The sequence below is a fragment of the Parambassis ranga genome, chromosome 14 (genome assembly GCF_900634625.1).
Source record: "Parambassis ranga chromosome 14, fParRan2.1, whole genome shotgun sequence".
NCBI classification, from domain to species: domain Eukaryota; kingdom Metazoa; phylum Chordata; class Actinopteri; family Ambassidae; genus Parambassis; species Parambassis ranga.
This window is the reverse complement of record NC_041034.1, coordinates 3,838,320-4,330,465: the sequence shown is the minus strand read 5'-3', so window position 1 is coordinate 4,330,465 and position 492,146 is coordinate 3,838,320. Positions and strand designations below refer to the sequence as shown.

General features: G+C 41.9%; 5 protein-coding genes and 1 long non-coding RNA gene across 12 annotated transcripts; 1 reads left to right on the top strand and 5 right to left on the bottom strand.

Moving 5' to 3' along the window:
• Positions 1-11,362: 11,362 nt before the first annotated feature.
• On the bottom strand, positions 11,363-14,651 carry LOC114446149 (uncharacterized). Its single transcript, XR_003671732.1, has 3 exons — positions 14,580-14,651; positions 13,604-13,667; positions 11,363-11,586 (listed from the first exon to the last, which is right to left on the bottom strand). It is a non-coding gene; the product is annotated as an uncharacterized LOC114446149 (long non-coding RNA).
• A 7,927-nt stretch (positions 14,652-22,578) lies between these two features.
• Positions 22,579-35,927, bottom strand: tecta (tectorin alpha). Its single transcript, XM_028421826.1, has 23 exons — positions 35,864-35,927; positions 35,644-35,783; positions 35,274-35,561; positions 34,795-34,932; positions 34,538-34,703; positions 34,015-34,427; positions 33,362-33,932; positions 32,671-33,281; positions 32,023-32,593; positions 31,168-31,796; positions 29,914-30,571; positions 28,702-28,901; positions 28,228-28,608; positions 26,970-27,256; positions 26,589-26,869; positions 26,344-26,454; positions 26,068-26,270; positions 24,878-25,041; positions 24,549-24,797; positions 24,308-24,470; positions 24,137-24,221; positions 23,938-24,057; positions 22,579-23,065 (listed from the first exon to the last, which is right to left on the bottom strand). The coding sequence occupies exons 1-23, from the start codon at positions 35,925-35,927 to the stop codon at positions 22,962-22,964; spliced, it is 6,597 nt and encodes a 2,198-aa protein (XP_028277627.1). The 3' UTR covers positions 22,579-22,961.
• A 7,138-nt stretch (positions 35,928-43,065) lies between these two features.
• Positions 43,066-54,511, bottom strand: LOC114446095 (tubulin-specific chaperone cofactor E-like protein). Of its 3 annotated transcripts, XM_028421521.1 has the most exons (9): positions 54,436-54,500; positions 53,378-53,456; positions 51,018-51,166; positions 50,789-50,931; positions 50,471-50,652; positions 50,102-50,358; positions 49,893-50,019; positions 49,688-49,804; positions 43,066-46,626 (listed from the first exon to the last, which is right to left on the bottom strand). In XM_028421521.1, the coding sequence occupies exons 3-9, from the start codon at positions 51,154-51,156 to the stop codon at positions 46,281-46,283; spliced, it is 1,311 nt and encodes a 436-aa protein (XP_028277322.1). In that variant the 5' UTR covers positions 51,157-51,166; positions 53,378-53,456; positions 54,436-54,500; the 3' UTR covers positions 43,066-46,280. The 3 variants fall into 3 exon arrangements, with proteins under 3 accessions (XP_028277322.1, XP_028277321.1, XP_028277323.1); XM_028421520.1 differs by lacking the exon at positions 53,378-53,456 and having other exon boundaries at positions 54,436-54,511; XM_028421522.1 differs by lacking the exon at positions 53,378-53,456 and having other exon boundaries at positions 50,789-50,928; positions 54,436-54,511.
• Positions 54,512-55,913: 1,402 nt separating this feature from the next.
• On the top strand, positions 55,914-58,807 carry plekhb1 (pleckstrin homology domain containing B1). Its single transcript, XM_028422202.1, has 6 exons — positions 55,914-56,032; positions 56,925-57,077; positions 57,170-57,272; positions 57,349-57,388; positions 57,468-57,558; positions 58,674-58,807. The coding sequence occupies exons 1-6, from the start codon at positions 55,996-55,998 to the stop codon at positions 58,805-58,807; spliced, it is 558 nt and encodes a 185-aa protein (XP_028278003.1). The 5' UTR covers positions 55,914-55,995.
• Positions 58,808-59,305: 498 nt separating this feature from the next.
• Positions 59,306-62,039, bottom strand: LOC114446050 (lathosterol oxidase-like). Of its 2 annotated transcripts, none has more exons than XM_028421457.1 (5): positions 61,975-62,039; positions 61,394-61,611; positions 61,080-61,212; positions 60,909-61,009; positions 59,306-60,690 (listed from the first exon to the last, which is right to left on the bottom strand). In XM_028421457.1, the coding sequence occupies exons 2-5, from the start codon at positions 61,601-61,603 to the stop codon at positions 60,244-60,246; spliced, it is 891 nt and encodes a 296-aa protein (XP_028277258.1). In that variant the 5' UTR covers positions 61,604-61,611; positions 61,975-62,039; the 3' UTR covers positions 59,306-60,243. The 2 variants fall into 2 exon arrangements, with proteins under 2 accessions (XP_028277258.1, XP_028277259.1); XM_028421458.1 differs by having other exon boundaries at positions 61,394-61,631; positions 61,975-62,019.
• A 29,544-nt stretch (positions 62,040-91,583) lies between these two features.
• Positions 91,584-420,896, bottom strand: cadm1a (cell adhesion molecule 1a). Of its 4 annotated transcripts, XM_028421291.1 has the most exons (12): positions 420,778-420,896; positions 194,221-194,238; positions 171,492-171,638; positions 158,279-158,431; positions 157,614-157,751; positions 150,927-151,085; positions 143,690-143,786; positions 138,333-138,505; positions 128,737-128,835; positions 117,366-117,398; positions 95,555-95,683; positions 91,584-91,959 (listed from the first exon to the last, which is right to left on the bottom strand). In XM_028421291.1, the coding sequence occupies exons 1-12, from the start codon at positions 420,848-420,850 to the stop codon at positions 91,841-91,843; spliced, it is 1,338 nt and encodes a 445-aa protein (XP_028277092.1). In that variant the 5' UTR covers positions 420,851-420,896; the 3' UTR covers positions 91,584-91,840. The 4 variants fall into 4 exon arrangements, with proteins under 4 accessions (XP_028277092.1, XP_028277094.1, XP_028277093.1 ...); XM_028421293.1 differs by lacking the exon at positions 117,366-117,398; XM_028421292.1 differs by lacking the exon at positions 194,221-194,238.
• Positions 420,897-492,146: the final 71,250 nt, after the last annotated feature.

Here is a 492,146-nt window from a genome sequence, read left to right as displayed (position 1 = left end):
ATTTTATAGCTTTTCATATTTTAAGCTGCGTTGGAAGCCGCTCTGTTGATGTTATTATTTTTATTTTTGCCCTTTTTAAAAACATCTTTAGTAACATGGCAGCCGCCGATCGTCCGCTCTGCAAACCCTGATGGACGATGTGGTGGACAGAGGAGACAGACACCCCCCTCCCCCAGATGATGTCCCACTCACAGCCAGAGGACTCCAAGGTCTTCACCGTGGCATCATCCAGTCCAGCAGCACCAAGGACTCCTGCTCAGCCAAACATTTATATATATGTTCTTTGTGAATAGTATTTTCTGCTGATTTTTATAAATAATAAACTGCACATTTTCATAATGCCCACTGGTAAATAGTTAGAAATGTTCAAACTGTGTCTTTGTAAATATTGTACATAACACAACACACACACAATAAATGATTTACTGTTGTCACTGAGAAGTTGTTCAAAAGTTTATTAAATTATAAATAGGTGATGAAACACATGATGTAACAAGGTTAGAAGAGTTTAAGAACACAGAGACAAGAACGATTTAATATCATCCTTTAATTTAATAAGTAACATTTAAATAACACAGAACATAAAATCACTGCTGTCCACCATCCTCTCAATGAGCTGAGGTCTGTCCGCTCTTTCTCTGCTCTCCCCCCCTCTCTCTCTCTCTCTCTCCCTCCCTCCCTCTCCAGTCTCATCTCCTCCGTTATCAATTGTCAGGTTTCTTCTGTTTCTCTCTGCTCCTCCTTCAACAAAATGCCAACAGGCAGAATGACCGTTTGATATAATAACGATAATATTGCTCCTCACGTGAACTATACTTTATACTGTACTACAGTACACAGTCCAGAAACAACATTCAATCAAAGCGTTTAGTTTTAGCGCCTCGTATCAACAGGACGTCATGTTTGTAAATATAAAACTCATTTTTTTAATGCCACTGTCACTACTAGCATTTTAAAACTCTCGAACTAATGCTCTTTACTTACATTTAAATGTGAATTCGGCACTCCTGCCGGTGCCGCTGCCGCTCGCTTGGTCCGTCATTGTACTATTGGACAAAAAGTAGGTCGCAAAGCATTGTGGGATATTTAAGGCCACGAAGGATGGTAGCGATGCGTCCTCCAAATTCAGGCAAAAGGAGGACGCATTTGGAGGACGCATTTGAAGGACCCTTCGACTTTTGGCGAATTGGGACAGCCTTCGCGCAGCTTTGTGACGTAAGCGGCCTTAAAATGCGCACTCCGAAGGATGCAGACCCTGAATTGGGACACAGCCAACGTTTGAAGGGGCGGGAGGAGAGATTCTTCTTCTTCTCCTCTGCTGGCTTCCGGTGAGGAGAGGTGGGTGATGGCGCCCTCTACAGATACACAATGCTGTTTTTAATTTGATTTATTCAATACATTAGATGCAGACTGTTAGATATTTGTTTACAGAATCTGAGAACACCCGTGATGTTTTATTTTACTTTGCATCAGTTTCACATGTAATACTACAAATAAATGAAATGTCAAAACAGTTTGTTTTCTTTTAGAATAGAATAGAATAGAATATACTTTATTAATCCCTTTGGGAAGGTCCCTCGGGGAAATTTGGGTACCAGCAGCACTACAACACCAACAGTCAGAGCAAGAGTTAAATAGAATCAGGCTCTGTCTGAACGCCGCTTGCTGCTCTCTGCTCATACCCCGCTGCAGGAAACCATATCGATGCTGCAGTGCTGCTGAGGAGTCCAGTGACAGGAAGGTTGTGAGGACGGGATCCAAGGAGATATCAGGGATGATGCTGGCATCTCGTGCCACAGAGAACAGCTGGTGGACGGTGGCTGGAGAAGGAAGACACAAACCGCGGCCCATCGGGATCATGGCTGCAACTGTCAGTTTAACCAGTGTGTGCTGAGTGTTATCTGTGTTATCTCTGTGTGTTTATTCGGCCCATTCAGGAGGATGTTATCAACGTGACCAGTCCACCATAGAGAGCATGAACAGGAATACAAATGCATGACCTCTTTGTTTAATGAAACAAGGTTTATGCACAAACCTCAGATGTCCTGTAGTTTGAGTCTACATGTTCTGTTTGCAGCCTGTTTCACTGCAGCTGTGGACATAAACAGGCTGAATAGTCTTTTACATCGTTCATTGTTTATGAAAATAGGGCCTTCCTGTTTTATGCAAGTTTGTTTTGAAGGACATGAACAAATGATTTTAGTTGCTATGACTGCTTTGCTGTTTTTTTCCACAGTGGCTGCATAATAATTGATCATATTAATTATAACGCTGCGGTCTCTCACACTTTGGATGGGTCAATACTCCGTTCTATTCAGAGCATGCCTGTCTGTGCTCATCTGCCCCTCAGCCTAGGATAAATATTAACAAAATCTTCTGTCTGCTGTGACAAAATCAATACAATCTTTTTTTACAATTTTTTTAGCTCAATTTTTGAATATACTGATAAAGTTTCTTATCTATATCTAAAAGGAGATTATATCTCTGTAAGCTATATTTAGGAATTTATACTCAATAGCATGAAAAATCAAGTGTTCCAAATGTTTTGACATCATAGAAGAATTACAAAACCAGAAATGTTATCCCTGCAACTGAACGGAACAGTCACATTGGCATTTTAGACACTATTAAACACCATTAAACACGAACACTGAACATTAAGAGACTTGACTTAGACTTGCCCATTCTCCCATGGGCCCACCACCGGTGGGAGGAACCGTAAGGGGCCGGTGCAGAGTGGATTGGGTGGCAGTCGAAGGCGGGGGCCTCGGCGACCTGATCACCGGACACAGAAACTGGCTCTGGGGACATGGAATGTCACCTCGCTGGGGGGGAAGGAGCCTGAGCTTGTGCGGGAGGCCGAGCGGTACCGACTAGATATAGTCGGGCTCGCCTCCACGCGCAGCTTGGGTTCTGGAACTCAACTCCTTGAGAGGGGTTGGACTCTCTTCTATTCTGGAGTTGCCCATGGTGAGAGGCGGCGGGCTGGTGTGGGCTTGCTTATAGCCCCACAGCTTAGCTGCCATGTGTTGGAGTTTTCCCCAGTATGTGAGAGGGTCGCCTCCCTGCGCCTCCGGGTTGGGGAGAGGTCTCTCACTGTGGTTTCGGCGTATGCGCCGAACAGCAGTGTAGAGTACTTGACCTTCTTACAGTCTCTGGGAGGGGTGCTGGATGGCACCCCAACCGGGGACTCTGTCATCTTGCTGGGAGACTTCAACGCCCACGTGGGCAGTGACAGTAACACCTGGAGAGGCGTGATTGGGAGGAACGGCCTCCCCGATCTGAACCCGAGTGGTGTTTTGTTATTGGACTTCTGTGCTGGGCATGGTTTGTCCATAACGAACACCATGTTCGAGCACAAGGTTGTCCATCGGTGCACCTGGCACCAGGACACCCTAGGCCGGAGGTCGATGATCGATTTTGTAATCGTGTCAGCCGACCTTCGACCTTGTGTTTTGGACACTCGGGTGAAGAGAGGGGCTGAGCTGTCAACTGATCACTACCTGGTGGTGAGTTGGATCCGTTGGCGGGGGAAGAGGCTGGACGGGCCCGGCAGGCCCAAACGTACTGTGCGGGTCTGCTGGGAGCGTTTGGCCGAACCCTCCGCTAGGGAGATCTTCAACTCCCACCTCCGGGAGAGCTTCACCCAGATTCCGAGGGAGGCTGGAGACATTGAGTCGGAGTGGACTATGTTTTCCACCTCCATTGTCGATGCAGCTGTCCGAAGCTGCGGCCGCAAGGCCTCTGGTGCCTGTCGTGGCGGCAATCCCCGGACCCGGTGGTGGACACCGGAGGTCAGGGATGCCGTCAAGCTGAAGAAGGAGTCCTATCGGGCCTGGTTGGCTTGTGGGACTCCTGAAGCAGCTGATGGGTATCGGCAGGCCAAGCGTGCTGCAGCAAGGGCAGTTGTAGAGGCAAAAACTCGGGCCTGGGAGGAGTTCGGGGAGGCCATGGAGGAGGACTATCGGTCAGCCTCAAAGAGATTCTGGCAAACCGTCCGGCGCCTCAGGAGGGGGAAGCAGTACTCTGCCAACACTGTATTCAGTGGAGGTGGGGAGCTGTTGACCTCGACTGAGGGGGTGGTTGGACGGTGGAAAGAGTACTTTGAGGGCCTCCTCAATCCCACCAACACGCCTTCCATTATGGAAGCGGAGGCTGATGACTCAGTGGTGGACTCGTTCATCACCTGTGCTGAAGTTGCCGAGGTAGTCAAAAAGCTCCCCGGCGGCAAGGCACCGGGGTGGATGAGATTCGCCCTGGGTACCTTAAGTCTCTGGATGTTGTGGGGCTGTCTTGGTTGACACGCCTCTGCAACATCGCGTGGCAATCGGGGGCAGTGCCGCTGGACTGGCAGACCGGGGTGGTGGTCCCTCTTTTTAAAAAGGGGGACCGGAGGGTGTGCTCCAACTACAGGGGGATCACACTCCTCAGCCTCCCTGGGAAGGTCTACGCCAGGGTACTGGAGAGGAGAATTAGGCCTATAGTCGAACCTCGGATTAAGGAGGAGCAATGTGGTTTTCGTCCTGGCCGCGGAACACTGGACCAGCTCTATACCCTCCGCAGGGTGCTGGAGGGTTCATGGGAGTTCGCCCAACCAGTCCACATGTGTTTTGTGGACTTGGAGAAGGCGTTCGACCGTGTCCCTCGCGGCATCTTGTGGGAGGTGCTCTGGGAGTATGGGGTCCGTGGCCCTCTGCTGAGGGCCGTTAGGTCCCTGTATGGCCGGAGCAGGAGTTTGGTTCGTATTGCCGGCAGTAAGTCAGACCTGTTCCCAGTGCATGTTGGACTCCGGCAGGGCTGCCCTTTGTCACCGGTTCTGTTCATAATTTTTATGGACAGAATTTCTAGGCGCAGCGAGGGACCGGAGGGGATCTGGTTCGGGAACCATAGGATTTCATCTCTGCTTTTTGCAGATGATGTTGTCCTGTTGGCTTCATCGAGCCGGGACCTCCAGTGTGCACTGGGACGGTTTGCAGCCGAGTGTGAAGCGGCTGGGATGAGAATCAGCACCTCCAAGTCTGAGGCCATGGTTCTCGACCGGAAAAAGGTAGTCTGTCCTCTCTGGGTCGGAGGAGAGTTCCTGCCCCAAGTGGAGGAGTTTGTGTATCTCGGGGTCTCGTTCACGAGTGAGGGGAAAATGGAGCGGGAGATTGACAGACGGATCGGTGCAGCTTCCGCAGTAATGCGGTCGCTGTACCGGTCTGTTGTGGTGAAGAAGGAGCTGAGCCGGAAGGCGAAGCTCTCGATTTACCGGTCAATCTACGTTCCTACCCTCACCTATGGTCATGAGCTTTGGGTAGTGACCGAAAGAATGAGATCGCGAATACAGGCGGCCGAAATGAGTTTCCTTCGAAGGGTGGCTGGGCGCTCCCTTAGAGATAGGGTGAGAAGCTCAGTCACCCGAGAGGAGCTCGGAGTAGAGCCGCTGCTCCTCCACATCGAGAGGAGCCAGCTGAGGTGGCTCGGGCATCTGGTTCGGATGCCTCCTGGACGCCTCCCTGGGGAGGTGTTCCGGGCATGTCCCACTGGGAGGAGGCCCCGGGGAAGACCCAGGACGCGGTGGAGAGACTATGTCTCTCGGCTGGCCTGGGAACGCCTCGGGATTCCCCCAGAGGAGCTGGAAGAAGTGTCTGGTGAGAGGGAAGTTTGGGTGTCCCTGCTTAGACTGCTGCCCCCGCGACCCGGCCCCGGATAAGCGGTAGAAGATGGATGGATGGACTTAGACTTGCCGTCAGTGACTTGAGGCTTGAACCTGGAAGATATTTCACACAACACAAGATTCCATCCAGACTTACTGCAGAACAGTGAGTGAAGATGGATTGCTTCATTTGGCCATCACTAGTCCTGGCTATAATCGAGGAGCGTCAAATTAAGTGTGACCCGAGTCCTAATGAATAAACTGCGAGTCCCCATCTCTACCTAACACCACAGTCAGCATTAATTAGGTTCTGCGCTTGAACCACTCATATGGTAAATACACCAGAACCACCACCTGTTATTATTTATATTGTTATATCTTATTAAATATTTAACAAAATGACACTTATAGGCTATTTTTTATTTTTTTTTAAAGTGTGTGTGTGAGAGAGAGACAAGAGGGCTTCTTCTTGGAGGTGGACTTAAATCTGAGAATTTACTGAGACTTTTTTCCCTCAGAATTGTCGAATTCTGGAAAAAAACAAGTAAAAATCTGTTATGTGGGGTGTAGTTCTTAATACAAAAACAACAAAATTACAAGGCCAGAGTTCAACACAAGGTGACCCAATGGGCAAAAGTTCGGGAAGAAGACAAAGTTCATAAATGGCCAGGGGGCCAAAACAGAGTCAAACTGGCCAGAGGGCCAAAACAGTCAGGGGTTTGGGACCTTCTGGGTCCTGGCAGCTGCCCAACAGAGGCAAGGAAAAGGGCAAAAGGGCCAGTGGGGGCAGAGTCGCGGGCCCTCCAGGGTCCGGTCGGAAGCCCAGCATGGACAGGGGTGAGGACCCTCCGGGGTCCGGGTGGCAGCACAGCAGGGACATGGCTGAGGGCTCTCTGGGGTCCGGGCAGAAGACCACCAGCGATGGAGACGCGGACCCTCCAGGGTCCGGGCGGAAGACCACCAGCGATGGAGACGCGGACCCTCCAGGGTCCGGGCGGAAGACCACCAGCGATGGAGTCGCGGACCCTCCAGGGTCCGGGCGGAAGACCACCAGCGAGGACGAGACGACAAACCCTCCTGGGTCCGGGCTGAAGACCAGTGAGGACGAGACGACAAACCCTCCTGGGTCCGGGCTGAAGACCAGTGGAGACGATGAGGCTGACCCACCAGGGTCAGGGCAGAAGGTCGGCGGAGACGAGGCTGCGGACCCTCCAGGGTCCGGGCAGAAGGTCGGCGGAGACAATGAGTCTGACCCACCAGGTTCAGGGCAGACAGTCAGCAGAGATGAGGAGGCTGACCCACCAGACGAGGAGGCTGACCCTCCAGGGTCAGGGCAGAAGGTCAGCGGAGACGGTGAGGCTGACCCACCAGGGTCAGGGCAGAACACCAGCGAAGACGAGGCCGCGGACCCTCCAGGGTCCGGGCAGAACACCAGCGAAGACGAGGCCGCGGACCCTCCAGGGCCCGGGCAGAACACCAGCGCCGAAGACGAGGCCGCGGGCCCTCCAGGGTCCGGGCAGAACACCAGCGCCGAAGACGAGGCAGAAGACCCTCCAGGGTCCCGACAGGAAGCCAGAGCCGAAGACGAGGCAGAAGACCCTCCAGGGTCCCGACAGGAAGCCAGAGCCGAAGATGAAGCAGTAGACCCTCCAGGGTCCCGACAGGAAGCCAGAGCCGAAGACGAAGCAGAAGACCCTCCAGGGTCCCGACAGGAAGCCAGAGCCGAAGACGAAGCAGAAGACCCTCCAGGGTCCCGACAGGAAGCCAAGGCAGGGGACCCTCCGGGGTCCGGACAGGAAGCCAAGGCAGGGGACCCTCCGGGGTCCGGACAGGAAGCCAAGGCAGGGAACCCTCCGGGGTCCGGACAGGAAGCCAAGGCAGGGGACCCTCCGGGGTCCGGACAGGAAGCCAAGGCAGGGAACCCTCCGGGGTCCGGACAGGAAGCCAAGGCAGGGGGCCCTCCGGGGTCCGGACAGGAAGCCAAGGCAGGGGGCCCTCCGGGGTCCCGACAGGAAACCAGAGACGGGGACCCTCCAGGGTCCCGACAGGAAACCAGAGCAGGGGACCCTCCAGGGTCCCGACAGGAAACCAGAGCAGGGGACCCTCCAGGGTCAGGGCTGGAAGCCAGAGTTGGGGGTTCCCCAGTGACTGGACCAGTCGCTGGGGCTGAGAGTCCTTCTGGGTCAGGACGTGGACCCAGATCTGATGACCCTCCAGGGTGCACCCCCAGCATCCAGACAGGTGACCTCCAGTGTCTCTGCCACCCCTGTGTTGGTAGGAAGTCCTCTGCGGGGGGCACTGGAGGTCTCTGGGGCAGGCTGTGCCGTCTGGGGCCTGCCCTCTGGCCGAGGCGGGAGGAGTGATGACGTCGTCTGGAGCCCGCCCTCTGGCCGAGGCGGGAGAAGCGATGACGTCGTCTGGAGCCCGCCCTCTGGCCGAGGCGGGAGAAGCGATGACGTCGTCTGGAGCCCGCCCTCTGGCCGAGGCGGGAGGAGCGATGCCGTCTGGAGTCCGCCCTCTGACGGAGCGGGGAGAAGTGACGTCGTCTGGAGTCCAGCCTCTGACGGAGCGGGGAGAAGCGACGTCGTCTGGGGTCCAGCTGGCTCCACTGAGGGCGAGGAAGGGGCCTCGCCCGGGTCTAGGGAAGAGGAGGCGGAGATTCCAGCTGGAGCAGACGAGAGCAGGCCAGCTGGCTCCACGGTAGAGTCCACCAGACTTCCAGCTGTCTCCAGAACAGCAGCTGGGCGGCGACGCCGACAGCGCCTGCGCCTTCCTGACGCCTCACCCAAAGAGGGAAACCTCATGGCCAGCCGAGTACCTTCAAACAGTGGCCCAAATTTGGGAAGGAGGGCATAATCGGAGATAAACTCCCAGTTTGCCAAGAAGAACTGCCTACGCTCCTCCACCCCCTTCAAGGCAGAAACATAATCAAACAAATAGTCTGCTGGGTCCATTATGGTCAGTTCTTCTGTTATGTGGGGTGTAGTTCTTAATAGGACCCAAGCGCAGACAAAATAATGTTCAAAAAAAAGGGAGCTTTATTTAAAGACAACACAAAAACCAGTCCAGAGGAGCAGGTAAACGAAAGGAGGGCTACTGGGAACAGTGCCAAACAAAAGGTAAAAAGTACAAAATAAACACAAAAGGATAAACCAAACCAAACCTGAGGATGATCGGGGAAACATGAGGAAACACGGAGGAAGAAGAAGGACGAAGAGGTGAATCACGAGGGAGTACACACGCGGGTGCACATGAGGAATCACAAGGGAGTACACACGGGGGTGCACATGGGGAATCACAAGGGAGTACACACGGGGGTGCACACGGGGAATCACAAGGGAAGAACTGACAAAGACAAAGGGAAGGCACAGGCTCTCCTTCACTTGTTCATGGAGAACTGCGTTTTTGAAGTTTCTGTGTTTCCTCCCGTCCTCTCTTATCCGCCTCAGCTGCCTCCTCCTGTTCTCTCTTTTCTTTCTGCAGCCTCCTTTTCAGCTCCTCCTCTAAGAAACACTTCTCTTCCGCCAGTTTTTGGATCAGACCATCTCTTTCCAGGACAGTCTGGTTGGCCTGGTCCAGGTCAGCTTGCAGAATGGATAGCATATTTAATGACTCCACACATTTTTTAGTGCGTTGGTCCAGTACCTCGCTGACGTGTTCAGTGTCAGCGATGGACCGCTCCAGCTCCTCTAGCAGGGAACGATTCTCTTCTGCCAGCTTGTGGATCAGACCGTCTCTTTCCAGGACAGTCTGGTTGGCCTGGTCCAGCTCCTCTTGCAGGGAACACTTCTCTTCCGCCAGCTTGTGGATCAGACCGTCTCTTTCCAGGACAGTCTGGTTGGCCTGGTCGAGCTCCTCTTGCAGGGAACACTTCTCTTCCGCCAGCTTGTGGATCAGACCGTCTCTTTCCAGGACAGTCTGGTTGGCCTGGTCCAGCTCCTCTTGCAGGGAACACATCTCTTCCGCCAGCTTGTGGATCAGACCGTCTCTTTCCAGGACAGTCTGGTTGGCCTGGTCCAGCTCCTCTTGCAGGGAACACATCTCTTCCGCCAGCTTGTGGATCAGACCGTCTCTTTTCAGGGCAGTCTGGTTGGCCTGGTCCAGCTCCTCTTGCAGGGAACACATCTCTTCCGCCAGCTTGTGGATCAGACCGTCTCTTTCCAGGACAGTCTGGTTGGCCTGGTCCAGCTCCTCTTGCAGGGAACACTTCTCTTCCGCCAGCTTGTGGATCAGACCGTCTCTTTCCAGGACAGTCTGGTTGGCCTTGTCCAGCTCCTCTTGCAGGGAACACTTCTCTTCCGCCAGCTTGTGGATCAGACCGTCTCTTTCCAGGACAGTCTGGTTGGCCTGGTCCAGCTCCTCTTGCAGGGAACACTTCTCTTCCGCCAGCTTGTGGATCAGACCGTCACTTTCCAGGACAGTCTGGTTGGCCTGGTCCAGCTCCTCTTGCAGGGAACACTTCTCTTCCGCCAGCTTGTGGATCAGACCGTCTCTTTCCAGGACAGTCTGGTTGGCCTGGTCCAGCTCCTCTTGCAGGGAACACTTCTCTTCCGTCAGCTTGTGGATCAGACCGTCTCTTTCCAGGACAGTCTGGTTGGCCTGGTCCAGCTCCTCTTGCAGGGAACACTTCTCTTCCGCCAGCTTGTGGATCAGACCGTCTCTTTCCAGGACAGTCTGGTTGGCCTGGTCCAGCTCCTCTTGCAGGGAACACTTCTCTTCCGCCAGCTTGTGGATCAGACCGTCTCTTTCCAGGACAGTCTGGTTGGCCTGGTCCAGCTCCTCTTGCAGGGAACACTTCTCTTCTGCCAGCTTGTGGGTCAGACCGTCTCTTTCCAGGACAGTCTGGTTGGCCTGGTCCAGCTCCTCTTGCAGGGAACACTTCTCTTCTGCCAGCTTGTGGATCAGACCGTCTCTTTCCAGGACAGTCTGGTTGGCCTGGTCCAGCTCCTCTTGCAGGGAACACTTCTCTTCTGCCAGCTTGTGGATCAGACCGTCTCTTTCCAGGACAGTCTGGTTGGCCTGGTCCAGCTCCTCTTGCAGGGAACACTTCTCTTCCGCCAGCGTGTGGATCAGACCGTCTCTTTCCAGGACAGTCTGGTTGGCCTGGTCGAGCTCCTCTTGCAGGGAACACTTCTCTTCCGCCAGCTTGTGGATCAGACCGTCTCTTTCCAGGACAGTCTGGTTGGCCTGGTCCAGCTCCTCTTGCAGGGAACACTTCTCTTCTGCCAGCTTGTGGGTCAGACCGTCTCTTTCCAGGACAGTCTGGTTGGCCTGGTCCAGCTCCTCTTGCAGGGAACACTTCTCTTCTGCCAGCTTGTGGATCAGACCGTCTCTTTCCAGGACAGTCTGGTTGGCCTGGTCCAGCTCCTCTTGCAGGGAACACTTCTCTTCTGCCAGCTTGTGGATCAGACCGTCTCTTTCCAGGACAGTCTGCTTCTCAGTTTCTAGCTGGCTTTGGACTGAGCAAAGGTTAGAGACCAGCTCCTCATATCTAGAAGGATTTTTTGCTGCCTCCTTACGTTGCTTCTTTTCCACTTTCTCCCTCTCCTTGCGATCCTTCTTCTCCTCTTTCTCCCTTTCCTCACGTTCTTTCTTTTCCTGTTTCTCCCTCTCCTTACGATCCTTCTTCTCTTGATTCTCCCTCTCCTTGCGATCCTTCTTCTCCTGTTTCTCCCTTTCCTCACGTTCTTTCTTTTCCTGTTTCTCACTCTTCTTGCGATCCTTCTTCTCCTGTTTCTCCCTCTCCTCACGTTCTTTCTGCAACTTCTTTTCTGCATTTTTTTGCTCCTTCTTGGACATCTGAGGCTCGCTGAGTTTTTCTTCCAGGAGCTTCATCTCTCTGACGTCTTTAACGAACTGCTGCATGCTCTCAAGCCTTTTGTCTGTGACTGCAAGTCTCGGTCCTTCCAGTGGCGTAGGAAGCATTAAAAATGTGGGGGGGACACCTTCTGTTGGTGGGTGGTGAAAAAAAGTACATAAGTATATTATGAAATATAATAATATGAAGTAGTTGCGATTTCCTGTGGATTTTAACAGTGATTTTAACAGTGTTAAACTATTTTACCTACAGAAGTAAACACTTAATGACTATTTCAGAGACAGATTCAACAAAAACTCGGTGACAAACAGAAACTAGAAAAGCATTTCCTGAAGAAAATGCAAGTTTGATTGCCGCAGCTGAAGCATTGCTTTGAACACTGATGTGAAGGATTGCTCTAAATTGCTGGAGAATCTGCAATCTGAACTTAATTTGCTGAAACACAGTTAAGAATTTAGAAAGATGAAGCTCTTATCTGGAAAAGTAGAAAATGTTTTAATATTATGAAGATATGAAAGAGAAACAGCTGAAGACAAGAACAGTATGAAGTCACGACCTTAAAGAATAGCCTGTGAATATACCATATGAAAGGTCTGAGGGTGGAATAATACCATAAGACTATAAGAAGCTCAGGCTGTGTGATTTGAATGTGGAAAAGTAGTATACAGCTGAAGGATCATCAATATGACAGATATAATGCTTAAAGTCTGATAAAGACTACAAATATGGCTGCTTTGTATGCTTCTAGTGTGTCAGTCTGTCACCATGGTAACGGCCCTGCCTGCCTGCCTGCATCCATGGCAACCGGAATGTTTATCAGCTGCCCCTAACTGCAGCTCTCTCTTTCCCCCTCCTAATGCATTTCCTATGTAAAACCACCCTCCGAACAACGTCTTATATTCTCCAAACCGAAGACTTTAGACAAAAAATAAGAACACCGTCAGAATCCCAAGAAGTTGCTCTACACCTGGTACGATTTTTATGTCTGGGATGTCGAAGATGTGGAGATGGCGGCGAGTTAGAAAATATGGCAGCTCTGCTTCTCTGTTTTTGGTTTTACATTATGTCTCTGGTGCGCGCAGAGCAGGAAGAGAGTGACAACCAACCAATACTCCGTGCAGGGTCGTCTCGGAGGATTGGCTGATTATTTTTAGCATTTTATAGCTTCCACTGATGATTCATATTCTTCGTTTTAAAGTGAAACTGCCGAACTAATTAGTTGCTATCGGATTGTAAAGAGAAGTTACACTAATTTAACAAAAAGTGCATCAGAATGAAATCTCCTACCCTACCTTTAAAACACGGTGACATACAGAAACTAATTCCAAGTGAGACAACAGTTTTGTCAACCATAATAACATCAGTATATTTTGTTTGAACACAGTGGTCCTCTCATCATCTGAGTTTCAAAAAGTTGTTGGGCCATGAACCAAACTCTGCTTAATGCAGATAATACAGAAACACTGAAAACAGTAAGGCTTTAGCATGAGTTGGACACTTACAATAACGTTACTTCCTCCAGCTTTGACCACGCTCGCCCGAAGAAAGCCACTGGCTTTGTTAGCACCGTTACCATAGTAACGGGGCTTTGTTAGCTAACAAAGTGGCTTTGTTAGCACCGTTACTATAGTAACTATAGTAACTATAGTACTATAGTAACTATAGTAACAGAGCTACCGTTACTATAGTATTGCGTATTGCAGCGCTGTGGAGCTCACCCTGAAGCCACGCCTCCCAACCAGTCACTTCGGCCATCATGCACGCGCAGAGCAGGAAGAGAGTGAGAACCAGCCAACTATACGCGCAGGTGCGCCTTGTAAGATTGGCTGATGTTTTTAGTGTTTTATAGCTTCCACAGATGATCAATATTCTTCGTTTTAAAGCTAAATTGCCGAACTAATCGGTTGCTATCGGATTGTAAAGAGAAGTTACACTAATTTAACAAAAAGTGCATCAGAATGAAATCTCCTACCCTACCTTTAAAACACGGTGACATACAGAAACTAATTCCAAGTGAGACAACAGTTTTGTCAACCATACTGGTGCTACTACACTAACAGATTATACAAAACCTCCATATCTGCCGCCTTCTCTCATTTACAGAGACAAAAAATTGTTCACCTGATAGTTTTCCCGTCATCACTCACCTTAGCAATAGAACTTCCTTCACTGGACCTACGTGATGGCCCTGCCTCTGGCTCACTCTCAGTACTAACCTCAAATATAGATGGAGATGGAGAGATTGTGCATTACTTTTCAATTAACAACCAATATAAGTGAGCTTTAAAATATATATATCATCAATGAAATAACATCAGTATATTTTGTTTGAACACAGTGGTCCTCTCATCATCTGAGTTTCAAAAAGTTGTTGGGCCATGAACCAAACTCTGCTTAATGCAGATAATACAGAAACACTGAAAACAGTAAGGCTTTAGCATGAGTTGGACACTTACAATAACGTTACTTCCTCCAGCTTTGACCACGCTCGCCCGAAGAAAGCCACTGGCTTTGTTAGCACCGTTACCATAGTAACGGGGCTTTGTTAGCACCGTTACCATAGTAACGGGGCTTTGTTAGCTAACAAAGTGGCTTTGTTAGCACCGTTACTATAGTAACTATAGTACTATAGTAACTATAGTAACAGAGCTACCGTTACTATAGTATTGCGTATTGCAGCGCTGTGGAGCTCACCCTGAAGCCACGCCTCCCAACCAGTCACTTCGGCCATCATGCACGCGCAGAGCAGGAAGAGAGTGAGAACCAGCCAACTATACGCGCAGGTGCGCCTTGTAAGATTGGCTGATGTTTTTAGTGTTTTATAGCTTCCACAGATGATCAATATTCTTCGTTTTAAAGCTAAATTGCCGAACTAATCGGTTGCTATCGGATTGTAAAGAGAAGTTACACTAATTTAACAAAAAGTGCATCAGAATGAAATCTCCTACCCTACCTTTAAAACACGGTGACATACAGACACTAATTCCAAGTGAGACAACAGTTTTGTCAACCATACTGGTGCTACTACACTAACAGATTATACAAAACCTCCATATCTGCCGCCTTCTCTCATTTACAGAGACAAAAAATTGTTCACCTGATAGTTTTCCCGTCATCACTCACCTTAGCAATAGAACTTCCTTCACTGGACCTACGTGATGGCCCTGCCTCTGGCTCACTCTCAGTACTAACCTCAAATATAGATGGAGATGGAGAGATTGTGCATTACTTTTCAATTAACAACCAATATAAGTGAGCTTTAAAATATATATATCATCAATGAAATAACATCAGTATATTTTGTTTGAACACAGTAGTCCTCTCATCATCTGAGTTTCAAAAAGTTGTTGAGCCATGAACCAAACTCTGCTTAATGCAGATAATACAGAAACACTGAAAACAGTAAGGCTTTAGCATGAGTTGGACACTTACAATAACGTTACTTCCTCCAGCTTTGACCACGCTCGCCCGAAGAAAGCCACTGGCTTTGTTAGCACCGTTACCATAGTAACGGGGCTTTGTTAGCACCGTTACCATAGTAACGGGGCTTTGTTAGCTAACAAAGTGTTTGATTGTTTGATTGCCTAGCAACGGCAATCAAACTAATAAAGACGTAGAAGAACAAGAGTTTGATTGCCTAGCAACGGCAATCAAACTAATAAAGACGTAGAATAACAAGAGTTTGATTGCCATGGCAATCAAACTAATAAAGACGTAGAATAACAATAGTTAATAACAATAACTAATTCCAAGTGAAACAACAGTTTTGTCAAACATACTGGTGCTACTACACTAACAGCCTCCATATCTGAGGCCTTCTCTCATTTACAGAGACAAAAAACTGGCAAATCCCATAGAAAAATGAACCAAACTGCTTAATGCAGATAATACTGAACCACTAAAAATACTAACTTACAAAAAATTGTTCACCTGATAGTTTTCCCGTCATCACTCACCTTAGCAATAGAACTTCCTTCACTGGACCTACGTGATGGCCCTGCCTCTGGCTCACTCTCAGTACTAACCTCAAATATAGATGGAGATGGAGAGATTGTGCATTACTTTTCAATTAACAACCAATATAAGTGAGCTTTAAAATATATATATCATCAATGAAATAACATCAGTATATTTTGTTTGAACACAGTGGTCCTCTCATCATCTGAGTTTCAAAAAGTTGTTGGGCCATGAACCAAACTCTGCTTAATGCAGATAATACAGAAACACTGAAAACAGTAAGGCTTTAGCATGAGTTGGACACTTACAATAACGTTACTTCCTCCAGCTTTGACCACGCTCGCCCGAAGAAAGCCACTGGCTTTGTTAGCACCGTTACCATAGTAACGGGGCTTTGTTAGCTAACAAAGTGGCTTTGTTAGCACCGTTACTATAGTAACTATAGTACTATAGTAACTATAGTAACAGAGCTACCGTTACTATAGTATTGCGTATTGCAGCGCTGTGGAGCTCACCCTGAAGCCACGCCTCCCAACCAGTCACTTCGGCCATCATGCACGCGCAGAGCAGGAAGAGAGTGAGAACCAGCCAACTATACGCGCAGGTGCGCCTTGTAAGATTGGCTGATGTTTTTAGTGTTTTATAGCTTCCACAGATGATCAATATTCTTCGTTTTAAAGCTAAATTGCCGAACTAATCGGTTGCTATCGGATTGTAAAGAGAAGTTACACTAATTTAACAAAAAGTGCATCAGAATGAAATCTCCTACCCTACCTTTAAAACACGGTGACATACAGACACTAATTCCAAGTGAGACAACAGTTTTGTCAACCATACTGGTGCTACTACACTAACAGATTATACAAAACCTCCATATCTGCCGCCTTCTCTCATTTACAGAGACAAAAAATTGTTCACCTGATAGTTTTCCCGTCATCACTCACCTTAGCAATAGAACTTCCTTCACTGGACCTACGTGATGGCCCTGCCTCTGGCTCACTCTCAGTACTAACCTCAAATATAGATGGAGATGGAGAGATTGTGCATTACTTTTCAATTAACAACCAATATAAGTGAGCTTTAAAATATATATATCATCAATGAAATAACATCAGTATATTTTGTTTGAACACAGTAGTCCTCTCATCATCTGAGTTTCAAAAAGTTGTTGGGCCATGAACCAAACTCTGCTTAATGCAGATAATACAGAAACACTGAAAACAGTAAGGCTTTAGCATGAGTTGGACACTTACAATAACGTTACTTCCTCCAGCTTTGACCACGCTCGCCCGAAGAAAGCCACTGGCTTTGTTAGCACCGTTACCATAGTAACGGGGCTTTGTTAGCACCGTTACCATAGTAACGGGGCTTTGTTAGCTAACAAAGTGTTTGATTGTTTGATTGCCTAGCAACGGCAATCAAACTAATAAAGACGTAGAAGAACAAGAGTTTGATTGCCTAGCAACGGCAATCAAACTAATAAAGACGTAGAATAACAAGAGTTTGATTGCCATGGCAATCAAACTAATAAAGATGTAGAATAACAATAGTTTGATTGCTTTGCAGCAATCAAACTAACTAATTCCAAGTGAAACAACAGTTTTGTCAAACATACTGGTGCTACTACACTAACAGCCTCCATATCTGAGGCCTTCTCTCATTTACAGAGACAAAAAACTGGCAAATCCCATAGAAAAATGAACCAAACTGCTTAATGCAGATAATACTGAAATAACATCAGTATATTTTGTTTGAACACAGTAGTCCTCTCATCATCTGAGTTTCAAAAAGTTGTTGAGCCATGAACCAAACTCTGCTTAATGCAGATAATACAGAAACACTGAAAACAGTAAGGCTTTAGCATGAGTTGGACACTTACAATAACGTTACTTCCTCCAGCTTTGACCACGCTCGCCCGAAGAAAGCCACTGGCTTTGTTAGCACCGTTACCATAGTAACGGGGCTTTGTTAGCTAACAAAGTGTTTGATTGTTTGATTGCCTAACAACGGCAATCAAACTAATAAAGACGTAGAAGAACAAGAGTTTGATTGCCTAGCAACGGCAATCAAACTAATAAAGACGTAGAATAACAAGAGTTTGATTGCCATGGCAATCAAACTAATAAAGACGTAGAATAACAATAGTTTGATTGCTTTGCAGCAATCAAACTAACTAATTCCAAGTGAAACAACAGTTTTGTCAAACATACTGGTGCTACTACACTAACAGCCTCCATATCTGAGGCCTTCTCTCATTTACAGAGACAAAAAACTGGCAAATCCCATAGAAAAATGAACCAAACTGCTTAATGCAGATAATACTGAAATAACATCAGTATATTTTGTTTGAACACAGTAGTCCTCTCATCATCTGAGTTTCAAAAAGTTGTTGAGCCATGAACCAAACTCTGCTTAATGCAGATAATACAGAAACACTGAAAACAGTAAGGCTTTAGCATGAGTTGGACACTTACAATAACGTTACTTCCTCCAGCTTTGACCACGCTCGCCCGAAGAAAGCCACTGGCTTTGTTAGCACCGTTACCATAGTAACGGGGCTTTGTTAGCACCGTTACCATAGTAACGGGGCTTTGTTAGCTAACAAAGTGTTTGATTGTTTGATTGCCTAGCAACGGCAATCAAACTAATAAAGACGTAGAAGAACAAGAGTTTGATTGCCTAGCAACGGCAATCAAACTAATAAAGACGTAGAATAACAAGAGTTTGATTGCCATGGCAATCAAACTAATAAAGACGTAGAATAACAATAGTTTGATTGCTTTGCAGCAATCAAACTAACTAATTCCAAGTGAAACAACAGTTTTGTCAAACATACTGGTGCTACTACACTAACAGCCTCCATATCTGAGGCCTTCTCTCATTTACAGAGACAAAAAACTGGCAAATCCCATAGAAAAATGAACCAAACTGCTTAATGCAGATAATACTGAACCACTAAAAATACTAACTTACAAAAAGATGCATGTCTTTATTTTTATTTGCTTATAAAACTGCTCAATTCACAACAAACCTTGTGGATGTGTTTATAATGATGCGCTGCCTCATCTGCTACATCAGTGTGTCCCTGTTCATATAATGCTCCACTGTGTCCTGACGGTCCATCACATGTGTTTTATTCTTGCTGATAAGAATAGGAGCAGGTGGCTATGTGCACTGGCTAGGCGAGGCTGAAGCTAGCAGGCTAACAGGAGCTAACCTGGCCCTTATTACAACATGGGTTAATGCTGAAAACAACTCTAACTCTCCGTGTCTTTGTTGGGAATCTCCTCATGTCCATTGTGTGTGGGGAGGCAGCAGAAAAGGCAACAACATGTCTTCAGACAAATAATACCGTCTACTGTAACTGAAAGTAAACAGTAGCTACCTCCCAACTTTTCTAAGTTGATTTAACATCAGCCTAACCTCACCTGGGGCCATGTGACAAACAGTAAGGCTTTAGCATGAGCTGGACTTACGTTACCTCCTCCAGCTTCGACCAGCGCCGACGGTTCTCTTTACGGTGTTTTACGCTCGCTCGAAAAACCCACTGGCTTTGTTAGGTCTGTTACTATAGTAACGGTACTGCAGCGCTGTGGTAACCAGGAAAACGCCCCCTTCTACCACGCATCTGTTGGAGCCTTTGATGTTATTTGCGTAAGCTAGCGTAGCTGCTATTAGCATTAGCCATCGTTCGCGTTAGCTTCTTAGCTGAGGCTAGCAAAGCGGAGGAGTAACGCTATTTATATTTATAAGTGTATGTTTTGATTGTGGTGATCGAACCTTTTTTTCTGTCTGCACCAACTACATCGAGCAGACAGGAAGTCAGGCACCAGAATAAAAGCGTTTCCGGTGGATTTTCAAAATAAAACGCTGTCAGACTGAACTCACGCTGATTTAACATCGCTACCGGCAGAGAAACACAGGCACAGCCATGTACGAGGAGATTCCGTTTGAAAAGTAGGGAAACGGCTTTTTATATGATAGAACATGCTTTTATACAGACAACATCAGAAAGGAAAAGACAGGGAGAGAAGCAGCAGCTGTTCTCAGAGTGGAAGGTGAGCAGCTGCCCTGTGTGTTGAGTAGGGTTTTCACTCAGACTGTAGAACAGCAGCAGAAAAAACAAACAAACAAACAAACCGGACAATTTCACATTTAAATGTGTGTCTGTGCAAATCAACCTACGTTACGTTCTTCCAGCGCTTCGTTTGGTCGTAAGGAGCACAATGACTAAACGTATCGCGGATTCTCGGCTGAGTGGAATTCTTTCCAATATCTGCTGGAGGAGACTTCGCTGTTGTAATGTTTCCTATGTTGCTATGGAGTCCGTAAATAAAGATCGGAGTTTATTCATTTGATACGAGCAAAAATTCAGTTACTATAGCAACAACCAACGCTACACGCGTCACCTAATGCATGTCGCGGCACTATATACAGCTGTAGTGTAGTGTTGTGTCCTCGTTGCGCTTTCTTCGTGCTCGGGCTTATGGTGACAGACGTTGAACTTATGTTAGAAACGTGCTGCTCCGCATTATTTAACTGAACACCACTGTCTTTTTATTGTTATTGTGGGCTCACATGTGCGCGGGTGATGGTGAGACTACGCCGCACACAAAAATGCGTCATCATGACGAGGCACTAATCGCCGTAATCGATAAGTGGCAAATATTAATCGATTACAGTTTTTCTGACGATTAATTGCACACGATACGATTTTGCACAAGCCTAGTGTTGAGGGAGTAAACTGAGCTTTCAGTAACTGCTCTGTAACCCTGCCTGACACATAGAGAGGACATTAACCATCAGATAAACAGGCAGGTTACTACGTGACTTTAGTACGGTAACATAACACACGAGACATTTCACTATATTCACGGCATTCAGATTTGTGAGTTTAACAACTAGCTAGCTGCTAGCTAGCTAACAGTCAACATGGTTGTGCCATTTGTGTGCAAACAATGCCATTGTATTACCTGTCCACAGCATCCCAAGGACATTTGTATCGACACACATTAAAGTCTATATGCTTGTATGCACTACGCTGCACTTTATAACATCGTGCTGGACTTGACCATGTCATTATACTGCGGAGTAGCTCTGTTTTGAGTATTATTGTGTGTGTTTTTTTGTTGTATTTAATGTCTTTTTGTATATATTGCCTTTTCTGAGCTGTCGGACCAAATTTCGTTGTTCTATGACAATAAAGCGTCTTGATTGTTTCTGATGTCTCAACAGCTGTTACACAGACTGTAAAAAAAGGTGTTTGGATGAATATGTTTCCTTTTCTGATGCCTTGGTGAAACTTTTAACACGTCATTTTACTGTATTACCAAACGTTTGGTTCGTAAGGACATACAACAGGTGATTCTGGAAAATATCAAAACAGTTTTGTAATGATTAATTTGACGCTCCTCGATTATAGCCAGGACTAGTGATGGCCAAATGAAGCAATCCATCTTCACTCACTGTTGTGCAGTAAGTCTGGATGGAATCTTGTGTTGTGTGAATGTTCCAGTATTTATTTTAAATGTATTAGATTTTATTTCAAATATTTTATTTGTTTAGTTTTTGGTGTCATCTTCAGGAAAGGAAACTGAAAGTGTCAGGGTTTAAACACGTGGTCAGGTTTTATATATATATATATTTTTTGGGGGGATAACGTGACGGAGCTGCTGTCCCTGTGTGGTGTAAACTGAGCTGTCCTGTCCTGTAGCTGGAAACGTCTGCATCAAATAAACTTGACTCACGCTGACTTTGAGAACTTCTTCATTTATTGATGGAAGGGTGGCGGCTGCTCTCAAAGAATAAAACATCTTTCGGTTTAAAACATTAAAAAAAAGATACTGACTATTAAAAAAAAAAGACATAAACCACCAAAGGACTGTACATTTGTACACAGAAAGTAGCAAAACCTATGCAGAACTGCTATTTATTGATCACTACAGAAACATCTGGCCTGTGTAATGTGTGTGTGTGACCATCAGTATGACTGATTCATTAGTATTTTAATGGCCACAGCATTACCTGGGTTCTAATGAATAACAATATTTCACAAGGCGCTCTTTCCTCACACATAAATACTCACGTCATTCATAAACTCCACGTCCAATTCACAGCGTACTCTCTCTCTCTCTCTCTCTCTCTACTATGAAACACATCATCCTTCTGCTGATTATTTGTGATGGCGTGATGGTCAGATAAGGAGTTATAATAGATCAGCTCCGGGTACAGTATACAGTATGCACTGTCAGACAGGCAGACAGGAGAGTAGAAGCATTGTTTTGTATTGATGCACATTTGGAGCTGGTTTCGTCAATAGTATTGATGCAGTGTGTTTAGTTTGGCGCTTTTTTCACAGCTAGCCAAACGTTAGCCTACAATGAGTGTATGTGGCCATTTTAAGTGTTTTTTTTTGCACTCTGTTACAGGTGTTCAGGGTAATTGAGCATGCAGAGATTCTGGCTGATAAATCAGTGATTGGCTGATTGATTGGCTGATTGACAGGCCATGGCATGGAAATTAATACTGCAGTGACAATGAAGTCAAGAGCGCACAAACAAAAGGCTGATAGGGCTTTTCTTTTCTCATGTTTAAATGCTAAACGAGTACTTCTGTGCTTCCTTTAATCCCTGTTTTGCAGACTACTGCCCCCTGCTGGTACGGAGGGTCATGTTCTCTACAGACGTGCATGCGGCGCCACCATCAGTTCACTGCAAAGATCTTCCAAAGGTTCAATCCAAATGTCATTCAAATATCAACAAATGTGGACTGAATCCTCGCGGATGGTTTAACTATGGGTAAAAGGCTTTGCTTGTTACCATGGAGATGAAAGTTTTGACTGATCATGTTGGAAAGGTTGGCTGCTTTTAGTGATTAGATTTTTATTTTTAAATAATCAGCTGTTTATTTTCTTCAACAAATCGATTAATGTTTTGGTTTGTAAATTAAAAAAAACTTTATTTCACCTTTATATCAAAATGTCCTCATTAAGTTGTGTTTGATACATCTTGTTACCAGACTACTATCATTAATGATAATAATAATAATATCTGGTGTAAAAACAAAGTTGTCAATACATTTACTGAAACTATTGATGATGATTGATTTGCCTTATTTTTGTTATCAAACCATCCTTTTTCATATTTAGTTCCCTTACATTCAATATGCCTTTAACTGTGTAGAATTGGAAAATTCCTTCTTTGGCGCCATCTGGTGGTGGAATCAATAATACATTCATTTTCTATGGAGAAGAACCACCACAGTTTCACTTTGTACTAATCATCTACAAAACTCTACACACACGGTGGCTTTAAGTGAGACGTGAAGGGTCCTGGTGGAGGTGAAGCATGACATGAACTGAACTTACCTTCAGGTGCACCAGTGATCTCTGGATTTAAACATAATTATTCAATGTACAGAGTATTCTGACTGGAACACAGCTGATCTACTGGCTAAACAACGCTGCTGCTTTGTGCATCTTCAAGTCTTTTTTTTGTGTATGTATGTGTGTGTTTGATCTGTTGCTGCCCTCCTTCAGCTAACAGGGTGTTAGGAGAGGAGCGGAGTGTGAATACGAGACAGGAGGACGGAGATCACGGCGCTGATGGTCAGCAGAGTGACGGCAGGTGTGAGGACGCAGCTCGAGCTCACAGCTGTGGAAAAAAAGTACATGTAAACATGTGATATGTAAATATGTTCCTTTTTTTTAGTAATAATAGCTGTACTTTAATTTCACGTTGTCCCAAACGGCAAATAGCAAAACATATGAAGTATATAATGAGTTAAAAATGAGTTACTACACTCAGCTGATTGTAAACCACTGCTTAGCACTGGGTTCACGTGCTTTTCTCAGAGCCAGCACATGGTGGTGTGGAAAGTACAAAGGTAAATGAGGTGATTTATTTATCACACCTCTACCAAAGTCCTGTTAAATGAGCTGCCTGGTTAATGCGCAGTGACGCAGGCGGCATCGAATACATGGCATGTTTTTTTTTTTTAACACACAGCCTGATCCTCTACAAGATGGCTGTTTGAAAATAAAAGCTGGTATAACTGATATTAAACATAATGACATATGACCGCATGAAACAGTGGACTAGTTTGTGTCACTTGGCATTGGCCTAGGGTGCCACCTGCTGGAGGGGACGCTGTAGAATCATGGTAGAGATTCCATAAGATTTTGAGGTTCCTGACTGAATCCCACAGGAAATAAATAATCTTTTAAATCAGCGTTTAAAAAAAATGCGACTGCACCATACCTAGTAATCAGCATTTGTCCCTGTCGGCCACAAATAAGTAACATATTGAATATTTTCCTGTAAGTTAAGCTGTTCAGAACAACCTACCTTCTACCTCGTAGAGCCCAATAATTAACAAACAGCAAACACTGCAGTAACTTATAACGGGTGGAGTCAGGAGGACCAAAAGGAGGAGGGGTGTACCATAGTCCCACCTAGGGCACCACAGTAGCTAGAGCTGGCTCTGCTTGTGTGTGTCTCTGTGTGTGTGTGTGTGCGGTCCTTACTCCGGCAGCTCTTCCCGTCTCGTTGCAGCATCCCCGTCACACAGCTGCACACGGGCCCCGTCCCCTTACTGGTGCAGATTTGCTCACAGCCACCGTTGTCTTCCTCGCACCAGTCGGACTCTTGAGGAGACACAGGAAGTGAGGCGTCACCAGATATAAGTACTAAGGATTCAGTAGCAGTGGAAGACACTCTTCTTACCTCTTCTTCTTATGGGCCCCACAGTCAATATGTGCTCTTTATGGTCACTGTCCTCCGAGTACATTCTTCTCTTGTGTGGACAGTTCTGGGTGGACAGCACACACACATTAACTCACAGAATCCTATGTTTTTTTTGTGTTTTTAACTCATTGTGGGCTCATTTTTTCTCACCACTTTGCAGGCGTTAGTTTCCGAGTCACACAGCGAGACGTCACAGTGCAGGTGGACCTCATCATAATCCCCAATGAACTTGAAGACGGTGACGTGGAAGCGGCAGGTGAGGGACACGCCGTTCTCTGCCATGCCAATGGTGTTGTCCTTAATGTTTGGACACCTGGAACAAATGGAGGGACAGATGTAGCTGCTGTGTGTGTCCTTTGCTGCTCTGTGTGATCGGGTCTAGCCTGCCTACCCTCTCTCTATGATGATGTAGCGGAGTCTGTCGCTGCTGTAGCGGGACGGCGTAGCCCAGCACATGTTCACGATGAGGATGAGCTGGTTTTCATCCGCCCCCTCCACAAAGACGCCCACAAAGAGGATGTCCCGCGTGCTGAGCACCACCTCCCCCTCTCTGTACGGGTGGCGGTATGAGGAGTTCTTATAGAGAGCCATCTTGGTGATGAAGTTCCCTTCCTGGGTCGGCAGGGTGAGGTTTATCACACTGCAGGATGAGAACATGTGTCAGCGGTGCTTCATATTGTTTTTTTAAATAAAGTTAAACAGCGCCTTCAGTTGTCTGACCTGAGCATGGGTTTGAGGACAGTCTCCAGCGAGATCTTCAAGTCCAGTTCGTAGGCGCAGGAAAACTCAACGTTGATGGTCTTGTCTCTGGTGATGACGTTGCCGGTGTTGTTGACACTTTCGATCCACACCGTGTTCTTGTACATGATGTGTGTGCCATTTGACTGTTAGAAAGATCAGGTTAATTTAACAAGAAACATATTTAAAATGTCTAATGGCCTTTCTACACTGTGCGATTTTTAGCGATCTTATAAGACCATTGCATGACACACTATGCTATGTGAGTCTAATAATCTTTGGTACGATCGCCAAGTTTCATGCGTGCAGATTGTACGATGACCATTTACTGAATCGCAGGCAACCACAGGTTACGTCGTATGTCAACATGTGAGGAGGAGGAAGACGTGGCTGTGGAGTGACAGGTCGTAGCAGATGTCAAACTGTGAGTCAGTCATCCTAAATTTCTGACACCGCTAGAATTTTATCTCAGCTTATCTTTGGTCGCAAGACGCTGACAACGGCCGTCGTGGAACCTGTCTCACAGTTCGACGTTACACCACCGATTTAGAGCCACGACTAAAGATATCTCTACGATTCTCCTACGATGCTCGTCTTTCGTCTGCGACAGCCCAAAGTCGCACAGTGTAAACCAGGCATAATACACGTTAAGGCTAAAATAGACTGAGCCAAGCAGATACAGTTTAAAATGTACATGTATGCATGTACATTTTTCATTCGCTGTCATTATGCTGTTGTAAATAAACATTTGCATGTTTATTGAGTTTGTTTAACAGCCTTTAGTGAGTTGCTATATGTTAGCATGCTAATGCCAATGTATCCGAGTCCACTTAATTGCTAGCTGCAATTTAGTGGACCAGCTGCCTCACGGTCTAGCTAGCTGCTAATCTGAGAACAGCTTGTTAGCTAATTTTTTGTCTACCACCAACATGTACATATTTTGAGACGTCAGAGATCATAGAAGTTCAAAGGAATGAACTGAACTGCATTCAGGGCAGAACAAGGCCTTATTTGACTTAGCTTAGCATAGAGTCTGAAGCTGCGGGTTTATTTTTGGCAAGTTCAAGGGCATGTAATGTAATTTGCCATTAACACAAACTGAATTTGACTTGACGAATTAGGGTGCAAAAAGTGTCTCAAAAAGCTGATTATATGAGTAGATGTAAACTGACCTGCACGATGGAGCCACAGTGTCCTTTAGTGTTGTTGATGAGGAAGGAAATGAAGTCCTCGCCCTCGATACCAGCACAGCGCTCGTCGTTGACCCTAACATCCTCACGTTCAAAGCCCAGCTGGAAGAGCTTACACTTGGAGATGGAAACCTCCATCTGGGCGTGCTTACAGGTGACCTCTGCTTGGATGATGTCATCATCACCTGCCAGACAAAATATACATGTGATAACCAGCCAGAGCTAGCCATGTGCAGGTGGTGCTCTGTGATTGCTTACCTCCAGTGGCGGTGGGTAACTCGGGACAGCCGCACAGGTCACCTCCGTTCTCCAGCTCACAGGTGAAGTTTGTGCAGATCTCTCCTGCACAGGGGTCATAGATCCATTCTGCTAAAGACAGGTCCACACACAATGTTAGCTGTCACACACCAGGATTTTTGTGTTCACAGTACAATGCCAAACTGAACCACGTGTGTGTGCTGTGAGGACATGAAAACAATGCCGGTGTTTCACGGTGCCCTTACAGCAGTTCTCCTGGGTGATCCACTTGGTGGTAAGGGTGCCCAAGGACCTGCAGGCTTCTGCGTAGGCCGCCAGTGAGCCGCAGACCTGAGCCTTGCGATGGTTATAGCAGCCGTCCAGGTAGCAGGACTGGTAGAAGGGCCGGGGATCCAACAAGCCGTGGCATGGCTGAAAGAAACCCTTCAGCTGAGTCAGCTTCTGACAGGCGTCCTCACCCTGCAGAGCCAGGACGGCCGTGTTGTCGCAGGACTGGGCCAAAGCCACGTACTGGGTCTCATCACAACTAGCAGAGAAAGACCAGCATCCAACTGTCAAAGTTATTTGCACATATCACATTATTCTTTTACTCTTATTTTTCCTCTGTTTGTGTGAGCCTTGCCTACCTGTTCTGCATACCGTTGGTCTTCCAGCTCTGGGCCAGCTCCAGGGCGCTGACAGCCGGCTTGCCCCTAGAGGTGATGTAGTCATCGCTGGGGTCTCCGTTAAAATTCCCACAGAGGCCACACACCTTGTTCTGCAGTCGCTGGCCCATTGTGATGCTGAGCGTGTTGAAGCGGTTGTAGCGAACCTGGATGTCCTGGGCGGTGTCGATCACGATGAAACCTTCGGACGTTGTCAGACGTGTCATCAGGCCCGTCAGAAACGGCAAAGATACCGGTGTACCATTGACCTGAGGAGACACAGGGGGCAGAGGCCTTTTAGGTGTTTGAACTTAGACACATAAACTGGATCACCTCAGGTAGGAATGAGCCACTTCAGCGCTCTGCAACCGACGCCAACATCGTTCTTAATGCACTTGAGAAAAATGTCACGGCCAATCATGGTTCACTCAGATCAAGCAGGATTAGGACTCATTGCAGTTTAAGATAATCGGCGAGTCATTAACTACCTCTGTGAATGCACTTACAGTGGAGTGATATGGCCTGAAGCCAGAACTGGAGGAGGCCTAATAGGCTATTAGTGCCGAGGTAATTGGTAAATTGGACGGCAAGAACTTCTTTAAGTATTTTGGAAAAGAAAGAAGGATTTAAATAGATCAGTCTGTTTTATAAAGGCGGCTTTGACAGCAAGCGGACGACAGCCAACAGGAAGTAACTTGACCTCCCGATCTCTTGATAGTTCAGGTTCTGGGTTTCTGTAAAAGAGGCTTTACAAATAAACCAGAATTGAATAGCTCCAGCACTTTATGAGACATTTGAAGCACCCAACTGTAAAAAGCCAAAAATGAATCTGGATGGAGAGCTAAAAAACTGCTGAAACTGTATTTTAGTGACAATTACACCAACAATAAATGAGCAAAACTGCTGTAGCGTTTTACCTTCACTATGGCCGCTTCCCGCCATAAAACAAGATAGACAACAACACAGTAGCTAACTAGCTAGCTAGCCACTAGCACAGACTGAAAAAGAGGACATCCAGCTGCTAGCACAAGTAAGTGGGAGATTATTAGCTCTAAATGTTACATTTGTTAGCCGCCATTAAGGAGCTAAAGATTCAGGTTAGCTAACACTGAGATGGACAAAGTTAATGTGAAAATCTGATATGATCACCTTTAGCTCTGTTTAGCTAAGTCCTCCAAGTAGCATAAGGTGAATCCCTTATTTGTAACTGAATAATTCATGCAGCTTTGTCCTCTCTCACCTTGATAGTGCTGCCCGAGATGAGTATATTCTCCTCGTTTATGTAAAGGTAGACATGTGAGATGGTGGTGAGGTTGGGCGTGCTCCATTTGTCGAAGTTAGCGATGAGCTGGAAGGAGAGGTCGGGCAGCTTGCGGCAGTTTGTGGACAGGACGAAGGAGCAGGAAGCCGGCAGCCGCAGCGAAGCCCCGTCAAATGTCTTGAAGACTCCTCCGCCTGACGCCACACAGTGCTGAGAGCGCCGCGCGAAGCAGCCACGCACTCCGTACCGCAGAGTGCACTCCTCCTCCGCCTTACAGCGCCTCGGGTCGCACTGGATCAGGTTTCGTCCGATGCACTGGCAACGTTTGGTACAGTCGCTGTTCCAGAACAGCTGCTTGGGCTGGAATATTTAGGTCAAAATCATAACGATAGTAAGTGAAGTGATTGATTGATGACAAAAATTGTGAAATCATTTTGTAGTACTGAGACTGACCTCATAGTACTTTCCATCAGTGTAGCAGCCACAGTTTTGGGGCAGGATGCAGCTCTTGCCGTTGAGGACATAGCCTTGGTCACACTGGCAGCCCTCCACGCAGTCCTGGGTGCAGTCCCTCTGACCGCGGGCTGGGGCGCACTGGGGCGGGCAAACCGACATGCAACTGGAGTAATGGCTGTTAGGTGGACAGCTCTGGACTGGGAGCAGGCAGGTTAGCAGAGATATTAGCTAATGATTGCTCTGACTATAATGCACATTTTTCCACTGGTAGTGATTATTTAGGCATAAACATTTGAATGAAGAGTCAGCTCTCCACATAGAAAGACGTCATGTAGCCCGGAAGCAGCTAATATTGTGGGAAATATGCTTATGTCAATCCCAACTTGTAGTACACAGTCATGCAGATATACCTGAGATTATAGATACAGAAAGCACTGACTGTTTTGTGGAATAAACTGTAGTGTTTTAACCACACAAACTACTGTAAAGTTGGGATGTTTGTTTACAGGAATTGCTCTCTAATGAGCCCATTCAGCAGGATCCAACAGGCTCAAAGGTGGGCGATGCAATAAATCAATACCTTTGACCTTAATCCAAGGTGTAAAGAGCACTGTTAGCCTATTTTCACTTTTCTTTTCCATTTCCTTTTCCTTTGTTTACCTCATCAGTGACTTACTTCTGCTTCACTGCCTATTGTTTATCCCAGATATACTGGTAGGGAGCTGCCATGTTAAGTCCAGCCATCATTGCTGAGCCTCCCCTGCAGATTTCAGGGCCATGCAGATGTACCTGCACTGCAGTAGGTAGACAGTGAAAGAGTGGCAGTGGAAAAATGAACGACGATGGTGTGTGTGTGTTTTTCTACTGCAGGAACCTGAGGCTTTTTAATGGGGATCCACACTTGTGTGCATGTGTCTGACTGCGAAAATGAAAGAAAATGATAAATGTACTGATGAATTTCATGAGTGGATCCTACATAGTCAAGGGGCTGTTCCTGTAAACTTTTACAGCACTTTGAGTTCCTGTGGTGGGGGGTAAAATCCTTTTTGTTCAGTGTTTTGTTTGGACAGCCACTGTCACATTATTTCAGGAACGAATGCTGCTGATTTCACTTTAAGCAACGCAAAATAAATTCCAAATCTAATACCTGCAGCTGTGAATAAGAGTGAGAAAACATTCACCACTGTGCACAAACTACTGTGTACTCACCACAGGGTGTGTCACTCCTCCAGCCGGTAACAGGCACTCCTTGTGTCTGACAGGTACTGGCGTAGATCTGTAGCCAGTTACAGATTGTGTCCTGAGCTCCCTGATCCAAACAGGTGTCCTGCAGGCAGCTTTGATAAAAAAACGCTGGTGCCACCTTGCTGTGACAACGTGCAAACACACCTCCTCGGTCCACAATTAGGCCACACAGCCTCACTGCCTCTGGCTCCACGAACACATAGAGTCCATCTCCGACGTGGAAACGTATGCCTGTGTTGACTTCATTTCCCCCATTGTCATTGTCGATGTTCATGTTGGCATCAGCCACCATGAGAGGGGCGTCGTTCAGCATGGTTTTCTCTGCCAGGCCGCAGCGTGGGCAGGAGTCTCCACAGCCCACCTGGCAGAAGGTGTCCCTCTCTGCCCAGGCCATGCCCCAGTCAGTGGTGCTAACGGTGGGCGGGGTTAAAGGCATACCCTGGCAGAGGCCACAGGAGGTGTTGTAGAGGTTACGGGGTAAAGTCAACAGGAGGAGAGTGTCCCAGTCAAAGGCCACCTTCAGGCCAAAGTCTGTCTCCAGAATGAGCTGCATGCCTAAAGTGGAGATGTTGACTTTTCCTGGGCCCAGCTTCAAAGGGAGGTACAAACGCTCCTTGTTCACCTAAATGAGAGAGAGAGAGAGGTTTTAACTATTATGATGAGGATCCCAGCTGACACAAACACATTCCTGCAAAAGCAATTTCAAGCAGCAAGTTTGGGTTTCTAATCCATTGCATGATTTTGAAATATGTGGGGAAACCCATGTGATGAATGGATACTGCTAAGACTGTCTCTGAGTTCCTGTCCATCTACCTGCATACATGAGAGAGAGAAAGTAATACAGAGAAAATTAGAGGAAAAAAAGGTATGTGAGTGTGTGTTGCTGCAGTCATTTATGTGTGTAAAGTGTGTGTCATTTCTGTTTCTCCTCAGATCTTTTAGTCAGTTTGTGAACCCGGTCCAAATGTCGCTCAGGGTCGGGATTTTGTCTGAGCCAAATCCAGCCTGATAAAAGATGCCCATTGAAATTAGATCCACCTTAAGCCAATCAAAGAGGAATTCACCCTCTGCCTGGTTATTCTATCGGCTTGATTAGAAATAACATGTCCTCACAAATGCAGCAACTACGACCTTCAAGGGTCATGCAAAATAAATGAATGAGAGTGTTAAGAGAGACCACAATAAACAGTGTTTATCTTTCTCTTTCACAATACTTACACTGACGGTGTTTTTGTAGCTCCGAGACACTTCAATTTCAAACTCATAGACCTCCAGTACAAAACCTCTCACCCAAATGGCCTGGCCTGTGTCTCTTTCCTCATTACGAGCTGCCAATTTAAAGTCAGGAAATGCTCCATTGGTGGCTCCCTGGTCCCTGTTCCCTCTGGCACAGTTAGTAGTGGCCAGCCTGAGGGTACAAGAGCTCTGCAGCTCAAATGGTACGCCACTAAATGGCAGAAAATGTCCATATCCAGCTGCCACACACAGAGCTTCTGTGCGTGGCTGGCAGAAATACAGGCCGTCATTCTCCTGGCAGTACTCCTCAGGGTGACAGGGCGCGAGCTGACAGTATACGCTGTTGTCAGAGCCATTGCAGTAGCAGCGCTCCTGGCACTCCCAGTCTGTCCAGAAAGTCTGATTGGTGGCCAGCTGGCGTCCATGGCTCATGCATCCACAATCGCTGCGTGCCACACACAGGCCATCCAGCACCGCATAGCCATCTTCACACTGACATCCCTCCTGGCAGGGCAGAGGGCATGGCTCCTCTGGCTCATCCAGGTTGGCACAGGTCAGAGGGCAGACACTGGTGCACTCTTCAAAATGACTGTTCTTTGGACAGGGAAGAGCTGAGAGGAAAGACATCAAAATAAATCAAAACCCAGTGCAGGTGAAAAAAAGTTGTTCATGTCTTTGTTGCTACATCAGCACTGCGCTAACATGAAATAAACCACATCTGGTTATGAAGCCTTGAGAAAACTATATACCTCTATGTGAGCCTTCATTGTTAGGGTTCCACCTGTTGCACTCCTTTGATGCTAAACAACCAAAATATATAAAGCTATTTCTACTCACGGCAGTTTGTAGCACTCCTCCAGGATGCCAGGCCCACTTGAGCGTCCTGACAAGCGGTGGCATAAGCCTGCAGTGAAGAACACAGGGCTGACCGGTTCCCTTCCCTTATACACATATTGTACAAGCAGTTCCTAAAGAACGGCGAGGGGTTGACCACTGTGTGACATGCCAGAAAGGAACTATTCCCTGGGTCGTTGATATTGCCACACATCCAAGGACTTTGGTAAAGACGCAAGTCAGTGCACATGCGATACAGGTCGTCACAGTCTCCATTGCAGGTGAGATCATCAGCAATGGACCGCCAAGCCTCTGTGAACTGTTCTGTGGACTCTGCCAGGCGTCCGTTAGGCAAGCGAAGGTCATCTGTGGCATTGCTGTTGAAGACGCCACACAGACCACAGGTAACGTTATAGAAGATGGTTGAAAGCGAGACATTGAGGAATCCCTGGCGCGTGTAGTGGACGCGAATCAGACCACGGGACTCCACCACTGTGGCGTTGCCTGGTGCTCTGTAGATCATCATTGTCTCCATTGGATGGACGTACGGGAGCACCACTGGTTCGCCATTTACCTGGAACACAAAAAGTTGTTGTAATTATCTGTTCATTAACAGCCAGAAAGAGCCTGAGAGACAGTAGATACTTTTACCTTTACAGTCTCAAAATCCAGCCCTCCCATCTGTGCCTCCAGGTTCGCCACTGTCACTATTACAGGCCTTTTCCATGCAGGACCTTTGTTCATCAGCTGCCTGCCTATCTTCACCTCCACCACGGAGGCATTAGCAGGTACTGGACCGCACAGCTTCAGTAAGTAGTAAGAGCTGTCATCTGGGAACAACAGGAAGGTCCCATCAAAGGAGGATGTCACTGAAGTCTGGGTAACAGAGCACACTCCCTCCCTCCGTGGGTAGCATCCCAGCAAGCCCATCTCTGCCACGCACACCTCACCCTCCTTACACGACTCATTGAAACAGGACACTTCCCCAGCATTTCCACAGGTGCACCGGTGGGTACATTCACCTTCTTCACCACTGGGGCCTACCCAGAAAGTGTAATTTAGAGGGTAATAGAGGTCGTTATACTGGCAGCCACAGTCTTCACGTTTTACACATCGGCTGCCACTGAGAACGTAGCCTGAGTCACACTGGCAGCCCTCAGTGCAAGGATGAGCACAGTACAGAGAAGCGGTGAGGTCTGAGCAGGAGGCGGGACAGGCACTCGTACACACTTGGTAACTGCTGAACTCTGGACATGTTAAAGCTGAGAAGCAAAAAGATATTACATCAGATTACATACATGAATGCATGTAAATAAATGGAAACATGGCAACTTAGTCTCACCACAGAAGGTACGAGATCTCCAGGGTCGTATAGTGACACCAAGGGCTTGACAGGCCAGAGCGTAGGCCTGGATGGCCTGGCATAGCGTGGTGATATTATCCCTGTTGCTGCACATATCATACACACAGCTATACACAAAGGCTGTAGGATCCACCACAGCCCTGCAGTCCCGAAAAGGTCCATCAGTTTTATTGATGAGTCCACAGTAGTCGGGCCGGAAGTAAAAGGCTTCTGTAACCGGATCGCATACACTGCAGTTTAGCGCACATCCATCCGTACACCTCCAGTCTGCGTCCTCGGCTCGCCAGCTGCCTCCCAGTTCCACTACACTTTCTGCTAGAGAACCATCAGGCAGGACAGGATCGTCAGCAGGGTCGTCATTGTAGTTACCACAGAGGCCACAAGTGTTGTTGAAGTAGGAGCTAGGCAGGGAGATGGAGGCGTAGTGCTGGCCATCGTAGGTTACCAAAAGTCCAAAGTCTGTTTCTAAAGCAACAGCAACTCCAGACTGGTACACCCTGACAGCACCAAGCTGCAGCTGCACCGGTAAAGTCTTCATTAAGCCATCCACCTGAAGAGAAAAGAAAAATTTTGAAGGCAATAATTTTATACTGCTGTCACTTTCTTGGTTGATCCTGCTAACAGGTTCTCACCTGGACTGTTCCTAAGCTGCCTTTGGGCAACAGGACTCGGTGGCCATACACCTCTACTGTAACGTCTCTGAGCCAGGAAACCATGGCAGCACCACGGTTCTCATTCTTGGCCTCCACACTGAAGAAAGGCAGGCCTGCCATTTCCCAGCAGGGCCGAGCCAGCAGGTAGGAGCAAGTGCCCTGGAAGTGATAGAGGAAGCCGTCGAAGGTGTGGTAATGTGGGTCCCCAAATACCACACAAGTGCTGGTACGGGTGGGCTGACAGTAAAAGGCACCTTCTTGCTGCTCGCAGGTCTCGAGCTGGCCACATGGTGCCTCCAGACACTGCACTTCATTATCGAGGTCAAGGCAGCGGCATCGCTGTGAGCACTGGTCAGACAACCAGAAGATTTCACCTCGTCTATAATACCGCCCTGAATAGGATGTGAGAGAATCTTTTACAAGCAGCCTACTGCAGAACATTCTTTTAGAAGCGTTAACTTTTCTGGACATGATAATCAGTGTGCTTTTTGTTCAGACTTGCCATTGTAGCTGCAGCCATTGGCAGGGTCTATCAGCTCAGTGTCTATACGGAAAAACCAGCGCCCAGGAATGTTTACATTGGTTGTCTGTTCAATGTTCACGACATCATTTGACCGCGACCCTGGCAGGTTGAAGAAGTGACCAATATCTCCACCATTAAAACCTGACTGAAAAGTGGGAAAGGTGTGAGGGACGTGAGGTCAAATCTTAGAATTTACATAACAGAAAAATAATTTTATATGTATAAAACTTGAATACCTGAGCTGTTGTGCCACCCAGTCCTGTTAGAGGATCTCCACCGCTAGCTGTGCCTGTGCTCCATGTGATTTCTCCATAGTTGAACATACTGTAGAAGGCGACGCCATCGGAGATGAGTACAGTCTGGAATGTGTTTACCTTGACACCAAACAGGAGGAATAGGTGGTAAAATAAGACAAAGGGCACACATATTAAACATGATCAGAGAAACTCCTTTAGAACAGATTGGTTAGATCTAAATGAATTATGTTGAACAATGTTGTCATGGAAACCAATTTCATATCCACTATAGTGGGACTTTTTTTGATGTGTACTAGTGATTTGTCTTCTAAAAAAAAAGTGAACACCAAACATCTGGTCTGTCCATGGTTCAGTTGGTGGGATAAGAGCTAAGCTATCTCAGTTTGGACGTCAGATAGCACATGCATGCATTTTAGCCCAGATCTCATGTATACTGTAACTCAGAGTTTGGACTTTACCGGGGTTGTCTGGCTTCCTCCATAGAAGGTGACTTGGTGCCATGTTGCTATAAAGACCCAGGTGGCTGTGAAGGTGGGCATATTTTTGAAGTGTTTCTGGACATCTTGTGTTGCCCTTTCCAGTATTTCTGGATCGGTGGATTCTCTGTAGTAGACGTCTCCACGGATGCCGTTGTGCACATCTGCCCAAAGCGGAGCAATGAATGATCTGCTGTCACTCAGGGGAAAAGCCTCTGGCGTGAACTGGCTAACCTGCACATTGAAGGAGATCACACCATTGTTGTTGACCTGCAAGCAGAAAGGACAGAGTTGTGTTTAGCATGTGTACTTTACAAGTTTAAGAGCATGATTGAAGGAGTTTTGAGCTTACATAGATGGAACGGTAGGGGGCATTGAAGAAAATAAACGGGATAAGCAAATTGATTTCGGGAGAACTCCCATCATCCATCTTTGGGGTTTCTTGATCCCTATGGCCAGGTCCATATGGATACAGGATGTCCTGAGAACTAGCTGAAAGGAAAATTAGCATTACATGGATGGCTGTATGTTGTCATGCATTTGATTATTCTCATTTAACATCTCCCATATACCTCCTGTCTGTGCAAAGATGCTGAAGAGATGCAGCAGAATGACTGGACAGCCTGGCCTGACCATTCTAAGAAAAAAACAGAGATGAGATAAGTTCATTTCATTAGTGTTAATGTTAATTTACTGCAGGAAGACATGCGTCATAGGACAACTTCTCATAAACCAGGCTGTTGGACAAAAGTAGAGAGGAGGTAGAGCCATCAAACCAATGTCATGTTACTTCTTTAAGATCAGGCTCCCAGGTCTCCCCTGAGGAGCCCTGAAAAGGCCCCATTATGCATGCCAGAACAATGTATCAGGATCACATTTGCCTTACAGTCCCATGTGAGCCGGCAACAGTGGACTGCGGGCCTCTCTGTGCCTCGGCTCCCAACAGGTGACTGGAATGGCCCGCTGTGGTTCAGCGTATCTGTGTCTGAAGCCGCAAGGCTGCTTAGGACCTCATTACCACTACTGTTTGGGATCCATCCATGCCTTGTTGGCTGGAGAGAGAGGAGCGTAAACACTGGGGCACTAATGGCTTTAAGTGAGCAGGTTTGAATTGCCAAGGTCCTCGCTGTGGCCCTTTGGGGATGTTTCACTGCCTGGCTTGGCAAGCTTCCCATTGGCAAAGTTGAATGTACAGCCAAGTTGGCAGGTTGTTCGGCCACCATATGGCATTTAAACCCAATTGTGTAATGAATTGAGATGTAAACTTAGAGGTAACATAGGGTTTGTGAGGCTTTTATCAGAACAATTCTCACAGCAGAGTTTATGCTGTTTGTGGACACCAAGTAAAAAAAAACAATTTTGGAATCTGTGTGAAATGTGTGCACGGTGGTTAGACTTCTACAATGACTGAACACCCACACACACCACCCTCTTCTTTCAAAGTATGGTCAATTCCTCTGAAAATTTGCTTGCCTTTTTTTTTATTCTTTTTGTTTTTTTGCCGCACATTGAGGAAGAGGATTCACAGATTTTACAGTTTTACATGGAAACTCACATTTTTGTACAAACTCACCATGTTTATTTTGACCATTTTTTAAGCAAGGGATTGTATGTGTGGTATATTTAATAGCATAATGGTTGCAACTTATTGAAGATCTTCATCATTACTGGCTAGTTAGCCTGCTAGCTTCCAGTGAGTAGAAAAAAAGTGGGAAAAAAGTCCAATCTCAGTAATGCATTGGTAGGCCCCCTGTCGGGTTTTGAACACAAGATATGAATTATTTGTATCGATAAATGTTATTTCCAGAGACAGAATTTCAAATATTTCCTCCTATCTTTGGCTCCTTTTATAGACACGTAATGCTACACTTCATCAGTTATACCAGCTTTATCCTGTAGAGGGTCAGAGGAGCTGGAACCTGTCCCAGCTGGCACTGGGTTGAGAAGTAGGGGCCGATTTTTTTTAAATGTAAATTATTTTAAAGGAAAATAAACATGTTTCCTTTTACTATTGCATTAAGGACAGCTGGTGCATCTCTCAGAAAATATAAAGCAGAACCACTAAAACCTGTGATATCTGAATCTGAAACATTGACCAGTGAAATTAACTTTCTGTGCTGATACATGAGATACATGAGATCACACTTCTCTCTGATGTGTGAATCCTGGTGTTAAATTGTGTTCAGGTGTGCCAATGATACAAGACACTGCTGAGAGGGGTCTGCTGTAATGTCATCAGCCTCTCATCATACACTGTCAACAGAAAGATTATCACAATTGCTCTTTTGATTCTTGTAGCTGCTCTATCTTACCTGACAGGATTTAAGTGGCTTTAAAAGGAAGGGCAATTAAGATAAAGTCAGAAATAAAATACTAAAACTTGTGTATCTCTGGTATCGCTATCAAGATTCTATAAGTATTTAGATTTGTGTGTATCTAAATGCTTACATTTAACATCAGAGGAAATACAACTGCTAAATATAATAGAATATTATGTATAGCCTAAGGATAAAAAAAATGCAAAACAAAACCTAGATTTTGACCTAAAGAGTTGTTAAGTTTTGACTTTTTGTGACACATCAACAGGAAAATAGGTTGTATCCAATACTGACATCAACAATAGCAAAAAAAAACTTTATAACAATCGAGACAAAAGTCAGAAAATGCGTGAATATTTGGTATGTTTACAAGAACAAACAAGTCTCTCACCTTCCTTCAGAAGATGGACATCTAGCACCTTACTAGTCTAACCGGGCAGTCTCCACACACAGCAGAGTCCCATCCAGCAGAGGACCATCCACAGAGTGATGGAGGGAGGCAAAGTGAGGCAGTGGGAGGTGAGTGATGAAGCACCTGGATGTCCTAAGAGAAAACAGTACTCACAACTCCAGCAGAAGCAACAACAACAATCCAGAGGTTCGTCTTGAAACTGTCCGTAGAGGAGACTAGAAAACAGAGGCTCCTGTGGAAGCTGTGTGGAAGGAGCTTTGCCTAAAGACGCAGGTGCAAACTTTACCTGGGATAGTGTTCAACTTAATCTGAGATCAGTGTTTGGGAAAGGGTGGGGGGGGGGGGTAGGCGAGGAAGGTGGGGGTGGGAAGAGGAGGGACAGCATAGGAATCTGAGGGAGAGAGAGCGACAGGGAGAAGGGGAGGTCAGAGAAATGATGGAGGAGAAAATTGAAACACAAAAAGAGAAATAACATTTGGAGACGTGCTTTTAAGGGCGACAGCAGAGGAATGTGTTTGTACAATGAGAGGCTCTCATGGGCAGGATCTGTCATTAACACCAGCAAAGTGCCAAATGATGATAAAATGTGTCTTTGGTTGGATTTTTCATGGGGAACACTGTGGCTGTTTTCCCCTCTTTGCAATCATGACAAAAACAAAGGTTGCATTTTTTCTGTCGGGATGAATTATTTGTGGCAGGTACAGTCACTGGCTTTGGATTAGGCCTTAGTTTGTGGTTTAGCCTTTGTCGGAGTTCACTCGGTACAGGTAAAGTAGTACAGTCTGACTCTGGGGGCATTTATGGACAAAACCCAGAAACACACACACAGTCTGAAACCTTGCTTTTCAAGCTCTGTGCCAGGTAGAGTTACAGAATTAACATGAGTCACTTTGGTACTCTGTGTACCCCCCTTTTTTAATTAGGAGCAGCCTCATTTACAAGGTTATACAAGACACTTCATTTCCATAGATGCTGGGGAGATAGTGAAGGGAAATCTCAGGTGGATCCATGCTGATAGGGTCTGGGAAGGAGAGGGCAGTCAGTTGGGTCTTTGTTGCTGAAGGACAGTGGAAGTAATCGGAGAGGCAGGGAGCAAGATGTGTGAAAGGCTTCAGGACGGAGGGCAGGCCCCGGGCTCCCATTAAGCAGTACCGAGACTCTCTGCGGAGGCTTCTTTTATACCTCCCACGTCTTGTTGTGTAAATGGTCACATACTCTTAACCAAACTGTGAAAGGGAATGTCGTACAAAGGGGGACAAAAAATCCAACAGTTACACATGACCTAGTGGGCTGAGGGAACTTCCTGATCGGGGGTTTGTGTTTTGGGAAATGTCGCAGATGGAGAAGCAGGAAAGATCAAGATGAGCTGATTTCTTGTGCTCGCTGTCGTCTTCAGTGACGATTCATGAAGAACAGAAAACATGATGGGAGATGATAACACCTCCTCTTTTTTCCTCCAGGTACCAGGGCGGTCAACTGAAACCTGAAGTAATCAAACTTTCTGTTTTACGGGGCAGTGTGCCAATTTTACTCATCACAGTCACACTTTTGACAGGTTTTGGGAAGTTCTGCTTTTGTACAGAGTAATTTTTTTAGAAAATGGGAGCCTCTAAAGCAGTGGTCCCCAACCTTTTTACCTTGAAGCCACCCTTGTCTGTGTCAAAGACCAGCCAGGCCCCCTGACCCCAACTCCTACCCAGGTCCAGCCTAGCTTAGCCTGTTATCTGACCTGAAGGTTGCTTCCACAAATGCAGAGGTCAAATGTAATAAATAGCTTAATGAATTTATATGTGGACCAAAAATGTGTTTTATGACCTGTGGAACAACCAAGCTGATGTGTCAGTACAGAGACCCAACAACAAGGTCATGAGCAGTCACTGATGAGTATAGGGGTGGTGCTTGGCCTGTCTGGTCAGATCCCTCAAAACAGTGTTGTCCATTGCCAAAACAGGATTGTGAGCATCAAAGGTGGACCACCTACTGGTCTGCTGAAACTGGATCTTAGCTGTATGCGTTATGGTTCTCTAGGGAAGAGATGCACCATGACAAAGCAGAGACGTGGTTTTGACAATGCTAGTGTTGGATGCTACTTCACATGTACCACCTACTTCGCAGACCACCTACATCCCTTCATGGTATCAAACAGTTTGAATGCTGTTGCCGCAATCCATCAATTTTCAATAAACATATGCAAATATCGCCAACATTTCTTATAATGTTTGAGCAAAGCCAAGACATTTGCTGTATAGTATGAGTAAAGCAAATCATATCTGATCCCCAGACAAAAGGCGGGAACAGGAGTGTCTAAACTGTTAGTGTTTCAGTATGGATTTTTAATAGAATTATACTCCTGTCAATATAGAAAATGCCATTCAACACCCTTAACTTACAATAATTGTTTACAACAGATATAAACTTCGTCTCTCAGGTTTCTATGGAGCAGGAGGGTATTTTGTGGGAACAGGGTCAAAGTATCCAGCATCACAAGTTCTGCAGAATCCATCAAGCTTGACCTTCACAAAAAAGGTCCTGGACTGGATACCCAGTCATCTCTGTTCAGTGGTCACCTAATCCGTGGAGTAGGCCACTCTAATTCAACCCCTTATGCCCAGCAGTTGGCTCTGCCCTGCCCTCCTCTCCTTCCTTTTCCATTCACAAAGGTGGACCTCCTTCCAGTAACCCAAACCCTCTTACCCCAATGACTCCTGAGGTGACTCAGCAGACAATAGGCTCTGTTCAACACCCCCCACTGCCCTTAGTCCCACTTCATAATGCAATGGGGCAGATCAGGGGTAAGTTGGAGCACCCAATGCACAGCCAGGTTCTGTCTACATATACAAGTGCGATCGACACGATGCGGTTGCTTCCACCTTCCAGAGCTCAGTGACACAGGTTGCATTACGGCCATGATCTTGGAATGGTGTACTGCACTGCAGTAGTGAGTGAGGAAGGCTCCATCTTGCTCCAGTGGTCAAGAAAAATATGCACTGTATTTGTTTACAGATCCCCCCAAAAAATCTACTGCAGTGATTAGTCAATTCCAGAAATGGAAGCACCCTGCATCTATGGTGCACAGCAATGCTACTAGCTCAGTGAGGCTATACGATATACCATGAAAGCATTAAGGAAGTTGTCAAAGCATGTTCTTCTGTACTTGGTGCACAGGTGCATTCACAACACTATAAAGACCTGAATAAAAAAATAGTGAGATGATGGCCTCAATAACCGCCATCTTGGCTATGCAGCACGAAGACACAAAGGTGTTTTGAGTTCATTTAGCATCTAATATGTCATACCACAAAATTAAGCTAGCGTTAGCACTGATGCTGCCACCATCATGACTTGTAAATGCATATCAGGAACAGTATCATGACCTGAATGCCAACATTCAAATATGCTGGTACATGTGGTCCCTATTGATGAACGTGTATGAAACATGGAACATGATCGAATCTGAACCATCACTGGCAACCAGCTTTCAATCAAATTCAACAATATCGAGTTGTGCATAGTGCATAGTTGTGCTGCTAGAGGAAATGTCAGAGCACTATGTCACTGTGGTTCATCCTCTGGGCATCACGAATATCTAAATTAGATGAAAAAATGTTGACCACCTTTTGGAGCTCAATAAAATACCACTAAAGTGATGTTGTGCAGTCACCTAGTTAGGCAAAGAGCCATGTGGGTATGTCAGGAGGGATTTATTCATTTTAACGTCTGAATTCTTGAAGGCACCACGGAGCTAACAACAATCCTATGAACATGTGAAGTGCAGCTTTGTGACTGAAGAGTCAAATTCCTCCTCAGCTCCTAACCATTGAGAAGGGGGTCCTGATGGTGACGGTGTGTTGAGGGGTGGGCGGCATCGATATCCCGCACAGGATTAGAGCCATGTTGCCTGTTGGATGAGGAAGAGGAGGAGGAGGAGGATGTGTGTGAAGGAGAGAAATAGGAGGGAATGCCCCAGAAACACAACACCGCCTGACACATATGGAATGGACCCTTTGCAACTCAACTGAAAAACTGCTGCCAGAAAGAGAGAAGATCTGCAGAATTCCATCTTCTCCACGGCCAAGCCTGCGAAATGGAGCTGTGCATGCCGATCACGTGTACGTTCTGACTGTAACGTGAGAAGTGTCATGCACCATACCTTGTTTTTCTATCAGGATGTTGACATGGTCTAGTTAGCACATACGCAGGCCTATTCATTGTTAGGGTTCAGATTGAGATAATATTTGGCACGTTTGTGCAGCATATGTCTGTCTATATGTGTCTTAAGTGAATGGAAACAGATTAGTCCACATAACACTTCCAGATCAAGATGCTTATCTCAACATCCAGCCATATCGCCACAAACCGAAAGACTCCACTGAGTCTCTTATCAAGCACTATCATCTTTCCTTTAAGACAATGAACACACTTTGTTGTAATTTGTCAGCCAAATAAGCCAAATAGACACGAAGACGGTCATTTTTACACCCTGAATTTAAACATGTTCATCATTATGTTAAGAGACAACAGCAGGGAGCAGCATCAGTTCACATATGCATGACTGTCTAGGTCAAATTTCACACATATCCCAACCTCAAGTTAACAGGGCAACACTGAACCCTGAATCCATGTTGATGCATCAATGAAGATAGTTCAGTTGATTTTGGAATTAACACAGGGTTGCATCACAGTATGTTAATGGTGAAAAGACCTGCAGTGTAAGATGCTTGGCTGTTATCTTGGCTGTCATATTCAAGCACATCACAGTGATCGTACAACCTCATGATCCCCTATCACCCTTTGAAACAACACCCAAGCAGCAAATTATCAACCTGGCAATTGTTTTGTTGTTGAAATAACATTATTTTAGACAAAATGCCACCTTCCTATCTGGGCGCTGATGCCTTCTGCTAACAAGCAACAGATACACAACGCCAAAACGTTCACGCACCACATCAGCAAAGGATAAAGCTCAGTGTGTTCTAATGACAAACTAATATGACAGAATATTAGTTTGCTTTATAGTTCATGGGATAAATGTAAGACTACAAGCTGGAATAGTTATAATTTATTCCTTTAAGAGAAGTGAAAGCACCATTATACAGTATAGAGCATTAATATTCCCATAAAGTGTCAAGATACACACCAGAAACTACACAAAAACCACAATTAAACAAATTAAATACCCTTTTTTTAAAAACCAACACAACTGTAGTACAGATGATCCATTTTTAAATTTCTTAAAAATCTGTAAATAAATCCTTTGTATTTGGTGTTACTGATGGATAGAAGGTGACAGAACAGAAGCACGAATCACAAACGCCCACATTGTTTCCCTGAAATGACACATCTCACACACATTAAGAAATACCAGAAACATGCAAACCAACCAATCCGCTCCAAGAGAAAAGGCTTCATCCCCCCCGAACCACTCATCATAATAAGAGTTTAATGCAAGTCAAGAAAACAAAAGAAATCTCCAGTTATCTACTACACAAAGCAAGTAAATATGGCACCTCGGCACATTTTTCATTTTTTCACATAGTTAAAGGTATAAATGTGCTCCAATTAAATTCAATTCATTTTATCCTTGCAGCTGTAATGTCATTGTCTCCAAACATGAAACTCACACAGCTCTACCAATATTTAAAGACTGCCTTTCCTGTTGATCGGGCGCAGTGCAAAGCAACATGTTCCTCTTGAATTCAAACACACACTCACTATGCTTACAGCATCTGTGTTTTTTTTTTTTTTGGCTCTTTTGGCCCATAATCCTCTCTGCAGGGTCCCATGACATGAGGTGACCTCACAAAGTAACAACAACGAGTCTCTGGCGAGCTTGGTTGCATCTTCACAAAGTGAAATTTAGCATCACACGGTGCCGGCAATGTCCAACATGCAATACTGCTCTGATGCTGCGCGTCCTAACTGTGAGCATATTAAGTAGAACATATAGACAGTCCTTATGGAGGTCAGTTAACTGTAAACTCTTTTCACAGCATGACTTGACTGATCAAAGATAGCATCACAGCTTTTTCCCTCGCTGGTCTCTGCCTCCTTTTTTTAAATACTGTATTCATCAACATGATCTTTCAGGCAACAAGGACAGCTACAACAAACAGCAGTAATAAATGGTGTACTGGTGGGTCTGTACTGACCAGGACAACAAATAAAGTAAGAACTCAAGTCCGGTATAAATGTGGGTACATCACACGGCCTTAAGGTTGGAAACAGGACCTCTAAAAATGTATGTTTTTATCTCTCACTGACAGTGTATACACTTAAACCTCATGATCTTGTAAATCATAAGAAAACATTAGCCATTTGTCACTATCAGGGGAAAAGAGGGACACATTTGAAGGAGCCTTTAAAACAGGACTCGCTGCTGACTATCTGTCTTGCGACGCACATAGAGAAGCTGTTATAGATGTGGCACATCATAATTGCCGTCACTCCTATGTTTTAAAAGATTGTTTCGGTGCCTTTAAGGCAGCGGGATTGTTGTATGTCACATGAGAGTCCATCTAGTCAAGCTTTAAGGTGCCCAATTGCTAGCTTGATCTAGGTCAATGGTGACAACATGAGTCTTTAGAGTGCCTGGTCTTCTGCACACTGTTTCCAAATACAACTTCCTGAATGCTTCAAGTCTCTTTTAAAAGTCCTGGTTATGTAAATTCCTGCTGTTGGATTAGAGAGCTGTTAATTGCTAGTGGGTGTTAAAGCGCTCATTTTGGAACGCTAGTCACTGGTGCGAGCCAATGGGAAAGTTCACAACCTCCCGTCCGGTGAAACTGCAGACAGAAGTGTCAGGTCTGTGAGACGGATGTGAATGGGAGATTGAGGTGAATGGGTGAGGGCCGAGAGCCTGCTGGGTGAACCTCAATGCAGCGGAAGTCTCCGTGACACAGCAGCTGGTGTGTGGTTACCATACAGGCTGGGCCTCAGCGTTTCTCAGCTGCCTCTGCACCGAGAGGGAGAGAGAGAGAGCTGCTCCATTCATGGAGCTGGACAGCCAGAAGACCTGCTGTAACTCGATCATCAGCACCCCTTCTCTTCTCTGTCCCAGACCCAAGCTCACCTCGGAGTTGTCTCGTCTTTCTGCCAGGCTGTTCTGACCGAGCAGCGGCGGCGGCACTCTACGCTATCCCCAAACACATGGCATTTATGCATCCACTCTGGGGTTATCTCAGGATATTTAACTAGACTCAAGTGGGAGAAAAAAAAAAGTCTGATCTGGGTAACAGGAGGAAAGTAGGCAAAGATTTTTGTTACGCCTGGAACATTCTCATGAGCACAGCTACTCTGCTTAAATATATGGTTAGAAAAATAGAGCCTCTTTGACAATCTTTCAAAATTATTCCCACAGAAAAGCTAATTGTGTGGAACTGTAGACACACACACACACACACACACACTTGGCAAACTCGAGAAATTGGAGGATCAAATTTCTTTTGTCTTTTAAAGAGTATACTAAACTGTCCACTACCTCGACTAGCTTGTAGTAAACAGCAATATTAGTAATCAGATGGAGAAAACACTTAAGAGCTGCAGCAAAACTGAACTTGTGCATCATGATGTGTTTGTCAACCAATTTTCCACATTACTAACTGTACTAATCAGTGCACAGCAGGGTGCAGCTGTGTCAAAGTGTGTTTTTTACATATAGTTCTAATTGAACTGGCTAAAGTCAATCTGTGTGATTCACTGGTGATAATATTAGCAGCTGTTTTTTTCCTTAAAGTGACCATTTTTGGATATTTTTGAGATAAACTGCAGTCTAAACTCAAGCATAGCAATGTGCAACTAGTACTCAAGTCAGGATGATTGTTAAAGTGGAGCTATGTGCAAATACACTATTGCATACATCTGTTCAGTATATTGGACGAAGCTGAGTAATTAGAAAGCGTACGGTTTGAGATTGCGGGCTGTGCTCTCTTATATCATCTCTCTGTTCACTGTCCTCATCTAATAAATCCCTAAATTAAATTTTAAAGGGGGGGGGGGGGGGGGGGGGCTTTTATGCTTTTCTGAGGCAGCTGTTCATATTTAACGTAGCCAAAGCTTCGAGTGGAGAGGTAAACATACTGCTCTCCACAAATCTGAGCTGTAAATTAGCATAACAAAAATCCCTGTTCGTAAAAATGTCAGCAAGCTTCTTTACATTCAAGATGGAAAATATCTTTTTTAAACTAAAAAGGCTCAAGTTAAAGCTTAGTTTCCATTAGGTTTTATCCTCTTAAAATTCTTCCGAGTCAAAAACCTTCAGACTCAGAGATCTGAGGAGCTGCAGCGGCTCTTCACTTTGGGCACGACCAGAATCTCGTCGCCATCTCTGATGCTGTAGGAATGAAGAGCTCGGCAGCCGCACTTCAGCTCCTCGGGTCCCAGGACTGAGCACATTTCCCTGTTGATGTAGAAAAGCCTGATCCCATTGGTGGGCAGATGTAACAGAGCCCGGAGCTGCTTCTTCAGGTCGCCCACCGTCTGCTCCAAGCGCAGGCTGACGGCCTCCACCCTGTCGCCCCAGCGAACATCAACAGTGGTGCCGCGGGGGGTCAGGTCTATCTCTGCCAGTGGAGCCAGCTGGCCGTACTTTGAGACGAGGATGTGGTACCTGAAAGAGAAGAGCAGGGGTCATGTGGGGGGAATCACTGCACACATTTATAACACCGTGTGAAAAATTGAAACAGTGTCACAATCGGTAACTGGATCAGAGATGAAGATACAGACAGATCAAGATACAGATACGCATCAGTTTTAAGCTGGAGGCTGGGGGCTTTAAGTGCATGAGCAGAATAGGAGAAAGTGATCAGCAGCTTTCCACAGAGCTGCATCACTGCTAGGTTTCATGCTATTCAAATCAGTTCAATTTATATTAATAAACTTAGCATAAAGCTAAAGAGCAGGTTAGTGTGTCCTGGCAGCTCCATTTGCTGTGACCTAGATGAGTGCGTGCACTGCAGCCAGGAGTCAGTACCAGCAGTCTACTCATTAAGATAGCACGCTGGCTAAAAGCTCTCCGTAGCGCCTCATAACATCATTACACCATTACTGAAATAAACTTGGTCATCAGTTTTTCCTTTGGCCCCTACAGACTCTAGCAGCTCCCCTAAGTGGAGGCCCTTAGCAACAACAGGAATCACAGCATGTTCGGTTTTCCTCTGCAGATTACCGTGTGTCTACTCATGATCAAATTCTTTTAAAAAATGAGCGTATGAGGTGGATGGAAACACACCTTTGTCTGTGTGTGTGTGTGTGTTTAGGAGGCAGAGGAACACTCTGAGTTTGTCTGCCTCTTGCTTGCCGTGAGAAAGCTCAGAGCCCTCTCGGGGGAATGCATGTTCGAGATAAGGACCGAGCAACGATTAAATAAAATCCAGGAGAAAAGGCCTGCGCTTTCAAAGCTACTGTAACAGCTGGGCCAATCAAAGCAATTTCACTTCCCTCCCCAAAACTCCTCCACAAAGCCGGTCCCCCTGGCTTGGGGTTCTGGAGCCAAAGCTCGCGGCCCGCCTTGGGAATTCTCGTCTAAGGCCACATTGCACAAAGTGCCATTCTAAGAGAAGCCATTTAGCTAAAAGGCTTCATTTGAAGGTGGCAAGCGTGGTTTAATGGGACAAATTATGCTGCAGGTGATAACAAGTCAGCACTCCAATTGTCTTTTCAGCATTCTTCACTAATGGTCACAGGAAAGAAGCAGGTTTCTCTCAGCGTAAAAAAAATTCTCAGACACCTTCTATTTATTTTTCAGGATAGGCTCCTTTCCTTGTGTCTAATCCTTCCTGCCTCGCCGACACACTACTGCTTCCCTGTTCCACGGCCTCTACTGCAATTCTAGATTATTCAGCATCCTTTTAGAGGAATTGTTGAGGTGTGTCAGTCTGATTTATGGTTTGAGACTTGCCGTTTATGGTTACTCAAAGCCAGGCTGTTGTCAGGTGTGTTCACCTGAGAGGCTGTGACCCACCCTGGAGGGCTCTGATCTCTCGTGGGTAAGCAGGGCCCGCAGCCCCCCGCACGAAAGGGAAAGGGGATAGTGGTGTGTTCGCTGCTTACCGAGCGTGTCCGACACCACCATAACACCCACATGTAGTCAAGGTGATCCCTAACCCTCAGACCCACACTGAGAACCTGGCACCGGACCAAGAGATGTAATAAAAATAAAACAGAGCTGACACAAATCAAGAAAATCAGATATATAACGCATAATGACGGAACATCTGACAAGTAAATGATCACGTCTTCCTGTGACAAAGAAGACGACTCGAGCCACAAGTGCTGGGACAACTCTGTGAGTTGTGACATCAGAAAACAAATCCATCTCTCAACATAAGGTTTGAGGTTTACAGAGAAGGTGTATACATAAAAAAAGAAAAAAAATCAACCTGCTACCTGCTGTATCACTTTTCCAATCAGAGAATTCCCAGCACAAAGGAGTCATTGAGCAGGCAGAGACTGGTGGCATTGTCTCCCAAAGGTTAGTTTCCCCCCAGTCAGGGACTACACCTTCCTTCAGAAATCCCTCCCCAACATTCTGCTGAGGTTAAGTGGAATGCAGTCGGGGAAGAGCGTGGGCAATTATTTGACTGCAATGAGCCCCCCCACCCCACCCCACACCCTGAGGAGGACTTATTACAATACATTCATATAATATAAATGTGTTGAGGTAAAAAGAGCCGTTTGCTGCTATTGTCACATCCCAACAGGTGTTCAAAGGCATGAAGATCTCTGACACCTGCGGCTTTTCACTGATGTGAGTTATTAATCAAGCCTGACAGAAATATTATGCAATTTGAGACGCTGAAAATAAATCTGCAAACTGAAAGTCTTTTGATTTTTAGACTGCTGTTCAAACTAAACGCACACAAAGGAGACGCTAAGAGCACTTTTACGGCAGTTTGTTGACATTTTTTAGGCTAGGGTTGGACTAGAACTACCACGTTCAGTACATTTATGCTGCAGAATTTGTTTCTCAGTAGCATGGTGGTTACACTAAGTTTAATTTCATATGTATAACATCTATTACAACCATAATTATCGCCAGGTGCTTTACAGAAACACAGGGAGAAAAAAAATCCCCTTTAACAGATATAAACCTTGACTACTCAAGGTTTATATCTGTTAAAAGGGATTTTCATACTGGGTAACCTCCTGCTGATGGTTGGCTGGTTAAAGGAGGAAGAAGAGAAGAGGAGGTAGATAGGACAGAGGGAAAGAAGGGAAGAAGAAGAAGAAGAAGAAGAAGAAGAACACAGTACTGCAGCATCCAGATTCTGTATATTTAATATTTCTAAAGCTGACTTTATGGTACTTTCTTTAAACAAATGGCTGCTGCCTTCATGGTACTTTGGTGTCATTTGGTCACATGATATGTGAAGTATTACAAATAATATTTTAAAGTTTCCACTGAAATTACATTTAAACTAAATGTTCTATAAAAATATATTTTTTAAAAAGTAGAAAAGGCTTCCCTGTATGAATATGAGAGCCCTATTTGAAAATATAGTTATTTTTCATTAAAATAAAAATATTCATAAAAAATAAATAAGATCTCTTATCTCTTGTAATTTTTTGGTTAATATATATATATAAAAAATATAAAACATGTAAATGTTGGTCAACATGAATAACATCCTCCTTTACAATTATATATATATAAGTGTGTGTGTGTGTACCTCTCAGGACGCTCCTGTTCTGGACAGTCCTGGTAGTAGCGGATGAAGAACCTCTCAGCATCCTCCCTCTCTCCATCAGACACTTCACTCCCGTTCAACACCCTGACAGACGGCAGCCTGCAGGAAGGGGCAGTGGTTAAATATGCTTGATCATAAAGTTGATGAGTACACACGCTCTCCTTGCACAGGATAGATTCAGACTTACCGTGCTAACAGGAGGCTACGCCTCTCCTGTTGGCTGTAAGGCTGCAGCAGAGGGATTCCCTGTGTGGTGACTTTTTCCAGCTTTGGAAACAAATTCAGGTGTTCAATGTCTTCCCATTTACTAAGCCCTGAAAAAAAGGAAATCATAGTTTTACAGCAGATATTAGTTTAAACACCACACACTTGATTGATGAACACAACAATCCAGACCTGAGTTGTTGAGGTTGATGCTGTGCAGGTTGGGGAACAGGCCCTCCAGTGTTTCTTTGCTGTCTCCCACAGACTCTACCCTGTTATTGGCCAGCACCAGTGTGCTGAGACTGGGGTACAGCAGCCCCAGCTTCCTGACTTCTCCCCATTCCTGCAGCTGGTTGTCTGTGAGCTGCAGCAGGCGAAGCGATGTGCAGGACATTTGGGAAGCTGACACAGCATTGTAGCCATTCATGCACAAGAAAAGCTCCTCTAGCCTGGAAAAGAAGAAAAGAAAAGAATCGGAGAGTCCAAATCTTCTCTGTGGCATTAAAGGGAAATTCCACAAGTTACAGAAACACATTTGTGCGTCAATGTTTCGGTACTTACTCTGGTGTGTGTTGAGTCAGTGTGTGCACAGAGTCCCAGCTGATGTGTGTGTTGTTGAGGATGAGATGTCTGACCCTGAAGAATACCTCGGCCATGCTGGGCTCCAGCTCCACGCTGCTTAACGGGTTCATGCTCAGGTTCAGGAAGTCCAGGTGAGGGATGTTGGAAACGATGGTGCAGATCTGGCAAAGAAAGTACAGATAGAGCTGTGATTCACCGACCGTTTGCTGAAACTCAGACTGCGCATATATATAATAGGATTGTTTGGAAATGATAATCTAATCTGAAAATCTGCTGGATTTAGTGAACGCCGCCCACCTCTCCCCAGTCGTTAAGCTGATTGAAGGACAGGTCCACCTCAACAATGTGGGCACAGAAGGTGGCGATGTCTGTCCTGCTGCCAGCTTTATTGATTCCACAGTCATTCAGCACCAGTATGCTGGGCAAGAAGAGGCGATCTGCTAACAAGAAAAACTAATGTCAGTCCAGGGATTACAGAAAATAAAATGATATGATCGGCGGCAGTGGTCTCCGTCATCTCTCTCACCTTTAACTGGGGATCCAGGGGGGCTGGGCAGGATCACGATGCCTATACCTTGTCCGTAGGGAAAATTCTCTGGGTTGTACTTCTCACTGATGGCTTGGACGAAGGTGCGCCCCTCGTCTTCATCAGAGGATGACTCCATGATCCCAGCCCTGAGTGGGTAACCAAAGAAAAAAAATGGACAGAGGGGACAAAATGGCAACAATCAGAAATACATGGTGTGCACACCAACTTGTTAAGTTTCAAAGTAAACACAAGCAGAATAGTGAGTGTGCTATGCAAATGTTTGAGAGTTGCCCAGCTTTTCATCACTATTAACCCCTTCATCTTTCACGTGTCAGATAAAAAAAGGTCTAAAAATAACCCCGGGACATCACAGAATAACTCAGCAGACAGAGAGGCAGAAACGTGAGAGGCTCAGCAGCACTGACAAGAGCAGGTGCACAGCTGACTACCAACGAAGCAGCACCTGTTACTCCTGAGATCCATTTTCTTCACGATTTCTGTTTCTATTTCTGTGTGTCTGGCTATCGATAGTTCAGCTCAACCAACAGGAAATGTAGCTTTAACAGCGTGTACATTGGATCCATACTCCGCGAGAACAGAGAACTCCCTCCCCCTTGCAGACGTTACGCCCACAAAATGACGTCATTCTTCTCTCGGACCGCCCATCGTGCAGCGATCTCGTGCACAGGGTCCGGGCAGAACTTTTTCTCTCAAGGCTGTGCGTCAACCATGCTGTGATTGGTCGGAATTTATTGTGGGCGTGATGAATGTGGAGAAGCGCAAGAGCTTCTTCAGGTGCAGAACACACAGACAGAAGGAGGAAGACAGTTTAGATGAGCAGCTGGCAAACAGCTCCTGGAAGGAGAAACACGGCGCAGAGAGGAGAGCGTCTGTCCACAAGGTGGCGCTAAAAATTAATCCCAGTATTGATCACGGCGTTGACCACAGTGGCTCGACGCACATTAAACACCGGGAGACGGGATTATTGCAGACAGTCATCCACACGTTCACAGAGTTAAACTCACACAGACCAGAGGTCTGCTACAGTCAGCTGCACTGATCTTCTATCTGGGCAGCAGTGGCGCATAGCAGGGTTGTCCCGTAACCGGAAGGTTGGTGGTTCGATCCCAACTCCTCCCTAGTCACTGTTGTGTGTCCTTGGGCAAGACACTTTACCTGCATAGCCTCCAGTGTACTCACTGGTGTATGGCGCTCTTTGCTGGGCTGCCTTAAGCAATTTCCCCATTGTGGGACTAATAAAGGTTTCAATTATTATTATTATTATTATTATTATTATTATTATTATTATTATTTATTGTCATGCTGTGCGCCCTCTTCCCTGAACATTATCAGCTCGTTAGGCCAGGTAACCACGACTGTGCGCACAATTTACAATACAACTGCATTGTCGACCTTTTGTGTGTGACGTGCGCTGCGTAGGAGGCCGTATGAGGAGTTCTGCACACACACGTCTCGCAGAGTATGGTACCTCCGTGCAGAAACGAACTTTTTTTTTTTTTTTACTCTTACCACCAGTGGAGCGAGCTCTCTGTTCTCGTGGAGTATGGAACAGCCTTAAGTAGTAGTGGTTGAAATGAAGGTGGTGACCTCAAGGTACAGTTAGCACTTATAATAATAATATATATGGAGAGATCAGAGCCCTCCATTATATATAATAATATTATAATAATATTGAGCTAATACAGGTCATGGGAAGATGCTGTTTTCGTGTCAGAATGTCATGACTATGATTTCATTTTGCTGTTTTCCACATCCTCTGTCTCTATGTGGCATTCAGTGGAATCTATGAGCACATGTCCACAGGGACGAGTCGCAACAAGACAGTGACATTCAGAGCTAAAAATAGTCACCTATCTGTAACTGTTATCATGAAACAGCTCTTCTGAAAACACTCGAGGGGAAGAAAATAGATGCTTCAAGTCTCTGACAGCACAACCAGAGTGTAAGAGTGTATTGCATGCTGATGAATGGAAGGGAGCTGCACACATAAGCCACTGCAAGCTCATGGCAATACTATAAAAAACTACACAGAAGACATGTTTGTTTTGGAATTTTGACCATACTTTTTCCCGGCTATAGTCAAAGTATTTTGTATCAGTGACATTATCTATATCAGACCATTCAACCTCAACCTTGTCTGTCCTAACTCAACCTTCAGGTGGACTTGCAGTGGACCCTGATCAGCCCTATCAGTTTCAGACAGATCAGAAGAGTCTGATCATCTTGGGCCCACATGAGGTGCCTGCGTTTGCCAAATGACTGAGAGTCGCGTCCGGACTCTGTCTGATGTTTCTGTCATAGACAGTTTCTCATTACACAGATCTCTTGATTCTCACTTCTGATGTTAGCAGAGACTAAAGGAAGATTGTTTTCAGCAACACATCAGATCGCATGCCTCTGTCCCGCTGCCACAGCCTGATAAAGAAAATAGATCAACATTAAAATACAGAAACAAAACAAGAGAGAAATATTCAACATTGTTTAAGGTAAACAGGAAGACAGCGTTCACTCCACATCCACACACAGTCAAACTCAAATTACATGACTAAGAAAAGAAAAGGTGGAGTGACAGCTGGGCTCCTGTCAGGCCTGAGAAAACAATGGTAGCTGGGTCAGTGAAGCACTCACATCATCTCAAGTAAGGTGTGATGAACATATGTCAGACTAAAGTGATCATCTTAGGGCAGAGTTCTCTTACTTTGCCCCTCTCAGGTCACATTTACTAAATTATTGTTTGAAAGCTTTTGCTCATTTCTGCACACACAGCAAGCAGGAAGTAACTTTTCATAATAAAAGTAATAAAAACTTTAAAAGCTGCTCTCTGCTGCCCTCAGTGGTGCATTTCAGCTGCATCAAAAGGCAAATTAATCACATATTTTAAACGGGAATAACAAACAGAGTCACCCGAATTTAACGTCGACACATAAGGACTCATAAAATATCTAAAGTCTCGCTGCATGTCTTGCTGACGCCAGCTGATAAGCGTTACCACGTTAAACCAGCTGATTTCCACACGGGGTTCGGAGAAACAAGCTTCGAGGAACAGATAGCAGTCGTGGTTTTTTGGGGGGTGCTGCTTCTGACTGAGGCCTGCCGACGTAACGTCGCTCCTCCAAAAACCAACAACCTACTATAATCTGAAAGTCGAGATTACAACGGTGTCACGGTGTTAATGTGAACATTTCAGCAGCACAAGAGCCAACAATGGAGCTGTCAGGACCGACGTGTCGTGCAACACCGTGCAGCAGTCTGACTTTCACGGGCATTCAGCTCGTAAAAAACACTTTGAACCGAGTCATTGTGGGGATTTTTTTTAAAATAAGCTCCACAAGCAGCTGTTCGGGTAGTTTGAAACTGATACGGTTTATTATGAGGCTGAGGCCACTACACTCACCGTACCCCGGAACCCCCACGGCGACGCGCTGTGTTTGTTTTTGTTGTTCTTCGGTTAGTTGACAGATTAGGACACTCCCCTTTGCCGGAAGTGACGTAGTTTAAATGTCACGTTTTACCGTCTTCGTGTTTTTTTTATTTTTTTAAAAATAGAAAAAGGCAAAGAAGGTAAAAATGTACAATTTAATGAGTAACTAATTATTGTATATAAATGCAAAAATAAAACTAGTTTTCCCCCGTATTTTTACAGTTTGAACACGTAATACGACTACCGCTAATAATAATAATAATAATAATAATAATAATAACAACAATAATAATAATAATGAAAACGTAATTCTTTTATTTTGTAGGGTAAAATTTAAGTTTTTTTGTAAATAAGTACAATTTCAACTTGTGGCTTCTGGCACTATCACTATCAATATAATAAAATAACAGAAGATGGCCTGAAAAAGTACGACTTTTATATTAAATAAAACAATAAAGCATAACATCAACATAAAAATGTGCATATTTGCATATTGTAAAATTGCCTTTTACATTTGTACCTACACAAAACTCGGAAAGGTTAGGACAAATGAACATGGAAGTCAAATGGTCCTTTTAACTAATATTCAACAAAAAGGTTTTGAATATTGATGATGAATCTGACCAATTTAAGTTAGATGAGCTAAGAAATTATATAATCACATCATGTTGTTTATTGATTCGCTAAAAAGAAAAGTGTATGACACAAGCTGTTGTGCGAAATATTCCTAGACCATACAAACAGTGAAGGCATGACATAAAAAGATACAAATACACACTCATACCAGATCCTGCCACCAGATGGCAGTGTTGCATCTTTGTTCACCCTCTCTGGTTTCAAATTAAAGGGCCAGTCTATCTGAAACTATTACATGTGAAAGTTCTGCTGTTATCCCCACATAAAGCACTCAAATTATAAAAAGCACAAATTTCAGCGAAAGTCTGATAAATAATCATACCGTATAATATATACACCATTAAACTGCAGACTTGAATCACAGATTAAAAAAGAAACACTTGTCCTAATAAGGAAATGTTATGAAAACATAATCAGGTGACTCAGCTTACACAAAGAAGACCAACACTTTCTCTGAGCTATTAAAGGAAATTATGTCAGTATGCATCACCTGTAGACATCTTGGACCTGGAGGTTTTTAGGCTAATCCTCATGTTGGTATTTCAATACATGGATTAACATGCAAAACACATACCACTGTAAGCGTCTAATTATAAGTCACTAGATAAGCCTAACAGGAGTTTGAGTATATTTTAAGAATATTTAACAAAGGTTAAGAGGAACAGGTTCAGAAAGAAAGAGCGTTACAGGGATGAGAGGGCGTGGTCTCCTAATCCAGAATGATCCCATGAGTCAGCCTCAGTCCCTGGTGAGAGCCAGATTAATCTACCAATGCCTCACTAACAGAGGAACGGAGGGAATATAAACACAGGCAAAGGAGACCAAAACCAGACACTGGATCCTACCTACAGTTCTCCTGGACTTTTATTAAACAACAAAGACAACAGCTGAAAGATCATGGCGCTGCTGAGGTCAGGCTGGCTGTGGAGACAGAGTGAGTGACCACAACTTTAACTTTTCTGTCGACATGATGGAAGCTTGGACTGTTGTAATGGAGCACAAACATAAGGATCTTCATATTAAAACTAGTTAAATCAACTATTATGACACAATAAGAAGTTCTAATGTAAGGTCTTGACCTCTGTTAATGTGTCAGGGACTTTTTTTAATAAATATGAAACAAATGTCAAAAAATGAAATCACTGTGGTTCATAAGTACCAGGTCAGCCGTTTTTAATTTAATTATCTTCTAAGAGTGTGGATTTATTTATTATTTATTTATTTAAATCAAAACCTACTTAGATTTTTGTTCATCAAACATTATGGAACAAAGTGACATCAATGGCATCAGCAGAGTAACTTATACTGTTGGTTAATACTCTTAAATATCTTATCTATCTTAATCTATCTAATATGTCAACATGTGGCTAGCTCAGCCACCATTGTATGTGTGTGTGTGCGTGTTTATGCTTCCAGGCAGCATTTTCTTTTACTACACAAAATGCTCACCTCATTAAATATTCTGCTCTATATTCTACGTTTTATTTTTAAATGCAGAGACTTTTCTAGAAGGCAAAAATTGTACCTGTTATGAAACTGTAGCCTTTGTAACTTATAATCTCATTAATCGTCCCTGAACGTGTCTTTAAGTGGCTTAACAAGGACAGTCAATGGGAGCGTGTGTGTGTGTCTGTGTGTGTGTGAAGAGGGAAAAACACAACAACATCTAAGAGCACAGCAAGAAAACAAACACGCTAAATTATCAGAGCTAATGAGGAAATGAAAGGCTTTCAATATGAGGTCATGTGCGGCTTAGCATCCTGTAGGGATCAGTTCGTCTCACATGCACCTGTGACTTTTCTTTAACCCCCGTGTTTCCTGTCTAGCTTCTGTCCTGAAACGCTGGAAGTTAAACTGGTGTGACCTTTGGATCGACGGGAGTCTCTGCTTCTACAAGACCGACAGCAGGCGAGAACTGGAGTACAGAGTCAGCCTGAAGATGGCGTGTATCGATGTGCGGTCTGGCCTGGAATGTGGAGGTACACAGCACCGCCATACAAAGCAATATAAAGTCTTTTTATTTATATGATTGATTGATGATGGATTAAACTTCTCTTACCCTTTGCTGCAGGTTTGATGCCACCAGAGACCAATCCCAGGGAGAATCTGATCATAGTCAATCTTAAGGACGGCTCAACACTCAACCTGTGTGCCAACAGTGAAGATGAATCCATGTAGGAAGTCACACTTCACTTCCATGTCTCCTCCCCTGTCTCCTCCTTCCTCACTCCTTGTTTGTTCCTCTTTCAGAGCGTGGAAGCTGACTCTGTTAGAGACCAGGAGGAACCCGGTGAGTCCTCAGCGGCCCCTGCAGGAGTTGACATCAGTTAGTGATCTCCAGCCGAAATAAAACCTTTTTTGTTTTGTAGGTGTTCACCTATGACCCGTATGACGACACCTACCAGGCTGTCCCACTCAACAGCTACCACACAGTCTATATCACACCTGGGGCAGGACCGGGTAAGACAGATCTGTCCCCTCAACACCTACATATAAACTCAGAAAAAGCAGCACTAAGCCAGAACGTGGCTCCTAGTCTGGAACTACAAGGTAGTGCAAGTCATTAATGGATGATTAATTCTAGCATTTGAAGTCATATATTCAATTTTATGTATGTTTTTAAGCTATAAATAAAGGGAGCAGGATGTAACACTACACAAAAATCTGAAAATTATCACAAAATAGACTATGATGACTTTAAAAATGTTTTGCAAACTATATTCATTTGATCCATGGAGAAAAAAATCCACAAGGATCTAATCCTGGGGCTTCTTCTACACTAAAGCATGAGTTAGAATAAACTTTATTACATTTAAGCTACATTTTCCTGATTACATTATGTCTACACTGTCTTTAACTCATCATTTTCAATGCAAGACCATAGCAACAATGCATATTTAAAGAATCTAAAGGTTTCATCAAACACAACAGAATTGTGTAGCCATGATCCAGGCAGCAGCTTATCCCATAGACGTGATCTTACACAGCAGCCTTTGCAGCCAAATGAACAGATACTTACACATGCACTGAACTCCCCTCTGCCTGCTGGAGGTGCATAATAATCCAGTGAAATGAGAATTTTTGATGGTGTCTGACAGGCAGCACACACCTGCCGGGCATGTGGCTTCATCAAACCGGGTGCGCTTCATTTGCTGCACTTGGTGTTCCTGCTGGGCGGTGATAGAACATTCTTAGGTGTAATAATACCAATAATATGTGTGCTAATAATGATAATTTGTATTAGAGTGAAATTGTTCTATATTGACAGGACAAGTTCTCTTCAAAATAATGGAAAGACTTTTCAAAGTAAGAGTATAAAAGACAAAAGAAGACATTTCTAACAAACAAAATCTGACTGTTTAGGCCTCATAGGCCTCATGCACTTAAGTGCACCAAGTTTGTGCCAAGGCTCATTTGATCTTCCAAAAGAACTTTGTGTCCCTGTGTGTCCAGTATAAGGCAATTAATACTCCACTGCACACCCCCCCCACTAATCACTTTTATTGATCCCAAAATTTTGTGTCACGGATCAGCCAACACATTGACTTTGACTCTGCGCTCTGCCTTTCTTAAAGGAACTCACCAGGTGGTGGTTCAGAGGGACCCATTTGATGACGTTGCATCAAGTCTAGCGATGGGATTACTGGCAGGCGTGGCAGCCGGAGCGGCCATGCGATCCTTCCTCTGGATGCCCTTCTTTTTCTGCTGAGAGGACTCTGACATGACAACACGGCCCATCAGGACACTGAGCTGGACATCCAGCGAGCACATGTAGACAGGCTACAGGCTTTATTTCCCATCGTCTCTGTCCATATCTGCTCTGACAAACACACCTCTGAGTGGTCCTCTTTATTCCTTATGTGCAGTTCTTCATATAAAACCAAAGAAAAATGGATGCTTTGTATTTTTACCCTTTTTTTTGTATCTGGATGTTTTAACTTTTATCAGAACATGCTGATTTAATAAAATATTAGTGGAAGATCTAATCTTACTCTTTGCTGTGTTTCTAACAAACACACACAATTTTAACAGTTTCTAGTAATCAAGTATATTACAGTGCTTGGCCAGCAGATGGCGCTTCATGATAATAAGAGGCTGTATCCACAGTGGTAAACATGATCCTGTGCTATCTTTCTTTAGTGAAGCAGCAGGTATTAGCAATAAAAAAATGAGCAAATAGAGTAAAAAGTATTTATTTTTTCTTGCTTATACGCCACAAATGCCAAAAGTAATTCTACTCTGTGTGTCTTTTAACTATTTCATGTTCAACCAGTGTATCCAGTTACTGTCATTTTGTGTAATCTTAGCTGTTGACACTACAAGAATGTGTTAAACATCTGCTAAAGCAACGTTTTTCTTCCTTGGAGTTGATTTTATGAACTTTAGAGGAGCTTTGAAGCCAAAGACCCAGAGCGGATTGTAAGTCTCATAATACCACAGACTAGATGAACATATGAACAATTCTACTCCAGTGTTTCCTCAGATGAGCTCTGCTTTAGAGGATTGTCTTGCTGTGACTCCTTTGTTCATGAATGCTCACCTTCTAAGTGCTAATTAAACAGAATCCATCATTTATTGTGCAGTATACGTGTCTCAAATGCTGGATGGAGGCCTGTGCAGTTTGATTTGTCATTTCCCATCTGCCCATAACGGAAGTAAAACGGTCAGAGTGAGTCTTGGGTTAAGATTGTGTCACAGTCAACTCAGCTTTTGGGGATTGAGTGTGTGTGTGTGTGTGTGGGCAGAGACATCAGAGATGCTGCAGCCAAGATAACTCTCTGTCTTTGTCTTTTCTGATACAATTAATGAACTTAAACCACCAACTGCGAGGTTTAAATCTATGTATCACTCTCATATATGTGTGTCACTGATTGTGCAGCTGCCCCTGCAGCGCATGATGCTCCTCAGGTGTTGTTTCCTAAAAGCATTTAACTCAAAACAATAAACCAGATACTAGATGTGGGCCTGCGCCTTCTCGGCATGACTGATTGCAGCAGATCGTCCTTTTAATAATGTCCGTCCTGCCATCTTAAATCTCATAGTGGCTTGTTTTGGCAAGTGCATGAGCTGAAATCATTCTCCGAATTGTGTAGCACATAGTCTATATAAAAATAGTGATCACTTTCTTCCATTAATAACAACCCTTCACTCCTCCTTGCATGCAGCTCCTCTCTGAGCCTGCACTTTAACGCCGTTATCCTCCAACTTTCCTTCCGCTTGAAGTTTCCGGATCAGATCATGCGGCCCCTTCCCCATCAGAGCTGACGGGTACCTGTAGGAGCCTCCCAGGCGGTCCCACAGGGTGAAGTACTGACCGTAGTTGTAGTCGAAGAAGAGGTGGTGGTCTGTGTGGTGAGCGGAGCCGTTGATGACATCTGTCAGGGCACCCGGGACGCGGTAGTCGCCGTCGTGGATTGAGATGGTCCAGATGTTCACAAAAACGTACAGAGCCAAGTAGAGGACTTTGTGCAGGGGGAAAAGGAAGGGGTAGATGTGGTACGGGAGGCCCTGCATGAAGCCATCTACGGGATGGAAGGCATGGCTGGCAAAGGGAGTGGGGATCTTCCATAGGTGGTGTGGTTTGTGAAAGAGCTGGTGGAGACAAGAGAAGTCATTTTAATAAATGAATACGCCATCTTTTGCCCAACACAAAAGTCCATGTAAGGGGTAGGGAGGTAGGTTGGGTGTGGTGGGTGTACATGCAACATGGCAGACCCCCCCGACACCACGAGCTGTTCTGTTTTCACCTGCTGTCAGGTTTCATCTTCACGAGTTTCGTTAGCACACACTAAACCCAGCGGCATACTCACCTTATAAATAAGCTTGTGGTGTAAGAAGCGGTGAATCCAGTAGATACACATGTCCGTGAAAAACAGGAAAGAGATCATACTCAGAAAAAGTCCCGGCCAGCCTGAAAAAACAGACGTCACTGTGAATCCAAAACAAACAAACAAACAATAGATGCTTTTTAAACTACTCACCTAACGGAGACTCGCTGACGTTGTCGTACAGTTTACTGTAACCTCGCACTTCAGCAAAAAACAAGGCCACAGTGGGGATGCTGATCCACGGCAGGGAGGTCATGGCGTATTTGATTTCTCTCCATACCTGATTCTATGGAAATAAATTACAAATTCATTATGAACATATACTGTATTGGGCCCCTGTGATAATCACAGCTAAATTCTGTAACTGTATAGATTTTATACTTGACTGTAATTATATTTTTATGTTCATTTGATGATGGTGACATCATAAAGTCCTGTGTATCTTTTTTTAAAAAAGAGCTCAGTACCTCTAGGAAATGCGGGTGTTTCATCAGGTTGTGGTCGAAGACGAAGAAGTAGCTGATGGCTCCCAGGCCCAGGTACAGGACTGCAGCCCCGAGGTTCGTCAGCACCAGCAGGCTGAGGATCTGACGCAGGGCGCCGTCCTCAGGCCACGACGACGGGTACACGTAGGGAGTGAGCACATAGTAGTCTGCAACGTCCAACACAAGGTCCATGGCGGGATCTGAACAGAACACAGAGACTCTGAACATCACATGGAGACATATCATAACTCATATTATTACTTGTAGGATGCAGTTACTGATCATTTTCAGTAGATACACGTTATTTATAGGCACACCACCATATTATTTACATATATTTACATTATTATTACAGTATACACTCCTTATTTCTGTAAAATCAAATGAAGAAAATTAATCCATGTCACATTTATGTAAGGGCAACCTGCTGACCGAGTTTTACGCGTTAAAAAAACATAAACATGTAAATATTTTCTTCAAAAAGGACACATGACAGTGTTATAAGCGAGCTGCGCCGCCTGATTATTATAAACATAAAGGTATATGTTTCATTTTTACTGTACCTTCTCAGTAGGCGCTTGTATCCCGGAAAAACAGAGGAGGGAAGTGCAGGGTGCTAAAGGCAGACGAACGACCAATCAGTGCTCGTTTACATACTACGTCACTGAAAGGCGGTCCAATCAGCGGCGGGTTTCTCATCACGGCAGGTTTGTTGTGATTTCCGATTGGCCAATTTGGCGGATCTGATCATGGCGTTACAGAAACGCTTAAAGGTCCTGCCACAGCTGGATCATCAGGGCAGGAGCTCGAAGTGTTGCTACCGGACAGATGATACAGCCACAGCACGGACCAGATGACTTTTATCAACCAAACGTCACTTAAAAACCTACAGATTTATTTTTAAACGTATACACATCATTAAAAGTTTATTCATAAATGACAAAGACAATTTAATTTAACTCCTGTCAGATGTGCACTTTCAATAGTAAATATTTTATAGGATTTTTTTATATTATTTTGGCTACTAGAGAAAAACCTTGAAGCAGTCTGGATTTGTAAAAGTGCAAGCTTGATCGCAGGTATGAGTGATTGCTCTGATTGAGAATCTGCAATATGGAAAGATGAAGCTCTTTTATTTTGAAAAGTAGAAGTGTATGGTAGAGGGTGCAAACCACACCCAACTTATAAAAGCATTTTCATCTGGAGTTCAATGTTCTACAGTAACAAAGATTATTCATACTCATTCAAGGCAGCTGTCAATCTTCCCAGGAGTGGACGTCACCCTAAACCCAGACCAGGAAGTGCTCAGAGAAATACAAAGTAAGAGCTACAGTACCGTTCAAAAGTTTGGGGTCACTTGGAAATGTCTTTATTTAAAAATTTTTTTTCAATGAAGATAACATTAAAGTAATCAGACATACAGTCTAGATGTTGTTAATGTGGTAAATGACAGTTCATGTTAGAAAAGGCTGATTTTTAATGGAATATATACATTTCCCATGTTCTAATGGAACATTGTGTTAGCTAATCTTGTTAAAAAGGCTAATTGATGATTAGAAAACTCCTGTGAAATGAGCACAGCTGAACAGTTCTGCTGATCAGAGAAGCCTGGTGACCCCAGCCTTTTGAATGGTAGTGTACATCTCAGAGCCTACAGGCCTCACTGAGCATGATACATGTCAATGTCCGTGACAGCACAATCAGAAGAAGACTGAACAAGTCCAGTTTGTTTGGAAATGTTACCAGAAGAAAGACTCTTCTGTTTTAAAAACACATGGAAGCACGGCTGAGCTTCACAACACTGCATCTGAACAAACACCTGTGGAACAATGTCCTAAGGACAGATGAGTCCAGAGTGGAGTTGTTGGATGTTTTACTCACTAACACAGCATGTCAGTATGTGTGTTTTACCAAATTTAGCTTTTAAAGAGAAAAGTTGCACAGTTCAGTTCCCAGGCAGCAAAGTGCCGACACCTATCCGACCACAAGATGTCACCAGCACTCTGAGTTAAGCTACATCTGACTGTGGGATTAGTACATCAGGAGCACGGGCACTGAAGGAATATACATTACAGAGATGCCACTGGAGATTAGTGCATTAAACACATATAAATTAGGCATTAGACACACCATTAGCTCCTATATTAAGAGTGTTATAAAAGGAAAAATGTGCCTCCACGTTCAGTTTTAAGGCTGAATTTATAAGGCAGCTTCTCCAGATGCTCTCAGCTTTGTTTTTAATCCAAATAACTACACGTCAGAGACTCCTCTGTAACGTTCTGATGTAAATAAGATCATGAACATGAGACACTATTCTTTGTTAAATGTTCAGACTGAATCAGGAAGCCCTGTTTATTTGACTGGAACTATCTCCACTTCAGAGGAGCGGAGGTGTTCTGAATAGGAGCAGGAGTTGTCTAACAGGCTGTGAAGGCATCTCCCTCTGTGTGCAGACAAACATGAACCAATCAGGATGTCTGCAGAGAGGCGCTCCTCACGCTGAGCCTCAGATAACCTGCTGTTCGTCATCTCCTCGGTAGGCAACAGTGCGTGTGTCACTCTGGGGAATACAATCACAAAAACCGGAGAGACTTGTCTCACACTTCTACTTTTTTTTTTAAACGTCACATTCGATTATCTTGTCACTGAGCTGATGAGAGTTTTCTGATCCAAACTTTGTTATATCTACTTCAGAAATTGTCACAATGACTGATAAAAACACTGATTGTTGTTGTCATGACTAAATCGAAATGATGGATGGTTTACAAGCGTGAGACCAGAGCTCCATTAAAGAGGAATTATCCTTTTAATTGTATCCAGATAGAAGCGATTTTTCAGCGGCATTACAATGCTGCTGCTGCATATGCATACCTGACATGGATGAATTTAATATTTATGAACCACTCTACACTGAAATCCAGGCTGAAACACACACACCACGTCATTTACAGAGAGAAAAACAATTTCAAAAAGAGACATAATCCTGTGTTCGATGATCAAACTGAGCTTCATCACTGGTCATCCTCTAAAAAAAAAAAAACAACCAGCCAAACATCCACTTCACCTCCTCTTCGGATTAGGGTGACTGCAGGCCACAGCTGCCTCGCTTCAGTCGGAGCGGAGCTGGGAGCTGCATCTGCTCAACACAGTCTCATAAAATTTCATGAAATGAGAATTAACTCTGAAATGCAGATTATGCTGCATGAATACTGCAAACACAATTTTCCTCCCTCCAATCATGAATGGATTTATGTGACAAAGCACATTTTAGTTGCTACATGAGAAATTCAGAGAACAGTTAATAATAGTAGATATTACAGCTTGGGCTCAAAGCTGCATGAAATGACCACTAGTGGGCAGAATAACAACGTAACCAAGCGGCAACCTTTGGGGCTCAAACTTGAAGTTCATGCGGAAGTGTCAAAACTTGTAATTCACGTCGCAACCACTGGGGGGCTGGCTCCAGAAGCGAGTCATTTCCCATAGACTCCCATGTTAAAATGTCCGACTTTACAGAGGAAATGAACGTTTACAGCCTGGTACAAAAAACCATTCTGGTCTCAAATGATAGGTTCTCTTCTAGTGTCAATTGTACGGGGGGTGAATTTTTTTATAACTCAAAATTACGCATAATTATGGTCGTTGCCGCTTGAGTGACAGACAGTTGACGCATCACAGTGCGAGTTTCCTGCTTCCACGATCGCCCGCCCCCCTAAACTCCGCTCGTGCTCCCCCTCTTTGTCTTTTGTATTTGGAGTTTTGAGTTTTGGCGGACGTGACGCTGCCAACATGGCGGCCGTCAGAGCGTCCCGGAGCCTCCCACCGAACCTCGAAACGGCTCTTCAGAAATAAACGGGTGAAAGGTCACGGACGCTCTGTCCATAGTTTTTACTGTCAATGAATGTAGCACATCATTTAAGGTTATTCCCCAACTTCTCCACCATTTTTTTTTGCTGATGAGATTGAATTTTTTTGTAAGATTTCACCTGTATGTTTCTAACAGAACATATGGACATATTTTAAATTTAATTTTTGCAATTCATTAGCAGCTTAATTCAACAAATTGTGTGTGTATATACTTTTTATGGACAATGTGGTATGAAAAAATAGAAATAAAACTAGCTTATGATATGGGTTAGCCAAAACAAAATGATAAACATTGTAAATTTAATAACATGAATTATACCAAATATTCTTTTCCTTTCCTTTATTTCTGTTCAGCTCTTCTTTTTTCTTTAGGCGAAGAACACTTCTTTTTTTATCAAGGGCCACACAAAAATCTTTACTTTCTATTGAACAAGCTTTATTGTTATTGTTGGAGACAACTAAATTATAGAGCAGCTCCCACAACATCAAGTTATTGTACAGAAAGCTGTTGTGGAACTGGCAGCTCAGGGCTTTTTGTGTGTATATATATATATATATATATATAAAAACATACTAAACTGAATATGGAGTGTGTCTGTGTGCTGTGAGGAAATTTACAATGTCACCAACTCTGGAAGTTTATTTTTCAATAACTCAGTATGTTCTGTTTTTTTTATTTTTTTAATACTGCTTCCTGAAACGTGGATCTTAGATGGTGCTTTCAGAAGAAATGTGTGGAGAGGTCAACAGCACAATACACTTGGTAGGCTATTCAGTCAGTTTTTAGTTTCGAGATCACTGTTGCTAGGTGACAGACTGTTCGAATGGACGTCGGCTTGCTCCCCTTTTTCAGCAAAAACAACCAATGTTTCTTATTTTTTAGTGTCAAAATTAGAACATTTTTCACAACTGGATTAATGAGGGAAGTTCATTCTTAACATCATATATTGACTTGTTGAATTTAGAACCCTTCCAGCATCACCGGAGACCATCATCATCATCAGTGTCAGTGTCAGTGACCAAAAATATCCCCACATCACTAAATCAAACAGCTTAAAACACATTTAAATGCAAATTACCTTCTGGACACGACACGCTCCACCCACTCCACTTTGATGATTAAAGTTCACTCATTGCACAGGTGGCACCTCTGACTCTTTGAAGCTATCTGTTTGTAGATCCGGCACAGTCTGATGTAATTCTTCCTCACAGAGGCGTAAAAGAAAAAACATGTATTTTAGAAAAGATTTCCTTCAGCTGCTTCGTTTATTTTTTTGCTTTAAAGCCTCCTAATAGAGGCCAGACTGCAGGAACTGAGTGATATATACACACACATTAGCAGAGTTTCAGTTAAATGTGCAGGAACAGTAAATCTGAGCCGTTGTGAGATGGGAGAGCAACAAAAAAAGCAAAGTTTTGACACGTTCTCTCCTTTACTGATCATTTGTAGAAGAAAGAGAAGAAGAGAAAACAAACAAAAAAAAATCATTGTGAAATCTTGTGAAGTTGTCCAGAACGTGCCCTTGACTACACCTTTTATTTTCAGAAGACATCTAAAAACAAATCCCCCGGTTTAATCTGTAATTTAAAAGCCAGCTACATTATCAGGAACCACAGACATCAAATACATGTAGCAGAGTAAGAAGCCTAAAATTGTTTCCTCGAAAAGGAAATGTGCAAGTAATGTGCAGGGACTTCAAAATGATAAATATCAACAACAGACTACTAATCTTAAAATATATATAAAGGAGTGTAAAACGTGTGGCAGCCTGCCCCAGGCTTTTTAAACTAAAGCTGCTGTGTAGCTACACAGACTGAATATTTACCAAGCTACATGCTACATGCTAATGTAAAGATTTCTTCTTCTGTTTATAGCCATTGATATACAAAGAACCAATTCAAGTGGCTATGCTAAAGTTAGCTTAGAAAAAGGACAAAAAATAAATATAAAGTATACAAAATATGTACCTACAATGAGACACACACACACAAAATACAAGGGAAAAAATTTAAGGCACGCCAGTGTTCTGCAGATGGAGCCTGTCCCACTTATCAATGGGCAAGAGGCGAGGTAGGTACACCCTGGACAGGTTACCAGTCCATCACAGGACTATCATAGACAGACAATACAACCATTCACACTTACACATACGGCCAATTTAGAGTCACCAAACCCTATGAGCACGTCTTTAGAATGTGGAAGGAAGCCGGAGAACTCGGAGCAAACCCACGCAGGCACAGACAGGTGGTAACCACTGCACCACCCATGTAATGAAGAGGATAGAATAACAAGTTAGCCAGATAACCTTAACACTAAAACAAAACAAAAGTCTAATCACATCACAAGTAACAGTAATAGAATTGGTTTATCATTTCATCATCTAGTTTCCTTTTTTTCGGTGGGCTGCACAACATTTAAAATGACAGATTTCAAATTGAAATGTTCTTACAGCAACAGCAAAATATTTTCACAAGAGCCAGCGCAACAATTTATAACCTTACCCTGTTTTTTTACCCTGTGACCAGTTTGGCTTTATTAATGCCTAACCTGAACCACAACCAGAAAACAAGATGGCGCTGATGAAACCACGGTGCTAATCCTGGCAAATCCTGGACTTCTAAAAAAAAAAAAATCTCCCATGAGCCTGAACCTCTATCACGTGTAATACGTCTTGATGCAGAAATATGTTTATGTTAGCATAGAAAACAAAGCAAAACCGACACCAAACATCCTACAAGTTACGATATAAAGATGAACAGATAACATAAGCAGTGTGCAGACAAGAGGTTACTGGATTTTGAGGCTACAGGATGAAACCAGAACTACTGTAGCTCTCCAGTTTTGTATGTTTGCTACGCACCATTTAACATTCTCATTTCCTTTTTTAAAAAAAAAAAATGCATTGAACTGATTTGGTTCTATTTTAGTACCTGCTGCGTACTGCGGTGTGCATCACCACATTTTCACACAAGACACTTCACTTAAGAGCTACAGGAGTCGCACAAAGAAGGAAAACAAAGAGCATCCGCGGCACTGCTGCATTAGACAGCAGCTCTCTGTGCGATGTGAACGGGTCAGCCTACAACAAAAGGTCTCAAGATGAAATAGACTCACTTTGCTGTCATCGTGGCCCTTTTCCCAGTTTTTACAGCCTGAAAGTTAGAGCCTTCTTCTGGTTAGATCTGTAATCACTATCCAATCTGCCTGGAGGAGAAAAAGAAATTTAATTTGACAAGGAGGTAATGAACCCGTGCAGCCATTATCTTAGATAACCCATTTGAGGGACTGGTTGAGCACTGATGAAAATTCTATTAAACATAGTTGGCTGATTTCTCTATTTTGTTCAGTGGCAGAAAAGCTTTTTTACCCTTGCCAATTTACTTTGAACTCTCAGAGTTGCCAAGGATCATTATATCAAGGAGCTTCAAACACTCACCCTTTACTTAATGATTCAAAGGCAACAACCACAGACTTTGGTTTAATAACCTCTGTGATGCATACACAAGAAATCCAGGCGAGAGCAGGAAATACTATCACTTTCTAGAGTTTTAGAGTCAGTTCGTCATAAATACAACTTTCCTGGTGTCTTAGAAACTTCGGAGTACTTTGTTTCAGTCAAATAAACGCTGACTGGACTTTCTACCTTTTAATAAACTCCAACATTTCCCCCTCCCCGTGGTCTGTGTCGTCTCCAAGCTGCAGACGAGTCAGAGCTTTGTGTGATTTGATGAGTATCATCTGAGGTACAGGGCACAAAAACTGCTCCTGTTTTTTTTCTCTTGATGTACTTTGATGCATGTCAGCCTGCAATGATGAGACAGCCGTCCTGTGGGGACATCTTATGACCTATTTCTGTATAAAAGGATAAAAAATATACACAGAGGACTGGCCTGTTTAACCATGCAGTGGCCTTCCTAGATCCTAGCCACTACATATTTGCTTGATAAAGTATACAGTATACAGTATACAGTATAGTATATAGTATATATATTACACTCATGGTTTCTGTGTTGAAGGGCAGAAGTATGGACCCCATGCGCCATTTTTCTGGTTTCTGGGTTTTATAGACTGGGTTTTATGGCCTGAACAGAATATATTTATATAAATATACAGTATTGTTTCCAAGGTTTTCATGGCAACGTCAGAGAAGATGAGGGACTGATCCAAGTTAATTCGGATTTGGTGCAGTAAAGGGTTAAAAATAAAGCCGCTTTCACACATTATTTTGCCGTTTTTGTCGAGAAACTGATTCAAGATATAGTTAAATGTAATAAATAACTATTCCATTGAATTCCTTGGGTCAACATTGTATGTGAAAATGTGTTCACTTGACTCTGTATGTTGTTTACATCAAAAGTTTTGCCACTTTGTGTATCATTTTCCGATGTTTCGGGCTTGGGTCGGGTGCAGTAAAGGGTAATTGTGACATTATTTCAGCTCGGTACCTGGCAGATTCTGATAACAGACACTTTAAGGATTAAAAAAAAAATCAGGTGGCATACATGGACCCCTGTTTCCATCTAGACTAAAGGGTTTAGTGATCATGGTCTTGTTAGAGTTGGTTTGTAGTCTCAGAGAAGTGGGCGGATGGACGGGGGTCCGATATGTTGGATGTGACTCAGCATCATCAGACGTGAAGATACAGTCTGTGTCATTGTTGGGTTGGAGGAGTTAAATGTGATGCGGCATAAATATGAGGATCAAAATCTCTGGTCATCTTACACATACACAACATTAACTCACTTATTCATATTAGAGACCTATGCGGGGCTATAACATTGTACTGCATCCATTATTACCTTTGATGAGTCGACCTGATAGAAAGTTTATGCAAATGAAAACACTTTGCTGCCATCTCATTTCTCTTGTTGTGTTTCTCTCCTTTACTTCTGGCTTGAGGGGGAGGATGCCAAAAAAACAGAAAGATGTGCAGTAGGAGGATTTAAAGAAACACATTTAATGAATAAGACATTATTACATGAATAACTGTCACAGGCAGCGCTGAGTCATCTGCCACTGGGTCTGTGTTCTGTTCTGCGCCTGATAATTTGACGACCCAACAGCGGCGCTGATTTTAACACTTTTTTAAAAAGGGACTTTGAATTATTTTTTCATTGTGTCTTTTATTCCATTCTTTGCAAATTCAGCTAAATACATGTTGTGTGGGCTTTGGTTGAGCGGGGATGGATTAAAATTTGGGCTAAGAAGCAGGGCTTTGACGTCATTGGTCGTAGCTTCAGAAAAAAAGGAGTAGGAAGTCCATCATGTTTCTGTCACTGCTTCCCAACTGAAGACAAAAGCAAAGTGCTATTAGACTTTTTTTTTTAATACATGGACCATGTATAAAGATCTTGGCAGCACCTGACTGTACCTAATTGCTAGTAGGCCTATACACTGTGCGCTTTTGACTAAAGACGACCATCATAGGAGAATCGTGGAGATATCTTTTGGTCGTGGCTCTAAAACGGTTGTCTTATGTGGCGCCGCTGTGAGACATTTTTTTGCGGTGTCAGAAATTTAGAATGACGACCTCACAGTGTGACAGCTGCTACGACCCAGCTACATCTACTAATCTAACCTGCGATCGCCTGCGGTACAATCTGCACTCATCAAACTTGATGTTGTACCGAATTTTATGAGCTTACATCGCGCAGTGTGTTACACCATGATCTTATAAGATTGCTAAAAATCACACAATATATAGAAGGAAAAAGTTTGACAAGCAGGTGGAGTGTGGGTGGAGTAGGCAAACATCTACTTGTGACAGGATCTATATCTAGTAAGAGCCGTGTGGGCCCCCCTTAAGTGGCCATTTGAGGAACTGCAAGTTTTTGGCACTTTCAGCTTCTGAAGACGCTGCTTTGTTTGGTATTTATTAATTTGTTTGTTTAATTTTGGTCATTTTAACATGTATTGTATGTACTAATACAACTCCTTGAAGTATTTGTCTACTGTAAAACTTCAAATAATAGCCCGGGCCTTTATTTGCCTGAATCGCAAAATTGTCCCTGCTTATATTTGGGACAGGCGGCTATTTGGGGCAGGCCTTTAATTATTCTGGTGAAAAAGCCATCCAGAACTAGCTGAAAAGTTGTCTACATCCCTTCCATCATTAATGTCATCATACATTTCTTTAGCCTTGTTTATGTGTCACCATGACAACATCATGTTTGGCATAAATTGTTGTTGTTTTTTATGTTATAAATAAATATAAATTCCAGTTAGCTGATAACCTGCTGCTTTGTGTCAAGTGTTTGGATCAACTTCAATAACAATGAAAACTTTTAATGATTAGACCAGAAACAGAATTCATGGCACCTAACCGTGGCACAAATATGATGTTTGTGAAGAAGTTTTTTGGTCTCTTCACTTGACTGCTCAACCCGTTCAAACCCGAGATTAGACCTTGGCTAGGGGCCTCGCAGCATGAATGTTCAAATTATGAGATGGTAAAATCTGAAGCCATGTGTGCTCCATTTAATATTTATCAGCTCCTGGATGCATGTCAGTATTTATTTGTTCCCTGCCTCCTTGTATATTCATGACATGAATAATGCTGTGTATGTTAATCAGATGGCAGACCAAGAGCAGTGTCTCAAAGCATCCTTCTGGAAAATCAATCATCTGCATGGCTCCTTAGCATCAACCAACTCCACTGCTCCCAAGACAAGATCACAGCTGAGTAGTGTACCGTCTCCTTTTTTCATATTGCTGGACGAACCTCAGGCACTGATTAGCAGCATCCCTCCCCCCTGATAGATACTTTGTGCCTGATTTTAATGAACTGCTTTGCATTAGCGAGCCCTTCTCTCCTCCCTGTACACTTGCCTCTACTTGCTCTCTTGCAGTCTGGCAAACCAGGGCAGAGCTCCTGTTGAAGAAGGAAAAAAAAAAAAATCAGTCAACACATCTATCAGGAAGCAGCGGGCCAGGCAGACTCTCAGCCAAGACAGAAATATTGACAAAATGTCTGCTAGCCATCTTATTATCTTGCCCAGGGTTGCAGTTGGCAAAATAGCACATGTTGGAGGCAGCGGCGGCAGAGATGGTGGTGGAGGAGTGCGTATGTGTGTGTTTCCATGTGTGTGTTCTGCCGGTAGAAAGAAGCCAATATTTGTAGAGCTTGCAACCCTGACACCCTGTTGTTGTACTGCTGAGCTTTGAGTGCTGTGCCATCATCTGTGGTATTAGTGTTTCTGGCTATGATAGCGAGCTCCAAGCAGATACCAAATGAGAACACATCTGATAATGAGTGATTCACTCACTACATCTCTGCTCCTGGTATGAATTAATGGTATATTACTCTGGCAACAAGAGGCAGACACCAGTTGCTCAGACGAGAATATGCCCCATTTTTTTTTTATTGAAATGAGTACAATGTCATCATTAGAGGGGGAGATGGGATCAGAAATGATAATGCAGAGTAGTGAGGGGTAAAGGCCAGCTCAGCTCATCTTATCCTATTTTTTTAGGCTGCTTTAATCAGCATTGACAACACTGAACTCATAACATGCAATAAGCTCGTCTGCCAGAATATACATTTATATATCACCTTAGCGATAGTCCTGCAAGAATTACTGGTTGATCCTTTTGATTTGAATACAAAACCTAGCTAGCTGAAAGCTTTGGAGCACCAGTGCATAATATAGAGATTCTATTGTTAATCATTAAATAGCTTAAATAGCAGGCAAGAAGTGGAATAGCTGCTTCCAGGTGAGAGTAGCATGGCAGCTATCGGGCTATTCACAAGCACACCTCACCTTCTCATTGTGAAAAGATGGGTTCTGGGTTAAACTACATGCTTTCCATCCTGCTAGGTGAAAGTAGCATCGTTACTCTGTAGAACTGGGTCTCTCTACTATATACCTGATTGTAAATAATCACCCACACACAGAGCATTCCATTCCATTGCTCAAAATAACTATGTGCCATAAAATAGACTATAATAGTGTAAATGGGTGTGAATAGCATCAGTGCTGGAGAGAACTGTGTGTTTGGCTCCTAAAATAAAATACACAAGTGTAAAAGCCACAGAGGCTATTCAGGTGAAAATAGCTTTATTGCTATGTCTTTGCCACAAATAGCATTGCCTCCATGATAAAGTAATCGCTGGTCTATATATACTATATTCCCGGGTGTAAACTGTTTCACGCTGAGTGCAAATAGCATTGCTGCTATGGATGACTGAGTTTGGGTCTCTGCTGTGATATACACAAGTACAAGCACACGGGCTATTCCATATACATAGTAGTGGCTCTGAAAGGCTATACACCTCAGCACAAACAGCATGAAATATATGGACAAATGGATGCTACATACTTAGCTTTCAAGTCTGTTCCATTATGGGTGTAAATAGCATTGTTGCTATGCAGAAGTGGCTGCTTGTCTGCCATAGAATACAATACAATACAATAGCATTGTTGCTAAGGAAAGTTGGGTACTTTCTGGTGCCATACCTGGGTGTAAATAGCTTGACAGGGTGCAAATATCATAAACTGGTACATAGAATATGATTGTTGACTCTACTTTACATATACAGTATATGTGTATATATTTAAGTAAAGAGCAACACAAAGAGTGCAAATAGAATCATTACAGAGAACAGGATGCCATTATGAGGACCCATGTAATAATATTGTTTCTTGGTATAAGGTGTTCTCGCTTTGGCTGTCAGTCACGTTTAACCCGGTGCCATATGAAATGTGAGGAGGACAGACTTCGCATTTTCTTCACAGCGACCCTGAATAAGGAGGAAGTGCAGCCGAGATGCCCTTCACTCTAAAAGAACTTCCTCTCTGGCCATATCTGAAAGGGCATTCTTCTTATTCACTGCTGCTAAAATAAAATGTTCTTTTCTTCTTTCTTGACATCTTTCTCATTAGTTTCATCCAAATGTGAACCAAGTGTCTGAAAAGTGTCTTTGTTCAGCACTTTCAACGTGTTTTGCAGATAAATCCTTCAACAGCAGCACGCTCTGCACACAAACTGGTTTAGTAACTGAAAAGGTGGCGGCAAAGTTCAAGGGCTGTTTACTGGCTGAATGGAGAAGAATGCTTGTTGAAGAATGAGATGCAAATTAAATACACACTGCAAGTACGAATCTTCCATCATTAATAAAGTACTCAATCTGAAACAAATGATGGCAGAACTCTTTTTAAAGCTGCCTCTAAATTATTACGACTGGAACAACCAACAGTCTGCGCTGACAGACAACCTACATGCATGACTAAAACAATAAACTGTATTTAAAGCAATGATTTACATTGAGTATTATCTTTTTTTTGTTGGATGATTTTTTTTAATCTTGTTTTTTTTTGGCTGATCAGTAAAGTTTGTACACTTTTTCCAGGGTCAAATTCAAGCTCTTTCAAGTTCCATGTTCAAGGTTTACCAGCCATTTACAGCTGTGATGAATTTGTCAATATCCAGCCGGGCCTCATTAAAATATCAACTGACTGTGTCTTTGTGGGGGCAAAATCACACGTTTATTTCTTTAAACTCTACAAGTTCAGTTTCCTCGCTTCAACCATTTGTATGAAAATGACCTGGATGACTGAAAATCTTCATCAACATTTTTGATCGAGTCAGACAGCATTTCGACGCACTTTAACCAAAACTTTACAGCATAAAAATGATCTTAATGGATCCTAACCAACCATTCCAAACCTCCACATGTGGCCTTACTAACCTTTTAGTAAATTAATTATCATATGATAGGCTATTGTAAAACACATAACCAACACATCCTCACAAAAAACACCATAAGACCATCAATACAGCCGCCAGATGTAAAAACATTCATTCTAAGGAAACATTTGCACGTATTGCTCGGAATATGATATAATGTCACATATACATTATGTCATGGCACTTTCCAACCCCAGAAGTTCGTTTCAGAATAAGAGGTAGGCTGGTGATGATGGGGGTACATGCAACATGCCCGACTTTCATTCAGGAGTCTGAGGTTCGAGTCCCCCTGACACTGTGAGCTGTTCTGGTTTTGTTTTTAATTGCAATTGGAGTTGACAGGGGTTAAAAAAAGATTGTCTTAAACTGAATCGCGTCATGAGTTTGCCATTTTCAGCTACCACCATGGCGAGGCTCCTCCCCCATGTACATGCAGAGATGTGGCTGGAAAAATACGCACACATGTTCCGTTTATAAAACCTGAAATATGGACCTTTGGACTAACTTTCATACAAACTGATGTGAAACAGGGCTATCAGGTTGCTATGGAATGAGCATCTAGTGGCTTTTTGAGGAACTGCATCCTCATCCGTTTGCTGTTGCTGCCTGGCATTAAGAAAAAAACGTGTCCAATCAGCTTCAGCTGCTTCATGGTGCTAAATCCAACTTCTGGTCAGGCAGACCTCAGGAACATATAAATATGTTCTACAAGGCTCTTTAAGTTGTTTGCCACAGATCTAATATTTTTCACATGCCTGCCTTTCTTAATTGCTGCATATTTCTCACAGAGATCAATGATTCAGTGAATGTCAGCGGGTTACTCACCCTGCAGACCTTAATGCTGCTTCCTGCTGCTTCCTCAGCAGAGCCTCACATTTTCACACTGCACTCCTCGTCTTTTGAAGCCAGTGTGGCGACTTTGAAGGCAGTGGCAGGTGAAAAAGAAGAAATCAACTCATCACAGAAAAAAGCAGTTGGGTTTCAGAACAGCAGAAGGAAGCAGCATTAATTAGGGAGATGTGACCTGAGTGCTTTCAGAACTTCCCTCTCTCTTTCCTCTGGAAGCCAGTCAGTCGAGATGCCTTTTTTTTTTTTTTTTTGCTTTGGGGAGCTGCCAAACGCTGTGGGGATAATTGGAAAATTTGGGGGCTGTTTGAATCCCTGAACAGTGTAGAATTACTGTCCACACACTGCATGGTCCTGCTGAGAGTCGAGCAGTCAGTGGAGTCCAACAAAAGGTGGTAAGATGAAAGCTTATTGATTCCTAATGTTGAGAAATGGTTTGTTGCCACAGCTGCAGTAATGTGATACAGGAGGAAAAGAGAAGGATGTAAAAGCTTCAAAACACTGAAAGAAACTAACACGAAAAAAGTTCCAAAGTTCCGAAATGTAAACCTGTAACTTTAACATTTAAAGACGTTATCATGATGGAGTGGGTAATTACTGTTTTCTGATTCAAATGCTGCACTGGAACATGCATGTTTAATAGCAGAGTGGAAACATGCTCATTTCAAAGAGCTATGCGGACCAACTCACTTTCAGATGTATCCTCCAGTGGCCATTTTAGGAACTGCAGTTTGTGGCACAGCCTTGGAAGTTTTGTGAATTTTTATTTTCCACACATCAACTCCAAAACTTTTGAAAAACCAGACTAGAGACACATGCCAAAGAGAAAAGCCCACATTTCAGTCGGAATGACAAACGCATTTACTTTAAAACATTATGCAACACTTTGATATCAACAAGTTAGCACTGGCCTTTTTCAGAAGCTGTGCATGGCCTTGTGTTAACATGTGTATAAGTAGAATATTAATAATCCTTTTTCTGCTGTATACACAGAAATAGTCAGATCTCTGTGGATTCAAGGTTGATTTTCAAGCAGCAAGAGATGCAGAATAAACAAAGCATGTAAGATAGGAATAGAGTTCTTAGCAATTCTGCAGATATTTTTGAACGACACCAACCAGCAAGATCTCACCACATAAAGCCCATTTTTGATCAACGGTTGAATGGCTGTTTGACCTCGGTAAAAGCAGAGTTTTGATGCCATATTTTCCACTGTCACAACATTTCTGATTGAAACTTGCAGCACAGGTGAAAAATGGCAGCTTGAACAAACAATCAGATGATTACCCGAGTGTCCTCTGCTCTCAGAGACGCTGATGACTATCATTTGTACGTTTCTAAAGTTTCAAACTTTACAGTTAACATGAAAACACGACACATGTTGTGCTTCAAATGGATTTCATTGTACATCATTTGGACACAGTTCATCAGTTACACTGCACATAATGAGCCGGGTTGGCGATCCAGAACCTCCAGAGAACCGACATGCATTTCTCTTGACTGTTGGACGATGCCAACACAAACACACTGCACATATAGAGACAACAGCTGCTAACAGCCAGCCGTAGCTGCAGCTCAAGAACAATTACTATCAGAAACAGACACACTGCTTCTATTGCAGCAAAGCAATGAGGATGGTTGTATCCTGAAGGCTAGAAAAATGAGCGTGCACCTGGAAGGTTGCCAGATGAAATCCCCAGACTGCCAGAGACGGGTCTGGGAGGAGAAACTGAATGACTAGTGCTTTTCTGTGTGTGCGCGCGTTTGTATAGCAGACAATACAAATAAAGCTTAGGATGAATTGGACCTACTGTGAAATTTGATTGGGATGAATGGACCTTGATGTTCTTTCTCGCTGTCCCCAATCTCTTTTAATTTACTGGTGTTGTGGAGGATATGGTTCTCATCATTAATCAGCAAGACAAATGAATCCCCAGCTGCCTCGGCATGAGAGAGAGCGCAAGAAGCAAGAGAGGAGGAAGAGAGATGGAGGAAGAAAGGAAAGGGGTGGGGTGTATAAATCAAGTTTGCTTTGATTAATTCACCTTGGTCTGGAGGACATGGCTAATAAGATCCATTACACTGATATTCACAATTCTCATGTTTTCTGCTGAATGTCAATAAAAAAAAGAGGCCAGATCATTCAAAATGGTTAATTACACCCAGGATAATATATATATATATTTTACATTTAGTGACATCAATTAGAAATGTTCCACTCAAATGACAATCATTTGCAGAGTGGGTAATTATCTCCTGCCTTTAAGTGGTTCCTGTATCAATCAGACACTTGATCAAATGGCCATCAATACATTCCAAAAGTTTTGTCATCATCAGAGTGCATTTCCAATGATATAACCACACATTATAATTCTCCCTCAATATATCACTCATGTCATGTCAAATGTTTTTTTTTCCCTTCTCCATAATGTATATTCCTTTGAATGCAAAAGAAGCTGCACTTCCTGGTGTGTCCACTAAGAGGCACTCCAGCGCCTGTTTTAGAATCAGGCAGAAGACGGTTGGAACATCTCAACAAAATCTGCATTTCTCACAATTACATTAAAGAAATATTTTCACAATGTTCAAAATCTACAGCCCCATATTACTGCTCCCCCCCCAAACACACACACTTTACAGGTCACACACCTCTAACAATAGCACAATCAGTGCAATTCTCCTGAGGTTGTTACTCAATACTTCCATCCCCAAGCACACAATTCTGAAACTGATGTGATCAATAGCAGCACAGAAGGGACAGAGTTGTGTTGAGATTGATATGCATTATGCAAAATCTCCCACAAGAAGACAAATGGCTCTGCATTTGTTTTTAATTAAAGCAAGATATATTTTACATTCTTCAGCACATTATGACGTCCATCGTTTGTCCAGTGTTTTCTGAAGGGTGTCAAAACAAAGCACTCAATACGGCAGAGCCAACAGCAGGAAAACACTCAGAAATGAGTGCCGAATGACACATTTAGCCAACTATGCTAATGTGTGTTATAGCATCTGTTTTAACAAAGACTGCTCTTCAGTTAATGTAGACAACAGATTGCAGAAGATACAGCAGAGGATTAGTGAAGTAGTGTGTCATGTCTACATATTCTAAGCTGTACAATGAGGTGGGATGATGGAGGGGTTTAAGGGTGGGGAAGGGCATGAGGATGGACACTTTCACACTATTTATAGAGTGACATATAAATAGTTTTACCTGTTTGAGCAGGTTTTGTTTGTATGTTAGCTGCAGCATTTTATTTAGAACATTTATGTCAGCAGGAGTGTCAAAGTTCATGTTGTAGTGTATCCTAATCATAAGCTGTATATAAAGATGGATGACATGGTTCTGCCAAGATAATTTTGCTTACGGGTGCTGTCAAGTTGGAGAAAGACACCATCTTGGAACCAGAGTCTTTGCCCGTTGAGCAGTGAAGCTGCACAGTTCCACCCATACACCCACCCACTTCTACATTTAGAACACCGCTCTCTCAACAAGCTTGGCTGCTCCATTAGCTGCTGACTGATGTTTATATAAAAAACAACAATAACGAATCGAATACAAATGCATGGAAAACAGTGGAACGCAGATTAACGTGATAAAACTAGCCAACTACTTGTTTATGCAGTAAATAGTTGTAACAGTTTGTCCTTTTTTGAAAATATGGCATCGGTCAGTGGGGACTGAGTCGCTTTTGGAAGCAACAGTAGATCATTTGGCTAAATGTCAGACTCTCATGTGGATGAACTGTAATTAGTCAGTTGTAATTTACTCTCTTGCCATTAGATGGCCCTTAACTCTGGAATCTGCTTTTTGGGGTAAACCTCGGGAACACCTTGCTTACTTGACTTAAAATTCCTTAAAATCCAGATTAAGGTTGGCTTGAGTCAGACCTCAGTGTCATAAGCATGTCTATGGGCTTCCTCTGCAGCCAAACCAGCCTCTGTACATGACTGGTAGGTTGCTCCATAACAGTACGAATGTGCCAAAAACAGACAAATTTCAGGTGAGGATAGCTTTGCCAGGCAGAAAGACATATTTAAACCAACAGGGGGGGAAAATAAATCCATGGATTAAACATGACAAGGCCTTTAATGCCATAAAAGGCAGCTCCAACCATTAAACTGATGCAGCCTCACTTCAACCTGTGACCAAGACCCTTTAGCTTTATTTAGACTCTCAGTGGGTGAATGCGTTCGGTCTAACACAACATGCCATGTAATTGCTTTCATCAGGAAGACGTACCTACGTGGTTAGCCTCTGTTGCTGCCCCCACACTCCCCTTATGTAAGGAGAGAAGACACTGGGTGCAGCATAATTCAATGAAACACCACAGCTAATTCCAGGCTCTAACATGAAGCTGCTCTGACACCATGTCAACACATTTAGGATATTTAGCCTCACAAAGGTGATGCTGCTGCAGGGCTGCTCTACTGCTAAATGACACCTTAAGGCTGGTAACACCCTACACTCAAAGATTATTTCAAATATTTGTTTGCAACAGGCCTCAAATTGGGCCAAATCCCCCTGATGGTTGGGAAGGAAAATAAGGCCTCAGACCTGGGTCTGTGTAGCCAGCCTACCTCCTCAACATGCAGTGAAGGGAGGGGCACGGGCTGTGGCTTTAAGGCATTTGTATAAATATATTTTGCTTGGATCATTTTTAGCTTAATGTTACAAAACTGTTCTTCTTGGAAAGCTGTTCAAGAAGAAGCCTGCTGAGCCTGCTGCACCAAAGAATCCAGCCTAGCTGCTGAGGAGCCTTTTTAACAAGCACAAGCACACAACACATTTAGGTCAGCACTAAAAAAAAAAGTCCACTTCCACATGTTCATTAGTCTCCTGCTGTCTTTAGTCAAGCTGCCGGCGCACACAATCTTACCTGATCAAGATGGAGGAGCACAAACACTCCACTGCTGCACCTCATGGAGACAATGAACCTGCAGTGACACACAACAGCCAACAGGGTGATTGCAGACAGAGAGGAAGTGACATCATACACCCTCAGGCTTCGAGTCCCTCCCTACTGGTTAAGATGTTCTTTTAATTTTAGGACTCTGAAGAATAATTCATAAAGCATATTAGCACTAAAAAGTGGCTTGCAGAAGAAATTAGAGAACAGTCTGCAGCTTTGTGAATAGTTTTAGTGCCATTTAGGGCTGAGATGAGATCCTTTGTGCACATCAGGCCCCCAAGATCAGGTCAGGATAAGTACTAGTTGGTGTAATGACGACTTGTGCTTTGATCAAACTCTGTTTGATCACCATATAGTTCATTAATGATCTCATTAAGCTGCATATTTACTGGATTGAAATGTTTACAGTGTAAACAAAGACGCCTCTGAATAATGGAACGGCAGATCGCAGTGATAATGATGATCAGACGTTCAACCATATGGAGGTCTTCTTCTTCTTTGACTAAATATTATTGGAACAAAATGCAAGTGGCCGAGACATGAAGCACATGTGAATTAAAAAAAAAAAAAACTGCAGTTCACCACTGGCTCCAAAGTGATTCAGTCCTCATAGGCTCAGTTCACACTGGAGAAAGTCAATTCAACTAGAGTAGGATTGTATCTGGATAGCCTTTGAACTGGATACGTTCAGACCTATTTCCAAATCTTGCTGTCACACGCGCGTTTCTGCGCTTAATCCGGCATCGACGGTTGTTACATACAGCTTGTGTACGTGACCCGGACACTGTCCCCATGAATCGCAAGTATCACATCGCTAGCGGGATTTGCGTTCAGACCTGAGCCAGATTTGAGCCAATCCGGCCCATTTGAGCCAATCGTGATCTCTCCGGATTCGCATTGTTCAGACTCAGAAATATGGCCCGAATCCCGCTCTAGCCGGATTGATTTCCTCAGTGTGAACGGGGTAATAGACTCCAATATTAAAATGACCAACTTTACAGCAGAAATGAACACGTTTACAGCCTGCTACAACAAAAGTTTGGTCTCTGTTGATGAGTTCCATTGTCATGACAACTGTATGTAAGTAAAGTTTTTTATACCTCACTTGTTTTAATTATATTTAGACCTAAAATTATGCCTAATTATGGTCGTGACTCCTTGCCTGTGTGTGGGTTTTTTTGGTAGACTGTTATGATGCTGTTGAAGACTCAGAATGGCTCTTCACAGGTGATGCTACACTCTAACCACAGGTATATACTGTCTATGCATAAAGCTAAATAAATTCAACAGTCATGTCCAGTGAGGTCAAAACAGCCGTGGCTTCCATTTGCTCCTAATTAGACTCATTTAACTCCTTTTATAAAACAAAAACCTAAGAAAAGCAGCGCGAACATCAGCCCCCACACTGAGCTTTTGTTCCAAAGTATAATTTGAAATAAACATGGAAAAATGACCAACTGAAAATCCAAATGACCCACTGAGCGCAAATTGCAGCCGAAAACAAAAACAATCATAACAAATGCCGAATGGCACAGAGCAATTTTCTGCTGCAGTCAAACAAATAAAGGTGCTGAGAGCCACTCGCTAACACAACAAAGGCAATGACTCCAACAGGAGGAAGCCGTGGCTGAATGATAGTTAATGTTTTTAGCAATAAACAAGTGTGGAGACAGAAGGGTAGCTATTACATGAAACAATGTGATGTGGCATCAAGTGACTGAGAGCTGCGGGAAAGTGCAGAAATCTGTGAAATTATAGGTTCTATTTTAATAAACGATCAAACGATCAGATCAAAGATTAGAGAAAAGAGCTTAAGATGCGTTTGTGAATCTAAAGGTTTTGTTATTTTTCGGAGTTTGGTGACGGAGCAAACATATAATCTTCAGGCCTTGTGAATGACTCACATCTAAAGAAGATAACTGAGCAGTGGTGGAAAGTAACTAAGTATTTGTACTTTGTTACTGTACTTAAGTAAATTTGTATGTATTTATACTTTACTTAAGTAAAAATAATAGTGCATACTTTATACTTTTACTTCATTACATGTCGCAGCTGTTACCTGTACTTTCTACTCCAGTAAATTTCTACAGTGTCTGTAGTTCCTTGTTCCATGTGATGAACACAGTGCTGGACTGATGTGAGGTCAGACTCTGCATGGAGGTGGTGTCACGCTGCCAGCTGTGTTTCTATAATGAGCCTCAGTCATGATGCCGGTGCTCTGGCTCAGTTAGCTAACTAGTTAGCTGCTGTCTGCTAACACAGGTCCATCCATTAATTTCTGATTAACATGAATCATAACATGAATCTACAGCAGGAACATTGACACAGTAAAAATGCTGAATGCCTGTTTGTTATCAGCAGCCTCTCTGTTCACTTGATGCCCACAGCCTGCCTCATGACACACAGACCTGTGCATAGCTGCTTCTGGACTGAACATGTACATTAACTACACATGGTCCATTTTAATTTAAGATGATTTCTTTGATTATTTTAACCTGTTCAGATCCTTTGCAATGGAAATCAATAATATATATTCAGTGCGTGAGTACTTTTACTTTTAATACTTTAAGTACATTTAAAAGTACTTAAGACTTTTACTTAAGTAGGATTGTTGATGTAGCACACACAATATATTTTACTTAAGTATATATTTTGGGTAATTGTACTTTTACTTAAGTACCAAGCTTCAGTACTTTCTCCACCACTGTGTATGAGCTGTAGCTGCTTTGTAATGTGGTTTCGTTCGTCACTGCTGCTGCTCTGCCAAACTTCACATTAACTTTAGTGCTGTGATGATGTGAATCCTGATTTACTCCGATGTTCTGGTTGTTTTGCATGTTTTTTTTTGCCTAAAGCTAAATTTGTACTGGAAAATATTTTGGTTTTAATTGCTTATACCAAGACGCCACATCCTAAAATAGTCTAATTTCGATCTCGTATGCTTCATGCTGGGGGTTTGTTCCCTTTGCACAGAGCGAGCAGGAGAGAAAGGAGAGATAGAGGGAAGATGATAAGAAGAGATGTGGGGGGAAAAAAGTGAAATGACCTCTGGTTATGCCTCCGTCAGCTGCCGCCGTTTTATTAAAACACAGAGCTCCTTTTTTTTCTGTGCAGAGAACAGAACACAAAGATGGTTTCTCCTTTTTATTATCTTCGTCTAATGCCTGGGGCTTAATAAAGAACTAATCAGCCGTGAAGACAATAATGTTCTCTTTTCAAGAAAAGCTCATAGTAAAACAATCACACAGTATTTGTGTAGTATCCATTCAGACTGAACAGAGTAAAGCTCGTAAAACTATTATTCACAAACATTAATATTAAATGTCCTAACTACACAGTTATCATAAGTACATAATATTTGTTAAGGGAAAGAAATACTGCAACTGTTTTCCAATTATCCATCAAATACAGCAGCCATGTTTTAAAGAAGGACAACTAGTAGCAACAGAAAACCTCAGACAGAAATTGTCTTAAAATATAACAAATAAACACATAAATAGCTGTTTAGGCCTCTATAGATAACTAATGACAACATGGGTGGTGATACACCTCAGCTCCACCCACACTCAGCAAATGGATTCATTTGAATTGAATGCTGTAGACCTCTGTGGCATAAGATGATGATTTGTATTTGCAAGTTGGACATTTGGACAGTTGTCCCTTCACAGCTATCAATGTTCATTCACTGGTCCAGTGTATAGTGTGTATGTGCTACCCGGGCAGGATGTGTGTATGTATGCTTGCTGCAGCTTAGATCTTATCTGCTCCGGGCATCAGGAAGATGACGAAGATGAGAATCCCCTCTGCCCCAGAATGGAGATCCAGCGACTCAACAACATGAAAACGAAGCAATATTTTCTCCATAAACTCAACATCATCATCAACATCACTCCTGGTTACATCGTTGTCTAGTTAGCTTCAAGTTTAGCTGGAGCCAGTTGTCTTTTTTTATGATGACTCTTAATGTGATCCTAAATTGCAAAGTTAACATCATGCTGCATTGCAGGAGACTTTAAACTAGATCATGAAGTCATCATGTCAATAATTGATGAGGCCTCTACCTTGCACAGTTAGACTTATTTGTATTTATCTCCTGCCGGCCTTTAGATTTGCTGAATGTTTGAAAACCTTAGACATTTGTGGAACATAGAAATTGTCATGAAATATAACAAATAAACTCATTATAAATTCAGCCATAAAGACACGGTGTGGAACTTTTGTCCCCCCCTACTGGCAGAGGGAGTAATCACAGCACACGGACCCCCCTGACATGTGAACTCACATATATACATATATACTCGTATAACCTTTGTCTTTGAATGAACACGAGTCGCAGGAGCAGCCCGTCCTCAGCACACAGAATGTAACATGATGTTGGTATTTTAGTCCTTGAATTAATGAGACAAGTGTGTATTTCCAGGACATCACAAAAACACACACTTTTAGAAGACAGGGTTAAATCTAGATGCGTATCATTTCCGAGCTTCATATTTAATGACTCCATGTAAAAAAAAAAAAAAAAAAAAAAAAAGTTACATAAAGTATTATCTGCATAATGGGGACCTGGTCTGATTGTAGAGCACAGACAAGTATCTTAATTGTTGCCCTTACAGGCTGCCTAATTTCCTAAGTAGCCTTAAGGGTCGCCATCACCACCAGAGTTTATGTCTCTGCTCTTTCCTGGCTCTCACAATCAATAAATCTTTCATAATCAGGCCTGCTTCACCTGTTGATGCGAGGCTGGAAAGGTTTTGCTTTGCAGAGCCTCTCCATGGCCTCTGGGTAGGTGGTAAAGACCCCTGAATAATACGCGTAAGGACGCTCTTTCATGGAATTGATTAAACTAGTATCAAAATACTGTCTGAGTCAAATATTAATGCAGTTAACTGTGCAAGTGTTAATAGACACATTACAGTATTAACCCTTGCAAGGTTAACACAAGGAGACAACTGATCTTTTTCATTAGTGCAAACAAAACACCATCACCAAGGACACACCGAGCAAAAACGATGATCATACTCTGGCTTTATTAAGTGGAGCCATTTGTCTACAGCAGACTCGGTTAAAGTGTAATGAATTTCTTTCTGTTTAAGTTATTTGAGGATACTGAGTAATGAGTCTATAAGAGACCAAACGGCACAGACATTAAACATGAGCTCAGAAATACATTTTCTATGACTGATAGCTTGCCTCGGGTCTTCGCTTTCTAATCAATAGCGGTATCACCTTTACTTATTTAAGATGTTGGCTCATTATGTACAGCACTTGAGGTATAATGAGAGCCCGAGGTGAAAATGTAATTAAAAAGATAATATCGCCTTCTACTCAAGCCATCTACTGCATACTGAATATTACAGCTTCACTCACAGACATTAAGAAAAAAAGGAGAACTACATGGTTTTTTTTTGACAGGCAGATCACCTCCCATCAACTCTATCTGCTACGTTATGATCAATAACGTTCTCTCCATTTATTTAAGTGTTAGTCTAAAAGGTTGCCTGTGCTCATCAGGTGGTGGAAGCAGAGATTGATTTTCAGAGAATAAACCTTGTCAGATTTATGCAGGCTTTCATGGTTCTCCTCGGGGTGTTATCCTTTATTTGTGTTAATTAGGATTGCTTGTTTTATGGTCAATGTTTGCGCTGGTTTATGCACGTGATAAAGATTTCATGACTTCATCTTCACTCGCCAAGGTTCACTTCAGAATGAACAAGACCAAAAAAAAAAAATGTAAAGTTATCTGTGTGGTGTTCAGCTCAATGAGGCTGAACCTGTGGAAGTTATGATGTATTTATGAAGCGAGACCGTGTCTCTGCAGGTCCCTGTAATGTGGTCATATTCAATCCACAACGTTTTTTTTTTATTTTTTATTTTAAATACTTTAATAATCCCAGAAGGGAAATTGCTTAAGCAGTGTCATACAATGACCAGCAAGGAGCAGTGAGTGCACTGGAGGCAATGCGGGTAAAGTGCCTTGCACTTTTCAACAACAGTCCCCCACTACCAGAAATTATGCAGTCGAGATTCCCACATTTGGGGACTTTGCAGGGGTCAGCACAACAATGCTCCTGACAGCCTTTCATCTCCTTGTGTATCCACGTGTGCAATAGATGGTAAGTGGTGAACAACAACAGGTTAAACTGAGGTCAAGTCAAACATATACTGAGTGGCTTTAATATAAAGCCGATGTAAACAAACCTGCAGTTCCATAAATGGCCACTTGGAGCTAACTCTAACAGTGAGTTGACCCTGTAGACCTCCATGTAATCCTGTCCAAATAAACACATAAATAGCTGTTTAGGCCTCTATATATAACTAATGGCAACATCTAAAGGCGGTGATACACCTCAGCTCCATCTACACTCATTGATTAATTTGAATTGAATGCGAGATGATGGTTTGTTATTGTAGCTGCGAGTTGGACAGGTGACTTTTTTTAATGATGACTCTTAATGTGATCATAAATTGCAATTTTAACATCATGCTGCATTGCAGGAGACTTAAAACTAGATCATGAACTCATCATGTCAATAATTGATGAGGTCTCTACCTTACACAGTTAGACTTATTTTTTGAAAATATTGTATTTAATGAAAATATGTTTCTGTGTCCGTGAGAGTGTGCATGATCTATGAACATCTGAAGTAAAAAAAATCAATAATACCAACACTGATTATTTTGGACATTAATATCATTTCTCTTTTATTAAGACAAGAACTCTTCATTGTTTTGTAAAAATGTCTATTTATGAACCAATACAAAATGTGTATGGGAATGTGGAACTCCTTTTTCTCCATTAATACACATTGACATTTCCCAAGTACAGCAGAGAGACAAAAAGAATCGATCGGAAAAACAATGACTGGTGAAACAATCCAAACTTTTTGGGAGTTTTTCAGAAGGCGGTGGTGCATTGAAAGTGACAGTAGTACAGCCACGACAAGTTTCTGATCCGGCTTCAATCCGATAAACATCGTACTCTTTATGACCTATGTCAACACAAAGCAATACTTAACACATCGTTTACAGTGCACCAAATATTAAGAAAAATACAGAAAACATGTACAACATATACGCAAAATATCTCACCGATTTTGCCTCTTGGACTTAAAAGTAATGTAGATCTGATGAATGTTTTGTACTTGCGTTCATGTCATTGATACAGTAGGTGGGGCCTAAACTTTGCATTCTACCTGAGATGCAGTCACATCGGTCAGCAACGCATGAACCTGAGACAGGACATTATCAAAAGAATTGAATGTGGAGATAACGACCTCGCTCTAAGACCACGTCCCATGTTTTTTTTAACCGGGTGTTCACTTAAAACTGATACATAAAACAACATAAACACCTTGATGTATATTTCAGTTTTTTGAATAATTAAAGCCAAATTCAATCCTTTTTTTAAGCTGTTTTGTTGGAAATTTTGGGAGAACGAAAAAAGTCCAGGCATCCCCAAATAACAAAAAAAAGAATCACAAATAAAATATTATTGTATCAGCATTGAGCGTTGAGAAGACAATATTCAGTTCTATTCATTTATTGGCAAGTACCGTACATGTTTTGAAGTCTGATTTAAAAAATGGAAGCTGCCACATGTCACCGAAGCGAAATAGTGCTCACTGTAAAATACAAATCACACAATCTCAGTCTTACAGATGAAGTGACACCTGCTCAGTGATTCATATAGCAACGATAACAAGTCAGTTAATAAGTTTTAATCGGACACCAGACCGTGAAACATCTAACCTAATCAATACCCGAACCCTACCCCACCCATCCCCGCCCCCACCCTCACCCATCTGATTTAACAAACACAAAACAGTGTCATCAGCGTACAGTGTTAACCTAGTGGTAATTCCTCTGTGAGTACACGATGTCTTAAATTAACTCAAGTTTTAACAAAAGGAGAGAGAGTTGGACATTTTTTTAAACTGCAACAACATCCCTCCTGGACTGTAGCTCCGTCCAACTACAACTGCCACATCCAATGAAGAAGCTCATAACATATCCACAGTGCTCCACCCACAACAAAAAGAAAAAATCAAACTGCACAGATGCTGCAGAAAGTTTGCACGATGCATTTTTTTACAGAAAAATCCTTCTCTAATGCCTTTGGACAACCACCCACCCCCACCCGTACCCCCACCCACCCCTCCCAAAAGTCTCAATGTGGAAAGACTGAATGCTGTCTTCATGCGTGACCATGATATATTAAAGCTATCACACTGGTAATGTGTTGCACACATTGACGAAATCCACTCAAACGCTTTAACATGACAATATAATGTATTGATAAGGCGTGTACACACGGCAAGCAACACAACCTGGGCCCAAAGAATCCATTATTAACCCGATCAGGTAGGGGTCGTAAATGTGTGGCCTTCAAGTGGCATTTTCGGTGGTATTGATATGTGTCATGTGTTGGTATTTATGAAATACCTTTGAAGAAATTGAAGTAGTACAGTGATAGTTATTGATTAACTGGGGAGAAGATCGATATGCAGAGCAAGAAATGTGCACTATGACAACACAAGAGTGTACACAACACAGTTATCTTACACTAGTAAGGGCAACATTGTGGAAATGGTTTCCTCACTGACGATCTGTTTTTTTTTTTAAATCACTTTTATGTTTTTTGAACTGCTCCACAATTCGACATTACTCTTAAACTTGAGTCTGATTTTAGCTTTTAGTTTGAGTCCCAAAACATTGTGCATCAGTGTTTTATGCACTTTTCCTTTGCACATATCATTGTTTGTCCATGTTAAGTTTGTGTTTATTTGGTGTCCACATGTTAAAAACAACATGTATTTTTAATCTGTGGATGCGAGGAATTATTATGCCGCTAAAAGTTAGCTGTTAGTTCGGAAAAAAAGCCTTCCCTCCATAATACACATCGTCTATGAAAACACTGTACACTCATAAGCATGCAAAGCAAACAGTTACATAGTAACTGGCAGCTGTCTACGTAGCCATTAAGCTTGTGGTTATTGGTGTAAAATCTTAAAAAATGATAAGTGCGCTATGTGTATAAAAAAATAAACGCTGGAAGTTTTGATTTTACGTAGTGATAAAATGTGTCATTTATTAACCTAATGCCTTTTTTTAAACATAATACCTGAGGTGAGGTATGGCTGATGCCACTGTCGGAGTTTGTCGTGAGTGTGTGCGGTGAAACAGTCCGCCCACAGCTGTCACATTGTGAGAAGGACTCATTAAGCGTGCTGCTTGCTGTGTGAACACATAATAATGACAAACAATGCCACCAGTTAGACCCTCATTGCCATGTTAAGAAGCCAGGGCATTAATGTAAAACCATAATCCACACCACGGAGCACAACCTTTGTATTAAGTTATGTTACAAACAATTAATTAATGTTGGCATCCCAAGTGCCCCCCAGCTGGCACAGCTAAACGGATTCTCATTCAGTTTTTGGCAGGCGATGGAGAAGCAGACAAGATGGGGTTTCAGCACACAGACGAACATGCAAAAAATACCAAATATTTAAGCACTGAAAAGCTGCTTTGAAGGGAAAATATATATATATACATATATATATTTCAGATGAGCTGATGGAAGCGTAAAGACGTGTCTGTCTCTCTCAAACATTTGCTTTACAGTTCGACAAAACTCACAATGGGTGTGTGTGTGTGATACGATAAAACCCACGAAGCTGGAATTCTAGTAAGTTGTAAAAAATATTTCTTAGTAAGGATTAGTGTACAATACAGCTGTGACTCCATTGGCTTGATTTTACATTGAACTGTGTGTGTGTATAAGATAACATGAAGCCACTGTGATGGGAGGAGCTGGACCTTCTGGAACGAAAATCTGAATGAGTCTTTGTCTGGAGTTTGGTTTAAGGCTGATTTCATCTTTCTTGGCAGCTGATTGGCCGAATATGAAGACCCAATATTTTTCTTTAAACAGCCTCTTTTTAAGACTGTTAAGAGTGTCAAAAAATTATTTTCTTCTTTCCCATTTTATAAGGAAAAAAAACCAAAACAAAACCAAAAGTTTTCTGCTGCTGGGAGAGCAGATGGAAATCAATTGGAACTCATTATTACAACTCAATAAAAAGCCGGCAGGAGGACAGGCCTCCCAACAGGAGAAAAATAATACAGAACAAAAGGAAAGAATTCAAAAATAATGAGACGGCAGCACAGTGAGGAAAAATCATTCTCTTCTCTTTACTAAGAACGTTAATTGTTTAAGAGCCAGAGGAATAAAGTGAGGTTTGCGAAAAATTAACTAGCCTTGTAAAATGGGAATTTAATGTTATCTGCCGCTTCTTTTTGATTTCATCTGTGGTGGTGTTGGAGGAGGTGTGGGGGTGTGGGACTGGTACAACAAACCTGTCCTTTGTACATTGATATGTAAAGCATTCCATGCAGTTTTGGAGCTGTTTGGGGAAGTAATGGCTTGAGACGAATCACAGTATACTGGAAAGAGTTTTGCAGGGGTGTGTGTGTGTGTGTGTGGACACATTTAGAGAAATGAATAAAGTGGCTGTGTAATTCTACCCCCATACGGAAAAAAAAACAAAAAAAAAAGCCAATAGCACACTGATAACTACGAGTGGCGGAATGATGAGAAAGGGAAGCGACGAGGTGATGCAAATGATGCTCAAAACAAAGTATGGATCGGAGAAAAAACAAAAAAAATCGGAACAAGGCACAGAATTTTCTGCAAATGGTTGAACTAAATAAAATTCGTACCAGCAGTTAGGGAGGTGTCGAATGGTGAAGCTCTCTACAGTGATTTCTGGCAACGTCTGGCGCACCTTCCCTTCCTCCCTCCCACCCCCCAACCCCCCCAACCCGACCCCGTTTTCTTGTTACCGAAAACCCCGGCCCGTAACGTTTTTTGTCCTTTTTTGATTTAGATTTTTTTTTTTAAACACACGAAACATTCCATCTACATCTGCAGACTAGACTAAACAATGGTTTAAAACCAGGCCTTCCGTCAAAACTCTCATCTAACCCCTCTACTCTCACTAAAAGTGATCTTCCAACCTCTCTGTCATCCCCGAACCCCCACCCCCCCGTCCCGTCCCCAAAAACAAGCTCAGTGTCCCAAAGAGGACACCAGAGTGAGGGGTCCTGTTTTGATTAGATGTAGTACTCCTTCTTCTCGTCCGAGTTGGTATGGCCACCCTCTGCGTTGATGATGGCTGTGTCTGCGTCCGCTGCATCGTCCGCTCCTTTGGCTTCGTGTGTGAAGTAGGTACCTGAGGAAGAGGAGGAGGAGGAGGAGGAAGAGGAGGAGTGGGGAGAGAGAGGACAGTGTCACGCTCCGGATAATAGCCTGCTGCTCAGATGATACAAAAGATTAAAATGTGCCCCTCCATCTCACAGCACCTAATTATGCAAATCCTTCACCGCGTGCCCATTTACTCACACTGCAAACCAGAAAGCTGTAATATTCCGATTATACAACATTGTCCCTCTTTTTCAGTTAAGATTGGCACCTGAAAATCAGGGTTTTGAAATGATGATGAGTGTGGCGAAGAGCGCGGCTCACACCTTCAAATTAACCTTGTCAAGTTCAAGAAAAAAACAGAGCGAGAACTAGCCCGGCCACTTCAAACCTAATTTACAAGATTTATTCACCTCCTATCACAGGAGAGGTTTAGCAAATCATGGCAACGTTCTTGATAGGATGAGGAAGCGCGTCACCAAAATAAAAGCAGACATTTGTTTGAGGGGATAGAAGCAAGGTGCTCAGTGATGCCGTGACCTGGATAGGATACCACACAGGAGAAAATGTCCTTGTGTGAAGTCATATTTTACCCTCTGTATATAAGGTATATGGTATGATAACATAATGTGAGTCCAGGGGACTCCCTCCTTCCTTTAGCTGGCAATAAAGAAGACAACATAGCATCATCAGTTTTTGATGTCTCTTGCTCTAGCAGATTTTTTTCTCTTTATTAGATTAGGTATACAGCTAGCAGCATCCTTTGGGGTCCATGGAGTAAGGGTTAAAATGCATCCCTGTCTGGAGGCGGGCTCAGTTTACATTGTGTAACAATGATGGTGTGACAGACACGGAAATGACAGTTGTAGCTTCTCCTAAACACTCACTGCACCTCAGAATCTGAAGGGTTCATTCAAATGTATACACTCTATGCTCATCAATCAGTGTAGTGTAGTGTTAGTGGCTTGTTCTTCATGACACAGAGAGCCTGGAAGAAACAAATCATATGGTCCTGGTACCTATGTTTAAGTCATCCACAACCATTCCTGAATCTTCTTGGGGGGGCCACTACAAGACTATTGTCATAGCAGCAGAGCCACGCTGAGCTTCAAACCCTGCCCACAGATCCACCTTGATCCACCTTGACCTAGCTTCTGACACAGTTGTAGCTACTCCTGCTGAGTAAGAATAATGATGACATATGAGAGCCATACATTATGCCAGCATCTAAAAACTCTCTATTATTTGAGTCTTGTAGGAGAGAAACAGCGTGTTGCTTGTCAACAACACATCAGTCTGCAGGAGGGGATTCTATTCAGAAACAAGCGCTGCTGCTAAGGGCCCTTTGTACAAATGCTCCACATGCATTTTCAGTGGCAGTTTAAAGTATTCCTGATCAATATTAGCTTTGTCCGCTGACAGAAAAAATAGGTTTAAAAACACTGGAATTATCCGTTAAGGTTATCTTCTTCCACTCGTACCGCTCCTCGCCTACAGTCTGCGGGTCGTCTCAGGTAACTGTTGTAAAGTTTCTGGCAGAGGCAGTTAAAAGTCGCCTCAAACAGTAATCATTTCTTACCAATTCCAATTTTTCTGAGTGGCTGCTCTGGCCTCACATCTCCACATTGCTCTGCATAGGTGCAGCCACCAATCAGTGTGTGTGTGATTATGTCATGAATATTCATATCTGGCCTGCAGGCACTTTACCTCATAAACAGTTTACCTCTCAAGCCATATGCAATTAGTCAGAGTGGCCTCCGTTTTACGTGCGCGCTCTCATGTTATTGCCATTTTATACTGAAAACGTGTTGTGAGCACGCTTGGAGGAAAACAGCACTGTGACAGTTATTCAGTAGTGAACACTAAAGGATAATTCCAGTTTATTACGAGCTAATGTTTCAAAGTTTTGCCCATTAATTGTTAATATCTGAAAGTAACTGTTGAGAGCTGGAAGTCTGATCATCTATTTGTATTTTTAATCATTCTATTTGGCAGGTTGGCTGCTGTTCTATGTCTCTATATGACATTATGGAGTGAAATATAATCAGAACAGATGATGGCTGAAAACTACAAACATAAAACCCCAAATGGCAACAGGCATAGACGCTGCCTGCACCACATGGTTAAAGATCCAGAGTGAAGGGCTGATGACAGCACAGCTAGTAAACAAGACAAACCACCAGTGGTGACTGATAAGTTTGTGTTCTAAGGTAGAAAAGTGGAAATGAGCTCCGTTTAACACCCAAGGAGGTCCACAGGGACGTGGAGGCAACACCCATGGACCATAGTGAGGAGGTAGGGTGCTGGATTCACAAAATCTGAACTTATCTTCTGCACCTTGAAGACAAAGTGTGTTTGGGACTTTACCATATACAGCCATATGAGATCCACCCATATCAACCTGTATCCCCCATCAACCAGTTAGAGTTGATGAAGTCGCATGGAGGACTTTAACAAAGAACACAACTGTACTTTGGCACCAAGCATCTCCCAGGAGCATGTTGTCTGCTGTTACCGTGTACTGTGGGAAGCAGATTTGGCACGACATGTCAGGATGTCTGTCGATTCTAAAATGGACCCTTGGAAAAGGGTCACATTATAAACAGGGGCTGACTATGCTGATCTCTGAGATGGCTACTGGGGCACATCAACAACAAGAGAGCTCAGGATCCCTGGGCACCTTCCTTTAGAGGTTTGCCAGGCAAGCCCAACTGAAGGAGGACCCGCCGGAGGGATTACATGTTTAGGCTGGCCTGGCAGCTGCCTGGGAATCCCCCAGGAGGAACTGGAAGAGATTGGAGGAGACAGGGTTTTGCTTTGCTTCTTCATTTTGTTACTGAGTAAGCAGTTTAGAAAGTGGATGGATGGATGGTTGTTCCACAAGGACAATGCTTCAGCGCACAAGTCGACTCTCATTCAAGGGGTTCATCTGACTTGTCCTCCTGAGACTACAACCTCCTGTAGGAGCTCAGTGGTGGCAATTTTGGTAGTGAAGATGGCAGCTTTCTGGAAGATGCAGACTTGATGCTCCACAAGACTAAGTGTTAGAATCTCCTACTTCTTTAGGCCTCAAGCTCACTAATCATGTCTCTAACACAGACTATTTAAACCAGAAATGTTTCAATTCACCACTGAGATTCACTGGCAGACAGCTCACATGCTTCTGGGCAGAAATGTGAGGGGAAGTTCTGTATCAGCATTAAAAAAAAAAGGAAAGTGTTTTTTTCTGCACCTTTAATTTGCCTCAATTACAGTACTTCCTTTCCAAAGTGGTTAATGCACCCAATCCCATTTCCTCCTGCATAGGAAATATTAAAGTGTGAAATTTGTTATAGATTGTAATTATTTCTGTGCTATGAGGATGGCATACAAGATTTGTTATACTATGCAGCAGGACTGCATGAAAAATGTAATTTTACTCATCATTGGTAACCCGTACCCTTAATAGATGTCTCTCAGTGATATAAGGACAAGGGAGACAAAAGTAAAGAGGAATATACACTCAATCCACCCATTGGTACAGACAAAAAAGCCTTATCAAGTGTCCTTAAAAATATAAGTAAGCAAATAATAATTTCAGTTTCAGTCAAAGCCCAATTAAAAGTGTTGCATTTTCAGGTTTTTACCTTTGTGTCTCGCAAAATAGCGTCCCAGGACGATGAGTAGACAGAGCATGGCGAACACGACCACGGCCACAACTCCTCCAATAACTGCATGGTCCACCGTTCTGGGTGCTCCTTCTCCAGCTCGTGAATCTGAAAGCAGGAGAGAAAAGAACTGTTGAAACTCACATTGCGTGAACAGCAATCAGCCGCCACCATCCCTGCGGGGGACGTCTGGAAGTTAAGCCTGATAGAGACGTAGATTATGCTGAATGTAAGGCATTTAAATGGAGGAACGCTGGAGCTGCAGTGTCTAAAATGTGCCACTCTAACAGCACTGAAACATGATTGTCTCTTGGAGGAGAGTTGCCGCGGGCTGAAGCCGTCAGTAAATGTAGAGTCTGCTGCTTTTTTTCTTTACAGGAAAAAAAAACATGCAGACACAAATATCAGCAACACCAGCTCTTATTACAGAAGGTCTTTACCAATAAAAATAAAGAAATACATTTCATGTATCCATCCTTTGACAGGACAGTCTTACAGACAAATAATGGCTACACTGTTCCGGAATAAAAGCTCTGAAAACATCAGAGACAAAGGTGAAGATCACTGTCACATAGGATTTTATGGACCATTGGTGTCAATGGAAGGAGTGAACATAAAGATTCTTGCACCAAAACAACATTTTTCATGTGCTAAATATCGCTCTTAGGAGACACAAAGGGTTTACAAGTTTGTGAAATTGGGGAAATATATGTTTTTTTTAAGCAATGGAGTGTTTTATATCTTGGTTACAGGCAGGACTCATCACCATGGCAACCTAAAAAATGGAGTTTCAAAACTTAGTACTTCCCATCAAGCACAACAAGATGTCCATTATGTTTTTTTTTTGTTTTTTTTGGCATAAATCAAATTTAGCCAACATTTAGCTCAGTTATGGCCTGAATCTTTTTCCATTTTTTGACATATATTGTCCAAAAAAATGTGTTCAAATCTATATATTTTTACTTTATAATTTCTATAATTAAGCTTTAACTGCTTAATTATACTTTCATAATTCCTGTCATAGACACATTTTTTTACATTTCACTTCCTATTTTTTTCAATTTAGAAGATGGTTGGATTACGTTTCCTTAATCTAAACCTACTCCAGAATTCTTATTTTAACACCATAATCCATATTTAATCTTGGTGTATGGAAACACCTTGGTGTGAATTTTCTTGGTGTTCTTTCAGTCTTTTGAAGAATGTTACACTCGAGTATTATTTAAATTCTTCATATGTGACATAAATCATGTCATTATTTTGTTTGTTTATTTCCTGCTACATGACATAACAAAGATGTCTTTTCCATGACCGTCTGGCTTCTTTGTTGCTTGCTGACATTTTAATAACCCACTGTATAAATTGCCACAACAATAACCGTTTGGATTGCAATCAAAAATTGATTAACAATTACTATATTGTTGCCAGAGTGTCTGATCACTCAGCAGTTTTACCTTTCTTGAAAAATCTATTCATCATGCTTTGCTGTGGTGATTGTGAGGTTCAGTGCTCAGTCGTAAAGTTGCACAAATTATTCACAGACTGGAAGCTGTTTATAATGATAAGAAAACATCTGACACTGGACAACAAGCCCCTCAAGCTCCTGCCTGCAATGCTATGTGAAAGCTATTGATCAGGTGTAGGGATCCATGACAACCCTGAGTTAATATCCATTTGTGGTCCTGATTGGTCCTTCACGCCACAGAGTGAGGGCGCATTTCACCGCCTGCAGGAGAGAAAGGCAGGTGATGGTGGGGGAGTGAAATGTATGTTTGTGGCTTATTGGGATACTTCAGAAGAACATATGGACAGGCGGAGGAGCTGGTTCTTAGAAATCAGCTCAGGTAGAGCAGACCTTCAGACCCCTACCATCAATTAGCTGGGAAAAAACATGCTTCTGCAGTACAGTTCTGCACAGGGGGGGTTTTGCTGAGTGAGCCCCTGAAATCAAAGCAGGCCACCATTGATTAAGAGAAACAGAGAGAAACATAATCTCTACACCCCTGCATTACCAGACCTGCAGCAGCACTGAAGTTGCGAGGGGGGGGGGGGGGGGGGGGGGGGGCAGTGTGCAGTGCTACCTGTCAAACTCAACAAAACATTACCTGATAGATCTAATAGGTTATTTTGACTTCAGATTTTCTTTTTTAGTGCTGGGCAGATTCAATTAAACTGAGCAGGAATCCTTCTGACATCCAATTCGCTCTTGTCAGCCTGTAGAGCTGTGCTTTAACACACTTTCCTATTACGATGTTAATGTGGACTTTGGCTTTTGGGTGGGGAGGTGAGCATGTGTGTGTGTGTGTGTGTGTGTGGTGTGGAGGTGGCTTGGACTGAGCTTCCTGATTGTCTACATAAAAATTTTCCTGGTTTAAATTAATTTAAAGGTGGGGGGAGAAAAAAATCAAAGTCTCCACAGCACACTTTGCATAATATCATGTTGCCTCATGAAATAATAAGGTCTGTGTCGTGGCTTTACCTGCATAAACAAGAAGAGGTCCAACAGCCTTTTACTTTACTCAATACAAGCATAACATGTGGACTGTTGGTGGTGCTAGTGGCTGTTACTGTCTACTGAAGGTGCTATTAGAATGCTAATCAGCACAGTTATAAAGTCTCTCAAAATTCTGCAGGAAAATGAGGAGAAGGCAAAAACTGAAGACAAAAACAAAACAGCTCATGGTGTCAGGGGGGCCAGAACCCCGGACAGCTGAGTGAAGGTCTGAGGTGCTGCTTGCACCACCCCCACTACCTCCTAACATACCTCCTAACATGGACCCCTGCTACTGTATTGATCCTATTACAATATAATAGGACCAATAGGAATCATTATGATTCTGTGGCCAAGCTGCGGTAGTTGCATGCTAGTGCAGGATGAGTCATCACCATGTTTTTAAGCTATTTTCTCTTTAATAATACCCACAAAACACAGTCCTATTTTTTTAACCAGAAGCTGTTGACGTCTGTTAAACATCATATAAAACCTTTTTAATGGGAAATCTAACAGCTTGTTGTTGTTTTGTATTTTTGTCTTTCAGTGTGTGAACCCAACATGATGAATTAATAATTAATAAAGCATCTGTGTTCAACAAATACCTCACATTTTATCACTGATAGGCCACTTTGCTGCAGCAGTGTTAATAATTCTCGTAGCCATAACAGTTTATAACCAGAAAGCATTAAAAACAGGTCTCCGGATTCCATTTCTTAATGAGTCCTGTTTGTAAGTCTGGATGCGCTGTCAATTTCTGGAAGCACTCAGGCCCATGTAAAGCAATTTGCATGTCATATCAATGAGTATGAGTATCACTTATGAGCAATTACTGTCACCAAATAAAATACAGTATATTTTTGTGCCATTGTCTCACAGGGGAAGTCAAACTTAAAATCGCATGGGTCATTGTTTTAGCAATCAAAGAAGTGCACATTCAAGACAATTACAGTTATTTCTTGTCTTTGAACGTCACTTCTGTCGTGGGTAGAAAGCATCGGAAATCCACATCAGACCGGGCTACTGTGACAATCTGCTTCATTTAACTGCAGCTCATACTATTAATTACAAACAAGAGTGCTGTCACGAAAAAAACTAATACTCTGAAGTGGCTAAAGTCATTTAGAAAATTCTGTCAGAAGTCTGGAGATCTTTAATTATTGTCTCAGTCCAGTTTCAGCAAACTGATCGTCACAATCCACCAAAAAAATACAACTTCAAATACAAACAAAAAGGTGGAGCTGCAGCAAGCAGGCAGTCTCAGAAGCAGCGTGTGCTGACTCTCATAATGGTTTTGCCCAAAGTTACTTAGAATTTTAATGCCTGATATAATTAATTTGTTTATTTCTGCTGTTAAGTTAGGTATTTAACATGGGAGTCTATGGGGATTGACTCACTTTTGGAGCCAGCCCCTAGAGGCTGCAGGGTGAACTGCAATTATCACAACAAACTCAATAAAGATTGTAGAGTTTGAGCTTTGAGTTGCTGCCCCCTAGTGACTAAAAAATATAAATGCAAGCAGCTTGAAATATAGTGTATAAAGATAGACAGCTTTCCAAAAGAATACTTCCAATATATTATCTAAAAGTCCCAAAAAATCTTGCTTGGTACTTGCCCTTCTACCTTTAAATATACACAATTGCTTGACAGAATAAACAGTTAAAGTTTGGAAAACACAAAACAGCCCTTCTACACTGGCCTCTCAGGACAGATCCTCAAACACTGCATCTGATGTCATTTGCAGAATCTTTGCTAAATGACAATGCGGCTGTTGCCATGTGTTGATGAGGGCAAACGGGTTATTAAAGCACTTAATGTAGCCTTACTTTGCCGTTGCAGACCATTTTGCAAAACTCTCAGAACAGAAGGCAAATTATTAGGACATCATAAGACAATGAATAAATTCATTATCGTGCATGTTGTCTTGATCACCTCATCTCTAATGTTTCCACCAGGGCCGGCCCAAGCCTTTATGGGGCCCTAAGCAAAATTTCATACCACCACCTCAGTATCAGATGCTTCATCATCCTATAGGCTGCACTGTGCGTAATACATGCTACTGAATGTGTAATATCATCTCGTTTGTATTAATCAATGTTATTTTTTAAAATGTAAATGTAAAAACTTTTGGTGCTCTTGGGGGCCCTAAGCAACCGTATATTTCGCATATGCCTTGGGCCGGCCCTGGTTTCCACTCATACTGTCATTTACTTTTTCTTACTTTCCTATATTTGGTGTAAAAATAAGAGAAAACCAACCAAAAAAAGTGGCACACATTCATATTACATCACCACAGTTTGGGCTTATCTCAGTGCCAACACGCCGCTCAGTCTCACTGAAATATAAATGATTAATCAAGAAGGGGCTTCAAACGAGGTGTCCACAGGGCTAAACAAAGCGCACAACAGTCAATCAGGAGTGGCCAGTGTGGCAGAGGGAGAAACGCCCACGTCATGCAGGAACGTGGAGTGTCTCATTTTCATAGGACGTGTTGACTGAGGCTTGATTTGAGACAGAGGAGATCTCCTAATTGGATCTCCTAATCTGCTAATTAAGCATTAGTGATTTCAGTGGTGTGCCCGCGCTGCCTGTAGATAGAGGGGCAATCAGGAATACAGCGGCGGCATGTGGGTGGGGTGTCATAAGAGCACATTGGCTTGTCAAGATCCACTCCCATTGCCAACAACACTCTCGGTTAAAGAGTGAATGTAATTAAAGTCCCGATGAACCTATTCATTGAACCTATTTAAAAATGTCAGTTAAATCCTTTGCCTCTCAGGCTGAGCACCACGCTGCTTACATACAGAGAGGCTTGAACTGAGATTTATAGAGTCTTTCTCCAAAATGTCAAAAACATTTTAAAAAGACGGCAGCACCATAAAAAACACAGAGAAAAGGAAAGGAGGAAAATGAAACAATTCAAAACACTGTCATCTAACTTCTGACTTCTGACTTCAGCAGTAATTCTTGTTTGGTCATGGCGGCGTTATCACTCAAAAGAAACACTATTCAACCAGAGATATTGTGATGTTCAAAGAGTACTCCAGCAGGTTGTTTGCAGACATGGTGGGCATGGTTTTAAAAATACAACACCTGAAGTCGATGCAGCAGACTGACTCATCTTTCATCGTATGCACCCAGACCCACAAAAATATGGATCTACAAACCTGCAATACAACCTGCTTTATACTCAGAGGGACACGTTACTTCATGTGTAAAGCTGGTGCTGGTCTACTGTCAGACCATAGCAAGACATGGATCCAAAACATGAAGACAAGCTGAGTTTTTCCATTGTCAAACTTCCAAATCACTATATGCTTATGTCTTATCATTGTTTTCTCCAGTAAACATGGTTATTTCTGCTGTTAAGTTAGTTATTTAACATGGGAGTCTATGGGGGATTGACTCACTTTTGGAGGCAGCCCCTAGAGGCTGCAGGGTGAACTGCAATCATCACAACAAACTCAATAAAGACCATAGAGTTTGAGCGGAGTTGTTGCCTCTAGTAACCAAAAATAATAAAAAAAAACATGCAAGCACCTTGAAATATAGTGTATAAAGATGGACAGCTTTCTATCTATCAAGAACCAAACTCATTGTCCCATGTGGACATTTCAACAAGAAGGTCTATAGGGATTGACTTCTGAAGTTTTTGGCAATTTTACTATTCAGTCCCAAAAAACTCTTACTTGGTACTTGGTACTTGCTTGCCTACCTACCCTACCTTTAAATAGATTGGATTGACAGAGATGAAAACACAAAAGCTGCACCTTTGCTTGTCATTTCTGCAACACTTTTGACATCTCAGCCACAGATTGTACCTGTCTCTGCTGAAGTGGTGTCTGAACATCATTTATTCAGCATTAAAAATGGCTACTCATGGCCACTTTTTGATTTTTGTTTTGTTTTGTTTCACAGGGGCATATTGATGACCTCAAACATCACACTCAAGAAAAAGTCAACTGGCAATGGGACTTTCAGGGCACCACATTTACACCGTGATGTCATTTTAAAAAGGATTATTAGCTGCCTGTCATCTGACCTGTATGGGTTTATAGAACACTTTAAAACACACACACACACACTTGCATGTTAGCTGTGGGAGTGTTAAGACTCCCTCTTGCTGTGAGACAGCAGTGCTAACTACTGAGCCATGAGCACCATCTGCGCAAATTCCACATTGAGATAATGGACAAAGTGTTGTAACTTTGTAAAACTTCTTTACAAGAACATCACATTATCACTGTCACTGCTTGACTGACAGAGGATCTACAGCGATGATCTCATTTTTAAAGATGTTTTTTGGGTCCTTTAAATTAAATTAAGAAACCTTTATTAGTCCCACAATGGGGAAATTGCATAAGGCAGCCCAGCAAAGAGCGCCTTAAGCACCAGTGAGTACACTGGAGGCTATGCAGGTAAAGTGCCTTGCCCAAGGACACACAACAGTGACTAGGGAGGAGTTGGGATTGAACCACCCTGCTATACCACTGAGCCACTGCTGCCCATTATTTGATACTTAAGAGCAGAGAAAGAGAGGATGATCAAACCCTGCAATGAGAAGCATTGCCTCCGCTTATAGAAACCCTCCTTTAGCCGGTGAGGTACACACTATGGACAAAAGTATGTGGACAGCCAGCCACTATATGTCCTTGCATTTCTACAGTTTGATGAATGTCTGGGGGCCTTGAGGTCAGGACAGGTAAGTTCTTCCACAGCAAACTGGGAAGATAATTTCTTTGAGGTTTTTTTGGTGCTGACAAAGACACAAAGTTATGATCTAATCTTTCTTTCTATCTATCTTTCAGGACATTAATCACGGACGATCAATCAATAATGCAGCATTAAGATTGATGCATATGTGCATATGTGCATGTTTATGGGCGTCAGTGATGAGTCCATACAGGCGGTATCTTAGCTTCACTGTGTATGGGAGACAACCTCTTAACACTGATTTACAACAGCTGCGGCCATTGTTTTCTATTTGAGCCCACACAGTGTGACACGCATGTCGCAGCAGGTTGATGCATCTCTTTAAGTTTTGTCTCCGATATGATTCCCACACTGTGTACAATGCTTCCTCAGTGTCACACAACCGCACTGGCTCGGTTGCCAGGAGTCGAGCTCTCTAACGTGATTCTGCTGTAATTAAAATATGACAAAAGGCACAGTGACAGCAAAATGCTACTCAGTCATAAACTCTTCTCATCTTTTTTTTAAATTCTTTTAATGCTTAATTTCTTTTTACAGCAAGACAGCGGTTGTAATTAGCAGCTGTACTGCGGCATTGTCTACGGAAAAATAACACATCGCTGTGCCACAATAATAATAAAAACAAAAAGCAGGAAGCTGAAACTCAGCTTAAAAGTCATAAGAGGGGATTGAATTGACACCTGGTAGAGAGATGTGTGGGTGAAAGAAATCAGACAAAGGAAGCTGGTAACGGTCGTGTAATATAAACCTTTGTCTGTGTAATGAATTCCATTTCTGTCAAACAATACAGTCAAGAAAAGGAAAGCAAATGTTCCAAGTCCTTGCAAAAAAAAAAAAAATAGAAGCCAACAGTGCATTATCTGCTAAGAAACCTTAGCACCGTCTTTTTATCTGATGGAGCTATTCATCATTTATCTAATCACGGCCAGCCTTCATCCAAAATGTAATATAATTATGGGCTATAACTGTTCTCAGGATATTAAGCTGTATCTAGGCCATGCCTAGCTCAATAAACACCTTCTAATAATGGCTTTTAGTGGTCTCAGGAGTGACTTATCCTAACACATTGAGGACTCTCTCTATGCTCCCAAGGCCAAATGAGTTTATGGCTTGTTACAGAGATGCACATCAGTCCTCTTAATGGGGACACTGTTTGGAAAAAAAAAAAAAGTCAGCCCAGTGGAGCTTCTCTCCATCCACCACGCTGCCCTTTCTTCTCTCATGCGTGATTATCAGGCCCCCACCTCAGCCCATCTCAACACCTCCACCAACACCCTCCTCCCACCCTGCTGTCACTGAGCTGCCTCCAGCTCCGGTCATCTCAACGACAGCTGGAAAACTCCTGAGGATTAATGCTTGTGGTTGAGAAAGGTGGCCAGGACCCCGGTGTGTGTTTGTGCTCTCGGACGCCCAGAATTAGAAAAAAAAAAGGCTTTGACATTGACAAACATAAGGTCAAAATAACTGATGATAGGACGTCACTTAACACCAGAAAGCAGCAGCAGCAGCAGCAGCAGCAGAAGAAGAAAAATCTCGTCAAGGTCAGAGTCATGGAAACACATTAAAATAAACGTGTGTCGCCTCTGCTCTTGGCATATTGATAATAACAACAGAAGAGACTGTGCACATCCCGCTGTTGTGAGACAGAACAGTATCAGTGAAATGACATCGGGGGCTTTGTGTAGATCTGTGTACACAGCAGACACAGCCCTGGGTGAAGGAACTGTGCCAAGAAAATGAAGGGCTAATCCTGGAAAAGAAGCCAAGACAATGGCTACATTTACATACATGCAGTAAACAGACCGCAGTACATTCTCTGGTCAAGGTCGCACTCAGGGATGAGCTGTTTACATCCACCCGTTCACAGCGTACCTCAACAACTATTTCCATAAATCAACAATTTTTAAGGGCAGTGGTGATTTTTTTTTTAGTTTTTCTTCCGGAGTTCTTTGGTTTGTTGTGCATAAAACAGACGACAGGCAGGACGGCTACAAGTGCTCATTCTTAGAAGAAAAAATTGAAATAACGACAAAGTTAACTATTTCACATCAACACTGAGCAAACAGATGACACCTGTCTTTTAAGTAGAAGCATCAAAAACCGCAGCTACCCACATAGGTTTCCCACAGGGGCTGGATCCAAAAATGAGTCTATGATGCTGCCAACCTTGCAGCATTTGAAGCCTCCCCACTGAGACTCAAAACTGGGTGATGTCACAGACTTCGCTTCGTCTGTAGTCACCCAAAGAGGTGGCAACACTGATGTTCCTGGCCCCTCCTTCTTTTAATCCTTTCAGCAGGATATCCTGGGAGGTTGGTCAGGTTGGACCATTGACAAGACACAGAACATGATCTTGACCTCCAAATGACCAAAGTGGGTCCAGAAACTTCTTGATCCTAATGAGGTGTGGATTTGACCCTTTCATGATACATTTTGCACCCTGTACACCAGGAGGTGTTACCTAGGTCTTCTAACGACACTCTGTCCTGTGGCTACGAACAGACAATGGCTGCAGAGACAAGAGAGAAACAACAAGACTTCTTTCTTCACGTTTCAAGATTGATGTCAGATTTCTTTATCCCTAAATTCCTGTTTCATGTTTGAGGAGAGATGTTGTGGCACGATCTCTGTGTGGTGCTGCAACTCTGACGCAAACCTACAGTGATAACAGAATCCTTTAGTGAGGCTGAGTGCACGGTGTCGGCATCTAATCCAAGCCTCACCTCAGAAGAAAATTCAGACCAGCTTACATGCACAAATGGCATCAAAGGAGGAAAAAAGAAAAGGAAAATGTGCCGCACTTCATATTATAGTCAGACACTGTGCGGCTGAATGTGAGTGATGCCAGGGACAATGGATGAACTCGTGGAGCGGGTTTGAGTATTGTTGAAGAATAGATTTTTAAAAGACATATATTCACACAATAACAAATCCCTGGTTGGCACATTGTGGATTTGAATTAGGAAAACATTTTACTCGTGCTTTGTTTGCCCAGACTGAGGGAGGAAAAAGCCACAAGAGGGTGACCAAAGCCTCAAAAAGACTGCAAGGCTAAAATAGAAAGAGAAAGTGAGAACAGCAGCTATTAATAATCGATTTCAATTTCCTCTCAGATCTCATTTTTATTTTCCAGCTGTTAAATAATACATATTAATTTCAGAATATAACTCACAGTCCAAACCCCACAGTACCTGGATAAAGTGTTTCACTACAGGTTGGAGTGAAACTTTTTTTTTTTTTATCTCCCAGCGCTGCTTCTGCCCTGACAACGCAGGACCAGCCACACTTAACATAAACAGTACAACTGCCTTGCATAAAAGTTGCAAGACTTTAGTTGCTGTCATGGCAACGCTCAGGCCCGCATGCAAATTGTAATAAGAGCATTCAAAAGCAAAGGGACACACAGGTCAAATGCCTTGGGATGTTATTTTCTGAGCTCACAGCCGGTTTTCTATGCCTGCTAGGAGTAAATCAGAAAAATCATTATATGAGGGAAAAAAAATGCAAAAAGAGGCATTTAAACAAAGACAACATGCTGGGTGCTTATTGAGGAACATCAGGTGAATCTTTTCCTTTAATCAGCAATATCAAAGCAGCACATAATGACTTGTAAGGGGAAATTTAACCAAGGAAATTCATTCAAAGTTAGTCAATGTTCTGCATTAATGGCCTCATCATGCACATACCCTATGAACCACTGACTCCATGACCACCTGGCATTAGCATGCACTCTGTCTCTGGACTGGTTATTTGAAAAGAAATAAACCTGACTGCCTTGTACACGATTGTGATCAGGTAGGCAAAGATTTATCAGCCAACATGATGCTTTCTCAGGTAAATAAAATCCACAAGTGATGCCCTGCTTCTCCTACCAACCAGCAAAGTCAAAATAAAATGTTAAGACCTGATGGTGAAGGTGGGTGGGCTGGGTCTTACACCAACAAAGGAAAAGCAAAACGGATGGATTTAGAACAAGATGTACTGATGTAAGTGTGACTTACTTTAAAGATGGAGGTTAAAAAAAAGACCAAAAAGAGGAGACTCTCAAAGGCCAGAGAAGCATTAAACAGGCTACCTGGAGGTGAAATAACATCTCTCTGTGTCTTGCTAAACAGGTGTGAGACATGGAAAATGACCAAATGAGATAACAGCTGCCTACAAAGAACCCTTTCTAATCAATGGCAGCACCAGAGGTGAGAAAGAGCCATCAAAACGCTGCTGAGGAAACAAGTGAAGGGGTGTTGATGGAAGATGAAGCATATTCTGAGAAAAGGAGCAGAACAAGAAATGCAACACAATAAAAGATGAAGATGAAGAAGAAGAGGATGACTATAAAACAGAATCCTTAGTAAAAGCACCTGCTGAACATATACCTGCTAAACATCTATAGATTAACTCTTCCACTACGCCTTAGCAGCTAGTGGGGCTGCAGAGTCTTAACTATAATGTCTTAAGAAAGCCACTACACTGCAGTCCAATCATTATAATCTGACCTAATCCAATTCAATTTACACAAGAAAGAAAGGATTACTAATCTAGGACAGATTTAAAATCCATTCCATAAACATATTTATTTTTTTCTTTGCAATAACACTGGCATTTATTGATAATTTACATAATTACTGAAGACAATAAACTGTTCTGGCAAGAGATTTACGGAAAAGGGCTCCGTAGAGATAATGTGAGCACAGTTGGTGGTGGGCCGCTCTGATGGCACAGGTGTTACCGCTGCAGCAGGTAGCCGAGCTGAGCGACAGATGGGGATGATTGACAGTTTGGATTAATGTGAAATAATCTTACCGCTTTGTGCATCTGGAGGCCTAACGTGAGCAGTTTTTTATCGAGGATAAGTATATTAACAAAAGATAAAGAAGTTATTCTCTACATGACTGTTGACTGTTGACTAATCGTCAGTTTCTGGAATGAAAATAAAGGTAAACTCGATGTATTGACGGAGGAGTGGTGTCCCAAACCAAAAACGTGCATGTAAAGGTGCGTCACACTTACAAAATGTGACTCGACGCAGCTGTTACCTGATTTAAAGAATCAAATCTAGGACACAGGTGAGGAGAGAAATGACTGCTGATTACGCTTCTCTGTCTGTTTCAGCACTTTCCTGTTTATTTCATCATGAGAAGCCAGACGGAGCCTCTTTAAAGGTTCACTTATCTTGCAGCAGGAGGTGAGTTATGAGAGGTGAAAGACTTGTTTTTTTTTCTTTTTAGGGGGGGGGACAAGTGGAGGACCCTGTTTGTCACCTGCCACACTCGGTTGTGAGTCTGAAACTAATTAATGCAGCATATGTGCCTCATTTGAAGAGAGCCCCAAAGGCGAGTTCAAGCCACTGAGTGCCAGCCTCTAATACAAACACATTTATCTCTGTGTGCACACTTTAAATACACACACTCGCAGGTCTGACATACAGAGGGGGGTGGTGGGCCTTTCTCCTCCAAGAGAACTCTCTAAATTCTGTTACTGTCGATTTCCAAAAATGCACCGCTGATACTTTTGTTGACCACACATGCCCCAGGAAATACACCTGTCTGTCTATTATACTGCTCTGGTTGCTTTCCCTTTATTTACAGGCTTGGTGGATTATGGGATACGTAAGATGACAAAAAGGACCAGAAATACATTTCTAAAGGTCCAGTGTCATACATCTCTATCAAAGATATTTGTCCACAAAGGAGTGTCCATTGTCTTTGGGGTGTAGAGGGACCACTGGGTCTTGGCCTGAGGAGGGTTGCTCTCCTTCGTGGAGCCATCTGTTTGTGAAGTGGTTGTTGTACCAGTCAGATTACCCTGTCTTTCCCTGGGTGTTTTGTCCTTGGCATGAAGCTGTGTGAACCTGACATTTTTGGCTAAACGCATAAAGATGCGGCTGGAGAAATATACACACACTCGAATTTTCAAGGACTGAAATATCAACCGCAAGTTTCAAAGGTGAGGACAGGCCCCATGTGCTCCTGATTTCTGTGCCTGTAGCTTTGAAAGTAAAGAAGCTGTGCTGTGTTTAAACCAGCGGAAGAACCTTACCCCTTGTGATGTCATAAGGGGCTGCACGCCCGAATTGCTTGTTCAGACATATTTATGGTGGTATAACTGGCTCAAATCCAGTTGGGGGCTTTCTTGTGGAGTCCCTTTGTGTGGGTCAGGTACTCCGGCTTCCTCCCATATTTCAAAGGTGGGTTGGTGAGGTTAATTGGGGACTCTAAATTGGGGACTCTAAATTGGGTTTAGGTGTGAATTTGTCCAGGGTGTACCCTGCCTCCTGTCCATTGACAGCTGGTATAGGTTCCAGTCTCCTTGTGACCCTGTACAGGACAAGTGGGTTCGGAAACACTTTTACGGATGTTTAGGCAACTTTTCCAGCAGTGTGTTCTCTGTTAGTTCACGTTTTTAAACCACGTCCTTATGATGAAACACCAATGCTGTCACAGGAAGAAAAAAAAATCTGCCACTGTGTCCCCTTTCACCCACCAATATGTCATGTAGTCGGTGAGGTTGGCAGTGCCATCTGTCCCTTTGATAGTCAGTCACCTGTCGACTGCCGTCTGAGGTTTGCAAGGACTCAGTCCTCAAGTTGAAAAGATCCCATCTGGAATTCAGCCAGATTTCAAAACACACGTCTCTTCCATACTTCCTCGTGCGGAGCCCACAGATCAATTGCACAACAGACATAACCTTCTATTATAGAAATACTCTTCAAAGTTGGCAGCCCCCATGCAGCAGCAATCAAAGTGTGAAGACACAATTACTACATTTGTTGCACATCAGTACCTGACTTATCTAGCACATTGTGTCCTTGTCATTTAATGAATGCATTGTCTCTTTAATGACATCCAAATGTGACAGCTCAGTCCTTGGATTAAAGAGGGGACCTGTGTGCTTCTCCAGCCACAATCCCACTGTGAGCAAAGTGGCCATTATATGCTGCTGTATTCCCCTCCACTATTAGATCTCTGAGCGCGGCTCAATTATCCCACTACTTTCGCACGCTTGCTGACAGCCGTGTTGGCAGGTGTGTCCTTTCCAGACGTGCTCACCTCTCAGGGTGGGAAATTAGTCAGTGCACCAGCCATCAGCTAAAGCAACTGACATCTTCCACCAACATGCCCTTTCATTAAGAGTGAGGAGATGGAAGTGAGACGAACAAATGCTGCAGGAACATCCGAAATCCTGCCTCTGAACTTTTGTACATTGTTAGAAATAAACTAATCATAGAACAGCATACATAATAAAAAGAGAGCAGAGTTACTAATTGGTGGTCTGGTAGACAAACTCTCCAATTTTTGTAGCTTTTAGTAACCAAAAAGCAGCTAAATGCACCCACAAAGGTACGAATTGCACAAAAAGGTGTGGTATTTTCCCCTTAAGAGCTCCTGTTGTTTGTTTCTGGGTCTTTTCTGTGTCTACACCTGACTTTCCTCAACTATACAGCATAGTGACACCAACCAATTAAGGTCATAACCAAGCAAAGTGTAAAAACCGCAGTACCTACCACAGCCCCTATGAACAAACTTTGATTAAAATAACACTCCATTTATTCATTTCATTCCTTTTCTTTCACTTTCTCTGGGTTGGGTTGCAGGTAAGCCCAGAGCTCCTCCTCTCCCCCATCCACCTCCTCCAGCTCATCAACATCCAGGGGGATACTGAGACTTTCCCAGGCCAGCTGAGAGATGTGTCTTGGGCCCACCCTGGGGCTTACTCCTGGTTGGTCCATGCTTGGAACACTTCACCAGGGAGGAGCCCAGGGGGCATCTGCCACCTCAACTGGCTCCTCTCAAGGTGGAGGAGCAGTGACTCTACTCCAAGATCCTCCTGGATGACTGAGACAATCTTTAAATCCTGCCGTCCTGCAGAGAAAACTCATTTGAGGCGCTTGTATTTTTTAGTAACTACCCACAGCTCATGACGTTAGAGGACGGTAGAAACATAGATTTATCTTGAAGACAAAAATATGACGAAGTTGTGCAGACTCTTTAAATAACCATAAACAGTCAATAGTAGAAGCTTGAAACCTGATTGAACTCCAAACACACTCACAACTCAATCAACTTGTTGCTCTGTCCTTTAAAAACAAGTAATTAAATTTCTATCTATATCTTCTGTTTTATCTTTAAACCTCCAGGTCTCACAAGTAAAAACAACTTTATACCACCACAACAGCTTCTTAGAGCAGTGGCGTTTATCCACATGAGAAATAATCAAATAAGTCATCATGTCTGAGTTTTTTCCACTTTCCGGGTCTCTCATTTCAGATTCAGAGCTAAAGCTTAATTTATAAGAACAAAACGTTTCAACACCCACTTCTCTAGTCCAGCAGCAACTCATCTCAGAGCCTCTCCTTTTCTCTGCTGCATGTTTAATGTGTTCCTTCCTGCCCTCCACGCCTCTTCCCCTGTAGCAAGCCTATTTCAGAGGGAAATGGACAATCTCAGGAAGAGCCTTCAATCTCAATAGAGCTCTCTCTCTCTCTCTCTTTTTTTTTGTAGTCAAGAAAAGCGGGGCGTCACCATGGCAACAACATTTGAGGGCATATAGGGAGCCAGGCGGTCAGTGTGGATGCTTTCCTAACAGGCTCTGAGTCAGTGTCACACACTGGGTGTGGAACAAAAAAAAGACACGAATTAGCATTTTTAAACTGTACCAGGTGATTTGAGATTACTGTGTTAATTCCAATTCTTAATGGCAGTTGAAGGGATTAATATACTGCTATTTACTTTGGCTTGCAAATGCAGCTGTAATTTGTTGCCATTTTTATTTGACCAAAATCATGTCTTAAATGCTGATTGGCTGGGAAAGCGGTGCAAGAAGAGATGCAGAGGAGTTTACAACAGAAAAAAAGAGCACAGAAAAGTAAACATTAGCTTTCACTTAAGTCTGTGCCTGCAGCAGAGGAGTGACCAACAACGGTAAACACAAATATATAACACGCATATATGTGACAACAATGCTCTACGCAGAGCTTTTAGCTCGCCGGCTAACACAGGCGCAGGTGGACCCAGAACAGAAGAATCACAGAAGCTAAATGTCACACAGGGACATTAATCATGTGTTATTGAGGCAAATAGATGCAGTAATAAAGCACTTTGATACACAGTGCTGTACAGTTTCTCAGCTGTCAACACAGCAATGAGCTGCATCTCCCAAGTTGGTGAATAATATTATGTATTATTATAACTGCAGCTTATGATCTTTAATCAAACTCAACAGTTATTATGTGGCCTGACTGAGATGTCTCCTTCGATAAGTAAATTAAACAGTAAATAAAAGTATCATTACACTTTAATCACATACGTTTATTCCCTCTCTCTCTAATGCAACACCGTCTCTGGGGAGCTACTGTACACCGCTGTTGTTATCATTACTGCACAGACATTTGCTGACTCATTTCAGTCAATATTGATTGAATCAAGGCGTACAGACATTACACGGTGACTCACTGTTTACTAAGCTGCTGTCTGCATGAAGAAATAACGCTGGACACCCACACGGGCGACCTGCGCTGACGGCCTCTCATCTGGACTGTATTGGTGTGGACATACAGACATCACTACTTGGTTTACACCAAGTGAAATTCAGATTTATTATATATATATATATATATATATATCAAGCGTCAACCTTCGGGGTTCAGACTTGAAGCCAATGCAGAAGTGTCAAAACTTGTAGTTCACGCTGCAACCACTGGGGGCTGGCTCCAAAAGCGAGTCATTTCCTATAGACTCCTATGTTAAAATGACCGACTTCACAGCTGGTCTCAAATGATAGGTTTCCTTCTAGTGTCAATTGTACGGGGGGTGAATTTTTTTTTACAACTCACTCGTTTTAATTATATTTGGACTTAAAATTACAAATAATTATGGGCGTTGCTACTTGAGTGACAGACGGTTGATGTATCACAGCGTGACTTTCCTGCTTCCCCGATCGCCTGCCCCCCTAAACTCTGCTCGTGCCCCCCCGCTTTGTCCATATTTGGAGTTTTGGAGGACGTCCCGGAGCCTCCCACCGAGCCTCTGAACGGCTCTTCAGAAACAAACGGGTGACGTCACGGAAGCTCTGTCCATAGTTTTTACTGTCAATGATATATATATATATGTATATATATATACATATATATATATATATATATATATATATATATATATAGTTTGTTTGTTTATATTTGGTCTTTTTCGGATGTCTTTTCTTGAACAAGTAGCACCACCTGCTGGCACGAAGGGTTGATTTTTCTCAACACTGGAGAATGGATGTGTTAATTGGCACTGTAGTCTTTGTGCAATTTTTTGGCCTTTGTTATTTCTTTATTTTTTACAGTTTGATGTTCGCATCTTAAACTGAACGTGACGAGCCACCCCCCACCCCCCCTTTTTTATTTATTCTCTGTAAAGAACATGATGTCATCTAGCCTCCATAAAGCAGCTTGCCATAGAGCTTTATCTTCAAAAGAGAAAAGAAAGTTTCTTCTTCTACAACAAAAACGTTTCTAACCTTCAAGGAACAATGAGAAATATTAATTTGATGAAGAAAATTATAATGCATTTACAAATGTTGTGCGCCTAAACACTGCAGTATGGGCAGACCTTTCACAGTTCACGGTTTGTCAGCTGCTACAAATAAACCAGTTGATTTTTCCACCGAAAAGCTGCTCTCACATTTGATGGAATGAATTATGGAAGAAGTTAATTATATTTAAATATTCGATACAACACCTGAACCAGCACTCCGCTGTCCTTTACGTACGTATGCATATTAATGATCTCCATCAATACACCGTGCAAATCCACTCATCCACTTTCAGCTCATCTGCTGCATGTTTCAAATGTCTTATATGAGAAAGAAACAAATCACGATAATTTTAGAGGCATTTGGATCTAAACAGCCAAACAGACTGTGGAAAACCTTGTTTTAGTTACTGGCAGACAATCATCTTCAATACATATAGTGTTAAGCTGACATAGCAGTTGCTAAGTTACACATCCAACAAATAAAAAGAGCAACAATATTATTCATTAATTATATTAATCATTAATTAAATTAAATTAAGAAACCTTTATTAGTCCCACAATGGGGAAATTGCTTAAGGCATCCCAGCAAAGAGTGCCATACACCAGTGAGTACACTGGAGGCTATGCAGGTAAAGTGCCTTGCCCAAGGACACACAACAGTGATGCTGCTTCATTTGTATTCATGTAATTTTTCTGCTCTAATTCTGGGCTCCACTAACTACTGTGGGAAAAACACTATATGGTCTGTTGTTGTAAAAGGTGGAAATCTTAATGTTACATCTACTAATGATTGTTTGCATTATTGATAGACTTCTAGGATTAATCAGTCAGTATATTGTGGAGATTTAGATGATAACTTTCTGTGTTTGTGTTTGAAGAACCTGCCTCTCCTGACCTCATCATCCTTCATCAGACTCGGAGCTGCACAGGGAAGCAGGAAAAATAAAAAAAAAACAGCAAACATATGGTGGCTGGGTGTCCACATACTTTTGTCTTGGTATTGTAAATTCTACTCATGCACTGCAGACAGCTGCTTACAGCATTTGGTGCACCTTACAGAACAGCACTGAACATCAGTTTAAAGTTCACTCAGTGAAGTGATATTCAGTCTGAGAAGCAGAAGCATCCAAAAAAAGCTATTTTAGGTTTGAGCTGTTCAGAACCATTAATCCCTCCATGTTTATTGGATTCTGCAAAAAAAAAAACCCTGGACTACGTTCACTGCCACCATGCTAAATAAAGGACATATAACTTCCTGGATTGGCACTCAGTGTTGGCATTAGACATGAATCATGAAGTGAGGAGTCATCCAAAATAAATGCAACTCCTCCTCCTGCATTCTGGGCTACAGAATTTTAGATGGTGAGCTCTGTAGTGAGTGATAAATAAATACAATTTTACATAAAGGAATTTCTATGTCTATGTCACTTTCAATTGAAGCAGTTAATGCTCAAGCATCAAGTTTTAAAAACAAGTACACAGCCACTATGTAAAGCATTTGTGTCCAAATGATCCAGTAGTAAATACAAATATATTCACGGCACATCTCTGCAGTTAATTACTAACATTTAAGACATGATTATGAGCTGGGATAGAACATCTGGGGCAACTTATAAATGTTCAAAAACGCATCTCACAAACATGAAACAAAGCATCTGTGGACTCTCCAACACATCATCTGCAGGAAGGAACCCTCTGCACCACTGAGAGAGGAAGTCAACAGCACATCGAGAGGCACTTCAGCCGCCTCGCCTCACACCAGGATCGCTGCCATATATATAACTGATGCTGATGACATTCAATTACTACATGGATAAATGTAACATGTGAGGTATCAACATGGATGTTGACATATTACAGGAGGAAAGGATTGTTTGCTCTTCAGTCTCGTTGTTTACATTCATGCATCCTGGTGCAGCGGAACTGAATCATCTGTGTGACTAATTGAATCTGTAACTGAGATCTGGAGGTGGAGCACTTCCAGAGAACATGATCACTTGAGCTGACTGCAATTATTTTACATAATTATTATTATCACATTTTTCCATTCTACTGTATTTAACAACTGGATAAAAGGATGTGCAGCATTTGTTTTACATAAGTTCTAATATTCTGCTGCCCACTGTTGGGTTCAGGCTCAGTAACTTGGGATTTTGTGCATATAGCTTATTATTATAGCTTGTAATGCAAGTCTGCGTAGATAACAACAATTGGTTGGGGTTCAGGTGTCCATACAGAGCCAAGTGTTCATGCTGACAACATTTTAAAAGGTATATCCATCCATCCGATGTGTAAAACCCAGGTTATCCATTGCAAAGTTAAAGTGGGCTGGATCCTGGTCCAAACCAAAATCCTGGACAGATTGAAGCACTTCCACACACAGTTCATGGTATTAATCCACACAGAAGACCCTGTCTTTACTCTGCCTTTTCTCACCTTAATGCTTTCACAAACCCAAAGTGAAGGTCTGTGCGTACTTTTAAAGGACAAAGCAGCTTTGCATGCAGAGGTCTGCTTTGCTCAGAGTCATAAGACTAGGGATGTCCCGATCCAATCACGTGATCGGAAATTGGGCCCGATTATGTGATTTCAGACTCGATCGGAATCGGATGTTGCCTCCCGATCAGGACTCGGATATATATTTATTAGGGCTGTCAAAGTTAACGCCTTCTGTGCAGGGTGGCTCTGTGTCCTGTAGTGTAGGGGTATGACGGTGCGAGAGGTCCTGGGTTTGAGGTCTCAATGAGCTGCTGCGTGTCTGAAATCACTTAGCGTGGTGCTTTGGACACACACACACACACACGTACACACGTTTTGCAACGAGTGTCTTTCTATTTGCCGCATTTGTAGAGAATCTTGAAAGTATCGGATCGGGACTCTGTATCTGCAGATACTCAAAATCAAATGACTCGGATTCGGACTCGAGGGCAAAAAAACCTGATCGGGACATCCCTAACAGAGACACAACAAAATCTACCCCTGTAAATGCACACACAATGCAAAACAGTGTGCGAACGTGGCCACGGAGACATCAGCCTAGCATGCCCGGGAGTGGCATGTAGAAGAAATGCAGAGACTGCACAACCTGCGGTATAAACCACCCAGAGTAGTAACGCAGGCCTACATTTCCCAGCCTGCAATGCAACCAAGTGAAAGGAAACAATCAAAAGAAACAGGGAACCATTTCAATTACATTTGTACCTGCGTAGAGAAACTCAAAGAAACAAAGCAAAGAAAGAATGTCATTATTTATGGCATGCAAGGCGAGATTACCCACCAGGCACAGTCGGCATCTTTGTGTGTCTCTTGGTTTGTGATTTCATTATTGTCTTGACCTGTGTGAAACTTTAAGCGATTCATGCACCTAAATAAAATTACACAACTAAATTACCACAAACAGAGAGGTTAATAGGGGCCCGTGGCTCATTTTTGCTCAGCATCCCACTAATGTGGTCATTACAACGAGTAAGCGAAGTCAGTTTAAAATTTCTGATGGAGCAAAGTGGGCGCATGCTTAACAGAAAACCGTTCATGAATTTGTTTGGCACAAATTACGAAGTGGCGCGGCCTCAAAATAATGAAAAAGGGATGCAAATTAGGCACGAAAAAATTAGAAAATGATGTGTATCATCTTCATCCAAGTAAATGAAAACAAGTAAATGAGATCTATTTTTGCCTCCACACACAACATCATCTCATGCTGCTGATATAATCAGTCGTGGGTTATATTCCTCTGTGGCACCTTCAGGGAAACACTGTAATTGGTTAGTTGGTGAAACCATTCTGTGAGCGCAGCTCCAGCAAGAAGAGTTAGAAGAGACCGTGAAATAAACATATTTGACTTGGATAAATGCAACAAAAATAAAAATGTAGCTTGACTGCCTCAAAAGACAGATCATTGTGATCAATAAATAATAATAATAATAATAATAGGCAAACAGCTAACATTTCCAGGCCCCGGAAGCCTGACTCGGTGAATGTCTGTGGTGTATCATTAAAAGTAGGCATGCTGCAGAGTCAAAAAATACAAGAAAAAAAAAGGAGGCTTAAAGAGGAAAGTAGAGATACCAACCATGAGCTGCAGGTTCAGTGCTGGGCGCAGTGTCTGAGCACACAGGGAGAGGACATGGCGGTTGTGGAGGGAGGTGTGGAACAGGAGGAACAGCATGCAAATAAAGAAGAAATGGGGTAGGGAGGCGGGGAGGGAGCAGGGCAGGGCAAGGGGAGGGTTGAGGGGGGGAGGGAGAAAACAAATGACACCCATAAGCAAGCATTCAGAAGACCAGAACATGACAAAAGACATAAGACTTAAGGGAAATCAAAGGGAACCAAAGGCAGTGCAGAGATAAACATAAGCTCACACACATAAAATACACTTTTCACTGCACACACTGGACGTTCCACTCAGAGGGGAGTGCGGCTACTGCTGGAGGAGATATGGAAGAGACTATTATCGTGTGCTGTGTTAGGCAGCTTTGGTGCGAAGAAATGACAGAGTATCAAGAGGAAATAATTGTGCAGCCGTGCTAATGTAACAGCTTAGGCCTCTGAAAACATTTCACCGGCTACGAACAAAAGCGATGTTTTGTATGGCAGCGAGTCAAGTCAAGTTTAAACAGAATGACAGCCTTTGTTGTTGAAATGACTCTGCGTGGATGAGATATGACACTTACCACTTTAATTTAAGACTTTCCCCACACCTTCAGTAACATTTTCTATCCTCCTTTCTACTCCCCACCCACCACCCAGTGTCCTCTGCTGCTGCTGCTGCTGCTCTATCACATGCAGCTAGTGTGATGTTGTCTGGCAGAAGTGTGAGGATTCAAGAATGGTACACACATTTCCAGCTGAAGCTCCATTGATTCTGCCATCAGTGGGTTTTTAGATGCTGTTAGATGAACTGAGAAGCAGTTGGTGTGAAGAATATTTCCACTTAATTTTCTGTGTCTCTGCGTGCCTGTTACATCTGTCCTGTGGTCAAGTGAAACAACGCTAAGTTATTCTATGAATTGTTGGAGATGTTACTCTTATTTAAAACCTGTTAAATATGTACTGACATTTCTAAACCTCACAGGAGAATGACATTATGCATCCTCCTGTATTTATGCATTCACACCTGGCAGGTTTCGTCCATTTAAAACAAACTGTTAGTCATTTGAATATTTGTGTGAACACTGCATTCGAAACCTCGGTGTGCACCACACACTGACAGACTCTGACTCCCCTGAACAGATAAGTCTTAAAGTCTAAAATATAATAACAGTCTGAGCCATCCAAACAAACTTGAACCAAGATGTCTCCAGATGCAAACAAGATGCCTCATTAACGTTTGATCTGAACAAGCATATTTCGAGCATCCTGGCAAATTAAATTAGTGCATTAGCACACAGCTCTGTTTTGGAACACAAAAGTTTGCAAAATATACCTTATAACACTCAAGCAGCAGCCTCTAGTACTGTGAAGAGGCGTCAAAAACAGCGATTGGGTCCAAAAGTGAGTCACTCCACACACACATACACACATCAATAACATGTACCACACACGTGACAACAATGCTAACGGAACATATGATTGCCTGACATCATCTGAGGGCGGCAAGAAGGTTCCCGGTTCGATTCTGACTGGGTCCTTTCTGTGTGGAGTTTGCACGTTCTCCCTGTGCCTGCATGGGTTTTCTCCAGGTGCTCTGGCCTCTTCCCACTTTCTAAAGACATGCTTGTTAGGTTAATTGGTCACTCCAAATTGCCTGTAGTGGTGTGTGTGAGTGTGAATGGTTGTCTGTCTCTGTGTTGCCCTGCGATGGACTGGTGACCAGTTAGCTGGGATAGGCTCCAGCCCCCCCATGACCCTGCACTGCAGGACAAAGCGGGTTAATAGATGATGAATGGATGGATGGACATCATCTGGTCGTGGGACTACTACAATCGCAGAGTCCATGGTTCAAGACCCCCTGACACTGTGAGCTGTTTTGTTTTCACCCCATTCATTTTTACTCACAGTTGGAGCAAAGCCTTAAAAACTATTATGTAAGGTATTAAAAACAGGGTACGGGTTCAGGCAAAGGTCATGGTTTGTCTCAAAACACATGAATTTAAATCATTAAAATAATAATAAAAAGTCATGTTCGGCTACCATCACAATGAGTCCCAGGGCTCTAACATATTTAGAGCCTGGTACAAAAACGGGTTTTGGTATCTAATAATTAAATCATTTTCTAATATGACAACTGTACAGGGTTTGAACTATATTAAGCCATGATGTCGCTCATAGATGAGAGAGTGACCACTCTGAGTGTGGACTCAGATGCTGCCATGCAAGATAAAGAGAGCCAGGGATTCATGGGGATTTAAAATGGCTCATCACTAACCTATAGGTGAAGTCAGGGGTGGTTTACGCTCAGTGACATACAGTCTGGTGGTCTTGGTTGGTGAAATGTGCTTCTCTGCCTTGTAAACAAATGAGGAGTGAATCCTTGACATTGGCCTGACTGACAAGGATTAGGCAGAGTGTGGTGGGAATGGAAGACGTGTTATAAGCTCTGGGTTTTACCCTGTCGTGTCGAGCTTCATTTATACTGGTATAAAACACAGAGACACCACAGGCAGACAGTGCAGCTGTAACCCACGAGTCTCCCTCTTAATCCACTGACATTTACATGTTGAACTGTCTCAAAGAGGAGTGTCTTTTATGGTGATGTCTCCTACAAAGATTTTATAGGGCTTCTTTGCTTTGTGCAGATTAGGCTGGTGGACTGTGTAAACACAGACTGAAGCGCTGGACAATTTTTGCAGATGTATTGGCGTGTTGTCAATAAACCTGAGGGATTGCAGCGTGCTATTCAGAAGAAAACATGTTCAAAAACACCACTGAAAGAAAGATTCAGTCTTTCTGGAATAAGCAGAAAATGCACAAAAACACCTCGCGCTGTCTGCCTTGTACATTAGTGTCCTTGTGTTTCCTTGGCCCTCTCTCTCCCTTTTCTCCACAGAGACTCCAGAAAATGCCTGTAAGCCGTCAGGACACAGACAGATGTTTGTGTAAAGTGAGAGATTTGTGCTCAGTGCTGAAGTGCAGGGAATCGCAGGGCCAATGCCACACCTCAGCTCTGCTGCCAGCAGCTCAGCCACCTCACAAGGTGAGACCATCTGAGAAGGACTGAAGCCTCTGAGGATCCATTTCTCTGAAAGGGTCCTTGAGTATAGGTGAGATGTGTCAGTGCTAAATGATGCCACGGGCCTCTCATTAGGTGGACATTTTTGTCCTCAGGATGGGTATTTGACAGGATCTGGCAGTAATTAGGAGAAATAAGCAGAGCTGTGCGGGCGTTAATGGAACAAACAGGAAGCTATCAATAATGCCTGATATTTACAGGTGCATATTCATTGTTTGACATCTATTGGCTGACTGTAGGCAGGTCTGTTCTACATGGCGGCAGCAGCAATGAGCAACGAGCTCTCCTCTGTTTAAAGATGGTTGGTGATTACACTTAAACAGTGAAATAAGAATCAATCATCATGATACATTTCCTCCGTTTATTTCCGTTTATGTGTGCTTATTATTGTTGTATTGAACTGCACAGACAGCACTATTGTACTGTGTGAAACAGCAAAGAGGCTCACGTTGCAGAAGTTGTCTGGAACAGGTGCAGGTGTGTGTTGCTGCAGGATGTGTTGTAGTTTCAGTGGTTATTTAGTTGCAGTAGTTCCATACGTAGTTGGATGTGTTGCTAAAGTTAGTGAAGTTGCAGGAGTTGTCATATTTAGTTACATGTTTGCTTTAGAGGGTAGGCTAGAGGTGGGTGTTGCCATAATTTCATTGTTTGGTTTATGTGCAGAGTTTAGTTGCAGGTGTTGCTAGTTTGGTTTAATTGCATGGGTTGCCATGTTTAGTTGCAGTTGTTTTTACAGTTTCAGTGGTGAGAGTAGCTGTAGGAGTTGCCACATGTGATTCAGTTGTCAGTTTTAATTGCATGGGTTGTCATGTTTAGTTGCAGTTATAGTTTCAGTGGCTAGATTAGTTGCAGAAGTTGCCACAGGTGTTGCTGTATTTTTGGTAGTTATAGTTGCCATATTTAGTTACATGTTTTGCTTTGGGTGTAGGTTAGATGTGGGTGTTGCCATAATTTCATTGTTTATGTGCAGAGTTTAGTTGCATGTGTTGCTAGTTGGTTGGTTTGATTGCATGGGTTGCCCTGTTTAGTTGCACTTGTGTAAATATGGTAGTTTAACTGCAGGGATTGTTTAGTTGTTACAGTTTCAGTGGCTAGATTAGTTGCAGAAGTTGCCAAATGTAGTTGCAGGTGTTGCTGTAATTTTAGTAGCTATAGTTGCCATGTGTAGTTGCATGTGTTGCAGACATAGTTTCAGTGGTTACTTTAGCTGTAAAAGTTGCCATATTTTGTTGCACGTCCTGCTGTAGCTTCAGTGGTTCCTTTAGTTGTAGTTTATTTGTTGAGTGGATCATATAGCTGCAGGAGTTGGAGACACTAGTTGCTGTGTTTTTGCAGATGTTGCTGTATTTTCAGCAGCTGGTTTAAGTTGCTTGTGCTGCTATAGAGACCGTATGGTTGCTGTAGGTCCATCATATGCTTTTTCTTGCTCTGCATCATCCTTCTGTATATGCTTCCTGCCCTGATTTAATCTTATTTTGTTGATGTTAGAAAAGTGCAGTATAAATATAAATTAGTTTTATTCACTGCCATCCAAATATAAATAGAGGCTTCAGTCCCTGTGAGTCAACAGAAAAGCAGCATGGCCTGCTTACCCTCATTACACTGTGGGTGGCAGCCATGTGGGACCATTCAATATGTCTGCTGCTGAGTGATTGCCTGTCCATTTCTGAGCAGCCTCCTCCTCCTCCACCGTGTCTAGCTTCAGGTCAGCTGAGGCAGTGTCCTTGCCGTCGCCGACTTTCACAGACATGATGCACAGACAGAGGCTGCTCCATGACTAGTTGCCATGCTTCCCATGAGCCCTTTGGTGACTTACTGTGACATGAAATCCAGCTCAACACGCAGAGATAACTGCATGCCAATCATAATTATATTGGCAGAAATACATTAGGTGGAACCCTGTGGTACAGCACATCCCAACAGGCTGCAGGGCGTCCCTGCTGGCTCTTAGATTACTTTTTTTTGGTTGGATCCACTGACCTGCCTTCTCTACTTTAGTTTGTGATTTCCCACATTTCCCAGAGTTTTGCCGCCCCCCCCCACCCAGAGCTCTGTTGATGGAGAAGCTGGTGTCCCTTTCTCTTCAACAACAGATGTCTCACTGTAAGAGCTGCTCAATATTGGTTAAAAAAAAATAGCAATTTTTCAAGGGAGAGTATCATGGCAGTATTGTAACGTGTACCGAAGCCGATCCTTTATATGCTAAGTAGCTGACACTTTAAAACAGACTCACAACCAAGCAGCCTCTCCTTTAAATGCAAAACACATCACAGTGTCTGTTTGAAGCTGTTTTTTAGGGATAAATAACAAATCTAAACAACGACTGGAAGAATTCCCATGATGTTTAATGCACATCCAGAGCCTCAGGAGGAACAAAGCTGCAGAAATCTGATGAATTCTTTTTTAAAAAACATATCTCAATAACAAACTTACTACACAACTATATTTATAATAATAATAACTCTCTTGGCTTTTCATCCAGCACCATTTTTGGGTTAAAATTCCCATCAGCATTATTTCTCTGCCCTGCTGTTCCACCCTGAGCTGTTAGCTTGGCTGTGGACCCTTTCACACTGGACAAAAATCCCACTAATGCCTGCATACATTATGTTTTTGTATTCAGTTTTAAAGGGTACACTCACTGACTGGTGAACCTGGTGTCAAAATGAAAACAAAAATACTTCTAAAATATAAAATAATAATATTTAGAATTTAGATATGCAATATTTCCCAAAAAACGCCTGTCAAAACACACAAAAATTAGATTGAATGCCATTCTTGAACCCTTTGGATCACATACAAAAGCCTCATATCTTTGTGTTTGTAACACTCTGAAGTTTAGTTGAGCTGTCTGATTCATGTGACTGTAACTGGTACATAGATAGAGAGGTTTAAACACACAGATCTGATTTTGTTTTTGCCTCGCCTAGATTTTTTTTTTATATGAAAATCTGTTAGCTGCATAAGTTGTGGATGAAATAACACTATAAATCAAAAGTATATCATGTTTCCAACTTCCAGTTCAAATATTAGAACAATCCTACTAAAAATGACTGTTTTACAGACATTTTCTGGGATTTTTTCCAGGCGCACATTATAAAAACACGACATTTAATAACTATAATTATGTCAACACAACTCATGTAATCTAAACACTTAATTTACTGTCTGGAAACCTTTCTTCTATCTGTGCCTTCCAGACTATTTAAAAATTCCTTTTTTCTACTTTTCTGTGTGTCATTTGATGCCTTTCAGGGTCACATGTGTTATTGGTGGGCTCCTGAGGCCCCCTTCCTACTCTCGAACACAGACACACGGCATATGCACGTGAAGCTTAGCGTCCCAGCTACACGCTCATTGGGTCAGATTCAGCATCTGAGTGAACAGACTCGGAGGTGTTTGGTGGCAACAGGTATGTTAGACTACTAATCTATGCTGCCAATCTGTCTCTGCTGGTGGTCCTTCTGCTTTATGAGTTTCATCTCCTTTCAGTCAATGTGAAGCGCAGTCGCACCTTCACATTAAGAAGATGTTGGGCTGCAGACTGGTGTTTTCCATGATGTTTGTCGAGCACTCTTAATTTCATTGATGCTCTCACAGGGCCGTATGTCACATGACAGCAGTTATTGTGTTGCTATTGACCTGTTATCAAATTAGTTATAGCTGGCTGGCTCCAATTTCAAAACGAACAAAGACTCAAAGTGGGAACAATGCTGTGCATTAGTCTGTGTGAGGTGGAGGCACATCTAAATTCATAAAATGCTTAAGTCACTTCAGCAGATGGTGTTTATGGAATTGAACAAATGTAATGAGTATTTGTTTGTCTTCTCAGTTCTTGCTGGAGCTGCTGTCCTGTTTACACTGTGGAATAAATGAATTGGTTGTCAGCACCGTTTATGGTCTTTTATCAATTAAACGTAACGCCAGCCCTGCCGCCTGACTGTTCTATCTGTGCTAGGTACACATTTATTATCTATTTTCTTCATTCAGGAATTAAGAGCAATCATTGGCTTGGGGCTGTGTAGAATTAAGAGGATGATTAGTTTTGTTGTGGCGATGGGAGAATGAATCTCAAATCCCTGCAAAGACAGCCGTACATTTGTACTTTTGGGTTCAACTCGGGCACCACAAACATAAAAGATTTCTGCCCCTGAGGAGAGTAAAATGTTTCTTCTTTCTACACTGACAGAAAGAAACATGTGGGGGAAAAGAATCTAGAGAACAGTGAGCAAAAAAAAAAAAGGACAGGTGGAGATTAAAAATACATCAGGATCAGGAAGATATCTCCATTTTCAAATGTATTTAGTTGTGAAAACAGTAATTTTCCCTCATGTCACTGCCAAGCACTTAAAAGCCATGTGTTGGGATTCTAACAGGTTTTTTTTTTAAGTTCTCTTTTCTGTCCCTCTGATGGAAAATTGCTTAAAAAAAAAAAAAAAAGCCCAATCCCACTCTGATAGATTCATTTGGCAGAGGGTCTCTGATCTGCGCAGCACGCTGCGGCTAAATGAAATCAACTGGCAGAGCGTATTATGGCCATATGAGTCTGCTGCCTTCAATCTATATACACAGTAATAATGGAATGCCCCTGATAGTTGAAAGCAAAGAGAGGACATCTGGCAGAAACTGTAAGTGGGTTGTTTCAACCTGAAAATATTGGCACCACAGACGTGAGGTTGGCTTTATCAGGTGAAGCCCACGCGTCTCAACATAAGTCCCGTTCACAGGGGACTGAAATAACTTGCCAACCTGTGCTGTCATTTTTATTTTATTTTTCTTTTGCAGAGATTATAATCCTCATTTTTGGGATGTGATTTTACTCAGAATGATACATGTCTTAATCACTCGTAAAAATGCAAGGTGCTAGTGAAGTGGGAGGCAAAGCAAACATTTGCAAAGAGAGATCGTGAAGTTCCAAAACCCTCCAAAAAATTGGACTTGGATTTTATTATCATTTCATACATACCCTTCTCTAGGCCAGCTGCTACATTCAGACGGCCTGTGCACCTGGACTTGTAGGAGGAAAAGTCAAACATAGAGGGAGCCGTGTAGGACCTGTTGATGCTACCAGTGTGTCACAAGAACCATCCTTTCTACATTATGTGTGTTTAAACAGTGGTCGCTACAAGCATTAGCATCATTTCATCACTACATCTAGTGGCAGGGGTCGTCAAAGCTGTCACTGCTGGTTAGCTACTGTCAGACAACCCACAGTCAACCCAGTCATGTCCCCACAAGAACATACATGTTGGGAAATCCATCCATCCATCCATCCATCCATCCTGTTGATGAAGATTCTCAGTCATCCAGGTCATCATACGTAGAGAAGATTGCTTCAATCCATCCATCCATCCTCTTAAACCTCTTGTCCTGTACTCCGTGGACAGACAACCACTCACACTCACACCTGAGGCCAATCTAGTCTCCCCAGTTAACCCAACATGTCTTTGGTCTGTAGGAAGGAGCAGGAGTACTCAGAGGAAACCCATGTGGCACAGGGAGAAGGTACAAATGCTGCAGAGAGAGGTCCCAGCCGGATTTGAACCAGGAGCCTTCTGGCTGTGAGGCGACAGGGCTAACCACCTTAGTGTTTCATTTCCTCTCATTTTCACCCTCATGCTTGTATTATCCTTCAAAACCAACATCCCCAGACAACCAGTCAGATCCATTAACAACATTGTTTCCAGCCTACAACAGGTGGTGTGGCCCCTACTGAGCCCTGATCTTAGTTTTGTGGAGAAGTCTATGCAGAGATGGAAGCAATTAAATCAGCCTGAATTCAAGGCCAGGGACACGTTCTGAAGCATGCTTGAAACAACTTGAAGAGTGCACGAGTGTACCTATGAAAGCAAGCGGTGGCTACAGCACACATTTATTTACTTTTACAGAACTTCGTAAAGTTGTGAGATTAACGATAATTCAGAGAACTTTAAAATCCTCCTTTCTGAACTCATTTACAAGCGGAAGACGGTGCCTTATTATTATGATTATTTACTTTAAAAAAGTACATATTATCAGCATGAATATTAGAAATAAGGGTGATCATTTTCCAGATCTGAGTGTGAATCAGTCAGCACAGCTATAATCAGAACAGAGCCATGCAGACTCCACACTCCTTGATCTGAGGCAAAGGAGCCATCAATCAGCCTGTATAGATAGGTATTCTCTTTAATCCAATCAGATGGCATAATCAAGCACAATGCCTGTGATTTCTGCCAGCCTTGTGAGATTTGTTCCAATTGAGCGGTCTGTCAGAGAGGCTTTGATTGCATTTGGGGCTCAGGCTGATTTCTGAGTCGAGGCATAAAGTGGTGTTTTCTTTCTTGCGCCCTTTGGAGATTTACGCTCACAATAGCTCCGAGTTCTGTTGCTGAAAGAGCGAGATAAAAAATTTGCTTATTTCAAAAAAAGGGTGCTCATGTTTTCATTGTTCACCCTCTTCCCACCTAACGTATGATCAATAATTGACAATGAGAGATGTGTTTCATATAAAAGGGCAAATCTTCTGCGTTTGTTACAGAACTACAATCATACAATTATCATGCTGAATCCAGAGTTTATTTCATCGTTTGTTGCCAAATATCAAACCCACACTGTCACACTGCTGTGTACAGCAGCAATGAATACAGTTCCTATGTGCACCTGGCCTTTTCGTTTGAACACCCTGCTGTGAAGAGATTTTTTTGGGGGGTGGGGGGAGGTGGGTGTCATTGAATGACCACCTGGCTGCATTGAGAGGTTGCAATGACAACAACACGACAGAAACCGTGGCCTATCATCTGTCCTCTCCATCCCACACATGTATTAAAAAGTAAAAGAAATGAAATAAATAAATCATCACTTCATGCCCCATAGGAGCGTAATCATACTCATAATTCATGACTGTGGTGGACGGGGTTGTTTAAATTCCCCTTATGTTTCCATGTCAACCATCATTTTATAGAGAGCATCTTCACATTATTATTATTATTAGTATTTATGTGTATGGATCACTAATAAAATGTGCAGGGTTGATACCCTGGATTGCAACCTCACCAGGCACATCAAGCCTCCCACTGTAATCTGTAGAGAAGCCATGTTGTGATGACAGCTGAATGATGGCTACACATGTTCGCTTTTTGTTAGCGCCACTTACTGTAAAAATGGAGGGTTTTCAGTTCAACTAAAAATAAGTGTCAAACTATTGCTGAGCATAAAAGCTCCTTCCTGGCCAAACTCCACACAACCCCCGCTTCAAGAGTATCTAAAGTCAATGATAATAATAATAATAATTTATAGTTAAATAATGGAATACAGCATCATGTGGAATGAAGCGTAAAACGGGCAGGATTATTTAAAAAATGACTACCTACTGGCTTGCAAACAGTTTAGCTAGCATGCTAATTAATTAATTCTGCTTCCCCAGGCCAAAAGGGCGTAATCTGAAACATAATTAACAACAACCGGTGTCATCCAACAACCAAAATTCATCATGATCTCACAAACAAACACCAAGAGTCCATGCTTGGCTAACAGCCACCCCATCCATGCTGCTCTTTAGTGGCTGCTCTCTGAACACTAAACTGGTCTTCAGGAGTCCACATGGTTATAGAGAAAGCTGTATCTTTTTTTTCGATGGTTCTGGATGTCTCCATGATTCGGACTTGTTTTGCCCAGAACAGAATTGCAACTCCTTGCATATGCCTTGCATTTGTGGCTGCTGTGCTTACATCACCTCCCTTCTAGTTTCTATTTACTTCACTTGATTGTACTTCTATTTCAAAATGGTATAGAAATCCATTAACCAACCTCCATCACAATTTTTATACAGTCTTCACTATCTCTGCTTTCTGTAGCAACGTACATAGTTTATCCAACCTGCTCTCCAGTGTCTGCTTCCTGGACACTAATTTGTACGACTATAGCAAACATGATTTTAGAGAAAATCTTTGTTTAGAAGGACGATTCCGACTTGTTTTGTCCTGACAAAAGTTTCTGGATACATGTCATCATGGGTGGATTAGTGGATCGACCCCACAAGCTTCCACTTTGGATGAATTGTGTCCTCCTTCACTGAGTTTATTGAGACAGTAAACACGCAATAGTGACCCCTTCAGGACTACATTTGTCAGAAGGTGTATGACCTTAACCAATGGGTGAAAAAAAATGGCTGCCACTATGAAATGAAGATGCAAGGATCAGTGCCCTGGGACTATAAGGAAGCACACACACACACACACACAGACACACATACACACAGAGATAAAGAGGTTGCCTGAGGGTGATACTGTACCTTGATTGGCTTCGGGGTAGGTGGTGGTGGTGGTGGTGGTGGTGATGATGGTGGTGGTGGTGGTGGCTGTGGTGGGTATAGGGGTGGTGGTGGGAGCATCTGGATGAGAGGACAAATACATGACAAAACACATGAGGGGGGGAAACAAATGAGTATAAAAGCCATGAAGATAAAGTAAAGTCAGTGTGAAGCGATGGCACCGCTGGCTGATGTATGACCAGCAGCTCACCGTGTGTCACAGTGTGTGTGTGTGTGAGCTAAAGGTCTGCTGCAGACTCTTTGATGAATTAGCCGGATGGCGGTGCATTAAATACTGTTAACACAAAGATGATGCCACAACACATCATCTCGCACACCGACTGAGATGATCAAAGATCTTCTTCTTCTTTTATGTTTTTTACACTGTGACAGCAAATAATGACAAAGCTAGCGAGCGCATGGTAGTTAGCAGTGATTAAATGTCTGAGCAGCATGTGCTGGTTGTTGTCATTGTTATGCAGCGAGCTGTCTTTGACAAATAAACGTGCCTGTGCATTCATAAATCCTCCGAGGAGTGGGGAATACAACGCTGATGAGCATACGAGCAAAAAAAAAAAAAGTTTGATGAATAAATAAAAACATAATGAAATAATGACCCAGGGGGGGATTAAACCCAACACACAACAAATATACAAATGAATAGCATCAAGCAGGGTTATTGAGTACGGAGATTTTGACAAATTTTTTCCTCCCACAGCTTTTCCCTTTGTCCTTCATTAGCCAGGTTAGACTCCCCATCCTGACAATGACCAGGGGGAGATATCAAAGCCACATTTTCCTTGTTGAAGTGGCAGGGCTGCCTCTGGCAGTGCTGCCTGGTTACAGACCTCCCATGCTGCTCTGATTGCCTGGGAAAGGACTAGAAAACCTGTTGAGGTTATTAAAAGGTGCTGAGGAAAAAAAAAAGTAATTTGTGACTTTGTGTTCATAAGGAGGAAAGCTTTAATGAATAAGGTGTTATAGGAAGGTGAGGAAAAGGAAATGTGATGGGAGGAGAGGAAAGTCAAGCAGACAGATACAGTGTTGGTGGGTGTCTGGGCTGCTGAGTGTTTATTTGTTGTCTTGTTTGTGCAGGATGTTCAGTCTGTCTGTCCTCACCAGGAAAACCTAATATGAGGCAGATATTTTAGGATCATGTATTTCTGCAAAGCATCTGTATGTGTTTGTAGGGGCAGGACCCGTCGCCATGGCAACCAAACATGCCAATTCCAGAAGGGTTCAGTTTTCCTTGCTATCAAACCTCACCTTACCCCTTACCCTGTTTTTAATGCCTACCTTTGACCAGCAGTTTTAATACCTAACCCTAACTGTGAGTGAACACTTGACAGTAATAGTAGCTTCATAGTGTTAAAGGTAGGGTAGGAGATTTTGAAAACTCAGTGAAAGTCAGCCAGATTTCCACCAGTAAACACACGCCCCTTTCTCTCGGAGCTCACCTCGAAGCCACGCCTCCAATCACATGAAGACGAGCTGCGGTCTGTGACTTCGGCCATCATGCACGCCCCTCTGTGGTGCACGCAGAGCAGGAAGAGAGTGACAACCAGCCAATACTTCGCCACAAGCTTTTCCACAAGCTGATTTTCAATTATTAATTAAAGTTTTATGAGCTTTAAATACTTCATATATTATTGCTCAGACACTGGTTAGTGCATACGCAGCTTAATGCGCATATTTGTTGTCGTCATAACAAATATCCACAGAAGTCTGAAGCTAAAGATGAAAGTTCTTCCTGCTGCTTGTAATGTTTTCTCCAAGGGTGTAGAGGTTGTTTATCATATACAATTAAGACTTCCCTGAGGGCAGACATTGGTTAAAACTGTTGCACAAGCTTGCGTTAAAAAAAAAAGAAAATCACGTATTCTATGCACTTGAAGAACAGAGAATCAGGTAATTCAAATACAAGGTATAGAGAGGGCCTGCAGCCACTCACAACTCTGCCTGAAGCTAATTTAAAAATGCAAATGAAGGCCTTCAGGTAATCTGAATCAGTATTCAAAGTCTGCTGATGTATGCTATGTTTTTAATCTATCAACAATTTGGTTCTTTAAAGACAACCTTGACGATACAAAAGGCTGCGCAGACCAACGCGGAGACAAAAGGCGGGGAGAAAGTGATCCGTTGGGAAGTCAGCTGGCAGACGAAGCCCGAACTGATGAGTTTCACACATGCTTCAGAGCCAACAAACTCCAGCTCGGGGGTGGTGCTGTCTAATTGGTTTTATCCCATCATGAACTGTGAGGGTCCAGCAGATGTTTGGGATCATCAGTGTCAACAACTCATTAAAAACTTAGCAACACACACACAAAAAAAGACAGTGAAAGAAAGGTTGGGGAGATGGTCTGAATGTACACTGCGTCTCCCCCTTATTGGTGGCTAGCTGGTGCAATGTATCAAAGAACACTGGAGCTCATTGACTTTCAAATGTGACAGGCAGAATGTGTTTTTCCTCCCGCTGAGTCACCGGGCCTTGTTTACTGATGAGGCTTATGAATCAGTGTTTCTGGTCTGAACGGATGGCGCAGGGCCGCAGGAAGCTCCGAATATGCCAGCCTGACAGGAATCATTCCTGTTAAAGCTGCTGAGTTAAAGAGCTCCGCGTGAGCGACCGGATGAGAGACACATCCTGCATGTGCACGGAGCAGTAATCACAAAACAAGCACTATGAAATCAGATGGAAAGGAGCTCCAGCACAGAGCGTGATGATACAGAGGAGGCATTTTAAAGGACCACCGTGTGGGACATACTGCCATCTACTGGTGGGGCTGTACATCATACTCAATGGATTATCCTCAGTTATACTAAGCACACCGTGCAACCAAAAGTAAATAGACTTGTGCATGTGCAGCTATAGCTGGTCGGATTTTAGTCGTAAAAGTTGGTTTATGAATAATGTAATTTCGCATTTTTATAGACAAACTAGTGAAAAAAGTGTCCCGAACATGTCTGTGTATGCAGACTGACAGCTCCAAACCTCCATGTATTGACTGACTGCAGCAGCTTTAGAGGATATAATGAGGATTTAAGTGATAACTTGGCAAAAGATCAGTGGAATGATCTTCTCAGTTTGTGGTGGAAGAATTTGCCTGTCCAGACCACATCACCCTTCATCCAGATGTTCAAAGTGCTGGAAAGGGAGCCGGAAGATGGCTGATGATGGCTGGCTGTCCATATCATTTTGTCCATAACGGGTACTATGTAGTGTTGTCATGTAACCTATACAATTTCAGATTTCGATCTTTGAAAAACCCAATATCATAAAACCCCATATAAAAGTTTTATATCGACACTTCAGGGCTTTTATTTTGTACGCTACAAAATGTGTTGGTTTTGATTAATACTAGTGTAACGCAGTATTATAGCATTATTATTATAGCAAATATACCTTAGCAGAGGAGATTCTAAAACTCCTGGTAGTTACAGATGTGGTCAGTGTGACGCTGGTAAACGTATTTTTGATGCCATTACTGACATAATGTTCTATACTAATGTGGGACATGAACCTTCTTCTTAGTACAAATACAATGGGCTAATATTTATTGGATTGAGTATCTGTCGCTTCATTTCTGCTTCCATAGTGTAAAGTCACTGATACACAGATGAGGAATGTCTGAAACAGAAAAGTGTCTTCTAATGCTTTAATAACAGACAGAGCGGAGTCAGAATATAACCTCCATGCAGATTTGTTTTTAAGCACTGAATCACTTTTCCTCCTCTCAACATGTTACACCAGCAATTTCCCTTTCCACTCATGTGCAATTTACTCAAACTAAGAGTGTGTGTAGCTTGAATAGGATGTTTCGGTACACTTTGGATGCACCTTAAAGAGGTGATTTGTGGGTGAAAAAAAAAATTCCATCCGCTTTAGTGGAGAAGAAGTGTGAAGAAAGCTAGAATACGACTGAGAGAAACAGGGTCACTAAACATGCCGCTAGTGTGCAATAAAATCCAGTGCCGGTGAAGGAGCGGAGCGGAGGAGAACTCCGTTATTGGGTAAGCAGCAGCCGGTAAACAACTTAAAACCCCTCGGCGTTGGGTCTCACTCGACTGTGAAAGGAAAACCCTGATGGTTGTGTTTTCTCACCCTGTGAAGTAAGACAGGCACTGAGAGCCGGAGCAGTACAGACGGCACTCTCTTCGCTGTTAACATTGTTAGTGTCAGCCGGTCTCGCAGCTCTCTCCATCACTTAAGGTCACAATACTCAGGAATCAAATGCATTAGAGGAGATGCCGGCCAGAGCTGCATTTGTTTTGGCTGTCAAGCAAGGCAAGTTTAGAGTTTAGAGTCACACAGCTCTAATGTACGGCTGCATTCATACACCGACTGGAGCTTTTAATAAAACATGAAATCTGGACAGCTTTAGGGGCATTCATATATATTGTAAATAACACTATTTTTTACTTTATATTATTTAATTCTGCCAGTGCTTGTTGCTGGATTTGATTTTTAATTTATTCAATTTTAAAGCTACAATGCTGAATGTTCATCTCCCCCTTCTGGCAGTAAGAGGTATTACACAAACACTGTTATGTATCATACATGTAGGTGAGCTAACACACATCATATTCAGGACTGAATATGATGTGAGTGTCTCATGCTCATGATTAGGCAGCCAGTGGGATAAGTGCTAAGCTAACCTAGCTTGGACCTACAGCTACTGGTGTCCACTCTGGTTTCTGGTTTATCCAAGTAATCAGAGCAAGGGCGTAGTTTTAGCATAGACGGAGGGGATGCGTCCCCACCAATAATTTGATCCCTTCCTAAAAAACAGATTCTCATTGGGTGCAGAGAGGGTTAAATTCCGTTAGGTCCCCCGCAATGTCAAAAGCAAATCTACACTCCTGAATCAGAGACACACACCAATTACCTGTTTTATCAAGAAAGATGCTAACAAGTCAGGACATGGATTAGCATTCTTATGGCTTTTCATAGTAGTATGTAAAAGTGCCACACTGTAGCTTTAAATGAAATTCTGAAAGTCAAATTGTGGAATGTGGAATTCTATTTATGTTGATACAAGAGCATTCTGAATCAAAGCTGTAACAAGACACAAACAAAAAGGCTTTTTTAGGCATTTTTTATTGTCTTACTGCTGTAAACTTATGCCTGTTACTATGGTAACATGGATGGATTTGATTGTCATCTAGCACCTAAAATCTGGTATATATTTTTATACTGTTATTTAATCATTTGTTGGTCTGTTGTGGACCAGAATCGCTACTTTTTTTAGTTTTTTTTTTTGTCGGTGACGATCTGATTAAGTTCGACTCGCACAAGCCTTAAACAGGTAAATGCTCATTTAAATCACACTGAGCCCATTAGTAGCGAAAGCATCCAAACTAAGGCTGGTCTGACTCACAAGGCCAGTCTAATGCCTTACAGGGGGGTGGTGGGGGGGCGCTTCTTTCAGCTCCTCTGCTTACATAAATGCTGGACTACAGAGGTGACAGTGCGAGAGCAGCAGGTGGTGTGTTTATGTGTGCGTTTGTGGTAGTGGAGGGAGTTCTGGAACATAATGTCAGCTTCTGACAGCTCAGCCACAACATCCTGTCTTCCCATTAGCAAGGCGAATGTTCGGCACGATTTGCTGCTGAATTACAGTAGACATTAGTACTGTGGGGCCCACGGACACATCAAAGTCATCAAAAGACTGCCTCTAAAAGGATGGAGGCCTTCTGTGGTTTTAATGGCGGCTCTGCACACACACACACACACACAAGGCTTTTAGTTTCCTACATGTTGCATTACCGTGTTTATCTTTGTGTTTTTGTCTCACCAGGGAGAGGTGTGGGTGGATGAGAGAGGGGCAACTTGCAGCCCTCACCATGGGGTTTTTTTGTTGCTTAGAACTGGAGTGAAAGATGTGCAAAATGTCTGCTGAACACAAATACTGTGAAATTTACAGCAATAACATTAAAACCAGGCACATAAAGAGGTGCCTGAGCAGGTATGTGACAATATACACATGACGCAAACGTCTGGCCATGCACATAAAACACAAAACCCGGCCCCTGATATCAATCAATCAGCCAAAAGAAAGTGAATATCAGCGTATCAGACACTGGCAAAAAAATTCAATATCGTAGAAACTTAGCTACTTTCAGTGATAATGTTCATGACATTCATTTCTGCTTTATTCACTTCCAGAAGACCAACTGGTCATGGATATATTAAGCACACCCACACACAAACACAGCCTTCCCGCCTGCAGCCAGCCACAGCATTGAAAAAAAAAAACTCCATCCCCGCTGCCAAAAAAAGTTGTTTTTCTACAACAGAAGTCTCTAAAACTGCTGACAAGGGAAGTTTAACTACAAAAAGTGTCTCTATTTTCCTCTTTGTCATGATTGTTTTAGTCATGTAGATGTTTTATTACTGCAAATAAGCTTTCTATGCACATTATTCCAGAGAAGTCGAACAATGTGAATCAGGAAGAGAGATGATTTGTTTGCCTCGTGCTGGCAACAGCAGCGTTTAATGGAATTAATGGGAGCCATTTTGGAGTCTAGTATCCAGCATCCTCATAATACATTCACGATCTGTTGTTTGCAGCACAGCCAAACTCACTGTGGGCTGAGAGGATTCATTGTTCCATTGTTAAATAAAGAACACTATAAAGATGATGCTCAGCAGAGCCTCTCCAACACAGTAATCAAATGTTGTCTTTTGTATTGCACCATTTTCCTCTGTGGCATTACAGCCAGTCCACTGACGCATCTTTCTCTCTGATCACATACAGTATGATGGAAACCATTACGCATAAAGGCAAAATACAGAATGCAAATATGGATGATAAGAAAAGGTGGCTTTGAAGTGGAAACGATTACCGTATTATCTGGACAATAAGTCACACTTTTTTTCATCCTCTGGCTGGGTATGCGACTTGTACTCAGGTGCGACTTATATATGAAAAAATATACATTTAGTTAGCCTTGTGTCCTGACGTCCCATCACAGATATAATGGCAGCTGTTCTGTCCCTCTCCTGACGTTTCTCTTCCACCTCCAGCTTGTCCACACTTTGCATTCCGAGCATAGGTGGCGTGTGTGGTCGATATGTCGCTAACTCCAGGCAGCTATATGAGCGCACAGTAGTCGCCTTTTACTCATTTACAGGATGTTTATAGGAGTTTCTGTGCGGTGAAGCTAATCATTTCTCCGCGTGAGGACTTGTTGAAATGCGTGTGTCTCACTCTCAATGTCCTGCAGCCACACCACTTAAGTTAAGAGGAATTCAAGAGGCAACCCTACGCTAAAAACTTAGTGATTTACGCTGGCCCGCTGGTGCGACTTATCTATGGTTTTTTTCTTCTTCATTATGCATTTTTTGGCTGGTGCGACGTATACTCCAGTGCGACCCATAGTCCGGAAAATACGGTAATTATTAATGTTCGTTTACCTGATAGCCAAAACAAACATCCTTTTTATATTAACTATATATAGGTACAATGTAATGTTATATATATAAAATCAGAGGAGGTCAAAGGGGTTATATTGTTAAAAAACTGACCTTTCTAGGAGAATTATAGCTACAATAGCTACATTTTCCAGAGTTCCCTACAGGACAGAATCTACTGCATGGATGGAGGTCAGGCTGTTGCAGGAAGCTTTAGCTGAGATTTGGACAGCCTCTGCTCAACCTCAACAAATGACTGAGGTTCAATTCCAGTTGTCAACCAACTGCAGCACTTTAGTGGCTCAATGAAGCTGCAAAATGTCTCAGTGGAAACATTTTGACCAACAGGAGGAAAAGATCAAATGATGAATAGTTTTCAATCAAAATATTCTTTTGCAAACAGCTTCCACCGTGCATGAAGTAAGGAGGATAATTCAGTCCTGACTAACCTCACTAACACATGATTTACTGTTTGCCAATAGAAGTAAAAGGCAGAAATGGAAACTGTCTTGGAGTGTCTGCAGCCACGCTGTCAGCACAGACTCACAGCTGTAATGTAGCAGGTGGCGGTGAGTCGTTTCCTGATCTGTGACGGTACCTCTGTTGTTTTATTGCACTCATCATTAGCACAGCAGCTTGCTCTGCTGTAAATAACATCCATTCAGCTGGTGTCCATCAGGCATCGGATGCCCCTTCCCCACCCCCCCCCACCCAACACACCCACCCACCCACACACACACACATTTAAAAAAAAAAAGCAGCCTTTTCACTCTGCTAATTCCCTCCGACAATAGTAGCCAAATCATTTCTCTGTGGGATCAGGGTCCACCAAAAGTGATAGTGAAGTAATTTTGGTCAGGGAAAATGAGCACATTAGAGTTTAATGCCCTGCTCAGGGGAGAAATGTTATTGGTATCAACAGGATAAAAAGCATGGAGAGATAATGTGTATGAGGATGACAGAATTATATAGAAAGAGAGGATGAAGCAAGAACAACATGGACGCTGCAGAAGTGAAGAAGCAGGTAAAAGCAGGTTATGTACTGACTCCAAGCTGGGACACAATGCAGCTGATTTAGTCAGATATAAAGTGAATGACATGTGCATCTACTGTCAAAGATTCTATACCGTCATGATCAGAGGAAGTGAATACATTTTTAATATTATAAGAGTATTCCTTTCAGTCATACCAGTGTTTTTTGTGTTTTTTACCTTGACTCTACATGTTTCGACTGCTGCCTGCAGTCTTCCTCAGGGCAAAAGTAATCGGCAATGAGGACAACAAGTTCAAACGGTGGATTAAGGAAGCCATCGAAATCAGGAAGCGGGCCAATGGGACAGTGAACCGGGACGAGGGGACTTTCACACTGTCCCACACCTGGAACACTGTCCTGAGGAGACCAGACTGCTGTTCCACACCTGGGAGACAGCGCTGAAGAAGCTGGACTACAGGTGGCGCTGTTCCCCTACTACCTGGAGTAGTGGGAGAACGGCGCCACAACCTGCATAAAATCAGCTGGCAGACACGTCACTGGTAACATCATGTGACTTCTGAGGAAGACTGCAGGAAGCAGTCGAAACATGTAGAGTCAAGGTAAAAAACACAAAAAACACTGGTCTGACTAAGAGGAATACTCTTATAGTTAAAAAGGTGAAGACCAAATGAACCTTGTTCTCAATATTATGTCTATAGTGACTAAAAAGCAGCCTTCATTGTAAAGGAGTTCTAGATGATTCCAGGTAATTAAAGCAGCCGATCAGATCACACACTGGCAGAAAAACACAACAGAGGACATGATTTTTTTTTGTGTGTGTTGAAAATAGCAGGAGCTGCTTTGGTGAGTTGCTGCAGGCGCTTGTGAGATGATTTGATTAACAGTAATCATGCATTTGAAGGCTTATCAAAGGCCACGGCATTTTCCTCAGGACTCAGTCCTTCTGAATCAAAGCAGACGGAGCCAACATCCTTTGGCCACATAACAGTGCAGGGTAGGTGTTAAAAGTAGACTGCACCTGTGCTAAAATAGAGCCTCATGTAAAGTAAGTCTGCATGTTAGATCACACCTGTACTGCTTAGTATGCTGCAGGTTATGTTCTTCAGTCTTAGTCGAAAAAAATGCTGATGCTGGAATGAAAGAAAGAGTGAGAGATGATGGTGGACATACCGTAGACATAAAGGATGTAGTCGTCATAAGACTCTCCCACTGCGTTAGAAGCCACACAGCGGTAGGTTCCGTTGTAGGACTTGTTTAGGTTCTCGATGTACAGATCACTGCCCGTGATGACGGCGTGGGATGGCACGTCGTCATCCACCTTCAGCCAGTTCACCCGCTGTGGTCTGAAATAATAAGAAGAGATGAAGAGGAAGTGTCAGAGGACGTGATCCCTATAATCATATGGGCATGTTTCCTCCTAGCTTAGACCTATAAAGCTACTGCTCCCCAGCATGCACTGTGACATCACTGGGTTGGCTGGTGTGGAAGTCCTACAGCAGACAGCACTAGCTAACCAGCAGTGACAGCTTTGACAATGACATATCTACTGCCACTGGATGTAGTGCTGAAAGATTGTCATGCTTTGCTGTCTAGTGGTGCTGAGACAACAGATGTTACGGCCCCAGGTCTTTCGTTTTTTTGAGGTTTTTAATTTGGTTGTCACCCCTCAGTTGTTTGTGTGGACCTGTCCCTCTTACGCCGGCGTGATGACGACGAGCGTCCCCATTGCCTGCTGACTGGCTGAACAACACCTGTCATGATGACTACGCGACCAATCAACGGGAGGACCAGGAGCTTTAAAAGAAAACGTTGTTCTTTGTGGCTAGCGCTATGCTGCTGCTTTTGTTTTGTGTTTCGCCTCTCGTTTGTGTTTAGCATAGCGCTAGCCAAGGCACTCGTTTATCCATCCATCTATCCATTTTCTACCGCTTATCCGAGGCCGGGGGCAGCAGTCTAAGCAGGGACACCCAGACTTCCCTGCACCAATCCAACTGTCAATCTCCCGCTCCATTTTTTCCTCGCTCGTCCCCGAGATACACAAACTCCTCCACTTGGGGCAGGAGCTCTCCTCCCACCCAGAGAGGACAAGCTACCTTTTTCCGGTCGAGAACTATGGCCTCAGACTTGGAGGTGCTGATTCGCACACCTTACTTAACCACTACCATCTGTTGATGAAGATTCTCAGTCATCCAGGTCAAAATAATATGTAGAGAGGTTGAAGCAAGGCGTCTGGACTTGTAGAGTTTTCTTGAAGACGTTTCGCTGCTCATCCAAACAGCTTCATCAGTTCTAACTGTTTGGTGGGGAAACACGGTTTATATGTGGTTGCAGACCTCAGTGGGTGGGTCTGGGTCAAACTTTAAAACAATAGCACTAAATGCACTAACATTTGTAGTGACCACTATGCGAACAATGATACATGACACGCTGCTGACGTGGCTCCCTCTGTTTGTGACTTTCCTTACTTAGAGGACTGGGTGTAGAGGGCGTCCAAAAACTGTACATTGACCTCACAGACATACATCATCACCTGGACTACTGCTGGTAGCTTGTTTGGTTTCTTGTGTGACTTTGTGTTGGATCTGAAGTGTCAAACTGAAACAGCAAAGTCACAAAGCGGCAGAGCAGCAGCAGCTCCTGTGTTCTGCAAGGTTAAAATGATTTTTTCGTCAATGGAGTCTGGTGGCTGTATAGAGAGTGATATATCACATCCAGCTGTCTTGTGAACAACCTTAAACAACCCTGAGCTGTGTCCACAGCACATCGCTCATCATTCAGTCAGCATCACAGTGCTCCAGTCACCAGTTTTTGTCAATACATTTTGCTTTTCGGGACACCTCAGGCAGAGGAGAGTAACGCTGACGTCTGGGAGTTCTGCAGCCTCAGCCATGACAGAGAAGCTGTTTTTCTTTGTCCAACAAGTTTTTATGTTAATGTAGTTTTCTCACTTCTATAATGGTTTGTAAATATTATCCTTACACATCTCCAAAAAAAAGGAACAAATGAAGTCATGCAGACATGACAGTCCTTGCCTTGTGTACAGTTAAAAGCAACAATAACTGCGCAGCGGCTTTGTCTTCAAATTGCAGGCTTTGCACGCCTGTGCACTTATGAGAGTTGCTGTGTAGGTGGGTGCCTACCAAGCGTCTGTCTTTGTTCTCTTTTCTACCTTGAATGGGGTTTATAGCAGGGTGACAGATTCCATTTTTATGACAATAAGCTCAAAGTGCCCAGAGTCACACAGGATGAAGAGAAAAGAAAAAGACAAAACACCTCTATTTTGCTGCTGCAAACTTCCAACAGCCGCTGCCAGCCACTGTTATTTCCCCTGAGCGAACACTGATGGTGTCTCTTGTTGCATTTCTTCTTTTTTTTTTTTTCGTTGTTGTGGTGTTTTAACTTGTCTCCCTCCATTTGAAAACATTTGGTGTGGAGGGAGCGAGCAAATGGGAGAGAGGGAGGAAAAGATGAGGTGAAACATCCAGGAAAAAAGGAAAATATGAAAGAGCAGCTGAAGCTCAATGGCAAAACAAACAAACAAACAAACCACAAGTGTGTTTAATGGCTGCGGTGGATGGAATGAAAGAGAGACAGAGAGAGAGTTTTGTGTCTATTGCAAGTGCTCTCCAGATGAAGTGAAATGTAAACACATCATAAATACATAAATACCAGAGTTTTAGAAGATGGAGTGAAATACAAACTGTAGAAAAACGTGCTCCTATAGCTGGTTTGGATGTTTTGCGAGGAGGGAGAAGAGGAAGATAGACAGAGATAGACGGAAGAGGTTGCAAGGAGAGAGGAAGGGCAGGCGTGTAGAATACAAATGGCTGCCTGCAGCCGGGGCCCCCTGTGCTATCTGCTGGTAATGACTGCACAACTCTCAGCAGCTCTAATGAAAATGACTTCCAATTCCCGGCTCACTGTATTGATTGTGTTTTCATCTTTATATATACGGGTAGTGAGCTTGTCTCTATGCCAAGTATGGGGGGTAGGGGTAGGGGGGGGGTTTCTAAAGTACACAGTGTTTTGATCTGTGTGTGTGTTTTTGTACTTGTACCCTTCAGAGAGTCATACAGGCCCTCAGAATGAAAACATTTAAAATTGGGATTGACAGTTTGGGATTACTCCTAACTTTGATTTATACTAAAGATTACATTTTTGAATAAACTCTGAGGCCAAGTACCCTGAAACTCACCTGCTAACTTCAGTAGCAGAACTGACCTCTACAGCAGCAGCAGCAGCAGCAGGGCAGGGACGCACAACCAATCAGGGCGAATAAATGAATGATAAAATACTTAATAAAACAGTAATCTGTTTACTAATCTAATCCATTACTGGGGGAAATGACATGGATTATGTTTACTTTTACTTCCACCTGCTTAGACAAAACCTTTTGGCAGAAGCAAACAACCTGCATAATGAAACAAATTTTCAATTACAATTTCATTAATAGCCGCTAATCATTAATCATTCATGCCACACAGAACCCCCACGTGTCTTTCAGCTCTCTTCAGGAGAGGACAGCAGCATCCTGCACTGTTGACAACGGCGACCCAGTTTAAAATGAACAAAAAGCTAAGACAGGTCCACTGAAAATCTTTAATCAAACACGATGGCACAGTCTGTCCATGGATGTCCTCAGTATGCTGTTGCTGTTTCTATATATATATTCTATATGCTCATCATCCACTATTCCACTATTTACCTGGTATGGACCATTTCTACCACTATAGGGCTAATACTTGAGACACCTTGCCTTATTTTTGTTAGCATGTTAGCTATCTAATGTAGCAACAAATTTTGATCTGACCTGTTAATTAGCTATGTTGCTATTAACAAATTACTTTATGGCTATTGTCACCATATACATGCAGTTTAGCTAAGGTATAGCAAGCTAGCAAAGCTTAGCTTCCTTGAAAAAATACTATAGTGGACAGTAGTTTGGTTATCCATGATATGTATTATGTTCACTACTGAGGAATTTAGCCACATATAAATGATGTGATTGCACAAAGCTAAGCTGTAGAACAATCAGGAGCAAGTTAAAAAAACAAAAGAAGAGGACCGAGTAGGGAGCCCTGAGGGATTCCAGAGGCTATGAGCTACAATGTGAACATAAAGCATTTGGGGGCCTGAGATAATATGTATTGATAGCCTATGATTGTAGCTTATCTTAAGAGCTGTTAGCCAGATAGCTATAACATGGCAACACTGCATAGATCTTTAGCATTATAACAGTGCTACAGGTGTAATTAATTAATGAATTAATTGTAACTAATTAAATAATTAGATTTCATCCATTAAAGATATAAATAATGACCATGTTTGAGTTTTCTTGGATGGAAACAACAGAAACACTTGCGAGTTGATCACGTCTCTGATTGTAATGTCGTTAGTGATTGTAATGTCGTAAATTGAAACCGCCTTGTCAACAAACTCAAATGATTGAAACCAACAGCATCGACCGTGTTGATGTTTGGATAGTTCAGCAGGTTGCCAGCTGAAAAGCTTTCAGTCCTCTACTCAACCCCACTCACCCTAATAGCTTCATTTGCACTCCATTACATCTCATATCATCCAAACAATCTAGCACCTGGGTTTACAGATGATACATGAGAAATAATGGCCTGATCACTATCAAATGTCATTTCAAAGGACTGATTAGCGCTGATAAAAGTTTTGGGAAGTAAAATGACTGGTGCTGTGTGCCGCTGTGTGTACCGCAAACAATCATTTAACTTCAATCATGAAATTGACTTCATTAGTGCACATCCAAGCCTCCGGTCCATCAACAGGCTCTCTCAGCCCCACATAGTTTCTGCCTCTCCCTTGCACATCAGAACCCAGTCCTCTGCCTATTATCAATGCCCTTTTCTACTCTGTCCTTTGCCTTTAAAGCAGCAGTAATTAAACACCTGCTCAAAATATCACACAGTTATTCTGATGTATTTCATAATTATAGGCCAGTTTTCAAATGAAAAGAAAATAGCAGCCATTCAATTAAATGATTATGCACCCAGCAATGAGCATTTAGAAATGTCTGGCCCTGGATCTTGTCACATTCTAGTCACAGTTTTAATCAGAGGTTTCTTCTCTATGACTGTACTTGAAGAACCCGAGGCAACCATCTTATCCATCAGCTCAACTCCATCCTCTAAAGGTCCCAAGGAGGTTTTTAGAGCCAGCGGTGGGTATAGCAACACACACTATACTAATATTCCAAGATCCTGTTTCTATGTTGCAAACATAATAAAACTGAATGTCCTCAGATTAACTCTCATGCTTGTTACACCTCCACACCAAACACTTTTAGATGCAGGTAACCAAAAGGTTTTGACTGTGTGTTCCTGGCTTTGTGTGCTCTAGGACCTACTGTAACTTACATCATCTAAGAAATATAAACCAATCTGTTGTTGAATTGAATAAACGAGAGCCCAGAGGAACTCAGGAGGTTACAGTGTAACAGGTTTAGGTACAGTCTTTTTATTATTTTGTTTTGTGTGTGTGTGTGTGTGTGTGTGTCGTACTGGGGTTTGCCTTTGGCTTGACACGTCAGTTCCAGGTTCTCTCCTTCCCTGGTCAAACCCTGAGGAAATTCTACCACAATCTTCACCTCCGGTTTGTCTGAAAGGATGAGAGAAAGACAGAGACAAAGAATTCAATGTTGGGACTGAGAAGACAGATTCACTTTCTAGGTCTATATTCTCTATGATAGAAAAAGAGAAACAGTTTTATTAGATCATTTACCAAACATTCTGTCTCAAAGACTGTAAATAAAGATGGACGACATGGCTCCACCTCTGCCCGTCTGCTACATATTTAGTAGGCAGTAATATCTTGATTACAGGGGCCGGAAAAAGACACCATCGTGGAGCCAGAGTGTAGGCAGTAGAGGTTGAGAGGTGGACTGGCCTATACTTCTGCATCAAGCAGACCCCTCCCTCCCTCATCTTTAGCAAAGCTTGGCTGCCACATTGCGGTGAACGTAATGTTAGCCAACAATAACTAAAACAATGAGTATCTGAACACAGATCAGTGTAATAAGAGCTAGCTCACAAGCACATTATCTGAGGACTGCTTTGAGTTTTTAGTTAGTTCTGTGTCCCTTCCACTAACATGGAAGAGATGGTGCTTAGGACCTATACTGCAGCCAGCCAGTAGGGGGCAATCCAGCTGTTTTGGCCTCACTTAGGGGGAGATATCATGTCATCTATCTTTATATACAGTCTATGTGTAATTAATAGAGCCACAACAAATGTATTTGGATTTACAGAAGTAATGATGGAAGGTCAGGGTGCCACCTGTACAAGGTCTTACTATCAACAAGACTTTTCAGGACTTTTGGGTAAAATAGAGCTTTTGGTTAATATTGTGCTGCACCACAAGCTACAATACAATATTACTCCGCTGATATAAACTGCCAGAGAATCTACAGCAGGTAGATCACAAAAACTTAGCAGTAAAGTCTTTAAATCCGAACCCGTGAAGGACGGTGAGGATGGGGGTGATGTGTCTGCTTATCTTCGACTGCATTGAAAATCTGGCAGCAGCACTGCGTATAAGTTGCAATCTTTTGATGTTTCACCTGCTGATATCGGAATAAAGCGCAGAGAAATGGTCTGGAGGAGATAAAAGCATGGATGACCTTTAGCTCTGCAAATAAAAGGAACAACCTGAGTTTGGTTAAATGTCTCATACGGACAAAGTAAGAAAAAAAAAAAAAAAAGTACAACTAGGTAATGAGCCTCTTTTTTTTTCTTGAAAAATATTAGACAAGACACTCTGTCCAGACAGGAGATGATTAATACAGCTACTGCTGGGGCCAGAAGGTGTAATTATAATCATTTCTATGCGAGAGACATTCAATTGCAGAAAGACTTTGGACATTTAATTTATACTTTAACTGCAGCAGGTCATGATAATGCATACAGAGTTGGCAGCAGGCTTTATGGGGACATGCTGTGTAATGATCAATAGATATCTGAATGCAAACATATCCATAAAAATTCTTATTGACCTGAGATGCGAAACGTCTTTGAGAAGCAAGTCCAGATCCTGTTGACAAAACCCCCCTAATCCTGCACTAATGTTGGTGTAAGAGGATAACCAGCATGAAAATCAGTAATACTATTCATCAATTCATTTTCCTCTGCTTGCCCCGGGTCGGGCTTATGGGGGCAGCAGCCTAAGCAACAAGACCTAGACCTCCCCCTCTCCCCAGTCACCTCCTCCAGCTCATCCTAGGGGGGGGGGCATGCCGAGGTGTTCTCGGGCCAGCTGAGAGACATAATCCCTCCACTGTGTCCAGAGCATGCCTCGGGGCATCCTCCCAGTTGGACATGCTCAGAACACCTCGCCAAGGGAGGTGCCCAGGGGGCTTTCTCATCAGTTGCCCAAACCACCTCAATGGGCTTCTCTCAACATGGAGGAGCAGCGACTCTACACTGAGCTTCATCCGGATAACCAAGCTCCTCCTCCTTATCTCTAAAGGAGAGACCAGCCACCCTGCAGAGGATCTCATTTCGGCTGCTTGTATTTGTGATCTCATTCTTTCGGTCTTTACCCACAGCTCCTGACCATAGATTTGAATTAGAATTTATTTATTGAAGAATACCCTGGAGATATAGCATCTCGTTTTCAGGGGAGTAGAGGAGGGTATATAGCATCTCTAAGGGTGACGGACAAACTTCTGTTACGGGTAAGGAGTGATTAAAGTTGTGTAAAGCTGCACGTCAAAGCCAATATAAGCAGTTCTCTGTAAGTTTAAGGATTAAAAACCATCGACGACCTTCCTCAGCAGTGTCAGAGGTCAAGAACTGAGCTACATGTAGATGACGGAGTCTTCAACACACAACACAAGATGCTTCCCGAACACTCAGGGAGCAGGAGAGAAAACATGAGAATGTTGTTTTGACAAATCAGTGGGGTGCTCTGACAGTCACCGCTGTGCTATTCTGTACAACCACAGAGTTTTTATTGTTCCCATTCTTATTGGCTGTTGCTGCTGTTATCAAAGATTTTTTTTCCCATCATGGTGTGAGAGATGAGCCTTTATTCTGGACCAAACATCTGATGTTTTATTCAGTCTATCATCGTGGGTTAGGGATTGAATTCAGTCTGAGAGTAAGACTGAGACAAAACAAACACAAGCAAAGTTCTGCTTTGACTTTTAACTTTTACCCAGAGCTTATGCTTAAAAATAACAGGTATGTTTTGGATCCCTGAAAGGAAACGTCCTTCTCTATCACCATGCAATTTTGTTGAAGTTTGCTTGATTCTACACATTGTATTAGTTCTTAAATCCTGACATGAGAAGGTAGAGGCACCTCCAGAGTTGAGTCATCTCACACATGATTTATTGCTGAGGACTGTAATTACAGTTTTCCAATTGTGATGTAAATTATTCACATTCTTTTCCCCCAGTTTTATAGCACTATTGCAGTATTTGGTGCTTGCATTTTTAATCAGCCTGCAGACAGAAGGATCGAGCCTGAGTTATGATTTCAAAGCCGGCGGTAAAGTTCCACGCTGCTGTCCGACCTTCTCGCCAATAAACAACACATGTCTGGCCATCCATCTGTCTAAATCACACCCTGTCAGCGGCTGGCTTTCAGTTCCGGTGATGGACAGCAGACGGGCAAAAAGCCAGGTCTTCTGCTCAGTGGGCATGCACGCATTTTAACAGCAACCCCCCCTTGGTTGTATTTCCACACCGGGCACTACATGGCATCCTGCAACTTTTCCTTGGCTCTCAACGTCATCTGACCTTGTCATCTCGGAGCAATGAACATGAAGGACGCCGGGCATCTGTCAGTTGTTTTGATAGCCTAAAGTAGTTATAGCTGCAGCTTCCTTGTCTCTGGTTGATGGGAAAACACACGCCGCACTCTCCCTGGATCCGGATACTGTCGCTGCAGTGGAAATAAAATAGCATCTACAGTATGCAGGAGCCCCGTTATCATTATGCTAACTGAATTATTCGCTTTATTGCTCACCTCACCTCATAAGCACTCAAGACAGCACTATCCGTCTCTCTGCAGCCAGCTGACCTTAAGGGAGAAACAACCCAGCATCCGAGCTAACGGCTTGCTTTGCTTATGCACATAAACATTACAGGCTTTATTTAATTATGTTGTCCCCTGACAACAGGCTTTTTTTTACCCGTTCCTTGCTGCACAATACACACCATTCTAATCACAAATTGCCTACACAGTGAGTGATTGAAATGTAAATTGCCTCAGGTATCTAATCACTAAACAAACGTACATGTCGCTGCAGAACATGCAAAAGCAGACTTTATTTTAGGACTTAGAATTTTCTACAAGTGGAACAGAGATGCAACAAAAAAGTCTGAAATATCTGAGTGAAAGATCACGTATAGACAGTCTGTATCAGCTGATCAGCAGGGCTGTAGAGTATATAAAATAATAATAATACTTGTTAGGTTAAAGGTAGGGTAGGAGGTTTTGCAAACTCAGTCAGAGAGTCAGCCAGATTTGGAACGTAAACACACGCCCCTTTCTCTCGGAGCTCACCCTGAAGCCACGCCTCCCAATCACATGGACGAGCATCACCTGAAGACGAGCTGCGGTCTGTGACTTCGGCCATCATGCACGTACCTCTCTGGTGCACGCAGAGCAGGAAGAGAGTGACAACCAGCCAATACTCCGCGCAGGGTCCACCCGGAGGATTGGCTGATGTTTTTAGCATTTTACAGCTTCCACAGATGATTCATATTCTTTGTTTTAATGCAAAACTGCCGAACTAATCGTTTGCTATCGGATTGTAAATAGAAGTTACACTAATTTAACAAAAAGTGCATCAGAATGAAATCTCCTATCCTACCTTTAAGAAAGATATATATTAATTCTTTTACGTACATCAAACTTCTCTTTGAACAAAGGCTTAGTTACAGCCTTTGAACTTACAGTTACAGCCACTGAATGGAAAAAGGTTGGCCCAAGAAAAACAAAACATCTTAAAATGGAAAGAGCTGTGTGTGATTTGACCGCACAGATACAGACACAGATCTGTTTTTCTAGAGTGCTGAAATCTAAAGAGAGAAGAGACAAATGGATTGTTCTAATTTACGGGAACAATTGGAATCCAGCAGCTGAAACATCAGTCTGACATACCTGACATGAGTTTGGTTAAATGTTTTATTAAATCCTGAATTAAGCATCTTTGAACAGCCTTGATAATGAGCCTTTTGTTCCTTAAAACAAAGGGAGGGACGATCAGCTACACAAACACAAATTAAATGTCTTTTCCTCTTTAATGCATTAGACGGTTGTCTATTATTATCATTATATAGACACTAATACTGCACAGACATATGTTCTAAGTATTGATAAATTTCCTGTAAGATAAAAAAATCAATGAATATTCATTACTAGTAACGTTGTGTTTGTTTCAGGAAAATAGAAGAAATGATCCCCTACACCCCGACTATGTGACGTCTTTATTCCGTTGTAAGGTTTCTGCAGGTTTCTGCAGCCTTCAGGCTTTGCTTTGTGTATGTTATATCAGGTACATATAAATGTCAGGGACCTGATCCCCAGCCACATGTCAGTGTTCACGGACCACTGCTTCTTTACTAAGTTTTGAGGATCACTGCTGAGTCCAACTGCCTTTAATTTAAGCAGATAATTGTCTGTTGCAGTTTCCCCTAAAAGCAGTCATGTTGCTGCTTGTTTTGCCACTCTGAGTGAAGAGAGAGCGTTCCTGTGCAGATGGAGCCGTAATTATGATGACCCTTTGTGAGCGCTGAGATAAATCATATTTTTTAGGTATTTTACAAAGACTAAATTTGAACTCATTTCTATTAGACTACAGATCAGTGAGAAGTTGGAGTGCAGGACTGCCCGTTTGTTCTATGCACAGGCCATGGCAGTGGCCCTAACCCCCACCACCCCCCTTCCACGAGGCTCTGAGCCGGGTGGTTCATGTGAGCTCCCTGTTATCTGAGGCCAGCAAAATGCCATGCTGCCTCTGTAGATGAGCTGATCTCCTCTTCTCACGCTCACAGGGAAAGGTCAGATAGCTACAGAAGAGATTTTACTTTTTAAATAGAATGCTAGGACATGCCAGAGGCCAGAGACATAAGGTTACAGAGGAATAAAATCTTTTTGTATTAATAATAATAAAAAAAGAAACAAACATAATCAACCAGCTCCACATTACAAAGGCCTAGCATTTTAATTACATGGTCGGGCTGGTTAATTAAGTTTCATAACAGCGTTAGACTAATACCAGTAATCTCCTTCATTTGACCTATTATAAAGATGCTGCACATACCGCTCAGGAATGTCTGATAATTGCTTTGGATCATAACTATAGAAACATGTCACCTAAGACCTCCATTAGGATCCTATCTTTGTTTCTTTTTCTTGGTTTTGTAAAGAATAATTGCTTATTTTCACAGTCCATCTGGGCTGATATAACAAGAGTGCAAAAAGAAAACTGCTCATACAAAACGCCACCGTCAGAATATATGCACCTCAAACATACACTGTGTCAGAGCAACGCGCACACACAGCTGAGCTTGAAAGGATTTGATAAGTGAAAATTACAGTCTTTTTCTCTTGAGGCTCTACTCTAAATTCACTGAGGGGCCATATTTTAAGAGCAATGACAAGTTTTGAGTGCACAGACTGTGTGTGAGCCAGCCATTTTGGTAAAAAGCATGTGCAGCGGTGCAAAGTGTAAAAAAAAAAAAAAAAAAACTTGCACTGCATCTCACATCTAAAAAACTATATCACAATGTCACTTTTATTTTTAGGATTAAAACATGAAATCTTACCACATAGACTACAAATTAACGAGCTAGCACAGGTGTCTGCAGATTGTAGTGCCACTATGGTACCATGGTAAGCTACGTTTTAGCTGGCTGCAAGATCTTAATGGACTTTTTTTGCTAATAAAAAAAGCAATAAACTGTAAAATGAGATAGGCAACACAATTCTGCCTCTGCCCATTGTACAAAATTGAGGCCAAAATAAGTTGGCACAGCGGTGGTCGAGATGTTCTGTCCAAACCTCCAGCTCTCCATGTTGAGCGCACCATTGGCTGCTAATTGCCACATTACTTCCTCCTTTTTTTCAGCTAACAAGCCATTACCCATCCCTGGGGAAATTTGTTTTTGAGGAGTACTAGTTTTTAGTATGTTAGAAGTGGGTTTTATGGCCTGTTCTGCAGCCAGCCACCAGGGGGTGACCCAGAGGCTTTGGCTTTACTTCTTAGTAGCTGTCATGTCATCCATCTTTATAGACAGTCTCTAAAGCAAAAAAAAAAAGTTGGGGCCCTGAGACATCAGGATTTTCTATGTAATATCTAACATATATAATATTTTTGGGGTAACCTAACACTAGCATATAAAGATGTGTCTTAATCCCAACCCAGTTGTCTAACGATGGTCGCATGTGCCAAAGTTTCACTGTGGAAAAATGTGTGAAATTTATGTGATTTAATTAGTGGAGATGGAAAAGGAGATGCAGTCCAATTTCCCATTTAACTCATCATAACCTGTGCATGGAGATGATTTCTTCTCACTGTCGCTGCCACACATGTCGTACAGCAAAGTTTTAGGGAAAAAAGTTGCAAATTTATGCCGTTTAATTAGTGGAGATGGAACACTCTTTTCTATTGCAGTCCAATTTTCAGAGTTAAACTGATGAGACACTTGAAAAAGATGGAAAAAAAGTGCATAATAATGATTAAATATCTACGCTGATTTGTAATGTATGACCGAGCAGGAGTACTTACACTGCACCTCCAGGTATTTCTGTGCTTGGAAGTCCTTGACTGCAGGGTGATCTACGATGCAAACCACGGGTATGCCGTCATCCTCCCTGCTGACGGTGAATGTCAGCCGGCTGGTTACTGTGTACATCCTGTCGTAGGTCAGCTCCACTTTGGGCTTGCCTGAGGAAAGTTAAAAAAAAAACAAAAAAACATGGTGACTTAAAGTTGGGTAAGAGATTTTGAAAACTCAGTGAGAGTCAGCCAGATTTCCAAAGTAAACACATGCCCCTTTCTCTCGGAGCTCACCTCAAAGCCATGCCTCCCAATCACATGGACGCACTGTGACTTCGGCCATCATGCACGGACCTCTCGGGTGCGCGCAGAGCAGGAAGAGAGTGACAACCAGCCAATACTCCACACAGGGTCCACCCGGAGGATTGGCTGATGTTTTTAGTGTTTTATAGCTTCCACAGATAAAACTAGCTACAAATAGACTGAATGTGTTACTATGTTTTGATGACCTTACCTGTCAATGATATTGTTTGATTCTGCATGCTAAAAGGCACTTTTAAAGACCAAGAGGTCACAGACTAAGTGCAGCCTGACTGGCCCGTCTTTCACAGGAATTATTCACCCAACTGAAAAGAGACAAAGTCTCAGGAATTCTTTGCAGTCAGAGCACAGCACTGGGAGTTAAGAGGTTAAAAGTTGGCATTTGCCTTAAACAAAGTACAACACGGTGCGTCGCCTTTATCATTTGGTTGCATACTTTGCTGGTTGGTTGGTTTCCCGCTTGAGGGTTCCATTGATTTTCAGTGTATGTTTTACAGACTCTAATGAAATGAGAGCTCCTGGCGTTAAAAAAAAAAAAAAAAAATCAATAAGGTCTATATGTTTTCATTTTAAATCTCTGGTTCATGCATCCTTGATCGCTTTGCGAGTCATTTGCGAGCAACATGTTGAATGACGAAGTTTTACAAAATAACAAGCTTTGTAACTCAAGGCTGCCAAAAATATGGTTTGAAATAAAGTCAGCTATTGTTTGGCTGGAAGGTGGGTGTCTTTTTTTTTTACTGTGACCTTTTAATACAGTGGAAGTGAGGATGGTGCCCTTGAGAGTGGACAGAGAGGGTGAATCAGCTAAAAGTGGCCTCCTTTCAGCAGCTACACTGCATGACTGTGAATCACTTATTAGGCTTTATGAATCCAGATTCTCTTTTTTTGTGATGTCCCCCCCTCCCCCTCCCTCCCTCCTCTGATTGGTGGCTTCTCTATAACATCACACACAATATGTTCTCTAACAAAAACAAGAGGATAACCTCATCACAGCTGAACAGCATAAGGATAGATGCAGACAGTGCAGCACAGCAGTCACAAAGTGAGATTGATTATTTTTATCCCTTTGTCCTACTTCCTCACAGTCATTTTGCACCACTGTGTTTGTGTCCCATCAATAAAACAAATACTTGGGAGGAAAAAAAAAGTGAAAGAGTCTGCAGAAAGAAGTGCTGGAACAGGAGAAAATCGCTGCTAATGCGAACAGTTGCGCCCATCAGTTCATATTTTTTTAGCTATAAAAATGCATACTGAGTGCACTCCTGCACCGCAGCTCGATGCCGTCACTGTGGTGACAGCTGTCTTTTTTTTTTTGGATGCTGGAAAAAGCAAACCTGTGTGATGTGGCTGGTGTAAAAGGAGCAGGTTGTCATGAATAAATACCAGTGGAGGCTTCGGATGAATGCAGGTACCTGAAATGGGAACCTGAAGTGGTCTGCTCAAACCAAAATGTTTTTTTTTTTTTTTAAGATGCAGAGATGTCTTTATTTGAGTCCTGGATTATTCATTGTGCAATACAAATACACACCTACACGAGCTCAATGAAATGTGCAGAGGCAAGCACACAGGTCTATAGGAATAAGTTATAATTAGCATCGGTGGTAACGATGATGAGATGATTAACGAGCCTCCATCTTATTTCCTGTCCATCCTTCCTCTACCATCTGTCTTTATCAAGCCCAAAAAACTGCTGAAAGCTGACCGCATCCAGTAAAGTTTTACTCCTGATGGCCGAGTTAAGCATAGGTGTTAAGGTCGTAACAAGGTTTTAACAGTCTGCAACTTGTTTTCTCATCACACCACTGACTCACCATCCACTTGTATTTAAAGGTCAGGTAGGAGATTTTGAAAACTCAGTGAGAGTCAGCCAGATTTCCAAAGTAAACACACGCCCCTTTCTCTCGGAGCTCACCCCGAAGCCACGCCTCCCAATCACATGGACGCGCATCACCAGAAGACGAGATGCGGTCTGTGACTTCGGCCATCATGCACGTACCTCTCTGGTGCGCGCAGAGCAGGAAGAGAGTGACAACCAGCCAATACTCCGCACAGTGTCCACCCGGAGGATTGGCTGATGTTTTTAGTGTTTTATAGCTTCCACAGATGATTCATATTCTTCGTTTTAATGCGAAACTGCCGAACTAATCGGTTGCTATCGGATTGTAAAGAGAAGTTACACTAATTTAACAAAACGTGCATCAGAATGAAATCTCCTACCCTACCTTTAAGGTGGAGGTAATAGAAAACAACCCTGCCGTCACACCAAGAACAGACCAGTAAGGCAGGAGAGATACAGTCTCACAAAAACGGACATCTGTGAACTCCAAAATGTGCGGCATCAAATATTAATGTGCTCAAGCAGAGACAATGTAACTCTTGAGGGCAATAAACGGAGTGTGTCAAAACACATGTCTTCTGTGTAAGCCCACATGCTGGAGGTAGTGTGCGTGTTGCAGAAATATTACAATACAAGAGTTGACGTAGCAACACGCCACAAAAACTGTTTCCTCGCATTCCACTGCTGCTCCCTGACAACAGGCCCTGCAGCTCACACGCTGCAAGTTATCAGATCTCTGTATTATGTTCATGGTTAGTAAAGTAGTGACGAGGAAGTGAAGTGGCTGACCCCCTGTGTGCGCCGTACAGGTTCACTTTGTGACAAATTTTAAGTGCACTGGTAGATGACATTTTTTTTCTTTGTTTAAGAAGAGAGCTAATAGGCTGGACTTGTTCTTTTTAACAGGCCAGCACTGTCACAATAATATTTTACTTGTGAAAATGTTCTTCTTCTTCTTATTATTATTATTATTATTATCCACAGAAACATTTGCAGGGAATTACTACATGTTTCACTGATGAGCCGGGCTGCAGTGGCTAATGTTATGCTAGTGTTATTACCAGCGAGTGCTTTCACAGCTTGTTGGTTTATCCTGGCTGATATCATTATCCACTAGAAAGACCTATGGTGGTATTTATTAGTACAGGACTGTATAAATTGCATGAATACCTTTAATACTCTGCTGATCCTCTTTTAAAGCCAACAAGCAGGTGGCATATAATGTGATTTATGGAAAAACAAGAGAAACAGAGCCTCTTCAGAAAAGTGAGCACTGAAAAAAAAAAAAAAAAAAAAAAAAAAAAAAAAAAATGAATGAAGAACTTGTAAATGCTCTCAGTGAAGCTGTGTTAAAGGAACGTTCTGACAGACTAACTCTGGAGCTGTGCCAGTACAGATGACTGTCACTGAAAGGCAGCAGAAGGCCTAACGTGAGCTGAAGTGGCATTTCAAGTGCTGCTGTTAGGCTGCCTGCCTATAGCCACATTTCTGTTATTAACAGCATTCTAGTGGAACGCAAAGGGAGGAGAGTCCGGTTTGATAAAATATACGTATCAGCAAATTCTGTCACTTACTTTGCCCAAAATATTCTTTCCCCCATTGGTCCGTTGGTCTTCCTGCCAGGGCAGAACGGGGTAATTGAAATCACCCTGTGGTCGTCTCTTAGCACTTGAGGCTAATGGCTGCTCTGGTCCCTGTCAGTCAATGAAGCGCCCTGTCTTCTATCTGTCTCCCTTTTCTTTTGTCTTAAAGAAACACAAAGAGGAGAACGACCCGCTCTGCTCAGGCTGCCCTCCTTTTCTCTCTCTCTCTGTAATGTACGCTGGTGAACTGGAGATATCAGTGGCTCGTGTTAATAAATCACTAAACAAGCAGGATAAGAGCAGAAAGAAGGAAGGAGATAATAGTGAGATAATGGGACTGTGCATATTAGGAGAGATGGTTGGATTTACATTGGCAAGCATGACAATTGCAACCTTTAAATGATATTTAAGAGACCCTGATTATCCCTTAAGGTAATTAAGTTAAATTCTGGGGACGTTTAATTAGAAATAGGTCTGCCAGGCATGGGGCTTCAGCTGAAGGCAATTTAAGTAATTTCGGGCCTTACTGCCAGAACTCTGACACCCCTGAGTCATTCTTTTTTCTTCCCATCTTTCATTTTCTTGCACAATTTCATTTTCAGGGCAACGCTAAAAAAAAAAACCCTGTGGAGCATTAATGTAACAATAATGTTAGAAGGTTCAGTGCAAACTCGTAAAAGATGGCTTTTTATAAGAGCCTGCATTTGTTTTAGCGCGATTCAGCTGGCAGCACCTTTTCACCTGTGGCGAACATGGATAAAAGCAAATGGCACGCTCCAAAAATGCAGTGGAGTGACAAGTGAGCCATTAAGTACGCCCCAGTTTTGTGTTATTGCAAAACATTGCATCTACCAGTTGCAGAACTCCAAAGAGCGCCGACCCTACTCTGTAAATGCCAATCCATTCCCGACAAGAGTGAGAAAACAACATGGGCGTGGGGTCGAAAGGGCGTGAAGCATTACACAAATCATTTCCTGTCCATCAACACAAGAACAACATTTTTCAGTAAAGGAGACTAAGAGCAAACAATGACACAGCACTCTCTGTTAAACGCTGTAAAAAATGCTGCGTTTTTGTTTTTTTGTACAGAGTGACTGTGGCAGCGTCTTATTTTAATGAGATCCTGGAAAAGCCTGAATAGTGCATCAGTATTTCACAGTGACTAACAGCTACACCGGTCACTTGTTTCACTCAGTCCATTTACAAAAGCAAGCGCACAGCTACACAGCACCATTAGTCAGTGTGTTTACATACACTTAAAGGCAGACTTTTGCCGTATTTGTCTGCAAGATTCAAACCTGCATGGCTCAATAAGCAAGAGCACCAGCAAAGCAGGGAACCAGAGGACAAAGACTTTATTATTCGATTGTTCCAAATAAACATCTGCACATCTCTGTACATCCTGAGTCTACTGTTATCAGGTCTAACCCCAACCTAACAGGTAGATTAAGGCCCCGTTCACACTGGAGAAAGTCATTCCAGCTAGAGTAGGATTGAGCCCAGACAGCCTTTAAACTGGATGCGTTCAGACCTATTTTCAAATCTGGCTAGCACACACTTGTGTCCGCACTCAATCCGGCTTCATCCAGCGTGTTTGCTGTCCTCCAAACCACTAGGTGGCGCCTCGTAATATACAGAGTCCGTTCAGGCCGCAGTAGGACCGCGTGTGCGCATGCGTCGTGCAGTTTTTTTATCCCGTGTCGCGCCCCGTGAACCGGAAGTAGCATGTTGCTAACTGGAAGTAGCATGTTGCTAGCCGGATTCGCTAGCCACATTTGCATTCACACCTGAGCCACATTTGAGCCAATCCGGCTAGATCCACCTCTCGTGGGTGGATCTAGCCGGATTGAAATCAAACTAGATACTGCCGGATTCGAGGTGTTCACACTCAGAAAAAACACATCTGGATAGGCCCAAATCCCGCTTTAGCCAGATTTTTTTCCCCAGTGTGAACGGGGTATAAGCCTCTAGAAGGAGGATTGTTCTTGTCTATTTAACAGCCTAAGCATTGCCACTGTTTCCTATAAGTGAACATATATGCCAGATTTGACATCCAATGTAAGACCTTCTAATGTTAACAATCAGTCCTAAGCCAGTCCCTGACCTTGGTACACTGGATCATACTCAGCATTGTGCTGACCACTAAGGGTTTAAAGTACTGCGGTGCAGAGGTGAAGCTGCTTGGGGGCCTTCCACACAGCTTCTGATTAGGACCTTTGTTTCTACGTCTTTACAAAGCTTACTCTGAGGTGGAGGTGCCTGGCAGGAGGCCTGCTCACCCCCTGAGCTCTGCACAGACTTCTAAAGCTCGGCTACCTTTGATGAAGGCATGCAAGTTGTCAGGGTGCCAAGAGGCTCTGGCCACCGCTGGCTGCACATCCATATTTTGCTTTTTATTGGAAAGTTGCAGCACAGGACTCCATTCAGTATGTAACAGGATGAGTAAAAGAGTGGGACAATTACAGGGGAGGTAACACATGCAGACAAGGAGCTGTCTGGAATTTATTAGCACTGAGCTGTCTCAAGTTACCAATGTTATTTGCACCTAAGGTGGAACCGCTCACAGGAATGAAGCCACCTGCTAAAGGCTACATAATATGTGACTTATGATGTCAAACTGCACCAAACTGTTAAATATTTACTTTCAGTTTCCAGCACACACATCACTTAAAAGTCCTGGGTCTGACCTCTGTCTCCCTCTTGCATATGTGGGCTTTGTATCTTGTTATCATAAAGCTAGAGGTGTCAGGAGGTGAGCCAAACAGCTGCTGCTTGGCTTATTCATGCACACACACACACACACACACACACAAGCTTTACGTGAATCTTAGCTTCATGAAAAGTTTGATGTACACAGAAGTGAATATTTGGGTTATCTATTGTGTTAAGAGAGGAAACTTTTTGACTAATGACTGTAATTTTCTCTGCATGTGAGTACAGTGGACCTCCTACCTGGAAGCTCTTTATCTCCCTTCATCCATCTGATGGCGGCGGCAGGCTTACTGCTCATGGCAGTGCAGGTCATCTCTGTCTCGTTGCCCTCGCTCAGGACCTCGTCCCGGGCCTCGATGATGGGGTTACCCGGAGGAACTATGACAGGACACACAAACAGAAAGTGTGTAAACACTGAGGAAATACAGCGTGACAGCTCCATAGCACACTGTACTGAGGATATCAGAGATACATTCAGGATAAGTTCAGTTATTGTGTCAAACTACAAAGAGCAGGAAAAGTTCACGAATTTGTGACTGGTTCACTGCTACAAACAGTTTGTGACCTTCTGACTCATCCAGAAAAGTGAGGATTTCATCAAACAATGTAACCTAATTAGCACGTAGCCATAATGGTCATGTATACCAAACCCTACCCCTCTCTCTCTCTCTCTCTCTCTCTCTCTCTCTCTCACACACACACACACACCAGTGAAGGCGTGTGTACACACTAATGTCACTGTGGTAATTGTGTGTTAACATCAGTGTGAATTGTGTCGAGCTCACCACCATGTTCCTAAACATAAACAAGCATTTACCCCCCCCCCCCCCCCCCTGTGCGGTAACATTGAGTGTTTTTTTTTTTTTTTTAATGTGTGTGTGTATGCGTGTGTTTTGTTGTTATACTTAGCACAGTGATGTCCGCGTAGGCTTCCTGTGGGGGGTCCGTGTAGAGCTGGCAAACATATCGACCCTCGTCTGCCAGCGAGACATTAGACAGCGACACCCGCAGCTCATTGTCTGAGAAGTTCACCAGCTGAAAGCGAGCGTCTTTCAGTGCTGAAGCAGAAACACACAAACACACACATTTATATGGCATGGATGCACAGATCAACACACAACTTTTTGTTATTGCTTAAACTATGATTTCATTTAAAATAGCTTAAATATTTCCTTCTACGGAGTCAAAACCAACAAGTATTCAGCACCACTTGCTCTGGGTGTAGGAGCAGTTGAGTAAAAAAGGAATATTTCATAGATTTTTATAGTATTTATGAACAAATATGTATTTATAAAAAGTCATGTTTAATTTCACAACTTCAAAGATTTTCCCAGAGAGAAAAAAAATCCACCTCAATCTAATTAGTCAACCCGAAAAAAAAGTGATGTAAGACAGCACTTAAAAGCAGAAATGAGAGAACAAATCCCACTTTGATACATTTGATCCTGTTTAAGTAGAAACACACACTGACAGACCGCACATGCTAACAACATGCTCGTGCTAACCGAGGCCGCGTCCTTGCTTTCGTCCTTCTGCTGGCCTCGCACAGGACAAATCTATAAATCCTGTCTCTTCCTCCTCTGTAGTCACTTTCATCTCGCCTAACCTTGTTTTCCCACCTACCTAAGCACACTCTATCAGCTGTAATGTCCAATGACAACATGTGGTTAAGATGAAAGCCTACCCCCCACCCCACCAGCCCCCCCATTGATGTGCTGATAAAATTCTGCTCTGATTGACAGCAACTCCGGGCTCTCTGCACTCCGCGCCCTCTTAGATCTGTGTACTTATCTCATGGCTTCAAGCACTAAACATGGAGCTCTCTGACACAGAACACCTCAAAACAGACATATATATATGTATATATATATATATGTATATGTATATGTATATATATATATATATATATATATATATATATATATATATATATATATATATATATATATATATATATATATATATATATGTATATATATATATATGTATATGTATATATATATATATATATATATATATATAAATGGAAGAACCAACTGGGCTCCATTATGATTTAAAGGCGTTATAATGCAGCATCTGCATTATAAAAGCAATGGAGTCAGACCTGCCAGCAAGAAGCGAGAATGTTAATTACAAACTCATTCAAAGTGGAGATGATGGAAAGAAAACAAATAAATATATGAATTAGCACAAGGTGCTCAAATCATCAAGCTAAAGAACTAATTTTAACTAAGTGATACGAAAAAATTGAAATATATTTTTGCTTCAATTAGTGCAGCTATTAGTTTCTTTTGTCCAAGTACAATGAAATCCTTATTATGACAGATGAATAATATGCCTCTAATTAGTGAAGCTCATTCAAAAGCCTTGTTAGCCCTCATTAAAACGAGAGGTCAGCTTCTAATCCTAATGATTTAATTAAATTAAATGAAATCTTTCCCAGATTCAAACATGCTGATGCTCAAGTATACAGATGCACTAAAAAAAAAGACACCGACCTGCATTCAGAGGCAGAGCTACTGTCCCTGAGCAGGACAGCGTCTAACTGTTTTATAGCTGTTGGTAATAATTATTTTATTATTAAATTAAAAATTGCATTTTTTTCAATTTAATAATAGGCTGAGAATATAGAATGACATGTGCAATGTAAACTGACATGTATTTTACGCCATATTGTGTTCATACTTACTTTAAATCCATCAAAGATGTTAAATTGTCACCAAATGCTGAAACTCATTATCATCACCTTATAGCATCATTGGTAAATATCCAGACTTTGCAGTATACTGAGTTGCAAAATAAACAGAAACAGATTATTTATCCTTCGGCATCTGCATTGTTTCATTGGTTTCATCTGTCTTATATCACAACCTGAGCTTCCTGGCATGCTGTGTGTTTCATCTGTTCCTTTTTCTGATGTTTGAAAACTGATGACTCCAGTAAAAAAGCCAAGCAAGTCAGCACAACTGCTTTGTCTTCAGCTCATTATGCAGGAATCTCCAGAAAAGAAAATGTAATGTTTAAACTCCAAGTCTCACTGGATGCAGCAGCTTTCATTGTGCCCTCAATTATTTACCAAAAAAAACAAACATGTGGTCAAGACTTAGACCCTGTTTACACATAGCTGGGTATTTTGAAAAAACGAATATTTCCTTCCCTTCGTTTTCCAAAATAACATCGTGCACACATCATTGTTTTCAAAAAAGTTTCCGTTTACATTAACCTGCATAAATATGCTCCCAAGAGCCGTCATGACTACTCCAGGCCTGTGGGTGGCAGTGTAGGAAGAAGGAGAAAGCCGTGCAAGCCAATCAGAAGCCTCATCGACGCAGTCTGGCTCTTTGTGTCAGAAGTTGTTCCAAAGTTGCTGAACCTGGAGACCTAACATGTCTCTGCTCCTCTACACAGTAAGAGGAGCTGCATTTAAAATGCAAACATGTAAAAAGTGCTGAAACCAACAGAAATGCAAACGCTACCCGGAATGCTTCCATTACTAACCTACAGCTGCTCTGGCAGCCGCACTACACAAAAAAAGTCGCACCAACTGACGTGCAGACTGCCGCAAACTCCGTGTTTCTCTGTTTTTTGTCAGTTCACATTGAAACGCGAATACAGCGTTTTCCAAAATCTCCACTTTTGGAGACACAAACGAAGGGGAAAGTCTCCGTTTTTCAAAATACGTGTAAACGGGGTCTGAGTATACCCCCTCTCTGCTTTCATAGGAGTTAAGAAGGTGAGCTGCAGCAGGTGCTCCTAATCATCAGCCCTTGATGAATTGATCACCAGCAGATGTGCAGGTCTCTTTTTGGCAGTTTGGTGGTGTGGAGCCCTCAGATGTGTGTTAACGCTAATGCCAAGAGGGAAAATGCTGCTGCACATCAATCTGGAAAGGCTTATACAAGCATTTCCAGACTATCTGGAGTTCAAAGTTCTACAATCAGAAAGATTATTCATAAGTGCAAAGCATTTCAGACAGCTGTCAATCTTCCCAGGAGTGGACCTCCCAGCAATTTCAATGCTACAACCCAGAGGAGCCTACAGGCCTCACTGAGCATGTTAGATGTTAATGTCCTTGACAGCACAATTAGAAGAAGACTGAAGCTCCTCTGTCTACATGGAAGCACGACTGAACTTCACAACACTGAACGAACCACAACACCGTCCTATGGACAGATGAGACCAAAGTGCAGTTCTTTGGCTTTAATGCTCATTACCATAAGTTCTCCTTCACATCACACATTAAACCCAAATGGCCTGTTTTCTGCCAGAAAGACAAATAGACACTCCCACTGCCCCAGCAGTGCAGCCTCCACTCACAGCAGCAGCTTTGGTTTAACTGTGGCTTCTCCAGCCATCAGTATCTGCAACATGTCTGCCACTGCTGCTGTCCAAATAAATGATGGACTAATCTTAAATAATGTTGCTTGTAGTGCACACAAACGGCTACATGAGGAGCATCCGTTTTTTAGAATGAAATATTTGGTGTGTCAACAATTTGAGGAAGCCAAGCCAATCAGATATAATCCATTTCACAAAAGCAGATCTCATAATCCTCTTATGTGTCACTTTTAAATAAGGCATTGTGCTGTATGCATAAATAAATAAATACGTAACTAAAGAAACACTGAGGAACTGTGGCAAGGACGGTCCCCTTTAGCTCCACGTTAGGGACAACAATACTGCAGGCTCAAAGAGATACAAGGACAGATGACGGAGAGCAGCCTGGTTAACACAGCAGGACTGAACACAGTGGTACATTTCATGTGGCAGTCCTGGCAAAAGAGAAGCTGAGAAACACTGCGGATGTTTTTAATGTTACATCACAGCACACTAGAACACATATTTCCCTCCTCTTTGTGGAGGGTGACCTTCAGCTTTGTGCTCTCTCTCTCTCTCTACCCTGTTCCTCTTCTTTTCTTGTTCTGTCATATGCCTCAGCATGAGCAGGACATCACAGACGCCTGACAAAAGGTAAAAGTGATCGTCTTCGGATAAGACGCATCTGTTCAAACAGTGCCGAGGCTGCAAATTATCTGATTTCACATCCAATGGTGATGAAGCTCATTTAAAGGCAGTGATAAGGGCAGTACAGTAGAGCTGCACCGAAGTACAGCCAAGGAGACTGAGTGTTAGCACACTTCCCCCTCTCCCCGCTCTCTGGAGTGCAGTGTCACTGAGTGTGCCCATTACTGCCATCAAACAGTATGCCAGCTTTAATGAACCCAATTCTTCTGTGCATTTATGTTTATAGTGCTGTGAATGGGATCCACTTCTCACATAATGTGAAGGTAAAGTAACAAAAAAAGGCCCAGCAGAGAAAAACAAGAGTGTTTCAACTAAACTCACTGTGTGGGAACTAAAGCTGTCCACCATTTTTTAGGGTTTAAGTGCTTTGCAAAGGTTAACATCCATTTACATGCATACATACTATAGACATGCATGTTCAGTCCAGATGCTCCAGGAACGTAGTAACAGAGGAAGGAGGAACTGAGCCTTCAAGCTGTGTGGCACAAAATACAGATGCATAATATTCAATTTCTGAAGACATCCGATATGCTGATATTATTGGATATTAATATATATGTATGCACATGAGTAATTTAGGAGAACATGCAGCATGGCCTGTAGTAAAATTCACATATTAAACTGCTGAAGGAATGCCAATGTTAAGCTGTCACAATCAGAGAGCTGCTATGCTAGCAGTGTCTGACACTTGCAGAAATAATATTTATTTATGCTTTTTATATAATCATTTTTCACGAAGCTAATAATGATACTCATCTGCTGACCTATCCACCTTATTGGCTGAGGGTTTATATTAAAGCAAAATTCTGTAGATACCGATGTGCTGCCAATAACAGTACGTAACCACTGGCACCTAAAAGCGAGTTTTTGTTAATATTCATTGATGTCGACTGCATGACTTGTGCTAAAAAGACAAACTCTGCCTATAGCTTTGCAGAAGCTAACTGGACTCTTTAAAGCCACAGATAGTCAGCTGGCTGTATGTCTTGCATCTGATATCACAGCAGTATAGTAGCAGAATACCATATATTGCATTGCATTGACTGTATATTTTGCACAGTGTTCTTTATGAAACACTTGAAATTGAATGTGGGCTGGTGTCCCATATTTGAACCAACCTTTTACAGATGGCCATTTTCAGTAGTGAAATATATGTGTATATGTATATATATATATATATATATATATATATATATATATATATATATGTATATATATATATATATATATATATATATATATATATATATATATATATATATATATATATATATATATATATATATATATATGTATATATATATATGTATATATATATGTATATATATATATACACGCATATATATATACATATATATATATACACACACACACATGTTTTAAGGCTGCTAATTACGTTAAAATAAATAGAAAAACAATTTGGCTGTCTCAAAACAGCCAGTGAAAAGTTCCGAAATGATCCATTACACTGCCTCTCATTACATTGCCTGTCTCTGCACTGCTGAAAGTAAGGGTAAGATTAGAGTGCTGAAACCAAACATAAGAGGATTGGGCTGTATATATATATATATATATATATATATATATATATATATATATATATATATATATACGTCCTCTCCTGGCCTTTTCTCTCCTTTTATTTCACCTCTGCTGACTGCATGATTTGAATTCATCTTGCTTTCTCTTCCCCCCTCTCTTGATTAATCTTCATTCTTTTGCTACATTTCATTTGAATAGTTTTTCTTCTCCAGCCTTTGCAGAGGATGACTCCCATCCAGAGAGAGCAGGAGATGATGAGTGTGCCTCGCCTAAGTGGCTGCAATCAATTGTGATTAGTGGCTGCTGCTACTTTTTGAGAGGAGCACATCAAAGTTTTATTATTGGGTGTCAGAGTGGGCGAGACGGGGTGGGGCGGGGGTAATTACGCTCTTATAACCAACCTCCTCCCCACTCTGGGTGAAGTCCATGATTCCTGGCACTATGGTAGTGTTTGGCACGTGTGCTTTTTAACACTCTTAGGGGCTTTTCTCTCTCTTACTTAAGTACTTTATTTATATCACCTTTTTTTCCACCTCAAAAAAATTAAAGTGACTCTTTGAATCACATTATTACACCAAAACTAAATATACCTATTTGAAGTAATTTATTTAAATGTTGACACTGTGCATGTTTTGGTTTTAATTAAAATATAAGGAAACTTCTATAATTTGGACAAACCTGTGGAGAGACAACACTGTTTATTTTTTCAGCAGGTTTTTCGCCGGAGGAGTTTTTATTTCTCTACCTTCCACTTTAAATAATCCAAAGTTCTTCTACTGTATTCAAGTCGAGGGACGAGCTGTACTTTGGAAGGTTACTGTTTCCACTTCTCCTCATTGTTGTGAGGGAAAATCCTTATCCTGCCGAGAGTCAGTGCATTTATCATACAATCTGTATTAGACACACCGTCCACGTCTGTCTGTCAGCATGTTCCGTGGTGGTCCTGTTCTGGCCTTCACACAACTCCATCTGATCAATAATGTGTTTTGGGAGTATTGGGTATTTCTTCTTGGCCACCAGGAACAACAACAGCAGAGGAAGAATGTCTAAGGTGATTTAAGTGTTTACATAGCTTACACACACATACAGTATTCTCCAGAATGAGTCAGTTTTAGCACCATCCCATATATTTTCCTATAACTAACCAATCAGTTCTGATGCCTAAACATAATTTAAAGTTATACACGTAATGGTCCAATACCAGAATATGAATCCGAGTCTCCTGGCTGAACGCATAGAGGAGGAAAAGTTGTTAATTAGGAGTTAAAAGCAGGAAGACAGGAGCACAGGAAGACCAGTCCCCAATTTGAATGGCTTGGTACCTGATGATGACCAGTCTGAAGTAAACAAACACTGGACCGGACATGGGGTAATCATTCAGTTTTGGGAAAACTATTATGCCTGAAATAAGCTGTAAAACCTTCTACACCGGCCTCCAGTTGACTCATCAGTTGCTAAAGAAGCTGCAAAAACAACGGCAGTTTGTGTTTGTGCTCTTCCTTGTGTGACAATGTTGGTGTGTATGTGAAGCACAGGATCCCTTCTGTGTGTGTGTCTGTGGTCTCATGATAAGTGTGCTATAAAGTCAGGAGGGTCAAGGTAGCCCAGCACATATACACAAAGCTGCTAATTTATGACAAAAGTATATAAATCACTGAGGTAATATTAGCTGTTGAGATGATGTTGGCAATATCTTTCCCTGAAACATATGGCAGTGTCAGCAACAACCACCAGCTGGGTGTGTAGTACAACTGCTTCTGAATGGAGCACAGCAGCATCACACACCAAAGGTCACTGTGCCGTGGAAACATCACCATCTGTGCACACTCTGGTTGCTAACAATAGCGAAAACAACGCTCAGTGCTAAAGCATCATACGCTCGTGCTCTCACAGTAAACAGATGAGGGAAACGAACACTTATATAACTTTGTATTGGGAAATGCAGGAAACACACACACATACACACTCATCACGGTGAACTAGTCTGTGAAAATAGTTGTTGAATTGTCTTCTGTAACTCTGCAGGAGTTTTGTCAAGTCTGGTAAAAAGAGGCTCTGATTATCTCATCAGGGGTTATCACAGCTGGAGTAAAGTAAGGAAGCCAACGTCCCAGCTGTGAGCCGCGGAGTCTGGATGATGTGGCTGTTTACTAGCAGGGGGCGCTCATTGAAAGACTCTTATAGTTGCATGCAATATGTATAGCATGCTTCCTAGCTTCCTTGCTAAAAGAAACTCAGGATGTGTCCACCTCTGTTTGTTACCCCCCCCCCCCTCTCCTTTTAAAAATACAAAACACAAACAAAGCATCTGGAGCAATGTGGTAGGAGGACATGCAGTGAGACACATGCCTCTCACGGGTCTCATTTCAACTGGAATAAAATTGATTAGAGTGAATAAAATGGCTTACAGGAAGCATAAGAAGTGCTTTCACTGAACATAAAGTGTAACACAAGGATGACCAACAGTCCTCTCTGCAACTAACTGAAGCCAGTTTCAAAGCACTCCTCCTCCGTCTGTCTCTTTACCCTCTCTTGCTTTCCATCTCACACACACTCGCAAACATAATCCACCACTGCGGGTTCAGGTTGAGATGGCAGATGTGATATTTTGAAGGGGGCAATGTTGTTTGGGAGGCTGCCTGGTGGAGGTTATGTCATAATGAAGCAGTGCAGCTGTAGCGAAGATGCCTGGGAGGGATCACAGGAGATCAAGGAGACCCCGTCAAAAGAAGAACACCTTGCCCTTGACAGGCAGCTTGTGGGAGTCGGCTTCACCACAAGCTCGGCGCAATGAGCGGATAAATAAATACAAAGTTTGGTTTAGCATACGCGTAAGGGCATTCTGTGAGTGTGCCTTTGTACAGTAGAAGCAGAAGGTGTGTTTGAAAAGGCGAACAAGGAGGGGGGTGGCGACGAGGGCCTGACACATGTGTGTAGAGTTTGTGTCCTAACACAAGAAAATAGTCAAAATAAAATAAAATAAACAGTTACCATGAGATAATGTGTAACATAACATACAGATGGAGCTCTGTGGGCGTGGCCTATCTGCTTTATACATCTGTTAGAACCTATAGATGTGTAATAATGTATGTATACAAGTAAAAAGTGATATGTAGTGATGAAATAGAAGTGATGAACACCAATGGTGACTTAAAAATGAAATATATAGTTTGGTTCATTAAATTCCAAGACTTTTAAACATTTTATCTAAAATTAAAAATTATATCTACATAGGTTGGACTAAACCCTCTGTAATTTTGTTTCCCTTAATTAGAATGAAAAAAAAAACTTGGCAGAGATAATGTCCACAAGCTTAGCTATAGATTGAGATAAATAGATTGCTTCATCTACATCATTTGTAAGGAGATGTTTATTGTAAAAATGTAAATTTTCAACAGATGAGAATTTTTTTTTCATTTTTGCTTTTTGCCATCTTAATTTACAAAGAGCCAGAGGCATACAAACTAATACTTACATATCTGAGCAAATGTCTCAGGTGACACCAAAAGTATTCAATACACCTTATGGTTGCTGAGATATACTCTATGCTTGTGGTAGAAAGGGTTAATTATGCTGAACACATGGTGTATTAACATGTAAGTTAATTCAAAATGAACAAAAGATACAGTTGGAACCTGACTGCTGCTGCACAGCTACTTCTATCTCACTGTCTCAGCTACACTGTATAATATATGCTCAAAGGATTATGATCTTTACCTTTTTCCACTATGTTATAGCAAAGTAAATGAAGCATGTTTTAATATAGAGCGTGTTACAGGATCAAGCATAGGCCATGATGGTCACCTGATATGACCAGAGGAGATCATGTAGAAACTGAGCTGCTGAGAGCAAACAGTGACTAATGATGTCTTATTATTATTATTAGTCACCTTTTTAATCCTGTGTGCTGCTGGATTTTACTTATTAGCTGCTGCAACCCTGCAAATGTCTCCACTGTGGGACTAATAAAGTATTTCCTCATCTCATCTAACTGATGCTAACCTCAGTTACAGCCCCTCTTTGCTTTTCTATGCAGGAAAGCTGTGTGTCTTCAAGATTCCAACCCCCAGACTGCAGGACTGAGCAGGCAGAGGGAGGAGCAGCCATGTTTGATTGCAACTGGCCAACAAACAATAGCTACAAGCTACGCTGGTGATAAATGGCAAAGCTGAGCAAGCAACATATCTCCAAATGTTTGTGCTGTTTGTGTAGTTTCTTGCATTAATGCTATAGTGTTTGTCTTTAGCTTTGCTCAGCATTGTGTTGTTTTCTGCCTGTTTCTGATGAATTTGTTCGCAGTATTTCATGTTTTAAAAGACCAAACACACACACAAGGCGCATCTTAACAAAGGTTTGCTGTGTGAAGCACTACAACTCAGAAAATTGAAGTATTTTTTAATTGCCAAATAACAAATTCCAACGACAACACAAAGGTGGAAAAATACCCCTGTAAAAGCTACAATGCAAGAAATATTAATAGGCAGAGATCTCTGTGTGTGTGTGTGTGTATCCTCTCTTTGTTTTACCTGCTGCTTTCTTCTTTAGCTGCTAAATGCATCCACCTATAGTCACTATTTTTGTACAGCTCTTAGTTTACTGTCTCATCTGACATCATGTTGAAAAAGTGTTCTCACTATTTATGATAATTCTAGATGCTGCACTGCATCGTCTCCTGTATACTATATATAAATTATTAATCAGATGCTGCACTTTATTATTATGATTATGTAACAAACTTATTAATATAATGTGTGCATCTTTTTCCACACACTCTATGAATCAGGGAGAGAGCAGCAGCTAAAATGACTCGTCACCGGCAGAGCCATTAATTGTGTTTTGCAGGTAAATTAGAAGGAAGCGATGTTCATGTTTGTCACCTGACACATTTACCTTGTTGCTTTGATTAACCAGCTAAGACAACAAGCGCTGCTGTGATTGCATCGATTGCAGCGTTTCTAGCAGTGATTAAAGGGTGACGACAGGGTGGAGGAAGTACTGAAGCTTGGTACTTGAGTAAAAGTACAATCACCCAGCAAAATATTTACTGAAGTAAAAGTACAAGTGCTACATCAACAAACAACTTACTTTACTCACACAATGAGATGTTTCTCAATATATCAGTGGTGCCATTTTAATACTGTGCCATTTTTACTGTGTGTATTTTACCTCAGAGCAAAGCATTCCTGCTTTAGATTAAATTCATGAGTATTAAATGCATCTGTACTTAACTGCATTTAATGTAACTTAATACCTTCTACCTTCTATCTTATCTTATCTTATCTTATCTTATCTTATCTTATCTTATCTTATCTTATCTTATCTTATCTTATCTTATCTTAATCAGACATTAATGGCTGGAATAGTGTTAGCAGACAGTAGCTAACTAGTTATCTAACTGAGCCAGGGCATCATGATTAAGGCACATGATAAAACACAGAGCGCAGCGAGACACCTTCATCTCCATGCAGAGTCTGAACTCACATCAGTCCAGCACAGTATGAATAGAATGTAACAAGTAAAAATGTAGTGGAGTAGAAAGTACAGATATTAGCAGTAATGGAGTAAAAGTATATTAGTATATAGTACTTAAGTAAAGTACAAATACTTAGTTACATTCCAGCTCTGTGCACGTAGAAAGCAGCAGCAGAGACTGATTCACGTCTTTCAGCCCATGTGTTGGAACACTGAGTCTATTCATCCATGTTCTTTAATAAATTCAGAAAATACCCACAATCCTCTAAATTATTTGCATCAAGCAACAATAATAAGTAATCTGACACTTTGAAGATGTGTTTTTCATTATTTATCAATATGTTTCTACAAGTTTTTAAAGACGGGTCTTAAAACTACACAAACTATTCAGAGCAATATAAACAATACACTAAAATAACTGAGACATCAGCAAGTATACATCTTTTTTTCACATCAGCGTCTGCCTATTTTACACCCTAATGAAACAGCTATATGGTGCACAGTACAGAGGTCCGCAGTATGGCATGAGAAGGTCAACATTCTTTACTGGGGGCTTTAAAAACATAATTAAAGAAGCCAGAATGTAGCTTGGTGAAGACGCCTCCAAGTCCAGCTAAACATAGCTAATTAGAGCCGGGGCATGATAATTGGGCAGGATAAGAATAAACACGCAGGTCATTAAGTGTTTGCTGCTTTTATTAGAGCAGACTCGCTGAAAGCTAAACCTGTTTTGTAGATTGTATTAACCTCATTCTCTATTAATCCAGCTGCAGACATGTGGGTCAAACTTAATGCAGCTCCCTGGAACAGCAAATAATGTAAGGGAGCGTTAATTAATGTCGCTGCTGGCTCCATTCCAGCACTGTCATTAAAATACACATTTAGGGTCTTTGTCATGATATATAGTCTTCATCTTGCTACTCTGGTAAAATACATCAAATGTCCACACACAGAGCCATGGAGTGTATTGATGGTGTTATTCCACATTATTCTGTGACCCATCAGAGGCCAGTTAAACTGCACAAATCATGGAACCGTTGGTGGTTTTTGTGTAATTACTCACTGCAGGAAGAAGGAGAAAAAACATTCTGCGCCGTAGCTTTGAATAAATAAATCGCTGATTCCTCTAATCTTTGCTACACACCACCTTTAGCTTCCATTACACATTCACCATGGCATCATTCAGATAGGCCTGTCCACACTGGTTTACATCCTGAGCCTGGTAAATCCAAGTTTTGTCATGGTGAACCTGGTCATTAGGTACATTTAGTGGAGTCACCTGACGAACTGAAGCAACCCCACATTAAAACACTGCTGCCACAAGGCTTGTGTGACACAGTGCATTATTTCATCAGCCCTTCTCTTTACCCAGATGCACCCATCACTCTGAAACAGGCTACATCTGGACTCAGCAGACCACATGACCTTTTTCAGTCCAATCTTTATGCTTTCAGGCAAGCTGAAGTCTTTTTTCTGGTTATTCAAAAAGTTTTTTCTTTTTTTTTCACAATTTGATTCAATAAAAATGATCATATAAGATATTTTTTAATAGAATCACATCAAAATATACCATAAAAATTAGGGATGTCCCGATCCGATCACATGATCGGAATCGGACGTTACTTCCCGATCAGGACTCGGATATATATTAATTAGGGCTGTCAAATTTAACGCCTTCTGTGCAGGGTGGCTCTGTGTCTTGTAGTGTAGGGGTATGACAGTTGCCTTTGGTGCGAATAATTTGGATTCGGCCACAAGGGCAAAAGAACCTGATCAGGACATCCCTAAACAAACAAACAAACATTTTGCAAAATTAATGCTCATTTGTTGTGGCTAAAATGATGTGATGGAAGCCTTTTTGCTGAATAAGTGCTGATATAGCAGATATTTAGCTCACGTAGAAGAGCAAGACTAAACTATGTGGCAGCTGTTTCCGCTAAATATCACATGAAACATGGCTGCTAACAGTTATATGACAGATATGTAAACCACTCTGTCAGTGGTATAAACCTAAGTCTAAAAAGTAACACACTGTACACACGGCAGTGACATAACTACCGTAATGTACGTAATACTCACGCCTCATGTCTCTGAAGTAAATTGTCTGTCTGTTGGGGTTGAGCAGCTGGATAACGGAGTCATCATTGTTCTTCACCCGACAGCTGATAATGGCCATCTCTCCCTCCACCACAGACACATTGTCTGTCACCAGGTTCTGACTCACCACTGAACGACACAAAGAAGAAAAAGACACACAGACAATTTATTATCACTGGTGGCGTTTTTTGGCAAATGCATTAAAGAGAAAAAAGGAATCAAGCAGAGTTAAAAGCTTTTTTTTTTCCTCAAGACAATTAACATCCATTTTCAGGGTAAAAAAAAAAAATACACGACACATAACACACAGCGAATGACTCAAGTTGTATTAATGGAAACTGTGCAGGATGCGTGAAAACAGCAACACACACACACAAAGCAGGGTGAGACCTACAGGTGAGTGTGGGGTCAGGTGTCACCCAGAGCGGTAAAATCTAGACACATGTGCTTCTACATAAAGCATTTTTCCAAATCTTCTCCCTGTCGTCTTCTGTCTAGGTGACTTGGTTATGAGCTCACAGATGAAGCAGTGTCTGGGTTTAATGTAATATTTAATGAGTGGCAACATACAGCAGGTGGTGGACCGAACCCGTTTAATGTGTGTCCGTGGGAATAAACAGATCTGAGCGACGGGGGGAAACTGCTGCTCAGCGAGCCTGTGGGCTGAAGAAAAATTGGTCACGGCCGTCATCGGTCATCAGCCTCCACTTAGATTGCTGCACTTCCTTGTTTCACGAACAATATCTCTGCCTGAAGAATGAAAAATGGATTCTTTCTAGCTCTGTTTGCTAGTTTGATTTGAAAAACGACAGTAATAACGTCTCAGACTTTGCTTTGGGGGGGCAACGTCCATTGTTGCAGCTGATGGTAAGCCTTGAGTGGCTCCGGTATATTTTTAAATGATCGCTACAGAAGCCATGCTTGGCAGGTCGCCAGTGGTGGCTGCTAGTTATGTTGGTCCCCTGTGCAATATTTCTATGTTGTGAGATGCACAAGTGTACACACACACACAAGCTTCAGGCTGGAGAGACGGAGGGAGTACTACCACTCAGCTACCATTCCATCAGTTACTGCTTAATGAATTTTAATAGCAGAACACGATCCCACAAAAGTGAAGCTGATCTTTGATCCTTTTCCGATATCATGATTTCATCCTTCAAACCTGTGCATGTTGAGGTCTCTGTTACCTTTGACCCCCAAATTCAAACCCAGAACTCTGAGTAAACATGTCTGCCAAAATCTGAACATCTCTCAAGACATTCAAGAAATAGTGCCAAAAAGTCAATCCTCACACACTCCCATGCTAACATTTCCTTTACAGCGCACATAAACAAGTCTACTATCGGACCTGTGAAAAGGTCTCTTGGATTGACTGATTTTTAGACAATCAGTGGTTATGAGATTTGGTGGATTATGATGCTGCTAACATGGCGACAGTCAAAGGCACCCACATGCTCTTGAGATACCTACGGGTGACGTCATGAACGCTTCATAGTTGTACACATTCTGTGGTTCACAAGGTTGGGACAGTTGGACAAACAACTCAAAAATGTCATGCCACTGTCCTTAAACTATTCATATAATTTATCTACTGTGTATATATACACCCTGCTAGCCAACAAAATGACCCAGTAACAGGAGCAGAAGTTTGTTTTTTTGATGTTTTTCTCAACTTTTGCAAGTAGTTTTGCTGCCTTAATATTATCAAACACCAACTGAAAGTTTAAATGAAATTCTGAAAGGGAGTATGTTAAAAACATAAAATATTTACAGCTTAGCATGGGGGGGATAAAAACTATTTTCCTTGGTAAAAAAAAGCAATTGGCCATCCATGTCAGTTACTGATAAACAGCACTAAATCATCTCCTGCTTTCTTGGACACTACTCTGTCATACATCATTACACACCCATCCACCAGCCAAGCTCACTCTTCTGCAGTAAACTGACCGGGGGGTCAGACAGCATGCTTGGTGTTGTGTCATAGATGCTGGATCATCCTCCAAAATGACACACGATGCTACATAATGCAACGACCTGTGAGGCCTGATGTGTCAGATGTGACTATTTTCAGGCTGACACGATCATCACAGATCCTGCTCTGTGATGTTAAACAGACACAACTGCCAGCCAGTTCACTTTTACCCCATTCACACTGGGGAAAAAAATGTGGCTTAAGCAGATTTCGGCCGCATCCAGATCAATCCAGATGTGTTTTTTTCTGAGTGTGAATCGGCTAGATCCACCCACGAGAGGTGGATCTAGATGGATTGGCTCAAATGTGGCTCAGGTGTGAACGCAAATGTGGCAAGCGAATCCGGCTAGCGACATGCTACTTCCGGTTCACGGGGTGCGACACGGGACAAAAAAAAAACGCATGACGCATGCGCACACGCGGTCATACCGCGGCGTGAACAGACTCTGTATATTACGAGGCGCCACCTAGTGGTTTGGAGGATTGAGTGCGGACACAACTGTGTGCTAGCCAGATTTGAAAATAGGTCTGAACGCATCCAGCTTAAAGGCTGTCTGGGCTCAATCCCACTCTAGCTGGAATGACTTTCTCCAGTGTGAACGGGGCCTTTCTGTTGCACTGTAGTGCTTTTCATTAGATTTAATTTAATTTACACACGGATCCCATTGCAGCTGCATTGCACCTAGTAAATATGACAGCTATTATAAAGAGGTACCTTAGGATAGACCGGAATTTAGTGCCAGATGTTCTTGTAAATGACATTTATAATTACTGATTTATACTTAATTTTAAATGAGCTGTATTTATAATGCACTAAAAATATGGTGCTTTGTTTGCATCAAAAAAATAGAGCTGAATAAATGTAGCACGCATAAATAAATGGAGATGTGTGCTATTGTTGCTCCTCTAGAATACACCATACAAAGAGCCTGCTGTTGTGCCATGCTTTCAATTGAAGTTTAGAGAAAACTTATGGGTTGAAGTCTTTGTAATCCCCTCTTATATTTTCCCTCCTACATGGCGATGAAAATAGAATCACAAATACTTCTTCTCAGACGGGCTAAAAGGGCCGACTCAGGGGTGGAGACGGGGGGTGAGAAGCAAAAAAGAAACTAAAAGAACGCAGGAAACATCAACTGCTAATTTGCATGCCTCAGTTGTCAAGCACCTCTAAATATCCCTGCCATTTAGAAGACAAGGAGGATGAGGTGGGAAGAGAGAAATTGCATCCTGTGATGCTGACAGATAAGGATAGACAGCTTAACAAACGAGATTCAAATCAGCATCCCTCGGTGGCCCGAACGCAGCCCTAAATAAATGAACCTCACTGTCTTTAATATTCAAGACTGAACCTCATTTTTCAAAGATGTGCAGAGGTGGGCGGCAGGGTGGGCATCTGGTTATGATAATACGCTTACATACTACAAAATGCATTTCAAGGCATCTAAGTGAAGGTTACAAGACAGCAGCGGGGGGGCTGCAAGGTGTCTGCTAAGTCGTGTTTTTTAAGCCAGTGGAGGTAGTGGGAAGGACATCAAACGGCGGCTGCCTTGTCAGCGGCTTAATTGTTCCTGTTGTGCAAAATAAACAAGTCTGACATGCTGGAAGATGGTGCAGGGAGGTGGAGGAGCTTTACACTAATTAATGGCCAACAACAACCATGTGTCCTGGCCGCCCAGGACAGTGTCAAAGGAAGCTCCAGAAGAGCACTTCTGACATCACGGCGGGGAGAGGAGAGGTTTAAAACGGCAGCATGAAGCTGCTTTAACATTTCAAAGGATAAACCAAAGGCAGAGAACACAACAAGCACATTATTAATACTCACATAGTATTAACTTTTCATTGTAGAACTGATCATCTCTTGAATATTTGAATCCTTTACTCCATTAGAAACCAACGGTGGCACTAAAATCCTTCTTTCTGGTTGTGGAAATTAGACTTCTTAAAGCTAATCTTGTGTGATTTGAGCCCACCCACACCAAGAAAACAGCATACATTGAGGTCGATATTTCAGTCCTTGAAAACAGAACATGTGTGTGTGTCTCCACATGTTTCCATGGGGTGGTACCCATTGCCATGGTAGCCAAAATTGGCAGCCTCACAAGGGACATGGACATTTGAGACTGTATCAGTCCCATGATCGCACGACATGGTCCTCAATGCATCTGGAGGATGTATTTTTGATCAAATGTGACATTTTCGCATGAGGACGCAGTAGTTAGAACACAACCAATACCACCATGTAGAGACCTGGAACGGGCTGGAAGACCCGCAGGACCCCGATGCAAATCTCGAAGGATCGGGCGGGAGTAACATTGCCCCGGGCGGGAGCAGGCGGGCATGCATAAAGGTAACGGGTCCCCTCGGGTCTATGGTCCTGTCTCACTAGAAGTAGGCTGTTGTAGCCAAAGTGACAGAGTGGACATAGAGGACGGTAAGGACACAGTAGCTCTTATAAATGTTGGCTATAGATCTTATAAATCTAATAAGGCCTTTTGTTCAACCGATAATCAATGATATGATTACAACACACACAAAAATACAACTCTTATATTTGGGAACAGATCAATATTCTGCAGTGTTTTACACAGGCAAAATAATATTTATAAATTATATATTTATTAGAGAATATTTCTCTTCATGTTCTCTTAAAAACACACATAAATAGCACCGGCAATTTTAACTTTAACTTTTTTCTAACTTTTATTGTCTCAGGACCCGACGGGACCTGACGGAACTCCGCGGGCGGTCAGGTTGGGATAGGCTTCTGGATCGGGTCGGGAGCGGTCAGAGAGGCTTCTGGATCAGGTCGGGAGCGGGGATTGACAATTCAGTCCTGTGCAGGTCTCTACCACCATGCATTGCTCTGAATTCTGAGAGGAGGTGAAACTATACAAACCTGCTGCAGGCAGTTTCACAGTTAGCTGCAATGAGGCAACAACATTGTAATGCTGCCCCATTTTTGTGAATAAGTGCATTCAAAATCACTCAGTTGGGGCACGAATCGTCACCACAGTCGTCAAACAAATGAAAGAGAAGCAAGTTTGCAGTTTGATGTCTTATCCTAAAGCCACTGTGCAGTGCATGCGGTCTCTTTATAGACCATGTTTTCCTGAGGATGTGGTTGAAGGATAAAACTCGCCAAACATCCTTTTCATCTTAAAAGTAACCGAATGGAATATTTTATGCATCACCAGTCATTCATGTGTGGCAAAAGCAGCTGTTGCACGTCACACATGTGACACATGAATCAAAATATTTCCATCACAGAATAAATATGGAGATTGGCCGTGTATACTCCTACTTCAGTACCTGTGCAGCCTTTGTATGAACGACAACTCATCAAGAAGTGTGGTGAGCAGAGCATCGAGTGAGGGGCAGAAGTACGGGACTAATGATACGCTTTCTTCAAACAAAAGTCTCTCATTGAAGCTTTTAGTGAGGTACATTTAGTTCCCACTGACAGTCCTGCGCCATAGAAGAAGATAAACTTTCAAAAAATGAAATACACATTACGATAATGGAACATCAGAGATGGTGGGAGTGATATGTAATTGCTAGTCTGAGCTGCACTTAGTGCATTTCCTTCAAATGTTTAAACCTATCACTTCATTTACTTTTTTTTTTTGTCCCTCACACGAAAACACAAAAGGCACTACAATCACCATCCATTTGTCTGGTGGACAGATGAAGAGACGGACAGCAGAACCTGATCGAAGTATCAAACATGTCAAAACCGAGCAGTCATCACTGAAAGTTAGGAGGAGGCAACATGTCTGGCTCTCTGCCGTGTTAGTATTCACAGCAGAGCTTTGAGGGTGCACATCTTTCCAATTTCCCGTGCGGTATGAGATACACAGCCTGGAAAGTGGGAATAGAAGAATAATCTGCATGAATTGGGACCAGGAAGCCCCTTCACTGTATGCGCAGGGAAAAGGCATAAATCACTGCTTTATTGACCTGATATTCTCATGCACAGTCAGAATCAACCACAGCAACTGCTGGGACATATGATTCGATTACAGGATGGCATATAATAAGGAGTTATTGTTCACCGCCAATGATAAAGTACCACATGCCTAAGTTATGTTGACTGTTTTCCAAATAGTCACCGTATAACTCTTCAGAACAACGGCCATGTAAATCCACTTAGACGTTGATTATAATGAACGCAGCCTCCGTTGGAGCTGGACTCATTTCAGGTTTGAATTGGCTGCTTAACAATGTTTTGAAGTGAAGCTTTGAAGGTCCACCGAAACACATCCCCGCTCATGTCTGCATTTGCACAACAAGATCATTTACACAAAAATGAAGGGAAACAGGACATTATTAAACACTCGGTAATGTTTGGCACGACTAACTACATGCAGGTTTTTGCTTTCCACGAAAAACAGGGACGATTTATGTTGACAGAACAAAAAAAAATAATCGGCTGAGCAGATTTACAGGCTGCATCGGATTGAAGTGCTTCTTTCATATATCAAAAAATGAGTCCAGCAGAAATGTAGGAAAACGTAACATGAGGTCGATATTTCTCTGGCCACATCTCTATATAGGGGGCAGGATCTGTTGCTATGGTATCTAAAAATGGCGATTGCAGAAGGGAACAGGGTTTAATACTATGAAGACAAACCCTTTGCTATGTTTTAACCCCTAACCCAGTAGTTTTAATGCCTATCCCCAACCACAGGTGAAAACTTTGATAGCACAGAAACATTAAACAGCTGATGCCGTTTAGAGCAGCGGTGCCAGGGGAACACAGACCCCATCATTCCCTGTAGCCCTACCTTCTAATACAGACTTTAGAGACCCTACCTGTCCATGTTCGTCTGGACAATACATCCATATGTTCTGTTAGCATAAACTTAACCGTGTGTGGTGTTTTAGGGATGGGTTATTGATCAAATGTGACATTTCTCATGAGGACATGTTGCAGCCCAATTAACAGTAATTAATATGAAGGTAGCTGACACTAGCTGGCCATATTGTTCTCAGTGATAGAACTGTGTGAACAGCATGACCCCTGTATACAGAGCTTCATCTAGTCAGTCAATCTATTACCCAGAAAAGTGAATATATTTTTGCACTCTCTCCTTTTCTTTTTAATTACACCAGCACTACATAAACATAACATAAAATCAAGATATGATCACAGGAGGAAGAAGGGAGGGAGCATGCATGTGCAAACTTTTTTGTTTTTCTCATTTGTGCACAGTCTTACAGTCTTTTTATCCGCACTGCAATGATATCAGCGCAGAGCATTTACAGGGAGTAAGCTACTATAGTATGACTGCAATTTAATATTTGAACTAATTGTAAAAATGTGATCAATGTATCACTGTTTTTAATTATATGAAAGCTGGTGAGCTGAAATAAATATGCAGCAAATGTCTGAATCAAAGATGTAACAGAGCTTCAGGCCTACACACATACATATAGATCAGGTTAAAGCAACAAAGTGCTTCTTTTAGTCAGTGTCATATTTCATGCTTTGTTAATGGACAGTAACATATTTGGCCCATGGCGCCGGTGAGGGGATAGATTTCAGCCTTTGGCCATGTGTGTCAAAAAGATGGAAGCCGCCAATCGTAGATTAAAGTTGTCAGACAAATGACGCTCCATGCTGTACTGTACAGAGCTAGCCCGAGGCCCCACATTCACTAAGACTGCCCCGAAGAAGACAAAAACGCCATGTTCCATCTGACCAGGCTGCATATTTCTATACCATTCAGTAAGAAACGTATGCATATCAAGTTCTGTGGTCACACAGATGGTCGCCATGACAGTGACAGAGATTTCCCATCAGGAAACTATGATATAGACATCAGACAACAGCGCTGACACGTTATCTCAGATTGTTGATCTTGTTCTGTACATAATGCAACACTTGTATACAAGATTGGTAGATAAAAAGGTTGCTGAAAAAATATGAAATATTAATCCAGGAAATCAGTCTGTCAATGTACCCCCTCCTCCCCCCTCTCCCTCCCTCTCTCTCTCTCTCCCTGCGGTGTTATTAGTGGTAATACCACTAGTATTGCATTTTTTATTAGATCCACTGTTAAACATGCATTTATTCATGCTCTGTCTCACCCAGGAACATGATGCAACATACAGTAATCTTAAACAGCACGGTACATTGTCTTAATTTATGTATTTAACATTTGCCGTTCTCGACACAGCTTGCGATCACCACAACCAATTCAGAGATATTAATTTCCTTTTGACATTTCAGGGACATGTGTATCTAAGCTCATGCTTTACTGAACAGCATACAATCATTTTCTCCTTTTTTTCCCTCTTGGCATGGCTCCTGCTGATAAAATGACAAATCTTTGTGCACCAGGCCAGAGCATATGCATGTGTTAGAGACACACAGAGAGAGAGAGAGTGACTGTGTTTGTCTGATTGCAGTCAGTCCCATCTGATTGCATGTTTTCACAGATGTGTGTGACTGTGTTGACTGCAAGGAGTTGATTTCTGAAGTGTATGAGTGCAGCATTATTACCTCTCAGGTCCTTCTTTACCATAATAATGGGTATAGGTCTCACGCAGTAATCATGCGTGTATAAGGAAGCATTACAGAGGAACTTCAAAGCGACTTTTGGCCTTCGCGGAGGTGAGGATGAAAGTCGTTCTTTTTTAGATAAACGTGGTTTAGGAAGATAACGTAGCCTTCAGTATAATTTGACTTTGTACATAAAAAAATGTTTGAATGTGTCTAAAGTGATCCCTTGTGCTTCTGAATCAGTTGTTGTGTTTCTGAACTAATTGCTGCTGAATTCCGATCACTTCACAGAAGTTGTGGGGGGTGTTTGGGGAGGATGTAGGCGTGCAAAATGCTGGTCCTTTGACACCACAGGCTCTTGCGTTTAACACACATACAGATGGGCTAAGATCATTTGATTAAACACTGAAGCTGTGCTTTAAATCACGTCTTTAATTATTATCACATATTTATTATTATCACATGGTCTGCCGTCATGGTTTTTGCTTAGGTGTCGTGTCTTTGTGAGTGACAGTTAGAGTGTCAAAAACAGCAGTAACCTCTGTGGCCTCTAGGGGCAGGCTCCAAAATGAATCACCATATCAGAGCAGAAATAAACATGTTTACATAATAAACATGTTGTTTTTAGCATAATTATGGGTGTGACTGCTTTGAGTGATGATCCCTGCTTTAGTGACTGCCAGCCTGCTTCAGCTCTGCTCGTGCTCAGCCTCTAATACCTGTATTTGGATTTATGGGGCAATTAGGTGGACTATGGCCAACACATGAAACGCGAATGCCACAATTGGTTGATAATCATCTGAACATGGGACCAATAAGTCACAAAATTAGTGGTATTTTAGTCAGGAGTCTGAGGTTCAAGTCTGCTTTCGCCTTATAAGGACTAACTGACCCTCATGTTATGTTTTCCTGGTGAGGATGGACTGACCATGGTGCTGCCAACATGGCGGAAAGGAAGGGTTCTAGGTTATATCCGGTCTGTGGTCTAAATGCCTGTGTGTGTGTGGCAATGAGATATTTAGAGGTTTGTTTAAAACATGTCTGATTTTTGACTGCTCGTCTTTCGAGAGACATCCCTGCCCAGATCTCAGCAATTATCCTGGTGACAACTGAAGCACTACTTGAGGAACGAAAAGCAGGAAACAGTGGAAAACCTATGACTCTGCTTTTCAAAATGTGTTTGAGTTGAGCTTGGAGCCTGCCATTCCAACCATAATCTAATCTGTGAGAACAGAACAACCCTTCAGCTGGGCGGCTTGCTGTGTGAATGCTAGTGTTAGTACAGCCGACTGACAGCAAGAGACAGCCGGGAAAAGGTCAAGATCCTTGTATGGCCTGAACACTTCAAACAGTGGAATCCCTCTTGGCGAGGATTTGAAGGAGGCAGTTCAGTAAATCTGTGTGTAGACCACGGCTGTGCAGAGGGTTCAAAGATATGACATACAGAATTTATGGCAGATGATCCCATAGTTCGCTTTAGTGTTCTGACTCACACCCAGACCAGTGTGTTGTTGCATCTTGTTAACATTATGCAGTGGCCACATGGCCTGTCTGTAATGATCATTATCAGAAAAAAAGCTTATAACATATAAAGATGGGTTCTGCAGCACTCTGTAAGCACTGCATTTGATCTGTTTTCCAATTCACACCTGTTTTTTTTACTGCTTTTAATGATTTGATCATTTTTATTGAATACTTACTGTGGTACTCACTAATTCCTATTCCTCTGTTATCGATGTTTTGTGTACCTTTTCATGTGTTTTATGACTTGATATGAGCAGTGAATGGTTTTATGGAGCCCTGGTGGGTGGCACATTACAATGCATCACCGGCAAGACTGTTTAGCATTTAGTCATTAAGTGAAAATAAACAGCTGCAGTTTCTCAAATTCACAATCCTGAGTGGAGTAAATGAATCCTCACTGCAAAGGGTCCATTAGAGAAGCGACTAAATATTTACACGTCACATGATTTAAAGGTCTTGTTAAGCAGAGTTGCATTGTTTCCTGAATATTTGGTTACCTGTAGGTTAAACTTGTTTTTTTCTCATATACTTATATAACATTTAAATATTGTCTGATGTTAAGAAACTGAAACACTTTAATAATACATGTCAAAGGCCTCTAGCTGTGTGACTAGATTTCTTATTTTAAGATCTACCAATGTTTGTTGCTGTTAAATCGTAATGAAGATGATTCTTTCAGTCTTTAAATCATCCGCTCTGAAACTCTGACACTGCATTATTAACCATGTAATCTATAATAGACTAAGTTAGTAGAGAGCCTTTTGAAATGTAAGATAATGCATCTGACTGATGTGCTAATACACTGCTTCCCTTTAAAGTGTCAAAGAAACACACAGAGCCTACAGAGCTGGATGGGCCACTAACAGGGAAATGAGGGGCGTCACAATGTGATGTTAAAGATATGTGGTGTCAATAATCCAGATCTAGGATAAGGATAAAGAACACAGCAATACAGTAACTTGCTAGCTACTTACTATCACAGTCCAATGGCTACTACTAGCTGCTGAACACAATAGAGATAAAGAGCGAGACTGTAGTGCTCTCACTGCACTGGTCAGTCCATTCATAGGCCTACATGTCGGGTGTTGAAACTCTGGTCTGCAGGAAATGTAAACGAACTAAATATTAACTATTAACAGACTGAAAAAATTAGCAGCTGAACTCAGATCAGGCCAATTAGAAGAGTTCTTGTTTTTAGCTGGGTCTGTGTCCCATCCACTAACATGCAGGAGGGCGGGGTTTATCACTTATACCGCAGCCAGCCACCAGGGGGCAATGTAGATTATTTGGCCTCATTATAAGAGGAGCTGTCATCTGTAATGTCGTCCATCTTTATATTCATGTCTATGTTAAGTCTCATCAGATTCTGCTTCTTGGCCTTAAGTAGTCAAACTCTTAACCTTATTTAAATGTTGATAAGCCTACATGCCATCTTATCTCAATCATAATGTAATCACACAGGCAACCCCACCACCAACACACACACACACGCTGCACCTCTCTCACTGATGCTGTATAATGGACCAGTGGATTTATGACACACATCACATACTCGGTGTGAAGAGCTTTGTGGGGTGTTGACTTTTGTGCTACCTCTGCTGCAGCTGTGCACCACACATAACGTCTCACTGCTGACTGCTTAATGGATGCAAATATTAACAATGCAGGTAAACAAAAAAAGTCTGTTTACTTCCTCTTTGTTTGTATTCTGTTATTATATGTCCACACACTAATTGTACAGTGTGTGTGTGTTTTCTTTTGTGTCCAACAAAATGTGTAGCTTTACTGTACAAACATTTACAACAAATATAACCCCATTAGACAGATAGGACAGGAAAGCCTTCAGTCAAAAATAATAATAATAAAAAAGAGTCATTATTGATGAATAGATGAACAGCTGTGACAAAACTGATCTTTGAGTGTTACAGCAAGCATGTAACCAAATGGGGTTTGAGTTCATACAGAAGCAAATGTGTAAAAAAAAAACAGCTGGGCAACAAGACAAAGGTCTCAGTTTAGCAGTTGATCTACTTTTTTTACCCTAACTTATGGCAGCCGGCTGTGGGCAGTGATTCAAAGAACGATATCGTTGATATGTTGAGACACTCATGCATGTGACCTAAATGAGTTTTCTCTGCAGGGTGGCTACACTCGCCCACATGACCCAACCCTGTATAGCAGAAGAAAATGGAAGAATGGATGGAAGGATGAAAACCTTCCACCTGAACCTGAGATCATAAAATCTAAGCTGCTGCTGCTTCAACTATACCATCAGACGAATGCAGGCTGTGTTTCTCACCAAAGGTTACTTAACATCAGCAGTGCATCATGTACATGTGTGAAAGATAGAAGGCACAGACTCAGAAAGCTCCTTTATACAGTGGAGAAAAGGTTTGGATCTTTCCAGCTTGACAGAAGGTGAGCTTCCCTTCACAATTCTTGAAGATGTTTCCACCAGCCCCACTAGCTCATATTGTTGCTGACTGGAACAAGGCTGATAAAAGCAAGGATTGCTTGCTGAAAAACCAAAACAAGGAGTTAAAATCATAAAGATCAAACCAGCCTGATGGGGGTTGCCATGGCAGGAGATGGTATACAATGTGTGAAGAGGTGGATGAGCAGTTAAAGGGCCATGCTAAGCTAAAAACACTGTTACCATTGAGTCCCCCTGCTCTCCACTGTCTGCTCCCCAGACAATGCCTGCTAGCTAGTCACTGACATGAACAGAAGCAGGCAGACAAGGCTGAAAAACCAAAACAATAAGCTAAACAAGGCTAAAAAGCCACAGCCATGCTGTGGAGCAGTATAAGACACACAGTGATATGATCTTTGTGAACATGACCGTGGATGTGTGCAGCTGTGTGTGTGTGTTTCTAAACATTAAAGTTTAGTGTAATTACAGATAGTTTTAATCTAAAAATAATCACGTTGCTATTACCTACAGGAACACACTGATGACTTGGCCTCATTAAGTTAGGTTCGACTGTCAGGATGTGTAACACGCTCCACTCATCTCCAGCAGCGCTGTTACATAAAGCAGGTGCATCACTTTACATGAGATTTCCTACAAATTAGCATCTAAAACAGTCTCTCGCCTTCCTCCGGTCTTCCATGCCCCGCTTTGCTCAGAGGACACAGAGGGGAGGTATTGTACCGGAATCAAATAAAGAAATGGAGAAGTAAACAGAGGAGCAGCAAGGGGAGGCAGGAACGGGAGCGGGTAGGGGGTTGGATGGAATGCGGCTGCTGCTGCTGCTGCTTGGTGTCGCTAATGATGAGGAAAATGGAGGGTCATGTGGGAGCCATGGCTGGTTGGAGAGAGAGAGAGAGAGAGAGAGGGAGTTGGTGTAGGATAGGAAGTCAAGACCACTTGAGTGGTGGGCGGATGTTTTGTGTATCATCCCGGTGTGTTATCCCTCTCTATGCGCTCAAGTCGTGTGCGTTGACACGTGTTTCTATTACACGGTGGCAGTACATGCCTCTACTTACGTGAGTCAAACCAGGTTGTTGTGTGAGTGAAAAAGAGAGAGAGAGCATGTGTGAGCCTCTGTGTATGTGCATGTAGGAGTGGAGGGGGGCGGCAGCCAAGTGATTAATGCGTCAGAGAGGCAGCTGTGGTCTGGGCTCACTCATTTGGAAATATCTTTCAGGGAAGAAAGACAGAGCGGGAGAATGGAGAAAGAGGGAAGGAGGAGGAGGAGATGCTTCTACATCCCCTGCCAGATAAACAAAAGTAAGCTGAGAGCCTTTACCGGGGTCAGTGAAGGAGAGAGAATTACAGAACAGAGGAGGGAGGCAGAGGGCACTGCAGCATCCTTCTGTCCTCTATCATCTCATGATTCATTAGTGTCTCCTTTAGGCATCAATACCTCTTCTGCTATAACACATTATCAGAGTTTCTGACCAACAATGACGTGGGCATATATTTCATGGGTAGCTCTACTTTATCAATTTGGCTGAATTCTAAAAACAAAAAAATGAAATGTAAAAGACGCAGAAGAAAAATTCTCATTTCATCGTAATATTAACATTAGTAACAATAGTAACATTATTGTAAAGCTGTTGGCGATGTTACCAGAGATGTGCACATCATTATCTAAAAGCCACAATAACTCCAAGATGTCAACCTTAAAATGAAATTGACAATGATTAATACTCATTGTGTCACCTGTGGACATGCCAATCAATCATAAATGTGTACACAAATATGTATGTGGAGGTTTTAGGTATCAGAAACTGCTAGCATACCTGTTCTGCACTTTATTTCCTTCAACATACAATATAATTACCCAGTTTAATATTTATAATTTTTAAAAAGGTTTTGAAGTTCTTGGCAAATAATTAGGAAAAATATGTAAATATACCAGTTTCATCAGATAGCATTGTGTTAACCATGGTAACCACCGACCCACAAACCTTGTGTAATATGAGCAAATGAGTCAGTCTAGAGTCCAATCTAACCTCAAAGGGTCTTTAGCCTGGTAAAGAAAGCATCCAACAACCAACAACTCAGGTGAATGAGCTACAGTGGTTGCCATGGGAGGATTCAGGATGGTAGGAAGCTGTGCTAGGCTCCATCTGGCTCTCCATTGTCACCTCCCTCGACAATAAACTTCATTTTGTTTGGCACTGCCATGTTGGTTTGTACCAACAGAAATGCAGGTAAGGCTCCTGGTGGTGGCGCTATTCCATGCTGGTGGAGTAGCCGATTGACTACACAGGTCAGGTTTATGCTTTGTTAAAAATGTAACAGTTCCTTCATCGGGATTAATGAAGACTGTCAGAAGCACAATTCAACAGTTAGAAGCAGTGTTTTTTGTTCCAAATGAAACAAAGAGAAGCAGTTTGATTAAATGTGTCAGTTCTCTGGTCAGACAGTGAATTCCACCAAGATCAGTTAACATAACTGTCTGTTATATTTTAAAATTGCAGTGGACAGAAAAAAATCCAATGCTGCCACATTAGCTCACAGCCTTTTAAAGCATCATATTGTACCAGTTGAGCCAACCTCCTGCTTCTCTGGCAGATTATAAAATCTGAAGTAAGTCCAAACCTCATTAAAACCTTAATTAAAAATGGAGCTTGCAGTTTCACAGAAGTATCCTGAATGTGGGCATAACATGAAGAAGTGATAATATTATCTCAATACTGGAATAAAATAACCTTTTTATTTACTTTCACGTACAATTATTAACCATAAAGATGACGAATCTGCTTCTTTTGTGGCTGACTGTTTCATGAGTCATTCAAGTCTGCTTAGTAGTTATAAGATATAATATATCTATGGCACATAGTGCAAAAAAAATATGTATAAGAATGTTTTAAAACTGCAGATGAGTCACCTCCAAACTCAGGTGGAAAACAGCTTGTGCTGTGGAGCTGCTGCGCATCCTGACCGAACCATTTTAAATGTGCAGCCAGTCATGTGGATATTATGTTGAGTCAGGCAGCTGCAGAACAGCGTGAGAAAGCAGAATGGGGATGTCTCACCATCGACTCCTGACACACGCTGGGGTGAAGCAGGTTTACTCTTCAGGGGCCACGACAAGCAACAAACAACTGATGACAAAGGTGTCTTCTGCAGAAAGAGCTCTAAAAAGTGCCCTGCAGTGTAATCTACCTGTCAAATAAACAGGGCTCATGAGGCGAGAATAACACTAACAGGCTGTCTGATTAGTAAAAATTATAACTGAATACATAAATTATACAGAAATATTCAGAAAAGATGAAGAATTTTAACTGTGTGTTGTGTTAGTCTTCACTTTTTCAGCTAATTAGCAACTAGCATATGCTGCGTATAGACACACAGCAAAAGAGCAGACCCAGCACACACCATTCTGTGGCCTGACTGGAGCCCAGATTGGAGATGTCAGCGGTGCTGAAACACGACTGCAACTCTGATCCGCAGCTTACAACAGGCGCACAAACCCGTCTTCAGCGAGCGAGCTGACTAATACCAGAAATTTTCTGGACAAAAATTGTTTTCAAGTGCACTCCATGCCAGTGTGGATTACACTTTACAAGGAGGAGGCTGGATGTGACACGGCTGTGGAGTAGCTGCGGTGTAATGAGGATCAGTTTTAAACAGCAGGAACGCTGAGATGAAAAAGCAGGAAATGTACCATCAGTGACATCTGCTGCTCCTGTGAGTCGTAGAGCCACTCTGATGATGCTGCTACACTCAACATTATTGTCACTTAAACACATCAGGCAATAAAAATGGACATATGACAATATGAGAGGATGATGGAGAGGAGAGACAAAAAGTTGCTGGTCTGAGATAACAGAAATAACTTTTTATAAGTAATCTCTTAAAGCTCTTCTTGAGACTTTTTTATAAACCTTTCCTGTTTTTTTATGATTTTTGGACTTTGCTTCTTTTAGTTACATGAACGTTTATTTTATTAATGCATTGAGTTCAAATTTTTTCATTTGTTTGTTTGTATAATTGGTGTAAAGCCCAAGGATGATGACGATGATGACGATGATTATCTACCAGCAAGATCACTGAAGGCCGAGTCATGCTCTTCACACGTGAGGTTCATGATGACTTGTGCAGCCAGATGCTGCACACACAGCATGAAGCCACTGAGCGTGCTCGAGTCTGCACACAGTCTTAATTGATCATAAAAATATTACAAGCACACACTCCTGGCAAGCAATCACATCAATCACACGGGTTATAAGACGATAGACTGTAAATGCTGGTGTAAAGATGCAGCAGAAAGCTGACACGCTGTGATGTCCGCTGCGTTTTTTTTATTATTATTTTTGTCTTCAGATCCTGAGAGAAAGCTGTGAGAAACAGTCAATACTTCATCTGTAAAACTTTAGTTTGCTACTCTTTCTAAAGTGCAGTCACCACCTAAAACTTCTCTTTCTTTTTCTTTTTTTTTTAATTTGTATTTTTTTTGTGCCATTCGGCTGCGATACTACACCACAGCTGGTAGCTTTGATGGATTGTTGGCTTTTCAAGTAATTGCTCATTGATATCTCCGTTATGACATTATATACATTGTGATTTTTTTTTAGAGTTTAAGAAAAACATTGTAGCATTATGATTGATGCAGTTCAGGTGTATTTACAGGTACCCTCTATTCATAGTCGTTTTATCTATAATAACTGTAATCAGATATCGATTCAAAGCTGTGTTCACAAAATCCTTAGAAATTCTGACTCGTCGGGAGAAAAGTGACACTTTGTGATGGAGAGCCTTAGAGCTCACTGTGTTGTGTTGTGTAAGACTAAACTGTCACGGGGCTTCTGGCAGTCATTTATTATATCACGATGATTTAATTAAGACAAATAATTTAATCATTATAAAATGACAGCGCAACCCACTGTTACAAAAGTACACATTATTACATCTACTAATGAAACTATGAATATTTTATACCATACTGTAAATATCAGGCTGGAGCTGAATCATTTAAAAGTATGATTACAAACTCTTAGTCACTGGACAAGCAGCATTGGATGGCATCAATGTGATGTATATATTTTTAAGGTGAGGGTTATGACACTTTACTTCCACATATGACTGAATCTAAGTGAATCAATTGTTTTATCAAAAGGTGATAAGCAGCGAACGGAAAGATAAACGTCTGTTCATGCGGACGTGTCAAAGATAATTACTTCAAACAGCCGCTGGCATAATATCATGTCTGCATTATGACAGTTTAATTAGGGGGAAAAAAGCACAGCTGAAACAGCTGCACGGTTCTCTTTAATGATCAAGACGTGTTTGCGGTCAAAGTTCGACCATTTAGATTTTATTACGCTCTCAGAACATCCGATCGGCGCTGTCAAAGACCAGCCCGTCTCTGTGTAAAACACCAGACCCTGCCGTTTATGACCGGTAGTAACAAGTCATTAACATGTGCTTATATCGTTAATAGTCCTTAGTTTTATATATATATATATATATATATATATATATATATATAGTCTTATGTGCAAATGTGCAATCAGTGTAGTGTTGGCATAATGGAGGACAGATTGTGTATGCTATGAAATAAACTGACAACTGACTGACATCCTTAGATGGTAACATGAAAAACCTGCAGCGCCTGAATAATATATTTGTGTTTATCTCATCCAATAACACTATGCAACAAGTAGGCCGGGCTCCAACAAGTTATACATGTCAAGGATGATATACAGCGTGACATTGACGAGGCCTGAGAGATGCACTTGTATGCACAGGCCTCCAGGGCTGCATTCAGTAGCTGCTAGGCTTAAATTATTATTTTTGTTTTTTTCAAGTCTGCATGGACACAAAAAAAAATCAATCATCTTAACATCCTGAGGAGAAGTGGCAAGAGAACCATGCTAGGCTAAAAACTGTCACCACCTAGTTCTTCTATCGATCCAGCTCTCCATCGTTACCTCTCCAGACAATAACCTGTTCACTGCGGGGCACGGCTGTATGCAGAGAGAAGGAGCTGTTGCTGTTCAGGTAGACGAGCTAGCTTTGTATCCACAGACATGCTGGGAAGGCTCATGGTATGTGGCGTTTGTAGAGTTGGTAGACTTCTTGTTCTTATCCTGTGTGTGCATTGCTGCACAACTTTTTTATAAAATTGGGACTTATTTTTTGTGTCATTTTATAGGACAACAATAAGGAAAAAAGTGATTTTATGCCACCTTAATATTGTAAGGTTGGCCACATTTATAAGAAAATGCATAAAAATAATCACATTAACTCTTTAGATATATTTCTGCCCAGATGAAAACCATTTTACTGGACTCATCACAGAGCAGATCAGATCAGAGAGTCCTGCCTCTCTGCTCCCTGTAAACTGTAATTTCACTCGTAATTTTTTTATGGCACGCAGCTCCTCTAAATTTTACATTTTATTAATTGTCTCCACTCCCTCCTTCCTGTCATAATAAAGAGTCAGTGGAAAAATATGGACTAAATTAAAAGCTGCTGCATTTTGACCTTATCCAGGTTCATGTGTAATATTTCAATGAATTTTGAAAATGTTTATCTACTCCTCCAAACCTGATACAGTCATTACTGTTCCTAAATAATTCTAAACCTGAGCGAGAAAAAAAATCTATTTAATGAATGTGCAGCTCACACTGTGGTTCTGAGCAGCTCATGCATTGACAAATGTAGATTGCAATGCATTGGACTGGGGACTATTGACATTTCAATAGCAAAGACACATCCTGGTGGCCGGGAAATTTCTTGGTGCAGTGAGAGATGACCTTGCTGAATACATATTCTGAGGAAACGCTGATAGAGCTTCAGTAGCTTGGGAAATTGAACCTGTGTTATAAAAAGAAAAGCACACCGGATGACAAGCAAACACTGTGTGCGTGTGATTGATTTAGTCATTAATCTAAGCTGTATTTATGTGTGTGTGTATGTGTGTTTAAAAAGCCTGCCTGAGCACATATGGATAAGACTACTCATCTCTGACTGCAGCATCCCTCAGCCTCTCCCATCCTTTCATTCTATTGATTGTCATACAGAGCAAACAGGATAAAAAGAACTCCTGTCTGCACTGGTAGGTCAAGTTAGTAAACAGTCAGACCTTTGACGGCAGGAAGTGTTTTCCTTGTAGCTGTGCTTTACTGATTTTAACCCTTGTTTGACTCACTTCATCACTGAACGTTACCATTTTCGTTAGCTGAATGGTAAAACAGTAATATTGATTTGAAAAGGTCCCTGGAGTTTAATTCCTTTGCTTGTAGATGGCTTCATAGTTATCTGTGTGAGTGTATGGACTGAATGTCTACAGGCTTAATGTTGATCACTGACATGGTCACTCATGAGAGTCGAAACAGAGTAAAAACGTCTCGAATGTGAACCAGCAGAGCCGGGTTAACTCACTGTGGAAGCATTATATTCTGTTAACTATTTACTTGTTGCAGGTTTAGTCTAAGCAGCAACAATGCAGCTGTATCTCTTATCTCTCATAATCAGATGACATCAGGCAATTTTGTCCATTTGTTCAGTTGGCATTAAAGGTAAGGTAGGAGATTTCATTCTGATGCACTTTTTGTTCAATTAGTGTAACTTCTCTTTACAATCCGATAGCAACCAATTAGTTCGGCAGTTTGTCATTAAAACGAAGAATATGAATCATCTGTGGAAGCTATAAAACGCTAAAAACATCAGCCAATCCTCCGGGTGGACCCTGCGTGGAGTATTGGCTGGTTGTCACTCTCTTCCTGCTCTGCGCGCACCAGAGAGGTACGTGCATGATGGCCGAAGTCACAGACTGGCGCGTCCATGTGATTGGGAGACGTGGCTTCGGGGTGAGCTCCGAGAGAAAGGGGCATGTGTTTACTTTTGAAATCTGGTTGACTCTCACTGATTTTTTAAAATATCCTACCCTACCTTTAACATCAACAAGGGAATGTATTATTGACCAAATGTGGTATTTTTTCCACAGACAGTGTATAACGATGGGTGAAGCATCCATGAGGCTGTGGGAGGCTCAGACTGTTGTCATGTTGGCAGCGTCACAGTCTGCCTAAACTTCCAAAACAGAAGCACAGTCAGTCATGGACTGCCTGTCACTCAAGACGGTCACGCCCTATTAAAACGGGTTTTTTTTTTTCGTTTTTTTTGTACCAGGCTGTATGTATGTATGTGGCCTTTTTAACAAGAGCTAGCCAACTGCCGTAAACTGCAGTTCCTCACATGGCCAATTGAGGGCAGCCTCACAAGTGAGTGAATCCCCATAGACCTATATATTAAAATGTCCAACTTTACAGTAATGCAGAGTCTGTACATGAGTTACACATAATTAAATGCTCCTAACCTCCACTTATGCTTTTGCTTTAGTTTGATTTATTGTAAACTTGAAAAAATGTTGGCACACAAGGAGTTTAAGAGTAATCCAAAACTAATGCAATCCTAGAATTAATTTCTATTTATTTAAGCCAAAAGGAGCCATCTGGAGCCTTTATCAAGTTCTTTAATTGACTTATAATTAACTGTAAGTGTATAATTTTACAAATGTAATGTTAAAAGTGACTTTGCAGACTAACAGCTTTAAACATTAAGCACTGTAAGCACTGGCGCAATGTGAATTTTTCCAAAAATATATTTGAAGCATATTGTTAAAACCTTGAAAGGGGCTTGCTGGCAGCGCTGCGACGTGACTTCTTCTTCGCCTGTGAAGTACTGCAATCACTGGCAAATAGTTCAAAAGGCTAAGCGAGCCAGATTTGGCAGCTTACACACTCATTTGGCACACCCACTATTTCAGTCCATGCAATGGAATGCAACTTGAAGCACAGATCTGAAAAGCAACCTGAGAACCCAGCTCATCACTGTGTCCTGATTTGAGTGTGTCACATATTTGTTTAAATGTGATGGTTTCTGAAAAACATTTGCTTCATGTGGAGGGTGAAACAGTGAGCAATGATTTCACATTAAAGTCCAAAAAGGGGGAGATGATTGACACCGTCCGCGTCGGTGCAGGTGAGTTTTTGTTGTTGTGATCAGCTGCAGAGACCAGGACTGAGGCTTGTGACCGAGTACAGGCCTGTGAAGGACTGGGCTCAGTCCAATCAGCCCCGAGGGAGGATCTCTTGCTCTTTAATTCTAATTCATGTACATATAAATAACTGTCGCTGGCTCTGCTAATTGGATTAAAAGGCTCGGTAGAGGAGAGACGGGGGAGAGGGGGAGTGAAGGCGTTTTTTTAAGAGGAAGCATGGCTTGATTTACTGCTTATGTTTTCTTTTCTTTTTTCAGATAAATGGCATTTTTTCATACTAAACTCCAATCATTACTGCATAGGAGCCAAAATATTACATAAACACGACGCAAGGAAGCAAAGCCTGGACACAAATGTCAGAAGAAAGCCACAAGAAAGCTTAGTTATGATGAAGTGTTGTCAGCTAGAATCCAACCTGCCTGACTCACGCTTACATCCCAAACAACAAGAAGTGCCAGACCAAACAAATGTTATACAAGCAAAACTTAAACTTAGTATGTGGCTCTTGAGAGAGAAGCTGCTGCAGTACAACTACGTTTTATAATAATATACAATAACATCACTAAAACCTGAGTTGATAAGAACTCTGTATCTGTATAGACACAGACATTTGCTTTAAAGTGTATATTTGGATCTGTTTGCCATAAAATTCTGACATTAATTTTGCCTTATATTATATTTGTGCATTTTGAAATAATGTCGATATTTTTAAGATATGAACAACTTATTTATTCAAATAAAATAGTAATTTAGTTTCAGGCAAGGTTGAATCTTGTATGCATTGTTAAAAATAAATGTGTTTTCATTAGTTTCACCCACACATACTTTTACTTATTAGGCAACATAAATGAGCGAATAAAAATAGAAAAATATGATCTTAAATTGTTGGAATGTGGAAGATGAATTGGATTGAAATGTGAGTTAAGGCTGGAAGATTCTATTATGAATGGTTTTTATTAAAAGTAGAGAAAAATACTGCTCTGTTAGGGGAATAAAACTCTTCAGATCGTTGAGTTCTGGTCTCAGCATTAACTGGTCGAGCTGCTACAGTGGGTGAGATGTATCAATCAGCATCGGTGACAGCAGAATGAGATATGGAAGAAATGGACTGTGGCAGACAGAAATCTAAATGTGCAGCACACAAACAGTAAATACTGAGAGGAAGCATGTGAGCAAACACACTGCAGCTGGAACATGGTGAGAGGATGAGGTCAGGAACAGGAGAAGTGGGGAAGGTCTTACCTGGTTCTTGTGCAGCTCCTGTGTTGGAAGAGGAGGAGGCGGAGGAGGGAACAGTGAGGAGGGGAAAAAAAAACAGAAAGGGAAGTTAGCATTCAAAGCCCCATAAAGCTGACCGCCCCCAAAACAGACATGCATGCATGTAAAGTACAGGAAAAATCAGGTAAGAGTGCAAAGAAAAGGCGTCCATGCTATCCTCTCATTTGTAATAAGCACATTTTAAGAATGACATTTGTGGATTGGTGGTACTGCCTTCAGCTTTCATCCCACATGGTTATGGAATACCACGTCTATTACCTGCAAACGTGCATCAAAACACTATTCACAAAAATATTACACCAAAGGCAACAGTGCGAGGTTACCAGGCAACCAGTAGAAAACTCCAGGAAGTCCCTGCTCCCAGCCAAGAAACAATCCGGCACCTAATCCCCGGCACAAACACGAACGTATATGGATTAATCATCCTCGTTATACCTACTGAGAATTAGAGTATGTGCCACCTTTAGGCAGAACAAAGACTATAGTACCCCAATAACACAATAAATCCACTGATAAAGCCTCGATCAGATCTATGTAACCTCTGTGTGTACTGTATTATAGCCTAAAAACCACAGTGTTCTACATTTTAGTACACTCACTGTTTCCCTGAGGATTCCACAACAAAACATCTCTGTAGTCATCTAAAAAACGAGAGCAAAACACCCACTTTTAACATAAATAAATCTAAACTGGCTACATTAACTGAATCAGCCTCAACTGGGACGTCTGCTTAAAATCCGTCGTTGCAGGGAAATAGCAGGAGTTGGCGGCGGCATACAGTCTGGCATCCGTTAAGGCCCCCATCGTTGAAGAACATTTTTTAGCCAAGTAAGCATCAGGATTCCAGCTATGAGGCAGCTTTTGATTAGAAAACCTATTTCCTCTTCAACTTTTGCCAAATTTCAATCATGGTGATATTCTAATTACTATTATCCAGAGCAAGGGATTGAGTGGGTGTGTGTATAAGTGGGGGAGAAGAAGAAGAAGAAGGAGAAGAGGAGCGAGGGGAAGGAGGGAGGCTGCCTTTGCATTTAAGCAGGGGAAATCAGAAGAACACGCAGCGTGAAGATCAAGTGAAACAAAGAGGAGAATTTCAGCTCTCTGTTATCCTGTTACACAGCCTTGTTTGTGGTTAAGATGTATCTTGTTGAATTGCTTTTCGTAAATCCCTGGATATCCGTATATATGTGTAAGCTTCAGTGAGAGGATGTCATCCAAAGACATTGTAAGAAGAAATCACGTTAAATTCCCAGCGAACTGTCAACACTGTCTCGTGTTTAATGAGCATGACAAATTCAAATTCATGCAACCTGAACGCAATCTCTGAAAAATCTCAGAAGCTGTCAGTTTCAACAAAATGCTTATTCTGCTTGACAAAAGGCTGATGGAGTTTGACAGCCTTCAATCTCACCTGAGAAGCTTTTTACTCAAGCTGCACTCACCAAAAAAAAGAGTAAACTGCCAAGTCATGCAGTCTCCCGTCTTATAGCATCACTCGTTCCCTGCTTAAGCATTCAGCCGACACAGCAGACGGGGAGTGAAGTAACAAGGTGCCTCAGTGAGCCACACATCCAGCCCAAGACCACCATGGAGTTCAGGTTCAGGGAGGCAGAGGGGAAGATTACGCAGCAATACACGGAGCTCCACCCTCCATGTTAAGCAAACGGGGAGCAGGTGAAGAATAACTGCAAGGCCGCTTTGCTGCTTAAGGGTCTTGTGGGAGACTTTGCTATTCCACCCTGACCCCCCCTCCCCCAAACCAACCTCCAGAGGTGAGGTTAAATGACAAGGACTGCAGAGATGCATTAAACATGAGTCATGTGGACACAGAGCTCGACGCCGGACCACTCCAGAGATGATAGGGACATTAACCAGGGCTTCACCAGGGCCTGAGCTGCATTTAATGAAGGCCTCCACCTCCCAACGTCTATCTCTCTCTCTTTCTCTACAGTTGACTCACAGCCAGGGAGCTAAGTAGTTCAAGATAAACACTGCCACTACTCTTTCTGGCTGCAGTTGTCTGATTTTCTGCCTCTTCTCCTTTTCTCTACTGAGTAGCCCGACAAACTTATTATAGACTCTTTGTAGTGAGCAGTGGATCTCTCAATTATAAATGATAAGAACAGCAGCATTGAGAAAAACAGTTCAAATGTGACCAACAAGGGCACATACATCCAGGGGAGTACGGAATTATTACTGACTTCATACAGAGTTCTGCAGATTTGGCAATTTTCTGGTACATAAATAAAAATGAAAATGATTTTTAGGCAAGGCTGTATATGTGGGGACAGACTTATAGAACTTCTCTGCTATTTTCTCTGCTTCCATGGTAACAACTCTTAACCTCACCAGGAGATCGAACATGCACTTAATGAAACCCGTAAACACCAGTTGTTTTAATCAACCACTATTGTCTATTAAGATTCTGGTTCATCCAGGTCATGGTGTTTTCCAAGACCAAAAACATTGTTTTGTTTCTTTCAGTCTGATGTTCTTCCACTCCTCCTTCCATCAGTGATGAAGCCAAACATCTTCCCTTTGGTCTCATCAAAGGTTGAGACAGAAAAAAATGATAATAATCCAGGATCAAAACAAACAAACTTGTCATGTCTACACATTTATTTCAAAAATGCACCCTTTAAAGCACCCTCAAAAAAGTTCAATAAACCCTGTATAGATGTCTTAAATGAAATGAAATGACAGACTCCAACCAAATGATCACAAAAGGTCTCAGGTGTTACAATAGTGGTCTACAAAACACAGCTGTAACAGCCCTGCCTTCATCTGTATTCATCAGGAGAGCGAGGCCTGGACACTCTTCTCTTCACTGGAAACAGACTGACAATGGCTTCCTTCGACACGGCACAACCACACGCTTCCAAGCACGTCATCTTCAAACGTAGCTCATGCTTAATGGCCTGGAACACACATTCAATGTCTATCAAAGAGGGACGTTGCTGGGATGGATGCACATGCTGACAACCTCTTTCGCTCGCTCCTCGAACACACAAACACATACACTAACACTCTGTCCCCATCACACTTCACACACACACACACTCGCAGAGAAACACTCCTCCATTCGGTTTAAGTATAGCAAGCAATAACGTGTTGATTAAATCTGTGATCAGCTGCCTAAGGGGCATGAAATTGGACATGATGAGTGTGGCACATTAAAAACTAATTATCAATACCACCAATCCCATTGTCTTTCTTTTAAACCAGTCACGGTACTAAATCAAGTGTGGAGAATGGAACACTATGTGCTCTATCACAATGAGCTCTGGGGTTTACAACCATACCTGGATTCTGGTGGCTTCAAAGCTTTTTGATAAAATATGAATCTATTATTCACTGCCAGTGGCACTTCCTTATTGTATTACAAACTCAGGGAGCGTTTTTACTGCCAGCAGGGAATCAGGGTGATTTAACTGAAAAGCTTCACAATTTTAAAGGTAAACAAGAAAACTCTTTCCTTATTTGTATCCTCAGATGTAGGACTGCTGTTAGAAGCTATTTTTCTTTTTTTTTTGGACTGCATGACCACTCCTGAACCTCCTTCTCAACTTGTGGTCAGCAGGCCTTTTAACCCTTGCATCACAGTCCTTAAATGTTGGGGATATCTCCCAGATGAGCTACACATGCAAACACTGTCTACAAAGTCACCTCTGTAGGCAGCTGGATGGTTGCAGGTTTTGTAAGATCACAAGATCACACAAAAGTCCGTCTAATGGCCCCTCTACACTGTGACTTTCTGCGATCTTATAAGACCATTGCATGACACTATGCAACATGAATCTAATAAAGTTTGGTATGCCATCAAGTTTGATGCATGCAGACTGTATGATAACTATTCACTGAATCGCAGGCGATCGCAGGTTACGACGTACATCAACATGCGAGGACGAGGAGGATGTAGACGCATAGCAGCTGTCACTCTGTGAGATAGTCATTCTAAATTTCTGACACTGCTAGAATTTTATCTCAAGTTGCAAAATGCTGACAACAGCCATCATGGAACCTGTCTCACAGTGTGGTTTAAGACCATCATTTTACATCCACGACCAAAGATATCTCCATGATTCTCCTACAATGGTCGTCTTTCGTCTGGGACAGCCAGAATGTAAACTAGGCCATTACCAGGGTTCACTCCCTGTGAAATGGGCCTTTACTTTTCTGGAGTCCAGACCCCCTCTGGACTCCCTCTTCACTGCCAAATGCAGTCCGTACAAACCTATTGAACCAATCGTAACAGTTTATCTTAAAAACACAATCAACCACCATCTTTTCAGGCCCTGGTTTCCTTTTAGCCAGAGTTCTTTCAAGATGGCACCTGTTGTTGTTGTTGCTGCTATAAGACTTGTGATGCAACTGCACAGTCTTCATATTTCATCACCAACAATGTGCTGTGGGACAGAATCTGCACTTGTCTCTTCTCACCAAAAGGATTCCTACTCAGTTATGCATTGAACTGGAAAGCAGCTGTCATTTGATGTAACCTAAGAGGTATAAACATAGCTTTTTTCCCCTTCTCTCCATCTTTTTTTTCTCCTCTCCTTGGATGTTGCTCATCCATCCACTCTCCCTGTACCTCCGGCTGTCTCTGGGACCCGGTGATTAGAGCACTGGGTGCTGTCCTGCTGATAAGGCTGAGAAACCCTCCCTCCTTCCCTCCCTCCCGCCCTCCACCACCAATGGCTGTGTCCTCAGGGTGCGGGGGGGGGGGGGGGGGGGGGGGAGAAGAAGCCTGGGGTTCTGTCCCTAACAACTCCACAATCCTCACCCTTTCTCAGCACTCACCCTGTCATGGGTGCTGGATGAATACACTGCCTTATGCATCTTGAACAGATAGGCCTGCATTTTCATGAAGGATAAGAGAAGGCAGAAAAACTAGTACAGCTCAGCTTTTAAGAGTGAACATTATACATCAAGGGCCATTTTTCTGAGTGAAATTGTACATTCTGGAGTGTGTGTTTACAGTACCATCTGGTAGACTGTGTACACTTAGCAGTGAAAATGTAGGACAAAAGCGGCGCTCAAATGTGGATAATCTTCATTTCATGAGAGCTGCTATTGTCTAAATTTCCATCAAGCTGCCATAAAAAGGAAAATAATATAGCACAGGTCGTTCACACTGACGGCAATTTGGCATAATTCTAACACAATTGTTTCATCTAATATTAACCCCCTGTGTTACTAAGGCATTTACCTGGAACTGGAAGCTTATTTATTGTCAAAAAGCAGTTTCATTTGGAAGCTCTAGGCTAAAGGCTGAGTGCCACAGACTGCATGGAGTAGGGAGTTTTTTTCTGGCAGACTGATGCTGTTGGATTTCATCTTCTTTTTATATGATTTGTAAAACACAATAGCAAAAGGCTTGCCCTTGAACAGAAGACATTAAAATGTGATCAGTCTGGTGGTTGAGTTTCCTCAAATAGGTTCCTCACACTTATAAACACCAGTCTTTGTAGGAATGCAGTTAATGGATGCCACATAGTTTGGTATCTAAGCCACAATCTGTATATAAAACAATGGACAAACCATCCATTAAATTACCCATTACCCACAAGCTTTTAAAGTCCTGTTTGTGGTCCTTGACCAACTATGCTAGTGGTTAAGTTGGGCATGGAGTCATTAGTGATAGGACATTTTAACATGGAGGTCTATGGAGATTGACATAGATGATGAGTTTTTGACACCTCACTTCATGCACTTCATTTCTTAGCAGTGAAGGTTGCTGCTTGAGTGATATGAAAAAAGCCCTGTGTTTCAGTATTCAGGTCTTTATACTATTTGTTATTACAGGAGCCATTAGCAATAAGTCTATGCTTTTAAAGTAAGCTGCTTCCTTTTTCTAGGTAAAGTGTTGATTCACTTGTGTTATTGCACAATAAAAGAATGCTACAGCGTTGAGCTAAGTTCCAATGTCCACATTCGGAAAGGACATTTTTTAAAAATGCTGAAGCAATTCAAACTGAACAAGAATCCATTTTCCACTGACCGCTCGAATATTACCATGCCCAAGCTTAGATCTGCCGATGGATTGATAAGGAGAGGAAAACCTAATCCTTGAGGTGTTCTAAAGAAAAAGACTTGCCCTAGCTTATCTCTGGGGTCAGAGAAGGTCCACAGCCATTAATTTTAAATGAGTGGAATGGATTTGTGGTAATGGAAACCCAATGGCCTCAGACTGCATTGGGACTTGGTGGTGTGAAGACACCAAACGGCAGTGTGATAACCTGACCACTCAGCTGTACCAAGTGGAAGAAGTCAAGAAACTGATTTGGGTTTTCTGCTCCCCACACACTCCACACTGAAGGTCTAATGCATTAGAAATCTATGTGAAGGCACTGGAGTGTAACAGAGCTGAAGACGTCAGGTAAACTCTCTCTATTGGTCAGAATACTCTCCATCTAATTTAAGACTCTTCGCTTTTCATTCAGCACAACCGCAGCTGGTCGTGCCTGCAAGAAAGTAAAGTTAGGAGCGGTGGCAATTAGAATCAAAAGCTAAACTGGAAAGGTCATACAGGAAACAGTGTGATCTCTCATACCTATGGGTCTATTCCTAGTGTGAAACTGCCAACATCTGTGTGTTCAGACAGACTGTTACAAAGTATCCTGTGAACATACTATTGTTTTTCATGCAGTAGAAGATTGCAGGGTTGATAAATGCTACTGTCGGTTTCCACTTTGTGGGGGAAAAAAAATAGTTTTGTTCACTCTATTATATTGTAGACTTGAATGTAAGGAAACAGTAATGACTGTTTTTATTTCTAATGTAGCTTGTTCACAGCGAGCAAATGGTGAATGTGAAAATATCACAGAAAAATGTGTTCACAGTGTTGTAAGTTTTACATATGCCAGCATAAGGCAGGGTATTATTCCAGGCAGTTTAAAGAAGTCAAATAAAGCAGTTTGATAGTCCATTTTAGTGCTGAAAGGAAATTCAGATTAGAGTTTTCATGTAGTTGTCAGAGAGCATAAATACAAAAGCAATTTCTTACTAGTTTTATAACTACTTAAAGGGATTGATAAGTTTGTGGCCAAAGAAATCCCTCAACAGAACACCCTGTCTTTAATATGTATCATATTTTCGGGACTATAGGTCGCACCGGAGTGTAAGTCACACCAGCCAAAAAATGCACAATGAAGAAGAAAAAAACATATATAAGTCGCACCGGACTATTAGTCGCACCATCGGGCCATCGTAAATCACTACGCTTTTAGCGTAGCATTGCCTCTTGAATTCCTCTTAACTTAAGTTGTATGGCTGCAGGGCATTGAGAGTGAGACACGTACATTTCAACAAGTTCTCACACGGAGAAATGATTAGCTTCACCGAACAGAAACAGCCATTATATTTGTATTGGGACGTCAGGACACAAGGCAAACTAATTTTAATACTTATAGTCTGGAAAATACAGTATTTATTGGCTACAGGGGACAGTGAAGGACATGAAGGACATGTCACAGAAACGCCTGAGGTTACATTCCTGTATGTGGCCATAATATGTTTCTCTAGTACTTTATGATGCTGTTTACCAGCTATCACAGTCAGCAGCCTCTAAACACCAAAACCATCTTGTTAGGTTTGAATTAAATACATAGCCTCACTTTTCTTTATTTTAAACTCTAGTTTGTATGTTTCCCAATGTTTGTTTGTTGATGAAGATTCTCAGTCATCCAGGTCATCATACGTAGAGAAGATTGAAGCAAGGCGTCTGGACTTGTAGAGTTTTCTAGAAGACGTTTCGCTGCTCATCCAAGCAGCTTCATCAGTTCTAACTGTTTGTTGGGGAAACATGGTTTATATGTGGTTACAGACCTATGTGGGTGGGTCTGGGTAAAACTTAAAAAAAAAACTTAAAAACAATAGCACTAAATGTTTCCATACTTACCTGTGATGTTCTGGCTGACTGGGCCAGGTGTGTCTAACGACTGGCTAACGACTATGAAACTGCCGGAGGGGGACTGGTTGACAGCCCTTTGTTCTTACTGTGAGTATGTGCAAACTTCCTGGGAATGGATGGAATCACTGCATTGTATGTGGTAGAAAGATGATGTCTGAGACCTCCTTGTTCACCTGCATCCCTACATCAGAAGCCACAGAGATGGTAAGGACGTGCCTCACACAAGACAGCACACTCAAGGAGAGAACCAACCTAACGCCAGACCACATCTGTGACCTGCTGGACCTCTGCCTGACCACCACTTATTTCCAGTACAATGGGAACTTTTACAGACAGAAGCACGGCTGTGCGATGGGATCACCTGTGTCTCCTATTGTGGCCAACCTCTACATGGAAGAAGTGGAGAGAAGAGCCCTGAGTTCCTTTCCGGGAACCACCCCCACCCACTGGTTTAGATATGTGGATGACACCTGGGTCAAAATCAAGACCAACGAAGTGGAACGGTTCACAGAACACATCAACGCAGTGGATAACAACATCAAGTTCACTCGCGAGGACACCAAGGACAACAATCTGGCCTTCTTGGACTGCACAGTACATATTGAGGAGGACAGGAGCCTCAATGTGGAAGTGTACAGGAAACCCACACACACGGACCAGTACCTGTTGTTTGATTCACACCACCCACTGGAACACAAACTGGGAGTCATCAGGACCCTGCAGCACAGAGCACAAACTGTACCAACCAGCTCAGAGGGGAAGAAGGAGCAACACCACATCATGAAGGCCCTGCAAACATGTGGCTACCCGAAGTGGGCACTCATTAAAGCCACAAAAACAAGACCCCCCAACAACAAGAAGAAGGACAACACCAGGCGGAGAAAGAACATCTCCATTCCATATGTGTCAAGAGTATCAGAGAAACTCTGCAGGATCTTCAACAACCATGACATCCCGGTCCATTTCAAACCTATGACAACACTGAGACAGAGACTGGTTCACCCGAAGGATAAGATTCCCAGGGAGAAACACAGCAATGTGATATATGCAGTCCAGTGCAGTGAGGAATGCTCTGATCTGTACATTGGAGAAACTAAACAACCACTCCACAGAAGAATGGCTCAGCACAGGAGAGCCACCTCCTCAGGACAAGACTCAGCCGTTCACCTCCACCTCAAAGACAAAGGACACTCCTTTGAGGACAACAATGTTCACATTTTAGACAGGGAGGAAAGGTGGTATGAAAGAGGAGTCAAGGAAGCCATCTATGTTAAGCTGGAAAAACCTTCCCTTAACAGAGGTGGTGGCCTCAGACATCATCTTTCTACCACATACAATGCAGTGATTCCATCCATTCCCAGGAAGTTTGCACATACTCACAGCAAGAACAAAGGGCTGTCAACCAGTCCCCCTCCGGCAGTTTCATAGTCGTTAGCCAGTCGTTAGACACACCTGGCCCAGTCAGCCAGAACATCACAGGTAAGTATGGAAACATTTAGTGCTATTGTTTTTAAGTTTTTTTTTTTTTAAGTTTTACCCAGACCCACCCACATAGGTCTGTAACCACATATAAACCATGTTTCCCCACCAAACAGTTAGAACTGATGAAGCTGCTTGGATGAGCAGCGAAACGTCTTCTAGAAAACTCTACAAGTCCAGACGCCTTGCTTCAATCTTCTCTACGTATGTTTCCCAATGAACAGCAGACCTTGCTGGCATGAACGACCTCCTTTTCCATCTTGGCTACTTTAATAGCAACAACCTGATTACATTTGGCTAACCTTTAGTAACTACTTCCATCCTTCTGCCAATTATCCTTACCTCCACATCAATCCCAGCATGTCTAGTTTAAGTTGTTTTTATTCCTGTCACTGAATGATCTCCGCTGAGGCAGAAAATGTACCCTAACCCTTACAGTCCTTTGGTAATGAGTATATAATAAATGTGTTTTTGTAGACAGGTAATGCCGGAGTTTTCCAGATTAAAATGCCCCACTTTGAGCTGTGCAGCTCAGAGGCTATTACACCAGTGCTCATTCCCTCCTACCTTGCTTTTTACTTAATTGAATCAGCCAGTCCCCATATCAGATATTCCTTAACGGAATACTGAAACCTATCCACCCTTTTCCTAATACCATTAGAGGAAGTGGGAGAGCAAGATGGATGCTTTAATCCTGCTGGTTCAGAGCACACAAAAGGAGAGCATGCCCTGCAGTCAGACATTAGCCACAACATTCACTGCTGAGCCACAATAGTCTTCTGAGCAGAAGACTTGCCCTGTCACTGCCTGACCGAAAGCTACAATAACAAGAGCTCATTTCCTGTAGACAACCTAGCATGTAAATAACAGAAACAGTAGCTCACTGCGCTGCTCGTTAAATGGGAAGAGAAATAAATTACTGCAACATATTACACTCTGCCGCACCTTATTTCCATGATGCCTGCTACAGTATTTTACCACATGGGTCCAGCAGCAGCAGCAGCAGCAGTAGTATGCCATCTGTTCATGAACTGGCAGATATGCAGAAATGCATGTCCAATTTGACACAATGGTGATGCAGATGAATGAGGTGCAGGCAAGCCTCCTGCTGCTGAGGTATTCTTATTTCCCAACCTATTTTCTGCTGTGTCAAACTGCAGCTAAGCTAAGGTGAGGTCCATTATTTCTGGCCAGCTCAGGCACAAACTAATCCTCTTATTTGGGAGGTCAGCGCCAATCATTATACAGAGGGGTGCCATTACAGTGTACACTCCAGTGAGCTGATTTTCCCCTTACATAAATATATGACTCAAGGGACTGCTCTTACTCCCCTCTCTAATTTATCCCTGCTGCTTCTGCTTCTTTGCTCTCATCCTCCCCTCTTCCTCTCTCTCTCTCTCAACTTTCCCCTCTCTTATCTGTGACCTTCTCAAGCTCCCTTTTCGCTTTTTTACCTTTTCATTTTTCACTCTCCCACACTTTCAGCTAACATCCCTCTCTTTTCCCACCCTCATTTTTTTTCAGGATGCCCAGAGTGGCGTATAATTGAATCTGCAGAGAATGCATGAGCAGGAACAATTAGCTCAGTCACTCAGAATGTGGATATAGCCGTACAGTAGGATAAACAGAACTGTATAAAAAGATAATCCTGAACTGTATGGGTGCCAGAACAAAGGCAAATACACAAAGTACACAAAATTTTGTTCCCACCACCCCCTTAACAAAGATGGGATAGTTTGGTGTTGCGTGCGTCAGACCTACGGGCATACTACATAAACATAACGCAGTGATCTCATGCAATTTGCACAGTGATGTAGAAGATAGGAGACAAAAAACCTCAGCTTTGAGCCTGTGATGCTCAATATAGAATTATATCAGCTAGAATATGATCAAATAGCTTTTCTTTATGAAGATATGAAGAAATTATGACACTGCTCTTATAATAGAACATTTACTAACAAATCCAAAACAAAATCAAGAAAAATCTTCCAAATGTGAGATCATGCAAGTCCAACACATCCTCACACATAATCAACAGAATAATTAGCATTGTTAAAAAACAATGCGCTGTACTGTATATACTGTGGCTGGAAAGACTGATAAGAAACCTCCACAGATGGAGGTGATGGACCATTACTTCTTCATTAACTCTTTCCCTTTGTGGTTTGCTTTTGCCTGGCCCCCAGTTCTCTCTGAGAAATGGTTCTGACCCCTGGAAATCCAATTCTAATCTACAAAGACCAGACTAATTCTTTGTGTAAAAATAGAAAATGAATTAGAAGATGTCTGGTCAGGCAAGGTGTAGGCACCCAAACTACTCGGTTAGGGTTTGGAAAAAGACGTAAAAGGACAATTCTACTGTGTGTTATGAGGCAAACTTCTTCGCTTTGCAACAAGATTCTTGCCTTTTTTCCCTAAATTAAAGCTGCTGTTTTTGGTGAGGCCGTGCTATAAAAGTCATAAGGTGTAAAGCAACCAACCAGACTTCCAGGTGACACATATTGGTGGTGATTAAATCACTGCTCCCTCTTCAGACAAAGGTTGCGCCACTGCTTCAGGCAGGAAACACCATGCCTAAATGGATGCAGCTATAAAAACTAGCTGATTTAGTTTTATTCACTCTGTGCTTTAATTGCACGATAACATTTTTTTTATTGGCAGAGACATCCCTCAAATCACCAAACACAGATGGGATTCCAGTCTGGGTCAAAAACACAATATAACAGCAGCCCCTTGGCCCTGCTCAGGCAGTAATATAAGTGCAACAATGCATGACTCTGCTGAATTTATGAATATGTAAAACAGGCAAAACAAAAATAGACGCTTTTCTTCCAGAGGGATGGGAAAGTGGGGGAAAAGGTTTCTCTTCTGTCCAAAAAAAAAAAGATATATATTCTGCACTATGTGGAGCTGACACCAGCAAGGATGGACCATAAATAGTTCATAAATACCAATTACCTCAAGAAGCAGGCATGAAGAAAGGAGCTGCTATTTCGGCCAATTATGAGGCTTCTCTCTCAAAGGGCGGAGAAAGACGACTCTTCCCTTTCAAGCCTCCTTCTGAAAGGAGAAACCTCTGTCATGTAGTGGAGCCTCAATAATGTTTCCCTCCACCTTCATGTCAGGGATGAAAGACCCCAAATGTCCTTTGAGTGAAGCCCCCCCCAGAGGACTTAACATGCATCAATAACATTTCCATCCTTGAAGATGTTTGAGGGGGACTACATATAATCTTCTCACAGACTTTGAGGCTCCGCTCACTTCCTGTGACTTTTATTTAACTCAATCTCGAAAAGGTTCCTCCTCGCCACGCCAGCGATGGAGATAGTGAGAAAGAGAAAGAAGAACAAAAGGAAACAGGAGGGGAAAGGCAGAGACAGACAGCACATTGTGGTGAGTGTCGCCTGCTTAAAATAGGACAGCTGCCTCTTGAAGGAGCCATCATTCTTCATAGCGGTAGCCTGTCTTCATTTCCACCCTCGGCAAAGCACACGGGGCTTAACACACTTACGTCTGAGGATTTGTTGCACTTGAAGGTGGCAGCAATTCCCCAGACTGCAGGAGGAGGGAGCACTGCTAAGCCACTCTAAAAAAAAGAGCTTTAAGAAGTTCAGCTGAGGCAATATCCTGACCTGCTCCTTTTCCCAGAGCTAACTAGGTTTCAGTGTCAAAGTCAATCCTGATTGTAAATGACATTTTTATGTGTTCACAGAACGGATGTGACAAAAACATGTAAGGAACATTTTTGGCTTAAATTCAACAGTGTTCCAGTAGAGACGCAAAAATCTCCTTAACACAAAACTGCAATGCTAGGCGCTCCAAAGGGACCCAACCAAAACCTCAGAGAATTGTGGACTGGTTTTATAGTGTAAATAAATTATGAAGCAAATGAGGAAATTATCTTCCATCTGCTTCTCAACAGGAGCTACTTTTGCTGTTTATCCATAGCCACGCTGGTATCAAGTGAATAAAACACCAATTTTTTATGTCATGTTGTGTGGTATTGATGGTATACCGACCATCAGGTTGGTGGTACAATCCCCCACCTTGCCCTGTCCCTGGGTAAAAACACCTAACCCTAAGCTGCCTCCAGTGTTTGCACCATTGGTGTGTGTATGCTTGTGTGCACAATAGGGTAAATGTAAAAGAGTGTTAAGCACTATTGAGTATGTTTCATTAGTTAGAAAAGCACTATATAAACAGACAATTTACCAGTACCCATCCTACTAGTAGACAATATTGTGTATTGTTTCCAAATCAGATGACATCAGAACAAGTTACCTATGTTCCTTTTTGTACATAAACTAAGACAAATAACATGCAAATAGCTTAAAATGCATATCATTATAAGTCAGGACCATCCTTTGATATCATCTCGGGTTTGGTGCTTGCTTTTTGCCTAATATTTGACAGTTTCCAAGCAGTTTTGGTGCCTAAACCTAGCCAAGTAGAAAGTACAAGTATAAAGTCCAATATGGGACAAGAACCGTCATGAGTGAATGTCAAGAGTCAGGTCATTACCATCATTCGCCCCCTTTTTGTTAGTCTGCCCTTAAACTTGCTGGGATAGTTGTTTGAGGAGTCACTGCCGATCGACCTGTTCTGTCCTTTATGTATGAGGACGTGTTGTTCCAGCCAGGCCTCATAAATATAACCCTACAGAATCTACTTTAAGTCAGTGAGGAAAGTTTTATCATATAGTCATCCACCATTGATCCATGCATTATTCATTGAGTGGTTCAACCCCTGTCCAACCTGTTCCTGAGGTCTGTCTTATTTTGAGAGAAGGGTGTTGGATCTGTTCCAAAACTTAATCTTTAATTGTCAGCTTTCACTGGAAGCAGCCCCCCCCTCCATGTTCAAATTAAGCTTATGACATTCAAGCTACAAAGCTGTGATTATAAAGAAAAGGTTAGCTGATATTACATCGGCTGGTCCCTCAAAATGACACGGTGAGTCATCTGCAGCTGAGCAGTTAACAGTGACAATGGGGATACAGAAGAAGCATTATTTGTGCAAGCTAATTAAAGAGCTTGATCATGAGACACCTTGCATCCTCCACAGTGGCAGGAACACAGACGGCAGGCATGAATAAAGCATCCCTCCGTACACGTGACAGCAGTGTAAATCAGCAGATCGCCCACACAAACTGCCCCTTCACCGCCTTTCACTGAGAGCATTGTTCCCCAGTAATCACAGTGAAAACATTAAAGAAGAAGGTGAAGCTTTTCAAATTTGGGGTTGGTGGTCACTATGATATCCCTTCAAACACCACAGACTGACCTAGAAAGGTTCTTCAGAATCTTTTGAAGAAGGATGATATCTCTACTTTGAGCAAGGCTAATTAGCTCATTGACATTTTGCCTTGTGGCACCTCCTGGTGTTAAGCACAAAAAAGTATAGCTTTGAACCATTACTTAAAAAAGCCAAAGCACTTTGCAGCTACTTTCCGTGCTCTTTGGTGCAGCAGAAAAAGAGAAAAAAGACCATTTTCATTTTTTTTATACCGACACCATGACTGACATTCCTACATTTCCCAGAAATGAAAATGAGGCCAGATAACAATAGGATTGTCAGGGAAAATAATAAATAGACACGGTCCTAACCAGCCCATGAACACCATATTGCGAGGCAAATTACTGTAGAGATGACTGCACTGCCAGATGTGGCTCTCAAACTGCAGTATCATTGAGAAAAAAAAAAAGCCAGCATATGCTTCACTCTGAGGATAACGTAACTGGTACAGACCTCTGCTAAGAGGATTGAGAGAATTCCCAAAGCATATACGGCCTACTTCATACAATCTGGTAAGGGGTATGCTAGGACTGCGGTGATGAGCCAACATGAGTCATACGATGGTCTGTGATAAATTAGCAGGGGATCTATGGTGCAGCACATTGTAGCGGATCAAGGGAGCAAACAGTGAGTATGACTTGAAGGGATATGCTTCATCCTTTAAGCACCCTACCCATCATGTTACAAAGATCTCATTCGTCTTGGGCTGTTAAGAATGGCAACAATATTAGATGCCCAGGCTACTGTACTCTGTATAAACATGCAGGGTTTGGCAGCATTTTGTAGCTTTTTAATTGCTGATGACGCTTTTTTTCTGTTGAATGTATTCAGTAGGTATTAAATTCTACATCCACATTTTCGACAATAATTGAAAAAGAACTGCAGGCACTCGAATGTGCAGTGGGTTTTTTTTTTCCCTGCAGAAAAAAACAGCAAATATTTGTAGCACAGACTGAATGCAGAAACTCTCCATTAACAGATGTCTCTGAGCTGTCTGCTTTCATATGTGCGATCAATACACTTCAGTTTGGCACGATTGAATTGTGGATCCTCTCCATCACCCAAGTGGGGCATACACAGCAGAATGCTTTGTATATTATAGTGAACACATTTGATTGGATATGCTGGGTATGGTTGATGGTCTTCAGTACGTTTTTCCTGGCCTGAAGCAATTTTTTTTTTAGTCAGTAACAGCATCAACATTAGTCTACAGCTCCCATTGCCAGACACTGAGACAGTGGAGAAAAATCACTTAACCACCAACCTGCATGATTATCTGCAAGAACAAGCATCACCTGATGCCAGAGGTAGCTGTAATTAAGGAGAGATCCATGCCAGGACCAAGGACAAAACTGAGCCGGTCAATCCTCACATTAATCCTAAAGAAAGTGAGAGCTATAGAAAACCTCTTGAGTGTTACTTACATATACTCGATATAAGATGGCTTTTTTTTTCCAACTAGCAAGGCCAAACATCTTACTTGTTGACAAGCACAGGCCAAATATGCTTTTTAGGTAAGTGGTGAAGGCAAAAATGTGCCCTAAAATCAGCCACTATTACAAAAGTAAGGGCCAAAAATGTGGACTTCTGCACTCTTACCTGTTAGCTGCAAAAATCCTTCAAATGTAAACTAAGTAGAGCCACTAGTTAATTACCTATATCTGCCAGCACTGTGTCTCAAAACATCCCAGAGTTCAGTGCAATATGTCCACAAATAAACAGCTAATAGAGCTGATAGGCTAATGCGGAGGTGGGCAGAATTCTTGAGCAGAGGTTTCCTATCGGCATTCCAGCAAGATTCTCACCATTCACCAAAATGAACCCTATAAATTCCAGGGTGCTTTCACTGTTCAATAAACAACAATAACACAATAACGTCATATTTTCTTCATAGTTTTGTTAGTCAACTTATTATTAGTTGACTAACAACCTTACAAATGAATCTGTTAGTTAATCTGTTCATATCTGACACTTCACAACGCCCATGAGAGACTTTACAACTCTCCTAAACAACGAAACACAACAAATATCAACAGTGTAACTATTCAGTTGGCCCAGGAGCAATAAAACTTAAAAAAATATCTGACACAAGCAACAAATGAACGGATTATTTTCTTTAACAGTTCCTACAGTTGATTTACAACAGAAATCTGTCTTGTCTTCACATGTTATTTCTCACTTTTCTTTGTCATCCATGATGGAGACATTCACAAACACAAATGGTGGGAGCCTATTTACACAAGGTTATAACTGTTCTTCACATAGGTGTCAGCTTTGGCGTGGAGTCCACAGGGAGTTAGACAGATTCAAATTCAAGCAGATAAAAGATGATTGTCCCAGTATCCATGTTAAAATATCTGCTTTGTTGCACACTAACACATTTGATCCAGGACCAGTGCATCTTTGCCAGTCTCTGGACGCTATGATGGTAGAACTAGGGATGTCCCGATCAGATCACGTGATCATAAATCGGGCCCGATTACGTGATTTCAGACTCGATCGGAATCGGACGTTACCTCCCGATCAGGACTCGGATATATATTTATTGGGGTTGTCAAAGTTAACGCCTTCTGTGCAGGGTGGCTCTGTGTCTTGTAGTGTAGGGGTAAGACAGTTGCCTTTGGTGAGAGAGGTCCTGGGTTCAAGACCTTGATGCGCCATTGCGTGTCTGAAATGTCCTAGCTTGGGAAGGCTGAAGCATTTAAAGTTGGCGGCAATGTGTTGCGGGCAGTTTGGCGAAGCAGCGCACATGTGGAAATCCACAGTTGATGCGACAGTGATGAACAGTCAGCGTGAAGCTCTCTGGACACACACACACACGAGTTTTGCTTGCAATAACAGGCAATATCATTTATATGGTGCAAAGGTGCAGGATTGCACAAATGACTGCAACGAGTGACTTGCTGTTTGCCTTTGTAGGGAACCTTAAAAGTATCGGATCATGACTCGGTATCGGTAGATACTTAAAATCAAATGATTTGGACTTGGACTCGAGGGAAAAAAAACCTGATCGGGACATCCCTAGGTAGAACCACACATGACCTTGTTTTGGCAGTCTTCTGTACCTAACCACCTCATCTGATTGGCTGATTGTGTTGTAGCTGCCATTATTGAGGACAACAACAACCATTAAAAACATACTGAATATGTGAGCAATGATTCAGTGGCTAATGTCGAATGCCAGTGAGTCTAATGAGGTTTGAGTGGCTGCAGGCAGGTCTATTTTTTAATTATCCATTTTGAAACTATTGAAAAAGTCCAGTTAAATAAGTTGCAGCCAGCCCCGCTGCGCTATGGAAACAGGTTGAATTTACCTCATACTTCAGCTTTATATGAAATTAATGGACTTCTGCTAACGTGTTGAATGTTGGGTTGAAGTGCTTGTGTTGGGCTGTTGTTTAACACAGCTTTTTGAAAAGTCAATTAGAATAGTAAGTGTGTGTCTGGCTCTGCTCATCCAGCTTGTCCGGTAATTTATTTATTATTTTTTTTTGGTCACACTGGTCTAGCTGTGGACCATGGCAGAGACTGTAGGCACTCAGCGAGGAGAGGCAGCCAGAACGAGCAACACTGGCTGTCAGTGATGCTGCCAATCCAGGCTGTCCACACAGAGACGGCTGTACACCTGCCATTCTGGCATATTCTGCATCCCGCTCTAATTCAATTTACCACTCAAACACATTTCAGGGCCTGTCACACATCTTTCTAACCCAGAGGCAGATGCAGCAAGAAAGCCCGAAGGGTGTTGGTAGATACTGCAGCTGTGAGGCTGAAGTGTGAGACTTCTGGGAGGTAAGAAAAATATTAAAATAATAATTTTTTTTTTACACAACACAAACACAAACCTGCATACAAATCCACAGAATGGGGCATTGGATTCATTACAGAACAGATTAGGGAAGTCAGTATCCAAGAGCTTTGGATTTAAAGCTCTACTTACAAAGGCATTAAGATCGCAGGGGGTGATAAAAATCATATGATTCTTGTTTCTTTTGTTTAAGAAGAGAAAAAAAAGAAATTTACTGATGTAATTAGAGGGAAGTACTGTGGGATTTTTAGAGGCCACCACTATTAGCTTTGAGGAAAGGTAGTGACTGTCATTATTCATGGAGTGGGTTTATTTGAAAGACATTAAAACACAGACAGCATTATGTGAACTCTTATTTTAAATGGCCTCATTGAAAGCACAAAACGAAATGCAGCCTCCAGCACACAGATCCCTTCTCTGTACAAAGCCACCACTGTGGCTGCAGTGATGCCGTGATCACTGTCAAAATAATGACCAATGATCTCCTTCTTTTTCCACATATCATGTAATTATCATCCAGGAGAATGATAATTAAAGCTATTACCTTCTGTATCTTTGAATCTCTGTATAGAAAATTATTATATTATACATTTAAAAGGTCAATCTATGTGAAGCTGCATTTAAAAGACAAAGGGAGTTGTTAGGTCTGCATGATAGAAACATATATATATATATATATATATGTTTCTATCATATATATATATATATATATATATATATATATATATATATATATATATATATATATATATATATGTTAAATGTGCAAAGAATGCATGCATGTGTGTGGATACATAGAAACAGTATGTACATGTAGCACAATAGGCATGTAATCACAACTACTAACAGTAGTTTTAAGTAGTTTGTCCCTTTTGATGCATTTAAACTGGTTTAATATAACAAACATCTTTTAACATTTATATTGTGAAACCTTCAGCACTGTGCCTAGATGCTGATCAGGATTTCTTAAAGCTCACTTTTGTTCTGGAGTTATGGCCTCTGTTTATTTTTATCCTACTATAAATCTTGTATGTGTTGAAGTTTAGATATCACAAGAGGAACCTGCATTCTTTCAAACAGCAGAGGGGAAAGGAAGTCTTCCCTCGTGGGATCGCTGCAGTCACAAGTTCAGCCAAATAAGTCTGGGAACGGTGCCTCTGGGATGTCCTGAAGCTTCATCGCTTGCTCATCTGTCACACTTGATACTACACGATGCAAAAGAAGCAGACAAATACGATGCAACCCCAACATCAAGATCAACCTCATCGCTGACAAAACACACTCCAGAATCGTGCAAATGTGAACTGACAGGATGCTTCAGGGTGATGAGAACCCAGCGGAGGCCGGGTGCACCGATGCTTGTGCAGAAACCTGGCCTAGTCCTATCATAGGTGCTTATAAAGAACAATGATTTACACCCTGTAGCTGCAGGCTGTAGCTAGCTGATCCAAGTGTTATTTGGCTAAGATTTAGTGTGAGCAGTATTTCCAGAGAGTGAATCTGAGCTGTCCAAAATGACAGCCGTCAATCCGAAGTGGCAATCCTTGATTCCACTGTGATTTATAGCTTTATTCAGCCTGTGGTTATATTGTGCCTGTCGCTGTGTCTGACATCTGCAACCAGCCAATTAGAATACTACATAAAGTCATACACAATATACAAGCTGGCATGACAAACAAGCAGGAGAGGCAGAAATTAGGCTTTGATTGCACACAGATTTCTCCACACAGGAAAAGCAGAATCTGTGCCAAAGCTTCAGTGCTTGGAGTCGCCGCCAAAAATATTAGCTGTTAATTCAGGGTGTGGCTGCCTCTAAAACAGGATTGCTAATCTTGGAAAACTATAGCAAGGTTTAAAAGTAGCATCTCCTCAGAGCTCTGCCCAAACATGTGTCCTGCCCTTCCAGTAAGGAAACACCTTACAATTGTGACTACTGTAGGAACACACACCTATCAAGGTAGCATGTGAGCATGGGATGCAATCAATCATGTATCATTTTCTCCTTTTTTTAGAGCCAGTAACTATTGGGTGTGTAAGAACCATTTTAAGGGACGGGACGGGACAGTGGTGTAGTGACTAGGGCTGCAACGATTATTCGAGTACTCGAGTAATATTCAAGGGCAAAATGCATCGGCAACTAATTTAGTATTCAATGACTCATTAGTGATGTCATTGGGAACATACTCTGGCTCGTGGCGCAGCGGGATGATCAGCATTTTGGGTGCAAGAGGTCCTGGGTTCGAAATCTGGGCGAGCCGTTTAGAGGACACACACACTCACACGCTTTTGGCGCCAGGCATGGAGGTGGTCGCGGACAGAAGCAATGACAAAGCAGCGGTCCAATGCAGGCACCATCTAGTGAAGTAGCTATTAGCTGCAGCTGTATTAATGGGAAAACTATGACATTTACGTGTGATCCGATTACTCAAATAATCGCAAAAATAATCTTCGAGTATCCAAGTATTAAAAAATATTCGTTTGTTGCAGCCCTAGTAGTGACCCGTTCAGGGTGTGCCCTGCTTCTCGCCCATTGACAGCTGGGATAGGCTCCTGCCCCTCTGTGATTCAGTAGCACAGGACAAAGCAGGTTTATGAAGTAGATGGATGGAAAAAAAAAAAAATATATATATATATATATATATATATATATATATATAGTATCTGTTGGATAGAATTATCAACGCCGGCTTTAAGTAAAAGATAAGGTCTTGATAACCTGGGAGTGAGATGGAGTCAACCGCCACACAGATCCGCTCTGCAGGAACAAAAGGCTGCAACACACACCAGTCAATATTAATCACAGACACTTAATACTGCAGTGTGAAAAGTGACAACTTCCTTCATTCAGACAATCTGGAAGAGCAAACACATGATTGATTAATAGTATTTTTCACGCGTGTCACTGCATCATGAGCAACAAATCAGAACCGCAAAGCTGAAAGAACACATCAAAGCAATTCCGGCACACGAATGTCGGATGCTTATTAAACTCCTCTTCTTTTTTTTTTTTTTTTTAATTCAGCATACTGAACCAGCCGCCTGACTAACTACAGTGTTTAGATGCACAGCGTGACTAATCTATATTAATCCAACATGACAGCTGGAAACTCACCAAAATCAATATCTCTGATTGATTGCTGTCCAACTTGTAGTGCTAGAGCTCATACTCTCAGAAAATGACCACCAACAAATCCAAAATCATTCAGACATACATCACCATAGACTGTCTGCAAAAAAAATAATCCTGTTAAGTCACTGTAAATGTGGATTTTATTTTTTTTTACAGAAAAGCTATGTATTTTTTTTCCCATCCAATCCGCCTGAGTGAGCGTAGGCTGGTTTATAATGATAAAGCTGCTTCACACTGAGCCAGCTTTAACACTTCCTGCTTGACAGTCATCAATCAATTTCTTTTTGCCTCCCCGTAGCCTTGCAAGCTGATCACATGATAGTGTTCCATGGGTTGAACCATCCCTAAGGTTAAACACACACACACTCACACACACCTCCAGTGCAGCTGCTATCCCATTGGTTCCTTTAGGTCTCAATCCAACATCCATCACATGTGCTCCCTTCCCCCCATCGTGCAGTGATAAGAAGCAAGCATTACAAACGTCATTTCACATTTTCTCCCACTTTTTTTTGTTTTGTTTTTTTTAAATTGCCCACCCATTTCTTAGTAAGTAAAAAGTGTGTGTGTGCTACACACACACGCACACAATCCTCCTTCTGCAGCTATCAAAGCCATCAATCAGCCATGGTTTGAGGCTAAAATTGTGGGCCATTCAGATGGATACATTTGCTACATCCCCACTTCAATTTGTTTGGCAGCTTTGGAAAATGCAGCCAGTTCGGTCTGCAAACACATCGTACCAATCACTCCCATTCAACTGGCAAAGCATGAAATGACAACCAAGGCCGTCCGGGGAGCTCTCTGTTTACAGACGCCGCAAGACAACGGCAGTCTTAAAAAGAAGCGGCAAATAATGCCGGCCGAGATTTCAGCAGAGATGAGGGCTGCTCTCTATTTGCGCTTTGGAAGTTCTGCATTTATATCAGTTGAGAGCTAAGAGGAGTGTTGGCGTAATGGGCATTTACTTATCTACTCAATAACTACAATGGAGTTTCTATATATTGTAACACCACTGTACTCAACAGCTGCAGGGGATGGGCTGCATAAGTCTGTGGTCTATGGTAGAATGAAGTAAGTTATACAGCTCATAATGCTGCTTTGAAGCTTTTGTGGTATTTTACATGATGAAGAATTGACTTGCTTTTAATGTCTTGATGTTGTCAGAGACCTAAACTGCACGTGCATGTAATGAGAGCTCTTTTTCCTACCATTCAAGTAAAACAAGTTTCGATTATTAGTTAAAGAATATCCAGAACGAAAGGTCACCTGACCCTAATGTCCGGCTAGGCTTTGTGTCTGACTGACCATCAGCCATAAGGAATGACAGTACAATAACCAGCTACCCAGCAGATGTGTACCTGTCTCCATTACCCCATCTGTTTCTCCCCTACTTGTGTCAACATCTTGAGCAAATGCAAAGGTGGAGATCTAAACAGCCCCTTCATGTTTATCTGCAACAGACTGAAGGGCCTTATTTTGCTGATTTTGCACCCCCTTCCCCCTTTCTGGACAGCGACCTGCCAGCGATCTCACTTTCACTTTTTCCCTCTGCCGCAGCTGTCTCCTGACGCAGCCCTGTCCTTGAAATGCAGTAACAACACCCTGTCTCACAGGCCAACATGTGCCAGCGGCGGAGACACTTAGACGGAAGAAACGAGACCTGTGGCGACATTTCTCCCACCTCAAACCTGTAATCTGCCTCAACTGTGAGGGCCATGTGTGTGCTCCAGACGAGACACATGGGAAATAATTTTTGTTTTAATGGCAGCAGAAAACTATTTCAGATGACCCATTTGACAATTGGGTAAATTGGCTGGTTTTTAAGTGACAGACAATCCAATCCAGCCAATTATGATAATCCTGGGACTCTGTGCTTGTCATAACACAAAAATCCCGAAGAGTTCTGCATGAGATCACATCTGCAAACACACATAAACTTTGATATAAATACTGTTTTTTGACACAAGGAATAAGGTATCTGTTTCACTTACACAGCCCAGGCTCTGCAAGAAAACGACTGAAACAACCGACGACCCCAAATCTGTCTTCTTACATGAACATAGTGCAGGAAAAAGGTGGAAAAGCTTGTTGCAGATGGGAAAAGGGGCAGTAAAATTTAGGGATGTTGACTGTTCAGCACAGCCACATCGACGGTGCATTTCCACGTGTGCGCTGCTTCGCCAAACTGCCCACAAAGCATTACCGCAAACTGTAAATGCTTCAGCCATCCCAAACTGGGAACGTTCGCACAAACACCGGCTCATCAAGGTCTCGAACCCAGGACCTCTACCACCAAAAGCGGCTATCATAGCCCTACAGTACAAGCCAAAGAGCCATCCTGTGCAGGAGGAGTTAACTTTGACACTTTTGAACGTCCTACTCCCATCGAGTCTGAAACCACGTAATCAGGCCCGATTTCCGATGAAATGATCAGATCGGGACATCCCTAGTAAAATTAAAGACATGTAGAAAAATACTAGCTAGCATCGACCCCTCCACTCCTAATTGACAGCCCTTCTATGTATGTTCGTCAAACCTATAATGGCCAACCACGTATTATTTTTGGAGCCTTTTTGTGCAACAGTTCTTCTTCATTATATTATTACATAGATTGTATAAAACTATAGTCCAGCTTAAGCAGGTCTATACAACCATACACACCTTATGGTGACTGTACTAAGTAAATTCAGGAGGTAATTCAACATACTGCACCTTCAGCACTGTGGAAGATGTGCAGGAAGAAAACGCATCTTACTATTCTGAATCAAATTGGTTGGTTAAATAAAGGTGGGAAGGCTAAGTGTAAAATTACAATTAAGCTTGCTTTCTGTGTCTTCACAGGGTTCAGGGTCCACCCTGAGTTCTCCACTTGCTTAGCCAAGAAACAATTATCCTTTGCAATTCAGTCCAAGTGGGGCTTAAGTTTTCAATTCCAGGTGCCCTCTTTGACCTCCAAGTGTTAGACGATGCTCTCATATCCAGCTCGGTAATGCTGAGCAAAGTGATGGAGTATGTTTTAGAGGTATGAGACTCTGACTTGAAGTGCATTATTACCATAAAAAAGTAATTCATTTTTACAGCATATATTGCATATTATACCAGATTCAGTCTCCCGTGTATGTAGCAACAGGAAGAAACATGTTATTACAAAAACACATCTGTGCTATCATTTATAAAAACAAAGTGGAGCCATAAATAGATAAGAGGAGCCAGTCCCCTGGGGTGCGATGCTATAGATTTGACCTTTTATCTAAATTATACATCATTGCTGAGAGGCTTATATAAACCCTTTTGATGCTCTTCATCGTCACTCCACAACAACAACCTGCAGCCTTTGTCTTTGAAATGTAGTAAAAGTAGAAATTAGTCAGACAAAAGAAAATTTGAGGCTACAGGTAAGGAGTAACCATGCACATGGTTAATTTAAATGTACGTAAGCAATCTTAATTATCCTTAAAATTGTGTCAGTTTCTACATTAGATTTTCCCAAAGTTCATTTATTTCAATTTTCCTGAAGAGCTGCATTTGCCTTAGTCACATAGTCGGTGCGGAGTCTGTGGAAGGAGATGCAAAAAGACTGAGTGGGCAGATAGGCTAACAACAGGTCAAGGCAAAGTGTTGCACACAGAATATCTTACGTTATACACGCAGTCTAAGAATTAGGGCTAGAAAAACTCTTCAAGAGTAATTGCAAGTTGAATGCTGACTTATTTTCAGTTTGTTGAGTTGCTATGGCTACCATTTTTTTGCAGTTCTACTGACTGGACCATTACAAATAACTACATCCTCAGTGCACTAACTCTGGACTCTTCTGGATTTTTTTTTGTACAATCAGCCGATAATTAGTGCCTGACTCTAAATCTGGCTGCACCTCAAATGTGCTTGTATCTGAAAAGAGGAGAACTTCAGACCCAAAAAATGAGACAACTCAAGCTGTAAAAGAAAGATGTTCAGAAGAAGCCATCTGTGCTTGAGATAGAGAGACAGAGAGAGAGAGGTAGGAGGAAGAGAGTGAAGCCACCCCATGGCCAGAGTCAATACAGATCTCGGTAAACATAAATAGGCTTGGATCTGTTACATCCACACACAGATTCTTCTTAAGAAGACTATTGATCAAATCCCAGCAAAGGCAGAAACACAGGATAGATCAGCACAATTAAAGGGTTTGAGGGTAATTAAAAAAAAACAAATCTTCAAAGCATATTCTAACCAGCGCAGTGCCCCGTATTGCTATGACAACATGAGGGATGGTACATGTTTCTCTACTGCAGGGACATACTGTAATGCTTTGTGAGATTAGGCTTCTGAAAACCTGCCTTTTAATGTGACATTATGAACAAAATCTGGCGTTCCGTCCTCAGAAACATACAGGTCCATCACTAATAATGGATCGACTGATTCTACGACAAATCCTCTCACTCAAAGCGAGAGGCAGGCGGGGTGTGATGTGAAATCCAGTGCTAAATGACATTCAATTTTAGAAAGGTTTATGCTCATGCTGGCTTTCCAGAACTGATGGAGAAAGCTCATAACATCCAATCAAATGCAGAAACCCAGCATAGCCTGTCTCACACAGGTCTGCCATAGAGGGGTCTAATTAAAGCTATAACCCCCAAAGGTGTTCTTTCCCACCTCTGCTGTGGAGGACTGCTGTTGGCGGAGGGGGAGCAAGCCCTGCGAGTGCAAAGACAAACAGACTTATTAAGTCAAACAGCCCTATGGTGGTGCTGCTGCTTGATAAATGACAAGAGAAATGGGTAAAGAAGGCATTTGATGCTGGAATAAAGACGGGGGGGAAAGTTCTCCACACAGGCGAACCACTCTGGGTTTATAAAAACTGGCTTATTAATGTTCAAATGGCAAGGCCTGTATCTCTATTCAGATATGCTCCCTAATGGAGAAGGAAGAGGGTGGAGGGCGGGAGGGAGGGAGAGGAAAAAAAAGAAAATATTCACACTCAGGGCAACACTCTGGAGAAGAACATTCTCTTTCTAAGCTTTGGCTGGCATCAAACCAGCAGTGTAATTTGAGACTAAATCACAGAAAAGGATGCAGAAGAGTGCAAGCAAAATGTTCTATTTATTCTGTTGTATTTTCCTCGGTCCCTGCAAAATGAAATTATTCCTCAATGCGAGGAAACTGGCATGGTGCCAGGCATTGTCTGCAGAATAAGAATTCACAAAGCTCGCCTTCCCCTCTCTGTTCCCTGTTAGCATTAATGCTTTCTCTGCTGCGGCCCTGATTTGGCTTGGTCCAGACATGAGCATTAGTCTTTCAAAGTTCAATCAGTCATTTCAACTACTTCCTGGTGACAGGCCAAAGAGAACAACATGGCCACAAATCAAAGGTGAGCAGAGAAGCCCCCCCTCTCTTACATGAGCAGGCTGAGGAGATGTATTGCTGGAGGCTTTGAAATGCAAAGGAGGAGAGGGATGTGTTTACATGATGACATTGTGTTTATCCATCAAAAGCAGACTGTAGAGAGAGGCGGTGTCGTTGCACTATTTGGAGGATGGAGGATGACTGAGCACTCAGAAGAGCCTGGGTGGCACGCCAATCTAACAGCCAGGTCCCAGCGGTGATGGAGGGCAGCGCTTGTGTTTGGTGCCACGTCTTTCTCTGCTCTGCTTTTCCTCGCAAATCAAACAAACAAAAAACAAAAAAAAATAGGAGGCGCAGGGGCCTTTTTATGTTTTGTGTGAAGAGCCCATGCATGTCCAGATAATCTCAATCTTGCATAATGTGTGGAAAAAAACCAAAACAAACAAACAAAAATTTTTTAAAGGTCTTGGAATTTAATTAACCAAACTATATATTTGACTTTTAACTCACTATTGGTGTTCATCACTTCTATTTACATCAGTTTTTACTTGTATACATACATTATTACACATCTATAGGTTATAACAGATGTATAAAGCAGATAGGCCACGCCCACTTATTGCTAAGCTAATACCTCGACAATTAGGCAGGCTCATAACTACGCAATGGACAGGTTGATTAGGATGATTGACACCTCTATCGAAAAGTCAGAACCTATAGATTTGACAGGTAGTAGTAATATTAGTGCTAGACTCACCAATGACCAACCACATGGAAGAAAATGCATTATATGCTAAACGACTGTTGCCACATTCCATTCTCCCCGCCAAAAAAGTCCTCCACAAACATAATAAATGTCTAATCCTAATATTTTTAGTCTTGAATACACAGACATGTTGGTCTATCTGAACCAACATCCTGATCTTGTCAAGACAATAGCAGTTATCTTGTATTATTATTATTATTATTATCTTGTGCGCACAAGATTAGAACTTGTGCACACACAACTGGATCTTGTGCAAACAAGATAATCTCTTATGCATGAATCCTGAAAGCTGAAGCCTGTCAAGAAGTATTTTCTCTTGCTCCTAGCTGAACATGCCGCCACTCTTTGTTTCAGTACGAGGTGAGAGAAAGTGAAACAGGAGAATCCCCATCTTGTCATTTCTAAAGCCTTTAAGGCTCCCCGCATGACTGAAAGTTATGAAAAGGCCGCTGAAATATCAGAGGGTTGACTCTCCAAAAAAAACAAACATCAGAGATAGATATCAGACCAGGTGACGAAAAAAAAAATATGCAAATACGTTCTGCATGCTTTAAAGCTGGACTCCGGGTGGTTCCTGGCTCATATTAGTCATGACTCGCTGGCAGAATGTGCTGCCTGAATACTAAAGCATTCTTTGGACAGATGAAGAAACACTGAACGATTGTATCACTGACACCCAGCGTAAAGTGACGTATGATGGAGAAAACAAAGATGACCCGATGTCACAGATAAAGCCACCCTGTCTTTTCTACTGTTACCTTATATCCTCTGCAGATTTGACAATAAGTGCACAAGAAACATAAATCAACATCAGGGATAAAGCATCTTTATGATTCTGAAAACCGTGAACGAACAGACTGCAGCCACCGTCTCAGTGACAGCATCTGTTTAAACAACTTACAAAGCAGAAAAAAAAACAGATGGAGAACATTTTCAAGCAGCGTTGCTTTTACTGACAAGATATGCGAGAAGAAATCTTCTGTCTTCTTACTACCTGCTGTGTAACAGGGATGTTCTGCTGAGATGCTGGCTGCTGACCTGAAAGCTTATCACGGTGGAAATGTTCCTGTGTTAAATGCCATTATACATTCTAAAAAAATAACATGCCATTTAGTTTTGCACATCACATGCATATAAAACGTGCATATTAATCCAGACTATTCAGAGGAAGCTTCCATATTAAGTACTGCTAAGAGGTCAGTGGATGATATGAAAGTCTGCAGCCTTTATGCAGCACCAACCACCCAATAAAGACTTTTCTCATGCACCAGCCAGCCCCACTGAAAGCAAATTATTTTTAAAAGTGGTAAAGACATATGCCAGGAGTCTCATCATTTATGGTCCTATATAATTCAATTATGCATCAATATACGGTTGCTCTTGCATTTGAATTTTTATCCTTGCTCTCATCTTAAGTAAAGTAATTACTGTTGGATTTAAAAAAAAAACATAACAGGGCATCACTGGCATCACTTCACATGATTTTGGAGAACTGAAATTTTCAGATTGCTACCAGGTTAGTGCTTGCCTGCCTGCCTGCCTGCCTGCCTGCGTGCACTGAAGTGTATCATTTTCTGGATGCTGTTGTTGGTGCTTCATAAATTACATGGACTTCACAATGCACTTATTTGTCACAGGACCGCTGGATAGTCTTTAGTGCACACATTACCATCCACCGGCTCTTCATGGATGATGGCACAGTCAACCGTAAATGAATGTGACATGTCACATCCCTCATGCAAACTCGTAATGCACCATCTCACACACACACGCGAGTTTTTTTTTTTTACACAAAGATAAGTAGCTAATATGTGATGCCATGCCTGTTAAGGGAACTCTTACATCAGAAGGGATCTCCCCCTAGAGGCTTACATGCACCATGTAAATACACTGACATCCTTCCAGCTGCTCTGTGAAGAAAAGTAGGCTAAATCCTCAGTTTTCTCACTGACAATTTAGTCTAACATCTGTGTGTGTTTGTGTGTGTGAGAGCAGGGTATGTGTGAGTTTAGGGCTGCCATTCCCTTTTAAATTAAATATCAGAGCAAGGAACGCTAATAAATGTCCCTACTTACTAAAAGTAATGTGCATCTTACCAGGAAAATAAAGAAAGAGGGCTCATTCGGCTGAATGAAACAACACAGATGAGCACAAATATACAATTTTCTTATTTTATGGATTTATGGGCTAATGGGTTTGAACACTGTTCCAGTTTTATACCGCCTAGTTGCACAGGGCTACACCTGCATCATGAGGTCATGACTGTGACCGCTTAGCAGAACTCTTGTCAACGAGGCTTTATTATTAAGAAGACCCTTGATCTCACTACTTTACTGGATGAGTGAGTCTGTGTGCAGTGTGTGACCTCCCTGAAACCCAGATGACTATCTGTAACTCTGAATATCAAAGACATGGACCACAGCATGCTCCCCTTTCATGTCGTGCACCTGTCCTGACGATACTGAAGAAGCAGATGGTTTGTAACATGGTAGGTGTGCAGAGCATGCAGGATTCTTCTCACTGCAAACTTGCATAGATACAATGAAGATGTATACTTTTATAGCATCGTTATGTCATAATTAGCTATGTAGAGGGTGGGGGAAATTGCTAGGATATCAGTACAACAGTTGCAGAAATCCTGAGAGAGATCTGATTTCATATGGCATGAAGGCAATTAATGCTGACTGCAATCACACTACTCTTATCTTCTTTCTCCTAATTGGTGGGATTGCTGATATAGCTGCGCAGGAATTCTTAAACAAGTCCAACTGCTCTCTGCTTTCAGCTCTTGGATTCACCGTGATAATACTAGGATGCCTCACAATCTTCTGAGCTATAATCCCAAACAGTACATGCAGCAAATGCTTTCAGCAATCACACAACAATTTCACCATAATTGCATGTTGCTAGTTAAACAAAACACATCATCTGCCAAATGCCACTCATTTACAGTCTAGCAGTCGCAGTGATCCTGAGATCTGGTCTAACCTGGCATTAAGGCAATTAATGCTGACTGCAATCACACCATTGTTATCTTGTTTCTCTTGTTCAAAGTTTAAATCGAGGCATATGGACTCAAGGGTTTTTGTTGATGAAGACTTCTTCAGTTCTGCTTGTTTCTCTTAATTGTTGTAAGTGTAATGCACAGAAACCCTCGATAAGTCCAGCTGCTTTCTGTTTTAGGCTCTTGGATGTACCATGATGACACTATGGCTGGGGACACACTGCACGACTTTACCAGTCTGAACAGATTTAGAAGGGACACACTTAACAGACTGGCTTCAGCAGATTGACGATGCGGTCACACACTTAACAACTGCCCCTGATGAGGGATCACAGACTACGGATGGATTTGCCAAACCATCTAAATCCTACGGAACGCAGCAAACTGGCAACTGCAACATTTAACAAACAAACATATCAGCTAGTGGCAGTAATGAGTCAATCTGTTGTTCAGATTTTGGTGTTGACTACATAACTGTCCACAACTAGTGCAGACTGGTGCAGACTTTACCCAACAGGGAATCGTGGATAAAATCAGACAACAAATCGTGTTTTGTGTCCCCAGCTTAAGATGTAAGACATCACCTGTTAAGGTGGATCCATACTCCACGAGAACAGAGAACTCGCTCCTCGCTGCCGACGTTACGCCTGAAAAATGACGTCATTTTTCTCTCGGAGCGCCTGTTCTGCAGCTCTCTCGGACACATGGCCTGGGCAGAACTTTTTCTCTCAGTGCTGTGCGAGAACAATTGTGTGATTGGTCGGAATTTAGTGGGCGTGCTGAATGTGGAGAAGCGCAAGAGCTTCATCAGGTGCAGAACACACAGACAGAAGGAGGAAGTACAACGACGATGGACAGTTTAGATGAGCAGCTGGCAAACAGCTCCTGGAAGGAGAAACACGGCGCACAGAGGAGAGTGTCTGTCCACAAGGTGGCGATAAAAATTAATCCCAGTATCGATCGTGGCGTTACAGTGACTGGACGCGCACATTAAACACCGGGAGACGGGATGTATTATTGCAGACAGTCATCCACACGTTCACAGAGTTAAACTCACACAGACCAGAGGTCTGCTACAGTCAGCTACACTGATCTTCTATCTATTATCATGCTGTACATTACATTGTCAGCCTTTTGTGTGTGACGTGTGCTGCGTGGGCAGGCCCTTTGCACACACTTCTCGCGGAGTATGGTACCTCCGTTATTTATGGTCTAGCAGTAACAACATAAAACATTCTTTCCTGACCATCTATGGCAAATACTGCCTGCTTTTTAGATAGGGACGCAATGAATTTTTGTGCATTCCTTGGAATATCTCTGTAGCTTCTTTTGCAAAATCTTAAATGTAGCACAAGATACTGTAGCTCATTGTTTTGATTTAAAAGGCAGATTGTTATGAATAATGCCAGCATAGAGATGAGAGCAGTTAAACAAGAGCCACATAGAAATGGACATTCTCTTCATATCCTGTTAACAGGCATATGAAGTGAACAGACATGATCCAATAAAGTCAGTAAAATAAACCATAACGGGATTCAAAAGGGTAGCTCATCACCAGGGGTGTTGAAGGAAAAGAGCTGTGATGAATGTGGCATTTGTCAATCGCACACACCTATGGTGAGCGTGCCATCTGGGTAATCTGCAGTCAGCATGACCTCCCCCACACCCACACGTCTGACCATCATCACACAGTGCAGTTCTGCAAGCCCATACGCCTACACACACACACACACACACACATTCCTAGTACTGCTATCATTAGGAGGACCTTTCAATGTCTATGTTCAGACAGCCTTCAACCCTAATATAAAGCTGCATTACAGTGCAAATTAGCATGGATCAGGTGATGTTCAATACATGAATCTCTTTTGCACACTTCCACCAGTCACAGATAACTTAAAGTAGAGTCATTCCTTTGCGCCCTGCAGGACCTGACAAGATCCGAACTATCTCGTCCTGGGTGACGGGAGTGAAAACCAATGCAAGCTACTTCTTGAAGGACTTCTGAGACTCATTGCAGTGGGGAATAATGAAGAACGTCTGCTTGAAATACTGATGAATTCTTGGCCCTGAACAAGTGAGAGCAGTCCTGACATGATAATGACACAGCAGCAAGACCAGAGGCTTTGGCCGGTTAAATCTAAATGTGAAACACCACAGTCTCTAGCAATGGAATTGTTTTTTTGTTTTGGTTTGAGGACAGGATGCCGAGGCTCTCACCTTGTTTGGGTAGCAGCAGGAATGTTTGGAAAATAGCATTGCATTGAGTAACTGGGGTATTCCTTCGGCAAGAGCAAGATTGATCAGAACAGCAGAGCTGCTACCGCTGGCATCGCACATTAATCGTTTAAGTCAGCCACAAGACCGAGCAGGATTTCACTCTCGCAGCAAGGCTCGTTTAACTCCTTCCAGGTGTCACATATTAAGAGGTTTTTCCTGTGTATTAGTATTATTTCATATCAGAGCTTATTTTACATGCACATGGGATCATCTTTGGATTGCACTGTATGTAACCTTGGTGATTATGAAGATGATTTTTTTTCTGCAAGCAGATCTAAAAAGAGATAAAGATAGTACAAGACCGAAAAGCGATTGGCATTTTCAGAGAACAGCGTAAAAAAGATCAATCATGTGCATTCATGGTGCTGCTGGTTTTCACTTCATATGTAAATTCTCTGAAGAAAATCCATAAGAACACCCTGCTATCTCTTTCCTGATGTTAGAGTGAACATAGACTCACACGAGACAATGAATTGAAGGAGTATCGATGTAGGACCACACTGCTGCTGCTTTAGGAGGAATCATCTATCTTCAACAGGCGGCACAATAGTTGCAGGATTTTCACAGACAGCAGGGCTTCAAAAGGAGTTTGGCCAAACACTATTGATTTGTAAATGAAAGTGCAACTCATTCTGGCAACCATAATAAGTGAAGGTTTCCTCCAGCAGCACAGACCAAAACTGATGTCCTTCATCATTAAAGTCTGACAAAAACCAAGCACACGGTGGGCGTGAGCGCAGGAACATCAGGCCTTCTGCTCCTTTCAAACCAGTCCATTCTTTGTTAAAGTTCCTTGAGCGTTTCAACCTGAAAATTATCTCTGACTGGCACATTGATATGTGCTATGGTCGAGAGGTCATCGCTGTTTTCTCTGTAAGCTTTGAAAGACATGCCTGACAGCGAATCAGCAGATGACTCCGAGATAACCGATAACTCCCCCTGTGCTGCAAAAAGACAATAGATAGCATTGTTTTTCCACCTTTGGTCATAATCCAGCAGTGTTGGCTGGTCTCATGAGATCCCCTCTATGCTTTCCAGATATAATGCTGTTGAAAAGGAGAGAAGTGCACAGCAACAGCAGCAGAAAACTTTCTGTCTTAAATGAGTAAATTCTGAGAAGTGGGAATACGCTAAGGTAATGATGCTATAATAATACTCACTTGGGCTTATCAAGTCTAGGAAATTCCAGAAAAAATTGATTTATATCTCCTAGATTTATCATTGTGGTGTACATTACACGTCTCCATATGTGTCTTTCTTCTGGTAAGAAAAAAACACACACAAGCAAGATGAAGAACACAAGCATCTTGAAGAAACCTGGCACAGTTCCTAGTGTGTCTCAGTGTCTTCTCTCTCTTCATGTAATCCCAGACTGACTCCATGATGTTGAGACCAGAACACCCTGAAGGCTACACCATCTGTTACTTGTTGTTCTTGCCACAGGAAATGTTTTAAGGCTGCATGTTTGTGTTTGCTGTCAAGATGCAGAATAACTCACTGATGGTACAGGATGGTGGTGGTGATGATGATGATGAAAACATCTAATGTGCCTTCAACTTGTTTTAAGTCTACAGATATGTAGACATGTGTGTATTCTACTGATGGCACTCAGACTTGTTGCCTTGATAGCTGATGTTTTTGTATGTACAATATTTTAGCCAACTGTGCTGAGTTTAATAACACTGAATGTTGATCACTGCCTCCTTCCCTAAACTACTTTAGAGGTTACTTTGGTGGATTGGGCTTTACTGATGCAGCAAATCAGCCCGACAAATGAGCCTCTTATTGCCTATTACTTCACCAATGTGGCCACTTTAATTCAATACAAGTCTTGATGATTTCAAATTAATGTTGATGTCCAAAACTTTTTTTTTTTTTTTTTTACCACTGTGAGCTATTAGGGATCATATTGAGCTGAAATCCATGATAAGAGCTATTTTAAGAAAGTTTCTAAAGCTGCCATATATTTAGTTTGCTGCCAGTCACACTGTTAATATAAAGAGGTGTGATTGGGCTGTTTGCATTGCTAAATGGGAGATAAAGTGAATCCGTTCTAATGATGAGTTTTCAGAGTTGGTCTTATAAACCGCTGCACAATGTTTTGGCACCTCATAAGTCCTTATCAGATTGTATTTTCTGATTAATATTTCATCTTCTCTCTGGAACCTGAAGCGACATGTCAACAGGCACCACACAATATTTCCAGTATTTTGTTGTGGTAATGAAGGCTTGCGCTACATGGTTGAATTTCACATGAGAAGTGCACCCCCGAAGAAATACAAAGACCCAAAATTAAACTGATGAGCACCCTGATTGTGTACGGCACATCCTGACAGAGGCACAAGTTGTTCTGACTCATTTTAAGTCTGACAGTCTAACAGAGTGTTTAACGTTGGGAGAGTCGACACTTACAGGCTAAAGAGGAAGATAAAAACGTGAAAATCTGAGAGGGAGGGTGACAAACAAAGTGAAATGATATAAATAAAACAGTGTCATGATCGATCCAAATTCACCAAGGAACCTGTAAGATTAGGGATGTTTTTGCGAGTATTGATTCACACAAAGAGGCTGCACTTCTTATCGCACCCAACAACCCTCCATTACATCCTAATCCACACATTTAATAGCAAATAACTGAACCATTTTTAGAGTGCAGCTCAATGCGGTGGGTTCTTCTGCAAGTTGCTCTATCACCTTCCTGAGCTGAAGCTTTATGCACAAAATCTGAAAAAGAATTTTTTAGACCACGACCCTGAGAGCAACAGCTTTTCACCAAACCGAGCCCCGGCTTTCATCCCATGTCTGTGAAAAGCAAATACAGCTGCATCCCCACGCAAAACTGGATTCTCCCATTGGCCACTCAGGCTCGCAACAATGTATTATGAAAAATTGCTACGGCTAAGTAAGACTACATGAGCGCAAGTAAATAGTCACACAAAAAAAAAAGTTATTCCATTCGTTACTGCTCTTTCTTGACCTCCAGTGAAAATGCTTCCAAGTTAAACCCAGGAATTCCTAAGCAGACACTGTGGAGCTGAACTGAAAGAACGCAATGCATAAATATCTAAAATTCTCAGGCATAATCGGGGCAAACTTCACCCCGATCAAACTATTAAATGATAACAGCGCTGAGCCTCTTTCATGCGCCAGATCCTTCAGATAACTAAGCAGTACTGTTGTTCTTTTACAATGAACGCTGCCTTAATTTGCAGCCATCTGGACTGACACGCCTCTCAAACGTTGCCCACATCCTTCCAGGCCCTAACTGTTCAGCTATTCAACTGGCTTCCAAGTTTCAGAGTGCTTACTTAGCATTTGCGTCAGAGTAGCTTCTGTGATAAAGTGTTGGATAGCATTGATTTTGTGCCAGTAGTTGGTCTATTCTGGTCTCTTTTTTTTTTTTCTTCCCCTTTCACTACCGCCTCTCCAGAGTCTTTTTTCCCTCCTTTGGATAGCATAAAACACCGACATGCAGCCTCTCCACATTCATGTTGGGAGGTCATCCTGCGCCCTGGTTGCCTGTAATTTTCACGTCTGAGACACTGGAGAGGAAAAGAGTTGACAGACTGCGAAGTGGTTAACCCAGAAACCTGTGCTACATTTCTTTCACTTACTGTATTTGGCTCCGAACTAACTGTGGATGTCTGTGTTTGTCTCAAACTGTCAGGATGTGGTGGTTATAAACAAGCATATATGGTAGAATCCTGCCTCAAGTACACCAAAAAAGATGAAAACTTTTAAATAGACCTAGTGGCATAAATAGTTAACTATGAATATATCGTGCTGGTCTCCATACGTTTGTATTTTTGTGGCCCTCAGAGCCACAGATCCATCTATATTGATTGGTAAGTTTTGTTAAAATTGATTGTAGAGCTTTTTGCCTTCTCTCAAATATAATGGAGCCAAATAGCTCTCAGCCTGTGGTGTCCAAATCCCTCTCCCCCCTCCCAAAAAAAAAACACATCTAAAAAAACTCAATAGAGATGTCTCTTTCTAGCTATGTTGACCCAGTTACTCCAGAAAATTCACAGAAGTTGTTGTGAGCAATTTCATGTGGCAACTATTTTCTATCAAACTAGACCCAGCAAAGCCACAGAAATCCACCAGGAATCTGCAAAGACTAATCATTTCTATTTACTACTAAATGTTGTAGATCTTATTCAAAAAAATCATATGTTATACACACAAAAAAAACCTGTGAGGGTGCAGAGAAGCCAGAGAGCTCTGTCTGCTGTGGAGAAAGAGCAGAAGGAAATGGATGTAAATGGACGGAGATGAAAGGAAAAAAGGAGGAGAGAGGGAGAGTGGGGGAGGATGGGTAAATGGCTGTGTGAATGGATGGATGGATGGATAGATGGGGGTTAGGTGGCTGGAGGGAGGTATGCTACATATTGGCATCGATCCACAGGAGGGCCCATCAAAGATAGAGTGACATTTATGGGGCCGCTGACTGCGGCGGCCTGCCCTCAGCAGCAGGCACAGAAAGCTGTGACATTGTCAGCTGTGCTGGGAAAACTGTCGCTACTGTTGACTACTGCTGAGCCATAGACATTTTCTCTATAGATCCGCAGGTCAAGGGGCTTGAGGGTCTTGTTAGCTGCAGAGGCTGATACGCTCGCTTGCTATTCAACATGGATTTAAAGCAAAATGAACCCCAGGAGAATTTGCTTTGCACATTTAATGAGCACAAAGACACATGCATTTTTAAAGACATTTGTGTTGACTTGGGAATAAGAAAAAAGCTAAGTAGATTCTTAATCACACCTCTATAGCCAAGATCCCCTCATATTATCTGCTGTGTTCTTAACTTATGCTGTTGGAGAAACAATTATTAAAATGTCATTCTTTTTCAAAGATTTGAACACATTTGTACCACTGTATGTCCCTTAAGAAAGCTTTAAGTACTTTCATTTGCACAGAGTAGGTTTATGCAAACCAGGATCAATATTACTAGCCCCCTCAAGAACTGTCCTTAAAGTGTTTCCAAGTTTCAAGAACTGGTGTGAGAGCAGAGCAACATGAGAGAGGAAATACTGGAAAGAAAACTAGGGAGGGATGTGTCTAAATACCTGAGGATAACTGCCACAACACCAGTAAGTGATTTAGCCAAGTCTAGAATTGAAGTGTCAGAGAAGACAGTCATTAGAGCCCTGCACAGGAGTGCCAGGTCCAAGAAAAACTCCACTTCTGCAGAAAAGACACCTCCAAGTCGGACTGGAGTCTGCTAGAGACAAGCTGGAGAGAGATCACTCAGACTGGAAGTGTGTCATTTGGTCAGATGAAACTAAACTTTGATGTTGTCTTGAAGATAGGAGAGGCGTATAACCCAAAGACATGGCAGTGTCTTAAAGGTAGGGTAGGAGATTTCATTCTGATGCACTTTTTGTTAAATTAGTCTAACTTCTCTTTACAATCCGATAGCAACCAATTAGTTCGGCAGTTTCATATAGAGGCATATGTCTCTTCTACTGAATAACTACATCCAGGAGACCAAAGAGAACGTTACTGACTGGCCGGCGCGAAGCCCTGACTGAAATCTGACTCAAAGTCTTTATAGTGTACTAAAGTCCAAGGACCATGCCAGGAGACCATCAAATCTGAAGGAGTTTGAGAGATTCACCAAAGTAGAATGGGCGAGGATTCCTCAGGAGACGTGTGTCAAACTTGTTGAAACCTACACTGCAGGCTGTTATCAATCAAGAAGGATACACAGCTGAGTGTTGGCTTCAGGGGGGCTCATCATTTTGACCTTATTATTTTTAAGTTTTATGACAAAACAATGGAAGCTCCTGAAATAAAACTAGCAGGAAACGATAATATTCCTTAAGAAAAAGAACATTTTCACAATCATTATGTCTCCAGATATACGTTAGCTGACTCTGACTCCTTCGATTTGACCTGTCACCTTGTTGCTGCCAGACTTTAGAATAGAGTTTAATTGTCATTTGCACAGGTACACTACAGTACAGGTACAGTGGAATTCTTGCATATATCATATCAATGCTCTTCACTATTCACCTTACACACCAGTATACTGGTATGTAAAAGAAGAACATGCCTTTTTTGCCATAGAAAGTAATGCAGTTCTTATATTGTTACTTTATACTGAACTCACCACCTATCTAGTGCTCACATAGTCCACCACTTCAGCGCTTCCCATTCAGTGTCTAAACAAGCAGCTGTGCAAAGCATTCTGGTCCATAAATGTCCTTGTGAACACGTACCATTACAGTATAAATAAAGGGCAAGTTTTACTGCGCAGCCTGCAGATGCCCCGAGGTTGTTGCACGTTTTGTGTGACAGGAGTCCTTTGGATGTATTCCATTTCACATCCTGAGAGCAGAATACAGCAGCAGAGTGACTGCAGAGGTGTGTGTGTGTGATGAGGCAGTGGCATGCAGACATGAGGATGAGGTGATGTTACCTTTAAAAGTTGTATCTTTCCCACTGAAAGTTGTTGAATTTCTCTTACAAATGTGATGTGGTTAAATTCATGGAGCGCTCTCTGAGTTACAAGATTTCATCCCTTTTCCTTGTAGGTTTACATACAGACACACACACACACAGACACACAACTGTATGTGTGTGAGTGGTGTTCTATCATTGGCAATCATGAAATGATTGCAGGGAGAGAATGGTGGGTAACGAGCATGGCTGTTCAGCATTCCTAAACAGCTTTTGCTGTCAAGGACATTGACACACTGCAGCGGTGGACACACACACACACACACACAGGCTGACAAAAAATAATGTTTGGTAAACGGACTTTGCCTCAGTGTGGTATTGAAGGATAGTTTTAAGTCCGCTGTGAGAGATTTATTGTGTTCTTACATCCTGTTTGTTTCTGTGTCTCATCCTTTTAAATCTCAAAAATCATAATTTGACAAACTGTAGCTGCAGCTACATCTAATCACAGGTGCAGCTTTTTTTTTATAAATAAATAAATAAATGTTTGCATGGACAAAATACTTACTTGACATCCTTCATTTGTCATTATATAAAAAAAGGGAGAACATCAATATTTAATTTGATGCCCCCGCTGCCTCCACAGCAGACACCAAACAAACAACATTTGAGCGTTATTGTCAGTAATTTGTGATGGAGGGATTTGGACTTATTCATAAACAAACTCTCTGCCAGCTTCAGCAGATCTTATTCATAGGAAAAGAAACTGATAAAGTGCTTACTGTGCAGCAGGAGCTAAAATGGAATACTTGTGTTCGTAAGCTTCCACAATCAGTCAAAGGAAAACATGAAACAGAGCTCTCATGGCTACAGACACTTGTCTGCTCCTGTATTGTCCAAACTTGCTGGATTACAGTTTTTATGTTACAAGTTATGTCTTTTCACTCCCAAATCAAAGAATGCTGTAAACAAATAAAAACAAGATGGAGTGGAAGAGCGCTGCTGGTAATTTAACTATTTTTATTTTACTATTTATTGGATAAAATGCCTTAATTGTATTGATTAATTTGATCATCCTTTAATTGTTTAGGTTTAGTTCAGTGTGGCAGGGACTCATCATGACATTAGCTTAATATTTTAAGATAAGATAAGATAAGATAAGATAAGATAAGATAAGAAAATTCCTTCTAAAATGTGTTTAATGTTATGAATTTGTGGGTTGTAAGATGATCTTTACCTAATCCCTGTTTTATTGCCTAACCTTGACCAGTAGTTGTGTAGTTTTGTACACCAAACCCAGTCTTGATTAAAAACTAAACTTAACCACAGGTGAGCACAAACCAGTCTGTGGTGTCAGGGGGACTCTGAACCTGAACTCCCCCACCACCAACCTGGGAGGTGTTTTATGGACCAAATGTGGTGTCTTTTGTTTTAAGTGAGGACTTATAATATACAATATACAAAACAGATGGATAATTGTAATTGAAAAATTCATCCTCTAGTCCCTCTAGTCCTAATCAAATGTAAGAAATACATCGGCACCTTGACAGAAACCCAAACAGGAGCTGCAAGTAAAAAAGAAGTCCAGCTGGTCATTGATGTCTCAGTAATTCTGCACCTAATCTGATAAATCTTTTTACATTTCCACTGATTTCTTAACAGTTCCCCCCAAAACGTTTGAGGAAACAACATGCACAAGTTAATCCTCACAACTGACTGAAATAAAATAGGAGATATTCAGTTTCAATAGGCCTGCTATCATAAAGAAGAAAATACACATTTCTATCTGAAAGAGGGACACTTAGAGCAACTATTCTATAAATTAAGTGTATAACATTTGCTAAAGTTCTCTTATCTTTCATGTGGAGAAAATCAAGTGAGCAAAGACACCAGTGAAACTCTGTGAAATTGCCTTGTACTGATGTGTAACACTGGGTTTCATATTTGTATGTAAATGTGTTGGTAATTACTGTCCTCTTTCTTCTTACGTATTGCAGTCGAGATGTGTGCGATATCACTGGATTTTGAGAGAACATGTTTGGTAATTTATTCCGGTTTCTTTTTCAGGTTTGCTCTTTTGATGAAAGATCACAGACTCAAAGATTTAAGGTGGGATTAGTGACTCAGACTGCAGATTTACATATATTGCTGAGCCTTCTTCTTAACCTACAAGTGTCTTTTGACTCAAACTTTATTTATAATTCTTACATACAGAAATACTATATATATATATATTTTCAGTTGCTAATCAAATTGTCAAATTGCTTTTAAAATCATTAAAACATGGAATTATCGTGCAACTCTCAGCAGCTAAATATCACAGGACATTAATGGTCAGTGAGGCTTGGCCCCCGGAGAAGAAAAAGCCTGCCAGATTGCAATCCCCTAACCTTGCTGCACAAATGGTCGCACATGCCAGGCCCCACTACCCACACGACGCCTCCGACCACACACCGGAAATGACTGATGAGTCTCCAGTTAAGATCTGCGGGAGGCCCCGGGATTGAACAGAACTGCATTTTGTCACGCTAACACCGGAGGGGACATTTGAAACAGGATGACACCTCATGAATATCAAATGGCACCCTGCTTTTTAGCGTGACACACTTCACACTTCCTGGAATTAATTATCAGTGGATAATGTGGCAGCGACGTGGTCGCCCACCACTCTGAGTTTTCAAGGTGTTCTGAAAAACTTTTTGATGTTAGTGAAGTTGGACAAAGAGAAGAACGTGTTTTTTAGTTAACAAGCGCCTCACACAGACCTACAGCACCCACCGCAAACCAAAGGAGAACCTACAGTTCCAGACAATAGAGTGCAGTTATAGTGGATGATCTTCATTCAGTCGTGTACATACTGAATCTTGCTTCAGCATGAGGATGAGTTGATTGGAATCACACCTCCAACATATTGGCTGAACAGCATCCCTGGACTCCATTCCTCAATTCTACTATCCATGCCTGTGTATTAGCCAACTTCATTAATATAAAAGGCGTTAGAAGAGAGCAGGAGAGTGTCGCACCCTGGCCACTTTATCACTGCATGGAGGAGGAGGAGGAGGAAGAAGAGGACTGCGAGGGATAGCATGTGTAAGTAAGTGTGTGTGTGTGTGTGTGTATGTCTATGTATGTGTTCCAGCCTGCTTCAAAGGCAGCCTCTTGGACAAGATCAGTGCTGTGACCCTGTTCCAAGCCTATCAACAGGCTGTAGGCTGGCAGGTTTCTGGAGTGGAGACGAGCCTTTAATCTGGGACAGATGAGAGAGAGAGACACAGCAAAAGAACACACACACACACACAACACAGAAAGAGAGAAATAGATGCAGGAGAACAGATAGATGGATAAAGAGACAGGAATGGCTCGGTGGTTTCAGGGAGAAACAGGCAGCTGGACGATGGAGGGAAGCGAGGTAAAGATACTTCAGAGCATGACAGCACAGACGCATTTACACATTAAGTTACTGTAAGATCACAAATAGCATCACCTGGTCTTAATTTGAAGGAGTTCAGTTGGTTGGTTTTGACCATCATCTCTCTCATAAGTCTGAGCCATCTATAGCATGAGTGCTACCAGTAACTGTGTTTATGTCACGCTAAGGTCATATCCGGAGTATGATGTGCAGCATATGCTGATCTCAGTCGCATTATTACAGCATGTAAACACCCAAATCGCACAGCAGCATTTTCACAGCAGTTGCCATCGGCTTGGATTTGTTGGAAAAAAACTCACAATGTGGAAAATCTTCTCTGCAGTCTGCACCCTTGAACTCCACCATCACTACCCCTAACCCCCCAAGCAATTTGTGGCATTAATGGCAACCTAACGCTACCATGTCTCATGGGTCTACATGTGTCAATAAACAGCTTTTGTTGCAGATGGGAAACAAAGAAAATACGTGTTAACTATTTGTAGCTTTGGTGCTTAAATGTAACCAAACACTGAAAACAAACAGTATAAAATAAGAAAAGTGGGCAGACTACAGACTCTGATTTCACCCCACTTCACACTATAGTGTTATATTTCCATTTCCATTGTGTTGTTGTGTGAAATGTGAGTAAGCAGGCAGAAGTGCTGCTGTGGCGGGGAGTGTTGTGGTTGCCTGCAGGGAGGTAAGAAAAAAAAAAAAAAAACAGACCACAAACGCCTGGTCGAGAGACACAGTGCAAACAAAGGGCAGGTGTGTGGAACGAGGTATCATATGCAGAGAGCAGAAATAAGAGAAAAAAGAATTGAGATGAGAATGAAAGCATAGCAAGAGAGAAGCAGCGCTGGAGAAGACGTGAGGAGGAGGAGGCGGCAAGGCGAGTCAGTGCAAAACAGCGCTCTGTGTGTGTGTGTCTGTGTGCGTCTGTGTGTGTGTGTTATGACAGAACGAAAATAGAGATAAATGGAGAAGCAACAAGCCTCCTCTGCTTCAGCAATTGTGAGTCACAGGAGAGTCTCCATGTGTGTGTGTTCAGAAATATGTGTACATACTTTGTGTGCATGTATAATGAACAACCCTAAATTACACAGCATCTATATTAAGAAAGGGAAGTAAAGAATCAATCGCACACAAACAAACACACTTACAAACAAGCCTGCATTTGTGGTGACAGTTGTGAGAGGAAAAAGTAATACAGTCATTTGCATTTGAAACATAATCTTATAAATAGTGATGTAATACAGATCTTTTGCATCCCTGCTTAGGATTCTGCTGCACTCTTTGCCTCTGGTTGCCTGTGATGTTTACATTTCTGCTTTGCTATGTGGACAGGTGTGTGCTGCCAGAAACCTTCCCTGAATATATATTTACAAATGTTTTGTGTAAAGTGTACACAGCATGCTAGCCATGTGCCAAGCTCGCAGTTATGTTGGGCATACCAAAGGATTTCACAATGAACACGGAGGGAGGAGGAAATCATTATTATTTAGGAGCGATATGAAAAGACTGACAGCGATCTCGTGTCTGTGCATTAAGTACAAGAGCTCCACTCGATAGAGGGTTAACTAAACGAGGCAAAGGTCAACACAGCGACACTTCAGCGGCGCAGGAAGCAGAAGCTTGAGTAGCATATATATATATATAATAAGGTGCAATTTGTAAGATTGTTAGTCTCTAAAGTGACACACAACCTGTACAGGACACGTCACACCACCTGCTTCACAGTGTGAGCCAGGCGTACATCACCATAGTCCCTGGAAGGTGGACTTAACCGGCACCTACTAAACTACTAAAAGACCCTGTTCACACTGGGGAAATCATTCAGGCTAGAGCAGGTTTCTGGCCATATATGGATATAGCCGGATATTTTTTTTTGGAGTCTGAACAACGTGAATCGGTAGAGCTCTTGACCCACCTCTCGGAGGTGGATCTAGCTGGATTGGCTCAAATGTGGCTCAGGTCTGAACGCAAATGCGGCTAGCGTATCCGGCTAGCCATGTGATACTTCCGATTCACGGGGACAGTGTCCGGGTCGCGTACAAAAGCCGTATGTAAACAACCGTTTACATACGAACAGCTTTGCCCCGAGTTTATTTTTGACAGGGCTACAAAGGAATAAACTTTTTGAACAAAACAAAAAAAAAAACAAAACAAAAGAACAAGCGACATGGGACAAAAAAAAAATGCATGACGCATGCGCACACGCGGTCCTACCACAGCTTTGAGCGGACTCTGACTATTACGAGGCACCACCTAGCGGTTTGGAGGACAACAAACAAGCCAGGTTAAGCAGGATTGAGAATGGACACACGTGTGTGACAGCCAGTTTTAAAAATAGGTCTGAACGTATCCAGCTTAAAGGCTATCTGGATTCAATCCTACTGTAGCTGGATTGACTCTCTGTTCTTGGGCAAGACACTTCACCCTAGCCTGTGGCGCGCCTTGCTAGTCATTGTATGACACTGCTTGTGCAGCAGCCGTAACGAATCCCCCTCTGGGGATTAATACAGTATCTAAAATAAAAAAAAAAAAATTAAAAAAAATGTAGCTGTACAGGTTATGGCAGAGCCAAAGAGGATCTGTCAGAAACCAACACGGCGCAACAACCCCCTTTAAAAAGGTAATACACATTATATTTACTGTATATCAATGGTTTCCTTTAATATAAAGACCCCATAATAAATACAGAAACCTGATATTTATGCTGAAGGAGCTGCAGCTGTATTTACAACATGCGACATGTATTCCTTATCTGTCTGACATGTGCTGCACCTTCTGAATACCATAATTGCATGATGATAAATCAGACGTTCCGTTGTACCACAGGCTATTTTGGCTGCTTGACTTCTTCATAATAGAGTCATTTTTCAAACAGGACCCAGAAAGAAGGATATGTCTATTTAGGAAGGACCAGAGGCATTAACAGTAAACAAATAAGATGGAGAAGCAGGCTGCCTGAGTCACTAACAGCTCGACATCCAAACAGTCTGTTCTCTCCATTTTCACTGTATATAATTGAGGCAGAGCCCATTATCACTGTTATTTTGCTTATTTTTTTCCCATATTTTTTTTAAAGTAGAAGGCGACCTTAGAGAAAAGGGTGAAATATTTTCTTCACAAAATGAAATCATGGTGCTGTTAAAAGTGCTTTGTGAAACTTTTTATCTGGTAAATGTGTTAATAAAAATGTTTTTCCGAGGGCAACATCTATTGTGCTAGTTAAAAAAAACAGTTCTTGCTGATATTGTTTAAAAGCTTTCCACAAACAAAACACATGGGCAGGTTTTTCATCCATATTTCCATTTTCTTAACATCATTTGTCTGCACAGGGTCACAGAGCGGCTGAAGTCTATCTCAGGTCTGAATGGGTGAGAGGCAGGGTACGCCCTAGACTTTTTCACGGCTAACCCCCTGAGTTACACCTGGCATGATCGCCAGACGTTGTGCACCGCATAACCTGCTGCCACTCTATGCATGTGGCCCCACTATTCTGGTGCTCTATCATAAGCAAGACTTGTCAGTCTGCACTAACCAGACGATGCAGGCAGGAAGTGACCTGCCTGTTGTCTATAGCAACAGAAACAGAACAATATGACACATGCCGTTTCTTCCTACATGAAGTCTTAGGTTCAGATGGAGAGTAATGAAAAAGCTCTGCCTCTGAAACACTCCTGGTTGGACCTGATGTTGCACTGAGGACGTAACCGAGTTACAGCACGGCAGTAATGCAATGCAACCTTCACCCACATGCTCACATCTAGGAGCAATTAGCTTGTAGATGTAAGCATTCTTTAGAATGTGGAAGGAAACCAGAGTACCTGGATGACACTGCTAGCCAACACACCACTGTGCTGCCACAAAATATTTGTGCAGAGAAACAATATCAGCAGCTTGGCAACCGCCTGAATAGAACATCTCAAGCACACATCTCAGATTGAAACTGTGGGTGTTCTCGTCCTACAAGTGACCTGTTGTCAATCCGGCCTGTCAACATCAATAACCAAACAAAGCGAAGCTGCGAGCAGGAATAAGGAATAACGCTGACAGCAGCGCCGCTTGTGCATTATATGCATCTCTCTGAGCAAAGCCTCCAGTGAAGTGTAATACAGCTGCTGATGAGGTTAATGATTTAATGAACTTCAGGACATCATGAGTCAATAAGCCTTTTTACACAGCACTTAGCCATGTGCTAAGATTCACATCAAAATATACCCACTGCGACTCACAGTCATTTACAGCCTGGAATGTGTGTTATTCCCACAACTAACCACAGCAGTGAGGAACCACAACAATTCAGCACATCTGTTTTTTTGTTGTTTTTTTTTTGCATTGTTGAGACTAATAAACATAACTACAAGCACATCATTTGCTTTCATTTACTACTGTGCCTACAAAACCATACCAAAGGCAGAAATGTCAAATCCTGCATAAAATCTAGCATAAATAATTCTGTTATTTGTATACCTTGAGGCGTATTTCTGTAATAAAAGTGTCTACAGCACAACATCTACAGCTGGTTCTATCCCACTGAAGCAGGGACTTTTAAGCCTACTGGCCACTGTAGGAACTGCAGGTCACATGCTGGACCCTGGAAGTGGTTCAATCATTACCGAAGAAATTAAAGTGATTGCTTGTTTTCTCACCCACAAACACATAACGACCGACTCTGCATTCGAATTTTGAGGTATTAAATCCAGTAAAAGAAATTGAGCTGAAGCACTGAAGAATGAATGAATAATGTTCATAAGTAACTTTTTACTAAGAAAACAATCTACAGGTCGAGTAGTATGTGTTTACGTCTTGTTGAGTCATTATAAAGACCAAACAAAACCCCCATTCTCCTGCCATTCAGAGCTGAAAATAGGTGCTGTCTGTACACATCGGCCTTCTGCAGGGCGGGGACAAATTGGGATTCCTGCAGGTCTGTAAAAGGAAAGAGAGGAAGGAAGGAGAAGAGACAGCGAGAGAGGAGCAGCCTGCCACTCATCATCCAAGGGCCAGCGAGCATGGTTGAAGTCTGCAAGGCATAGGTCACCAGATCCATGTTTAATGTGCGCGCATGTGTGTGTGTGTGTGTGTGTGTGTGTGTAAGATGTGTGTGTCACTCCCACCATTGTGGCTCATCTCTGAGCATCACTGCAGGGGCTGAGGATGTGTCACATCAACCACAGGCCAGTGAGCAAGTCTGGGGAATTGGACTTCTCTTTACTGCCTCTGTGTGTGTGTGTGTGTGTGTATGTGTGCATACAACTGTAGATCAGCTGGGGTGTGTGTTCACACGATGGAAGATGCCAGACTTTTGCAGGTTTGTATTTACAGTATTTCTGCCTACTGATGTTTTAATAATGATACTTTCTCCCCAGTGTGACTCATGAGCTGAACACAAACATGCATGTAAAAGATGCGTCAATCAGTCAATATTGTTATTTCACACTAATATTCCACCATTATTTTTTTTATAGATTAACTTCCCTTTTTAGATAAGATTAAGATTAAGATTAAGAAACCTTTATTAGTCCCACAATGGGGAAATTGCATAAAGGTTGCATAAACTGTGTATTCTTTTAAATTACGCCAGTTTCCAAATGTGGTATTTCCTGATGAAGACACATGGGAGACGCTGAGATTACTCAGGTTTTAGGAGCATTATTTGCACATGCGTACAGTGCATGTGGAAGATGCATCTCATTTGGCTTCCTGCCTGCATACAGAGCAAGAAGCAAACAGTCTGTATGACTGGAAACGTTGGTCAGAAGAAGAAAAAATGAAAACTATACTCACTTCTACTGCTCTTTTTCTATTGTAGGTCACAACCTTAGTGTAAAACCTGATAATTACCCCTTCTTTAAACTCATTGCAAGGCATGTTAATACATATTAATATTAACGTAGCTGTCCTGGATTATTGCAGTCACATGATGATTCGTTTTTTTAATCTGTTTTGAACCTGAGATTCGTCCACTTTGAGGTGCTGAAACTTCAAGAACAGCCGAGAAGTGCAACCGCCCGAGAGGACGGTGGATTAATTGCAGGAGTGATGAGGATTTTTACAAGGAACAATGCAACCAATCAAAACTGAGTATTCTCCGGGGTCGTTTTACAAACAATAGGTAATCTTGTTCTTACTTTAAAAGGATTGTAGCATCCCTTTAAACATGCTTAAAATAATTATTTCCGCTGACAACTTGACATGATATAATTGGATACTGAAATCAATCACAACTGTACAGAGGTGTTTTATTTAACTCTATGCTCTCTACATGCTCTTAAAGGTACCAAACGTGCTGCTTACTCTATTTAAATCATGACTGAGCAGCCTTGAAGCTTATAATTGCTCTGAGCAGAATCTATTTTCAATTATTTATTCACATCTGCAGCTGATCTGATCTAATCCTGGCTAATCTTGGCTAAAGCCATGTCAGCCGCATGTTGAACGTGGTGAGATCTGTGTGTGTGTGTGTGTGTGTGTGTGTGTACAGTATGTGTGTGACATGTAGTAATGAACGTGAAGCACATCGATGCTGCTGTGAAACCACATCATGGTGTGTGTTTTTCTTTTTTACACATGTGTACGTGCTTTACGACAGCAGCCTGCGCCCACACACACACACACACACACACACATTGATGGATGAATGTGTGTCTGCCTTGTGTGTCACACCTCCAAAGCAGGCCTATAAATAATAAATGACTGTCCATGCAGAGGAGACATGGCAGCGTGAGCGAGATAGAAAAATAGAGTGGCCTTGTTAATACACCTCCACCCAGCCTGCCAGTCAGCAAGCTAACCAGCCTGCTCAGGGGACAGATAATGGCTAGCTGTGCCAACGGCTAATGCTGCAGCATTATGATGAAGCCCAATCACATACTGAAGCATGTGAAAGAGAAATGGCTTTATAAGTATCTGTTATGTGAAGATAGGTTGAATAATAAAAAGGTGGGCAGGGAAGGTGTCATTCAGAGGCACGGCTGGCTTTTTTTAGTCCCTCTTTTTAATTTACAGGGGGCAGGTGTGGCAGATTGGGAGACCCAAAGCTATCTTATGTAATGAGACCAATTTGTACTAAATGTTTATTGGATCCATAAGTACTATCCTGTGCTAATTTTCCATTCAATAGTCTGAGAGAAAATCACACTGGCAAAGGACAAGGAATTTGAATGAAGGGGTAAAAAGAAAAACCTCTATTCAATACACTGATGCTGCTGCATGTACTGATAATCAATACAATATCAAGCATGTGCAACACTTCCCTGAGAGTGTAGAAATCAAGGATGTGCCTGAAAGTCTACAATTGTACAACATGCAATTTGTGATTTTCAAAAATTATGAAGAAGACAGATTACAGTCTTTTCACTGTAATATTTTAGTATTTTTTTGTAACTTTTTTTGTAATAAAAAAAAAAAGGACCACCTAACACAGGTGTGCATCAATCGGCAACCTTCAGGGCTCAGAAGCGAGTCATTTCCCATTGACTCCCATGTTAAAATGGCCGACTTCACAGCAGAAATGAACATGTTTACAGCCTGGCACAAAAAACCATTCTGGTCTCAAATGATAAGTTCTCTTCTAGTGTCAATTGTATGGGGGGGTGAAATAATTATGGGCGTTGCCTCTTTGAGTGACAGGTGGTTGCCGTATCACAGCGTGAGTTTCCTGCTAATGCGATCGCCCGACCTCCTCAACTTTGCTCGTTCTCCCCCTCTTTGTCCATATTTGGAGGTTTGGCAGCCAGTGACGATGCCAACATGGCGGCGGTCAGAGCATCTCGGAGCCTCAAAATGGCTCTTCGGGAAACAAACGGGTGACGTCACGGAAGCTCTGTCCATAGTTTTTACTGTCAATGGCGTGCACACATTTTTAAAACACATACTAAAGACATTTTCAAGGTTTTCTAAGGTTAAGGTTGCAAAAAAAGCTTTTATGAAGACATCTAAATGTAACCTGATGGCCAAAAATTAAAATAAAAAATCAACATCATCTTCATCATCATACCATCTAGCTCTCCCACAAAGGTCATGGACAATGACGTGCAAATCATAACAGAGATTAATTTAGATGACAGTTCTTATGCAAATGATGTCACATCCTCTGGAATGTATTCACAGTAAAATGTAGCTGATGGAATCACACTGATTCAGCACCTGATGTGAATATTGTCCCACAAAGCTTTGAACACAGCCGATGACATTATGTCCGACTAATCCCGACTTGTAAGCGCTTTAGTCAGCCCGGGTTTTATTGTCCTGCGCTATCATGTCATAATTCAATCATTTGGACTTTTTAAAAAAAAAAAAAAAAAAAAAACCTTTCTTTGCACATGACATGCCATGCAATGCCAAAAGCTGACTTGACATATGAATATCTCCTCTCCTGCACAAAAATACTACATTTCCCCCAGTTGGCACGAGCTGTCAGAACCATCTCCACCACATTTCTACAGGAGTTAAAACATTGTTATAAGTAGGCTTTCAGATGCAGAAACAACTCTGTAAAGCAGCAGCGGGGAAAAAAGGAAAGCAAAGCCCAGTGACGCGCATCATTTGGCAAGATGACAGCTCCTTAGTAAAGGGAATTGGCACCGCTGTTTTAGTGGGTTCCCCGCCGAATATTATTGCCTCTGCTTCATCTCAGTCGTTGCCATTCTCAGTCACTTTGAGCCAAGTAATTGTCAAAGCTGAGCACCTTTCAGCCCCCGTGGAGAAGGTCGCACCACCCTGTCAGTAAACAGCAGTGTACTTTGAATATCTAATGTTCCCTTCCTCAGTATAAAACGAAACGCCACTGTTAGTGGGTGGCAGCAATAACACAGACAAGCCCGAGTTTAAAGAGAAATTGCCCATTTCAGATCCAACTGCAAAGAACAGAAACACTTCACACTGGATTTCGATAGATTTTTAGGTTCTGTGAACACTAGCAGATCTAACCAACCCGGCCCCCCCAAAAAAAAAAAAGAAAAAAAAAAAAATGGAAAGGAAAAAAATAAGAAGAAGATGCTGGATTTCTTACAGTCTAGTGGGCAGAAAACTCCAAAGCGACTGCCTCACAAGGAAAAACTGTGAAGAGCAATACATTTCAGGGCCTTGTGATCTCATCTTAAACTAATGCTCGGCAGAGCAAAGCTCAAATGAGGTCGGTGCACTGCCTGTGTGCATCCACACTTCAGAGTTCTACATAAGAGAAGAGCTGCCGTGGAGAAACTATGAAAGCAATTCATCTTCATAAAAAAAGTAATTGATAGTGATGCATAGTGTTTCTGAGAGAGGGCCAAAAATGTTAGCTCGTCAAAAGGAGATTCATATTTCATACTTTGTTGTTTGTTTACAGCTCCAAAGATCCTCACAGATATTCACAGAATCTATGAAATAAACAATGAAAGTTATTTTAGGTGAGGAAGACAAAACAAATGGATAGTTGATGCTTTTACATTACAGACAATCACGTTAGGATAACATGACATTTGTTGTATGCTGCAGTCAGACAGCTGATGGATGTGTTTAGTCAGTTGTAGTGGACGGAGTATTTGTCGACAGTAGGGCTGCAACAAACGAGTATTTTTCGATACTCGGATACTCACGTAAATGTCATAGTTTTTCCATAGATACGGCTGCATCTAGCAGCAGGTGGATGCCTGCTTTGGACCGCTGCAGTGCCATTGCTCCATGCCTGGCGCCAAAACCACGTGTGTGTGTGTGTGTGTCTCACCCGTGTCTCGAACCCGGGACCTCTTGCACCCAAAACACTGATCATCCCGCTGCGCCACAACAGAATCATCCCCGATGACATCACTAAACGAGTCATCGAGTACTAAATTAGTTGTCGAGGCATTTTTGCCCTCGAATATTACTCGAGTACTCGAGTAATCGTTGCAGCCCTAGTCGACAGTCAGTCCTACATTTAGTCTAGTGGTCATCTGGGATACAGATCCCTTCTTTGTAATAATGGTGACCACTGAGCTCCACCTACACAAGATCTCAATCTCTTGGTATAAAAAAAAGCTTGGGGCCAGTGCCAAATGCAGTTCCTTTAATGACCACTGGAGGCTCCAAAAATGAGAACATTCCAAGCAGCAACCTCCAGGGCTCAGACATGAAGTCAATGCCAAAGTGTTAAAAATTGCAGTTCACGCTGCAGCCTCTAGGGGCTGGATCCAAACGTGAGTCGACCAGTCATCATGCAGCCTCCTGCCACTGTAAACTAGTTTAGAGGTGAGTTGGTCCTGGTCCTTTCACAAGGATTTGGTGTATTTCTACCTTGGGTCATGAACTTATCAATCACTATTCGTCTTTGTTGTATGTGGTGCTGCAAACAGAAGCATGTACAAGAAAAGCAAGTACAGCCAATGGTGTGCAGCCGCCAGTATTAGCCCCACTGGTTCTAATGGTTCTATCGCTCGTGTACCCGTCCTCCTATTTTGTGGCTCATTTGCCAGCATATTATTGCAGCTCTGCAATATGAAGATCACCAACTAATCCAGCTGGAGAAGCGGAACTAGCAGCCAGTCCCTGTTCACCGGCAGAACAGCTACGCCTGCCTGCGGATAGATGCGCCTTTTTGTCAACCTATAAATCAAACTGACACACATAATATATACAGGTGAAAAAGACGATCTTACTTCCACCCCTGAAATATGAGCACGGCTCTAAACATGGCGCACACACACATACAAAACTGCTGATGCACACAAAAATGAGAGGGTCCCATATTTTCTTGTGTACATTGAAGACATTGTGAGAAATACTACAGCAATTAATGGCTGGAGGTATTAGATGCGATGTGCTGTGCAGGGTTTGGCCAAAAAAAATGGATGAAGTGTTTGACCTTAGACATGCCGTCGCTTTGGAAAGCTAAGCATGTCTAAGAGGAGGAGGAGGAGGAGGAGGAGGAGTGGCTCTGCCAAGTCTTACTCATCTCAACAGGAAGCCAAAGAGCTTAAGTCGAGGAACAAGACGGATGTGCTCCCATGACATGTAAAGGTTGCTCTTTATTCTAGGATGAAGAATTGAAATACTGTTTACTTGTGATTCAAATGGCATTTGTCCCCCTCTATGCTTATCAGTCTTCTGAGCTGCTTGGTCAATTATTCAAATCAGCAGGACTTTGGTGGGAAAAAGTGAAGACCCCGTCCTCCTTTGATTTATCCTGGTATCAGAGCCCTCCACGGGTCATTTATCAGCTAAATGGCTTTTTGAATCCATACTCTAAAGTTCATTACAGCGATTAAAGATTTATTCAGTCATAGTTATAGATAATTCATCTGAGGCCTATTAAAATGCCTTTCTGTCGCTGCACCATGAGGTCGTTTTTAAAGGGAATGGCAGATGTAAAAAAACCAAGTGTTAAGATACAGCATGCCCGGGCATTTTTTTTCAATCCCCTCTCCTGCGGACAAAAGGTTCAAAACCACAGCAGGGGTGGCGGCTTCCAATTTGACACATGGCGCTCATTGAAGATGAAAAGGTTCAGCATTTTCTTGAACTTTAAACCCCAAACTTTCCTCAAATGCTTTCAGCCCTCATGAGGAGGAGCTATTCATCAGCGGTGCTTTTGTTGTCAGAACAAATGAGGCTGCATGACAAGAGACACAAAAGAGGCACATCAACATGGACACATACGATTTTGCTTGTAGTCCATAAATAAATAAATAAATAAAACACTTTGGGATCTGCCACAGGTGACTAACACAACTGCTGAATTACTGCGAACAGACTACATGATATAACTGTTAGCGTTAAGAAAACAGTGATTAAGTTGTTAACATAATTTAACAACATGACATCTCTCCCGATGACAAAAAAAAAAACATGAGTCATGTCACTGAATATCTGACACTATAGACAGCTTAATCACAGGCGTCTGAAGGAGCTGCTGCTTTGTGTCAGCAGTCAGTGCATTTGCATTTGTTTTCTGTGATTAGCTGGCAGATCCGGCGCTAAAGCACCACAAACTGAAGCTCAGAAACTCAATGACCTGAACCTGTGGATGAAACTACTACTAATAACCTCCCGGCTCTGGTTTTAGCCCAGTTATACCCTTAAAATCAACTGCAGTAGGGCTGAACGATTTTAAGAATAAGTTGAATTGCGATTTTTCTGGCAAATATTGCGTTTTCGATTTCATCCACGATTTTTTTCTAATCAAGTTTTAGTGCACATGAGCATTTGCAAAGATCACAGAAACTTACATCATACCTAGGGGTGGGCGATATGGCTGATTCAGTTAGGAGCAGTGTAAAAAACCGTGGCTTTGACAATCTCAAAATCGCGTTGTCTGAGATCGCAATTTTCGGTCTAAAACGATAGATCGTTCAGCCCTACAGTGCAGGGGTGTTTACTCCTTCACTTTGAGGCTTTGCTTTCCCTTGCCTAAACCTTGCCATGAGTCCAGTACCACACACAGTTTATTGTCTTGGATCTAACCCGAGTGGTTTTATTTTGGCTCCTTTGACTCCATTCGTCCCCCTGCAGCAGTAAAAGCATCCGTTTGGGGTTGTTTCCTGTTGCTGAACCAATTTCATTCTCCCTTTTAACCAGGCTGCAGTTGGCCTGGAGGAGTACTGATGCCTGGCCTCTGTATTTGTTTGAAATGGCATGGGCTCTCTCATGACCAAGTGAAACAAATTAAAGGAATAAACCCTCCAAGAGTTCAAATAAAGCTCTCCAAACATGCCTGCTATGAAATCACCCTAAGACAACCCGCTCGCCTTCCACCCCCTCTGCTTTCTAAAGTCCTCTGACATGGCCAAGACTACTTCAGCCACCAGGGAGAATTAATAAGCCTTGATTTCCATTCTTTCCAGGCTTCACGCTGTGCTTGGTCTGCTGCAGAGCAGGGCCAGACTCCACAGAGGGGGAAAAAAAAGAAAGTAGCTGAGGTTGGAAGAGACAAAAAGATTTTAGGAATGAAAGCGCCTATAAATGAAGTTTGTAATCCAGTTTATAATCCGCCGAGTCCTTTATTCTTCCTAGGAAAAAAACTCTACAGTAGCACCACATATCTACATAACTGTTGTTCCCTTGTATGTGGGGGAAAAATCTCTCTGATATCTGACCTTTAATGATGGTAATGTCAGCTGGAGCAGAGGTCTGAGGCAATATCTCCACTGAGAATACTCTTAGTATGCAGGTTTCTCCACTTCGGGATAACTCTCAGACCTTTAGTTTTTCACCAGGTTGAGACAGGTGTGGATGAAAATGTGGGTGCGTCTATGTGTGTGGGGGGACATGTGGCAGCATTAAGAACTACACAGACAAAAATAATGAAGCCATAAGTTCACAACATTAACCAAGAGTTAAAGGTAGGGTAGGAGATTTAATTCTGATGCACTTTTTGTTAAATTTTGTTAATTAAACTTCTCTTTACAATCTAATAGCAACTAATTAGTTTGGCAGTTTGGCATTAAAACAAAGAATATGAATCATCTGTGGAAGCTATAAAATGCTAAAAACATCAGCCAATCCTCCGGGTGGACCCTGCGCGGAGTATTGGCTGGTTGTCACTCTCTTCCTGCTCTGTGCGCACCAGAGAGGTACGTGCATGATGGCCGAAGTCACAGACCGCAGCTCGTCTTCAGGTAATGCGCGTCCATGTGATTGGGAGGCGTGGCTTCGGGGTGAGCTCCGAGAGAAAGGGGAGTGTGTTTACTTTCGAAATATGGCTGACTCTCACTGAGTTTCCAAAATCTCCTACCCTACCTTTAAGAGGAAATGTTTGACTCAAAGACAGCTACTAAGACTGTCTTTTAAAATATAACAAGAGCTGACGTAATTTATTACATCTAATTGACTATATTTAAACTTTAATGTATATTAAAAATTGAAATATGGGAGGGAAATTTTGTATGCACGTGTGTCTCTGTGTGAGTGCTCATAAGGGTGGGGTTGGGTTGGATGATGGTGAGTCCATCTGAGTGTGCATGCAAGTGTCCATATGTGCCTTGTTGCTGTGCCATTCTCCATTAAAGCTGCAATTGCCCAGCAGGCCTGATTTTCCACTCACCAGAGCCAGCCCCTCACCAGCACGGCCATCAGCCACCATTACACCTCCAAAAGAGTTCAATCACTCTGCTGATAGCATTTTAAAACTGCCTTTTACTGACAGAATATTTCCCATGGGGGACCTCCAACATGCTCGCACCCCTAACATACTGGGGTCCCCCCCCCCTTCCCCATGTGGCTACCTCTAATGAAACCTCACACCTTTAGCCGTCCACCTCCCATCTCTCTTCTGCCTAAGCACGAGACAGAGAGTGAGTGAGAAAGCGCTGAACACTGCTAGTAATTAGTGGTCTTGATAATGGGGCAAGGCCAAGGAAGGTTGCCAATAATGTGGCCTAATTGCTCAGATGTATGCCAAAGCGTTCGTCTAGGACAGGGTGGCAGATAATGGCTTTGGCAGGTGCTGCCAGGGATATGCCCCTGGTGACGCAGGCTTTTAATGACCACTGCAGTGTGTGGGTGTGTGTGCACATGTATGTCAATATTGCTGCTCTTAACAATCACGGCCAAGTAGGGGGGAAAAGAGAACAGTTTCTGCCAATACATCACATTTGATTGTTTTATAATTGCTCCTGCAAATGCTGCTATCAACTATTCTTACAAAAGCTTCCACGTCTAGATTACATTTCCTGACAGCCAACGACTGAGGTTTAAAAGCAATTACACCACCACCATTTTTAAACTCTGATAGGAGCTCCAAGAGGCTGCTGCAATGTTCATTAAAGCCCCTAAAGCCACCTTAAAGGGGCATGTTTCTTTGTCAGTCGTCCTGCTCTGCTGTTTTACTTGTATTTTTCCTTCAAACACAATCCCTTAAGTCTTAATTTATCCCATAAACCCCATAATTTAATCATGTTGCATGTCTGAGCTGCTAATGTCCTGCCATTTTCCTCATTAACATCCTAATTTATGTAGCAAGGTGATCCAAAATGTAATCATGCATCATGTATTAAACACGGGGACCTGTTGTGTAAATACAGATCTTTTAATTGTAGATTAAGTATGCACCTCTGTTACTTTATAATTACTGTTTTGTAAACCAAATCCCAATTGTTTAATACAGCATTAATCATACAAGTGCTTTTTGTGAAATATGTCATATTAGATGTCACATACAGATCAATATCTGGCACAGCAACGATAAAATTGACAGTTTATCTTATTTTTAGGTCTTTCTGTGTCATTCACTGAATGGTGCAGGGTGTCTGCTCAGGTTATTGGCGCTGACCAATCAGAGCAGACAAGAGCTGCGAGTGCAGAATAAATGGGTTCCTATGAAGTTCATAGATAAATATTAAAATAATTCAAAAAACATTTAGAGTTAGAGATTTTGTATTGCACTCTATGAGCCTCTATGGCATCTGAGATTTTTATTTATTACATCCAAGCAGCTTCTATAGATGCATACTACTACCAGAGACTGCTCTAATCTGAATGGACCAATCGGCATCCAATCAGAGGGATCTGTTTATCTTTTCATTTTTGGTATTAAACTGACATTGTTTTTTTGAAGCAAAGAGCGCCACACACCAGTGAGTGCACTGGAGGCAATGCGGGTAAAGTGCCTTGCCCAAGGACACACAGCAATAGGGAGGAGTTGGGATCGAACCACCAACCTTCCGGTTATTGGACAACCCCGCTCTACTGCTGCAGCCACTGCTGCCACTTTTTTTTTTTATTATTTTTTTTTTTATTGTACTAGAAAAAAAAAATACAATCAAAACTGAGCCTTTTTTGTCCCAAACCACGTGTACTAAATAATTACATTAACCCTTTAGCTCCATTTACTTCTATTGAGCACCCTCTAGGGTTAATTGCAGCTATGTTTGGTGCACTGGTATAAACAGGAAGTGGGATGGCTTACCTAGAAAATAAAATCTCTCCAGAAGCAGCCTCATTAGCCTCCTGTTTTCTTTTTTTATTCACAGGAAGTAGAAAAACATGCGAATCCAAATAACACTCAGCTCGCAGTTCTAACACCCTGAGAGCAGTCTTGTGCACTCCTGAGACATCCAGACTGAACAATACTTCTCTTTTGAAGTGGTATTTATATTTTACAACTTGAAGAATCTCATCTGAACACAACAGAATCTCAAGTTTTTCTGATGACCTGGATATCCCTGCTTTTTAATTCTTCACATTTTGTCCACATTTTCCTGCTCTAGTGGTGCAGAATTGAAGTGATGATCAAAAATGCACACTCCCCTCCTGTTTCATTTGCATGTTACGCACTAAGTCAGTGCTGCTAAATTTGTCCACTAGTAAACTAGCAGACATAGTAGTCAGGAGTCTAATGCAGGGTGATTTCTAATATCTTGGTTTAGGCCTCTCCTCAAAAAAGATGCACACACTTTTGTTATGACAACGTCAGACTGCTCGAACACAAACCAACAACCAGCTTATTCCAACAGTTTGAAGAAGGTCAGACATTTTCCTGCAATCACACTTAAGGAAGTGACAAATGCAACAAAACATAAACACTCCAACATCTCTGAAAATCATGTGAGGGTTTGTTAAGAAAAGAATACTCAGCCAGTGATTACTTTACATTTCCAGTCGATGGTAATCAGTAATCAACCCACATGCAGTAAACACTAGAAACCAGAGAGCACAGCACTGAATGACAAGTACTGCCAAATAAAGGGTTCCTAAATACAGTAGCCACTTAGGCCCCTGGAAGTGAGCCGAGTCAACAGAGATCAAGTCCAGTCGAGACAATGAACACCATGAGCCCTCTAACAAAGACCGAAGCCCTCAGTCACCTGGTGACATTTGCTTTTATCTCCACACGGCTCAAACCAACAGCAATCAAAGCTGCAGAGGAGCTGGACCTCCAATGCATGAAGCTCGAGTCTCTCCGGACACACCACCACCACCGCCCCCCTTTTCTTTTCCCTCTCTTTGATCAGAATCACAGCGAATCACAGTCAGAAAGGGGTTAACTTTTTTCAAACCTGATGGCAGAAATCATACAACGATGTGCAAGGAAAAGGCATTGCAGGAGGACACAGCAGGAGTTCACAGCTGAATGAAATAATCCACGTGTTGTTGACTGACACTCACCTAAAGGAGAGGAGAAAAGCAGAGCAGATAGAGAAAACAGTAAATAATGGATTTTTAGCTGCAATATTGACAAGACAAGAATCATCACAAAGCAAAAAAAAAAATCATGGGAAGGTAATTACTGTGAATGTTTGAGAGAGGTGTGCAGAGCAGCCAGCCTCGCCTGGTTTATATTTTAGGCTGCTGGCTAGCTTGACTCATATAAAAGGGAAGATGCTGACAGGAAAGGCTGTTTGCATTCAAGGTGCGCATCAGCCACATGTTTGGGTAAAAACACACATTTACGACGCGTTAATTAGCCTTACTGATCATTTGACAACTCGACTTCTTTTCCCCGCGGCAAGATCAGCTCAAAAAGTCCATTTAAAGTTTATCAGAATGACTAGAAACAGTTGGCAGAGCTGGAAAAATAACAAACACAGAATCTCAAAGTAAAAAAAAAAAAAAACACATGCTTCTTTATTCACAGAGCACTCCAGACATCACTGAGTACAATATTTACTAAACCAACACAAGCCTAATTATTTCAGTTTGTAATCGTCTGCATACGGTTCAAAACTCTCAACATGTGACTGCTTGATCCTCATAAATCTGCTTAAGATTCCCCAACAGTTAGAACTTTGGGCTGTGACATTCCCAAAGGTCACAACATCAGACAGAGTACTGAGGGTTTTTTGGGAATAACAGACATGAAGAGGCAAAGTAAGGACCATAGCTCCAACCACTCAAAGGACCGGCGTGTTAATTAAAGAGCTATGTACGCCGCAGCGTCTTTTCCTCCTCTGCTGATAAAAGTTTGCTTACTGCTCCAGCCCTGTTGTCTGCTGCTGCTGCTGCAATCTGTAAGCTAATAGCGTAGCAGACAAAGTGCATTACAGCAAATTTATAGGTAGGAAAACCATTGACTCTTTCGGGTGTCACTAGTCCCCCCCGACCCCCCCCCCCCCCCCAGAGGACAAACATTTTTTCAGCCTCAACTATATTAACTGAAAAAGATCGCTTGAGTTTCTGCAGACACACCTCTCTCTCTCTCTCTCTCTCTCTCTCTCTCTGCAGGCACACTGGAGACGCGATCACTCAAGCTATCTTGGCCAGTTTAGCGCGATCAGGGTAAATTTAGCTGAAATCTAATGGGGAATTCATGCTGTTGAGAAGTTCAAGCCTGTAGTCAGGGAGAAGCGACGACATCTTGTTGCCCACTTGTGGCATCTATGAGCGGGGCTGTAGCTGCAGCGGACCTGTCCTCATTCGTAATTTAGGGACTTGTAGGGACAATTTTCACTATACATTATGACCGGCGGGCCTCTCACGCCCCCTCTGGCACCTCACCACGCCCCCCCTAAGGGGGGCGCGCCCCACTATTTGAGAAGCACTGCTATAGTACAAATGGCAAAATGTTTTCGACCAGAATGTTGGCTCGGTGTGTTATCCAGTCACATGCGGTCTTTTCTGTTGAGTGCACAGCAAATCCACAGACAATGCAAGGAAGCATAATGTGTACTATCCATGCTATCCTGCCTTCTCTAACCTATATGATAACAAGTATAGATGCAGAAGTACAACAAGCTCTGTGCACTCTGTGGGTCTGAACAAAAACAAACTTTTGATGTGTGCTCCCATCTTTGCCTCATTGAGAAACAAGAGAAGTCATAATGACTTTTGGTATACATCTGGCAGTGCAGACGTCCAGTAATCTGACCATGACAGATAAATATCATTAAGTCCATCTCATCCCGACAGGCAAGGCTGGTTTTGTTCCGGATGACACACAAAACACTAAAAAAAAGTGCAACATACGGAGCAGCAGTTAGTTCACTCAGCCGGTTACCTTGAATGAGACCAGGCAACCTATTAGCGGTGTGACACTTGTAATCATTAACAGAAATGGGAAAGGAGAAGGACATGTGAGAAGTGAAGAGGAACAAGTGGTGGTGGCCCTTTTTTAAACAAACGAGCAATCTTTTCTGTCCGGCAGTAACATGAAGCAGACGGGCTCTCCCTGTGCTTTTCAAATTTGTCAATTTCCCTGCATAATGTGTCACAGTGAGAGCACATTTGACAGCGTTACACTGAGCAAAACCAAAAAAAAAAAAAAGAAAAAGGAAGAAAGAAAAGGGGAGAACAAAGAGCTCAAAGTCAAAGAAAGAAAGAACGGCGGAGGGGGGGCAACTTTGTGGAAATGTTTTTTTGACTGGGTCACATGTCACCATTTTATTATTTTTATTTATTTTTAAGTGTACGAATCACAGCCCATCAGGAGTGTGTGACACTGCTGGAATAAGCTTTGAGGCTCATTGTAAGTGACAGGCAAACAAATGCTGGAGTGTGGGTACAGCTGGGAACAGGTGTGTGTCAAGCTTCAATCTGGCTCCATTTATTTTCTCATCTGACACGGTACGCTGATAGTGAACGCTGCGGTATATTAAAACACTCTATTCCATGCAACACCGTGCTAAGTCTATCACAATTAAACACCATCTCCAATTTTTATTAAATTTAATTTACCCACAACTGAGTCTGGAGCAGCAGGAAACGCTGGATTCGTGAAATAGTTTAAATAGAAGAAATAAAGGAAAGTTTGGGGGGGGGGGGCTTTAATAACAGCAGATTGTAAAACACAGGAAGGAGTGAGCAGCGATGTTATCCCACCTATTACTGCATGGTGTCATATCTCCCAGCTAACTTTAATTGAATAAGAAGACAGATCTCAGCACCCTGACAGCTCAAGGCTTTCTTGGAAACCCCTTTGCGATTCGCGTCCTTTGCCAGGCTGCTGATCCGCCATTGCCACTTGCCAGGTTGCATCTTTATTTGAAGGTGTGTGTGTGTGTGTGTGAGAGAGAGGGAGAGGGAGAGCGCGAGCGAGCTGTATTTTGTGAGACTTATGTGACAGGGTGAACGGAAGGATGCAGAATCTGATGAACACCTTCCAGCTGACAGCACGCATGTGTCTGCATGCGCCGACTTCCTCAATGCGAGCTTTCATAGAAAAGCACAAGCCAAAAATAGGATTACTCCATGTCTTGGCAAGACTCCGAGCAAAGACTTTGCAGGAGGAAAAAAAAGAAAATAAAAGGAAGGGGTTAAATTTACTGCTGCAGAAAAGTTGTTCTCAGATATTGCATTTCTAGTGTTTCTTTTTTTTGTTTTTTGCATGTTAGAATCCTGAAGCGAGGCTTTGAATTGCAGCAGAGCCTGTGCGGTCTATCTGAACAAAAAAAAAAGCTTTTTAATTTAATTATAAAGCAGTTATATGTGAGCCAGTATTTTCAGTGATTTAGGACATTGTAATTATACACGTTCTAATATAGCACAGATAGACAGCATGGCTTTCCACTGATAATTGGAGGTGTGGAGGTACATTTATGAAAGCTCATGTGCAGCTATTAGTTTTTTTTATATATTTCAATAAAGGTGTGATTACACTGAAATGACTACCTACTCTGCCTGTAATATTTTACCCACATTCTCTTCACCAACTATTCTCCCAAGTCGCTGACTGCTTTGTTTCCTTTTTTTTTTGGCATCAAACATTTGTACATCATCGCAGTATGCCTCTGCGATGACACAGGATTGGCAGCTGGAAGTAATGCTGATGCAGCTAAATTTGTCATGTTTACGCCTGATTGATGTTTTCTACATTTTTATTCTTATTTGTGAATCAAACATGCCGACAGAATGGAGCAGAAAATAACAGACAAACATCTGAAGCTGGTTTTTCACAGAGAATAAACCAGACCATCATTGGTTCTGCAACACCAGAACATGTACCGAGGACAAAGAAAGAGGAAATTGTTACCATGGTTGCACAGTAACCACTGTGAGGAGGGATCCTAGAGACATGTTCCCTCCTCCTGGAATATATGTGTGTTTAATGAATATGCGGAAATATATGTGACTCTAACGCATCTGAAGAGATGATCCCACATGTGTTAATCCACTGTCTATCTCATATTACAGAATTATACAACAGTCCACAACACAAGGTCTACTTCCTGTTTGTACTTTTTTGTTTTCATGACACAAACATCAAAACTAGGGATGTCCCGGTTTTTTTGCCCTCGAGTCCGAGTCTGAGTCATTTGATTTTGAGTATCTGCCGATACCGAGTCCTGATCCGGCACTCGTTGCGGCAAAACCCGTGTGTGCGTGTGTGTGGCCACACTGGGAGATTTCACACATGCAGCACATCAAGGTCTCGATCCCAGGACCTGTCGCACCAAAAGCATACCCCTGTGCTACAAGACACAGAGCCACCCTGCACAGAAAGCGTTAACTTTGACAGCCCTAATAAACATATATCCGAGTCCTAATCGGGAGGTATCGGGCCCGATTTCCGATCATGTGATCGGATCGGGACATCCCTACGTCAAACCTCAATCCCATGTAGTTTGAGGAGACATTTTGCTACTCTTCAGTACACTTTCTCTGTTTGAAAAAGAAAACAAGCAGATGTTGAACTTCATCAGGGCTGCCGATAGTTTTGGCACAGCCAAGATTTGAACAAGGTCAAGTCTGGGGATCGTAAGGTCACGTCATGTCAAAAAAGAGAGGAAGGAGGACAAGTTATTGCCTCAAGTGGAGGAATTCATGTAACTCAGGGTCTTATTCACAAGTGGTGGAAGAATGAAGCAGATTCAGGTACCTCCCTGACTAGGTGTTCTGAGAAATGTCCGACCAGGAGAAGCCCCTGGGGCAGACCAAGGACACGGTGGAGGGATTGTGTCTTTTGGTCTGCCTGGGGACACCTCAGAGGAGCTAGAGGAGGAACCAGGAAGAGGGACCTCGGTAACACTGAGTGGTCCAGTTTCTCCTTCTAGTGATCAGGAATGAGCACAAGATTTCACAAGCCGTTTATTGGAACGTATCATGAGCTTGCTCCTTCTGTCGGTCCATGTTCGCCGACATGTATGCATACTAATGAAGATATTAATTAGCCGTCCTGAGATTTGCCTTAAATATGTATGTGTCTGCCCTGGGCTTTAGAATGTAGACCTAAATACTTACACTGGCAGCATGTCTGTGAACTTCTGCAACATATATATGATCACAATTGTTTATTTCTTTCAACATGGACTAAAGGTTTGTGTAACTCTGTGCCCACGTGTGTGTCAACACTGGACGGGACCGTCCATTATAGCTAAGAGAACGGTGGAGAAGTTTGTTGCAGATGCAGCTTAAAACATACTGTGCATGCATGTCTTTGGAATCATTCTTTAAACATGCTTTTATCCCACATTCACCTACACAATCAAAAATTTAAAGGCAATGCATTCTGGGTAAAACAAAGACTGTAAAGGTCACTGAAAATTTAAAAAGGAAACAGAAGCATGAGATGACAGCAGAGCAAAGCAGACTCCAAAGGTAAATGTCTCACAGTCTGACCCAGATTTCATCTTATTTCCTGACACTGTCACAGGCTTGTGACGTTTTTTTTTTTTTTTTTCAAATGAGCCTAAAGTTTAACAAAAGGACAGATTGTTGCAGCAATAAAATGTCACTAACATTCTAAAGTACATAAGCACTCGCTCACTTTCTTTTGACATGCATTGTACCCAAAGTTCAGCTTTCTATGAAAGGGAACTTCTTGCAGTTGTGTCGTGCATCTGGCAGAAAGTCAAGCGCCTGTTATTATGCATGTGTTGATGTATCAGCAGCTACACAGGTGAGGCATTGTTGACAAAGTATGCCATGTGCATCACAACGTCTCATGTTATCACATCAGGCTATTTTCATCCTGAATCATCTTCCCCCGTTTCTCCTCTCTTGACAATAAGCGATTCCATTTTGTCATTTTGTACAGCCGTACGTAGCTGTTTGCCAGCAGCTATTGAATAAACACACACACACACAAACACACACACAGGGCCAACATAATCTCTAACAGTTGAACCCAAAACCTGATTAAAAAGCATCCTTTCAACAGAAACATCCACACGGTGATGGAACCTGCCTTCATCCAATTTCCTCCTTTTTGTTTGGTTGTTGGTTTTGTTCTTTTTGTTGTTTTTTTGCAGGCTGTGATATCTCCCACCTGGAGTTATGAATTGCTAATGTGTGTCAACATGAGACAGCAAACATAACTGAACATCTACCAATGTCCGAAGTTCAAGGTATTAAAAAAAAAAAAATCAAGCTGCCATTCAGTCCAAGAGAAACTTTGATTTCTCTAAACGAATCAATTTGTACCAGGCAGCAGCACAGAAACGTAATAGTAATAATAATAATAATTCAGGTTCTTTATCACAGTCTGCAGAATTAAGCACATAAGCTAGCTAAGGTGAGTTAAAAAAAAACAAGTCTAAAACTCGGACTAAGGTGAAGGTGGAGTGAAAGTCCTGAGATCGCCACGAAAGGATTAAAAGCCCGGCTTCCATCACCAACAACATATCTTGTTTATCGTGAAGAGTCTGCAGCAGCCAGCTAAATGAAATTACAGAGTCGACTGGACATCAGAAACACATCGACTCATTGCAGGAAACTGAATTCAGAGCTCCCACTGTTCCTGCATTATCGCTATTTTGTAATGTTTACTAGTGCTGCAACAAACGAGTATTACTCGAGTACTCAGATCACTTGTAAATGTCATAGTTTTTCCATAGATACGGCTGCATCTAGCAGCAGGTGGATACCTGCTTTAGGCCGCTGCACTGTCATTGCTTCAGCGCTGTGTGTTTGTGTGTGTGTAAACAGCTCACCCGCGTCTCGAGCCTAGGACCTCTTGCGCCCAAAACACTGATCATCCTGCTACACCACAAGAGAATCATCTCCAATGACGTCACTAAACGAGTCATCAAGTACTAAATTAGTTGTCGAGGCATTTTGCTCTCGAATATTACTCGAGTACTCGAGTAATCGTTGCGGCCCTAATGTTTACAATGCACTATTTCCTGGTTAGTGACAATGGCTTGTTTTGACTGGTCCATTGTGCAAAAGAAAAAAAAGAAAATGAAGAAGGCTGCTGTTGTAATCCTAAAATTCATATAAAGAATGACGTCTTTTACTTTTTGAACAAGTTTATAAATAGCTCCAATTTTCAAAATTGTCCTCCATGCTGAGCCACAAACTCCCAATTTCCACCCGAAACACTTGAGTGAAAAGTCTCATAAACTCACCGCAGTGTTCATCACTATCAACTCAGAGATGGAAACAACATCAACAACATCTTCACTCTGCGTCACTTTCAGGGGGATGCAATTATACACTCATGAATCCTTGCTGAGACACACGACAGGCTACATGCCAGTCCCCTGCACTCACAGCTTGACCTGTGTGATGCAATTAGAGGTGGAGGTGCCATAGGCCAACAACTGGGGGAAAAAAAAGACAACAACAGCGTGAACGATGTGGGCTGACTTCCTGTTGGGAGGTAGATTTTATGGGCAAGTTGTGCGGTCACCTTTTCTTTTTGCACAACATGAGAGGAGGCTAAAATACATGTTGACAGGTTGTTGGAGATGCAGGGACTTGCTTGTTGTTATCTGTGGTTTCATTCTTCAGGTTGTGTGTCCATATTGTACAGCTTGAATCCATCATAAACACAACTTATAAAATATGCAAATTGCCAAACACTAACTCACATACATGTTGAGTAATTCGTGCATTCAAATGCAAATATGGCTTTTGTGCGTCTCATAAAAACTAATGAGTTTTCCATCAGCCTCAGCTGCACTGCATTAAGACCTAATGAGCAAATGTTAGCATGCTAATACGCTAAACAAAGATGATGATTATGCAAAGTCACTGTCTGAATCTATACTTGAATTAGCCGCGGTGTCTGAATGACAACCGACAAACATTTTATCATAATCTTTCGGAGCAGCTTCCAGCCTCCTCAGAGTGTGTTTACTGAAAATTGAGCATTCAGATTCACACTGACAACTGCACTTGCATATACAAGCAAGGGGGGGGAAACAAGCATTATTGTTGCACATGATGCACCTGTCGCTTCGACTTTAGCCTGGGAGCGCATGGACGATGCCCTACTTCCCTGCAGGTGATTTTTGCGCATACACACATGCTTTCCACGTGAACAGTCGTTCCCTTCCTTCTGCCTCAGGCGGTAGGTCTCCTTGGCTGACCTTAAGTCGGACTGCCACAGCTAGTTTGCATCAGATGCCTTATGACGCACGCTGCTTTATGGTTCCAGTAGAGCAAAGGTACATTGGAGAGTGGGGGGCAGGCACAGATCACCGAGGGGGTCAAATATTTATATACTGCAAGAAAAAAGGTCCTCATGCACAATAACACTGCAAGTACATTCACTCCTATAATCAAGGTTTCCCAACAGAACAGCATCATAATCAGTATATTTATATGTTAAATGCTTGGACACAAACATGAGGTGAGTGATTGCAGTAATTGATTTTGGAAAAGATGTGAAAGGTGAAAGTCTTTGAGGTCAGCAGCTGAGGGTATTTTGCTTGGTCTCCACTATCAGGTATGAACTGCAGCTTTCCAGTTCTACTGATATGAAACACTTTCTTTAGTACATGTAAGATTATAGATAAATACCAACCAACATAATTGTTTACAGTGATTTAAAGGTAGGGTAGGAGATTTTGAAAACTCAGTGAGAGTCAGCCAGATTTTGAAAGTAAACACACGCCCCTTTCTCTCGGAGCTCACCCTGAAGCCACGCCTCCCAATCACATGGACGCGCATTACCTGAAGACGAGCTGCGGTCTGTGACTTCGGCCATCATGCACGTACCTCTCTGGTGCGCGCAGAGCAGGAAGAGAGTGACAACCAGCCAATACTCCGTGCAGGGTCCACCCGGAGGATTGGCTGATGTTTTTAGCGTTTTATAGCTTCCACAGATGATTCATATTCTTCGTTTTAATGCGAAACCGCCGAACTAATTGGTTGCTATCGGATTGTAAAGAGAAGTTAATTTAACAAAAAGTGCATCAGAATGAAATCTCCTACTCTACTACTAACTAAATGTGGCAGTTTTTACTGAAATAAGAAAACCTTTTCTGGCATGCCACATGTTTCCACAGAACTAGCAGGAAAGTCCTGGATGTCAAAGTCAAGGGTGCTTCCTTGATGGTCCTTTCAAGGTAAGGCGAAGGCTTTCATAGCATTTAGAGAACACTTGAATACGCTAAAATTACAGGTAAACATCCTTAAAAATTCTTTTTCTCCGCAGCATCCTGGGTTCGATAGAATCTGTCTCTCCTTTTTATCACTGGCTAACTTCAATGTAGTAACTTCCACCTTGCATCAAACACATGTATCTGCCAGTACTTCCTTACAGAACTCGTCCAAACATAGTCATTCGACCGTAAGCTCACACCTTGTGGCCTGAAAAAGGTTGACTGTGTTGTGAATCTCATGGGGATCCATTAACTAGCACACATCCCGGTGTTACTCCACAAAGTGTATCTGCAAAACAACATTGCACAATGAAAGCTACCTATCTTTTGTGAATTTCCAGCTTTGCATTCAATCACAACGGCAGCCACAATATATGCAAAACCTGGATCACATTAGCCACAGATGCAGACTCCATACTGATATCAGGCAGAAATGGAGTCCTTGAGCTAGTGGCTGCATGCAGGATGCAACTAATATCAAAATCCTCATCTGATTCTGGGTTTCAGGGCAAAGAAGAGTAAACATAATTTTGGTGGAGGTACGGCACTATCTACACATGCAGTGTTATTATTACAAAGCCCCAGCATCCTTTTTTTGGAGTGTGAATTCTGTCACAGCACCACACACACACACACAAACCACCGCTGCAACATCAAACTCGTATCCCATTTGTTGGAAGATATGGCTCTGTTTTTCAGACAATGTCAGCCCCCCTCGAGCCTCTGACCTGGCTGACAGCTTTTGTGTTCAGGATCAAGTATGAGGCTGACGAGTGTGTCTGCGGGGCTAACTATGATATAGCACTGCGCTGTCAAAACATATTGAGGACCAAATTCCTGCACGCTGGCCCACAAGGGTAATTGGCTGCTGCCTGGTAGGTGTGCTGTTTAAATAAAATGGGCCTCATTTGTCAAACTGCTTTCTACCATTACACAGCGCTGTGTTAATGTGCTACCAGATCATTGATGCTGTAAATTTAACAGGGCCTTGGCATACATCTACTATGCATGTATGGTGTGTTGATCATTTTGGATGCACATGCAAGTGTGTTTAAGAACTTTGCATGAATGATTCCAGATTTTCCAAGATTATTTGTCATATGGACAGCGGGGTCATCTGAGCAATGAAATGCTTGAAACAAGGCAGGCAGGCCACTCCAAGTAAACAAAAACAAAACAAAAAGGCCTAATAAATGATCAAAATATCAAAATATTGCCCCATAAAAATACACACATTACCAAGATGACAAGATGACACAAACTGGACTTGTGCTAGGACGATGCTGAGGGTGTTCTATGAGTCTGTGGTGGCCAGTGCCATCATGTATGCTGTTGGGTGAGGGACATAAACAGACTCAACAGAATCATCAGGAAGGCCGGCCATGTTGTGGGAGAGGACCTGGACTCTCTGACAGAGGTGTCTGAGAGGGGGACGTGGTCCAAAATAAAGACTATACTGGACTGTCCCTCTCACCCACTCCACACTGTGCTGACCAGTTACAGGAGCTCATTCAGCAACAGACCCCGCCCCCCACGATGCACCACTGAGAGACACAGGAAGTCATTCCTGCCTGTCTCAATCAAACTACTGAACTCTAAGTAAGAACTGTAACAGTCACTCAGACACTGTACATTCATACTGGTACATTCATGTCATGCTCTTTGTAAAGGTTTATACAGTAGTAAATATGTTCTTAAGATACAACTCAAGGATTTAAAGGCTACCTAGGTATTTAAATATTTATTATATATTTCAATTCCATGCTATCTTTTATTCTTGTCTGTAACAAAAAGAATTTCCTGATTCTGGTTTTGACAATAGTAATGTAGTGTCTACTGTTAATGACACATAATGCCACATGCTTAATGTGCATAATGTGACATTGAGGAGGCTAGAAGAAACAAGCTCTGCTAATGTATTCATTCAGCTCATTCATTCAGCCTCTGACTCCTTCCAGTGCATTCTGGGAGGGAATACATGCATTCAGCCTTGTCTCACTTCACAGGCCCATTTTCGACGCACATTGAGCTGTATGTGTGAATGCCATCGGCTAGCGGCGCTGACACCAGCTTTCCAGTCGTCAGATGCCCAAGCCGGTGACCCGTCCCGGCTCGCAGGTCTTCCATCCAATCTACCTGTCACTTCTGCCAATGACAAGACACAGAGAAATGGATACCGTAACACCGCTGCATATTGACAGTGGCAACTGCAATTCACAGGCAAGCAGCGGCTTATCTCCAGCGAGCAGCTTCCATTTCCCTTTACGTGAGAGAGAGAGCGAGAGAGAGAGAGAGAGAGAGAGAGAGAGAGAGACAGCCCAAGCCAGAGCTGGAGACAACACATCCAGACAAAAGTCTATATTCCGTTTTCACCTACTCGCCCTCGGCAAAAGTATGATATTTGGTGACTCTGAATGTGTCATATGGCAGCAAGAGGCAAAAGCTGTCAAAGATAAAGGCAAAGGAAGGCAAGGAATAGATCAAACTTTGATTTTTGTAAGGTCTGCACATAGACATCTCACCAAAACACCTGAAGTGTACACACATCAGATAACAAATTCCTGTCAACGCCATGACAAAGGTTTGGTTAGGTTTTGGCTTCACCACTATAACCTTCTTAGTACAAGATTATGACCAGAGGAGGTGGTCTCCAACATCATCCGATTCAGTCTTGATGTATGTCCCATGGAATCCCCACTTAAACCTCATTTTGTTTTAATGTTTAGTCTTTCAACTCTTTCAGCAAGAGGGATTTCTACCAGGATGAACAGTGCAAAAGCTTCAAGAAACTCAAGCAAGTCCTTCCATCCTCTTTCTTAACCCGCTTTTGTCCTGTACAGGGCCGCAGGGGAGGCTGGAGCCTATCAACGCTGCCAACGGGCAAAAGGCAGGGCACAGGTAACCTGTCTAAGAGCACACCATCCACAGAGGGAACATACTATAACGCTGCTAAGGAAAGGAAGGCCTCTGCAGCTAGGTGGAAGGTTCAGACCCACAACCTTCGTGCTGGAGGCACCACCGTGGTGCTCAAGCAAGTCCATTCATCCATCCATCTATTTGTCCTGTCAGACAGGGTCCCAGGGGGGCCGGAATCCTAACTGTCAATGGGCTTGAGGCAGGGTACCCTGGATAATTTTCACATTTTGAGAAAACCACTATATGACTGACTACAGCTTCAGAAAACATAGTGACATTCTGACAGAAACTGCAATGTATTTTTACAATATAGCTTTATCGGTATTTGTTAGCTCTACGATGTCTGAATAACATCGCAGATAAGGGTATGAATCTGAAAGGTCCCACTCTAAAACTGTAATACCATCAAAGTCTGCGGCTTTAACACAGGCAGGGAGCTGGAGAAAAAAACAACAACCATTCATCAGCTGATAATTACTTTGAAGCACAAAATGACAGTGTGGACAAAAGACAGGAGGGAGGGCAGAAAAAAAAATCATCATCACGCATTTATTCGTCCCTCGCTGATTCCTCACAGTGGGTGGCTAATCCACACTGTTCAATACTGCCATGTTGAAATGGCATCCTTGATTGATGTGCCAGCTCCTCATATTTTTCCCCTCCTACTGACAAATAATGCACAATTCCACTGCATTAGTGAGCTTCTTGTACACCCTGGACCACAGTATGAGTTTCTGATTTATTTATTAATATTCCTTAAGCTGGTGGCAGAGATAATAAAAAAAAAAAAACGAGCATGGCATCCAGTAAATATTGTTGAATTAAGACCTGCATGGAAGACTCTCCTCTTACATCTTCCCTTGCATAATATACAGTGAGGTGGGGTTCTTCGTTTTGTTTTGTTTTGTTTTTTCCCCTCCCAGGATAATCATATTATCTGCTGTGGGTTGCATGCACTTGCCAACTTGTGCTCTCAGCTAAATCCACAATTGATCTTTCCCCTTTTCTGCCCTGCCTTTATTCCTCCATCCGTCTCTCTCTCTCTCTCTATAAGCCCATCTCAGGCAATCACTCAGGCCTGCAGAGATGGGAGGAAAAAAAAAAAAAAGAAGGGTTGGGAGGTGGATATTTAATCAACTGAGTTAGCTCTGCTGGTGCTGAACAACAACTCCTATCAGAAGTGGGATTTAGCAAGTGATCAGCATGGGGCTACTCTTGGTTTGGGCTATTGATCACATATCCCAGGCTGCAGTGCTCTACTCGTCTAATGAGGCCAATCCACAGATTTAGAAAGTTTTAGGTGAGGGTGGATATGTGGGCATGAGCTAATTAATGGGGAGAATAGAAAATGTCCTCCTTTTTTTTTTTTTTTTTAGATTTTCATGTTCTAAACTTTACCCTACTTTTCTCGTCGTCGTGTCACAGAAGCTACCTCTGGCTTCAGGGATAAATAGTTTCAACCAAATGAGTTCTGCTTTTGGACCGATTTAGAAGCGAGTTATCTGTGAGTCAGAAGGTTAATTGTTTGGCTTGGTTGAGAAAAGAGAAGATTTGGCAGAAGAAGAAGTTGTGCCATAAGAAAAGCCTTATTGCCTTCAATTTTCATCATATACAGCCTGTGACTGATGTGAATCTGGATCTTTTTACACCATTTCTAAAGTCATGCTAATACTAATTGAGCACTACACTACAAAAAGATGTCATGGCCATTGTTGTGACAGGACGGAGAAGACAAAAAGGCAACAGCAATTGGATCCCATGTTAATTGTCTCTTCAAAGGAAAATGGCATATATTTTAGCACAGTGTCAAACTGCGCTTGTCACAGTTTTTTTTAACCCAATCAGGCCTCAGATGTCTTCCTATCTGCCAAGATCAAATGACACAACATCACTTTGAGACAAGAACAGAGCCACAACCTCTGCCTGTATATCAAATATGAAAGTGGGATAAAAGCATGCGGGCCTTTCATCTTAAAAGAAACTCGTTGAAGGAGAGCTCCACTGTTAGCAGTCAGTCTACAGCTGTCAGACAGATACTCCCATCTTTCCCACCCATATGTTATAAAATGACAAAAGCTTACAGACCTTAAGCCAAAACAAATTGTTTTGTTGCAGTGCAACAGAGTGACAAGATACGACTAATGCCTTTATCTGTCAGGACGGAGAGGAGCACACCTCATCTGGGCTGGTCAGTCAGGTGAACTTTTGTCAGACTAGTGCTGTATGTATGTGTACACCTGCTGCACAGCTACACTCCGATATTAACCCAAATAAGACACTGCTGTGTACACACATCATTTTCTGCACCTGTGAACTCCACCATCACTACTCAGTCTGCAAACATTCATTCAAACTCCACTGACTTCTTGGCATAAATGTCAAGCTAATGTTAACAAGTTGAATGGCTTTACATGAGATTTCCTTCTGTCCTTGTCCTTTTGTTATCCTGCCCTGCAGTTGGATTAACATGTGACAGCACCAGCAAAAACAGGATAAACTGACAAATATATGGAAATATACTACAACCAATCTCAGTTTTGCTATAAAAACTTGAAAATACAAGGTGTTATTAGCTATTGTATAAATATTTTTGAACGAGACAAGCAGCAAGATCTTGGCACTCTTGTACGATTCGTTGGATAATATGAATAGTTACAAATGATATGATAGGGCATGTGAAATGAATGGGTAAGGCTGGCCATGCTCCATTGTTGAGCATGTGGATCAGAGTGAGCGTTGTCAATAAATATTAATGTAGAAAATAATGTAATGGAATAAATTAAAAAAACAATGCTATACAACAGGAAGGAAAGGGTGTGTAAATATCTTTGGATCATGCAGGTTTATTTAGAATAAGCTAGTTAACAGGTTAATTCTCTTAATCCAAACATGGACACTAATTGATATAAAGTGTGCATGTAGCATTAGTCACTGAGGGGATGGTGTTTATATTGTATTGTATTGTATCCTAATGAACTGAGTTATATTGTAACCACAATACTGGAACATTAAAAAAGCCCAAGAGGTTGAAATAAACATTACATCCTGAGTCCACAGGCGTCCATGCAGATTAAGAAGCGTCGTCTGGTTACAGATACATAATGACTATTTAAAATTCAGCTTGTACAGAATGTGAACAGCGTTTTAATCCACTATAAAGTCTTGTTAGTAAAAAAAAAAACATATCTGTTTTAAAATGATTTATTAATGTAAAGCAATGCACGCTGCAAAAATAAGCTCTCCCACTGTGAGCTGCCATCTGACTTTATGAATGATTGCTCCTGGAGCTCTTTGCTATTCAAATAGCACAATTTCTACTATGTTACAAGTATTAAAGAAGCGAAAAATTTATACTTGACCACCACCTCATTTTTTTTGTAAGAACATGTCCAATTTTCATACAAAAACCGTTATATATTTATTAATTCATGAGGAGAGCAAGGCAGCGCTGTGAGGAAGTGGGATATCATTATTTAACCACATGTATAGACCATAGGGGACGTCTCTCATTCTCCAAGCGCAGTAAGACCTCGGGGGATTACCCAATCCACATCACTCACCCCCCCCCCTAAACCCTCAAACCAAGTGCTTTCCTGATCACAAGGAGGATTACATGGCCGTACAACAACACATTTAGGCATCAACATCGCACAAAGCACAAAACTTCCAAAGCCATATTAAACATCTGCCCCTTCAAGTTTTAAGCTGTAATACGTTAAAAATAATCATAATATTATTGATACTCCCTTCTTTATTGCCACTTTTGCTCACATTAAGTTGGTTTCCATCCACTGATTTCCATGCACAGTTCAAATTTGCACATAATAAATGAAATCAAAGTGAAAGCTTTTGCACTTTGCTTGAGGTGGAAGAGGTTGCATATTAGTAAAACTACTACACTATAAGGGTGCTGGAAGGAGACTTCCAAAACACACTGCTGCTTCTTCTCCTTCTTCTTCTTTTTCTTGCTTCCATATTAATAAAAAAATCAAGATATGATTAAGGTTAATGATGGAAGTAGAGCCGGTCACCTCCTACTTCTGCTTCGTCTTATTTTTTATAATTTGCAGAGATTAAGCTGCTGTTTTTGTTTACATGTTGATTCCGATGCCTTTGGACTGTAGCCCGTGTCGACGCCAACTCCACTTTTTGGCCGAAACAGCGAGTCCATAACACATAGTGTCACATGGCACCTCCAGCTACTTTATTTCCACCAGCAGAGGAGTTTATCTGGAAGTGTGTAACACTTGAGAGATTCACCCATTTTTCTGTGAAGATCCCACGTTGGATAGCAGCTACCAGTAAAATAAACTCTGGCAGTGGTGTATTTCTGCCTACCATTGTTACATCGATACAAACACATACGGTGACACCTTCATCACTGTCGACGTAACACAGGGTACAGTGGGACGGAGCATGTTATGTCACGTATGTGTGAATCCTCCTCTTCTATCTATTTTTGTCTGTGTGATTATAACTGTTCCACCTACTTCCTGTGTATTTTCAGCAGTAAACAAAGACAGGTGATGTCATGTTAAAAGCTTTCACAGCTGGATAAACTTTTAAAAAACATCACAATAAAAAAAACTTGCTGCAGAAGTATCGGGGGAGTCGCCTTCAGAAACAGTTTGGAAAGGACAGGCTCTTGTAAAAGAATTCTTCACAGTCAGATCAACCATGTGCATGAGGATGATTGAAAGCTAGTAAGCAGCAGCTAGCTGGATTTTTTTTCTATTTATGTGAGTAAAATAAAGCTGTTATTCTATCTACTAGCAACCCTCCTACCCTCATTGAGGGTTTAGCTGTGGGTGTTGACTGAAAGAAGGAGGCAGGGGGCAAATAAGTTTCCTCTGCAGGGTGGCTGGTCTCTCCCTTAGACACAGAGGGAGCAGTTCAGCATAGAATGACTGCACGTACACGTTGGGAGGTGCCAGTTGCGGTGGTTCGGCCATCTGGTTAGGCACCTCCTCGGTAAAGTGTTCTGAGCATGTCCAACCAGGAAGAGGACTCAGAACATGGTGGAACATCAGTTGCCCTGCGAACCCCTCGATATTCCCCCAGAGTTAAACGAGGTTGTTAAGGAGGGGTCCGAGTTACCCTGTTTAGGCAGCTGCAACCCCTGCGACCTGACCCCAGATAAGCAGAAGAAGAAAAAGGATGGAAGGAAATAAGAATCATAGGCTAGCCACACCTTCCTATCTGTTCCACATCCCATAGCAAGCAGCAAGCACTGTGGAGCAAGAACTCCATCAGCATCAGAATGATACGAACACGTACAGATGTCCTCCTCAGATTAGGGCGAATCACCACTTCCTGCTGTATATTTTCTTCTTTTGCATGGATCCATCCGCCACAGAGGCCAGGTAACACCAGGGAGACTGACACATTTCAAAACGCCCTTGTAGTGACACTACACTACAGTGTACAGCAACAACACACACCAACAATTACTCTGATGAATTGTGGCAAGACTCCCTTCCCTAATTTAAGGAAATCACTTGAGGAAAGGAAAAAGTTAGTGAGAAAAAAAAAGTCATTTTTGGCATTCTACATCTGTCAGTCTGTGTTTTAGCCTGATTAGTGCGCGCTAATTGACTCCGCTAATCACACCCCCAGGTGAGAGAGAGAGAGAGAGAGCGAGAGAGAGGAGGGGGAGGAGAGACCGAGAGGGATAAGAGAATGGGAGAGAGAGGTGGAGGGTGATGGAGAACACTGCATGCTGGTAAGCTGCAAAATGGTGGAACAGTTGCTGGGTTCTTTTATGTGGAAGCCCAGGAGAGCTGTTCCATTGGGTGTTTGCTAGACTAAAAAAAAAAACACTAGACTGGACACATTAGTGCAGCTGCAGCTAACCCACTGATGCATTATTATATTAGGGGAGAGACAGTGAGGTAAACACCGCTCTCAACTCACAGAGCTGCTGACAGTTACTGCAGCACAGAACATCTGGAACCAGATGTATAAATAATACAGATGAGAGCAATCCAGCAGCACTCATAAACACGAGGAGCTGGGACTAAAAGGCTTTTTTTTAAACACAGTGTAGGAGTCAAAAGCACTGATTTAAATGTGTGTAGTTATTGTAGTTTATCAGAGATCTACTGTATGTGTTGTCAATGAAATGGGGGAATAGACATGCACAGGTTATGGCTAGATGTGCTATAAAAGAATGACGACACTCTCACATGACTAAAGCTGGATCTATACACCACGAGAACAGAGAACTCGCTCCTCGCTGCCGACGTTCCGCCCACAAAATGATGTCATTTTTCTCTCAGAGTGCCTGTTCTGCAGCTCTCTCGGACACATGGCCCAGGCAGAACTTTTTCTCTCAGTGCTGTGCGAGAACAATTGTGTGATTTTAGTGGGCGTGATGAATGTGGTGAAGCGCAAGAGCTTCTTCAGGTGCAGAACACACAGACAGAAGGAGGACGTACAACGGCGATGGACAGTTTAGATGAGCAGCTGGCAAACAGCTCCTGGAAGGAGAAACACGGCGCACAGAGGAGAGTGTCTGTCCACAAGGTGGCGATAAAAATTAATCCCAGTATTGATCACGCCGTTACAGTGGCTGGACGCGCACATTATACACCGGGAGACGGGATGTATTATTGCAGACAGTCATCCACACGTTCACAGAGTTAAACTCACACAGACCAGAGGTCTGCTACAGTCAGCTACACTGATCTATCTATTGTCATGCTGTGCGCCCTCTTCCCTGAACATTATCAGCTCGTTAGGCCAGGTAACCATGACTGTGCTCACAGTTTGCAACACAATTGCATTGTCAACCTTTTGTGTGTGACGCGTGCTGCGTGGGCGGGCCATATGAACACACACTTCTCGCGGAATATGGAGGAGCGAGTTCTCTGTTCTCGTGGAGTATGGAACAAGCTTAACCCGACGAAATAGAAGAAAGAATAGACGCCAAAGAACTTCTTCCCGTTGCTGATTGCAGCTGATTGCTGCTTCTATGAGATGAATTAATCATGGCTCAGGTGTAAAAAGCATTGCTTTATAGTAATCGTTGTTAAAAGCTCAACCGCTCTGGCCTTTGGTGCAGAACCCCAACAGTGCAGCAGGTAACCAGTAAATTTATAACATATAAAACTCGACTTCAGATCTGTGCAGTGATTTATAAAACAAAACCGTGCATACAGATGGCTTTATAAAGTCAACAAAGAAGAATCAATATGCATTCTTCTGGCTTTGTATGCACTGTTTTCATCATAAAGCTACGGCTAAGAGATTTATGCATTTGCCTCCTGGACATTTGTCTGTGGGTTTCATAGAAGACAGTTAATATTGTTGGATATTTTCATAGAAATGCTTCAGTACTGCAGGACTGGCAGCAGCCTCCTCCTCCTCCTCCTCCTTCTTCTTCTTCCTCCTACCCTCAGCATGTTTAAGTGTTAGTGTGCACCGCCGCTTAATAACTAAAGGCCATGCAGAGTGCCCGGGTTGTAGGGGATGCTCAGACTGCAATGAAAGATCAGGCAGGAACATCTGCGTCATCTGTTTCTTTAGCCGGTGCTCATTTCTTTATTTTCCCTCGCTCTTATGAAATCATTTGTTAAATATGTTTTGCCGCCTGGCATCCAACAATTATTCCCTTCCTCAACAGCAAGAGGGAATTGTTTGTCTCCCAAATGCACAGTTCTGTTTTGTTTTTTCTGCCTGAGTAACTGCTTTGTCTCCGGGTGATATTTCCCCCCCTCCTCCTTTTTTTTTTTTTAAACACACCCACTAAGATGCATTTATGCACACATATAAACACACTTAAAGGCAAAACAGCTATTGTAATGTATTCCAGGACTTTCACAAAGGACACACACCAAAAAAAAAAATCCGTCTCCACGGGGGATACCACTCACTCCTCCGCAGGATGTGTCTGACATGACCGCTGCAAACTTCTTCACATGATTGCTAAATAAATATCGTGGTGTTTTTTTATCGAAGAAACGTGGATTGACAGTCATGCAGGCATCAGTGATTCACCACCAGAAATGATGCTAGGCTAGACTTCTAACATCAGGACGCCCCAAAAAAATAAAGCTAGATCCACAGGATTCCCCACTGTGCCATGAAACAAACACACAGCTTTACAAGAAAGCATTAATAATTTCTACCTGAGAAGAGACTTTCTCTAGGGTAACACCTTTAAAACAGCCCATAAAGATGAAATAAAAATACTATATCTTATTTATTAACATTGAGGCAAAACAACATCAATTATTTAGTCCTATAAATGAGTTACTATGCGTGTGGGATGACAGACAGAGCACCTACAGGGGTCTGTAATACACATTCTGAAGGTCTTGACCTAAGTGTGTTTTTTTTTTGCATATATACAACATTTAAGATGAAGGTATTCTAATTATTTCTGTGCAAGCCTGGTCTGTTTGGGAGCTACGCCTGTGCTCACGGTACACAGACGGCTTCTTGTTTCAAATATGTTTGAGTAGAACCTGACATGGGCCAGTGGGCAAGCTCCCATCCTCCCACAGCCAGTGCAGTAATAAAGGTAGCACAGGCTGCAGTGATGGTGGGACGAGGAAGGTGCAGAGGTGTTAGAAAGAGAAGAGAGGAAGAGGAGGGGCAGGGGGGAGGGAGGGGCAGGGGGGAGGGAGGGAGGGAGGGGAGTTGGTTCAGGGACCAGCTGGGAATTGGAAGTGCAGCAAGTTTGCTGAGGTGCGAATGGAGCCTCGGCGGCGACTGAGGTTTCCATTGCACTTGACTACTCTTAGCTGAGCCAACCAAGCATGGAGGAATGTGCAGTTGTGGGTTGGGGGGTGGGGATGGGATGGGATGGGATGGTGTGGGATGGTGTGGTGGCTGGACTCTGTCTGGCTCAGCTGGGTCTTCTTAGCAGTTATAAGCTCTCTCACCACTGCAGCTTTTTCCTCAAGCAGTTTCAGGATTTCATGTGTGTGTTTATTAACAGTGATGAATCTTTCTACATCAGTATCCCAAACACATTTACAATAGCAAAAATGTAAAAATAGATATTATGTCTTTTTTCAAATTACTTTTTGAGATGTTAATGAAACTACTACTGCTGTTTTGTTTCCCATCAAGATTTTCATGCACTCATTGATACAACAGGAGATGTGTGTAAATATGACGTATATGTGCCTGTAGCAGAGTTTCTCCTGTTTAATTTGATATGTGATATGATTATTTTTTCCATGGTTAGTACAGTGTTTTATGGCTTTTATTGTTGGGTGCATGTAAAAGTCCCTCAAAAAGGGGGCTGTGGGGTTTAAAGGGTTAAAATTACATTATTCTTTTTCTTTTCTCAAGGGGACAGGGTGTCTACAAAGAACACAACTCTCATGCTTCAACATGCTGAGAACTGAAACATCACTAATAAAGCCTCAGTAGAACATTGTGTTTGACAGGGAAGAGACCAGCAGGGATGATCAAGAAGAATTAGCACAACGCAAAGTGTCAGTAAGCTGTCTGCACAACTTCCTACCACAATCCACCTGAGAGCCATGAGAGTGCTCTAAATGCAAATAAATTGGCACTGTATTCAAAAATAACTCACCACTCACCACTTCTTTATACTATTCCTTGGAGCACCTGGCAAATTAAGCAGGAGGCTCCGCTGCCACGGACCGAACACACATCATATTTATTTATTACTCTGTCAGAATGTTGCATATTGCAGATTTAAGAAATAAGATATTCCAGTAGATTACTGTTGCTTTGCACGGCTGAGAGCAGAGTGAAAGAAAATCCAGCGTCTTCCCGCTGCTCAGTCTATCTGGTGCAAGCACTGTATCTCCGGGAGATGATAAAATATACACCAGCGGAGGTTCTGTGTGCGCCTTTGTGTGGGAGGCATCTGGGAAGAAGTCATCATTAAGTCAGTGAAATCAACAATGAAGTCTAGCACAAAAAAATATTTGCTCTCCAACCTTGATCTGGTTTTCAAAGTGCTGAATACACATTGGTTGGTGGTCTCAAGGCCAAAAGTCACGATGCACAGTCACATTTCTCCACAGAGGAAGGTAAAAAAGGGGATCTTTGAGGTAAACAAACTGAGTCCATGCACTTCCCAGAAGCAAAACGATCATAAAAAAAAACAGATTTTAATGAAATGCTTCTATATTTATCGCTTACATACCAGTCTGCACCTCCAAGGACTAGCAACATGCTGACATGTTAATAAATGTGTCTTTTAATCACATAGAACGTTTCATTGTTTGTCTGTAGTGAATGCCTTGTGAATTATCCGTGGATTACAAAACGGGCCTCTGAAGCACAGGCCTTAAGAGCCCGGGAGCATAAGCAGCCTGCTTTACAGACCTCTGAATCGCTCTAGACATCTCCGATTTCTTCAGAAATTCAAATAGATGTGGTGTCGTGCTCATTCATGGCTGTTTCCCTGGCTGGGATATGAAAACAGCCTCGGTCAATCATAGCTCTCTAAGCAGGATTATGAATGGGATGATGCTACATAACCAGGGGAAAAAAAAAAAGGCAACGAAAATGGCGACAAATGTGAATGTGATCAACCCCGGCTGTGGGAAAAAAAGAAACACACACACAAAAAACATCCTGCATCTTCAACTGGGTTCTTCCTCCTACAAAACAGCTAACAGGATGGAAGGGGATCATTTAGTACTGATACAATTTCACATATGTTTTCCAACAATTAGGCTACAGTAACACACAGAAACACACACACAGCATCTCAAAGTTGTGTAACTGGGACAAGAAAGAGGAGTCTCCAAAAACTGAAGAGCATGAATAAAGTGTGAGTATACAACAACTGTACTTTCTGTCCAGCAGAAATCGCTGTCTTTCATGTGAAATTAGCCCCGCCTACCCTGCTTTCTGCATGCAGCATTTAAACATATTTTTTTTTATTGATTTGTCCTCCCAAGCAAACGCATTTTTCACTCCTTTGCTATGCCCCAAAACGAACAAAATTTTGCACACTCATCAGGGGTGGCGAAAAATGTGATATTTTTTGTGGTCGCTGCAAATGGGCGGGGCAAAATGTCTCTACAGCGCCCCCTTGAAATTTTCAAAACACCCTTCGCATTTGGCTTAGTTTGGAGTAGGTCCACGAAAATCAGTACGTGTCATCAAGACGCACCAAAAAGGAATTTTTGCGATTTTGGCGATTTCCAAGAATTGGTATGCGAATGAACTCCTCCTAGGGATTTGGTCCGATTGACTTGATATTTTGTTGTTGTTTTTAATGTGTTTTTTATGGCGGTGGAAATTAACAAACAGAACAATGCTACAGCTAATCACTGCTGCGTTGTGCTGCTGGTTCATTTGTCTTCCTAATGTTGAACCGTCCTGTCAGATGATCAACATAATGATGGATAACAACCGACCAGGACGGGGGCCAAGTTTCTTTGTCTGCTTAGCAGAGAACTGTTGGATGTCAGCTACCATGGAGTGGACAATGGCAAAGTCCACGCTTGGATCCATCTGCTTGCTGTACTTCTCATGTGGGTCTTTCATGACGATCTTGATGTGTTTAAACTTCAGATTGAAGTCTTCAGAGATGGTGGGATTTATACTGAATTTTGTACCCAGAGTAGTATTTCCAATGTAATTTTTCATTTTATAACTTAGCATAGCATGTGATAAAAAATACTCGCCTGTAAGCGCTGCTAACATGACAGAAAGGGTAATGGGGTGAAATGGCAGTTTAGTATTGTAGAAATGTTTCATGACGTGGTGCATTATTATATGGCTGCGCTGTTTTTTCCCCCCACTGTAGAAGGTTAAACTAGAACAGCGAGCTCTTTTCTGTGTGTTGTTATGTTTGTATTTGTAAGAGCAGTGTGTTTTACAGTGTGTGATATGTGAACATGTTAAGGCAGTTTTGCAATAAAAGAGATAAAGTTCCATGCTTCATTCACAACTTTCAACGTTCTCTTCAATTACATACACCCAAAACATTTTCAGCTGTCTTAATGTCTGTGTTTGGCTAACATGCATTTGTTACAGTTGGGGGAAGTGACAACAACTATTTGTCGAGCCAAGCGGGGGGGCAGAGGCTAAAAACAAGGTATGGATGGAAGAAAGAGAGAGCAGATGGGACGATGTCAGGGAGTGCAGAATGTAGCATACCTTCATCCATCACGGCATGTGTGCATGACGCACACACACACTCACACTCACAGCAATCTCAGTCATTTCATAGAGGAGGCAGCAGAGCAGGAGAAATGAGTTTTGGTGTGGTAGCAGTCAGACTACATTCACTACTGAGTCTCTGGACATTTAGAACGATAATCTGCCATTTGTGCACACTTGTTAATGCAGATTGTGTCCTTTGCAGACAACAACACCACTGATTGTTTCTTACGGCACCTTAAACCATCTGTGCTAATATTTTCCGAGCAAGCAGCTCAGCAGCGGGAGCGCATACAGGCACTATTGTCTTTGAGAAAGCAAATGTTACAAAGCAGCAAAGAGGGAGGACCAGGGGAACAGCTGGGAGTCCCATCGTGTCCTCTGCTAGTAGTGCTTGTAACCAAACCTTAACTGATGTGAGGGACAATGAAATACTCCATCACAGTTTGCCATCAGGGTATTTATATTGGCAGTCTGATAATTCATCAGATATCATCGTGGTGACTTAGCCTAGGGGTGCACTGGACTATGTTTTGTAGCCAGCAGCAGAGACCTTCCTGTATGAACGGACACTTCACACTAAGCTTTGAAGCAAACCTAAGAAAAAGGGAACGACTACGCATCACAGACGTGTGTGTAAAACTGTGGATGAAGTATCCGTAATGTCGCCCATCACCACCGACACTCCTGGTTGAGACAGAAGCAGGAAGCTTACGATTCCTTAATCATTTCTGCAAAAAGTCTTATCATAAAACGATAAAGTTATATAAAATGTTCACCTCTGTACAATGGTCATATCAAGAGAGACCACAATTGTTTTTGTGCCAGGCTGTAAACATGTCTATTTCTGCTGTAAAGTTGGACATTGTAACATGGGAGTGAGTGGGTTGACTCACTTTTGGAGCCAGGCCCTAGAGGCTGTAGAGGGAACAGCCTTGGAGATTTCTGCCAGCTCAGCATGTCTACTGTGTGACCATCTCCCACAAATAGTACTCACAATACTTTTTTACTTCTGTTGGTAAAGACGTAAGTTCAGCAGTGACGAATAAAAAACACAAATATATAGTTGCACACAGCCATAGATTCTTCTCCTTTTTGTTCTGCTGGAAAGATGTCAGACACTGGCAGTTTTTATCTTTTGTTTGTTTTTTTCGTTTTCTCAGTGTGAGTAGAATCGGTGTGGATTCTGGCTGCGGGGGGAAGCATGGACACAAACATCAAGGAGCAAGAGCTCCACCTGTGACCCTGTAGGCTGCAGCTCTGTGTTGGGTTTTGGAGTGTGATGTAGGCCCGGCTGCCCCTGTGAATTCCCTGCCGGGGATGATGGGGATTAGCTGGAAAACTGTCTGAGAATGGCTAAATAAACAATAAAAAGCAGCAGCTAGAGGGGGAAACAGAAGACCAGCATGGCCATGACATTGTTTTTCTGAACTCTATTCTGGGTTGCCAAGGTTACTAAAGGTGACAGCAGAAACAGGTGAAATGCATTTTCAAAGACTTTCATGGAAGCCCTATAGACTTATAGTCTACTTTAAACAAGCGCTGAAACTCTTCAGAAACTTGAAATGTTGTTTTAACTATGAGCGATACGTGACAAGAGAAACATTCCAATTTCCATACAATCCATTCACCAAATATCTAGACAGAAGGCCAGGAGCCTTATAGAAAATTGGGTGCATAATGCAGCAATTCACTTCTCATTTCTGCTCCCCACATATTGGACTGGGCCAACAGAATGGTAATGGAGTTGATGTCTCCATCCACTGATTCACGCTCATTTGTTATTTATTCATGAGAGAAGCAAGCAGGGTGCCCAGCTTAATACAGTTTACATCATTCACTCACTCATGCTATTCAAATTGGAGTGTAATATAATTTCAGTCTGAAACTTCTCTCCTCTTGTTCGAGCAACAGAACTTCACTCAAACGTGTAGGTTGGAAGAAAAGATCTTTCTGGTTCTGTTGGAGGCGTTAGACTAAAACCACCCAAGTACACCTCTAGAAAAAAATCAAGTTATACATACAAATGAATAGTTTGCTATGACCCATGTTTTTACCAGTGTTAATTTTGTTGACGAATCATTTTCGTCATAGTTTTCGTTAACGACCTTTTTTGCTGATAAAAATGAGACGATAACTAAATAAAAACTCACGCACGGTGCCAAAAACGAAGACGAAATGTACTGACACTCTCGTCAAAGAATAAAAACGAGACGAAATTATTGATGGAGACGAGATCCAATCAGAGCAAATTTTGTTTGTGGAAGGGAGGGACGAATCAGGAGACGGTGGCAGAGAGCCAAACAGAAGTGATCTCTCTGCATAAGGACGTTACCCCGCGATGCTGGAAGAAGGCGTACTCATGCATGGTAACACACTTCCGTTCAAAGATAAACGTGACAAAATCTATAAATTAAGACACCGCTGCTGATGGTTTTACAGCATGTGCACTGTTTCTAAGTTGTCACTGAAGTATTTTGCTATAGTTATGGAGTATTCATGAAGAAAGTCATGACTGAACAGTGTATTCAGGGAGAGCAGCTCACTGTTCACTGGTTCTTTTGTGAAAAGGTCATAGCAATTAGAGAGGTGTTTGTTTCAAATAACACAAGTTAAAGCTGTGCCTGTTTTTATTGCACTTCAAACCTTAATTATTTCATGAAAAAATATATATCAGAATTTTAGTCGACTAAATCCACGGCAGATTTAGTCGACTAAAATTCTTTGATATTTAGTCGACTAAAACTAGACTAAAACTTTTTGATGACTAAAATGTGACTAAAATCAAATGACATTTTAGTCACAAGACTAAAATAAAAACTAAATCAGAAATTGCTGCCAAAATTAACACTGGTTTTCACATTCACAATTAGCACACTTATGTTAAAACTGTTATTTTTCACACAGTGGTTAAACCTTTTCTTTCTGGATCCCCTTGTTTTAATTTACATATGTTAATGACCCTGTTTTTTTGTTTTGTTTTGAGTGTTTAATTTTAATGTTAATAAAGAACAGCGGTAATGAAAATGGGCACAGAAAGACAGATTTCCTCATTGTGCTCCACAAACCTTCTTTTCCTTACTACTGAATGAATTCACACAGCGTTGCTAAAGCAGACCACATCTCTGATGGCGGCGATTACAAACAGAGGTAGAATATCTTCCTTTGACCTTTAGGTTTCTATGGAATGGGTAAAAAAAGTTGAACAATATCTAGATATGGCCAGATAAGCTAAGGAAGCTTAGCTCAAGTCACAGAAATGTTTGGCCTAATAGCTTTATATGTGTTATATGTTTATTAGTGTTTATTAAACTACATTTCAGAGTTACTAATGCATTTAGAAAATAACCATATTTCACTCATTTCAGAATCAATCTGACATGAACCAACATGTTTTTTTCATTTCAAGAGCCAAACCCACCAACAGACTCTTCCTATCGTTCTGCCATCTTGAATCTAAGGGTGAACTACTTAGCTACTGGTGAGCCTCCTCCTTCCCAAATCCTCCGTGTTTACTTAACCTTTAGGAAGTCCTCATTAGCCAGCTCGCTCCGGAGAGCCTATTGGGTTGTCAGGAGAGAGATAAATTAACAGTGGGAGCATTGATCTGACTTATGCCTTGAGCCGGGATCACGTCGGCCCGGTCAGTATGCACAATGTAATTAGTTTATCAGCAAGAAGGGAGTTTTCTTAAGTGATTAATCAGGACAGCTCTCTGACTCCAAAGCAAAGGCACGAGCAGCCAGTGGAGTGAAAGGGCACCGGTGGGGGCAAACACAAAGAGCAACGCTGGCTGTTCCAATGTGACCCGAGACAAGAAATGTGAATGTGAATGGTAACTGGATTGATCCTTTGTGGGTCTTCCCACATCAATGTGTATGTATCTGTATATATGTATACAAACACATTGTATACGTACATATTGGCTTGTCAACACATTATTGTACTCCATAACTGATACTCATCACAGTCTGGAAACACTGGATCTATATTGCTCCTGTCAGGCCCTACCCTCAGAGCATCTCGCCTTCTGAGGTGAGTGCAGGAGAAAAAAAAAAAATAATAAAACTTTAAAAACCCTTTCTGCACTCAGAGAGCTGTGGGCATGAAAAATCCAGAGAGTAAAATGGTTTATAATTGATTAACCATCATTAAGCATCACAAACAAAAAGAAAAGCATCAGCAAATGCACTTGCTAATGCTAAAATGCCTCCGGCTGAAGTGCCTCTTGCACATTTACGTGTGATGGTAATGGGGAAAAAAAAAAAAAAGAACTCAGCACAGTCTACCAAATTTGTGATAAAAGAACTGAGAATGAGCTTCACACGTGCACGGCTTAAGAAACAGCGACTTTAGCAGAAACGGGGAGTGAGAAAGGAGTGTAGTGCCAACAACGGCTAGAGGAAACCCTGCGCACTCTTTAGGCATTTGATTAAAGGACTGCCGTTTGTCGTGCAGTTGCAAACCCAGCTGTTGCAGTGCATGCATGCTGAGTCACAGCATATGGACCGTGCGCGAGCACAGAGAGGGGAGGCCGAGCGCTGATAAGACAGAGTGGAGGGGGGGGGGAGATGCACACTGCTGGGATCTCTCACTTTTCGTCCAATAATGGAATCTCATTACCAAAGTGAGAGCTGTCCAGGCAGACCTAATGAAGCCCCACATGGTGAAGGCTGGCCCTTTTCACACCGAGACAAGGGAGGGAGGAAGCTGGTTGGACTGACAAAGAGGGAACACAGGAGAGACATCAAATCTATAAGTAGGAGGAGGATGTGTCAGAGCTGAATAAACATGGGGAAAAGATGGCAACAGATGAAGGGCACGGAGGCACAAAGGGGCAAAAAGATGGGGCGAAGAGGAGGAATATAAAAAAAAATCAATGGCAAGATAAACGATGCAGTACTGCAGTACTAGAAGATATGCTCCAGAAAAAAGTATAAAATGTGTTTTAGTCCAGGTTGCCACCCACCCTTTTGTTCCTTTTTTCTACTCACTGAACATGTTTCATAGGTCAGCCACTGTGTGCTAATTGGCTAACTGAGGCGTTGGGCCGCACGGTCCCACTGTGTCCATCCCTGGTGTGCTGTCATCCTCTTGCTGCCTACGCTCACAGCCAGTTTTTTTGTGTGTGGCAGCTGCTGGAGAAAAACAGGAGAGACGCTGCCCTTCAGGGGCATAAAGTGCAACGGCCCCGTCGGTTCAGTCAAGACCGCTAAAAATACCCAAGAACGCCACCGCACACAACACACGACGACAACACGCACGGAAGGGACATGGCCGAGATTTCAGGAATGGATAAGATCACTTGATGTGTCTGTATGAACTAATTAACTTGGAAACATGTCAGTCATTTTTAAGCCAGTGTCCAACTGAGGATATTAAAATAAACAAAGTACTTTTGTTCTGAAAAGTAGAATGTAATTTATCTGGTATTAAAATAGCAACTTAATTTACCCACTGTCATTCACAAGTTAACATCACATGGCCCACATAGAAAGGTGCACAAAAAAAATTCAACTTGATATGTAGACAGAAAAATGTAGAATAAAAATATCAACTAAAAAAATCATGGATAACTGAATTGGAAGCAAAAAAAAGGAACAGATTGCAAAAACTGATGAGTCCGAGGAGAGAACAGTGATGTTACATTATCGACTGCTATCTCACCTTACTATGGTTCAAAGTCATATTTCCAAAAAACGTACAAGCAAGCAAACACACAAACAAAAAACAGATCCAATATCTGGGCCAATTTTGTCTTGCATAATCCCCAGTGGGAAAAGCTCACCAACTCAAAGCTCATTCTGCTTTTTCTAGTATCAATTTATAGTTCTGCCTCACACTCCAAATCAAAGCCTGTCACACCAAAGCCATTTCTGTTTTGGAAAGGAGACGTGAGAACATCACACCGAGGGAGAGATATGGTCCATTTTGTGACAATTTGTCATCCGCTGGCCTTTTGCTGTGAATTAAAACAGCTGTTGTGATGAAGGCGAATCCCAGCGCCGGCTATTTAAATGCTGTGAACATCTATTTTCATCATAGAGCGTTGATGTATCATATGACATGAGAAAAATAGGATGCCCACAAAGTGTCTCTGTCAACAAGACTTTCTACCAATGACAACATTACCTTTAAAATGAAACAACAGCTGGAACAGAGCTTATAGACTTTCTTCGGCCAATTTAAGGTGCCAAACAACCCGATATTACTTCAAAGAAGAAAAGGCAGAAGTGGAGAAAAGAAAAAGTCAAGAGGAAACTGGCTAAATTGGTGGAATCAGCGATCCACTCGGCTGAACAGCCAATTTGAGACCTCTCTAACCATTTGCACAAAACCGCTGCTGATAAACCAGAGGAAATGGTGCAAGACACACGGCAATAACTACAACTGATGGTAACGCAAATGAGCCCAATGGCTGCTCGGCGTGTGACGGACCTGACTTTTACTTTTTTCCCAAGGTGACATTTATATTAATCAATCTTAAATCAGCATGAGTGCACACTTAGAATAATAGAATGCTATGCTATTAGCATTTGTTGTTGCAAAGCACAACAATGAGAACTAATAATTTCTCCCCTTAGGTGAAATACAGATTTTGTGTGTTTTCTTTTTATTTCCTGAACCAAATTAAAAAAAAAATGAACACCAGTGGATTCACCACAACACTCATTGGAGGAGCTTAATATAGACCCTTGGCAATCATCCTCTTCAACATGACAGTTTGACAGTTTGAGGATGCACACCCAAGACACCCATGAAAAAAAAAAAACTTATAGCTTAAGGGTGAGTTCTGCACCTAGTCAATCAATGGAAAGTTTTTTTTATTATTATTATTGCCACGAGGGACTGCTATGTTAATAATCCACAAGAGAAGAAAAACAGCTTTAATCATTTTCCGTTTATTTGATGAATTGTGAGTCCGTGCTTCCATTAAATGTGATCCAATGCGACATTAACTCGTGTCCACATCCGTGTTTTTAATCATGCTATTGAGATGGATTAGGTGTTATCTCCGTGACAATGGCGGTGGCGGCGTCCCTTATAGCTCCGGAGCCGCTGCTTTGAATAGGAGGTAATTTTCACCTGGTGTCAGCACTTTTACGAAGCCTGATTGCTCGGGAATAATGGCCACTTTGGCAACTGTCAATTTTCCTCTAGGGCAAATTGTTGACGCTGTGCGATTCGCTGGAGCTGTCATTTCCCGGTCGCCTTTTTCAATCAGGGCCACCGTGCTTACTTTATTACAAAGATGGGGCAGACAACTCAACAGTGCTTTGACTCACTCACTGGATGAAGCTTCCTGAGTTTTTCTCATTTACTCAAGAGTTTTGCTCCAATTTGAAGAAAAAAACAGGGGAGTTAAGTGGACTACAGTTATATTTTAGATAGATTTGAGTGCATTCTGCTCATAATAACATCATTCTGTGTTCTCTATCTCATCAATATCAATTGATTTTGGAATTCTCAAAAAGAAAAGCGTGACTTTATTCATGCTGAGAACAAGTAATCTCTTATCGGCAGATTGTTTTACTTGCTGTTTTTTTTTAAAAAAAGCAAATCTTAGGGTGACACTGGGGGGCTTTTGAATTTTCAAAAAAATGAAAGCAAGTAATTTCCTCAGAAAGAACAGAAGGGAGGCTCTCAGATTGATCATACAAAGCTTCTAGAGAGAACGACTGCACATCATTTTGCTCAAGAAAAAGTCTCCATGTGCCCTACGGCCTAAGATGTACGCATTAAAGCAAAGGTCAGCTCCGTCTGATAATACTTATACAATAAGCCTTAGCTGAGGAATGCTGACACCGAGTGCCAAATGGCAGAAAGGATGGTGAGCAAGCAGCCGGCCAAACAGCAACATATTTATTTATCTATTTATTTATTATCTAGGAATGGAATAACCAGTGAATATTGGACCACAACTCAGCAGGTTGACACACAGATGACTCCAGCGGGCCGAGCATACTACTCCGTTTCCGCAGTGTGAGGGTGATATAAGGGCGATTGTTAGGTTTAGCCCACGAACTTCATAAAAGCAGGAAGGCTGCCTGCAAATCCCCGACATCCATAAAGCTGCAAAAACCATCCACTCATCCGCTGCTGAATGCCACTCAACACCTAAGACCGTAGTCTCTGAGAGGCAGTAGAGAGGATAGCAGCTCCGCAGTTGATTGTTCATTAACACTCCTCACGTCATATGAGATTTAATCATTCACTGAAACACTGTGTAGTGGTGTTTAATTGACTTTTATGGGACGTGTCTCTCCAGACAGTCCAACCTTGAAATTACAGATGGGGAAAAAAAAAAGCAGCCTTGAACAAAATGTCCACCTGGGGTGGAAGTGTATGCAAATGAGGGTATTCTGAGCTCTGCAAAGCCCAGCCTTGAATGAATGAAGCAGTCCATCCCTCATTATTCTCCACTAAACTTTTTTTTCATTTCATTAAAAAAAAAAAAGATACAATATCGGTAATCCAGAGGGGCAGTTTTGCATTGCACTTACCATATGCCACTCTATGTTTATAGCATTGTTGCATGGTAATTAAATCAAGCACCTCCATGGCAGCAGGGGAAGAGGCAGGCCAGCTCTCAGGACATGGGGGATAAAGCCTCAAGAAAATTCGATTAAAGCAACAGTCCAAAACAGCGATGGTCCTGTGAGCCTATGCTCAACGGAAAGGAACAGTTTGGTCACGCCGCTAAATGTCACATCTGCTCTCAATAATCTTGTTTATCCAGTCTCCATCTCTCATTACTGCTGTTGGTTCACGCCGAGGGGTCCAAGACCAAAACATCAAAATATACAGAGTAGTGTTTTATAAATCAGGATAAATCCACATGTGATGAAATAGTGTCTGCTGCTTCAATCAACTGCAGTTTGTGTTATATTTTTAAATATTTATGTATAACCTATATATATAATGCAGGTAATGATAATTACATTTATCCAATAAACCTTTTTGATTAAAAAGTACCAACTATAAGTGCTCCTTTCTCCTCTATTGTAACCAATTGTTAATGAAGAGGATCGTTTATAATTTGAAATGATAGAAGTTCCTTAGCAACAACACCACCCGTCTGTTAATCAGTTTAATAAACTCTCATGTTCGCAAATGGCAATTATTAAAAAAAATCTGGACGGATTAATTGGCTGACCAATTAATCATTCGGCGTCATAAACAGACATTTTATAGACACTGATGCATTCAGTGATGACTCAAGCTCAAAAAGCTCATATCCAACCATGTCTGAACCCTCTGTAAGGATCAGAGTTTATGTGCTGACATGATGGGTGCATGTGAAGATTGACCTTTAAAACATTCAAAGGGAAATTAAAGCTGCAAGCAGCATCGCAAGCCCTCGAACACCTTGCGATCCGTCGGCCATCGCAGTCTCCTCTCCTATGCTCTCCTTTCCTCTCATTTCCAGAGACGTACAACAAACATATGTTTACAGTAGGTGGCGCTATGAATGTATCATTAGCATATATATCTGTTCAGACTTGCGTCCATAGCAGTACTGTAAGATTTTGTCCACTTTGCATGAAGTATGTTGGTGGTACTGCAGAAAATACAGCGAGTTCCTTTTTAATGGCGAATGGTAAACTTTGAGGCCACACCCCTGCCACACTGTAAGACTTTTGTAAGAGTTTTGGAATTAGTCTATTCCCTATGGTGTCCTGAGTGGACACAGTGAATTTCAGCTCAACTGGATAAAGTATGCGAGGCGTGAAAAGTTTTGCAGGACGGTCAGAAATCACCAAAAATGACCACAAAATTCCAAGAGACTTTTTTGTGCGTCTTGGGATGATACATATGTGTGCCAAATTTCATGATTCTGTGTCAAACTGGCCAGAGGGGGCTACACGTTAGGGGGCGCTGTAGAGCCATTTTCCCATGTTTGTTTCAAAAGACAGCAAATTTCAAAATTTTTCGGTCGAACAAATTTTTCTACCAAGTTTAGTGAGAAAAAACATAACCCCAAGGGTTCGGTGCACACTCTAAAGTATTCAACGCTGTGACTGATCTCTTTTTCAGATTCTTGTTCATGTTTAAAAAAGTGAAAAAAAAAGATAATGTTGTATCAGACATGACATTCACTGTGCTGGGTTCACGCCTTAAAGCCTGCCTTTAGCAGCTTTGATAAAGCTTCACACTGATCAAACTCTAGCTGGAACCAATTACCTCTTTGGGACACCTATGAGACAATTATTATCAGTGGCATTTTAGGCGGGATAATTAGTTGATCAGAGGCCTAATCTGTTATACTGGGGTAACCTTTTTCATTAATAAAGATGAGTAAACATGCACATATGCTAACACATATGTTAACTAAGAAGAGCGATCGCTAATTTCCCCCGTCAGTCTGTTTGCTCCACTGGACTCTGTCAGTTCACAGCTGTAAATATGAAATGAAAGCTGCAGATTAGTGGATGAAGGCTGAGTCACGAGGACAAGGAGGAGAAAAAGAAGAAGAAAACTCTATATCACACCAATATATCAAGAAACGGGAAGCTACATGTCTGGGCAGCTGATAGATAAATAAGGATTTAGTATAACACATTCAGCTGTACAGCTCTCAAATGGTCATTAATACAAGCAAAGCAAACCCCTCGGGGGAAATGGGTGGTCACGTGCCCATCAGTACATGCACTATTCAGTAGGTAAACAGCGGTATCTCAGTAGGTACGACCCAATTAGCATATTGTAGAGTGGGTGAAAAATACTGGCTGCACTCCCATTGAATACAGTTAATGAAACCACAGAGGACAACGTCCAGATTCCAAGGCAGTGTCACGAGGTTCAGGTGTAACACTAGATCAATGTCAGCCCCAGAAATCAAAACATTCATCCTTTCCTCCAAAGAAAAAGAAGCAGGGCTGTCGATTTTTCCAGGTGATTATAAATGACTGATGCCCACATGTGCAAAAAAAATCCACCAAAAGTCACCATAGAAGCCAAGAAACTGGTGGAAAACCACATACAAAACAGGACACAATCTCCAGCATCCTTAAAAAGTAGACTCTGGCACTCTTCGCACAACCTCACTCAGTCACAAGCTATGCTTTCGGCAGTATTTGGCTTTCAACCTGCTCTGCTGTTGGGAGATTGTGTTGAGAAAAGACACCTTCTTAGCTGTAACACTGATATTAGTGAATACAATGCACCTAAAATGACTGTCTGCAGCCTCTTCTTGCTTGGACTGCGCCAGTGTTTCCTTGTGGCTCTACCATGGCGTCTGCCAGGATCTTCTTTAAGCTAAGACATCGTCTTTGTCTTACTTTTTGTTTTCACTTGCATTTTAATGCACAAGATTACTGATATTACAGGCATGAGAAAACAATTTCATTTGGAGCAAAGACAAGACCATTGTTGCACAACACTGAGAGAAGATAACAGACTGCTGAAAGTAAAATTTCATTTTCAGATTAGAGACAAGCTGTGCAAAGGCCTCTATAAAAAGCTGTCTCGCCAGATGCCTTTTTGGGCAAATCCTTGATTTGATTAGCTCTTAAATGCTGTTTAAAAAGCCTCCGCTGCACAGAACACAATTAGGTTTTTCAAATGGTGAACTAGTGATCCTCCTCTCTACAGCTTGATATCCGCGGGCTTATCTTCTAGTTTATTGCATTATCGTGGGAAAATATTACTGTAATTATACTGTAAATAGAAACCATAAGTGAAAAGGGGGGCCACACTATAATGTGTAATCTGAGTGTGGATGGCTTGCTTAAGGTGAGGAACAGTATCAGCACAAATTTTAGCAAAAAAAAAAAAAAAAAAAAAAAAAACAGGAGGAAAGCACAGCGAGCAGCACAAAGGCGAGAGAGAGTCATTAAAGGGAATACACGAGGAGAGCCACAGAATGAATGAATGTGCCGAGTAAACCTCGAGACAGGCGACAGGAAAGTGCGGCATGCAAGAGGAGCTAACTTCACATTAGGATCTGAAGCCGTGGGGCCGTTCCTGAGGGGGGTGGGGGTCTACACATGAAGAGAAAAGACTGACGGGGAAGCTTTTCTGACTAAGGATGCACCAAATATTTGGAATATATTCGGCCGAATATTGCAAAAAATGCCACATTCGGCCTTCGCTTTTGCGAGTTTAAAGCAAGGCCAAATAGTGGCATGTGACGCAATCATGCAATCTACGGTGACGCTGTGACCTGGCGCCAGTCAACATGTCGGCGGTGTGGAGATATTTCAAAGTGCAGGAGAGTGATAACAGAATTGCAGTTTGCAATGAATGTTCAGACAAATTATGTAGAGGGGGTTCCTTTGCAAGGAACTTTAGCACTACTACTACTACGTGGAGCACGTAGAGCCCCGTAACACAATACCTAGCAGACAGTATTTCTCGGATGTGTGCTTACCGGAAATGTATGACCGTAATAAAATAAAACTATACTTTCTTTGAAAAACGTGGCTAAAAATGTATTCTAGACTATGTATGCAATATATCGGTACTATTCGGTATTCGGCCAAGCTTTTAATTTTTTATTCGGCTTTGGCCACAAATTTTCATTTCGGTGCATCCCCAAAGAATTTCTGACTATCCCAAAGATGATCTGTACACAAATAGATGACGTAGAAACGTCTTCAGGATGCCACATGTTTTTTAAGCTGTATCTCTATTTAGGGGTTGAATCCTTCAGAGGCTATATTTAAAAAGGACAAGGCTGTCCCATTTAATGTGAGCCTTCTCTCCTCCACATAACTTTGCAAAACTGGGATTGCTGGACTGAACTCCAAGACAGTATGTTGTGCTACATTTAATGCAGAGAAGAAGGTCTTGTTTCAAAACGCTTGCAGAGATGCAGCGGCCTTGTTAGGTTGTGTGTCTGCATTAGTCCAAAGCAAGCCGGACCAGACTTACTGTGGCATATTTCATTTATTTATTTATTTGTTGCAAGGCTTACTAAAGGTTTTCACCGGTGGACTGTGATTCCACTTTCAGCTCCAAAAAGCATCTTCTCTCATTTGATGCTGCAGCGTACACAGACCTTAAACTGACATCTGGCATGTTTATTTTGCAACGCTACGAGACATCGTTTCTGCAAACTTCTGAGGCACTGTTAGAAAGTTTGTCTTTTCTTTTTTCTTTTTTTTTTTTTCTGGGAGGATGAGGAACCTGGAAGTGGGCGCTTTTTGATGGTTTGTCTGCAGACAGACGTACCAAATTGGATAGAATCAGAGAAGCTTCCCTCTCTGTGCATCTGCAAACGAAGGCAGCTCTTGTCATCTGCCACATCCACGTAAAAACAACTGATTAGCTTCCTGTGCAGACTCTTACAGCAGAACTGTCCTATAGGATGAAATATTATCTTTTTGTCTTTCCCTACAACAATGAGAAATCCTTCTGCTATGTGCCCCCCCCCCAGCACTCTGCCTAGCCGAGAGGAAACAGCCTGATATACTCCTCACTAGAGATAACAAAGTCAGCTTGAAGTGTGTGCCTTCACTCATGTCAGCTTCCTTCCTGTTGTCCTTTTCCCAACAACAATCCCTTACCTTTGTTTTTAACTAAACAACACATGTAAACACACTCACCAGCAAGCAAATACCCTCTGTTAGCACTGAATGATTTGTTTGTTTCAGCTGAAAAGGTTAGTGTCTGACATTATGTGTGGGGGTGAAACATGCTCCAGTAAAGGCTACCTTAATCTGCCTTTTCCTTCAGGGAGTCTTAATGAATGTAGGAAAGAGGTGGTGGAGGAGGGGGCGACACTGCTCAGCAGGGTGGCAGCTCCATCAGGATTCTGAACTCTTGTCAGAATTAAGGGTGCAAGACACTGTCAGTCAGCTGGTAGGAGGTGGAGGTCTGGGTAATGAGAAAGTTGGATGGTGGGAAAAAAAAATTACTCCACAAGACATCTAAAGCTGCCACCAGGCAGAGGAGGTGCTGTGGAAAAAAAAGGCCTGATGGAACTCTGCAGACCAGCATTTGCAGATAGGCACCTTCATTGTGGTGGCTAATGCTCCTTAGCAGCCATAATCAGATCTCCGGTTTGTCCTGTCTCAGAGGAAGCTTTCTAGACTTGGTGAAAGAAGGGGAGTGTTTGGGGGAAAATCACCGTGTGAAAATACAGGCTGCATCCCAACCAATTATAGGCGCCTAAAGCCGCTTAGAACATGAGTGTGTGCTCTGCCGAACTGTTGATTCACAGGAACAAACAATATTTTCACAATAAAGGCACAGAAAGTGTGGTTTATTTAGTACCAACCAAATGATGTTGGTACAAGCACATTTCAGTATATGAGAGCACACCTGGGTGTGAGTGACTGTTGGTCTGGCTCTTCATCAACTTCAACAATCTGTCCTAATAATACTGTGACAAACCTGTCAATAAACGTCACTGGAGAGAGGTTGTCACACTTCTTGCACCCCACAACAATGAGACAGCAGTTTTATTGAGAGAGCACCCACCAAAAGTGACGAGCGGGTGCCGTTAACCACAACAGAACTCTACGTTATGGTGTTGAACTGTCAAGCTCTTTCACACTTAAACCTTACACCTGCAGCTATCCAACACTTAGCACAGAAAACAATAAACAATTAGCTTCAAAATGAAAAAAAAAAATGTGGATCTCAAGCAACGCCCGGCATCGATTGTCCTTCATAAATAGAGACAGCAGCTGCCTCAGATTGCGACAATATTTTCCATTTCATAACCATCTGGAGGGAGCAAACATTCATGTCAGGGTTGAAGAAATAAAATGAAAGAGAAGAAGAAGAAGAGGAGGACGGAGCAAAAAGTTGTGAGCCACATTGAAGAAAATGCATTATATGCTAAACGACCGTTGCCACATTCTCCCCCCAAAAAAGTCCTCCACAAACATAATAAATGTCTGATCCTATTGGAAAAGTCTCAGCTTTCATATGACCCCTTGTTTGTTTGTGTGTTTGTAGTATCACAGAGCTAGCAATAACCATGTGGGTCGACTTTGATATGAGGGTTTTATTTTGATGATTAATAATTGATTTGCATGGTGTTGGTAGGTATGTTTGATGTGAGTAAATATGGCTTACATGTGCTTGTAGTAGAGTTTCTCCTGTTTAATTTGATATGCAACATGGTTTACATGGTTAGTACAGTGTTTTACGGCTTTTTATTGTTGGGTGCATGCAAAAGCCCTCAAAAATGGGGGTAATAAGTAAATAAATAAATCTTTTTTTCTAAGCATCTTTGATGTTGTAAGCATACAATTTTAACACAAAAAGTTGCTTTTGGATACCTTCAAGGAATCCACATACTGGTACAGGTACCTAACCCTAATCTCTTATGTGTTTTGTTAAAATGAGACTTGGCAACCTAAAAAAAAGGAGCTTTTGGAAGCTAATTTTGTTCAAGTGTTTTTGTTGCCTAAAACAGAAAACAGCAGCACAAAGTCAACAGTGCACTCCCAGGTTAAGCCTTGATGGAGCCCAGGGTAACAGAAAAATAAAACATAAGTAATCCACAGCAGTTTGCTACCTTTGCACTGTAATCCTAATCTACATTCCAGCTCTGCTGTGACCGCGTGTGTAGGTAGCTTGGTTTCCTCTCACAGTGGACAGAACATAAGGATGCCTCATAAGCCCAAGATAAAATATTTATGCCATTATCTCAACAAAACAAGGCCTGATAGTTCCAGATAACACTAAAATTAAACACTTATCTCAAGGCTTTAAAAGCTACAAGTGAAGACCTTGATGAGATAATTAGGGGATTAGAAGATAACAACTTGATATCACCAAATAACATGAAAATGAAGTTATGATTTTGAGATAGCATTACTGTAATAACTGTCAACCGCACTCTATATATGCTTGTAGTAAAACCTCGAACCTATTATTTGAAAATGAGTTTTTCCTGCTAAAGGTGGACAAGCATGGCTGGATCCCTGCTGCTTTATTGTCACATGGTGGGAAATAGAGAATATAAAAAAGGCAAAGCTTTCATTGCCTTCAGTCCATTGTGGCTACACTCCACATGAAAGCCATTTTCAATTGGACACAAGATTTCAGAGGACATTGTTGGTAGTCTCCATCTATTCCACAATACCTCTGTCAAAGGCAGGATTGTGAAGTGAGGCTCTGAGTCCCCGTGGACAGCTGAGAGCAGAGTTTCAACTTAAGTTTCCCTGGTAACAAAGCTATTGAGCCTTGAGCTCTTACACTACATTCCCATTTGCACTTTATGAAGGTGAAGGTACAGGATTTCGCTCAACAGTAGGGGAGTCATGTGGGGGCTTGGGCTATATGTGAAGCAATTTTGACAGATCAGCTGTTGAGCCGTGAGTGGAGGGGCTCGTCTCGCTGAGATATGTTGCTCAGAAACTCTACAGATGCTGCAGTGTGTAAATGTTTCAGGCACTTTATGCATCAAGCAGCAAAGTCAGGGTGGTGTCTGGAAAAAAGAAGTCGTTCTGCAAGAACAGCAGAGATACAGCAAGAGGTTAAAAATACTGTTGATGAATCTCCTAAACAGGTTCTCACTAACACCTGTCACATCTAAGATGTAGCAGAGTGATAGTCTCTAGACTGTCAGCTTCCTGGGTGACTTCTAACACTGAATATATCACAGTGATCAGTGCCAATTCAAATCAAGCAATCAAGCCACTAATGACACCAAGAAAGAACTGTAGAAGAAATGAGTGTGGATTTATGCGCAGCTCTCCCTTCTCCTTTTTCTTTAAAGTGTCTGTCTTAATTCTATGTTTATGATGCTGTATAGAGCTGCTGTCATTGTATTTAGTAACCTGTTTGTAACCTATGTGACTATATGTACAAATTAGGGCTGTAATCAACCAAAGAAAGTCTTGGTCAACTGAGACCCTCAAATTTCGACCAGAAATGTCTTTTGATGAAACGCTGCCACACTGCAGATGTCTCCGACATGGTAGAGGACGACTGACTTAAATGACACGGGAAAAACTACACAAATATTCAACAAATCACCGGGCCTGGTACTTTTCAGTCTATCTGTCTCTAGTGGGTCGGCCTAAACCAAAGTAGTGAAAACAATGGGGGTGTTCAAAAATAGACTGTTACCTGTGAAACGGGTGCACCGAGAACAGACGCAACAGACGCAAAAATCTCCTCAACACAAAAAACTACAATGCTAGGCGCTCCAAAGGGACCCAACCAAAACCTCAGAGAATTGTGGACTGGTTTTATAGTGTAAATATATTATGACGCAAATGAGGATATTCTCTTATATCTGCTTCTCAACAGGAGCTACTTTTGCTGTTTATCCATAGCCACGCTGGTATCAAGTGAATAAAACACCAATTTCTTATGTCATGTTGTGTGGTATTGATGGTATACTGACCATCAGGTTGGTGGTACAATCCCCCACCCCGCCCTGCCCCTGGGTAAAAACACTTAACCCTAAGCTGCCCCCAGTGTTTGCACCATTGGTGTGTGTGTATGCTTGTGTGCACAATAGGGTAAATATAAAATAGTGTTGAGCACTCGAGTACCTTGTATTAGTTAGAAAAGCACTACCAGTACCCACATCCTACTAGTAGACAGTATTGTGTACTGTTCCCAAAACAGATGACATCTGAACAAGTTACCTATGTGCCTATTTGGCCTTCAACAGTGTCAAATAACATGCACATAGCTTAAAATGCATATCAATAAAAGTCAGGACCATCCTTTGATATCATCTTGGGTTTCACAGTTTCCAACGACAACCAAATAGTGAAAAGCAGTTTTGGTGCCTAACCCTAGTAAAAAGTCCAATATGGGACAAGAACCGTCATGAGTGAATGTCAAGAGTCAGGTCATTACCACCATTCGCCCCCTTTTTATTAGTCTGCCCTTAAACTTGCTGGGATAGTTGTTTGAGGAGTCACTGCCGATCGACCTGTTCTGTCCTTTATGTATGAGGACGTGTTGTTCCAGCCAGGCCTCATAAATATAACCCTACAGAATCCACAAGTCAGTGAGGAAAGTTTTATCATATAGTCAGAAATAAATGCAGAAATAAAACATTTTTAGTAGCTAAAGCTAGTTTTCCCATGTTTTCATCAACAAGCGATCACATTCTCTTTTCCCAGGTAGAATCTATAGATACAATTAACATATGAACACCAGCAGGAATTGAGGTCATACCTAAAAAACCGAAGCCTAAAGATTCATGGCTGCTTTTTGTGTTTGTGCTTCTGTTTGATCTCTAGTCATTTTGACCAGGATCCAGCAGCGGCTGTGATCAGCGAATCACTCACCACCACAGCACAGTATGCACTTGGCTGTGTGTGCTCCAGCTATAAGGGGAAACGAGGTCTGTCGCACACATAGCACATAACACATCTGCATGTGGTAGATAAGTTGTTGATAGAGATCTATGGATGGTGACTCGTTGGTGGAGATAAGGTCTGCTGATGGGACTTTTTCTCTGGGTTTCCTCTGGAGGTCATGCATAATTAAAAACCCAGATGCAGGTGTTAGTTTTTTTTTTTAATATATTTTAACATTTAACATGCACACAGCTCGGTGAGATAAGACACAGAAGTGTGGCTCTCCTCAGAGATTGTGCGCTTTTCTTTGATCTGTCAATGATCCAAAGAAAATGTACACAAGAACCAACATGCCCTTGTTCCAGAGGTTCACGGTCCCACGAGGGTCTTAGCGTTGTCTTTACTAATCAAAGTGTTTAAGAAGGAGCAGACAGAGGAACACAGTGAAAATGGAGCCGTCAGTGTCGTTCCCCTGGGCTGCACTATGCAAGCCAACCGTGAGGAGGAGGAAATCACAAATACAGGCTGTAAACTGCTAGTTTGACTCACAACACATACAAATGTACATTTTAATGTTTCATTATTGATATAAAAAACCAATTTCAGATGAACTAACCATGTGTGTCAGGTCGATCAGATATGTGGTGTTAATTTATTATTAATTCAGACATTTCTGCATCTAATATGAGATTATACTGCAGGCTGTGTGAACCTTTGCCATCATCAATATTACTATAATTAATCTAAAGACTGTTAATGCCAACAAAGAACAAAAGAGCAGAAACAAATAATAATAATTATCACATGTATCTGAATGTTCCTCATCCGGAATGCTTCCTCTAAATGTGTTTGCCTCATGCATACAGGCGCTTTGCACCATGGTGGCATTTTAATACAGCAGCTCATGTTAACCGATTGAACTTATAAATAATTGAAGGCGCACGCATGCGCAGGGCGTCGCTTGGATGGAGAGAGTGATAGCAGAGCAGTGAATCTGGGTCAGGGATGTGACTCTGGAAGTGCTTCTTCTTCCGAATGAACGACGGAAATCCAGATCTTCATGCAGTGATGCTGGATGCGTGGGCGTAGGCATGACATCTTAATCCACCCCCCAATGCTCGAAAGTAAAGATCTCCAAAGTATGTCAGTTAATTCTTCTTTCTTTTACAATGTAAAAATTGATTTCTTGTTAACCTCTATCTCTTAGTGCTTTGAGTTTAAAGTCCTCTACTTTTTTGTGTGTCTGTCTGTTTTATTATCAGTAGAAAGATAAAAAAACATGCTGCCAAATGTAAGACCAGCAGGATATGTGTGGGAGGTCTATTCAGATATAAGAAAGTCATTAAAGATGTTTTTATTTACTTCATGGAATCACAATCCTGTAAAATCATGTACAAATTATGAGATTAAGTCAACAAATTATTAATTTTTAGATTTTTTTTTAGCAGGCCAAGATGTAAAATTTCAGGGTTTGTTATCATTTGCTATTATCGTATCTTATATATACACAGACTACACAGGTCTGCGGCTTCCTATTGTGGAAAGGTGAGGCCAAAATATCTGTTTTATGAAGGCTGCCATCTTGGAACTAGTGTTTGACTTACTAGTGATCTATATATTTTATATATATAATGATATACAGCGTGTGTACTATAAAGTCTTTTATCTGGACCATGCTATGTTTCCTATCAAACACATACAGATACACAATCTGGAAAAATCCATGGGATGATGACCATACACAGCTCATTCATCAAGCATCAATCCCTAGTAGACAATAAGACTACAATCATGTAGACTGCAATACAGCTTGAGCACAGAAACATGTGGCAGATGGGGGAAAAAAAAGGTTTATTCATGTGCAAAGCCACAAAACCGACCTACCTCTCAGATATAAGGCGTCTGAGCAGGTTTAAATGCAAACATAATTTGTCAAAATGAGCACCAGAATTGCACTGTGTCACTTAATTAGCACAAACACAGGCTCAGGTGTGCTTCCCTCACCAGGACATTACCAGAAATATGAAAAAAAAGGCTCAAGCATGAGGAAACTCAAATGAAAAGTAAATTCGTCCCTAGAGGTGGCTTCACACCTGCAAAATAAAGTAAAGAGAGAGAGTTTTTTGAGATGAAGCTTTGCGTTGTGTTTTAATAGCTTCTATTAAATGAAACTTAAACCTAACTGAAGCAGACAGGAAAACCTTCAGTAGCCAAATATTCATACTATGTAAGAACAGTGCAGACAACTGATTAAAAGCCAGCGTATCAGGTTTCCTCACTCTTTGACACCAGAACGATCCCTCGCTTAATTCACTGGCAGGAACTCCAATAAAAAACTAAACTAATACATAAAACATTGAGATCAGCCTCGTTGAAACAAGGGACACACGAATAACAGTTTGGAGAATAACAGATTATAATGTTTAGTGCAACTTGTAGACTATGAATTATAGATGATAGCTTAAATTGAAAGCTTATTTGCAGAACTAAAACACAGTGCAGCACCACGGACAGCGACAGCAGGGTCAGTTGCCATGGAGTTTGTTTTCATTGGTGACATTTTCACACAAAAAAACGGAACGTTTTAAGGACGCAACAATGCAGATTTTTAATATCCAGTGACCGGTTCTGCTTCATCCACACCCTGATCAGTCTGTTCATTAACAAGCATCTTGCTGCTGCTACATACAGAGAGGAGGAGGAGTGAGGGAGCGATGTGCGGTGGGAGAGTGGTAATAGGGAGAGAGAGAAAAAATGCATCTGGGCTAACAACTTAATTAAAACAATGTTGATTACTTTGTCAAATGATGACAATTTAAAGGCTGAAGGAGGATGCAGAATGGAAGCAGATATAAGAGGCTTAGAACTGGGCTGATTTTCATTATTGTGTTAGTTCTCCATGAGAAAACAGCTAGCCACTAAAACTCTATCCCTCAGCTAATTGGAGTTAAAAAAAATAAAAAAGTGCTGTTACAGATTAAAACCTGGGATCTAAAAGCTGCGCTCATATTCCCTGAATGGAAAGTGGGTGGGCTGAAATCTATAGAAAATAATGACAAGTATTAACCTTGAATTAAAGCAATCAGATTCCTATTTTATCTTTATTGTAGCATTTTTTTTCAGTGTAAATGTAATTACTTCTAAATGGGCACGGTCATGTTGAATAAAAAAAGGTTTGCTGTTAAAAATAACAATGAAAATACATTAAAAAAATCCTTGAGCAAGCAAAGATGTCGCTACCCTGAAGATAAAATCAACTTTTAATTATTTTTTTAAAAGAAAACTAACTGATCTAACCCTGCTGCTGTTCCTCTAGCTTTTCTAATGTTAGTATTCCTCTTGTTGGCTTCTATTAATTATGAATCGTTAGTCCTTTTTTGTATGAATGACTGTACAAATATTTTATACATTAAATTCTAAAAAACATCCACATCAATTTATGATAAATTAATAAGGAGCATCTAGTTCAACCTTGGAGAAGCATATGGAGCTGCTTCCGTGGACCGACTTATAGCACAGGAGTTCTCCCTCCACCCTCCTCCCCCTCCAGCATTTTCAGAGCATGTCAAAGACCCTGAGAGGTTAATTATTTGGTGCATGATCTGTTTATTTATTTAACTCCGACCACGTTCTCACCGGCTCTTATCTGTTCCTTCACAGCATGTCAGGAAGTAGGCTGAATCCTAATAAACGAGATTCCTTAACAGCTCTGAGCTTCACTATATATAAAAAGTAGTGCAGCGGGTTTTGGGGGAATGAGATATCCAGCCATCTACTTCTGCTGTCACTCTGTGAGACTTCAGAGGAATTTCAGAGAGCTGATCGGAGATTGTTCTCCAGCAAGCACATGTGAAGCAGTTGCTAAATATCTATAATAATGTTTGCGAATCTGAGGCTTTCCTTTCACCACCAGAGACACTCAATCAGTGTCAGTCAAAGCTGGAAGGAAAACTCATGAGTCATACAGTGTGTCCCACATGGGAAACAGGGCAGTTCTTCAATCCCAACAATTCTGACCATCACCATGGCTGGTATGCCATGAATGGCCTGGAGTATGGAATAAAATAAAGACTAAATTAAAGTTATTTGTAAAGGTTCCCTATCCTACATCCATATTCAACCATTTAAGGTCCACAAATTATGTTACAGCAGCATTCCTTCCCAGCCACAAACGGTGAATGGATGCATCCACTTTTTGTAACATTCTGTCACAGACCAACGCTTACAGTATAATTCTGCCAGAAAAAAAAGACAGTGACTGCAGTTAGCTTGACTTTAAGGAGATCTATTATGCTCATATTTTAATTCTGTGACTCCACTAGAGTAGTTCTGCATGAGTCACAGTTAAAAAGAATAACATAGCGAGAAGAATGATATCCTCAGATAAAGTCTTGGCCTCCAACTTGAGGGGGAAGATGCTGTGTTTCTTAGTGCTATGTATTCAGTCTAATTAGCCTAATTCAGATGGACTACAGGTTGTCTTTTATAGTATGCAATAAATTATTTATTATTAAATGTAATTGTTAATACTTTGACTATACTTTTGTTAGCTTTACAAACTCGGAAGAAGCTAGCCCTTTAAGCCAGAGGTTTCCACACTGGGGACACTGGGGACTAGCTTCTTCCACCACAGAGGAAGAACTGAGGTTTCTGTGACAACAAATTTCCATAGCAACAATATATAAACCCAACACAACATAAGTGACCTAGGGCTCATCTGATGACACTTTTAATTTAATACTTGATATATGATAAATATACAATATGAACATTATTTTCAAATAAAGAAACATTTTTTTAATAAATGACCAGATTTGAATGTAGAAAGCCGTTGCATAGTTTCCTCTCTGCTAGTAGCCACCTGGTATTGAATGCCTATGTGCACATGTACAGTATGCTACAGTCATTTTTACAGACTGCTTCATATACAGTGCAGCGTAGCGTCTAAGCGCCTGAACTTTTCTTTACACATTGAAAAAGTTCTGCTGCAGTTTGATGGTCACTGATAACTTGAATCATTATGCAGGATTGCACTTTTAAGGAGCTTTTTTTAAGGAGTACTGTCATTCTGCATGCACAATAGCCAAAAAGTGCCTTGATCAGCCTGATCAGTCCACTGAAAAGCAGTGATCAAAACATTTAGAAAAAAAATTAAATACATTTCTCCATGTCCACACAGACATTGATTTTTCTGTGAGGAAACTCCACTCCGCTCTGTAGCATAGTATGTTGCTGCACCAATCAGCAGCTGTGGTGCTTGATTGAAGCAGAATTTGAACACCTGGGAGTCTATGAGGTGCATCAGCTTTCTGCTTTTTCTTTGGCAGCTTGAGCTTTCATCTGCCCACCTGCCATGGGAGGGAGAAACACTGACCGGCGTCGACACACTCTGCCCCTGAGCTTTTCCAATCTCACTTCTGTTAACCTCCAAATGCCCTTCAGCCGCACCCCGCGCTGATGTTCATCCATGTGAGGAACCACTCACTGCTTTCCTACGTGAAGCATTATAAATCAATTATGTTCTGCTATGGAACCAATCCTTTCTCTCAAACATCCACAAAAGTCAAAGCGATGACTGAACTCATTCTTTTTATGATTATATGGAGTGACAACAATATCACAGTCTGTGATACCAATAAAAACTGGGTTTGTATTCACAAATAAAAACAACAACACAAGTAAAAAGAAGAAGAAGAGAAAGAGAGATACATTTAGAACTTTCACTCACATTACACATGCAATGCCTTACATGCAAATGGTTCAAAATAAAGCAGCAAGATGTGTAGTGCAATGCTCATACAGAACAAGTGTCAACTGGATGCATAGCCATTTATCCTGGTTAACAGTAAAAGAAAGATTCACTGCATCATTGCTCAATTTAACCAGAAATATAACCACTACTAAATTACCCAGAGTACTATATCAAACACAAGGTTTTAGTTCAGATGAGCATAACTACGAAACAAGACTACAATGCTACAGAGGGAAGGTTCATATTACCCAAAGTAAAAACAAATAATGCAAAGAAAACTGTAAATGTACAGATCCATGGAATACACTACCTGGGTACAATATTAATGAAAACAGAAAATATCAATTTAAAGCTCTTTTAAAAAGGTACTTGATCGCAGAACAGCTCTCTGAACATTAAGCAATCTATGATTTTTTTTTTTTACTGTATTTTACTTTTATTTTGTTTGGTTGCTGGGTTGTTTTTGATTTTGTGTTTGGATTTGTATTCTACTTTATTTATGTGATCATTGGAAAATATGTGAATGTATTGTAGCAGCATGTTGTATAGACTCAAGGAAGACTAGCTCATGGAGATCGAAATAAATGAAATGAAATGCCATGCAACTCTGTTCCATCACAGATGCTGCTGGAGAGTTCCTCTCCTCAGTTTTATTTTTGAAAGCTTCACTTCTGAAGTAAAAGAACGACCAAACAAAAAGTGGTTTAAAATTATAACTACTGAGCTAGCATAGCTGGACCTGCAATCGCCTCTGTAAGCTGTTCTCTTGAAGGTGCTGATTCGCTCCTCACAGAGGCTGACTCTGTTTATAGGACACCTGGATGTCTACCGCTGCAATTCATTTAACGGGTGGTGGTGGTGGTGGTGTGGAGGGGGTATAAAGATAAAGATAAAGCCAGAAAGTCAGTGTTATAATGGAAAATTGATGTGAAAACTATTTTTGAAACAAATAAGCTAAAAAGTCAACAGGGACTTTTCTACTTAAAGCGCTGTGAGGTTGAACTTGACACATTTAATGGGAAGCAGAAACTACAGGAATATGTGTTATATGTGATCCACGGAGCGCTTATGTGTTAAGAGACTTGTAGTTAACACCATCATTTATAAAGACAAGCATCGGGGAGCCATTAGGCTTGTCTTGTATTTGACTTTGCGAGTAGCGGGACATTTAACAACGCATGGGAGCCTGAGCAGGTGCCAGAGTGATTATTCCACTGCCCTTTTAACCACAAGCCACATTTCTCATGTTAACACACACACACACAGGCGACAGACCAACCCACCCACATACAGCCGAAGTGATAAGATATTCTGCATGACAGCTGCGGGTACAGAGATGTCTAGGGATTGGCTACATCCAGTATGCTATAGGCACAGAACACATCGTGAATCCTATTGGCTTTAAAAAAAAAAAAAGATCTTGTTCTCCTTCATCTCCCACAACCTTCTCAAAGCGTGTAACACTGAAGGAATTCCAGAACCTCTAGCCTGCAGCTACCTCAACTCCAATTTTTAAGACTCAGACCCTGAAGCAGAAGCGAAAAGGCACTCTGGGCAAAATATTGTCTCCAGAGGTTGAAACACAGCCTGCTGCTGCAGAGGGGTAACGCTTCATGGTTCCTCAACACGGTCTTTAAAGGAGAAATCCTCCCTCTGGTATATTTACAGTGTTGGAAGTCAATGTGTGTGATATTCAGTGAATTGTGGTGCTGCCGACCTGCTGCACCTAATCTGCTTCACTTTGAAAGCTGACATTTTTGTCATCCTTGAATGTTCAGTGTATCCAAGAAATATAAAGTTTTCCCTTTACAAACAAGTTCACCGCCAAGGCTGCATTCTGACAACTCCACTCCTACACTAAGATTTGAACTTGAAAGAGAATGCAACCCCCACCCCCCAAGTATAGAGACTGAAGAAAAAATACTGAGTACTTATGGATTTTAAATATTGCAGATATGCACAGAGAGTATGCAGAGCGATCACAAGCAGTCTGATCCTGCGGGCCATCAGCAGGGTGCACTTAAAGAAAAGATCTGATATTTTAGTGGGACCTTCAGGGATGAATAGAGGATGTATAGGAATTTCTTTGTTTACATCACACTGCAAAGAGTCAAGCATCATATCAAGTGACGTCACTTGTGAAACAATAAACACGGGCTTTCTTTTAACACGAGAAGATAAAAACAGAAGAAAAACAACGTGATGAGACAGCTCACCTGACACAGTATGGACAGGCATGAACTGCCCGCAGGCTGTAAACATCACAGTGTGCACACACTGCTAAAGTGGAGGCAACAGTTGCCATCACATGTCATGTATGCAGCTAAGTGCAGAACCGAGTACACACACACACAAAAAATACATGTGCCACTCTCCACATTTGTCCAATTCATCACCATGTTGAAACTACAAATGGAAAACACACAGAGTTCATATGAAGAGAGGTTGGGGAGGGAGAGGGATGAGGATGAAGACATTCTGCAGGGTTTTTTTTTTGCCCTTCTCCTTCAAGGGCATTTATTGATGGAGGACCAAATCAATGCAAACTCGCAGGAGTGAGCGCACATGGCACATCGCTTATTTAGCGACGGCTTCAGAGAGTAAGGTTTGTGTGCAACTTCAGCGGTTTGCACGAAAGATGGTCGAACCTTCAGTGACATCAACCAGAGGTTTTCTTACAAGCTAAGTGCAGGGACTCGCAGGAAGATGCATGAAGTAAAGGAGGTCCATGCTGTGGATTCACATGCTTTTGAAGCCTCCCTCAAGTGGCTATTTAAAGAACTGCAATTTTTGTTCTGTATTTCCAGGGTACCAACAATAAAAACATTTATACTTTAGTTTATCATTTTGCAAACCATGCAAGTTTGTGTGCACTGCAGTTTCCTTCTACACATATTTTTATGTCATCTGCTAGTTCAGCTGAGAAAGAAAGAAAACATTACACAATCAGAGCCTGTAACAGCCTAGAACTGCAAGTCAGTCACACAAGAGAGCTGTGTAATGTTTCAGAAGGCTGTCTTTATAAGTCTATAACTCCCATTATACAGACTATACACCCATCAGGCAACCTATTGGATTTCCCACGAGGATGAAAACTGAATCTTAAAAATCTATTTACCAAAATCAGATGTACAGCGGCTCCCCGGAGAGCTTCAGCAGCGTAAGAACTTCATCTGCCTTTATGAGCCTCCTTACTGGTTAAGTGATATAAATGGCATTCACTTTTCTTGATTGGCTCGTTTGATTGATAAAAATAATTTAACCAGAGAGAGGAGAGCCGATAAATAACACTAGCTGGGGGGGGGGGGGGGGGGGGGGGGGGCGTAGTGCAGGGATAGAAGCGAATAGACAATTGTTTTTTAATCTGGTGCTGATGAGAGAGGTCACCAGCAATGATTAAAGTTTAGAGTTAGGTGGGGGGGCATCAGCTGTGCAGGTGCCTGGGCTTTCTGTTTGTACCTTGATGGGATGAAGGGCCTGGGAGTGTGCCGAATGGGGTGCCAATGGCGTACCTTAATCCATGATTTACTGCCTTTGGCACTCATTGATTGAAAAGAGCAGCACGTCGTGGCTGATCTGCCTAACAAGGAGTGGGTAAAGGGGAGATTAAAGACTGTGTGTGTGTGTGTGTGTGTTTGTGTGTGAAATCTGTGAAGTGAGCCGCCACCTACACGCACACACCCAAGTCATCTAAGTCGCTAAAGTTGTGAAGCAGACAGCATGCTGATTGGAAGAATGAGGGGGGGGGGGAGTGAGTAAACATGCCGATGGTGTGTGCTATGCAGCATGTTCCCCACTGAGCTCCTGTTTACACATATAATGACTGCGATACGGACATGCACAGTTCCAAAGAGGCTCGCCTACATACAAAGAAGTCACACACTAAGACACACACATCCAATTAAGCAGGCAAGCTTAGCTGAGATAGGCATGCTTTAAAAGCCCACAATCAAGAGAAGACTGACTTAATTAAGACTCCTACATCCTGTATCTCTGATGGTATTTCATCTCTTGGAAGATCCTGCTGGCTGCACTGAGTATCTGAGCTCACCGGGGACTTTGCAAACACCAATATCTCCACGTTCCTCGATGGAGACATGATGAGCTACATCAAAATGCTTTTTTTTTTTAAAGAAAAAAAGTCTTCTCTACATATCTAACAAAGAAAAAAAAAGGACGCCCCATTTGGGTAATTCAGAATTCTGCCTGTTCTGACTTCCAAATGAATACACCACCGCAGGCCACAAACAGAAGTAACCTGAGAGCAGCGGAGACGTGCTCAAGCCCAGAAGCTAATTGGTATCCCCCGAACTGATTCTCCTGCATGGGATCTGATTAGAAGCATCTTTGGTCTCGGCCTTGTGTTGCTTCAGTCACTCATTTTCTCTGCGTTTCTTCAATTCTTAAAACACACGAACACGGCCCGTCTCCAGAGATGACAACAAAAGCAACCGCAGAGCTCAGAGTTCGAAATGAAAATGTAGCCCGCTCTCTGACACGCATGAACTGCTGGAAATACTCAGCAGAAACGTTCCCCTGCACAGCTGCAGTCAGAGAATCTGAATGGAAGTACGCACATTCAACTGAAATCTGCTTCAAAATGAACTAAACTATTTATGTGCAAAACCAAAGCTGTGGTGTTTTTGTGGGCAACACGATTTGCTGTTTTGTTGCAACCACACAAAACTGGTAATCTGAATTCCTCTGATGTCTAATGCAATCTTATCTCCAGAGGGAGAGCTTTGGAAAAAAAAATGTGAAACTGTTTCTGCAAGCTTTAACATTTGCAGATAAACTACAATGAAATGTAAAATACAAGGACTGGATTTCTTCTCAGAGACAACCAAATCTAAGGAGAACAAACCTGGAATATCTAACAACGCCTCGGAAATGACACATAACACCCTGGTGAACTTTAGGAAAATATATTGGTGTTTTATATAAGAAAAGAACGCAGAATCAAAGACGCCATTATTCTGTGACATTATACAAAAATCCCTTTACACACAAAAGACAATCTTACACTGTGGGCTGAGAAACAGGAAGCCAGAAAAGGTGGAAAACTAACATTCAGGTTTCTGCACTCAGACTCAGACATCCATGAGCTCACCAACTGATGCAAGTCACTCAGACCCCGTTCATACTGGGGAAATCAATCCGGCTAGTCCGGGCTTCGGGTCGTATCTGGATATAATTTAAGTTTTTTTTCTGAGTCTGAACAACCTGAATCCAGATATATCTGGATAGATCTTGATCCACCTCTCAGGGGGTGATATCTAGCTGGATTGGCTCAAATGTGGCTCAGGTTTGAATGAAATCCAGCTAGTGAATCCCGCTAGCGACGTGATACTTCTGGTTCACAGGGACAGTGTCGCGTACAAAAGCCGTATGTAAACAACTGTCGAACTATGACAGCTTTGCCCCGCGTTTATTTTCGACAGGGCTACAAAGGAATAAACTGTAAAGAAATTGAAAGAACGAGCAACACGTAACAAAAAAAAACAAAAAAACGCACAACGCTTGCACATACGTGGTCCTACTGCGGCCTGAACGGACTCTGTATATTACGAGGCGCCACCTAGCGGTCTGGAGGACAACAAACAAGCCGGATTAAACCGGATTGAGCACAGACACACGTGTGTGAAAATAGGTCTGAACGTATCTGGATTCTGGATTGACTTTCTCCAGTGTAAGGCTCCAGTACCTTAGTTAAATTTACTAGTGCACATGGACAAGTGGGAATTTTTTGCTTCCTTTCATGTTGTCATCCATCACGCTGGCTGCTTACAAAGGACATACAGGATTTACTGGTAATTATGGGCGCCTTTTCTCCTCCTCTTGGGTGCATTATGTGTGTGTCAGAAATCAAAAGAATAGATCTTTTGAAGAGGCGTAGGTAAACACTCCTTTTGATTGCATCTAGGTTGCTCCCTTGTGGGAGCGGTCACTTAAGTGACACGTGCATATCATCAAAATGTTATGATGAGATATTAATAATAATCGAATTAGGGAAGCAGAGCTGAGAAATCACAGTCAAATCAGGAGGAAGCAAAACGTTGTAAACCTGAGGGGGAAATGACAGACAAGCTGACAGCCAGTTACTTTACAGTACAGCTGCTATTTAAGCTCGCAGCAAAGCCCGCTGGAGATGCAAAACCTCATCGTTGACGTTGTACGACACAATGAAATACAACAACAACTGCTGTAGAACTGTAATATATCAAAAACAGAAAAAATGCAGCCTGTCTTCAGCAGGAGGTTGATAATTCAGTCCTTGAAAAGTGAACGTGTGCGTGTTTCCTTCATCTCTATGTGTTTATGGACACAGTGAATGTTGAGGGAGGTGGGCGCCTACATGTTCATAGCATGATAATAATGCATTGGTCTTATATTGCGGTTTTCTGCTCAGTTGGGCAGGCACTCAAAGCGCTTACATTGAGATGCATTATTCTTTCACACCACATTCACACAGTGGCAGTGGTGAGCTACAGATGTAGCCACAGCTCCCCTGGGATGGCCTCTCCGACCACTGCCGATTCATTCATATGCATTAATACACCAGTGAGTGCACTGGAGGAAATGCGGGAAAAGTGCCTTGCCCAAGGACACACAACAATGACTAGGGAGGAGCTGGGGTCGAACCGCCGTCCTCCTGGTTATTGGACAACCCTGCTCTACCACTGAGCCACTGCTGCCCTTAATAATAGATTGAACACCCGGTCTGACAGACTGTGTTGTTTGACCTGTGTGGATTCTCCCTCTTCTCTGGATGAGTATTACACAATGACCAATTAATGAAAATTAATTCTGGAAAGTTTGTGTGACTTCTGTCTGTTGGTCAGTCTTTGGTCTATTCTGACAAATGTTGGATAACTTGCTGTAAAATCTGGCACATATTCATGTGGCATATTCTGCCACGGGATGAATTCTAATAACTTTAGTAATCCCTGACTTTTCATCTCACAGCACAGCTGTGCCTTCAGCAAACACTGAGCAGCCTCACAGATCAAGCAGCATGAGTGTAAACCAGTGGCCTACTTTGATATTTCCTGTTTAACTTATTTAATCATTTTACGGGTAAAACACCATAAACACCTGAACTGAAACTGAGCTGTGAATTATGTTTATACTGATACAAACAAAAATGTGTGAGTCTCTCTGTGCAGAACCCTGACTGTGTGTGTCACTGCTTGGTTTTTCTTCCTGTACATTTGGAAGGTGAGAGACTGGCACTAAACGTCTGACCCACTCTCAGATTTGGTGAAGTGGAAGATAAGTGGATATCTTGACATTTCTGTATTTCTCCGCTGCCTCTGTAAGTAAAGCCAGCATGCCACGGGGTGGAAATTCCCACAGAAATGCTACTGATACTAGCATGTTGTTGACACTGTGGTCCACATCTAAGGAGGGATATTTTAAGACCTCTTATAGCAGCTTACAGCTGTATACACAAACAATGCAACGCAGCAGTAATCTATATATTTGGGCAGTGAATGCTGATTTCATTCAGCTCTCTTCCTGGGATTAAAAACAGACTATTTTACAACGTATAGCAGTCAGTCTCTTGAATGAGGAGTTTTGGAAGTTGAATGTGGGACGGCCTGTAGATAAGACAGGATGTAAAAACTCAGAAATGAAGTGCAGGTTTACTGATGCAGAGTGCCTTCAGAGCTCAGACCATCTAATCTGACTGCACAATCAGCACGTGGAGTTCAGCTCTCTGATCAGCCACCATGAGCGGCTCACACTGCTGCAAGTGAAAAAAATCGTACAAGCTTGCTAAAAGAACCCACGACTTAATTTGATGTAAGAAAAGCCGACTTCATGTGGCCGTGAATAAATTCCCCACATCGTGGGATTGAGGGGTTTTTATTTCGTTTCTACACCCTAAACTGCTTCACAGAAGATGTGGAGGGAGCTGGAATGACAAACAATCTACCTGCCTGAGTCTGGTACTACTTATGATAACTTCTGTTTAAACATTTTAACTTTTCACTTATTTCTATTATTGTCTACTACAGTGATTATTTATCTCTGTTTAAACTCCTTTTAAAGAAGGATCAGTATTTATTTTATCATTATTCATATTTTTTGGCACAATATCACGAAATCATTTCTTCATGTATTGAATGCAATTCTCAGGGTGGGTTTGTTTTTAACATATTTTGGTAGGAAGGTTGGTGGTTCGATCCCAACTCCTCCCTAGTCACTGTTGTGTGTCCTTGGGCAAGGCACTTTACCTGCATAGCCTCCAGTGTACTCACTGGTGTATGTATGGCTCTCTTTGCTGGGCTGCCTTAAGCAATTTCCCCATAATAAAGGTTTCTTAATTCTTAATATGGCTCAGAATTTACAGCATTGGTGGTTCAGTGGTAGAATTCTCGCCTGCCACGAGGCCCAGGTTCGATTCCAGGCCAATGCAACAGCGCTAGGTGGCAACAGTGGCTGATCGTTGTGTGTCCTTGGGCAAGACACTTCACCTGTGCCTGTGGCGCGCCTTGCTTCTCTGCTTGGCAGCAGCCTTAAACAATTTCCCTCTGGGATTACTAAAGTATCTAAAATCAATTATAAAAAAAAAACCATGAGCTCAGTCCAATCACAGAAGAAGGAAAAAAAAAAACTACCTGTAGATTAAATTAGTAGCTGTGAACGTGAACTCTTTTCACATGTATAGCTGCTAATCTTCTTTATGCTCAGACAAATTATTTTTAATGCAAGCCTTGCTCACAGAAATGTCAGCAGCTGCACATCTCCATGCAGATGAGGAAAAAAAAATAAATCTATTTTTCCATTCACACCTTTGAATGTATTCATAATAAAAATGTCGTTGTGACACACAGCTACGGCATTTTTACACCCTGTTTTGCCTCCATACATTAAGAGCAGAAATAAATGATGCTCTCCTTGGAGATTTCCAGGCTAACGTCTAAGTGCTAAATAAAGTGATAATGAAAGTATATTTCATGGGGGTTATATGGCTTATGGCTCCTTGGCACAGCCGGCTTGGCCCTCTGACTATATTTTTCTTCATGCTTTTTAAAAAAAAAAATTGCCTCCTATTACAGGCTTATCTTTAAAAGGAGGAGATTTTTTTTACATTAAGAGGCCAATTTTCATCAGAGGATACACGAGAGCAATTAATTAAACCTGGAGGAAGCTACTGTTTATTCAGCAGACTTGTGTTTGTCACCTGAAGCGGTGTGATTTAATGTCAGCTGATCACCAGCGCTGTCCTGCCTTCTGATATTTACACTTTCCTCTCACATTTCTGCCGGTTTTGGTTGCTCCATCCACAGCTATTAAAACAAACAAAAGAGAAAACAAACACACACGGAGCTCCATCGGAGCCGTAGATCTGCCATAATACATTGTTAAAATGTCAGGGAAGAGGAAAGTAGACACTTTACCACAGGATGAGGGATGAAACAAAAGCTTCAAGTGAATTTAATGTGAAGTCACAGGCAGATCTGTCACTGTCATTGTGTCTTTGGTGCTTTCTGAACTGGCTGTAAGCGAACACATTGCCAGTCACAGCGACTGAGATGACAACATGTTTTGTTTACTCTCCAGTCGTCTCACCTTTCCTGCTGTTCCACCGCTCTGTTCATTTAAAAATCATCTTTTAAAAGCATCGGGAGTCATTTGAATATCACAATTACTGAAATATTCCACTGAATGAAATATCTGCTGAATGCTTTCATTAATGAGCAGTTAATGGTCTCAGATAATAGATGTGTTAGACTCCCAGCTCTGCAATCTTGAATGTACACAACACTTGGAAGATGACAGGTTCCTATGAAAGATGTGCTGTGTTTTTCTATCAGATGTAAAGTGGGAGGCTTGAAATGGAACGATGTTCTTTCTGCAGCACAGTTATGCAGTGCACTTAATGTAATTATATTCCGCTGAATGTCGACCGCACGGATGCAGCAAACGTGACTGCGCATACAGAAACTGTATGCGGAAGGGTGAGCGTGACGACGCTGGAAGCATGCACATGCTCCTTCAGTTTGGAGCTTCTCATTGGTTTTAAATGTGTTTGAAATTATGTTTTTTTTTTCCTACTTCAACAATGATTAGATCAACATGTGACCAAAACCTAGCAACAAAACGAAAACTAACAGCACATTATTGTGGGGCTGGGTGACATGTTGAATTAGCCCGAGTCTTAAAATGATTGTATTTTGTGAAGAAAAAAAATAAAAACAAAAGGAAAATAAAATTAAATAAATGTAATCAGTTTCTCTTGTATTTTGCGGAGCATCTGGAGACGAGCCCTGCCTGCCTTACTCATGGAAGACCACCTCTGCAGGGCAGGATGAGCTCATCGTAGCTACATCTGTCATTCACACATATAAATACAGCCTATGATCAGCTTAAAATGTCACCATCACAACCAGAATATGAATGGATCACGAGGAAATGCTCGAGCCCTATAGACACTGACGAGTAGACACTCGGGTCATTTAGCCATAAAAAATCTGAAAAATTAATAATAACACATCCAGAAACTCTGGCTCAAGTCCGCCTCACATGCACTAATCAGGTAACCCAAAATCATTCCTAATTTACTACTGCTAGAAAAAAAAAAAAAAAAAAACCCTCCAGAGCTGGAGCCCTTTTTAACTTCCTTGTTATTGTAGGATTGTGACCATATTACACAATAAGTAGTTACACACACACACGGCCCAATTAGTCTAATCAGGGATTGTGAACAAGTCACTTTCAAAATGGCCTCATTTATTTGCATCCTGGTAACCTGTCAGCCCTGAAGATTAGAGATTCTGGCACAGCAGAGTGTCAAAACACTTCATGCTCTAACTTCAGTTAAACATAATGAAAGTGTCAGGGCTGCTTGATATAATTTGCCTCATTTGGTGTTTATGCCAGTTTGGAACAAATAACAAGACTCTGGACTGCTGGTTGTTCCTCATTTAGAACACCACACTGAGGCTTTTGAACCGGGGGCTCATCATCCACCCTTTTCTGAGGACATATTAAAGCTCATTTAGGGTCCATTTTTAAGGTTTTCCAGCTGTCGATATCAAGCCAACACTCATTACAAACAGCCATCCAAAACAGTCTGGCAGATTACAGTCAAACACACACATAGCCACACACACAGCCACACACAGGTGTAAGCATCCATATGAACCATTTTAAGTTGTAGTAACTGCTGTATTGAGACATCTGGATGAAGATAAAGATCACAGTAATCTGCATTTTGCTCAGTATTTGTAGGTGTATGTAGTTTAAATAAAGCTACATACAATAAAGGGGGGGGGGGGGTGCTAGTGTGAATAAAACTGCTCTAAACAAGCTCAGAATCCTATTTTTGTCTGGGAGCATGGTGAACTGGAGAGACTTTGTGTCAGTCAAGCAGTATTTTTTCCTCTCTTTTTTTTTTCCTTTGCCTCGCCTGTACTTGTTTGGTATTTTGGTGAGCGACTGTGGGTTTCAATGTGCCAGACTGGAAGCAGGAAAACAGTTCAGGAGGAAAAAAAACAGGAATCTAGTCCTGTCACCGATTAACAGAATGACAAAAAAAAAAATATAATGCATTTACATCATCACGTCGCCATTTACTAAATGTTTCGTTGTCTGCATATCATTTGTGGTAAGAGAGGCTAAGGTATGGAGGCTTCATCAGCAAATGGTGTTTTCTCATTTGTCTTGGAGAAGGCTCAGATTCTGTGTGAACACACATTTCTGTGGATATTGAAGTGCATCTGTGAAAGAATTTAAAGTGCCTCTAGTCCACCAGACTCTGAAAACAGCTAGTCGCTCTGCCTTGCTCCAGTGATCCAGCAAAACAAGTCTCTTGGTGTGAACACACCTTCAGATTTAGACCTTCTTTCTTCCATCTCCTGATTGTCTATTGGCTTCCTGTGGAGAGAGGCTGAGTGCATGTTGGGAGGGGGGTTCACTCCGATTGTGTTTGTACTGCTGACTTTGCCAGAACTGAGCCTAGAAGCATCTCTGTTATGGACACACTTGGCTCAATGCATCACCTTAATCACTCTTGCCTCACATTTCAGCTGCATGAAACCTTCACAGGGCGCCGACAGCAACAGGATGCCCGCTCGGCCAGCACCTCCTCCACCAGTGCTACCAACAGAGATCAAAGAAAGTGCTTACCTAGGAGAAAGGACACAAACAGAGGGACAGAAAATAAACAGGGTTATTCAAACACTCAAAAAAACATATTCCTATGGCATCAAAATTACACCAATAACTACAAAAACTCAATATCAGTAACACATTTACATAAAGACCTAATTGTAGGCAAACATCTTTGCTCCTTTAGTACCAAACAGTGGAATCTCGCCGTGTCTTTAAAAAAAAGACCTGAGTCCCAGCAGCTGCATTTGTGCTTCCGGCTCTGGTGTACCAGGCACAGTTCAATGGCACTCTAATCAATGCATGCGGTCACACCAGCACATTTCAGAGGCGTCCTGGAGGCGACCACACAGACAGCAGACACACAAGTCAAGATCAAAAATGGTAGAGAGAGAATTTCAAAATAAAACACCAGGAGCGGACTCTGGCACAGAAAGGCCATGACACATGATTCTGGCTTTGTAACAAAATAATATTAAAATTGATGCTAATCAATACAGAACTAGTGAAACTCCTGGTGACAGAGAGGCTGTTGAATCCTGGAACTGAGTCTGAGTCAGAAGCAGTCATTTAGGTGGTATTGCCTTGCACTACTTATATTTCTGTTATGTCATATGCGTGCAACTAAAAACTGTTGCACAATTCATCTTTAACAAAAAAGTATATAACACTGCATTACAACCTCTAACTCAGGCCAAGTTTTAATCAACAGTGAAAACACACTTGTCTATATGACGGTGATTACAGGAATATATGCTAAAAAAATGTGCTATGAGAATGTTAGACTTCTCCAGCTGTCATAGGAGTAATACAGAGCGGCATATCAAAGTACCCAAGAGGAGATGGGAATAGGGTTAAGATGTGTTAGTCAGCCTTTACTACTCAGCTTCATTTATTCCAAAGTCTCCAGACCCTCATCCTGAATCAAGATTGATGGAAACTGTGCTACACTTGAACTGAAGCTCTTAGAACATGGTGCAAAAAAAGTGAGAGGAACCAGTGAGAGGAGAAAAAACAATCCAACAATCCAAAAATGCATTTTTTTCCTCATCAAAAGATGTTGAGTGAGCTGCCTCTGGCCAACTTTTTAAAATCAGCCATGGGTCATGGCTCCTGGGATGTTTTATGTTTGACTACAATACAGCGTGGTGTGGTCCTAGAATCAATGAAAATGTGAATGCTGATCTGACTGAATAGGCTGGTTTACAGAACAGAGATAGCTCGGGAAGTGAGCAACAATTCTCCAAATGGTGTCATCTTTCAAAAACAGGGATAAGTTTCTTTAAAAAGTCTCCATAATGTATCCATAATGTCCTTACTTCATTTTATACAGTAGGACCAGAGGTGCGGCTCGCCAGCTGGTCAAGGTAGGCAACTGCTTGGGCCTCCAGACTAGGGCTGAACGATCTATCGTTTTAGACCGAAAATTGCGATCTCAGATGACGTGATTTTGAGATCGTCAAAGCCGCGATTTTTTGCACTGCTCCTAACTGAATCAGGTTTTGTTTTGTTTTGTGGAGTTTGTTTTCAAATGCTACGGCTGAAAATGAAAAGAAAATGGAGGAACTGGTCCCTAAAAGAACTCCACCTTTATGTTCAGTACTGTTTCTGCCGGCAGCAGCGGCGCGTCTGCTAAGCCTGTGTCTGTGTGTGCGCGCGCGACGTGTGTCGCAGTGGAAGGGCCGCGTGTAAATGCTACGAGCACGTACGTGCCCACCTCTCTGAACATGAACAGCTAATGACGTCACCAAAACAATAACACAGGCATTTGATGAAGAGGCTCCATATGAGGACTCTAGTAAACGGTGGACAGAGGTGACAGCAGCAGCTCCGTTTTCCCTTAGATATGATTCCCATTAAAGTTTGATCATTTGTTCTAAATCACGTTGAACTTTAAGAGTTACTTAAGTCTCAATACTGTATTTACTGTTTAACCTTAGGAGGCACACTTCAGTCTGTTTAAATGACTGTTGAATAATACTTTACAGAATTACATTAGTCTTCTTTTTAACCTATTTGAAATAAAACTTTATTTTGTTCTGTAATTGTTATTTAAATTTTCATGTTTATTGAAACGTATACTGAGTGCACGTTATCAGAGTTTACTTTTAGATCTACTGATAGTTTTTGAGAAGTGACAGAGTAGGCTACCTGACATCATTTACACAGAAACATGTTTGACATGATTTGAAAAAAATCGTGGATGAAATCGAAATCGCAATATTTGCCAGAAAAAAATCGCAATTGAATTTATTCTTAAAATCGTTCAGCCCTACTCCAGACCAATCCCCAAAGCCTGACAAACTTTAAACTAAAGCAAAGTTTGCAATGACAGTAGAAGACCTCCCTACTGCAGCCCCTCCTGAAGCCACTGACTTCTGACAGAAGCCAGGATGTGTCCTCACAACAATGTCCAACATGTTCTCACAAAAAACACCACATTTCTTCAATAATACAGCCTCCAGATATGACACATGGTTACGTTTCTGGTAATGGAATATATAAACGCACTTCCTGTCACATGATATTGTCTTACATTTACCCATATTGCCCAATGTCATCTGAACAAGGGAACATCTGATAACATGGCAGGAGTCTGCATAAACATGTGAGTAGGGGACATTAAACAGGGATGCAGCACGGCAGCCTCCAAGGTCCGAGTCCCCTCACACCACAAGCAGTTTTGTTTTCACTCACTGTTAACTAATGGCATAAAAAGTGACTAATAAAGGTTAGGCATTAAAAACCTGGTATGGAGTTAGGTAAAGATGACCTTAAAACGCACAAAGTGATAACATTAAACACATTTTACAAGAAGAGTCACCTCTGAGTGTGACCAGGTTGTTCAGTTGATCACACACATCTGCTGCCTCCCTCTTTCCCTTCCACTTTCACCCCCTATTCAGTTTAACATGCTGATTTGCATAGCTCTAAACTGCATCAGATAAATTCTGCATTTGGTGAAACATTATAATTTGAAATAAAACCTGATGTTTTATTTAACAAACGACTGCCATGTAGATTTCCATAGGATCAATAATGGAGATAAGCACCGGAAGTAAAGCGTCCCACAGGTGGAGCGCCGGCAGTGAGTGTCCTATGTAAATCAGGCTTTAGGGAAAACCCGGGAATGATACTGCCTTCAGGTGAAAAATGAACATGTCAAGCTGAATGCTCGTCTTTCAAAGAAACAATCTTCGAAAGGATCTGGATGACAGAACACCAGTTCTGATTAGACCTGACAGGAAGCTAGCCAATTAAAGATCGCTTCCATCTGCCCTTTTCACTGCCCACGCCTCATAGTCTGTTCCCGGGTGTGTGTGTGTGTGTGTGTGTGTGTGTGTGTGTGTGTGTGTTGGGGGGGGGGATTTCTTCAGTCACAAATTATTTTTGAAGAGAGGAAACCTGTAAACCTGAAAAAAAATGACTGGGGGATTTATTACTGAAGTGTAAGCAAGCCATTAAATAAGGGCCGAACCCCTCCTAAAGCCAGCAAATGGCTGTCCAAATGTTAATTTGCTGAACAGCCTGCAGATGATGCAGAACATGGCTTTCACCTTCTCCTGACATACATAATTCATGCTATTGACTGGTGAGGCAATGCCACTTTTTATGCACCAGGCTCACAAAGTGGTGCCACTTTCACACACTGACGCAGGCCAGTGAATCCACACCAACTGTGCAGCGACGCTTAGCACACAATCGGCGTGAAACGTCCAAACAAGACACAGGCATGCTCAGATTTCTGTTACTGGCATAGATGCCTTTATATTGGTTAACAAAGACAAGTGCACACACAGGCTTGTCACCACACGACTGAAGGCACAAAGACAAATTCACAAATGCTGACATGGAAAACAGCGATACTTAAAATGCTGAATATGAAATGACAGGTCACTCATTAAAGCATGTACAGGAACATATTGTAATCGAAACTGAAGACCGCTATTGCCTATGAAGAATTATTCATGGTCTAAAGCGTCAGTCCCACAGGGAACATTAAATATAAATTTGTGTGTGCTGCTCAGTCTGACCCACTTAGGAGGATCCAGCAACTGCTGCCACAGAAGCAGCTTTTGGCTTCTCCTCAGTACCAAAAAGGACCGCTGCCACTACAAAGCCCCCCTTTGATTAACCTCCCTGCCAAAAAGGCAACTACCATATGACTCCTGCATTTCTCTGTTAGGAGGAAGATTGACAGCAAAACAGTGAGAAAATAAGTCGCCTGCAAAGACGACAAAGTGCGGACAGCAGTGCGTCGCAAAGTCTATGGTCGGATTTCAACAGGGATTTGCTGCGTTGAACCCGTTCCCAAGTTCCGAGTCTGACCAGATGGGCGTCATCACAGGAGTGAAATTTAGCTCTGGATGGTGAGGAGGAGTGATAGGTCCTGGAAACGATGCCCATTGTAAACATTTGCAATTCTGTCTTTGGAAGCCAAGACACAAATGAATATTTAATCTTGTGGTATGACAATATGACACATTTGAGCAACAATGGAGCGCCGGGCCTTTGGTGAATGCATGACAAGTTGCCTCATATATTGTTACTATATAAGCAAAAGAAAGAGAAAATAGCCAAAGAATAGAGCCAAAAGACAAGTAAAAATAAAGTTTGAACAAAAACAGCCTAACTCAATTTTTTTTTGTCCAAAACAATAATGAAGAGACACAAAGAGACTCATTTCTGCATGTGGTTTCTGCACAGTCCTATTTAAAACAGCCTATCTATTATTGCTCTCTAAAAGCAGGGATAATCTGTTCACTACTGCTGGGTTAATCACACTTTATGCAGGGAGTCGTGGAGTTTTCAAAACTTATGAGGAGAAAGAAACAAAATATTTCTCATTGTTACCCGCTCTGCCCGATTGGATAAAAACCCAACACATTGCCACAAACAAACGCCGCATTCAGTCAATAAATACATCCTGCAGATAGGAGACGTGGCTATGTTTATGCTGGCTATCACTTCTATTTGCTTTTCACTGACAGCTGGGTTTGAGGCATTAAAACCTACTGGTTAAGGTTAGGCATTAAAATACGTTTAGTAACATTTAGTAAAGAAAACTATTCTATTGAATAGTTGACTATTGAAAAATAATTCAAAACATTAAAGGTAGAAAGGGGATTTTAAAAACTCAGTGAGAGTCAGCCAGATTGCGAAACCTCGAAGCCACGCCTCCCAATCACATGGACGAGCATTACCTGAAGACGAGCTGCGGTCTGTGACTTCGGCCATCATGCACGTACCTCTCTGGTGCACGCAGAGCAGGAAGAGAGTGACAACCAGCCAATACTCCGTGCAGGGTCCACCCAAAGGATTGGCTGATGTTTTTAGTGTTTTATAGCTTCCACAGATGATTCATATTCTTCGTTTTAATGCAAAACTGCCGAACTAATCGTTTGCTATCGGATTGTAAAGAGAAGTTACACTAATTTAACAAAAAGTGCATCAGAATGAAATCTCCTACCCTACCTTTAAACACATTTTACCAGAACAACAATTCTTTCTGTTGCAGCCACTTTCAGTTACCATGGCGATGGGTTGCGCACCTAACAACACATGTAAGATGTGGGCCGGCAAATACGTAAGTGATCATTTCCAAGAAAATATTGACCATAGACTGTGTACAAAGACAGATGACCTGAGAGTTTCTTAAAAGAGAGGCTAAAACATCTGGATGGAACCCCTGCAACCTTACAATGTCTTGAGAATCCAGCTGCCGCACTGTGATCCCACATCTAAAAGCTCCTCAGGTTGCCCTGATCCCTGCTGTATAAGGGACCTACAAGGACCGACAACATGTCAACGTCCTCTGATGAAGGATGAAGGGCAGTATTTAATTTAACGTATACTCAGTTAGGTTCAGTTATGTCACTGATAATCATCCATGACCGATTGAACGTCTCGGTTTTATCAATTAGCTACTATTTTTATGTATAACCCGCAGCATTATCACACTCATACTATTAACCCTGTAAGTAGATTAAGGTCTTGTCCCACAGTGTGCCACGATTCAGCCATAATTTGGGTACAAGGTTAATTGTGTCCTTCACCTCATATGTAGACAAGCCCGGCACTGGATGATGGCACAAGGGCAGCTACAGAGAGGGAGCACCACCAGGTGATAACAGCATAAACTCTGTTCCAGAGGGACAAGGAGTTAACTGAAAGGCTCATTAAAGTAAACTTAAATCATTCATTCAGCAAGTCAAAAATGTCCTTTCTGAGTCAAATTTAGTTTCTTTTGAGAGCTGTCATGACATTTCAGGTTTGTCCTTATCTGCGCCTGCAGTGCAGCCCCTCAGGAGAACTATAAAAATCACTCACCTGACACCTTGCCTGGTACTCCTCATGTCAGTATCTCCCCCTCTCTCTCTCTCTCTCTCCCTTCACTTCTCACTCTGAGAGCAAATCTTAAGACAAGCAGTTTGATGTTCAAAGCAAAAGGGCTTGAAAGCTTTTTTCCCACCAACCACCCAGACTCAAGACTTCCCCCTTCAAAGGAAAACATAAATTGGCTCAAAAAAAAAAAAAAAAGATTCACACTGGACACAAACACGGAGAGACTTTTCCCTAAAGGATGGAGTAAACTCATCGCAAATAATGCAGCATGCACGGGTGTGGAGAGAGTCCACTGTGAGAAGAAGACAACTTCACCAAGGAGTTCCTGCTTGTAAGGCTGCAGTCAGGGTTGAAAAAGGTGCCCTACAAATAGATTTCACTCCCGATCAAACGCGTAATATGAATATGGAACAGTTTATATTAGCAAGGCGTAACAAACAGCATAATTACTGGGTTAAACTGCCGTTAATAAAGTCAGCTCTCATGAATAAAGCTGCTAAAGCCGAGCAACTTCAAACACAAAAAGGATTATTTGAAGTTCTGAAGAATTACCACTTTTAGAATATTATTTTTAAATTATGTTATTTTATGTTTAAAATACACCGAACTTCGGGAATCAGAATACATTTGAGTAGGTGTTAGGCTTTGTTTCAAACACAACAATACGTGGATTGAGCTGGTGAGGACAATACAAGGCTCGGTCAACAAGAAGCGACAAGCTAGGTGTGAATTTCACAGTAGCTGCTAACTGCCAGCGTCATCGTAAGACTTTGTGAGAAAGATCAAATCTGCAAATAAAGAAAAGAAATATGCTTCCACTGCTCTCTGTGATTCACTCCCTGGCTCGTGTAAGTTACTTTGCAGAATTAAAAATATCACAGCAATCACTGCCAACCTGAAACATTCAGCAACAAGGCAGCACGGCCAACAACAAACCTGTCAAATAAACCAAAAGGAAAATTGCCACCCATTTTCCGACTGTCAATGTCGTAAGGCTCGGCTCAAGCCAGCAGAACCGCACAAGGTGTCACAAGCACGATGCAGTATATGAATCAGAATCAGAATCAGAATTACTTTATTTATCCCTGAGGGGAAATTCCTTTTTTGGTACAGACAATAGAAATCAAAGATAAATTGAAATATGAAATAGAAATATATAATAAATATCTAAATACCTAGATAGCATTTAAATCCCTGCGTTGTATCTAAAGAAGAAGAAACATATTTACTATTGTATAAAAACCTTTACATAGTAAAGAGCATGACATGAATGTACCAGTATGAATGTACAGTGTCTGAGTGACTGTTACAGTTCAGAGTTCAGTAGTTTGATTGAGACAGGCAGGAATGACTTCCTGTGTCTCTCAGTGGTGCATCGTGGGAGTCGGAGTCTGTTGCTGAACAAGCTCCAAAATGCACCAAAACATTACACAACCGGTGTCTCTTCCTCAAAAGGTGGTGGTAATTCATATATTTCCTGACAACCCATTGGGTAATTATGCATGTCACCCCAAAGGTAGGTGCTGCATTACGGTAATTGGTGCATAATGTCACGGTACAATAATATACAAACTGCACGGCAGAAAATGAATACACTGACCTCCATGATATGTGACTTTTATTTTACACAAACGCAATCCAATTATTATTATATTTCACCCTTATTTACATCTCTGTGCTTCAACACCACAATTAGAATTTAAAATCTGGCTATGTGAGAGGACGTTCTATCTCTTTACCTTTTCTTTCATGTGATGTGTCCAGTGAGCAGCAGTGTGGTGCCCGAATCATCTCTTTTAAACTTGATATTTAATGGTACTGACAACACAGAGACACCGAGCACAAGGTGACAGAGCCTTTGGTAAATAGCATCAGGAGTCCCTCTGGATCCTGGCAGCGGGCCGCTGGACTGACATTTACATTAGAATTAGCTTGACGGTCAACAGGAAGTAAAACTTTATGATGCAGTGACCCTCTTTGCACTTTATCCTTCTAAGCTGTTCCCTGCATGATAGAGAGGTAGTGGATAAAAATACACCTTCGTCACTGTGATACCATTATTTGTGTGTCTCTCTCCTCTCCTGGCCAAAAGCGAATCAGTTGATGTTTATATCGGTCGCATGGTGGTAATTGTATATCTCTGATATACAATAACTGCACTGAGACCTTCTGATGTCTTGAAACGGCACAGACGCATTTATCCGGGTGAAGGCATGAGTGAATGTGGGCAGCATGCCATTAGCTACATCAAACACTCTTGCCATTTTGTTCCTTGCACGAATTGTTTTTCATCAAACCTCATTGATTGCCGGCTGGCTTCCTGTCACCGCCGGCCTTCGCCGTGTACAGCCTGTTTTCCTGCAGCTTCATGGGAGATTTGCCTTTTGGCCTGTTTTGTCTCCCATCTCCCCTGAGTCTGTCTGCGTGTGTCCTCTCCTCTTCCATGCTCGGACGTGCGATGCAGCCTTGATGGCAGGAGGTCGAGAGTGACAGGAAGTGTGGGTGTGCTAATCTCCCCTCGGTCAGCTCTGGAACTGGACCTCCATCAGATCCGCCCGGGTATTTGACATAATGGATGGGTGAGGAGATAAAGGAGGATGAAACTTCCCTTGACAAATGGTAGAATTTCCTAGAGTGCAGCACTATGCTTGATGGTAATGGTTTAGGGATAAACGACTGGGGGAGTTAGGAGCGCATGGAGAAAAACGGTCATTGCATTTAATCCAAATGACAGCGATGACCCCCGTTGTCACATCAGGGAATTGTCTGGCTCACTTTGATTTTACCCAGTGTGACCACTTAGCTTGAAAAAAAGTCATACAACAATGCAAGGACGAAGCACATCTTTTTAATTCACCTCAGGGCTCTTTGTGGTTTGAAAGAGGTCAAGAAGCATGAAGCATGGTGGGAGAGTCTAGTTTTTTCTGTGTGGGTGCTGGCAATGACCTCACCACACTCTCTGCGAGATGTTTATTAAGAGGATCCTTTCCATTTCAAAATCTTATTGTGCCTGTGCAGACAAATTAAAGCAGGAAACAGCTTGTTTTGAACTGAGATGTGGAAACCAGCAGCGCTCTGCTAGCTTTTTTCCCCCTTTGCTACATTCCCAGCTCTGCTCTGGTATTTTCAGCACTCTGTTCAGCTCCAAAGAAATAAATCAAAGGCAGGAATGATAGAAAGTTTTTGTTTTCCTTTGCTTTCTGAGCCACATCTGGTCAGGTGCTGGTTCACTGAAACATCACTGGAGGACAATTTGGAGGAGATTTCATCAGCGGTAGTGATGAAACCCAATAGCAATAAAAAAAAAAAAAAAACACAAGACACAAACTCACGAGCTTTGAAAGCCTCACTTCACATCAGTGCCTTTGCTTTCAATCTCGGTAGGTGATTTTCTCATGTCCCTTAATGGCTTAAATTAAGTCTTTACTTTTAATTGTGGTTTCACAGTGAGGAGACAGTGAGGGCTTTGTGCTGCACAAAGCTTAAGAGTTTACAGTCTGATGGTTGTTTATTGAAGTTTCCTCTGCTGGCTAATAATGGAGAAGAAGAGAGAGCGAGGGAGCCATCACTTTGGAACTGCACACTCCCTGTAGAGATGCTGCATTTGACCCGTCACTAAGAAACAGTGTTGTCTCACAGGTAAGTCTATTTCCCAGAGGCATCACGGTGCAGCACTACACAAACACATACAGTCTGTCACTGTTTTTTTTTTTTTTTTTTTTAAATAGTCGAGTTTCAACACAGGGCAACGGCTGTGAAAAAAAGAAAAATTAAAAATGACCAACAGTGATTGGATAAATGCCCTTAAATAGCCTCCTGTGAAGTGCCATTATGTTGAATTGCAAACTGTAAACATTGAGCAGGTAGGACGGAGGAAAGTGGGCAAAGGCAGACACTCAAGGAACGCAAACTGGAGATAAGAGCGCTGCACAGGAGCGTTTGAGATAAAAAAAAAAGAAGGAATCAACAGATAAACAAATAAAAGGGTCGACAGCTATGTTGTCAACACTTTAAAGAGAATGAAAGAAGTGGAGCTGGATGGTGCAGTTGGTAAACTGACAGCTGACAGCATAAACATGAGCTATATATATATATATATATATATCACCAACTCGCACTGATATTTCTCAGAGACACAGGGCTGCTTGGCTTTGCGTATTTTTTTGCGGGGTAAACCTTTCAGCACCTAATCTCTACATAGAGGGACGTTACAACATCCAGAGAAACCACAACATATGGTGCACGCAGTTCACCCAGCAGCCTCTAGGGGCTGGCTCAAACAAAAGAGTCAATTGCCATAGATGTCTGTGTTAACATGGCCAACTCTATAGCAGAGAAGTTGGACCCGATTGATAAGTTTCCTTGTTGCTATAACTACACATTAAGTGAATTATTTACAACTCAGTTTAATTATGCAAGGACTAGAAATGACATAATTATGGATGCGCCAACTTTGAGTGACAGACAGGAGCTGAGCTCGCAACTGCCCATTTGCCTCAGCTCCACTCAAGCGCCACCTTTTTGCCTGTATTTGGAGTTTAGGTAGACTGTGTGTGATGCTGCCAACACGGAGACAGTCGGAGTCTCCTAATGAGACAAATATAACTGGCGCTCAAGTGGACGTTATGGCAGAGCCAGCGAGAAAAAACAAAGAGGATCTAGCTTTACATCCTTTAGCAAGAGCTGAAAGAGGAAAGGGGATGTGGCCTTGTTGCTGTTCAGATGTCTCCGTACACAGTGGTACCATATTTTTGGCTGTTACTGACAACCAAAACTAGCTTGCCAACAAAAACATGTGACTATTTTACATGCATGTAAAATAGTCACTTGATAACAAGATTACGCTGCCACACAGGTTTATTCTTCAAAGATTTCTGCCCATGAACTAGTCAAAATATGAACACTCCCTTCATGAGGTTATTGCTATAATCTCAAAGTTATTACACCGTTTGTCTCTGAACAGAGAAGAGCACGTTAAAATCTCTTCCTGCAATCAGAAGCAGATGAGACAAGAGGAAATAATCAAGCTACAAGGGAGTAAAATGAAGCAATTCTCACATGTGTTTTAGATTTTTACCCCGTTGTTGTGCTGTGCTCATTTTCTCATATCAGGCCGAGCATGCATGGCGAGACATGAAGCAATGCAGGAGTCTGATTGCAGCATATTTTTAAGACGTTTTATAGAGAAAGTTATCCGAGATAAAAACATCACTGGGCTGGTGGGACCATAGACTGTCTATAAACATGGATGACATGACTGCTCCCTATTGCCCCCTGGTGGACGGCTGGAATACAGGTGATAAATCCCACCTCTTCTATGTTAGTGAATTGGACACTGAAGCTTCTTTATATACAGTCTCCAGTTGGTATATAATGAAGTGTATTCTGAATTTACAGTAGAGGTGTATGCTTAAAGTTGATTGAGTCAGTCTCATAAACAAATGTGCGTCAGAGCGATCAGCTGCCCACACATCGAGCTGAACGCACACCGGCGTTCCATCCTCAGTCTGCTGTACACATCAACGATTGCTGCCACTTCGTTAACCCATAATTCAACAGCTTTCATCTCTTTCCCTTTGACCCAACCTTTCACCCGCTTTCAGCTCTAACACCTGACACCTGACTTCTTCTCTTCAAATAAGAGTTCATCTACTTCAGCTGGCTTTTACACGCCGACTGACACTTCAGCTATCTGTGCTCCAACTTCAACTGACATTTCAACTCCGTTCCTCTCTTACTTGTCAAATTACACTTCACCTGCTTTCATCTGTTGCAGTTTAACTGACGGCCGGTGGCACGACCACTGACGTCAACTCCTGTTTCTACAAGATTCAGCATCTTATGCCAGTCGAAGAGTTGATATTCTCATAAATATCAAAACCTCTTTACTGTGTTGCACTGTTTTTATTTTTATATTTCTTTAGTTCACTGCATTCTGCATTGAATAACTGCATTATGTTAAAGATCAGCCAATGTTAGTGCACATTTTATCTAACAATGCCACCAGGAGTGTTTAAAGAGCAGCAGCAGCATGGTACTCCATTTAATAAGGCAGCTACAAACTTGTTAGGCGTCTTAATTAAAAGCCTGATTTGTTTAGCAATAATGCCAATTTATAGACCAATTTAAACACATAGTTAAGAAGTGAGGCAGTCGGCAAGCTCATTTGACACTGTGTTTTTGCACTGGGAAACACAATATTTCAGAGCAGCCAAACAAGAGCTTCTGGATGAGTGTTGCAACCAATCAAATATTCAGCTATTTTTGGCTTTATAAAGGGGATGTGGTGAGAGCAGAAAATAGGCCAAGAGTCATTTGGAAAAAAAAAAAAAAAAAAATAGACACAGAGATTACACAAGTACCAGCTGTCAGAACGCCAGTGAGTCTGCACACTGCAAAATAAAAGCTGCAGAATGTGACAACAGGGCTGCACTTGATGGACACGTGTTGACAGGTGCCGTCGCCGGTGATGAGCAGAAGGATACCCACACTCCTCTCCTGTCCGGCCCAAAAAAAAAAGATCCAAATTGGCTGACCTGTCAGTCTGGTGCACATGTCCAGGAGGCTGGATTCATGAGCCGATGCAGGTTTAGCCTTTTTAAAACCAGCCACAGAGCGGGTATGCTTCATTTCCAGCATGTAGCTGGAATAATCTGAAGGCAGGAGGTGAATTCGCCCATTAAGATGTTTAAATTAAAGCGAATGGAAACAGCGAAGCAGCAGACAAATGAAGCATGAGATGAAATATGATTGGGAGGTAAAAATAACAGAAACTTAAAATTAAGAAATGAATTATTAAACTGTTCAGCTTGTGGTTTTTTAGCCAATGCCATCATTTAAATGCAAATTTAAGCATAAACTATTTTCACTTAATTGTTTTGTTAACTCGAGTTGAAGCCTGTGTGCTTTTTTTGCCTCTACAGATGGCAGGCACAGCAATTAGACACAATGATTGATTGTATTAAACATCAAGGGTTCAAATCCCCCAAAATTAAAAATGAGGAAAATGTTTCTATTTTTTCCAAGGTTTGTGAAATTCATAAGAAATGACATGTCACCAGACTCTTTTTAAGAAAAAATAAGTTGTATCCAAATGGAGTTGGCTGGATGAAGTAGCCTAATGTGTGTGTGTGTATGGGGGGTATTTATGCCAATATCAGTGCTTCAGAGTGTTCCAGAGACTCAGTGAGGGTCCTGAAGAAGCTTCATTTATTCTCAGCAGGACAACAGAAGGGAACTGAGTCCCGCCAGATACAAATGGTGTATCCATGTGAGGAGACAGCAAGCACTTCAACCAAAGGTCAGATTCACCAATTTCCTCTCTTCTTCTTATGTTGTTGTTGCAACAGCTTCAGCAGAAATCAGAAATTTAGAAATATAGAAGCATTCTTTGCCATTATCTGTGTTATGCACAACACTGATAGATGTTTTGTTCCTTCCGGATGCCTAATTTGTGAGAATGAAGGCAGGAAGGAAAAAATTTAGTCCTTTCATCTCTCGCTTGTTATCTTTTTCATTATGATCAGTGTGCTAATGAATCCAACCAGAGAGCAGAGTAATAATACCTCATTTTAGCAAATGAAACATCCACCATGAAAAACCTTTAAAGGGACAATTTGTCCTCAGGGTGGAATATGGGACAGTTTCACTTTCTAAAAACTGGTGACTGTAGAAGTATTCCTTCTACTTAAACTAATCGTCTTTTATGGCTCTCCAGTCAGTCAGTTAGCCTAGCTTAGCAGCTAAATTAATACACATAATTATAGCATATTATTTTACAGCAGTAACACTTTTCCAGACTTTCACAGCAAACTTCCAACGTTCATCTGCAACAACTTTCTCCGCCATTTTCTTGGCTACAGTGACAATGAGTCTCACCAACTTTCACATGCACTTATTCACATGGGTGCTAGATATGTAAACAGCAGATGTTTAAGCTGAAACATTGGTGATTTTAAAAAAAAATAGAAACTAATCAGCACAATTAAGCCACAAAATAACACCTGAGCTGTATTTAGTGAAGCGTATTTCATATTCTTGAAAGACGACTGACTAATCTCAATGATTTTGTCAGCGATCCATGTCGCATAAAACACGGATACACTGACACAAAAATCATTGCTGGTTTTCTGACACTAGTAATTTTAGTTTTCATCAAACAGCTCATTGATACGAGATCTTCACTTTGTGAGTCCCTGCTTCCAAAGACAATAACACAGTTTTGACAGCATGTTAAACACTGAAATAAAACAAAAGTTGCTGCCATGTCCCCCACCATCTTTTGGAAATATGCACAGTGTCAGATATTAAATGGGGTTGTTGGATTAGTTGAGCTGACAAGCTGGATGAGACTTTTACTTTTCCTTCATCCCTTATTTTGCAAATGACCCAGCTTGTGCTGGTGGGAGACGACAGCTGGATTTAAAATCAGTAATAACAACTCAGGAGAGTACCACAGTAATCACCCATAAACTCTGGGTTTAGCCCAGATTTAACTCTCTCTAATACAAACCCCCGCTTGGACTCACAGCTGGACCCAGACTCAGAGAATGACCCACCTGTTTTATACTGTCCATATCTTACTCTGAATCAAAGCACTGCTCATGGGTGGTATACGTGTTTTTGAAGTTGGATTTTAGAGCAGAATATGTTCAAACTATAAATTCCTTACTGCCTTACTGCCAGTTGGGATGTTGTTGCTGTCCAGGACTATTGGCAGGATGTTTCTGAAGTAGCAGATTGGCTGCAGGTAGGCTAGCCAGCCCATCAGAATTGGCTGGAGAAGCCCCTGAAACAACCCATGGCGTTAATCCGGAAACCCTCTGATCAAATTAAAACATGTGAGTGGATGAGGGTAAATTAGTGGATGATTTCCAGCCATCTTTGAATATTTCTATGAATATTTTACTCCTTTCGTGCTTCATCTCGTGACCTCTACTGTAAAGATTTAAAGACTGTTTTTTTTCCAAATATGGCAGCCTTATGTTTGTGCAATGGGTGGAGGTAGGAGCACGTAGTCCATCTTTATTTACAACCTATGGTCACACAATACAGCTCCATTTTAAGGCTGTTAGGCTCACCATCAGTTCCAATCCCTCTACAGACCCACACCCCTAAAACAGTTCTGCCTCTCAGGTTCTCAGTGTTGCTCTTCCAAAATACACCCAGCAAGGGCATCATATTATCTTTCTGTCAATTAAATTTCCCATAGACGACGAGGAAAAGGAACATTCCCATGTGGTGATACATAATATTTAAGATGACATTGAGCATCTTCACAGGCTACCTTGAAAGCAAAGCTTGACTTGCGAGTGCTCCAGCTCACTTTGACAAACGAGAGTCGGGGCCAAAAGAAGAAAGGCAGAGGAGTCAGCTTAGCTGTTACTAAGAGTTTGAGGTAAACAAATCCTCTTGTGGCTGGGATTTAAACTAAAGCCTCTGCTTTTCTGCTCCTGGTTGCATGCATGCTACGAAATTAGCTGAAACAAATTATTGCTATGAAGGGAAACAAGGGTTGCAGGATAATATATAAAAAAAAATGCTGTCTTAGTTAAAAGATGTTTGGCTATAGGATCATTCATGGCACATTCCCTCCAAGGAAAGCTTGTACAGGCAGGGTATTATCCCCTAAAAAAACAGCCAACCAGCCAAAAAGAAATCAAATAAATAGAACTGAGAGCAGAAAGGCTGCTGCTGGTGGAACATGTGACCACCTGCAGGATCGCAATTGCTAATGATGACACTCGATATAACTGCCAATATCTGACTAAAATACAGACATTATTGCAGAGTAAATTGATTGGGTTTTGATTTATATTGACAGCAAAAATTGGATTTACCTTTGTATTCCATCTCTCTGAAGTGAGTCAGACCATTTGCAATTTAGCAGTATTGGCAATAACCCCCAGTAGTATGTATTCCTGCCCTATTGCCTGACCTTTAAGAAGCCTCTATAAATTAGCTGGCCCACAGTTATTCAACACAGGCATTAAAGAGTAATGCCCTCACTCCAGCTCTGAAGCATCCCTGCTGAGGAAACTGCAGGCAATGTCGACTCTCTTGGGTCACATTTTATTAACCGTCGGTGACTTCCTGAGCACCTCATCTCACTCATCTTGTAAATGGGATGTGAAAGATCTGGAAAGGGGAAAGCACTAAGGTACAAAGTTAATACAGTTCAGTGAGATACTGAAATAGCTTTGAAAGCCGTGTAAAAAAAAATGGGAAAAATATCGATTAAACCTTTTTATATACTGGATTTTTCCCAGCATCTGTTGTATTTTGTCATTACCAACTAAATTACTGCTGCAAGTGTGTGACAGTACACTGCTGGAGATGCATGTTCCAGAACCATTGCTTACATCACCCGCGGTGCCCTCACCCAGATTAATACCTCTGACTAACACCTGCAAAGGCCAGCACCTGTGTAAGACTGGAGCAGAGGCTACCGGCAGCAACTAAGGTCTACTGGGTTTACACCCACTAACACTCAAGGCCCCCAGACAGGTGCTTAACATTACAGAGGAGATACTCTCCCAATTCTCTAAGCACATCACACTAATGCTTCACAGGAGGATCCAATCCACGGACCCAATGGACAGAGCAGAGCAAGATGGGCCACACAGTAAAAATCGGTAGTACACAAGATGGAAGACTGCCAGTTTCTTTGGAAGACAGTCAATGAACACCCATGGTCACTCTGATGAGACTGGCAAAGAAGACTCTGGGCTGTCGTAGAGAGCAAAGTTCATCCCAGCTGGGGACAACTGGGTGTGTAAGTCCTAAAACTCCCAGGAACTAGACTGAAGATGTCTCCAGGAATACATCTTAAGATGTGTTAGAAGAGTCTCCAACCAATGACTTATTAGTAATGTCAGTTAATGTTATCGTCCACTGTGGCTGAGTCGTAGCCTCGACTTGTGCACACTTCCTGTGTGAAAGGGGCTTGGGAATAATAAGGGAGGGGCTATAAACAGAGAAAAAAGAAGACTGGAAGTTTGTAGAGAGGAGAGAGCATCCTGGAAGCAAGTTAGGTGTTCATCAACCCCAGCTAGGTCACCTGGGTTTGACTCCCACAAACTTGACCGAAGATCCTCAGGTATCCCCAACCAGGGACAAATGTAAAATCAACATCTGCCTCATTTGCTCTAAGTCAGCGTCTCTCATCATCTTTGTTCATCAATCCATCGTCTTCGACTGTGTTGTCCTGTAGTACATGGTCATGGTGGGCTAAATCCTATCCCAGCTGTCAATGGGCAAGATGCAGGGTACACCCTGGATAGGTCAGTAGTCTAACACAGGCTCATCTCTGTTCAACAAAATATAAAGTAACCACTATAAGTAACCCTTCACCATGTTCACTGGCTTCCAAGCTGCTGTTTACTCATAACATAAACTTGCATATGTGAACCAAATTTAGGATAAAAGGGAATCAGTAACCTGACCGAACCGTCGCCTCACCAACCTGAACAAAAGCAGCCCTAAGATAGCAGATTACATGAATAGAAAAGTTCCAAGTATTGCAGGTCTGCAGTCGTGACTGTGCTTGCAATAATTGGGGTCAGAGAAATCCCTCTGAGCGGCCGTCACCATTGATTTTGATGTTTACTTAAGTTTCTGAGCAAAAGTACATCAGGAGCATAAAGGTTGTGAAGTGTGAAAAGTTGTGTTGTTGTGTAGGTGGTGTTAGACAGTTACTCGAGCTGGAAACGGAGTGTGAGCCATCTGCTTAACTTGCCGGACTAATTAATGGAGCATTTGCTCAAAGACAGAAAAGAAAGCTATGTGTGCGGCCGCTGCTTTGTACATCACTGTCACAGACTTGCAGTGAGCAGCGATACACCAGGAATTAATAAATGAACACTTCTGAATCTACAGTAAACAGGCGCACTAATCCATCAGACATCATCAGAGACCCCCCGCCATCCCTCACAGTGTGACTTCCATCCTTTGCTGTAATTAGCTCATTTTGGAATGACATGACAGCAAATAAAGTATGAAATGAAAAATGATGTCAGAAAAAACAACTTTCCAGGGAGATTTGCAGCAGCATCGGCTTATTTTTATATATTAAATCAAGCCTAACTTTAACAGATTTAAACATCTGTTAATATGTTAATGCTTTGAAAGACATGTCGAAAGTTAAATTAGCACATGTGCATGTAAGCCTTTCAAAGGAAGGGGAATTATGCAGCATTACAGTGTTTTGTGCAAAAGATCACATGTTTTTATTTGCATACTCAAGCAATTACTTCAAATACCAGATAATTATGTGCTATGACTTTATGAAAGGTGAGTAAGAGTGTGACAAAAAAAAGTTTAAAAAATCTGAATTTCTAGAAGAACACTGAAGAAGGAAACCTCTGCAGAGGACCTCAGCCTATCAGACGGCAAAGGCCTGATGATCAAATACTTTGCTTCACCTCATATCTTCTGTAAAAAAAAAAAAAAATGCACCCAAACACTCTCCAAAGAGCTCCTTCTCACCAATTACCTATGCTGCAGCTTCTCCATGTTCAATCAGCTATACCACAGATTCACAAACTTTCCTATTAAAAGGTCCACACATAAATTTTACATAAGGTCGGAGGACTGAAACAGTGCCAGCAAGTTATGCATAATGTAACAATAATTTCATGCACTCATAGTAGTAACAGAAATGGCTTAGTTTGCCTGAAACCAGCGCCTTGAACTTCAGATAGCGTTGCTGAAATAGCTCATAATCAGGTTCAGTGCTGCCTCATGTGTGCTCTTTGAACACTGTCTTTTTCTTGTCTAATATGCTGCTGCTGCTGCATTTGCAATAGCATTCACACCACATTAACAGGAACAGGGACGACTTGTTGTCATGGTAATGACATTACACTTCTTCTGATTAAGCCGGGGTGAATGCACATACAATAACTGACAAAGAGAGGACACACACATACACACACACGAGACAGCTCCATGAAATCTCTCAGTCTGACACATGTCACAAACTGTAAATGGCTAATAAGTACATGGACAAGTTCACTCAGACTGGCAGCACTCACACACATCATGCAGCAGATTTTGGTCTGTATGCTTTTGTGTGTGTGTCTGTGTATATTTCTGTTTTGACCAGCATTGTCTGTGGAGGACTTGAACATCTGATTCATTTCCCAAGATGAAGAAGAAGCTCAGTGGCTGCTACTTTGTGAGTAACGAGTCATCGCCAATGATTTGTGAATCTACTGGATGAGTGTTTTGGTGTCTCTTTCCATTGATTGTTATGCTGCAATTTTGAACACAAATTTAATCACGTACTAAATTATTATTAATGTTGCTAAAGATAACTAGATTCAAGATTCAAGAAGTTTATGGTCAAATGCACAGCAGAGGTTACACTGAGCAATGAAATTCTTACTTTGTGAGTTCCCTTCACATGACACAACACAACTAAACTAAGATAAAAGAAAATAGACTAATTTTAGGCATAGAAAGAAATTGGAAAAACCCCATCAGCTCTCACCTGTTTATAACTCTGTCCCTTCATCCCTTCCTAGCAGACTTCACTCACATCAAACTCTAACGATGAGCCGTCAACTAGTCCTGCACATGGCCCAGACACACTTTCTGTGTGTCAACTATAGGGATCTTAGTCATGTGAGCTCCTGCAAGATCCACCCACAGAGGTCCTGGACACATAGAACTTAGATTCCCAATCAGAATAGTAGCAGAACTGAAGAAGCCACTTGGGGGAGTGGCGAAACTCTTGGAAATAAAATAAGCAAAATATGCTTATACTGTTAATATGCAGTTCTATGTACAGAGGATAAAGTGTTAAACTAATGTGAATTATTATTTTTAAATGCAGTTAGTTTTGGAAAAAGTTGCAGGTAAATGAAGTAATTAACAAAAAGTCAAATCTGTCATACAAATAGCAGGCATTCAGTTTACCCACCTCTCCATGGCAACATACTGTACTTAAGAAACATCAAGTGTGGCAACACAGCACAGGCTTCCCTCGTCCAGTTTGTGTGTGATGACACTACATGGCTCAATTCCTATCTGAAAGCAACATTTAAAGGTCAGCTGATTACCAGATTCAGTTCTTCACAAAGAGCTGGATCTGTCTGCTTAAATGATCACTCCTGCTGCAAAGACAAAACATAGAACAAGGCTCAAAGCCATCATTAACACCTTGCCTTGCCCATTTCCTCCTTATCCTACAAATGTGTTTAACGAAAGCACCTTGCCCCTCAGTCATCTTTAAGACTCATTTTAATGAAGAAGCTTCAACACAATGATGCTGTTACTACTGAGCTGTCGTGTCCATAGTAGGTTTCTGGGGAGTAACACGCATGATGCATTTACATGGAAAAATGGTTATTTGCATTGACATGTAGTGCTGCTGACATGTCTTGTTCTGCTTCCCTGTCTAACACAGCTGACTGCATTATTACACATTCGCTCATGGAACATCTCAAAGACCGGAGACGTCTGGACAGGTAATACAGGGGGAGCAACACAATGAATTTAAAGGATACTCTTCCTGTCTGGAGGAGGCAGGAGGAACACATACAGTACAGCCTCAAATGAGCTCGCTGACAGCCAACTTTCATATAGTGAAGGAGAAGAGCGCTGTGGTGAAACATGGCTCGAGGCAGCACTTAAAAAAAAAAATCTGGCAATATTTCTTTGTGAAACATGGAAAGCTCAATATGTCCAACAAAGCTCTCCCTTTAAATCTGCTCTCAGTGTGAGAGATAAGCATGCCGCAGCTTTTAGAGATGACAGTGAAATGTATTATGCTTTAACAAGGGAGAGGAGAAGTTGGCCGAGGTTGATGTACCGTTGCACCCGTTCAGAAACCGATTTCCCCTTTCTGCTCTAACATGCTGTAGACACATGGAAATTCCTTAAAATTCAGGTTTGGACCAAGAAGAGGCTGCTGTGAAAGGAAGCCACATAATAATGTCTCAGACTTGTCTCTGTGGACATGTGAGGATTTGAGCAGGAGAGGGTGCTGCAAGATATTGCTTCTTCTGATGTTTCTGCAACAAGAAGAAAAACTAATATGACAATACAAAATACTATCTGGGGTACCGAAATCAAAACCTTATTGACCAACAGGGAAGTTTACGAAATGTGGTATAAACAATAGGAAACTGCATTGATTTAATGACATTTCATCCACTTCTATCATCCTGCAAAAATTTGTGGATTAACAGAAAATGTCTGCATGCTAACCTGCTAAACTAAGATGTAGCAGCATCGCATACTAGCATCACCAGCAAAATTTGTTATCGTGACAGGCCTACCTCCAATATTCATTTGTGATTAAGTGACAATTTATCTTTCCTTGTGTTAATGTGTAATGATGTGTTGATAGAGAAACTATGAGATATTTGGAGCCCATGCAGAGACATCATATAGCTGCAGTTCCCACCGCAGCCTCTGGGGGCCGGCTCAAAATCTGAGTCAATAATCCCTGCAGGCCTCCATGTTAAAATGTGTGATTTTACAGCACTGTTGCACACACTAAAAGACTTAAAAGCCTGTAACAACTGGAAGACAAAGGACAAGCTGTATTTTGGACTCACTCTATGTGGTGATCACTTTGTAATGCAGACATGGATTGCTGCCCTTCTATGTTCGTTGTGCAGCAAAGCTCTTCAAAGTTACAGATATTAACATAGGCGTAGGCTTTGACAATTAACAGCACCTCTGCCAAACGTCTTCACATCCCTTCTAAGATTTTTTTCCCACAAATAGAAGAGGCAGCCTGCCATCTGCTATTCTCTTTTCTAGACAACAAAACGTTCAATACAGTAATTAAGAAAGAAAGAAAACTCTTTTTCCATTCATCTCTTAAGCGTTGGCAGCATATATTCGTGTCAGCACCTTTGTTTATTCATTCAGCATCTTCCTCCATGGATACTGAATGGCTGTATGGTGGAGCAGTCACCTTTTCCTTTGAGTGTCATCAAATAAAAAGTACAAATTGTACATTTGCAGACTCCGTTGTTCTTGAATAATGGAGCCGAACGTCACACAAGTGAACATTAAAAAGTAATCCCCTTTTCTTTGGGATCCCTGCTGTGAAGCGTGGCCGACGCCGATTCCCTCAGGGTGCGTTTCATTTGCTAACTGCGGCTTCCTGTCCTCTCATTTCCCTCATCTCATCACAGAGAACTGCAGGCAAATTGTTTGCAAATCACACAATTCACTTTCCAAAGGACTGTAATGTTTTCCTGTGGATGGAACAAAATGAATGAGCCTCCAAGAAGTAATTCTGGCATCTGGCATGATAAGACACTAATTCTGGGCAAGTGTCCTTTTTTTTTCAATTTTTTTATTTTCCAATATTCAGATTATATTATGCGTGTAATATTCACAGAAATAAGATTCGGCTTGGTCTAATCTTATTATTTTCCAGTCTGACTCCAGACTCCAGTCTGCCTGCTATATTTTACTCTTTATTAATTACAGCACAAAAATGATAAACAAAAGAAAGCTATATATTTTTTTTACATTTCCCAAAAGTAGAAGCTGACTTCTCGGACTGATGAAGGGCAAAAAGAGCTGAGACCTATTTACTGAGCCTATGATCCCATCAATAATGAAGCAGCGTTGAGGTTTTGGTGAACACATCCCACTTAGCGTGCGCCTTTGGATGAGAGCTTTTTGATGTTTAGAGGTTACCTCTGACCCTTGTGTTTCTTTACATTTTTGCTACTAAAAGCTGAAGAACATCTTTCGTTTTTTTTGTTCCTCTAGTTTCTAAAAGGGTCGCCACCGTGCATCATTAGGACTGAAAAGCTGGTAGATTTTCATTCCAGTGAAAAATTACAGCACCTGACTTCATTGATTAAGACGCTTTCAATCACAGAGACGGCTTTAATCAGTGAAATAAGCTGCTGTAGCATTTGAAATTGCATACTGTCAGTGAGAACTTTAAACCAGGAAGAATTTGGGGCTGTGTCTTTACAGAGAAATCCAAACCACAAAAGGAAGGAGGAGGAAGGAAATCATAAAGAATCGTTCAAATAAAAAAAAAAAACGAACAGAAGTGTATGTGCCAAGATTAACATTAATATGTCAGCGCAGCTTATTCCCTCTTTAAATTTGAATCAGATTTGTGCAGGTTTTATGTCTACACGGATCACCTTTTCTTTCTAAACTGCCACTGTGAAGGAGCAGTCATCAAAAGGCTTAGTCAAAGGCGCACACACACACACACACACACTCCCTCCCAGTGACTTAGTTCGCCCTCCACAGTGCCTCTTTGAAATGTGCCACAGTGCACCCGAACAAAGGTAATAATGTCTCTCTTCTGCTGGTATCTGGGTCGAATGAGATCAATCGGTCTTTGGGCAAAGAATCAGCATGTGCATCGCTCTTTTGTCATCGGTGTCGAGACGTAGGTGTCGGCAAAGGATGAGCCTGATGTAAATCAAAAGACTTTCAGTTCACCCGAGGAGACAAGGTTCAGACACTATCAGCCCTGGCCATCAGTGACCCTCAGTCCCTGAACAATGAGTCATTATGGAGCTCCAAGAGGCCTTAATAGACTGACTGACGGATGAACTTGGAAAAATGTGAGTGTTTTTGTGCAAGCAGTAGCTCAGTGGGGGAAAAAAGCAGCATTATTTCAACAAATAGGAGGCAGTGTGTCATTCCCCTCGGTGCAATAACAACTTAAATCTATGTTTGAAAGTAATGCACAGGCTCATTCATGAATGTGGAAGCCATGTCTGACTGCAGGCCGGGAGGGTGGATGATGGCAGGGACAGCTTTAAATCCAAAATAAAGGGTTGAATCAATGTGTTTTAAAATAATTTAGGCTACGTTCAGACTGCAGGTGTTAATGCTCAATTCGGATTTTTTGTGAAATCCGATTTTTTGGTGTTTACAAAAAAATATGCGACTGCTACCACTCTGCTGTGTAAAAGGACTGCGGCCATGAAGTGACCCGCATGCGTAGAAGAGGACACGACATCACACAACGTGTGCTTGTTTAATGTCCGATCGTAATTAAGAAGAACGCTGAGAAGGAAGAGAGCAGTCGCTTCAATGTCTGTACAGAGATGTGTGTGGGTGCGGAGTGGTGGGACAGTGAGGTGACTGCTTTTAGCGACACTGACTTCATTAACAACATTTAACATTCATAACTTCAGAATGACGAGAACCTTTGAATACGTCTGCTAGCCCCTTTCTGTGTCACTTTCACAGCAAGACAGTCGACATCTCCCTCATCTGTGAGCAAGCGCGTTGGAATTTGTTCTACTTCCTGGCAACAGGTGCTTGTTGCTAACAACACCGCTTGTCTGCCCGCTCCTGTGTCACAGAATTGTGATGTCTGTCGCCTTTCACTGATGCAAAAGTCGGATATATGCCGCATAGCCGTTCAGACTAAGTTCGCATTGCAAAAAATCGGATACATATCGGATTTAGGAGCATATATGAAAGTGGCCTGGGTCGGATATAAAAAAAATCGGAATTGAGCTGTTCAGACTGTCATGACAATATCAGATACAGGTCACATTTGTGCAAAAAAAAAAAACGGATTTGGGTCACTTTAGCCTGCAGTCTGAAGATATGGGATATTTGCAACTGATGCCAAGCAGAGAAAGCAACAATATTCCTGTTCCAAATTCAGCCGAGCAGGGGCAGAGACACTAAACTCGTGTACATTTTTAAAGAATAGATCTTTCAGTAAGATGGAAGTCTGCCAAGTATATCCTCATAAATAACAATATACAAACATTTGGTGGATCAGGGAAGCCATTGACCCTGGCATGCAAACAAGCAAATAGTAAGGGCTTGAAATTTGTAATAAACCTTGTAGTTTGATGTAAAACTTTATCCTACAAAAGTAAGCGTTGCAAAGATGTATGCATGCATATAACATCTCCATAATCCAGCACAGGCATACAGCAGAGTGTGGCATCAGCAAGTCACCAATCAAGGTTTAACCCCTGACAAATGACTTCAACAGCAAGCTGCGAGGATATCTGAAGCAACTGCTGTTACAAAATCCAGAAATATATTCACTGTACAGCATGCAATTCCCCCAGCATTAACAGAAATCTATTTGCTTTCCAAATCTTGAGCTTCATATTTTCCTCGTAATTGCCTTCTCCCCTCTTCCTGGTGGGTGAGTTCAAGCAAACAAACATTAGTTTAGTAGTACCTCCCCATGCAGATTGTAGAGATATCTCTCCCTGGGATATTAAAACCCTCCAAGTATAGTGGAGATACATAAGGTTGACTGCTCACAGCAGTGAGACAGGATGCAGAATCTGTTCCAGGACAATGAAGGTGAATGGAAAGGTCTATGTCTGAGTTACGGTAGTCACAAATCCATCATGTGGGAGCAGGAATTGAGACACATCTTGAAATCTAGATGTAAAATCTTGCCACATTTCTGCTGCGACCTCACCTGAACTAGGCCTGTCTCTGCCTGGGATGATGTATCTCTGCTGGCATCAGCACCATAACTTACAGAGTGCTTGTTTCACAGACCTTCTAGTGGCCCCCATGGGACCCCTAAAATCCAAACAGAGGTCTATGGAATGTTTGTTTACTTGAACAAAGTTAGCTAGCTATGTAAAATATGTTACCATGATGGCTGTTTGTGGCAATGTACTATTTTTCAACAAATTGCAACTTTCTATATTTGTATATTTATCTTTTGAAGTGACAGATATGGGCAGCAGTGGCTCAGCGGTAGATCCAATAACCGGAAGGTTGGGGGTTTGATCCCAACTCCTCCATAGTCATCATTGTTGTGTGTCCTTGGGCAAGGCACTTTACCCGCATTGCCTCCAGTGCACTCATTGGTGTGTGGCGCTCCTTGCTGGGCAGCCTTAAGCAAAATCCCTAATGGGATTATTAAAGTATTTCAAAATAAAAAAATGATATACTGTAAATGTATTGTGACCCAGGTTGCAACTGAAATGGGAGAACAAATGTCTTGCTCCATACACTACTCTTCATATTTTTATGGAATTAAAGTCCGATGGGACCAGCTGACCACCGTAAAGGTATAATTTATGCACTCTATAAGTTCCGACATGCATAACCACAAGTCCCAATTTCAACTTCTGTCCAACATTAATATAGCATTTAATATGTAAGACCAAGTCTCTTTGAGCATTTTTATTAGCTGGTTAATGCAGCTACTGTCTCACTCGCCAGTGTCTTAAATTCATTTTTACCTGTTCAGTTCTGTGACTGTTTGGAAGCCTGGGGTCCAAACGAATAAGCTCCTATCATAACAGCACTCAACTTTGGCAGTGTGAAAAGGGGCCCTAAGTGGGAGCTTAGTCACCAACACAGTCTGACCTCACCTCCACCATTTAGCAGCTAGCATACACCCTCTATTGCTAGTGGCTTGACAGACCATCAATACAACCAGACATGTGCTAATGGCACTAGGAAAGGCTACAGGGCTCCCAACAAACAATGTGTGTTTCTAAAGACGTCAGGAGGCTCGGTGTGTTCTTTTTGTTTTTGTTTTTTCTTCTGGAAGGAATCAATAGATGTGTATCCTAAAACTATGGGTGGAAAAAAAAGTTAAATTAGGCTTGAGTGGCAGTTTCCTCCAGACAGAATGTGAACTTAAGCATGCGTGGTAATCAGCCGATGTCAGCAAATGGAGTTGAGTGGTAAAACTAATACAAGGATGTATTAGGAAAAGCAAGAAACATCCATTAAAAAGTCAAATACCAAAGCCCAGAGGAATTATTGAGCAGAGGACAGATAGCCTGTCACCATGTAACAGCTATAGCTTCACCCTAACACACTTTATAAAGACTGAGCAAACACTGTGCTGCTTACCCAGACCAAAGCATTGTGTGTCTGTATTTGTTGCTGAAACTCCACTAAGAAATCCCCTTTTTTTCCTCCAGCAGTCTCATTTGGTGCACATCAGATATCCTCTCCTCTTTCACTTGGGTAAACAATGGCAGGGAGATGGAGACTGTGACTCAGTCCCCGGCGGATGGTGCAGTTCACTGCCATATGAAAGTTTAATCAAAGGAGCAGGAGGCAGTGGTAAGTCTCTCAGGAGAGAGAGGCACACACAGCCACCAACCAGAAAGCTTTGGCAAGAGGTCTCATATCAAATTTAGAAGGCATTAGGATTGCTAATAACAAGCACTGGTCAATGCCATGAGCCTTTGCTTGTGAGAACACGGCAAATGAAATGCTCCTCCTCATCTACGTTCCCACAGGAGAGGCCAGAGAGAGGCCATACCTCACAGAGATTTCCATAAGCATTTTTAATGAAAAATCCAGCATAATGAAAGATAAATAACCAGAAGGCAGGACGGAATGATATTTAATAACCGTGGACGCCTTGCATCCCCAGGTATCTATCCTACCTCAGTGGGCCCTTGTGTCAATACAGACTGCAAAGTGTTTAATCTGGAGCAGATAAGTCCAATCACAAAGATTAAAACCAGCGAAAAGCAGCACGGACTGTGAAACGGGAGGAAATAAAATCAATGCTTCAGTACAGTAGCCACTTTGACTTAGGGTGTAGGAATGACTTATAGTACAAGGTCAGTGGGGATGCTGTGGCAGTTTCAGCTGTTTATCCAACATCCTTCATTTCGGAGCGCTTGAACACTGAGGCCGTTGGGAGGATGTATGAAATGTGAGCGGCTTTTTTGCTACATTTGCCACCTGTGTGCTATAAAAGAGAGTACGGCAAGACAAACGGCCAATTTGGTAGCAGTGAAATATCCAACCCATCTCTGGGTGTGGGAGGAGAACTCCCACGTAGCACTCTGTGAGGGCTTTTGATGAAACGCATAATGTGGAAGGTAGAAATCAGGTCAGAGCAGCGAAATCAAAAAATTGCCTTGCAATTATATGTGTTTATCTGCGAGAAAGTCTTTCTAAAGGCCTTTCCAGAAGAAAGTGGGCCATTTGGAAATTGATCCCCAGAAAAGGTACTATAGAAATTCTGAGTGTACCTGACAGGAATTGAATTAGTAGGACAGGATTTTTAAAACACTGCAATTTTTTTACATATAAAAATGTATAAAATTTGGGTGCATCCACTCCCACAAATGTACTCTAAAAAAATGTCTTGCTTTACCAACTTTGGACATCTATGAATGCAGAGAACCGTTTGTAGGAAGAACATGTTTGCATATACACACATGGCCAAATTAGCATCACAGCCAAGTTTCACAAAAGGTTTTTTTTGCACAATTATTGAACAAATATAGGTTAAAAAAACACCAAAAATCAACTGGAAGAAAGAAAACAGTTGCCAAGGACGACCTTCTAAACATCCCCACAAAAATAAATGAAGTATACAAGAGATGAAAGGTACCCCCGTCTCTCTTAAAAGTGAGGAATGAGACCAAAGACCAGGATAAATGCAATAAACAAGGTACTTCAAGCTCGGCTCATGATGTGTCGTTTTAAAGGAGAAACAAAACAAAGGAAATTTGAGTGTGATTGATGCCACCGGGACTATGTAGCGTATTGTTCCACAGTGATAGGGAGGCGCTCGGAGGCAGCGACGTATTGCTCAGCATTTGAAGAGGTGACAAAGGAAAACATGAAGAAGTCTGATCAAAGAGATTCTATCAGCAGACTCACCACTGGGAACATGCTGTTATTTTGCAAATATTAATCTGTGCAAAGTACGGGCTCGGAGAGCCTTTCAAACACATTTTTACTGCTTGTTACAACTTCTACATGCATGCATAAACTATCTGGAGTTCACTTCAGTACCACACTAAAAAAACCCTAAAAGGTTTTTTAAAAAATCCTCCACCACTCCAACCTATTCAGAAAACCAGAGGAAATGCTAAAAGCCTGACACAAACAGGCCCAAACTAACAGAGTGACTGAATAACAACTGTGTCGCTGCCACACATGACCTGTGTCAGGTTGCAGCAAAGATTGCAGCCATTAACCAACTACCACACACACACACACACACTGTGCATCTGGATCAGGAGCCACTGAAGCCAGTGAAGAAAAGTGCTACATCATGACATCACTTCCATTGACATTAAATAAAAGATAGATGACATGACAGCTCCCCCGGAGTAAGGCAAAAACATCAGGATTGCCCCCCCTGGTGGCTGGCTGCAGCATAGGAGTGCGTTATCCATCTTTATTTACAGTCTACGCTAACACAGTCCAGCCCCTGGATTTCTCGGTGTTGCTGTTCCAAGATGTACTCAGCAAGTTCATCACATAATCTTTCTGTCGTTTGAATTTCCCACAGATATCACAGGATGGAAACACTCTCCATGTACAATGGGTAGAGGCGGAGCTGCGTCATCCATCTATATATACAGTCTATAATTATTCCAACTTACACCCATCAAACATCAACAACTGCCACGTCTGCTAATGATATTATGAGGAAATCTGATAATAGAAGACATTAAATGATGACCGTTATTAATTATCTCTATCGACGGCACAGGGAAGTAGAAATAGAATAGAAATCATGCTGAAAGTCAGAGCGGTGTGTGGTCCTGACCCACAAGTCACCACACAATATAAAGGTATAGATTTCCAAATTTGTGGAAGAAAACAGAGTGTAATAAATAGCAGCAGGTCAACAGAGTAAAAAAAAGAAGCTTAAAGATAGGTGGGTGATGGGGTGAGGGGGGCTTGAGGGGATGTGGATGAGCATGAACTGATGGATGATGCAATTCACCTCATTAGTTAAACAGTCCACAGCTTTTAGTGGTATACTTGACAGCAATGCACGGTTTAAGGGCTGCATGCTGCACAAATTAAAACATCAAAACCCAACCCCCCTCGTAATGATTTCTTAAAAAACATTCCTCACAACCATCATAATTCTCTACTTTCACCTGATAACGCAGGAGCTGGATCATTATAGAGCACTTGGAGCAAGAGGTATGCACACAAACTAAAAACTAACACAAACTAACAACACAGTGTTTAACCCTCCCCTTGGAGATTTATGATAAGGCCCATTTAACAGGTGCACCAAAGGAGGTTTCCATAAAATTACCCATAATGCTTGTGTGATTAGCCTATATGTTATGTTCTACTAAGACCTGGAAGTGATGCGGATGTGGAATAGTGCCTACAATTTAAGGCTTTTTTAATAAAAATAAAAAAAACTCACATAAATAAAGGCTGCAGCTGTTTTAAAATCCATTAAGATTCCTCAAGCGGAGTTAATAAGGAGGAATGAAATATGATAATTTCAGTTACAAAATCTCAAAAAAATAATCACCTTGCACACCCGCAAATTATCCCCAAAAAGAACCCCTATTTGAATTTCAATTGCTTTCAAATGCTTCATGGAGTTCTGTTCCCATGTGAAGACTGTGACAGTTTCACAAAGAGCTCTGGTTCTGCTTAACACCGAACTGTAACAGACACATTAACACAAAACTGCGCTGTCAGGAGGTCAATCAACCCATGGATGGAGAGCTCACAGGCACTGCATTAAAGTGGAGAACATGGCACTTATAAGTCAAACTGTCTCTAACCTTACAATCCAAAATACCAGGTTTGGTTTGATGAAATTATGGAAAGTTTTTTATGCAATTCCTTTCACACATTTTCCTGCAGATCATGCTACATTCACATGTTCACATATTTACTTTACAACATTAATGACACTGTGTGTATCAGACACAACACTATTAACTAGGGCTGTGTATTGGCAAGAATCTGTCGATACAATACATATCACGATACACATGTCGCAACACAATACGATACACAATATATCCCGATACTGTAACAAAGACGATATATTGCGATTATGTGTGTGTGTGTGTGTGTGTGTATATGTATACACACCTCTCGTATCTCGTTGACGGTGTCAGCCATGTTCAGTGTCAACATTGAGCTGTGTAACAACGACCGCGAGACTAGAGAATAAACAGCTATCGCGTGGTGGCTTAAGCAGAGCTGCTTAAAGAGACAGTGTGCACCACAAAAGTAAGACGCTGAAATTCACGTTTGCTCATAAATAATTGATTAAAAAAATCGATTCCCAAATAAAATATTGCGATATTTCACAGAATCGATTTTTTCTTACACCCCTATTCAGACCAGAGTTAAGCAAATGATTCAATCCTACAATAACTTGATAGCTTCTATCATTTCCTGTCCTCATTTGTGGCAATATGCTGTCTCTGGTAATGGTTTCTACACAAAATAAAAAAGAGCACTACTGGAGAATATGCCAGTGGTGGTGATAAGAGTGATGATGTAGCAACACTGGTACCAAAGACAGGGGCGGACAAGGAGTCATAATCTGTGCGTACTGCTTTAGCATCTTAGCAGCGCCACAAGGTACGTCACCAATTTACTGCACGTACCTCAAACTCTGCCACAAAACACAGTAAAGGTTGCACATGTGTTATTAAGATTCTTTTATGTAGGATCAACACTTTTTACTCTACTCACTTTAAAGAGTTTTACGAATAAAAGATGATTTTTTTTGGTCACAAGATGCTTTTAAAACCAGCAGTCCTTAAGTGCAATACATTAGAATAATGTTAAAGAATCATTTGATTGATTTCAGGGAGAAAAATGGTGACACACAGCAATCATGCAGGTTTCTTAAACAATCCCAAACTGAATAGCCTTGACATTCATTTTATATCATCCATCAAAAGTCCAAGTATTCACATGTTAAACCCTTTATCCTCCATTCACATATAAGCAACATAATAATTACAAGCGTATGTACCTAAGCAATACAAAGACACAAATCTCCAACAGGATATAGGCATGCACCCCTTTCTGCATGCACATGTTTGTTCTCTCCAACAAAAAAAAAGAGACAATTTCAATTTAATGCCTTCTGCTCATCCTTCAGATCCAGACCTACGATCCACTTAGCCGTAAAGTTAATTCTAATTCCTCAGTCCCATAGAGAGGGCTAAGAGTCCCACCTTGCCTGGTAGAGCTCAGAGATAATATCACAGGTGGCTCAAGCAGCAGGGGAGCCCCAAATCTCTATTATCAGCCTGAGGGGAGAGGCAGCGGAAGGAGGAGGAAGAGGAGAGCGCAATATGGTGAGTTTAGTTTCACCTGGCCTCACAGTTTGACCTCTGGACCATGTGTCAACTCGTCCAGAAGAGCTTAAAAATAATTAAGGAGCAAAAAAGTCTTCAGAATGGGAAGTAGTTTCACATCATGACATGCATGCTAAGTGGACACAAGTGTATTACAAAGGTTTACTGCATAAGGACACAGAGAACAGTTAAGACACAAAACTCTAAAGTCGGCACAAGACTTCCTTAAAATTAGCATCTGCTTACTAATAAAACTCTTTATAGATATTCATAATATATGTAATAATTAGGGATGTCCCGATCAGGTTTTTTTGCCCTCGAGTCCCAATCCGATCCTTTCAGGACTCTCTATAAAGGCACTCATTGCGGCAAAACCTCTGTGTGTGTCTGTGTGTGTCGCTGGGAGATGTCACACGGGCAGCATCGAAGTCTCGAACCCAGGACCTCTCACGCCAAAAGCAGCTGTCTTACCCCTACACTACAAGACACAGAGCCACACTGCATAGAAGGCATTAACTTTGAGAGCCCTGATAAATATATATCCGAGTCCTGATCGGGAGGTAATGTCCGATTCCGATCGAGTCTGAAATCACGTAATCGGGCCCGATTTCCGATCACGTGATCGGATCGGGACATCCCTAGTAATAATATTATAGGGTGGCCTGGATTGACAGTATTTGGAAAGTACTGGACTGGGCCTGTTGAATGAGTGCAGTACCTGTGTACTCAACAAGTGTAAAGACCCACAATGACTAAGAACTTCAGGGGGAAACCTGTGCAATGGGATAGCTGGTATTGACCACAAAGCAGGAAGACTCTGCTACTGAATGCGAAGTGTTATGAGTGAAAGCAGACATTTAAAACTTTAGTATTTACAAGTTCACTGTCTATCTTGTATTTTTATTGTTTTTGAGTAAAGTCCATCCGTACTGACTCTGCCAACACAACAATGTCACTTAATTTTTAATTCTTTGAAGCGTAGCTTTCCTATGATGAGCATATTGTCGTATTTTATACAACTCCTAAATTCATCCATTGCTCCTGTCTCTTTAAGCTTCCACCTCCCTAAAAGCCCACTGTCGTCTGATTGGCCAAATTCAGAAGATGTCTGAGGAGCAGCAGCACCGGGTGCTTGTAAGCTGTGCTGCCTGTGGCTCGTGGGCGTCTTGTGCCTGCAGATGACCGTATAAAGAAATCCCTCGCCTGCTGACGTCAGTGTGAAAGCAGCAGCCTCTGAGATTTTTGGCTCATCAGTTACTTTTCACTGTTAACATGAATAATACCCATCATCACGATATTATACTTATATGACAGAAAATAAGGATTAAAAAATTAATAATCCCCTACTAAGTATCAGCTCCATCCCTCTTAACTCCAGACTGCAGGATTCCATGTGGATTTGTGAATGTGACGCCCACAGAAATGTAGTTTTCTACCTGTCAGATGTTCACAGGTGAACCATAGGTAATGCCCTGCAGTTTCCAGGCTGGCATGGGCAGCCACATTCCGTCCACCACAGAGAGCAAGATGGAAGTGAGAGTGTGGCAACAGCACAAACAGGGAGTGATCCAGCTAATTAACTGTACAAGTGAAACCGGAATTATAACACCAACTAAGAATACTCCCTGTAGGAAACTCGAGGAACAAATAAGATACTTCTTAAAGGATTTGCTTTGGAATCTGTTTCTGATGGACTTGACATGAACTGAGCCCTTGAAGATCACAGAATAAAAACCTGTGAGAGAGCTACAGCCACACAGAGGTGAGCGGAAGAAAGTGTTAAAGCAAAGAAAAAAAAAAAAAAGAAAGAGGAAGGAAGAAGAAAGCGGATGAAAGAACAGAAGGCCAGAGAGAAAATCAAGACAGAGAGAGAAAGGGAGAGGAGGGGAAATGTCTCTTTTTTCTCGCTGACCCCCTTCCTCTCCTCCATCGCCCTCCACGCCCCCTTCCCCTCTGGGCAGCCAGGTGGCCAGGCTGGGCACAGACGGCCCTCCTTCCCTCCTCCATGCTGGCCCTGCTGGCCCCTTCCAAACACGAAGCAGCAGTAGTGGGAGGACATCAGCCAGACATGGTACAAAGGAAGGATGGACAGGCAGTGTTTGAAGACTTGGCGCACACATACACACCAACACCTTCCACACAACGCACAAGGAGAACAGAGGACAGCCTGTCGAGCTCAAGGAGGCTTTTTCCAAAACAATTGCATTGTAGGAAATGACACAATTGTGCATTAGAGAGGCATTTTACCTGAACTCTTACTTTCAATGAACATAATCTGTGACATAATTCGTTTCTGATTTCTGATTTCGGTCAAGAAGTCTGGATGGTTGATTGCATTTCTGTTGCTTGGGTGCGTCAACAACATATAAGGAACACTGAGTCACTGTTGTTCATCAATAAAAATATTTGCCAGGGAAACCAGAAAGTCTGGAATAACTTCAAATTAAATTAAAACTTCCAGGAAAGTTTTGAAATCTATCCTAATGTGACACTGGGGGTGTCAACAATTTATAATGTATAAAAGTGGTAAAACAATAAATACATGATGTAATGTTCATTTACCGGCCTCGCCATTACCTGACCGAGGGATATACGGGGTGGAGACACTGTCCTGGACTCAGAAAACGGGAGCCTCAACCTAGCCATGGGATAGCGTAGTGGTTATCGTTTCTGGCAACCACGTGGTAGGCCTGGGTTCAAATCCTGATGGATGGGTGCGATCGAACATTTTGTTTTCTTTCATTATTTTTTACCTGGTATACCAGTGAGTCAGCGATGGCTCTTTTTGTTGCATTTTACCTTATTTGTGGATTATATGTTTTGGGTTGACCTGCGAGGGACCCAAACTAACAAACAGTATTCTTTTCTTTAGACATTATATTGTGGTGGTGGTTGTTGTATAGAATTGTAAATATGTGTGGTGGTGGTTTGGGGGAATATACTAATGTCATGAAGCTCTTGGTTGCTGTGGTTTGTGGATATTTATATACAGATATATTAGCAGGTAGAGCAATAGAAAGAACCCCTTGGTAAATAACATCAGCTAGTGACCCTGGCCGATTGTTACACAAGCAGGAATTTTCCCTTCAGAATTCAAATTCTGTATAATACTGTATATCTGACGCATGCTCATAGATTTGTGCAGTAGATGGATGATGGACACATCAGCAGGAAGCACACAAGAAAAAAAAAATCCTTTCACACTTTCAACACTTTCATTTGCCTGAATCTACTATTGCTTATGTAAGCGCTGCTTGATGTCATTTCAAGAAAATTGCATCTTCATGTAAACAACATATTGCTGGTTTACAGTAAGAGTTCAAGGCCACTGGGAATAGAGTGCAGTGATCAATCCACCACCTGTACTAACAACCTGAGGACTACTGTAGGAGACTTCTCGGTCAACACAGCTTACTTAGGCTGAAATCATATTTTTCAGCTTCAACAGGGTACAGGGTACCCAAGGCTACTGCCTGTACTTCCATGGCAGATGTCTCATCCACTCCATCATCTGGGAGTCCTTGGGCCTTTGGGGCCAATGCTGTCACTGTATCAGAGTGAACACAGCTACCCATTGAGCCAGTGTACTGAGGACAAATGGGAGGACAAACCAAGGAGGTCATGTGAACAAGGCCCTATTCACTCACGCTGTGAAAAAGCAAAGAAATATGAAGACGACTCGGGTGAAAATAAATGCTGGATTGTTGCATTGCTGCCCCAAAAAAATGAATATGTTCTGTGTAATGTAGAGCTATTATAATGGACGCTGATTCAGATAGAGGCATGAATGAGCTGTGATGTGGACAGGAAAGCTTGAAGGGAGCTGCCGAATGATGCGCCGCGGCCAGCCTCGTACACAAAGTCCCCAGTAGCAGCGTTTAACCTTCGCAGGCCTCGCTTAATTTGCCGCACCTCGCCCGGAAACACAATCTCCCGATATAAAAAAAAAAAAAAAAGCTGCATTCTGGAAGCCGAAAGCTTCTCAGGAGAGCCGCTCCAGCAGACAGAGACACAGTAAAAGGAAACCACGGCGATCTGAGAAACCACTGTTCAAAAGCAAAAACAATTGCAGCCTCGTTGCATCAGTTGGATGTGGGGTCCGCGGGAGCATTGCTGAAAAATTCGTCATTCCCCAAAGCCAACAAGGTCCTCAAAAGTTAAAACCCAAACAATGCTCTATGAAGTGATTGATCTTCGCAGAGCATAAACACCGTTTTTGAAATAGGAGCCAAACTCATTGTAATTCAACAGACATGGAAGCACCGGGTTTTCCTCTTCTCCCCATTTAGTGCACTGACTTAGCTAAAACACATTTCACTGGATTAATCTGGTCCGCCTGGAAGGTGAAGATAAAATGTACTTCAGGCCAATATCAGCAGGAAGGACAAGGGGGGGAAGGATAATCACATGGAGCAAAACTGTATCAGAGACATTGTAATGATAATTATTTATCGTCCCCTGTCAAGGTCGGGATTCTTTCCCCGAGTTGTGCAAACTTTTGGACCTCAAACGGAACGATCACGTTTCCTACTGGCTCATTTTCCATCCCTGCTTAATGAGTGTCTAAATTGGAGAGGGGCACTGAAAAAAAAGACAAAAAACAACCTAGAAAGCACAAGGTCAACAACGTACTTTGTCCACGACCCAAATGAATAAAGGTCTAGATAAAGAACAATGATTAATTGGTCCTGCGCATCAATGCAAGGCAAGGACAAAGCAACAACCTACTAATCAGCCCTCAGCAGGAGCTGAACCGAAAAAGACAGCTTTTTAGTACAAAGACAACAAGCTACCACCAACCTCTAAAGACCACTGCTGCCCTTTCACTGCAGCTGTCCACCACACACAGCAGCACACACACACACACACACACACACACTTCTGTTGCCACGACATTATTCAGGCCTCTCGGTTACATTTTCCACCCATCTAAACATGCCTGGAAGGAGTTTGGAAGACATTAGAATCATACAAGCTTACAGAACCCTCTCCTTCCGGTCTTGTTTTGTGTTGACCAGGCGCTGGCTTCATTTCCTTTGACAGACAAGAGGAAAACAGCAGAGAGGGAGAAGGAGGAGGCGGCGTATTTAAACCAGCACAGCTACCGATGAATCACCTCAGCACCCACTATCTCCAGGGGGCATTCTCTGACAGCTGGGATGAGAGGTGCTTGTTTCGGGGCGGAGGAAGAGGAAAACCAAACCCGACTTACCTAGAATGAAAGAAAAAAAGAGAGAGAGAGAGAGAGAGAGAGAAATACATAAATCATGTGACAAGGAAGAGCATGTAATACAGTATGGGTTCTGCTCTGTTTTAAAAAAATATATTGCAGGTACAGCACAAGGTAGAGTATGTGGAAGAAAAATCATGGAAGAACTGCACATGATAGTTACTAGTCAGCTCACTGTTCAACACGAGCGAACTTCAAGATGTATAAAACTAACAATCCACTGCTACTCTGGATGCTGCACTGCCTCTTTCCTGGCCGGCTGATAAAAACCAAAGCTGCTGCTGCTGCAGCATCCGGAGGGGTGTAAATATCCCTGTGATGATTTAGATTGTGGATTGCCAATGAGATCAAAGGCTCCAAACAGCAGCTCTAATTTATCAAGCTGGACTTACACTTGCCCAAATAAATGCCTCTGCAAACCTGCACAAAGAAGGGCATTGTGGGTAAGGCTGCAGAGAGGTCGCAGAGGAGCCAAGGGCAGTGCTGGGCTGGGATTAAACATTAAAAAGTAAAGGTGCCTTTAAGTTTAATCACACTTAATGCAGCTTCTTATCGAGTTTTTTTATTGCCTTAAGAACACTTGCTTGTACCCAAGTCTCTTTTATTTTATATTTACTATTGTTTTTCTATTTCCAATTCTGTTTTTTGTTGTCATTTGTCTTTTCTTGTGGATTCTTCTAATCTACATTTTTACATTATAGAATTATTTTCTCAATCTGTCCCATTATCAACTGATCAGTCATCTGTGACTCACTTTAAATTGCACTATTGCACTATAACCTGCACAAAATTTTAATTGTGAATAAAAGAATGATGAATGATTAATGATTAATGAGCATTCTTACATATTAAGACATAGCCTGCCTGGGTCAAACAAGCCAGAATAACTAAATGTTTTACACAAGGACCTAATGGACAGAGCTCATCAAAAGATGTTAAAGGTCCCATGAAATTTCTTCCTATACCCAATCTCCTCTGATCGGGGAGGTTTGTCGCTGTACGCCAGTTATATGAAGTTTTGACACAGACGTTTTTTGGATGCAAAACCCTTTGTGCACCTCCAGGATGACTCGGCAGTTACGTTTTTCCCATTCATTCACTCTCAAGATAACAAAATATTTTATTAGAGCACTCATATTATGCAAGTGCAAGATGTGTCCTATAAAAACATCCACTTCATGGGGACATTATCCCTAAACTCAGAGAGGGGGAAAAAGCAACATTTAAGCATCAAACAAAAGCTAGACATTTTCCATCATCCCAGCAATTTTGTATAAAGGCTGTGATCGTGTTATTGTCCTGCTGCCCGGGAAAAAAAAAAAAATCAATAGCTGGGGCACTTAGTAGGCTGCAATATCCTGTTACCATGAAGATCAAATATTTTCTGTCCAAATGTGTCCAAAAAAGCCATCACTTTCCAGGGGTTGGGCCGCGCACGCTAACCAAAAATTAAACTGATTTAAGAGAGGGATGTTTACAGAAAAGGCAAATGTATTTCCTGATGAGGATAGAGAGACACACACACACAAAAAGCATGTGCTACACCCAGGACACTGCGGGTTCAAAGTTGCGTGTTTGTCTTTTAAATGGAACAAAGTAGGAACAGACTGCTGTAAGTGAAATAACACCACGTCCTAATCCTCCGGCCTCAGCTCCCTCCTCTGACAGAAATTCTATCTATCTAATTCAAGCGAGCGTAAAACATGGTTAATCGGTTGTGTGGCCATCTATCATGCTGCCAGCCACATGACTTGTGGATTTGAGTCTGCGGAGAGACTTAGCGGGGGCGGGTGGGAGGGAGGGGGGGAGGTTTGGGATTTGCCAGAACGAGTCGGCAGGACATGCATCAGTACACATCACTGAATATTTCTACTGTACGGGTATAATACCCTCATCTGTATATTTCACAGCTGATTCTGGGGAAAAAAGATAATCAGGTTCTACATGGAGCAATGAAATATTTACCATTCTACAACATACAGTACAGTATCCACTGTGGGAATTTAAGGTGAAGTATGATTTTTTTTTTTTTTTTTTAGGCATCAAAGCAGTGTTTTTGTCTTGGCTCAGAATGCCTTAGCCCCTGTGAAGGAGACCTATTTCTGTCTCTCTGGTCAATCCCACAGCTTGGAGGGCACGTTCGGTCTGGAACGAAGATTTGATGGGGTAAATTGAGAGCTTCGCTATTGGACTCACATCCCTCTTAACCACAACAGGACAGTGTAAGACCTGCATTGAGGGGGGTGGGGTGCAACACCAATCCACCTGTGGATCCTCCAATTCATCGTCCACACAGGTGGTTCATCATCTTCCTCCCTTTAGGGGATTTCTAGACGTGTTCAACAGCTACGATAGCTTCATCCTCTCTTTCATTGACGGTGTGAATGACAAAAATTAGCTCGGGTCACGCAGAAAATCCTATTCTATATTTTAATTATAAAATAATAATGTGAAGTATATTCGACCTGAAACACCTGTTAAGCTGTAGCTTACAGTGCCAATCGTTTAATATTATAAGGGTATATTTATATGCAACAGTGTGCGTTCCCTTTTCTAAATTCATAACAGCACCTTTCTTTGCCGGCATTCTAATGGCAATAACAGCAGCATTGCCCACTATTGTCCTCCAATTTCAGGATGGAATGACATCTCTCACTTTGTCTCCAGTCTTATGCAATCTTAATACAGAGTGTGCTGCTTGAAAAGCTGTCAAAATAGAGGCCCTCATATATATGCAAATGTGTAATAAATACATAAATACATCTGCTGTGCTGAGAGCATAGCTTAAATAAACCTGATAGGGCAAAAGGATGGACGGTTGGAAACCCCAAACAGCCTTCAACCCCACCCTCCCCGTCCTCCCTGCAGTGATGCAGCTGCTGGCAGGGAGCTCTCTCTCTCTCTCTCTCTCTCTCTCTCTCTCTCTCTGTCTGTCTTCGCCTACCCATGGCCGCGTTGCCCCAGTCTGTTGGATGGCCAATCATTGGACAGCGCTTATTTTCTCGACAGATGGAAGCAAAGCCTTGCCAAAATTTTCTGGTGATGCCCCTGTGACCTCTCGGAGCTCCCTGAGCGGGAGCCCGTCTGCTGGCTCATGCTGCGGCCCGCTCCCAGGGTCATATAGGGTTAGCATGGAGAAATCACTGGGCTGTGTACAGTAGTTACACAAGATGATTCTGTTTTTTGTGTACAAGAAATCTCCATGTTTCTCTGCAGTGTGTGACCATCTCACACTTTCAAAACATGATGATGAGTTCTAAATAATTCAAGCCCTTCCTTTTTTTTCAGACAGACCAAATCTGTTTCATTTAAAAATAAGTCTGATGTTACACATTATTCATATTCTAATTAATCCTTGCCCTTTGACGGAGTCTTATTTGTCACTTTTGTTTTATGACGTTCGGTTTACATGCCGTTGCTATGGAAACCACCACTGTTCATTCATCCTGTCCTTCGCTCCTTACTGAAAAGTTTCATCTTGACAGCTTACAGAAAAAGCTGTGGTCTATTCTAATTTCTTCAGAATTAAGCTAAAAACACAGCACCTTTTCCCAAAAGTCAGTGGGGGAAGCACTGGCCAAGGCTTGTTCTGCAGTGCAATGCTGATGCTAAAAGCTAATCCATTACACAGACTGTACCAGCCAAGGCTAACTTTGAACTCTCTGGTGGGTTTGTTCAGCTCTTTGGTGATATCAAGAGCCTTCTGCTGAATGACTGCAGGTCACTGCACTCATTTTAAACATACTTATGGATGCAGGCGACTATAAAATGGCCACATTTTTCATTATTGTCTTGTATTTAGAACAAAACTGTACTTGTAAGGCAATTCTTATGTAGAGCCTTATAGACACCTTTAAAGGATTATATCAGGATTTCATGTACATTACTCACTCAGGATCTTAAGTATTTTGCATTCATTCTAGCAAGCTTGCAGGATGTCTTTCAAGGCTCTTTGCTTCTATGCAGGTGGGCTATGGTGATATCAGTCAACTGACTGACTACCCACCTCATTGCATACCTCCTTTGTACTCTAATACTTCTATGTGCATCAAGCCTGTTGTGATTTTCCCAGGATGATCACACATCGCCCCTTTTCCTTTGATATACTACATCTGAGAGCCTGCTAGCGTCCCCTGACTTGCCATTCAACACGATAACACATAGCATATTTTGAATTATTCCACAACCCTCGATGACTGTTCTTCTTTAATCGTGATGGGATGTAAAAACTCCGAACTTGCATTTACAACTTCAGCCGATCAGTCAATGATCACACCATCACCACCAGTGTAAACTGCTCTGTGCCTACAATCGTTCTTGCAAAAAGTGTTGCATTGCCTTTGCTGGGATTTTTCATTGGTCTGCAAGTACTCTGAAAAGAAAAGTAATATTTCACATGCACTGGAAGAAGATGCAATTCCAGAGCTCTTACATTATTAGAAGGAATACCATATTAAAAATGCTAAGTACTCAAGTTATTTACTTATTCAGTCAGCCGCTTAAAATATTGACACTCAACTTGATTTAAGATGCATTTAGTGCTTGTGCACAGGCAGAACTTTCAGCTGCATGCATACTGAACGGTATCTTTTGGAGGACAAAAGTCTGTGCCTGTGCCACAGGAGTCACGACTACTGCACACTACAGCTTATGTTAAATGAGGCCATTTTTGAGCATGAAGGTACTTTTCTGTTATTACAAATAGCTGCCTTTCTGCTAAGGATGCAAACCACCTCACGCATGTTTACTGATGCTTGATTAAAATGCGAAGAGCTGCATTAACAGTTCAAACACATCCTCACATAAACAGGTTGAATATAGCAAAGGGCTGTTCAGATGAGGTAAGTAAGGTGTTGGCGCTTAAAGAGAGTACGATTTGTGACCATTACGCTCCTATGATGCATTCATATCCAGGTGCTATTTGGCCATCAAAACGACTTAATCACAGGGACGGTACTTTATGCTACTGGGGATTTACTGGGGACAGTATTTTTTTTCCAGATTTCAACTCTATGTATTGTCTTGTACATTAACAACATGATTATAAACATGCTTAAAGTTATTGGAAATCCACAAACCTTACTTTATTTGGGCTATAGCTGAACGAAATGGACCCCATTCATTCGCAGAGAAGATTGAAGCAAGGCGTCTGGATTTGTAGAGTTTTCTTGAAGACGTTTTCCCACCAAACGGTTAGAACTGATGAAGCTGCTTGGATGAGCAAGAAAACTCTACAAGTCCAGATGCCTTGCTTCAATCTTCTCTACGTATGATGACCTGGATGACTGAGAATCTTCATCAACACCCCATTCATTGTTGAAAGTGTCTATGTTGTGACTTCTCTTTAATCAAGATTCTCAGTCATTCAGGTCATTTTAATTCAAGAGTCTGAAGCAGGGCAACTAGACTTGTAAGACCATTTTGTTTTTTTTTTCCCAAACATCTTTATTTGTTCTAATTGTTTTTGTAGATTTCCCACAAAAAAACAAAAAAAAAACAAATCTAATGAGCTGTTACACTTGGTTCAAACTCTTGAAAGTGTGACCTCGGAGCTAACGGAGCTACCTAGACACCAGCCATTTCAGTCACTCCTGGACCAACCCGAAAAGTCTGCTTCACTAGTCCACAAGACTAAGCTATCACAACTTCAAAAAACAACTTTAATTCCTCCTTAGCTAAAAAAAAAAAAGACTGTAAACTTCCCACATGGGCAAGGAAAAATGACAAAGTGTTGTTGTGTGTCACAGGCCAGGGGTGCGCAGGTTTTATTGGTCAACCTTCCCTCAAAGTTCATCCGAAGGCTTGAAACAGCTGTTCCATCGTGTTGGGCCAAGAAAATGCGCAGGCCGACACTGTAACACTGTATCTCATAAACCCCATGGCCTAGAATAAAACTGCTGATTAATAGCTTGTGCACATAAAAAGCACGATCAAGTTTGCCAACTGTGCTTTTGGCCCTAGAGTGTACTGAAACGCAAGGTAATGCTGCACTGGAAGGAATAGAGAGAGAGAGAGAGAGAGAGAGAGTACAAGTAGATTTTCAATGCAGACCATTAATAAAGCAGGTCCAGTGCTGCAGTATGTTATCTACAGAACATTCAAATATGAATTTCACAATCATACAAATGCAAATATATAAGTAGAATGAATGATACGAAAGCTCAGGGGCTGTAAAAGCAAGCCCAGCGGGGTTTTACTGCGGAAATTATTTAGGCATGAACAGTAATACCCTCCATTAAATTTTATGAACTCAATTACCTGAAAAAAGGCTGACTTCTTGTAATGACACTGATCTAACCTCTGTAGATATAGTCAGGATTGAATTAGTTTGACAGCAGTATGTGTGAAATTGTCGTAACTGGATTTGGTTTAGCATTATTTTCCCAGAGTTGTGAAGGAAATGTCGCTAGGAGGGAAGGAGTACAAGTTAAAATCTACCTAAATGATGATAAATCTGAGGAGTGATGAAATTTATCTGTCCAATTGCTAGTATTATTATTTGTTTTTTGCTGTTTTGGAAGTATATAGCAGCGTCCCAGTTGGCTGTCTCTTCCATTTCTGTCAAGGGAGAAACTGATGCGAGTAAAAAAGACACTTTTTCACCAATTTTCATTGAGGCTTAGTTTGCTGACTGTCTACAAATTGACACATTTAAACTGGAGTCATTGAGTATCAAAACCCATCTGGATTTCTATTGGCAGCCTGTGTTTGGGAGGCCTTTAAGCAATGAACATGGCAGCCCGAGGCACGGATCGAGGGCTGAGAAACTCCCGACACACACACAAGTAGAGGCTGAAGTCACCTCCAGAAGAATTCTCACAGGACTGGAGAGGGGAGGTCAAGAAAAGGTCCCCAGATTTAACAGAAAGTGCCAGCAATGATAAAGTGCGCTGCCAAAAAGAAGAAGAATTTCCAACTTGCTGGGCTCACGTTGTATCCAGCGGGGAGTAAATGAAAACAAGGTTAATGCATTCAGCTCTTATTACCCACACTGGAAGACAGGCCATCAGCTGTGTCGAGAGGCAGAAAGGCAAGAAATCAAAACAGCAAGTGATATGCCGGCTGGTTTGCAACACAACATCGCACTGACAAGGAAATCTGTTAGGCTTGCTCTTTGGTAATGACTTATAAAGCATGGCGGAACAAGTTTGTTTCTGCACTGTGTGAACCTGGCTGGAAAGGTGTGCACCAATACACTCTTGTGGGAACTTAAAGTGACTGTGATATTACCTCAACAGCTGGTAGAGACACCGCAGGGGAAAAAAAAAATGTCCCAATGTAACAAAGAACAAAATGTTTTCTGTTCTCCCTGATGGTTCGTCAACCATGGGTGATTGTTTCCAGATTACAAGAGTGCCAAGAAGTCCTCTGTGACCTACAGTATAATGGAATGGGTCTTTAATCTCCTGTTTTTGTTCCCCAGATAGTGTTGTCTTAATAAGTGGCGTGTCTGTGTTTGGATGTAATACCCTCTCTAATAAGACTTAAGCTCCCTTCTCTTCAAATGCCAGCTTGGAGCTCTGGTGTCGCTCAGTGTGAGGTCGGACTGTTCCATCTCCCGAGCCTTCGCACACCCAGATGGGGCCCACAATGACCAACTGCTCCAGTGTCAGTCATGTTGACCTGTCAGCGCTGGGCTTAAACAGCGAGGCGGCGGGAATGCTGTTGGCCAACAGGGGTCCGCAGATTCAGTATGGCAAATAATCTCTCAACAAGGACTGCTGGCTCCTGTCTAATGTGCCAATTAGTCATATGGGGCCTGGAAACTTCACAAAATAACAGCAACACCAACAGTCCTGAACTCAGGCTGCTCCAAAGCCAAATGATCTGATTCTGCAGCTCGGTTATTATGAGGTATTATATGCTTGATTTACAATAATGATGAATCACTGGTACAAAGAGGACTATACAACTTGTATGGGCAGGTTGCTTCAGTCCTTGGGGGGCCTCCTTTTAGACACATTTGACACCTCCCATTGTTGACCCTGAACATAACATGACCCCCATCAAAAACACTGTATGTGTCACTGGACTATGCTAAAAAAAAACAGCTCTTGAAGAAAATATTGAACAGATCCTACTGTCAAGACAAACTGCAGCTGAAAACCATCAGTAGAAACAAACTTAGTGTAAATGAATGCAAAGGGGAACGACCTCTTTACTGTTGCCAGCAATTATTTCTCGGCCCATTTAACGTAATCTGCACAAATCAGTGAAAGTGAATTCATCCCTCAAGGCTGCTCTTCCTATAAAACCCAATACCCACCCACCCCCTTTTTACTCCAGCTGCACCTTGAAGCCTGGGAACAAAGCCCATTATTGCTCTTCTGAAACGCAGATGCTGTGACAGGTAAATGTTGTCTCCGAAGAAAATGTCCCATGATGACAACATTCACTGCAGGGTGACTATTATCCCTGATTCATCATTCTCATATACTGCGGTGGTTTGCGTATTTCTTGCCTGCAGCTTATCAGCCGCAGCCATTCTCTCTCCGCCTTGTGCTCCTCTTTCTATCTTTCCCCTCTCTCCTGCCTTTTTTTTTCCTCCCTTCTGTCCTGCTTCAGCAAATCCCACCAGCCAAATGCTTTACCCCAGAAATCTAATGGAAGTGATTTGACTTCCGATTAATAGGGCTGACAGAGGCAAAACGCCGGGGCAGCACACTACTGCGCCTATTATGCTAAGCACAAGCTGCATGGAAAGAAAGCCCGCGGGGCTTTAGACTGTTTGGTAACAGCAGCTGGCGAGGTAAACACAAAACACATTTCTGAAGAGTGTCACAAAAATGTGTTATCAATATTTCATACTTTGCAACGCCAGCGAAGCACTTCCAATTAAATCGTGCATTGTGAAGTCATAAAAGACAGGATATTATTGGTTTCAGTCTTGACACCCATTATTTCCACTATTTTGTCACTTGCAGCAGCTTCCACTTTGATGAATGCCTCTAAAAAAAGTGATAATTGTGCTTCTGGATTGCGTCTTACAGTGAGACGAGGATGTATTTCACTGCTCTGGGATCAAATCAAAGACGTTACGAGAGGTTTAAGAGCAAAGCTAATTAAATTGACATTATAACACCTGAGTGAAAACTCATAGTGTTTGTATTCCTTGGTGCTGCTCATTCTTCTCTCCAATGTGGCCACAAATATTATTTCATCAAGAGTTTATAACTCTGTAGTGGATTTATAGACAAAGTGCCTACATCTGCCCCCACCCAGATAAAGCCTGATCCCCCACATTGTTCTGCTTGCACTATATAAATATTATATTGTGTTTTCCTAGAATCAGGACATGGCTGCCTGGGGGACATTCTATAAATACACCCTGACAGGCTACATGGCTTTTAGGGTCCTCTGTGAATTCACATGGCTTGCTTAGAGTAAAAGCCTCTGTGTTTCTGCAGCTCTGAGGGATGATCTACGAGCACCGGCCTTACTGTGATTTGATCTCACTCAGAAGAAGGCTGTTTTTTCTTTTTTCATTTCAAAGTGCCAGCCCGAACAAGGTTTGTCAGAGACAGGAGAGGGAAAATGGGGTGAAGTTCTCCTTAAGCGAGTCAATCACATCCAACCTCCAGAGATCTGTCATCTCACAACGGCGAAGAAAAATAATAATGCTAATTCATCCAATCATGGCAACAGTTGGAATTCAGTCCATACAAAAAAAAAAAGAAAGCACTGGTTGTTTCTTAGAGAATAGCAAATGCACAAATACCTACAATCAGGACCTGGGATAGGATGCATGAAACTAACACCAAACAGACAGCTGTCATCGCAGCAGCAGTGTGATTTTGGACTGCAGTGGTCTCAAGGTCTCCACCACACAGCCAAGGAAGAGCTGCTGTATGTTTTAGCACCATATTAGCTGCCAATTAACTTCACACATTTAAAACTCAGTAAAGCATTTCTAATCTGTCCCCAAACCAAACTATTTCTGACCTAAGTCCAATTTAAATGTGATTTATAATATGCAAAACTAAAACTTTCCACTGATTGAAACTAGTTTTTATGTATTGTTGGTGGTATTTTTTGCCTTTTGCTGGAAAACTATAAAAACGTTTACTCTGCACTTGAGTGCAGAGGTCCTGGTTTACAAGCCAGTGCAGAATACAGGCCTTTTTTATGATAAATTATCTTCCTTGTACTTCAGGAAACATGTAAATACATGTTCAGTCACGGCCGCATTGTGAAGTGAACGACACTGATTATCTCGTGATCATGACACTTGTCAGTGGGTGGGATATATCAGTCAACCGGTTCTCCTTATAATTAATTAAAAAATGACAAACTATAACATTACAGGGAAAATTGTGATAACTAAACAACTGGGTCAGGGCATCTTTTGTTGGGGGTGTTCCCAGCGATCAACCTGCGACAGGTGAGCCAGGGGCAGGGCAAAAGCTTACTGATGCAGGTAGAAGGTGAAGCCTGGCTGTAGCTCTGACTGCTGACAGGCTGGTTCTGATAGGAAGGGGTCAGGACAGTAGATGACAGTTTGTTGCATATGGAGCTGTGTAGCCACGAAAACATCAGAAGCAGCTGGTGGTCAGAATGTTCTAGCTGATCAGTGCACATAGGTGCAAATAAATAGGCCATCTCATGGGAACTTTAAGGTAAAGCACTTTAACAGCCGTGACTACAACCCATTCTAACAGGTCCAGTTGGCCTGTTCAAAGCTGTTGAATGTGTGAATCTTTATCGACACAGTTACCACAACCTACACAGTTCCATCCCTTTAATAACACCATATAATCTGGACAGAAAAATACAAAAATAAAAATCACAGAATCTGCCACCGAACAGATCAAAATGGCACATGTAAAAATCCTGATATGCAAGTCAAGGCAGCATCACAGGGCGCTTCTCCCTCACACACACACACACTCACTTCACATCATTTTTATTCATTGGATGAGCATGCATGCCAAATCCCTCTTAAAGTTCAAGTAACCAAAACAATTCAAATGCCATGCTTTTTTGGAGCCTTAGTCAAGCGAAGACCCTTCCCATTACCCACCGTGAATAGGAGCGATGTCACTTTTGCCTCCCAACGCCAGCCAAACTAGGAGGAAATTATTGTATGCACCATACGCCCCGGAATTAGCATAATCAGAAACAAAACAGTCACTGGCACACAATCGCAGCTCGCAGCATACCCCCTCAAATCATTTAATTAAGAGGCCCCAGTTGAGTATATATTTAAGCCATCATTATCTACCAAGTGCAATTGTTGTTGGGAGAATCTGCCGTGGCTTATAAAACAGAAATAAAAAGACAAAAAAAAAAAAGAATTCTCCTCTTTTGGCTTCACCCTGTTCTGCAGCCTTTTTGCAGCGTGGTGTTGAATCAGCATCAGAGGCCATGAAGGATCACAACCAACAAGCCAACAGCACAGTATAGTTGTCCATTGTCTCCCTCAGTGCCATTACTCAGCTACTTGAGAGGTAGAAATGTGGAAAACAACATCCATAAAATGTCAAAGTCCATAAGGTCTGCTCACAAGTCAACATAAAAGGTTGAAATATCAGTGGGTGTAAAATCTGGTTCTCTTAAGCCTGCCGCAGTGTGTGCAGGGTAGCATTAGCCTGGCAACACCAGATAAAAGCACACAGATGCCAATTAGCTTAGAACCTTGGCTTTTTTCTGAAAGTCAAATCCATCCCATATTAGACGTATAGATTCCCAGTCATGTACACTTGTGATTGCTCTACATCTTCCAAACTACTCAGTGGCAGCTCAAATCAAAATTTATGCAACTCTGTCAACACCTCACAGCAAATCAATGCAGATCGCTTCAACCTTCAACCTGCAGTAATGAAGCCCATGGTCCTCACCCTTACATCCCCGTCTCCAAGCAGGTTCTACGCATCCACGCGGCCTGGATCATTTCTTGTGCCGCGCTGCTTTATTCCCACAAGTATGATCTTTATAACGCAGATCAATACCGTCGCAATCAAGTGCAGAGAATCCGAGCAGATCTCAGTGAAACACGTGCCGAGGACTACGAGTGTACTTTTCAATGATTTTACTCCGCGGCCCGTCTCAGCCTCTTTGCTTAGAAGACGCTTTAGTGCTGCGTTAAAAAGAATAACGTCAGCTGCAGATGCATCAGAGGAGCGGATCTCTTTAGTTAACTGCTCAAATGGAGCAAGAAAAGACACCGCAGACATGCTGGAGCGTCATCACAACAACATCCTGTTTCGGCCAAGTTGTTTCGGTGAAAAAAGTGTTTCGGCAGAAAACCGAAAATGCACTTTAGGGCCATTTTCGGCCGAAAATTTTCGGTAGCATCTGAAATCTAGCTCCGAATCTTCGGCTACTGAAAATTTTCGGCGGTTTTCGGTAGCCGAAGATTTGGTGCATCCCTAATGCAAACAGCTCCACTGCACCACCAAAATCGAGTCATGCACATTATACAGATGCAAACTGGTAGTGTGGGTGGGGGGGTCGCTTCACGATGGAGTAATGTGCGTTAACATGGCATTTTTGATTCTTCTCAGCTCATCAATCTTGCAAAACAGTGTAAACAGATACCTTTTCAATGCAAAGTTTAGAGCAGGTTTAAGCAGTCATCACTGGACACAACCTGTACTGAGACCACGACGACACATCAGCAGGGTTTTTGGAAGGAGATCACAGCAGCACATCATGGTGGACTGCAGCCAGGAGGGCCGTGCTTTTTTTTTTTTCCTCCATCCCTCCAGTGCTCCCTTCAGAGGAGGTTTAGTTGTACTATACAACACACTGTGTATTATAACAACGACAAAAAAATAACAGCAATTTGTTTGTGTGTCCCCCGAGCTTTCCTAATCTGCCACAATTACTGTGCACAGTGTTCTGAATCAGTACATGTGAATAAGCAATACTATTACAATTTAAATTCACTGGTTTGGTAACAAGCTTCAAAGTTTAGTTGGTAGCTTAGTCACTGAAAGCTGTTTAAATAAGAAGGATATAAACAATTTCAGTTCATGAAAACTTGTCACGTCAGTCTTTAAAAGGCCCGACAAATGAAGCATCCACATGTTAATTGACCACAGGGCATTATATATTCTGCACAAATGTCCCCTCTCAGTCCCATTAACAGCTTACTTATTATGCTGTTTGCAAACTTATGACTCAAAAATGCATTCAACAGAAAATCCAAACATTGATTTTCACAGGATAGACACCACCCTGATGTAAAGATTATTTATTTCAATTCTATACATAGCAGAACATTATACTCTATACTAAATGCCAGTTTCACTGAGCTTTATGTGTTTGTTATTAAGAAGGGAAAACATTAAAAAAGAAAAAAGAAATCACCCCAATAAACAACAGCTGGTGATGGACTCAGCTGTTTTGAGTCTTTGGAGAATGAAAAGTCTGTACTGTACATTGCAAATGTAAGCAGATAAAAGTGTTCCAGATCTGATCGCTTGTTTTTTTTTTATGTGTGAGCTGTAAAAATCTTTGTCACAGATGGGAGGAAATTTGGATGCTGCCCTGTGAGCTAGAAGCCAACACTGCTCAGTTATGCAAAGCACACACGGTTAGACTTTCCTGCACACATTTGAATCATTTATTCAGATGCACGGTGTCTTAATAAGGGCTCCTTATTCATTCCCCGTGACACACGGTTTGATGGTTTATTTGTGAGCTTCCAGTTTCTTCTGCACATTTTTTCCAGGCACTTTGGAACAGTCCTGCTGTGAGGCCACAGCATACCTTCAGCCTGGTGGAGCTTTTTAATTAATCACATGACTATGTTCCATAACCTGGGGATTTCAAGAAAGCATGAGGCTGACAGGCATGCTGCTCTGAGGCTGGAACCAAAAGAATGACTAACTCCGTTCAGTCCAAATCCTGCATTTAGGACAATATGTTACACTGTCATTCAGTTTATTCTGCGCCTCCCACCTGTTGTGACAGAGGCGGTTAACACAGATTGCCATCAAACTTGAGGTAAATGTGACCACAAGTCCTGAAATATGTGCAACTGTGCTGGCAGCTGGAGGTACAGTAGCTCACGTTTGCTTATAGATTACAGATTATCTTAAAGCTTGAACGTACCATGTGGTACGTGGTTGATTTACAGGAAGCCATCTGCTTCCACACTGTTACAATATACAGGGCAACACTTTGTTTTACTAAGAACTAAAACCAAATTCTTAAAATGATCCTTTACATGTTATTTACTTTACTACATTTATATACTGATGCAACAAAAAGGAATAGACGCGGTGAGCCGTACAAACACACACATACAGTTTTGGCGCCAGGCATGGATGCAGTCGCGGGCTGAAGCAGTGACACTGCAGTGTATCCACCTGCTGCTAGATGCAGCCGTATCTATGGAACGGCTGTGTATGACATTTACACGTGATCCAAGTACTCGAGTAATCGCAAAAATAATCGGTGAGTATCCGAGTATCAAAATACTCGTTTGTTGCAGCCCTAAAATACTTATTTATACACCAGTGCTTTCGTTGTAGTCACACATAGTGTATATTTAGCACACCAGCATGTTTTGTTTGTACCCGTTTCTCATCAGTTTAGACGTCATTACCATTAAGAAGCTTGAAAGTAATAATGTAGTAAAGTAATTATGAGATTTTATGTAAAGGCTAAGTTGCTAAATATGTGGCAGAAATGGTCTCCAGTTAAAGGCCCCTGTTAGCCCTACGATGCATTTATTCACGACACCAAACTCATTTCATCCATCTTAGAAATGGAACCATCACGGGCTACTCCATCCCGACTCCTGGTGAGAATAACATCTGCTGAGAGGAGCTGATTTGCATCCAGTAAAAGCTAGCTTCCTTATGTCGAAATGTGGTCATGTCTCTTCACTCACATGCACAATGTAGAGGCAATTTCTGAGCAGTATCTGTTAGGGACATACTGCAGAGGAAAAAAGGGGATTTTATTCTAAAGTAAAAGACGGAGGGAAAAAAAACACGTATTTTAAATTAGCTCCAAATTTCTTATGGCTCTGTAACACTTTAGGCCTTGTCTTTTTCACATCATCAAGTACCCTTGGGGAACCAATTAAAAATAATATGAATGATATTGCTGTTCCCCATTGCAAGCACAACACCTCTTCACAGGCCATCTGCTTTTATGGATTAAATCTAAGAATGCAAGAAAAAAAGCAGGTTCAATCTGCCTCCTATTATCATAGACTTCATGCCACTGCAGGTCTCTGACACACACGTCATATCAATAACCCCAAACTGAGCACTGGAAATTCTAGTGAGAGAGGGGAAGCGTTCATGGAGCACAAGGCAAGAGAAGTTCAAAGAGGTCGGCTAAGTTGCCTCCCGCGCCATCAAACCAGCTCCAACTCTTCAGAAACGTATTTAATCCATTAGTAATTTTAGGAATTGGTTAAAATCTTAAAATTAAATAAAGCAAAGCAAAAATCCACCAACATCAGGGGCCCATTACTCACAATTTGTTATTCAATCAATCATTAATAAGGCTCTATGAATAGCAGTGTGATGGACAAGAGTTGGAGCAGAAGGCCAGTGTTGCTGATGCATCAAAATCTGTGCAAGCACAGGACCGGGCAGCCATGCATACTCCACAATGCCATGCATAATGTATAGCTATTGGGTGCTGACGTGCTGCTGGATCATGGCTTCATGGCAGCTTTTCAGCTGAGAAATGGGCTCTTTAAATCACTCGATCCGCTCTTTTATTAAACAGCTTTGCTTTGTCACTGCAGACGTTTACTTTGCAATAAGCAGGGATAGATTTGTTTCAGGGCTGAAGGAAAGAAGGACCAAGTAGACCAGATCTGAGTCCAGGTTTAACACCCATAGACGTTGTGTGTTTTTACCGGTCCTCAGAACACAATTACTGATTTAGTTTATTTTTAAATATTCAACATTTTGTTCAGGACCATTCTGGACAAGGACGTGAGACAAAATCTGTACAGTTTGGAAAGCTCAAAGACCGAAAGGTGCTAAAAAAAAACTTCTGCGGACAAGGACGACGCCTTCACAGCACGCTCTGCTGATAAAGAACAGAATCTAAAGAACTGTGTGTGAATCAGAAAAAGCACACTGTGCTGAAATGTGTTAATTCTTTGCTCAATGCCACAAAAGAATGGAAATTCTGACACACTCCCTGCTGGTATGACTAGAGTGTTCTTTTACAGGTAACCAAGTGACAGGTTGCAGGTATTAATGCTAATGTAAACCTTGAAGCAGCGTTCTCCAAACACATGGTTACATACCAGTACCTGTACAAGGCTGCAGCACAGGAAAAAAATAATTAATTTTATTTCACTTTTTAACTATCAGCGTCTGAGGGTCTTTTATTTTGAAAAATAAAAAGCTAGATTTGCTGTCCATCACACCTGTGTGCACATCTTGACACACACCCTTCTGTCACAGCTAAAATTAAGCCTGCAAGCTAGCTAAAGTGAACGAATGGATCCGAGACCCATTTGTGGACCATGTCCATCCTGCAGCTGCTTGAGACTGCAGATGGCGGTACGACTTCTGATGTTCTGGATCAAAGTGAAGATGGAATGAAGGTCATGAGATCACCATAAAAGCACTAAAGCACTAAAACCTTGTTCCATTCCTGAGCGTGCCTTCTCTCTGTACCAGTCCCCTGTCGGGGACTATAGCCATCAAGCTTATTTCATTGACTTCTATGGTGATAATACCAATTCTCAGCTGGTGTTAATATATTGATTTCCATTGCACAGCAGAATTCAGCTTTTATTGTGCTAATCTGTTATTCTGGAAGTATTCTGTCTATTATTGATATATTGTTGATTATCTGATAATCCATAGAGCAAGTGTTATGTAAGGCAACAGAAATAACTTCAGATGAATAATGAATCAATCTGTCAGCGCATTATCTCCACTCTCCATCTCTCCCTTTTAGGCTGGATGGTGCATCGCTGTGGGAGTCTAGTTGTCACCCTGGCAACTAGCATGGTGTAGGCAACAACCTTAGACAGAAAGCCCAGCGGTGACTTCCCCCCCTTTCCATTCCAATATCATTCATCTGTGTGCAGTGACCCTCACAAGCAGCAGCAGCAGTGTGAACATTCCCTCCCTTTTTCCTAGGAAAAAAAAAAATTTAAAAAATAAAATATATCTAAAAGGTTAGGTTAAAATAGAAAGAGAACAAATTGGGCCAAAGTTTAAAGATGGTGACATCAGCAATGAGCAGAGTTGTGGCAGAGGGCCAGAGGAACATATCTGATCACCTGTGAAATTGGGCCAGAGTGTAAAGGACATGTGAGGAGGTCTCGCTACATTTCTCAGACCTAATCAGGCTTAGTAGATACTAGGCATGGGACAGTTCAGGAAAACAATCTGAACCATTCAGTACATGTGGCTCGGTTTGGGGCGTGTGTTTTGTTCGGTTCAGGACATGCACATCAAGTAATGCAGGAAGTCATTTTTCCCACTGGCATGGAGACAAGTGTTGCCAACTTCGCGACCGTCTGCCGACTTTTTTTTGTCAAAAGTGACTTTCTCTGGTCACTTTTGGAGACTGAGTCACGTATTGTTCTGCAGTTATTGTCCTCAACCAGTAGCAGATGTGACCGTGAGCTCCTCCCCTGCCATAAAGCACTGACAGTCCTTTATTTTTTTTATTTTAGATACTTTAATAATCCCAGAGGAAAATTGCCCAAGGACACACAAAAATGACTAGGGAGGAGTTGGGACTGAACCACCAACTTTCCGGTTATTGGACGACCCTGCTCTACCACTGAGCCACTGCTGCCCTTAATTGTGCGCAAAGCTGTCGCTGGTTGTAGTTCGAACACACAAAATATCCATGCATGATGTAAAGTGGGACAGCCAATAGCTACTGTTCTTACTGAGGAGTTGGAGCACCTCACTTCTGGAGCACTAACACAAGCAGTGACAGAATGGAAACTTCAGAGGGGAAACAGCAGCAACACAGTGTAATAACTGATTCTTAAATATGGTAAATGTTGGATAATTAGGCTTTATATTTTATGCGGATCCACAGTGTTTCTAGAGTGTTGAAAAAGAAGAAAAAAACCTCAACAATGTAGAAGTTATATATAATGTTGTACATGTCAAAGCCTTTGAACTCGCTGCATGACCATTCATTTCTTTGGCCTATAGTTTAAGGTCATGCCAGTTCTTTCTCGATATATCAGCTGCACCTTGTTTAATGAAGCGTCAACACACTCCAAAGCTGCGTGTTGCAGACTGGCTTCAATCTCCTCTCCCGTCTTGTCTGATCTTGTCTGCTTTGCTTTAGTAATATTTCTGACAAAGCCTTTATTTATGTGGACATTATGTGAGGGGAAAATCACAAAGGGGGTTGTGCAGTTTGAGGTAACATACAAACATAGATTCTTTAGGCTTTTTTTATGCCTGGCATTATCTCACAACTAGGCTCAAGGCACAGAACCATTGTACCCAGAGAAATCCTGAATTTGTGCCATAAGGGTTGGAAAACCAGGATGGCTTTAACAAAGGATGCAAGTGGCAACCACCACAGCTCCCTGAAACTGATGCCAAAACATTCTGGAAATGGGCTCTGGTGACAATTTGCATCCAGAATCTGCACAGTAATGTTGGATGCTGGTCTCAGCCTGACGGACACTCGGGCCATTTCCGAAATAGCAGGAAGTGGTGATGTATCATCCATCTCTATGAGCTGACAGGCTGAGGCAATCAAGGGAACTCATCCAAAACATACTTCCTCTCGGTTCTAATGAGACTAGACCCAGTAAGTAGATTACTGGGAGCTTCGAGCAGCTTCAATATGATGACAAATTATTACCGATGTGTCTTGTGTGCTCATCTAGTATCATCTATGGGTCACATAAGAGGCTTCTAAAGCCTCAGCTTGCTGGGGAAAAATGTATTTTTTTCCTGTATGGCTACAGATTTTTAAAAACACCTTCCAGGATCTCCAAGTTCAGGGGCTGCTGCAGTGCTTTCAGTACTAAGTCATGGTAACTTGGGACCAATGAAAACTGCTATCTGATGGTGTGTGGCTGGGGAGATATCTGTGCAGCTGGACCCTGCTGCCTCAGCAACAGCGCTATAGGACAGGCATGTTAAACACCACATGGAGCCCAGTGTTGTCACACAGGTCTTTCCATCAGTCTCATCTCCGGTTAATAAAAGGCTGCACTGATAAGCTGCGAATATGCATTACAGCGCTTTGGGAATAAGCCGTTTTTGCTTTAAGACAATACCGGGCCAAAAAGAGCGCTTCAATTTCCGCCTTCATTAATCTAATCTGAAATTGAGAAATGGTTTGATGATGGCGCAGCTGCCCTGGCGCATTAAAGTTGTACTTTACACAGGCTACCAAAAGGGCGCATCAGGCGTCATAGGGGGATGAAAAGTATGCATTATTTGGCAGGATGCAAAAAAAAAGTATCCTTCATTTCAGACTGGCACCAGATTGAACCTTCAGACATGCTCACTCACTTTCTTCAAGCCTTTGTATGAAAATGCCTCTGCAGCAGCACTCCTTCACTCACTCCCTCGCCCTCTCTCTCTCTCCCTCTCTCCATCCTTCTCCCCTTTCTCCCCGCAGCCTTCCAGACAGATAAATAGGAGGGAGTCAGACTGAATGAGGTTTTCTCGAATGATCCTACTTCCACACCAGCAAACCAATTACCATGACTAAGATAAACCCCTCTAGCACCCCTTCCGAACCCCCCACCCCCCCAACCCTAACCCACCCCAACCCACCCTCACCCCCACCAACTCTTTCCAAGCAAAAAAAAGAAAAAAAAAGAAGCCATTGTTGTGGCTCTGCGATTTCTTCCTTTGGCCCCTGAGGGTAAAAAAAAAAAAAAAAGTCAGAAGCCAGCCTGTAGTCACTTTGCTGCCTCTCCAGCATGACATGAAGGCACGCATAAGCACAAACCACAAAAAAAACACTGAGCTGCATTCCTTCACAAAAACTGACATTTTCCATCCAGCCACTTCATTAGCATTTTTCTCTCTGTATCTTAAAAACGGAGAAATGTCACGACCATGCCTGAGGGCTAGAAGTCGCAGCGCTCTGTGATGAGTAGGACTTGTTTTGGTGCCAAACTTGGGGGCAAGAACCAAAGCGGCCTTGATTTATTCCTCTTGCCATACTTCTGCTAAAACCATGATTAATGTCTTGTTAAAAAAGGTACATTTTCTGTCTCTGCACGATCTTACAAAAGGGACTGTGACTGTATAATGGTTTAAGATGGATGTAGTCATTTTCATTTGTAATTTAGAGAACAAAAAGTCACTGTTAATCAAACTCCAGAAGTTTCTTTCTGTCAAATTCCAGAGCCATTTCAGCTACTTCATTTTGCTAAATTTGTCACACTCGTAATAAGAGATGCACTGAAATACAGGCAATTTTCTTTGAGTCTTTAGAGCAACAAATGTTTGTGTGTGTGTGAATATTGCTCCACTTCACTACCAGTGAGAAGACAGAATATCACAGCAGGCTGTTGTGTTGTGACAGTCACATGGGTACATTTCACCCAGATAATGGATGTGCACAACATTTTTCATAGCAAGTCTCATTCCAGTGTTTATGAGATTGTGCAGTTTTGATATTTTTGCTTGGTGAAGGCTGAGAAAGGCCAGGGGTCACAGCATCCTCTGAGCTGAACTACAAATATCCACAGAATCAGCATAATGCATGGATGAACAAACCGCAGAGCAAACCAACATCGTTACCCTTTAGTCACCGGCAACAACAACAACAACAACACAACAACAACAGGAAACACAACCTGACATGTCCTCCAGATGTGTGGATGATGATTAAGTACACTAAAGAGTACTCCTAGCGCTGCCAAAGGAACCAAAAGACCTTAAAGTGTAGCCTTCTTGCTGAGGGCACTTCCATTTAAAAACAATTGGACATAACTGACAACGACCGCTTAGTGCAGTGCAGCTACAGCCAAAGGTGGCCCTGCCTTTTGGCAGGGTTACAGCTGCTTACTGTACAGTTAAACCACTCCACCCCACCCGCACCCACCCGCCCTCAAGGTTAAACTGACCTGGAGACTCTTATGTGGGCTGTTGTGGGCACTTGGCCACACAGTGTTAGCAAAACATGAGGTCTGATAAATGAACTCATCTATCTTTGTTGAGACCTGCCACATGTAGTTTGTCCTGGACCAAGTAATAATTGAGTCAGCTTTTAAAAAAAAAAAAAAGTCATAGTTTGAATGACGGAGCTTAAAGGCACCAATAGGATTAAGCCATTCATGTAAAGGGTACTTTGAAGATTATGATTTATATTATCGGCCTTATAGAGAACATTAATGCTAAACAAATTATGACTCTTTCAAGACAATCTAATCTGATGCAGATTAAGCAAAAACATTATAATTAAGGCTGGACCTGAATATTAGGCTATCCAGATACTCACTTGTTAGGCGAACATCTGTTTTTTTTTAATAGATAAATCTCAAATATCCGTACATTGTTCCTCCTGCCTGGATTTTATCACTCATCAATAAATCATTGCTACTTTCCTTGTAGCTTCTTTCTTGCCTCTTAAGCAACACAGACTATTACAAGTGAGTGGAAATACAGTATGCTTACCCACAGTCAACATATTGGAAAATGAATGAGGTTAATTGTTGGGTGAAGCGGTTCAGAGCACCAGAAAAACAGCACCTTGAGCAAACCCAAATAAATATTCGTCAGCAATCTGCGCTTCATACCGGGAACATTAATATTAGATAAAGCCCAGAAAGATGTTTCGAGTATCATTTAATTTTAGTGTTTGCTGGTCCAACACCAGCTCACAGGGAAACACTGCTGGCAAAGCAAAAAAAAAAAAGAAAATGGGGATAAAACTGATGTGTCAGGGTGAAAGGTCACGGGCTAGAAGTTGGTGGTGGTTGGGAGTTTGACAAGTGAAGTAATTGATCAGGAGGGAGCCCACTCTCCTCGTTACTCCCTCCAGTCCCACACTGCAAACTGAGGACGCTGCTGAGCAATCCGGAAAAGAAGGAATCAGCAAGAATCTGTGTGCAATGCAGCCAATGTTCTTTGTATTTACACTCCTCTCCTTAAAAAAAAAAAAAAATCAGGGACTTGCTGTGTAATCCAGATGCCGTGACAATGCTTTTGTCATTGAGCCACCAGAGCGGGGGAAAATAAAAAAAAAGTTGGTGCTGTTCATGAACTCAAACTAGTTCTCATATGTAGTGGGAGCTGGTTTTCATGTCTGGAGCGAATCTTCTTGTGTACCTGAGGTGTCATTTCACACTGTGTGGGAGGCTGCCTGCCTTTCTAGCACCTGGAATATTCATTAGCAATTGTCAACATGATTTAGTGCTTTTCATGCTTGCTTTCCATTCAGTTCAGATCACAGTGACAAACTCCAGGAGAAGTTTTTTTTTAATCTGATGACAGTTCATAAAAGCAAACAGCCTCTATAGGATGCATAGGACGGATAGAGCCTTTTAAAGAGATCATCTTCATCTTATCAATCATCCTGACTGACAGGTAGTCAGTGGATGAGACTGTAAATGGAACAATGGTTAGTTTATTAGCCTATATGGACCTCTTGTCTCAGAATGTGCAGCTGATCAAGCAGATCACCGTTTAGGTTGGAGTATGTTCGATGGTAGAGACAAAAACTACAATATCTATATACTGTAAAGACATTTTTTTTCAAACTAAAAATGTATCTGCTGCTGTGTTTGCTAATAAAAATCTTAACACCTCATTATTTTATCAAAGGCCCAACCGCTGTTTTTCTAGCATGCAACACCTCCCATGAGGCTCATCAAACCTCATGGGAGGTGTTGGATGTGTGGTAGGGTTGAACGAGACGATGCATGAAAACAGCAAAACCAGCTCATCTTCTGGGACCGAGTGTGTTCAGCCGGCTGTTAGCATAAGCTCTGCATCATGTCCTGCTGAATAGCTGCCAAAACCATCAGTCGCTGCATTGCGTTACACAACCACTACATAATAGGCAGGTATAGAACATGTATAGTGCAATTACAATGTGACACACACACACACACACACCGCTAACTAGCTCCCAGCAGCAGATCATAAACAATATAATGATAATAATAATAATGATATATTCATGGCGATGAGTGAAACTATAATAGCAGGGACTGGAAAGGTCAAAGAAAAATCCAATGACCCATCATGCCCTGAGCAGAGGCTTGACTTTTCTACATCCATTTATTCCAGCAGGTCCCTGTCACCCAGCTACTCTTCTATCCAACTGTATGATCCGATTGGTAATTGCTCTATGTGTCAGTTAATGACTGAGGAGCAGTTTCAATGACCCCATTGTCTCACATACCCGTCACAGTGACTCCAGCCAACACGGTCCAAGGTGAAAGCCAGTGCGGCATCAGTAACTCAGTCTCAGCTGGCACCGGCGGAGAAAGTGGGCCACAAATACTCCTCACTTTATGACTCCCCGCAGCTCAGCTTTTATCATCAGAACTGCCACTCTTTGTCACAATTCCTCAGATGTAGACTCGCACAAGTACGCTTTCTACTCTGACAGCATGTTATAAAATGTTAGGTAATCCATAATGTCCTCTGCTCTGTGCCCTAAATGCCAGTCTTAACCCTGACAGCTGCCTGATACATTATGGCACCATTTGCTCACCTGACAGAGAGGAAAAGTACACCATGCGGACAAAAGTATACGGACAACCAACCGCTATATGTATCTGCTGGCCTCTATTTTTCTGGTTGTCTGCCCAGCCCCGTTAGGCATTTGTTCAAGGGTGATGAGGTCAGACGGCAGGTTGCCTTGAGGTAAGGCAAGTTTTTCCATGTCAAACTAGGAAGATCATTTCTTAAAACCTTTAGTTTCCATCTAAATCCTCATTATATCCTCTAAAGATGCAACAATTAGTCAATAACTAGAAGTCGGGAACATTTTCAGGACATGTCTCACTGGTTTATACAAGAAATGTCAGAATACATTGATTGATTTTTTTTCATGAACAATCATATCGATAATGCAAAAAAAAAATCAAGGATTTCCACCTTTATGACCAAAAACAGGAAGTAGAGCTGCATTGTGTTCACTTACTTTTGGTCACATAGTGCATGTCAATGGGGTAAATGTAAATACATAACCTCTTTGTAAGAACAAAGTCAATTTTGGGTAAAAAGAGAAAAAGTGGAGGAAGATGTAAGAAGAATCATTTTTGAACGTCTCGATCGTCATCTCAGATTTGTTCAGTGACTGAAAGAGGTCTGCTGCTCTTTTGACGGCCTGTTGCCCTAATTCTAGATAGACTTTTCCTACATAGCTATCAAGTAACTGCCATTAAAATGCACTGCGCAGTTTGTTTACAGAGATAATGGTTCAGAAATACAAAAGGCCTAGTTACTGAAAATGACGGACAAAAAGTAATAGTGGAATTAACCTTTAATTTGGAGCTTCTTCTTCTTCTTCTTAATCCTTAGTGCTCAAGTAGCACAGCTATGGGGGTTCTACTGGACGAAGTTCTGATATGGCTGTGTTGCAGAAACTTCATTGCATAATGTACCCCATCAATCCCTGTCAGAAGCAAATGCACAGTAATACATTTTGTATTGGATGTGGTCACTCTATTAGCCTCTTCAGCTTTACATAACCCAGCCATGCTTTGATCTGCAATGATGTGTTAGAGCAGACATGCATGAGTTACTGCTTCAGCATGAGTCTAGCACAAAATGGCAGTATGCTACGAACCGGCCTGGTTTTTTTTACTCTGCACATCTCTTTATGTTGTGATGAAAATCCACTTTTCATTTCTCTATAATGGAGCACTCACACATTGGTAGTGAATGAAGCACAATTTGCATAATCTGCAACAATTTTCTTTTTTATCTTGCACCCTCTTCTTGCAAAGCAATCAATGCGCTTTGCACTGCACGTCAGAGAATCAATTCTTTATCAGTGCAGCAACTGGTGTGTTACGTTATGTATAGATGAAGGTTTCGTTTTTGAAGATTTGTAGCATTCAGAAAAATAACACAGCATATTGCAAAAGCACACCATGCAAAAATCAATACACAAATACTTTAACCGATGCCATTTCATTCAGCTTTTAACACAGGCAAACATTTTACGACACCTGTAAACATCCTGGGATATTTGAATTTTGATTTGAAATTAGCATAGCATGGTTCGTATCACTATTTAAATGCGATTTCTGGATTACATTTGGGATCTGAAGAAACCTCAAGTTTGCACAGCGAAATGTAAAAATTCATGTTATTGTGTGACAAACAAAGTTAGGTCTGGATATTATGGACCAAAGCACACATCTCAATATTTATTTTTTTCTCCAGAGTTGGCAATAAATAGCAGTATTTCCTGTTACAGATATACGGTGATATAGCTACAGTATTTCAAAGCTACAGAAGCAGCTGAGGGCTGCAGCCATAGTCTGTGGGGTGTCAATTAGGATGTAAGCACACACTGTATCTCCACGTTTCTCCACACCTTCTCCACACAAGAGATTCCTCTGCTTTACATGCTCTCATTCACAGGCAGTCCAGACGTAAAGCACAAATAGTTCTGTATGTTCACCTCAGCAGCTCAACTTATTGTTTACCTTTTCAGGTGACTGAATTTTAAGGCAGCAACCTGCTGCAAATAACAGAGAAATATCTGGATTAAAAACCAAGACGCCACAGAGAAATACTCTCAAACGGATACGGCGGCCACTGAGTAACACGATTTAACTGCAGCTGATAATATGCGTCTGCGTGACAGCAGATTTGTCCTTAGATCCTGATTACTCTCTTGTTGGGGATCAGTTATTATTATAGTAATAAGTCTATAATAATATTGTATTGCCGTTACGTTAATCTCTCAGGATAATGCTGCGAGAGCGGATAAGCAGAGAAGAAAGAGGCAAAAACATTCAACAACTCCAACAGTATGACTTTAACATTAACTATATCGATGTAAACTCCCGAAAACTGGCAGAGATCTTTGAAACAAAGCTACTCTGTGGTCAACAATAAGACATCCTTGTGTAAACGCAGGTGCATAAAAGTCTAACATCCCTCTCCTTCTCTACAGAACAAAGTGTTCTACAATAGATACATCAGTGTAGTGTTCCTAATGTGATCATTTCCATTCTTCCTGTGTGTCCGAATGTCTTCTCCATCGCTGGTGGCTCAGATGGTTTTGCATTTTAACCGCAATGCCCCTTTATCTCCATCCTTTGTGCAATTTTCTGGCTCCATTACCTTTCCTCAACAAGCCTATTGTTTGCCAATGTGCTAATGTCTGAATTCGAGTTGTTCATCTATTGTTGCTGTGCTGTGCGCCTAAATGAATATGCCTCGCCGACAATACACTGCATTATGCATATTTGGTCTTCTCAATTTAAGGATAACAGCTCTTGCCATTCACATGCAGACTTGTGATACAAGGATACTTTTCATTGTCCTTGCCTGTCACAACTCTTTCTATCAAGCCTTTTCTACCATCTTCTCTATAAATGCACAAGCTGGTCCAAATCTCCATTAAGGCAAGAACACACACACACACATTCATGGCTTCTTTCATGCTTTTGAAAATCTCCAGATTGAACAAAACGTTAAATCTATTTTCCCCTGAATTACATCATTGCTTGCCAAGCCACTGCTAGATCTTGTCTCTTTTATTCCTCCAGCTCTTTCTGACACACTGTGGGCAACTTTCACATCTGCCTTTGTGATTTTCTTGAGCCTCAGCCAAACGAAGAAACTGAGGATGCACTCTGCGCACTGCGCACTGCAATTTCCATCCCTCTCTCTGTCATACTTTAAGACATTTTACTGATCATTAAAGTGCAGGAAAAAAAAGATGGATTTATTACTGGGAAGAAAAGAAAAAGTTGACATTAACATAAGAAAATATTCTGCATGACTTGGTTTAACCTCCCATCGGAAGAGGAGCGGTTCTAGACAATGTTTCTGACTTTTAAAACATCACTTTTATAACCAATTGTTTTAACCTCCAGGAAGTATAGAGAATCTGGAGAAGAGACACTTTAGAAATGCTTCTCCAGACTGGATAAGAGACTTTCACCAAAATCTCTTAGTAGTTCCTGTTAAAACTTCTTCTTTACCAAAGGGCTCGTCCTTGCAAAGTATCCATATGATGATGTACCAAGCTCAAATGCTTATTAAGTAAAGGTTTGGCTTGATTCTAAAAATGTATGACCATGTAGTTTAACTCAACTACTACAAGGGTGTCTTGTATTTTCCATTGGAGGCGTAAAGGACAAAAAACGAACAAGACAAGTTTGGTGGTTTCATGTTTCTGCACCTCTGCAATGTCCTATCGGATCTTTGTAGTTTATGCATGCTGGATTTGCATACAACTGTTTTACATTGTCAAACAGTAAAAAGGAGAAGAAAACGAAGAGAAATTAAATTAAACACATTCATTTGATAATACTGCGAGTAAATGTCCTTATGTGCTTTAAAATGTTAAAACTTGTTTAAGAAAAAATCCAACCAGAAAAGAGGCGACCCCACTTAAAAACATGAAAGAACAGGCCAACACTGAGAGAGACTCATTCTTCCTGCCAGCTGCACAAAGGCAATTGTGTTTAATTACAGTTAATTTTGTGGTGAACAGTTAGCTTGCATTTATGGCATAGATTTATAAAATATTCATGGTGAGGAAGTGCTTACACGGCACTTTTACTACAACAACAGCAATAAAAAAAGAGCAGGTATGTATTTTCAGTATAGACCTCTGAGATTATCGTCTCCATGCTGTGTTTAAACCAACAGAAAAGAGCCACTCACTTAAAGACATCACTACCTGTGAGATATTGTTGTTATCGTTAACAAAGGCGAGGTTCACAGAGTTCACCATATATAAACATACATTCACAATATTTCTGCTTCTCTCAGTTTCTCATCCAGTGATCTGCTTTGCCCACATTCTGCTGGCCAGTAAGACCATCTGTCATGCAGCCTTTTCTTTTCCCCATCACCACCTCAGCCTGGTTGTCTCAACTAAAGTCTCCATCAACCATCTGGTAAATCTGGTTCAACACCACAAGTGTATAGACTCAAGAGGCCCCCTGTCACGGACTCCTACAATCATCTGGTCTATGGACTGTAAATAAAGATGAACAACACGTGTCTGAAAAACTGAGGCCACATTTTCTCGATGCAATGGATGTAATTGGAAAAAGACGCCATCTTGGGAGTCAGAGACCATGCAGCCCAGCACGGTCTTCCCTCAATTTCTTTCCATTGCTGACTGCTACATTACTTCCTTCTCCTTCAACACCTAATTATATACAAACACATTGAAAAATGGGAATCTGAACACAGATCAGTGTGATAAAACTAAATAACAAACCATAAACCCTCTCTGGGAAAACTTTATTTCAAGAGTACTTTTTTATTTGGGTCTAGTTTACACAGTTTATGACCTATACCGATCTGGCCTCACACTCTCTGGTCTATCCTTACTTCCTCATCTACCAGTCAGTTTAGGTTTACTCTTAAGTGACCTCTCTTTTGCAAGGTGAGATTTATTGTTAAATAAACTGTAAATATTCCATTATTATGTTTCCATTATAATGGTCCTTTTTTGAGCATGGACCGTAGTGCATGGCCCTGGTTCCATTACTCCTGCTCTTCAGGCTTTACAAGACAAAAACTTCTCATCATCCTGTCTGTACTGCCTTGGGGTATATATTTACCAGTGAGCACTTCCCTACCAGATTGGCAATAAAGAAAGTGCAATCCCAGCAGTTAATCACTGCACAGGGGCTGGGCTGTTGCTGCGGGTCATACCAGAACCTCTCTCCACACAGTTCTATTGTAATCGCTGAGATGCCAGGTCATCAAAAGTCGCAGACTAATGATGAAGCTCGCAGTTGGTGGGCCTCAGCGGCTTGGCAGTCCTTGACCGATTTCCTTCTTATGTTGATTTACCCGATAAATTGCTGCTCTCGGCCATTTCACATGTCGACATGAGGGCAATTAGAAAAGTGTGGCGGGGAACCTTTGCCTCTCATTAACTTAAGCTGGGACATTTAAAACGCGAGGGAGCGGAAAAAAAACACCAGGTATATCTCCCAATCCTGACAAACTCCACTGTCCCACTCCATTACAGCACAGACATCTCTTACTATATAGGATGCCAATCAATAAGCTATCGGTTTGGCCCAAGCAGTGTTATTGCTTTAGTTGCACTCCCTGGACTTGGATGAAGATGATAAATTCAGGGGGACTGGAGGATGTCAGGGCAATTAAGTCGCTTAAAGTAAGCTCAAGTGACGATTCCCATGCTAAACAGGCACAGGCAAACGACCTGAAATAACCCTCACACTAGTGGCTTTGTCCGGTAGGCTCAGCCACAGCGCTCTCAGGAAGTCGACTCTGTGCATAACTTTTCCCCCCGCAGTGTTACGGTAATGACTTGGTACAAGACCTAGCAGCTACCTCGAGCGCGGTGAGGAGTGAAGCGCCGATTCCAGCCGCCTGCCTGCCTGCCTCCCTGTCCTCCAGACACGGGTAATATTTATCCTGACAAAGAGTGAGTGATTGAGGCACGCAGCACACTAATCCCTCAATGCAATGAAATGTCTTTCCCCCACAGCAGCATATTCTCATGCAGTCTGCTAAGTTTCAACTAATCCACACATATCACTCTGACTAAAATGTGCCTTTGAGAAAAATGACTTGTACATAAAAAAAAACAGTCATCTTCACCTGTTTTTTTTAATGCCACACAAATAACACACAAATGAGTGCTGATAAGAGACACGCTTAGTGAAAAGCTGTTTTTTTTTTTTTAAATAATAGGGGAGCACTAAAAGAAATTGTAATTCAAAAGTGACAAAAAAAGGCTGAATGAGAAAGAAAGAGGCGGCAGATGTTTGTCCTGTACAGTACATGCTTGTCACTAATGGTTGAGGTTCATTTGCCGTCTTCTTTGTCAAATGGAGAGAAAGGTTTCATTACTTATTCAACGGAAGTGAAAGCACTGGCGAATCCTGGACATTTTTTTTTTTAAAGAATCAAACCAACAGAAAATTGTGTCATGATGTTTGAAGCCATTTTAATGGTAATTTTATGCTGCACTGCTTGGAAATAATTGCTGTCAAAAATGCCACAACAGGTTTTGGCGACATATTGCATTCTGCGTCCACACACAACACAAACAGCCACGCAGGCAAAGCAGATGCACTTAATTGTACGTTCCGTTCCCAGACACGTGATGGGCTAAAATAATCTCAGAATTTGCTCTAATCACTATTTTGTTCATTCTTTTTCCAATTAGAAAATTCTCCAATAGCAGCTCTTTGCATACATTTCCATTCTTTGCGTCCTGATGGGTAAGCCTAATGAAAAACTGCATAATGCATCACACCTAAAGGTTTGCTATCGAACCTGTTAGACCCTAAAACTACACACAACTTGTTAGCAATTCACTGCACCCGTGCAGTGTTGATTACACCCTTTAAAAGTATCGGACATTGTTGGGATTTATGCTGCAGCGAGAACCACGGGGACAATGAAAAGGCAGATGGTTTGTACTCCTGGGAGCATAAATGCACTTTGCACAAATTTCACAGCAATCTGCTGATTAGATTTAGGTATTTTCTGTGTTCAAGGGCATAAATCACACTCATTATCTTGACTAAGGAGTACCCATGTGATGATGAATATCATAAAATGGTACAAAACTATAAAAAAAGGATTTATCGTGGGGATTTCCCTTTTACAAGTGTTAGATGTAAAGCCCATTGTGACAGCTGCTTCTCTGCTTGCAGTAACAGCAGGTTTCTTATCTGTGATACTGGAATAACATGGTAGCATAGGATAAGTAAACTGTCAATAAATGTATTCATTCCTGGAGGATTGTAATCCATCTGTGTGGACCTGCAGTGGAACATAATCCCCCCAGGATGTGAAACTCCGGTCAGAATGCAGCTTCCACTGCCTGGGAACTTCTTCCTGAAGTTGCCTCAAACAGGGTCATGTTTATATAAGCTTTAAATAGCAGCACCCTGCCTTTTTTCCCTTGCAATTATTTTAGACAACTATTCCCAATATGCTGCTGATGGTTTCAGATGAAAAATTAATTCCATGAGTAAGAATGCAGGCTGTTTAGCCCTGGGAGTTTAATTTTTATGTCCACACTAGGCAGCGTCTGCAGCACTCAGTATGCGCTCGCAAAAATGCCAACCAAAGAGGAATGTGTAAGATTTAACTGAATGCTAACTTTTAAAGTTTTCTCTTGGAGCTCACCCCGAAGCCACGCCTCCAATCACATGGTCCAAACCAATAATCCTTGCAGGGTCCACCCGGAGGATTGGCTGATGTTTTTAGTGTTTTATAGCTTCCACAGATGATTAATATTCTTCGTTTTAATGTGAAACTGCCGAACTAATTGGTTGCTATCGGATTGTAAAGAGAAGTTACACTAATTTAACAAAAAGTGCATCAGAATGAAATCTTCTACCCTACCTTTAAGAGAAAGATGCACCACCAGTGCAATGTCAGAGAGGAGAACAGACACACTGACGATAGCATCACATCAGTAACATGTATGTATCAAACATCAAATCTTCAGATGTGACAGAAATGCATCATGGGAATAAAACCAAGAGGGAAACAACTTATTATCTGACATTAAACTGAATCTCTCTCTCTCACACACACACACACTCGCAGCCCTTGGTGTCTCCTCAGCGAGCCTACAGGTGGTAGATGATAAGGCAAAAAACTACTTCATGGAACATCAACATCTGTCAGCCTGCCTCCGCCTTTGCAGCATCCATTAACCTCTCAGCGTTCTTCCATCTTGCCGACACTAAAACAGGAACACGCCATCAGCCCTCCGTGTTCTACTCAGGTGAAACGTCAATCATTTCATCATAATTATCCCCTCGCGCCATGACGAAACCCTTCCAGCCAGACATAAACTGCAGCAACACCTCGCGTAGCCCATCAACAAAAGCCGAGAGTCGGTCTCAGTTTATCACAAAGCCTTACAGATACAGCATGCACATGGAGCTGCTGGAAGTGGTGGCACAGGCCTGCTTTTTTATGCAAACACGTTCTGTCAGGAAGCAAGGAGAATCCTGAGTCCTGGACATGTACAGTTACAGACTCGGTTTGGAGCTCTTGAAAGGACAAGAATAGAAATAAAATGCCAGCTGAAGCACCTCAGCTGGTTTTGAGAAACAAAAAAATTCAAAAAATTCTCCAAAAAACCAGGATACTGTTTAATGTGTGCATCATATTCAGGTTTCACCAATACTGTACAGCCTGTTATTTCCCATACCTGTGGGAAGCCCAGACACAGCACCAGTTGCTTCTCTCTCTCTTTTTATCCCGACTCTCAGAAAGGCCGGACAGCATAAAGATGTCAACCTACCCACAACAACGCTAGTCACCCTGAAGCTCAACACAAAAACAGGAGAGATGAAAATTCAGGAAAATGCTCGGTAACCTACATTTTTTGCAAACTTTGATCAGAAAGGCGAGCTCCAACAACGTGTAAGTGCAAACACAAAAACAGGAAGTGCTTCAGTTGCTTCTGTTCTGATTTGCTGACTTAAAAGCAGAAATAACCCCTAAAAATGTTGCTTGTCACTGTCTATGCCTGACGATAATAACAGTAATAATTACTGAAACTAAAGCTGCCGTGTTAGAAGGGAAACATCGCAGACTTGACAATTACGACCTGTGTCTCTCTTTGTATAAATATCTCATGTATTAACACTGGGCATGACTAAATACTGAATGAGCCGCCACTCAACTCCGATGCCTTAGATGAATATTTATAAAACCTGGTTTCACGCTGGATACTCTCTGTCTGCTGAATGTTAACTGTGAAGCCACTTAAAGCGGCAATCTCACTACTCATTATCAAAACATGTACATCATGGCTGACACTCATGCACATAGGCACCATATGGACACATTAGAATACTGCTAATGAAGATAAGTGAATTATTTGTTGCTTATGTGTCGTAAACTTTGTCCAAAAAGTCATTAAAAATCGACAAAAAATGCCATATTATACTATAAATTATGTAAAGTTGCTAAAATCCTGCATTTCACTACCATCATTCTATCAATCAAACTCTAAATAAAGAATCCACTGCACACTATTAATAAAGACCCTGATCAGGTGAAGGATACCTCTCCATGCATGGTCGAAAGGTGGAGATATACAAATAGTAAACGTACACATCAATGCTTTAGTGTAGTTATTCAAGTTGAGCTGTGAATAGAAAGGGCTTTTGAGCACCGACTTATCAATCACTGACCAGTGAAAACAGCTATTTCCTAAAAAATAAAATGATGTGCATCATATGGGCTCTAAATGGCAGTTTAATTATGATTCACTTGTTCATTATTTCTTTAAATATTCAAGAAAAAAAGGGGGAGGGGGATTTGTCAGCCAATCCTGGTAGATATGAACTTTTAAATCATTTTTAGGGTATACATTTTGTTCTGTAGCGGCCTATATTACTCCAATTATTAATTTTGTTCGTTAATCATGTTACAAAACACAGTAATCTTCTCTCCTCATTTAATTTTCATCTCCAGTATTACTCAACGTGACACTGAATCCTTACATAACCTTTACCGACTCTCTCAAAGCCTGCATAAGTGACAACGCCATTTTTTAAATTTTTATTGTTTTATCTCCACGGCTTGACTGACAAACATCACCGGTGCTGCGTTGACGTCAACGCCCCATGTGACAGCACCCAGTTCACCACCACTGGGGGGGGGCCCAAACAAAACCAACAGGTGGCTGCCTGTGAGTGAAGAAAAGCTGCAGCGCCGGCAGGGAAACAAACAGCTTAAAAGTCACCGGAATCAGCAGAGAGGCATGTGACGTACAGAACAGTCAGCAGGCTGGGGCTGCTGAAACATTGCCAAAATTGGAGTTTCCTGATACATGAGGCACTAAATAAGGAGTTAAAGAGCTCAAAACAAATCCTGGGCACATACAGGTACAACATCAGTGTGCCTAAAACAGCCAACAATACTTAAAGCAGCTGAATCTTTACATAGGAATGATAAATATTCATATAGGATGTACAGTGATTACAATCCTAATGGAATTATTATGCATAACAAACAACACTTGACAGCACAGACCTCACTAAATGCCCTTTCTTGCATTTTTTTTTTCAGCTGCAAAATGTAATTTATTTCTCATATCCACTTGATTTTTCGTGGGCTATATTTGCAAAGAAATACATAATTACAAGTAAGGGTAATTTTCCTTGTCATGGTCTGGCTCCCACTAATATCCTTCAAACTCATAAATGTCTGAATCATAACTGAACCAAATGTACCATAAAAATACTCATTTCAAAGAAACTTTAAACTAAGAACCCATCACAAATTGGTGATTTCTTAAAAACAAGAAAAAAAAACACACATGCTAACAAAATGTCATATTATAATAAAAAAAAAGGTTTATACTAACATTTTATGGGCCAAGCACTGGATAATGTGAAGTAGGACAATCATGCTGAGGCTCAACATCAGTTATGGCACTGACCTTTTCCTATAATTGCGGTAAAGAAGTGCGAGCTATTTCATTAGGTCCGCAATATCAAACAGTTTGGATATTTTACACACTCTGCAGTGTGATTTATGAATGATTGCTCTGTTTCTGCAAATGGAAAGGTCAGTGCCGAGGCCGGGCTCTACTTGGAAATAAAGTGCTTGGCCAAGCAAACGAAACAAGACGGCAATCAGAATGTTAATAGTAGAGTGAAGCACTGCGGCAGCCACTGAGACAGTCTGAGTGTCTTGGATGGAGCGCTGGGGTTGGTCTGGGCATGAACTACAGCAGTTGAAGAGTGAGATGACGGGAGCCGACATGACTGGCCCTGCCATAACCCTTTGGCTTCATACTGCAGTGGACCGATCCATAAATCCCTTCTTGTCTAAGAATCGCTGAAGAAAACAGAGGGGGCAAGAAGACAGCTAGCAATTTCGGTGCAATTTAAGGCAAGTAGTGTATGCTCAATATCATTTTTTTTCCCCCTGGTTGAGAGCCAAAGCATTACCCTTCACTTTGAACTATAATGCTGTTTGCAAGGATGATCAATAAGCCGAAAATATTGAACATTATGAATCACCACCAGACCCAAAGTCACTTATATCACAATTTTCCATAAAAGTCCATGAACTGACATCAGAAAATGGCATCCAATCAGACAAAAGCACATTACCGTAACAGTTGCTGAGGTAGTACTTCAGAGTTCAGCACATCTGTCAGAGACTTGGGATGCACATATTTAATATTGACTAAATAGCTAGATCAAGTCTTAATAGAATAATAATAATAATAATAATAGAAAATAACACAGATCTATTTACTTAGATTCTATGTTTGCAGAGCATGCGTCAGCAGCACGCCAGTACACTTGACTCATGATTACAGGGAGTGAGCCACAGAGTCAGCTGTATGGAGGTTTTTTTTTTTTTTAATGCTTGCTACACCCAACAAGATCAACATCTACTCACAACGTCCGCAAAGAAAATCAAATCGATCGCACTACTCCCAGATCAAAGGAAAAAGCCAATTTTGAACTTTGTATACTTCTGAATTCATGAGGAAAAAACATGTTTTCACTGCACATCAGCTTCAAAATCTGACTGAGATGTTATGGGCAAAGGTCCACTTAACAGTGTAGTGAAATAGCAGCAGCTGTGAGTCAGCAGAGACCATGTAGAAACTACCCTGCTTTTGTAATGTATGACAAGCTCATCTATTCTGAGACCATGTACAGGACTGTATAAGACCTATGATTAAAAAACAATCAATATCACCGTCGTAATGTTCAATATGTTAAGTTGGGCAGCATGTACACAAGTTGAATGGTAATTGATCTTTCACGTTCACAGCCACAACACGATTTCAGCAGCTCTCATCTACAAACTATCTGTGAACTGGTAAAACCCCAGATACTTTCAAAGCCTGCACACAAAACTGGGAAAGTCCTGCAGTTTCTGTACTACATGTTTGTGTCCAACCTACCCAGGGACTACAAATGGAGAATAGCAACTCTAATAAAAACCTGGTTCATGACATTTCTCATTATTTTAAATTCACATGGAAGCCCTTGTATGTTGGTATAAAGTAGCTTTAGATGTTTAGATGTCCAACTTTCACCACAGACAGAGGTGAGGATGCTCTGTGCATGCAATGCAATCCTGGTACATGTAGGCAAAATATTCTGTCGATATATCAAACTGACAACTATCAAACTAACTATGTGACATGTTGTAGAGTTCCTCTTACAACACATCAACCATTTAAAGTGTCTACACCAGTTCATTTTTCTGCAATATCAAACTCCGACACAGGAAGTCTGCTCTGCCTCACAACATCTGTCCCATGCAGCCTAGGGGAAGCCATTTGAAAGTTTTGCCCCCACCACTGTTTGGTGATGTGGGAGAGCTTTCAGTTACATGACCCTTGGTACATATGCAGATGCCAGTTATGTGAATCAGCAATTGTTCCAAATGCCACCCAAAACAGGATCAAATCCCCCAATGTTATATCATGACTGTTTTCCTGGAGGCAGACTAAGACAATTACTGTCTTCTTCTTTGACTTCTTGAGGTAATGACTACTGGTCATTACACATCATCTTCTAGAAAAATCAATGTAATCTACAAAGAGCTTTCAGATTCCCGTTGACTGCTGCTCAAAATAGCCTTCAGAGACTTTCTTTGAAATGCCACCAAAACAGCTCAAACAGAGACAATAATGGGTTTCTAAAAGGTTTTTGTCACTGCTATTGTAGCTACAGGGGTACATTTAGAGAACTTACAACAATCTTTCAGTCCGCTCATAACGCTGATGGATTCTCAAACAAATTAATGGAAAAGCTTTCGCTGATTCATGCAGACCACTTTGCTCAGTCATCACTAAGCTCTTGTTTACTTGTGCAGAGGATGGGCCAAGTAGATTGCATTTAGGATCCGTCATGTTTGAAGAGTCATTTGAGGACGCTGGAAGTTTTCAGCAGCTGCTGGTCAAACATTTCATGCTTTTGGTGAGATATTCTATTAACCAGTTTACTGATCTGCAGAAATAATGGCAAACTACAAGAAGCAAGCAGAATTATATTTGAATTCCGTTGTTAAAAACCTCACGGTTCATTCATCCGTCATGTTGGCCATCAGCAGTGCCTGAGCGTGACAGCCCAAACCGAGCATGACGCCTGTTGAATGAGTACAGTGGAGCAATTTTTTCCTGATTGTCGGTCTACTATAAAGCAATGGTTTGGAAAATCTGCTGACCCCCACAGTTTCCAGCCCCTGGCAAAAGTGCTCAGGAGCCAGACATCCTCTGGGCTTAGCCTCTAACAAAGAGCTGGGATGACGGCTGGAACTGGAGCATGCTAAGAAACAATGCACAAGACCTGACCTCTTGGATCTTTCCATCTCCTCCCCCTGCTTCCCTTTTTTCCCCCCCCAAGTGTCCTTCTTAGCTTGTTCTTAATCCCTTGTGTGCAGTGATTTTACACACAGCCTGAATGAACTGCATGTTTCCCCCTTTAAGATGCTAATTACCAACTCAATACAACAAGCAGTCATGAGCTCCAACACTAGCGTATGAATGTTGCACTTTCATATCAAGAATATCTGCTTAAGCATTAGCGGTTTTGCCAGTGACCAAGCTTAAATGTTCTGCTGTGACAATTACTGTAAATGAATCTCATCTGTACAGCTTCTATAGCCTTAGCTCATAGGTGCTCAAAGTGCGGCCCGCGGGCCAATGGCGGCCCGCAGAAACATTTCTGGCCGCCCGCAATGAATTACAGTTGTTACTTTCAATCCAACTGTATCCCCAGGGATTTTTTGTGCATAACAATGTTTCTCAGGTTTAGCCCATATGTGTTTATTGCACATTGCTGGATACAGACCAATAAATGTAACTGTAAGATGCAACTGGCTAATTAAAACCCCATTAAAACCCCTGCCTTTATCTGATACTTGTGCACAACTCAGCGATGGCTGGTGAATCCTTGCTTGCTACAGCTAGCTAATTTTGGCATCTGCGTGTTGTCAGGGTTACCATAGGGTTGTTAAAGTAACATAACCTGCTAAGTGTGCTAAATGATCTTCCACTTTATTGTGGAGGAACTTCATCAGACATTACAAATGCTTAATAAACTGGACAAACAAACACAAATGATGTCCACACAAGTTTGTCCATATAATTGTATACAATGCAGTGCACTGCCCTCTTCATACACCATGATTGCTTTTATGTTGTAAATCATCCTTTTACGTCTTTTTCAATCCTAAAGCGCTACTGAGTTTGTAAATCGCTGATAGAAAATTCATATGTGGCTATTATTTGTTCTGTGAATGTATGCTAATGCCTGATGACATTCTCCTAATTACAGCTTATTGTTCTCCCAAATCGTACCGTTTACAAAATTGAATCTGCTTTTGCACTTTTGGCAGCGTTAAGACTGGGCCATGAAAACACCAATTACCAACCATTTACTTGAGTTTATGTTGACAGGGATATTACCAGGTGATTTATGACTTTAAATCACATCGATGTGTAATCCAGTTTCCTGTGAAAACACATTACGTGTGCTTACAGGTGCACTGAACCTTTGCAAAGATCGTGAGAGATTATGCAGTTACACATGATGGGATTACAAGAAGAAAAGAAAATGATTATACTTTGGACATAATAGCAAAGTTAAGTCACTTCAAAAGCTCCCATGGGCTTTTTGTTCCTGACTTAATTGATTTCTGTAAGGCTTTATGATGCTCACTCAGTAATTGAACTGATTGACTTGAATCCTTGTTGCATGCTGTACGGTTTAGCTTATTTATAATAATGTAAAATGTAGAACTGTTCAAATCGAACCTATGCAACACTGTGTTCCTTTACAGGTTGGGATTCAAAAATAAAGCTGATTTCTTTCTGTTTTTAGTGTCTTATCAAAAGAGTTTAGATTGACCTCCCTCAACAGCTTGTTCTGCTGCCCTCGCCACGGGCTAAGGGGCGACTTAGTCACAGGAATTTGTAGAAAAGAGGTGAGGAACACAAAGTTAAGTGTGCATGTCCACACTTTTTTTGTCGATAACATTTTTATCTTGGTTTTGGTTTTGCCTTGTAGTGCTGCTGTAGTGAAAGGCCACAACCTGAGCTTTTCAGAGTTTTTTTTTGGTCTAGTTTTTTGGGTAAAGGCTGCAAAAGTTAAGGCTCAAGGAAAAATCTTTTATCTGCAAGTTGCTGCAAGATACTCGAGTGGTCTTTTATACAATTTTGCCTTTCCAGCTGTCATATTAGCCTTTCAAAATGAAGTTGCATTGTCCAATCAGAAATCACAAAATACTGACATGATGCTACTCAGCTCTATAGACCCCAGACTGGCACAACTGAAATCAGACTACACCGAAAAAAACATCACATAACTTAAAGAATCATGTGATCTGACCCCAGTGAAGTTTGGGCAGACTGAGCAGGAAGTAGAAGAGAATCTTTGTCAGTTTGTCAAGATTTTTTTTTGACAGCTTTTTTTTCAACAACCCAGAGGGTTTTTTTTCCCCCGATGCTGTCAAAATCATCAGTTTTTTTACTTTTATACCAACTTGTCATTTACAGCTTGTAGCATTCTCAAAGCATGTACAGAAATCTATTAGTGAGTCAATCGATTTCCTTCTTTTAGAGCTAATAACCCTGAATCTGATTTTAAGGCATGTTGAATAATATACTGATCAAACAGAGCAAAGGTCGTCTTTCAGGATGTTTTCATAGAACCAGTGCTTAAATGTAAAACTTGATATTTCAGGGGCACAAACTTCCATTTAAGGTCTTAAAAAAACGAGAGTGGATGCTCTCAGTAAAATCTTAACCCCCATCATTCAGAGCTTTCCTCACCAGTTTGTAGGCATGCAAACAAGATACATTTTCCCTCACTTTCTATATCACAGGGAGCCTACCTTTTCACTCCGACTAATTTATGGACTCCGCTTTCAAAACTGAAGTGGTACTGAATCGTGGTCCTCAGGGAAGCTGCAAAAAAATGATCATTTTCTTCCACAGTGATGCATCAATTTAAAGCTATTTTTTCACAGCGCGCTCATTCTTCATGACCAGAGAGGACGAGGCTCCGTTAACAATAAAACGTAAAGGTAATATCTTTATCTTTACCTCTTTGTCTGAAGTGGAAATGGCTACCATTACATCACACTGTTTATTTTTCATAAACCGCATACATGCACAGAAAGATCCATATCTTGTGTAACTGGTGGAGATTCATCATGCAGCTTTCTGCGTCATGTATATCCTGGTTATTATGTCGTTATCATATGAACCCTTCAGCCCAATATGTTCACATGTGTTGGTTTAATATCCAGCCACCCACTTCCCTCTCTATAACACACTTAACCCAGTAGTCTGCTTTGTTAACACACAACAGATCAGATGACCACTCACTGCAAACACTAAAAAGACATGTCAGCTAATGTTTACCTCCATGTTCAGCAATGACAACATGAAAAAAAACAGATTAAAACAAAAGACTATACTATAAATAACATTTCTTACTTCAGCTTTCTCTGGCTGCACACAATATCTGGGCTGTCTGGTTACATATAAAGTCCTCAAAAGCCAATACTCCCCTGGGCTTTTTTCTCATTCCACTTCACTGGACCGAGACTGGAACGAGTTGCATAAGACTCCAACTGGACAAATTAATCTGTTCCTGTTTTTGAGGCGGCCATCAGAGACATTAATCCAGATGCATGCTGTTGCTCTCCAGTTTAATAACCACCCTGACAGTCACCGTGCTGTTTCGCTGCTTGTTTTATTTCTTTTAAACCGGGCCTCACTTGTGTTTGCTTCTGCTGTTTGTCAGTCATCCTCAGGATGGCTGTTGTTCCCCAGCTGCAACCTGTCTCGTCATTTTTGCTTTACTTTCTTTCCCCAGTTATCCTTTGTGTTGTCGATGTCGTTTGTTGTTTTTTGCTCTTTTTGTAAATAACATCCAGATTAGTGCAACAAAACAAAATGTATTTGCTAGGGATGCACCGAATTTTCGTCCGAAACTGTTTTTTCACCGAAACAACTCGGCCGAAACGGGATGTTGTTGTTGATGACGCTCCAGCATGTCTGCGGTGTCTTTTCTTGCTCCATTTGAGCAGCTAACTAAAGAGATCTGCTCCTCTGATGCATCTACAGCAGACGTTATTCTTTTAAACGCAGCACTAAAGCGTCTTCTAAGCAAAGAGGTTGAGACGGACCGCGGAGTGAAATCATTGAAAAGAACACTCGTAGTCCATCTGCTTGGATTCTCTGCACTTGATCGCAATGGTATTGATCCGCGTTATAAAGATCATACTTGTGGGAATAAAGCAGCGCGCACGAGAAATGATCCAGGCCGCGTGGATGCGTAGAACCTGCTTGGAGACAGAGAAGCGCACAGAGCGCCCTTGCTGTCTGATGTGTTCAGTCAGATCCTGCAGTAGAGTGCCTCAAATCATAGACAGACTATTCTGTTCTGATTTACTATATATGTGACATCAGATTTATTTTTTAATATGACAAAATGGCCCTTTATTTAAATACAACGCACACAATGTCCACATGAGTGGGGTCAAGCTAAGATATTTTATTTTATATTGTGCATTGTTTGAATGTGCTAAATAAATATTTTCAATTGCTTTATTCTTTGAAACATTAATATTAAGTTGTGCATTTGCAATGCCTTGATTTTAGTGTGGTTAGTACACAGGTATAGCCATTAAGGCAATGGTACTAATAATTGGCATAATACGTTTTGTTTCAGTGTTTCGGTTTCGAATTTTCATTTCGGTGCATCCCTAGTATTTGCTTTAATTACCTTAAAAAATACACTTTGTATGTTTGCCTGGGCTTCTCATTTAATGCCGCTTTAATACAGATGCACACAAGGTTCACCAGGTGGGAAGTCTTGCAGAATATCACCCTTATTTTTAAGACAAGGACAGTACACTGAAAGCATGCTGTTGCCAGGGGCAACAAGCCATTTCAAGATGGTCAGGTGGGTTCTGCACCCTGACCCCTGTGGCCCCTGTTCCTTACTAAATGGCTCATTGAAAAAGGAAAGAATGAAACCGTTCAAGGTAGAGGGAAAAATAAAAAATAAAAGTTGCTAAAGTAGTGGGCGTTCCTATGCACAGCCAGCTGAATGGCCAAGGTCCTCTTCTGCGAGCACAGTGTGGAGTTCTGTCAATACGTGCGTCTCCAACACCACACCGACACATCTCAAAGCTGCCTTTTGATGACCAAGAGCGTCAGAAAATCTTCATCTTTGACCCTTTGTACAAGACAAGCTTTTCATTCCTTACGTTGGGACCAAGGCCTGGAGGATGTTGATTCATAGCCACAAAGATGAACAAAGTAAAAGCAATGATTATTATCAGTCAGTTTGTCAGACAGACCACTGAAGAGCAGCCCACGTGCATTCATGTACACTAGAAAAAACGAGGAGGCTAAACAGTTGATTAAGGTTCTTTTTCACTTTCATACACATATAATATAGTTATATAATAACAATAACGCAGGCTGAGTTGGTCGCCCCTTTGTGCGCTTTGTGTTCGTCTCAGACTCATTTTGTAGCATCTTGGACCTCTCTGGCTCATTACCTTTAGCATCTGCAGATGTCTTTTGACTTTGATGCCAAATAAAAGCAGGGTTTCCTGCAGCGCTTTATAGTTAGGGCAGCCGCCTCAACTACAAATGCCCCCCCGCCTTGACTATGTACTGCAACACTGCAACATTCACACATGCACAGACAGTAAAATAAGGCCGCATCACGGCATCTGTTGGTTAAATATGTCACTGCTCCATCTATCACCTGTTGCTACGCCAACATTATTATTATTATTATATTTTTTAATAGGGAAGCTAATTATCCGGCAACTGGATAGCGCACAACAACCTGTCTTCGTAGTGGAAAGGACATGTCGAGCAGAGTGTCCTATCAAATGCTTGTCCACATACTCTCTGTTAAGTGTTTCTGCCTTAGCTTCAACCGTAGTCACGAGAGCACAGAGGAGTACGCGTACAGCTCCAGGGGACGAGCGATGATGCTCGTGGTTAACCCCCGTCACACGACAGCAGAAGTTCAGCGCAGACCCAGAGCACTCGTTCCTCCTTGCAGCGCTGCAGCTTTATTGTTTAACTCCTTTTAATTCCTGCTGCTAACAAACAACTCGCCACTAACGGGCACACACACACTCATGCACGCTCACCCTCCTCCCAGGTAAGCACGCACACACATTCGCATGCCTCTCTTATAACATCTGTTTCATTAAGATAGGCTATATGCAATTAGTTTAAGTTTTGTCTAGTGTACAGTAATGGATAGGAAAAACACTTAATTACTTTGGTTGGTTAAAGAGATTCATTCTCCATGGAAGAACGCTTCTTGCTGAAAAATGCTCCATGTTATGACAAAATTAAGAAAATATCATCTCTTCAAAGGGTTGAATTGGAAAAAAAAAGCATCTCTTAAACCCACTCAAACATTCTGATTTTTCTCTCTCAGAACAGAAGAGCTGGAGCGGAGCGATCGTGACGACAGCAGCACCCAGCAGAATCTGGCAGCATGCTATGACTATAAAGGACGTACATTTAGAAAGCTCCGAAATCATTAGAATTCATTAGAAATATTAAATCTGAATAATCTCTATAAATATTCAGAGATTTGGGCATCAGAGGCTCCCCCTGCTTCCCTGTTTGTAGTTAAACAGAATATAGACCGGGGGATGCAGGAGGCGGCTGCTCTGAGAGGTTGCATGATTTATTGTAGGTTACCATCAGTTCCCTAAGAGCTTTGGAGCGAGCAACCGCACATATACACTCACAGACACACACACACAGGCCTGCTGACACAAAAATTGGCACAGTATCACAGCATCTCCAGGCAGCACACTGTGTTTTTTTTCCTCATTTAATGGACAGATTTAGACATATAGCATGCACACACACATACACAACTGAAAAGATGGGATCTCTGCATACACCGTCACCCACAGCTTTTTCTCCCTCTGAGCGGACTAAATGCAGAGGAACTGTTATGTAACTCCAGCTGTTTCTACCGTTCGGTTAATACTCCATCAGAGGAATTGTGTGCCGCGTTCAGCTCTACGCCCCCCTACCCTGGCAGGGAGCGACAGCTCTGGGCCCTAGCTACTGTCACCACATTTTTTTTTTTTTTTTTTTTTTTTACAAATGCCTTCCGTCAATTTACTGGCATGTCGACTTCATGAATATTCCTGTGGTGGCGGAAAGGCATTGCCCTATTTGTGATTTGGTTAACGTCATATTTGTGGACAAAAATCCCTGAACGTAAAGCACCAGGCTGAAGGAAGTGCACTCTACCGAGAGTGACATCTGAATAGATGGCGCAGCGCAACATTAGCTTTATGTGGAGCTGGCTATAAAGTTGCACATGGGCAGAGACAGATTAACTGAATAATCGGGGCTAGAAAAACATACTGGGAACAGTGCATGCACATTTAGCAGCCACATCAAAAAAAATATATAGTGTGTCACGGCTGTGCAGCTCCATGACGTGCTCTGACATCTTTCTATTATATCCAGCATTAAGGTTTTCTTCTATGGGATCAACCTTCACTCACATCACTGAGCCGTAAGCATCCAGGACCCTGTCTGTGATCCTCCAAAGGGAGATCATCTGACCCAGTGGTGTAGCCATCACTATGTTTAATCCACGCTGCCTCCCAACACATGCGCTTCTCATCATCGAAATTCATCTTTAAACAGACCATACTCGCTGTAGCTGGGAGTTCATTAAGACTTGGCCTTAATGACATGAGGGACATGATTTTCCTTCCAAAGTTAAAGAATCACGGTTAATACCAGTGACCTATTCGAAGCGAGACGGCAGGAAAGCTGTTTAACTAGCCAAACGGATCGTGCACACCACAACACGGGCTGGGGAGTGATGGAGCCTTTAAATCAGATTCAGATCAGGCTGACACATGCTACCACGTCATTTACTCAATTACAGCAATATAACATGCTTCCATTGAGACCTGGCTGTAAGTGCAGTGATACTGCATGCTTGTTTTTGTGTTTACATTGCACTACTGCCTCCTAAATGCCCTGGGAAATGCCTGTATAGTTGTGGGACTTGATAATCAACCTGAGATCACCTCTGCTGCTGGTAACCGATCTAATTAGGACACATCAGAACAAATAAAGAGTAGGGTCTAATGTAGGCAAAGCTAGATTTCTACAGTAGGTTGTTGATGGACAATTAACCTAGACTGCTAATAATCTGCGACAGTAAACATGATGTGCATTACAGTGAGGATGATATTAAACTACACCGCATAAAGTTTTATGATCACCGTTAAGCTGTACAGGCCTTTATAAGGTTGAACTGTTAAAACCACAAGCCATGAACTTCATGTTTACTAACGGAGCCCTGGAAGGCCTTCACTTTGCAGCCTAGCACCATATATTTGTCTTTTAATTGCCCTTATTTAGCAAAGTGGATGATTAGCTGGCATTGATTGCAGTGCTCAGATGACACCCACCGACATTTTCATCCTCATTTTATTTTATGTTTTGCCTTTCCCTTTCTCCTGTCAAGGCCCCACAGCTGAGCGAGCAGGCGGTAGAAGGCTAATATCACCACACTAATACAACCCTTCATCTTCCAGCTCCACCCGTTGTTTTTTTTTTTTTTTTTTCTTGCTGCAGTGGTGCGGACTGTAAAAATTATGGATTTCTTTGCAAATGGAAATAGGGAAAACTAAGCTGGGGAGGGAAAAACAAGGAACAGGGGCCCAGGTTGACTTGAGTGAGTGTGTGTGTGTGTGTGTGTGTGTGTGTGTGTGTGTGTGTGTGTGTGTGTGTGTGTGTGTGTGTGTGTGTGTGAGAGTGTGTGTGTGAGAGAGAGAGAGAGGGAGGCTAGGGCCCCTGAAAGCAGAGGCCTTGGTTCTTTACAGATTAGAAGATCAGTCCAACCAGCATTTCCCCTCAGGGCTGAGCAAAAGGAGAACTGTGGAGGAAAAGCTTTTATTCGCATGCAGCTCTGCCAGTGTTTCCATCCCAGAGCTACGGATGCTCAATCTCCTCTCTGAACCGGCTCCCAAAAAACAGGCTTTTCTGCTGTAATGCAGACTAAATCTCTAATTACAATTTTGGGCTTGAGTAGCAGAAGTCATAATTATGGTACCTCTTATTATGCAAATTAATTGACTGATTCCAAAGAATTAATTACCTCTTGTCCCAAGTTTGATTAGCAAATGAGAGTTTTCAGCTTCTATGTTGATTTGGTGTTTGGATTTTTTTTTTCCTGGTGAAAAGAATGGGATGAGATAAGGAAACAAAAGGTGACTCAGATGCAACGTGCTGTGCGACTGTGGAATTGAACGGAGTATTTACACAGAACTACAAAAGACGTGTCTGCACATAACAGTCAAATTAACTCCTTTATTTAAAAATAAAACTGCTTATATAGATTAAATTATGGCAGAATGTCATACTTAGGATGCACATGGTTTTTCTGTAGTCTATGTTTTTAGAGGAGGAAAGCAGCTGGCCTGGCACAGAGCGCTGACCATGAGCTTTACTATGGGAGATATATATGTACTTTATCCCTTAATCTCATTGGCAGATCTCACCAAGCGGACCAATTTGGAGCAAGTGTCTGAAAATCAGTCAACACAACTCTGGACTTGATACATGCTGACGCATGTGCTAGTGCCTTATAACTATGAACCAAAGATGGTCCAGGCTCGGCACGGTGGCTCCAGCTGTTGCCATTTTGGCAGTGCTTGAGCACAGCGGGTTAGCTAATAAGATTAGCATGAGATTGTCGACTGTTTATTTCTACAGTAAATTTGGGCATTTTAACATGGAGGTCTGTGGGGTTGACTTGCTTTTGGCCCCAAGTGGCCACCTGTGTAACTGCTAGGAGTGTAAGAAAAAAATCGATTCTGTAAAATATCACGATATTTTATTTGGAGATACTGGTATCGATTTAAGATTTAAGTTTTTAATTTTTTTATTAATTATTTATGAGCAAACATTAATTTCAACATCTTTCTTTCGTGGTGCACACTGTCTCTTTCAGCATAAAAACAACTTGAATGTGAGATACAGTTGCATTGTGCAATGTGTTGTTCCAAACAAGCTTTCCATACTCCTAAATATATACGATACGATATAAAGTATCGAGCTATATCATATATCGTATTGTGTGTATCGTGATGTGTATCGTATCGCTAGATTCTTGCCAATACACAGCCCTAGTAACTGCAGTTTTTTTCAGCACCTCCATATTGGCTTCATCATCCCATTTGCCTAAAACTTCTGGCAGACTTCTGTAAGGTGCTGCAGGTCCTTCTGAATAAAGCATGCACTCCAGAACATGCTGTTCCTATTCAACAAGCAGCGTCTCGAGCATGCGGCTTTGGCTCCAGCGCCTCATGGCTGCAATGGGTCAACAGTATACATTCAAATAGAGTTGTATCACCTCACCCATCCTTGACATTTTTTAAAGTTAGCCCACCTCCAAGAAGGCATAAAAAGAGTGGTCCTAATGGTTCTAATCCCTGCCTTAGCTCCGACTCAGTGCCTCTGGTTCATCTCCAGCAGGATTCAAAACAAAGGCCTGGCAAATGAAATGCATGAGCAGAGAGGCAGCGCACAATGTGGTCCAACCTGAATAGACTGAAATGAACTAGCCCCGACAAAGCCAGAGGGGATGAGAAAGGCCTGATTTGCCTTACTGAATGAGAAACCCCCTCAAAGCTGGAAAAAGCCAGACCCTTGACTCACACCTTTGATTCCGCAAAAAGAAAAATTAGACACATGCTTTCTATTCTTCTCCAGTCATTATCACCAGATCAGAACGGCAGCAGGAATTAACAGTTTAATTGCTTCTGTTAAACAGACACAGACAGGCAATATAAGAACTATTGAGCCGAATTCAATGAACCACCGTCTTCAGTGTTTGAACCAGTGGGCAAGGTCAGTGTTCAAAGTCTCAGTAATAATGCAGGTTGTGGAGAGAATAGGTAAGTGTCAGACCAAAACAATCCAATCCACATCACACATCAGCGTCCGGCCTTTGGGTTTGTTTTGCAATAAGCTTGCGGTTGTCAATGGCAGGGCTAATTAGCAGGGCAGCAGCTATACTACAGGATAAATTTCCCACATAACAGAAGCCTAATTTTGTCTGTCAGGCATTTGAATTCCTCCTTCCTATGGAAGATAACAGGAGAATACAAATAGCAATTAAATGCTGCTCAACCTTGGTGAGATTACACTCCTGAGAAAGATGGCCAATAAGAGCAAGTTTATTGCCTCCAAGAAGTGAGAGGAAAGAAAATCTGGGGAGGAAACACAAGCTGCAGTGGTTTAGCACCTAAATACAGAGTTTTTATCCAAATTAACAGACACATCATGAGCAGATCTGAACTCTGCACAGTATTGAATGCACTGGTTGCATGTTTAGCTCAAATCCCAGGGTAACCTTTTACAGAGTTCACAATGATTGGAGCAGGCATAAACCCCTAGTGCAGGCAATTAGGTGTGAGTGGTTATTTATACAGCTATGCAAAAGTTGGGAATATTTTATATATAAGAACCCAAGGCACAACATCAACTTTTGACTGGAGATCCAAAGCCATTTTTCCTCATCAGCACCAAGTCTGACCGCCCTGAATTTTGCTTATCAAGAGACAGTCATGCTTTGAAATTCTAATTTTGTAATGATTTTAAGCAAAGTTTGGATTTCTGGTAGTAGCCTGGTAGAAGATTCATCACATAAACTACATCTACACAAGCATATTTGCTGCAGTCTGAGGGTGAGGGACATCAACAGACTCAACAGAATCATCAGGAAGGCGGCCATGTTTTGGGAGAGGACCTGGACTCTCTGACAGAGGTGTGTCAGAGGAGAACGTGGTCCAAAATAAAGACTATAATGGACTGTCCCTCTCACCCGCTCCACACTGTGCTGACCAGCTACAGGAGCTTGTTCAGCAACAGACTCCGACTCCCATGATGCACCACTGAGAGACACAGGAAGTCATTCCTGCCTGTCTCAATCAAACTACTGAACTCTGAACTGTAACAGTCACTCAGACATTGTACATTCATACTGGTACATTCATGTCATGCTCTTTACTATGTAAAGGTTTTTATACAATAGTAAATATGTTTCTTCTTCTTTAGATACAACTCAGGGATTTAAACGCTATCTCAGGTATTTAGATATTTATTATACATTTCAATCTCATGCCATCTTTGATTTTTATTCTTGTCCGTAACAAATAAAGAATTCTCATTCTGATATTTACACCATTTTCCTCCCCAAAGTTTATCTTGTTTCGTTATTTTTGTTTCCTTGGAGATATTTGTTTTCCACACACTTACAGAAAGAAACATATTATTTGACTATTTACAGAATTCTGCTTGGCATTTGCTTTCAGGGACTTGTAGCTCCTTGTGGTGGGCAGGAGATAATCACAAATAGACACAAATTAGATCACGCTACACAAAGAGAGAGAATGGAGAGAGAATCATGACATCATGACTGCACTCCCCTTGGTTTGTCCCCCCAACTCTCAAAAGGTAGAAGTGCAAAAGTTTACAAAAACAGATCTGCTGCCATTTTTTTTGTATTTTCTGCTTTTTGCTGCTAATGCAACCTTAAAATTCCACATTTCCACAGCAGTAACTCCACCGGTGCAACCATTAACTCACGTCACACTCATCACTCCATCCCAGTTCTTCTTTGTAATAGAAATATTGTTTTCATTAGGTAATTAATTCCAATTAGTTCCACCGTGTTATTTGTTTTGTGTTCGTTCTTGTAAAAAGCACTTGATGCATGTGTGTATCAAAACAAAAACAAAGCGCTGGCTCAAAGGGCGCACACTCTACCTGCTGTCAAACAGGCTTTTAATGTTTAAGCGTTCGACTACAATACTATGACTTTCTTCTTTGTAATATTAACAAGAATCTTAATGCACTCCTGCTTTTCACAACACTGAGTTCCAAGTCAGTAATTTAGCTCAACACCTTAAACCTAATGACTGTTTTTGATGAGCACATAAATGCCACCTTGGTTTCGATAAATCACGCTGCGAGATGGCTACACTGTTATCATCATGCCTCTCCTTTTTTAGCTGTCTGCTGCATCTCCAGCTCCTGTTAAGGTCTGGATCAATGCATGGTCAATCCTTCCCCTAAGCGGATGTATTGATTAGGTTCCTTGGGATGACCGACCTCTAATCTCTTGAAATGGTGCGATGCTCCGACTTGCTTACTCTTTGGGGACACTGCGTGCCGCCTGACCCGAGGCCTAGCGCACAGCACAAATAAACAAAAAATAAATAAATAAAAATACAGCAATGTCTGAGAAATCTATCCATTGTTGATTCAGCGGTCTGTAAATGTGAAATGTGTTCGATATCAGGTGCACAACCTGCTGCAGAACAGGCTGCTTAGAGATCCTGTCACATAGTTTTGAACACAGGGGTCAGCGTCTTTTTTTAGTGGAAGGATTTTGTATGTTTTTTACCGATAACTGGGGCCAAAGGACAAAAAAACATGTAAAAGCATGCTCGGGAATAAATGTAAATTCCCGTTATTTTTCTTTTACTAGTACGATTTTTGCTGCTATCGTTACCACCTTTTTGGACATATGGGTTACACATCTCCCACCTGATCCCACAAGGACCTCACTTCCATTAAATGACAAGATTGAATTAATGGCTTCTAATGGGCTCATAAGTAGCATTCTGAAAGCTGACACGAGATGAAAGCATGCGGCACCATGCTAATGAATGTATACATAGCACTCCATTTGGGTTGAGAGGGGAGAGGAAAAAAAAACAAACCTGCAAGTGCTAAGCATCACAGCTTAGACCATATTTCTGTCAGCTGGGATAAGTGTACCATAGTGTGAACGAAGCCACAGTGTCTTGGAATTGATTAATATTTGATGAAGGCTAAGTGCAGGGAGGGAAGCATGAGGGTTAGTTTGCCGTTCGGGGGGACGTGTGAGCAATTGTATGTGACTGGGAGAAAAGGGCAGCTTTGTTTAGCATCAGCGTAGGTCAGCTTCTTTTGTTTATGGTGCATTCACAGCATCTCTCTGCAGCATCTCTTTATTTAAAAACTCGCAGGGCTGGTTTCTTAAGATAGTGCCTGCAATCCTATACCAATAAAACAGGCAGTGGACCAGAAACCTACAAAACAAGATAAATCAAACCTAAATAAACAATAACATCTGCTTGCATACAGTTGTGTATTTATTGTCCTTGGAGCCTGAGGCTGTTTATCAGGCTCCAATGAAGGCAAATCTTAAACCCGAAGTATCCCACCAACAATATAAAGTGTGCGTCTCCTTATCCTACACCTTTTAGGATGAACCGGAACACTGACAGCAAACCTTAGCCTTATCGTCTAACATCAGCGGCTGACTTCTCTAATGCTCTTGTGGCTGAAATGGGAGCAAATCCCCGCAGCCGGGGTCAAAAATGTTGTAGAAAGCCTTTCCAAGAGCAGCAAAAGGCTGTTAAAAGCAGTATATGACTGCCTGCAGACACAGCTGAGAAATGTCACATCCAACCATTCCGTGACGCTCAGATGCATGTTTGTAAAAAGAAAGCGTGCATAGCATGATAGCGTGCAGATGGTGTTTGAAGCCGCTTTGAACTCCACGAGCCATTGAAATAATCTGCAAAATTCAAGCCACCATCTTTTTTTTTTTGGCTTTGTGTGAAATATTAAGATATGCATCCATATTTAATGAACACTTTTACATTTTAACTGAAGCAGCGGAATTGTTGCAGTGACACATTCCAGCAGACCTTAATATAGTATCTACTGGCAACAGCATAGTAAAGCCTATTAGTAATAGATTAATTTCAACCTGGGGAGCAGAGAAGTCAACTCATACGGAAGCAGTGTGACACTAAATGTTCAGCTGCGTCTCCATATGAGGAGTTTTTTCTTTTCTTTTTTCTTTTTTGGCTGTCCATAGATGACTGACCATAGAGTCATTCAGCCTCTTTAGTTCTTCAATACACTGGTTATATAATATAGTTATATAACTATGAATACTGAAAAGGTTAATGCCACTCTGTGAGCACCCTTACCCTAAAATGTTACATTGCTTCTCTTTTGGAGTCAGCTACATTCGAAAAAAGGACTTTGGAGAGTGGCAGAAGGATTGAAGCAGTGAACCACAAACAACAAGCTGCAAAAAGTGTTGATTTTCACTGGGCTTGGTAGTGTGAATGACCCCCTTTAAATCAAATAACCTGTTCATACCAGGGATGCATCGAAATGAAAATTCTTGGCCGAAACCGAAAACCGAAAATTAGTAATTCAAGGCCGAAAACCGAAACACCGGAAAGAACGTATTATGCCAATTATTAGTACCATTGCATTTATGGCTATGACTGTGTACTAACCTCACTAAAATCAAGGCATTGCAAATGCACAACTTAATATTAATGTTTCAAAAAATAAAGCAATTGAAAATATTAATTTAGCACATTCAAACAATGCACAATATACAATAAAATAACTCAGCTTGACCCCACTCATGTGGACATTATGTGTGCATCTTATTTAAATAGGGCCAGTGCATAAATAAACATTTTGTCAATTAAAAAAATGTCCAGCAGAAAAATAAATCTGATGTCACATATATAGTAAATCAGAACACAATAGCCTGTCTATGATTTTTTGAGGCACTGCAGGATCTGACTGAACACATCAGACAGTGAGGGCGCTCTGTGTGCTTCCCCGTCTCCAACCGGTTCTACGCATCCACGCGGCCTGGATCTAACAGGATTTCTTGTGCACACTGCATTTTTTTTCCACAAGTATGATCTTTATAACGCGGATCAATACCGTCGTGATCAAGTGCAGAGAATCCGAGCAGATCTCAGTGAAACTCATGCTGACGGACTACAAGTGTAGTTTTTAACGTTTTCACTCCACGGTCCGTCTCAACCTCTTTGCTTAGAAGACGCTTTAGTGCTGCGTTTAAAATAATAACGTCAGCTGCAGATGCATCAGAGGAGCAGATCTCTTTAGCTGTCTGCTCAAATGGAGCAAGAAAGAGCGTCATCCCAACAACATACTGTTTTGGCCGAGTTGTTTCGGTGAAAAAAGTGTTTCGGCCGAAAAACCGAAAATGCACTTTTGGGCCATTTTCGGCTGAAAATGTTCAGTGGCCGAAAATTCGGTGCATCCCTAGTTCATAATAAACATAAAAAGTATCTGCTGCAGGCACATAAGAACCTGCAGTATTATAAATATTAATATTACAAATATTCAGGGTCATCTATCATTGTTAAACCACGCTGCTACATTCCACAGCAAATATAAAAGTGATTAAAATGCTCATCAAGCTCCTGAGGGGGAAACCCTGAAAATATTTTACTCTCTAGTTTTTACCTTCTAATGGTGCTCACATTTGATTATGTAATATGTTGTAACTTCTGATTTAATGGATTTTTGTGACTACCCTGCAGTCTCTAATAGCTAAATGCTATGCAGACACATGCACACACACACACACACACAGGGAAGCGGTGAAAACAACATGGAGAGCCGAGGCTGTAGCTACACTATTTATTCCATACAAGAACACTGTGATATGATGCTACAGTGATGGGAGTACAAAGTAGGGAAAATTACACTGCACCACAGGCCTGGCTGATTATTCTCGAAGAGCAGCCCTGATGCCACCATAATCCCCCCATGTTTCAGAGGGGGCTCTGACTGTATTGCCATACATGTGGGAACTTTAATGAAACAAAACTTCAGAAGAAGGGACTGTGCTGAGTTTGGAGGAAACCAGGCATAAATTATCCATCAGTGGTCTATGCTGTTTTTGAAGTTAGGATGCATTATTAAGATATTTTAAAAGCCAAGACTCTGCATTTATGAATCAGGACTACAAGCATGTAAATGAAGCAGTTAGAAAATGAGCTATTATGGCATGATTGGAGCAGACGTGTCGATTAATTCACTACAGAAATGAAAGGAGAGAAAATCATTTTAAAGCTTTTCTTTCTTTTTTTTAATACAGAGAAAAAAAAATGTTTAAGCATAAATTTATTTATCGTTTCACTGGCCGACCAGCAGTCAGATATAAATGGTTTCAAATGAAAGAGTTCAGCTTGGTGCTGCTCTGCAAAGCCTGCAAAGAAATCTTTGAGAAGCGATGCTTTTAAAGCCAAAATACTTCCAACATGATCTAAACAGGGTCAAGCAGCGCCCACGCATACACACAGATGGATTATAATACATATGATACACTAAATAGTGTGAACTTACTACAGGCGGCTCTTTAAAAAGTTCAGTTCTAAACCTGAAAGTCAACCTTTACTGCCAACGTTAACAGCAATGAAGAAACATTCTCCTATTTTCTTTTTTCCAGCTTTCATTAAACAAAGTCCAATTGTTTCAAGCGCTCATTAATTTCAGTGGGAAACACATTGTCACTCTCTGTAAGCCGTGCTAAATTACCGGCTGGCACAAACTCAAAATCATATAGGAAGTGGCTGCGTCAGCTTTAGCGAAAACACTTGCAGCATCAATCTGTGTGGCATAGCAGGGAGTTCCATCTGACTAATGTGATCAACTTTATACAGCTATCAAAACCCATACAACCATTTTTTTTAAATGCTACAGTTGGTCTGTTTTTAGATTCAGCAAGTTTTGTCAGGATAACAGGCCGTAATTAAAGAGAGAGCTGCCAGGGGCGCGCTGAATTGTTTTGCATTTTGAATGAATACCGCCATGTGTTTGAATCCCCCCTCCCCCCCATCATTCTATGGGAGTTGACAAAATAAATTAATCAGCATTCATCAATGTGTTATGCATCTCATAATTCTATATTCTCACAGAAATGTGGGACAGCAGCACATTCAGAGGTCAGGGCCGAGCTGAGAAATCAGCCCTGAGGCGCAGGGGGGGGTAAAAAAACACCATTGGATCAGTCTTGTAGATACAGGACAGCAGCTAGAAAGCTAAGAATGCTAATAGATGATAATAGTTGCATGCATGCTGCTCTTGAAAAGGGGGATATATCACTTCTGTCGTGCAATACTAAAGTTTTCTACTCTTTATTTTTCATCTAAAGGAGACAAATTAATTCAAATATTAAAATAGGAAATGTCTAACTGCTAAAAAAAACGATCAAGCAGCAAGCAATTTCCTTTACCTTTTGATGGTCCAATCAAAACTCTCAACTGAAGACAATTTCTAACACAGCTACAGTAAGTGGAGTGACATTGCCAAAATTGATAAGCTAAAGGTCTCCTACTGCAGCCTGCACGGACAATGAAACTGTAAGTAAGGCATCGACAACTGTATTGATATCCATCCATCTTCTGAACCCGCTGGTCGTGTACAGGGTTACTGGGACTCTGGAGCCAGTCCCAGCTATCCACAGGCCAGAGGCAACCAGCCTCTCTGGACAAGTCGCCAGTTCATCACAGGACTACTTTATTGATATCTTAAAGTAAATTATTGACTACCTAGATAAACTGTAAATAAATGGGCTTTTCACTGCTGGTTGATGGTGGCCTAAAAAAATGCTTCAAAGTTTGCAAACACTACACAAAAGTCCCTCCTAGCGTGTTTTTTTGTTTGTTAATAAAAATACAAATGAAACCAAATAAAATACTAAAATAAAGTATGTGTATGTAAAGTAACTGAAAACTTAAAATTGACAACTCAGTTTTTATGAATAGGGTCAATTCCTGCTTAGTAAAGAGCCAACTGCCCACTGAAATATGAAAGATATCATCAGGTTAACACAAAGTGTTTAGATGATCTTAATTAACAGACCAGTATGAGGGACAAAACATCCACTTCTTGTTTCATGATTGCCCAAATCACATCCAGCATTTTGGGTCTAAAGAAGCGAGTTCCATCTTAAATTATTGATGTGAGTCCACATGCTTAATGGGAAATGTGTTACAGTCTTTCATGAAAATAGGCTCCAGGTTCTGCTTTCCACCATGGTCAAATCTGGAAAATGTGGCAGGGCTGGACCTGCTGTCACAGTCTACTACCTTTGTCATTTTTCCTCTGAAATGACCCACAGTCATTTTTCCAAACATTAATGTGACAACATAGAAGGCAGACTGACATGACCGTTACACTCAGCCTTTGCTATTTCTGCTCTGTAATGACCCTCCCTTGTCATCTTTCAGCACATTAGACTGACAAAATAGAAAGGAGATTGAAGTGGCACCATCTGTGGATGACAGAGGAGGCAATGAATTGATTTTTACTGTCTGATGTGATCTTTTTGCACCGCTACTTTTTTTTTTTCCTGCCTCTGAGTATTACGGACCGACCTCAGCATAGTTTAACAAATTAAAAGCCTCAGCCTTTGTATGATATTTCATGTTGATGTATAATCAATTGACACCAAATGCATTCAACACTGATAAACAAATGGAGCAGCAGTAGGATGAGCCTTGGGTATAAACTGGTTACTTCTCTGGCACAGTATCAATCACATCAGGCTATATTTACATGTGCTCTACTGAATATAACAGGCTGAAGAATCCAAATATACAAAGTATACTATTAGTGATAGACTAATTATGGTATATGTGTGTGTTAGTGCTGCAACGACTAGTCGACTAGCTGACTAATAGTCGACGGCAAAATTCGTCAACAACTAATTTAGTAGTCGACGGGTCGTTAATGATGTCATCGCATGACATGCAAGGGTACCGAATTTGCAGCACCAGTGGGGAATGGTTCTGTGACAAGAGGTCCAGGGTTCGAAACCAGGTTGAGCCATCTGTTAGGTTGGTGTGGAGGAAAGGTGGTTCCAGACTCCACAAGAACTGTCGGCAGTAATGCGCTTCGGGCAGATGCAGAAATGAGCAGACCCACACACACCTACACCTACAAAAAAAAGCATGAATGGAGGGCTTCGGACCAAGATCTTCAGCTTTATAGATTGAATCGGCAGCATGGAGGCAGGAGAATCAATGACAAAGTAGTGGTCCAACATAGTCGACTATTGAAACAGTCATTAGTTGCAGCCCTAGTGTGTGAGTGAAAAGAGGATGGGGAAACTTGAGTTGCAAAAAAAAAAAAACTTGTGTAACTTCTTAGGTTTCAACTGTACCATTTAATTCAACAACAAAATGTCTTGGATGAAGATGTAACTGGACCAGCAAGAGCCTACATGTGAGAAATGACTAACGTTGACCTCTTATGTGAAACATAATGGAGTTCTATGGCTTTCAAAAAGCACTGAGAGAGCCTTCCAAGGTACAATTGCTGGCCAATCATTCTGGCGTAGGAGGTAATATAATGGATGTGGAACCAAGCACCATCCCCGCTAGCGTTGCTCTACAGGTCAGAGTTGATATGGAGGATGAACGGCGACGGAGACACTCTAAGTGGCTACGTAGGTGGTGGTAAGCAAGCATATTGTCTCAGATTTCACACAGGCGCAGATCATGAACTGCTGAAGTTGCTGTATGTAAACTGAGGAGCTCCGCACTGCTTGTGGTCAGTCATGTTTACTGAATTAAAAAAAAACAAAAAAAACAGAGGAAACATGTGGATATGTGATCACGCTGTAAATCTGCTGCTGCTGACCGCTCAGTATATGTCGTCTATCTTCCTGAGGGAAAGAGTTCCAAGAATTTTTTCCTTTGTTCACTAAAAATTCTCTCATACTTTCAACCAAATACAGAGAGATTCCTCACCTTCTGCATTGTGGAGCCTTTTAAGGTCCACTGGGACAGGATTACCATTACAGGATGAAATAGGGAATAAGATATCCCCCCTGTGGTCCCTGGTAATTTATAGGATCCAGTCTGTAGTAGACATGGATATTTAGCAGGACTATGCACAAAAGAAAAGACACAAAAAAGACAAAAGAAAATATTTATGTTCACAATTTCACCTAGATTTTTTTGTTTAATATCAGTGTAAACCAGCGCATCTATGGCTACATGACAAACACCTAATTGCACACATTTGGCACACATGTAAGAGGCTACAAAGACAGCATTTCTACTGTAGCTGATGGGGTGCAAACTTGCTAGTTTACATCCATATATACACCATATTGCATATATATACCATATTGGTGTAATAAAGTGACATGCCAGAAGGTTTGCAAGGTAAAAATGCCACTTCTGCTAGTCTGGCAGCCTCCTTCCCGAGCTTGTCCACAGCAGTTACTCCTGGCATTACTCCTGTCTTCTTCTCCACAGTGGGTCTTTGCTGACCACCATCAACTTTAGAGTATAGTTCATCATCACAGCCTGACTCATGAGAAACCGAATTATCCTTTGAAAGCAAGGACAAAGGGTTCTGGAAGTATATCTTCAGGTTCTGCACAATTACACAATAGCAGTGTTACCTGAAAAGTACAGTTTTAGAACTTCTGTTTTGGCTTTCCAAGTTACAGCTGCAGGCGTTTGTTGTATCACTATACCTCAAAGACGTTAAGATAAAACACGATGCTGTTCAGCAATCAGCAATGTTGAGGGAATTAAAAGATGTCAGGTTAACTCCACGGTGCCAGACAACCAATCAATACGCAGACAGATTGCTAGACTCGCAGCTCCTCATCCTTGGGAAAAAAAATAAAATAAATATTCTTATGCGGATTAACTGCTCCTTCACCCATTTTCATTTTCAGTCGAGAAGGTATTAATCTGACAGCCAAGTGAAGCCCAACAAATACTACACACTTCAAAGCAGCAGGAAGCGCTTTGGAAAAACGGCCGGGTTCAAACATTTCCTTTCATTTCTATATTCAGCCGCAGACACAGACCCAGCCCATGGTGTTTTTAGCAACTTTCAGAAAACTCTAAAACATATAGTTTCGTTAGTGATGTACTGAGAGAACATTTAAATTGGATCCACTGCCTATGTTAAAGCAGGCTGAAGCTTGCGTTATGACACGAACAATCTATCATGTTGACTTGATGACGTCCTGCATTCTGCCTCTGCACCACCTCTGTGTATGTTCTAAAGAAGGCAATAAGAAACCATGACTAAGGTCTACATTCTCAGATCACAAACGTTCTCAGGGACTTTGCCATGGACAGATGTATGGTATGTAATGAGGTCAAACATCAGAGCTGTGACCTGGGTTTTGTTTGGGAGCATTGCAGGCTGGTGCCTATCTGAAGTGAATCCTCCCCGAGTGCTCGTTGGATGTGAGACTACAGAGGAAGTGTTACAAAGAAAACCCAAAAATGAGACGCCTGAAACGTCTTCTGCTATCAAGCCAACTGGAGTACTACATCAATGGTTTTCTTTAGATGAAAATCTGTCAGAAATATAAATAAAAATAAAAATGGAACATCAAGCTCTGAAATTTAGCCAAAGCTTCTTCTTCTGTTGCTGTTGTTTATTTTAAATATTCTAAATCTTTGAATGATACTGTACGCTTTCTTCAAGCAACAGCGCAACACACAGTGAAGTGAACACAAAGTCTTTCAGATCAGAGCCTGATGGAGAGCAGGGGGTGGTTTGTCCTACTTGCTGAAATACTGCAAGCCTGATTAATTGTGTTCCAGGAAATGAAATCAAATGGAAACCCATTTTGTAGTTATTATTTGGAGAGCAAACACTCCTTCCATTATATTGGAGCTTATTGGTGATGATGTTACACAAGAAAAACATGTTTGTCTCTTCTTCTTTTGTGTGATTTCTCTGTGAATGATTGGTTATAGAAGAGAAGGTCGAGGTATATTGAGAATACACAGGGTTGGAGAAAAACGTAAATCGTCAACTTTTGTAACTTTTGTGGTGTTTTAGGCGATTTAACCTTCGCGTAGTCATTTGAAAAAGTGGATCCTCCTTCACCTGCTCTGTTTCATTTGTTTCAGCTCCCTCAAACTTCTCCAACATGAAGAAGGAGCTGCTGCCATGTTGACAGCAATCAGCACTGGGGTAGAAACAATTCCTGAAGGTCACACATGCAGACTTCCACCAAGCAAAATACAGGTTCCGTTCCCAAAAAACAGCTTTTCTCTAGACTTCTGAAATTTTTACTGGGAGGTTTGGCTGTGGATGTGTGTGTTTATTAGGATTTATGCGAAGGCCAAACTGCAGAAAAACCTTGACTTGCAGTGGGAAGCACCGCGAGCGTGCAGCGATAGCATTCCCACCAAAGGTACTCTATGAGTCAGGAAACCCCCCCTTGAGTTCACACTCGACGTCTTCTTTATAGTCTTGATCAGTGAGGTGTTTGCTGCCAATTCTAACAGTTCTAAATGATGAACTGGGCAAAACACACTATTTCTGATGCCAGCTTGCCATTTTTTTCTTTAACTCTGTTTTTATACTAACACAACCTGCCAAACTGACAGCTCCAAGGAATGTTACACCAAAAGACAAACACCTACACTAAAAATACATCCTCTCACAAATAAAATGCTCAGTTTTTCACTCATTGAAAAGAGAAAATGTACAACAAACTTACTGGAATGTGCACAAATCAACTTTAAATAATGTCCATGTGAGTCTCATACATGATGAATAAAACATACTATGCTTCCAAGCCTGAAAAAAATGGAAAACAATAGCATGAGGAAGACTTTCTTTTTCATACAAAAGAGAATCTGATTGTGATACTAAATAATACAAAGTGGTACTTCACAGCCTTACAATCTACAATTCCCACTCAGAGCTGTGCCCCTATTGTGCTCTAGCAGGTAAGATTTCCTCACCGCATCATCCAACTAGGCCACAAAGAAAATGAGATGGTGCGTCATTGTGCGGTAGTTGTCTAGCATTAGTGCAGGAAATATCAGTCAAGACTGAGCGACAATAGATGAGACAAAGGACGGGAACCGAGCACAGTGGGGAGACGTGATCCACTTCCATTGGAGGCGGTGTAACAGCCTGAAGGGTCTCATCAGGAGCAAATGCACTGAAATGTAATACAAGCTGTGGAGTGTTATGTAAAATGAAAGATGGGAGAACCCAGATCACTCAGGCCTACTGCGCCGCTCCGGCTGATGCATACCTGTATTGTATTCAGACGGGCATTCATTTCCTCTCTGGTGATTACAACAGAACACCAGCTGTATTGTTTATTTGGTTGAAAGCACAAATGATCTGCATTGATTCCTTATTCATTCATTGTTGAACCCAGTATTGTATCTATGAATGCAGGCAAAATGGGCCCAATTACAGCGAGCGATGCCACCCTGTGACTCCACGGCAGAGCAAGATGATTAAGGCCTCAAACTGGGAGGAAAGGAGCAATCAAAGAGCACTTATTGTCTTTTGGAAATTCAAGAAGTGGAATGGGGAAAACATTTCTTGCTGTGACTGACAATGGGTTCACACGAGACCTTTTTATTAGAGCTGCTCTGCTGTCCTTGATATGACCCTCACTACATAACGGCAGACATGATTGATCAATTCATTGATGAGCTGATAAATAAACAATTATATAAATTACATATCGGCTGTTTTCAGTCATTTATCTATGAGAGTGCTGCAAAGTGCATTTGTTAAATGACTTGTGCATGAGTGCACTTTACTATGTTCATGTTGAAATTACAAACTTCCTCTGGGTTTTTCCAAATTAAAAGCCTAAGGAGGAGAGGAAGCTTGGGCTGTCTTTGACATAAGGCCATTAAGCCAACTTTCACCCAAAAGATAAGAATATTCTGATGAGAATTTTATCCAAATGGTTGAATTTTGTTAAAAATTGTGAAGTTACAACAAAGGCCATAATCATATCTAGATATTTCTACGAGTTAAATTTAGTTCTTCTATTTGTGTCCCTTGTATTAAGTCAGTGTTTGGTCAGAACTGCTTCCATGTGTCAGATGCATAGTGCAAAAAAAACCACCTGCCTGAGGCTGCTCCTCTGATGCTGCCAAGGCTTCACGATAAAAAGCTGCTTTTTTCCGGTTTTTTATTGTTTTTTATGAAAAAAAAAAGTTGAGAAAAAACACTTTTTTTTAAGGTGGATCTTAGATGTTACAATGTCTGTTTCCTGCCGACAGCTTGCTGATGAAATTGGTTCAACAGCTCACTGGTGGATGGAAAGGAGCCATGGTTTGCCAATTTTGTCCCACGAACCTGAGTTTATGAGTTTATATTAAAGTTCTTTTTTTTCCTTTCATTAGAACCAGCAGTGCATTTGTGTGACATTGTCAGGCAGGAAGAAATTGAACTGGAACCCAGCTGCTGCAGGGGCTGCAAAATAATATCGAGACACAGTGCAGCTGTGTGTGTGTGTGTGTGTGTGTGACTGAACATTAGCTGGTGTTTTAACAGAAGCACACGAGTGATCGCACAAGCAGACACCAAAACAGACAAGAATATTTTACTGGAAGTAACAAAAATGAATAAATTTATACCAAAATACATAAAAATTTTGAAGAATTTCAGTTATTTTCACCTAAATTAGATTTGATCTTATTTTTCTCTGCCAATATTAAATTGGAGAAATCTATGCCAGTGATTTTAAATGAGCAAGTAGATTCACATTTTACCCACAACTGGAAGTCAATACAACTGCTTAATCAACATGCTGTCAAGCAGGATGGACTGTCTCCATCTCAATTTCACCATCGTATCCAATAGCATGACTTCATATGTGTGACGTAGCTCAGCGCAGCCAATTCCTGTATGTCTGACAGCTGAGCAGCTGAGCAGCTGAGCAGACAGGAGAGAAAAACCGAAAAAAAAAAGTCAAAGACGGATGCAGAAATTCAAATTACATCCACTAATTTCACTCTGAATGCTAGGCGTGAGAGGAGGAAGAGGAAATCATGAGCGGCAGGAAGTGCTAAAATGTGCAACATTAATTAATCAGAACATAATCAGAGACGTGCACATTTGTAGCTGCAGAACTAGACCAGTAAAAATTGCCATCTTAAATGTTCATTTAGTGCATACAAGGAGTCCACATCAGTCACCTGTGCAGCCAGCATCCGAGCGCAGCAACACATACATCACACAATCCTTGTAAAAAAGCCACAACTTGCTGAAACCTTCCGTAGAATCTACAGCTGGTATTATGTCATAGTTACTGTGATGTTTTGTACTCACTTTGCCTCATGCTCAGATGTCCAAAATATAAATTAACAAGGGCATAAACCCCACATTGTTCCTTTAAAAGACAGATTTAGTGTCAAGCTTCACCGAAGGAGGCTGACAAATCCTGACCCATAAACTCTTCCAAGCTCAACACCTTCAGCTCGTAACACAGACTTCTGTCCCCAAACTTTTCCAACAGCATGAGCTGCTTACTAAGGTTATTTATGTGCACGGACATTAAGTACAAAAACTATAATGTTCATGACACTCTCTCCCCCTTTGATCACTGAATAAACGGGCCACAGCCTTGCCCCGCCCTCCTCTCCATTCAACTCTTTTTAAGCTTTTTAGCACACACTCTGCTGGACAAGACTCCCAACAGCAAGTAGCATTGGAAAAGTATTAGCATTCACGGCAGTAGCCTTTTCTGCATCACCATTATGTAAATGTGAACATAAATATTCAAAAATCACTTCCATTTGACTCATTTCACTTGTTTCACAGCCAGGTTGTCAGAGTGTACAGCGCAGTCTAATTCAATGCCTCAGCCAGTGGGCTGCTTTCAGAGTGGCAGATTGCTGCCCACGCCCACCCCCCCCCACCCAACCCTCCCCAACCCCAACCTCCCTCCCTGACCCCCTCCAGAGATTTGAAATCGGATGGTGCTTACTTGACGTCCCATCAGTTGGCGTCTCACTAACAAGTAGGCTCTAAACCCTTTTTCTCTCTTTGATTACACTAAGTGCACAGAGGCCAGATGCGACCCAGCCCAGTCATCTGTTGGCTTGCCAGCAGAGTCACTGTAGACTGGGAGGAGGAGAAGGAGGAGGACAGGGGGGGGGGTCACTTGGGGTCCCTTCCCTTCAGGAATAAAGCCATTGTTCTTCATTACAGCTGGAGAGGCTGCTGTAGGGTACAGACGGGGAACAAGTCCATTTCCACACCTGTTTTCCATCACCCGGCCTCCTACTGGCTTGACGCTGAGCCAAAGCACACCGCATGATTCAGCCTGATGCAGCTTTTCTTTGTAGCAGCGGCAGACTGCAGCCACAGCAGTGTGCCAGTTTATGAGGATAACAATGTGTTTTAAAAAAGAAAGTTCTTAATTATTTCAGCCAAAGCAGTAAAGTCTGTAAAACAGCATGTTGGTCTCCAATAAAAGTCTGAAACAAGAGAAAAAGCTGCTCCTCAGAAACTGTACCGTCTGCCAACAAGTTTCTGTTACCAACACGACACACAGAACGACAGCTATCATTTCACTTTGGCAAACCAAACTACTGTTTAAAACAGAAACTATGTGATGGGAAAAAAAAAATAAAATCATCTCAGCTCCATAGGACTGCTTTGTGTGGAGGATTCCCAGTGGAGCACAACCCAGGTAGAGCAGCTAATTCTACGTCCCATGAGTGGCACTAAAGCTATAATAATTAGCTTTAGAACAGCATGATTTTACTGCCAAGAACAGTATGACAGACTAATTAAATGAAAATATACTCTTTAACAAACCAGAACTGAAAATATTGAATCTGTGCACTAAAGTGAGGATTTGTCTCTCGGTGGGCATTCTGTTTTTAAACATTTTCTTTATGGAATTAATTATTAATTTAAGCCCCCAATTATAATTATTTCCCACTGAAAAAAAAAGTTGGCAGCATGTTTATCAAATTATACAACAGACATGATGGCATCCTAAAAAAAAAAAAAACCTGCATCAAAGCAGTTAGCAATAAGCTTCTGTTTCACAGTGAGCACCATGCGGGTCTGATGTTTATCACTTCAACAAGTCTGCTCAGCAAAGACAACGTTTAGGGTTAAAATGTCACATGCATCTTCATCTTATTCAAACAGTGCCTGACAGTAGATTCCTCAGGTAACCAATGCATCACACGTTCAAATGTTCTGAGGGTCAAGCAGAGGTAGATACAATCTTAAATGAGCTGCCACATAATGGTATCTGAGCTCCACGGCAGGGATGAATGGATCCTTGTTTTTTTCCCAGTTCCACTCCGATTCCTACTCTTGAGTTAGGAACGAGCCCAGATTTGCCGTAATTGAAGCATTTTATCCAGATTAAAACACATTCTTAATGCAAAAATAAATAAATACATGCACACAAAAAGCTATTTTCCCCAATAATACTTTCCAAAAGTCACCAAACTCTTGAAACACACAGCATAATGCAGGACGCAGGTAAATAAACTGACCCAGGAAATGCATTTCATTTTCTTCACAAAACAGCCTATAGTTGCCATTTTTCATTGGCGACATGACACACACCCATCCGTGCAATTTCCTGTGCTTGGCTTGCATCAAAAAGTTAAGGTAGGGCACCGCCTTTCAATCTCCCATCACCTAATTGGCCAAATTAGCCATCACTCAAAAGGTGAGAGTGCAGCAGCCATTTTGAAATCTAGATCTCACATGGCAACTTGGAGGATTCTTCACATTTGTTGGAATAAGGGGACAGGACTTTATTTACACCTCTGCCAATGGAAGATGACCATTTCTGTGGGGATGTTATGAATCAGTGGATTACTATGAGGCTGCTGGTGAGTTGACTTTTGTCGTTATTGGTGGTCTGATTACAAAAGTTGTGGCAACTTTATATTGGAATGAGTGTCATCTAACAGATCCCTGGAATCTTAGCCATCCAATCATATGTTGGACATTACCAATACATTGGTTATTACTTTTTTTAAGTACAGTTTAATACAAAGGTGCTTCACAGAAATGCTTGTAAGCAATGCTTGCTTTTAGCTATGCTTAATGTGCACTCCATGTTACTGCAGAGACAATTTTCAGAAGGCAGAAGGTCCATCAATGTAAAAATATGTAGGATTTAAAGCTCCACAACATACTTAACTAATGCTCTTATCTAACCACAGTCTGTATCCCAGATCAAACACACAGAGAGCCGGCTCAGGTAGTGCACGGTAGTCCCACTGAAACCCTGATAAGACACATATTTCCTGCATTCACACACACACATAACAAGCCCTGCTCACACCCACACCTTTACACAACTCCACAAAAAAAAAAAAAAAATGAAGGCAGGGATGCTTCATACTTTAACTGATAGATTGCCTCACCAGGTTTTCAAGTCTCAGCAGGCTTACGGTCAGGAGCGCGCTGCGCTTGCACTCTTAATAACACCTGTGAACTTCAAGGCCTCGGTGTTGTAAGCCCTACAGTATAATCTGCACTAACAACTGGACATATTACACGCAGTTTAATAACATGCCACCATGCATAAACTACATTAGCACTGTATGCCTGCAAGGCAGTTTTAATCACCGGGGTTGCTCACTGAGGAAAATGGTTCGCAATAAAACGTGATAAAATGTAAATCAAAACCTCATTAGAGAAAATGGGCAAAATAATCTAAATACAAAATGCCTCCGTCACAAGAGATTAGATTATTTATAGAAGCTGTTACTTGACTATGTGCAAACTTCACATGTAGAAAAATCCACATTTTAATACAAGCACTGCTGTACTTCTAATTAGCACAAGAGCTGTTCATTTTAGGGCTCCTAATGGTTACAGAGAGTACCACTGCTGCTTTGTCTAACTAGCTAATGGCTGTTAATAAGGTAACATTATATGCAGCACGGTTGTGTGTTCTCTGGTTGCAATATAAGGATAACTGGTGTCTCCCTTAGATGCATGAATGGTTGTCTGTCTGTGTGTTCACCCTCATCTGTCCTGGGTGCACCCAAGCTTTTTGCCCTCTACAGGATTAAATGGGTATAGCATGCAGATGGATATTTTGCTTGGCCACATCAGTGAATGACAAAACTCACCGATCTATTTCAGAGAGAGAGAGAGAGAGAGAGAGAGAGAGAGAGAGAGAGAGACTCCCACTTTAGGTTCATTTGGATTGCTTGTGTGATGTGATGATGGTACGAGCTGAGCCAAAATTAAACTTGTAGTTGTGTTGCAGCCTTCACTGCATTGTTGTTGTTTTTATATATTACACTGAAGTGGGGAGGACCCCCTGTAATTCCTGGTGTACAATGTGAGCTTACAGTATGCAGCTGCAGGTAAATAATTGATATGCTTTGTGCATGTGTGCCCGGGTAGCTTTGTTTGAAATCAGTGGAGCCATTTCCATGAAGGCAAACCTCAGTGCACACTGTCCAAAGACACATCCCTGCTTACTTTGTTGTGCTTTTTCCCCCTCTCAGTGTTTTTAGCCGACAGGTCCCATGAAAATATATATATTTTATTTATTTATTTTTTTTAAAACGTGCATCCGTTTTTGATGGATAAAACTGGATTAAGCCTTGTGGATAATCCACAATGTGACAAACGTCGACATCTGCCTCCCTGTCATTCTCACCATTAGAGGCTCAGAGTCAGCACAAAAAAAAACACATGATATTCTGAAGAGAAGCTGCTTTTGCAATGAATAACTTTAAGTTTGGAATTATTACATAACTGCATGGATGTAAATACAGGCTACAACAGGAGGAACTCCAGCTCCAGCGTACATCGATGCGCAAAGGATGAACAACCACGATCCAAGCGTGCAGCGGCCGCTGAACGCACAGTTCAACTTCACACTGAGAACATACACACACATACATACATACATATATATATAAATATATATAATAACACACTTTATCCCTTCACAGTACGCAAGCGTGTGTGTATGTGTGTTCAGCTCAACTCCTCTCAGCAGCAGTTTACAAGCCCCACAAAGCGTAAAGATGTGTCGCAGCTTTCACGCATTCTCCAGCTTTATGTTCTTGAAAGCATCACACTACAACACGCAGAGCAGAACCATGGAGGTTCTTTTATATATTTATATATATATATATATGCAAACCCAGACCCGGTTCTATGTATGAACACACAGCCCGGGAGCGCAACTGGAAACTCTGGTTAAATCATCCTCTGTTGTTTACCAGCAAGAGTTAACACGTATTATATGATAATCTAACACACAGTGTGGAGCTTTTTGGTGTTTTAGTGTCGGCTAAAACACTGATCAGAGCACGTATCATTGGAAAATATCAACTTTTATCACGGCTTCGATCCGAATCCTAAGGATCGGCTCGTAGTGGATGGGTGCTCAAAAACTGGGATTAAAGGGGAAACGACTTGAGGTTCGTGACGTATATTTACGCCGAATTTCCCCACGAAGGGCTCGTTATGAATACCACACGCTGTGCTGCGTGTTACTGTGCGGTAACACATGAAGTGGCGCCGGTCAGTGAAATGAGCAGGACTGTGAATGGAGCAGCAGCAGCGTTTCCTTGTGTTTGCTGCAGATTCCACTTTAACGCACCGCTGTGTTCTGTGATTTACAGCAGCAACACGCTCAGAAAGTAACCGAGCGGGCTGGCCGAGCAGCAAACACCCTGTAAATCACGCCAAAAAAGCTGCCCACGCTACGTGTTTCCACACAACACACGTTTTCTTTTCACGTTTTTTCCCCCAGAGTTGCCAGCTGTGTGCGTGAGTAGCGGCGGCGGCAGCGGTGGCGGCGGCGGGTTCAGCCCCGGCTGCCTCATGGTGGAGCTGACCCCAAAGTGATGTATCCCCGCGGACACACACACAGACACAAATGCGCCTTTTCTTTCCACACATTGCTTCAACTTTTACTGAAAGCTTTGCGCACTTTGCTCAGCTACATCCCAAACGCGACAAAACACCCCAAAAAAATGCAGATAAAATGTAATCCGACCAACAACATCCACATCCGCGGAAATCTGAGGACAAAGTGCGCATTCCGTTCACACAGCACGGGGGGGAAAAGTCCTACCTTTGTGAAGAGCCGCTGGAAACATGAATAAAAAGAGAATAGTCGCCAGAGAGCCGCTGCCAGTGTTCGCCATGTTGGACACCTGCTTCAGTATGTAGCAGAGAGAGAGGCAGCTTCACCTATAGCTGCAACGGGACTCAGCTAATGAGATGCGAGAAGGGGAGGGTACTATTTACCATATTTATTCCCGGTCCTGATAGATCCCCTTACTTTCAATGGACATATATCATGTTAAACACGCTTTTTTTATGGGTGTGTTGTGCTGCGGAGTGAAGAGGTTTATTTTCCATCTTATCATTATGAGACATCCTGGTGGGACACTTTGTTTTCTATTGTGGGGAAGACAACATTAAAAAGGAGCATTCACCATTTCACCCACCTGTAGTTGACAAGATGTCCAAGCAGCAGGGGCAGACATGGTATTTTTAAGGGCATCAGGGTCCCCCCCACTTACTGACCTGGCCACCCCCATTTTTAAAGAAACCAGGAACCTATACTGCCGCATTGCTCCTAGAGGGCGCTGTGAGATGGTCCTCTGTTAATAGCAAGCGGCAACCTTAAGGGCTCAGACTTGAAGCCCACGCGGAAGTGTCAAAATTTGTAGTTCACGCTGTAACCTCTGGGGGCTGGCTCCAAAAGCGAGTCATTTCCCATAGACTCCCATGTTAAAATGGCCGACTTCACAGCAGAAATGAACATGTTTACTGTCATGGTTTCAGCCAGGTCTTTTATTTTGTAGTTCATTTTCTGTTTGTATTAGTTCTAGTTTTACTAGTCACTTCCTGTTTTATTTTGAAACTCGATCTTCCCCCTGTGTTTCAGTTCTGTTTTCCTCATGTGTGCTCCCTTCCCCCTCCTGTGATTACCTGCTCCGCCCTAATGTGCTTCACCTGTGTCCAATTGTCTTCCCGCCCTCCTGTGTATAAAGCCTGTGTGTTTCCTGCCCCTTGTGGCCAGTTCGTCTTGTGAGTCTTCCATGCGACACAGCCGTCCAAGTAGCCTTTCCGCTCTTGTGATTATCCCTACGTCTTTTCGAGTAAGTTTTTGATGCTCTTGTGTGTGACTTGGATTGGATTTGACTACTGCTTTTTGCCTTTGCCTTTTTGGATTACCTCTGCCTCGTGGACTGAACTCCTGTGTACCGAACCTAGCTTGAATTAAACACTGAGTTTGCCTTCACCTAAGTCTGCATTTGTGTCCTCCTTCTCACAACCCCCCTGACATTTACAGCCTGGTACAAAAAAACATTTTGGTCTCAAATGATAGGTTCTCTTCTAGTGTCAATTGTACGGGGGGGGTGAATTTTTTTACAACTCACTCATTTTAATTATATTCGGACTTAAAATTACGGATAATTATGGCTGTTTCCGCTTGAGTGACAGGCGGTTGATGCATCACAGCGCAAGTTTCCTGCTTCCACGATCGCCCACCCCTCTAAACTCCACTCATGCTCCCCCTCTTTGTCCATATTTGGAGTTTTGGCGGATGTGGCGCTGCCAACATGGTGGCGGTCAGAGTGTCCCGGAGCCTCCCACCGAGCCTCAAAATGGCTCTTCAAAAACGGGTGACGTCACGGAAGCTCTGTCCATCGTTTTTACTGTCAATGGTTAATAAGCATGGAGCTAAAAGGCTGAAACAAGTGTTTACACCCACTTTTGGCCAAAACGGCATCCATTTTATGTCAAAAACTGAGGTAATAGCATTCTGCTAGTGGATGCTGATTGGTCAGTTTCATAGTAGCTCCCTTCTAGGTGGCAGAATGAGTGCTCAGACATACAGCTCTGCTGTAGACACTAGCACCAATGAAGAAAGAATTATATGAAGAATGAACTGCTCACATTAGTGCTGGAACTCCATCATCCATTAACCCGCTTTGTCCTGCAGTGCAGGGTCACGGGGGGCTGGAGTCTATCCCAGCTAACTACAGGAGAGAGGCAGGGTACACCCTGTACAGGTCACCAGTCCATCGCAGAGCAACATACAGACAAACAACCACTCACATGCACACCTTCTGAGTATACATGGAGCACCTGGAATGAAGGCAATTTCACCCTGGGATCAATACAGTATTTCTGATTCTGACCTATGAGCAGTCAACAACTGACATAAGCACATCTTTAGAATGTAGGAGGAGAAAACCCACGCACAGGGAGAACGAGCAAACTCCACACAGAAAGTGCTGGAACTCCTTAAAGATAAGAGCAATTTTTCACTATAAAAATGTGTCTGATAAAGCATCAGTTGTGGGATTCCTGAGACTGGATCAGACAGAGAAGTTGAAGCTGTAGAACCTTTTTGTATCAGTTGTTTTTCTTGTGTGGAGTCATCCATTATGTTCTGATGTTCCAGATGTTCTGATTTACATGGACAATCCAAAACTTTTCATGGTAGTTTCCAGTTTTTCACCCAAGTATCCAGACATGCTCCTACTTGCTGTAGCTTACTTTATCTCCATAGCTGGAGTTCCTCCCCTTGTCAGTTAGGCTACCAGGAGGTCAGGGCGGGAATGTCTCCACAGACACCATAAATTAAAATTTACATGGTGCACCACATCCACAGAGATGGGCTTACAAACAAGATCTCACTATATTTAGCTAAATTTGCTATATTATTGATATGTTGTTAGGGATGCATGGGTGCAGATGAACCGGTCATGACAGTCAAAACATCATGTTTCAGCCTCTCCACCCTGGCGTCCTGTATTCACTTTTGTTCAGCCCCCCCCTGTCTTTAACCAATTTACCACCTGGCAGCACAGCTCCCAGGGTCACGGGGAGGAGGGGGACATGAACCCCTCCGCCACATCACGGTGGCAGTTCTTGGGATGATAACCAACCTCCTGAGGTCTGGTTATTAATTCACTCTCTCTCCATGCCTACATAAAGGAAACCTCGGGAGGCTGGTTAGTCATTAAATGATCTCCATCTTTTATGTAGCTGGTCAGAGGGAATGAAATGAATGTGTGAATCATCACTTCACATTCTTTCAAGAGTCATGTTCACTGTTTGACGACAATTTGTAAATGAGGGACTTACAACATATTAGACACATTAATAATGGGAAAATGTGATCAAATGAAATGATTTGATCAGGTGTATGACATGCATGTCATGCAGAATGCAACAACACTGTGCTAATGTTATGGAATCACCTCAAAAATCAATAAAAAATTATTATATTACTTACATTATTTTTATTATAGACACTCCTATAGTTTTGTACTTTGCTAACTGGGCCCCCTGGAGGCTGTGTGAGCATGCAGGTTGTTTGCTAACCATAGATGTGATTCATTCTAAAAGATAAAAACCAACTGATGTACTGTACTGGTCCAAGTAGGAAGGTGTCATTCATGGGGAAAATGAATAGTTTAATGACGTTTCATTCAGTTATCTAAAGATTATATTGTGTGGTTAGGTTGGTATTTAGTGAATTTACCATCATGTCCAGTGAGCGAACTCTGTGCAAATATGCAAAATAAAGTGCCTGCAGTGTGTTTATGTAATCATACATTCAGTGTTTATGTTCATTTATTCCCATTGGTACACACTGTTATTGTAGTTGCCAGGGGATGCTGTAAGTCAGGCCTTATTTTTAGCAGGGCAGCAGATTCTCAGCCAGTTTCCACCTGGTTTAAAGTACAACAACTCTCAGCTGTTAGATGGCCATACTAGATATTACATTAAGGTGTGTGTGTGTGTGTGTGCGCGCGCGTGTCTTAAAATCACTAGAAGCCGGATTTGCACAAGCTGATCCTCAGCATATATTCCTCATTTTAGCAGCATCTCACACTCTTGAAGAGAACCTCCTCATATTTACGTTTAATAATCCCCTGAGATCTAATCATCTAATAGCAAACAGGCAAGGAGTTATCATGGAAGACAAGTCCTGTATGGACTGACTGACGTTGCCATGTTGCTAAAAATTTAATAAAAGAAAAGTAGAAGCTGTTGTCTTATTCGTCTGTTGTTACTTGGTCACATGAGATAGAAGGAACTGAAAGAAATAAACATCTTTGCATGTTTTTTTTTAAATAGGGTTTCCTGTTAATTCAGCTTAGGTTGGGACAGATTTTTCCCTGAAAAATTAATGAAAAATGCAAAGTTTGCATAAAAATATAAACTACTCAAATTTAGAAAATATATAGAACTTCAAAAGAGACAAGCATTCTTTGTCTTTTGTAGTCTTTTGTAGTCATTTTGTCACATGAACTGGAAGTCATTTTGGATTGTCTACAAAAAATGAAAAAAATAACAATGTTCCCTAACAATATTAATATAAAATAGACAGAGTCCTGAGATCTAATAAAGTCATGTTTTTTATTTGTTTTTTTGTTTTTTTGTAATAATACAGTTCAGCTCAGGATTTGAGTCACTTGGATGAAATGGAAGAAAAGGAAACTACAGAATTGAAAAATAAATAAAAATATTAATATAATATAGAAGAAACCATCAAACGAAATGAACACTGTGTCTTAGTTGTCTCTTGCAGCTATACAATTAGGCATGTAGTTTGGTCACATGACCTGGAAGCTATTGAAAACATGAATCATATGATTTAAAAAAAAAATCACAAATTTCCATAAAAAATATGAAATGTAAAAAAAGTCAGCTCCTTGTAAAAGTAATAAAAAGGTGCGTCTCTTGTCTTTTAGTGTGTTCAGGCTTTGAGCTTAGGTTCGAAATGACGTAGAAGCTAAATCTACAAGCACTGAGCCACTGAAACAGTAAAATGGACACTGACCGTGAAATCAAGGCACATGCTTCAAATATGGGAGGGATAGCTGGCCAGCATCAGGGGTAAGTGCACAGACCAATCCACTCCCAGGTAGAAACGTCGAGCCAGTGTCTGACAGCGAGGAAAGATAAACAACATCACACACACACACACACACACAGTGAGCCAAATGCACACAGATAGCAGGGTTCCCACTGGCCTGCTTCTGCATCACAGCTGTCCAGGCTGGGGTGAGACTCAAGACTCTGCTGCCAGGGAGCTTAATGCTACCACTAATGTCAGTCACATGACAATGAGAATAGATAGGCTATGAGTTTCAATTTGAAGGTTTCCACAGTCAGTGCTTCCTTTATCAGCATGGCTAGGTGGTGGTGGTGGTGGAGGGGGTGTTTCCAGAGATGGAAAACACTCCGCTGCCTGCCTTCAGATTTTCTTTTTGCTTTTTCATTCTAGGGAAAGTAAGGCAACCACTGTCCTATGATCTGAGGACATGAGGGATTATAAAATGAATGATGCGAGCGGATAAACAGAAGCATGAGCCCTCACAGTGTGCGATTACAAAAAAGGACACCAGAATCTTCTATGAATTAAAACTCGATAATGTTGTGGCGTGTTGAGTGGTAATAAATTCATAGCACATATCTGTACAAAATGAGGAGAAAAGAGGACAGTTAGGTCAGGGGACGATGCAGGCATGAAGAGTAGGAGCTCTCCAGAGGTGGGGAGAAATGGTGGTCAAGCAGCAGTTTAGCAGGATGAACTTTGTTTTCAATGAGGATTGATGACAGGCCAAGGCTGGACGATTTTGTGGAAAGGAACCTAAGGTGAGACTCTGATCTGGGGCAGCCTCTCGGTGAGGTTTTAGAGCTGAAAGAGAAGGAGACAAGGGAGCAGAAAAGCAGTCTGGAGGTGCTGTGTGAGAGAGGTGCAGGCAGGAACCTGAATTAAGGTGAGATGTAGTCATCACTCATGTGCATTTCAGTTCATTAGCAACCTTGATGCAAGTTGATTAAGTGTGAAAACACACCCATACATCATTATGCATCTGGCACAGAATAAAGTACCAACAATAGCAATAATTAAGAATTATTATGAGCAGCAAATAAAGGTACCCGGCATTGTTACCTACCACAAAAAACAGTTAATTAGACTTTGTAGGAACTGTACATTTTAACACTTTAAATTACTTTTTTAAAGATTGCTTTGGGGGCTTAAAATGATGCCAAAGATGTGGCATAAATTGCAGTTCCTAAATTGGACACTTGAGGGGTGGCTCCAAACATAAGTTAGAGGGAACCAGGCATTGCCAAGATGTCACCATGCTTACCTGAAAAGCTGTTTTTTGGGAAACCTCTAGTCTCTAGTCTGAGACTAGAGGTTCTCAAGAGGTTCTCAAGAGGTTCTCAAACCTGAGTCCGACTTTTTTTTGTTGGTGTCAGGTTTGCAAAGCATAATGGTGATTGTGGGCAATGGCGACCTTGTTTGGAGTTCAAACGGTTGAAGCAAGGCAACTGGACTTGTTCTTCAACCTTTTGAAAGAAAATGGCCTGGATGACTGGGAATCTTCAGCAATGCTGTGCTGAGAGGCCCATGGCGAATTTTTGCCGTGGGACCCAGCAGACAGTAGAGGACAAGCTTGGCCTGTCGTTGACATCAGAGTGGTTGGTTGAAACGATGCAACTTGTACTTACATACTTAATTTCCCCACAGGGATTAATAAAGTAATTCTTAATCTTAGGGATGCTTGCTAATATCCCTCTTGTCTTGTCTCTCTTGGTTTACTATGCAAACATGCTGGAGGTGCTCCACAGGACTGGCTTTGTTCAAACACTTTCCAGGAAAGATCTTTTCTTTCCCAAATAATATATTGGAATAACAGGGTGCACAGAGAACTGCCTTCAGCTGTCAACACTGTACAGTAGATTCTAGCAGTTAATGCATGGGGCTGTATTACCGTTGTGATTAACAAAAGCTGCTGCCATTTGTGTGTGAGGACTTGTTGGAACTAGTGGAGCATCACCTGTACCCACTACCAATGGTCACTGATGACCTGCTCTGGAAGCAATTATTGGGTTAAACAGGAGACCTTTTACTAAGTCTTACCCTGTGATCAGTTGTGTTTGGAACATAAATACCTATATCTGTATGTGAAGACAAAGTAAAAACCAACATAAATCAGCTCCTCCTGAAGCTTCTCCCGTTGTCTTCTCTGATCACTGTGGATTATGCAGTTCATTGACATTCTCTCCAGTTGATTGTGATTTCCTATTCAGCCCTTTGATGCAGGCCAGATTTAAAAATTCTGTTTGTGAACCGTCCATACCTTTGGTCTGTCGAGCGCTTGGCAGGATCGGAGGCTGACAAGCCAGGCAATAGTCACCTCCCCCTTGAAAAGAGCCAGGGGTAGAGCGAGGTTCATGCTGTTCAAAGCATCACCCTCCTCCTTCATCATTATGTGGGAGGACGCCGGTGTACCCACTGATATACTTGAAAACATAATGAAGTCTTTATTGTTTAACAATAGTGCAAGTGTCTAAATTGTACATATAAATATTGTTTTTTTCTTTATAGGCTCTATCCATCATCTGATGTTATGGCTTGTTAATGAAATTATTGACTTATATGAGTATTACACAAAAGCACAAATACACCAGTAGTGTTATTGCCACATGATAAATATTCATGCCAGTGAACCAAACATGAGTTGAGTCCCTCAGGCTCAGTTAGTTTTCTTTTTCAATTTTATCCTTTGGCTTTGTTTCATCTGCAGTGATGTGTAGTTTTTTTGTTTTTTTTTTCATCGAGATTTCACAATATTTCAAGTAATTGCATGTGTGCACTTTTTGGATCAGGGTAAAAAGGGCACTCCCCCCCCCCCCCCCAAAAAAAAAAAAAAAAATTGCCGGAGAGTTTTAGCAGTACACTGTTTTGAAAAATTGCTTTTTAAATAATTTGTGTATGTCTTTAAAGGAAGGATTCGGCTGTTAGAGCGCTGCAGGTCAGCTCATCTCGGAGCGCTTGATGCAACAGAAGACAGGGGGACATGATGAGAAATTTAAGATTTATATCTAAATTTTTTCAGGGGGAGGGGGGGGATTTCAGACAAAATCGGTTTATTTTTGCAAAGAATAATATGTTGGTTTCAACGTGACAATACATAAATCACTACTTAATGATACTCCTTCACATTCAATCACAGTATGGATTCATAGCTGTGTTTCATTATTCCTCTGCTTTTTATAGTGAGAGACAGGCAGGGTTAGTTATTTCATTGCCTTATTGATTTTAATAAGACATTCCTCTCCTCGGCTCCTCCTGTCTGCTGCTTGTGTTTCTCTCTGATTTCTGATGTTATAAAAAAAAAAGACAGCTGTCAGACACAGTGGGTGCCTGTTGTTGTTGCAAACATCTGTACGTGTATCATGTTGAGAACATGCTCCACACAATCTAGTTCTGACAGGACTAAGAAGTGATGCAGCTGCATCTTTTGTCACCTCTTTAATCCCCACATTGTTTGTTGTGTGAATGTCTGTACTATGAGGACTATAAAGAAACTGAGATGCAACCTGATTGGTCAAAGTAAACCCATGGTGGAGTGTTATGGGCGGGTCCTTTCCAAGTATTTTCCAGGAACGACTTGAACAAATGAACAAAGCACGTCAGGTTGTGCTGTAACCAAGCAGCAACCTCTGGGACTGTGAGATGAAGCTCACCATTGCAGTTCCCCCTCTAGTCATTTGAGGCTGGCTCCAAAAAAACAGGTCAATTCCTACAGACCTCCATGTTAAAAATCTCCAACCTTACAGCAGAAGTAAACATGTTTACAGTCTGGTATAAAAACTGTGTAGGTCTCTATTGATAAGTTCCGTTTCTGTGACAACTGGACACACTGTACACAGCTCCTTTCATACGCTGCCAACCAGACAGCGGTTGGAACCTCCTAGTGGGATTCAAAAGGGCTTTTCATGAATCTATGGGTGAGATGCCTCATCCATAGTCACATTCAGTGGTGGAATGTAACTAAGTATTATTGTACTATTGTAAATTTTGATGTATTTATACTTTACTTAAGTAAAAATAATAGTGCATACTTTATACTTTTACTCCATTACATTTTGCAGCTGTTATCTGTACTTTCTACTCCACTACAAATTTCATTTAATGTCTGTAGTTACAATTACTTTTATGAATACAGTTGTGTTCATACAGCTGTGCTGGACTGATGTGAGGTCAGACATGAAGTTGGTGTCACGCTGCCAGCTGTGTTTCTATAATGTACCTCAATCATGATGCCATTTCAAAATCTCCTACCCTAACTTTAAAATGATTTCTTTGATTGTTCAGATCCCTTGCAATGGAAATCAATAATATATTTTCGGTGCGTGAGTACTTTTACTTTTAATACTTTAAGTACATTTAAAAGTACTTAAGACTTTTACTCAAGTAGGATTGTTGATGTAGCACTTTTACTTTTACTTAAGTATATATTTTGCTGGGTATTTGTACTTTTACTGAAGTACCAAGCTTCAGTACTTCCTCCACCACTGGTCACATTTCAGCCCTGCTGAATGTTTCAGTTTTTGAAAACATTAGATTGCATCGGTTCATGTTTATGAGGGCGGGACTTGTTGCCATAGTAGCTGGAAATAGCAGAGCGGAGCGATTTTAATGATAAATCATAATCTTTAACTAAACCTTTACTTAGTTTTTAATCTATAACCTTAACCAGTAGCTTTTAATGCTTAAGCTACACTGCCAATAGAAACCACAAGCAAAGCAAATATAAACAGAGCAGACCCCTTTTTGCATTGCATTTCATGTTGAGTCATGATTACAATAGCCCAAAAAATAGAGGGATATTTTGCTGTAGATTCAAAGAGGCTGTCTCATAGTAACCAAGTTTCCTGGTTGCATGTCTAAAAATGGGTTACCACATCCTGCTGCTTCCTCGTGTCAGTCATACATATTTTATTTTGCAATTCAGTCATTCGGTACCATTACCTTACTATAAGTGAGGTGCACTGCTGGCCCCTCCTTAAAAGCTCTAAACTATAGTGGAGGAATCCTTTAAATGGACTCTTTGTACCTGCTGACCCACAGTGGACCCCCCCCCCCTTATTTTGTGTAGAAAGGGCTCCCACAGATGTGTTATGTGGTGGTTAGTGTTAAAATTGAGATATTGATCTGGTGCAGGTGGGTTTCAGAAAAAAGAAAAATGGAGCCCACACGGATTCAAAAAAAAGAAGAAGAAGAAAGTGTACAGTTGCTTAGTGTGCAGCTTCCAAGCAGCATAATTAGTCCAAACTACAGTTTGCAACAGATGTGATAAGCTGCTTACGCTTAGCTGGAAGCTGCCACTACTGATGTCACGGTTTTTCAGGAGGAAAAAGGCAGAGAAAATGTTTACTATTTTACTTTTCTGGGCTTTTCAGTTCACTGTTCATTTTCCCCGCAGACAGAAAGAACCCAATCGATCGTGTATAGCCTTCAACTATTTCTATCAGAACTCCATGAAAGGCCCCTGACACAGCCCTGCTATACATGGACACACATAATTATATAATGCAGCCTTTTGCAACAAAAGAAGGACTTTACCGATCAATATTGTTTTTAATGGGATAACAAATGACACGGTAGGACATGTAAGTGAAACCAGACACACACCGGTGCTTTCCAATAATGAAAAATGACGGCTGTATTGTGTAATAATTCAAGCTTTAGATCCGAGGACATGTAGTGCATGTACTATTTAAATGTTTGTCAGCTCTTGTTTTTTTTTTTCTTTTACTTTTTGATGTTTGGTGTTTTTTTGTGTTGTGCAACTGCCCTTCAAATTCTGTAAGCGGAGATGACACACCTGCTGGCAGCTGAACGGGAGGACTTAAAAGGGAAAAAATCTACCCTCAGATACTGTCAGTGCAAATATTTAAAATCTAAAAGGAAGTTATAAGTCTTTGATTCTGAGACCTGACACTGGAGCATGACCTCTGCTTTTGATGTTTGCCAGCCAAACTGTAGCTGCATGACGTACTGTCACATCTTCATCTTACTTTTTTTTATGAGGGGAAAAATATCAGTTCACCAAAACAGATTATTATATACAGGCTTCCACCACTTCTAATTACCTCTTCCTAATATCAACCCATCCAGCCTGCATGCTTTCTGGCAAGAACATGAGCTTTGACTGGCAGGTGATAGAATTCTAATATTGATGCAGAACTGGGATTTCTGCCATTACTATTTATCTGTATCTGCACATTTTAGCCCATTTTACAAATCATCATGCAACATGTGTGATTACTGCGAACCAAGTTATAATTAAACCTCATTTTACCACAGCATGAAATGCGTGCAGAGGTTTTAAACTTACAGGATCGTGATATTTCATAACAGTGAACACAGTATTTGTTATTTACAGCAACTGAAACTATATCTGATGTGAGGTAAATTAACACACGAGATAGGTTTCATTTAGAATTGAATGCTAAATCTGAACAGTTTAGAAAAGCTGCTGGGGAACCTTTCTGACGTTTATTGCTTTGAGTGACAAGTAGGGGAGGCCCAGCCACCGTCTGCTTATGCGACCATGTCCCATGTCGGCTTGACTCGTGTACCACTGCTTTGTCCACAATTGGATTAACCAGGAATTCTCCTTTGTGTACAAATGGAAGGACCTCAAGTCCATTGTTGCCCTTCCCTGGGAGTGCTCTATCAACAACGATTACTCCAAAAACAAGTCATGTAACAGTCCACCAGGTTAGAAAGCAACCAGGGTGACCTCTAAGCAGCTAAAGGCCTCTTTCACATTGGCTAATGTTGCGGAGAACTCTGAACAACCATGGTGTGCATGGCAGAGATAAAAGGAGAAAGACACTGCTGGTTAATGGTAGACAAAGTTAATGTTCTAAAATGGTGAAGTCAATGTTCTAACTGGAATGTTGTGGAAGCACCTGAAATGAGAGGAAACCCCAACCTCTCAGTTTCTAGCTGTTCTGCACTGAAGAACAGGCTAAAAAAAAAACTTTACTTAGCTCACAGATAACACTTACTGCAAAGGTTCACATGCTTTGGTCACTCACATATATGTCATGTTTACAGAGCCCCTCTGATGACATGGTAAAAAATAAATAAATTGTGGCCACAAAGTATGTATAACGTGTGCAGAAAATACTAATTCATGCACATGAAATACTACTTCGTGGCCAAGAATTAGTATTGTTATTGACAGGGCACATGGGAGCAGGCTGCCCGGCCAAGGAGCACCTTTCCCGGGCAGCAGGGAGCAGTCAGTGTCCCTCTCTGGGGAAATGTGCTGGAGCACGATGAAGCTCCAAGAGCACATGGGAGCGTGTGCCCAGCCAAGACACCCCCTCCCTGGGCAGCAGGGAGCAGTCAGTGTCCCTCTTCCTGTCCATGTCGCTTTAACGCCTGCCCCAGGCCAGGGACAGGGAGAGGGACACTGACTGCTCCCTGCTGCCCGGGAAAGGTGCTCCTTGGCCGGGCAGCCCGCTCCCATGCGCCCTGTCAATAACAATACTTATTCGTGGCCACATATTCTTAAATAAATAAAAGAGTGTGAAATATTTCTGTTTCATTCGTTTGATTGGGTTCTTTTTCTATCTGCAGTGCTGCAATCAGTGGACTAAACTCAATCAAAAGGACTTATTTTCCTCCTCTTAGCTCCTCCCACTGGGCAGTTAACTATATACATCCTTACAGAGGACATACATACTCTTGATCTTTACCAGCTCAGACCAACAAAACATATTTCACACATCATTTCTTCCTTTGGCCAACTTTGCATATAAATGTTAAAATTAATTTTTTTTTTTTTTTTAAAGGGGTGAGCCGTTGCCTGCGTGTGACGTAACTTCCGGCAACCAGGTATACGCTATTTAATCACCTCCTATTGGCTGTGGCTTCCATTTGAAAGTGAGACCCAGCAGCATGACGGTAAGCCCCCCTTCACATCTCTCAGTGTGTGTGTGTGTGTGATGGTGAATGAATGATCAGATTACATGAGTGTGGACGCGTGGCACGACATGCGTGCGCACGGGACGAGCGACTGTGCGTGCGCAGCGCACGTGAGCGGCGCATGAATATAGCCGGACTGTGAGAGCGCGTTACCGATATGAAAGGATGAACAGCTTGTTTAGCGGGTTATCTGTGGACCTACATGAGCTGATCAACTATACTAAACGTGTGTGTGTGTGTGTGTGTGTGTAGCGCATTGGTGACGAGGCTGCGACGTCACAAGAACCACATACCATTCTACACACTTCATAAACTTTCCAGCAGCACTGATATTGCATCACTGCACGTGCACCTGAGTCAAACTGTTGAACAATAGTCATTTATGCCACGTTAAAATCTTTGATAAATAGCCTCAGCGCTCTGTATGGATCATGACACTCGCACAGTCTCCTGCGGTGTGCAAAAATAAATGAGGAGGAATGCAATCAGCTCAAAACCGCTTCCAGATTAAAGCGAGTCCCAACAGGCAGGATCAGCGGCATACAATTTGACCCCTGAACCCATAATAATGTTCTGAAATCCCCGCCGTAATCGACTACAAGGCCCCAACAGGTTGTTGGATCAGCGCCGCTCTCCCAAGAAAGTCACCACAAGGGCTCTTCACTTAATGAAATCTTGCAGGTTTCTTATTGATTTGCCTCAGGTACTTTGGAGTTGTGTGCAAAACGGGGGGGTTTTATTTGATTTGGAGTAAACACAACAATGTATATATATATATATTTTTTTTTCTTTGCTTCCCATTACACAGCACAGATTAACACTAATGCCAAAAATGAAAATGTAGATGTGATTTATCAATAAAGCAGAGCTGTTACCTGCACAGAGGGAACCTGGCAAAAGATTTTAATACCTATACCTCTGTGTGTGCGTATGTGTGTATTTTGAATGACACCTGAATGCAGGTAAACTGCTGCTTCCTGTTTTCCTTTTTGTGCACATAAGAATAACTTTAAAAAAAAGTCCCCTGACATCCTTATTTCAATTTACAACCTTCCTTTTTTTAGTTAAAGTTTGCCCTTTATTTGCAAAGTATTGTCGGAACAGCCCGAGGGCTGCTGCCTAAATTAAACTGAGAGCGGTGGAGAAAATCATTGTTATTTCTGACATCATGATTTAGACAGAAAAATATATAAAACAACAGTTTTTATTGGTGACAATCATTTGGTGTCTTGTTTTTTTTGTATTTGTATGATTTTTTTTTTGTATGATTGAGTTTGTCTGATGCCACAATGCAGATTAACAGACATAACTTGTTAATGCTTTATTAGCTGATTGACAGATAAGATATTCTATTGAGATTCTATTATTGTCGGCTTAAGAATAAAGGACTGTTTTTTTAGGATTTAATAATTTTTTGTGAGAGACTGAGTGGAAAGCAGAAGTGGTGATGTCTTATAAAGCCACTGAATGTTTAGGAGTTGTGCTGGTCATGGGTGTTAAAATGTTTTCTGAGATATCCACAATTTTTCCATCAACACACGCCTTCAACTTTTTATATAAAAAAAAACAAATGGATGCAGCAATCTCACAGCAATTTGTCCATAAAATGCAGTACTAGGTGTGTGTTTGTGTGCTCTTATTCCTAAAAACACAGCAATAAGACATCAGCTCCATGTAGTCCTGCTTTCCACATTCAGCCTGCCCAGTCAAGGTTACTGTATTAAATCCAGTTATGATACATCCCTATAGCGAGTGAAATCCTCAGTAAGACTATGGTGTGATCCTCCTCACTGATAGCAGCACACACAGTCCTCTCATTCAGCATGTCTAATAGTTGTAGTGTGGAACAAAATGGACACGCAGACATGGCAGTCTGTCAGCCTGTCAGCCTGGCAGCTGTGCTTCTGAAAAAGGTGTAGTTGTTGCCTTTGGAGAAGGTTCCGGTGAATGTGCGCCGTATTTCCACGTGGATTGCAGGAGCTGACTTTGTGATCAAAATGATAGTAAATGAGGTGTGCCAGGGGAGAAGGGGGTTACAGAGAGGTGAATGTATTACTTGCAGCACTTCAGAGACACCATAGAGGATGATGGAGATTGAGATATAAAGCTGGCAGGGCACTATTTCCATTAGCATGCTGTCGGTGTTGCTTCGGTCCCTTCTTTCCCACAGAAAGTAAAAAATAAAAAAAAAAGGCTCAAAGGATTGCCAGATTACATCAAATGCAAATTCAGATGTCAATATATTTGAAGTGGGAGGGGCCAGGCTGAATACAGGAAGCTGTGTCACTGTTACTGCAATATGAATGACACACAGAGACCATGGCTGTTTCCCAATTCAGGGTCTGCATCCTTCAGAGGACACAGCCTACGCGGTCTCGGGGAGGCCGTGTCCTCCTGAGGATCCTCCGGAGGATCCTCAAACATTGCTAAATTAGACGGTCTAGCCTTCAAAGCATTTCCTGATTGTGGCACGCCGTCATAAGCCCGCAAAGCATTTTGCGATATGTGAGGTCACGATGGATGGTAGCGATGCATCCTCCGAATTCAGGCAAAAAGAAGGACGCATTTGAAGGAGCCTTCGAATTTTGGCGAATTGGGACAGCCTTCACACAGTGCTGTGATGTAAGCGGCCTGAATTGGGAAACAGCCCATGTTAACACTGAACTTACATCTTATTTTAACCTCAGGTTCGATCAAAAGTCTACTTTAGGATTTACATTTAAATGATCATAGTGTTTGTGTGCTGCTGATGATTGTAGTACACAGTGGCAGGTTTACACACAGGTGTCATCGCCAAAGTTTTAAAGGACTCAGACCAGAAGCCTGATTATGTGGACTAACAATAATGGATGAGCGGCCTAAGTGTACCTGAAAGCTTACATGATAGCAACTGGAGCTCATGAGCAGGATGATGTGATGCAACAACTCCAAGCGAACTGCAAACTGTGTATGAGCGCAGGCATGAGGCTCTTCTTTAGCACCGTGCCATCCAACAATTTGACTTAAAGAGATTTTACTGTTCCAGAAATCTGCTTTTCATACATTTCCTGCGACAGCCCTGACGCACTCTTACCTGTTGTGATGAGAGTCTTGTGACTCACAGCTGACACCAGAGGTGTTTTTTTTTGACACTCCTGGCTCAGTGTCTGGAGGGCACATTTGACTCGCGCTCACGCTTTTTGATTGTTGGATTTTATTTCTGTATTTATTTACTTTAAGGGAAGGTTTTAACTTCTCTGTCCTCGGCTCGGATGACACAAAGAAGAACAACAAATCTCAGTCTGGCTCTGAGATGAGTTTGTCTGGATGAGCAAAACACAGCATTGTGAAGAATACAAATTATGATAATTATTGTTATTATATAAATCATGAATAAGCTTTTATTTCACGGTTTCCATGGACTGTCTGATACATGAATCATTGTTTGACATTTATTGTTGAAAAGGAATTCTTTTAAATGTGAATGAAGGAGAATTCAGATACCTTGTATACTTTTGATCCTTGTTTTTATACCTAGTTATGACCTTTTGCCAATATATGTATATTTTTTCGAAATGGTGCATTCATGCATAATAAAAATGTAAATACTACATAAATTTTAACCAGTCCTCGCCAGTAAATGTAAAGATGGCCACTGCACGATGGAAGCAAATGTGATGAACCGGTGTGTTTTTAAGAAGATTTAGGGCAGCAGTGGCTCAGTGGTAGAGCAGGGTTGTCCAATAATCGGAAGGTTGGCGGTTCGATCCCAGCTCTGCCCTAGTCATTGTGTGTCTTTGGGCAAGGCACTTTACTCACTCACTGGTGAATGAGGCCTTATCTGCACCTTGGCAGCCATGTCTCTGTCAGGCTCCCCCTGGGGAGCTGTGGCTACATCTGTTTACCACTGCCACGGTGTGAATGAATAATGCATCTGTAAAGCATCTTTCAATGTCCTAGAAAAGCACTATATAAGTTCGATGTATTATTATTATTAAGATATTCATTTACCTTTTACCCCCTTTTTAATGTGCAACCTTAAGCAGTAATTTTTGCTGCTCTTCATCACATTGCCTGTTCCCCATCCTGCCTCCTTACTCCGACCTCTGCGGCTGTATCATTCCCATGATTAGATGATGTTGGGCATATGTGTGTGTGTCATATGGTCGGTTATTATAAATGCAACATAATGTTGTGTTTCAGGCATTATATCCATATGTTCCGAGAATGTAGACGTGTGTTGTATCTGGCGGACGTCTTATCGACCAAGTGTTGCATATATAGCATTTAAAACCCCACTGGAATCATCCTTCGACGTGTCAGTCAAGTGTAAAAACCCTCAGAGGGTTTGTTTTTTACTCATTTCACACATCAAGGTCAGTTTACTAGTTAGCACCCATCCTGCTAATGTTTGCTCTGGCTTTGCAGGAACTTTGTAAAGTTTGTGCAAGAAAGTCTTCAGACTGTTACAGCCGGCCTTGGTGAGCCATGGGAGGTTTATTCGAAGCTTAAATTCCGGTTTGTTCTATCCGTGCTTATCAATCTTTGCTTTAATATTAACATGGTTTTCCTATGGATGTGAATATGTGTAATATGCATTTCTACTGTAATCCAGATGGCTTTACATTACCCATGCTCGCCATTAATGCGCGCAGAGCTCATTAGATGCTTGTTTATGTTGTCTCTCGTATCTTCTCCCCTCCTCCTCCTCCTCCTCCTCCTCCTCCTGTTAGTTTCTGCGGCCCCCGGTGGTGCTCCTGCGAGCTGCCTCCCCCGGGGGTTTAGCCAGATTGAGTCAGGCAAACGGTTATCTAGGATGTGCGCAGCTTTGTCATAATTGCCCCCCCCCCTTTCTCCTCATGAGCTCACCACTGCCGTTATTTCACATGCTAAACCCTATTAACCGCTGCATATGTTACCATGCCTCGCCTTTATTGAGCAACTTTGAACACTGATGCCAATTAACTGGACCCGTTCCGGGCCTCTCCTGGTGACGCCGTTAACAGCATGGTCCTCGGAATTATGGCTCATTAGTTCATTTGTTTATCTAAGAATTTTTTTTTTTTTAGATTTACTGCTGGCAAACGTGTTATTTGCCTTCATATTTGGTTCTGACCTTTTTCCAATTAGTTTCAAGAAGGGTGGTGCAACCCCTCTAACTACACTGAACTTCCAGATGGTGCAGTTTTTGCCAGTCTGGATATATTTTGGGTTGAATCCAGGATGTGATTATAAACGTTAAAATAAAAGATTTTTGCCCTCTCTAAATAGGAAAACAGACAGACACACACACACACACAGCTGCTAGACCTCAAGAAAAACTAGATAAAGCAACACACTTGTAAAACTGATGCAATGTTATTTCTTTCAGTGTTTTCACATAACACCCTTGAGAAGGTAGACTTCTTACCTTCTCTTTTAACGCCGAGATTGATTCATAAAACTAAATAAATAACATGATTGCATCAGTATTTATTTCTCTCAGTCTTCATTGCACAAAAACATTTTTAGTAAACCAATAATTTTGCATCATAGGCTACCTGTGTTTTACTTACACTTATAATTAAATACGAAGTGAACAGAAGATGTTATATTTATTTTTGACTGCATTTAAGTTTAGCTCAACACTGCAAATGCTGCATCTACCACCATGTCTGAAACCTTTAAATTAACCATTATTAAAGCTACAATCTTGAGCGTGCTTCTGTGTAGCACTGCTGTTATTTTTCATCCTTTTAGTTCTAGCTGAAAAACAAACCCTAAATGTTTCATAGAACTGTAAATTCTCATCGTTTTTATTTGCATTTTCTTCACGGCCGTCACTGCTTTGCTGTTAATAAGGTATCAAGATTGCATTTCAGATTGTGCAGCCTAATGTGCGATTGTATTGTAATCAATTTAAAAGCCCAACAACGAACAGTGGTTAGAAATTAGCCGCAGCTATAAAGTCAATGCAGAAGACATCTTTTCAGTTTTTAAAGGCTGGAATGTAATTCTCTTAATTGCACCGTCACTATCGCACAAACAATGAACTCCATTTGTTTGATGCTAAATATCTGTGACTCACACATTAGCAGGAAATGGAAGTGCAGCCACACAACACCAAGATTACTTAAAGGGTCTAACCACAGGATGAGTGAAGGAGAACATTGGAAGATTTGACAAATGACACCACAAGTTGTCTCCTTATGTGGAACGAAGCATGTTAACCTCTTCTGCCTCCAATGATTCGGATAGGCCTCTGCGCAAAGCCCCCTGGGAGTGCGTGTCCTCCTTTGGCATGCTGTGCAGTCCTTCGCTGACACAGTGATACTTTCTTGTCATTGATCATATGCTAGAAGCAGGGCATTGCCCCGGTTTCATCATGCTTGCCAGACCCCGCTTGCTGTGCTGGCCAACCTATCTAAGGTCATTATACTGTACAGTCGGGAGTAGGACTTTTTAAGGCTACAACTAGACCTCAGGAGGACTCACTCTGCGCTTTTATTATCTTGTGAGCTGCCTCTTCCATGCCACCACATGTTGTATATTGGTGTCAGTGATTGTGACATTTTGCCATACAGTGCTGCTTGTGTTTGTGAACCCTGTGGAATTTTCTATATTTCTGCATAAATATGACCCAAAAACATCAGCTGACTTTCACACATGTCCCAAACATAAAACCTAATGAAACAAATATTTCACATTGCCATTTATTCATTAAAGGTCGGGTAGGAGATTTCATTCTGATGCGCTTTTTGTTAAATTAGTTTAACTTCTCTTTACAATTCGATAGCAACCGATTAGTTCGGCAGTTTCGCATTAAAACGAAGAATATGAATCATCTGTGGAAGCTATAAAACACTAAAAACATCAGCCAATCCTCCGGGTGGACCCTGCGTGGAGTATTGGCTGGTTGTCACTCTCTTCCTGCTCTGCGCGCACCAGAGAGGTACGTGCATGATGGCCGAAGTCACAGACTTCTTCAGGTAATGCGCGTCCATGTGATTGGGAGGCGTGGCTTCGGGGTGAGCTCCGAGAGAAAGGGGCGTGTGTTTACTTTCGAAACACTGGCTGACTCTCACTGAGTTTTCAAAATCTCTTACCCTACCTTTTAAACCTTTGCTGAAATAACAACAATGGCTCCAACATAGAGGCCCATTCTTCAGTAGAGAACAGCTACAATCTAAAATGCTTGCTTCATGTGTTTCAATTGGAATAAGTCTGTAACATATAATAGACAAGAAATAACCACTCAGGCACTCTGTAGAGGCTTTGATCACTTTTTGGCAGGTGGAAAATATAGTTCATGAGGTGTGTTAACGGGTACCGATGGGTTGGTTGGATTATAATCTGTTAAATATCTCATCTAGGAATTCAATGCCAGCTAGTTCATGTGCAACAATCCACATGGACTAGCTGGCATTGAATTCCTTCTGTACAGTCTAGCGGACACGGATTTATGGACTTTCCAGAGATGGTTTTACAACCTTTCCAAGTTTTTTTGGTCCTCTAAAACCCCCTTTGACTATGATACATGTGCTGTGAACATTTTAAAAGTTGTTGTTTTAGGTAAACACATCCTGCTTATCTTAAAAAGTTTTAAATGACAAAGTCATGATCACACACTTTCAGTTGGCTCTGTATGTATGATCCATATACCGTTGAGAGTTGATAGAGCTGTGATGCTACAACACCAACAGTGTTGGCTGGATGTTGGCGTCAGTATCAGAGATGGTGGCTAAATCCTACAGGTGCAGCCAAAAAAAGGTGATTATTCTCTGCGTGGGTGGAATGAAAAGAATCAACATGAAAAAAAAAAAAAAAACTAAATGTAGGCTGTCAGGGCCAAAAATAAGCCCGAATGTTAACATGGCAACTGGTTGTTGTTACCTGGTGGAATGTATCACAACTGGCTCACAAAATTGTGCCTAAAAAACAAGTGTATCTGTTAAAGTCAATCCTTGATGCACCTGGATCTTTATCTCATAATTTGAATGAACTAATCTTAAATACATTTAAAGTTTGTATTTACAGCAGCTACATTTGGATTCTGTAACCATGTTGTGATGTACTGTTGGCTGTCATAGTCGTAGGGATAGACTAAAATACAAAAACAGTAAAGTCAGCCTGGAAATGAGACTTCAAGAGTGTGCTTCCAGGAGACTGTCTCTCTCTCTCTCTCTCTCCACAAAGCTGAAGTTTTTGTCTGCTGTCAGTCCAACTTCTCTTTTTTTCAAGCCAAAAGAATCCTGGAACAAAACAGATTGGAGTTCTTTAACTGTTCATCCAACATGGCGGAGGAACTGTGGAAAAATTAGACTGAGAATAAGGTTGGCATTGCACATCCAGCACTTTTCCAACTTCATCTCTTATTTTAGCTCTTTATGGTTTAGGAATTTACCCGGCTCAATATTTAATAAGAACTTACTTCTCAAGAGAGTTCATGTCACAGTTGTATTTCTTTGTTGCTGATTTGAGGACTCTCTACCCAGAGGACTCCAGAAGAATAATGGTCTTTCGGCGGTTTAATCTGGGGACAGACATACATGTGCTGTTCCCATGGGAATATGTGCTGACCTCAAATACTGTACATATCTTTTCAGCTGCATAAGGGCCAGATTGTACTTTGTTTTCACAAAGTACAATCTGTGAGAAGATTTTTTTTCTTCTGCTGAGAAGATTTTTTGACATTTACTTTTCTAAAGCATGTGAAATGCAGGGGAGGAGAGGGGTTATGGTAAAGTCAAGGCTCTCAGTGGCGTACAGTAAATACAACACAGAGAGGAGCCACAGGATGTCAGGGGAATCGCTTCCTTAGTTTTGAATAAGATGACAAACATTGCATGTACGGTGGCTCAGAGTACAGAAAACAGAACCAGTCCCCAAACACAGGTTAAAAACAGTTTTGCAGAATGTTCAGACTGGTCAGGTAGGAGCAGTGCTGCATTTAGAAATTAGGAGGTCCTGGACCACAGGGAGGGTGTTTTTCTGCAGCACAGATTGTACTTGCCACGAGGGCTGGACAATTAACCCAAAATATATCGAAACCGACATTTGTGCCCAGTAACCGATGCAATGCAACGCATGGCGATTAATCTGATGTTTTGTGGCGCAGCAGAATTAGCAGTGGCTTGAGAGCAACAGGTTCTGGGTTCAAATCTTTGGCGACCCCCCAAAGCGTCAATTAATCGCACTATTGATTTCGGGCAATATCGCCCAGCCATACTTGCCACTATAAGATGATATTACTTATGGGAATAATAACTACCATTTTATATTTATTGTTCCTACTTTTCTTTTTGACATTTTACTTTCTACCTTGCCACTCAGGGCTAAATCAGAATTCAGATGAAAGTCTCACCTTGTGATTTTTGAGGGCCGTCCCTCGGAGTGCCCCTCCCACTCTTATAAAATCTAAATTTTAAAGTTGGCAAATAAACATGAATGAGATGGATTACATCAGATATTAGACATTTATTTACACGTTTTCATATTCAGGAGGACCCAGAACATCTTTCCTGCAGGATCCAGCACGGATTAAGTCCTGGGTATAGAGAATGTACCAATACGTTGATATTTGGATCCCCATGTCTGTTCCTCCATTAGAACAATAGGATTTAGGCTGAACATTAGAATTAGAGTCCATTTAATCTTGACTGCACAGTTATAGAAAATTCCAAGCACATTGGAATCGCTCTCAATCTCTCCAGTTATTAAAAATCATAGAATGTCCTGAGGTCCCATTCAAATAGTGTATTAAATTAGAATAATAGAGCTTTGATATTAGATTTATGGAGCCACTGGACTGCCCGAATAAAAGACAATCTCTCAATTTACTTTCACTGTGCATATCTGATTATTATGTGGTCTGCAGATTGGACTGTCTGTGTTATAATTTATATAAAAATGATTCAAACAACCACTTTTATGACATTGAGCTTACACACAACTAAGAAGTGTTATAGGGTGCTGTAATGTGTAGTGAATGTGTGCTGTTTAAGTTGGGTCCTTCACGCTTACAGCACTATGTCTGCAGAGTCCTTGATGCGAGTGAAGCGATCACAGAGTGAATCTCTGCTGTAGACTATGGCGCAGTGGCTCAGGGATTAGCACATGTCACTGCACAGAGAAGGACCTTCTTGTGTAGTGTTTGCAGGTTCACGTGTTTGACAGTAATCTGACAATCACTTATCAGTGAGAGGACATGCACATTAGAAGAGGCAGCATCGCTGAGCCAAGCAGTACAAACATAAGTCTTACCAGATCGAGTACCATTGTCATAGTAATACCATTCCAAAGCAAACACAAAAAGGAACGCTTCACAATAGACAATAGCCCCCTTGTCTTCGAGCTAGCCAGAAACTAGCTAGCTGAAGCTATATGTGTTATAATGTAGATGTACAGGGAGGAGATCGACTCAAAGACGAACTTCCATAGTATTTTTTTTATTTTAAATTAGAGTACATTTAGACATGATCAGATCCTTTAAGAAAAACAGCCCATCCTCACCAATAAAACATAACATGAGTCCTGAGAAGTGAGAGTCTGCCGCATGTACTCCCACCATCCCCAACCTCTGTGCTTCTTCTGGCTTTTGCAGCTGTATCGATCCCATGCTGGGATGATGTCAGGCTATATATCCATAAGTTCGGTTAGTATAAACATAACCATATGTTGCATCTAGTGGATGTATTATCGATCAAATGTGGAGTTTTTTTGTGTGAGGATGTGTTGAAGTAAGTTGCTACGTTACAAGTGAAAGTCCAGCACAGAGATCCCGACCTCATTGGTTATCTGTCAGTAGTAAAATGTACTCTGATCACATGATATCACATCATTAGATATGAATTGTTTTCAGTTTTTTCATGTATTAAAACAAGACCATATCTACTCAGACAGTGGACCTCTGAAATGTGATGTCAGTTACCTTTTTATATGCAGGGACCTTATTGCAGGGCCAATCCTGCCACAGGAACCAGATGGTTTTTACAGAATCAGACCTTTAATGCAGAGTCCTGACTTTGCAACACTTTGCTTGTTTCTTAATAATTTAATGGCTCACATATATTAATAAAGTATAACTTGTAAAAATGAATGTTTTGTGATGGATCCACCACTTGAGCTAACATATTGGTTGCCCATTAAATTGCAATGCAGTACCAGTACACTGATATCTATATGTGAAGGGAACTTTTTTGTAGAAGTCAGTGTGTGGTAGAGCTAACAAAGCCCGAGTGTGCCAACAGAGCAGGTTCAAATCCACATTCCTTAGCAGGAAAATGATATTTCAGCTGTATTTCCCCCTTACCAATAAGCCAGGGGGCGGGGGTATTGGTGTGTCAGTGTTGTAGTGTGACCCCTTTGTATAACTCGGACAAAGGAGCCATCAGACCTTAATGGCTCCTGTGTGGGAGGAGGGCGTCTTCCAGGCTCTCTTAGCCATGTGGAAATTGAGCACTCCACCTCTTCACCATGCTGAAGTGTTGTCTGGGTGATAAAGGTTGAAATACAACATAACTTATTGATGTCAACATTTTCTGCATGCTCTCTTAAAGACTTAAACTTTATACATGCATATAATGAGAGCTGTATAACGCTCCCTTCTATAACATGCAGCCAGTTAATGTCCTCTGCAACCATTTGTGTTGTATTTCAAAAGTAGATATAATAAGATAATTTCACAACACTCTGAACTCTCCCAAAAAAACAAGTTTGAAATCAGTGTTGTGAGAAAGTCTCCCTGTGGATACTCACTGTGCTGCTAATGGATGTAAGAGAGGTCATACGGGCTGTTTTCCATGCTGTCAATCATCAAACACCTGCTGTGACATCACTATTCGAGTCCAAAAGTGCAGCCTACTGAAAAAAGAAATCTGCTCATATGAATATGTTACATATGAAGAGAGAGAGAGAGAGACACAGACATACGGGTAGGCACATGTGCTTCCTCCATAACACATGAGGCTGGATTTGCATATGTGAAAGCGCAGGGGCAGATTTGCACTGTGCCTCTCATTGAATTTACGCTTACAGCCTGTGTGTAATTAGCGTCTGAATTAAAGCAGCAGCTCATCACACAGTCGGCACCTGGGACTGCCTTCCAGCGCGTTGCATGGAGTGGAGGAGAAGCTCAGTGGGTGCAGTTCAGTGGTGGGATTTCACTGAGGTGCCTGAACCTCAAGATGAGAAAATTACAAGAGATGGTGCAGAGAAACTCCCACAATTCAAGACTGGGAAACATTTACTAGAGACACGTTTTCTTGCACTCGTAGTAGTCTTTTTATTATTTTTTTAAGCACACCTCCCTGCATGCTACCTTTAAGAATAATAATAGAGTTACAAAGTGCTGATCTTCTGTCCCAGTATGCACTAAACACCAATGTTAAATTAATGTTTATGCACCTCAAAGTAGACAAGGGAGATTTAAGAATATTAAAGACTCCTCAGGGTGTGTATACATTCAAATTAATTAAGCAACATCTCTTCATGGACCCTGTGAGTGTAAGTCTAAGACAAGGGTGTTGCCAGAAAAAGGAAATTATCCAGTCCGGGCCCCCTATCTTTATTTTACCTATATTTTATTAGCTTTTTCATGTCACTAAAACTAATTCTGTCAGCAAAATAAATCCAGATTTTTTACCATCGCTGTGATATTGTTAAATTAATTGTGATGGTGTGGTAATTACTGTAAACAATGAACCAATCACCACAAGAAACCAGCGGCTCAAAGGAATGTGCCGCAATTATTTCCAAAACAAAACCAATCACATCGTCGGTTCTGTTCCACATCAGATATCTACGCTGAGACGGCGGTGGCGGCGCTGTGAAGTTGGAAAGACGTGAGAAACTTTTTAATGACAAATTCCTCCAGCGGTGAGGATGTCTTGTCTAACTTAAAGGATTTAACTCAATCGGGAGACTGTCCATGAATGTAAACATGAAAGGCAGCGCAAACATCAGGTGCACATTTCTCTTCAAGCACCTGCAACATCTGTTATGTAGCCTGCAGGCACCGACTGCTCATCAAAGATACAGGGCATAAAGCTCCAGTGTTATTGACAGATGACATTTTTGAAAAAAAAAAAGAGAAAGGCATCAAAGGCTGATTAGAAAGAGAGAGAGAGAGCGAGCGATGGAATGAAAAGATGGGATTTGTGTCAGTATGAAAGATACTTTCCACAAATGCTTTGGAGTTCTTAAAGGACTAATGCAGCCCTGAGAACAGAGGCACACTTCAGTGCCCTACATTAGCATTCCCAGCTAGCGCAGCGCTGCTTGTTACTCCCATATTTCCTACTTGTGTTTCTCTACTCTGATTGGTCAGCTCCAGTAGCCAGAGAAAGCATTTTATACCACCTGTTATATCAGCTTTTCTCTGTGTGTTTATACTGGCAGGACTTGTCACCGTGGTAACTGCAGAAGGGAACAGCTTTCCTTGTGTTTAAATTAGATGTTTTAGGACAATCAGGATCTTTTCCTAAGACCTTACCATGTTTTTAATGATTAACCTGAACCAGGCGTAACTCCTACCATGAGTTAAAACTTAATAGTGAGTGAAAACAGCTCACGGTGTTTAGAACAGCAGTGTCGGAGGGAGACGGGGACTCCTGAGTGTCGGTTTGCCATGACCCCTGCATCACCACTGCCCCAAGCTACCTCCTAACTAGGGCTTCAACTAGTACGGCAAAATTTGTCGACAACTAATTTAGTAGTGACGTCTTTGTATGTGGTTCTGTGGCTCGTGGTGTAGCGGGATGATTTGTGGTTTGGGTGCAGGAGGTCCTGGGTTTGAAACCAGGGTGAGCTGGCTGTTGGAGGGAAAGGTTGTTCCAGACTCTACGAGAAGTGTGTCGTTTTGGAGGTAATGTGCTTCGGGCAGATGCCGGATTCAGTGGACACAGACACACACACCTTTTTTTGTTTTTAAAAAACAATGAACCAAGGGCTTCAGCCCAAGATCGGAAGAAGCGGCAGCACAGAGGCAGGTGAACCGAGGACAAATTAGCGGGCCAAAGTAGTCGACTATTAGTCGATTAGTCGTTAAGGTAGACGGCGACGAGTCGACTATTAAAATAGTTGTTAGTTGCAGCCCTACTCCTAACATGGACAGTTAGGGTGCATGGGTTCCTTCTCTGCCACTGAGTGTGTTGACTCAAACAAATGATCTACTTGGTGCCATAACTACCCGTCAGGAGGTGGTGGAAGCCACACCTGAGCTGTAAGGAGGCGAAGTATTCGTTGTATTTTCATAAAGTGCAAACAAAGTGGAAACACAATTTAAAAACAAATAAAACGTTCCTCTGGGCACATTCCTCAGATTAATTTAATTAAACTACCCAGGGGCTACATATTTTCTCATACAATGCACGGAGCGCTGCGGTACCAGGGACTTAAACAGGGCCCAGCGTGAGATCCAGACGTCAAATATATTGTTTAAAGCAGGTTAGTCCATGCAAGTGAGTGACAATGACATATTTTAAATATGGCTGTGTTATTTTCGTGCCCCCGAGCAGCCCACAAAAAAATCAATGAATTCAGCTTCACTGACTGATTTCCAATTGTAATGATAACAGACATCAGCTGACATTCACAGATGTACAATTGATATGAATGAGGATCAGATAATAAAAGAGAAGAGCCCCACATGTAACAGCCGTGTTTCATCTTATTAAGGCACTGTCATGTCCGCTGTGGAGCAGAGCTGCTTTATTGTTGCTCTGAGCTCTCTCTGCTCCGCACGGTGTGATGACCTCATGATTTATTAGAGAGAAGGCTGAAAATATGAACACACTGACTGAAAATAGCGTCGCCCAAATGAACATTTTTCATTCTTCTACTACCTTTTGACTGCACAGCATGTGGGACCTGTGCATTCAGAGGCACTTTGTAGTAATTTCCGTATATATGAGGCTACTGAATGAGAAGCATTCACAAATATAAATGCTTATTTTATCAAACTAATGCATAACAAACCAGTGTTACAGTCTGCTGTGCTCATAACAAAGAGGGCTGACTTGTTCATTTCTTTTTATGGGCACTCAGTTCAACAGCTAAAATTAAAAATATCTTCACAGGCGATATCCACGTGTCTCTACACAAACCACTTCCAGCAGCAGTAAAATTGTCCTGAGAAATGTGTGTGTGTGTGTGAAGGTTGGATTTTATGGAAGAGCTTTATCATTGAGTTTTTCAAGTCAAGTTTTCTGTGCTGCTTAAACAGCTCGGCCATTATTATGGTTCAAAATTACACCATTTAGTACGATGGAGATGATACAGAGGTGAAAACAAGCACAAACAAGACAAACTTGATCTTCTATTATTGCACATTATATAGCACTAGATGCACAGTTTCTACTGGAATCTCAGGAGTCTACTATGAAGTGGCAGAGCACCTTTTCTAAACACCAAGTTTATTACATAATTGTGCAATTTCTACAGCTTTGCTACCTGGGATTGTAGTTGCACTGCACACAAAGACCTTCTCATTTTCTATACTCACAGAGTGCAAGTATATCAGCAACTTCACTTCAAATTACAGCAGACTGTTGCTGAACCACCACACTTAATCTTCAGAAATCGCTAACTACTAGGGGTGTAAGAAAAAAATCGAAATCGAATTCCTGTAAAATATCACGATATTTTATTTGGAGATACTGGTGTCGATTTAAGTTGTGGCCAAATCGATTTTATATTAATTATTTATAAGCAAACATAAAAATATAATATAAAATATATATAAAATCGCAATATATACCATCTTTGTTCTAGTATCGGGATATATCGTATTGGATCGTGTATCGTGATATGTATCGTATTGCCAGATTCTTGCCAACACACAGCCCTACTAACTACATGTGATGTGAGTGGCCACGGTTTGCAACATTAGCACAACGCTGGTCTGCTTTTAGCTGGAAAGCTGGAAAATGCAGCTGGATTGATTGTCCATGAATGCTGACATCTGGCCTGTAGATGGATGGGGTAGGCTCCAGACTGTCCGGACTGTTGCTTGACGTCACTGCCCTTCATCCTCTACAGGTGCTTAATGGCTTGGACAGGGAACCTAGAAAGTCCAGCAAACACACACACAGTGACCGGCTGTCTGCATACTTTTGTCCATACAGTTGTTGTCTAAATGAGCTTAATGATAAGCCCATGTATTGGCTCTGGTCCAGATGCACTCAAAGTAGCAGGTCAAAGTACCCGCTGCCAGCTCTGCACTGTTGTTTGTAGTTATTGATCTACATACAACAGGGCAGTATAAATGCTATTCATCTTCTTAATGCTAAAGTAACCTCATTACCAGCTGCTAAAAATAACGGCAGAAAGTAAAAACACCTGATTTCTGTGTAGGTAAGCAATTACTGCTAAGGCACGGTTTGCTGTACAGCGTTAGCCATCTGCTACAGTGATTTCTCAATGCAGCATTTAAGTCTCTCTTCAGTCTTTTCAAATTCTCAGCGCTGTGCTGTGCCATAGCGGAGAGGCAGAACAGCACAGCTCCATTTGCTACTTCAGAGGGGAACTACATCAGTCTTCTGTTGATGCCTCCGCAAGGATTAGAACTGAGGGAACAATTTCCCCCGAAAGGACTCGTGCTGTTTTCCCACAAGGAAGATAATAGATGCATGCAAAACGTCAGGAATTTTTCATTCCTCCCGCAGACAGCTGTGCTGCTTCCAAACAGCCAGGCAGCCCCATTAGAGAGCTTGTAGCCTGGGACAGGTGGTGTATCTTTTGGCATTTGACTGCCACATCACTGAAGTGAAGCACTAAGTGTGATGTGTTTCTTTTTTTTTCCCCAAAGAAGGGCAGAGTTCTGTCAGGCTGCTCTCACTTTAGTCACCCGGAGGAATTCATCCCAAAAGGTTTCATAGCAAAAGGGAACCAAATGTGTTTCCAGCTTTAGTTTTAATTTTAAAGGCTTTTTCCAATATGATAATCAGTCAGTGTGCGTGTTTTGGTATTAATATTTATTAATATTGGCTTTCCAAAAATGTCAGGTTGTTTTAATATTTAAGATGGGAAAGAACATTTTGGAAACAGGAAAACATTTAATTCCTTTTTGACATTCAAATCCCCTCAAATGATGTGTGCATGTTTGCCAGCTGAGGATTCATTAGCACATCGTTACACAGAAAACCTTCCATTGTGAAGGTGCCATGTCTAATATTCTAACCTCAGTAAATTATCCTTCATTCACATTCATTCATAGGTCCGGAAAACAATATTTCACATGCTGCAGGCTGCGGTAAATCTGGAATTTTGTTACATTCAAAATACTGACTAGATTATATAGAATGTGAGGAAATAGCCGCTGTGACAAAATAGTCCGGAATTGTAGTAGGGATGTCCCGATCAGGTTTTTCGCCCTCGAGTCCGAGTCATTTGATTTTGAGTATCTGCCGATACCAAGTCCCAATCCGATACTTTCAGGATTCTCTATAAAGGCAAATAGCAAGTCACTCGTTGCAGCAAAACAGGTGTGTGTGTGTGTCCACACATGCAGCAGCTCATCGTGGTCTCAAACCCAGGACCTCTCACACCAAAGGCAACTGTCATACCCCTACACAGAAGGCGTTAACTTTGACAACCCTATATATCGGAGTCCTGATCGGGAGGTAACGTCCGAATCCGATCGAGTCTGAAATCACGTAATCGTGCCCGATTTCCGATCACGTGATCAGATCGGGACATCCCTAAATTGTAGGACAGTCTGCTGAAGTTACCCCACTACCACCACCACTAGAAGGGCTCCATTTACTTTATCTCAGCTTGACTTAAGGACCTGGTTTTGATTGATGCAGATGAGGATGTGTTTTTGTAAACAGCTGTTAAAGGAAAACCCTCGTCTACCATCTCGCTCTCCGATGTCTGCTCCCTGGACAATAACATGGACCGCATTCGACCCCAACTTCAACAGTGCAGCACAGAGCAAAGGCAGACTGATGTTCTTGTCAAGAAAGCACCAAATTGCCTTCTCCAGTCCTGCAAATAAGCCACCAAGGATAGAAAATTAGCTTCATTTGGTTAATTGGCTCTGGCCACACACAATCTAATGACAGAAGAGCCAGAAATAAGCTTGGCAGTAAATCTTAAGGGCAGTTTGGTGATGGGATGTAACACCTGTACTAACCTTTCCCAGCCCAGAAGACGCTTTTGAGGATTGGTCTTGAAAGGAACTCCACATTACATTCAGAAAACTGAAGAACATGCTAATTGTGCAAATATGAAGTGTTTTAAGAGGCTTTAAGGCTAATTGGAAGTTGACAGAATGCAAACATTCCATTTGCAGAGCTGTGGGTGCTAACAGGAAACATGGGTCCTGGCTGCAAATCTGAGAATAAACAAGCAGGCATGTAACAAGGGAAATTTTCAGCCATTAATTAGATTTATCCATGTTGACACCGAGAGCAGCCAAAATACAGTTATGTGTTATGTTTTTAATATCACAGGAAATCTATCAAAGCAATGTGTTTAAAATACATAAGCCTGTTAACCCTGAAATTAATCGCAGGAAAAGCATACTTGGTGAGAAGAATAAATTGGTTCTGACATTTCTGAATGAAGTGTGTACCACAAACAGTCCAGTTTGAAGTATGGTTGTGCCAAGATGTTGCATAGTAGTTTGTAAATGGCATTCTGGATTGGACTATAAATTTGACTGCGGATTCTTCCCAGTGGAATTATAGCTGCTGCTGCTCCATTCCTATTCGTTTTAAAAGGCCCTGTTAACCCAGAATATCGTCACAGGAAGGTTACAAAGATGGCTTTGACTTGCATATTAGGGACCTTGCACCAATGTGCTAACTTTTTCTTAGGCTTCATTTTTAATGGCAGGATGTAACTTTAATTATAGGAGATTCAAGGGTTTCTCCGCCATTCTGTTGACAAGGTTTCACAGACTTGGAAAGAGAGAATCCTATGAAAGCGGTGTTAATGGGGCACGGCTATTAGAGAGGGACAGTGTGATAGAAGCACAATGCCCTCAACGTCCAGCGGCAGGCCTGGAGAAGCAGTCTGCAGAGCCGGAGGGAACAGCACAGGATTGGAAAAGGCAGCAGAGAGTAAGAGAGAGAGAGGACGTAGGGTATTGCGATGGAATATTGAAGTGTTTTGTTCTTTCTGTGCATTAATTTTGCATCACAGAGTGCAGATTGTAGGAGCTAGCCTTTGAAGTTGCTTTTAAGCAGTAAGAAATCCATTTATAAGCAATGGTTTAGCTACATTACATTAGCGATCACTTTATTTAAAAATAAAACTGAATGTGTTACCATATGATCACACAGCAGGTCACAGGAAAGGCAGGAGTCGGATAACTGAAGCAGAGTTCAGTCAGAGTGGAAACAAACAGTGGCCACTTCAACACAGGGAATGCAGAGATTTACCCGACTTAAACTAAGGCCAGTGTAAAACCACCTTCAAAGGCCACACCAGCACTGTGTAGGAAACACGCTGTGTGAGCGAGGCGTCGGCCATCGCCATCTTGACAGTGTAGGCTGTTGTAGTTCTGCAGGCTCAGAGGTGTTCTGTGATTGGTGGGGAGAGAGACCGATGCACAGTTTAAATAGTTCATTGTAGCAGCTACTGATCACTGGGAGAACCAACAGATGCAGGATTGGATAGACATACAACCAATCAAGGACCTAGGCAGATGAGAGTGACAAACAGACGAGTGTCAACACAAGCGTCCAAAACAGCATGCAGTGGAGTTGTTCCGCTGTCCGCGGTTGTTGTTGGTTTCGCTACAAAAACGTAAAAATCCAAATTATTTATAGCAATTCTGCAAATACACTACCATTCAAAATGTTGGGGTCACCAGGCCAGTTCTATAGCTTCTCTGATCAGCATAACAGTTCAGCTGTGCTAACATAATTTCACAGGAGTTTTCGAATCGTCAATTAGCCTTTTTAACACGATTAGCTAACACAGTGTACGATTAGAACACAGGAGTGATGGCTGCTGGGAAAGGGCCTCTGTATACCTTTGTATATATTCCATTCAAAATCAGCCATTTACCACATTAACAATGTCTAGACTGTATGTCTGATTACTTTAATGTTATCTTCATTGGAAAAAAAAAAAACATTTAAAAAAAAATAAAATAAAGACACTTCCAAGTGACCACAAACTTTTGAAGGGTAGTGTATGGTTGAACCAGACGAGCAGCAGATCTTGGACACTTCTAGGTCATCACAAAAAGCCTGTCTGATTTCAGATAAATATTTACGAATGGTGCAGTAGGGTTTGTAATATTTGAAACTGGATGTGGCTATTGTGTATAGCCCTGAACAATGATGGGCGCCATATGTCTGTATTGCCTGAAGGCAAATAAAAACCAGAAGTACTAATTTATCATATTTCTACCAAACAAGCAGGTAAATCATCTTCTCTCGAGCATCAACTGGAGTCTCCAGAGACTAAATATGTCTAATTGTACATGCTGTACCTGTCTCCACATTAGCTAATTACATACGAAATGTGAGGTCTGTCTCAAGAACAGCTCTTTTGCAGCAAATAAAAACATTCTGGCGAGGTTTTTTTGTTTCATACAAAGCATCGATGGAGACATTTTTCTCATGCAGGGAGGTAAACGCATTAAATTATTATTAACTGTTTTGCTGCTAATTTGGACGTAAAAAGACACGGGGCGTTTGTCAGGGAAAGTCCTGCAGGTTTTATATTATGTCTTGATTTTCTTTCTTTCTTTCTTTCTGCCTGGCCTGCTCTGAGAGATCTGTTGATGTTAACACATTTTGAATGAACAGTGTAACATCACAGGAGTCCATATGTGAACTTTTGCTGTGAGATGGGAACACAGCAAAAGCACCACAGGGTGGAAGTCAATATTTCTGCAGGGGTAGGCTTTTGATTTTTGTCTTTGCACCATGTGGAGACAAGCGATGATAGTTCAGCTTTTTAATATTAGCACCGTGTTTCATTGGTTGGATGATTTTTCTTCTAATATTTGATTGATGTTGTGAAGCTCTGACAGCAAGTAATATGCAATAACAGAAGAGAGGGCTTCTGATTCCCTTTGTAAACGGATGCAGACGGTTATCAAAGAGGCTGGAATAAAATACTATAAAATGACATGTAAGTCCACACTGGTAGTATGTCGAGCCCTAACATGCAGTGATACCCTTTCAGTGTAGAGAAACAAGGCCGTCTACCACTGCTGCTTCCTCATTATGAGCCCGCGGGGAGGCTACGTCGTCACTTAGTGCTAATGTGACAGCGCAGAACAAAGAAGCAGGTAAACAAAGGCAAAGCTTGAAAAACATCCATGCTTGCTCCCTGGGGAAAATGGCTACGAGGGAGGAAAAGACAAGAAAAAAAAAAGTCATGCAGAGAAATGGAGAGTCTGTTTTGATATTTGAAAGTCAAACTGAACGTTACAGATAAACAATCAGATCAGACCATCAGCTATCCGTCTTCAGATTCAGCCTGCGGTGGCACTGCCTGCTGTAAATCACTGTGAGTAAAGATGCTGTCATCTTTTCATATTTATCACTTATATTTGTCAGCACATGATGTGGATTTTTATTCATATTTTGATTCATATGATGCTATTCTTGTACGTTACAGATCAGTGTTCAAGGGGTTAAGTCGGGGCCTCATTTTCACCTAAAAACACATCTTTACTTCAATGTTTGCCTTATTTTCTGAAGCTGTTTTTATATTCTCTCTGTTCCTCCTGGATAAAGTCTATGACCCACAAACACTCGGAAAATAAGTGTCAAATGACACATCAAACACCCGTTTTAATGCACACTGAGCCTGAAGCAGTAGAGCCTGGATTGACAAAGAGTGCTTTTACCAGTTTTTGTCTGATGGAGAGCTTTAACTTGGTTGAGCTGACTCATTCAAAGAAAGCCTGGCTGTGTAGAACCTGCTTCGCCGTGTACCCCCTGCTCTTTTCCTCGCTTGTAATTCTGCATGTTCTCCGGTGTCTCCCAGTGTGCGTTGCTTCTGGTTTGGTTGGTTGATAGTTTTTTTTTTGTCTGCTCAGTTGTATGTCCTCTGGATATTTGTTAGCTTCTTGGGAATTATGTTGGTGAAGTTTTTCCTGTATCTTCTGCTTTTTAGTCGACCTCTGCATGCCACATAACCAAACCAAATGTTTCTATTAAAGGTAGGGTAGGAGATTTTGAAAACTCAGTGAGAGTCAGCCAGATTTTGAAAGTAAACACACGCCCCTTTCTCTCGGAGCTCACCCCGAAGCCACGCCTCCCAATCACATGGACGCGCATTACCTGAAGACGAGCTGCGGCCTGTGACTTCGGCCATCATGCACGTACCTCTCTGGTGCGCGCAGAGCAGAAAACCAGCCAATACTCCGCGCAGGGTCCACCCGGAGGATTGGCTGATGTTTTTAGTGTTTTATAGCTTCCACAGATGATTCATATTCTTCGTATTTATGCGAAACTGCCGAACTAATTGGTCGCTATCGGATTGTAAATAGAAGTTACATTAATTTAACAAAAAGTGCATCAGAATGAAATCTCCTACCCTACCTTTAACATTAGATGATCTTGTTTGTTATTGTCACAGTTACTCTTCTTACAATGCAAAAATCTAATCATCAGGTGTCCTATAGGGTAGGGACCAGGTCTGGAAATGACTTTGTTATTTCCATTATTTTCATCTTGTATTATTTAATGTCACAAATATGTTTTGATTGCATTTTGTTTACATAGTGTGGCAATTTCCAATCCTGCATTGGTCTAATGATCCAGGTTTGAATGCTAACTGATATGAATTAGTCTCATCCTGTGAGGAGCTGGTGTTTGACACAGTGCTGCTGCTTTGACATCAGCAAAAAGTAACCAAGACATTAAAAAAAAAAATCAATCCAACTTTGCATGGACGTAAATCCATGCTGTGCTAACACTTAGCCTGTTTTTTTTTCCTTTCTATGGTGCACCTACTGCCTCCAGTCATCCGTGAAAGAAACAGAAATTAATTATTATGTTACATTATATATTGTCATATTGTCATATGTGCCACCTCTAATTTACTCGCACATTCACACATCAGTGGCAAGGCGCCCGTCTGTCTTCAGGACCAGCTCAGGGTTGCCTAAGGACCCTTATGGATGTTATTAGCAGACCGCCCACTAGACCACCTGAGCCACAGCCATGCACACGTCCTCACACGTCCACCCCTGTAATCATACAACCATCAACAGGCAGTGGCACATGACAGTTGATCCTCTGGAGTGTTTATTTAGTCATGAAGTTGATCTTTCAATAAGTCATGTTTGCATTTTTTTCCCCTCATATGTGGAGTCTCCTATTGACTTTGTCCATGACAACATTGATTAGCTAATTACAAACAATGGCAACACTAACACGAGATAATTTAGAGACAATGTGTCGGTGCTGAAACACCCATCATTACATTAGCCAAAGTGTTCACAAGGTGACAATAATTATTTGACCAATTAAGGTAATGAGGAGAAGAGGTGTGGCGCACGCGGCGTGTCTCTGCTGTTACCCATGATACCGTTGTGACACGCTGAGGAATGGCTCCAGAAAGTTCTTGTTATTGTTCAGTCTTTAATGTTTAATTAATGCCCTTATGTTCCGGCTCACTGCATTCCTTTACCGGCTAAACTGGCAAATGCTAATTCATGAAGATATAACCCCTGAAGTGAGAAACATACGGTGCTGCAGAGCGGGTGAATTATAAAGCAAGCTGGGTGTGGAATGCCAGTGTAATTTAACTTTCTTTAACTTTGAAAGGATTGCCATTCACTGCAAAAGGCTTTTCATATCCATTTATACAAACCTCTCTTTGATTTATGGCTCTTGGTTTATCTAGTGCTTGCAAATAGGCGAGCGGTCCACAGCTGCAAGTCGGCCATCCTGTGTGGTTGGATGCTTCAAGCTGAGTCAGTCAACAGCAGTGCACAAGAAAAATAAAATAAAAAAAATATGTTCTAGCAAAGGTGATTACTAATATACCTTCCACACCAATAATAAGAAGTGCTACATCTGTGCTCTGACATTTTAAATTCCTGCTTTGCTTGATTACTTACACATATAAAGGAACGTGTGTGGTGAGGTTGAAACAAGTAAACTGCACTGTGTTGATATAAATTCTACAAAAGACTTCCTGAAACAAAGGCGCTGCTCAGTGCCAGCGTCTTTCATCCAGGTGCAAACAAAGCTGCTTGAACCGGCGAAGACTCGCCAATAAAGAAACGCAGCGGAGCGCTAAAAGGGCGACGGAGTTAAACGCAGGCGTTTCAGTTCAAATGCGATGATTCAGCACACTTCTGGTGCCTTTTTTTATATCATTTCAAAATGTAAATATGAGCATAGATGGAGAGATATCGGCCCAAAGAGATGTAGAAATAACACCTTGCTCAGTCTGCTGGTTGAGCTTGTGCTCCCTCGCACACCAGCGGCAGGAGGCTGAGTTACTGTTTGAGATTGTGTAGCTTATTGTGCAGCAAGTTGTCATGCTACAAAAGCATGTGTACAGTAAAATGCTGTTGTGTTCCATTTGAGAAAAGAACCACTCGTCATCCGTGGCTATGATCTCATCTGAAACCATCTGTCTGGTTTAGTGTAGCCATCCTTTACTAGTTGGGGCAGAATGCAGATGTGGTAGGGAAAAGGGCAACAGTGGCTCAGTGGTCCCTAGTCATGGTTGTGTGTCCTTGGGCAAGGCTCTTTACCCACATTGCCTCCAATGTGCTCCTTGCTGGTCATTGTGTGACACTGCTTGGCAGCAGCCTTAAGCAATTTCCCTTCTGGGATTATTATATAATATAATATAAGTATTTCAAAATTCAAAAATTATTTGTTTTTTTTAAATCTACTGAAATCTCATGAGGAGCCTTCTTTCCTGCCTAAATGCAACATAGAGCAACACTTCTGGAACTCTGTGGCATGTCTGATGGGACCACTTCAGAAGCCATGTTGACACGAACACCACAATCTCCACTTATAGTCTGTATTTTCCGGACTATAAGTCACGCTTTTTTTCATCCTTTGGCTGGGTATGCGACTTCTACTCAGGTGCGACTTATGTATCAAAAATTATACAATTAGTTATCCTTGTGTCCTGACGTCCCATTACAAATATAATGGCAGCTGTTCTGTCCCTCTCCTGACGGTTCTCTTCCATCTCCAGCTTGTCCACACTTTGAGCATAGCGCTTGTTCATGGAACGTGTGCTTGCAGCTGAGCCGATAGGCCGACAGGTCGCTAATTCCAGACAGCTATATGAGCGCACAGTAGTCTGCCTTTGACTCATTTATGGGATATTTATATGAGTTTCTGTGCAGTGAAGCTAATCATTTCTCTGGCTGGTGCGACCTATATGGTAAATTCTATATTAAAAATCCGTCCAGAGACAATAAGTCCAATGGAATACAGTAAAAATACAGTAAAAGAAAACATTTGCAAATCTTTATTTGTTATTTTATTCACAGCCTGACCATTCACAGCTCATTATATTCATATTTGAACCTGTGCAGACGACTCTATAAATACAGTGAAGTCACTTTAGTGTGTACATGTGTTTGTTTGTGCGCTCACTCGAAGGATTCACTGACTTCAGACCAACGGATGGTAAAGATGTATCTATAAGCTGCTCTGCCTGGAGGACCAGATGAATGCCTCTAATATTACTTTCTACATCTCCACTTATTTTCCAATAATGCATCCTGCTACAGTGCACACAGAGTCAGTGCAGCATGTTTATAGCTGCAGTCATCAACAGGACAGTTCCTAAACTGGTACAAAGAGCGCACACTGTGTGGTTCGGCGTTCAGTTCCAGCGGAGCCCGGAATGAAGACCAGATAGAGACTTAGAAAAAAAAAAAAATCAATTGCACTGTGGAAAAGAAAGCAATCTGTCAGAGCGCATAACTACAGCAGGGTGATTTTAACACATCCAGTCAGGCAGAGCACGTTTGAAGAGTGGCTTCACTTGCTTTGCTATTGAACTGCACCGGCCTATCAGGGAATCTCTCCATCATCCAGGCTCTACAAACAAAAGTCTCTATCTGACCCTCTTGCTCAAACATGAATCTGCAGCGTTCCATTTCAGATCAGAACACTTCGGAATCGATGCAACACACACACACAGGCTGACACTGTTAATCAAGAAGAATGTGAATAAACATATAGCACTGTAATATAACAGCACGGGGGAGGAGAGGTAATGCAAAACAGAGGCAGCGGTTCACAATGTTTTTTTATGCACATGAGTCGCTGAATTGCAAATGTGGGCTGCTGCTATGAAGACTGGAAGGAAGCGAAGACATGTATGTTCTTCCCAGGCTTTAATCTGAGCAGAGTCGAACAGAAAATGTTGCAGTCCATCAGCACAGGATGAATACACACACCCAGATTAAGTGAGATCATCTGACGCTGCTACACCCACCAGCAGTAAGTACAGTTCAGTGTCATCTCACTGAAAGCTCATCGTCATAATGTGACGAATAAATAAAGTTGACTTTTTTCTGTTTTGATTTGTAGTTCTAATCCAAAACAACACAGAGACTGCCCGAGGAAACCATTCACTTCACAGTTTTATGATTTACACATTTTATTTTGAAATCCGAATGGATTGACTGAGGTGTTTGTCACTTCTTCCTGATCTCTGGATGATGCTTTTATTCTGTAGTTTCTTTCAGTGTTTGTGTGATAAAAACATGACTTCTCCAGCTGCCTTTTTGTACCCAGAGCTGCAGTGCAGAGAAGCACATCTGAAAGAAAGACTCTAGTTTTCCATGGAGGGTGGTCAAGACTGCACCCCCGACATGTGTGTGTTGTAGGGCTGCAACTAATGACTATTTTAATAGTCGACTAGTCGACTACCTTAATGATTAGTCGACTAAGGGTCGAATACTTTGGAAGCTAAAAATCAGTTCGTGCAAAAGGTGTGTGTGTCCGTGTGTGTCCTAATCTGCCGGACGCACATTGCCACCGATATACTGACCTGCTCATCTGGGTTTTGAACCCAGAACCTTTTGCACCCAACGCGCCAATCATCCCGCTACACCACAGGCTGAAGAAACATTCTCTGCTGCAGATGCGTTAAACTTGCATGGCATGCGATGACGTCACTAACATCCCGTCGGCTACTAAATTAGTGGTCGACAAAGTTTGCCGTCGACTATTAGTCGATTAGTCGTTGCAGCCCTAGTGTGTGTCTGTGTGTGAAACAAGAAACATTGTGATGCGCTTCCAAGTTTTAAATCAGGAACTTGAATCATCAGATCATTTGTTGTTATGAGAGGAGCTGCTGAAGGCCGTGCATCTTTTCTTTCTGTTCCTCGTCTTTGTTCAGTGTCTTTTAAATGTGTAAACGTGGTAAAAACACTCAGTTTCTGTCTTTTTTTTTAACGTTAGTAACACAGTAACAGCATGTTTCTTATGAAAATCATCCAAATCTTCTCCATCCAGCCTTGGACTGTATGAATACGGTGCCGCTGACCCTCCCTGTGAGCACTAATTGCACCGATGCAACAAAAGCAAGCTATATAATGTACAGTAGCCCTGGGCACCAGCAGTACAGTCCGTTCACTTTGGTGAGTGTGACATTACTGCCACCATTTGGACGCAACACAAAATGATAGTATTGAAATCCAGCTCACTTCAAACCTACCTGATGTTTCCGCCACAGAGAGCCTCTGCTTTAACAGAACCAACCGCCTGTTATTACAGGAAGGTGAAGAGCCGCGCTATCTTTTGTTGGACCCATCTTTTGATCCCAAATACAACCACAATTTCCTACCTTTTTTTTTTTATCCCTTCAAATTAAAACCCAAAGTGATATGAGGCCCAGTATTAAAACTCTCTCATGGGTGTACCTTTATCCACTCTCCTGATCTTTGTGCCTCCTTTTATTCCACATCCAGTATTAACAGCCTTTGCATGACTAACTCCTCTAATTACTGCCACTGTTATTTTTACACAGTTCCCCAGTTCTCAGCTGAATAAAAAAAATCCAGCCTGTTATCATTCCCCTCTACCTCACGCTTGGATAGCACGTTCTCCCACTATGCTCCTTTTCACATGGCTCCATAACATTTATATGCAAACAATTGTATTTTTAATGACAACAGTGCATTGGAAGTTCTCTCATGTCTTACCTAAAGAGAGAGAGAGAGAGAGAGAGAGAGACTGTTTCCACGTTCCCGATCTTAAATGTATTATTTTGCACCACAGAATAGGAATCTCTTCCATCTTGAGTGGCACACCGGTGTTTGACTCTGTCCTGTGTTTTTTTTTTTTTTGCACTTGGCTTCTGCTGCCTCACTCCTGATCAAACCTGATATCACAGACAGATTGGAAAAGCAGGCAGTCTTTACCTTTGCTATCTGTCAGCTTAATCCCGGGGGAACATAACTTCATTTTCTCTCAACACTGTTTTGTTAGCCACCCTTGACTTCTTCTTCTTCCCGGCAAACGCTCTTGGTGTTTCATCACTCCTAATCATTAAAAGTTTCTCAAATCCTTTTCCCTCCTTTCAAATCCTTTCCCCCCCCCCCCCTTCCAGTGTGTGTGTGTGTATATATATATATATATATATATTATCTTTCTCATCTGACAATAAGATGACTGCCATATTTTCTTTTCAAATAAAGAAGCACCTCGATCCCAGTCAACTGGTGCAGCTACCTTTAGAGCTTGAAGGGGGATCACGTAGACAGCAGTGTTTCCGCAGCTTCCGCCCTCATTCAAAGAGCATATAAGGCTAAAATGTCTTCAGAGGCAAACACAGACTGACAAAACTCCAAAAACAGGGGAGAAAATATTCACGAAAAATGGCTGCAACATCCTCCAAATCCAGTGACAGATCAAATCAAGCAAATATATTTCTTTCTAGATCTGTTTTAGAGGAAGGTATAAAGCTGTTTGAGGGATCTGTTCTCCTCAGTGGGTGATGCCTTTGAAAACCTCTGAGTGACGGAGCTATTAACACAGTGGGTCTTTGAATAAAACTGTCTACACAAGAACTTTGGCTGAAATGTCAATCTACTGTACAAAACCCTCTTTAGCTGTAAATATTCCACATTACAATATCCACTTTTTTTTAGCTTTTTAATATGTTGATGATGACCCTCGCTGCTGCAGCGAAGAGAAATGAAGTCAAATATTACAGCCTCTAGGTGCTGGCTCTTAGCCACAGTTGATCGATTATGAAAAACGGGACACAGGGGCATACGCACAGGACACGTAATTAAACCTCCAGCCGTATACAACACATCAGCTGTGTCCAAAATCATCCCCGACTCACTGTATAGTTCCCTTTCTAGTAGGTTCACCATTTTGTAGTTCTGTCTGAGTGTGTAAAAATCAAAGTGCCTTCAAAGTATCCCACAATGCAATCTGACCAGTGGTGGAGGAAGTACTGAAGCTTGGTACTTAAGTAAAAGTACAAATAACCAGCAAAATATACTCAAGTAAAAGTAGAACATCAACATCAACAATCCTACTTAAGTAAAAGTCTTAAGTACTTTTAAATGTACTTAAAGTATTAAAAGTAAAAGTACTCATGCACTGAATATATATAATTGATTTCCATTGCAAAGGATCTGAACAGGTTAAAATAATCAAAGAAATCATCTTAAATTAAAGTGGACAATGTGTAGTTAATGTACATGTTCAGTCCAGAAGGATGGACCTCTGTTAGCAGACAGCAGCTAACTAGTTAGCTAACTGAGCCAGAGCACCGGCATCATGATTAAGAAACAGAAGAAAGAAATTCTATACATTATAGAAACACAGCTGGCAGCGTGACACCACCTTCATGCAGAGTCTGACCTCACATCAGTCCAGCACAGCTGTATGAACACAACTGTATTCATAAATGTAATTGTAACTACAGACATTGTAAAAATTTGTAGTGGAGTAGAAAGTACAGATAACAGCTTCAAAATGTAATGGAGTAAAAGTATAAAGTATGCTCTATTATTTTTACTTAAGTAAAGTATAAATACATAAAAATGTACTTAAGTACAGTAATGAAGTACAAATACTTAGTATTTATTTTTAAATACTTACTTTCCACCAATGATCATGTAGTAGTAGTATACAAGCAATGGTCACTACATCAGCAATCTGTCCCATCATGCATTGTGCATGCATGTTTTCTTAGTTGGCGGTGATACCCCGCCCTGATCCCGTCTCGTCACACTCTCCGTCTTCCACCTTTTGTCTTCATCGGTGTATCTGTGTTTCTTGTGTATCTTCCCTGCCCGTGCTTCTCTGCTTTTTTTCTCAGCTGGTCTGTTTTTATTGACTGTTTGTTCGAGCATGCACGTGCACGCTTCCTTTGTTTACACTTTGTGTCAGCTTGGCTTAAGGTTTTTGTGTTTTGGAATTTATTGACTTTAGGTTTTGTTCAGTACTTTTTGTTTGGGTTCTTCAACCTCCTTTCACCTTTAAAAGTTATATCAGCAATAAACAATGCAACTGCCCACCCACCTCAGCTCCACTTGCTTTTCACCTCTCTGTGTGTAGTGGGAGTATAGGCTGACTGTGATGCTGCCAACATGGCGATGGTAGGAGCCTCCCACAGGGACTCAAAAAGCATGCTTCATCTTTAGATATATACAGTCTGTGGTCCTGCTCTTGTTGATTGTCATTTGCACTGCAAACCTTAAAATGAGCTTTAAAGGGATGGTTCATCACACAGTGGCTGCACCCTAAGCTGAGATAAGTTAAAAAATGAGTTAGTAATAATTACCTTTATGTAGCATTTTGATATCTATTGAAGTTAGCTGCTTGGACTTGGACCATACAATGTTGTAATACCACTCTGTACCACAAGAGGGCATCTAGTCTGCTGTTAGAGGTTGTTTTTAGGCTAGTTCGGGCCGAGCATTGTCCAGCCTGTAAAGCTTATCCAGCAGATCATGATAAAGGTTGGTTGTTGTAGGATTTCTATGGGAGTAAACTGATGCCAGTAAAGTTGAAATACTTTTTTTTTCATTCTTTTTATTTTATTCCTATTTTAACTTTCACTCTGATACATTTAGAGATATTGAGATACAATCATGTCTTCATTTCATGAGGTGGTAGTTATGCTGAGGGTCTGCATCACCCCCTACTGGCAGTGTCATATAATTACAAGGATTCAAAAAAATGATGCATATATTTATTTATTCAAACAGTCTATCAATCAAAGTTGTACATTAATTGATTAATTAATTTATTGTATCCCTGATTATTGTCTGCTCTGACTGACCTTCAGCATCCCTGGCTGTATGTCAACCCTAATACATTTGTGATTTAAAAATAAGAAAAAAACATCACTTGACATGTTCCCGAAAGGCGCCGCCGCCATATTTAAACTCAACATAGTACTGATTCTTCACTTTTTCTATCTGACAGATGAAGGAGCTCAAATTAGTTTTCATACAAACTGTGTTGACAGATAACTGCTTCTGCTTTGGGATAAATGACTCACAGAAGATGTAATGCAAACGTTGACTCTTCTCACAATGTCTGAAGCATCAAATGTGTGAAACGACCTTTTAAAATATGTGACACGCAGCACCTGGCATATGTTCGCACCATTCTTGGTGAGACATTTCATCATCATAATAATGAGTCATTGAAAAGTCCATTTAAAGTGCCAATCAAATTACATCACATACCTTTGTGAATCTGCAGAGGAGATGACGCAAATAAAGAAGGTCCATGTTCTATTTCTGTCAGTCAGCTGTCTGTCTGTGGTGCACACTGATCAGAAGCTTTCAAGATAAGCTCTTGATTTTCTTTTTTTTTTTTTTTTTTAAACCCGCCAGCTGTTGCATCCATCCCGCTTTCAAATTTTCCCATTTGGGGAAAAAAAATATATATATATGAGAAAACATGGTGCAGGGGCTCAGGCCAGCGTCCAGCTTGATCTGTGACGGGGTTCATAAGTCGCTGAAACATCTCTGCCCTCTTAGCAAGTTCAGTACTGAGGCAGAGGGTGCTGTAGCTCAGAGATGGGGCTTTGAAGAAAGAATGAAGCGGGCTCGCTTAAGACTTGAAACCCTCTCGGGGATCTTCCACCATTTGCTCTGTGTGCGGGGAATGAAACCTAAATGCTGTCATTTGCATATATTTCTTGTGGAAAGCGGAGAGAAAAGCGAGAAACACTTTGGGGAGTATTTTAAATTAGGCATGTGTTTATTTCCTTGGACTGGCCTGTTTAGCATTAAACGAAATCCAATCTCTGTTTAGACAGCAGCAAATTAGGCACAATTAATTATTTTTTGTTGTCCTGGGTATTGGGATTAGTCCAAGCTGTTTATATCCACCCCTCTCCACCACTGCTGCTTTTAAGTATTCTTTTTTAAAAAAGGAGCCTGAAATGTTATTGTGCATGCTAACAGATTTACTGTATGGTGGCGGGGGAGATTAAAGATGTTCAGCATGGTTAGCCCCACCCCCCAACACCCCCATCCCCCATCCCCCTATTCCCCACCCCCACAAAAAGATGTAGTTCTTAGTCAAAATGTCTCGCACACATCCAGAGTTCATTATCTCATCGAGGTGCTTTCCTCAGGAACACACAGCAGTGTTTTCAAGACAGTACACTGCTGTTTCCTTCATTATCCTGCTCCTACCTGTAAAAGAGGAGCTTCTTCAGCTTGCTCTCCGGCGGTTGTTAACTTTCATTCTGTCACACACACACACACACACAGAATCAGCATCAATTATTTAAAGTTGGGTAGAAAGGTAGTGCAAAAGTGTGTTTGCTGGCTTTGCACATCTTTTAGCACAATCAAAACTAGGGCTGCAACAAACGAGTATTTTTGATACTCGGATACTCGCCGATTATTTTTGCGAGTACCCGGATCACGCGTAAATGTCATAGTATTTCCATAACTACGGCTGCATCTAGCAGCAGGTGGATGCCTGCTTTGGACCGCTGCAGTGTCATTGCTTCAGCCCGCGACCGCCTCCATGCCCGGCGCCAAAACTGTGTGTGTGTGTAAACAGCTCACCCGCATCTCGAACCCGGGACCTCTTGCGCCCAAGAGGTCACTAAACGAGTCATCGAGTACTAAATTAGTTGTCGATGCATTTTGCCCTCGAGTACTCGAGCAATCGTTGCAGCCCTAATCAAAACCATTGGTACCACACAGGGATGGATTTATACCACTATTATAAGGCATGATGTAATTTAGAGTATCACGAAAGCAATGATAAAGAAGCTGTGTGAATTATATTTCATAGCTTTTATATTTATGATGTATAGATTGACCAGTTTTTATGCTGTCCACGTAACATATATGAGGGGTGATTGATAAGTCTGTGGCTAAAGTAGCAAACATGGTGGTAAATTCTACAGAAATCCATGTGCATACAGGCCATGGACTCTACATAAAGTTCGATGACATGGCTCCTCCTTCGTCCGTTGTATAGCAGCCAAAATATCTCAGTTATCAGCGCTTCCGAGTTGGACGAGCATGTCGTCTTGGCAGCAGAGGCACTGTTGTTCCAGCCAAATGACCACTCAGTTGTTGAGCTCACTCTCCCTCAGCTTTTGGTGTACATTGGTTGCTCTATTTGCTGCTGACTTTAAAATATGAATTGAAAAATACTTTTGGCTTTTCGTTCTGAGTCTGTGTCACATCCACCAACATGGAGGTCGTGGGGTTTATGACCTGCCTATGAGCCACTAGGGGTCAATCCAGATGTTTTAGGGGGAACTGTCACATCGTCCATCTTTGTATAGACAGTCTGTGATACAAAGATTTGTGTCTGGGATTTCCACAAATGTCCACAAAACCCTCTTCCTTCATCTTTAAGGATGAGGATTTACGAATCAGGAAAGGACGAGTCTCTCAAGATCCTAGTTGAAAATGACAGAATTGATCCCTGACATGTTCAGTCTTCTTCACACACCTCTGACAGTACATCTTCAGAGGGGAAACATAATATTACTGCCCACCCAGTCTACATGTAACCATGTGTGGTATCTGGTGGACGTAATTATTGACTGAGTGTGTGAGGATGTGTCATTTGTTGTGGATAACTGCACAGACTCATCCCTGGTAGATACCCAGCTCTGTGCTAATGTACTGCCATGTTATTATACCTGCCATGGATCTTGTCAATGGTCTCTACAAGAGCTGTATGACCCATCTCATTCTACCTGCAGCATTATTTTCTGCAATTTCCCAACCTAAAATGTAGCTACCTGTCAAGCTTTTGTCTCCTTGATATACACCTGTCTTTACAATTTGTTTACACCACTTCACTCCACAGCAGCAGGATCACTAACTCTGCAGATAATACACACATTCCACAAGGAACTCTAAGCCTACTTTCACCATCAACAAAACACATCTCTTGTTATTGCAGTGCTGAAAGCTGGGATGCACTGCATGACTTCACCTCCGTCTTTGTGTTCGACGCTTTCACTCTGACATTTCTATTCTTATCTCTTAATCATCCCTACAGATTATAGATGCTGTTCTCTGCTCTCTTTGGACCAGATAGGTTGGATTTTGCCAGATGCAAACACACTTTATCAGCAGCTGGAGAGCTCCTCATGAGTTCAGACTTGACCTAGTTAGGATGGAAATATTTATTATGTGGAGATCATGAAAACAAAATCAGGTTGCACCCCACATTTCATTATGTATTGCATTGTAGATGCTGGAAGAATATAGTCAGAAAAAATATTTTCTCTCAAGCTGCAGTGTAATTTAATTTTTGTAGCAATACATTTTTAGGTAATTGTCATAATGCATGTTTACCCCACTGATTTATATTATTGTTCCATTAAAAGCTGAATAATAATTTTGATAATTTAACTAGTTTTAGCACACAGATGATGAATGTGATTCTCAATTCTGTTCAATTTCATTTATGCCTCCTTATACCCGGTTTACACTGTACGATTTTGGGCTGTTGCAGACGAAAGACGACCATTGTAGGAGAATCGTGGAGATATCATTGGTTTGGCTCTAAATGGGTGGTCTTTTGTCGCACTGTGAGGCAGGTTCCACGATGACCGTTGTCAGCATCTTGCAACCAAAGACAAGCTGAGATAAAATTCTAGCGGTGTCAGAAACTTAGGATGTCACAGTGTGACAGCTGCTACGACCTGTCACCCCGCATCCACGTCTTCCTCCTCCACGCATGTTGACGTACGACGTAACCTGTGATCGCCAGCGATTCAGTAAATGGTCATCGTACAATCTGCATGCATCAAACTTGATGTCGTACCAAAGTTTATTAGATTCACATCATGTAGTGTGTCATGTAATTGTCTTATAAGATCGCTAAAAATCGCACAGTGTAGAAAGGCTATTAGGGTTATTAGCAATGCTAGCGAATATCTGTTATTGACAAATACCAGGAACTCAGGACCTGCCAGGCCTCACATGCTGGAGCCTCAGTCCACATCACTGATTTCGGGGTCATTGGTGGACCAAAGCTACAGTGTCTAATACCTGAAAGATCATCTGAAAGACATCTGTGTGCACTTTTACCCCCCATCCTATATTTTCCATCAACCATTTTAATTTATTAGGTATGGCTATATGTTATTTTATATACAGGTGTGGCTGTGACTGCACACATTACCAATTTAGCTGCACATGGCTGAGGAAGGAACAAACGTTATGTGACCAAGAGTAAATGGACACCATGTGCCTGTTTTTGTTTTTGTAAAAGTGGAAATCTTAATGCTGAAGACTACTAGACTAACAATAGGCCATTAGGTTATTTAACTAGGGCTATCCCCCATAGACACCCATTATGAACTCAAGTATGCCAAACGAACATGAAAACAGTCAAAACAGAAGAATTTCAGAAGCTCAAAAACCAAAGAAGATACTTTTCAACTTTCAAGGGGTTAGATGGGCTTCCCTATTCATTTGAAAGGGCAGAAAATTCTGAATAACAAAATATTTGGAGAAGAAAAAGTTTGAATTTGACCCATCATGTTTTAATGAGATGCATATTTTGATAGTTTTTGGGACTGTGTCTGAATTAATACACATTGTGTGAGCACAAAGAGCAGAAAAGATGCAAACAGATGCCCCACAGCCCCAGGTCAGACCCTCCTCCGAGCCTTTTACGTCGGCTGGGTTGTCTCCACATTTTAGGTCTTCATGTATGTAGCTGTATACTGTATATATAATCAGCCAGTTTAATAACATTCAGTGCATGAAGCTGTGCAAACATATTAGATTGTCAGCCCCATGTTAAATATCCTAATGACCTATTTTTGGTTTCATTATCTTCCATGTCAAATTGTCAACAATCCAATTTAGTCCCTTAGCGATGTATGAATAATGTGCTGGTAATTTGCATTCTTTATGTTACAATATGTCCTCTTGCATTCCTGACTTGGCTGGAAATTCCCTCTCATGCTGTTACAGTGAAAACAGGACAATGCAAATATGTGGAACTTAGCAGGTTTTCTGGGATTTTTGTCCTTAACAGCCTGGCAGGCGGCCTCTACGATGAATCCCCTCCCTCCTCTGCAGGATACTGTACCTGCTCTTTCATTCCTTTAAAGGCTTCTCCACGGATAAAAACATGTTCTATATTTAATACACTAAAAAAACTTCAATATTACACCATAAGAAAGAGATTTTCCCCTTATTTTCTGATGGAAATGGATACGTTTTTTTAAGTTTAGAAGAACAAGTGTATAGATCACACACAGAGGAAGCAGATTGTTGAGTTAAGTTGATCTACAATATTGTGCAGTAATTCCAGAGACAACGGCACAGTGTTCATTGACTTCATTGTCTTTTAGCTGTTGACTTACATTGGTTTATAAATGTCATGAGCTCCCAGTTTCACTGAATAGAACTAAAGATGCCGTCTTCTGCTCATGTTTGCACGTTCTAGTTATAATCATTCACCCCGAGACAGTAAGAGACGGTAACATTGGTGATCCTGGATAACCTTTAAAAGGAAAAAAAAACCCTCTGTTACTACTGGGATCTTATTTTTACAAGTTTTTCCCAACAACAGGACTGAAAAATCTCTGAATCTTTGTAAAGAAAACTTTTTTTTTAACATTTTGGCATCTCTCATCCTACACTATATGGACAGCCAGCCACCATGTGTGTGTCTGGACGTGAGTAGAGGCAAAGAGCAATCCTCAGCTGTAGATGTAGTTACACTACAGCATTAAAATGTTCAGATACTATGCTGGAGCAAGAAAAAAAATCTGTATTATTTTGCTGTTTAAAATCACAGCATTGTGTGTAGGAAGTCCCACTAAACCCGGTCAGATCCTGTGTGTTTGCATTTGGATTCAAAACACTCGCATTTGCATGACACTCAGTTCTGAATAAAGCCGGCAGAAGCACCATAGGTAATATGATGAGAGGCAGTGGGGAGGACTGATGAATGGATGAGCCACAGGTGTGTGAGGCTCACTCTGTATTCAACATGTAGTAAATGAACTCTACTTGGCAACATGACAAAATGTAGGACACTTAAAACAGACAATAGTCATGAAATAAAAAAAAAAAAAACCTGCTCTGAATGCTGTGTTGATGGACACAACTGTTTCACAATGAGACGTGCAGCAGGGATGAAGGAGCCTCTCGGAGCGTGAAACAGTCTGACACCTCTGTGGATGGCTGGCTGCAGACACACAGCTGAGGACACAAAAAGAATGAAAAGAATCATAAAAAAAGAGTCTGTTGACATAATTTGAACCTTAACCACTGGACAGAAAACAAGCTACTTGTTCCATAGTACCATGACAAAGATATCACAGATATATCTGTGTTTTTAGCACTATAAGCAGCTGTGACGTAGTGTAATGTCACTTTGTACCACTAGATAGTAGGGATAGTGAGTCATTGCTGTATCTATGCCCATGTCTACTTATTAGCTGCAATATTGGCTACATCATTCCATCACTTCCTTGTCATGAGATGCAGGACACAGTGGTTGCTCCCTAACTCACTATATATATGGCCCTATATAGTGCCTTCACCATTTTGTAGTGCTGTGCAGAGAGAATTTTTAGGCCGTCAATACATTATGAAATGTGGTGTTTTGTTATAAAAAAGCAGATTTATTTATACAATTTATTTAGAAACATACTGCATTCTATGAAGTGGTTATTTAAGTAGCCCAGCTGCTTAGCTAGAGCGTCATGTTACCATGGAGACAAAGAGCGGGTATGTGGATAACTGTGAAATCATAAAAATCATAGCGGTAATTACGGTAGTTGTATTTATGTGTTTCAGTTTCACACTTTCCTGCTCTCCAATAAACCTGTGAGGACAATCAGACTGTCGTCTTCAGAGTCTTGAAAAAGGGAAGAGTTTAACTGGCCTGTCAAAAGTATAGCAGACATACCGAGGACGGCACATGTCCAATGGTCGCTACATGTACGCGATATGTACCATCATGCATTGCGCATAAGAATGGTAAAGGAAGTTGCATTACCTGTCTTACAAATATAATGTTTTTTTTATCTAATGTACTATGACACATGTTTATATATTATTATTTTTTATTTTCTACATAAAATGTTTATTGGGATATAATGGCACAAATTATAATTGCTAACAATGTAGTTTGTTTAGCGGGCAGAGATCCGCATGTAATGACGGCGACAGAAAATGGCGGCGGTATTGTCCGAAAGGTCCGAAAATGTTTTTCCAATGAGTTCACTATATGTTGCTCATGTTGCTTAGCAACTCTTTATTCTATTGTAAAATGAATCTAGGTAACCATTAGAAATGTGCAATGAATCCTGGGATATAAAGGATTCACCTGATGCATGAAAGTGGAATTTTTTGAGGGGAATTTTTACCACATTCGAAGAGTCTTGGTAAACCAATTGGATTTCAAGTGCCTCAGTTTGGACATAACTTCAGTCTGAAGGGTAAAGGATGACACATCTGGAGGCAGACACCTTGTAAGTGACTTTGCTTTAGGCTGGAGGCTCAACATGGAGAACATCTGCAGTTCATTTCGGACTTTTAAAGCAGCCACATGCCCACAAAGTCCACATATCGTTTATTTTCAAAACAGCAGTGCTCATGCATACGCCCTGTCAAAGAAAGTCCTGCTGGAGTAGCAGCAGATAAAGCTCTGTGTATCAAATTGGCTCCCTGTGCAACGGTTAACAAGTCAAAAAGATTTATTAGTGAGTATAGGCACAAGAAAGAGCTGTTATTGCATTCTAGGGAATAGCAAATTCAAGCAGACATAGGCAGGTAATTTATAGTCCCTCCTGAGTTAGTCTTCACGGCTGAGGACATAAAATTATATTATGATCTGACAATCAGAGCCATCATGGGCATAATTTACAATTACCTGCTCTGAAGCATATTTTTCTTGCTACAAGGGGAATTCGGACGGTATCTGTTTTATCACATCCCGTCCACTCATTGCATTTCAGGTATTGACTTTAAATGGTCCCGGAAGAGCTGACTGTCACTGAGATGTTAGTCAAGTGCTCACAAAGTGTTGACTAAATCCCCATATACGCTGTGAAATGAGAGCTAGCTGGGTGGAGCTGTGGGAGAGTGACAAGCAAGCACTTCTGCTGATTATGAAAGTCTTTTCAGTCAAGCATGCGTGCCCCGAAGCAACCCTTGGATATCTACTTAATTACTCTGGAAGTCATCACCAAGACACCCATGAAAATCTGCAAGACTCCAACTTCCTGTAGCAATACAAAAAAAAAAAAGAAGCCAAAAAGTTTTCACTGTAAAGAGATCAAGTCCAGTTCACTATCACGTGTAATAAAATTAAGAATTCAGTAGAGCCTGCTTATACAAGTAACACCTCATAAATAACCTGTATGCAGCAGATTGTGTTTATATCTGGTAAAACCTTCCGCTGCTGAAAACTTATCCTCCTACACAGCTTGGCTCAGAGCAGCAAAAAGGTCATTGTGGCGACCGCCTTTCCTGACCCTTCTGTCAGGCCAACACCAAAATATTTGGTAAAAATAGAACCACAGTGTTTTAATGGATGTTCGTGGTTAGAGCTGTTCCCTTTAGCACAGGGGTGGGCAATTATTTTTTGCGAGGGCCACATAGACTTCCATAAGAAAAGCAAAGGGCCACATTTCTTTCATAAATAATAATATAAATTGGAGACCACTGGCACAGTATCTACCTTTATAAATATGCTCCTGTTACATTTCCATCATTGTAAGAATCTTTTGCTATCATTTACTGGTTCCTCCTCTGTCCTCTCTGTGTGTGTCCATGTCTGCTCTGAGTGTGTGCTGGTCGTATGTTGAAACACACACACAGTGCAGAGCAGCACAGATGATGTGAAGATATTTCTATAGAAGAAAACCATTAGAGTTAGAAATAAAAGTAAAAGTAGCAAATCCCAGAGTTCTGAAAGTCGGGCAAGATCTGTGCTTTTTAAAGGTAGGGTAGGAGATTTCATTCTGACACACTTTTTGTTAAATTAGTGTAACTTCTCTTTACAATCCGATAGCAACCGATTAGTTCGGCAGTTTCGCTTTAAAACGAAGAATATGAATCATCTGTGGAAGCTATAAAACGCTAAAAACATCAGCCAATCCTACGAGGCGCCCCTGCGCGTATAGTTGGCTGGTTGTCACTCTCTTCCTGCTCTGCACGCACCAGAGAGGTACGTGCATGATGGCTGAAGTCACAGACTGGTTGGGAGGCGTGGCTTCGGGGTGAGCTCCGAGAGAAAGGGGCGTGTGTTTACTTTCAAAATCTGGCTGACTCTCACTGAATTTTCAAAAATCTCCTACCTACCTTTAAGAGCAGATGACGATGAAATATGTCGGCTGGCAGCACCGCGGTAACATCTGAATGAGCCGTAGAGTTTCTGTGTGCTTTACCGTATATTTCAGCATAGTCGCGCAGCATTTTTAAAGTGTACACAGCACGACCGTGTCTCTCCAGAGATTAGATGGGATGACGCAGTACAGCAGCGTGGATGAGACAAGGAGGGTTGGAAAGACGTTACCGGTAACGACGTGCTCAACACCTGACTTTTGCTGCCTTTGTTTAATATTGTGTGCACAGGCCGCAGGCCACGATGAAGATGTGAGCGGGCCGGGTGTGGCCCGCGGGCCGTACTTTGCCCAGGTCTGCTTTAGCATCACCATTAGAAACCAGGATTTGTTGTACTCTATAAAGTCCCCATCAGGTCACGTTGTTAACTATGATTGTGGACCTGACAGGATTTCAAACTTTTACTCTTGTTTGCTCAGTCTGTGTACTGGATAAATATTTATATTGGATTTTATACCTGGAAAGAACTCTTAAGTCCCATGTGGAATGAGTCCACCAGTCCTCGGTCATATTTTTTATTTCTGTGGCTGAACACTGAGCGTCCCTCGGGTAGAATCTGTAATCTTTAGTTGAAACTTACAGAAGTTTATTTTTCACTTCAGAATGAGTCACATCAACAAACTTTTGGGAGACGAAGGATGCACTGTGCAGTAAGGTATCTGGGGGGGAATATAAGGGGAAAGTCATTGTGGGGTAGAAGTTAAAAAAAATGATGCTCAAGGGACAAAAGGACGTCCATGCAGTGAGACATTATTAGCCTGATATAAACAATAAAATAGGGATGTTCCGATCCTAGCAAAACGTGTGTGTGTCCAGACCGCCACGCTAGGAGATTTCACACATGCAGCGGCTCATCAAAGTCTCGAACCAGGACCTCTCGCGCCAAAAGCAACTGTCATACCCCTACACTACAAGACACAGAGCCACCCTGTACAGAAAGCGTTAACTTTGAGAGTCCTAATAAATATATATCCGAGTCCTGATCGGGAGGTAATGTCCGATTCCGATAGAGTCTGAAATCACGTAATCGGGCCCGATTTCCGATCACGTGATCGGATCGGGACATCCCTACAACAAAACACCTGTATGTATTTGATTTAAAGAACTTTTTAAAGAACAACTTTTACTTCACTTTTTAACAAATAGGAGCCGCATGACAAAAACATACTTTTAGCTTTATTCGGATTTAACTTCAGATTACATCCATTTCCCCATCTGTGTTTGTGTTTTCTTTTTATTTTCTCCAATGTGAAGATCAGTCAGAACGTCTACTTGAAATGAGGAAGACGAGGGTGTGTTGAGGGTATAACATGCAGTGAATGTTATGAGCTGCACTGATGCAATAAATCAGATATGAGGTCTGTGTCTTAGCATACGGAGACACAAGGACACTTGGGTAAAAATACAACTCACAAACCCACTGGATATTTCAATAAGTCCTTGGCAGATGCCCAGAAACCAAAATTATACAAAAAAAATATTGATTATAATTTTGATGTTTCCCATTTAATAAATATTTTAACATACGTTTTTTGATTATGTTATATGCGATATTTTCTGTAGTTCCAGGACAGCTCGCTGTCACTGTCATGGTTACCAGCTGAATGGACCATTGTGGCCTCTGAAATATTTTTTTTTTTTTTTTTAATTTATTTTATAGCCAGTCAAAAAATGTGTGTAAAGGCTGATTCGACCATGAATGTGGCCTTGCTGCGTATCAAAAAATTTCGCCATAAAAGAAGTGTTAAGAAAGGCATGTCCTAACAAGGCCAGGTTTTTTTTGTCAGGAGTTTTTTTTTTGTAATTTAACCATGGACATTTTATCAGCATTGTCATTCCAAAAGCGCACGAAAAACACAGCATGTCCTCACACAGGGTGAAAAAAATGGCCTCGTTAAATAACAAATGTGATGGTTTGAGTGAAGTTGTTCACATGTTCCACTCACTTTTCATTCGCTCTCTCTCAGTGTAAGTGTGAGGATGTGTAGATTGCAATTTGTTGAGCTTTCAGGGACTCAGAATGAAAGCAAATGACTTCTCTCCAATGTGAGCCGTGTGTGTGTGTGTGTGTTTGTGATTTTTAAATTCATGCCATGTTTGAATGCAGCTAAAAGGATGTGCTTTTCATTGTGTTCTACAAATAATCCACTTTTTGAAAAAAAAAACAAAGAGGCAGGTTTAAAGGAAAAGACTGTAAATGTTTAATTTAAGAAGAAAAAAACAAAATTATTTTGCCTTAGCTTTTGTAGAATTACATTTTTTGTTCAGAATCCTGGTAAAGGGACATTTTTTTTTTAAAGGAACAGACGAGCGGGAACTTTCTGACACTAACTGGATACTAAAAGAAGTACCTGCTGCACATCCAGTGTATACAGTCAGTCATTTTAATTAGCCAGCCTTGACAATGCAGCGATGTATCACGTGTGAGCGGCTAGTTGTTAGCGATAACAGCAGCCATGCTGGGGCTTGTAGTACTCCATGAGCTTTTCAGGCAGACAGAAAGTGAGTCACGGCTGGTAAAGTGAACATAATTAACCTCAAGGGAGCAGGACGGGGGAGGCAAGAGCCTCAACCCCTGATCTTAGACCAGACCAGGCAGCCTGTAGGGATAGGAAGTCCACGTTTATGTGTGTGTGTGTGTGTGCATTCAGTTCATGTGATCAAATCTGAAGACCATTGTTGTGGAAGTGATGGATGAGTGTCAACAGAGAGACGAGGGATGACCCCTGGAAGGTCGTCCCACACCTTTTTATTGCCATGAAAGTCTCTTTGAATGCACTGAATCGGCATCCAACCCATCATACAATCAAGAAACATGATGAGAATCATGACACACTAATCAGTGTGGGCCACCATCCTAAAGTACAATGTGCATTACATACTGTGACATGCATAGAAAAGCTCAGTTGCCTGCACACAAAGGAGTTATTTCAAACTTGTCTGTCTTTTCTGTCTGTCTCCCAGACAATGCTGTCATTCTTACATCTCTATCATCGTCCCGACCCATCATTCTTCATCATGCAGTGAATTGTGCGGTTGGTGGAAGGCGACCGTGGCGTGCGGCTCGCTAAGCTGCCTCCTGTCATGAGGTTAGCAGCTCGGGTTAGCAGCTTGAGACAGCAGACGGCGAGTCACACATGTTTTTTACCTTATAGTGGAGCCTCTCTCTCTGTTGGATGATGTATGTATTGGCTGTATTTTCATGCTTCATTTTGTGCCTAACTGAGCTATATTTTTGGATGTCAGCTGAGGGTTATCACAGCAAACAGCAACACGGTGCATGATGAATGGTGCAGGCCTACTCGGCCTCTTTGACACCGCCACAGTCTTTTTTTTCCCCATTCATTCGTTATATTTCCACGGCTCACATCAGCAGATATACAGACACATATTTTCAGGCTGATGATGTAACATTTATCTACTGCAAACATAATTGGCTCATTAGCCAGAAAATTAAGTCCTCAGGATCAAGAACGTACCACCCACCTCTTCTTTGTGTCTTTTTTAAAAGACTAATTCTCACTGTTTGTTTTACAGCAGCCACACTGCACACTCATTATACAGCAGCTCCCCCTAGTGTGACATCAATGCTACTGCATGATTGATTATTTGGATTGCAGTGTGAGGAAGTAACTTTCCTCTGTGTGATTTTTTTTATTTATTTATTTTTTTTATTTTGTGTGCATGCACACTTTGTTAAAATTGCCCACATAGCATTTATATCGATGCACGTGTGCAGCACTGTGAGGTCTGGTGTGCAAAACCCTTAATTGGTTTGGAAAGAAATGCAAGCCAGGCATTATCATCCAGCATCTGTGACTGAATGGTGGCCCAGAGTAGATCAAAATCTATGATTTTGGAATGACATATTTAACAAGCCCCTGTAATGGACTGGAAACCTGTCCAGACTGTACCTACTGGAAGCTGGGATAGGCTCCGGTCCCTGCATGACCCTGTAGTACAGGACCACCAGGGTGCAGGTAAAGAAAATGGATGGATGGATGGATGTTTAACAAGCACCACATATCAGAGCTTGGATATAAGAAAAGTATGTTTTCTGCATTTTAATGAGTAAATACAGTACATTAACCACATTCATTGTGTTTCTTTATTTAATAGTTTTCACAGTCACTCTGATCCGCTTCACACAGATCAATCAGCTGCTTATCCTGCAGCACCATCTAGAGTAGACTTGACAAAACAGCAACCATTGCATGTACAGGATGGCAGGAACATATTGATTAAAAGAAAAGTTCATCAATGATGGCGATATCGGCAAATGTTCCACCATGTTCTGGTTTTTACTGCAGCAGTTCGTTCACCCATAACTGCACATATTCACTGACATTGCTGATGTATAGATGAGTAGCATAGAAAGGCACAGTTCAAGGTTATTAGGTTAAAAATTCAAATTACACTTGATCCTACAATAAAGCAGCTATTCACAGCAGGAAATGTGTCTTTCTGTTTATCGCAGAAGTCTTTCTGTTAGTCTGGGTGCAGAGTGTCAGAGCAGTGACAGGATCCAGCCTCTCTGTGTATTCCACTTGTGCCTTCAGGCCAGTAAATAAACTCCAGTTTTATCTGGGAACCATCATCCTTCTGGAACAGTGAAGTGGCACCGTGATGCATCTTCTTCTTGCAGTTGCACCTGGCTAGCTGATGTGGTATAGCCTCATGCAGCTGCTCCTGCTTGTTAGGATCACCACACAGCAACCTCATTTGTCATCGCTGCCATCTTGATTCGATCAGAAGCATCCTGCAGCTCCTCTGTTCCTGGGCTTTTGTGTGTTTTTTTTTCCTCGTCTGTGATCTGTGTTCAGACTTTTTGGGTAGAAATTTGAATGAGTTGGACTGACAGGAAAGAACAATTGATCCATATTTAGTTTTTTTTTATTACCATAGCTTTTTTATTTGATGGGATGTGCAATAACCATATATACACGTGTGTATTTTGTGTATGAAGATCCTCTCCTTTATCGTGTGTCCTTTCCTATTTAATTTCCACACACTTTTCTTCCATTTGCAGAAGAGGAAATTGATTATATGTAGCATATGAGTAGCACTCAGCCTGAGTATCAATTTTCACTTGGTATTTAGGCTTCATGGTGGACAAAAAGATATTCTAGCAGAGCCAATTCAGCAGAAAAGACTCATTTTGAATTAGTCTCCTGAAGTAAGGCTGACATTTCCTTGACATGAAACTAGCCCCTGTTCCAGTTTTTGAATATATAATTAATAGGAGAAATGAAACAGTCTGTAGCCTTGGTAAACATGTTTTTGTCCTGTTTTGTCCTCCTTGGACAATAGATCAAATTCACATACATCCCTCATAGCCAATAATCACTGCACTTGAAGTGACCATGACATGATCTGTGCATGTCCATGCAGGTCAACTCCGCTTCTGTTTTTTTCGGTTGATCAACTCAACCTTGAAGTTGTTGTTGTGTCAAATCCATGAAGGAAAGACATGATATGTGTTCTGAATAATCTCATAGGACATTCATTACATTATCACACATTCATCCCTCCTCCTTCGTCACACACAATCGGATTAAACTCTGACCCGCAGGGTCGTGTCCGAAAGATTTAACACAGAACGGCTGCGACTTGACCGCTCTTTTCAGGAAGTATTGATTCTCATCACTTTTGGTTTGTGTAACTGTCTGTCAAAGAGCGGCTAGAGAGAAGTAGGAGGAAAGCTGTGAGTGATTCTGAGAACAGAAAGAGAGAGGGGAAGTTTACTTATTCATTCAGAATGCATCAACAGTTAGATTCATATTGACACACATTCTAATGTGTCTCCATTCAGACTACAATTTACTGCACAGTGAGCATCTTTGATCTTAGATTTTAGCGGATAAGGTATAAAATGAACAGTCAGTTTAGTAAAGTCTGTTTTTGTTTTCTAGCAAGAGCACACACACACACACAGACACACACACACACACACAGCCTCCTGTCACTCCTGATTGTTCCAGGGCTCTACAGTCACTCACTGTTACACTGTAAGTGCAAATTATCACAAACAAAACTGCCAGGTAAACACAAGCACAGTAATTATTTATATTGCAAAACAATCAGTGGTAGATAAAGTGTTCAAACAAACAAGAGTACAACAAGCAACAATACACCTATAACAAATGTTTTAAATATATAGTGTTTATCTGAACAAAAACATGTCATCGCTGCTCTGAGATAAGTCGTCTCCTGAGTAGTCAGTGGAGTCAAAGATATTGAAACAATGTTTTTTGAATGCTGCTGCATGAGGGGAAAATTGTACCCATACACAGTCTAGCCAGCAACTCAATATCTTCAATACTGCCTGCTGTTGACCCATAAAATCCTCTGTCCGCTCACACTGACACTGGCACAGAAACACAAAATGAAGAGGCCAACAAAGTGAAAGTTAAAAGATTTAGCTGGAGATAAGTGAGTGCTACAAGGAGAGAGATTGTCATTGCTTTGCTGTCTTTGAAGTTTGAAGGTCAGTGTTAATTTTAGCCCCCATAAGAACTGTCCTCTTTGTTTAGCCATAGTACAAATCACCATTACACTACTACTGACTGACCTTGTAAGCAGATGACATGCACCCGAAGAGGAGGATTGGTCTCACACACAGTATCACAATGAAAGCATCATGACATAAGTGAAAAGAAAAAAGGACTGTGAGTACTTACAAAGCAGGAGAGAGACGTTTTATCACAGTGTTTCTAAGTTCAACAGCTGGTGTGAGAGCGGTATTATCAAGAAGTTCCAAGAGAATGAAAGAGTGCAGAGCACGACTGGAAGAGGTAGGTAGGGAAACAGTCTGGTGAGAGATCTGTCTAAAGAGTCTAGAACTGCTAAGACCACGTAAATGGTTTAGTTAGGTATGAAATTGAAGTGCCGTTGAAGACAGTCACTAGAGTCCTGCACAGGAATGGACTGCCAGACTGAGAGGTGTATACTGTACCCAAAGAACGCGGTTCATACAGTCATGTGGTGGCAGTATGATGCTGCGGGGGCACTTCAGTGCGTCTTGAACACTGAATCTTGTCAGGGTGGAAGGAATCGTGAAAAAAAGAAGACACTGAATATCTTGAAAGAAAACCTGAAGCACAACCAAACTGTCAAAGTCTTGGTTTTCTCTTCCAACTTGACAACTTCAAGAAGCATATGTCTCGTCTACAGAAGAACTACCTCACATTCCTGACTGGCCTGCACAAAGCCCCTGACTTAAATCTGATGGAAAATCCTTGAGAGTGTACAAAGACCAGGGTCCAAACCAGGACACCATCAAATCTGGAGGAGCTTATGAGATTCACCAAAGAAGAATGGGCAAGGATTCTTCAGGAGATACGCTCCAAACATGTTGAAAACCTCTCTAAGCAGCTCCAGGCTGTTATGACCTGGAGTCTGATGACGTATCAAACCCCCAGGAGCTTCAACTGGACTTACAGGATCTGCTGCTTAGGTGCAAACTTTAATAACTAATAGACAGACCAACACTAATAAGGTCGTGGATGCAAAGTACCTGAACTCCAGCAAAATCTGGCATGAAGGCAGCTTTGATGTTTTGCTTCTCCAGTATGGTTTCCTGCAAGAAGACTTCTGTGAGCATTACTTCATTTTAAATCTCTTCCTCCTCGTCTGCTCCATCATCTGTCTTTTTGTATTTAATTTACACATATGTTCTGGCTTTTTCCCTCCATTTGCAGCATAGGAAATTGGTTATACATCACAGTCAGGTAAAAAAAAATCCACTTTGTCAGAGTGTCGATTTTCATTTGATGATTTTATTACTTTCTCTGAGAGTCCAGGCGGAAAAGGACCAAGCAGGGATAGTTACAAGTGAAAAGACTGAGTGCAATAGACCACGATTCCTAAATACTTTATGACATGACATACATTTTTTTTTACTAAAGATGCAGGAAAGCAATCATAATGAGGAAAGATCAATAGCTTTCGCTCTGCCTGCTGACCTGAGCTCCTCTTCAGTGTTTATCGCGGCTCATTTCGAATGGCATCGGGTCAGCTCTTTCTCTTCCAGTAGATGCTGAGGTTTGGGAAAGTTCTGCCCTGCGCCATAATGAACTTTGGTGCTTATAATAAGGGGTTGAAGGAGGAGATTAGGCTTTAATGAATTACTTCCCAAACGATAATGGCTTCCTGAGGACTGTCATTAAATGCTTTAATGATGACTTTGACCACTGCCATCCAGAGGGCACTGCAGAACCCTCCCCAGTGGAAAGCTGTCATTATCACTTTGATTGGAGAAATGTCCTTTGAAATTTTGTCTATGCAGCAAACAGTAGTGTATCATAATTATATAGTTAGTGTAAAAAAAAAATGATGTTAAAATGAATGTAAATCCTTAAAAGAGTTTCTCTTCATTGTTTCCAGCCGGCTTGATCGTCTGACTGCTTATTTTCTCTACACTAATCTCAGCAAATTACTATGGGGAATACAATGTTATTGTGCAGCTAAAAGATTCAAGTTATGATGAGCTTTTTATTGTAAAAAGAACAACACATAATTAATACAGTCCAACTGTTGAAAGGGGAAGCAGCTGAGATAGAAAAGAATCAGGTCTGTCTGATGGAGAGGACACACGTTAACCACTTAAGACACGGTGACACGCAGACACAAACAAATGCTTTAACCTCTTCTCAGGGCTGCCATCAACTCCCGAAGAAAACATAAACACAGGCCGAGGAAACCTATCAATGTCCCATAGAGAATGACGGCAGGAAACTGAATAGCAATATCTTCTCTTGTAAATAACCTGGACGCCCTTGTCAGCTTGACTCAGATCAGTATCTTGAGAGACGTCTCACAATGGTGTCTGCGTCTTGGCCCGATGCCTATATAATAGAGGGCACATCAGACCAAGGAACTGCCAGACATTCGGTGAAGTGGAACTAAAAGAGGAGGAAGCAGAGATGGAGTGAAGGAGAGGGGTTATTTTGAAGTGTGGGCAGTGAGGTACTGACTCACATTCAGCCTCCGTGACAGCCTGTTGACAGGCTGCAGCTGAAGGCCAAGATTCCCCCGCTGCTCCTGGGGAAGCTGCAGGGTGAGGATGGCTGGAATCAAAAACACTTTGAATTTCATCATTTTCTCCACTAGCACGTAGCTTGTTTGATGTTCCTTCAGTCTTTGTTTTGATCTGCAGGTTGCTTTCAGTTTGCCTTTTTTTTTTTTTGGGTGAACGTAAGTTCAGAAAATATGTGACTCTACCAAGCAGGACATTAAAAAGACTGGAATCTGCTCTGTGAACTGCTGCATTGAGTGTATTTACTTGGCAACATGATGGGGATTTCACACGAAGGAAGAAAATTGTCTTGACTATGGTGACCTTAGATGCGACAGATAAAATTGAGGAAGCTATCACAGTAGCTCTGTCTCTCAGCCTTTCCATTTCCTCTTTCTAGTGGAAAGCAATGCTTTACCCTGGCTGCTAAAAAAACTACTCTTCATCAAGTAGTCGACATGGTGCCATGTCTTCATGGAGAAGACATTCAGTTATATTTCACTGCCTCTTGCCTTATCATGTATACCATAAATAATTTTTCAACTTCATCTGGATTCATTTCACTAAAAAGTATTCAAATTAAGATTAAGATTAAGATTAAGAAAACCTTTATTAGTCCCACAAGTCCCACTAAATAAATAATTTATTGTACACTGTGGTGTGTGAGTATTGCACCTATATGCTCATCATCTCCAAGGGGTTATCCAGATATATCTATATATCTACCTCTGGTATATGTCTCGTCTCATCTCACATAATCTAATCGCAGTTCCATGACATTTGTCTCATCTCATCCCACATATTATCTCCATTCCACTCATCTCATTTAATCATATCTCATCTCATGTTGTCTAATTTAGCATACCATAATCTAATTGCAGTTCCATGACATTTGTCTCATCTCATCTCATCTCATCTCATCTCATCTCATCTCATCTCATCTCATCTCACATATTATCTCCATTCCACTCATCTCATCTAATCATATCTCATCTCATGTTGTCTAATCTAACATAACGTAATATAATCACAGTTCCATGACATTTGTCTTATCTCAGCTAATCTGTCAAATCATTTCTATTCCTTTCCAATTATCACGTCAGTTTGTTGAGCCTTATATCATCTCATGTTCATCTTCACAACAAAAGATTAGATACAAATTGTATCAGTCAAAACATTTACAGTTTTACTTTTTCACATTACACCATTCATGCATATTGTCCTGTGGAATTCTATTTTCCACTATGTTTAAACAACCGACACCTTTCCAAGATGAAAGTCTCCAGTGATTCAGTACTACAACAAAACATAAGAGACCATGAAAAAAAACATGTTTACAGACAAGGTAGCAGAAACAAACACAGCAACTCTTCTTTTTTACATGTACTGACACTAATGAGGTAACAAGAAGCAGCTGGTGAGGCAGGCAGCCAGGAGAGATGACAGGTGTACAGATCAGGGGGTGCACGCTGAGGGCACCTGGTGGACAGGTGAAGCATGGCTGGGTCAGGAACACACTCACAAGACAGACACTTCAGGGGAGCAGCTGCTATCAACAAAGACAGGGGCTTGATGTGCTGTATAATGGGCACAGTGGATGCACATGCAGCTCTGTTCATGCTACGCTGAGTGTCTGTGTAATACACACACACAGAATCACGATGATAACCTCTTAACAGCAGGAGGAAGAGGCTCTTTGTTTGTCGTATTGTGATAAACATGAGTGTTTGTTTGATTTAATATTTCAGTCCAGATGAAGACACGGATGCAATAAGTCCTGTTCACTTCTGTACCCAGCTTGAAACAAACGACAGGAAGAAGATTTGATTGAACCTGCATGATCCATCCACCTATCCATTTGTAAATGAAGGACTATAAAAATGACTTAGTGGAAATTGAAATCTTCTCCCCTTTTTGTCCTGGGCAAGTGCCCATACCAATACAAGAGGTAGCACACACATATGCACACAGTCCTGTGCAATAAGCCCCCTTTTGAGTAAACAAGACTCACCGTGTCAGAGAAATTACATTTCTGAGTGCTTGTTTTCCACCAGAATACATGATCTTGCAGCATATTATCCACTTGTAGTGACTACAGTATGACTGAACTCTGATCGTTATTACCCTCAACACTCAGCTAAGGTTATGGAAGCATCAGGATGCATTAAAATACAGGAAAAAACACACAGATGTGTGACAGCCCTATCATCCACCCCCACCATGTTCCAGCAGTGTTCATAAACATGGAGCCTCTTTTAATTAAAGCAAACACGCACCTAAGCATAATCCAGTTAGTGATTAAAATTCTCTTGTAAATTCCTGAAGAATCTCAACGCAATTTCAGGGAAACAAGGGCTAGTCTCAGTCTCACTCAGACGTCCACTGAGGTCAGTGTACATCTTGGGAAAGAGCTAGTAGGCTGAGGGGGGCCATATGGGTAGGTGTTGGATGACTATTGATTTCAAACTTAATTGTTGAACTGGACATGCACGCCACAGAGCGGCATCTGCTTATCGATCAGCCCACACACATATTGATTACAGTCATGTAACTGCTGTATAAAGTTCTAGCTTTCCATCTCATGGCAGCTTCACTTTCTTACTTAAGTCACAGTAATCCCACTGTATTCTCTCCTTTGTATGCACACTTTACTTAAATCTCTTAAACTGGTGGCCACAAGTTAGGATAATTCATGTATAATCTAAATGACGTCCCCCTTGCTCCACTGCACTGCAGCAGTTCCAGCATGTCTCTTTAATTTGTTCTCATTTCTCTCCCAGGCTTGCCTGTTATTTTTCCTGACAGCTCTGTTAATCCATCTTATTTTTTGCATGTATTAATCACCTCAAACCGAATCCGGCTGCATGAATTAAAGCTTTCCTCTCACCTCCTGTGGATTAGCCTTTTTTCCCGGTGTCAATCAGTGATACACTTGTCTCTTGATATTATTTTTTTAAATTTTATTATTGATATCGATGCAGCTCATGTTTGCTTGTAATTCACATGAGCCTGTTTTGATTGGCTCAAGAGAAAATGCGTTTGTTCCATAGGTCAGCGTGATACCCTTCATGAACTACCTGTTGCGCAGCCTCCCTGCTGGTATATATACAGTCATCTAGTCATATCTCATTTCACATTATCTTACTCATCTAATGTCCCCTCATCTTATGTCATTTAATAGTGTCTCATCTCATCTCATCTCATCTCATCTCATCTCATCTCATCTCATCTCATCTCATCTCATCTCATCTCATCTCATCTCATCTCATCTCATCTCATCTCATCTCATCTCATCTCATCTCATCTCATCTCATCTCATCATCTGAGACTCTCATTTCATCTTTTCTAGAGAAAATCATTAGTTTTCTCACGTTTGTCCACCGTAGCTCAGCATTATACACTTAATGAAGTATCTGCTATAAGACTGCAGAAGCTGGGAGAGATGTTAATCTATGCAGGCTTTACAGGGTCAGAGGCCATTTGTCTGGACTGTTGTTACTTCCTCTGTTCTTGATGTTATCTGTTCTTATCATGGTGAAAGAAGCTTGATGATAAATAAACAGCCAAATGGACTTTTTCTGCAATGTGAACCCACAGGGAGACACATTTACCTTGTTTTCTATATAACTAACCACAGCTGTAGAGGAAATATACATGTACGTAATGTGTTTCAGACCACTTATGATCTTATATAAAGAAATTAGAGTGGTTTCTCTGTTGGGAAGATAAGAGATTACAAACAAAGAAAAGTGTGTGTTTCTTTAGTGTTTCTTCTAAATTAGACAGAAGGCGGCTGGGCCCTTCAGGGAGCATGAACACCCTGCATTTCATTCTCTTTAATTGACGTGATGACGTGCAGGCATTCTGTCCTGAGGGTGGCACTACAGGAAAGCTCATAGAACAGATTTATCCTCCAAGGAGTATGAATGTGCACAGTAAGCAAACTGTATTGTTTGGACAGATGAGCACAAAGAAAATAGAAAGATGCAAATGGGATGCACAGGCAGCGGCAGCAAACGTACCCTCCTGTCACTGCTACTGTCTCAGCCTAGTGTTTGTTTTCACCTTCTCACCTCTGCCTCTGTCACATTGCAGCAGACGACTTTCCTCCTGCTTCCAAGTGCTCACCTCACCTGTTTCACATTTTCCAGTCACTCCCTGTGGATAGATATTTACCATCTTGCCCCTCTAGACCGTTGTTTATGTGGATTCATTGTGTATTTCTGCTATTCCCATTTCATAGTTTGTCCCTAGATTCTGTATTTTCAGGTAAATATACTGTAGGTCTTAAAAGGGTTCACCTCTTTATTTTCAGCTTCTGGCACTGACACATTAGTAAATATGGTGGCTACCATGAAGCCCTCATGACACCACATCATACAGGTGAAACAATAGAATATAAGATGCTTGGAGGCAGAGCCAGCGAGCTGCTTCCTTATGTTTCCAGTCTTGAAGCTAAGCTAACTGGCTTCTGATTGGTTTTTATTACAAAAGATTGGTTCTAAACCATTCTAATAACTCCCTGAAACAAAGTGCAAAAAATGCACTGTAAAAATAAACTGTGCAAAATGTAAATATTTAGCATACATGCTAACAGATAGCATGTGAATAAGTGTCAGAATGAGCTGCCTTTTCGTTATAAAACTGACTTAACGTGACCCAGAATAAACCAGTTTAGTGTAAACTTGGGTTCAGACTCCTCATTCTCGTCATTCCTGGCAAAGAAAACACAGCTCATCTATTCATCACGTTTGAAATCGTGTGTGCATGAGAGAGGGTGGGTGTGAGTGTCACAACCTGCTAAGACATTTAGTGTGTGCACCAGAGCACTACTATATATATTGCTACAATTAGTGTATTATTTCAGGCCATAATCCTACAGATGGAGGCTTTGCACCATTGCCTCTGCAGCCGAGCACATCCACCAAATGTCTAACTGAACGCCTCTGAGAACTGGAAATAAATCACTTAGATGACCTGATTCTGCTGCAGCTTTTAGGCCCTGGTGTCCGAGGTACCAAAGACACAGTAAAAAAAACAGTAAAATAATATTTTTGTCAGACTTATACCTGTTATAATGTGCACAATAGGAGGCGGAAAGTTGTTTTATACTGCAGTTTATTTTTGCAGCAGATGCTCACAAAATATTTATTTTCCATTTCTGCATGGGGCGGATGGATGAAAAGAATTGGCATGTACAAAGAGGAAAGCAGTGCCCTGGGAGGCGCACACTCATCCTCTTCAGTCTCATTTGTAGTTTAGGAGTTATTGGTGACAGATTGGTGTCCACGGCCCTAACCGGCTACAAAAATATTTATATTTTGTTTCCTGTTTTATGTGTTAGTATTGCCATGAAAAAGTGTCCAGCAGTGTTTTCTCTGCTGGGTGTGTTTTCTCTTTAAAAAAGAGAAGTGTTTTTTAATCTGATTGAATGATTTTCTTCTATTGTTGTGTCTGATAGCTCCTTTAAGTAATTACACTCAAAGTCTACAGGGTTTCTCTGCTTTATAGCTGAGATAAACTGCACGTTATTTTAAGTTCAAGGGGACTTAACACTGCAGAGGGTGTCCTATTTTCAGAGGAACTTTCACTAATTAGGCTGTGAGTTTCAGCATTTCTTTGTGCCCACATGATGAGACTGATATCCTTCAGGCTTTTGCCTCAGCCTGCATGGAACAACAGTAATTGGTTAAAGCTGTCTTATACATGTGGGCTATATTCCATGGATAAGGTGGAAGAAGTATTGACAAATCCAGCAGCAACGTATCGTGTTAGCAACTAGCTCCTGCCGGAGTATTTCATGGAAAACGATCCTTCATTCAGATACATACTTTGAGAAAGTGTGTAGACTTTGAGTGACAGGTGGGTGTGGTTACAATCAGGCTGTCTGCCCACCTAAGCTCCACCTCTTTGCCCATGTTTAGATTAGCTGGTCCAAGACACCGTTTACACATACACGGGTATTTTGAAAAACTGAGACTTTTACCTTTGTTTGTGCCTTTCATTTACACATAAACGGAGTTTTCGCCTCTGAAAACGAGTCTTTCTAAAAACTGGAGATTTTTGGAAAACGCCGTATTCGCGTTTCACTGTGAACGGAGAAAACCGGAGTTTGCGGCAATCTGCGCGTCAGTTGGTGCGACTTTTTTGTGTAGTACGGCTGCCAGAGCAGCTGTAGTTTAGTAATGGAAGCATTCCAGGTAGCGTTTGCATTTCTGTTGGTGTCAGCACTTTTTACGTGTTTGCATTTTAAATACAGCTCCTCTTACTGTGTAGAGGAGCAGAGACATGTTAGTTCTCCAGGTTCAGCAACTTTGAAAGAACTTCTGACACAAAGAGCCAGACTGCGTCGATGAGGCTTCTGATTTGACTTCCTACACTGCCACCCACAGGCCTGGAGTAGTCATGACGGCTCTTGGGAGCGTATTTATGCCGGGTTAATGTGAACCTTTTTTGAAAACGATGATATGTGCACGATGTTATTTTGGAAAACGAAGGGAAGGAAATATTTGTTTTTCAAAATACCCGTCTATGTGTAAACGGGGTCTCAGATACATAAGTGTGCACACTTTGAGTGACAGGTGGGTGTGGTTACAATCAGGCTGCCCACCTAAGCTCCACCTCTTTGCCCATATTTGGATTAGCTGGTGTGTCACTGCGGGTGCCATCGAGATGTTTTTGATGGATTATCATCATTAAACTGTTTCTAAATGCTAAATGGCTAACTAACGGAAGACTCTAAGAATCCCTGAAGACTCACATATTTACAATTCAAAAGAAATAGCTCAAACTTAATGAGGCTCCAACTCTGTCAAAACACCCCGAGAAGAACAGCTCTGAAAACAGTCAGATCAACTTGAGGTGAAACAGCACATATGATGGTCTGGTGATAATGTATGCTTTCTCATTTCCTCTTTGCAATTAGCAGAAGCTAAGAGAAGATTTGATCACATGCTATATGTATATATATATATTCATAGCAACAGATTTGATACATCTTCAGTGCCTGTGCATTAACAGCAAGCTGATGTAGTGAGGAGCACTCTTCATGCATTAAAGTGTTCTATATTTTTTTTAGATTTTGAAAATATTATTATTATTATTATTAATAATGTATTATTAATAATTATAATAATTATTAATAATGCATTATTCATTCACACCACATTCACACAGTGGCAGTGGTAAGCTACCAGTGGTAGCCACAGCTCCCCTTGGGAAGACTGACGGAGACGTGGCTGCCAAGGTGCGCCTACGGCCTCTCCGACCACCGCTGATTCATTCATATGCATTCATACACCAGTGAGTGCACTGGGGGCAATGCGGGTAAAGTGCCTTGCCCAAGGACACACAACAATGACTAGGGAGGAGCTGGGATCGAACTGCCGACCTATTGGACAACCCTGCTATACCACTGAGCCACTGCTGCCCTAGACAATTACTCCTCATTACTTTTTATCATCATATAATTCTCCAACATTATGTCCTAGTATAACCATTTTTTCTGAAAATGTATGTAAATTTTACACCATGTGTCTGTTTTTAAATTTGCTATGTACATAAAGTTGTATTATTATTATTATTAGTAGTAGTAGTAGTAGAGGTGGTGGTAGTGGTAGTCGTATTAGCAGGAAGGCAGCAGTAGGGGTTGATTAAAGAACAAGCAGCAGGTGTGCTTCACTGAGGACACCTGGTGAGAAATATTGAAAACTAGAGAGACCATTTTTACTTATAGATAAAAGCAACCAGTTTGATTAAACCAAGATAAATGCGGAGTATCAGACTTATGTCAGCCCCTGTGTTTCTCCAGGCAACAACCTTGTCAGAGGATTTTCTAAACCAAATGATGGACGGACGACAACGGCCGAGAAGCAAGCGGCAAACACGGTTGGCAGATTTTCTATTTCAGTATAATTTGGGTATAGAGGAAAAAAAAAACAATAGATGAGGGAAAATATTCTGCCTCAGGGGTGAAATTGGTTGCTGGATTTAAGACAGAAGTTGGGTGCATGTAATTATTGTTCTCTTCAGACTGCTGCATTAAGTTGCAAAGTTCAGCAGGAGCTTGATGAGTTTGAATTAGTCACATTGAGTGGCTCCCTCACATATCAGGGTGTTAATGGTGAACAGAAGGCTCTTGTCTCACCTTGCCTGTTCCTGTGAGGTTGTAGGTTTATGGTGTTACCGACTGTGTGATGGTGCAATATTATTCTTTTTTGTGACTGGATTTTGTCTACATCCATTTTTGTGCACCCAGTTTGGGTTGAACTGTGTTTGTGTGTTATATCTGTATCCCCGAATGTTGTTGTGTTGTTTTGGACATTTCATGCCCAGTCTCATGCCCAGTCTGGGGACTCCAGCAGCCAAATGGTGGCTTATCTGATGATGCTTGGACAATGAAGAGTCTCATCAGCATTGTTTCTAGCAGCAGCAATGCTAGTTTGAACAAAAAAAAAAAACAAAACGCTCTGATCAGCTGGCTGTACGTTACCTATGCAGCCAAATTAGTTTGGCATTTGAAGCCATGTTCCCGTCTTTGTGACTCAGTGCTGCTGGATGTTTGCGTAGTTGTTTGGTGTGTTTGCAGTTGTTCCTTTTAGCAAATCCACAGCTACTGAGCTCCACGCTGATTCTGTGCCTCATTTCGGGCACTTTGTGTGTGTTCGCTCTGTAGCAAACTTTTCATTGTAGCACATCAATGCCACGTAACTAAGCAACAATAGATGTCCCCCCCCCCCCCACACACACAGCAGGTTCATCATTTAATGGTGGCCACATTCCACTTAGGTGCATGCTGGTTGACTCACAGCTTCCTATAGGACGCTTGATGGAGCTGAGCCCTCATTATAACACACCTGTGCCGCCCCCCCCCTCCCCCTTCTGTGACAGGTCAATACCTGCCTGCTGTGAGTGCACACCTAATCTAATAAT

What these genes read in the sequence shown, in the direction of transcription:
- tecta (XM_028421826.1), bottom strand. Translation starts at nt 35,927, where the DNA reads ATGGTCAGGCCAGGCTGTCCAGTCATTCTGCTGCATCTCTTCAGCATC. An exon ending in TGGATTTTGAGACTGTAAAG is followed by an intron (nt 32,594 to 32,670) that starts GTAAAAGTATCT and finishes TTTGTGTTCCAG; the next exon opens with GTAAATGGCGAACCAGTGGT. An exon ending in GATCACCCAGGAGAACTGCT is followed by an intron (nt 26,455 to 26,588) that starts GTAAGGGCACCG and finishes ACCTGTCTTTAG; the next exon opens with CAGAATGGATCTATGACCCC.
- LOC114446095 (XM_028421520.1), bottom strand. Translation starts at nt 51,156, where the DNA reads ATGGAGTCATCCTCTGATGAAGACGAGGGGCGCACCTTCGTCCAAGCC. An exon ending in CCCTGGATCCCCAGTTAAAG is followed by an intron (nt 50,932 to 51,017) that starts GTGAGAGAGATG and finishes TTTTCTTGTTAG; the next exon opens with CAGATCGCCTCTTCTTGCCC. An exon ending in GAACAGGAGCGTCCTGAGAG is followed by an intron (nt 46,627 to 49,687) that starts GTACACACACAC and finishes CTTCTCTTTCAG; the next exon opens with GTACCACATCCTCGTCTCAA.
- plekhb1 (XM_028422202.1), top strand. Translation starts at nt 55,996, where the DNA reads ATGGCGCTGCTGAGGTCAGGCTGGCTGTGGAGACAGA. An exon ending in GTCTGGCCTGGAATGTGGAG is followed by an intron (nt 57,078 to 57,169) that starts GTACACAGCACC and finishes CCTTTGCTGCAG; the next exon opens with GTTTGATGCCACCAGAGACC. An exon ending in AACAGTGAAGATGAATCCAT is followed by an intron (nt 57,273 to 57,348) that starts GTAGGAAGTCAC and finishes TTCCTCTTTCAG; the next exon opens with AGCGTGGAAGCTGACTCTGT.
- LOC114446050 (XM_028421457.1), bottom strand. Translation starts at nt 61,603, where the DNA reads ATGGACCTTGTGTTGGACGTTGCAGACTACTATGTGCTCACTCCCTAC. An exon ending in AACACCCGCATTTCCTAGAG is followed by an intron (nt 61,213 to 61,393) that starts GTACTGAGCTCT and finishes TTATTTCCATAG; the next exon opens with AATCAGGTATGGAGAGAAAT. An exon ending in ACCACAAGCTTATTTATAAG is followed by an intron (nt 60,691 to 60,908) that starts GTGAGTATGCCG and finishes TGTCTCCACCAG; the next exon opens with CTCTTTCACAAACCACACCA.
- cadm1a (XM_028421291.1), bottom strand. Translation starts at nt 420,850, where the DNA reads ATGGCGAACACTGGCAGCGGCTCTCTGGCGACTATTCTCTTTTTATTC. An exon ending in GGGAGATAAAGAGCTTCCAG is followed by an intron (nt 151,086 to 157,613) that starts GTAGGAGGTCCA and finishes AACTTTCCTCAG; the next exon opens with GCAAGCCCAAAGTGGAGCTG. An exon ending in CACTGAACCTGCAGCTCATG is followed by an intron (nt 95,684 to 117,365) that starts GTTGGTATCTCT and finishes TCCTGCTTTCAG; the next exon opens with ATTCACGAGCTGGAGAAGGA.